Source organism: Pezoporus flaviventris, unplaced genomic scaffold (assembly GCF_033815535.1).
Source record: "Pezoporus flaviventris isolate CSIRO_AGI_PZ_B2104156 unplaced genomic scaffold, CSIRO_AGI_Pfla_v1 ptg000047l, whole genome shotgun sequence".
Lineage (NCBI taxonomy): Eukaryota > Metazoa > Chordata > Aves > Psittaciformes > Psittacidae > Pezoporus > Pezoporus flaviventris.
The window spans coordinates 2,709,851-3,286,566 of NW_026892595.1; the positions used below are offsets into that span (position 1 = coordinate 2,709,851).

General features: G+C 40.1%; 4 protein-coding genes and 1 long non-coding RNA gene across 9 annotated transcripts; 3 read left to right on the forward strand and 2 right to left on the reverse strand.

The window, feature by feature from the left end:
• Positions 1-2,708: 2,708 nt before the first annotated feature.
• On the forward strand, positions 2,709-13,731 carry GTPBP4 (GTP binding protein 4). The gene is made up of 17 exons (XM_061468034.1): positions 2,709-2,852; positions 3,542-3,712; positions 4,701-4,804; positions 4,890-5,026; positions 5,602-5,702; positions 6,076-6,168; positions 6,661-6,852; positions 6,938-7,003; positions 7,762-7,851; positions 8,290-8,400; positions 8,588-8,665; positions 8,773-8,824; positions 9,399-9,499; positions 10,347-10,544; positions 11,329-11,394; positions 12,473-12,607; positions 13,533-13,731. Exons 1-17 carry the CDS (start codon positions 2,805-2,807, stop codon positions 13,683-13,685), a joined length of 1,896 nt encoding a protein of 631 aa, XP_061324018.1. The 5' UTR covers positions 2,709-2,804; the 3' UTR covers positions 13,686-13,731.
• Positions 13,732-14,611: 880 nt separating this feature from the next.
• On the reverse strand, positions 14,612-20,526 carry IDI1 (isopentenyl-diphosphate delta isomerase 1). Of its 4 annotated transcripts, XM_061468040.1 has the most exons (6): positions 20,398-20,471; positions 20,324-20,357; positions 19,642-19,802; positions 18,444-18,536; positions 16,977-17,107; positions 14,612-15,927 (listed from the first exon to the last, which is right to left on the reverse strand). In XM_061468040.1, exons 3-6 carry the CDS (start codon positions 19,781-19,783, stop codon positions 15,610-15,612), a joined length of 684 nt encoding a protein of 227 aa, XP_061324024.1. In that variant the 5' UTR covers positions 19,784-19,802; positions 20,324-20,357; positions 20,398-20,471; the 3' UTR covers positions 14,612-15,609. The 4 variants fall into 4 exon arrangements, with proteins under 4 accessions (XP_061324024.1, XP_061324023.1, XP_061324022.1 ...); XM_061468039.1 differs by lacking the exon at positions 20,324-20,357 and having other exon boundaries at positions 20,444-20,526; XM_061468038.1 differs by lacking the exon at positions 20,324-20,357 and having other exon boundaries at positions 19,642-19,805; positions 20,444-20,506.
• A 6,080-nt stretch (positions 20,527-26,606) lies between these two features.
• WDR37 (WD repeat domain 37) lies at positions 26,607-68,679 on the forward strand. 2 transcript variants are annotated; one of them, XM_061468037.1, is made up of 15 exons: positions 26,607-26,716; positions 31,933-31,964; positions 35,831-36,008; positions 39,474-39,570; positions 42,048-42,143; positions 42,309-42,373; positions 46,379-46,514; positions 47,861-47,932; positions 49,993-50,037; positions 50,841-50,917; positions 52,221-52,458; positions 53,344-53,485; positions 63,085-63,219; positions 63,978-64,092; positions 65,490-68,679. In XM_061468037.1, the coding sequence occupies exons 3-15, from the start codon at positions 35,871-35,873 to the stop codon at positions 65,619-65,621; spliced, it is 1,488 nt and encodes a 495-aa protein (XP_061324021.1). In that variant the 5' UTR covers positions 26,607-26,716; positions 31,933-31,964; positions 35,831-35,870; the 3' UTR covers positions 65,622-68,679. The 2 variants fall into 2 exon arrangements, with proteins under 2 accessions (XP_061324021.1, XP_061324020.1); XM_061468036.1 differs by lacking the exon at positions 31,933-31,964 and having other exon boundaries at positions 26,616-26,716.
• Positions 68,680-100,839: 32,160 nt separating this feature from the next.
• ADARB2 (adenosine deaminase RNA specific B2 (inactive)) lies at positions 100,840-411,421 on the reverse strand. The gene is made up of 10 exons (XM_061468035.1): positions 411,101-411,421; positions 211,744-211,830; positions 202,974-203,881; positions 163,918-164,032; positions 148,621-148,789; positions 141,654-141,805; positions 125,740-125,908; positions 114,504-114,685; positions 104,747-104,925; positions 100,840-101,890 (listed from the first exon to the last, which is right to left on the reverse strand). The coding sequence occupies exons 1-10, from the start codon at positions 411,198-411,200 to the stop codon at positions 101,714-101,716; spliced, it is 2,238 nt and encodes a 745-aa protein (XP_061324019.1). The 5' UTR covers positions 411,201-411,421; the 3' UTR covers positions 100,840-101,713.
• On the forward strand, positions 260,505-265,294 carry LOC133276810 (uncharacterized). Its single transcript, XR_009746008.1, has 2 exons — positions 260,505-260,756; positions 264,621-265,294. It is a non-coding gene; the product is annotated as an uncharacterized LOC133276810 (long non-coding RNA).
• Positions 411,422-576,716: the final 165,295 nt, after the last annotated feature.

A 576,716-nucleotide genomic window follows, 5' to 3' on the forward strand; every position in this document is an offset into this window, starting at 1 on the left:
ATGGAAGAACCCTATATGAAAAGGTCTTTTCATTTTGTGGGACTAAGCTACAATGATTTTGTCTATCGAATTGAAATGCATCAATTTGCCAAGTATGTCTAACTCCATCTACCCTTGCACAAATCACATGCAGATTGATCACCCTGGGTGATGCCCATTTTTGTGCCCATTTTTCCAGATACCTCTGTGGATGACCAGCACAGACATGGTCTGAGTCTTGCTGGATGATATCGGTTTCTCTTGTATAACGCACCTGAATATTTTTGTGCAGGTTTTGATTTCAAAGTGATACGAGTTCTACTCTACTGGAGTGGTGTTTTTAAAATACAAAATAGAGAATAAGTGTTACATGCCTGGAGTTTGTCATAGATATGAATGAGGATGTCTTGAGTGCAGCAAGCCAGCTGGGATAAGGAACTTCGTGGACCAAAAGAAACATAACTTGACATGGTCTGACCTCTCCTGGCAGCTGGAATAAGTCTCCAGGGGACACAATACCCAGAACACTGCCCAAATTTGGTCCTGGAAGGAACCAGCTCTCTTGAAAACTGCTCAAGAAAGTGGTAATGTACATGCAGTGTGAGACCAGGGGCCCCAGGGCCCAGCTCCTGGATAATCAGAATGCTGAGGGTCAGTTACATGGAGGGGTGCAGGGCATGCCTGCATGTAGAGAGTTGTGAGTACCTGCAACAGGCATGGGGCTGTGGGCTTCAGAGGCTCACATCAGAAGTGCCAGAGCCTGGGGGGGCTTGGGATGTGGTCCTAGCTGCTGGGCAGTCTGGGTGTCTCAGGCCACCTATTGGAGGGATCTTTCCAGAAACTGGGAGGTGGAGGGGAGGGTGTTTCCAGGCAAAACATAATATAAAGAGCGAAGTCAAATCTTACTGCACAAGAACACTTCAAGAAAGCAGACTGAAGTGGTCATCATAGAATCATAGAGTGGTTTGGGTTGGAAGGGATCTTAAAGTTCATCTAGTTCCACAGCCTGCCACAGGCAGGGACTACATTGGTTGCTTCCACTACACCAGGTTGCTCCAAGCCCCATCCAACCTGGCCTTGAACACTGCCAGGCTGGTTGCATCAAAATGTTTATGAAGCATCACACCCCTTCATAATAGGGCAGCTGCAGCACCATCAAGATGCTAGAGAAACTGGGATGGCTCCAACAGCATGTTTATGATTGAATAGTGCTCATACAGGCATTACTGAAATTACTTTCTGGAAAAGACTAGTTACTGGCTTGCCGATGAGATGAATTCTTAGTTTTCTAATACCTTACAAACTTCCAGTGTATCAGACAGATGTTTGGAGCATTTCATGAAAATTGGGAGCACAATAAAATAAAGGAAATGTCGAAGGAGTTGTGCATTTAAATTCCTAGCACTGTAGGAAAATGTATAGTGACAGAGTAATACATGGCTAAATTCTCTCAAGTGGAAAATGTCATGCTTTGTGTGGGGAGTGAAGAGAGAAGTGTGGAAGCCAAGGGAATTCTTAATTTTCAATTTAACTCACCTTCCAAAGTGTATTAAGTAATTTGTAATGTATTTAAAATTGATGCATTTCAGTGCATGCCCACTTCCTTTTAGTGTCAAGTAGAAAACAGGCACAGACACGCACACTGCACTCAGGTATCCTTCAAGTTCATGTATTAGGTCTCTGGATGGAGATACGCAAAAGAATAAAGCACAGGGTATAGCCAATATCATGAACTGCTCTAGAATTCACTCAGGCTTTGCCTATATCTATAAGGATTTATAATTTAGTATGACACAGGTCACTGAAAGTTACTACGAAGAAAAGAAGGCAGGGGCGGGGAGTGGAGGAAAAAGGGAAGTAAGAGTGTGTGTGTGTCTCCTGGTTTCAGCTGGGATTGAATTAGTTTTCTTCCTAGTTTGGGGTTAGGAACCCAGTAGCCTGACAGAGGTGAGGCTGCTGCAGCCCCGTGGCACCAGGCCCAGCTGGGAGGAAGGCTGATGGGAGCTCCGGTGGGAACACACGCACAGTACAGGTGTCTTTGTGTGCATGGCAGGCCACACAGACCCTCACACTCAGATCACCCAGCAGCTGGCTTCTGGAGACCCCCCCCAGCTGCATACACACATATGTATGTATGCATACATACACTGATGTACAGCATGCATGCACTGCGGTCCCTCCAGTTCCTGGCACCCCAGGCATACGGCTACTGGGAATCCCTGGCCCTTTCCCTGTGGCAGCACTTGGCTCCACACGCAGGTGCAGAAGACAGCCCCTGAACTAGGAAAATGGTTAGAACTTGAGTTTAATATGGCTCATCCCGGCACCCCTACAGGCAGTTACCCCTTCACCCGGCAGGGTGACCCAGGGAGCTGCTCCTGTTGACCCATCGGGTGGGTGGCACCCCTGGGCAACAGAGCTGACTGCTCACTGCAGTGAGTGATGGGCTGGGGAGCAGAAGGGTCAGGGGCCCTTCAGCACTGACCAGGTTATCGGGGTCCCTTCCACCATGCGTATTCTACGTTCCCTTGTGATAATGGAGATTAGCCTTTACTCATGTAAGCGAACAAGGTGAAAATGCATTCTGCCTTCACGGTCCGACAGGGCACAAAACACGACTGATGTAAATCACGCCGACAGGCCGCTGGGGACGCCCAGCCCTACAGCTCGCACTGCAGCTGCAGGCTACCCCACAGCGCCGCCAGCCCGGCCGTGCCCTGCCTCTCTCCCACCTCCTCTGCACGGAAGCGCGGAGCTCTCGCGAGAGGGACGGTCCCACCGTCTCTTCCGGCGGCGTGCGGCTCGGCCGGGTTGGGGCTGGCGCCATGGCTCTGTACAACTTCAAGAAGATCACGGTGGTGCCGACTGCCAAGGTACCGGTCTCGCTTCCCCCGCGTCCCTTCGCGCCCCGCAGCACGGGGCGACCTTTCCGGCCCGGCGGCGGCTCCTGCCGCGCCTCAGGACAGCCCCCTCCCTCGTGCTGCCGGCGTGGCATCGGCCTTTGCTTCCTCTCGCGGGCTCGCCGTGGGCTGGTGCTCCTGGGCCTGGCGGCGTGTACCCTGAGAAGAACTGGAAGGGTTGTGTGAAGGAAGTGCGGGGTCCTGTCAGCGGCCCTGCGGCCTGAGCAGGGGTCCTGAAGCTGCCGCTCTCCGCAGCCTGGCGGAGGTGTCGGCGTGGCCTCCACCAAAATCCCTCCTGATTCGCAGACCCGTGCCTTTGGGCTCATGGCTGCGCGCTCGCTCGAAACCAAGTTCTCTCCACTTGTGTGCTCACAGTGCTTCACCGCTCAGGGGTGACAGATCTGCCTGTCCTCCCCGCTCCGCTTCCTGCGCCTCCGGTGTGCCCGATGGCCCGCCCTTATAGGTTGAAATGACAACCGGACAGGGGGTGTGCAGACTTATTGCTGACTGGAGGTGAGCGCTTATGCTAACGCATATGTGTCACACCATGTGCGGCATGGGTGCGCCTGCCTGGTCCGTATGCGCCTCCACCACGATAAAAGTGTATAGCTTTAAGAGAACTTAACAGTTTCATGTAATAATTCATGTTTTATTGACTGCAGGACTTCATAGATCTGACATTGTCAAAGACTCAGCGGAAGACCCCAACTGTCATTCATAAACATTATCAAATCCATCGGATTCGGCATTTTTACATGCGAAAAATCAAATACACTCAACAGAATTACCATGATAGACTCACTCAGATCTTAACGGATTTCCCCAAATTAGATGTAAGTATTTTGTCATTTGATCGTAAAGGAACTTTGCTTTCATGACATCAGGAACATTTCTTCAGCAGCCTGTTGGTTTAATTTGAGTCTGTTTTGGCCTGAGCAACATCTTGCGTACTTCACTATGTGCACGGTTCTGACTCATTCCTGGTAGATTTTACTGAGAGTAATGTTAGGCAAACATGTTCTGTAAAAATAGTATGTATCTGCTAAGAAAGGAACTGTAAATGGTGCCTGTTAATGGCCACAAAAGGATGGGGTTTACAGGGTTTTAGCTGATCAGATATGTTTGCCAGAAGTTGAATTAAGAGAAATAAGGTATTTATGTTTTTCAAGTATGTCATGTCTGCTTATTTCTGCTTTGCGTATGCGTGTGTAAATAGTGCTTGTGGTTAGTCTTCCCTAGAGCATACTTGCGGGAAGTAAGAAATGTCATTTTGATTCCCGCTCTTCAGTTCCTCAGAAGTTACTTTGACAACATAAACATTGTTCTTTGCCTCTTAGAAGACAGTGTTGGAAACACACAGACAAGATGTGCATAGTGTTGGCTTCCTGATAACTGCAACTAGATCCACATGTCCAGTGGGCCTCTTTTATAGTAGTCTGCTCACACTGAAATTGTTGACCTGTAATCATATTTTTCCCTGGTGTTTTCATATCCAGTGAATATTACAGCAGAATTCCCACGAATATCTTCTGTGTTTTGTTTAGCATCACATGATGAAATTTCTGCAGATAAATACGTGCGTGGGTGAAATATTTTGTTTAAAAGGTTTGAACCAAAGATGTTACTTCCTTGGAAAGCTGAAGGATTTATATTTTAATGACCTAGCAGATTATTTTCCTTACATAAGGCAGTAATGAAAACTGTTTTGCTTTATTGTCATTTGTGTTGCTTACTGGACGAGAACAATTTTACACAGTTGCCAAGTTACAGTTGTCTTAAGGAAAGTACTAGGCTTAATTTTCTTTTGTGCTTTTGTTTTAGGATATTCATCCTTTTTATGCAGATCTGATGAATGTTCTCTATGACAAAGATCACTACAAGCTGGCTTTGGGACAGATTAATATTGCCAAGAATCTGATTGACAAGTAAGGGACATCACTTTCTTTGATTTTGTACCTGCCTGGTTGATTGTAGCAGAAATGGCTAAATTATTTTTTCTTGTCCTCACAGTGTTGCTAAAGACTATGTGCGGCTGATGAAATATGGTGACTCTCTTTACCGCTGCAAACAGCTGAAACGCGCCGCTCTGGGACGAATGTGCACCATTATCAAAAGACAGAAACAAAGCCTGGAATATTTGGAGCAAGGTTTGTGCTATGAATAGGCTAAAAAAAGGCATGTGAATTGGATGTAAAATTTACTCCTACATTTTATAACAGTTTGAAGAATGTGGGTAATACAGAATATAGGCAGAGGAAACGTAGATAGTTTCAAGATCCGCAAATACTTAGAATTTGTTTTTTAAGTAAATATTTTTTTTTCTTTGAGTATTCTTTAACTTCTGTGGTATTAATAACATTTCTAAAGTGTTTTTCTTTGCTTAAAAGTCACAGCCTTGCTTTTATTTGTCATTATTTTCATTAACGTGTTAAATATTTTCCAAACATTGCTTCTTATTTCAGGCTTTTTATTTCTTCAGGTTATGTGCCTGATTTGATGGGGTCATTCTAGCTAAAAGACAGGGATCTTCAGTTTTCAAATATTTAGTAACTTCCTTTTCCTGTTGTGTGTAGATACTTGTGGAATTTACAAACATGCACCTTTTCATAAATGAGCAATCAAATTATGTCAGAAAAGCTGTTAATTTGTAGAGAAACAATTCAGCGTATAACCTTTTATTCCATGTCAGTAAAAATGAAATTAAGTCTTTTTAACATTTCAGTGCGACAACACTTGTCTCGTTTGCCAACCATTGATCCCAACACACGAACTCTTCTGTTGTGTGGCTACCCAAATGTTGGAAAGTCGAGCTTTATAAATAAGGTATGTGAGTGGTTTTTTGGTTTCTTGTTCAAAAACAATACTGGGATACCATTTAACTAAAACAAGGTAACATTTAAACAATTTGATGTCTGATGGGAGTGGTACCAAATTCAAATGTGTGAGTAGAGGTTGAATGAAGTTCCTGGAGGGATAAGTGGGAAATAACGGTAGATTTAACTCTTAAAAATCATTATATTTTCCAAAACAGCATGTATCCCATTAACATATTTTCTCATGGAGAAATGCTTGCAGGGAAGACAGAATAGCCATTTTTTTAGCATTTTTAGTAGCAAAGAAACTGTATTGTAATTATGACATTCTGCTTGCAACTTGAGATTTTCAATAAATGTGTGTGAATAAATCTTGTTTTAAGGTTACAAGAGCAGATGTAGAAGTGCAGCCCTATGCCTTTACCACAAAATCTCTCTTTGTGGGCCATATGGATTATAAGTATCTTCGTTGGCAGGTAAGAACCGTTACTGTTTTGCATTTTCCATAAAGAAAAACTGGTTATAGTGAAGTTCCCGTTTTGCAAAGTCAGTTGCATTTCTGTGTCTTGAGAGCTGTTGTGCAAGGGGCAGTGTGCCAAATCAGGGTAGTAGTCAAAATCTGTTAAAAAAATATACATGTATGGGTGTTCTTTCAATTTGAGGGAAGCGTGAAAATGGAATTAGTGATAAAGCCAGTTTACATTTTATCAATGTCAAATTCTAAGCCAGTTTGGGGCAGGGCTTTCCATACTTTTCCAATACCAAGAGTCTTGGTTATTCTGAAACCTCATTCTTCTCCCATTACTCAATTTTCACATTCTCAGTTTGGCCAGGTTTACAGTCTGACTTACGACTAATGGGAAAAAACGTTGTCTTAGAAAAGACACGATTGGTGAGAAATCAAGTACATGTTCTAAAATAGTGTATCAATTGTCCTGTAATAACCCTGACAATTATGTTAATTTTAGGTAGTGGATACTCCTGGTATTTTGGACCATCCTTTGGAGGACAGGAACACCATTGAGATGCAGGCTATAACTGCACTTGCACATCTTCGTGCTGCTGTGCTTTATGTGATGGATGTGTCTGAGCAGTGTGGGCATAGCCTGGAGGAGCAAGTAGAGCTCTTCAGAAATATTAAGCCATTGTTTGCTAACAAGGTAGGTTTGGTTTACATTATTAATAAACCCCAGGGGTTTATAACATGATAACTTGAGTTATGATTCTTGTATTTCTTTTTATTAGCCACTTATAATTGTTGCAAACAAATGTGATGTGAAGAGGATTTCAGAGCTTCCTGAAGAGAGTCAGGTTAGACAACTACTCCTACTTCTCTTTACAAAAATACGGTGTACAACTGTCATGCACAGCTGTCATTTGTATTGGGCAAAACCTTTTATATGACCATTTCTTTATCTAACTGCTTGTAGTGCAATGGAAAGTAGCTTTCCAGGTCTTGACCTGTATCTTTTTAAGACCTGTCTAGTGTATATCATTGCGTTAATATTGTAAATGCCAAACAAGAAACAAGTCCTTAATAGTTTCAGAAATCTCTGATGATGTGAGAACTTAAGAGTTGCTACTGTAGTTGGAAGTGAAAAAAAAACCAAACCAAACTCAACAGACTTGTTCAGTAATAACTTCAGTAAGAGTTCAGAGGCAGTGAGCATTGGATTTGAGAGGTGTTGCTCAGCAGTTGCAGTAGAAGCTCCCACTGAGCAACACTCCTTGTATAGGCAGAGTTAATTCATTTGTATGTACAGGTTCAGGGACACTCAGAATTTGTGTTTCTTTTGTTTTGTTTTTTTTTCCCCTGTGGGTCATTTATAGGTGCCTTTTAGAAAGTAGTTACTTGCTTATAAAAGAAGTAACAGACGTGCTTATAAAAGAAGAAACAGATTAAATATAGAACTGCAGTTGTAAAGTTTCTGTCGCCTTTTTAGAAACACATTCTAATAAAATAGTAACAAGTTGCGTGTACTGATACTGGGTTAATATTCCTGTTCTTAATGGATTGGTATATTAAGAAATGGGCAGAATGTCATTCTTTGATAACTTTTCTATTTTAGAAAATATTTGAAGCTTTTGAAGCAGAAGGATTGTCTGTGATAGAGACAAGCACTCTAACAGAAGAAGGTGTAATCCAGGTTAAAACAGAGGTAGGTCTCTCTTCACTCAATTTCATTCCAGATGAATAATTGACATTTTGTCTCATGAATTTCATCTCAGTTAAACTGTGCATTGTAGTGATAAACTTCTAGCATGTTCTCCTTTGTAGGCTGTTGAGCCTCAGTGGACTTGGCTGCAAATGGAAAGATGTGTCTTAATACAAACCATAATTTTTTTTAAAATGTGGGTTTTTTTGTTGCCAAATCCTGTTACTTTCTCTTATTGTCAAGTCATTATGAGAAAAAGGATCATATGTATTTTCCCATTATACTTCTCATATGAAATAATTCAGTGCTTTCTTGAGAGACAAGAGATTAGACAGGAGATGAGATGTGAAGCTAGATGCTTGTGCCTGAAAGCCTGCTGTGTCATTTGTTGTATCAGGAAGGCTTCATTACTTACCTAATGTTGCCATGTTGCACTTTCAGGCCTGTGACAGACTGTTGGCCTATCGTGTTGATACTAAAATGAAAGGAAATAAAGTGAATGAAGTGCTGAATAGATTACACTTGGCCATGCCAACCAAAAGAGATAACAAGGTAGGCCATGTCTTAACATGTGAACAGATTAATATGGTGAAATTTGCTTATTTTTTAACTGCCTTTGCTGTTGGAATATGGTATTCTTTGGAAATTCAGTACTCTGCAATGGTGATTTATAGCATTATAAAAAAAATGATTTCAACTTTTTTCCCTCTTCTCTATTGGGGTGGATCATTCAATTCAGGAGCGGCTGCCCTTTATACCTGAGGGCGCAGTGGCACGTAAGAAACGTATGGAAGTAGACACACCCAGGAGAAAACTGGTAAGTGGCATCTCTTCATTAGGAAATCAGCAGATGGGTTTAGAATCTGGTATATTAGCCCATAGATTTTAAATGAATGGTACATAAAGCTATGTATGTCTTTGCAGGAGAGAGATATTGAACTTGAAATGGGAGACGATTATATTTTGGATCTTCAGAGTAAGTACTGTATCAGAGTCAGTATTACTATTAAACAGTAAATGTTGGCTATTTCAGTCATAAAGGAGAATGCTTAAATCTGCCTCCTTCCAACTAAGTAGGCCACCATTTTATTGAATATTGTACTTTTTACTTCTCTTCCAGAACTGTCATTTGCAGTGACTTTTGCTTGTCGTAACGTTGCTCGGATGTTTCCCATTTTAGCGTCACAGACATATAATGGCTGGTTTGATGATTCAGTTGGGTTTTCCCTTCCGTTTTACACTGTCCAACCTCATTAATTCTTGATGCTGTCTTTGTTGAGAAAGTATCAGTATGGGAGAGACCGCATGTATTGTGTTTCAGCTGGGTATCTGTTGTTTATTACAGCTTGGTAGTGGATCGTGTCATTATTGAACAGTATTTGATGGTAGGAAGGAGATCAGAAGTTTTGTGAATGTATCAGAGATGTAACCAAATTCTTGCCACTTAGCTTAGGCATGTGACACTTTTTTAAACTTTGATCTGAGTGTTTTCTGTCATTGAATGATTCAGGTTTTTTTTTCTCTTTATTAATTTTTGTTATATTTTTAAGAATACTGGGACTTAATGAATTCATCTGAAAAATACGATAAGATACCAGAGATCTGGGAAGGCCATAATATACTTGACTACATTGATCCGGATATAATGAGAGTGAGTTTTCCATTATTCTTTTTACACTTTTATTGCCTTTTTATCCCTTTATTTGCTTAACGTAAATTACTGTATATGTAGATTAAAAACTGTCACAAGAACAATTTCTTTTACATTGTTTGCAATTGTCATGGGAAAAGATACTGAATGATAAAGGACAGATTACCTTGTCAGAATGATGATGATGTTCTCCATCCCAAAACGTGAGGTTTGCAGGAGAAGTTATAATTCTTCATTCTTTGACTACAGCCAGAAGGAATGTAGCTATCAACTTTTATGTATTATTAATAATAGGAAATTGACCCATCAAATTTATGTCTGCTAGAATATGATGTTAAAGAAAATGGACTGAGTTCTCAATTTATAACGTTTTTATTTAATAATGATACGTTCTTGTCTGTTGCTGGTTGTGGAGGAGAGGCAGCGAGTGCAGACCCTGGTGATTGCCAGTTGTGCAGTTGGGATCATCTGAATTGCTGGCTCACGCTAAATGTAGAAATAGAAGTTTTTTTTCAGAATGTGTTTCCAGAAACAGCACAGTTCACAGGATAGCACATCTGCATTCACACAGCGGGCAGCTTTGGGGCTGTCACACAAATACAGCCAGACTGTAATGGAATGTGATCAAATAAGTCTGCATAGTTGTATGCCCCACAGGTTCACAGTAAGCTGTATCACCAGCTGCATTAAGTGTGGCTGGAGGGGGTCTGTTAAGTGATGTAGCTCCTTCTTTGAAGGGTCTGCATGCTGTCATGGCTCTGGGCCACACAAAAAGGTCACATTTTGGATTGTACGTCAAGGATTTGATGAGCATCTTGATTTTCATTTCATCTCTTCAAAATCTAAGAAACTGGAAGAATTGGAGAAAGAGGAAGAGCTGAGAGAAGCTGCTGGAGAATATGACAGTGAACCAGAAAGTGAAGATGAAGAGATGATGGAAATCCGGCAGTTGGCACTACAGATCCGAGAAAAGAAGAAACTGAAAATCCTGCAGTCAAAGGAGAAAGATACTCGAGGTCCAAGGATGCCTAGAACAGCTAAAAAGGTGAGTGGAGAACATGCTATCAAAGTCTCCTGATGTTTAATAACTTTAAAGGAACATACAAGAATAATAGGTAGTACAGCTGTCAACCTTTTCTCATGTTTGCCCCTCTCGCTCGCTGTTTGCTTCCTGCTGCCCTCCCAGGAGTTCTGGCCACTACTTGATTGTGGAGGCCAAACCAGATGAGTGACAGTAGCCCTTCTTGGTCTGGGTCACACAAGTGTGTCTCATGTAAAATTCCACATATGTATTGCAGAAAAAGTTCTGAAGAATATAACTCAGCTCATCTGATTGGGTTGCATCGTATATTGTTATTATTATTGTTGTTATTTTAAATTCATATAATGAGGAAAAGCTTTTGTGAGCAGCCCAGGGTGGTTACAAATAATATCTGACAAGAAGACATCTTGAGAAAAGGTATACAGCTGATTTGGCACCCAGTATTTCTTACCTTTCCTGAAGTGTGTCTTTTAGGAGGGGAGGAGAGATTTCTGACTGAAGTGACCGCTCTTGGTCACCTTCCCCCCCAAAAAGGCAAACTATTTGAAAGATCTTTTAGGGAATGCTGGGACATTGCAGGCCTGCGAAGGGGATTTACGGGTGAAAAGAATTTAGTTGCAGTAGATGAAACAGGGAGTTATGACTTCCATCATCTGCCTGTGAGATGTACCAAAGGAGTAAATGTGTGGTCAATGTAATGGGCTTATGGTGGTATATTAAGACAAGAAACAAGATAGAACCATACTTTCTGGAAAGAAACATGTTCTCTTACCTGTCTTTTTTACAGGTCCAGCGGAAGGTGCTAGAGAAGGAAATGACAGATCTTGGACTCGACATGACTAACAAAGATGACGTAAGTTTTTGCTGCTTAAACACAATGCTCATCTAAAGGAGATCAGTTTCATTAGACACTGGATTTCTCCAAGCATGTTTGAGCATGCATATTACAGTTAGAAAGGTGAGAGGTGGGATCTATTAAGGAGAAAATAGGAAACCCAGACAAGGCAGTATTGGAATTTTTGAGTGACGTGATCAAAATATGTTGGGTAGGCTGAAAAGACACCATTTATCACTAATCACACACATATATATCTATATACACACTGCTTTCTATTAGGACTCTTTTGGAGTTTGTGTAGGATCGAACAGGATTTGGCTAAAGGCACTTGGTTTTCCAGTGTGCTTTGTTGGATGAGCTACTGCTATGTCTGAAATAGTAATAATGACAGATCAAGCTCATCTTTTTACAGTTTATGAGTTCTGTGAGTTGTAATTGAAGTTTTTGAGGGCAGCTGGCCTCTCTAGATGTAAGGCAGCTTCAAACACAGATTTGCCTGTGGGAGACATTTCATTTTATCAGACATCTTTAAAAAATGCATTTTGTACAGCAAATCCAGCAGTATTATGGGACCAAGGAGTGTCAACATTACACATCTGAAGGAAGCATTTGCACTGCTCTGAGCCGACGTGCCATGTTGATTTAGGAGCAATGTCAGTGAGAAGGAATTCAATACTTACGCTGTAGTATGGTAAATCTTCATGTCTAAAATTCTTCAGGGCTTTGTCCTGTAAACAGGACACTAATCACGGAAGGTTTCTTCATTGCTGCTTTGCTGTTGCAGAATTGCTTCACTATTGCTATCTGTTAATTTGTGTGTGTCTCTTTATCGTTATGTACAAATCTACTTGGAAAAGAAATCAGAACTGAAGTGAATAACTGTGAAAAGAGTATGCTGATATTTACCAAGCTTTGTATTGTAATGGAGTACAGAAAGGCAGGGACCAACAGTTGACAGGGTCTTCATGTTACTATGGAATAACCAGTATAATGTATCACAGCAGTCCACTTCCTGGCTTTTTGTATGGAAGTGGAGCATGTCCGGGACAGTTGTTTCTGAGTTTCATGATTAAAGTGATGTTTTGAATTTCAGGCCCATTATGTGAGAAGGTCCCGCAGTACTACAAGGAAACGTAAACGTGATGAATCTGAAACTCCTAAATCCGTGGCACGCAGTCGCAGCTCCTCTCGCACACCACGGGATGTTTCTGGTCTTCGTGATGAAAAGGTTTGTTAAAGTTATTTACCTTTACAGCAATTAAATCTTAGCAAACTAAATGTTGGGCCCCCCAACACAAGAGGGATGTGGACCTGTAGGAGCAAGTCCAGAGGAAGCCATGGAGATGCTCAGAGGGCTGGAGTACTGCCTCTGCTGTGGAGACAGGCTGAGAGCTGGGCTTGTTCAGCCTGGAGAAGGCTCAGAGCAGCTTCCAGTGCCTTAAGGGGCCAACAAGAAATCTTGAGAGGGACTTTTTACAAGGACATGTAGTGATAGGACAAGGGTGAATGGCTTTAAACTGGCAGAGGGGATATTTACATTAGATATTAGGAAGAAAGTCTTCACAGTGATGGTGGTGAGGCACTGGCACCTTCTCACTGGTAGTGAGAAGCTGTGGCTGCCCCATCCTGGTCTGGTGTGAGGTGTCCCTGCCCATGGCAGGGTGGTTGGAACTGGATGAGCTTTAATGTCCTTTTCAACACTAACCATTCTATGTCTGTATAATAAATCAGCTTGATTGTACTTAAAGCAGCTTCTGGGAACCATCACACTGGCTGGTTCTGTTTGTCCAGAGTTCAGTTCATTTGAACTCCATACCTCAAAAGTGCCTTGTTCATTCTTACAAATACTACAGACTAAGGAAGTACATTGTAAATTTTTGTCTCAAATGCACATACGAAGGAAGAGATCTACAAACTGTGGAGCTCCTCCTTCAGTAAGTTAGGGATTCTATGGATAGTGCAATCATAGCATTGGAGTACTGGAAGAAGAACAGTTCTGCTAAGGAGGATTAGCATCATTTGCATCAAGCCTGTCCTAGAGTATGTTGGGTGTTAGTTCATTTCCTTGTTAAAATCAGCTAGGTCAGTAGTTTTTGGAAGGTAAAGCTGGTCACCTGAGTTACTGAGGAATGTTTGTGTTTGTTTTTCAATAGATGGTGAAGAAGGTCAAGATCATGGCAAAGAAAGCTCAAAAGAAGATGAATCGCCTGGGCAGGAAAGGGGAGTCAGACAGACACATATTTAACTTGAGGCCAAAACATCTGCTGGCTGGAAAGAGAAAATCTGGTAAAACACAGAGAAGATAAAGGAGTCTTCTGAATTCCAAATAAAAACTCTGTCTGTGAAAACCGATTTCTAGTCCTCTTTTTCCTTCTAGTATTACAGTGTTAAAAAAATACATGGTTCGTGTTAGTAGCTTAGATACCTGAAGCTCAGAGAGCTTATACCTTGATCTTGCAGAATGCTTTATCTGTTCAAGGCAGAAGACTGACAAAAGTGAAATACTCCCTTTTTGTCACTGGTTGGTCAAGAACAAGGTAGGAATTACCCAGAGGTTAGTAAAGTTATGCATTATAAATATGCTTCCTGAACACTACACTTAAAATGCAGAGATTTAAATGGGAATCCAGTGAAAGGGGATGTTAAAAACAAAACAGCAAGAATCCTTAAATTATTATTGTTGTCACTATTAAAATACAACAAGGTAAGAAGAGTTCAGAAAGAAAACAAGTCCAAAGTTTATCTTAGGTATTTTAATGACAGTCTTTAAGATAATGTATTTTAAGTATTTGAAAAGTACTGTAATGCATTACTTGGGTAATGTGGCTGATTGCACTGAATTAATAATTGAGTGGTTATACTGAATCACTGTTCCCTCACCCACATACAACCACCTTTGCTCTAACAAAAACCTCTAAGTGTTGAAAACTGGGAGATGCTGGCACATGGGAAGCTTCAGTGCTGCAGTCACGACTGGGACACAAAAGAGCATGTTAACCTCTGGGAAAAAGGAGTTTTACCTCAAACCAAACACAGACTGGTTACAACTGTTTTACACACAGCAAGAAATGGTATGGAAGGCATACTGTTCCAGCAAGACACCTCTGGGAGAAGTTAACTTCAGAGATGTATGTTGAGCTATCCGCTAACAGAAGACATCACAATTGATAAATAAACCACGAAGCCCAAGAATAATTAACTCAAATTGAGACACCCTACATTATATGTCTTACTTTATAAAGCCTTTTACTTTATAAAGCCTTGACATCAAGATCAAAAAAGATTAGCTCTTGCACCATGGTGGAACTTCTGGTGAACCAAAATCAAGACCTGATGTAAGCCCACAAGTAGTTCATCTTGAATTTTGGAGTATAAGGAGTTTGAGCTGTCTGGAAGTGACCATTACAGCAGATGCTGTATGAAAAAAAAACTCCTGTCAGGATGCCTTTGTTTTCTGAAAATTGGAGAAAAGCCATTTAATTCCTGTGTTAGATAAGTACTGTTTGTGTGTGCTACAATTAACATCCCTCCTCTTTTTTTAAGACATGTCCAGTATCTAGCCATAAACTGACCAGAAAAGGTTGGTGGGGAAAAAAAAACAACATTGGGCAGAGGGGGTGTTTGGCTTATTATCTAAAGCTATGACATATATTGCAGCACTTCAAAGTGAAACTATCCACACAGACAATCCAATTACTTAAGCTTTTATGTGCTCAGTTAATTATAGAGTACACTAGCTGAAGAGACTTGCTTTCTGCAATTAAAGTCATCCTGATTACTTTGAATTAATTGGGTTTTTCTTCAGGCAACCTATCTGCTCAGCATCAGTGCAGAGCTTGCCTCCGTGTGTCACTGCTGCTGCATAGGGGCCAGGCCCACTGGAGGAGCAGGACAGGGTGTGGAGTTGTGCAACGGAGCAAGAGCAAAGTCGGCACACTCAGGCTGAGGATCTTATGTATCACATCAGGTAGTGGAGAAGAATGAGCCCAGATGTTTCTTATGTTGCCACTACCCATTTTACATGAGATCAATGGTAACACTCCCAAGAGAAACAGGGCTGGGGGACTAAAAGGTGAAGACAGGAAAAAAAACCACTGGCTATAACCATCTCTGTATGAGAACACATTACTAAACATGCTCCAAGTTTTCTGCAGACAGTAACTGAGTCACGAGCTACCATCGTGTCAATGAGAGCACATCACTGCCAGCCTTCAGCATCCTTTTCCCCAGTTACATTCGGTGTATTTTCTCATGATCAATGAATTTGTTCAAGTTATGCAAGTTATCCCACCACTTAAAAAGAAAAGCCTCTGCAATGAGTTTAAACCACGGAGTAATCTTAACTTCATCCCTGGAAGCTTTGTCCAAGAGCTGTTTCAGTTCCTTCTGCGTCACGTAGCAGTGGCTTTGGATCTCATTAGGGTCAGGATTAAGAGTTACATCCTTCTGTACAAATAAGATGTAGTCTATCTCATGTTCTCCCCAGATCCCATCGGACTTGGCCTTGTAGTGAATCCGTGTCAGGTACTGGATTTCTTCTGGAGTCACCTGCAGCCAAAACACTTGTCAGAGCCAGTGCCAAACTGGAACACTTGCACTGCTAGGCATGGCAGTAGAACTCCCAGCTGTTACCTGCTTCCTTAAACACTATTTTTCCCCCAGGCGTACAACTGCAATGTACTTCACAAAGAGTTACTGGCAGGGTGGTTGGAACCAGATGATCTTGAGGTCCTTTCCAACTTTGACCATTCTGTGATTCTATACATGAAGTTCTAAATAACTTCTGCCAGATGTGAATCATCAATAGAATACAACTGCTTGCACCTACCCTCCACCTCCCAAGGGAAAGACATTCTAAAGCTAGGGCCAGAACTGCGTATGACAGACCATGCACACCCTCATCTACCAGAGATCTGGGCAAGTGGCAGACTGGGTAATTAATTCTGGGGACCACCACTGCATTATGCTTCCCAGTCGCGCGCTGCTCCTCCTGTGTCCTAGGGCACAAATGTAAAGTTACAAAACCTGGGAAGAGATCTGGACCAGGATCATAGTTCAGGCAGCTGCACCCTGCTCTCTGTGCGCTCCCGAACTGCCACCAGAAAGGAAGGTACGAGAAGCAGGCTGTACAAACACCGAGTGCCAAGGCCACACTACTTCCCATTGGAAACCTGGGATTGCAGAGAGGCTTGTACATGGCTCTTGGCAGCACATTAACAGTGATGCCCTCCAGGAGCAGCAGTCCTACCAAAAGTGTGCAGCACTCTGCTGTTGTCCTAGAGGAAGGGTGTCATTTTTGCCTTCCCCTGGGCAAGCAGAACGGCCTGCCCAGCTGGAAAACACAGGCTAGACATGAAGCAACGCAGTCCTTCATCACAGCCTGATTTACTTTTTGGCTCATGCTCAGTCTGAGCCAAATATTCTAAAATACTAATTACTGAGATGAACTTTCGAGACCCTGGAACATAGATGAAGTTCACTGAGTTCCCTGTATCTCCGAAGTTAAGCCTGTTCTTAGGTTTCAGGCTGACCCTGGCTGCCAGATACAGTTAGTCTGTAAATTGGCAAGAATTCCTGTTCCTCCCTTCTTCTGTTACCTGCTCCATGGGAATTCCTAACTCTGCTTTGAGTCGTCTCTGTGCTGCTCTCCGAACACCAATGGCATTATTTTCTTCCAGTTCCAATGGATGGCTTAGAGGATGACTGCAACAAGTGTTGGTAAAGCAATCTGCAAGAAGTTTCGATCAGTACATTTTTGACACACAAAGTACTGGGGAAAAAAAGAAACAAACAACAAAACCACCAAAACCCCAAACCAAACACAAAACCAAAAACCAAACAAAACACAAAACCACCCCCCCCCAGACGTAGAGCAGTTATTCAATGCATCACAACTGTTTCTCTTTTGCAGAGAAGGGTACGAGAGGAAGGAAGGTGTTTTCACCTCATACTTCACCTATTTTGCAACAAAATTTGCCTCTACAAGTACACTGCAGGTTAGTTTGATTCACATGGAGACATGCATTCTCATACCCATGACAAAACCTACTTAGAAAGCATGTTTATGAAAGCCTTGTTTACTCTGCAAATGACAATTAAAATTACTTTGGGGAGTTTATAGGCAACAGAACACTGGAAATATTCCTAGAGCTTCAAGAGCAGCTGCCTGTAAGTAGAAGTAAATACACAGTTTATGCTTGTGTTTAAAGGACACATCCTGTGTATTCTGTTTCAAGTATATGAAAAATTACTTTTCAGTTATGTAGAATAGCTGTGATTGGCCAACCTTTTATCTGTAGCAGTCCAGCTAAAAAGCATCTAAAGTAGAGCCAGGTTACCTACAGACTACTCAGCAGCATTTTCAGTAGCTAGCAGTCAAGGAAAGAAAACGAGGTCTCTCTTCCAGGAGAGGGTTAGAAACACTTGTATTCATTTTCCTTCCAAAATTCTGAAACAGCTTTGTGCTTCCTCAAACACATCTCGTGTAAGCTATTTTTCTTTCATTATTTTTATGTCTCTCCATCTGCATTCAATCGTAGGGGTTCAGGAGTTTCAAAGATTGCCTGGCCACACAGTCTCACTTCTTCTACAGTTAAAAAAGTGCTGGTGAAGACATACACAGCTAACGGTCTGTGGATCTCACTGAAGCACAATGCAGCTGTTTCCAAGCAGCAGGGCTCTGCTACTTATCACCTACGTTTCTTTACCAGTGGAATGAGAACACTCTCCACAGCTACCAGAGCAATTCCTGCAGCTCCATGAAATAAATCTTGCAGCAGAGAAGGTAAACAACACAAATTCCGTGCTTGCATAAACAGGATCAACCATGTCAGGGAACAATCATTTCCTAAGAACGTACATAGCAATAAGCTACCGTTCTCATTGTCTTACATCATCCACAAGGTACGTACATCTTTCAACATCAATACAAGGGGAGTATTTAGAAGTACCTCCCCTCTGAAGCAGTAAATTCTAATACCTAAAATGAGTTACACTGTAAGATTAGGCCAGCATATTTTTTTAAATAGAACATTTTGATAAATACAGTCTGCTTTAGTACTAACCTGGAAATGTAATTTTTGCACTTGACCTCTGCTGTAGTAACAGTTTATTTTCTGTATTAAATAAGAAAACACTGAAAGCTCGGTGCAGTAGACCTGAAAACAGAAAAACAAAACACGGAGAGCTGTTTAACAGAGGAGAGAAAAAACATACAGAGTTATTTCAAGAGCTTAGAACAGCCTCATTTTGGAGTATTCTAATTAAAAACTCACTTGTTAAAAACCAAGGATTTGATAAAAAACTTCAGTTATTATTTAGGGTCTTATGCAAACATTATGAAATTAGAGAAGTGTTAAGAACAACTGCAACAGAAGAGTTCTTCTAAACTTGGTCAGTTTGCCATTCTGAACACTCATGTTTGGGCAAGCTTTGAAGGAAGGTTCAGTAACCAAAAATTTATTATCAAAAAGAGATGACTCAAATTCCTAAGAAAATCTGTATGGAATTTTAAGACACTTCATGAATTGCAAAAGTACACTGGAAGATAGGCTCACTTAAGTGAAATTTTGCTTTTTTCTGCCCCTTTTGAGTTTGTTATTCATAGAATCACAGAATGGTTTGGGCTGGAAGGGACCTTGAAGCTCATCCAGTTCCAACCCCCTGCCATGGGCAGGGACACCTTCCACTAGACCAGACTGCTCAAAGCTCCATTCCTCACTCTTCAGGAAGATGTTTTCCCCGAGTACAAAAAAGGAGGTCACACACTACTATGGGAGATTCATGAATCTGACCAACCTCAAATAAAATCCACAATCAATTAGAATGACACCAACAAAAGTCTTTTCTGTTAGCAGTATTTGAAGCAGAACTCTGTGTGAAGAACTTAAAAATCAAAGCCTCTTCTACTTGAAAACAACTCAGTGGCATTCTCTAGGAAAAGCTACATAGAATCAGGTATCCATAATAGCATAATAACAGGACAATAGGATTTCTATCACCAAAATGGGATTCAGAAGTATTTATAGAGATATGCAGCTTATACCCACAATGACACATTTCTCTCCTTTGCTACTGCTTGCCATTGTGTGTTTCTCCATACTGCAGTACTTTTAAAATTAGATACTGCACGCTGGGGGAGGAGGGGGGCTGTGAGGAAGCACTTGCTCTGGTTCGATCAACCTGTTAATGTAATCATGACTGGATTTCTGAAAACACTCATTCAACTTAACTGTTCAAGCAGAAGGCTCAATTAAGCCATACCTTTATCAATGTTCTCATTCAAGTGGCAGTTTTTCTTGGTATCTGCTCCAATCTTATTATCATTTTCATCAATCAGGATGCACATCTCTGCCAAGAGCTGCACCTGCTGCTCATCCAGGTGGTCTGTGCTTACTTCAGGCATTGTGATGGTGGCACACGTTCTACTGTAAATAAAAACAACAGAACGAAGAGTCACTCAGTACTAACAACATCCATAAGGTTCTGGACGAAGTAGGAGAAACAATCAAATGGCTAGGTTTTCTGACATTGTGCACCAACTGTATTTTGGGGGGTCTACATGCTTTTAGATTGCTGAAACTTCCAATTCACAATACCAATCACACATTTGACAGGTGCTTACAAGATCTTTTTCACTTCTCTGAAAGCCCTGCAGCAGCTGCTGCTGAACAGCTGTATCAAATATAACGCTTTGAGAGGGTGGTAGTGCAGGAAATCCAACTCCAAGCTTGACCCAGCACAGAGCTCACCTCGCCTAACCCCACAGCCTGTGCACGTCCTGCACACTGACCTGCGCTACATTTATAGTGCCACACGTCGTGTGCACAACCGGTTTCCCCCCCATCAGTAAGAACTAAGCAACAAGGCTTCCCTGACCAGGCGCTCCAAAACACCCCCAAACCCTGCCCTCGCGGCCCCTGTCCACGCTGCAGCCAGCTCCCACCGCCCTCTGCCTCCGTTGCCCCCCTCCCCGCCGGGCCCCGTCCCTCCGCAGCTGCCCCGCTCCTGCTCAGCCCAGCCCCGTCCCTCAGCAGTCGCCTTCTCTCTCTCCCCCCACCGTCACCTCTGGGCCAGGACCTTCCCCCCACGCAGGCCGGCTGCGGACGCGAGGGTCTGCTGTCGGCCGCACACCCGCCGGCGGCAGCTCCACCCTAGAGGCACGGCAGCCCTGCGGCGGGCCACGGCTCCGGCCCGGCTCAGCACGCGCCACATGGCTCGTCACTCCGCTCCCGCAAATGGCGGCGCCCCACCACTACAACGTCACCGCATCGCACCATCGCCCCACCGCGGTGCAGCCTGCCCAGGAGGAGAGACTTAACAGTGACGGAAGGGCGCAGCCAACTGCAACACAGCCGGGTAGAGACGCTGACCAATAGGAAGAGAGAATAGCGGCGAGCTAGCCAATGGGAGCGGGGAAGCCTAATCGGGCTGTGGCCAGCCGGGCACAGCCATTTCCGTCAGGATGGGAGGAGGGCATGGGCTGTGGTGCCGAGCCGCGGTTCGGGATGGACCTTCTGACACAGAGCCAAGGCTCAGTCGTGGCAGGGCTACGCCGTGCTGGGGCACGCCAAGGCGGATGGAGCGAGGATGGATGTAGGGCGGTACGGGACAGATAGGTACCGCACTGCAGGAGAGCGGACCCCAGGCCTTCATCTGGGGGCAAGCCGCGCTGCAACAGCTTGTGATAAGAGCCTTTATCTTCTCCTGGCAGTGAGAGGTTTAAGAGTTTTTAACACTGAGCGCTGCCTACTGTCTTTATACCCGTGCAGGAAAACCTAAAGGCTGCACCACAGTGCCAGCTCCTACAAGTGTACCTTGCTTGTGGCAAACAGCTTCTGGATCGAATTTATACTCGGGTCTGGGAGCATTCTTCTAGGCAGATACCCTAACCACAAGACTTGAGTCACAGGGCTTTTTCACAGTTTCGGTAGCACACTTGGTTGTTTTTCTTTGCCCTGTAGCAGGGCCCATAGAATCAGAGGGTAAGTGTGTGCCACACAGATCACAGCTTGTGGCACTCTTCAGGGTGGGAACAGTGGTGGTCTCCCTTCCTTTGCTGACAGCTACAGTTCATAGAAAACTCTGTTAGCCAAGCTCTGAAATTGCCAAACTTGTTTTTAAGGGACAGAGAAAGAAACGCCCAGTTTCTAGATGGGAACCAAGCACAGGCAAGATGCCAAGGTGAGCCTCTCCAATATGTGTGTCTAGAAATGCATCAGGTACCTGGTCTAAAGGCAGAGGAACATCAATATCTCTGTAGAAACTTCACACCACCATAATGGAATATGTTTGGAGTAAGACTTCTTTTGCCAGTTTATTGCCTTCCGCAGATTTGGATTTATTGTTAGAGTCCACAAAAGGCCTGTCTCCCATGTTGTCTTGGGTGTATCACTCTTTCTGACTGCCTCTCAGTTCACATTCCAGCATTTTGGTCTGCCTTGAGTTTTCCTGTGAAAGGGACAGATGGCCTTTCATTTAGATACGGTTAGCAAAACAAAATGTTCAAACTGACAGTTAATGTCCTACAAATGGAGTTTCCCTCTGCAAAACTTGATAAATGGCAGGAGGTGGTTTGAGTGAAAGCCACCCGAAACCAGCAGGGAGCATCAGAAGTGAAAAAAAAAAACAAACAACCAAAACCAACCAACATGCCAGCTGCTGTATATCCCTATAACTATAGAAAACATAACATAAAACCATTAATGTTGTGTTATTCATTAACATATTACAAGTGTAATATTATCACAAGCACATTAGTAATAACTAACATGCACTCTCAGAAAGGGCTGAAATAGTTACTTTTTATCCTGAGTCACTATTGATCATGAAAACACAGTAAGTGGATATTGAGCTCTGCAGAACTACTGATAACATCCTTCACCATTATCGATCACTCACTACTTTTACTGATCCAGTGTAACCAAATGTAAGGGACACAAATCTACCCCAGATCTTTAAGCTACTGAGATGGAGATACAAACCAGCATTTCACATGAAGACAATAAAGTTAACAAGAAGCCCTCCTGAGAGTGAAGCCCTGTTGGAATAGAAATTTCTACCCTAAAAGACAGAAATGGGGTCTGCACACGGGGCACAGGTGATGTATGACATACACCGATGAGCAGATGGACACAGTGACATTCAGGCTACACAGTGGAGTGATACCAGAAAAAGATTCCCATAGGTAATGGGTTAAAGAAAAAAAGAATCTTTTCCTTCTTCCTAGTAATAAGTATTGAGAACTTCTCTACAGGCACTTTAGAACCTGTCAGAAAAAAACTATAGCTCCTGTCTTGCACGGACAAAGCACTTCTCCTGGAGCAACACGATGAACAACATGTCTGACATAAAGTGCTGGTGGTTAATGAGAGACAGAAGAGCAGCCAAAAAAGATGAGAGAGACAAAATAACCCCTTTTCACAAAACAGACAAGGGAGAAATCACCCAAGCCTTTAACCAAAGGCACTTTCAGGATTATGTGCTTTGTCACCTGCATCATTGTTTCTCTCACTCCCCTCCAAACTTGCCCTGTTCCTTCAGTGAAGTTCTTTGTGTTGAAGATAAAGCAGCCTCATTTTTGTAATGGTATGCATTTCAGTGAAACCTCAGAACTTTTACTTCACCCCACATAAACAGAGGCATGCCTGAAGTGACATATACATGCCTTTAAATCTTGATTTAATTTATGCATCCCCTGAACTCTGCCAACTGTTTCTAAACACCCTACTAACAAGGGAAAAGCAGTCTTAACCACCACTATAAAATCTCTCATTTCACCTGAAAATCCAGCCAGTTGCAAATCACTGATAGAATTTTGCTCTCTACTAAGGTAAAGAAAACATGACCCCCACCAAACTAGAGCTAAATGCTTTAATTATTCAGCAAATTAAATAAGAAGACAGTAAAGCAGAATAAAATACATGCTGAAGAAACCAGGGGTTTGACCCCAGCCTACAACACACAGTCTCTTGAGACACATCTCAGTTTTCAGCTTTGCTAAGCAAAATTAAGGACTTTTCCCCACTTTTCACAACCAACCCACCTCTTTTTTAAGCTTCCTCTTCACTTTTCCTGATATTGAAGACTTCTAGTTCATCCTTCTCATCTATAGAGCTATACTTATTGCTAGTCTCTATGAAAAATTCTTCCTGGATGTCTGCTCCTGCCCTGAAGCCACAGCTCTTCAAGAAACATTTAAGTAATCCACTTACATGCAGAACAACAACAGCCTGGATGAGGAGGTGAATAGCTTTCTGTCCTAATGAATCAGCTGTTGTTCATTTGCTCCTTCTTTCTTAAAAGGCCTATTTCAGGAAAGTGGGTTGGCTTCAGCTCACTTCAGAGAAGATAGATGGCTTTGTAGTAAAAATGTAATGCATGTATGCTAAATATATAAGTAGGATACTGCACTTGCATTTACTTTTGCTACCTTCAGCATGATGGAAAGTGATATGATGGATGACTTCCAAGTGTACAGCATAAAGCAATGATTAATGATACAGGACATCACTCTTTTAGAATGGTGATGCTGGGATGTTTTCTGTATGGAAGAAGTAACTCTTGAGTCCTTTTCTTTCTTAGATAAGTTTTTCTTTTGTCTTTCTTTTGGTTTGAGCAGATAAGTTTTTCTTTTTCTTTTGATTTGAGCTCTGGGCAGGGTGCTTTGCCTTTTCATGTTTCTTTTACAGGTTTGTAAAATCTTAATTCTTTCAACTATTAGTCTGTTGCTGGTTTCCTAAGCCTTGTATCTTGTCTTCTCAAGTGCAGCCACAGATGCAGAAGCAGGTCTGGAAGGTGATGTGCAGTAACTTTTGCCACTCAGTTTACTGAAATGCCTACTTAAAAAGCTTTTTAGCTGCTGATAAAAGGCAAACTAGTACTGCCCCAAGCTCCCTATGCTCCTGTGTGGCTATCTATGCCTGTTATTTTAAAACAAGTAGTTTGTGAAAAGAAAGTGCAGTCTTTTGTTTTGCACCTGCTTCTATACATCACACAGTGCCTGTTGCTCTTGTAGTGCCGTGGCAAAACCAAATCAGTAACAGGGCTCAAGTGGCAATAGGCCAGCCACTTGCTGTTCTTTCATTATGAAAAAGCAACTGCATCCATACAAGGCCTGTTAATTTTCAGGTCAGGGCCACCCTGCATCAAAGAAAAAGTTGTTTGTTGTTTAAGCCCCTGACTTTCCTTGATGCAGTATTTTCTGTTTCTTCAGGGAGAAAGAAAGGTTATGGTACAGTATGGTGGGGCAAAAAACCTGTTATTATACAGTAGAATTATATTAGGGTAAAGAAATTTTGGTAGGAATAAGGCGGCTAAAAAAATGTTTAGTTAGGAACAGAACAGCTGGGGACTCAAGTTGTGACTTGGCTAAGATAACTGCAACTGTACCAGCTACAAAGAGAAAAGTGTCCCTCAGGTGTTGGTGTTGGGACTGATCCTGTTCAACATCTTTGTTGGTGACATGGACAGTAGGATTGAGTGTGCCCTCACCCAGTTTGCTGGTGACGCTAAATTGTGTGGCGTGTTTGGCGTGCTGGAGTGAAGGGATGCCATCCAGAGGGACCTTGACATGCTTGAGAGGTGGGCCAGTGCCAACCTCATGAAGTTCAACAAGGCTAAGTGAGAGCCACTCTGCATGAAGACCTGGGTAGACTGGAAGAGTGGGCAAACAAGAACCTTATGAAGTTCAAGGAGGACCTAGATAAAGCCCAGTCCTACAGCACAGGCTGGGATCTACCTTGTGGCTGGGGAGCAATTTTGTGGAAAGTGACCTGCGGGTCCTGGTGGACCACAAGCTCAATGTGAGTGAACAGTGTGCTGCTGTGGCAAAGAATTCCCCAATCTGGGTTACATCAATAAGGGAATCACCAACAGAGAGACAGTGGTCATCATCCCACTCTATTTGACACTTGTCAGGCCACAAACGGAATACTGTGTTCATTTTTTTTGTTTTGATTCCATTCTGTGAATTCAAAACATCAAACAGTAGCATTTGGTCAGGTTGTGTTCGGGCTTCCTCCCAGGCAAGTCTGTTCTGTTTCTTGCCTGTCTTCATTTGCCTGTCCTGTCTCCTCACTTTTCCTCTCCTACAGCCACTTATTCATTCTGCTCCCTCTTGATGGCTTTAAAGAAGGGGAATAGGCTAAAATGAGGGGAAGTTCTGAAGCAGTGAGGCTGGTTATCTTGTAGAATGACCTTCAGTGATGAAAAAGATGCTAGTAAATAGGTAAAGCGCTATTTTTGTTAGTCTTAAAACAGCTACAATTAAGACATGACTGTACAGAATGAGGTAGAAAGGAAAAAGAAGACAAAAGAACAGCAGGCATACTTGTAGCTGGGAAGTACATGAAAGAAAATGTATTATTTTCAGCCTTCACTCTGAAGCACATGTTCTGTCCTTTTCACAGACCTCTTCTGAGGCAGACAGATAATCTGCAGGGAGAGAAAAAATAATTAGGCAAAGGCCTCTTTTGACTTTCACAGTCTGTTACGAGGAATGAGAATTTTAGGTGAAGGCTTCTTCTAAGTATTAATCAGCAAAGGAATTAATCACATTTCAATAATGTGTTGTAAGCTTCAAAGTGAACAGCCTACTTGCAGAATGTAGTGGTTAGCTTTGATTCACTGTTTCTCGTACTGCCCGCAGATAAAGCAGAGTAAGTCCAGATTCGGCATGTTCCAGCCATTCTGTATTACAAAATAAGGGTTCCAGCAGTGTTCCAGGAAAGCTTCATCTCCCTTGACCGTCCACAGTGGTCCGCTTGGGCAATAGTTAGGATGAAATGCAACTCGGCTTTTTCAGTATCAGCATTAAATGAACGCCTCGGAGCTGAGGGGTTGGAAGGTAACCACCGAAGCAGGGGGAAGTGGCGGTGCCCCCATTCCCGCAGCCAGGCACGGCCCGCTGCTGTGCTGTCGGTCTGTTTCTGTGGAGGGTCCGTGTTCGTTGCCACACCTCAGGTCGAGTGCCCAGGTTCCCATCTATCAGGGCTTACGGAGCCTATCCCAAACCAAGCAAGCCGTCCCATGGGGGCCCGTGCCCTGGCCCGGTGGCACTTCCGAGCCCTCGTACATAAGCCGCTCGCGGCTGCCGGGGGTGAGGGAGGTTCGGCCGGTGGCGCGGAGTGCTCTCCCGCTACCTACCCCGTCGCCATGGCGGCGAGCGGGGGCCGCGGGCCGCTTCCGCCCGTCGCCGGATGTCGCCCCGGGGGCTCCTCACCAGAGAGGCGCGTCGCGTCGCTGCTCCTCCCGCCACCACCCTCCTCCTTCTCCTCCCCCCCCCCCGCTGCCTGCAGCCCTTCCCCTTCCCGCCCGCCGCCCCGGCTGTGGCTGACAGGTGAGTGCGGGCGGCCTCGGCGCCCCCCTTTCCCCGCTCCCCTTTCCCCGCTCCCCTCAGCGGGGCGCAGACCCTCCGCCATCTTCCCGCCCAGCCAGGCCCCCCGCCGCCGCGGACAGTGGATCCCCAGCGGGGCTGCGGGCGCGGCCTGGCGCGGGAGGGCCGGGGGGGGGGGGGAAAGGGAGGGGTCGGGCTGCAGAGCTGGGCGGGACGCCCGGGAAGGGGTCTCGGGGGAAGCGGGGCAGCGGTGTGACCTGTGCAGTGCCGCCGCCTCGCCAGGCCTGTGCCGTCAAGCGGGGCTCCTGCCTTGGCACCCCCTCCCAGCCCGTCCTATTCCGGTTTATTTCGCATGAAATGACCTGCGGGTTCTCTCTTAGAACCCTAAATAACCGAAAATTAGCCCTTCTTACTGTTTTCCTGTCTTGTGTGTTTTTCTTTATTTGCTTGGGGTGTTTTTTAACCACTTCCAGCCCGAGGCTGTAGGGGTGGTTGCAGGTCTGCAGATAGTGAAATGAAACCAAGGGCTCCTGTTGAGGAGACTCTGGTCCCTAACTTTGTGTCCTACCGCAAATCCTAAGGGCAAGCCAAGTGTAGTGGTACCTCATTGGCTTACACTAGTGCGTAACTAATGTGAGTTCAGATTCTCTGACATACGTACAAATGGAGTAAAAGTGAAACACCCATGTTCCTTGAAGTAGGGTACAACTGCCTGACAACATGAAGTTTGTGCTGGGACAGGGTAGATATGGCCTCCAGCAGCAGGAGCATGGCTCAGAACGCTCCAAGATGGGTAAAAGTTAAGTCTGTAAAAAGCCATTTGCAGTATTTAACTTCCTGAGCTAAAAATTGTGAAAACAAATCTGAAGGAGAGAATTAATGTCTGCTCTTTCAGAGATTGAGTGGATGTCAGGTTCCATTTGCAGAAGGAAATTAAATAAGTAGATTGTGCTTATGCAAAACAAGGAAAACTTTTTCAAGTTACGACTTGAACCGTTGTTCAGGGACACCTTGGTGTTTGCAAGGAAAGAGAAATTTCTGTATGTCTTTATCCTTCTTGTTACATCTTTCAGCTTGTGAAAGTTTGTTTTGTTATGGTGTTTTAAAGTGTGCCTTCTATAACAGTATTTCATGGAAGATGTACGTAAAGAACTGGTGGAGCAGCTTCTTTGAAGTGATTCAGTGTCATTGAGTACACCTTGAAATTATACAAATGTCTGTTGTTCAGGCACCCATTTTGCAACGTAACAGCAGTATCGTTCTCCTTAAGCAAATTTCTTAAACTGTTTTCCAACCAAGCCTGCTGCTGGCATTTCTTGTGTGATGTTTTTGAAAGGGAGCTGGTAACCTCAATCCTCAAGTATGTTTTGTAATGCGTGGTTTACATTAGATAGGATCTTGTGTGTGTGTGTGTATGCGTGTGTCAACCCTGACCTGTCTTGTTGTAATAACTTTAAATGTAGCTTTGTGTGTTGTGGACTTGGGCAGTTATTTTAAGAGAAGGTGCCTGAACCCAACATAAGAATTTAAGGCAGAGAACACAGTAATGTTTTTTTGTGTGTGTGTTTTGTTGTATGTTTCTTTAATGCCTGTAGTTTATGTGTACATTTGTCCCTAAACTAGGCTGATCATGTTAAATCTAATTCTAAGATAAGACTGTCTCTCTAATGTAGACATGCTATTCCACTGCCTTTTAAATTTAGGACTTGTTTAAAGGATGCAGTCTCTTGTATGGACTGAAATGCTTGAGGGTGTTGGTACAGTCATGGGAGAAACATTGTGAGTGTGCTGATAGTGCCTTAAAAGAGCTTACTCCTACAAAAATCCAGAAATTGCAAGCCAGAACTAGTATATGTCAAGTAAGGAGAAGTTAAGTGGTATTGCATTTTATACGTTTGAAATGAGACTTTATGTCATGGCATTCTTGGGGCTAAGACTAGCAGCTTGTGTTGTAAGGCCGGGTGAGGGGCTTGTTCCAGAGACCAGATCTTCAAACCTCTGGGGGGAGAGTTTATTAGTACCCTGTTCATGACCCTGGAGGAATGGACAGGAATCGTGATGGTGTCTTTAGACGCTGGGGTGATTTGTTATTTTCTCATCCTCGAGTAATATATACTGACTATTTTGAGACTGTCTTGGTGTTTGAAAATGGTAGGACTTGGTGCTTGCATTGCTATTACATGTGCTGTTGAAAGATTTGGTGGTTCTCTGTAGTAGGCCACATGAGGAAAAGCTTCAAGAATGTGCTGTATTTATTTGGTGCTTCAGAAAACCTTGCTGAATGTGTTATAGTTAGTGTCAAAGTTACTTGCTTTTGTTGATGTCTTTAACAGTAAAATATTCTAATTTATTAGCAATTAATATATTCCCAGCAATGATATTAGAGGTCACTCTGCTTGCATAAAAGCATTATAAAAGTTTATCTAGTACATCGGTAATAACTACCTAAATAATGCCTGTTTAGAGAGTAGCACAGTAAGATTCTAGCCTCTGAATGTGGTGCAGTGCTTCCTGAAACAAATACCTGGTGAAACCGCCTTTGCTCTTCAACTTCCTTAGGATTCCTCACCCTCAGGTACTGCATTTGCATACCTGTGCATGCAGGCAGAGAATTCCTAGGCTATTAAGGATTTGCTAGTACAGGAATGGGAGGTAAAATACCTATGAAACAGCTAAGGAAATAGAGTAGCCTTCAAACATGTTTTAGAATTTAACCAGGTGTAAGTAATTTAGCAGGACCTGATGCTATCCACTGAACTCTCTAATAAGTTAACTAATCAACACCTATTAATAAAACAAGGTATGGTATATACTCATAGTATGTATCTGTCATAACTAACTAGTGTTAAATGTAAGCTTATACTGTACCCTGTACCATTTATGCTACTTGAAACAGTGAGCACAGTTAAATAATCCAAGTTTGATAATTATTGTTGTTTAATATTAGTTGAAATAAGTCAGTATGGTTGAGAGCATCATTTCTTGCCTTAGCAGACTGTTTTGTAGTCTAGGTCTGCACAGCTTTTTGTATCATTGCAGAATTTGCTGACATAGTTGAACTAGCAAGATCAAAGCTTGCTAGCAGCAAAACTGGGCTGGCTTATGCCTGGATGTTGGTGTTAGAAGCTTGCTCAGAGTAGATCCTTACTAATGTGTTAAAGCTTTTATCATTGATTTCCAGCTGTATAACATACTTAAAATTCATTAGTGCAGCTTCTTTACTATGCTTTCTGTCAGGGGTAAGTTGTTGCCTTTTCAGTAGTGGATGCTTTCCCCTTTTATATTTTGAGGAACATCCAGTTCTGTTTGAAAGAATGCTGTGCTAAATTTAGAAAAAAAATCAATGTTGTAATGCTCAAGTGATTTCATAAGGTTGGAGAACCCTTATCAGTGGTTCTAGTGTCTTCTGTGATGATCTGGAATGTCTTTGTTTCCTAAATATTTATCTTTAGCAAAACAACTAGTCTTACAAAGAAGTTGGTTTGGCCTGATCTTTCTCAGGTGCTGTATTCTTACAGCTTGCATTGAATTAACGGTACTTGAGTGTACAGCATCCTTGAAACAAATTGTTCACCAAAGACCTCAAAATAGAAGTTTTACTCCTTTAAGTCTGATTTCTTTGCATATGAATGAAGATTGTAGTGGTATATATTGATACTTAAATTCCTTTAACTCATGAGTAATGCTGTCAAACTGAGTTACATGTAATTAAGAACTTAATAGCTGTAATCATTCTCCTTTCTTTCCACTTTCCCTCTCTGCTTTGTGAAAAAAGAGCAAATCTCATGTTAACTGGCATCTTTTTATTGTAAGGTTTTAATGTTGCACAGGACAATAATTACTATTGTAAAAAGTGTTTATTTTTTATGTAGTATGCACTGAAATTTTGCTTGAAACACCTGAGACTTAGAGATTTAAGAATTGTTTCTGTGTTGTAGGTGGGTTTTATGCTTTCTTTTTTTTTTTTGTCACAGTCATTTAAATAGTAAGTATTACTATTGCTAAACTCTGAACACAATGGAATAGGGAGAGCTTGGGTAAGAGATGTTGCTGAAACTTGCTGGTGCTTTCCCTTTACAGACTTGTGTGTTATCTTGACTGAACAAAAAAGGAAATGCAATACTGTCGACATTCTGTGCTCTGACACTTCTTAAAACAGATTTTCTCCCTGGCTTCAGCAGAATGCATACCCCAGAAATACTTTCCTTCAGCAGTTTACTTGTTCCATATTCAAGCATAGAAGAAGTAGGCAAGTAGAATTAGTTGACTGCTGCACTGGATTTTTAAGTCTAGTAAGATATGTGTGTGTGCACTTTTCGTGCCATTTCTCTGTTGTAGCTGGACAGAACAGTACTCGGTTACACATCTGCTCTTCACTGTTATTCTGTTGAAATATTTCCTGTGACTGAATACATAGTAACATCTGCTACAGAAAGGTAGGTGGCAGAACTTTAATGTGCTGTAACATATGCTGTGAGATTAATTAAACAGCATAACCAAAATACTGAAGTATCTTTGTATTCAGAAAGTAGTAGTCACCTGTGGTCTAGATATTTTCTAGGGCATATTTTTTTCCCCTACTTCTGCTGATTAATTTTTTCAGAAATTTGTTCTCTTGAGGCTTTGACAAATCATTGCATGAAAAACACTATGCAAACGTCTTGTTTTCAAGAGCAATTGAGCCAAAAAAATCAGTATGTCTCATAAGCACACTTTTTAATAATACAGTACTTGTGAACTGCCACCCTTAATGAATATAGCTTAGTAATACGAGACTCTGCCCCTTTTTCTGATTGCTTTTTTTTCCCTTAGTACTTCAGCCTTTTTTACTCTTGATTGCTACTTTTTAGCTTTTGTGAACATGGTTGTACTTCGTTGAGGAAACCAGACTCCCATACTTACTGGTGATTTTTCATTTGACTTACAGTATTACTAAGTAGAAGGAAAGTGAATTTAACTTTTCAGAACCCATTTGTAACACTCAAAAGTTATGATTACCTACATCTGACTAACAATATATAGTGGGTCATTTTGAAGCCTTTTTTTTATTTGTTTGGCTGGGATTTGATGCTTAGTCTTGACTTGTGTTGATGTTTTCCCTCATCCCCCTTTCCTGTCATCTGGTGTGTTCTAACTACAGAAGTTTCAAAAATGTGAAAGACTTTGGTTTGTATGCTACTGACTGTTTCACTAATCAATATTTAATATGGTTTTCATAGGATATGTAACATGACACTGATATACTGGACAGGTAATTTTCATTGTTTGAAAACCTTACATAATAAGGGGAATCAGGTAACTGCTAGAAATGAGCACTTTTTTTTTTTTTTTTTCAGCATCATATTGCCAAGGATCTGTTATGTGAAATATGCTCTTGGAAAACCTGTAGCTTCTTACTGTTGCAATTAGCATCAAAATAGCTCTGAAATTGTCAAAGTTAAGTTAATATTTAAAGGGACACTGTCACTTTTAAAACTGAATTTACGTCCTGGTTCTAAAAACTCTTTAATTATTGCTCCCTTACTGAAAGTTTGTAAGGCTATTTGGTGGAATTCAGAACAATATTAAAGGCAGTGAATCTAGTTCCCTCTGGCTTCTCCTTCCTGTCCTTTGTATGCACCTGCCTGCTTGTTGCCTCTGATTTCAGCTTGGCTTATGGCTGTGTGCAGCACCCTCTTGCAGAGCCTGGGGAAGAGTGTGCATGCTTGCTCTCTCCAGAATAGTGCATGAGTGATGTGGTCATGCTGGTGCATGAGGAGAGTGCGATTACTGTCAATGACACTGGCTGCAGGTGAAGTGCTGCTACCAAATAGAGTAATGGTGGTGGTTCTTACCTAATTGTTCCTGTTTGCTTATGAACTGTGAAAGTAGAAACTTTTGTGTAGTTAAAGTGAGCATTTCACTGTGTAAAAATATAATCTCATGCATTCAACAGTGTCCCTTTAAATTCTACTTGCTAGAATGTGTAGCTGCCAAATCTAAATATATTGATGCTGAGTGGTATAGTGAGTGGTGCACTGACACACTGGAGGGAAAGGATACTATCCAGAGAGGCCTGGACAGGCTTTGAGGAGTGGGCCCATGTGAGCCTCATGAAGTTCAACAAGGCCAAGTGCAAAGTCCTACACCTGGGCCAGGGCAGTCCCCACTATCGATGCAGACTGGAGGATGAATGGATTGAGAGCAGCCCTGCAGAGAAGGACTTGAGTATACCAGGGCATGAAAAATCAGATATGAGGTAGCAAAGTGCACCTGTGCCTTAGAAAGCCAGTTGTGGCGTGTGACACATCACCTGTTGGAGTGAGTCCAGAGGAGGCCACAAATAAAATCAGAGGGCTGGAGCACCTCTCCTATGAGGAAAGGCTGAGAGACTTGGTCTTGTTCAGCCTGAGGAGACCTTACTGTGTCTTTTTAGTACTTACTATAAGAAAGAAAATTACTTATTGCCAGGATCTTTAGTGACGGACATGGGGTAATGCTTTCAAACCAAAAAAGGGTAGATTTAGATTAGATACAAGATTAGATTTTACAGTGAGGGGGGTAAAATAACTGGAACAGATAGCCCAGAGAGGCGATGGATGTCCCATTCCTGAAAATACTCAAGGTTAGGTTGGAATGAGGCTCTGAGCAACCCAATCTATTTGAAGATGTCCCTCACTGCAGCGGAGTTGTACTAGATGACCTTTGAAGGTTCTTGTCAACTGAAACAATTCTATGATTTTATGAATCAATCCAGCAAAGAATATTTCTTGGTAAAGTCCCCTAAAATGAAGTGGCTTGGCAGCAGAAGGCAAATAAAAGTTACCGTAGTTAAAACAATACCAGGTAAGGCATAAACCATATCAACATCTCTGTAACTACAGCTCAGGAGCCGTATCTGGCAGAAATCAGAAATGATTTTTTTCTTTTAACACAGGCCTTTATGAAACAGTGTTACCTGACCAGTGTGCTTATATGTAACTGTGTAGGTATAGATACAGAACTGTTTAGCACACCTATGTGTGTTTGTTGCTTCGGGCCTTAAAAAGTGATCCCAAATGCTGCAGAAAAGGGTAAACTGAAAGCCATTGAAAGAGTGGTTCCCAAGGGAGATAGGAAGGAGGGTGGAAGTGAGGAGAATAAACATGCATTTGGGATCTGATCATATTTTGAAAATAAAGAGAAGTGTGATGAGCGCTGAAAACCTGTTCCTAATTCTAAGGACCATATGTCTAAGAACAGGAAGATACTTTGTGAAGCCCAGAAAATTGGCAGTAACTTATTTATGGGATGTTATTTAATTTTTTATTTTAATTTCCGTTCTCTCTCTCTTTCTCTGGTAGAGGAATCTAGTCCAGTGAAAAAAGAAATCTAGTCAAATAAGAAACTACCCAATGGTAGATTTTCTCTTCTTTTGTCCTTAATTTGTCACTATATCCAGTTAGTTACTACTGATTAATCACACATAAAAAGCTCTGATGGGATTAGGTGCAGGGGAGGACTATGAAGAGTCCAGAGAAAATGAACAAAATAATTTCAGTGCAGTGCATGGAACTGGTGCAACCTGAATTTTATTTTAGATTCTCTATGGAGTTGATGTCAGGTTACTGAAACTCGGGTGTTCCAAAAGATAATTAAAATACCACCTTTTTTTAATGAGCAAACTTGGAGATGGATGGGCATCAAAACCTTAACTAAATCTCATCTCATTTTGATATAAATTTATATACCTTCATAATTTTCATTTCATGGTATCAAAAACCCAAAGAAAATGTAAAGATGTTTTTATTCATGGTGCATACTTTGTTTCTAGTAAGATACGTTTTTCCTTGGCTTTATGATGTGTTAAAAAGCTGAAAATACTGTGTCAAACTCACTGACCTGGTTAATGCCTAGTCTTGTTAATAGTGGTGGTGCTCATTCCTAGCTTGAGATCCAGTGTGTTGGCGGATCTTAAATTGGAAGTGGCCCTGGGTTTGGTTTAAATATTCTCTGATAAGCTTATTTAAAAGGAAGCTCAGTTGCCTTGTTAGCTTTGCCAGCTCTGCTCTCCTATTTCTCTTCAGACTATTGCAGCTCTTTTAAGTTGAAAATATTGTTTCAGAAATTATTGATGCTGGAGAATGAATTTTTATTTTTAAATTTTATTTGTTTTCAGTGTTCCTGATTGAAAAATTCTGAGTTGTCAATCCTAAACCATTTGAAATGTTTAACAACTGGTACCCCTTGGAACTAAAAATAATTCCTTTTGAATATGAGGGTTAAGTAAATAAGAAATAAATTCCAGTAATTAAACTTTTGTTAAAAAAAAAAAAGTAAATCAAATTTCAACGCTGAAGAATGTATTCTCCACATTTATGTAAGAAATCAAAAATCATTTGATTTTTCTTAAACAGAGGAAAGCAGTAGATCACGCATGGTAATATTAGTTGGTGATACTGTCAGGTGTTTCTAGTTATTAAAATGCATATGTGGCTTTGACAAGCTGACAAAATTTAACAGCAATGGCCTGGTAAGTCAGGTGCACTTTCACTATTCTCCTAAATTCATGTGCACTTTTACTATCAAGAAAGTGAAACCATGAGCTGTCAAAAATGGTGGAAAGTGGTTTTCAGAACTCCTCCATTAAAATTAATTCTGCTTATGTGTAAACAGGCACACCTGTTACACTTGGTATACTAACACTTGATGTTGCATAATACATTTGTAACCTGACAGTGTCCCTAAATTATCATGTCTGTTTGCTTTCATTTTCCAGCTGGGTTTTAATTTTGCATGCATTTCAGTGAACTATAGTATGTCTAGTAGTTGTTTCCTGGAAGCATTTTGGGGCTGCCTCTGCTACTGTTCTCCAAAATGAGCAAGGTCATGGAATTTATTTTCCTTTTGTGAAGGTTTGATAGCTAATGAATAAGAAATGCCAAAGTTATTCCACTTTATGTATATGCATATGTGGTTTTGATTTTAATGTTGTTTGAAGAATAGTTGTCAGTAAATAGGGATCCCTTCTTTGTAATGACAACCCGAACTCCTCCAAAATTTAGAAGAACTAAGAGAACTAAGTATTTTGAGAAAAACAAATTTTAAACTCTGGTTAGTTTGGCAAGGCAATTTGTAATGTGTAACGCTTGTCCTTAGTTTATCATAGGAGCCTCTGTGAAGCTGTTTTTTTGAAGTAATGCCAATAGAAAGTGGAAGTTGTGCATCTGCTCGCCAAGCAAAGCAGAAACGTAAATCACACAGTCTTTCAATCCGAAGAACTAACAGTTCCGAGCAAGAACGGGCAGGACTGCAAAGAGACATGTTGGAAGGGCAGGTAAGATAACACACTGCTGCCTGGGTAACTGCCATAACTTTTTTATGAGTGTTTTCCATGCAAAGAAATGAATTAGACTTAAGTAATGAAATACATCCAGTAAAGCTGCAGGAACAGCAGACTTTCTTGCTTGTAAGTGCTGACTGTCTCTGGAGGCTATTGATGTGGACATTGACAGTGTTTTGAGTTGTACAGACCTGTGGAGCTTTTTATCAGCTTTTGTGTATTACGTGAATGATAAAACCATGAAGAAATGCAAAGAAACAGCCCGTTTATTTTGCTGTGCATCTCTCCTCCACTTCCTTAAAGTTGAAGATTGATTCTTGATCTTTTAAGCTTGAATTTAGAATAGTAGTAACCCAAGAATATGAATAAACCAAAACATCTGTTATTATGCCTCTGATAGGGAAGGTATTACTGGGAGTGCTGTTCTGCATTCCTTTCCATAATATAAACAAATACTGCCTGTGTGACAGAGGCATGAACTACCTTAAATGTTTGTGGGGTTTTCTGTGTGCGTGTGTGTGTGTGTGTTTTGTGGGGGTATGGGTTTTCTTTAAATTTGATTCAAAGGTGTGATCTTCTTCGTTAAACTTAAGGCAAAAAACAGCAACCACAAACTTTGATAGTTTTCTTAATCATGTCAGTCTGTAGTGGATGCATTCTGGAGGCACTTGGAGTGTTCCACCTAACAATATTGAGATTAACTGTAGGTAAAGCTCCTGTGAGAAGTGTTTGAAATAGTGCTGCCAGAGGTAAGTAAAAATCAGTGTGAAAACTATTGTTAAATTAACTACACAATGATTAACTACACAATGTTAATGCAGGCCTGGCAAAAGTGATGCAAAACTTGATTCTCATCAGAGGTAGTTTGAAATATCAACAGTGTTTGGCTAGGAGGAACCCCACTTTCTAGACTTCGCAGATGCTCTGAAGGGAAAACCTTGTGTTTTCTCAGTGTTGTGATTTATTTTTAATCTTTTTTTAATTTAATCTGTTGTTCAGTAGATTAGTAGTTTTAGTTTTCTGGAAACTAACAGATCCCAAGTTGTCGTTTGTAGTCATCTAGAAGTTGGAGAATGTAAGTACTTGGCTAGGAAACTTTGTGCATTTGGGCTGTTAGTTACAGCCTTACTTCAGGAAAGGAATGAAATGGCAGCTGGGAGGTTAAGGCATGCTCTTGCTTCTTGTAGTAAACCAAAATTTTATGCTGTTTTAGTATTTCTTATCAAAGTGTCTTATATTGTAATATGTAAATGTTTAAAGTGTTTTATGTAGCATCTTATTTAATTTTGCTGACCTTTAACCTTGCTGGTGGCAGATTCTAACAAGTATGGAGCCCTTTCACAGTGGAGCTGTAAAACACATGACATCTAGAGAAGTACTTTTGCAGATACACAGACAACATTATTACATGATATTTTAATAAGCTAATTTAATGCCAGTTTTAAAGAGAGTAAAGGAAGTGGATGTGTTTCACTATGCTGGTTACTTTAAGACAAGTTCAGATTTGCTTATGCTTTGAGGCTCTGAGAAGTAGACTGAAAAGCTTTCCAACATCTCCTTTTCTGTTTTGAAAGTTGTAGGATAACTTGGTTTCTTTCATAACCTTCCTGTATGGAATTATTGGGTAATGCAATCAGAAAGAATTCTTCTAACTTCAGTGTTGGTTTTTTTTTTTTTTTTTTGTATAGTATTCTTGTTTAATCTCTTTGGTTCAAGTTGGTTTTAATCAGGATCTATTTCACATTCTAGTTGACTGTAAATTCATGAACAAAAGTACTGTCTCAAGGGAGAAGTTCAAGTCTCAAGGAAGACTATGCAAAAAGGAATATCCTGGGGGTGCATAAGGAGCATAGTACCACTATTTCCAGCACAGTGCCACAGCTTAAAAGTTGCTGTGAAACTGATGCAAAACTGAATTTCAAACAAAGCAGGCATGCTCTATGTCATGGCTATTAGTGGTTTCTCTTGCTCTGCTCTTCAAAATTGATGTTCAGAAATAACTCTTAAAGTCGGGATCATGATAAGCTTTTCTAATTGTTTCTGAAGACAACCATGTCGACACTATGAACCAAAATGTGAGATTAAATTCTGGTTGCTTAGAGGCTGATTTGATTGAAGGTGCATGCTGCCCTCTGATGGACAGTATGCACACACTTCCTTCTGGTTCAGTCAGTTTATAGTAACCGAACCAATTTCTTTTGATTTGGGTTTGCAGAAACACTTAAGAACAAAACAAGCTATAATCAGCACTAAACTTGCTGATTGGATAATGAAGTTCACTCGAATTTGGGTGCTGTACTGTGCTAACATTTGTACTTCCATTCTAATAATATTTCTTCTGAAACATTATTAAACCTGGACTAGTGTTTTGTTCTGTGGCAGAAGCTGACTCAGTTTTCTTTTTTTGCTCATAGGTGATGATTTCAAGATTTTGAAATTACAAACTTTTGCTTTAAAGGAAGTATATGTTGCTGATAGGCTCATTCCCTGTATATCTGACAGATGAATATTGATATATTGGTAATATCTGGGTAACTTCTTTCCTTGCATAGCAGTTTCTCAGGTTTTGAATACAGCTGCTTAACAGTGATAAACAAAATCATTGATGTAATGAGAACTTTGAACCCCAGCAGAAATCAGCAGGTACTTGTTTTGCATACGACATGCATTTGTTCAGGGAAACTACGGTGATGATCTCTGTTTTATAGGCAGATGAATAAAATTTAATTTATATGCCAGCAGAAACTCATGGTCAGGCTGTGCATTGAGCTCAGATCATACAAATCCTGTGTTAGTGGCTTTATTACATACTTGATTTTATGCCTTTGAATTGCTATGTTGATTATGCTGAAGGGAAAAAAAAACAGCCCTCCTCTCTGAATTTGCTTTAAAATACTTTGTGAGGATGAGCTGCTTTAGTAGTATCAGAGAGGGAAGAATTGGAAATTGCAGTTTTCTTTACAGTTACAGATAGTGGCAAAAGTAGGCAGAAGTTAAAAATACTCTTAAAAGGTTAGTTTGTCCTAAGCTTTGATAATAATGTGCATTGTGAGGAAAACTTCCTAACTTAATGCATATTCAACTTCTGCATTACTTTGTCAGCCAAAGGTATTATTTCCTGTTGAACTGGAAGCACATTGACATTATACTGTAGTTTTTTTCTTTTTTTTTTTTTTTTTTTAGTATGTTGTACATGTGTCTTGCTTTTATAATTTTTCAGTAGTTAAAGTCAAAGAAACCTACAGGAGATTTGAATTCTGTCCAGTTAAAGAGAGTATGTCAAATGAATAATCTTATGATGCACAGAGCTTTTTGTTTCATGTTCTATACTAGCAGTAGTTTTAATTTCCCTCCTTGGTGGGAGATGGAGAGAACTGTTAAAACCAGTTTAAGACTGAAGGGTAAATACATAAAATACATGTAAAAAAAATATATAAACCCCAGTATTTTGCGTCCTAGGATTCAAAATTACCATCTTCCATCCGGAATACACTCCTTGAACTTTTTGGACAAATAGAGCGGGAGTTTGAAAACCTGTATATTGAAAATTTGGAATGTGAGTATTTTTTTTCCAGCAACTTATGAATTGTTTCAATTTAACATATAGTAATGCTGAGATACTTACCTTGGATATTGCAGTGTAATTAGTGTGGCTTTTCTGTGAGGAGCTTAAGAACTGTTTTGAACTTGTAGCCAAAGATGGAGTTTATATTTTTTCAGAAACAGCACTTTCTTAGCTATTTGATAGAAGAAGTGAGAACTAATGTGTGTCATCCTCCTCGACTCTTAGGCAAAGAAAGTGGCTGCCTCCTTGTCATTATAGGCTCTGGCATATACTATGTTAATCTGTCAGCTCTGTTCAGCCATTGAAGGCTGTGGCTTTGTTGTGTATTTACAAGCTTAATTTTAGTGATGGAATATTATTAAATAAAATTGGAAAATGTCTTACTTGAAAAAGTGTAAAATGTGGTGCGTTTGGATCATTCTTAATACATTGCATAACCAGCACCTCAGCGGTATCATGAATGTTGAAGTGGAGCACACAGATAAACATTCCAGGTATTATCTGCAAAAAATATTGTTTGTTTAATGACAGTGCAGTCGTATGGTAATATGTTCCAAGGTGATGTCAGAGGATCCAAAGTAAGTAACACAGGCAGTCACATGGTAAAGCCTCTGCTCAGTTGTCCTTGCTGGATTTTGGAAGCTGTGTTGTGTGGCTTGGCTTCTGCATTGTGGAAACTGCCTGATTTGGCTCTAAGTCAGTTTCTTTTCCACACCTAATCTGTTCCCACAGTTAAACCAAACACTCATGTTAAAAAAATGCTCTTGTGGTCTTTTTGCAAATGTGCTGGTTTTTTATTCTCTTAAAACCTGAGATTGCGTTGGTTAAAGGCTACATCATCACTACCTATTTTTTAGTAACAATTTGCACAGCTGAGTTTTCAGCCTCCTGCTGAGAAGTTGGCTGGTAGCAAGCCTCCCTCTCCAACCTTCAGAAATGTTTGTCAGAAAACAAGTGGTGAATTTGTCTGTACCTTCCATTGTATGATTATTTTCTTCGCATTCCATTTCTGTTTCTTCATCTTCTTTCACCTCTCAGTTCTAGTTCACTCCTGGCCTTTGTGATCTCTTTCGCACCCCCCCGTCTGTAAATTTTTCTCTTCTGATTCTCAATCTGTTATTTTTTGTTCTTCGTCTAATTCTTACACTAGTGTTGTAGGTACTGTACAGAGAGAATCTCAGGTTTTTCCTCCCTGGCTTTTCCTATACTCCCTTTCCTTTATATCAACTGATTCTAGTTTGTTCCTTTTCTTATCCCTTCCAGGCTTCAGCCCTAATCTTTTCAGGCAACTCATGTATCTGCCAGGCTTGTTCGTTTCAGTCATCTGTTACTACAAGCCTGTCTCTTTGTTTACTTCTTCTCATATTGTTTGTGTTTTATAAAAGTTTAGGTTTATGTGACTAGGGGGACAGCAAAGAGAATCTTGCTTTATTCATTTCAAGCACTTTGATGTGATATGGAAGTGTAAACTGACTTTTCTGGTGTGCTGAACTGCGACTTCAGTGAATTTCTCAGAAATGGTAGGAGTCATACTCCTGATGTGTCACATTCTCCCACATTTCAAAGCCTGGGAGTGAATAACTTCTTTAAGAAAGTCCTAAGAATTTGTGGAAAGACAGGCCTAGACTTGTCCTCAAGAACTGCTTGGTTAAAGCCTCTCAATAAGAATTCACCTGAGGAAAACACTTGAAAGAGCATCAGCCCAGATTTTGAGACTATGCCACCAAAAATGTTCTTTATAAAATGAGGTTGAGCAACCTTAAACCAGCCCAGCCACTGGCAATCTTTTATGAGTACTTGATTTGTTTTAGCTATGCCATCACTCTGTCTTGTGTTGAAACGGCACTGGTGAGAGTTAAAATTATTGATAAAGTGTTTTCTTGTTACAAATACATGTTTTGTCCGATGTGCCATGAAAATACTTTGATCATATTTAGTGTTTCTAAACCAGCTGAATGTATAATGTGTTTGTCATTCTACATGTTTTTAGTGTATTTCAAAGTATTTAAAATACGCATTTGCTGCATTATGTTGTCTTACTGAAACTCCTAATAGTAGATAGGCGTTCAGGAGAGAAAGCTGTTTTGTGATTACTAAAATCTTTGTTAATGACATACTAATTCTGTGGCTAAAATATTTATGATGTTGCAAGTTTTCTGTCTTCTGTTGGATTTAATTCAATACAGATGTGCCCTGTATTTCACAGAAGCAATTTTGGTAATCCTTAGCCACATTTATTAGTAATTAAAAACTGCCAGTATTTCCTTGGAATCTGGGTCAAGGTTGATGTCTGGAAAATTCAGCATGAGGCTTGGTGAGACTTGCTTTTATAAAATCACAATCTTTTTTGTTGTCCTTAGCCTAAAATTAGATTACTTACTAACCATAACAGTTGTCAAATAGTGTGTTAATGGTATTGCTAGCAACACTCAATTTTTGGGATTAATATGAATTTTTGGTTTTGTTAGTACGTAGAGAGATTGATACACTGAATGAGCGTCTAGCAGCCGAAGGACAGACAATTGATGGAGCTGAACTGAGCAAAGGACAACTGAAAGCAAAAGGTAAGAGAACCACAAAGAATCCTAAGCCAGTATTTTTTAACTAATTTTATTTTTACTTTGGCCAAAACTTTGAATTTTATTGAAGGGAATTAATGCCATTTACTTACACAAAAAAGCTAATGCTGTGTTTGAAATATCTTCCTTTGAATTTATTTGTCTCAACAGCCAGTCATAGTACCAGTCAGCTTTCTCAGAAATTAAAGACGACTTACAAGGCCTCTACTAGCAAGGTATGAGACAAATTAAATCTCTACTCATCAATGTGTACTTATGAGACTAACATGGCTGTCTTTAAGCTGTAAATTGTAGTTTCTTTTAGCTGAGCAGTGCTGTTCTTGGCGTAAATCTGCCTCTTGAGGACCAGTGTGTTTATCTTGGATTCATCAATTACCCATTACTTCAACCACACCATATGACATTTTACACTAATTGCTCACCTGTTTTTCAGAGTGAGTGTTGGAGGGGAGAGGGTGTGCTCATGTGTGTATGTGGAATTAAATTTTTTTGGAAACAGAGTTAAAAAATTCAGTTTCAAGAGGGAAATAACTTAGTAGGTAGCAAATTTCTGAATAAGCATTTGAGTATTGCAGTTGAAATAGGGATTTAAGTAGGCATCTGTATGTGTACTGTTACAGGTTGTGGGCAGTTGTGTTTGGGTTTTTAATTATTTTTTAGCTGTGAGTCTAAAATGGTTTGTTTCTTTTACACTGCAAGTCTTGCAAGTTAGTTAGCTAGTTATCTTGGTTTTTTTTGCTTTTTTTGTTTTTGCTTGGTCTGTTAAACCATTCTGATGTTTCTCATTTTGCTCATCTGCATCTAATATTTTTTTTCTTTTTTTTTACCCTTTTTCAGTTTTCAAAGAGCGTTAACCTGCCGCTCTTTTTACCCTACTTCAGGCTCATTTTCTGATACATTAATAAGGGTAAATGAAATGTGAGGAAACCATAATGGGATTTGGCATGTATAGGAAGCTCTGTGGTGACTAGTATTGCAGGCTAATGTGTGGTTATGGAATGACTGCAGATGTCTTGGAAATACCATCTCTTAAGTGTTCTGAAAGTTTAAGAGTAAAGATTAGTATGGTGAAATAGATTTAAGTTACCGTGTTTTATTTGGTCTCCTTTTTGTTTTACTGTTACTCAGACTTTCTTTTTTATTCTTGCCTATTTGATTCACAGAGGTACATCTCTTGCTTAAGAGTTTAAGAATTACAGCGTCTTTAATGAGGCCACTTGAGCAGGGACAACATGATATTAGTAGGGACATAAAATATTAGTACACCTGCTATGTAGTTATGAATTAGAAGTGTTAAACCTGTAACCTTTTGTCTCTTGACCCACAAAGAGATTATAGCCAAAAGTCAGAAAAGTCTATAACTAAGTTTTGAACAAACAAAGTTTCTATCTGTATCCTGACTGGATGCAGTTAGAGTTCCATGATACCGTATCTGGGAAAATGACATTTGAGGAGTTTTAAGAGTTCAACAGCTTTGAAATTCTTGTGTCTATATTTTTTATGAGCATTGAGTGAACAGTGCTCTTCACCAAAAATGGGCTGTGTTCCAAACTCAGTGGGGTAGTGGATTGCAACTTCTCTTTTCAGCCCATCCTTATATACTGTTACTCTGTGTCTAATTTAAAACTTGTCAGAAGTCACTTTTTAAAACTTCTTCCTTTTTCCCTATGGTAAATGAGAAGAGAGTTATGTTTTACAAACCAATTGTATCGTGTAATTGCACACAGTTAAATTTTTCTGATTGCCAATGTATAGTTTAGGTTTGTTCTGAAAAGAGCTTTCAGTATTTGCTTGTTCCAATGAGAACAGGTGATACTTGACTGCTGTAGTACTGGTAAAACATGCTGAGACTAAAGCGATCTGTTAATTTTCTTGTAGAAAATGCTGTAGTAATTATGCTTAATTCATGTCCTTCATAGAAAATTCCCACACCTGGATACTTTTCATCCCTTAGCTGAATTAGGAGTGTGAATATTAAGTCGGCAAAAATAATCTCGGAAAATGATGCTTTTAGCAGCAGGGGTTATTGATCAGTGCTCAAACCCTGAAGAGACAGAGTAGATTAAGTGCTTGGTACTCTAAAAATAAGGTTTTCTGTACATTAATGGACAAGATTCTGTAATTTAACTGTAGTTGTTTATAGATGCAGGAATCTGCATCTGCGGTACAGAGAACTCTTTTGTCAAGTTACATGTTATTGAAGTATTTCCTTTTCTGTCATGGAAAATTGTTAATGTATGGTTAAGGAACTGAGAAGTAATCTGGGCGCTCTCTGGTTTATCCAGTACTGGTATGTGAAGTGAGGAACAGCAAAAAAGAAAGCAAGTACTCCAAAAGGAGTATTACAGCCTTGCCATTAAATGATCAGTGAAACCATTGTCCAGCAGCTGCAGAAAATCTGTGCTTGTTGATGAGTACAAGATAGTTTCTCCTAAAAAAACTTTTTCATGAGGGTTTGACTCAGCATTAGAAAGACAGAACACAAGCATAGTTCAAGTGTGGGATTGAAAGCTGAAAAGCTTCCACTTTGGAATTTGAGTTATATCAAGTCCTTAACTGTTTACATTAATTCTGCTATTCCATTTCTCATACATGACTCCATTGAGTTTAAGGACTGGATTCAATGTGCAAGTTGCATCTGTAGGATTATACTTGAAGCCTCTGAAACTCTGCAGTATGGCTGAACTAACAACCTTTCCCATTAACCTGTTTTCTTTTCAATGCATCCTTAATGATTGGTCCTTCTGCTGCTGTGCAACCCAAATGCATATTAGCTGTTAATTTGGAATTCAGATAAGGCATTATCATTTCAACACTGGAAAGTTGACATGCTTAGGATTTGGAATGCTCTTGCAGATATTCCTGAACTTTTAAAAACCTTTTTGGAAGTAATTTGCTTTAATGGTATGCTTAAGACCTTCTCTTTTGATACCAAAAAACGAATGGGATTTTAACCTTAGTTTATTGCATCTGAAATGTGGACTTAATTAATTTTCTAATTTTTACTAAGCTTTAGATTAGATAAGTCTTAATGTGATTTCTGTTGAAGCATTAAAAGGTTTTGACTTAACTGGTCAGATAGATACCTACCCATAATTGCATGCAGAGGACAACACTGATAATTTGAACTTGTCTGTTTGTTTTGGTTTTAATAAAGCTTTACAGCTAGTCTTTCTCAAAGGACAGTTATGAGCTTCGAGACTTGTGGGTTAGAAATAGCATAGTTTTAAAGTGGTTTTGCTTTTTGAAGTTATCTTTCACCATTTTTGATTTGTTGTCTCTAGAAGTGTTCCAGCAAGACAAGTTATTTGTTTGTTTGTCTGTTTGTTTTAGTATTGCACTCCCCTTTATCTGAAAATGTAGAATTTCTGCGAATCGGTTCCTTTCTGTAGATACTGTTTTCAGCCTTCCTATACTATAGTGCCTTGTAGTTTTACTGGTTTAGCTAGACTTGTTTTTCCTTTCATGTGGTATTACTTATGCACATACAAATTTGGATTATTGAGTCTTCTCTGTTCTCCCCTAATAGCATTGGCTTTGAGGGAATGTGCTTTTCAGATGTGTAGACGAGTTTGACATACCTTTAAGAAAAAAACCCAAACTGTATTACAGAAATAAAGTCATCTGATGCTCTCAGGTTAATGTTTGATTTGATTAGTTTTGTGCAGTTTTGAAGAAAAAAGTGTTTTTAAGTGGGAATGTTTCAGGATTTTACGGGACTTATGTAATAAGTACATTTTTACAAAGGCATACACTAGATAATGTGGTCCATCTCTGAAGTTATCAGATGTACTGGCTTGGGAATAAGCAAGGAAGGTTTTGAGGGGTTTTGTGTTTTGGTGGAGGTTTTAGAATTTTTTAAATTTTCTTTCAATTTTTCTTTTTAAAAATTATTATTTGCCCAGACTGAATGGGAAGTGCACACTGCATTTGTGTAAGTTATTACTCTAGGGAGGTTGTGATATTGTAGTGCAGAATATTTTGTCTTGCATTCTGTAAAAAGGGGGGTGTTATGAAGAAAAAGAGAAAAAATTAAAAATGAATAGGTATGTTTGCATCCAAGCTCACTTTCCTACCATCAAATGTCAAATTTTTGACAATAGTGAACTGTCAGGACACTGAAGAATTATTATGAAAAAGAGTATCTTTTTGTGTTTGTGAGATAATGACTTAATCTTGAGTCAATGTAGAAAAATATGTTGGTCTTTCTGCTATTTCAGATTGTATCCAGTTTTAAAACTACAACATCAAGGGCAATCTGTCAACTGGTAAAGGAATATATTGGCCACAGGGATGGTATTTGGGATGTCAGTGTTGCGAAAACTCAACCAGTGGTGTTGGGAACTGCATCTGCTGGTAAAGTTTTATGTTACTTGAATCTTTAGAAAATTCTGTTTTAGTCCCTAAGCTGTATCAAATATAGATCAGAAGCATTCTTGAATACTTAAACTCCACACTGAAAGAGTCAATTTAAAGAAATTAAGTAGCTGAAAAATTCTAAAATTGGGGTTTCCTTGAAGTGCATTTAACTTTTAGAAGGTTCAGGCATCCTTGTTAATCTTTTTAAAGTATGTGCCAGTTCACTTCCCTGAAGGTCAGATGCAGCCTGTTGGATGGTGCAGTGGGTGGGTTGGGGAACTGAACAGACCTTCTATCATAGTATCGTTTAGCCTTTGTTTTGCATATGCTGTAGACTTAGTTGAACTTTTCATGTTCTTTTGTTATTATATTCATCTGGCTTTTGCCTAAAATTGTAGGGGCAGCTAAAAATCTTAATTTTCAGTTCTTATTAACTTCATTACATTCCTTCCTTCCCACTTGAGAGGGTACAGGTACTAATGAATAATTTACTAGATCTATCAGGATCCAAAAATCTTTCTAGAGGCTTTGTGTGGTTTTGTAAAATTGCTAGGGAAATAAACCATAACCACTTAGAATTGGCCAGTTTGAAGTGACAGTCTTTTGAAACTGGAACAGAATCTGAACACTTACTGGACATGAATATTATGGACCCAAAACCTCTGCTTCGTAAACTGAGCTGTTAATAATTTTTATGTGTCCACATTTTGTCTTTGTGTGGGACATCCAGTTTAACTTGGAAACAGTAATTTTCCAATTCAACATTAAGGTTCTTCCCAGTTACAAATATTTATGAATTAATTGTTTTTGGATAAAGGAGTGGAATTTGGAGTGAATTCCTTTTTAAGTGAGTTTTCATTGTGCTCTGCAGTGACTTAGGCAGTGACAGTATCAACCCTAACTATTCTATGATTCTGTGACTTCTGTGCAGAAAGTAAATAGTCTGTGTGTAGAACTCTTTTTGTAATGGCTGCCTGACTTTATCACTGAATGATTTCTGTGTTTTCTGAATCTCGTGATGCACAGTTGAGACATTATACATAATTATATAACCAAGTTAGCAAATATATCAAAAGTAGAATTTGCCTTTGAATACTTACTGCAAATTAATCCAACTGGGACAGCACCTTTACTTTCTAGGGGGAATTGTGTATTAAGTCATAATGATAGGAAGCTTGTATATTTCATATATAAGGCAATAATAAAGAGGATTTGGTCTGTCCTACATTTGAAATCTATTTTGTATGTTATGCTCTACATTTGAAGATAACTTTGTTGTATGTTTTTCACTTTTAACTGATTCATTTGTAACAATATTTACAGCTGCTTTTCAATCTTTCTAGATCACACTGCTTTGCTGTGGAGCATAGAAACAGGGAAGTGCCTTGTCAAGTATGTAGGGCATGTTGGATCAGGTAAGATGAGGGCATGTTGTGAAAACTGGAAATGGAGTGTGGGAGGGGGAAGTGTGTTTTAGACAACTACAAAAATGTTTATCACGGTTTCACTTGCAGGTTTGCCAACACAAGTAACAAGTCAGTTGTGAAGTTCCACTAATCTTTATACAGAGAATGTTTTGTAATGTGATTCTTGGAGAGGCATATTAAGACAGTTCTGTAAATGCTAAACGAATAAACAGGTCCATGTTAAGAAGTTCACAGGCATAGATATGACACTCAGAAGTTAAATGTCAGAACTCACTGAGGTCTCATGCATATGCAGAGCAAGAAAAGCTTATCAGAAATTAGCTGATTTGTAGGGTCTGTGTTATTTTTGGTATACAAAATACAGATGCTGGGTGAACATTTATTTGCACTTTGTTTAATACATGATCCCATATATAATTTGTTGCATAATACTAAAATCTTTTTTTGAAGGCAGCTAACTGATGTAGGCATTTGTTTGTACTGGTATGAATATTATGGAAGCAGTGTTTTTAAACCCCTCCTTGAGTGGAGAGGTGCACTGCAGTGAGAGTTTTTGATGTTTGTCTTCAATTTTGATGTCAAATTTGACAAGCACCTCATTAGCCCCCTTCTATTTCATAAGGAGTTACAGTATAGGATTTTATACATCAGCAGTGAAGAGGTTTGAGCATTCTGAGTGATCATTTGAGTTGAGTGGTCACTAGGTGATCCATAATGCCCCCAGTGGTATGTTTGGTTAAGTAACTCAGCTAGCACATGACATGAACTCTGTGGCAAAAATACAAATAGAATTAAGTTCTCCTGAAAGTAGTCAGCTACTTCAACCATGAATTCTACTTTTCTGCTATATGAGTTCTACTTTTTCCTGCTATATGACTTCTAGTTCCTACAACACAAAGATACTAACAGATAGATGCATAGAAACAACAGGTAACACTTCAGCTTGTTCAGATAAATCAGGTTGTTTGCTGCATGGTGGGGGTGCCTTTATCCTCCATAAAGTCATGTTTAAAAAACTCCAATCACTTGGATTTTGATGCTGATAGTTTGGTATTTTGTAATTGCTATTTGGCTAACCATGAAAATAATAAAAGCTCTAACCTGTATATAAACGGTTGTGTGTAAACTAAGTTATTATGTATAAATTTATATAAATTCTGCATACCTTATAATTTATTTAAAAATATACATTTCTATAAATTATATTTAAAGTAATGTATTTTTTCATTTAGTAAAACTTGTTTAGGTTTGACAGTTGACTAGAAATGGATCAAAGGTGTTGGGTGCCAGCAGCTGGTGCACTGTTGAGTTAGTTCAGTGTGAACAGTTTGGATATCTCTTTAGAGTCATTACACCATGCTCTACTGACAGCATCAGCATTTTCTACTTGCATGATGGATGGAAATGATTTCCAAGTTCTTTCTTGAAGAACTGCTGAAGAGAAACTTAGGGATTTTGCTTAGTAATGAAAAGTAATTAATTCTTACGCACTGAAATAAAAAATGAATAGGGTGGTAGAATTCTTGCAGGACTGTTTTAAAACAATGTTTTGATTACATGTGCTTGCAGGACTGAAATCTGATTTGTATTATTTGCATTAGGTTTTTAGGTATTTGTTCTTGCAGTCTTAAGTAATAATCATAAAGTTGATGGTCATAATAAGCAAGTTTTTGATATGTTAGGAATACTTATGAATACTTATCTTTATGGAGTCCAAAGCATTATTTCCTGTCAGCTTACACACGATTATTCGAGTGTGGCTTGTTTATCCTCTGTAACATGCAATGCTTGTAATAGATTCAGGAAATAACTTGCTAGAAAGTATGTATTGTATAATCAACTGTAGCTTCTCTCTTTGATACTACTTAGGTTTATGTACTCAGAATACCATTATGCTTTATCTCACCTAAGACTTTGCTATACTACAAAAATTTACTTAAAATCAAAGACTTCTTGATTTTTTTTTTTTCAATCCTTTTGATGCTGAAACATTACAAAATAATTGTTTTAGTATACTGACTTAAAACTTTTTTTTTTTTCCCCCACAGTAAATTCCATAAAGTTTCATCCAACTGAGCAAGTGGCTCTTACAGGTATGTGAAGTTTTTTTCATATGCTAAGTATGCTAATCATGATGGAAATATACATGTAATTTGCTAGTATCTTTTGGGTTGTAGCCCCTCTTCCTACTATTGTGTCAGTGTCCTTGCTGACTGAATTGTTTTTATATTTCAAGACATAAAAAATCAGAGCTAGATCTTTCCATCTGGGGTTGTTGTATTGTATTTTGTGCTTACCTGCTCCAAAACAGACACTTAGAATCATATGTCAGCTGAACGTTTGCAAATCCATGAGACCTGATGGAATTCATCCCAGAGTTCTGAAGAAGCTAGTGGATGTTACAGCAGGACCCCTCTTGATCCTTTACCAAAGGTCTTAGGAGTCTGGGGAGGCTCCTGCTGACTGGAAGCCAGCCAGTGATATTACAGTTTACTAGAAGGGTGTGAGGGAGGACACAGGGGACTGTTAGTCCAACCTCAGTTCCTGGAAAAATGATGGAGAAGATTACACTGGATACTGTTGAAAGGCATTTAAAGAATAATGCAGTCATCAGGTACAGTCAGCATGGGTTCACAAAAGGAAAGTCCTCTTTAAGTAATTTTATGTCCTTCTATGATAGGGTTATCCACCAAGTGGATGAAGGGAAGATGGTGGATGTAGTCTTTCTGGACTTTAGTAAGGCTTTTGATACTGTTCCTTACAGCATCCTTCTGAACAAGTTGTTCAACTGTGGGATGAGTGGGTTCATAGTGTGCTGGGTGAGGAAATGGCTGAAGGAAATGATCTTATTTATTCTCTCTCTTTTTTTACTTGAACCTCTCTACCCCCTGTGCAGCATCTGGAGACCAGACAGCTCACATCTGGAGATACTTAATACAGTTGCCTACACCTCAGCCAACTGCAGACTGCAATGTAAGCAATCAAGTTGCTGCAACTGTACTAATTGCACAGCAATTTCATCAGCTACAGGTTTTATGATAAGGCTGAATGTTAGATTTATACATAATTAAAAATTACATGATTTCAAGATTGCAAAAAACGGGATTTTAAGGTTTTAGTTTAATAGATTTCAGCCTTTCTTTCAAAAACAGACTCACTTAATGTTTTCAAAGATCTGTGGTGCAGAATAGGATATGCAACTACAAGTAATTTACTTTTTGTTCAAGATGGTAAATGTATAAGTACACGAACTCTCAAGTTAACATTTTTAGTAATAATTCAAATCATAAATAATAATTAAATTCTTAAGATAGATTCTTGTAGCTTAACTTACTGAGGCACTTGTATTAGCTATAGTTGCTTTGAATTGAAAACTGATGGTAAAGACGTGTCACTTTGACATTTATTTAATTTACTGATTTCTAATTGACTCTTGCCAGCACTCATCACACTGTCTGATATTGTCGTCCCCAGGCTTTTATTTAGTCAGTACTTCTATTTCCTAGACTGTCAAATGCTTTTTTGACTTAAAAGCACCATTACTAAATTGCGAAGACAAATGCGTTTTATGGCAGGAGCTTCACAGCAAGCCAAGCAGGGGCAAGAGATGGCTGGGTAATACGAGGTAGATTTCTGAAGGCAAAATGTTTGCTTCAGTTTATTTGATTTGGTATTTCTACTTTGAAAGAGCAGTACCAGTGTTATCTTTTTTACATCCAGATATGGTGAAAGAAAAGTTTATGTGTCTTGCACAGGCAAAAGAGGTTCAGAGAGTGATGCTTCATGGTTAGCAAAAGAATTTATTTTCATTCAGTTTACATCAGCACTGCATGATGACTCTCTATTGACAAGCGGACAAATGTTGATTATTTTGATTCTAATGGATAAAAATACAGCTGTAAATGATTGTCTTCCCAGAGACTAAAATAGTTCAATGCCCTATTAAACGCTTCTTACCCTTAAATATTGAAAGGAAAAGAAGTCCCTTGATAAATGTGCTGCAGTGAAATTCAAGCATGATAGAGTAAGGACTTAGGAGATAATAAAGGGGATAGATACTCAGAGCTAAACAGTTCAGAAACTGTGTTTAACTCACTTGTTCCTCCAACTAAGTTTTTGAACGTGAGTGCCTCAATAGGCTAGATTCTATAGAATTAAGTTACCCATATTGGCATTAAGGGGATTGGGAAGCATTTACATTGTAAAATGCAACTTAGAGACATTCTTTCCCTTTTATTCTAAATCCTTTTTTTTTTTTAATTCTTGCATTTTATAGCAATTGTCTGGAGAGGATGAAGTTGAGTTCTCAGATAAAGATGAACCCGATGGAGATGGGGATGTTTCTAGTGATTGTCCCACTGTCAGAGCCCCGTTAACTTCACTGAAAAGCCATCAAGGAGTGGTCATAGCAGCTGACTGGCTTGTTGGGGGGAAGCAAGCTGTGACAGCATCGTGGGATAGGACAGCAAATCTGTATGATGTAGAGACTTCTGAGCTTGTCCATTCCCTTACAGGTATTTGTTCCCTTACAGGTATTTGTTCACTTACAAGAAGATAGATTGGTGGTTCATTTTTGTATGTGGGATTATTTGTAGATACCAAAACATTGGGAAAAGTTTTTTATCTGGAGTACAATGTAAATGTATACAAGACTTACAGTGTTGCTCAATCATGAAATGGTTAGATTTGGAAAGGGCCTTAAGATCATCTGGTTCCAAACCCCTGCTTTGGGCAGGGATACCTCACACTAGACCATGTCACCCAAGGCTCTGTCCAACCTGGCCTTAATGCTGCCAGGGATGGAGCTTCTTTGGGCAGCCTGTTCCAGTGTGTCACTACCCTCACAGTAAAGAACTTCACAGTAGCTATCCTGAACTTCCCCTGTTTAAGTTTAAACCAATTTACCCTAGTCCTGTAGCTAAAGCCTCTGATAAAGAGCCCCTCTCCAGCATCCTTGTAGGCCACTTTCAGATATGTTGTAATGATTTCTAAAATTCTGAACCTGTGAATGCTCTAAGCATGAAATTGTGTTCCTTTAAACTTGTGATATAACTTATGAAGGTAGGTAGTTTTAAACTAAATGTAGCCAGATTTTAGTTCTTGCAAAATGCTTTTGCTGTGTTTGTGGTGTATTAAGTACCAATGACCTATCATTGCTACTTAATAATAATAATGTGAAATGAATACTGTTGTGGGTTTTTTTCCCCTTTTGCTTTTAAATGCAATTCTAAACTTTTACAGTGGAAGTAACACGAAAGTTCAGAATGATGATTACTATTATTATTCCTTTCTCTTTGGGGGGAAAAAAAGAAAAAAATCATTAGCATTTCATTCAAAGTGTACGTGGAAATGAAAATTCTTATTTTCATTACCTTACATGTTCTCATCTGCAATTGTAGGGCACGACCAAGAGCTAACACATTGTTGTACACATCCCACCCAACGTCTTGTGGTGACATCATCACGCGATACAACCTTCCGTCTGTGGGATTTCAGAGATCCTTCTATCCATTCTGTGAATGTCTTTCAGGGCCACACAGAGTAAGTCACAGTTCCTTCATGGGTTTTTACAAGTTCCAATAGTATAAATGTATTCTTCAGTTGCTAATCTGAACAGATTCCTGTTAGTACCTGCTGAGGTACTAAGCTAGTTCCCCTGCTTTATGAGACTCATTTTCACAGAAACCTCTAACTGTGCCCTGTCAGGTGTAACATAGCAGTGCTTAATTTCCAAAACAGCAGCCAGGGCTTTTGGTGTGATATTGCTCATCTGGTAAGTCTAGATAAAACTCCTTTCAATTAGAGCCAGTTTAAGGAATTGGCCAGTTTAATGGAATAGACCTTGAGCAACCTCTTCGGTCACTGTTACTCCAGCTTTTAATTGCCTTCATGTTTGTGTTTGTCTCGTATTGTCTGTTTCCATTTGGTTACCTGAATGGGTGAGTTTTTGGTATTGTCATAGGCTTTTTCCACCAAATACACTCCAACTTACAAGAGTTGCAAAACTGCCTTCACTCTGGTGGCTAGGTCTGTGCAGCTCCCAGTTGCTTGAGGGAATGGCTGCTACGGAAGATAGTACTTCGCTGGGGAACACAGGGCCAAGGCAGTGGTTTGGTAATTTGCAGTCAAGACATACTTTATTTTTGGTCCATTATTGTACTGCCTGTTGGCAAAATGTTTTTAAGTTTTTAATCAACACTGTAATAATCTTCTGTTAGAAGAAACTGTTTAATCTGTTGACTAGGACACCATACACCCAAGACATTTTTTGGCTTTCATGCATGTCTCTTTGAATAATTTGACAAATTTTTAGTATTTTGATAGGTTCTTGGAATCAGTTCTGTAAATTGGATGTTACACTCATTAGCACTGATGATTTAAAGCCCGCAGTTCTAAGTTTTAAGAGCCTGTTGCTAAGTACTTCGTGGTGAATGGCTGGCTGGAGCTCAGAGAGCTATTTTTTTTTTTTTCCCTATGTATTTCACCAGATCAAATCATAGTGTGTTAATTAGATGACTGACATCTCAGTCACGAGACCACACATAGTGTTTATCGTGTTGTAGTAGCCCCCAGAATCTAATTCCACCCCAGTACTCCCCCTCACAGGGGATCCAAACTGTTACTGAATCCCTGCGGTGCGTGCCCCGGAAGCTCAGCCCCGTACCCTCGCGCCTTCCTTGACGCTGCCGGACCCTGGCTCCTCACTGGAGGGAGGCGATCGCTGCCCCGGGCAGCACAACTATAGCAGCCCGAGGAGGCAGCCCGGCCCGCCTTTCACGTTGGTTCTCGGCCGCGGAGGCCCGGCATCGCGGGCGGGGCAACAGCACCAGCAGGTGGCGCCGTCGCCCTGCCATCGCGCGTGGCCCCGCGGCAAACCGCGCCGAGAGAAGCGGGGTGGGGGGAAAAGCTGCCTTCTGCCTACTGGAGCCGTGCTTCAGGATTGGGATTCCTGCCGTCGCGAGTAATTTCCCATGTAGGACATGCGAGGGAGGGGATGGAGGCTTTAAACGTGCTCCGAAGTGCTGGGAGTTGTTCCCTGCAGTGCCCATGTGTTGAGCGACTGAGGAATCCTGCTATGTGCAGAGCATGACTTCATAAAGTTAATTGACATCCGAAAATGTAAAGCAGTTGCTGTGTGCTATAAAGTGGTGTTCTGTCAGACTGCGCGTATGTATAGCAGTTGTGAAAGATTATTTGTATTTTAAGTAAGTTGATATCTGTATTTTAAGATACCTGTATTGATATTTAAGTAAGTTGATGTAGGTGAGAATTCACCTATTTTTTTCATGTTCTGAGCTTGGTTTATTAAAAGCAGAGTATTTCTTATAGTCTGCTACTGTGACAGTCCACGAAAATAAATTCTTCTTCAGTAAGGCCAGGATTTGTTGGGATCAACATATCTGTCTCAAGCGTCTCATATTGATGCCTGATTTAAATTAGGAGGTAATCTTAGTATGATTGCCAACTCTATGTTAGGTTGTTCCGATGGTAATGGTTTCAACTTGGCCCTTGGTAAGTTCTGTAAATTGCACATCCTGGTGTTTAGTTAATCTCTCTGTTAAACTTTTTGTGCCTCTCTAGAGTTTGTTTGGCTTCAGTTTCCAGCTGCTGGATTTTAACTTGAAGAGCTTTGTTTCCTATATTAATAGATACTTAAGTCGTGATAAGTTTCCTGTATTTTCTTCTCTACAAAGTACCAGTTCTTTTTTACGAGTTACCTATTTTGCCTCAAAGTGTGTTTTCTAACATATTTTGACATTTATATGTCCACAGACCAAGTTTTGTACATTGGTAGTACTTTAGCACTTAAAGACTGCATTTGGCTGAGTCTTCAAAGTACATTCAGGTCTTTCTTGAAGTTACATCTTCCTAGGGAGGTTTCCAAATCTGTAAACATTGCTTGTTTGTATTTTTCATATATATGGCTGTTTCAGTTCAGTGCATGACTCATTTGCGTGTGCCCTGCTCACATAGTGATAAATACATCTTGTCACAGTTCCCTTTAGGTTTGCCATGTCCACAGATTGTCTCACTTATTCTCTACTGATTAAAAAATAATGAAATAGTGAGGAAATAAGACTGATTTTTTGTAAAATATGACTATTATTGCCTAATTTTATGTGTGCAGCAATAAGGATTTATATTACTAGTGCTGTTAATCCCCAGTCACATCCTGCTTAGATGTTTAAGGTAGCCCTGGGAAAAGGTTACATTTGTATTATCATCCAAACACCTACTTGTTGTATGTTAATTAAATTGATCTCCTGAATTAAAACCTCCAAAAATTATACTGGAGATTCAAATTCCAACACCTTTTTTCCAGCAGATACTGCTTTAAAATACATGTTTGATAATATATAACACCAACTGTTTTCATACTGAGAAATTATTAAATTTAGGGGTTATTGATTTGAACTCTTGAATTAAGGTTTTGCTCTGAAGAGCAAAATGGTTCTGGCATCTATGTGGCAATTTTCATTCCAGCTTCACTTCTGCTTTTGTTTGCTTACCCCCGTACAGCTGTGTCTTGTTGGGGCTCTGAAGGCCGTTCTTTTCCAGTGTGGTGACCTAGTTGAACAGCTATGGTGTTGACATGCTCTTGCATATGTGCTTGATGAGCATGAGAACAGCATATTCTTTCTCCTTTCCCTCTGGTTGTGTGGCTGTAGGATGCCAGAAAGGAAAGTTCCTGTTCATTTGCTGTCTATATGTTTCTGAATATGCCGCTGGATGGTGACCTGTGCGCCTTCCTAAGACCTTTGGAATTAGAGGATTGCAAATACGTCTTTCTTCTTCAACTTTTCGTCTTCAAAATCCAAAGCTTGCTGGAAAATCTGAATAAAAAAATGTGAGAGTACTTAAGCAGCAGCTGATTAGGATGCTGGGCTGAATTTTGACATTTAGTGAATTGGGAATTAATGTCAAAATGGCATTCTATATCAAGAAACTAATAATTGCTTTATTTTTGTGGACATTTGGGTTTGCCAAGGTCAGCTGGCTTTCCTAGGTTCTTTATTCTGCAAGGTTTAATTCTCATACCCTGAGACGTGTCTCTTGTTCTTGAAAGACCAAGTTGTGGAAGGGGAAGATGACTTTTCTTCAGGCAGTGATGTAATTGGACATCCCTCTTGGAAAGTAGTCTTACTCTAGATATCCTCAATATTATAAGGTCACTGCTAGGTGTTCTTACTCAGCCACGTTTTCTTAGTGACCTACAGCTAGATGTAGTTCCAAAAATGCAGGTTTTGCACCTTTGACTAAATGCTGTGCTCGGAAAGGGAGTCCTTTGTGCCAAACAAAATGTCACGAGTTGGATGCTGTCAGTGGAGTTCAACTAATATTGTCTGTCCTTTTCAAGATAGTTCTGTTCTTGCTTCAGCTGTTAATGCCGTAAGTAATGCTTTGTCTACCATTTTTCTGTTGTTTCTAATCAGAGATTGCCGTAGGCATTTGCAGTTTGTGAATCGTTCATCCAGCTTCTGTAAGAAATGCAAAATATTTCTGATGAAACAATCACTTTTCTCCCGAAGCCTCACTGATTAACTAGACGATTCTGATATTACTGTTAGTATTCCTGCCTTGTTGGGTCTGCTGTTGGTTTGTGGGTTTTTTTTTTTTTCTCTTAAATTTCATTGAAAAAGGCCCGAAACTTGCTTTCAAACACTGTTCTGATCCCACATTTGCATGTCGCATGTTCTCTAAATGAAGATTATGGCCTGGACTTTAAGCTCTAGGTTTAACTTTTAAAATTTTGTGCTTCTTAACATGTACGTATAAAACCCTTCTGGTTCGCATTTATTCTGTATATGTAATAGAGCATGTCAAGGTTTCAGTAGTGTTCTTAGAGGTGTTAGCAGGTTATTAGCTGATAGCTCAAGCATCCAGCTTTGAATTTGTCTGACTTCCTATGTTGTTAGCTTTCTTGTGAATCTGTTTCAGGACAGATGGGGCCGGAATGTTCCTGTGCCTTCAGCTCAGCCAGGTTACCTCTCTTTGCTTTCTTGCATAGCTTGAATACCCCATTTTTTATTCTAACCTTCCCTCAACCTAATGCTCATGGAGTTGTTGAACTGCTGAAAAAGCAATTTGAAAGGTAACATTATTCAATAGTTCCGTTTCTTTTATGTTCTTGAAGCTTTTCTGTTGTCATTGGCAAACTTCCTTATGGTAAAAATTGCTTTCTAATTAATAAGGAAATATAAAAATTGAATAAACTCCTTAAGCTGTAAGAGTAACTGCTTAAAATCAAAAGCTGTGTAGCTACAAGAAACAGAACAAAACCAACCAAACAACAAATCCTTTGGGTCTTTTATTTTGGGGAGTAGGGTATGTAATATACAAAGTTTGATTGCAGTTTGTGTTAGCTGTTAGCTTTGTCAGTCGCTTTAAGAAGATGTAGGCAATAAATCTGTATCCAGTTACTTATGAGTGCTTTAAGCTTCACTACAATAGATAGGGAGAATCTTAACTCCATTCTTGAATGCATGCAGTAAGAAATGCTATCATTTTTTTCAAATGACCCAGAAAAGAGCATAACCAAAGGCCTTCTCTTTGTATCCTATTGAGTGGAGCATAATGTTTTACGGTGCGTTGTCATTTTAAAGCTTAGGTAACGCAGCGATATTGCAGGGATAAATGGACCTGTTTTATCCCATCATCAATGTAATGGAATTGATTTGAAAAATACCTGCACCTTAACTAATTTACTAACTTGCCATTGAGTAATTCTCGTAAAAGCTAGTTACTGTTTTCAATCCTGTATCATTTTATTATTTTAAGACAGTGAGAAAAGGAGGTAATGGCAATTTTCTCTAAATGTCATGAAATGCATATCTCTGGAATAGCCATTGTTGATTTAAATACTAAAAATATGATTTTTTAGCACTAACAGTTGGCTCTGAATTTCTCCCCCACCCCCTTTTTGCATTAATTCCTTTATGATTTGTTCTTGCCATTTCTCAAGTTGGAAGAAAAACTTCTGCTGATATTGGGAGATAAATCTACGGACTTTGGGAATTCTCTGTGTCGCTCTTCCTGGAGTCAAGTGCCTTTAGCACTTCTGAAATCTGAATGCATGGGCATGGAGGTATTGGTGTGCTTCTTACCTGGGAATTCTGTGGCTGATGCCATTGCTCTTTCAGATTGGCAAACTGTTGTCCATATCATGACTTCTCTGCAGGCTTCTCTGTGTGGGGTTATGCTCTGTGCCCCTAAAAGAAAGAAAGCTCTTGCACAGGAAATGCTGTAATCAAATAGAGCTCCCTTTAGGCTTTGTTCCTGAATTTTACTACTTAAAATGAGGGGAGCATATTTGAGCATTCAAATTTTGCTTTTTAAGTACAATGTGGTGTATGTGGAATAAATTTATCTGAAAGCTCTCTTTGGTCTGTTTTCTCCAGAACTTCATCCCACGCACAGATTAATGCTTATGAGTAGATGCCTTTTCACAGGCATGAAAGCATGTCTCTCAGGGTTCAACAGTAAATCCCAGTATAGTCTGCAAATCAAAATGGAAACAGCAGTGTTAACTTTTTCTGGTGCATTGCCAGTAAGGGTTGTGTATCAGCATTTCATGGTCCAACATTTTCAACATATTTTTCTTCTTTTTTTTTTTTTTTTCTTCTCCCTTTTTTTTTCTTCTTCTCCTATGTGTGAAATTTCAGCAAATTGTTATGCAAAACAGTTTTGTGGCTCAGTGTGACTGGGGAGACAGCTGTTCAGCCTAATGAGGAGTGCTAGCACTACAGTATTTCTGTTGATTGAGACCCACGGAGGGAGCAGGATGTTCGAGGCCAGGCAGCGGTGTGTGGTGAGGAAGTGCCACGCTGTCAGCTGGAAGTACACGCTCGGCTGCTCCCTATGACAAGATAAATGAGTTTTGCTGGGGTTTGGCGGAGGCTGAAGCTTTCCTGGAGAATAGTTGTAGCGAACCAAACTCCCTGTGGGACCCACGGTTTGATGTGTCATAAGACTGCTTCCTCTTTGCCATTTTTTTTTTTTTTTTAGATGTCCTACAATACCTGTCATCTTTTTGAGTTATTAAAAGCCTAATGTCTTCTAGCATTCCATTAACACAGGGGCTGATGATCTTTTGTTGATGCTTTTTATTAATTTAGCCAAGGGGATGTTAACCACAGTTTTAGCTGGATTAGAACAAATGGAAGGCTAGTAAAAAACCCAGGAAGTAAAACTAGCTTTGTGAAAATACAGGAATAAGTCTTAGTCTTTGTGATACGGGTGGGGTTAGGGAGGCAGTACTTTTGAAAGGTTATTTGTATATTGGCTGCTCTGACAGCCTCTTTCTTATAACACAGACTTTGCTTCCCTTTCTTCTCACTTTCTTTTTTCAGTTTGGCTGAAATCCTGTTTTAGTTAAAACCAAACAAAAACCCAACCCAAAACAAAAATATGAGGTAAGATGCCGCAGTTTGGAATAGCAGTGGAGACAAATCATGATCTGTAGTACTTAAGAGAACCTATGAGCACAGCACTTGCTCACGTCTTAAGTCAGTAGTGTTGTACATGTTCTTGAATTCAAATGTATGTGTTTGTTGGTTTGTTTTGTTGTTTTTTTTATAAATGTGAACTCAAAATGTTCCACAAAAAAGCCCACAGAAACAAACAAAAACCTGCCTGGTCTTTACTCACATGACAATCAGGTGCTGATAAACCCTCCCTAGAGTTGTCAAGTGTGAGACTGATACTGCTTTTGGCCTTGTTATTAAGTTACTTAAAACTTCTAGTCTTGTAATCTTATTTTGAAAATGAGATGTCTTTGAGAATTAAATCGAGTGTATCTTCAAGTTGTCCTAGAAGAGTAATGTTTCATTTTTAAAAGTATAATATCTGAGACTGTTGGGCATTATATCCATATACTGTTTGCTTTGAAACTGTGACCAAAATCCTTTATCATACTTCAATAAAAAGTCCTTTTCTATCTAGCCTTTGAATTCAGATAGAAAAGGCTGATTTTATAGTCACGTGTGCTTGCAAATAGTGCATATCCCAGCCTGCAGTGCCTTAGGGTAATAAACAGGGCAGGGAGAGGGGTAAGACCACTGAACACCTTTAAAGATGTTCGCTGAAAACAGCCTGACAGCCTTCCCTTTGCTCTTCTATCACTTTCCCACTCAACAGAGAGAGCTACAGCAGAACTTCACCACATTTTTCTTTTTTTACAAACTTTTTCTTTGTGTACCCAGTGATATTTGAGTGAATAGTTAAACCACAAACAGCACAGGAAAGAATTTTGTTTTCTTGTGAGAATCTTTCTGGTTTTACAGGACAAGTAGGGGTCGAGCTAATCTAGAGCTGGCATTCTGTTTGCATGGTGATAGTTTTGAATGCTTTCATTTGAAAAATGATAAATCTAAAAATGAGAACTTTATGTGGTCAAAGAAATATAACTCTGTTTGACAGTGATAAGTGATAAAGGAGAACCAGTATGAGATCAAAGAAGTTGGAAAGCTTTAAAGTTGTGAAAAAAAAACCCAAACCCAACCCAACATTCAAAATTGGAAGATTATTTTAAGACAGTTTCACAACATATTCCAACTATAATTGGAATAAAATGTATGATGAAAAACAGATTGGATTTGTCTGTTGGCAGCAGAATACTAAAAGACGCTGTATATTCATTCATCTGGAGCTTTTCTATGACTTGAATGCCTTATACTGCTTATACTGTTTGCGTAAGGAAGTCTCCTAATGTGTGTGCAAAGTATGGAGATTAATAGTGAATTTTAAATGTATAAACATTGTTTCAAATGTGTAACAGCAGTACAGAGTTCAATGAAAAGACTGAATGTTTTACTGGGGTATTTTGCAGCTTGTATAAACAGCTGGTGAGGAAGGAGATGCAGACGGTGGTGAGTGTAATGGGGGTCAGACTGGTGGAGAAAAGTTCAGTGCTAAGAACATACCAACTCTATCCTGCAGTAACTTGACTACATGAATGAGTTTTCTTCCCAAATGTGAAGGTGGCTGACGAAAGAAACTTATTAGTTGTATCTTTCATGTATGTTCTAACTCCTAGTTCATAAAGTCCAGAAGATTAGGTGAAGGCCTCCTGGTTCTTACTGTAATAATCTCCCTGGTAGCTCAGGTGCACTCTAATAATGCATTAGGAAACTTGGTATCAAGAATAAAGTGGGACTTCATCTTAATTAAAACTTAATTTGGTGTCAGTATAAATTAAGAGGCTTGCATAACCTGGTCTGTTGTGACCTGGCTAGTGCTAATCTCAATCAGCAGCTTGAATAGGACATGAATTCAGATTGCTGCAGAACAACCAAAGCGACAGTAACAGCTGACAAAATTCCTAAATTCTAAGAAATTGACGTGCATGACCCAAGTTACAAGATAGGTTGTTAAATCAAATCTGTAGAGACAGAGTTGAGAAGCTTTCCCTAATGATTTTAGAGAGAGACAAAAATGCCTTGCTAGTACATTGTGTGGGCAGAAAGTAACTGGTTTTAAGTTGGGAATTCATGCAGTATTAAAGTGAAAGTAGTCGTACAAAAACATTAATTTCTTAATGTGAAATAAAAGTAAAAGATCATCATAAGAACTGTTCATCTGAGCTCAGCAATATACTGTTCTCTGAAAGTGTCAAATGCAAAGACAAAATTCTAATACAAAATTCTTCATATAATCCCTTTGGAGAGTTCTAGAGAAGTCTTTGGATGGAAACTAAAAGTCTTGATTACTAGTCTCAAAACACTTGAGAAGAAGAATTGAAGTGTATGCTACTAATTCAGTTTTGGGTGTCTGATAAGTCTGCTGGACATTAATACAGAACTTCAAAAGTGAATTAAGATTTCAAGAGTGAACATGACGAGCTCATAGTAGGGTCAGTGGAATATGAGAGATGCCTCTAAGTGACTTGCCATTGTTGGACTTCACTTAGCGCTTGGGCCAGTCAAGTCCAGTATACCTTAAGTGACAGAGGTTCTTGTAAGAATACTTCTTTATTCTAAAATATCCACTTGGAATTTTAATATTTCAGGTTACTTTGGTTAAAAACAAACAATCAAAAAGGCAAGTAACATTTTAAAGGACACATGGGAACAGAAAATAGAACTTTCAATCAGATGCTAGTTTAGAACTTGATAATCTTATTTTTACTTCTGATTGTTTAGCACTGTGACATCTGCAGTTTTCACTGTGGGAGACAATGTTGTTTCTGGTAGTGATGACCGTACTGTAAAAGTCTGGGACTTGAAAAACATGAGGTCTCCTATTGCAACAATCCGTACAGATTCTGCAGTCAACAGGTAAGCAGATCTGAATTCCTGTTTTTCTTAATTCACATTTTCTTATTTAATTCTTAATTTCTTTCATGTGTGGGAATAGTTCAAAGGTGCACTGGGGAGGTTCAGACTGAACTTCAGGAGGCATTTGTTTACTGCAAGGGTGGTCAGACACTGAAACAGGCTTCCTAGAGAGGTGGTTGATGCCCCAAGCCTGTCAGTGTTTAAGAGGCATTGGGACAATGCACTTAATAACATGCTTTAGCTTTTAGTCAGCCTTGAATTGGTCAGGCAGTTGAGCTTCATGATCACAGAATGGTTAGGGTTGGAAGGGACCTTAAAAATCACCTAGTTCCAACCCACCTGCCATGGGCAGAGACACTGTTGTTGTAGGTCGCTTCCAACTGAAATAGTCCATTCTATCAATTCACTGAATATACATTTAATTTTAGTCACTAAAATTAAAGTTGAGATTTGTGAGATTTTGAAAAGGTCTCAAGTGGTTTTATAAAATACAGGTGTAGTCAACATTAATTTTCAGTAAATACATAGTATTGCTTTTCTGAGATTTGATTTTTAATGGGATGCAGATATTAAGGCTTCTTGAGCATGTCATACAATAGAAAACACCTTAAAGGTTTAATACTTTTAATCTTTTTTTTGCTTGTAAATTTTAGTCAGGAAAAAATTCAGCTGTATCGCTTCCCGTGAGCTTAAACTTGTCCTGTCAAGTTCTATTCTCATTGTTTTGTACATCACCTACTTTTGTCTCTTCTGTGCAGGATTAACGTATGTGTTGGCCAAAGAATCATCGCCCTTCCACATGACAACCGACAGGTTAGATTATTCGACATGTCAGGAGTGCGATTAGCACGCCTCCCTCGCAGTAATAGACAGGTAACTGAATATTTGTAGCCTTAAAGTATGTCTGCTCTTCTTTCATACAAGGTTAAAAGTAACATTTGGTCTCTCTAGCTTAAAAGCTGAACAAATACTGAAAGACACTTGTCTATACAAATGGGCTATTGTTAGTTATTGAAAACGACCAACATGCAAATAAGTAACATTTTGAATTTTTTAATTGGAATTGGAAATGGTATTTCAAGTGGATGTCATAATCATTTTTCTCCTTACTAAAGTGAAACTGCCTTCTTTATGACATGGAAGAAATGTGTAAGAGCGTTTCAGATGCATATTATGCGTAAGAGCATTTCGGATGTCTTGATGTGAATCGTGTCAGGAAAGTGGCTTACTACAAGGTTTAATGATGGTGGTTTGTTTTTTTTCTTTCAATTACACAGTGTTTAACTTGTTAAATGAAGAAACATAAAAGGAAAAACGTGGGGATCAGTTTTGTGAGCTCACCTTGTATGATTTGGTGATTGTGTTTTTTAACTTCCCTGCTTATGCACGTGCATTCTTGATATTTGGTACCATGTACTAAACTATTCTTGCTGCAGCCATCAAATTTTGTGCATTTGTGGTGCTATTTGGCATGGCAAGCATCACTAATGGAGCAAATTAGACTAAGTGAAATTAATTGGATTGTGCCACTTCAATAGGCTTTTTTTGGGTTGATTCAGCAGCTCTTGACACAATTTCAGAAGGGGTTTTAAAGCTTAGCCTTTTTTTAGTCTTTTTCCTAGTTTAGTTATTTTTACTCTATTGTTTAATCTCTGTTTCTTTTTCTCCTTTTTTTTTTCTTTTTTTTTTCCTTTTTTTTCTTAATAGTTCCATTCAGGCTGACCCTACTGAAATCATGGCAAATTTTTTGGTATAACTTAAATGTTGGTCAGAGTCCTCTTTGGGCCATTTTTGTTACTGTTGGATTTGAACAACAGATGAGGCATTGCTTTTCCCCAGTATGACATATTTCCTGCAGTAGTATTAATCTTTCTGAATTATGAACATGATGGACACTTAATCTTGCAGGTTTATAGCAACGTAGTTTCTGGCAAGTAGCTGCGTATTTTAAGATTGCTCTTAAAATTGCTAAAATGAAAATTCAGTTTGCTTTTGTAAGTAAAATGTAATGAGATGGCAAACACACCTTGGAAATGCCAAAGTTTTGATGCACCTGTTCATATGCTTCTGTCATTATGGATCCGGTGCTGATATTGAGTCTCATCATTATAAAGGTGAAAGTAACAGTGACGTCTGGGATTCTCAAGTACTGTTTGTAAAAACTGGCATGAGCCTTAGCAAGTTTGCATTTTGAGATCACAATGATCTGATGACATGGAAGCTTTCAAGATATATCATAAGTAATACTGCTTTCTCCTGAACTGTTGCAGGGCCACAGAAGAATGGTGTGCTGCTCAGCATGGAGTGAGGACCATCCAGTATGTAACCTCTTCACATGTGGATTTGATCGTCAGGCTATTGGTTGGAACATCAACATCCCTGCTTTGTTACAAGAAAAATGAAATGCTGGAAGAATTTCTGTGTTTTATGTTGCCATGGACTTCTACACTTCTACAGACTCTTCTGAACACTGGTCTGCTGTCGCTGTAAAATCTCTTCCTTAAGTGGAAACTTTAGCAGATGTTCTTGTTACCACATTGTGCACAGTTTGCATGAATTGTACAGAAAATGTGATGTTTTTTGTTTTGTTTTTTAATTAGTCTCGTGTATGAACTTTTATATTTTGGCATCCACTGGTCAATATGTTCACTGTTGCATAGAGCACATAAATGTTCATAAGTTATTTAGCATTTAATAGATACACAGTAGGGCATTACATTTGTGACATAAATGTGAAACTTATGTAATTAATGTAGAGAGTGTATAGCAGTCTGTTACGTTTTTTCATGATTACATATCTGCCTTGTGTTAAAAAGAATCTGCAGGGCTAAAACCTTGAGATGAAGTGTGAATTTCATTAGTTGTATGATTGTAAACATTTTCCTGTTTGCATCTGATTTGGAATACCTTTTTTAGTGCCACAGTATAGTGCAACTTCAACTCCATTTTTATTCCTATTACTGGGAAATAGTAGGTTTGAGAAGGAAAATGCAAGCAGCTTGTCGTGAGTATAGACTGCCAGGTTTATTTGGAATGCTTTTTGTACTTTTTCTTCTGAAAAAGAAAAATATTCATTCTCCCCTTCTTATATAAAATGGTTTTAAAATCTCATGGCATTTCATACTAACAAAAATCCAGAATATTATGATTCCAGTCACTGAGATCTTGTCAAGCAAATTTTGAAGCACTTTAGTTTATAGCTATTGTTATAAACCATTTATGAAAGTTTGACTTTACCAGTGAATGTGATCTGACCTTTGTAAGAAGGATTGCTTCGTTTTGGTGATCTGCCCAGAAAGGAAGGAAGTGTTTTGGGAGTTGTTTTTTATTTTTTCCTTGTTTATATACTTACAGTGAGCATACTTTTAATTGTGTTCACTTCCCATGTTTTTATTTTGAGCCAGCAATACAAAGTAAATGAGTACTACCTCAAAAGTGAATGTTGGTCAAGATGCATTGGATCTCTCTGTAGCCTAGAAAAAAAGCACTTTTGGTCTCTGCTTGAAGTACTATCTCTGACAAGAAAGACAATCATACTAAATGTGATCCTCAAGACAAGTAACACTTAAAGCTAATGAGCAATATGATAAGTAAACATCATCTGTTACCTTTCTGTTCTCAGCCCTGGTGAGGGCTGCTGTAGCCTCTATTCTGTTCTAGGAGGGGCTAATTAACACAACTCTCCCTTCTTTCTCCCAGATGATCTTACTCTGGTTTTGCTCCTCACTGTGCTTAGCTTTTTTTGCACTGACAGTGGGGTGTTACACTGCAGCTGCTGATTATAGAAGTAAATGCAGGTGGCAGCTGATGTCTTTGAAAGAACAAAAAGGTTGTTTACAGACACTTCTTTTTAGCTAAAGGGATATACTGCCCCTAATTCTCTGGCATATCACGGTATAAGATGAAGGGTGTGGGTAAGCCAGGGGTGCTCTCTTACAAGGGAATCATGGAGCTGATGATGAGTGGTATAAATTATTAGGAACTTTTATCTCATCACTATAATTTCATGAAACTATAGCTGTGCTCATGTCCTCTACAGTTATTGTTTATAATGACAATAAGACGGATGTATTAACTGGTTCTGCTGTTAAATATCAAATAGTGGCATTGGAGTGCAGTGGGATGGGATGATTAATGTGTCACTGAGGAATTGTAGGGAAATTGGGGTCCTATGCATAGTTTTGGAGCATAACCTTATGGAAGCTCAAGGTATTTAATGCAGAATGTATGTAGTATCTCTACAGAACAAGTCATCATAGTAGCTTGGGCCCTTCTTTTTTCTGTTTGGGTTGGTTTTTTTTGGTTGTTTTTTTTTTTTTTTTTTTTTTTTTTTTTAGATACAAGATATATACAGAATTGTACTGAAGTAATCTTAAAATACCAAACCAGTGAGGTTGGAGAAAGCAGCTGCAGAGTTTTAAGTCTTCTGATAACAAGGGTTAAAGGATGGTATCAAGGTTTATTTTCACCTTTTTTTTACCTTCTATTTCCCCTGGGGTTTTAACTCTTGGGAGAAGCCGTTTGATGTTGGGTTGATGGTTTTATGCTTGAAGAAGAAAAAACTCACTTTCAGTTGGTAACAGAGAGTACTTTACACAGGTTGGTGCTGTTTAAAAAAGAAAAAATATCTGTCCAGCCAGCAGAAGCAGTTTCTCCAGCATGGTCTGCATGTAATATCTGGAGCAATGACTATCCTTTTATTACGAGGAGAGGGTCACTGGGTTTGATCCTGCTAAACTGAAGTGTCTGTTTAAGCTTCTCTAACACATACATATTACAGGACCACTAGACTCTATGCAGTTCAATCATCATTGCTGCAGGCTTTTTATATCACCAGAGGGACCATCCTCTGTCACCAGGAATGGGATGATTACCCGCCTTCACTTTGGAAAAAATCAACTAAACAAGGTGCTAGAGCCACGCTCTTAGAGGCAGGCTAATACTTAAATCAGCTGAACATTCAACTACCACTTAGCTTAATTTATATACGGAACCAAAGGTGAAGCGGAAGCTGCCGTTCCCCTAGAAGCAAATCACATGTGAGCAGTGGTGGTGAATAATACTACACCGACTAAATTATGTGGAAAACATTTCATGGCTTTGAATGTTCTAAAGAGTGTTTTTCAGCACTGAACAATGTCCAGCATTTCATAAAATGGAGGAGAGGTGCAGTTACAGGTTGTGTTGTGCAGAATTTCACAAAGAACTCATCACTGGGCAAAATCAAGCTTTTCTGTCTTTCAGGCAATGCGTGTCAATTTTCACACAGTTTTGTGATTACAGTCAGAAAGATCTGGAATGAAACATCTTATTTGTTGCCTAAACCTGTGAAAACTACATTTTTGGAAAAAAGAATTTGTAAGTTATGTGGAACCACTTTTTATTATTCTGCTGATTTGTTTTTAGATGTAAAATGTTTTTCATTATGATTCAAAATGCATTAAAACATTCAACAGTTTTTTTCTTGCAAGTTTTCTCTCTTGCGTTAAGGTTGCTGTTCATGTTAGTATTTCACCTCGGTGGTGGTAGTCAAAGGATCTTCCTATATATTATCCACTGTTTTCTACTCAGAAAGTTAATTTCTGAGGCATTGATGGGCACAGTTCTGGTGGAAGGTCAAGTCTGTCCGCCATGGTAGGACTTCTTGGTAGTGCAGATAGTTGTGTTGCCTGTTAAGTATATAGAATGAAAAGGTGCTCGGACCTGCACTTATAGAGTCTTCTCCAGTTTTGTATGGAAAAGTACATTTTGTTATGCAAATTATGCAAAAGTGTCCATGTGACTTTTCACAGTGCTCTGTAAATGGATTTTTTACATGAAATCGAAACCAGGTCTTATATGTTTAGAATACAGCGCCAGTATTGCAAAACTTCTCTGTTGGGGTACCCCACCATCAATTTTTCTGTAGCTTTAAAGGTTGTTTTCTCTTTGCACCCATATTATTCAAAATACAAAGCTTTGCAATGTTGAAATGAATTTCCAAAGATGAGGTGTTATAGTAAGCGCTGCCATTGGGTTTCGGAGGCCCTTGAACGGTGCTGCCTAGCCATTACCTGAGTGTAGAAGATTGCTTTGTGCGCACCGCGTTTTCCTTCAGTGTGCTTTAGGATCCCTTATTGCCATACTGAATTCTCAAGAGCTAGCGCTCTGGAGAGCTATTATTAATCAGTGTCACTGGTGATAGGGACTGGAAATAAAGACCAAAGTTACAACGTGGCACAACTGATGTGAGGGTTGGACTGAGATAGAACACCAAATCCTGGTTTTTAGTTGATTTTAATTAAGGGATTTAAATCAAGCCAGGGTTTCTTGCAACTGATTTAGACTTTTGATGCTGGTAACCTCCTTAATCCTTCTAATAGCCTAAGTTACACACACTTTAGAAAGGGCATTGCTGGTTGCGTTTTGGCAAGATGAGTATATGTTGAAGCCTAGATTGTTATTACTACTACTTTAAAACTTGTGTATAAATAGCATGCACAAAGAAGTGGTTTTGGTAGGGTGCCTCTGTTCTGCAGGTTAAGAGAGCCACTCTTGTCGTGCATCACAGTTTGCTCTTCAGACTGCTGTAGAAATTTTATTTAATGCTCCACTGAGACCAGAGTGCATCACTGAAAAATTATCCAGCTTTGTGATACTCAGAGTTGTTACCTTTTCCAATTCCCATAGGTCACAGTGTCCAAAATGTAAGCATTTTGCAGGAGTCTATGGAGGAAATACCATTTAATTTGGGCTGTAAATCCTGGCCAAAATGTACCCGTGACTGGGAGAGATGTCATACTAGAGAAGTGTGGTGTTTTGCACATGTGCTGTGGATGCTGCTTGTGAGTGTCCTCTGGGTGAGGATATTTGTTAGTAGCAGGACATGCCATTCCTCAGTATTGCCCATGTGGGACTGGTAAGCATTTGCAGCATCTAGCCAATTGCCTGCATTAGCAGTTTAAGTGCCTTGTATTAGTTTTGGGAGTTTCAGTAGGGTGGTTCAGTGTGCCAGGCAGCAGTTAGAATTTAAGCATTCAGACTTTCTGCTGGATAATGAAGATGGTGCAAAGTGTCCATGATGGCGTATACAACGGAAAAGAGTTGACAGTAGAAAAGAAGTTCTGGCTTCAACTGTTTTGAAGATGGAAACTATTTTTTAGCCTGGCTGGCACCTGTTATGCAGTGGAATGGCAGTACTGATAATTAATCATTGCCTGGTGCTACCTGAGGCCCTGTTTCCAGCTGCTGGTAATTGCACAGTTTCACCTGCTTCCACCAAAACTTGCCCTACTTGTGTAATAATAGTTCTGTGTGGTTCTCCTCTCCCATTTGCACTGGCATCTTTCTTCCCTCCCCAGGATAAAGTAGATTTAGTTATGTGGGTTTTTTTCAAATCATGATGCCAATGAAATAAACCCTAGTGTGCAGCCCCATGAAACGCCATCCAGCAGCTGGGAGCAAGCATTGATTTTAGTGCTGACTCTGCTGTCGATGTGCTTTCTGTCATCTTTTTTCCACTTGGTCAGATGCCAGTCTTTAATGACGGAAGTTTCTTGAAGGCCTGATGTGTTCTGGAGTTGCTGAAGGCTGTATCAAGTCTGTGCACCTTACCTGACGAGAGAAACTAGATTTGCAGTGATCCTGTAGGTGGGTTAAGGCACCAGAAAGGAGCAGACAATGATTTCAAATGCTACAGAAGAGTTATGGAAATGGGGTCCAAACTAAGGATAAGGAATCTGTGGTGTATGAGTGTCCTGGGTTCAGCAGTAGCAGTCATGTTTTTCCTTTGTGTTAACTGGTGCAGTGCTGTGTTTTGACTTCTAGCTTGAGAACAGTGTTGGTGAAGCCGATGTTTTCGGTTGTTGCTAAGTGATGTTTACCCTGACCAAGGACTCTGTGAGGCTCATGCTCTGCCAGGGAGGAGGGGAAGCTGTGAGGAAGCAGAGACGGGGTGCCTGACCTGGGCTGGCCAAGGAGGTATTCCATACCACAGCACGTCATGCCCGGGGTGGGGGGGTAACTGGGAGTTACCCGGAAGGACACGGGCTTCCGGGTGGAACTCGCTTTCTTGGCCGGTGGTATCGTATTCTCTTCCCTTGTTATTTTCCCTTATCATTGTTTTAGCTGATAGTAGCGGTGGTGATTTGTTGCTGGACTGTTCTTGTCTCAACCCGTAGGAGTTGCACTCTCTCGATCCTCCTCCCCGTTCCTCCGGGAGCAGGGAAGGGGAGAGCCCCGGTGCCGGGGGGGGGAGACGGACACGGACCTTAATTGTTGTCAGCTTGGCACCACTCACTGGGAGTGAGTGAACAAGTTACCTGACTGGGTTTAAACCACGACAATGAGGGAGTAATGACCCAGCATTTGAGAAGAAAATAAGATTCTATGAGCAACCCAAAAAGGCAAATTTGTGATAAGTGTTTGGACTGCAGATGAGGAACACAAAGGAAAAATAATGAAGGGGAATGAAAAACTGGAATAAAACTGGGACAGCTCTGGGAGCCAGGTGGAATGAGAGAGTAGAGTGATTAGGAAAAGGTTCACATCCAAAAGCTGAAACTTACTGGTCAATTGGGGATAAACCGTGCTGGGAAACCAGAGTCTAGAGGATGCCCTGGAGCTGCTGAGGAGAAGGGAAAGGAGACAGGGACAGCTTGTTGGGAAATGCTGTTACCGGGATGTGCATATGTCCTGAGCCTGGTATGGAAATGGCTGGAAGTTAAACATCTCCTTTATGTTTTTAAAAAGAATTGGCTTGTGATTTCAATATCCTTGGTTCGGGGAAAAAACTTGCTTGCTTGTGTACACCCAATTTTAATGGTATATATTCAAGTCTATATTTAAAGTCTTGTAATGTTGCGAACATCTCTTGAGTAGCACTCCTAGCACCTGTAGTCTTAGTAGAGGATTATAAATGTTACATGCAAACAAGCTGTGTCTTATTAGGAGTTGCTCCTGGACTGGAAACCTCTTGAGTGAACAGTTGATTTAGAAGGAGGAGATGCTGTTTTACATGATCCCTTTGAGAATATGTGGCCAGTCTAGAAAGAAAGGCTCAGCATTTTAACCTTGAGTATGACTTCAGAACAAATTGCTCTGAACGCTCACTTTCATTCTGTTTAATTCAATTTAGTCTGAATTGACTAGGGAATCTCTTTAGCTAAGCCAAAACAAAGGCATCCAAATGTATGGATTACATCAGGGAGATATTGCTGTATTTTCAGTAGGGTCTTAGTTCTGGGAAAGGTGAAACTGGCCTTTTCTTCAAACCTTTACTTTGTTGAGATGCCAAAATTTGACACCCTCCCTCACAAACCCAAGTAAGTAAAAAGATTATTTTGGGCTTCAGTGATCAAACTGTTGACTCTAGTTGGTCCTGATGGCTTTTGATCAAAATATGCACCTGAGAACATGTATAGTGTCAGTCTTACAGAAAGGTGGCATTTTGTGCCCTCGTCCACACCATTACCTGATGGAAAGGAGGAATAACAACTGGGTAACTTCAAGTTAATATTCTACATTTACATAGGTTTAGTATTTTATACTGTTAATGAATATATTTTCCTCTAAGTGCTTAATTTGGATAAAGGCAGAAATCTGATTTTAGTTTTCTTGTTAGTTTTTTGAACTTTAAATCTTTGCTATGTCACCAAGATCAGCGTTGTACAGATGAAAGTCTGAACCTGAGTATTTTAGTGGAACAGTGCGTGTTCTCTGAGGCTGCATTTGCTGAGTGTATAGTAAGGTGAGTAATCCTGAGAAAAAGAGTAAAATCTGGTGCAGTGCACAACAAACACCACTGCAATCAGGTTGATAGTACGATGAAGACTTGAAGTATTAGGGAAAAGGGAGGGAAATGAAGGAAAAGCAAAACTTTTCAGTGGCAGTTTAAGTGTAGAGGGAGTAGTGATATTAATTAAGATTGTTTTTCAGTGTGGATAATTGCAGGACATGTTGTTTTGGCCTTTCGTGTTTTATGAAGCTTGCGAAAGCTGTCTCTGCCAGAAGGCTGTCAGAAAGTTGGATGCTGTCAGCTAGTCGTGCAGCCTTCAGAAGCGCCGAGCTCCCGTCAGCGATCTGCGTGGTCTGGCGGGTGGTTAGTTTAGAAAATCAGATTCATGGCCCTAAATATGGATCTGGAAACCTCATTTGAGGTGCCTGTTTTTGAAAGCTGCACCCTAATTTTGTATATATTTTATGTTGTTGCTGAATTAATGAGCTGAAAAGTTCTTGGACACAGATGCACGATTTACTGAAATATAAGCAAACCAGAGAGATGATTTTTCCCTCCCAAATTATACTTGGAGTTTACTGTTGGAAAACTGAAGCTGCATTGCGTCAGTTCCAGATATAACTACTCACTGATCAGTGAACAACCACTTTCTTTGCAGATGCTCATTGCTCCTCTTGCAAACATATTTCTACCTGTGCAGAAGTCATAGCGTAAGTTTTCCATAGCAAAGGAAACTGAAGGTTTATCTGAATATATATATATGTGTATACACACATGTATAAATAAAATCCCCACCAGTTCTGCCATTATGAGCAAAACTGATGAAATCAGACCTGAATGTGTGTATTTATATGGCTCTGGCTATTCAAAGTGAGGCTGCGTTTCTATAAAGCCTCAATGTTATGGCTAGATCTCTCCTGAGCTTAACCTGAGGACGCTACTGGATGCCCATCTGCATTAGGGCTGCCAAGGGGGATCTTCTATGTCTAAAAACGAGTGTAAAAGCCAGCAGTGATAGAAGGGACGTACAGGCTTCTGTCTCCAAATGTTTTTTGACCAGAAAATACAACTTCCTTGAAGTGAGCAAGTGGACAGCTTGGTGTGGGCACAGGGTCTTGACCTTGGATGTCAATTACTGTGTCTGAAATGGCATGAAATGAAACTTGGTTGTAACTTTTCGTGCCAGCGATAAAGATATCACAAGATATCTTCCACCACAGAGATAAAGGGCCTTGCATTGGACAGTGACTCAGCCCAAATAGGAGCCTGGTGGCAGAAATCAAGAAGAAAGAGGCTGTTTTTACCCTGGATTGGTGGAAGAAATAGGCTTTCTGCAGAGCTGGTGGCACACCATCCCTCCCCAGGATGTCTGTTGACCAGGAGACCTGTTTTTTTGGGTGGAGAGGCTTTTTTAAAGTATGCCTTCAAGTATTTACACAGTCTCTTTCATAATCAGTCATAGAACATCCTGTGTTGGAAGGGACCCATAAGTATTATCGAGTCCAACTCTCAACACTTGGATATTATTTGTCCACATTAAAACCTTGGTGCTGTGTGTCTAGGGCTTAACAGCAGCCCGTGTAGCAAAGTCTGATTTTGCAATTAGAGAGTAACTAGGCTGGAAGGGGCCTCTGCATCTACCTTTTAAATTCTGACTTTATTTTTCTCCTTTTCTTGCTCAACTGCAGCTTCTCCCTTATGTTCATGCAGGTGTGTTTTTGCAGTAGCATTTTAATGATTTGATTTATTTTGTCAAACTAGTATTTTCTTTTGAAAAACATACTGGCAGTGTCTGAAAAGAAGCAGCTATAAACAGATCAGCTGGAAGCGGTGCATTAAAGGAAAGTTTAAGACCAAGAGCTAGTTAAAGCCTTTCAGAGATTAGCTCAGGTCCACGTAAAAACAGCATTCATGAGAAAAATACGAATGGCTGCAGGCAAGACCATCCAAAATCCTTAAGTTTTGCTTTGCTGAAATTGAGACAAGTAGGTAAAGGTAATTTCGGAGAATGATGTACAGAAAGTTAGGGTTATTTATCCCAGTATCATCATTGTTGTCATAATATATAGAAGTCTTAACCATGTATAAAGCCATGTATAAAAGCAGAACTAAACTCTGAACTAAAGGTAACAACTAAAAGCAAGGCAGAGCTGAGGGACAAGCAGCTCTGCTCTATTTCAGCATCAGCTGAGCACTGTGAGAGATCAGGACAACAGGAATGTGGGTAGAAGTACAAGGTCTGGAGAGAGATGGGTTTGTTGAGCCATCAGTGCACGACCTCAGCTGGTGTTTGCCGGGAGAGGGATGACAGGCCCCTGCAGTGCTGCGGAAGGAGCGGCTGGTGGCAGTGGGTGGCTGCACGGGGGACTGGAACAAGGAACCCATGGAAGCGCACGTTCGCCCCGGCATGAGAAGCACAGGGGAGGGTGAGAGGGTGTGAAGATGATGGGCTTGAGTCACTCAGGTGGGCGGAGGAGTTAGGAGGTGGAAAACTGAGTAAAGTCGGTGCCTGTGAGAGAGGAGGAGCAGGAGCAGGCTGCGGGACAGGGAGCTGGCATCATGCTTTTGACAGTTTTCTCTTGGAGGAGCTGATGTGATTCAGAGCAGTGATACCCAGGGGCAGGAGCACCCGAGTACTGAGGCGTGTACTCCACATTGGAGGCTGTAGGTGTGAGTCTCAGTACGGGTGGATTCTGACTGGTGTTTTCACAGGTTGAGAAATCAGGTTAACCTGAATCTTAATAAAGACCCACGTCCCCGAGCTCCTAGAGGGTTTGCCTTGTAGCTGAAGTTTAAGAAAGATTGGAATAATATTTTCCTTACCAAAGAGAGAGCATGGATTCTATTATTGATTACAAGAGGCTTTGCCAAAAGGGCTCTAGTAATCTCTCTGAGGATAAGGTCTCCCCAGTAACTTATTAACTGTGTTCACAGCAGTGCTGTGCCTTGCCCCAAGTGCTCTAGGAACACTGTTTAATGTTATATATCTCTATATGTAAGGTATATATCTATGTATCCTATTTGTTGGGCTATTTGTATCCAAACATACTCCAGTTCTCCCAAACCCTGTCCCTCCATGCAATGCTGCTGGCCTCAACAAACCTTCAGCAATCAAGTGTTTGCAAGAGTCTCCGTCTGCTTGTTTGAGTTTTTACCTCAAACCACCTGTAACTGTCCTTGGAGTACAACATATTGCTGCTCACTCTTTAGAAAGCCACAACCACCGAGGCGTCCCCTTGCACTGTCCTCTCTCCATCACTGAAAGTTTCCCTCCTCTCTCCTCGAGTGTCTTCCTATCTCAAAGTGACTTGAGGGGGCAGAGAAAGGTAAAACCAAACACATGAACCAATCCACATCAGGCTCTTTTCCTAAGCAGCTTCTGTGATGCCGCAAACAAGCTGCTCTGTCAATACCCTTTATGTTTATTTTCCCATGCTGAAGGCCAAAGATTAATTTATCTGGAGGTCCACTCCACCTTGCAACACAGCCTTGTGTTATACTTGATAACGTAGAGCTATTTTAATCCAGCTTAATTTGATCTTGATCTTTAGCTAATATCCTTTTGATTTTTCCTCTAACCTGTTTTCCTGAAGTTTACGAGTATAAAATCATAGGAGAAATGGTATCTGACTTTTGATCCACTTTGTTAATAAGCTGATTACAAGTATTTAAAGTTATCTCCTCTTCTCCAGATGCAACAGAGCAAATGACCTCCAAACACCGTCAGTCTTGCCAAAAGTTACGGAGCTCTTGCTGGGGATAAGCAATGTCAAAATGCAGATGGAGACCTGGTTCCTGTGAGTGAACCATTGTGCAAGTCCAGCTGAGCTCAGTGGAACCCTATCAAAGCACAGATTTTCAGTCCTGTATCCATTAGATGTGCAAGTTTTGACTTGAAGAAGCTGTCAGTAAGCTGAGTAATTTAACACAAAACTTTTGGTGAGTATCATGGGGTGATTTTCCTGCAAGTACAGTGGGTAGGTTGTTCCCCCAGACAGGGTTAGAGGCAGAATAGCATAGTGTTCATCCCAAGGATAGCAAAGGTGATGCTGCTGACTGTGCTTGCCTCCTGCCTCTATTCCTTCATGCCTTTAGGCTTCTTTTCTAACATCATAAGTTATTGGACAGGGTCAACCCCCTAACTGTGCATTTGGATGGTGGCTGGTGAGCTGGAGCTTCCAGTGCCAGAAGTTTGAGGGTGTGGGGCTGTGGGTATCTGCTTCCCATGGCACAGTCAAGAGAGGGATCTCTCTTGGGGGTGACCTGCAACAGTTGGTGCAAATGTGGGTTGGCCCTGATTTGGAGATGCGGGACTGGTGGCAATTGGCGTGAAGACCCGGTAGGGATCGTCCTCTGGGGACCTGTGAAGGGCAGTTAAGAGACGAACGAGAGCATGTGTTTTTTGGCACCCCAGTGCTGTGGAAGGAAGCTTCTTGCTCCAGGGGATCTGGCTGTCTGGGCTGGGGGGATTTGAAGTGATGGGGCTTGTCCTTTTTTATTTGAGTCCATGGGATACCAGTGAATTGCCACTCTTGCAGGTGAGCTCTGGCACTGGGACAGTGTCATGTGCTCGCTGAGTGATTGTCCCTTTGCAGATGCATGGAGGATATGTCCAAGAGCTTTACATGGAGTATGTGCCGCTTGCCAAGAGTGCTGCTACAGGGCTGCACCATTTTTCCCCCTAAGAAAGCTCATCTTTTCTCTGTGACATTGATTTTATACTTGGTGTAGCTCCATTAGCAACATCAGCTTTACATGGGCTATCTGAGAGCAGAGACAGCTCCTTTTTCTCATTTGGGAAGAAAAGTCTTTTCTTCTTCATTAGAAATGGCTCTGCAGGGAAAAGATTGCAGTTTCCTGCCCATATGTTCCCCAGTCCTTTCAGTGGAAAGATCTTATTGTTTTGAAAATGAGCACTTCTTCAGGAATCTCCGCACAATTAAAGGAGGAAATCTCTGACACTGCCCCTAGAGCTGCATAAGTTAATAAATCATACGCAAGGCTGAATTCTTAATTTTGGGTACTTTCAAGTTTTTTGTTTAACTGGTTTTCAAAGGGTAAATCAGCACCAACCTGCGTAAAAATTTTGGGCAAGAATGAAACACATATTCCTGCTGTGCAGAGACAGCTGATGTATGTTTGATCTGTGCTGGTAAACGATGTTTGTCAGCGCCTGGTGGCTGCCAAACTCCATTTCTCCTACCCATTGCCAAAGACTTGTTGATGAGCCATTGGGTGGACATGCTTGGGACCACCACCTCCAGCCAACCCTGCTGACCCTTCCTGGAATCCCCACCTTAGGGCTGAGGAGAGGACTTTTGGCATCCATATGAGACATGCCCTCATCTCTCAGCTCTACCAAAGTTATCTTACCTTCGTTCTTTATCCAGAACTTTGTATGGTGCATTTAACAAAACCTCCCTGGGTGCGCAGAGCTGCCGGCCCCAGATACTTCAAAGCAGATTTATTCCTAGCGACGCAATGATGTGTCGTTAGGAATAAATACCAGCAGAGGGCACGCCAAGATATGCAGACGGGAAAAACTGAACTCACGTATTCTCAGTGGGTCTGAGGAGTTGGTCAAAACGCTGTTTGTTCGTAATTCATGTGCCTGTAGGACATTGTAAGGAATGTAATTGGTCTGTCAGGGCAGTGGTGGTATTCTGCTTTGAAAAATTCTATCAGCAAAATATCTTAAAACAGCAATGAACATAATGTGATCTTAGATATGCTGGTGGAAAGAAAAGAGCCTCCCTTTCACTGGCTTACTTGGTCCTCTTCTATTAACCTTTCCACCACAACAGTTAGAAAGAGGTAATAGCGTAAGCAGAGATTTGCTTCTTAAAAGGCACAGAAGCTTTATTTGTTTTTTCATAAGTACATCTCTCTCCTTAAATTTATTTTTAATTAAATACAGACTAGTTTCTGTTGCTGTCAGGACTAGATTTACACTATGGATGTTTGTGGCAGGAGATGTTTTCCAGCTTAATGTGCTCGTCTGGGTGGGACTGTGCACACTGCATGCCCAGCTGTAAATATTCCTGGGGAATAAAACATCCCTTAGTTGTCCAGCTGTAGATGGAAGCAGCTAGCTAGCACCAATATACAACCACCTCCAACAGAAAAATGCACGGCTCTGCCCAGAGGACCCCTTGGAAAGCCATAAAGTCCAGGGTGTCTCCTGCCTTCTGTGTCTATGGGTTGGGTGCTCTAGGCTGGTGCTTGCCTTGTGCTGCGCCTCCACTGCTGCTAGTGGGACAAAGTGGTGGTGGGGTGAGGTGGTGGTGGGAGCAAGGGCTGGTGGGATGAGCTGCAAAGGTGACTCCATAGTTCCAGGTACAAGGGAGATGATGTTCACTGCAGGTGGAATGGGGAATGGAAAACCTATAGCACTTAAAAAAGAAAAATCTAAGCTTATTTTTTAGGTATTTAAAGATAGTAAAGTATTTTAGCTAACCAAGCAAAGTGTTTAAACAGTTTTCCTGTGCTTTAGTTTCTCATTGATCAGGAACACAACTATCACCTCAGAGTCACTAAAATGTGGTTTTATTTTGGCAGGTGGATACAGGGGGCTTGGTCCTTATTTGCATCAAGCTAGGATCAGTCTGGAGCAGGTGCTGCGTTGCCTGGAGCCATGCTGCAAACCTGAGGATGAGTTAGACTTGGAATCCTACAGTGGGCCCAAGGTCTTCATTCCCACAGTCCCTGCATCTGCTTTTCAAGACTTGAGTGGCATGGTCGGAGCATTTACGAGTGAAGACCGAGGCAAAGAAGTCATTAGGAACCTCAGCCTTCTCCTAATCAAGGGTAGCTAGTTCTCCTGATAGCTTCCAGAGAGGGCCCACATTATCCCTGTCTTTTGTTGGTGACATACCTATAGAAGCCCTTCCTTTTATCCTTGACATCCCTTGCTAGACTCAGTTTTAACTCGGCCTTAGCTTTCCTGACCTGGTCCGTACCTTCCTGGACAACATCCCTGTATTCTTCCCAGGCTGCCTGTCCTTGCTTCTACCTTCTGTAAGTTTCCTTTTTCCCTCTAAGTTTCCTCAGGTGCTCCTTATGCATCCAAGGAGCTCTCCTGGCCCTCCTGCTGCACTTCCTTCTAGTCGGGACGCAACACTCCTGGGCTTGTAGCAGGTGATCCTTAAATATCAACCAAGAGTCTTGGCCCCCCTTGCCCTCTAGGGCTATATCCCATGGAACCTGACTAAGCAGGCTCCTTAAGAGGCAAATTCTGCTGTCTTGAAGTCCAGGGCAGTGAGCTTGCTGCACGCTCTTCTCACTATCCTGAGGATCTTGAACTCGACCATCTCATTATCACTACAACCAAGGCTGCCCTGGAGCGTCACGTTTCCAACCAGCCCTTCCCTGTTGGTGAGCACGAGGTCAAGCATGGCACTTCTCCTTGTTGGCTCCTCTATTACTTGCAGAAGGAAGTTGTCTTCCACACAAACAAGGAACCCCCTGGATTGCTTGTGCCGGGCCGTACCGTCCTTCCAACAGATGTCAGGGTGGTTGAAGTCACCCATGAGGACAGGCCTGCGAGTGTGAGGCTTTTCCTGTCTGTCTATAGTGCACTTCACCCACAGAGTCCTCTTGATCAGGCAGCCTGTAGCAGGCCCTGCGGTAATGTGGGGAAAGCCTTGTGTGCTCAGATAGACACTTGGGGAAACCTGGGACAACCACAAAGCTCTTTCAGGAGGTGGTAACTCCAGCACCTTTCTTTGGCTGCCGTAGGCTTGAACAGAGAACTTTTCTGCAGGAACAATTACAGTTGTAAACACACAGATAGGTAAAACAGCCTGCACATAGCCTTTACCTGGGCATGATGGTTATACAGAGTACACAGCAGTACCTGACTTAGGTGTTTTCAGGGATTTTTAGCTATTGGGTGGGAGGTTACTGGCACAAGACCATGGGTGAAAGCAGCTCCAAGATGTTTGTTGATACTCACTTAGGATTTACTTCAAAGATGAAATGAAGTCTTTGCTGTCTTTTCAGGTAATACTACTTTGAGAAATACTTTGACACCCTTAACTACATGTTGTGGTTATGGTTGACTGACATAGTTTTCAAATCCATCAAGTAATTTCTACCCCTGAAAAGCTGGATTGCTTTCAAGTAACGTATGGCTTTTCAAGGTAACTAAGCAATCTTTGATTCTTTTAGCTAAACAGTAAAAGATTCCCAAATAAAATGAGGAATTTGAAGTGAACCAAAACATCTTTTTCAATCCAGCAAAAAAATTGTTGTATTTTTCCCTTCAGAAAGGAGATAACCTGACTCTTGGATATACCCGGATAGTCCAGACTGTGCTTGTAGAAGCAATGTGTAGGTGGAAAGCATCATGCACTTTATGAGAAGATTTCTTTAATACAGATTCAGAAACATTTCCAATACAGCCTTTGGTACGCAATCAACCTCCCTGTAAAACCTTCTCCTGAATTACAACAGCAACAACAAATCCTCAGAAAACTTGTTTTGACTGGCCAAAGCATGTATAAACTCTAACAGAGAACTGGTGGAGCAATAAACAAGCATGTTTAACACCTAAGGCACTGGTACCCTCTGTGGGCTCTAAGAGTTCATTAAAGCTTGCCCTGTAAACTTATGGACCAATTTTGTCTCACGCTGTCTATTCTGCCAAGCTCTTGCTCTGTAATTCCCTAAACAGGATAAACTCCTAAGCATTCAGCCAGCAGTGAGAGGAGCAGCAGCTGGGCATAACCAGCAGTCCCACTGCCTCACTCGCTGCCATGCCTGCAGCTCACTTCGATCCCTGCTTTAGCCGATCATTATAATCAATGGAGTAATCATGGAAATAGCCAGTGTTGCTGTCTGTGCCTTTCTGATGGACATTCATGACCATACCCAGCGCCAGGATGCCTCTGGTCTGGCACTGGGTACCTGGGACCTTGCCTGGGCTGACTGACAGCACGTGCCAGGTGTGTCAGTGCTGTGTTGACAGAGAGTGCTCATCTCACCTCCCTCCCTACCACCAAAACAGAGGTGGTGTGATGGTGGGAGGTGCCTCCACCAGCTTACACAGAGCATGTGGGTTGTGGAAGGCAAATGTCATGGGACATAAATTCCCACATATGCTCTGTAGGTATATATGCGAAGTTTTAACTTGGTGCATGTTGTTTCCAGTGAGTGAGGAGTAGCTGAAAGGGCTTTAGAAAACATTTTCAAAACCACAAAGTTAAATTCAAAAGGCTCTTGTATTCTTACATCTCTTTCCATTAGAGCAATATATTTATATTCAGCAAAATGGCAGTTCTGACATACAGGAAGATATTGTCGTGTTACTAGCATAGAGGAGGTGGTTAAAAAAGCAAAATATCTACCCATAATTATTTCTTTTTTTTTCTGCCCTTCATATATTTTTCTTCTCTGTGAGCTGAGTCTGTGTTTATCACAACTTAGTCCCTAAGTGGCAGCCACTCCACTCTATTAAACTTAAGCTATCATATATTCTTTATGCTTTACAGACCTCAGAAATGCTTTAGAAACTTGAAATACAATCATTAGGCCTATTTTGTGCTCTTTAACTGGCTAATAGCGCAAAGTTCCTAGAAAGAGAAGAATGTAAGCTAGTACGTCATAAGTAGTCACCTGTAAGCAGCTTGTCAGCATTCAGAAAGTCATGCTTCTAAGGTCCAATATATGAGGCCATGGCTGGTTCCCAGAGGGGATCTATGAACCTCTGTTGACTTCCAGAATGAAGCTCCCATTCCGGCCTGTCCTGGACACTGAGTGGATGAGGGTCTAAATGGCTAGAAATGCCTATGCTGGGCAGGACCAAGCCATTCCGCTTCCTGTTTCAGGCAGAGAAGAGAGGGTGGGTAATACTTCATTCTGAGGGTGAGCAATTTTTTTACCTTTTGTTTTATAATGCTGCTGCTGTTTGAAACCACCCAACTTTGCAGCTGGGTGTGGGGAGGTGAGGATCACAACGCCCTGGCAGGGCCTGGTGGGGAAGGTGAGAGGCACGCAGTACACGTCCTCTTTTGGATGCTCGTCTCTAAATGTTCGTTTCTGAACATTAGCCTGTTATAAAGAAGAGCAGGTGTAGCTCATCCACCCCTGCAGCTGTGTTTGTAGACACAGCAATCAGGACCACTGGTGCTCAGTCCAGTGGCTGTGTAATAGATGGGCAGCCTCTTCCTGCACCCCAAGGGTTTGGCTGCTCAGGGGCAGCTTGGGTGCTGAGGTGGCTTTAGAGGGGGCGTCTCTGAAAATGGCTAAGTTGTGAGAAGCTGATCTGCACGCACTGGGTCAGGACTTGCATTAAGCTCAGTCACTTACCCTTGATCCTTACTTGACTCAACCCAAAGACTTGTACTTGTTTGACCTTGGGCCTGCCTCTTCACCACAGACCTGCTCAGCAATTGCTGTGCTGTGGCTGGCCCTGGTTTCCCCCACCAGCGCTGCTTGACTATCCTTGCTCAGGGATGGTGGGACTGTGCCTTTATCAGTGGGACTGTTGCCTGCCATCCTTGTCTTCAGCCCTGGCTTGTGTCATCTTCCCTTGTAGTATAGCTGATCCTTTTTGCTCCCCAAGAGTTTTATGTCTTAGTTTTATCTAAACCCCAGGTTTTTCCCACCAGGAATCTGTAAACTATTAAATTTCATTGACCAGCATTCAAGCATCAATATAACTACATGTTAAGCGGAGTTAACTTTATGAATTGTGGCCAAAAACTGCTACTGTAGGGCAGTGTGGAATTCAGGTTATTTGGGATTTGAACACTTTCTACTGAAATCAGCACCAGGCTCCAGCTAATTTCAATAACAAAAGTTATAACAAAATGTAGAAGTACACATATTCAAGTCACTAGGTGGGAATGAAACACTTGTCCGTGCTCTGGATATTGGATATTGTTTAGAATTTTCCAGTAGTTACCTTTGTGCTGGCACACATTTTCAGCATGGGAAAATAACTGGAATAGTTCTGTATAAAGACCTAGTAAGTTGTTAATACAGGTGATATGTTCCTACAGTGAAAGAATGATGATAAGTGTAGTAATTATGGGGAATGGGAATTAAACCTGATGAACTGCAGGGACACAGTAGAATTGCAGTTATGAATTTTGCTTTTGATTGATATCAAGAACACATAGTTGCTGGAGACAATAACACTGAAATATGCATCGTCTCAAGCAGTAGTTTAAGTTTGTATAAGTGTGTGTCAAATCTAAGTTAAATGTTTGTCTTAAAGCATGTGATTATTAAAGAAATACAAACCTTGTCCTGCAAAGATCAAGTATGAGTATCTAGTACATTCTGAAAAATGTGCAGTAATCTTTTTACTTCCGACTGGACACCTGCTATAGGTAAATTAATGGGGCTTTATGAAATGTTCTTTTCTCAGTTTTTGAGCTCCAAAACTTCTTGTACAGCTTTTCATACAGTGATATCAACACTGGCATGAGACCATCTTAGAGCGCAGAGCAAGACCATGATGAAGTTCACAGTGCGGTGCAGGGCCACCACAGCTCTGCCCAGCCCATGGCCATCACCCCAAGGTGACAGGCTTTGCTGGAGCCTCCGTGTTGCGGATCTCAGGCAAGTGGTCACACAGCGGAAGGTGCAGATCACTGCTCCTCAAAGCCACCTCTTGGCAGACAGCTTGTTTTCTGCTCTTAAATGCTTTGGGTTTTGTGCACACTCTGCTCCTGCCTTGCAGTAAACTGTACCCTTCTTTCCCTGTCCCTTGATGCCCAAGCCTCATTTTCGCTTGCATTTTGTGCCCAACAATGTCAAAGGGCAGGTGGTGTGATGACTTGTTCCAGTGCATTTTGGGGCTGATTTCTTACTGGGCCTTTCTTCACAAGCTCTTTTGGAGAAGTCGCTGCTGCTAAGTAGTCTTGTGCAGGGCCAGACTGACTCTTGGCCCTTAATGACTGATTAACACTGGTCATTTCTGGCTTAAGAAGAGTAACTTCTACTTGACTCACTAAAGTTGTGGAGCTGTAAATTCCCTTTTAGCACATTAACACTGTTTTGTAGCATGATATTTGATGGATGAATGTGTATGTTATCTATTACCTATTTTCTCAAAGCTCAGCCCAGAAAAGCAGCATGCCTTACTCTCTCTGGGAATATTGCAGACTACCTTTGTTTCCAGTCATAACCACATTTAGACATAGTGCTGCTGTTTTAAATTGAGGTAATGAAATCTTGACAAATGATTTGGACAAACACAACACAAGCAATAACAGAGGCTTTAATAAAATGGAAGGATTTCCTGGGAATACCTTCATTTCTTCCCTCCACCAATTTAATTCTTTCTGAGAATAATCAGACCATAACATAAGACTAAATTCAAGAGATGAAGTTCAGCTGGAGAGGAAATAATGCCCATAAAATGTTTTCAAAGCTTGTTCATTGTTTGAAATGAGTTCTTCGAGTAGAACTGATGTGCTTTAAATACTTTATAAGCAAAAATACTTTGCACCTTAAGTACCTTTTCATCTAGGGATCTCAAAGTGGTTTAGAATCATAGAATATCTTCAATTGTAAGGCACCCATAAGGATCACTGAGTCCAACTCCTTGCTCCTTGCACAACTACTAACAATATTATATGACTAAGCATCCTCCAGATGCTCCTTGAACTCTGACAGGCATGATGCTGTGAGGCGCCTGTTCCACTCACTGATCATTGCTTCAGTGAAGACCCTTTTCCTAATGTCCAGTCTGAACTTCCCCTGGCACAGCTTCATTCCATTTCCTCATGAGGAAGGATTGTGACAACCAAAGATCTGCCTTAGTGTTTGGTTGTAGCAACCCTGGTGAGTTTCACACGGGGACATGTGTGTCTGTGTTACAGCTAATCTACTCCCATAGTCTGACTGCCAGCAAAAACTCTCCCAGAGCTCCAAAGATAACAATTTGCTCAAGGAAGTTGTGAATGTTCAAGGTTGTGAGTGTTCAAGGCCAGGTTGGACAGAGCCTTGGGTGACATGGTTTAGTGTGAGGTGTCCCTGCCCATGGCAGGGGAGTTAGAGCTAGATGATCTTAAGGTCCTTTCCAGCCCTGACTGTTTATGATTCTATGACTTGTCCCACTGAAACAGAATAAAAATCCAGCCTTTATCCCTCCTGATGTTGTGAAACCTTGAACATAGGTGCATATAAGGTGGTAATGGAGTGATGGCTGGGGAGGGGCTGGGGGAACCGTGCACCACCTTTTAACCTGGGAAAGGAATGACGATTATTTTATACTTCTGGCCATTGGCCAACAGTGTCCTAACAGTTCGGTTTAGCTGATACGGCCCATTTTGAGTCAGGTCCCAGTGAAGGACATTTCACTTCCAGGTGAGAGATGAATCCTATTAGTGGAGTTCCCTGTATCCCATGGTGTCTCCTGGATACATAACTTTTAGACAGAGACCTAACGAAAGTCATTCTGGGGATGATGAGACTGCTTGCTTCATTAGTACCTTTTGTGTTTGAATGGACAGTGGGGCAATTAACATAAGGCTCATTACACAAGAATTTTCATCTTTTGCTCTCCTTATTTATCATAGTATTTCCTTTGAGGATACCAGAGACTGTGATTAAGCACAGGAATAGTTCATGTAGTTTCTTCTTTGAGATTTCTATCTCCTTTTCGGAGTCTAATTGTTCAACAGCCTTCATTCCTAATGTACTGATGGTGGCTATGCATAGTGCCTTGCACAAAATCTCTGCTCTTTAGCTTCTGGTTGAGGTTATTTTCTGCTTGCATCACAGAGCAGTAGCTCCAACTGGAAAAAATATCAGAGCCACAGCCTCAAGGTCCAGCAAGGTCTAATAAAATATGAGAACCAAAACCAAGCCAGGATGAGCCCAAGCGGATACCTGCTTTGGTCCCGATCCATAAGATTAATGTAAAAACATTAGAGAATGTCTTTATTGGGCCAACATCCCTTCAATTACCCCACTGTTTGTTTCCAACAGCAGTCAATAGATGCCATTAGAGAAGAGTGTAAGAACAGGACAGGCAGTAATAGGAACACTGTCCTAGACTCCAGGAGCAGGATATGATGGCTTCATATTTCATAGATTTAGATGGATTTTTATGATATTAATTTGTTCATTATACACATCATGGCAGGAGTAATCCATAGTCCTTTGTGTGGACAGGACGGAGATACAGGAGGTTCAGTTCTACAAGGAGCAGTACAATTTTCTGCCTACAGACCCAGCTTCAGATCAGGAGACGTGAGTCCCATTTCCACCACTGTCACTGGGTGGGATTGGTGTGGATCGCTGCCCTGTCTGCCCTTCGTGCTGCTGTTTTCCTTTCTCCCCATCTTCCTTTCCCACCAGTTTCCGTTATCTTGACCTTGGGATCTCTCTGCAGAAGCCAGACCTGCTCTGCTGGAAATTTCAGACATGGAGACATAGGTGGCATTTGTCCAAAATGTGCCTAAGGAGGACTCTGAGGACAGCAAAGGGGGACACACCTGGAAGAGAAAAGGATAGAAAATAGCTTCAATTTTAGGCAAATAGCTTCTCTGGGCCTCTCTTCCTGTTTCTATAAAATCCTTGTCACTATGATGTCAGTAGATGCTGTTGAAAAACTTGTGTCAAATGTCCTACACCGCAGAGGGCTAAGACTCTGTAAAGGGTCTTTTTGGAAATCTGAAGATAGAAATTGCATAGAAATGTTGTGATAAATAATTTTCTGTTGGAAAGGTGTCTTTTGAGATACGGACACTCTGTGGGGTTTGAAAAATCTGAAGTAACACAAAGACTTTCATTTTCAAGGGGCAGGGTAATGTTCGAGACAAGCGATCTCGTTTATTAAAAGATGGAGAATGAAACTTAGAGAGCATTTTCCAGAAGCTTTGACCAAAAAGCAGTCTTAGGTTCCTAAGTCTCTTAATTTTTATGTCTGTTTCAAAGTGCTGGCAACAGTTACTGTGTAGCTGAAGGCCTCCACTGAAAAGATACTGGTGATTTCTGCTAAAATTCTTGCAATTATTGGTGTTTTCAAAACTACTAAATGAGTAGTAGTTAAACATTCATGAGAGGAATATTTTACTTTTTTGAACACTGGAAATGCAGTTTGGCCACTTGCTCATGACTATGTTAACAAATCAGGTTTCCCACTATTTGATTAGCTCAAGCATTAATATATTCTGCTTATGAAGCTGATGCTAAGAAGAATGCTGGGCGCCATCAGTTCAGAGCTGGAGGAAGGTTTTCTTATTCTGCAAAGGTTTAATTTGCTTTTCCTGCTCAGCACCAAGCTGATACAAAGATCTCTCAGAGAGATTAGGGCTTAGAGATCTGTATGTGAAGACAGGGGGTGTAGAGTCTGCAGACCTCCCAGCTGTTGGGAGAGGCTGATGCCTGGAGAGGATCCAGCTCCCCAGCCCCATCCCTGCTGGAAGCAGCCCCAGATCTGCCTAAAGAGCTTTGCTTTTCCTCCCTCACCTGGCTTAGACACAGCAAGCAGGGTCACCAAAAAGCCACCGACCCTGCTCACTGCGACGGCTGGTCATTGCTCAGCAGGGAGGAAGGACCAGTGGTAACCCTGGGGTGGGCACCATCCCCACAGACACAGGAGGAGGCTTCCGATGGAGATCCAGGACCCGACTATACATGTCCAGCAGCCCTGGCAAGGTCCTAAAATGATGCCCTCCACTCAAGGGGAGACCTCTGCTAGCATCCACCTGTAAGCTCTGCCCAGGACGTATGTGTGTGGTATGGAGACCCCTGGGAACAATCAGATTCTGGTAAACCAGCAATTTCTCATTTAAAAAAAACAGTTGTTTTGGTAACTGTTTCCTGACTGGTGCTGTTGAAGTACTTCAGTCTGTGCTAACGCTATCATGCTGCTAGCAGGGAAATCTCATTCCACCTAATTGTACTAAGTGTGTGGTGATGGGAACCTAATTATCTCCATCAAATTGATTTCATTTTGGTTACCACATGGTTATTAGAGGAATGACAATAAATTCTGGTCTCTTTGATCAGGACTGGAGTTTAACCAACATTTCTAAAGTCATTAATGTGTTATGCCTCCCCCAGGCTAATGATTTGATTACCATGTAAATGTACCAGAGCCGAACACTTCAGCTATACATTATGGGTGATGGATAGAAAGTTTAGAAAGAATACATGTTGCACCTCAATACAACCACGAGGGAAACACGGAGGATGCCAGATAGCTACTGGCAGGCAGGGGACACATACATCTGGAAGCTTCATTTTAGATCAGTCCTGAGTACAGAAGTGTTGAGGAACCCACAAGAGTAAAAGTCCAGCACCCACCACCTTGGATGCTTCCCCATGGCTCACCTGTGTGAGGGTAACTGAAGTGCTGAACTGCAACTGGGAAGAAACTGGGCTATTTATTAGTTAGCTTTTGCTCTTATATCTCTATAAATAAATATATATAGTTACATAATGTCTATTTATGTATATAAATATATATTTACACTTAAATACATGTATTTACATAGAAACTCCATAGAATTTTATCTTTGTGGGGTTTTGGTCTTGTTTTTGTGCCAAATATGGGTTACATCAGGTGGTGCATCATGGAATATTAGTATTTGTGCCTATTATAAAATATGTGTGTGTATATACATGTTGATAATATACATGTATCTAATGTGCTATGGCTACACTTGCACACCGTTATATGACACATGACATGATATATTAACAGATTTTATGTTTAAATATTCCATAATATATTTTAATGCGCTTTATTTTAAACCGTTTCTGAATAGCTGACATCTGTTTTTTCTTTCACAAGTCATTTTGTATTGAAAGGAAGCATTCTGGTTCTGTAACTCTGGTGACTTAGAGTACCAGTTGAAATGATCCAGGGTGGTCTTGCCACTGCACCAAGTCAGAAAGGGCTGTGAGGTTGGTCCTCCTGCCATCTGTATTTCACATGTGATCCTGTATGCAGAGATCAGCATTTCCAAAAGCCTCGCCTATCACACCAGCATCCCTGCAAATGCCGCTGTTGGTCTTTTATTATTGGGGCTGGGAATTCCTGGTATTTCAGCTGACTTCCTTCTCTCCTTGGAGCCTGATGCTGTTGCCAGGGCAGAGGCATCGCTGTGCTGACTGAGTGCCTGTACGAGCTTGCAGGTCCCCATGGGGCTGGAGGTGCCCCAGGACAGCTCCAGGGCACTCGGAGGCAGTGAGGAAAGACAGAGACACAGTATTTCAAGATGGGGGGGGGGGGGGGGGGGGGGAGGGGGAGGCGGGGGGGAATGCAAAAGCTACTGGTGCTTAAGGATGAGGCTGCAGGGCTCTTTGCCACAGCGGGGGGGAAATCCACTCTTTGTGTTCCCATCCCTCTCCACGTCTCCCAGCCTCCCCCGGCTCTGCAGCCTCCTGACCCCAAGGAAAATGACTTCAACTCCCCAGCCTAGGAGGCATTTATCTTCTTTTCTGCTGTGTCAGTTTTCTGCCTGTTTAGTGGTTTAAAGAAGTTTGGGAGGGTGGCAGGGAGAGGGCAGGAGGTACAGGCAGGAGTGGGGTAAGGAAGGTGGGGGGAGATAGGAAAAGGGATCCCCTCTTATTGCAGTAGCAAGCAGTGAAGTTGGCTGAACCTGTGTCATGTGGCTGTGTCCTTTGAGAATGTACGCAACAAGAGTTAGGGAAGATTGGCTCAATATTTTATTTGATTGATTAGCAGCAGGTATTGGTGACCTCAAGTGTAAGGGGAAAGAAGGTTTTCTGTTTGCTAGTCTAAGCCCTAATGCACTTGTAAGGAGACTTCAAGTGCATTTGTATTTATTGTCCATATGGAAGAAAAGGCAGGTTAGCACGACTTTCCTGAGGTTTGGGGAAAAGCATGTGGGAATAGGCTTTGCTTTGCCTCCTGCTTTCTCCTGGGTTATAAACCGTCCATCCTTCCTTGCAGGTTATGCCTGCTCCAGCTTTGTGGAAGGCAGCAAGAGGTGAGTGAGTAATGCTGGGAGGTGGGAGATCTCAGAAAGAACCAAAATACGTTAAATAGCCACATCCATGAATACACAATATCCCCCAGTTGATAGAAGCGTGTAACATGCAGGTGCTCACGTCACGGCACCTGTCTGAAGAAACCCTCTGTTATATTTCTGTGAGAACAGACAGTGAGAACCCCCCATGCACATATTGACATGAATAACCCCCTGCACCACAGCCTAGGTGAATGCTTTGCAGACTGCCAATGGGCTGCGATGTGCAGACCTTCCAGCTTCTCCTGTTGCGTTAGTATCTCTTACTCTGCAAATGGTGCTTTCATTGCACAAAGTATTTAGATGTATGAAGAGGTTTTCCCAAGGAAGGGAAATAATGACATGGGAACAGCAGTTTCTCTAGTGGGGAGATCTGGTAAATGCAGAGATCTCACAAGTGAACACGTGCAGTTTTCTGTTGTTATTTGTAAGCTCTTTTCATGTGTGTTTTCAGGGAGGTGAGGGGTAGTGGTCTGAGATTAAGGGACCTGCATTTGCACCGTCACCGTCACCTTGCAGAGCAGTCCTTCACCTGCTTTCCTTTCTGCTCCCTGCACCGTGTTGGTACAGGTACATGTGTGGTGCTGTGGTGAACCAGACCAATCATTTGGACCCAGTCTAAAATAATATCCCAGGCTAAAGTAGAGAAAGAAAAAGTTACCAGGTTTTCAGCAGGATCAGCTTTTCTGCTTTGCATCACTGGGTTCCTGCCTGGACTCCAGGGATGTGGGGGAGAATGACATAGGGACCTTTTTCAAAGGTAGTCCTGGCTTAAATGCAAATAAAACTACTGCTTAAACCACAGGACATATAGCTCTGTATTCCCTCTTTTCTGTGTGCGGGTACTGGCCAGCTGGCAGGCCACTGAGCACCAGTGTCCTGGTTCAGCATGCAGGATGGAGTCCTTAAGCAAATACATATGAATATGTACGCACACACAAATATATATATCTGCCAAAGTTACCAGCCTATGGGCTGCAGTGGTTCCTTGGATACAGTGAGGGCTTTTTTTCCCTTGGAAAGCAAAGCAAAGACCAGACCCACCAAGCTGGAGGCAGCTGGTTTGTTTGCTCGCTTCTCCTGGGCAGCTCCTGCCCTTTTCCCAGTGCTCACTGCTGCTGCCAGTGCTCTCGGAGAAGGATGCAAAGGACTGAAGGGCTCTAGTCTGTTAATTTATTTTAATGAATATAAATTAATGCAGCTTTCTTTTCTCTGGCTTGCAGATATTAAAGGTCAGTATGACTCACAAGCATGATCTGTCTCATCATCAATAGCAATAATACATTAATCACCTTCTGCAGCCCTGTTACAGGTGGGGGGGAGCAGATAGGCAGGGTTGGGTGAAGGCATGGGACCATGCATAGCTCTCCAGCTGCTGCAAGCACAAGGCAACAAGCACAGGGCAACCCAAGTGATTTCCACAGCCCTCATCTCTGCAGCAGCATGTTTCTTTGTGGCTTAAGACCCCTCTAGTGGTTAAAAAAGGACAGGTTAGAGGGTGGAAAGACTCTCAAAGTATTCAGCCAGTCATAAAAATAAAGATCACAGTGAAATCAGGAGCTAATGCAAAGCTCCCTGTAAAAGATGGAGAGAGCTGCTTCATCTAAGACTTATTTTTAATTTAGTTTACTTTTTCTCCATGTGTTGTTTTACATGTAACTCTATTAGCAGCAGATACTTAGCAGTAATAACAGGGGAACCCAGAAGAAGCCGACCTCAATGGCATGATGGCACTGAAAAGGTTTGGGACATGATCACGAATCTTTCTGTCAGGGAAATCTGCAGTAAGAGTTGGCAGGGAGGAAGACGCAGCAGCAGAAACTAAGCATGTTTGTAGAAACTTAAAATGACATTATGGACCTCATCCTGGGACAGAGGAACCGAGCTGCTGTGATATGTGGGGGACTACACTAAATTGTCCTTTCCATCTCCCCGTGAAGGTCTGTCTAATCTTACCTGTAATGGCTGAGTAGAACTTTTCCCCCTGAAAACTGGAGGAAGAATGACAAAAGAGGAGAGAAATTAGCAGCAGGAGTAAAGTATGGCACTCCCTGGCCAATCCCATAAGCACTAAAATGCTTCAGCAGTTTTATGTCATTTCACAGGGTAATCTTCAGCCAGCCTTGTCTAGAGACACTAGCAGGCTTCAGTGCTCAGTGGTGCAAATCATTGAGTGGCACTGTGAAAGTACAAGGAGAGGGAATGATAAAATGTTTTCATGTACCTTTTCATGTGACCTTAACCCCCCAATTCTCTTCACAAACTGAATTCTGCTCAGTTACACCACTCAGAGTCCTTTGAAGTCAACAGATTTGCGTTAGGGTAGCAGAGTTTTACCTTAGTTGGACAATCTCACAGTGTAGTGAGCCAAAATAATTTTTTTGTACATTTGACTCTTTTAGGATAGAGTGATCTGTCACTACAGAATGGACCTCTTGAGTGAAAAAGGGGTCATTCTCAGAATGACTCAGTCTTTGCTTTTGCCACAGTTCTTCAGAAGAGACCAGTAAGCATGGAGACAAATAGATGGACAAATCAGGTACTTCTGATCTCTGCCTCACCCCTTGAATAACTGAACAAGAAGATAAAAGAAAATTTTAGGAAAGCTGCACACAGAAAACAGAGCTGAACTTGGACAGCAAATGTTTCAAATAATGAGAAAGGTTCTTCAAGTGTATTTCAACTTGTATTTCAGTGGGTCAAAGAGTTACTGGGTCAGATATGAAAAAAATAGATCTGGGAAATGCTGAGACAATTCTAAAATGAAGGCTCAGATGGCAGTGATGGATGGTTCTGGATTTCCAGTGTAAACAGAGGTGTCAGGGCTAGAAGCCAAGGTTTGGCACAAAAGAAAAGGTTCATATGGAATCAGTTCTCTTAGCTCTCAAGTTGAAACATGAATTTGGTATCAACCTAACCCTGTTCCTTGCTGCCAGTAATGACCCTTTCAATGATTTCAATGGCAGCAAAGTTATGCTAAGAATAAACTCCTTCCCCAAACCTCTAAATATATACAGTATATATCAGCCACCAAAACTTATGGCTGGAAGGCCTTCTTTCCAGAATTTGAAAGCGTTCATACTTAACTTTAACAGCATATCACTCTTTTTCATATATATATATGCACACACACATATATATATGTTCTGTATTCTTTTCTTGCAGCCTAATAATACTCAAAAGCCAGCTCCCTATGACAAGGAGCTGTTTTTAAAAATGGAGAAACAGAAGGTCCTGTGGCTTGCAGACTCTTTGGCTGGGAGTCACCTTCCAATGCACAGTCTTGAGAATTCAGGAGTCCAGATTCCCTCTCCTGTCATGAGGAAAGTCCAGGCCCTTGAGAGGACAAGGTCTCCACATCTCTTAGACACTGTGTTAAGTGGCATGAAACACCTTTTGGAGCCGCTTTTCTATATCCAGGAAGCTTAGAAAATGGATTCTAACTAAACACCCACCTATCCTCTGGGCAGGTGAAGGCGGTCCTTGAACAAAGAAGGTTTTGCTGTATACTGTGAAGTCATTGCCTGGAAGGCAGGAGCACCCCCATTTGGGGGTCTTCACCCATTCTTCTCTTCCTCACTTCAGAGAGTAAAACCTAGACAGGAACTCAGGTCTGCTCCTTTCCCAGGCAAGTATCCCAAACCCAGCTATGTTATCAAGTCTTTTTTGTTCTCTCACATGCCAAAAAGTTTTTAAATAATAATAAATAATTTAGCTTTTTCTGTATATTGTAAAAAGATATAAACGTGTGACATGACATATCCTCTCCATACCTTTGCTTTCGAGTGCTTGATTTTCTGGTAATTGCTGTCCCTTCAGACAGCAGCCTGAAGGGTTTATCAGTTGAGTCACACAATGAAAAAAGACCCTTCTGTTTTGTTGGGATATGGTCTTGTAGAGGCTTTGAGAGGACGTGTAGGTATAGTTCATGTATCTGGACAGGTCAGAGCATGGTGGGGATTAGCACCATGCCACCAAGGTGGCACTGTGCACCAGGCAGCCAAGCCAAGACATGTCTGGATGATGTGTAGGTTCTAGAGGACATATAATGCCAGAGGATGGGCAGGAATTTAGTACCCAAAACTGTGGCATTTAGGTGTTGACCTTAAGAGGCAGGTTAACAAGTCCCTTTCGAATATCACCTCGTCTCCCAATAAAACAGGAAAATTGGGAGCCCAAATCCCACTGTTCTGTGTGATGGTCAGGATTTCAGGAGCCTGTGGTGTCAAGGGGACGCTAGCACCTGTTGTTACTCCTGAAAATGCTTCCTTTTACTACTAAGAACAGTGTAAAGTAAAGCAATTTTCTTTAGAAAAAAATAAATTCATTTTTGCATCCACAGTAAAAATGCGTCTTATTCTAGATTTAAGTGCTAACACTCAAGTAATTTACTTGTTAAAGAAATGAAATAAAAGCAATCTGTAACAAGGAGTGTGCTGTGGAATGCAGGGCTGGGTGGTGGTTCTGGAAAGGAAGGGTATTACACCAACACCGCTTTCTTTGTGATATATTAAATACAACCTGTGCTGACACCTGAGCACAACTTTGAGGTTGCAAGGGGAGGAAACGTAGGCAGTAGTGAGTCTATCGGAGGACTGGTTGGACCCAATAGTATGTTCCAGTCTTCATATCTTCATTTTCCTTTGGGGAAGGTTGTTTTGATAACATTTGGTATAAAGGAAGGGGCTGACTTCTCTTGGCTTGGATTATTTCATGGTAGTATAGGCTGTGAAGGCATCTGTTCAGGGCCAGGGGACAATGAATGGGACCTTTTCCTCTCCACAGCAGAACAAGACTTTAATGGTCTAGTGGAAGTAATTCTGTGTTGAAAAGGAAGTTGATAAAATAGAACATAAACTTCCCTAATAGAGGGTTTAATTATCAGGAAAGCCAGACTGAATGAAGCATTTGAACAGAACCATTTCATTGCTGAAAAAGGGATTGATTATTAATCCTATGTCTCCAAGGCTGCTTGATTTATTCAGGAGGCCTTGGAATACCTAAGAAACCACTCGTGTCTATATGTGTGCATGTGCTTGTACATCTTTGTGTTGCTTTGGGTTTGTTGGGGATTTTTTGCATTCAAACAGACTGCCACTATCCTTTAAAAAGCCTCCAATTTTCTTTGACTTTACCTAGATTTCCAGCTAAACTGGTGTATCCATGTTCTGGGTTCAGCAGTAGCAGTCACTTTTTCTCCTTCTTAGTAGCTGGTGCAGCGCTGTGTTTTTGACTTTTGGCCTGGGAACAGTGCTCATAACACTGATGGTTTTAGTTACTGCTCAGTAATGTTTACTCTGACCAAGGACTTTGTGAGCCTCATGCTCTGCCAGGGAGGAGGGGAAGCTGGGAGGAAGCAGAGACAGGACACCTGACCCAAACTGACCAAAGAGGTATTCCATACCACAGCATGTCATGCCCAGTATATAAACTGGGGGCAGTTACCCAGCAGGGTTAGATCACTGCTCATGTCGGCGGGTGGTGAGCGGTTGTATTCTCTTCCCTTGTTATTTCCCTTATCTTTATTATTATTGGTGGTAGCAGCAGTGATTTGTGTCATACCTTAGTTACTGGACTGTTCTTATCTCAGCCCGTGGGAGCTACGTTCTTTTGATTCTCCTCCCCATCCCTCCAGGAGCTGGGGGAGGAAGGGGGGGAATGAGTAAGCGGCTGTGTGGTTCTGAGTTACTGGCTGGGTTTAAACCACGACAATCCATATGATCAAGCTGAAAATGGCCAAAACAATCAGGTCGCAGAGTTGGGAAGTAGGCACAACGGTAATAACTCAAAGGCTTAAAAAGCTCTTAAATTGCCATTGCATTCTTCAACACACAAGCATGGCTATCAAGGTTTAACTGCAGCAGAAGGACTTATTTGTTTATGTTGCTGTTTTTCCAATATACAGTTGGAAAAGAAAGAACTGTGCCTGACGATGATGGGGTATATGCCTGTAAAGTTTTAAATGCAGTTCTGGTATTTAGCTTTTACACTCAATGAGATTAAAGACAGAATCCATCCATACAACTTACTCTAATGACTTCTTTGTAGCTGTTTAAGGTAGCAAAATCATGTCACAGTGTCTGCTGTGGTCAGGCAGTAGCAGCTAATTTTGGAGGAGAAAACAGTCTGTGAGCGTCCTGCTGTGAACTCAGCCATGGACAAACTATGCAGGAGTGGGCTCAGGGGCTGCCAGGCTGATGAGGAGCCCCTGCAGGGACCTCCTCACCTCCATCCTTTGCCCTGCATGGCCAAAGCTGTGCTTGTTCCCTGCGTCTGCACCGGGGCTGGTCTCAGCATGGCCCTCCCAGACGCCCTCTGCAAGGAAAGCCAATGCTACACCAAGTTAAGAAGTTGGGTGTTTACCTTTTTTAACACCAAAATAATGATAGGCTCATCACCTGGAGGGTGGATAGTGACACAAACTGCTTTTCTACCAGTGTAATTTATTTCTGTTCAGGACAGTGTTACGCTTCCATGACCATTTTTACTGGTAGAGAAGTAGCTGCTGTGTCTAAGGCTGTAGTAAGGGTGAGACTAGGGGGTTTGCTTCACATATATCCAGTTGAACAGTAAAATCCATGTGTGCAAATACATTTTGAGATATGCAAATACATTTTGAGGCATGCAAATACATTTTGAGATATACAAATACTGAGATGTACAAATCTGTTGCTTTTATTACTCAAAGCAATGATCCACCCTGGGTGGCAGAATAGGGTCAGCTAACAGTGATATTTTCCAAACAGGCAACATCACCCTGCAAATGCTTTCTTCTCCCCTGCTTCTCTTTATCCTGCCCAAGTACCTAATGACATAGATCCAAGCTAAGGAAATGCAATGGCAGCAAAGTCTCAGCTTGAAAATAAAGCTATTCATAGCCCCTGCCTTGCTATGCTTGGAAATGAAACGGACCATAGGATGGTCTGTGTGGGTCTGGCACTGACTTCTTCAACATGAACAAGCAACAAGCTGTAGGACTAGTGAGCTGGTGGGGGTTCCTGTGAGCTGCCAGGCTCAGTTTCACCTTGGAACCAAATCTTCACAAGGAGGGGGGAAGGAAAATTTCTTTCTAGACAATTTCCACTGTTGGTGTATTTATACTTCGACCATGGGAGCTTCTGAGAGGCTTTGGAGGCTTTGGTAACACCAGTGATCTGTATGAGGACCTGGCCAAGGAAAATCATCTCAAGGCACTGTGTGATGCTCATACAATAATGCATGTTAAACCCTTGTGGGGATGATGGTATTTGGGCTTAGTGCTTTTAGTCTGCTGTAGCTGAATACTGATTGTTTAAAACAAGAATAAACCAAGGCTACACCTATGAAGAAGAAATCTGCAGAGATCTTTTGTGTATCACTTAGGCAGCTTTATACAGCAAGTCCCATGCAATGTGAGTCTGTAAAACTTTCATTTAATTTTTATTATGAAAGATCTCTGTGGAGTAACTCTTCTTCCAGGATCAGACTCTGTCCTTCTATGGCGTCTTCTACATGAGCGGGCACATCCATCTCTCAGTGCAAGGGTGTGATTCCTATGGTATATCAAATGCAAACTCAATAAGAACATGTTGTCTCTAGATCTACGGTAGGTGTGTGTAAAAATACATACTGGCATTTTGGGGCACATTCAAATTGATTGCTGAGCCACAGTGAAAAATGGTCAACAAACAGTGAAAGAACAATTTTACTTTGCATTTTATTCACTTAACAGAAACATTCACTTATCAGGTATCACTGAAGTGCAATTTACAGAACTTAGCAGCAAATTCACATATGTAAATTCAGATTTATTTTCTTTTGCCTTTTTGTTTGTTTTTTTTTTACAAATATTACAAATTTACATCCATTAGTACAGTATTGCCATTCACTCATGCGTGTTATGTACAGAATCTTCACTAAAGAATTACTACTGAGCAATTTCAACTTTGCTTCAGGAAATGCTGTGTGTAGGTCACATGTGCTTCTGGGATGTGGTCCCATCACACTCTGTTGCTGCACGTAATGAGAAGAAGTAGACTCTAAGGTCATATTCAACCCTACTGCAAGCAGGTGCATCTCCATTGCCTTTACCAAGATCAGCTGATGCCCACTTGCAGTGGGGACTCAGTTTGGTCCCTGCTACTAAATTCATTCTGGCAGCTGAATCCAGCATTGCATTTACGTATTTCTTGCAACAAAGGATAATTCAATCCCACTACACTTTTTGTCCTTAAAAATAACCAGGCACGGTGTTTGGTTGTTACAGTAGCTGCAACACCGGCCTGTGGAGCCATATGCATTAGTTGAGCTGACGTCATGCCAGGGCTGGAGAAGGATGGATGAGGGCAGGGAGATGTATGGAGGAGCCATTGAGGTCTCTTGAGTGGGCTAGATAAAGACTAACCTGGAGAGGAAAAGTAGAAGACGTTGCTTTCCCCTGCCGTGTGGATCTCTGCATGGAAACCTTGTCCTCCTCTCTGGTTGCTCTGTGGTTTCTCTCTATTGGTGGGAGCTGCCAGAGCCCCTCGAACCACCGCTGTCATTGTCACACAGAGCTTCTCCCACACCTCCAGTCATGGACCACAGCCCCCCACCTGCTCACTGCCCCTCTGGACACCTCTGCTGCCCAGGTCACACTGTACCAGTGACAGCTTGGTTGGAGGCTGGAACCATGTGGAGGTACCGGGAAGCTCCAGAAGGTGCCAGAAATATTCTGAACGATAATCAGAAAAGCTGACAAAGTGTTTGAAGTATTGACAAAGTGGTTACCATAAAATGGTTCCACTATTGAAACTTCTCAGGTTTTTGGTATTTTTTTTTAACTATTTCTACTCTAAGGATTATTTTTATATTTTTGGTAGTTAATATGGAATGTATTATTTCACTGAAAAGGGTTCTGGAAGGGGAGAGCTTTGTTTTATCTAATTTAAAAATTCTAGTTTATCACAATTGTCTTTATACAAGACACTATAGATACATCTTGTAGTTTATAATCTAAAAATAACATCTCATCAAAATACTGTAGCTATTCTATTGTGGGCATCAATAAACAACATATTTACTGTATATGGCTCTCCAAACGTGATAAACCCTATACAAAGAGCATCTATCTTTATTGATAGGAACAGTTTCCCGTGTAAAGGAAATTACATGGAAAAATATGAGCCTTGTGTTGTTTGAAAAGTAACTCAGCTTGACAGTTCTGAGAAAATACCAGGACAATTATCACCAATCAGTAGCAGCATGTTATATACAGATTTATAGAGAATCACAGGAATAAAAAGAAAACAGCAGTTATATACCCGCAAATCCTGTCATTTGAAAAACCAAAAATGGAAAGAAATGTACAGGGCGTTGGCTCTGCGGTGGGACTACCAAAGCTCAGCTCTCCCATGACTGTATCTATTTTCTGCATTCTGATGAAATTTGTGGTGGTTCAAAGGTGAGATTATATCAGATCCGGCCATAGTTATGAAGAAAATATTTAACTGTTGGGTGCTACTCGTCTCTTAACAGAAAACCCTACCTGCTTTTTCAGGCTGCGTGAATAATAATACTTGGTATTTACACAGAGCTAGAACTTGAAAGTTCTTACACTGAGTAAATCCTTACCCAAGCCAGTAGTTGCATCTGCTGTACTTACATCAATTGGACTGTGTGGGGAGGTAAAACGCACTGAAAAGAGTGACAGAATCTGGCTTACACTGCTACATATTACCAGAGCACTTTGATCCTGACAAGTTCCTTAGAAGTGAAGAAGGTAAGGAACACTATTCCCATTTGAAAGGTGGGGAAACTGAGGCATGAAAGAGCCAGGTGTCAAATGTGCTCTCCCATTTGGGATGTCTGAGTTGCAGCTACCCAACCCAGTGGTTTTTCAGGTGTATGGAGCACTCCAAGCTCATACCCACTTAATTTAGAGCTGTGATCATCTCAGAAGCTTGGAAATGCTCTGAGGCAGCTCCAGCCTGCCTGATTTTAGGCAGCTACCTGAAACTGCAGAGTGAGGAACATCATCATGCTGGCCTCCACTCTCAGCCCCTACAGAGCTGTGCACCTCTGCAGGCAGAACAGGGTTGAATCGCCCTCTTGACAATCATCTGCATCCCAGCTGGTATCTAAAGGGCAGGTGTGATGAACTGGGCCTGGGTAACTAAAACTTGTGGTGTGCAAAACTTGTGGCCAGATTTGGAGATTTGGTAGGAAGTGGTCTGTCCAAGGCATCAGAGGGAAAAAGTGTAAAAACTAAGGGAATCCTTACACCTGGCTTTGTGCTCAGAGTCAGAGGTGGAAAACATAGTTTAAAAATTGCCAAATTCTGTCTTACAGATTTGGGCAGCTAACAGGATGACTTTTGCATAGAAGTTAGGCACCTTTTTTGTGGATGATTATGGATGCTCTGAGACCTGCTGTCATGCTGTGTGCCTGGGGTACTTCCAGCTTTGCTCACTATTTTCCATTATTCAGTGATGACTCTTGCACTGATTGTGTGAGGGAAAACAAACTCTATTTTGGATCAGGCAGGTGGTTTGCTAGCACCTCAAATCAGGAATAGCCAACAGCAATTAACAATGAAAAGCGGAATCTCTGTGAGGGTAGCACTATAATTTGGGCAGGTACATTCTTGGGAAGGGATAATGAAAAAGCAGTTTTCTAAAGTTGAGTTCAGTGCATCAGACACATTTCTATTCATGTATTTCCAATGCAGAATTAAAAGCAAATATTCCTGTGGAGGTTGCTATTAAATCTCAAACTTCTTCAATTCTCTCGACTCACGCGTCCTGCCTAGCCTTCTCTCCAGCTGATTTGATCCAGTCATGTAGCAGACGTGTCAAGTGATTTATACAGTTAGTAGGAACTGATCTTGCTCTGGGGGTTTCTTCACCCAGGTGCCCAGACCAGCTTTCTGAAACGCTTTAAACAGCTGCTGCTTGACAGACTGGTATGTCTGAGCCACCAGCTTTGCCTCGCTGTACACTGATGGCATGTCTCCATGGCTCGGTACTCGTGTGCTCAGCTGCAGAACACAAATCAGGGAAGGGGGAAAAATAATATAATAATAAAAAAAGCAACCAACAAGCCAAAGGAAACAGGAGGCTTCAGTAGCTGCATAATCTTTCTGTCTACATTTCATAAGCAACAAACAAACTATCACTGTGCTTTGTGTGTTTGCTTTTGGTTTAACAACAAAAATACGGGGAAGCAATAAATGCCTGTGACATGGTTTTGAGCCATTGTGGAGAGAACAGGGTAAACAGCTTTGCTTTGGAGTAGGCATAGGACGTGGCAAATCTTGGTGTGTTTTACAAATGCAAAATCCTGCTTCCCAGGTAAGATGAGTTTTAGGGACAAAAAAAGGGAAAAATCCTTTCTGGGGAGCCTTAAGGAATGTGCTCAGTTTAGCCTGGGAAGGAGAGCAGCTCAGTGCTTTCAAGTAATACCAACAGACACAACAAGGAGGTTCCCCTCCCACACTCTCCCCTTTCCTCTTATTAATCTGTTATTGTTGGAAATGTTGTGGAAGCTGCCCAGGACAGAGCAGAAATCAAGCATCAGGATTCATGCTGGTGTGGGAAAGTGAGTGCTCTGGCAGGACACCGGAGCTGATCATTCGGAGCTGCCATAGGAGACAGAACCACATGTCCACTGCCCCTCACCACCTGGAGCAGACATGTGAGCGTGTGCACCCTTTGCTTTGTATAAGGACTAAAGGACTTCCTCTGACCTGTCCAAGTCTCAGTGCCAAACCACCAGGAAGGCTTTGACATTATATGAAAGAAACTGAGGTCTTGGAAAATGCCCTTAGAGCAAGCTCTAAGTCCAATGCTTACACACCAAGGAAGTAGCACCCTTGCATGAGAACGCACCCTCAGACCACAGCCTGGTGAGCAAACAACTCTCTTTGCCTTCTCAACACTCTTTGCCTTCTCTCTAAAGAGGAGAGATGACAAATTAAAGGAGCAGGCAGATGTACAGCCTGAAATGAACTGCTCCAGTCCATGTGGTGCTAGTGCACCTAGGGGCTGCTCTGGCTTGGGGGTGCATTGGCTTAGCCATTGAGGGAGGGTGATGCTGCCAGCCCAGGAATCAGGGGGCCACAAGCTAGCCTCACCAGTAGTGGTCTCCCTCCAGCTGCCCCTTTGTCCCCAGAAGTGGACACTGATGACATTACCAAATGCTTTGGATTGTCAAAAGCAAAGTGCCCTGCTCAGCCATGAGTTACTCTCTCCTGCTCAGCCCAAACCCACCCCTGGTGGGAGCCAGGTCCAGTCCAGCTCTCCCGGCCATAGTTCTCTCCATAACCTGCCCTGGGGCCCAGCTTGCCTCAGATTTTGTTCCTGTGAGGATCAATCCCTTAACTGATTCTCGCCCTCCTTCCCATGCCACCTGCTGTGCAATAAATAGTCTGGGACCTGTGCCATCAAACTGTGGCTGAGCCCTGGGCATGAAGCCCAGGTTGGTCCCTTCTGCTCCCCACCAAGGAGGAGGGTCCCTGCTAGGACAGGTCATGACACTGGCTGGGATAGAATGAGTCTCACCAGCCTCCATCCCTGGGCTCCTCTGCAGAGCAGAACAACTTGTTCTCCTACCTTACCATCCTGCCTGACTGCTTTCCCAAATGACTTCACTGGTGGAAGTGACTCCAGACTTCCCTGCCACTACTCTGCCTTGTTCTTTTCTACTCCTTTCTGAATAGAGAAAAGGATTTGGCACTTGTTAATAAAATATTTTCTTCTTGTCCTTGTTTTCTCCCATTCTGCATGGACTGCAGGACAAGTCTTTACAAGCCTCCTCATGGCAATTCAATATTCTATTGGTGAAAATAAGTGGGCTGATGAGACACTTTGCATGTTCCTTTCTGCTCCTCCTGGACACGGTGCTCAACACTTTGGTATCTGTGTCCTTCTCTCCCTCAGCACTTCCTTGAAGGGTCAGGTAAGAGGAGAAATGGAGACTCCAGAACCAGGAATAATGAGAGGAAAATTTCCTTATTTCACATCAAGCTTTTTCCCATACGACCTGCATCCCTAGGTTCCACCATGGTTTTGGCCACCCCTCTGTCCTGACACAGTTTCCTGTCTGTGGGAAGTAACTTAAGTGTGAAGGCAGGTTGACTTCAGTGCCATTTCAAATAAGGGGAGTTCATGGTTATCTTCCCTAGAGAAAGCAGGGCTGTCAAGGTGTGGTGCCCATTACAATTAAATACAGCCTGTAGTTTTAATGCCATTAAATTGTACTGCTGCTGAGTATAGTGAAATTAGAGAGCCTCCAGCACCTGGCCACTCACCTTAAGAGCTGTATTGTTGTATGGGTACATTAGCAGATCCGGGAGGGTGGTGAAGAGGAGGGGAATGGGCAATCCATAGCACTTGCTTTAGCTAACTTGGGTGAGAGTGGGATCAGTTCAGGTTGGGAGTGTAAATCCCTGTGGAACAATAAAGTGCAGTAGATGCCCCCAAGGCAATGAGAAATATTTCCCTCAGGCTTCTAAGACTTAGTGAGTTGAATACTCCCCTTAGAGTCAAAGGGATACTTGGGGTAAGATGCTTAAAAGATTACCCAGTTGTGCTTGTATGAACACTTTACAGTCTCGTGGCTTTTGGCTGCTCATCTGAGCATGGCTCCATTGCCAAAGACAGCCAGAACACCCATCTTCCCTCCAAAACCAGCTCAGCTTTCTCTGGACTCATCTCCATAGCAGACCCCACCGGCTCTCAGTTCCTAATCCTCTCCTAGGCATTATCAGGAGGAACACAGGACACCTGTGGAGGCTGCAGCTTCATCATGAGATTGCTAAAACAGGGTTGACACCAGGCTAAAGACTAGCCCAGGTGGGGCTGGCAGCAGTGTTCTGGCAGTGCATCAGACCTACCTTTCCATGAAGCTTTGCCCACCGAGCGAAGAACATGTGCTTGCAGAGTCGTGAGGGAGTCCCACAGGTCCTCTTCCCTGTTGTAGCGTTGATAACCTCCAGGTCGGTGCTCCCCACAATCCAGTTCACACTGAAGCCGGGAGATTTTCCGGGCTGCCGAGCATCAGCATGGCTAATCCCTGGCAGGAGAGAAGGACACCAGTAATATCCAGTTAAACATTAAAACCTTCAGAGGCTGCTAACATGGTGAGTTGCTGTGGAACATGGGATATTGCTGAATGAACACAGTAGCATTGTGCCCTGTATGCGCTATTATCACCTCCGGTTAAATGTTACCAGGCTGAGTACCTTAGAGAGACATAATTTAGCAATTCCTATAGATCTTTTTCCACCTTACATGCAACCTTTCTTTAGCCTAAGGAAAGCCATTAGATATAGTGTGTGCTATTGACAGCAGTGTGACGGTTGCTGAGTGAAATCTTTCAGAAAGGCTTTAATGGCATAACTGGTTTTTACAAGGAGCGAATCAGCAAAGTGCTTTTGCCATGAATTCCTCCAGGTGAGCTTTCCACGGTCCAGCATATTTATCTGCTATTAACTGCTGGGGCCTGGCTGTGACAGGAAGTCTAGATCACAGGGAGTATCCACAGGGGATAAGGAAATACAAAACATACATTTCATCATCACAGAGAGAGATTATTAGATCCAAGTTAATAATGACCTTGTAGACATTGCAGACCTACACAGAAAACTCTTGTTCCCCACCTTGTGTCTACCTGCAAGATTCCTACCCTATATGGGTGCAACAGTCTCTTCAAGAGATAGTTACTGTCCTAATGGCAACATTTTGGACATCTTTAAGTGGGATGCATCTCATTTAATTTTAGACAGCTACAATGATGATGTTTTCAGTCATCTGGGGTGACTGTATGACCTTTGTGTCATTCGCATAGCAAATTTTAGACATCTGAATCACATACTGGAATCCACAGTCTACAAGGGTGAGACCTCCCTAGGCTCTAAATGCAGATCAGGGCTGCAAGGTCAGGTGTGGGTGTGTGTATGAGAGAGAGTTATTTTTAACGAGGAAAATTCTTAACCATTTAGTGTAGTTCCAACCTTTCCGTGACTCTCTGTTGCTTTCTTATTCCCTATACCTGGAACCAGGGAAGGATTAGTCCTTGCAAGGAAATAAGGGGAATAAAGAAAGTGGTTGGTAAATGCAACCAAGTGAGCTCTGCCTTGCTCATTAGTGCTTTTGTGAGCAAAGAACCAACACTGAGAGCCTCCAAGGCTGGAAAGACAAAGAGACATGAAGCAGTCTGAATACGTCGGAAAGGGGGGCACTGGATGGAGTGTCTGCATTCAGCTGTTGAGCCCCTCTCTGCTGATTTGCTCCATGGGCCGCTAGCCTGCAAACCTGGACAACAAAAGCCGCTGTGAACAGGCAGGTGGGACTGTGCTGGTGGGAGGAGCTGCCTGGCACAGCCACCGAAGCACAGGCCACGGCTGGATCTCTGCTTCCAAATGGCAGCTCCCACTGGAGCCCCTGCTTGTGGCCGCTCCAGCAACAGCTCAGGGTTTGCACAGCTTGATGGGACCTGCTTTCGCTGCTCCTGGGTGGAGGGTAACAGAGACAGGTCCTTTGTGTTTTTTGCTGAAGGGTTTCAAAGAGTTTTGCAGAGAGCGGGAAGTACTGATATGGGCTGTTCAGAGAGGAGGAGATTAAAGGAGAGAGATCAAAGCCCCTCCTTTCCAAAGTGCCCCGTCTTGCTCAGGGATCTTAGTTTTGGAACAAGTGCAAATTATGAGCATCTGCTAATCTCCCGCAGAGTGGGAAGGAGATGGGAGTTGGTGGGAATGCAGCATTCATCACCATGTTAAACATGCCAAGCTTGGTAAGCCCCTGAGGGAGACCATGGGAGAAGCAGAGAGCTGCACAGTCAGTTAAGGCAGAGACGCTGCCTCTGCAGGCACCTCCTGTGTGGGGCCTCTCATCATCATGGGAAGCAGTTATCAGTGAAGGACATGCTCCCTATCCACTCCTGTTCCCTGTGTGCTGGGAGGGAGCTGCAAGAGCCAGATGAGCATGCACAGAGAGAGAGGTGGCCATTGAAGGGAAAAAAATACATAGCATTACCATTTTGTATCGGTGGCAAAGCTGGAATTGCTGAAATCATCTCAGTCACTGGGACTGAACTCACTACTGTGTATAGATGAGAATTACAGCTAAGTCATAACGTCAGCCAGGATTTGTAAACACATTCATATCGTATTAATACCTCTCTCAATTTCTTTTCCCCCTGAGAAAACAGATCAGTCTGCATCTAAAACTCCGGTTCACCTAGGCAACAGGATATAAACCAAGAGCTTGAAAATCAGATAGCGCTCTGACGCTAGTCAAATGCCTCTATACATAACAAGATGCAAACGGATCAAAATCAGCTGTTTGACACTATGCACCACTCTGTCGAGATAGCACCCAAAAGGTTAGAGGACTTGAGTGCCAAAAACCACGACAGCAAACACCCTGACAAGCAAGGTTGCCACAGGCCACTAAATAAATACAAATGTGAAAACACTGACCAGAGGAAATTAAGGAAAGGCTGCACGGAGGACAGAGCAGGCTGTGGGTGCCCACCAAGTGGAGGCTGTACACCCTGCCCAGCCTGGGACCTCTCTCTGCTCTCAGTGGACCACTGTGAGAACTGGATGTTTGCTGCAGTGCCTGGAAAACCTTCCATGCTGGTTTGGCTCTTGTGTTTTCTCTTCCCAACTATCACATATAAGTACATGTGTTTATGTAACACATAATGATATCGTCACATCATTTTCCAAATGCAAGAGAAGAGGCTTTAAAAGAGAAAACATGAGCCTCATGACAGATGCAAATATAGAGCCTAGGTATCTCCTCTGATTGTTGGTTTTGGTCTTTCTTCAACACTTTTTTTCATGTTTTTCTTTTGACAAATAATTGTTCTGATTCTATTTGAAAAAGAACAACCAAATAATCTAGATAATTTTCTCTCCTTTATGTAAATCATCCTCATTAAAAACAACACAACAACGAGTACAATAGGAGACTGTAGAAACTGGAAGGAAAAATCTTTGTACAAATAATATGAACTTGAGTATTTTGGGATATGAACTGAAATCTGTTTTCATTCTCCTCGCAAAACCTCGTGCCTCTTCAAGATACCATTTAGAATGGCCTCAGTCTTCAGAGAACATGAAATAAAAATGACATAGGGATTTCCTTTCTTCTAAAAAATACACCCAAGATTAATCCCAGTGAATGAGTGGATTTCCACCTGGCCGGGACTGGTGTGAGCAGAAAACCTTACTGGTTATTTTTCTGAGGGGCCAACGAGTTATCTCAGGATCTCATCACACACCATGACTCTCCTCTCCTTTGAAAAGCTTGTACTGCTACGATCAAGTGACAAATAATTGGCATCCTTATATTTGAAGGACTCTGCAATTTGAAATGCCTGGCTGGTCTGATCACTGAGGCAAGTGTGGGAGATGGAGTTGTCTGGCTGAGATTGCTGGGGTTTGGTCTCTAACACATTTGGTATGGCTTTTGGTAGGTGCCCATCTCCTCTGTCACTGGATATGCTGTCAGCACAGTTTTCCAGGTAAGGGAAGTATAGCACAAGGCTCAGCTATGTAAGCTTTAAGCAGCATTGGCTCCCTGGGATATGTGGGGGAGAGAAGATTACAAATAATGGCTTTAGAGACAAAAACAATGTAGACAGAGAGAGGCAGATTCCTCCCACTGCTTATCCTGGGCTGAGAAAAACCCACAAATACCACTGAAAGCAAAGCAAAAGCTTTTATAAACACAGAAGTCTCTGGGAGGGAGGAAGGAAGACAGCCATGAAACAATCAGATATTTAAAGTGACACAAGGATCCCTCTGATGCATTCCTATCTCTCTTGAAATCTCTGGCATTGACTCTTGGACATAAATAAACACTTGGGCCAATATAAGCTATTACTTTTATGCTGCAAGGCTACCCCAGCAAAGCAAGAGCTGTTCTGTGGTTAAATCTCTTAATAAATCCCTTATTGTGTTTTCAGCCTTTCAACAGTTCAGGTGTATTTCCCTGTACATCCCACAGAGTGAAAGCGGGTGTGATTTTTGACCTTAATGTATGGATGAACTTATAATGCGTTATGGCTGGCACAGGATGAGATCACCTTCTCCAGTAGGAGATGCGAGGGCTTCTACCAGGCTGGGGTGTGCTGTTCTAAAAGAACAGCCAGGTTTGGGAAATGAGGAGATTTTTCTTAACCAGCTGCAAGTCCTTTTCTCCCTCCTATAACTGGTGTGGAAAGGCGGGGGGGGCTGAGTCTTGCCCTGTCTGGGCCAAGGCAGGAGGGACAGGAGAGGACATAGGATGGAAGAGGCATGTGGAGCACAGATTCCTGGATACTTGCATTGCAGTCTTTGGCTAGCTGCACTGAAGAGTTAAAAAGTGGAGATAAGCTCTTCAAATAAGGATGAGCCTTCTGACCTACTCACCTCATAACACATACATGCACATCACACTTGCCAGATGTACTAACCACACAGAACCTGAGAATTTCCCCAGTGGCTAAAGTATCACTTCTGCCTCAGCCAAACTGATTTTGTCACAAGGACATGTTAAAACAAAACCAAACCAAAAAAAAACGAGACCATAAAATAAATAAGGGGTAAATCAGCGCTCTCCTGACTGAGGAACCTAGAGGAGTTTGAAAGTCAGTGGTGTACTCCCACTAAAACATAGAATCATAGAATAGTTAGGGTTGGAAAGGACCTTAGGATCATACAGTTCCAACCACCCTGCATGGGCAGGGACACCTCACACTAAACCATGTCACCCAAGGCCTCGTCCAACCTGGTCTTGAACACTGCCAGGGATGGAGCATTCACAACCTCCCTGGGCAAGCCATTCCAGTGCCTCACCACTCTAACAGGAAAGAATTTCCTTCTTATATCCAATCTAAACTTCCCCTGTTTAAGTTTTAACCCATTACCCCTTGTCCTATCACTACAGTCCCTAATGAAGAGTCCCTCCCCAGCATCCCTATAGGCCCCCTTCAGATACTGGAAGGCTGCTATGAGGTCTCCACGCAGCCTTCTCTTCTCCAGGCTGAACAGCCCCAACTTCCTCAGCCTATCTTCATATGGGAGGTGCTCCAGTCCCCTGATCATCCTCGTGGCCCTTCTCTGGACTTGTTCCAGCAGTTCCATGTCCTTTTTATGTTGAGGACACCAGAACTGCACACAATACTCCAGGTGAGGTCTCACAAGAGCAGAGTAGAGGGGCAGTAGATCACCTCCTTCGACCTGCTGGTCACGCTCCTTTTGATGCAGCCCAGGACATGGTTGGCTTTCTGGGCTGCAAGCGCACACTGCCTGCTCATGTTCATTTTCTCATCGACCAACACCCCCAAGTCCTTCTTCGCAGGGCTGCTCTGAATCTCTTCTCTGCCCAACCTGTAGCTGTGCCTGGGATTGCTTCGACCCAGGTGTAGGACCTTGCACTTGTCATGGTTAAACCTCATGAGGTTGGCATCAGCCCACCTCACAAGCGTGTCGAGGTCCCTCTGGATGGCATTCCTTCCCTCCAGCGTATCAACCGAACCTCACAGCTTGGTGTCATCGGCAAACTTGCTGAGGGCGCACTCAACCCTGCTGTCCATGTCAGAGACAAAGATGTTAAACAAGACCGGTCCCAACACTGATCCCTGAGGGACACCACTTGTTACTGGTCTCCAGCCGGACACTGAGCCATTGACCACAACTCTTTGTGTGCAGCCATCCAGCCAGCTCTTTATCCACCAAGTGGTCCATCCATCAAACTGATGTCTCTCCAATTTAGAGACAAGGATGTCGTGTGGAACAGTGCCGAACAGTTTGCACAAGTCCAGGTAAATGACATCAACTGCTCTACCCCTGTCCATCAGTTCTGTAGCCCCATCATAGAAGGCCACCAGGATTTCCCCTTAGTGAAGCCTGCTGGCTGTCACCAAGCACCTTGCTGTTTTTCATCTGCCTTAGCATGCCATCCAGGAGAATCTGCTCCAAGATTTTGCCAGGCACAGAGGTGAGACTGACTGGTCTGTAATTCCCCAGGTCATCCATTTTCCCCTTCTTGAAAATGGGGGTTATATTTCCCTTTTTCCAGTCATCGGGAACTTCACCTGACTGCCATGATTTCTCAAATATGATGGCCAGCGGCTTCGCAACTTCATTCGCCGGCTCCTTCAGGACCCACAGACGGATCTCATCAGGACCCATGGACTTGTGCACATTCAGATTTTTAAGATGGCCTCGAACCAGATCCTCTCCTACAGTGGGCACAAGGTCTTCATTCCCACAGTCCCTGCATCTGCCTTCCAAGACTTGGGTGGTGTGGTCACAGCCTTTGCCAGTGAAGACCGAGGCAAAGAAGTCATTCAGAACCTCAGCCTTCTCCAAATCCCATGTAGCCAGTTCTCCTGAGAGCTTCCTGAGGGGGCCTACATTCTCCCTAGTCTGTTTTTTATTTCCTATGTACTTGTAGAATCCCCTCCTGTTATCTTTAATACCTCTAGCTAAGTTTAATTCTAACTGGGCCTTAGCTTTCCTAGCCTGGTCCCTAGCTTCCCAGACAACATCCCTGTACTCTTCCCATGCCACCTGTCCTTGCTTCCACTTATTATAAGCCTCTTTTTTCATTTGAAGTTTCCTCAGGTGCTCCTTATCCACCTGTACAAGGAGGTCTCCTGGCCCTCCTGCTGTACTTCCTTCTAGTTGGGATGCAACACTCCTGAGCTTGTAGCAGGTGATCCTTGAATATCAACCGACAGTCTTGGGCCCCCCTGCCCTCTAGGGCTATATCCCATGGAACCTTACTAAGCAGGTTCCTGAAGAGGCTAAAGTCTGCTCTTTTGAAGTCCAGGGCAGTGAGCTTGCTGCATGCTCTTCTCACTGTCCTGAGGATCTCAAATTTGAGCATCTCGTGATCGCTGCATCCAAGGCTGCCCTGGAGAGTCACATTTCCAATGAGCCTTTCCCTGTTGGTGAGCATGAGGTCAAGCATGGCACCTCTCCTTGTTGGCTCCTCTATTACTTGCAGAAGGAAGTTGTCTTCTACACAGTTGAGGAACCCCCTGGATTGCTTGTGCCGGGCCGTACCCTCATTCCAACAGATGTCAGAGTGGTTGAAGTCACCCATGAGAACAAGGGCCTGTGAGCGTGAGGCTTTTCCTATCTGTCTATGGAGTGCTTCATCCGCAGGTTCTCCTTGATCAGGCGGTCTGTAACAGATACCCACAGTAATGTCTCCCATAGCTATATTCCCTTTAACCCTGACCCACAAACTCTCTGTGGACTGCTCACCTGTCCCCAGACCGAGTTCCATAGTCTCCAGCCTATCCCTAACATAAAGGGCAACTCCCCCTCCCCACCTGCCGGGCCTGTCTTTTCTAAAGAGCCTGTAACCTTCCATTCCAACACTCCAGTCATAGGAGCCATCCCACCATGTTTCTGTGATGCCTATTATATCATACCCCTGTAGATGTGCACACATCTCTAATTCCTCTTGTTTGTTCCCCATGCTACGGGCATTTGTATAGAGGCATCTGAGCCGAGCTCCAAATGAATCCGGCTCATTGGCTGGAGCAGCTGGGATATTTCTACAGTGCTCCAAGCATTTATTATAGGTTCTGGCAGCTGACTGGGTGTGTTGGGATGGAATGATGCCCCCCTCCCCCAATACATCTAGTTTAAAGCATCCTTGACCAGTCTGGCAAGCCTCCTACCAAAACTGCTCTTTCCCTTCCTTAGACCAGCTCCACCAGCCCCCACTAGACCTGGCCTACAAACTTGGGTCCCATGTTCAAGACACCCAAACCCCTGACTATGACACCACCCTTTTAACCAGTTATTAACCTGGCCAATCCTCCTAGCCTTTTTAGGGTCCTCCCCTGTGTCCTGGAGAATTGATGAAAAGACCACCTGAGCTCCAGAGCCCCTAACCACCTCCCCCACGGCTCTGTAGTCCTTCTTTATGTTCCCCAGGCTACTACTATCTATGTCCCTAGCACCCACATGTATCACCAGGAGTGGGTAATAGTCCGTGGGACTTACTAGAGCAGGCAGCCTCTCTGCCACATCCCTGATCCCTGTCCCCAGTAGGCAACACACCTCCCTTGAGAATGGGTCAGACCAACAGACGAGTGCTTCTGTCCCTTTCAGTGTAGAGTCCCCTACTACTACGACCCACCGCTTTTTCCTAGCGGCACCAGTAGAGATCTTCTTTAGCAGTGCACCAGCCGGCTGTTTCTGGTGTGAGCGTTTCCTCATTAGCCCCCTGCAGGACAGCAAAGTGGTTGTGCGTGGGGACAGGGGTTTAGGGGGAAGCCCCTTGCTTTTGGTTGTCCTTTTCCTTCTTGTTTTTGTTGTTTTTTTTGTCACTAATTCCCAGCTTCCCAGGTTAACGGCCTCCTTCTTTCCTTCATGAGGTAGAGGTGAAGCTCGAGGCCCCTGCACAGTTTGGGCCAGGAGCAAGCATTCCTGCTTCCTCTTAGCTTCCCTGACATCTCGCAACCTATTAACAGCATCCCGCAGCTCAGCCCCTGCTGCAGGAGGACCTCCACCAGGGAGCACCGAGTGAAGCCCTGTCCATTGTGCACCCTCCCCTCACCAGACCAGTGCAGGCACTCTCTACACCCTGAGCTCTGCATTGCAACCTCCTCTCTCGTCGGCTCTGTCTGGGTGCCCACGCTGGCCACCGCCGGGGCAGCCAGAGCAGAGCTTCTGGACCGGGCCCTGATCATACGACCTTCCAACCTTCCCTGATCCTGACCTTCCAACTCTGTAACCTTGACATTGTATTGGTGTGTCAGGGAATCCTCCTGAGGAACAATTTTCAGTCTAAAAGTAAGAGTCTAAGCCTGTGGAGAACTGGTGGCCCTTAGCACTCACATGCCTCATGAGGATCTGAAGGCATTCAAGACTTTGTGGGATTTTGCTGGCATGAGGCTGGACAGCTGCTGCCTGGCTGGGGATTAAGAGAGTGGGAGTCAGGGGGATGGAGAAGGAGCAGAGACATGGAGTAGGAAGAGGTACTAGGAAGGAGAAGCGATGGCAGCAAATGTAGTCTGAAAGATAGCTCGAAACCACAGAGATGGTCACACAACAGGCAGCAGCCTCGTCTGATGACAGCAATGCCTCACTGAGGTCTCTGACCTTCCCTACCACGGTCTCCTGCATGAATGAACAGCTCTTTTCTTATGGCTGTTTGCTTCAAACACAATGGCTAGCAAGTGGTAAAGGAGCAGGGGCACTAGTGGCTGGGCTGCATGCACGGTGCCAGAAATGCAAGGGCTGGTTCTCCTGACTGACATTTGTGTGTACACTGGGTGAGAAAGAGTGGGATGGGAGCGAGTTAAACCTGATATTTACAGAAAACGTTGTCCCTGGTTTTTATAAATCTTTTACTTAGTCATACACTTTTTTCCACTTTGAGCATTCTTTGTACAGTGTTTGTTTTGCTAGTCTGCTTCTATCCACTACTGACGCTTTTAGTGGTCACTGCATATTAAAAAGGAGCTGGATTTAAATGCATCAGATTCTTCATTTTGCAAATTCATACTGTGCAGGAAAAAAGGAAGCATGAGCTAATGGTTCACTTACAAACAAGTAAACATTCCTGTTGGTGACCAGCACAATTAGTGATGGGAGAGGGGATCATTTGTCTTGCAGGCAGGTGTTTGCTTACCACTGAGAAGTAGCTGATTGTGCCGGTATGAAGCTGGCAGCTGACCAATGTCTTCTATTCTATGGCTCATTACCCGGGAAAGGTGACCAGTGTGGTAGAGGCTCCCCACAATGATGCTGTGTAAGTACATGGGTTCGATGAAGGAACTGAGGAGAGCACCTTGGAGCCCAAGGATATTCCATCTGGAAAAGAAATTCAGGAGCAATAAAACACATGGGTGGAAGAATGGCCACAAGACAGCTGCCCTGGGAAAATCAGCGATGGCAAGCATATGGACTGGATGAGGAATGAAACCATTCCTGTCCCTGTCTTATGGCGCATGAAGCATTGCAATGTTGGTTTATTATACATCTATGGACTGATTCCATCTCTATAATGCTTTTAGATTACTGTGACACCACTGAATTAAGGGACACGTGTCCTGTCTTGTGTCATTGCAAAGAGGCCTCTTGTTGAGAGCTAATCTTTATAAAAGCATTTTGTGTTCAATGAATGTTCATTTAGCATGTCTTCAACAGAATTATTTTTATGCATCTATAATTTTACACTTGCAATGGTAGATCTAAAATGAAAACTTTCTTTATTCTACGTGTATTTACCATTTATCATCTATTAGTACCATCCCTTAGTCACACAGCCAAGATAATAAATGACATAGGTGGCCAAAATTCCCACAGAATTGTGAATAATTTTCCAAAGCTTCCTGGGCTAACATTTCCTTGCAGAAATGAGCATGCAGACCTGAAGACATCCATAAGAACCAAATCCTGATCCTGAAAAATAAAAAAATGGTTACACTTTTAGGCAACTTATTTGTAACCAACAGTTTGACCTGCTCTGATGTGTTCAGAGTGATGACTATGTCTCACTCTGTTGCTGTCTTAAAGGTGCAACAAATTGATGGTGGAAACCTTCACTGGCCTTCAATCTGTTAATGACTGTGAGCTCCATATTACTGATGTTGGATTAGTTGCCAGAACTGTTCTGCATTTTAATAGCCTATGAATATTTACGTCTAGCTAGGCACAAATATGACAGGATGCTTGGTCTAAATTCTTCAGGGGACAGGTAATTGGTTAAAAAGTGGAAAAATTATAAAGAGGAAAGAAGTCATGATGCTGTTATCTTCTTGGCAAACCTATTTAGCTCAGTCCACCTAGGAAGGTGTTCCCCACTGCACAAGCACTAACATGCTCTCTTACACTTGGATAATATTTTTATGTAAGTAAGTGCAACGCTGTCAATCTCTTTGAATAGTTCTGAGTTCAAGAGTTCAAACTGAAAATGCTTCAGAAAATGTAGTTTTGGAGAGCGTATTTTGGCTCATTAAAAACCAAAACACCAGCAGCATTTGGAACTTCGTAGCTGACTGAAGAAAAGGGTAAGAGGTGCCTGCTATTTAAGGCAACATCCAGTGGCTGCCATGCTAAATAACGTGTTTAAAGCACAATCTCCAACCGCGGCAAGCATTATGTAGCTAATTTCTTACATCATTGTTCTTTTCATTAATTAACATTTCTCAACCGTTAGTGCAATTATTGCAGTGCCTCCATGCTGTATGTCTCTTTTCATGATTAATAAGGAGTCATTATATTTCCCTTTCCTGAAGCAGTCAATTAACACGGTATACTTTCCATTAATTACTGAATGTTTAAAACCAGCATGCTGTACCTGGAGAGCAATCTGCTCTAGGAACCTGTGACACCAATTGCTTTAAAAAGTTCTCTTTAAATTTTATTCCAAAAACACAAGCAATTTAGCCGGCTATATTAATTTGCCTCCAAAGCAGGGCTGTGAATGAGAAACATCTTTTAATCTCATGCAAGAAAAGGCAGCCATCTGGCTGCTGAGGATTTCAGAGTCAGACTCTCCCCATCTCCCTCTGTAAATGCAGGTCATTAAAGTAATGTGTTCATCTACATAAAACTCAAATGGAATATAAAAGGTAATATTTATATACAAACAATTTAGTCCCACAATTTAAACAGTCATTGGTTTCATGAAACATTTACTTTAGTCGATCAGATTTGCATAACTTCATTTGAAGGAAAAAAAAAGTGTGGTCATTCCTGCAAATAACATCATTTTTAAAGGAAAGAACTAGCTGCCTCTTTGAGTAAATATCTTATCATGATGCAAAATTAATAATGTAAGCTTAAGAGTTGAGTTCAGCTAACAGTACCGAGCCTCCGACCAGCTTCTAAGGTGAGCAAAAAAATTAGACAGTGATATCTTTGTCCAGATGGAAATGTATCAGATACCAGTGTTGTTTTCAACACTTGACATTTCCTTAGAAAAAACTTGTATCTTTGATTGACGGAGAGAAAAAAAGCAGCTAAACAGAAAAACAACATATGTTCAACAGTATTTGAATTTTCAGCAATATGCACATCACAAGAAATCATCTGAGCTTTATTTACCAAAATAGGGGATTGTGTTCAGATCATGAATTACAAGGTAATAATGATTATTTAATTTAAATTCTTTGAAAGGAACCTTCCTTTTTTTTAGAGACATTTCTCTGCCTAACTCTGAACATGTTCATCCTAGTGTAAAGAGGGATTCACATGTCAGTGGAATTACGTTGTTGGAAATCATAATACAAGCCTGATCAGGTCATCTCCTATGTATTAAAAGCATTTAATAAACATTAATTAGTTCTCACAATGCTGCTGTGAGGTAAAGCCCCATTTTTATACACTCTGGGGAATCAAGGCAGAGAGGCAGCATGACTTGCTGAAGTCTCCGCATTTTTCAGAAGCAGAGCTAGAGTCCACAGCTTCTAGATGGAATAGTTGTTCCTCAAGACAACCCTGTTTTCCCATCCCAAAGGAAGACCCAGGCCAGTGCAGGGGGCCAGGAAACTTCTGTATCAGCCATGGTGGGTTTTGACTCCTAAGTATAAGTAGTTGCAAGACAAATGAGACAGAGGGGCTGGACCAAAAAAATGAGAGAAGAAACATAACAAAAAATACAGGCCAAGAGAGTAAGCCTTGCTTGATGGATAGAAAGTGGTGTAGAAAGAGACTCTCCCAGAACCAGATAGCATCCTACAGTAGGAAGGACAGAGAAATCAGAAAAGGTGCAGAGACCTAGAAGGCAGTATTTGGTGGGGATTGCCTGCTGGATCTTCTTGAGCAGTGCCAAGGCTGGTGTCCACCATGATGATGGTGGGGAAATGAGATGAGATGATGGCAATGCCGCCTGTACATTGCCTGCTTCCCATGCAACGCAACACTGTTTTAGCAGCCTCCAGTCACAGAAGATGGATGAAAAAAGCAGAGATGGAGCTTTGCTTCAAGTCTAACCCAGGTTTGGTAAAGTGTTTGGCCAATTGTTTCTTTCTGGAAAGCATCCTCAAGCACACACGAGTCCCACTAAGTCGGCACAAATCCTAGGAAAAGAGGGGTCCTGTGCTGAGCTGGTCAAAGTTAGACCCTTGCACTGCCGCTGTTGTCCTTCAGAGCACAGTAAAAGCACATTAATGATGGGGGAAATTTTCAGTACTCATTGTGCTTCTGTTCTGTGGATAAAAAGACCTAACTTGGAGGGCAGCCAGTTCAGTATTTTGCATAAAAAATAGATTTAGCTTACAAATATTTGGGGGAAGATCTATTATCCTGTGTTTTGTACATCCCTTGACCAACACGCATGACTAATGTACTGACTCGACTCTTTGATATCTGGATGTCTATGGGATTATTTGTAGGTAGATGATAGGGAAAGATCTGTCTGAACAACAACGAAACTATCAATAAGGGTGTTCATTTTTGAAGGGGCTATTTCTCTGTAGCCTCATTTAGGCCTATGAAAGTAGCTGTGTTCCCATCTGTAACAAAGTGCTCTCTTCAAAAGTGGCTTCTCAAAATAAAATTATTATTCAGTGTTACATTTTGGGTCCTTCATATATCAAAGTGACTTTCTTGCTATGAGGAAATATGCTGGATCATTCTGAATCTTCCTAATTGTGCAAGATTTTAAGGGCTGTTTTCAAGGGCACACGTCTCTCTAATAACTTATATGCTGTACACTTCATAATAACCCTTCCAATAAAGTGAAAATCAACCCACTGCTCCCTTAGTCACAGATCGTATTTAAAAAACCCCGAATCTTCAGCAAGCAGGATCAATAAAATCAAATGTCTCCCCTTTCCACTTAAATAAGGGAGCTTTTTGTGCTTTGAATGGACGGAAAGTATACCCTTCCTTTTGTTCAAACAGCAGATATTACTGCACTGTTTACAAAGACAAAATCCCGCATCCAGTTTTCAATATAGATAATCCCTGAATAAATATATTTTTGCCTGTTTGTCAATCACAGAAATGCCAGCGATGATCCGGGAGGCATCCTAGATCAGGCAGCCTTTCTTTAATTAGACACTGTGCTCCCCCAGCCCTGCCCATGGAGCGGGCTGGGGGCAAGGCTTTGCAGCTCCCACACTGCTGGCAGCCCAAGGACACCAGTGAGGTGTGTGGGGAGATGTGTCCCCAAGTCATAACCACATCAGAGCCCCACACCTGCATGCTGTAGCATCCTCTCACCAAGTGACCTGGTTGCAGCCCCTTGCCACGATCAACCAAAATATGGATGATAAAAATACTGAGGAAGGGGCTTGGGGGTAAACCCGTGGGGGTGCAAAGAGCTGCAGCCTTGCTCAGGTCAGCATGTGGCTCCTCACGCATTGCTGAGCTGTGGTTTGACACCTGGAGACTCTTTGCTGAGTATTGCCAGCGTCGGTTTGTACATAGCATTACCCAAAGCTGAATGCTGACACGCTCCTGCCCTCACACCTCTTTGAAACTGAGATGTGGAGAGATCTGCACAGTGCTTCAAAACGTCTCAAGGAAGTGAGTCCACCTGCTGTTGAAGCTTGGTGAGACTGAAGTGTCTCCTCTGGACCTTTGGAAATCTTGCCCATTATAAAGCACTGCTGATGAATTTCAGAGCTTATTTTGTTAAGGCTTCTTACAAAAGAATCCTCTTTTTTTGGTCATTATTAACAGCTTTAAGTCTTACCTGCTTGGCATGTTGTTAACCTCTTGTACCGCAGTTTCTATTACCAATATTTCCAGCTATGCTTTACACAGTATAAATTGTTATTCAGGCTGGTCTGTGCTCAGCAGAACACCTGTGGTGTTCCTATTTATATGACCATTTAGCTATTATTGGTTTGGAAACTGGAACTAGCGCATTAGTTTTTGATCTGTATTTTAACAGTAGGTGGTTTATATACGTTTTCTGGAACATACTTTGTGGTGAAAGATTGAAATTGAAATCACAGTCACACAGAAAGGGGTTAAGAGAGAGAATTACAAATCTTGTGCACAAATCATCTCTAATTGAAGATCTAGCTGTGTTAATTGATTTTCATTTACATTAATATGCAGCCTTTGAAGTAGCTTTTCTTAAGAGTTACCTTGTCAAGCTCAGTCTTCTGATAACAATGGCTCTGGTCGACAGACTAACACTAAAATAGATCTAAGAATGCCAATTTCTAACACTGACTTTTAGTCTTGCATTTTTATATGCTACATTTAAATACAGCTTAGTGTGCTTAACTCATCTTGTAAAATGTTGCTTCAGACACCCACTGCTAAATCCTGAAACAGTGCCTTAAGACTATATTACCTTACAGTACTTTGAACATTTTCTCAATAAAGATTCCTTACCGTCCTCTAGCTTGTGGGCCCAAATAATCCACAAATCCACAAACCTTAGCCATGAGACATAAATAGACTGTCAGTGCTGTAATGCAAAGTTTGGAGGTCCTTTGTTACTGTTTGTGTCATTTTACAGGTGAGGTATAATTTAGATGTTCAAGGTCTTATTTAACCTCTGGGCTTAATGTCACTGTTTTACTGAGGTATGAGGAAGTGGATGACCATTAACCTGATGGCAAGAAAACACACAGTCTTTCAAAGGTGACCTTTTGAGAAGCAGTAGTAAAAAAACAATTTTAAGGCCAGAGCTTACAAAATAAACACTGAATTCTGGCTTTTATTTGCTGAATAAAGACAGTTTTTGAGAACATTGCGCCCTCCAGATCCTGCACTGTGCAAAGTACGTTCCTCAAGCCTGTCCTCCGCAAGCAGATTTCTGAAAGAGGACAAATGCCACAGCTCATGCATTTACAAGTAAGTCTATCCACTATAAGTCTGTGTAGATGCAAGTTTGATGCACAGAGGGCTGGCATCTCTCTGAAGTAAATACATTAGCTAGATATCCTGTCAGAATATGCTCTGTTCTGGTCATTGCGTAAGATCTCCAGTCCCCTTGCTAAAGTCTACCAAGGAAGAGAGTCTCAGGGAAGAGCAGTGCACTGCAGAACTCTGTCTCTAATGGGACCATTTGGATTGGTTGATTCTGGGAGAAATAATTTCCTTAGTTTCTCTGCATCGAAGAAGAAGGAATCCAGGTGCTGGGGTATATAAACTTGATGAGCTTAGAACACGGAACAGGAAACGCTGTATAGAAGGGAGGTGGTATGCATTGTTAAAGCAGGGGCATGGTGGGCCTTGGGGTGAGCCATAGTGGAAGGAGACTGACATGAAGCTCAGTGTTCACATGAGTCAGAGGGAAAAGCATATATAGAGAAAGGCAGTTTCTGCACCCTGTGGCAGACTATGAATTTCCCCTACAAGTCTATCCAGAGGGTGACGGGCTTGAGTAAGAGAAGTGCATAGTTCTTTCATGTTTTGCCCAGTCTTTCAAATTCAGGAATAAGAAGTAGACACATTTGGAAATTCTTATTTTATGTATGTATGCTTTTGAATGTCTGAACTATCATCTGCAAATCTGGCACACATGTACACACTTTGTGTGCAGTGGGAAACCAGCAGCGTTGTGCAGGGAAGAAGAGAGCACTGGGCTGGCTTTGCACAGCTGGAGACATAAACAGAGAGCTGGTGTCCCTGAGGCTACAGGGCACCCCTGCAACTGGTGGGGACCTTAGCCCCTCTCGTCCTCACTGGTCTGAACAGTGCTGATGGTCCAAGACAGAATTTAGTGCTTAACCTTCCTGATATTTTGTTATTGGATTTAAATCCTCAAAAAGGAGCTGAACTCTAGAGATACCCTTGGTTTTTACCCAAATGCGTGTGCCTCTGTGTGTGTGTGTGTCTGTGTGTGTATGTGCATACATATGCCAGCAACTGCTGAGACTTCCACCACCAGCAATAGTAACGTTGCACTGACCTTCTAATAAGTAAAGGTATGAGCTGCTCCTGCATCCTGCCTTAGTATGAGAGAGATGAAAAGAAGTTTCATTTGGTCCAGTGTATGAATGGGTTTGCTGTTACAAAAAAGCTTAAATTCTCTTAGGACTATAATGCCTCTGTTGACATAAAGGTCTTAAATTAGGTTATGATTTGCATCAAGAAAATGTTAAATGACACAGTTTTTTTCCTCAAACAGCTGATCATTTTTAACATGATTTTGCTCACGATATTGCTGCTTTTTCACAAGTGTATACTGTGTACATTACAGAGGAAAATTAAGGTTGAAATCTCAGGTGTTGTTAGTGTAATTAACAAACTACAGGTCTAAAGAATGTGGTTTAATCCTAAAATCTGTGACATTGAGAGGCTGAGCTCACTTCAACTGCACTGTGAGACTCGTAGAAGTTGCGAGTGTAAAAGCTTACACTCTCTTAGGGTGGGTTATTTGGGGATACACAGAGCCAAAACTTTAAATTTGCACATATAAATGCATGGGTTTTTAAAGCCAGAAGGAACCACTAAGATCTAGTCTGACCTCCTTTATAATGCAGTCACAGAATTTCACCTTGTAATTCTCTGCCTGAGCCAAATAACATGAGTGTTCATGCCAGAAGTGTTTGTGCTTTAATTCAGTAAGGGAATAGGTATGATACCAGGCTGTTTATCCTGCAATCTCAACGAAGCCACAGAGCCCAAATAATGCATACCAAACATCAAATTCTCTCAGACTTGTGGTGATAGTAATAAAAATTTCTAAATGCCTTTGAATAACAAATAAATCTGATTAAACCACTCTTTGCTTATGGCTATCCTGTGAGCAAGAAAGAGCATAAATTGTTAGAGACGTGATTTATAGAATATTATTCACTTTTCTGAGTAACTCTCTCCATTCTTGGTTCTTTGATATTCTGATAGCAATGTCCTTTGCAAATAACGCAAAATGATGTATATTTTAGCAGCTACTGGCTAGGCTCTCAAGAGGAAACATTCTCTAATAGCCCAGTGCTCCTGAGGGGCTTTTACAAGCAATAAAATCCAAAGCATACAAGCCAGATTTTTGTTGTATCTTGCTTATACAAACATGAATTTCAGGTTCTCAGATCTTTTTTTTATTATTGCAAGACAAGTACAAATACTGTGCAACCAGATTGCTGCATCCTGCAGACATTTGAAGAGTCAGCTGTCTATGCGGTAGACCAAACATTTGGAGTCTGAAGTGTGGCACAAAACCACCTGCTGGGCTCTTCAGAAGGGCAGGAGTGGGGAAAGGACTCTCACACAGCAATCTCCTTGTCCACTGAACTCATTTTCTGCCTGTACTTTCTATGATCAGAGGGGACAAAAGCAGAAAACGTCCCTATGTGTGCTGAAAAAAAAGGTCAGGTGAAGAAACCTTTGATTTCTCCTACTTATAGGTGAGGATAATGAGGATAAAAATTGACCACAGGTAGTATTTAATGTGGTAAACTGAAATTCTGGACGATGTTTATTGAGATGCCATATCCAAACCTTCTCTTGCCACTCTTTGCCAAGCTCTACATAAAATGTACAGGAGCTAGAAATCTCCATCAATGCTGTCACTGGTGGCCAGCCCTGCTTATTTTCTGCCATGCAAGAGATGTTTTTAAACATTTCCTTCACTGGGGTTGCTTTGTTTTCACTAGCACAGTGACTCCCAGACTAGAACTTTTGAACCTGACTGAAGTTATGCCACAAATATATGTAATTAGGAGCCTAGTGGAAGTAAAATTGCAGAACCAGGTCTCACAGTGTGACTGTGAAAGAGAAAGGAAGGGAAAGGCATGACCTTCAAGTGCAGCCAGGGTTGTGAACATCTCCATATAGCCTTGGGCACTCTCTGCAGAAGCTTTCAGACTCTTAAATGTGCCATGGTGATGCCCCAGCACTCTCTGGACACAATTTTACTTTCTTGGTTTCCCTTGTGAAAGGGTATTTTTTTCACATTCAACTCAACGCTCTCTACTTTATTAACATTGAAGTTTTCTCCTCTAAATCCCTGCTTGAGCTGCTCTTGTCTGGTTTTTGTCACTTGTAGTTACTGCTGCTGCCCACACCAGATCCAAAAATTACCTTTTCTATGATCATTTCCGATCTCCATCCTTCCCCTTTGTTAAGAATGGGGGGATGGAGTCATTGGTTTCTGAATCTCCAAATTTTCCTGGTCTTTTTATTTGTTAATTCAGCAGTTGTTTTGCCCATTTGCCCTGTACCAGAGCTCTTAACCTGACCAAGGAGTCTACTGTGCTTGGAAATGTCCAAAATCCACCACCACTCCTACAAATGTTGCTTTTCTCACTCTTTTTCTTAGCCTCTTTTTTGACTGTACCTTACTGGTGAGAGTAAAATTTGCTGTTCAAGGCAGGTAATAATGATTGCTTAGGGGTTTTTATTTTTGGTCCTGGAAAATTCCATGCCTATTTCAGTTACTGTGCAAATAAATAATAAAAACTGCAGCAATTGATACAATATTGCAATAACATCGAAGATGAAAGCTGAAAGTTTGTTTTTTATCCTGGAAAAACTTCATCACAAATTCTCTTTTTCTCCACAGACTTCAACGCTGTTTAGATATGTGGCAACAAGGAAAGGATTCACTGAAAATGCTTAGCAGATGTGCCTGGAGAAAACCCAACTTCTCAGACTGCACTACAGTCAACATCCCCATCAATAGCAAATGCAGTACTGTTTACAAAGCTGATATTTAATTCACTGGCCAATGACATTAAAACCAGAGAGAGCACAATATTTCCATGCTCAAATTTAAATTTGTTTAATTTTTTGAGTCCATATAAAACAGAATATGGAAAACCCAACTGCATCTAAAAGCAGTGCAGGAGATCCACTGAAAACAGGGTTTTCTGTTGTCTCTCTTATAAATAAATGAAAATATTATAGCAGAAGTTGCTCTTTATCCTTCATGCAAACACAGCAGTTGTGATGATTATACTTAGCAGAGGGTGGATTTTGTGAGTCTGTTAGTATTTCCATTTGCTGGTTCAGTCATACATTTTTCTGCCAAAATGGCAGGCTTTGCTAAGCCTACAAACTAATTTAACTTCAGTAGGTCATCCGGATCAGGCTAACAGCAACATTTATGCATTTGCATTAAACAAAAGCTTTATGCTTTTTTGAAAGTTTATGTTTATATTGGCCTTTAATAACGGGGCCAAATTCTTAGCTGATGTAATTTAACTGAATCTAAGGCATGATATTCCAGCAGAGAATGTGATGATAACATTTACATTTTTATAGATATAATGCAATGTATTCTAGATGTAGACCTGCATCTATAGCTAACACACACAGTATATATATAATTATGAGCATAAGTATACATGCATGTATATATGCCAGTAGTATAATAAGTATGCATACAAATGCACACACTTTGTTTTCAGTTTGTGGTAGCCATCATTTGCTATTACTTAATGCCCTAAATTGAGAATGGTGGATGTGTTTACTTTTTATGTGCCACCATGGAATAATTATGAAATATTTATTATATGACAATTATTCTACATAAATACATGTAGTTACGGGACAAAGCAGCCACTCTGTGACATGTGGCTGCAATGACATTTCAAATAGTAGAAATATTCCTAGGAGCCTTTAGGGTACTTTATCCAATAGGGTGAGGATGAACTAAGTTTATCTGCATGATGGTTGGTGTGCAAGTTTTGGGGTAGATAAATCAATCAGAGGAGAGTAGATGTATTTTATTTGAACACTGAAATTCTATTGGTAAAAATGCAGCAAAGACAGTTTATATTTTCTTCACACTGTAAAAAGCAACTAACGATCCGTGGAGAATTTGGGAAAATGTCCTATTTACATTCCATCCTATTTATATGGTCTGCTTTTGCATACAAAGGAGGTCTTTGTTTCCACAGGGTTTATCAGCAACTGCTAGTTATTTCCCACCAGTAGCCATAGTCCTCTGTGATATCAAACTTCATTTCCACATGCAAAGAGTTTTGCCATGTATATACATCAGGTACCTGGCAATTTTGTCTGTACAGGACATGGTAATGAGCTGCTCTCCCAGCAACACGCCGTCCCATGTCTGAGCAGCATTATGGCACCGGACAGGTATGGTTCCTTCTCCAGACTCAATCTTTGTTCGGAGATGCCCTCGGTATTTTCTCACTATGTGCTTGCTGCTGTTCACTGGATAAAATAAACACAAGAATGGCAATAATTAAATGTTTTTAGAAAGAACCTGAGAGGCTGTGTTGATGTCATAGCTCGTATTTGCAGAACCACCTGTGGAGGTCCTTTAAATTGGATGCAAAATTAGATGAGAATACAGCCCAAGAAAGCAGCCCAATGGAGAAAAGTATGTGCTCCCTAGCATGGCTGTCTTTTTCACATCAATCAAAACTTTCACACAGCACATGCTGAGCTCAAGTTCCCATTCCCATTCCCTCATATATTTAAAAAGAACATAAGTAAGTGCTCTGTTTTTCAGAGAAGCAGTATAATATCTTGGTTTTAACCTGTGCTTGTAGGATTGACCTGTGTCAGGAGGCTATTTGAAAACCTTGGTTCAATGAGTGCCATCAAGACTCACCTGCTTGATGCAGTCCAGTACAAAAATTTAGTGTAATATTCAGTGGCATTTTCTGAATAATTTCAGAACTTTTTGATTTGTTATCACAAAATTTCATTGAAAATTCTCAAAAGCTGAGTTTTTATACTCTGGATCAAAAGCAAATCAAAACTTGCTAGTTATTTATTGCTTGTTTAAATTCCATCTATAAACTCCCTAAAGTGAGATACCTTCCTGCTTTGTGTTGTACTGATATCTTTTATACAATTGCCATCCATCTCTCTGATATTATCTACTTCAGCGCTAGGCAGCTGCCTTTAGGATGGTGCAGGGCAAGCAGCTAATGCACTTGTGCTGTGCCACTGTCCTGGGTTCAGCAGTAGCAGTCATGTTTCTCCTCCTTGGTAGCTGGTGCAGTGCAGTGTTTTGACTTTCAGCTCGGGAACAGAGCTGATAACAAAGATGTTTTGGTTTGGCCAAGGACTTTGTGAGCCTCATGCTCTGCCAGGGAGGAGGGGAAGCTGGGAGGAAGCAGAGACAGGACACCTGACCCAAACTGACCAAAGAGGTATTCCATACCACAGCACGTCATGCCCAGGAGGTAACTGGGAGTTAGCCGGAAGGGCTGGGGGACTGCAGGGTTGGAGGAGGTATCGGTCGGAGCTTGGTCGGGCTTGGGGGGCGAGTTATCGGTCAGCGGGTGGTGAGGTGTTGTATTCTGTTCCCTTGTTATTTCCTTTATCATTATTATCATTGGTGGTAGCAGTAGTGATTTGTGTTATACCTTAGTTACTAAACTGTTCTTATCTCAACCCGTGGGAGTTGCAATCTTTTGATTCTCCTCTCCGTCCCTCCGAGAGCAGGGGGAGGGCAAGAAAGGGGGGGAAGTGAGCGAACGAATTACCTGACTGGGTTTAAACCACGACAGCCACAAAGAACTGAACAGAGTCCTGCAGACATGCAGTAGGTGCAGAAGATAATAACATACTTTACCTTCATTTTTATGAAAAGAGAAAAACTGAAGTTCATTATCAAAATGATAATGAACTCTTACCCTCTTTATACTGCTACTTTACCCCTGGGTATTTTGGTTATAAAAGAACAGCAAGGCAGAGCAAGGAATCCTCTTGCCCGTATTTCCAACTGTCCAACTGTATTTTAACATGGCCTGCCCCTCAGCTGGACCAGAAAGTTTACCTTGTGAAGGTGATGCTCCTCAGCCCTCCACAGCCTACGGGACTGCCTTGTTCTGGCACTAAGCAACACTGGGGTGTTACAGGTTGTGAGGCTGTTTGAACCTCTGGCCATGAGCAGCTGGCTCTGTGTATACTCCTCAGCCACCTGCTCTCTCCCTGTCATCTCTACTGTCCTTGCTTTCTATGACTGTTGTCTGTGCTGCAAGCTCTGGTGGAAGCAATTGATGGACTTTGGCTGCTGCTGATGGATGGTTTACAAAATGGGAATGGAAAAATAAATCACTTCAGCCCTTTGGGATTAGCAGAAGTGGTGAATACATGTAAAACAGCAGAGACAGCTGTGACCTGCCAGCAGACAGGTGGCTGAGCCCCCATCAGCCTTCACTTCCTTCCTGCTTTTTTAAAATTTAAGATGGGGATATGTGTGCCAGGTGTGGGCTGGACCAGGTATCAATTGGATTGGTTGGCCATGGCCAAAACCGATTCCCGCCCAAACCCAGGCTCCATCACATCCAAAATATTTGCAAATCATGGAATCATAGAATAGTTAGGGTTGGAAAGAACCTTAAGATCATCTAGTTCCAACCCCCTGTCATGGGCCAGCTTCTGCTAGAGCTACCTTGCTCAAGGCTCTGTAAAAGGATGCCAGAGAGGGACTCTTCATCAGTGACTGTGGTGGTAGAACAAGTGGTAGTGGGTTCAAACTTAAACAGGGGCAGTTTAGATTGGATATAAGGAGAAAGTTCTTTACTGTGAGGGCGGTGAGGCACTGGAATGCATTGCTCAAAAGAGCTGCAAATGTTCCATCCCTGGTAGTGTACAGGGCCAGGTTGGACAGAGCCTTGAAATACTGTAGGGTTTGTTTGTGCTGCCACGGGATCTGAGTCTGGGGAAAAGCAGTTATTGCACTGCCATCCCCATCAGCACCTGTGTCCAGGACTCCTTGTGCCCAGCTGTCACAGAGCACCTCACAAGCAGAACTGCAGTAACCACCAGGTTTAGAGTAGTGTGGTTTCTCAAACTTCAGTTTTGAGGGAAACTGGAAAAAGCCAATGGAGAAATAAAAAAATCAGTAAGAAAAAATGCCAAAGTCTCAAAAACATCTCCGATCCCTCTTCCCTCAAATTATTGGGCTCTGCCAAGACTATCAAGAAGCCATTTTCATGGCCACGTGCTGTTTCTTTGCATATCCCCCTTGTCTGGTATGCGTCCTGCAGTATTGTTCAGAGGATGATCTTTGGATGGGATTAGCTGTCTGGGAATTGGTCCATATTTTTCTTGGGACTCAGTGGGGAAACTCATTTTTTAAAACTTCAAGCAGTGTTGAGCAGCATTTTTTTTATTATTAAACCACAGAGTTGTGGGGAAGGTACCATGAAATTTGGACAACAAAAGGAGAAAGTGATCACTTCTGCTTAGCAAACACATCTAGCTGAGCAACAGCAGGAAATGTATATAGCAAACCCACTGTGCCTTAGTCTCCATGCACTGAGAACTGACGGCATGGCAGAGCTAGACCTCTGCCAGGGAAGCAGTGAAGAGTGACCCCAGAGACTATTGTTGCTTTAGCTGGTGGAAAGTGTGACTTGAAGCAAATCAGTTCTCTTTTCCTCAGCTTTCCCACAGGTATAAAGAAGATAATGATGCATCCTTCTGCAAATTCATTTAAAGGTACTGCTCAGAAGCTATTTATGAAAAACAGATGCTATCCTTTCAATAAAGTTCTACCACAGGAGTCCACCTGCTGGAAATCCCCCAGGACGCAATGAATGTTTAATATTTCTTCCTCCATCTCTTTTTTTAGAAAAATATTTTCCCTTGCTACACCTTTCTCTCCCCATTTCCCATCTCTCTCTCCATTCCTCTTACTTTCTCAGCTCCCACTCTGACCTTCCCCTGAAGGTGCACTGTCTCCTATATTACTCTCTTTTTCAGGCAGTTCACCGTGTTGATACGCTTACATTTTGCATACATGCAAAGGGATAGGTAACTGCTAGGGAATTTTAGTGCCTGCATGAAAAGAAGAGCAACCCATCATTTATATGACTTTGATTTCCCTAGGTAAATATTACCTAGTGAGGGGCAAAGCAACCTGCAATGTGCTGGCAGAGATAAGGAGCCAGTTCAGGGGAAGAAAAAACAGCAGCCCTACTAACAACTGCTGAGCTCTTGAGGAATTTAAAGCATAGGCCAAAAATTTGGGGGGGAGAAGGATCTGAAACAGTTCTTTGAGTTGGGGGGGGGGGGGGGGGGGGGGCTGCTTATTTGATTTTTCATTTGGCTATTTGAACTCCTCAGTTTCTCATGAACCAAAGGAAGTACAAAGGCCAAAGTATTCCATGTCCAGCTGTTATTACAGTACCTCAGCCCTGGCCAGCAAGTACCAGAAACTGAATAATGAAGTTCTTAAAAGCACTTAGGAAGTGTGTGCAAGTGCACAGATTGTCTCAGGTTTCAAATGCCCATATTAACTCTGCCCATGTGTCAAACTTTGCTCCCTGTAATGCATGCTCTGCCCAGGGTGCAGCCAAGCAGACGGCATTAGCTGATAGGATTCAGGCAGCTGTGGCCAGTGTACGCTCACCCTGGGATACACTTCTACAGCACTGATAAGCGGTTTTAACTGCTCAACTGCTATTAAATTCAACAGATAGGGTGTGACTAAAACCCTGTGCTGTACTGCCTGTGTCAGGCTGCTCACATTGCTGGGGTAGCTGGGTCATAAGCTCCAAAAGATGATCTGTAGCATTTATATAAGATACTAATAACCCAAAGCTGTGACTACTTTCTGATTGCCAATAGTTAAATAATCCAGATCCGCGACTGGAACACACTTAGTTCCTTTTTTTGCAAATCATTAGGTAGAACAAGAAGACATAAATATTGAACAGAGAAAAAGATGAGGCTCTGTGTGTTTTGCACTGAAGCTTCAGACAGACTCTAGCACATAAGCTGCTTGCCAGCAGTAAAAAATGCAGTCCACTTGCTGGCACAGCCTGCTACAGATCATCTTAAAGCAGTCTCAGAAACATATTTATTTATGCAACTTAGAGTCACAAACTACAGCCTACTCCCGTTCTGCTGTTCAGTATGATCAAAGCATCAGTGACTGTAAGCATTTCTGATCTTTGCTGTGCTGGTGCTCCAACTGCTTAATCTCAACTAATTGCAGGGGAGAAGGCATCTGAGGATGCCACTTCAAGCAGAACAAAATGTCAATTCAAACCAGAATTGGAAAGGACAGATTTAAAAATCATTTGGAGTGGATTTATGATGTGTGATACACTCAGAAGTGGAAATTACTTGTGAGAGTTCCTAAAATAAAAAGGTGCTGGATTAATTATTGGATTAGAAATTTACATAGGTGCCTTGTATTTAAAATCAGTGAAACCTACTGATTTCTGGGCTAACCCCTTATTTTCATATTTTCTCCAGGACCAGTTTAGGCTCAAATGGTAATGAAAAAAGCCGCTCCATATTTATTATTTAGTTGAAGGGTGAAGAGGAAATGGATGGTGATTAAACAGAATCATATGAGTAAGGCTCTGTCTGAGATTTTGCATGACTGCCTCGGAGGTTCATTTTCTGTTTCCCTGCTTCAGTGGAGGCTGTTCTCTCCTCATGAAGGAAGAAATAAAGCAACCTATCTTGCATTTTTTTCACTGCTGGGCCTTCCATTCATCAGCATGGTTTATAAAGCTTCCCTAGAGCAGTTTGAAACAAAGGGGTGGAAAGAGGAGTTGTTAACATCTGCCTGCCTTTGTATTTTGATGGTCATTAGAGATGCACTTTCCTCAAGCAGATGTTGAATAAATGTACAGTATTACTATTTCTGGAAGTGTTGAAGTGAGCATGATGGCACACTGAATGCTTTGGATATCTCTCCTTTGCTGGGTAAGGTGGCCGATCAGATAAGTCTCTGCTGTGTTGTGCTTTGATGACCAGCAGAAGCTAAAATGCAATAGGCTGCCTTCTGAAAGCAAGAAACTTCAGGGAAATTCTGAAAGAAGTTTGGATTCAGGAAAAAGCAATAGGTCCCCTTACAAGGTGAAAAGCTGAAACTGAGGGTAGGTTTCATAAGACCAAGGGCTAGGCTGGTGAAAGCAGTGGTCTTGTCTGAATGCCTATGGAGCCACACCTGCAGTGAGTGCAGGGATGAATCCTTCCCAGGAGGGAACACAAGCACCTGGTTTGCATGGGTAAAAAGCTCATTGAGATGAATCCTTTAAAGCCAAGATATGACTCTGAAATATAAGCCAAGAGGTCTATTGCATCTGAATGCAGCACCAGGGGAGAACTGCTCACTCCCAGAGCCATGTAGTGCCCACCATGTCGTGGCATAATTCAATTCAGATCTGTGGTTTGCATCATATCATTAAGCCCTATATGCAAATACAAATACCGAATGTATACTGCATCTGTGAATGTTACAAAACCTGGGACACCTGTAATGTGTGGAACTGAAATGAACATTTGAAACTGAACTTCTTTACCTTTTGCCTTCTTCCTGATGTTTTCTGGATGAAATCCTGAGTTTGGACAGCAATCAGGTGTATCTTGACCTGATAAAAGACGTTACCCTTTGGTAATACTTTTGCTTTCTCTTCTTCATTAACTTTCAAAGAACATTTTTCAGTCTTTCTACTTCTTCCATAACTTTTCATCTACCAATAGTTTTGAGTGAAAAGGAAAGGCAATTAGCCTATTCATAGGTTATCAATGTGTGGCATTTAATCCAGAAGAAAAATCGGTGATAAGGAAAACTTGAAGTTTGAATTCAAAAGAAAAAACAAAATGACTGCATTATTTGTCATTTTTTTAATGCACATATTGATTAAAATATGATTTTTTATTTGAGTTTTGGTGTTAGAGGCAGTAACTGTAGAGTGTAAGAATGGTTCTCTGTCATATCAAAACACACCACCAAGTATTTTAATGAAAAGTCTACAAAATGCCTCCCTGTGTAATCACTGATGGGCAAAATTTCATCTATTCAAGAGGTGAGAAACTTTTAAAAAGACTTTTCATTATTTTTGTAAAATAATATGAAATGTGTTGAAAACTCATCCTAGGGAAATGTTGTAGGATACTTTTGTGAAACTAACTGCTAGAGCAGAGAATGGCACTCTAACATATGAAACCCATTTTGTGATCAGACTAACTTCTAAGTAAGACCTGGTATCTTAGCAAGCTTTAATCCCTTGGAACAAAAATAATGATAAAAGAATACCTGAGAAATAGATCTAAGTATATAACAAACTGGTTTTCTGTAATATCTGCCTGTTGAAGAACCCCTGGGGTCAAAATGTGAGTAACTAGTTAAAAATCTTTTTAAAAATAATTTATTGGCAACAATGTCAGGCATCGTTTCCTCTGAGGTATAAATAACTGTTCCAGGCAAGGAGGAATGAGTAGCACTGGGTCAGGTGTGGGGGAGATCCTTCATGCCACCTACAAACCCAGACTGCAGACTCCAGGCTGTTCTGGAGTAGAAATGCATTAGTATGTTGAGGCCAAAAGCACAAGACTTATCAGTGGAATTAAGATTCTGTGCCTGTGGCAATCAAGGAAAGTACAACTCAAACACTTCAAAATTATTGTTTTTAATTACTAATTGCTCCTCTCATCTAAAATCAGATGTGCAATGCCATTGCTTTGGAAGTGCAGCTGCTCCCACAGAGCAAAGTCTTAGAGACCTGGCAAAGGGCTGTGCTGGTGTTGTGAACTCCAGTGACAGAGAAAACTTCTGCTTCTGAAGCCTTCTTGAGCCTTGTCCAGTCACAGAGGCACATTAGCTGGTCTCCAGCAATGATCAGCTCATCTTTCACAGTGTGGGCAGCTGCTGCTGTTGCCCAGGTCAGTGGCTGAGCAAAGCCAGGCAGGACAGTGGCTGGAGGCTGCATGTGGAAGAGGGGATGCTGCATCACATGGAGATGGCCCAGTGCGGGCCAGCTGATCACCTGTGTCCTAAGCTGTGCATCATTGTATCTTCTTCCTTTATTTTATTATTTTTTTAATGAAAAATGTTTTCTCTTAAAGCTAGGCTTTATCTTTTAAATATGCTTTGTGTGAATAATTGTCAGCATCACTGGAATTGCCAGTGCCAATTCTCTCCCTCACCATGTTTTAATCAGAAAGTTTACACAAACATAATGTGTTATTTATCATAACCCTCTTTCTTTTATCAACAAAATGTGCTGTTATTCATGTGGCTTGGGGATTTTTGCTGTTGTTTGGAAATTGAAATCTTCAATAGTGATTTAAGAAAAATGTTGTGAAAGAAGTCAGCAAAATATGAAAACAGAAAATGAGCCTTGTGGGACAGAAACAACAGCAGTCTGACAACAATATGGACAGATTTTCAGCTCTCCATGTGGCTGGTATGAGCCTAGAGAGGCTGTGGTTTCTGCTGTATTGCCAGACATACTCTGGTTCAACTTCAGCTTCTGGATCCGTAGATGGAAATTGCTGAGTAAATTCTTACAGTCTCTGGGTGGAGAAATTCAATCTACATCATCAGGAAATAGTCCCTGTTGGCATTAAAAATCTATGGATTGTAGTTACTAAATTATTCTGTATAATGTTAGAATAGTGCTTAGAATAGTGCTTTCCTTTTTAATATCCTACTCTGATCATTAATTACCCTTCCTCAGAGCTGTGACAGCTGAATACCTTTTATTGTCATTTTACACATATGGAAAAAGAAATTGCCAAACTGAGGTGAGTTGCTCAAGGCTAGATGGAGAAGCTAGCTAGCAGAGCAGTGGTTAGGATTAAGCTGTTTGTTACTCTTAAGCAGCTGTCTTCAGATTTCTCTCTTTATAAGACTCCAAGAAGCTCTCAGGAGTCTAAGGACTTTCGAAAGTCCCACAAAGATCTTAATGGTACCTGGAGTTGCCTGACAAGCTTTACGAAACTCAGGTAATGAGGTTTACCTGTGACTCCGACTCATTGGAAGGGTAAATGAGACCAAATTAGATCTAAGTGGGTGCAGTTTTTGCCCACAGAGATTTTTCCCAATTACAGTTTAATCTTTTCCACTCAAAATACATTCTGTAATTAGGTGCATATCTCTAGCAGGCTGTTGGATGCTGTGGGTGGAACTGGGGAAGCCATGCGGTCTCTTTGTCCCTGAGGACCTTGGAGAACATTAGACATCGTTATTCCTTGGCTGGACAAATTCGAGGAAAACCAGCTTTTCTTGGGGAATTTTCCTACCACTATTCTGGAAGCTTCTAGACGTGGCTTTTTGCTGATTAATGTAGCCTTTTTATCACATCTGAACATTGTGTCCAAATGCAGTGTTTTACAAAGCAGCAAAACCCATAACAAAGCAGAATCAATAAATACAGTGCAATGCCCTTGGGCGATTCAAGCATTCTATTAAAATTAGGATCTGATTATAGCTGTGGAAACCTGTTTTCCTGAATCCTAACAAACACATTTTGCTTTACACGAAAGGTTTTCAAAGCTGTGGCTAATGCTTGCTTTGAGCTATCCATAGTTTCCAGCATATTCTTTCTCTTTTCCCAGATAGACATGCACTCTGCTGACACATCCTTCTGAAAAATCTTATTTTCCACTTTAAAACTCTCCCTGAAACAACAAAATCCAAATAAGCAAAAGCAGCCAAAAATATCACAATGAGAGGAAATTGGGACATTTTCAGTGTATGGTCAAAGCCACGGAGTTTTCTCATGATTATCAGTTCTGACAAAGTTTTATAACAGAGACTGAAGAAAGGGAGCTGTCTAGCTCCACTGATAGTGAGTTCACGGAAGCTCTGATCCAGGACGTGGGAGATACAGGCTCAAGTTTCTTCCTTTGAGTTGAGGTGGCCTTGAATGAAAAAGCTCACCTTGAACTAGGCCTGGAAAGAAATTAAATAGGTTTTTAAATACTCCTTGTTATTGCACTGCTGACCAGGAGGCATGAAAAGTACAGGGTGTGATCCCAATTTCACACAACTATGTGATGTAAAACATCTGCCTGACAAGTTTTGATTTCTTTCCATCCAGTCAGTACTTTGAGACCTGAAAGTTGTCATGAAGTGAAGAGGTTATTCACCAGTCAGTTTAGCAAAACGCCACTAAAATCCTAACTCCAGATTGGTGCAGGTTACTGATGAAACACAAAGGGGTAGCAAACTTTCACAGCTTGATTAATTGGCACTGAAAGCTTTAGGACTTCCAATGTAGCAAAACAAAAGCCTCTTTCAGAGGTGCATTCTTGGGTCTAGCATGATAATACCAACCATAAAACTGTGAGTGCTTTCATAACTCTCCTAAGCCTGGAGATCACTGGTTTCTCTGACAGGTTTAGGGGCTAGAGCTGACCCTCAGGATTGGCAAAAGGTTTAGCATGGCAGACTGCTCAGGCATTGAACCTCTCCTTTGGACAGACCAGCTTCTAGATAACTGTAGAAAAGTCTTTGTGCTTCCTCTGTATTTACTTTGGTAAATTGAGGCTGCACCAGTGGCAAAAGCAAGAAAGGGCCACTGCTTCAAAGCAACTTTTTCACAGTGGAGGCTGACAATGGGTCCTCTGCTCACCCCCTGAACCCAAACCTTTTGGATCCATCCCAGTCCAGTCTTAATGAAGTGAAAGAATAATTTCCCTCCCCTTCTTTAATAATCTGTTCCCTAGCACCTGAAGTTATCCAACAGCTTCATGCTAAGTCTGCAATTTCTGCAGCATCCTTTACATGACAAAGCAATCTGGGCCCTCTACAGTAATTCATCCAGTGCTAGGATTATTTCTCCCGAGGCAGTGTTCAGTGCTACAGCCTTCAGTGTTGCATGATTTTTTTTCTTTTGTGTTACTTCTGGGCATGGTTCTCTATGATAATTTTATTCTGAGATCCCCCAAGGTATTGTTTTGCTCAGCCATATGAAAAATAGGAAAATAATGCACCTTCATCCTGGTTCCACAAACGGGCCATTCATCACCATAAAATCAGCTTTACAGCCTAGGAGGATGCTGCTCCATGCACTGAATAGCTACGAATTTCCAGTATGGTTTCCCAGGCTGCAGCGGGCCAGCAGCTGTGATGGAGCGATACGATACCTGGGAGCACTTGTACAATGGCAACAAATAATAGTGTTCAAACCCAAGGGATGACCTATGGTTACCCTCAATTTTTGCAACAGGGGCAGTATATCAATTTGTTAGGACCTGCATTTTCTTGTAGTTACAGATATCTAATTTCTTTTCAGATAACTGAGTTATTTACATTGGTTCTGTCTTGAAATGCTTTCCCCCATATCATCTACCCACAAGAACAGAATTTGTCCATTTAAACAAAACATGTGATTGGCAGAAGAAAAGCAGAGATTTCTTCCCTTTCTCATCCAATAACATTCACTAAACCCAATGCTTTTGGGAGCTGTTTTAGCCCAGCTGCTGCCATAAGCATCCTCATTGTATTTCCATCCTGGTACCTGCCTGCAGGATGCTGAACGCAGAGCTCTGGAGCTGTCTCATGACATTCACAGAAGATCATTTGTGTCCGTCTCTTGGAGATGGACAAGCTCCTTAAACCACCTGTGTTTGAATTTGGCTCTCTCCAGCCAGCCTGCTCAGGATACAACTTTCAGGGACTCTAATTTGGAGATCATATACTGATGCAGTCTGGATCAGCCCCAGCTGAACACAAAAGGCTGTCTCCAGTGTGAGCAGGGCCACCCTTTGAGACAGCCCCGGATTTGGGGGTTATCAGAGAGCATTTTATCTGAGAATGGGATCTAAAATCCAGCAGCCAGAGTAACAAGCAGGGAAAGCACAGGTTCACACAGTGAAAGCACACTTGAAGTAGACAGGGCAAACTTGTCTGTCCGGATACTATTCAGTTACCCAGCTTCTCTGAAAACTGCACTACACATCTCCCCATCACATCACCTACCAAGGCAATGATCCAGCTCACGTGGTTGCAAGTGGATCCTGTCTAGAGGAGAGCTCTGTCAAATGTGTGTGCATGAGAGCTTCAGCACAGCTGTAGGTTAATAGACAAGCAGGAGGAAGACCCCATGTGGAGCAGATGCAATGGTGTGTTTCAGACCTAAAGGGAGCATGGGATAAAACAGGAGCTGGGCTATCAAGGAGTCATTGGTACAAGGCAATACAGCGTGTTAGCAAGAGATAGAAAAGCAGCCCAGGGGAGACGAATAGAGACAAGCCCTGGGGCAGATTGTTTGTCTCTTTGGCAATCCATGTACTGAAAAAGAGAGCATCTCTAGAAGAAAGGCGGACAATGAGGGAAAATCCTACCAGGGAAATAGGAGTGGGGAAGCAGAGGATTTGCTAACTCATTTTTTTTAAGCACTTCATTTTGCTTTTCAAGAGACTCTTAAAAAAGTGCCAATGAGTCAAGAAGCCCTAAATTAGCTAGGAAAGCACTTTAGGAAAGCAAGAGCTTGATTACTCCATGGTTTGCCCTAGATTCAGAAGGTGTAAAATACAGAACAAATAGTACAGAGCCCCTATGGCTCTACCTCATGAGCTGAAGCATACACAAGAGAAACATCAGCCCCCTTAAAACCTTCAGGAAAGCCCATGTAACTTGGTGCTGGGATACTGCCCTTTGGTGAAATCAGAAATCCAGGCATATTTTGCTTGGATTTACACAAAGGGAGAAGGTACCAGAAAAGGAGATGTTGTCCCAGGCTCCTTGACCTATTGAACTGAAGAAGGGGCAGAAAATGAGCATACAAAGAAGCAATTAGAGTTGTGAGGACACTGGAAACGTTCTGCCTCTTCACCATATAGCTGTGCTACAACCTTGTGGGTAACCTCGGAAAATGACTAAAAGAGTCTTGGGAAGGAGACTGGCTGGAGAGAGTGAGCCAGGACAAACCCATAAGAATTCTTACAGCAGTCTGAAACCCCTCCGGTATTTCCCAGCCTCTTTTGCAACACCACTGACCCTGGCTGGCCTCCTCTCCTGCTGTCACCTGTTCCTGCACCTCTCCTCTCAGCCTCCTCCTTTACTCTTTTGGATTGTACCTGCCTCTCCTAAACCTTCAACTTCACTTGAACCCCCTCATAAGCTTTTCCAACCTTCTGCCCTATAGGTACCAAGAAAGAGTTAGAAAACCCTTCCATGCTCAAAGTAGCCCTGGTCCAGCTGGATTTTGCTTCTCTTTTAGAGCTGCCTAAGGATGTATAAACAAGACAAGTCAGCTCGCCCTGATCCAAAAAGGGCACCATTGCAAATCAAAGTGAGATTTTATATTTCTGTAGCTAATCTCTTACTTTCCTGATGAAACTGGCATGGGTGCGGGCTTCCTGGATTGCTCCTCTGCATTGCAGCTGCCCACATGGAACACGGTAAGGTCAGACTTTTACACATATTGCTAACTTGGTGCGCTGCACTATCCAGTAAGAAGTAAACTAGGTTTCAAGTGCATGGTAGCTTATCTCCCTTAACAGAACAAAGCTCATAAGAAGGAAATGTGAGGCCTCCCTGAGGGTGCTAGGAAGACACGGTGGATAATAGGAAATTTTTGGAAGGAGATTTGAGAAGTGGATTTTGCTTACTCCCTGTATTGATAAAGGCTTATCATATTCCTTTGCAAAGCCAGAAACCACATGGTGAGACACTGTTTTTAAATGTTAATGCATCTTTAGAGAATAATCAGTAACATTTGGTGGCTTACGCTAGCTCTAGGAGAGGCATCTTTGTTGTTTAAGAAATGAAACAGCATTCACCTGGAGTTTCTTGTCATTACTGGATGAAAGAAAGGTTATTTCTTTGGTAAAAAAAAAAAAAAGAAAAGAGAAGATCTCAGTGATAAACATTATAAAATACTTATCTTCCCAGATGTCTCTGGGATAATGTGAGCTGAAAGGAAATGCTTATCTTGCTGAAGGACAGCTTTTGGCAACACATCTTTTTACACAGTGCTAAATTATTTTAAGAGCACAGGACAAAGGTAGAGAGATCAGGGTAAAAGACTGAATTGCAAACCAGATGTAGTGCCCCTTTAAGCCCTTCTGCTGAATCACTGTGTAACCTTGGTTTAGCCACACAGCCCTATCTACCCTAGCTTCTGCACTGGGACAGTAATTGGTGTAATAACCAAAGTGAAAGGGATTTATATGACTAACTATAAATTTACTGTATGTGTCAGGTGTTGCTTGATTACATATTTTTAAACACAGCTTCCTGCATGTCCTGTTATGTAAAGAAGCATTCCTGCATTACCTGGTAGATGTATGTGCTTTCTGAAGCAATCCATGAGACAAGCAGAGTTACCTCCAGGGCTGGGTTCATATCAATAGTGCTGGCTGTCAGCTGCCCAAAGCACCCACTTTCTGATTCATGGATGTAGAATCCACCCAGGACAGCTTTCGGTTGTTCTTGAGAATGGACCGCATTTTAAAAGTAATTACAGATTTTGTTGCTTCCACTTCACATGTCAGGTAAGGGGTGCCCCAGGCAGCCTGCCTTCTGGAAAACATGAGCGCCTTTAACCAAACATAAAGCCTTTTTAGATATGCTTCAATACACACATAAAGTGGGAGGGCAAAAATCTCTTTGGTTTTGATATTCTTCGGCACCTATTTATTTTTAATTTTGTTTTTAAGATAATATGTGTCCTTATTTTGCTACCAGGAATTTGACAATTTGCTGTTTGCCTTTTAAACACTTACTTGCTTTCCTCCATTTTATAAACACTGCTAGTAGAATGTAGAAATCATACCAGATAAGGAAGTGTATTTCCTTCCTGATTAGGTGCATTCTGCTTTCTTTCCCCAGCAAGCTACTGTTTCACCCACAACAAAAAGATTGAAGTCTGGGGAGAGTAATACCTAATCATTAATAAATAACTTGCACAAATAAGAACCAGGAGTGAACCTACCACCTGATAGATTTGCCTGTGAGGAAGTTAGGTCATTGTGTGACCTTGGATGATTAATTTTACATTCCTGTGTCTATGCTTCCTCTTCCATCCATTCTACTGTCTTGCCTGCTTCATATTCAAGGTAGGGCAAGGACTATTTCTCATTATATGTACATTTAGCAGCCAGCACTATGGGTATTGTGGCACTGTAAAATGCAGGTATGAGAAGCAATACCTAGGGGCAGAGATAAGAGTGCAACCTTCTGCATCGTGCATTGGATTATGGGGTGTCGGGCACATGTGATAACGAGCCCTAGACCTCTTGAGTCCCCTGTCTCTTGCTGGGCGCATTTGCTGTGGCTAGGCAAGGGCAAAGCTGGTGCAGTGAGAACCCAACAAGGACATGTCTCTGCGATGGCAGGGCAGTAACACAGACATGCAAGTCTGGGGTGGGGTGATGAGATAGGAGTGCTGGGTCATGACGATGGAGATGGGGTGTCTCTTCATGAACAACAAGCTCTGCAGCTCTGCTGATGGCACACAGAGGCTCAAGACCTGATTTGTTTACCTCACTTGCAGAATCACCTCCAGAGAAGAAATCCCTGGAAAACCATGTTTCTGCTTAAATGCCCAAGGCCTCCAAGGCTGGCCTTGTGGACTCCATCTAGCCCTTTTGCCATGCAATGGCAATGCAGTTGATTTGACATAGGCAGGATGGCCTAGGAAGGATCCTTTCCAGAAGGATCTTAACGTTATTCACTGCAAGGGCAGGTGGTATTTGGAGAGAGCCTGACCTTCAATCAACAGTACAAATATTATATACCATATCATTGCTCTACTTCAGACTCCAGCTGCTGCAGCCTGGACAGCTCAGATTTAGTGTAAATGCAGCCCTTCAACCTGTACACACTGCCTGAACCCTGAGAAAAGTCTGCATCCCCAGCTAGAGTCCTGATCCTCTGGTCCATCCCATTGCTGTGGCTTCTTTGGTCATGAGGACCCTTACCAAAGCATTTATTTACTGCTGGGCTTGCATTTCCTAGCAGGAAAAGCAGGATATTTGGGCTATATTTCTTATCAGAGGCACATGAAGCAGTCTCCCACGGCCTTGCCCAGCTCTGATTTTCCCAGCACACCTTCCACCAGCACATGAGACTGAGCAGCAGTTACACAGACACACACACACACACACACCACACAGCCTGTAGTGTTTTCTACTTTTAAGTGAAACACTTTCTGCAAGCAAATAAAGAGACAAGGGCTCATCATAGAAAAAGAAAAACCTATGCAAAAGGGAATAAGGAGAGGTAAGATTTTTTTCTTACAGTCAGTTGTGATTTCATAGGGGGAGTTGAGGCGCGCATCTCCACAGGGTGAAGTGCTCACATACAGATGGAACAGGATGTTCTCCCGCAGCCTGTAGCCTCCCTCTTTTAATCGTACGAAGATTGATCGCTCCCAGTCTTCTCGTCGTTTGCTATGATCACAAAAGAGGTTCCAGGTCATTTTTTACACACCAAATCAGAAACATTTCTGCTCTCTTTCTCTGTTTTTCCTCCTCTGTTTGTTTCTATTAGCAGCTGGCATCATATATTACTCCTAGGGACAACAAGAGGAAACAACGAGCTTCTGCAAGTGAAGAAATAGGTGGATGGGGTCAAAACTGCCAAAGTGTTTTTGGCTTGCTTACCTACAATATATTCTAATGATAAAACGTGTGGATTTCTGAAGGGTAGCTCTCTTTCCTTACATGCACAGATGCATAAACACTTTGATTTTAAAGAGGTCCTGGCACGTGAAAAAAGGAAAAGTTCTCTTTGGTGCTCATATGAGTAAATCAGCTCTGCTCATCACAATGCCTAGGCATGTGTTTAAATCCCATTAACATCACTGCAGCCAAGATGAGTGTTTCTATGCTCCACTGGAAAGGGCCTCTAATGAAGAAGCTAGATTTTATAACCCCTGTGATCCCCCCAGCTCCCCAGGTGTTGCTTATTTCCCCATTCAACCCAAGCCACCTATGAGTGCTCTATCTAAGCCAGCAATGTCCTCTTGGCCACTTGGATTTCTGGAAATTGGAACCCATCCTGAGAACAGTGAGACAAAACTTGTGCAGCCTTTTCTCAGCTCAGTTGAAAAAGATACTTACTAAGATGGAGCTTTTATCTTCGCAATGGTTCAGTAGCTCGATGGGGACACAGCGCACACATTCCATTAGCAACAGCTGCCCGGGAGGCCAAACCCTCCCAGTCCTGCAGTTTACAGCAATAGCTCACATTAAGGCTATGCTTGCCGTGTGGTTCTTCAGATGATTTACACTTGGGAAGACATGGGTGATTTCTCTGACAGACAGCTGCCTCTAATACATACATTTGGGTGATGGCCGTGATTATAATTTTGAAGGTGAAAATGTGATTAGTGAAATTATGATGAGACTTCTTTCCGTCTGATGCCTCAGTGTTTCCCTCAAAAACTCAAGGGTCTTTTTGTGGGAATATCTCTGAGCAGAATGACACCTGCAGGTAATGATTTTCCTAGGAGGGTCTTAAGAGGCCAGAATTCTACCCATTTAATTCACTATAGGACAGCCCATTAACCGAGGCGGTTTCTGCTGGTTTCTCTGCCTCCTGTTAGTGTAAACAGGGGTGCTTTTTACTCAGCCTCAGAGCAAGTCCCTGGCTTTAGTCCAAGCTGCTTCTGCCTGTTTTCTCCTGGTGCAGCCTCTGTGCTATTGAAGCTGTTTGGCTGTCACTCTTCCGTGGTTTGGGTGTTTTGTCATTTTTTGATGCCAGGATGCGTTTGCTGTCAGGAGGAATTTACAGGCACATTAGCTCGGCTGTCAGGGACAGGGAGGCACACCGGCTGCCGAGCTGGGGCTGCCACATGCAGCTCCTTCATTTTCTGCTGTCTGCGGTGGAATTTCCCAACTGCGCTAATTATATTATCGCCCTGATCCAAGCTTCTGAAATAATAAAATACCTGTAAGTCCTGCTGCTTGGACTTCAGAGCAATTGCAGTTAGTGTTAAATAATTCACTGCAAATTCAGCTGGGAGAATACAGTGCAGCCCTGTTGCCTCCTATTCTTATGCTAAACCTCACCAGAGTGGGGGGCAGCTTGCAGTACTTAGAAACAGTTGCTATGTAGTGTAGGAGCAATCATTCTTTGGGCTGGATTTAAGGAGTTCACGGTAACCAGCACCCATCCTGTTTTTACTGGTTATTGTTTTTCACTGATTAACCCTGCTCTCTTACCCCGAGTACCAAGAAGGGTCTGTGGCCAGTGTGGCTGATAGGTTTGGTGATTGACAGCTGCTCTAAAAATAGATGGCAGGGCTGGAGGGTAAGGCAGCTTGGCTCTTTCTCCGGGAGACTGAGATCCTCTGTATCACATATGATCCTGACCTGCCTTTGGGAGGTTTCCTGGGGGCTGAACATGAGATTCATTCCTGCACAGTGGCTGAATAAATTTAATAACAAAACTCTGAGAGTATTGTTATGAAAGAGTTTGAAATGCAATACTGTATGCTGTGGCTTAGGAGAGATTCTTGTGCATGGGATGCTTGGGGGATTTCAAAGCCCAGGGAGACCCAGAAACCTTGTAAAAATGGTTCAGGTGGAGCATGCTTCTGCAAAGCCACTTCTCCCCCATAGCACCAGTACACCTCTGCCTTCCCTTGGGAACCGTCATTTTGAGCGGTGAGGAGGAGAATGAGTTTGCAGTAGCAGAACTTTGCATTGCCATTTTGCACAGCCATACACTACATAAAGCAATGGGGAAGCCCACAGTGAGCCCACAAATGTCATTCATTCAGGGGGTGGTGTTAAAGTGTCATTTTCATGTGCTGGCAGTAGCTAAAAGACCAAAATTTGTCTCTAAATGTTTCCCGCTATGGCTGTCAGTGGGAGAGTCAAGATTTGAGGCTGATTCAAAAGGAACATCTAAGAATGTGCTAAATTTTAATCTTGAGCTTAAATTCATTACTTAGCATAACACACACATAAGTTTTGAGCTGATTTCAAGAAGATACTTAAGTACGTACTTATGGTTTAATATATACAGAATGTTTTGCTGAAACCAGGCCTCGCTCTTGAAAAGACAAGCAGGGAAGCTGGTTTTAGTAAACATACAGATGGGAAGTCTCTAGTACACTACATGCTACCGCATGGCATCTTAACAGCAGGCTTAAATGGAGAGGAGCTGTGTCCACTAAAAGTAGGACAGAAGTAAGAAATAGATGTATAACACACAGCTAGTTTTCCTGGAAAAGAACTTAACTGGATTGGAGAAAGACTATTCCTTGCTTTTTGTGTATAAAATAAATAGTGGTTTGCATCTGACTCACTGGAAGAACTTAGCTTCTGGTAAAATCATCCCTCCAGCACCTGCAGGGCCACTACAGCAGCAAGACTGCTGTGGCGCTGATTTATTTTAAGAACAGGTTATTAGTTTTAATTTTGTTTAAAATAGAAGAGTTGGATTTTCTTTTCTTCGCTATTGGCCAGCTGGTATAAATAATCTCACAGAAATCAATGTGAATTTTACTGCTATCATTGCAAGAGAATCAGACTATGGTATTTGTGTACTTTTTGATGGCAATTTTTAGAAAAGCTTCTCAAAAGGTCTTTCTTGTCTTTCTTCTGTACATCACAAAATTTACGTCTTACTTTTCATCTTTTTCGTGAAAGTCTTGAGAAGTGGAGGATTATGGTTGTCATAAAAAGGAAATCTAAGAGGGCTAAGGGATTTAATCAGACTGGTTAGAGGCTGTCAGGCTTTAGTTGTGCTTTTAGCTCTTATTTAACTCAAGCTTTAGACAAATTTTGAAAGAAAGTTTCCTTTTGAAGTATTTGTCACTCTTGTTTCTTAGAGAGGATAAAGTTCCCATTCTGGAGCTCTCTTTCCCAAGGAAAGTCAGGAAAGTTACACTGTCAACACTGAGCAGTATGAAGAGACGGGGGAAAAAAGGTAATTTACATATTTCTGCAGCTCTGGTTTGTGGTTGGCATTGTTTTACAATTTAAATATCTGAAGCGGTCACCCTACGCTCTGTTTACGGAAAATTTGCTCCATGGCAATTCCTCTCACCCACAATAGATACCTGAATAGGACTGCTGTGTCTCACTCCTGAGATGCCCATCTCTCTCCAGTGGTGATAAAAGGAGCCTTGGGGATCTGGTTCACACTCAGCTGACTAACTTTTGGACATCAGAAGTGTCAAAAAGTAAATTCAACTCTGTGAATTCGTATCTCCTGGCTATTAATACTCTGTGCTGGTCCTTGCTTTCTCCAGCCTCATTGTCCCTGCTCTTTGATGCATTCATTCTATTTTGCTTTCACTGATGTCAATAGTAGTACTTGAAAATTCTGGAAAAGTGGTCCCTGTTCAAGGAAAATATCATATAGAAAGATAATTCTTGTGCTGGAAGCTCCTGAAGTTTGAAATCCAGCTGCAGAGATCACTTTGAGCACGTAGGGTTGGTGAGAGGAAAATACATGGAAAATAGGGAATGTTCTCGACAAAACAAACTTGCCTGTTTCATAGGAAAGAATGAAAAATATAAGCTCTTTGAGGCAAGAAATATGCATTCATTCTTTTGGGGGGTTAAGGAACCATCTTTCTGCTGTCAGTTCATATATGACTTTGTACAATAGGTTCCTGGCCTGGGAGAAGACTTTAATTTGGGCCGGGTTAATGCAAATGCATAGCAATGTAGAAGCCACATTTGTGTTTCCCCCAAGCCTGAGGAGCTTGTGTGCAGGGAGTCCCAGTGGAGCTGAGTAAACAAGACTGTTCTAAAAACCCCGTTCTTTTTGCTATGTGGTAGCACCATGTGATTCCTGTGTCAGTGGCAGTTGTTTCTGTTTTGTTAGAGAAAAAGGGGTAAATGTGACTTCAATGCAAAGAAAATAAATTTTTCATTTCATGCCCCATGTTCTTGCCATATGACAAAGCCCTGATGATGGCATAAAACTGGGTTTAGCAATGAATATTAGAATTAAAGAATATATTATAACACATAGTTTTGCTTCCCCATGGACCTTAAAGAAGTAAAATCTTATCTGACAATAGCTCTCTCTTTCAAAGGTGCTTAGCCTGGTTGAGGTTTTTGTCGTGTGCTGGTCAGGGAAGCAGTGGTGCCTGCTCTTGGCTGAACAGAGAGAGATTTAAAGTTATTGTGAACACAGCTTGTGCTGCACTGAGGATTCTCTTAACAAAAGATTGTTAACATTGATCCAAATAAAATAATAATATGACTGAACATGTTAGGGAGGTGGATCAATACAATAGTTTAAGACACAGTGGTAGCACTTGTTTCCCAAGAGACTGTAGCACAAAGCAAGTACTAGGGCTGCTACACTGCTGAAAACATAATAATTTAATGTAAGCTTGAAAGCAGTTCAGATTGAAATAAATAGAGAGAATATTGGTTTTGATTAAACCCTTCAAGGCTTTTGCCCCCCTTTGTTAGCCAACCTCATGTACTCAATATACTCTCTTGTCTTTAACTCCAGCCTGAAGTGAAAATAATCATTATTCCCATTATTGTTGTTTCGGTGCAACAGTATCATAGGTGCTCACAAGAACACACAATTCTACTCAGATGGATTCTTGTGTCTGTGACCTGATGCAAAACCTTCTGAAGTCAAAGGGAGTTTTTGCACTGAGGTTAGATAAAATCGTATGAAAACACAAGCAAGAATGAAGGGCAGAAGAATGACCTATAGTCAAGGGGCTTTTTGTTTGTTTTCTTTCCTTGCTTCCTTCATTCCTCGGTTCCTTCCATACAATAAATGCTGGCTTAGCTTCACTTCTGCTCAGTTTTCATAGGATTATAAAGTAATCCAGGCTGGAAAGGACCTGAGGTCTCTAGCCCAACCTCCTGCTCAAAGCTGTTTGCCAGGTTGCTCAGGGCTTTATCTGCTCAGGTTTTGAAAACGTCCAAGACAGGAGGGAGTCTGCACAAGACTGCTGGGTGACCTGACTCACTGCTTGCCTGTTCCTATGGGGACAGTTAGTCCTAATATTCTCTTGTTTCAGTGCATGCCTGTTTGTCTTCTTCCCACTGTGCACCTGGGTAAAGATGCCAGCTCCTTTGTGTTGTTAAGATCTCAGGCCAAATCTCTAGCTACTGAGCAACCAAGTAGCCTCTGCTGAACCTGCTTTACATGGCTGATGTCTTTCCTGTACTGGGGGACCCAAAACTGCACAAGGTATTGTAGATGCAGTCTAATGCATTCTGAGTAGCGGGGATGATCCCATCCATTGACTGCCTTCATAGAGCCCATGATCCTGTAGACCCTCTTTGCTGCCAGGCACATCACTATCTCACGTTCAGTTTGCTGTCTGCCTAGGAGCCTTGTCCCTTTTCAGGAAACCTGCCCTCCAGCCAGAAAGGATCTATCTGTCCTGTGTTTTTGTAGGCCATTCTTTTCTTCTCAGTGTGGGACTTTCCATTTGTCCTTGTTGAGTTTTCTGTCAAAGCTCCTGCTGCCCCAGTCCTCCAGCCTGCCTGGATGACATTCCAGCCCTCAAGCATATCGCCTGGTCCTCTCCACCATTTGGTGTCCTCTGGAAAGCTTATGATTCAGCACTACATAGCCTTTTCCAGGTTGTTGACAGACATGATTAGCGAGGTCCCTGGATAGACCCCTGTGGTACCACACTTACTACCAGCTTCCAGGCAGTGTATGACCCATTAACCATTTAAATGGTAATAGTGTGGATTTGGCTGAAGACACGACCAGTAATTCCTCTGTAATGATTCTATGTGCTATAACATTTTAAAACATCGTAAAGAAGGAGTGAGTGATAGCATCTTACACTTTGTCACAAAGTTTACTGTACTGTTAACACTCCTTGGTTCTCTAGTGAGTCAATGAAGGCATTAATGATCAATAAATCACTTCCTTGAGATATTTCAGCAGCAGCAAGGAAGATGGGAAAATGGCTGCAGTGAGCAAAATGACCCCCTTCCAGTCTCTGGCCAAAAAATGATGCTAATAAGCCTGCACGTAAAGATTTGTACAAAATCATCAGGCTTCATAAACCCCAACTTTATGAGTCATATCTAATAGCTGCTGAAAGAACACCAGCTGAAGTAAAGGAGCTCATGACCCAACACTCTAGACTATCTAACTCTCATTCTTTCTGTGCACTGTACTGGCGTTTTGTCAGCTAAAGACTTGGAAAAAGCAACATAAAGAAAGAAATAGTTCATATGTCTGGAGGATGGATCTGCTCCACTGAAAGCTGTATAACATTCCCCAAGCATTAAAAGAATTCAGTTACCTTAGGTGTAGCTCCAGCTGTGAGTAGAGGAAGTGAACAAATGCCCTTCTTGCCAAAATTTCTGCATGGCAGTCATTGACCGCAAGCCCTTGATCATTAATGTATTCTCCATTTATACATTTGGTACCAGATGACAGCACAATAACCTGAGCTTGCCTGATGTCCAAACCTGTAGGAAGAAAAACAAAAGGGTTGTGATATTGCCAGGGGTGAGTATGATATCATGATTGTTAAAGTTCTCACAGGCCACGCTTTGTTATGTCTGCCCAGGCAGCTCTAATGGGATGCTTGTTAAGGTGATGATATGGTCTCTGGAATATGCAGGAATCTCATATCTCTCTGTTATTAGAATAATAAGGGCTCTATTTCAGTCTTGCTGCTAATTCCAAGATAAAAGCTTGCTATGAAGTTTACTGGTTAAATCAATAACTACATCATAGGAGAGCATATGCTGTAGGGAGGGAATAAAGATCTCCTGCAGTGCTGATAAATGGCCAGGTTTTTATGAGCTGTTGAAGACATTTTCTGGTCTGGGAACACACACTCCCTGTAATGCTAGGTTTCATTGCTGTTGCACTATAAGTGCTAAATCAAATGCAAGTAACACTTCTGGAGCTACTCGTTAAAAATCTCAGGGAAAAAACAGATCTGACTTTCAATCCAGTTTCGTTTTTGTTTCTCCAAGAGCAGCTACATCAGTGCCTTTTCCACTGTGGCCTCAGGGACGTAGTATTCATCACTGACACCAGTTCTGTTCCTCCATTGTTTCTCCAGATAATCGTGATGGCAATTGAAAGTCATGCCTTTCTTGGTCAAGATAGTGCTTTCTAGGATTCTGCAGGGGTTAGCATGGCTGTGCCCATGCAGTATCACTGCCTAACCTCTGGCTGCTGCTCCAGGGAAGTAGGAGTGTCCATAAGGTTCTGCCCCCTCCCCATGCATCTTACATGTAAACCTACAAAGTGACTCACTGGAAATAGATGCCCATGTTCAAGCAAGTGAATCAAGCCCTCAAAGTCTGACCAGCCAGTGACAAAGACAGGCCTGAGGCTGTAAGTACACCATGGGCCATGGTGATGCAGTTTCTATGATGTTACTTTGGCTGTTGAAAAGCTTTAGGAATTATTTTATAGAGGAAGCAATATTATTTTTTTTTCTTAAGATGAAAGCTACTGATTGTAAGAAAAAAAAACAGTGCAGAGACTTTCTGGTTTGGAAGCACGATGGCTGGGGCCATGTTCTTGCATAAGATCCACTGGTGTGATATAAGAAAACAACTGAATGGAGAAGGAAACTATATTTTAAACATAAATGGCTGGTGCTGCAGTGATGCCCCAGTTAGTAAATAGGACCAATAATACTTCATAATCTTTGCAAAGCACCGGGACTAGTAGTGGATGACATGGTATAGCACTGTTGCTATGCTTAATGTATATAATAGCAAATGATACCAAAATTTTCTCATGCCTAGACAAATATGATATCTATATCAGTAGTCTGAAAGGTTTAGTGGTACTGTGGCATTGCAGCATTGTGACATTGGTAGGAGAGGTATAAATACTGTGAAAAATTCAGTTAATTGTACCTGAACGACTAGTTGTGACAGCTTCATAAAGAAGGTGTTATTGGTACTAGTGACAAAGTACACATCACTGTATGCCTGTGCCGGAAGCTTTATCTCTATTTTTTACTATAAATGTGGCCCTAAAAGAGTGTTTGGGAGTACTGATTAAACAAAAGAATCTAGAAAACCCATGAAGTGAAGATGGGAGCACATGGGAGAATCATAGAATCATAGGATAGTTAGGGTTGGAACAGACCTCAAGACCATACAGTTCCAACCCCCCTGCCATGGGCAGGGACACCTCACACTAAGCCATGTCACCCAAGGCTCTGTCCAACCTGGTCTTGAACACTGCCAGGGATGGAGCATTCACAACTTCCTTGGGCAACCCATTCCAGTGCCTCACTACCCTTACGGTAAAGAGCTTCTTCCTTATATCCAAACTTCCCCTGTGTAAGATTTAAACCGTTACCCCTTGTCCTATCATTAAAGACCTTAATGAAGAGTCCCTCCCCAGCATCCTTATAGGCCCCCTTCAGATACTGGAAAGCTGCTATGAGGCCTCCACACAGCCTTCTCTTCTCCAGGCTGAACAGCCCCAACTTTCTCAGCCTGTCTTCATACGGGAGGTGCTCCAGTCCCCTGATCATCCTCGTGGCCCTCCTCTGGACTTGTTCCAACAGTTCCATGTCCTTTTTATGTTGAGGACACCAGAACTGCACACAATACTCCAGGTGAGGACTTACAAGAGCAGAGTGGAGGGGCAGGATCACCTCCTTCGACCTTCTGGCCATGCTCCTTTTGATGCAGCCCAGGATACGGTTGGCTTTCTGGGCTGCGAGCGCACACTGAAGCCAGCTCATGTTCATTTTCCCATTGACCAACATCCCCAAGTCCTTCTCCACAGGGCTGCTCTGAATCTCTTCTCTGCCCAACCTGTAGCTGTGCCTGGGATTGCCCCGACCCAGGTGTAGGACCTGGCACTTGGCATGGTTAAACTTCATGAGGTTGGCATCAGCCCACCTCACAAGCGTGTCGAGGTCCCTCTGGATGGCATTCCTTCCCTCCAGCGTATCAACTGAACCACACAGCTTGGTGTCATCGGCAAACTTGCTGAGGGTGCACTCTATCCCACTGTCCATGTCAGCGACAAAGATGTTGAACAATACCGGTCCCAACAGTGATCCCTGAGGGCCACCACTCGTTACTGTTTTCTGAATGCAGTGGATAAATGCACAAAGCACTTGTGTTTATTCCAGTTTTATTACTAGATAAAAAGTTGAGCTGGACAAATCACTCCTTCCCCTCAAAGAAAGGTGTTTATTCTCTGTCCTCTACTTTGGTGTCACTTTATTCTGGGATCACTGCTTTAATGAGAAAAATAATACATATCTTAGGTCAGACACGGGTCCATCAATTAACAGTGTTTTTCACAGGGGCTAACACCAAATGTTTTATGAGTCACAGCCTGCAGCAGAGGTGCTTCAGTCCCACTCAAAAAAGTAGTGTATATTTTCCTGAACAGTGTATAGTATTTTCCTTGCTTGGAAGGTCCATGATAAAGATCAGCTACTTTTTGGTTCTATTTTGTTTATTTGCTAGTTTAAACAGAATCTTATTTTCCTCAGTGCAGGAGAGGTACACCTGGAGGCAAGTCCCTTATTTGGAAATCCGTGATCCTCTCTGCCTGCACCTGAGGACCTTTGCTAGTATTCCCTCTCAGGGCAGTGAGACCGACAGCTTCCTTCTTACATTAGCATACACCTAACGTGCCTCTCCATCTCCTCATTCACTTCACAGTCAAAGCACCAGGCTCTGCAAATACAGAGCAAACCATCTGGGGAAGCCATCCAGCTCTCCTGCTCCCCAGGAGCTATATCTTCCTAGCCCCTCCCCATCAGTCCAGTGCATGGTGTGATGACTTTTATTATTTCAAACATTTTGTTTGTAAATAAGCTTAACTCTTTCTCTCCTCTAGTATGAGTGTAAGATGATGAATGCATTCAGGATATTCAGAGAGGACTTGGATTTGTCACAAACGAAACACAAAGGCACCCAACACCTATTGATGCAGCAATAATACGAATCCCTCTGACATTGTTTGCTACCACAATGCCCACACACACAGTAATAGCAAGCATTCTTGAGGTGCTCATTTTTGGGTGAATTAGTTCCATATATTGACTTTCAGTGATACGGGGCCCCAGTAGTTAGTCACATGTGGACACAGCCTGGGGTATCTGCAAGTCCTGGCAAGGTGCGCATGTTTGCAGAACATCACTTAGATGTTGCCTGGGGCTGAAGGCAATCGTTTCCAAGAATTTGCCGAACCAGTATGAGTGTTAACATTAAAAATCTCCATGTTTTCCATTTGCAATGACAGGAGATAATCCATGTTCCTCCCCGCTCAGAAATACCCAAGAGTTATGTCTCACTGCTACTGCACTCAGAAACACAGGTGTACATGACTTATGCATTAGCTCTGAAATATTTACACCTCACTGGGGAGCCACATGGGGAAAGTGATCTGTGACCAATGTAGCACCATTCAATGCTGTATATGAGGGCACCCAGCATGATGGGAAATACTTCCAACAATCTGACAGTTGCCCAAAGTGTTCAGGATCACATATGCTAGCAGAGTGCCCTCTTGCATGACTTGTTTTGTACATACATAGAGTTGGAGCTTTATCCCCTGTGAAATGCTTGATATTATCTCCAGAGAACAGGAGGCATTTGTCTCTGAGAATAAAACACGTGGTGCCTAGCTGATGAAGGCAAATTTTAACACTGACTGATCACATTGGCATTTTAGGCAGCATTTTAAACTTTTGAGCCTAGTGACTTGCTTCACTGATTTGGAATTAATAGGCATTTCTGTACATTTGTCTATTTTGCATAAACACCAGTCATTACTAACTCTTGTAATGAATTTTTACTTTCTATTTTATTTTGCCTGCCGAATACTTCAAATTTCTCAAGTAAGTTCTATTTGCGAATGTCAAGCTACCTCCTAAACATTGATTAATTCAACCTCAGACATAGGGCAGATCTAGACAGAGCACATCGTCAAGCTGTGCCTAGGAAAGCTATAGTGTTGGCTGTAGCAAAATCCTAAACTAGCGCTAACGTGGCGCCAGCAGCCATGTGCCACATTCCCTGCTTGTGGGTGTGCAGCAGGCATCTATAGATCTAGGATCTACGATTAGACGAGGATTGCCCTTAGCAAGACCCCTGTTATTACTGAGAGGAGCCTATCTCAGAAGAAAGACCCAGGGATCTAATTGTGTTCAGGTCATTTGACAAACAAGAAGAAATGGGCTACATTATTATGACCTCAACTCCTGACCCACTGATTGTTAGAGTTCATGAGGCATTTCTTTCTCTCACTGCCTTCTGTGAAGTAATGTTTGAGGAGACATTAGGTTAAAAGTAACTAGTGAATGATTTATAACAGGCACCTGCATTAGGTTTCTATTATTTGCCTAAAGACTCCTAATAGTTTTCAATTTGAAAAGGAAATGAAGCAGAGGAAAGGAAATTGGGGAGCTGTGTCAGCATACTGGCTGGGTCCTGGCTAGCGCCGTGTTGATGAGGACAACCAGGAGAGTGGGAAGGGAATTTGCCATGTTTTATTTTCACAAATCCTGTCAATTAATTAGTTGCATTATAGAACAAAAATATACCCATAAATGACACACCATCTTTGATCACAGATTCAGTCTAATGACCTCGTACTCTGCTGAAAGCCTGAGCCCTGTTCTGGGGTCTCCTCTCACAGCCAGGCAGGGGGAACCTCGACCCTGTTAATGTTCGTTTTTTGTGTGTCAGTGGTAGCCCAGACGTCATAGCTGAGCTGCTGAAAAGAAAATGGGTTTTATTATAAGCCATTTTCAGTTTGCTGACACCAGCAGTGGGATTCATTTCAGCTATTCTGGGTAACTAGAGTTGAGATGTCTGTAGCTGAACTAATTGCTGTAGACTCTCTTTTTAGGCAAAAGGAGAGGAACTTTCCTGGGAGGTGATTCATCTGGCCTATTTTAGATATTTACTTTTGGCTAAACTGTATTACACCTCAGTATTGTCAGCTTCTCATAATGAATTCTGAAGACTGCCAGCAGATGTATGACTTTCTACACTGTGGACAGATGCTTGTAGTCAGGTTTCTCTTATTACAAATAACAAAATACCATGTGCAAATCAAAACTCCCTGGATCATAAGATGGCAAGCAGAGCAAATCTAGTGTTAGTTTTTTTAAAGTTCTTGAGACAACTTTTTAATTATTTTCCCCACAACAATTAAGAATAATTGTTTGTATCAGTGTTAATATATTCCTGGGTGGTCATATTGCCTTGAGCTAGGCTATTACACACATAAAGCAAATAATGCCTTCTTCCCTACATGACCTCCTAAACCACCAGTCCTGCAGCCACAGAGCTTGCAACAGGAATGATTCAGAAAGCTGCTGACAGAAGAGGCAGTAAGCAAGAAAAAAATATGAAAGTTTGCTCAGCAGATAAGTTGGATATGGAGAACTGGCTGACATCTAACGGACTACAGTTATGAGCTGTGCTTTTAAGTCAGTCATGGCCATAAATGCAAACTGTCTACACGCATCTGCTTTGAGACACAGCTCTGCTAATAAAACCAGGGAATTTGGGCTAGACTAATCAATGTTTCTGCTGACTTTAATAGAGTTACTCTCGCTTCTAGTGTGCTATGGTCATTAAGACCTTCTATAATACAGCCTTTGTAGCTCTGCATATTATTTGTTGGAAAAGGAAAATCAAAATCACAAGGTAATTGCAAGAGGTGTTGACTGTTACGTGCGATCAGAAAACTGAATCACACTGGCTGTATATCAGAGAACTTCTGTGAAATTCAGTGAGCTTAATTCACATCGAACAGGATGGAGTTTGCAACTGCTAATGCCAGCATACAACTGGGATCACACCTTGGCTTCTCAGCAGCTGGCGCAACACATAGAGAAACACCAATCAGTATGCAAGCGTCTATTTCGCTGCATGTTTTAGACCCTGCCAGTGGCAGTGAAATCTATCTTCCTTTTCCAACATGACACCGTGAAGACAACTCACTGTTGGAATATATTCGTTTTAAATTAGAAAAAATAATCAGAAAAATCAGGTTTGATTAATTAAAAAAAAATTCCCGCCTCTTTTATTGAGTTGGAGACAACCGCCACCGAATCCTATGCGGTGAAAAGGAAAGTCAGAAATAATGATAGTGTAACATCAGCCCTTGTGAATAATTCATGGGGTACAATTTCATGTTATTTTAAATGGTGCTGCTTCTCTCCCTGATAAGCAATAATTTTATGCTCTTTCTTTACCTTTTTTAACAAATCAGTCAAACGGATTGTCTATTGTTATCTGCAAAAAAGTGTATTTGGGATAATTTTCAAGGCAGCTTAATAGAGCTCTGATCACAGAGCAGGTTTTTTTTTTTTCTTTTTAATACCCTCTACTTGTAGCTGAATAAGTTCAGGTTTCCATTTCAGGTTTGTTTAGGGAAGAAAAATTTCTTGATGCTACATAGCACTGGCAAGTCCTGCATTATTTTCTGTTATCTTCTTCTCTGGCAGCTATACCACATCCTTAGCACAGCTTTACTTTTGAAATAAGAGACATTCCAGACATGAAAGGGCAGTGATGCTGAAGAAGCTGCTGGCAGGAACATGCTGTGGGCACAGTCCTGCATCCTACTGACCCAGGGCAGGTCTCCAAGCCTGTGGTGGGACTACACTGCTAGGCTGATGGCTGCACTTGTCACCTCAAGAGTGGGAAATGTCCCAGGCAAAATACTGCTGCAAAAGAAGCAAAGAGCTCTTGTCCCCATCTGGGACAACTGTGTGTCCTGGAATGCAGCCCTGAGGTGGAGGGGGCTGCTAATGTGAAGAAATGCTGACCAAAAAACAGGGAAGGAGGAAGCATGTTAAGGGCTCATGAAATGTAATAGCAGAAGTCTGAACAAAAGGCAAATACATAGCTAGCAAATATTAGGAATAAAGCTAGCAGTGAGGTTAAAGATATTTGTGTGTATAAATGGAACACAGACTTTGCAATGCTGGATTTAGGAAGGGATTTCTTTTCCTGACATCAAACTGTGGGTTACGTGAAAGTGAATATATTGTATTTCTGTGGAAAGAGAAGATGTAGAGGGAGCCTCCGAGAGCCTCCTATTTTCTTCCTTTATTATTGTGTTGGGTAATCCTGCCTCTGACTGCCCTGCCTAAGGAAGGCTATTCTCTGCAATGCTCTTCATCTTTGTCGGTGAACGAGCAGGGTCAGAGCTGCAGTGCTCTCTACCCTGATCTCTGATCTCTCTGTGCTGGAAGCAAGGACCAGGGTATTGTCTGAGAGCAGCCGTGACTCTCCTTTCACAGCCAGGCACAGTAAACTTCCACCAGTACCATGGGGTGTTTCTTTGTGAACAAATTTCAAATGCAGTTCCTCTGGAAGAAAAATTCCTTTCTGACACAAGCCAGTTTTGAACTGCTTGATCACACCATCAGATGCCTGAAAAAGGACTCTCACACTAAACCATTCTGCAAGATGTTCCTACACAGGTTTTTGCAGTAAGTCTTATTCACAAGGAGGATTTCCCAGCCCAGAAAAGAATGGAGAAGTTGCCAAAGTGGAGGTGAATCAGAAGACACGGGCAAAACTGCTGAGGGCTTCAAAGGAGGGTGACCCAGCAGGAAAGAGTACAGAAATTAAATATGTAAACCCTTAATAAGTAACACCTATGAACCTATGGTGTAAGTGCTTTCAAGTATCTGAATGGTGCAAACCCCATAAGAGAGGTGGGTACTAAATTAAGAGCAGTACAACTGAGGACCTGGGTTTACATCACAGAAAATAAAAGTCAGGCTGAATAACTGGTGAGAATTATTAACAATGAGATCCATTAGACTAGAATGGTCTCCTATGGTAGTGTTGAAAGCCCCATTGCTAATTGATTCATTTAAATCTAGATCAGAAAAAGCACTTGGGAACACACCACAGGGAAAAATCTTGTGCCTGCAGGGAAACGGACTGGATGACTTAGTGGCCTTTCCCAGCTCTAATTTCTATGGTACATTTGTCTTGTCCCCTTAGTGCATGGAAAAAAATGAAATCCCATCAGTTTTGCTTCTGAGGTGTGTGGAAGGAGACAGTGCTGTGCTTGCAAGCACCACTGCCCTTTGCCTTCCCTTCCTTTCCTGAATGTGGGTTTTCTGAAGGGGAAGGATGGGCAGCCACCCCATGCAATCCCCATACCAAATCGATGAGGATTTTTTTTTACCTAAATTGATACTGCAGGATCAATGTTTTCCGAGGGTCCTTTCCTTTCATGTGAGTTTGAACACTGCTTTTCTAATCAGGAACAGAGCTGCATAGGGACTTAGAGATAATTCTTAATTTCAAAGCAGGACTAAACAGCACTTTTCCTGCCAGGTCCTGAGTGCAGATATCTGTGTTTCTCTAATAAATGCTGTGCCACTGATATCTGAGCATTAATTAATTGACAGTCTTACATGCTAGTGGATCCTTAATTGCAGTGAGGAAGGATGAAATCCTGAATGTGGATTTTGGCAGATAAGTACAGGAGGAACTTATTCTTAATTTTCTTTTTATGTTAAGTGTACTTGCATTTAAAAATATCTTCCTATGTGTTTTGCTAGGTCAGTAAAGTAAGTTGATGCCCATGGCAGAGGGGTTGGAACTTGATGATCTTAAGGTCCTTTCCAACCCTAACTATTCAATGATTCTATGTCACTAAGCCTTTATTCACTCAAGAACCTTCTGGGTTTAGGATGAGATAGACTTTTTGTATTGAGATTGGGATGATTTCCAGTTTGGCTTATCACAGAGCAGAATGCAAGTGTGAACTTGCTCCTTGCTTTACACAGAAGTGCCTATTTTTCATTTCCATGTTTTATGTTAATTATTATACCAATCTTTGTTGCCAATGCAATTATATGTGACACAGAGCCAGGGCCTTGCCTGCATCCAGGTTTTGAGAGATGTCAGTTACCATTTCAATCAGAAATGTTCTTTAAACAAGAACAAAAAGCTAAGTCCAGAGACAGTAAATTGTGTGCGATAAAAGGCTCATTGCCTGAGAAGAGCCAGCTACTTTGAAATGGAAATCTAAACAATCAGTGGGGACAGCAAACAAGAAGATGGAACTTCCTGGAGCTGCCCAGAAGGCACCTGCAAGATGTGCTGGAGAGACCTACAGTTTGTGCAGCAGGCGGAAAACGGGGCTCAATTCCCTTCCCAAATTGTCTTATTTTCCCAGACTGCTGACATGAAAGGGGTGTTTTCCCTCTTTTTGCTGAACCTGTGTTACCAAACGGCTAAGAGAACAGATTCAGGCTAGGCAGTAACAGCAAGGAGGGGCTGTGTGCTGTGCTGGAATTTGGAAAACCAATCTTGTTGGGCAGCAGAAATCCTAGTCATTCCATTATAGGGCCGCATTACAAAATCCAGGAACAGAGCTGCAGTTGTGTAAAAAGGGTGTTCTCATGGAATTCAAAATTGTTTAGACAGAATTTGAAGATTATTGGTTTAAGATTTATAACCAGAGGAAAACAGATGGCTGAGAAAGAGTCACATACGTGGTTTGTAACTACATATCTATTTACCTGTTTCAAAACATTTCCAGAAACCCTGTCATCTGATGGTGATGTGTCAACCTGCACACATGTAAGAAGTTGATATTGTTTCCAAGAACGTCAAATCACTTTGTGTCATGTCCTTAAGAGCATCAGGCAACAGACGATGAAGAGACCTGATGAAATTTTCAAAAGCATGTCAGCAGTTTGGGCACCCAAGTTTGATTTTGGGAACTTAAGTCTCGTTGAAACGTTGAGTCTCACTGGGACCAGGCTTTTAGCATCCATCCAGCTATGCAATTGGGACCCAAGAGCCAAAATTACTCCTGTGGATCTCTTCTTGACAGGATTTGTCCTAGGCACTAATCTTCAAATTATCATAGATCCACTCCTTCAACTGGTTTGGCTACTTGAATACAACCTAGGATGAAGCAGATTGATACTCTACATAGGGCCTGAATTTTCTACTGTATTTTACTACTTTACAACTTTCTTATTTAAACTAAGGATCAGAAATCAATTGGCCATCAGTATTCCTGATTGCATGTCAGGTTTTATGAGTCTTAATACGACTATAAAGATCCATAGAGACGTGTTGTCAACTCTACTTTTTTCTGTTATTCCACTTAGCAATGATTAAGATCTGTTCCATGAGATACAGATGATAATTTTCAATCTTTTATCACAGCATGAAATTGCTATTCAGGGCTCTTTTGTCCAGTTCATCTTTATTTCATACAAGATAACTGAGAAGACCGCCTAGTTTGCTTTTAACATCAAAATGATTGTCAGCCTAAAAAAAAAAAAAAGATAGGAGATAAAATTGAAATGAGAAATGAACTCATAACCTTTTCCTATGAATGCCAAGCTCCTGTGAAAAGGACTGCACTTTCTTAATGCTTCATTTTTAACAGAAAGCATGACAAAAAGTTCCTATCAGTATTTAAACTGCTAAGATTTGTCAAACACAAATGGGAAAATAGTGCTTAAATAGCAGTCTCATTTTGTCCGTAATGATTATGGGAGGAATTTTTTGCAAAGAGGACCTCAGCAATAAGAGATCAACTCTGAACAGAGTGACAGGAATTCTTTACTGGGTCCAGTGATTTCGTGTAGAGCATGAATGTATGCCCATATCAGTTCAGAGCTTGCAAAGGCAAACTCTGTCTGTAATGTAAATAAACAGTGCAAATGCCACCAGCCTTTGGATAGCAGCTCTTGGTGTGCAGCTCAGACCTCTACCTCCCACCTCCCACTGCTCTGCCATGAGGATTCTTATCTCCTAGCTCTAGGGGACAGGCAGCACTGTGTCCATGCTTTATCCTCAATGACTTGTCCACCAATAAAGACATCTGCCCTGCCTGGTGACCCACGGAAGGCAAGAATACTTGTGGATTGAGAGAATAAAAGTTCACGGTTGCTTGGCAAGAAAAATGCTGCAAATCAAAGTGTGTCCCCCTTCTCTTTCTTTCTCCTAACTTTTACTGCTGACCACAATGTCCTATAACATGGAATATCCTTTTCAGCAGCTGGGGAAAGCTGCCCTGGCTATGCCAACTCCCAGCCTCTTGCGCACCCTCTGTTGAGGATGAGGATGGGAGAGAAAGAGAAAGTCTTGACACTTTGCAAGCCTTGTCCAGCAATAGCCAAAATATTGGTGTTATCAGTCGTGTTTTGGCCACAAATGCAAAACACTCTGAGGAAGGTTAACTCCATGCATCACATGCTTCTGAGGTGGATAGTTTGTGTCTGACAATGTTAACTGATGTTCTTAATTTACTATATGTGAACCCATCATATATTCAGTGAAGTTAGGAGAACTACTGTGGATAATCAGTATAAAACTTAGGTCCTCATAGTAATACTTGGCTACAATAACAAGTATACTTATTCTACGTGAAGATATTCTGTGGGAATACGGCTTGCTGTACATGAAAGATGTGAATGCAATCTCTTACTCAAACAATTTTTCCTAGAGTCAATCAAACAGTTTTTGCTACAACAATCTTCTCTGGATGTGTTTCAACAAAATTAGAATGTGTTAGAGGACTGGCAGATTTCAAATATATTATAACCAGAGAACTGCTAAATAATTTACTTCAACTATTCCATCTTTTGAAACATTTAGTTCAAGATCTGTTATGTTAGGTTTTTTAATTATTATATTCAATTACTATATTACATCAGATATCATCACATCAGCTGGTATCTAGTATAATTTGCTTTTAGGGCAGATTATTTCAAGGTTATCTTGATGCCTATTAATCAAATGTTTTGAAAACTTACTTTCACAAAATGCAGAGATTTTAACTTCTCGCAGTTCAGAGCAAAGCATATCTAAATACATTGGACTGCCTGTTTTTTTCTGACTAGCAATTTATTACTGCAGAACATTCACAGTCAGTCAATAACATAATTTTCTACATTTTCTTCTTTCTCATACTCCGGAATTTGCCCTGGGTGCTGCAGCATAGTCAATTACACTGCCCAAATGTAACTCTTCTTGGTTTCCCTGGGAAATTGAAATGGCAGAAAAATAATGTCAGAGTTCAGGAAAAGAAAACCAATCTGGCACAATCCTGTTTCGTCTGGAGAGATTTTGTATTATCTTAACAGCACTTATAGCAGAATCACATTGTGCTTTTTACCAGCTTTGTCTGAAAACTGTACAAGCGCAGATAAATCTGTTTCTAGTCAGGATGACATTAAATTGAAATGAAGGTAAAAACAAATTAATTTTTGTCTGTTCTGGGCATGTGCATGGTACCAAATGCAACAGTTACTAGATATTCTTTTGTTGCTGACATTGGTAAATTGTTTGCAGAGATCAAAGGGATTTTCTGACAAATTCTATGTTAAAAATAGAGGAAATTGGTACTTATTTGAGTGTTTGATGTGGAAAACCTGTTTGTGCCATCTTTGAACAGTGTGTCAAGATCCTTGCTACCCCGGGAATGATGGTGGGGAAGAGACCACAAATCTACAACTTTAGTACAGAAAATAATGACGTAAATGGTAAATGATTAGTCTTACAATGTCTGGCAGACATTCTTGTGCTAGAAAGAACTCAAATCTTCTTGGAGCATATACCAAGATAAGGCTGTTTCTAGTTTTGCGTCTTCTGTGAATCACTTCGTATCTGTGAGTTTCTTTTCTAGGCTCCACAAAACCAGTAAGATATTGACACACTGGATAAATGACACATTGAAGGAATTCGTAACAGGGAATTCAGAAATAAAAAAGAAACCTTGAGGGAAATGTTTTGTGAACACAAGTAAAATTACACTTTGTCTTAATGCTGACTAAGATGAAATATGAAATACAAATGTGTAAAATACCACTAAGGGCATGTGATTCATAAAAAACCATGTCAGGAAAAGGCAGTTTCACCCCTTCCCCGAAGAAGAGACACAGTCAGTCCCAACTGCCCAGCAAAGGCTAGCAGAGCTCTGGACATGACCGTTCGCACCCCTAGCACTGAATGCACTCAGTAGCCACAATTTTGGAAGTCACCTTTGGGTGACACCTTTTTAAGGCAAGTCTAGGCCTGGGCTAAAGAATGCAGGAGCAGTACCCTGGCAATGTAGAATGGGATGAAATTCTTAGAGGCAAAATACACAGTGTAAGAAAACTGAATGGGACACTGAGCTGAGTACAACCTCCTCTCAAAAAGTGGTTAAAGCAACAGCTCTTGTTTCCTGTAACTTAGCTTCTCATAAAAGGTGTGTTTAAACATTCTTCCTTGTGGTCCTGCTTGGAAGGTGCTCCTCTAAATAAATTACAGCATTTTGTTTATATCTGATGAGTGCCACAGTCAAGGAATCCGACTATGACAAGCCAGTTGCTATGCTGGGTGTAGTTTGCATCTTTCACATCCCAAAGTCAATCACACTCTCCCTTTTATTTTTCTTGGTACTGAATATGTATCCTGTGGTCTATAGGATTTATAAACCACGTTTTGTGGTTTTACAACACTGTGTCTGTGCAGCAGTTAAAAAATGGAAGACTCATCCATTATTACAGATCCTAAAGTAATAGAAAAAATAACTAACCAAAGCAGATTAAGCAAAATCATAACAAATTTAGCTAAGGAGCAGTTCAGTTTCAACCAGAGGTCTAAAAGACTTTAGGTGAACTTCTCAACATTTAATTTCAGGAGAGGATTGCTTACTCTTTTCATATCAGAAAGTTGGAGAGTAAGTTACTCTACCCAGAACTCTCAGCCGTATTTAGGTTCTGCAGTTGGAAGAGATCCATCAGATAATCCTGTCTCCATGCTGCTGCCTTGCAGTATTCACGACTGTCCCTGCTGAATCTAGCTAACGTAACTGTTGAAAGGATGAAGTAAGACAAGCCTGGGTGAATTATACATGCCTTTCCCCGCTGAGCTTATTGTCTTTCTAAACTCAATCCATTGCACCATCCATCTGAGTGAGAATGAAGTTTATGGCAGCATCTCCACTGCTGACATGCTCATAAATACTGAGGTGCCCCAACTGAGGTATGATCACATAGAAAGAAAGACTGTGCAACAGGGTTCATCAAAGGGTTAAAGATTTCTGTATAGTATGTGTCTGTCAGTTATATCTTAACAGGAGAGAATATCAAATATGGCCCTGCTGATAAGCATTTCCCATGCTTTGAACTGAGCAGAATTAAAGCTATGCATGCTTTGGATTTGTTTCTTTTAATGGGAAAGGAAATGGGCTGAGATTTGCTTTTGTTGTAAGTCTGAAACAAGGTTTATGGTTGTCTTGAACAACAAGAATTTGGTGTTTCCAGATCTAAAGAGATATTAATATATAATACAACTTTTAATTGATAACTAAAACCTCATCATTTATTAGGAAATGCAAAATTAGACAAGTTGGCTTTTTGTCCTGTCAGCGAAACAATGCAGGGACATATTTATGAACAAATCTTTTCCTCTGTTACCGATACCTTATGTGTGAACTCACGTGAGGTGTAAATAATTCATGCTTCTTTTCTCTGCATTACTATTTATTTTTCAGTGTGGGAGTAAAGGTATCTTTCAGTACTGTTGACCAGGTAAATAATGTATTACTTACTCATGAAAAATGCCAGAGGAAAATAAATGAGAGGATCTCTTACCTTTGGTCATCACAATGCCTGCAAGAGTTTTGTGGCGTGCATGCATGGAAGTGAAATTGTCTGTCAGCTCCTGGAACTTCTGTGCAACCATTTGGTATACGGAGTCCGCAAAATCCTGAAAGACACAGTCAGAAAGAATTTTTTCACTTCTCTGATTGAGGAGCCTGGTTAATTCTGCAGATTAGTCACCTGCTGTCAACTGCCGAGAGGTACCTTTTAGAATTAGACACCACCTACCCAAGCATAGATAAAAGGAGTATCTCTCCGTCGACTACCCACATCACCCTCAGAAATGGCCAAATTAACTGAATTAAAGCTAGAGAGCCATATAGACCAGGATTAGTGGTGAAATGAGAAGATTTCATGGCTGATTTTTTTTCAGCTTCCTAGATATTGGTCCAGGATCAGTTCACAAGAAATTTGTTGGTCTGTACAGCATTGTATTGGAGTGAGCTGAAGAGGTGGATGTGTATGTCCCACCAAACCACTTTTTTCTCTGAGCCCACTAAAAATATCCATGAGCCCACTGAAGTCTGAGAGCTGAGCTAGGGCCTGATTTATAGGTAGGGACCACCTGTTTCTGCTTTCAAGGTAAGTTTTTAATGACTTTCAGCTACTGAGATGAAACGGTCGGCTCAGGAATCTTGGCTATATTTAATGCCACCTCAACAGCCATTGGGGGGAAGGCAAGGGGAATCCCTGCTTGCACCTATTACCAAAGATGCTGCTTGCACAAGTTCACTGGTGTGTAGTAGTGCTGAGGGACTGTCTGCCAGGTCTCCTCCTGAGAACAGCAGATTTGTTAAATTTCCGCATGGACTGGGTTCTAGAGACTGTGTGGTCTGAGCCCCCAGGTATGAGTGGGTCCAGTCACCTAGGAGAGCCTTGAGAAGCAGGTTACTGAAGCCAAACAGGGTAAAAGGTTTAAAAAGTGAATTTTGCAGACTGTGTATGCATGAATGTGAACCTAAACCACCTTTGATGCTCCTAAGAACACCAACACTTGGACTGCTTCCCTGCTGCAACGTTTAGTATCTTTTCATTTACTTAATCTCTGCAGTTTGTTTGGAACACAGCCTTTCAAGCATACATTGGAGATAAGTCAGAGGAATGCTTTTTGTTAGCATGAGTTGTTCTTAAAGCGCTTTGCAAGTATGAACATAATAAAGTAAGACCCAAAGGATTTTATTTTATTTTATTTTTCAAGCTGTACGATTTCTTATGGGAAACTAATCTGTACCTACAAATCTTTCCAGGAGCAGTTCCTAGGGGCTGCAGCTTACTTTGGGGTGCTGACAGGAGAACTCCTGGCACCCTGCAATTTGGTTAGCCCCAAGCGATTGTGCCTTTGTTAGGAAAAGTAGCGTGACCAAGCAACAACTCCACTTTTTCTTCTGATGCTGGGCGAAGCGACCTGGGGGGAGGTCCTGGTAAAACAGGTCTCCTTGAATTCACCTGGTTTCTTTAAGTGGGTTCATGGCTGAGCCTGAATATTTAGCCACCCTCACCCTGAAAGATCCACAAACACACAGAAGTGAAAATGGATTTAAAAAGATCATATCCATACTTCTTCTCCCAGAACTGTTAATGGCGATGAAAACATGTTGGTGAAAACACAGTATTTTAAATTGGGAGAATACACAGCTATTTTTCAGAGGAAAGCAGATTCTAAATCACAAATATTATCAGTAATACTACTGCCACTGAGAGCCTCTGCAGGCTGTACACCATATGTTTCTACAGTTTGTTGCAGAAAGTCTGCTTAATTTTTAACATTATTATAGCAAATATAAAAAATCTAATTAGATAAAACATAACAACAGTTATGAAACCCCTTCTTCATAAAATCTGGAATAATTTTTCCATGTGTAATCCTTATGATTGTCATTTGTTCATATACATACAGGACAGGATTTCTTTGACACAATATTTTTCCTTTGTTTTGCTAAATGCCGCTTTCCAAGGTATTGCTCTGGGAAAAAATCATTTGCCCAAAATGACAGTTTAATATAACATGGAACAAAATATGCTGGCTTGTTGCAAAAGAAGGAAAGAGGCATATAAACCACTTATGGGAGAGGCATGCTAAATCCTGCACCAGGATTAGATGAAAACTAAGAAAAATTAAGAAGAGTTTGACCGATCCTAAATGGAATTTCACTTTGACTGCATTTATACCTCTTCTAATCGAATTGTCCATAACCACCATGTGAGTAAGGTATTGCTCATACAGTGTTTCTGAAGGATGAATTTTGGGTTAATTCTCATTTGTCAAGCATCAAGGTACCCTTGTGATACAAACGCAATTATAGTTGCTTTACAGATGAATGAGTGAAGGCACTAAAAGAGTGAGGGACTGGTCCAGGGGAATAGGATAGAGCTGAACACAGCCAGGTGTTCTGATTTCCTGGTGCTCTGGTTAAGTGCTCAGTGCTGGAAAACTGCCTGTCTTTCATAATATGAAAGTTTGTTTCTAAACTTGTTTTCCCTGTTGAAGAGTGGCTTCATCTGTAATGGAAAACTAAAGTGTATTTGCAGGACTGATATAACTGGGCCCCATATGGTGGACTAAAAATCTGATCAGCTTTATTTAGTCTAGAAAGAAAAAAAAAAGAGTCTCTCAATAAAACTATCTGCACCATCATTTAAAAAAAAGAACCCAATCGTAAATTTCATCTCCTGCGGTACTGCAGTCCAATCCATGCCTGCATTTCTAGCGTACCCTCCAAATCTGCATCCCAGGGCATTTTGCTCTCATTAAGAGTTAATTAGCTTAGAGGCACATACAATTCCTAAAAGAATCGTTTTAAAAATGCTAAATAGAACAAATAACTTTTAACTTTGGATTTAGAAATCCCCACAGTCAGAGCTTTCTTTACTTCATTTGGCAGTAGGTTCCAAAGCCAGAGAGTAAAGAGACTCACTAAAGGCAAAATAACGACATGACTTCAGATAACATTTAGGGACGATAAGGAATTCCACATTTTCTGATCTCAAGGAGTGACCTGGGACATGAAAGAACAGTAAATCCATTAAATGTGAGGCCTCTTAGCTAAAATAAGTCAAGTGAATATTTTTTGTCTTGAATCTGTTGCTTAAAAGGATGGCAGTGAAATTAATAAAACCAAAGGAGTGACATACGTGAATGGACCTAGGATGCCAGAAAAACAACCAGAAACATAGCGTCTAATCTGAGGGGTTGTTTATAGGCTATTTTATTGCCCTAAGTTTCCAAATGGATATTCCAAAGTAAAATGGAAAGGAAGAAAAGGAGCAGTCTGTTTTTGCAGGTGGCGAAAAGTTGTCAAGAGAAGCATGGCTCAGCCTTGTGAGAGACTTGAACCCCTGAGGATTGCTTCATGTAGTGCAGCATTAATTTCAGGGCCTTGAATACTCTGGCCATGAAAGCCAGTCTAGTGGCAGAGCTGGGTATGATGTTGGATTCCTGGCCTATATCCACATATTACAAGAAGCATAGCACACTGCCTTCCCCTCTAACACATATCAGAGCACTTATTTGGCTTGACCCAGTCATGTGCTCAGTGACAGTATTTCTGTTTATTTAGAGCCTTTAGACTGGTTCTCAATGTCTCTATGAAACCAAAACTGGTTACAAACATATCTAATGCATATAGGGCAGGTATGGTGGAAATAAAAGTTGGTACACGTATTCCTTGCTCAGTTTAGTATGAAAGACTTCATTCCAGATATTTTTTTGCTTTACTTTTAAACAATAATCCTAGGCTGTTAAAAGTTATATATCTAGATGATCATTCCTGATGATAGGCTATAAACCAGAAAAATCCAACTACTGATGGCTATTGTGAGCCTGGTTAAACTTTTAGGATACAAGCTAGACTGTGTTTCCTGCCATCAGAAATAACTTAAAAATCATACAAAAAATGAACCATTCTTTTGTTATTCTCTACTATCAAAAAAATTAATCTCAGAGAAAAGTTGTGTTTGGTGGTACCACAGTTCCTCCTGTCAGATATGGATGGAAATAAAACTCTTCATCTGGAGTAAATAGAAGAGCCAACTACAACTTTGCAGCTTCTGAACAACTATCAGGTTGGTAGTCAAAAAGAGGAAAAATTAAGACAATGGATGTGTGTTGGGATGAAAAACACAGTTCTGGGGAAGAACTGCCCTATAGGTGCTGAGTTTCAAACTCCTCTGCTTTGGTTTGCCTGCTATCAAAATCTTACCCTTCATAAGTCTTCATGTAGATTGTTCTGTACAAGCAATATTTGTCTCAGACACAGTTTCTTTGAGATCAAAACTTTGCTTTGTTTTACTAATGCAGTGAGTGATAGGAGTAAGGCAAGCAAGACTGCTAGACCCACACTGAGGGGCAAATCTGCTCTCGGTTGCACTCAACCCATGCATGCTGCCTAAATGCCATCACTGGTGGAAGCAGCAGTTACTTGTTCAGGCACCTTCAGAAGAAGGAAAACATAATGCTAAACTGTTGACTGTGAAAAAAGGCAGTGAGAACCTTCAGTACACTTTAACATATACAAGGAGGCTGGAAAAATGAAAAATAGATGTTATTACTAGTAAAACTGCGCTGTGTTGTCTGAAGTATTCATCTGTCCTTGATTACCATATCAAATTACTAGTGTTATTCACAAAGGAAAATCAAACTTCAGATCATACTATTACAGAACTAGAAACTTTTAGTCATTTCTCAGCACTAATATTTCAAATGGTATAAATAATTAAATGTATTCAAGTTTGCAATGGGAGTCTTCAGGGTAAAACTGACATTCAACAGGAGTAGTAAGGATATTAAAATCAATAGATTATAAAGGAGAAAGCCTTTAGTAAACATTTTCTATTGAAATCCTGTCTTAGGGTTTATAGGGTTGAAATATCAAAAAGGTTAGATTTGCATATGGATGAGAAGAAATACTCTGCTATACAGATATCACCAAGGGCTCTGTTTCTCCTGTCTCCCAAGTACTTTATTTTCCAGAAAATCACTGACATTTGGGGGGGTAAATGTTGAACACAATGAATGGGGATCAGGCTGAATTAAGTTCACAACTCTCTTCGCAGATAAAAGGAGATGCCCACTTCTTTTTACTGGTGAGGGGGAAACACGCACTTGTTGACAGGAGTTTGTATTTTTTTTCCTGTGGAGGACTCTGACTGTCTGAATAGCAGGGGAGGAAAACAGCACAGAGAATATCAATACTAAGGTACTGCTCCTGGACAGGGTGTGTGGCAAATTGCTACACAACACAGTTTTTCCCAGGCTTGTAAATAAGTTTGCTGTAGCTAGTTGGAGATTCATCGCTAAGTGATTGTATCCTCAAGCCAATGAATTAGTCAGGCTCTTCCCAGGTACTACATCATCTTCAAGATGCAGCCTGAAGAAGAGAAACTGACAGCGGGCATGGGCTGCCCTCCACTATCAGTCTTCTAGCATCAATTTAACACCAGGAGCACCCCCAGCATGGTGGAAAGGTCTAACAAGGACCTAGAGGAATGGACAGGCAGGGGTGACCTCGGGAAGGACAGGGAAGGGGGACACAAGCAGTGGATTGCAGGCTGGCTTCCTTCCCTGCCCTGCTTCCTAGCAGCCCCCATGCTTTGTCATGAGTTGGACTTCTCCAGGCATAAAAGGGTGTGTTTTTTAGCCACCTCACAAGAGAACTGGTGAGACAAGTGGCACTGAAAGTGGTAAGACTTTCCAAGCAGGGATATGCATGGACTTCTTCACCCACGCTGGAGGCTGCAATCCACAGCCCGTTATAACTCAGCCTTCCTTCAAGCATGCACAGGCATTTACAGGGTATTACTCAAAGAACAAGGCACTGCCAGGGAATTCATTGTGGTTCTTTCCTTGAGATGTACAGTAATTTTTTCTCTCTGATCATAACTCCTACAGTATTGATCATTTTGTCTGGTTTTCGCTTATCCCTCAAGGGCCAGGGTATATTGGCTTTGTTGTATCTTAGATGGAGGTGGTTTTATTTTGACTGGCAATATTTTTTCATTCAGCTGAATACATTTGTATATCTGATGTACATCCCGTTTCAGAGAGGTCTTCTCCGAGGGGATTGAGCATGTCCTGCCCAAGAGGAAACTGGGTACACATTCCCACACTGAGCTTCTCAGGGAAACTCCAGTAATGCACTTCTGCCACTGAATATCCTCACAGTTTTCTTACCAAGATTGATAGGGGAGATCAGCTGCTCCTATGGATTTAGTCAAAATAATCGCTTTCACCAAACCTGCCATCTGTTCACAGTCCTATTACAACATTTTAGCTACATATGATGCTGGGTTACCACCATGAATTCCTTATTTCTGTAATCATCAAATGTACCAAATCTTCTCTGCATTCATGAAGACTCAGTGGCTCAGCTGACCTCAGCTTACTTGGGCAACTCACCTGGACTGTGCCTGGGTTCCTGGGCTCAGAGATATTATTTGCTACCTACTTCCCTCTCCCCCCCTCACCCAGGCTGGAGGCTGATTGCTCTTGTGAATTTCCCAGGCCCCACAAAACATATTTGCCTCCTCTCTGTTGTTTATATCATTAATGATCATTTCCTAAATATCAGCACCGTGCTGGCTGCTGTATGAGACAGACTTTGAAGTTAGCTCTGTGGGACAGGCAAAAGAATAACAAAATGCCCTGAAAGATCCCAGAATAGAGTGGGAGTCAGAATAGTAAAGTCCTTCTCCCACCCATTTGTTTTTGGGGGTTTCCAAGTAAACCTAGAGCTTTATGAAAACAGCCACCGGCTGTGCTGGGGTTGGGAGGATGCAGCATCCACTGAGAAAGAAAGATGAGACAAAGGTGGGATGGGAGAGTTAGTTAAGGTCCATTTAGAGTAAATATCAGCACCTTTATGCTTGGGAGGTTTCTCAATGACTTCTTTAGGTTTAGATTCCACCCTGTTCTAATGAATGTGTGGTTTGCTTAAAAACATTTCATCAGAGTTTGATGAATTGTTCATATATACAGCATATGCTCCAGCAATGATTAAAGGCTGCAGGAGGCTTCCCACTTATGATGATCCTTGAGTGGCTAAACACAAGCTGGAAGTCCTCCATTTCATCTGAAACTTTTTTACTAGGGAACACAAAGTCTCCCAGTAAACAGTTTAAAATCTCTTCAGTGAGATTTTCAGTCATGACTGGCAAAAAGAGGCACTCTACCCACTGTTCATAGAACTTTTTCTTAAATGTAGAATTTTTTCACACAAATACCAAATTCGAAATGGAGAGGTGGGAGCCAAGTTTTATTCGGGCATTTGGGGAGGGAGGGACAAATTTAGAAACTGATAACTATATAGTTATCAGTTATATATAGTTCAGCTATAATGAAAAAGCTCCTGAATTTATTTGAGTACCGCTACTACTATGTGATACCATAAATGAGTTTAATCAATGTTAAATATCTCAAAAGAAATTTGTAGCACCAGTTGGAAGCACAAAGATCAAATGGGAATTTATTCTACAAGCTCAGTGTAAAAAAAAAAAAAAAAAAGGTCTGTTTTCTCAATATATCCCTTGACTACAGGGAATCAATCAAACTTAATATAATGTATCTTTTTATTTGTTTCAGAAACCCCTGGAGTGACTGAAAGAAAATGGAACACACAAAATAAGCATACAATTGAAAAAGGAAAGGCTGTTAAATCCAAATGCTCCAGCTCCTCCAAAAAGTATGGTTTTCTACTTAGTAAGAAAAACGTTTTGTATGTAGGTTTAATTAGAATCTTTAAATTCACATTAGTGTGTTAATGCTGGGATGCTAACATATGAGCCCCTCTATCTGCGGTTGATTCATTGCTGTCTACATTCATCTTGCTCTAAAAGGATGCTACCAATAAGTACCATTTCAATGAATTTAGAGGAAACAAGCTTTTCCACTGACATGAACAGTTGTTCCCTAAAGGAAACCATGCCTAGTTTCCAGCTTTGCTTCTTCTGAGTACAGCCCTGCATTTATCGCTCTGGAAATGAAGAATGTCCATACCAATTCTGCAGAATCATTCTTGAAGTCAATACTGCACCTGCTAACAAATGCCAGAAAGGAGGGGTTGTTTGTTTGCCTTTTTCCTTTTCTTTTACTGATCTTTAATCCAAAAGCCTTCTTCCTACAGAGGCACACATAAGGTTGGCTGCAAGTGCTGAATAATTCAAAACAATGAAGTAGTTGTTCGCTTTGCAGCCTTGTGCCTGCTTTAGGACAAGCCTCAGGTGTCAAGCTGTTGTACATTACAGATATTAAATTAGCACGAATAGGTTTTCTTTAACTAGATAAAAGCTCTGTAAAGCCACCAGTGCCTAGGAATGGCTAACTCTCTAAAAAGGCTTTTATGTGCTCTATAAACCCCTAGATTTTAGATTCATACTATAAGTCATCGCTCTTTAATTAAAAAAAAAAATGTTTATCTGAGAAATGTCTTTTCAGTTTTCTGTTTCTTTGCTTTATCTTTCTTAGCTGCATGAAAACAAATATTCTTCGGAAAACCAATGGTAGCACATACAATACTCTTCGCTGTTCGAGATCTGGTCTCTTCCCGCAGCCTAACCAGTTAGCAGCTCTTGGGTAAATGTTCAAAACAGGAAGAGAACAGTGCTTGCTCAAATCCCTTGAGCATCACTTTGAAAATCTGTGTGTTTATGGTTCTCATTAAGGGGCTGTGCTATTAAGAGCCTTCTCCATCACACATATGCTTTGTTAGATAAAGCAGGGTGCAGGCAGTGTCCAAAACAAATTTAATCTATTCTGAACTGCTGATCCCAGCAAGGCACTGCATGATTCAACTTTCTGAATCACTACAGAGCAAGGCATATAATACACTGCATGGCAATTACTATACAGACATTGGAATTTTTCTTTTCTTGTTGTTCAAGATCTTGCTGTCATTTGCTGTAATGATTCTCAAAATTCGTCTGTAACCTTGCTAACAACCGTTCCCTTGGCTGGGAGGGGTGGTAAGGAAATCTGCATTTCTTGTTACCTCACCCTTCTCTGGGCTTCTCCTCAAATGTGTAATTAGCAGGGCAGTTCTCATCATCTATGGTGGCTTTGTGCCAGGGCAGGCAGAATTGTGGTTCAGCTGAATCCCGATTGCTATTCAGGCACCCAACAGAGCCATTTCGGAGTGGTGTGTGCCTGGAGTCAGAGCTAAAAACTGTCCCTCCCTTACTGGACAAACACAAGCAATTAACATAACATCGATGAACTTAAGGAAGAGTTTTACTGTGTTGTATCTGCTGAGAACCTGTATCTGAAAAGTCAGCATTACTTTTAGCTCATGCTCTGAAAACCAAATATCACTTCTCCATCACTCTTCCCTCCATCTCCAGTCAAGAACCTTCTAGCCAGGTGTCCACACCTAGAACCTGGGAATGGACATTTTAAACCCCGTGTCAACACTCTTGGGCAAAACCTGTTGCCTCAGCAGACTTGTCTTTAAACAAGAGCACAGGGAAGGACTGTGCATGAGGCCAGGAGACTGTGGAGTGGCACTGCATGGGCTGTCCCCACAGGATGACCTTCCCTTGGGACCATACCTGTGAGTAGGGTAGAAAGGATCTGCCTGCAGATAAGTGTGATGTTGCAGCTTTCACTTACAGCTCAGATTTCTTATGGCAAATAAAATCTTTAAGAAAACTTTCTCATAATGGGAAAGATGCTTTAAGTGCTTTATTCACTGGGGGCAATAAAAGAAGAGCTTCTTGAGAGGAAAAAGGCAAAGAATAAATGGAAAACCAAGTAATTAAATTAAAAACTATTGTGTCTATTTATTTAAGAACTTACGCAAAAAAATCCAAGCATTTTACCTACAAATTGACCAAATTCTATAAAATGATAAAATTATAAAATTATTCCTTTATAATTGAGAGACAACCAGCTTTAATATTTTGTGCTCATATAAGTTAGTGTCAAAGACAAGAAACAGAATATGCAATTCTTTCTTTCCAGAAAAAAAAAAAAAGTATAATACAAATATGAATAAATTTCATTTATCGGCACAACATACTTCTGGAAAAATACCTCAGAGGATATCTGAGGTATCTGGTAGTACATGTCTGGGTTCCTCTGTACAATCATGGGGTGAAAACTCAGACATCAGCTCCAGAGAGAAAAGATGAATAACCAGCTTCATACCCAGCTCTCAGAATATATAAAACTGTGTCACCAATCTGTGTTTTTAAGGTAACTGTGGGATGTTAGCTCACTTGCTAAGATGTACATAACCTAAAGGGCACACCAATAAGTTTTATCGTGTTTCTCCCCTGCTCTGCTCACAGGGTTCCTCAGCAAGCAGGAGCTGGCACATAAGCCTTGTGCTACGAGACTGTCCTGCCAAAATCTGAGGGGAAGGGTAGAGCAAACAAGGGGTACACAAAACTCTTGGACTCAAGAGATGACTAATATGGACAGCAAGGTACAAACATGCTGCTTGAAGACCCTGAAAATAATAAGAGCAAAGAAGTAAAGGATTTCAAGGCTGCCTGCCATTGCACCTTTGTCTTCTTGTCTTTCTTCACTCTTTCTCCTCCTGTGATTATGTGTTTAACCGTTTCCCCCACCTCTTCTGTCAAGTGGATCTGTGCTTTGCCTCACAGAAGCATTGTCTAGGTGGTCTGGAAACCCAGACAAACTATTATACAAATCAAAGTCTGTCCAGTTTCTGATAACACCAAAACTAATTTATTTTTTGTTTATACTCCACTACCTTTGACAAAGCCTCCTCTGGAGATTTATATCTATCTCCATCCTCTTTGCCTTCCAACTGTTTGTCAATTTTTTTTGTTTTGCAACCGACAAAAGAAAAAATATCTGACATCAACCTTGGAAGAGGTACTGAGTGCAGAAGGTTTTTTTTCAGACGTGATAAAATCTTGCCTAAAACCATGCCCAACCTTTTCAGTAGGAAGTCCAGATGGCTTTGCAGCCTGTACAACAGACTTTATTCACTGATGCTTCTCTAAGTGTCAGCAGGGTGTTGTCTTCCAGAACTAGTAAATGTGCAATGAAAGGCAGCTCGGAGGGGAGAAATAAACACAAACAAAAAAAACCACCCTCACTTAAATTCCCCTGCCTCCCTCCCCAAAATTAAATTAATCTGAGAATTTCTACAGGCATCTGACTTAAAATTCCCTGCGGGCGGAGAAAGGCTTTGCAAACAACTGGAGGTGTAACGGATGGGGTAGCAGTGCAGAGGGCTCCAGGGTGAGCAGTGATTTATGCACTCACTGCTGACTCTAGGTCGCCCTTGTCTGCATCACAAATATTTCAGCTACGGGATCAGGACCCTTCCCGAGTCCCTATATAGGCTTCAAACTGCAGGGTCTCATATCATTGTTTTCACTATGGTTAAATTAGAACAAAAAATCATTTCTGAGTCTGAAAGGCAGGCACGAAAGGGAGTGGATAAAGGCTCTGGGATTTGGGGTGATTTTCTACCCCTGTGCCTGGATCTTCAGCAGCCTGATACCAGTAATGTCATCAGCCCCTGCCTCAGTTTCCAACCTGTAAAACAGGAATATTCTGGTAAAGCCGTGCATGTGACTTCTCTGATATAGGTGGGGTCAAAATAGTGTTTCACTTGAATTTATGGCCAAGCTTATTATGGGACTAGCACTGTTCTGCCTATCCCTCCCCTCTGCATAGCGCCTAGCTTTAGACCTAGGCAATGTTGGAGGACAAATGGTGAAAGAGCTCTGCTTTGGTCAGCACTGGCCCTTTGGCCATGCCTAGCCCTGATAGCAACCAGATCCTGCACTCAGCAAATGAGCACAGAGGGTGTCAGCCTGGTCTACAGAAGGGGAAGGGTTGCCTGCTCTTGGTATGACTTCTGAATCCTCCAAGGGAATCTGGAAGAATAAGAAGCTTTAGCCAGTATGCAACCAACCTTGTACAGCTATCATCATTTTAACCACCATCTATCCGTGTGATACTGCTGGCAGCAGTTAATACTGCAGCCAGCTTGTTAGGATTCTTAATTCTGGTATAACTGTGCAGCTTTGCGGCTGGCAGTGCTGTTGCTCCATGTCTGTACAGGTTACCCCAACACTGGAGTGCTCTAGGAACAGAGAGCCTCAGTAAGACTGCAAGACAAACCACAAGTGATAGTAACAGTGGGGAAATTCTCAAGAAAGGGGAAGAAAACGAGGGTGGGGAGAGAAAAGAAAAGAATAAAAGAGAAAAAAAAGGAACAATTAAAAAAGAAACCTGGTGCACATACACAAAGCCTTTGCAGCATGTCTCCGGTTTTGTTTCTCATTGACACACTACTCTCGTTTTGAGCTGACAGCTGCGGTCCAGCCTTTGTCAGGTAATTAATCTGGGTAGTTCATTTTCACAGGTGAGTAGCAGGTTGGCACAGTCTACTCTAGCAGTGGTTTGTGGGTTTGTTTTTTTCCTTCTCAGAGCAGCATGGGTATGAAAGCATGTGTATGTGAACACAACACGCTCTCGGATGTGGCCAGCTGTTTGTTACTTCCTACACTGCAGGTATAACGCCTGTGCTTTGCAGGGTGAATGGAAGGAAACCTTAGACAGGAATTTAAAAGCGTTATATTTGATCCCATTGATTACAACTGACAAAACATTAAAAACCCTGAGTTCCTTTGCCAAGGTTGAGCACTGCTGTTCTGACTCGCACAATTTCTGTGCCTGTTTAGAAATGAAACTGATTTTAAAAAAAGGAGACAGGAAGATAAAGAAAAGCCATCATATTGCTTGGCAGGGAAATGGGGGGTGATCTACTGCATTTTAACATTTGGTTAGTTGTGAAGTAATGCAGTAATAATAATAATATTTTGCCCATACAGCGGTGACAGCTAAAATGAGCGCATTTTCTTTTTCATGATGCAGAGAGTTCTCTGCAAGGTCATCGGGCTGGGAAATGTGATTCTATGGTTCTTGTGTCAAAGTGCCAAAATATCCTCTCACTGAAGCTGTACGGCTTCAAGCTATCCCTGAGCTCCACAGAGCCACTTTCTTTTGTTTGATGGTTTCTCGCCACTTCCACATTGTGCCCCAAGATAACCATCTTGACAAATGGCTGGGTAATACACAGATGGGCAACACAATTGTACCTCAGCGTCTCTGTCCTCCACAGCCAACACAGGCTTTCTTTATTTATTCTTCCTTATATTCCTTCATCCTTATATTTCTTCTCCCTCTTCTTATAATCCAGTATGTTCTCAAAAGTTAATCTGCATATTAGTCTGTTTTATATGTGTCCTGGGGTAGCCCACCCCTCTGTTTCCATGAGCAGTCAAGAGATGGTTCAATTCAGATTGTGCTGTGAACGGACATGATTTTAAGTCATACATTTTTGTCTCCTTGATTAGTAATACCAAGATGTACTTTGAGCCAAACAGCATGGTGAAGTGTAACATCTCTCCGTTGAGGATAACGAGCTTTAGTCCATAGGGGCGGGGTGCATGATGCAAAGTAGTGTAGTGGTCCCTAGGCAATTGGCTGTGCTAGAGGAGGTGGACTTAGGAAATTGAGCTCTCTTCACCTTTTCTTGAATGTTTGAGGTTGCTATTTCTACGTGAACATTTCAGTAGCTACCCTCATTTCCAGTGGTCAGCCCATAGAGCCATGCAAAGCTCCTGGCTGATGGCCATATTCTGGCCATCTCTTCCCATAAGAGACTGTTTCTCTCCCCTGACCATATGGGGAGCCCAGATCTTCTGGCTCACAGCAGCAGATTAAATCTGTTGCCTATTCTTTCAATTTCAGTCCTGTAGTAATAGTGAAAAGGTACCAGTATTAAGTGAATCAGAATAAAGTGATTTCCTTATACCAGAAAATAGAATGAAATCCCATCTCCTAAATCCCATTTAGCTCTACATTCATTACATTGCCATGCTATTGTAGTGAAATGTTCAGATCCTATTGAAATGTCCTAGATATTAATTTTCACTGCCAATAACAGTAGTCCTGTGCACTTAACATTGTCCTTGGAACACAGTAAAAAATATGTTTCAGCAGCTAATGAAATTATCACAGACCCTGTGACCTGGAAAACAAACAGAGTAATAAAGTCTTACCCTTGCTGTCTAAAATGATGTGGTACAGCTGTATTTAGTCATGTACTTTATATTTCTATATGCATATGTCATGCCAAATTGTAGATTGCCATTTTATATATATTAAGGTGGCTAAGAAAGCTTTTTTTAGCTGACATTTTCAACACATCTCAACAACTATTTTTCTAGAATCTATGCCACATATCATGTATTTTATGGTTTCTTTAGCAGTAAGTTAACTGTTGCAAGACTAACACCAGCTTCTATCAGGAATGTGGTAGTATTACCCTTTTTTTCTCTATCCAAACTTTAACATCTCACTCCTTACTACTTTATTTTGTTCTTAATATTTTTGTGCAGATACAACTAAAAAACCTCTACTACAACAAACTCTTATCAAAGAGGTACAAAGATGTCTTTCAGGGCAAGGTTGATGGGAAATCTCTCAGGGTACAAACTGGGAGATACTTGAGCAAACTTCTTGTCATTGCAAAATGCCTTGTCATGCCACAGAAAAGGAAAAAACCTTGGGTTTTAAAGTATCAAACTTGCATAGGTAGATTGTTGGAGACCTTTAAAGAGCTCAGTCTCATTTCAGGCCCAAGCTAGAGGTGTGGTTGTCCTTTTATGTTGTGTGATGCCAAGGGAGTAAGTCTCTAATGCTTTTTGGTATTAGACATGACAGAGCCGGTCAGAAGTTGTAACTATTTTGTTGAAGCAGCTACTGAATCCCTGTGCCTCAGTTTTTCTACCTGCATTTATCTGCCCACAGTACTCCAGGGATCACATTTCCATGGCCTCAGTATTTAAATCTCTGTGGCAATTTTGCCTTCTTGATTGCCCTGCAGGGAAGGTGGAGGGTGTGTGGGATATTGCACCTTGCAGGAGGGAGGACAACCACTTCTTACCACGTGGCTCCATCAGCAGCTGCTCACTTTGTGTACTTGCTGGTAGCAAATCAACAGTCAAGATCTCTTTGGGGAGGTACACAGCTGTCCCACCAGAAGGACACAGTGGACACTAACTTGTGCACCACTGGTCAGAGGCAGCCCTGTCAGAGGTTTTCCTCTGTTAGAGGCAGAAGAAAGTGTTTGGGTTTGAGCCTCCATCACAGCGGGCAACAGCAGTGACATTAAAGACTATTGTTTTAAGGAAAAAATGGCCTCCTGGGACTTAGGGAGACGAAGGGCTGATTCTGGTTCAGTGCCTCGAAAGAAAGAAATGCTTTTGCAGCTTGCACCAGTCTTACAGGTATTCTACATAATGCAGAATAAGGGAGAAAGATACCCCCCTCTCTCCTCTTGGCTGACTGTCTTGTTCTTCCCCGGGAAGATTAAGGATCCAGGAGTATTCATAATACAAACATTTCTAAAGATCTCTTAAGGGAATAGCAAAGCCCCTTAAAGGAAGCACAATGCAATGTACTTTGAGAATTTTAGTTTAGAAAGATTCAAATGTAAAACCCATCTCAAAAGGCATAGACTAGCACAAAATTAAGAAGAAAGAAATAATTATTAGTGACTGGCACATGTTCCTGCCCGTTCTGGCAAAGGAACCACAGCTGCTGAGGTCCTCAATTAGTAAGAATAGGGTCAGCTACATTCACTTCGATGTGGCAAGTCCGATTGGACATGGCTGAGACTGCTGTCCAAAATGTTCTCTTTTTAATGGTAAAGCTTTTCTAAACCAAACTCCTATATCTACCATCACCAATATTTTTAGGAAAGTTTTTCCTTTTTCCCCACAAAGCCTCCCTGTCAGACTGTAGTTGTGTTACATATGGAAAGAATTCAGAATCTGAACCAAATCTTGCAGAAATCCATAGAAGTGTTTACTGTTGCTTAAGCAGACTTTGGTTCAGACTTCCTGTGTCTTTAAAAGTGGAACATTTTTGCTATTTCATGAATTCAACATTTTATGCAAAGCTTTTAAAAAATTTGCTTGTGCATTTAATTTCAGTCTACATCTGTAGAAATAGGGAATAGCAAATGGCTATCAGTGATGCCTAGCAGCACATTTTTTTGGGCCAACTGGCATTGATGTATACCTATAGCATGTCTTTCGCTAACTAGTGCGATTTCTAAAAATCTCAGTGGCTAAAAATCAGCTACTCAGAACTTACTGCAGGGGGTTGCTAATAGCAGCTCTCAGTTATGGGATGCAGACAGACTATAAACCATTGTATGAAAGAAGGGATGGGATATTGAAACAGAGTCAATGCAAAAAAAACTTCACAAACGTTTCTTTCAAAAAAGCAAGAGAAGATGACAGCCAATAGTACTGGTTCCCTGCCTTTCCTTCCCGATTTCTTCATTCTTTCTCATGCACTGCTTGCCTGTGTGCCATTTTTTGCTCTTCAGCTTTTCTTTGTTTCTTCTGAATAACTCTCTGCTCTTTACAAAGGTTTATCTTGTTATCACATGCTAACTACTTTCCCTTGTAGCCTTCAGATGTTTGTTTTTTTTTTTCTCCTTTTTTTCTCCTGTTACCATTTCTTGTCCTCTTGGAAAAGAGGAGGACCCTTGAGCATTACAGGTATGTGGCATAAAGGCATGAGAAGAGAAGATTTATGATGCCAGTTACAGGTGTTACAACCTAGTGTTGGGTAGAGACAAGACCTAGCACACAATGAGAACAACGATCTTACTCAGTGCATACACTGGAAAATGCCATCAGCCATTTTGCGAACAGATTAATATTGTGAGTTACTGGGAGGACTACCCACTAGTGAGATGAATGCAGGTCCTGGCTTTGGGTCAGGTACTAGATGAAGAATTGCATGTAGGGATTAAGCTAATTTCCTTCAGTGAGTTTTCAGCTTTACCCCAATTTCAGAGCCTGCTCGGAGCTCCTCCCCACCTCCCGTGGGTGGACTAAGAGAGCAGAAAGTAGATCAGCAGCAATGAAGTCCTTGGGTATTTTCTCTTTTCATGCTAGAGAAAGCTAGCTAGAAACCAGGAAAACACTTCTGTGTATTTTACAGAAATTACAAAATTTCACTACTTTGACCTAAACCATCCCTATTATGCTTTTTGTGGGACATAAAGAAAAGCTTCCAACCATAAACCATATCTGCAGATTAATAAGAATAAAAAGTCATTAAGTCCAAGGTAAGTGATGGGTACATGGAGTAAACAGACGGAGGCAAAGACTTTTTTTTAGTGAGTAATGCTACAAAACACCCAAGCAGCTAAGACTGCACAACTTTACGGGTTTTACTGTAAATGCTTTTAGCTTACTGAGGCCCTTATTTTGCCTTCCTCAGAGGAGTGCTTATTTGAGCAGCAGAAGGGACTACTGTACTAACCCTAAAGTGAATAAACATGCTCATAATCCCAGTTTGCGCATACTAATTACACAGGCAAGTGAGTGCACATGTTGGATAAAACAAGCTTGGAAGTGATTGGGAAATGGCCCCACTCTTCTGCACAGTCCCTGCTTGGTTCTATAGGCGCGTCCCCCCTCATAGGCACTGTTCTCCTAGCCCTTCCTGCAGTTCCAGGCACTCACTATGGCTGGGTGAGTGCAAAGCATCCCAGTTGTCACCACTGCCATGGCCAGCATTTCCTACGCCTCCCAGCAAGCCATACATCATCAAATATTGATATGGTTCCAGTAGGCTGCTGCTCCTGACATTTGATGTATAGCTTTAGGTGCTCTCATTTTAATTCTAAGGAGTCAATGAGGAATCAAAGGAAATGTCGTATTTATCCCATGTGGGGTACAGCATGACACTTCTCGAACCAGAGAGGAAGAAACTACAGGGTTGCTGAATTCCCACTGGCTCTTTCCTTGCGTCACCCAGTAAGGAGGACGAAGGCCAAGCTTTTAGTCAGCAAATGAATACTGTTGCTTGCCCTCCAACATTTCAAATATTTATCGTGTTAAATATCAACTTGGAGAATATTGCAGTCGCTTCAGCTTTTCACGTTCCAATGATTTTTTATTATTTCCATCGACCAAAATAAATGAAGAAAATGCTTCAGACTACACTTGAAAGCATGTAAAAATCAGTAACTGGATTTTAAAAGATCTGGAATGTCTTGAATACATTCATTTTTCAAACATTTTTCTCTGATCTTTAAATAGCTTTTCTTGGAGCATAACATTTTTTGAAAAGTCAAATACAGAGCATTAAGGGTATAATTACCATTTTAATTATAACTCAATCATCCTATCTACTTTGCATAGAAATTACAGCTTTTATGTCAGGATTTTGGGTGCTCACAAACATTCAGGAGTAATTAATGCTAGAGATTCTCACTGTGTATGAACTTTACTTTGTAACACTTATTTCAACTGGGCTTCATTCAAAAATTGTAAATATACCAAATTTTATGTTCATTATTTTCAAGCAAAGAAATCCTTCCCTATCAATATCTGTAAAGCTAAGGCAATAAAAGATTAAAACTTGACAGTCTTGAAAACACAAATATATTTTTCTCCCTCTTCAAATATGATTCATCCATGTAAACATGGACAGGTCAAACTCCAGTGGCAGCAATAAAAAATTCCCACTAATTGGTATCTGATTTCTGATAATTTTGCAAATATTTCTGGAAGTTACTCCTGTTTGAGATTTTATAGAAAAAAAAAAATCCAAAACAAAGCTATTTTTAAAGATTTATTTTAGCAAACGTCTTTACCTTGCAAATTTGCCTGTTGTATCCCTCTGCAATTCCAAGTATGTGTGTATGTACATATGAAATTCAACAAAATCAATCATAAAAGAACTGGCTTTCACGTGGTTAACATCATATTAGATTTAAGTATTTCTCCCTGTCAGTATTGAAATAGGAAAGAAATATTTCACGGGTATAAGGAAATAGAATGACCTTCCATTTATAAATGGTCACCGTTTTCCAGTGTTTTTGCCTGTTTCACACATCACAAAAGACTATTCTGTGCATTTCTTTCATTCTCCACATGTGCTTTGCAGCATGCAGGAGCAGCAGATGCCTTTTTATTTCCTTTAAAAGCATGATTAAGCCACACAAATTTTACAGAGGAGTCTCACAGAACATGTCCTTTTCCTTTGTTTGCACGCTAATGATATCATGGCATTTTCTGTTCTCATTTATGATTTCTTGGCTCAAGTATTTTGGAAGAGAAAAAAAAGACAATTCTCCTGACAACAAGGCCCTGGCTCAAGTTGCAGTGCTTCACCCCCCAGAAGTGACTGCCTTTGTATGCTATAGTGGGCTTTTCTGCACATGGAATTGCTTTTGCCTTCAGTGAAAGCCTTGCATGAAAGCCCAGGACAAATCAAGCCCCTTGTTGGGGAAGTGCTGTGGGATCTGAAGGGAAGATTCATGATGCTTATTATCAGCCTGCACTTGAGACTGATGTCTTACACTCCCAGTTGTGAAGCTACAAGCAGGTTACATCTGAAATGCATGTGATTAAAGCATTTGTGCCAAATCATATCCTGCATTCTTTATATATATGTGCATATAGCTCTAATTTTTTTCATGGATGAATGAAAAGTATTTTCTTATTATACCCATCAGTAGGAAAAAGTGAAAGTGAATAGATTTTACACTTGGACCCCTCCGCATTTTTGACAGTTTTGCAAACAGCCCTCTCAATCTCTTTTTGTCCCTAATCTTTGTCAGATGAAACTAGGATCCTGATGTCATTTTAACAAGGGTATCTGAAAAAAAAATTAAAAATGAAGGTGGATGTGAAATGGGAGGCAGAAAACAGATTTTATCAGCATCAGTCAGCTGGCCTGACTCAACATTGACCTGCACCTCATGTAGTCACTTACCCCAGTGCTAGAGAATTTTGTACTACTGTCTGGCGCAGGGGAAGGTTTCAGAAACGCCTAAGCCCATTGATTTCCTATAGACTTGAGTCTTGTCCACACAGAAAACTTGCACCTGCTGAATTTAAATCAGCTGTTAAACTCTGTGTGAAGCTAAACTGGTGTAAACCCATGCACTGCCATGTTATTGTCATGTATTTACAGGATGACAGGGAGACAGGAATGAAGGTTTTTTCCTCCTTCCCTATTTAATGTTTAAGCAAGAGTCAATCCTCATTTCAGTTTTAGGCTCTGGAAAGTAGGAGCTGGGCTGACAAGTCTTGGTTTGCCCACAGGATGACTCCGGTTATCTGCTGGACAAATTTTTCTGCGTTTGAACACTAATTTGATAGATGAAGCAAAGCCCACTGTCCACTGTGAGCTGTACTCATGCCCAGGGAAAGGACACCCTCCAAGCATGAGAGCTCAGATGTTGGAGCACCGTTTCCTACCCTGGTCCTGTTCCTGCATACTCACATTGCTGAACCAACATGTTATGGGCAATAGGAACAAACCGTGACTAAATCCAGATGACTTCTGCTGTGATGTAAAGCCTTAACTAGGGTCTTCCATTCAGTAACTAAACAAGGCTACACTTTAATTAGGGATGTGGCAGAGCCTGTCCAATATGTAGCACTATCCTGGCAGGCTGTAGGTTGGACTAGGGCCTGATTTATCCAGTGTTTGTGGATGCTGCAGCTAGAAGCCCTTTTCTGCTGAGGAGCTGAGAGCTGCTGTGTTTTCAGCCAGGGTGCCTTAGGCGAAGCCCATGATGCTGGCAGAGACCAATGAAGTCCTGGCCATGGCAAGCCATAGGATGCTGCAGAGCCCCCAGTCAGCTCTGTGTGATGTCAAAAAACTGCCTGAGCACATGGTGGGCTCTGCACTGGAAATAGGCTTAAAAGCACATTTTTCCTCCCTTGAGCTACACTGTCTGGACCTTAATGGGAGATAGAGCTGTGGCCAGACCTTCTCTCTCAGAGTCAGCCATTCTGGCTGGAGACACTGCCATCCCCAGAAGCTCCTCAGCAATGCCCAGCTCTGCTGGCAGGAGGGATCCAGTCCTTGTTCCAAAGCAAAGGCTCCAGACTGCCTTAGGTTAACCCTTTGTCTATGTCAATACTTAGCTTAAAGTAGGTAGATATGCTCACCTGCATTACTGATCTGCTGCTGATCTAATAAAACAAAACACCTTGCAGTCTTTGGAATATCAAAGATAGACGAGTTTCTGTATTGCTTCATATAGTAAAGTTTTTTTGAATATTTATTCACTATGAAAAATTAGGCACTTTTCTAAATAAATTAAGCCATTCATCTGAATGGGCAATGTGTTGATTCTAATCTATGCAGAGCTATACTAATTTCCCATTAAATGTTAGCAAAGTCTCAACTTCAAACTGAGATCTAGATTCTTTGCTACAGGACTGAAAGAACAATACTAGAAAGCATGTGAAAAAATTCATTTTTATTTGTATGTCACTCTCCTGTAAATTTTAAAAGGGCTAAGCTCAGTTCTCAAAGCGCGTAAAAGAATATTTTCCCCTGAACAAGCCTGTACAGCAAATGAACCCTGATCTCAAGACTCATGCGGAAAGCAGGATTTACGGTGAAAATGCTAGGTCAGCATAAACCATAATGGTGTTGTAATGACGCTGAGGACTGGACTGGTTCTTCCAGTTTGCTTCTTACAGTTACAGAAGGCAAAAAAAAAAAAAAAAAGAAAAAAAAAGAAAAAAAGAGGCAGATATCCTTACCTAAAGAAAAATAGCCATAGAGCAAGCGATAATTCTTACGTTCTGTTTTGGTAATACGTTCAATTTAACAACTGTCTGCAAAAAGGAGTTTCTCACAATGAGTTATTTAGTCACTATGCCATCTAGGGTATAACTGTCATTCTGAAGGGAACATCCATGCTATGATTTGCTGTCAGTCTGTTGTACACTGCAAGTCCATTCATTTTTTTCCCTTAACAGGTGAAGATAATGCTCTGATACGCAGTAAAAGATAGATGATAAAAACAATTCTTTAAGAAAAAAATAGACACAAGGGGTTTGGCAGGAAAATGTGATAAAATGTTCCATTCTCCTTTTTAAAGTACTATAATAAAACACGTCTGGAGTGAAGTACAGATAACACAAACAGCAGAGTGCGGGTGCGCAATCCCAGCATGATATTGCATAAGGAGGAATCATGAAGCATTCCCACCACAGTTGCCTGTCACACATTATTAACAAGAGTGTTTAGGACTATTAAATAATCGTGCTAAAGGAACATAATCAACTTGCAAAAAAGGTGTTGTATTTGTATTGTTGCAGTTACATTTGACTTGACAAAATAATGAGTAATTTCAAATTCAAAGATTTTAGAGCCAGAATGGATAGTTCTGATTTCCTCATCCAGCTTCCAGCACAGCACTGACCATGAAATTGTTGCAGCAGCTTTTCCTGAAATTATCTCAATAACTTGTAGGTCAGAGGAAAACTAATTGGAAAATATCCTGCTCCTGCCCATGGTAACTGGTAGAGGTTCCTGAAGACTGGAAGACAGCAAATGTCACTATCTTCAAAAAGGGCAAGAAAATAGATCCTGGGAACTACAGGCCTGACAGCCTCACCTACACACCTGAGGAGGTGGTAGGCAAAATTCTCTTGGAAAGCATTTCCAAATGCATGAGGAACAAGAGGACAACTGGGGATCAGTCCACATTGATTTATCAAGGGGAAATGGTGCTTGAGCAATCTGATAGCCTTTCATAGTAAGATGGCTGGCTTGCTGGATGAGGGGAGAACAATGGATGTTATTTACCTTGGCTTTACCAAAACCTTTGACACTGTCTCCTATAGCAGCATCACAGAGAAGCTGACCGTGTATGGGTTACATAAATGGACAGTGAGGTGGACTGGAAACTGGCTGAAAGACTGGAACCTTGTGAACAGTGGCACAAAGCCCAGTTTCAGGCATGTTGCTAGTGGTGTACCCCAGGGCTCAACACTGGATCCAGTATCATTAACTTATTCACAAAATGATCTGAAAGATGGGGCAGAGTGTCTCCTCAGCAAGTCTGCTGGTGATACAGCTCTGGGAGGAGTGGCTGATATGGCAGAAAGTCATGCTGCCATCCAGAGGGACCTTGACAGGCTGGAGAAATCGTCTGTCAGGAACCTCATGAAGCTTGAGAAGGAGAACTGTCAAGTTTTGTACCTGGGGAAGAAACAACCCCAAGCACAAAGACAGGCTGGAGGCTGACCAGCTGGAAAGCAGATTTGCTGATTAGGGCCTTGGGGTCCTGGTGGACAAGCAGCTGACTGTGAGCTGGCAATCTAACTTCATGGCAAAGAAGGCAAATGGCCTCCTGGGCTTCATTAGAAAGAAAATTGCCAGCTGATCAAGGGAGGCCATCCTTTCTGACCCTTTCCCTCTACTCAGCACTGGTGAGGCACATCTGGAGTGCTGAGTCCAGTGCTGAGCTCCCTGGTATAAAAGCTATGGATGTACTGGCCTGAGCACAGCAAAGGTCCACTAAGAAACATTTCTCACTCGAGAAGAGCCTGCAGGATCTGGAGCTGTCCAGCCTGGAGAAGAGAAGGTTTAGGAGGATCCCATAAGGAAATCCTTATGATCTTCATTCACTTGTGAAGTGAGTGGATGAAGGCAAGGGAGCCAGAGTATACTCAGTAGTGCCCCGTTATAAGACAAGAAGCAATAGACACAAACTAAATAACTCAAATTCAATCTGAAAACAAGAAAACACTTTTTTTGTTTGTTTGTTTGTTTTCTGTGAGGATAGTCAAACACTGAAACAGGCTGCTGAGAGAGTCTCCATCTGTGGTTATATTCAAAACACAACTGGACATGAGCCTGAACAACCCGCTATAGCTGATCCTGCTTGAGTTGAAGCAGATTACCTCCAGACATTCCTCCCAACTTCAGCTTTATGTGATTGCATTTATCAAAACCTTTTATGATCAGCTTCATGATCTCAACAAACTCCTTTTTTTTTTTTTTAATATTTCACTAGCAATCAGGCAGAAAAGAAAGCTAAAATAAATAAATAAATCAATCAAAAGCTGTGACAGCAAGATGGATAGGGCTGTAGTTAGTACTATGCTTAGTACCTTGCCTACATTTCCAGTTGACAATATCCCTTTAAACTACAAAAACAACTGCTTAGTGACACAGACAGTTACTCTTTTGTCACCCTCTCTTTAGGCCACTCAGAGATATCTGCATTGACTTTAAAAAGCCATTATAAGCAATTTAAACTCTGAATTGATCCTGACACATATATTCAGGTCTTCCTCATACAGCCTTTCAATAGTTCTTGATTCAAATGGAGAAAAGGCACCACCCTATAAACAGAGGAGATAATTATACTTTATTGATTAGCGCCTCAAGGTATGAATGGAAACTAGGCAGCTATTTGAAAAAAAATCATGTAGTTTTTAAACTGTGGTAGCTCAGTCTTTTCCTTTCAAATGCATCCCTAAATGTGGTCATCTAACATGGAACCTGTACCCAGGAAAATTTTACCACTGTTTTCAATGAAAGCCAGTGTGTTCATTTAGATTCATAAGCAGTGACTTCATATACTTCCCACAGTTGCATTCCAGTGTTACTCACTGTTATGGGGTTACCTCAGCAAGCAGCTCAACCCCATGCAGCCTCTCCTCCCTCCTTCCCCATTGGATAAGGGAGGCAATAAGAAGGGTAAAAAACATCACGGGTTGAGATACAGATATATTAACAGGTCTATTATTAATGTCTTAACTCTGAATTCCCCTCCTTCCTTCTTTCCCCCCAGCTTTGTATGCCAAGCATGACACCATATGGTGTGGGATGTCCCTTGCATCAGTTGCAGTCAGTTGTCCCAGCTGTGCCCCTTTGCAACTTCTTGCCCACCCCCAGCCAAGTTGTTGGTGGGGTGGGGTGAGAGGCAGAGAAGTCATTGATGCTGTGTATGCATGACTCAGCAACAGGTAAAATGGTGGTCTGTTATCGACCCTGTTTTGTCACAAATCCAAACATAGCCCCATATGAGCTTCTGTGAAGGAAATTAACCCCATCCCAGACAAAACCAGTATACCCAGTCACTCAGTTTCCTCCTAACAGTGGCTCATTCACCTCTTGTGAGGTTGTGCACAAACCCTTCAGATGCATTGCAGACCACCCCTTTCTCTAACAAACTGCAAACCTCTTTGCAGCTGCCAAACACAACTAATGTTCCTGTTTAATCCAGTGTCAGCACTGATTGGCTTCAATTTTGCTAAGTAAGGATTTTAGCACCTGCCCCATCTATCTACAAATGTACCGCAGTAGACTTGTCAACAGACTTACTATATTTCTGGTTTACAGCTGAACCTCCAACCAACCATCTCTCAACCTTCTGCTTTCTGTGAATTAAGCCCCTCAGAAATCAGAACAAGGTAAGCTAAAATAAGAGGAGAATTTAACAATTCTATGTCTGAGTTTTTCTTACTATTTGAGAGAAGAAAAAGTAGGTTTGTTAGGTTTACTAATAGTTCTCTGAACAGGCAACATATTGCATTGAAAAACAGTGAAATTGTCCACAGCTGTTACTAGAATGCACTTAAACTCAGATGATGAATTCTGGGTTACCAAGATAGATAGAAATTAAACAAACAGAGCTTTTTTCTTGCTTGCTCCCTTGGACCCACCAATTGAGCACTGAGATGACTGCCCTTATACTTGCCCTTTCCAGTTTTGTCCCAGACCAACACATGGGCTCAGCCCCTCCATCCACAGGGGTGCTGAGGCAGAACTGGCTGCTCCACAAGGCTGCCAGTGCCCATATGTTTACACAACTCCCACTCCACCCTGAAGAATCCCATTTTAAGTGAATAAGTCCAGCTGTCTCTCAAAGGGAACAATTTGAGATGCATCACACCAAAAGCTGTTTGAGGTCACAGCCACAGCAATATCATCATTACACAAATTCAGGTCATTGTGTAGGCTTTAATGAAGAAATAGTTTGATAACAGGCAGCTACAGGGAAGCACTTACTAAGCCCAAGACTCCTCTTACACCCTTTATGACTGCAGGCTCAAATAGACTCATACCTTTAAAGAAGAGGAGGCACAAACCCCTTCGGTTAAGAAGAGAAGAAACAGGACTGAATGGAGACACCAGTATGACTTGCCAACGTGCTGCCTGGCCCACTGACTGCTGCCTTAAGGGTAACTGCCTTGTCTCCTGTGCAGAGCTAGTTTGAGTTGCTCTTGCTTCTACAAAGTCCCCATCTTTACCATTGTATAGATAGAGACCAAGTGTCTTGAGATATCGGCTGCTATCAAATAGTTGAAATCTCAAGAATTACCAGGAGCAGCTGATCACAGAGAGCTAATTTTTTTAGGGAAGCACTCTGAAAACATGCATGGAAATCTCTTCTGCAGAAATATTAACATCACATGAATGGCTGCTGCCATGAAGGGAGATAAAAGTGTGGGCAAACTTCTCTGCTTCATTGGCTTTTCCAGCTTCCGTACTGCAGCAGCAGCAAAAAATGTACTGAAAGAGTACAAAAATGTTTAGCCAATAGCTCCATACCCTACATGAACCATAGAATTCCTATGTATTTCATTAAACTTATCTTTAACAGAAACCTAGATTTGGACTCAAAGGGCAAATAGTCCTTCTGCAATAATTTTTAATTGTTTTAAAACCTTTCTGTTCAGGAAATACAAGGTGAAAAAAACTCTGAACAATTTGCTGTACCCAGAATAATCCCAGTAACTAAATGTATGAAAAGGCTAACCTATACACAGGAAGTAATTCCCCCAGTAATAAAATAAGAATGACCTCTGTGACTTCATTTAGGTTCCACCTCTCCTGAGTTATGAGCCATTCCTCACTTGTAAGGTATATCCCATATCTCACTCAAACTCTCAGCAGACCACAAAACTCCCTTCCAGAAAAAATTACGCTTCCCTCAGTCTGCAGAGGATTACCCATGTCAGGCGAAGTTATATTATTGTCTTTAGTGCTGCTAGGAATTACTTTCAGGATGTTTCAGCTCATTACCTCAAGTCTTCATCAGCTATTTTCTGAGCATGGTAACCTTTGTGATGCAGTTACTGAATATATCTACAGTATTGATTCTGTTTCTTCTGCTACATTACATGCAATACATGTAAACAGACAAGAATGTTTCACTACTGGCTAGCAAGGTGCACAGTGGTAGCAGATCTTGCAGCTACAAAATGAAGATAAAACCTTGAAGTAATCAGCTGAACTGTCATGGAACTAATTCCATGATATAGTGGAAGCAATTATTTGCACTTATATGTTTTATTGTAAAATACAATCAGTGCTAAACCAATCCCCTTAGTGTTGTCAAGGACATATTCAGCTGCAAATGCTTCCCTTTTAATCAGTAACCTGTTATTAATTAATTAGGTAGTGATCATGTTGTTTTTCATACATGGGTATTATTATTGCACTTGGTTTTGTGCCTCTGCACAGATCACTGTTAATTTGCTGCAAGTGCAATTGTGTTAATGTGATGTGCTCTAATGCAAGTGATTATCACAAGGACGGGGCACCTAACATTTGACCTAAAATTTTACTGAATTGTTCTCACAGCTGCTTTCTTACTTCCAGCCCCAGCCAGCTCCTGCCTGGATGAGGCGTGCTAGGAGAGATGAGACTGTTCATAATAAATGGGAGTGTTAGAAGGAAAAACTGAAACCAGCAACAGGGCAACCAGAACCAGGAAAGGCTGAGGATCCTGTCCTCCTAGTATTAGTGGTGCTTAGTTATGCTTTCTAAATAATGTATTTTTCAATAGATTTTTCTTCCAGTCTGAAAGCTTTTAGCAGGAGCAGATACTGTGTCAAGAGAGAAACAAATGCGAGTAGAAAACAGACTTTATCTGAATTTAATTTAATAGGGGCAAGAAGCAGTGAACTAAGGATATTCAGCTGAAGTAGTTCAGTCAGAGATAGCTAAACTTTCAACTGTGCTTTATTTAAATGAGAGGCCTGAACTGGAGATTAGCTATTTATCAGCTGCATGATGGAATGAGAAACAGCTGCAACATTTCAGGATAAGTTTGGTATTTTTATTCGCTGTAAACCCACAGGTTCAAATACTGCTCCGCTTTATGCCCATGAGAATATGGAATAAAGGTATTAGCTTCCCACATTGTTTTGTGGCTTCAGAGCAAATCTTGTTTATGTTGTTTTAGCTATTCACCTTAATTTCCCAATCACAAAAAGGACTCTTGATATTTGTAATGTTGGCAAGTATATGGGTGAAGAAATAAACTTGCAGAATATGTGGCATGGGTAGCATAACATGGCTCCCAGCTACCGTCAGAGCATTTCCCTATGTGTATCTTAACACAGATTTCACTTCAGGACTGTGCTATAACTCCAATAGTTTTCTTCCCAGTCTTGGGGTTTTTTTGCCCAATGTTCACCAAAGGGGACAGTTCTGCTTCTCACCCCAAAAACCTGCTCCCAGGTCCTCAAAGGAGTAATTTCTACATTTTAAACTTCTACTCCCAACCCCACCAAGTCCCCCTCATGTCTGCAGCTGCGAGTAGCCTTTCACCCCCATGACAGATATCACTGCCTAGGAAATGCAAACCACCCGTTCTGATCTCGCTCCTGGAGTCTCACGTCTTGAAAGGGAGAAGTGAAAAAGAATGCTGCTAACCACTACACTGCAAGTGTTTAATTTGCTCGGATCAATTTCTGTCAAAGGCAGCCTCAAAGCCCTTTTTTTTTCTTTCTAGCTTGTCTTTGCAATGTTTTTTCTCTCCCACTGCTCAGTTCAGCCTCGCTGGCTTCATCTGGTGACCTGTTATTATCAAGGGCTCCCCAAAAGATCCCTCGGATTTGCACAAGTCACCCCCGTTCTACCAGGGGGAAGCTTTGCTTAGATATCAAGATATCAGCTTATGTGAAAATCATGTTACTTCTTATGGAATAAGGGGTGTTGGAGTATGTGCTGGTTTTGGCTGAGACAGAGTTAGTTTTCTCCATAGTAGGTAGTATGGGGCTATGTTTTGGATTTGTAACCAAAAGAAGTGTTGGTAGCAGCACTGATGATTTAGCTGTTGCTGAGCAGTGCTTACACAAAGTCAAGGCCTTTTCTGCCTCTCACGCCACCCTACCAGTGAGCAGACTGGGGGTTCACAAGAAGTTGAGTGGGGACACAGCCTGGACAGCTGACCCCAGCTGACACAAGGGAAATTCCATACCATATGGCATCATGCTCAGCATATAAAGCTGGGGGAAGAAGGAGAAAGTGGAGGACACCTTAAGAGTTATAGCGTTTGTCTTCCCAAATAATAGTGATGGAGCCCTGCTCTCCTGGAGATGGCTGAACACCTGCCTGCTGATGGGAAACAGTGAATGAATTCCTCATTTTGCTCTGCTTGTTTCCAGGGCTTTTGCTTTACCTCTTAAACTGTCTTTATCTCAAACCATGACTTTTCTTATGGTTATCTTCTGATTCTCTTCCCCATCCTGCTGTAGGGGAGTGGGATGGGATAGAGAAGGGTGAGCAAGCGGCTGCTTGGAGTTGTGCTGCTGGCTAGGGTTGAACCATGACACTTACGAATACAGGATTTAAAAGGAAAATTTATGCACTGAAGCTTGTCAGTGTTATGGGGAATGCTATTAATTTCTTCCTGTCAGTCCGCCAGTGTTCTGCAGAACATGGTGACAGCAGCAGCCTCATCCCTCTTGTACTTTGATTTCCCTCAGATGTCAAAATGTAAAACATGCATCTGAAGGTTCTTGCCCTGAAAAAGGAGAGGGCATCTCCTATCAGTAGGGTTATTATGACTGCGACCAAAAATATCCTACACTTAAAAAAAAAGGGAAAGAAAAAAATCATTTCTATGTGAGGGCTCATATGGCAATGTTTTGTGGGTTTGTTTCTCAGAACTTTTTTTGAATTTGTGTAAAATACTCTGCTGATTTGGCAAATAAATATTTTTTAAGATGTCTTGCTGTCTTCTTTATGTAGTAGCCAGTACCTAGTGGAAGGGCAAATACAATCCACAGTCCCCTCCAGCTGTGCTGAGATACTTGCCGAAGTAAATGCTGCTGGTTTAGGCGATGCCTAAAAACCATCAGAGAACCAGACAGATGTCTATGGGTTATGATCAGCAGGAATGTGGTAAAGTACTTAAAAAGGTGTATTTTTGAAGAAGACAAGCACTGAATCAGCAAAAATATCTTTGTGTCAAGAGCTCATGCTTGTGGTTCTGGTAATGTTCAGGTAACTCTATACAGGAAAAAATCCTGAGTACCATTTACCTGAGCACTGAAAGGAGAATATGCAATGCTGCAAAGGCATCAAAATATGACAGTGTTTTAAAGTGTTGTCAGTCCTGCCTGGGACTAACAAAACCTTTGGGCCAAGCTCAATGGTACATATGATTCACAGGAATGTACGTCCCAAGGCTTTTTAATTTTTCTTGGGTGGGGGCTGATAACTACTTTTAGCATCTGTGAAGGTGTTTTCCAGAATGCTGAATCTTATGGGCCATTCTGCTTTTTTCTATGTTATCATGATATGGACAACTGTAAATATTACTATACGACACTGTTCTGAGTGATCATGCTGCTTTCCAAGTGGTGCCTGTTAACTTTTGGCTCAGAGAACAGTTTTCACAGCTATGTATGTGATCTGTTTCCATTTTCTTCTGAATTGCTGACACTCAGGCACAAAAAATTCAGTGTGGCTCTGTTTTTTATCTTACGGCGCACATCAGTCAGCTCCTCATTGCTGCCATAACCATGAGCCTTCATGGAACTTGAGTTTATGCCTGTTGTGGTATCAGCCACTGCTCCCTATTATTTTCTAGCTTGGCTTTTTTGTCTGCTGCACATTGATGGCCACTGCTTTGGTTAGCAGAGGGTTTCTGTGTAGCTTGATAAAGAAGCATGCTCAATTTCTGTACCTCTCTTGGACATGGTTTCTCTGTAATGACAGGAAAATCAAGCCCTAACAGTGTATTTGTAGTGCTGTTATAAACTCTTGTCCCCATGGTGTGTATGCAGGGGACATTAGGCACTGGGGGTTAAGTGACTTGTGTGCATATCAAGGAAAGTGGAAGAAAAGAGAGGGCTGATTCAGGAGTAATGAGTTTATGCTCAAATATCCCTGAGAGCATTTTTCCTTAAACGTATATGGCAGAGTTGATTTAGATAAAAACTAATTATCAAACAAGAAATAAAGCCAGTGCTGCTGTCTTCACCCTCCCCACAAGACCTTGGAGACTCACATAATTCCTTGTGTTTAACCTAATAAAGCAGTGACCCACATAGAAGGGAAAGGAGTTGATTGTAATTATTTCTGTGAGTAATAATGCCCAGTTCATAGAAGATGGCCTAAAAATAGGAACTCAACAATGAAATGACATGAACAGAAAAATCTAGAAAGCATGGTCCGCTTAGGCTATTTCTCTGAGCAAATCAAAACACATGAATTTTGTTCATTTGACTACGTTTCTTCAGGGAAAGTTCCCACCTTTAGTTTTTAAAGGTGAGCTGGATAAATAGAGTAAGAAGAAACAGCACACAAGGAATTTATAGAGCATATCAGTGTGGTTTCAGTAGCATGTGCTCATTTGGGTGGCACCTCAGTGTAACACTGATTTTAAGGTACCATTGTCTGAATTCAGATCTTATTACATGGCTGGTGTCTGCAGCAGATGTGATGACAAGTAGGTTAAGAGCAATCACGCTTAGGTGCTTTCGTATCAAATGTCTGCTCCAGTTCAGAAGACAAACAGGAAATAATGATTAGCTTGCTTGGAAGTAAACACTGACTTACCAATTAGAAAACTAAAAAGGATAAGAAAGCAACGTGAATTTGTCTAGAAACAATACTGAAGCATTTAAGGTAGAGGAGGAAAGATTTATGGATGCATTAATATTTTATGTGTCTTAGAATTCAGTCTAAGCTGATGGGTATCATGAGACATAGATGATATTGATTGTTTTCACTGAATAAAACTTTGTGATGAAAGAAGGTGGATAATTTACCCACTCTCCCAATGAGTACGCATATTTATCTCCCATTTCTATTTCTCAGGAGTTTGTAAAAATATCATATCATATCATGCATCATGCATGTAAAAAAAGTAAAAGAAAAACTTGCTCTGATAAATTTTGCTCCCATTAGAGATTCAAATTCATCTGAAAGATGTTCATATAAAGAAAGCACTAAATGAACAACAAAGGATTTTATTCTCTCAAAGCACATGAGCCAATTCTCCAGTTTGGCTTGGTTTTATAAATGTCTAAACACATAAATCACTTTTTATATCCATTGTAACAAGTCTAAATTCTGCTCTGTCCATTAATTCTCAACAATCCTAAGATTAAGCCCTAAATATATTCTACCTATTGAATTTTATGACATTGCAGTATGTATGAGCGGTTTAGCTGAGATAAAAGGGGAGGAGAAATGCTGGGTTTGTCCAAAATTTCTATACAAATGAACTATTTAAAGGCTAGCAAATGCAATAAAAAAGAAGAGGCAAAGACATTTCCCGTTGTTCAGCAGGAAGGGAGCGGTCCCTCTGCTGCATGCGGTACTGGGCTTCTCAGCAGCATCACTGGGGAAACTGCAGGCTCTGAGCTGCCTCCTTTCCGAGGTGCCCTGGCATTCTGTGTTATTTGTCTTGCCCTCGCACTGTAATGTTCTGCCTGCCATACGGTTGGCACAAGGACCACAAGAGGGAGGTAGTCATCATAAAATAAATGGTAGGAGCTTGCTTCTGACACTCTGTACAGAGAGGGAAAAAAATCTGTCTGAATAATTAAGGCTTCCTAGATGTGACTACAGACAAAAATAGACAAAGAACGTGGTTTTGTCATGACTGTAATGCTCCAGCTCAAACAGGGAAGGCTTTGCATGGAACTCAACCAAAGAGAAATTCACTCTGGGCACTTGTATTACACTCCATTTAGTGGAGCAGAATGATCATGGCTTGTATTAAGTAGATAATAATGCAGCATCATAAACAACGTCAGGATGCAAGTCCAGGATGAAGCAGGAGCTTTAATGAGGTCCAGCTTGCTGAGAGCTTTTTGAAGTGTCCCTAGCTCACTCAAAAAGCCAGAAAGTAACAAAGGCGACTCTGACAGCTGTGAGAGTGTCTGGTTTAGAAGGAAGTTTTATGTGTGGATGACACCAGTCTGGGATTCAGCTTTCATGTACTAACTAGCTCTGCTTGTTGCTGGAGCCGTAATCATTCTGCACAACCTGTTTCACCATAATGGGCTGCACCCATAATAATTCTTCACAAATCAGATCCACACCATCAGCTTCCTGGATAGGCAAGGTTGGTTCATTGTGGCAAATAACAGAAGTCAGCAGAGTCCCCACTGCGTCCACTAGCAATGTTTAATAAGCTAGACTCTGAAAGGAAGAAATCAAATGATGGTTCTGTGCACTACGAATGGTATGAGGCATTTACAACTATGCTGAAAGAGCAGCCAGCAGCCAAGTCAGGCAGCTAAATCATATTCACCCCATTCTAAATGCACTGATGGACTCCTCAGAGCCTTTACGAGGAAAAGATCGTATTTTCAGTTTTCTTTGTTCAGAGGAAGAAGGGTTATGGGGTGCTTATAAACTTAAATTACCTAAGTATATATACACTTGAGAAAATGCCTTTCAGCTTTAAACATTCTTTTCTTGAAGATGTTAGAATTATTTTTTTCACTTCTGTAAATGAAGATGGGCCATTCATTAACTAATTATCATCACTATTACTGCTTTCCTAAGTATTATTAATTAGGTGAGTGGCATATTTAGTCTTTAACATCTCCATTAGAAGAGTTTTGTTTAGCATACCTAATGCTCTGAAAGCCTTGAGTATGTTCTGTATCATGTAGGACTTAAAAACAAGGGTGGGGGAATCTTTTGGGGATCCTGTTGGAGTTGTTTAGGACCAGGAGGGAGCAGGGAGTTACAGGGTACAGTAACTGAGGAGCTAATGAGAGAGGTATGGAGGGCGGAGAGGGATATGCCAACTCAGACACTTCTCCTGCTGCAGACAGCTGCAGCATTACTGTAGCCCAACTGATGCAAAACAATGTGTTATTTTGTAGGGATGACTGGTTTTTATGTGCAAATCCTTTAATGTGTTTACATATATGTGCTGATGCTATGAGAGCATTCGTCTGGAGCCCCTTCTACCCAGTTAATTTTTTTTCCTGTGATTTCAGGTAGGTAGCCCTTCTGCATCTCCCTTTGATCTTGCATGGATTATAAGCATTAAAACATGGTAATTTCTTCATCTAAGACTCAAACTGTAATCTCTCTGGGGCATTAATCATCTTTTATGTTGGACTTGTATGAGGGGTAAGAGGGTGGTCCTGGTTTCTCAACTGTGAGCCTAAAAGTGACTGCAATCTTATTAACAACCAAGATAATAACAGCAGTATCTGGTGTACTAATGCTGTGTTTCTAAATTGGTTCTTTTGCCGTTGTTTTGCTTAACAAACTGTAATCCTATAAATGTCTCTACTACCCATTGCTCTGACTATAAGAAACAACTTTCCCCACCTACAAAGTCAGAAATAGGTGGCTGAAAATCAAACATTATTTGCATTGCAGAGGCATCTCTCTGTTCCCCAACATTTCCCTTTCTCGTTTCCCACTGTCAGAGAAACATACACACATATCAGCTGTTTCTCTTTGTGAAGGAGAAAACAGGGGCGGTTATAAAGAAAATGTACCTCATCAGTGGACCAGACAAAGCTCTTCACAGACACAGGCTGGAACAGCTTCTCAAAGCTCAACACCAGCTTTGTGTGCTGTCCCTCTTCACACCAGAGTCAAATCTATCACTGCCAACCTCAACCCCATATTAATAGAGACACAGGAAGAGAGAGCATGGTTGCAGAGAAGGTGGCAAATGAGGACATGGAGAGAAATAACTTGAATAAGGCAGGGACAATTGACTGTGTGAAAATGAAGCAGTTTTGCAGCACAGAGAAACAGGTTTCTGGAGGGAAGTGGGTGAAAGCGTGTGGCACAGGGCTTTCCCTGACATAGTTGCTCTTCTAACGACACTGCTCACCAAGGTGACACTGAAGTTACCTGGCTTGAATCCCCGACCTGTTTAGGGTAAAGCATCTTTGCAACAGGGATCCTGAGGTTGTTTTGATCTGTAAATGAAGCTTTTGGCAAATAGGAATTTACCTGGATTCAAGCTTTATTTGCCAAAGAAGAAAAAAAAAAGTTCTTTTTCATGATATACACACAAACCACAATGAGGTTTCATTTAAACAAACAAATAAATTGACGGCTACTGCTCTGGAGGCTCTGGATGTGACCCAGCAACAGCAGCATTAAGCGATTTCAAAGCAGACTGAATGTGATTTTCACACCTATTCTCTTCTAATTTAGGTCTGCTTGAAATCCAAGCACCCCTCTATTACTAATTTGTTATGGCAATATTAATTAATGGGTTTGCTCTACAGCAGTAAGAATGTTGTTAAGACTTAGTGAGATAGATTAGAAGGACTACAGGATTAGAAAAACAATCTGTAAACTGGTCAGATGCAGTCAGAGGTCACCTTCACATCCTGAAATGAGCACACTGCACTTGGGAAGCCTGGGAGTGTGTAGATTTATTTCTACCAGTGCAGACTCATTAGGTCTGGTTAGATCAGCACCCTTTGATGTTGTCTCCTATTTTGGAGTATAGGAGACATTGCTCCCAAGGTGGGCAGAAACATTCATTAGACTTCCATAAAACTGATAATTGAAAAAATTGCTTATTATTTGATGGACCAAGTATGCTAGGAAACAAGGAGCAATATTTAGTGAGAAGGCACACAGTTATGTGTCGTAATTTCCATTCTCCTGACTCACTTTATTTCTACCATTAGTTTAGTAGGCCTCTAGGCTCATGTCTTGCCTACTCTGATCAACATGGTGCACCCAGACTCAGACCATCGTTATCATTTATCTTGCACTTCAGTCTCATAGAACAGCTGTTGATGGTGGTAAAGAAGACACAATCTCAATTATTTTGGCTTTAAATTATGAGATTCTATTTTTTTCCTGGTGTAAAGTGTGATACACTTTTGTTTATTTTGGGGATATAGCGTTGCAGTCAGCCCAAACGCCTTGCGGAACAATCACAGGGAAGAAAATCAGAGGCACAGCGATGTTATTTTAAGAAAGCACCAGTTTTGTAAATTGCTCAGACTGGAGGATATGGTGCTTTTTTTGACGTTTTACATTGAATTTCCCTTGGTCAGCAGGAGAAGTGGCTGTCAGACCGAGGGCATGCCTGAGGCCTAGGCAGAGGGATGCCTGAGAGCCCTGATGAGAAAGGCAAAAATGTCAATGGTCGGAAGGCACAGCTCATAAAGACATCTGAACTTTCTTGACACTTTCCTGGACATTGTGAAATCCAAAAGTTCAGCACAACTCGACTACCAGTATCACAAGATTTTTGGCTTTTCCTGTTTCCAGTCCTAACACCACTGATAACAGCAAGGGGAATAGGACCAGAGACATGCAAAGTTTGGAATACTCTTTGTAAAGGGTAACCACAGAGATAAACATACTCCTGGATTCTACAAAATAGTCAAAGTATAGGTGAAACTGTTACACCTGATCTTGTTTGCCTGCCCCTACTGATATCCTAACAAATAGAACAAAGCACATGAGAAGACTGAATGATTGGCTAGGACAACAGTTGCTCCATATTCTGTGAAGAACTCACATACACAACATTCCTCCAATATTTCAAATTCTGTGCCTAAGCTATTTGGGTTTCAGGGTTCTCTGCTGCTTTTAAACACTTCTGGACACAAAACAAGCTGAGCCTCCAAATTAGGAATAGCTTTGAAAAGTTACCTTGAAATGTGTCCTTGAAAATGTGGTTCACAGAAGATGAGGGAGACAAGCTGAAACAGCTTTGGGAGAAGCTGGCTCTGACCACAGCTCAATGAGAACAACATTCTCCCCAGTACAGCTACCACTGCTTTGGCTGACCAAACAGCCCAATGGGCTGGCTGAAGCAGTGAGCAAAGACTGTCACTTCATGAGATATGCATAATGTAGAGAACAAGTAAAGATGCTTCTGGATTTAATGCTTAAACTATAGCCCAGCTGAAGTCAGTTGAAATATGTCTGTTGGTTTTAGTGGAAGTTGGGGTATGACTTCAATAACACATGACACAGGTTTTCTGTCACAGCTGCTATGTCTGTTGATGAAAACAGCTAGTAAGGAGGTCACCAGAAATCAGTGTTAAGGCTTTTCTCTCAATTAATGTGCTGAATGCCTGAGTAATCTTTCAGCTGGACAATACATAACCACTCAAAAAATGCTGACAGAGGAAGTTCAGTGACACCTTTTCACTGACATTTATACCTTCAGAACAGTGAGGAGAAGAAGATAAGGAGTCTAGAAATCTGCAGAAAAGTGAAAAGGCCATTAAAAAGAGAATACACACTGAAGAATGTGTTGCCTAGTGAACAGTTGGAGACCCAGCTAAGATGTGATATTTAAGCAGAAGATGACTGTGAAGCCAAGAAATCAGGGAATAAATATGTTAGACAGCTCAAGAACTGAAGTAAAGATTCTTGTGGTGCAGTTTCAGAACATGACAAACCATCAGTTGATGAATACATGGTATTTACCTGCTGATCCACCCAGCAAAATTCACTAGGAGCAGCAAAGCAGCCAACAGGACAGGACTAGTGATTCCTCTTTATATCTAAGTGCTAGGTTTCCATAGGCATGTTCATTTAAGCAAACTACTTTTTACCAGAATTAATTTGAGGGGGAAGCAGCATACATTTCTCATTTAAAGCTACCTGTACTGGAGAGGATGGAACTGCCAGGTTGGCAAAGGCTTCCAAAATGCCTGCAAAGCACTCCGTGAAAATCACTTCTATTACTGAATTATGTTATTATCCCCTTGCTTCATGGACGTTACAAAGCAGAATTAAATGGAAGAGGTGGAGGATTATGATGTATTTTAGAATTTCTTACATTTCTCATGTTTCCTTTTTGGAAATGTAGGAAGGAAACTTGTAGGTCACCAAATATAATTCCTGTGTCCTGCAGGCAATCATGTCACCTAAAGATTCCTCCTCTATCAAACTCCTTGAACAGCTAATGGATATCTTTACTAATGTTAATGAGAATTGCTAATAATTTGCATTTACACACTACTTAAGGATCTTGAAGTGTTCTTTCATATAATATGCTCATTTTTATTACAGGCATATTGTATTTAAATGGCTTGCCTGGGGTCTCACAGCAAGCCAGCAGGAGAATGACTCTTAGCGCTCCCAGTGCTTTGCATTAAATCCTGGACATTAAGAGCTCCCTTCATAAAAGGAGCCTTGTAGCGGTAGATCACATCCTGGTTCTGGTGGATCAAACCTTTTATGATAGTGCAAACAAATCAAGGAATTACTTAAAATCATGTAACATTTCCCAATGTCTGCAAATCATGGCTTCCTTTGAACTTAGAAAATTGACATGAGTCTGCCTAATGATAAGATAGCCTTTGGCATATCACAAACTATGAAATTTTGATGTGCTAAGTATGTACCTCAGATCTATATTTTCTGTATGAATACAGCAGTAATCACTTCATTTGTTACAGGGAAAATTCAGAGCTTTCACTAAAACTCCTGTGCTGTTGGAGCCATACTTGGAAACAAAGAGACCAAAACCCAACCCAAAAAGTGAGGCTATAATAAACAAAAATCCTTAACTTTTCCAGTAGTAGAATTGTCTGGAGACTGCTTTGACACAGGCACATTCTTTGGCATTGCTGTCTCCTTTGAACAGCACTTGCCTCATTAAAAAATAACTCTTGAAAGGAGGATATGGGGCATCCCTTCATTTATGGGCTCCTTTCAGTCAAAAAAGATGCAGTACTACAGAATGACCTATTTTTTCTGCTTGTGTCAATGTTATCATTCTCTCTAGTGAGCTGAAATGTTGGCATTTCCCCCTACATTTTGCTTTCTCATCTATTCTTCCTATGGAAAAGGTTGCAAATTGTACCCAATGACTTCAGGATATGGTTTTGCTGGTGGCATCTGGCTCTTTGTACGAGACAAGAACTATTTTGTGGCATGGCACTTGCTATAACATTACAGGAACTACCTGGTAGAAAACAGCTACAGCAATGCTAATGCCATTCATCAAAGAGCTCCTCCAACGTGGTGATTGCTACCCAGGAGTTCTCACCTGTGGCAAATGGTGACATTTACTCCTGCTGGGAATGTGGCTGGGCAGCCGAATGTTAAAAAGGGCCTGCAGGGCTGCCTGTGCTGCTTGACCCTTGGCCAGCTTCTTGCTACGTCCTGAGCCTTCAAATGTTCTCCCGTCCACTCGTACCGCCATCACAAAACTCTTGATGTGCTGTTTCTCCACTGTCTCCGACAGGCAGACGTACCGCAGGCCTGACCGCAGCTCATTTAGCAGCATCACCGGGTTCTTCTCACTCTCTGCTTTGGATGCCATCTTGTGCTTGTTTTGCTTACTGTGGCCCATTAAGTCCAGCGTATGGCAGAGTAAGCGCCCGTGTCGATAAGCAGTGGAAAGCAATTCATTATTAACGGGGTTATAGACTGAAAAGTCCTCACTGTGTGTAGATGGTTCAAACTCCTTGAACAGAGTATCTGGAAAATCTGCCTGATCAGAAGTAAAGTCTGTGGATGGGTTGATGCAGTTCCCCATAGCAAAGTGAGCTTGACAGGCGTTGGGAAACTGAACGAATGACTTCAGAGCTAGCTCCGCAGCACGCATTTTAGCTTTCTTTTTTGTGGGCCCTGTGCCTTCAAATGTAAGTCCATTTACTTCCACAGCAACAGCAAAGACTGGAGCATGCACTGGACCTGTCTGGGAAACCATTTTATATTGTAAACCTGGTTTTAGTTCATGTAGCTGAACCAGAGCATTCTTTGGCGTCACTGACCATGAGACTTTCTTCCAGATGAGCTGGAGTTTGCAGAAATGGCCATTATTGCCTTCCTCTAAGGGTCTTTTTCTCTTACTGCTAGGTGTTCCCCCTCTTGCCCTCTCATTAGATGATATCGGATGATCCTCCAGGTTGCCAATGTTTCGATTTTCCTTTACTTCTGCACTGCTGGTACCTGTCAGTAAAGAAAGAAATAACCTCTCATTACAGTTCTCATCGTAGTAGCTGATATTATGCCTAGGGCTGGCAGAATAGCTCCCCTCCCAAAAAAGTTAATGACATATTCTTGTTCAGCCCTTTTTGTTTTGTTGTTTTTTTTTTTTCCTCAAATATCTGTATAACGGTTGATTTATTATTCATAGCACAGATTTTATGTGTGTCCTGAATGTTTACTTGTCCCTTAAGTTCTACTTGTATTAGTCACTATCCTCCTGCTTTAAAAAAAAAAAGATTACATGATTCAAAGATGAAGCATAACTGATGCCATGTGACTTAAATGAACTACTGCATTCACACTGGATAATTAGTAGTAAAAAGTGAATACTTTGCAAAGTTCCCCTAGGCTGAGATTTGTTCTATAATCCATGTGGGTGAATGGTTATGAACACATCATTAGGAGTCAGAAATGATTCACATATGATTCACAAACAGAAAAGTGGGCAAATGCATTGAGTAATCTATTCGCAATGAGCACACTGACTGGCTCTACTCACAGCATAGACTCTTATATTGTAAACATCACTAATAGAGTCTAAGAAATAATCTGACAGACCTCCTTAGCATTTGAAACAATAATATGGTCTTTACTTAGATTCTAGTTTATTAAGTGAGTGTCTTTCAAATTCAATTGCAGATACACTCAGCTCCTGCATCAGCAACAACAAATATTGCAGAAATTCTAGATAAATCCAAATGAGACTAGGGAAAGGCAGAACATCATGGTGAGACTGATTGCTGATGTATAGAATGACCTATGTCAAAGAAAAGAAATGGGAGAGAGTGAATGCCAGGAGGGCCAGGAAGGGAATGAAATAACAGTAGGGAGCCATTGAGAAAGCACTCCATTGTTGTTGAGCCAATGGATCACACACTGCTGTGAACTACGCTTGTGCAACACCCATGCTGTAAGGCAATGCTCTTTGCTACAGCGGATGAGTGACTGAGAACAGAGATTCATCTCACTGATGTCCTGAACGAGACAGAAAACATTCTGTTGCCTAAAGAAGCATCCGGTGACATATCTGTCATTTCTGATGAGTTTGTTTAAACGTACTACAACCTCTAGTCCTCTTGTGTGTACCTTGGGGCAGAGACTAGTTGAGGAAGTACACATGAGTGCAACCAACCTGTGAAGCAATCCATCCCCGGAATGATGCACCTGATTCCTTTCTGAGCAGAGCACTGTCTGGCTGCCTGCTGTATTCCAACCAGCACTGATCCTATCCTGTGACAGCCTATCCTGTGGTTCGTTATTGTCAGACACAAGCCTGCCACCAGTGCAGACTCCCTGAGTCCCAAGCACAGAGAAGGTCCCTGTGGTCCTTAGAGAACAGAGAACAGCACTCTGACTTTTTGTGGGGCCATAGCTATATTTGATTTCCTCTATAATCTGATGTACAAACTGTCTGCAAGGCTGTAAGGGGTAAGCTTCTTGCTACGCCTCAAGGAGCTTCTGCTGGAGTGGTGTGTCTTTGCTGAAACCACGCATAGGCTGGGCTGGCAGATGCACAGGGGCCTCCAGAGAATTATGTGGAACCAACCATCATAATTAAAAACCTCCTTTATATCCTGATGAGTTGCACTTGTATAAAATACCAAAAGACTTTTTTCCATCAAAGCAGTAAATCTGCACTTGTGCAAGATGTTCCACAGAAAGCAACTCACTGATTAGATATGAGTAAAAATCATGGCTCAATTGCATGTGTGGGGGCCCTGAGGACTGAGGTTTTTAGGCTCCTTTTCCTGAAAATGCTTCAGAACACACTGAGCTTCCAGCCTGTGTCTCTGTCTCACCAAAGTTACTTGCAGACCTCTGTGCTGTGGTGTTTTGCTGAGGCAGAACACAAACTGACAAATGAAGGTCCTAGTGCCTGTGCTAGTTAATGTGCCTTAGTGCCCTAGTTAAGGTCTTAGTGCCTGCTGACTAGTTAAATTTTAGTTTCTGAGCTAAGGGGAGAGAATGAAGACAGGAGAGGAAGGAAAGAAAAAGAAATACATAAAAGAAAAAAAAACTTTCATTATAGGGCATTCAGCTGTATAAAGTATGACATCTTTAAACCAGCCTCGCTGGAAATAAGACATTTAAAAGGTCAGGTTAACTAAGACACAAGGATAATATGGTCCATTCTTATTGAGTTCACACCTCTGTTTATGGAAACTTTGATCAGAGGGGGAAAGAGGTGCCAACTTTAGCTTTCCTCTATTTAGCGTGGCAGTGGCTTTGGCGAGCAATTTTCCAATGTGACCCTTTTTCATGTTTCCATCCCAGCCAGAATCCATGTTTCCATCCCCATCCCAGTTGTGTGCATTTTTTTTAAATAAAGGTGAAATAATTTGACTCAGACACACTTTTTAGCAGGAAGCAGGTTTGGTTCTGTATTTCACACCTCCTTGCTCATCTTACCTAATAGGTTTTTACAGAGCCAATTATGGTACATAATGATATTGTAGTCAGGAAGCATGAAAAGAAAGATAGCTCTTGCTTCTCACAATATTTAGGTTCGAAAAGAATTTGTATTGATTATGCACCACTGAATAGGAAAACTCGAGAGGTTATTTGTATTTATAATTCATATTTTCTTATTCCAGGTGTTTTTAGTTTCATACTCGGAGAACTGCAGATTTGTGAACATGAATGTGTGACCTTACCAGCTTACCTTAATCACTCCACTAAAACAGTGGCTAACTAAAAACATGGCAACATAAAGTAAACATTACTCGTTTGTTTTAAATTCTGTCTGTGAAATTGCCTAGTCCAGGTTTTGGCCAACAGGGAGTTTACACTGTTGTAGTGAAAAAAAATGCAGAGATGGAGTGCAAAACTGCCAGAGATGAGGCACAAGGGATATGCTGATATTAATGGTATGTTTTGGCCTAGTCACAATTACAGAAATACATGTAAGTATCCTTACAGTCAACCAGATTTCTGGAGGACCTGATCCTGAAACACCAGGAAATAGCTCAGTTCTTCACAGACCCCAGTGAGAGCTGCAGTACGCCAGAAGTCATCATGGCATGTAAATCAGAGGCAGCCTAAATTCAGTGAGTGCCGCAGAAAGCCTGGGAGCCTGATGGACTTGTGTGATAGATACCTGGCAGCCGCTGGACGAAGTGAAATTACTTTATACTTTCAGGTATCTTTGAAATAGGAGGTCTTTGAAATGTGTCTTTTATGAGCCCTCAGTGTAGCAGACATAAGATTACTTCTCTAATGGTGGCACATGTACTTCTATTGTGAAAATCAGACAAAGCAGGCAAATGACACCAAACCACATAAGATAAATACTGTAAGCAGCTGTAATAGAACAATCACAAGCAATTTTAGAAATGAAGAGCACTAAAAGGAAAGGGGTAAGTCGGAGGATGTACACAGGGAAAATGCAAAACTGTGGATCATTTTTAGTCCTGTTATCTCTCTTAATGTCTTTGCTCTTGAGTTCCCAAAACACATTGTCTACATTTTGGAAAAAAAAAAAAAAGGTTCTCCTATGATGAAAGGTGGGAAAATAATAAAATTGTAAGGGGAGGGAGTTAAAAAAAAAAAAGAAAGAAAAAGATTGTAATTTTTTGGCAATAGTTTCTAATTTATTGTGTAAGATTTCTAAAAAAGCCCCACAACTCTGCACAGCAATAGCTCCTCAGGAAACTTTATTCACTGATTTTTGCAGTTTCACAAGCAAGAGGAGACACTGCAATCTCTTATTTGTTTCAATAATTGAATGGGAGAGAGGAAAGCAGTTAGTGAAATATATTTATTTATGCACTATTCCTCAGTCTTTTGTCTGCTCTTTCATGTTTTTATCCTTTTGGTTATTATGCACAGTAGAGTTAGCCTAGGAAGTCTGCATTATCAAGAGCTTTTCAGAACTATAATGCATCACTAATAATGACATTGCCTATGTCTCTGGGTCATGAGGGCTCTGCAAAACTAGCCATCTGATACTCCACGCTACATTTGAAGAGATAATATTGTTCCTGTTGAAGGTTATTCTGCTGCCAAGCCAATTTCCAGGGAGGATGGGAAAGGAGTGGTGGTAGGTGGCATCACAATTTTGGCTGGCATCTTTACTATTGAATTACAAGTGGCAGTACATTACTGGAAAGCTATGATACTGAAAGAAAGAATTTGCAATCTCTGTAGCATAGCAAACTTCTGGTTCAACTGATAGCTCTGACACAGGAAGCTGCTGTCTGTTTTTAGTAAACACAAGATTGCTACAACACACTCTCAGCATAAAGGTTGGACTTAATTTTTATTTTTCTGTGTTTTAAAATCTAGCCCGTTTGACCTGCTTATGTGGAGTACATTTTTGCTGTCCATCTACATCACCTTGACTGCAGCGGTTAGGACTGACCTCCATAATTCCTGGGAAACTTGAAAGTGAAAAATTTTAAATTAGAAGTGATAGGTATGAACCCAGGAGCCAGAGCCATAGTACTGTTGACCAAGGTCAGCTGTTACATCAAATACAATGTTGGGCAGTCTCCTCTTGCAATCAGGATGGTATTTTCATGCACTTATTGAATCCACAATGAAGCACTGGAAACTTCTGCTGGGATTTTTAGTTTTGTATTCTTGACTTTAGAATAATAAACTTGTAGCTAGCAAAAAATCAATCCTTTCTTTCTTACATGAAAGCACACAGATATGTATTATAAACCTTCATGAAAGAAGTCTACTTAAGGTAAACCTGCCATGATCTCTCTGCTGCTGCTGAACCCCCCCCACCAGCTCAAAGGGTTCAGGCTGTTTAAAACAGTATTGTTAGACTTTATTGGTTTGTAACACCACACTGTGCAAGGAAGCACTACCAGTGCAAGAAAAGTACAGGACTTTTTATTTACAGACTGAAGACTGAAAATCTGTGAAAGGTGATTGCCATTGCCTCTAGCTGTTCTGCAATGAAGATACTCTGCTTTGCCCATTTTATTATTTGAAATAACCGTAAAATCCATGCACATCTAGTACAGCACTTACCAACTAGGGGAATTATTCAAATGACCTAATGATCTGATTTAGGTAATACTCAGACTCCGATGCTCTCTGTTCAAGTTAGGAAATAAGTGCGTGCAGCAAGAACCATGGGCAGCCCATGGCAGAAACAGATCTAAGTCCATGACTCCCTGAATCAGGACAAGACTATAGCTTAGCTTTAGGCACGGGAACAATCAAAATGATGCAATAGGCACAGTTCTCAAACCAAAACAGGGGGTCTGATTCTGTGGGGGATTGCTTGCAGCTCTGACTGCTGGAAGGGGATAGCCATTGTCTTCTTAGAGGCAGAGTCCCTGCTGTATTACACTGCAATCAAAAGCTCTGGGGCCTCATGCTGCCTGAGGAGGAATTTGACCGATATGCTTACAACTGTACATGCTTCAATACACTGAATCTGGGGCTGGGAGTCATCCTACAAGACTGTTGCAGTGGCTGAAATATGTTAGGGACCATCACTATCAGCTCCCTGTGCTGATGCTGGGGAGAGATATACACCTGCAGAAGAGTGCTGCACCAAGTCTGTACATATGGCAACATTGCATAATGAGATCTCCATGCATCATACACTCCTGCCAGAGGTACCCCCCAGATTTGCAAGTATCTTTGTCTAGTAATAGTCTGCCTTGGTATAGTGTGGATGGAACGATTAATGATCAGGGACATGTAGAGGTCTGTAACATCAAGAAATGTAGGCAAGCAGGCAGTGAACAAGGAATGATTATTCAGTTTCATGCAATCCAAGCACCAGAGACAGCAGGCTTGAAGCAATAAAAGGGTGCACTTTTTGACATCACACTAAATCACTCCCTGCTCCTGGCTGTTGTTGCGATCAGAAGCATCAGTGGGCTCCAGAGATGACTAGACAGGTCTGTTGATGTCTAAGAAATACGAAGATTCAGGTGCAAACTAGCTGAGTAAAATTTTTGCTGGGTGGTAGGCAGATACACCATGGGGAGGACCCCCATTTAAATGTCCTTTTTCTCAACGTGTCACTAACAGCAAATGTTGAGAACTGTAAAGAGTTAAACTTCCTGTTTCTAATCTTCTGTGACATTCCTCACATTCTCAGCTACAGCTGACTTCTGGTAATGAATACAGTGGTTCTTTTCTTGCATGTTGAAAATAAGGTCTTCATCAGACACTGGCAATCACCCAAAATTCCATTCCAAAGGTGCATAGTGCCTGTGATATACTTTTCTACCATTAGTTCATGGATCATAAACCACAATAATAGGGTCTATATGCTAATAATCACCAGCTGAAAATGCATATGTAGTTAACCTGGCATGGGTCCCTTTATGAAGAATGGCTAAAAGAATGTAAAACAGGATTTGTGCCAATTTCAGCTAGTGGGACTCTGCCTCTCAATACAACACAGTCTGGGTAGGGGCACTCTCACAGGATGCTCAGTGAGCAGAAAACTACAGGGATAAGTAAACCACTTCTCTGCCTGGCCAGCATTCTCTTAGGCTTTTGTTAAACTGTTAACACAGAAGAAGGTTCCTCTGTTTGTTCAAGAGCAAATCATTGGAGCTCTTTAAAATGCCAAACACAGGTACATTCTGTAGACATTAGTGGGATTTATACCATTATACTACAAGTGAACACTGAAATATGGCTGCTTTTAAATGATTTTTTTTTCCTTTTTTTAAAGATTCTTATAGTAACACCTAAAATATGTTGTATGTGCCAAGAAACGAATTGCTGCTTTATCACTGGAGTGTATGTTTGACCCAAGAGAGGGCTAGGCAGGATGACCTCAAGAACAGTGAAATTTGCTATTTCTCTTTCAGAAAACATAGCGTAACCCTGCCCATGTGAGCTATTTTAAAGCTTGCGCAGGCACGAAGCAGTCTTGGCATTACAGTAGCAATAAGAAACTGGTGTTACAGTGTTTGGCTTGTACAAACTTCCTACATTACCTAAAAATAACTAAGTAACACTTTTGGGAAACATTACGCAGGAGGTGCCTGCATAAGCTCGTGCATAATACGTTTTCTGTGTGTACTTGTCATATCTCCCTGAAAATGTAGCCTCCCTGAGACCAGTTTTGATGGGTTTTCAGGATTTTTTTTTGCCTTTGCTTAGAACTGCAAAAGCCCTGTGCAGCAGAAAAGTGTGATGTCCATGTGATGCTCGGAGGCAGGAGATAGAGGGCTGTGTTCCTACACTCCTTCAACAGCTATTTTCCTTGGTGCCCCATCATGATTAAACCAAGAAAGATTAACAATGTCAGGGGAAAAAAATAAACAACCAAACATTCCTCTCACCAACCGGCTGTAATAGGGGCAACATGTCAGTGTGTGTGTGGCTGGAAAGGAAGCCCATCTGGTAGGTGATACTGAAACCCGGAGTTGCTCATCTGGTTCAGAAAGCTTCCCTCCCCTTTTTTACCATTTCAGGATGCATTACAAGAAGCAGGGATGGGTAGCACCCAATAATTGCTTCTGGGTGATAAACGAGGTAGTTTACTGGGGGTTATTCAGTCCTAACTGCACACTCCCAGACTTCTTGGTGTTTTGAAGACTTTAGTGCTCCTTCAACCCAGCAGCACTTTCCTCCAGCTATGCAGTCACAGATTCAGGGAGTGTTGGTGACTTTGTCCAGGTGTAAGGGACCAAGAGAATCCATTGACTAGTTCTGGGGTTACATATAGTTTATTTAAGCCTAGTTAACCACCTCATCTCAGTTGGATTTGATTTCTGGTGTTTTTTTTTTTAATTAATTTTTTAGGGTTTGGCTGTTGTTTTTTTTTTTTTTTTTTTTTTTCCTTTTCCTTTTTTTTTTTTTTAATCTGTCTATAGAGAAAAGAGACTTCTTACTTAAATTGTCTTCATCCTCCATGGTGGTTGTGCCAGGACTCAGGTACTTGAAGGGTGCTATAAAGGTTGACAGTATGCTTACTTTTTCTAGAAGAAAAGAGAAGAAAAGATACATATGAAATCAATATTTTGTCAGTGCATTCTGATCTACTCCACACTTTTTCTCAGATCAAAATGTCTTGGCAAGTGTGGGTTTTTTCTTGTTTAGCTTGACTCTATAGTTCCACTAAAGTTCACTGAACTGCAGTGCACTCATGAGTTGACACTTGTAAATACCACACACACACATTCCTCCTGGTTTCTGTCCCTGTATAATGTTCCTTTTTGTGCTTCCCAGTGACGGACCCCAAGCACTGCAGAGCTGGGAAAGCAGGATGCAGGCTGGTCCATCTGGGAACAGGGGAGGCAGTCAGCCCTGGAAGGAAGGACATGAGAACTACTCTAACGGATGAGACCACCAGCTCATCTCCTCTTGTTTCCTCTCTCTGACAGAGGCTAAGCCAGAAGTCTCAGGGAAAGCTGAGATGGCATAAGAGTCTACAATGGCTTATAATTCTATAAATTGTTGATTTGATTTTTGTAAAACCTTTATGGTGTGCACAGGAAGCCATTATCCAAACAATAAGAATACTATTTTCAATCCTTCTTATTCGCATTCATATTAACTGCAGCTCCTTCTACCTGCGGTTTCTGTTTATCCCGCAGATAGTTGATGGCACAGATGTTTCCTTCCAGTGCCACAACCAACATCTGCATTATGTGCCAGGACAGATTCAACAAAATGAGAACTGATACTTATTTATACTAGCTTAAAATTTGACTCAGGAGTTATCTACAGGGAAAAGTTCCTGTTAACACAAACATTAGAAACAGAGATATATTGAAGATATATTCTATTTGGTTTGATAGCTCGTTTATTTAGTTTGTTGATAAGTTTGTTTAGACTGAATTCCTCTGACAAACTATGAGTACTTTGCTGGTTACCAGCTTTAGCAGAGTGTCTAGTTTAGGTAGCAGAAGAAACAAAACCACACCTTTTACAAAGGTAATTCATAACTTTGAAGGACGAAGGACTTAGTTGCTTTCCTAAAGTACTTCTCTGCTTAGAAAGCCTCAGTTAGGTGAAAATGAATCTCTCACATTGTGAGGCTTTCATTCTGTGACAGAACCACCAAAACCAAATCAAGAATGTCTCATTTCAAGTGACACAGGTAAAAGGATTCCCATGGGGACTTCCTTTATGGGTGAGAAAATATTTCTCTGAATTTCCGTAGACTGCCTGGCTGCTGGTCTACCAATGGCATTCCAACTGAAGAGCCTTCAAACTTTTTCAGCAGCACATAGCCTTTTGGCCTGGTTCTTCCACATTTAATAATCCTTGCTCTTGTTAAAGATTGGCATCAAAATACATCAAAAATGTCTGCATATGTTTGCCCTTAACTATGTAGCATTACAACTGAACTCTGTTATGAGAAATTACAGTAAAAGCTGACTTTTCTTTGTTAGGTAAATACAATAAGCAGAATAAAAGATTGCCTGAAGAAAATTTTTCACCATCCAGAAACATTTACGCACAGACCGACATATAATTAGAGCACAAATTAGCCTCCTTGAATTGTAATTTTATTAAGGGATTCTGGTGATGTCTCAAACCAAAAGAATTAAGCTATTTATGAATGATTTAACCAAAAGACAGTTTTTTGCTAAGGTGTTGCTCACTGAGAAATTTGGTATCTCCGTATGATACATCTCAGTGTGTGTGGGACTGTTGGGTTGTGATCAGGATAAAGGTTGTTACTCACTCCCAACATTCTCAACTGGTTTCTTTTACTGAAGTGAAAAAAGTGTAGGTATTTGGGATTTAATCCAAAGGCTACATTTGGTAGAGGAAATGCTTCAGATGATAGAAATAGGATCAGGGCAGTCCTTGGCTTCAGCACCAGCACTGACTGTTGAACCTGGATACTGAGATGCAATGAGCTGGAGTGTACTCTGTCTTGTGCCTGACTGCACAACTCTCAGACCTTCAGGACTAACTCTCAAGACACTGGATGATGTGCACAAACTTAAAAGCTTCTTTGCTGAGAAAATATTCTCACTTCTCATAAAGAGTTAATCCATCAACCAAGTAATGAGGATATGTGCTTTCTTGCTGAGGTTGCTGATGCTTACTCCTGAAACCAATCAAAAAGTAAAACCATGTAGCTTTATGCTGTATACCAAAAGAATATTCTGTGATTTATCTTTCTCCCCAACCAGCAATGTGCAATCTAATTATTTTTCTTTTTGTCTTAAGGGACCCATTGGCCATCTTAATGTTTTGTTGTTACTAGTTCTCAAAGACCTTGCTAGTGCCTTTACTTTGTGTGACAGGGAAAGGGGATGGCCTATGAAATTTACTGCACTCTTAGAGCAGCAATGGCTGGGTTTGTGTCCACCAAACTCAGGCAGGCCCTAATAACAGGATATCTTTCAATCATTGTAAACCATAAAGATTGTAATTTAATATTTCTATCCATTGGTTGAGCACTGGAAGATTTAGCGTGTGTCTGGAAGGAGGAGAAGGGCAGGGTTTTTGAGTGAGCAACGTACAAAGAAAAGAACACATTGCGTATATGAATTATCAAGTGTGCGGAGGAGGGGAAGATAGATGACAGGTTAATTAAATGTAGGTTTTTACAGCTAAACAGGTATAAAACTATTGGTATGATTGTGTATTTCCATCTTTTGCACAGTATTACCTATTATTGTATATATACCATAGGACACTACTTCAGCTTAACTGTCAATGGCGAAATTCAGTGCTATTTTTGCTTACCATTTCAGAACAAGACTAGGAGAGATGTGTATTCATACTCTATGGTCCCTGTGTATTTTAATTTCCATCACAATTAGACATATTTCAAGCAGTTTGATGAAATCTTCTGAATAAGAATAAAGGACATGGTTGGATACAAAAAAGCCATACACAGAAATACCTCTAAAGCCTGTTTTTTTTATCTCACTCTCTTCTACTTCTATGATTTTTTTTTCTCACAAAAAGGGCAATGACAGGTAGCCCAAAATTAGAGTGGCTATTTTTACTTTATAATTGTAAATGTCCTCTATATTTGTCTGAGGAAATTATTTTCAAGGTTAGGAGAGAGGGTCTAAGAGAACAAAACAAGACATTTCAAAAACTCTTTTCTCCAGAAAGGCAGAATACATAACCCTACATTTGAGAATCAATACAAGGAACTATTATTGCTTGCATTACAATTGTACTAAAAGCCTCCAATAACACAAAGGAGAGATTTCATGAGGGCCTACATGGACAAAAAGGAAGCCCTGTTTACAATGGAAATCGAAAGACAAAGAACAGGAATAGCAGAATTTATTTCTAGCCACCAAACACCAAAGCAAGAAGATAGATAGTGTCATATTTTCTAGTGCATTCACTATAAAAATATCCCTTCAAGTGAAGCCAAATGGAACTCTGCTCCAGTACTCCAAGCACAAAAATCCTGATGAGAAGTCCATTGCAGGAAGAAACCTCAGTCTCCTCTGTTTTGGGATGGAAAAAGATTTCAGTTCACATTTCTTAAGTATATTTTCTGATAACAGCCAGTAGTTAAAAAAGAAACACGAACACTGTTTGACAGTAGCTATGTAAATCATTTAAACAAACAAAAAACCCCAACTGGTTTTGCATGAAAACCAGAAAATTATTTACTCCAAATGATTTAGCAAAGCCTGGCCAAGTTTCCACTAAAATCTCCTCTTTTTGTGAAGCTGCTTTTGCCCTGTGGATGCAGTAAGAAGACTAGTCACAAGTCCCATAAATACAGTTTTATTGTGAAGACAAGAATACACATATACAGCCATAAACAGCATTTGTGCCCTTCATACCTATCAGTATTTAAAGGGCACCAGACAATACGGCTTGATCATCAACTCGTCTGATATTCTTTCATTCTCAATCACCTGAATAAAAGCAATGGGAATGGCAGGAACTAAACACTTTCAAAAATCAGGCCTTATACATGTCGGACAAATTGTTTAGCTTTAAGAAGACCAGACTGAGTGGGGTCATAACAACAGTCTTCAAATACATAAAAGCTGCTGCATAGAAGAAAGGAGCAAACTGTATTCCATGTGCATTAACAGAACCAGAAGTAATGGACTTAAATTGCACCAAGGGAAATTCACTTTAGATGTTAAAAAAACTTCCTAACAGTAAGGATAGTGCAGCACTGGAATAGATTGTCAATTGGCAAGATTGAGGAGCTGTTGGTGCTGAAGGGCTGTAGGAAGACAATTTGCACCAACAGGGTGTTGCACCTCTCCTTGGACCCATGATTTACAGTCCCTCCCCATCCTTGTGGGGCCCAGCAGAAAAACTTATCCTGACCATGATATCACACAGCAGGCTGTAGCTCAAACTTGGAAAAGCAAGTAGTATTTGCTATTATTAGCTAATCTCTGAGCAGAAGCTTGTGGCATGCCCATTTGCTTGGCAGCTAATGAGCACTATTAATAATATTTTTTTTTAAATGCAACTTCTGAACACAAGAAGGATTAGACAGATGGCTACCAGTGGTTTGCCAGATCAGCAGTAGCAATGTTTTACTGAATTAGTTTCATTTTCATATTCAAATTGATTACCATAAGCTACTTTATTTGTCAGAGGTTTCCTTAATAATACTCTTTCAAAAACACTATGCGGACATTACAAACTAGTCGTAATTTTTTTTTGTTTGTATTGAGTAGGAAATTACTCTGGAAGGGTCAAGTCTGATACAATAATGTAATCCAGCTGCAAAACATCTTGGAAAAACTCCTCATTTTTACTTCTCTAAAGTATTTGTAGCCACTGACATAGTTACTTTTACATAATTGTGTTAACCTTCATTTATTTTGAAAGTGGGGTACAGGGAAAGAAGAGAGCCTGGAATCAGGAAATGATTCTCTGTCTTTCTTCTCCTGTCTTAGTCAGTTCAGGCTTGGACTGACAGTGATGACAGGGCAGAGGGAGTCTTTATAGGAAAAGAAAAAAGACAAATTTGTGAGGAAAATAGCAATGTCTTTATAGCACAGCATTTATCAAAAAGGGCTCACAGCTTTCTAAATTACGGCTTGTACAGTCACCATGCTGCATCATTTAGTTTAAGCAGCTAGTTTCTAGATAGGGATTTACCTTCTTGGTGTCAGAATCAGCCTTTACAGCTGAATTCGAGAACCAGCTGTTGAGTCATGAGTTACCAATAGTGCACGGTTGCAGCAGCAGCATTGCTCAAGTGCTTTTTGCTTCACGGGCAAGTGGGAACTCCCTATATGATGCTCTTTCATACCCACTCTGACAAAGCTGTGCTGGGGTGCCTGTGAAGGAACACCATGGTAGCCGTGGGGCTGGGAGGACCATGTTTAAGTTGGAAATGTGGCTGCCCTAAACCCTTCCAGAGGGCTCAAGTTTCAGTGCAGGCAAAGCAGCATCCTGGTGCAGGAGTTCCAGCTTGGTGACTTGCACAGGATAAAAACTGGTGAATGTTTGTATACTCAGCGTAAGAGGCGAAGGCTTTCAGCTGCAAGAGGCAGGTTGTGCCTTGAGTTAGAAGTCAGAGGTGTGGACACAGAGCCGTAAAGTCTTCCTCTGAAACAGGGCAACAAACTGTTCAGTATGATACAGCACCCAGGCACAACAGTACCTGCCCCTGTGCCTCACCTGGAAGTTGACCATGGCTTGCCAAGCGCAGGGGTCCTCTGTGAATAGATCTGCTTGCTGCCTTTAGTGTTCATTTATCTAGTTGTTGGGGCAGAGAATCTGCTCTGTTCTTGTTCAGTGCTTAGCAAAATGGGACCCTTGTCCAAGATGAGACCTCTGAAATGCCATTGCATTAAACAGCAAAACCAGTTTATGGTATTATGATACTGCAGAGAACATTGAATGTGAAACATCAGCTAGCTCAGGGGTCTAGCAATGGGACTAATCCTATTACCTCTGTGCGTCCTTTTCTGGCTGTTTATTGACCCAGAACTGCTAACCTTAGAAAGCTCTTGGGGAAGCTGTGTGAAATGTTTTGCCAGTGATGATTCAACCCCTAACAGGCACTGGCAGGTTCATCCCCTGTGCTCTGGCCACTCTGGAGCCCTGCACGGCAGCAGGGCCTCCACACACAGCCATGCTCATTTGCTCTGAGGTCAAAGTAACTTCTAGTTTATCACTTAGGAAGCAGAAAGGACCAGCAATAAAGTTATGCATGTGATTTGTACGAATCCATCCAGTAAGTTTTGAGATACAGGATATATCTGTCCTCTGGGATATGTTTAATTGATCACATCATGTGCCTTAGCCAGTGCATACAGCATCTGGGACAGTATTTCTTTCCACAGTGCCATGTTCTGCAGCTGTCTTCACCTGTTGCAGAATTGGAGATGGTAGGTTTTAGCTGCCATTTCACTGTATGAATGTAAATAGGTGTTTGAGTAGACAAATCCCAGGGGCTGTACTTCAGTGCTCTGTTAACTGCCCATTCCAAGCTCCTTTACCATGAAAGAGCATTTACAGAATGAAACATGTTGTGTTGTGAAATATTAGTTTCTTATTACTTCTAGTAAAGAGCAAAGTAAGTAAAACCACAAAGTGGTTGGTGGATTTTTTACAAGAAAGACAATATGTATGTGTGCTGTTCTCTATTAGATTCCACAGAAATCAATCTGAAATCTAGTTCAGCCTAGTAAAATTAGATCTAAAAACTATTTAACTTTGCTGCAAAAGTGTTTTTTCTTTCCTGATGCCTTGCTTGAGGACACACAGAGATAAAAATCTCAAGTTATTATCAGTTTATGTGCACCTCCATCTGCCTGTGGAGTGTACTATAGTATGTACTTTCTAAGTGATCTGGCTGTGGCTTGGAGATGGCAGTTTAAAAATCATGTCTTCAGAAAGCTTCTTATGCTATTTGAACATTCAATTTGGAAATATTTTTATTTTGCATTCTATAAACTCTGGCAGGCTTTTTTTTTTCCCCTCTTCCCCTCCCCCCCTTTTTTGGGGATGCCATTACTTTAGAAAACAGAAGTACAAGAGAGAATAATCTCACAAAACGCATCAGTGCTCAGCTCTGTCTTGCAATGGTGACCATAAAAAATGGCCATTGGATTTATTAAGCATAAAATAAATCTGCTTGATTAACACTACTTATGACTATTTGACTGTATGTGAGCTGTATATCAATCAGTATGTTCAAAGAAAGAGCACCTGTCTACACATTTAAGGCAAACTCAGCTATCATGTGCTGTAAGAGGGGCAGTACAACCCTAAGAGGGGATGATCTCACTTTACATTCAAGTGTAGACATTGGCATGAACATGTACATACCTGCTGAGATAAGTACAAGAAATCCCTCCCAGCAGGTACCTATTGAATTTATTTGTGACCTGGGCTACTGATTTAGACTGAAAGACTAACTTGTAGATGTTCAAAGCGAGAAGACATGATTTCCACTCTATCTTGCCAGAAGTCTTGACCTGTGTCCTGGTGGGTGTTATCACTGGTGGTGTCTGGATCATGTGGTGCAGAAGGAGATGTCTTGCTTCCCTGAGCAATGCAGCCCCAGCAAGAGGGCTTTGCTGTTGACAGGTTTTCATGACACCATTTCAGGCCTTGATCCACTCTAGGGTTGGGCAACAAACTGGTGTGTTACTGAGGGATGGATCAGGATTCCTTTATGTTCACAGAGCTCATGCTGAGGGCACTCAAAGAATTGCAAGCATTAAGAATTATTACATGGGGAAACAATAGGATGTTTGTATAGGAGCATTGTAGATGAGCAGCTAAGTGTTTCTTTTATACTTTACAAGACAATAGTTTCGGTCTAAAGTGTGATCACCTAACATGGGAATAATTATGTGCTTCACCTCAACACAAACTGCTCTTTTAGTTCTAAGATTTTATTCTCCAACGTGCAGCAATGCCTACAAACACACATACAGATATAGCTATCCATCTCCCCTACATAACTGATGAATGTGAAATGGCCCCAGCTGAGGCGGGATGTTTGAGGGCAGGCACTGCCTGCTAGCACCCCCTTTTGAGCTGTAACCCTCCTCTTCCCAAACTGAATACCTGTTTACACATTAGGAAATGAATGGTCTTCATCAGAAAGGTCCAGTCAGCAATTAGTGATTAAAACCATTTTTAAATCTGTTCTGTTCTCTGTTCATCTACTGCAAGCCAGCAAAGTATGACCTCTCTCTCTTGTACTTCCACAATAATGCATATTTAACCTGAATCTTGCCCTGATTTATTCTTTGTAACATGAGGCAGCCTTGTGTTAACCAATCTGTCTGTGGGCAGCACTACCATTATAATTTAGGAATGCTCTCACTGAGATCTGTGTGCTTATTGAGAGCAAACAATTAACTCTGGGTGATATAAGAGGGCTCAGATTTATAAGGTTTTCTCGGACAAGATGCTACTGACAGGACTCAGGACTGCTAATTGAGCCAGTTATTTAAGTATTTAGGCACTTAAATTCCCATTTGACTCTCTAGGAGCTGAAATAGCTAAAAAGAGTTAGGAGCTGCCCTGGGGCTGTCCCAGGCATTGCTGATATTACAGTGCCATTTACTAAAAAACTACTGCTCCAGTTTCACCTGTTAAGGCATGTGAGATTTTAATATTTATTAAGCTTTCCATCACAGCACGTACAGAGTCTGAAAGCTTCAGGTTCATCACTGCTACTTTGTTAGCGTTTTCTTTTTCCCCTTTTTGTCTTTATTCAATCACTGTACTTCAAAATCTGTTAGGTAAGGGCAGTAACAAAGGAAAAGTTGGCTAAAGCTTTACAAAGAAGGCCAAGTTTTCAGAGTGATGAAAGAAAATTTGACACGTGACTCCCATCAACAATAATGATGGGGGCTATGCATCTAACTCTTTCTGCATTGTGCTGACATTGTACCCTTGAATGTTAGTACAGTCCAATAATTCTCCAAAGATGAGGCAGCTTATTTTCTCTTCCGTTGCTGCTTTGCTGGCATTTTTATGGCATTCCCAGAAGTACTACCTGTCAGAGTTAGCACTTCCAAGGATGGCATTGCTTTGGGGTGATTGAGGATTGATGTAATTAAAGAGAAGGCAGTCTACTGCTTGCTCGTGGGTATTTTATATTAAGCTTTTCACTGCATAGCTACGATTGATGATTTAAATGGTGACAAAGTTAGGCTGCTCTGCATGTGCAACCAGGAGTTCAGAGATGTGAGTCCTGTGTTTTAGTCTAAGAGAATTCTGAAAATGCTGCGGAAATTGAGCTTTCTAAGAAAACTGCAATGTTCTCATGAGCCATTTAATAACATCACTGAAAACTCCCATAGACTTGTCACAGGGAGGGACTAGTTCCAATCACAGCCAGGGACAAGAAAGATTATTATTTCAGAATTCTTTGGAAAAGAATAGAAAAAAGGTATATAATATTTCATCACTGAATAAATCTGCTGGATGCAGTTGTTGTTGTCTTAAATAGCTTATCAGATTAAATCTACACATATCCACATCTGGAGCACTAACTGTAGGTTTTGTTTATAGTCAGCAAAGACTTAGTCAATACAGCCTGTGGCATTAGAGTACATTAATTTCATCCTAAATTAAGTATGTTTTAATCCTGTTCAGTAGCTTAAACATGTTTAAAGCCATGTGAAATATCAAGCATATTATTATCTCAGTGTTTACCTCTTAATAAACAGACGAAGTGGTAAAACCTGATAGGAAAGCTCCTCTTTAACATACTGGAGACAGAGTTTGATAAGGATGGTCTGGGACCACAGAACAGCTCTTTACACAGAAAGAAGAGGAATCTTTTTCTTTTTATTTTCCTGCTATGATGTCCATAAACTCCAATTATATTTATAACTTCGCATTAAATTAAATGTTACTTTACACAAGCACTTAAAAAGTCTACTAAATATCCAATAATGGTTTTCTTTATTCCCTTGTTAGCAGCTGCCATGGCAGCCGGACTTGCACAAGAAAGAAAGTGATTTAGTGCATTGATCTGCAGTTGGCACAGCCCTCAGTTCTCAAACAGAACTGATTAGCTTAGCAGGAAAAGTGCCGTTTACTTTTTATCGCATTTCTTTTCTGCTCGTCTCCCTTCAGTGAATGCCAAGAGGAACAGAGGAATTGTAACCTCCTGAGCAGGTTGCTTACTTTCTTCAGCCCCAAATTCTGCAATTCCAAGGACTAATTTGGATGGTGCTGCAGCATCAATGTACATGCCAGGGTTACCACTTTCGTAAGCTGAGTACTGGTTCCAGAGAGCTCTTTCAAGCTGTTTCTACATGATATTAACCCTGAATATGATGACCCTCTATGTGTCAAAAAGTCCCATCTAAATCAGGATTATTTTAATTTTTTTCATCATTCAGTGGAAAAGCTAATAGGACACCAAGGCACAATATCTAGCTGGGAGGACTTCTCCTGCATATGTCACTTTTGCTTCATAGACTGACTCTAGGGCTTGCCTTCTAGTACATAACATTTGGAGGACTTCTGCACCTCTGATATTCTGTGTATTGAAGCTGTTGGGGAAACTCTTGATTCACCAGTTAAAAGTAAAGATTTTCTGCAGCACAGAATGACTAGCAGCTGCAGTAAAAACAGTGGGAGTCATTGAATTAGCAATTATTTTCCCTTGAAGACCAATTCATGACAGAAGTTCAGTTTGCTTTGGATAAGATTCCATAATTTCAAGGGTCAGATCCTCAGCTGGAGTGAGTCAGTGTAGCTTTATTGAAGTTCATGAACATACATGGAGTCACACTAGCTGAGGTCAGTGGAATAACACTATTTCAAAACACTTAAGGATCTGATTTCATAAACTTATCATGATTACTCAGTCTTGTTAGTTCTTCACAATTCTCATGCAAACTGGTCAAAAATTTGACAAAGTCAAAGCTTCTCAGGGGTGCTAGATATTTCTAAGTCTGTTTTTAGAGAAATAAGAAGAAAAAAAATAAGAATGAGTGGGAGGCTGAAAACTACGGTTCCAAGTTATTTCTGGTAACAAAGATGAAAAAATAGAAAGAGGACAGAGAATTTTCTTCCTACTTTCTAGTTGAAATTCACTCTTAATAATATTAATCCTTTTGGACTCTTTACAGTTAGCAGAGATAAAGAGGCTAATCTCTGCTTCTTCTACATTGGAAGCTCCATTAGTTCTACTAAATAGGTAGTGCAGCACCAGAGAAAGAAGTACATATGCATTTACTTCTCCCTCCTTTGATCTCAGCAAGAGATTATAAAACAGCTCCTATGCTCTGTTCTTTCATTTTAAAATGCAAAAGCAATCCGAAACTTTCTTCTCTCTGCCACAAGAAATCCTGGTGAGGAGAGGGCCCCTTATACTAGAAAATATATAGCTCACACTCTTCAAATGTATCTAAATCCATTAGTCATGTGAATTCATATCTTTTGTTCCCTCTTACAAGCCATCTTCCTTCTTTCCATAACAGGAAAGAAAATACTTTTTTTCTGGTAAAGCAGGAGTTATTTGAACCCCACTGATTCAAAAGACCACAGTTTCCATTATAGCTAATGAGCCCCTAACAAACTGGGGATGCACTGATAGGGGCAACATGGCTACAGTCCTCTCCTAAACCACCAGAAAATAAAAGGTACCTCTGTACAGGGCTTGACTTAAACTATTGCAGACATGGGTATACTCACCGTCAGCAAAACTTTGCTCTTTTGCTGCTACTTTTTGTTTATTCTTCCTCTGGTCGTAAACTCTAATGACTGATGGCCAGGCCCTGTCTTTCAAACTGGGAGGAAATGGGAACAGGGATGATGTATTTTAAGTGATGGGGTAGCTGGGGGATGACAATGAAGGAAGACCCTTTTACCCAGCGTGACACAGTTGCTGGATTATCCAGAGCAGGGCTGTGGTGGGGCTGGAGACTGGGCCTGGGTCTGCGACTATGGTCCCAGAGGAGGCTGAAACAAACTTCTGGGCTGTGGGCAGGGTGAGAGGAGCCCGTCAGTGCCCTCAGAGACCTCATAATCAAGAGACTTTTAATACAGGCTGGCTACCTGCATGTACAGTTCCACCTCTATGTATATTTTAATGCTCTCGTACATATTTTGACCTTTAAGTTAGGCCAGTGAGTTTTCAATGTAGGAAAAATAATAATGAACATTTAACAGTAATCCTGCTCTTCCCACTGCCAATTATGGCAGGCACTATTCCACCCAGGATACTAGTCTTCGCAGTAATCACACACTTAAGGACCATGCTTGCTGAGGCTTTGCTTGACTTCCAAGCCTATTGATTAAAATACATGCGGTTCCGATATGCAGCAAAGGCACTGCGAACTATCACCCTGTGACCTCTTCCATGACCACTTTGCAGCATGGGAACATGCCTATCCCCGCCATCAGCACTGGGTCACCATCCCAAACGCTGCCCCTTCACTGATGGGCGACAGCCAATGAGCACCAAAGGAGTAAGTGTGCGTTCTCGGGCAGCAACCACCAGTACAGCTTCCACACCATTCATCTGAGTAACCCCCTGATGGGGCCAGCCTGAAGGTGACATCCTGCAGGGTGGATGGTTTCTCTGTTACCCTACTTACGCCTGAGGTCAGGATAGCAGAACAATACTTAAAACCTCAGTTCTCCAGTGTTAGAAATAGGATGTGCTCCGATTTGTTCAGTTTTGTAGCATTCTTGCTCAGATTCTGAATCCAGGACAGTGCAATGTATTTGGAGTTATGGGGGTCACATCAGTAGTGCCGTGGCCACAGACCAAGACATCGCAATCATATTTATTAACTTTTCCAAGGCATTTGATTGTCCAGGACCATTCAGAGTGTCCAGGAGCATTCGTGCTAAGAAAACTGAAATACTTTGGCCTTGGCTGAGCTTCAGCAGATGGGTTTGCTACATATTTGTTAACAAAAGAGAGCAAGAGACAGGAGGGGAAAAAGAAAGGTGGCAATTTGTCTCCAGAAGCAGACATACAGTAAATCTCCAGTGAACAGAATTTTATAGGAGAAAGTCCGTTTCCAATATTCTGCTTCCAGATTTTACAGAGGCTTTTCAGGATAAATGTAATTGTCTAGCGTTGATGATTTAAATGCAAACAATCCCATCCTGTATTTCCTTATCCCCGAGTGACAAAACTTCAGAGTTGCAATGTAACCTCTGCAACTTCCACAAATTACTTACTAGCAAAACCTGAATTTGCTCAATTCAAAGGAAATGGACAAAAAGAAAGCCATATCTTCCCTGCAAAGGGACAACAAGAACATAAAGTCATGTTCCATATGCCCTTGATACTGTAAGGTGGTTTAGGCTGCAGATTGAGGTCTGTGTCGTCAACATGTGTAGAGTTCAGGATCTGTCTAGCTCGTGTCTACTGCTGAGAGAGTGATTTGTACCTGATTTGCTCAATAGTTTTTGTTTGTATCAGACTTTTATTTTTCCAAATATACTTGTCAGTAGAATTTGCTCAAATACTCTCTGTAAACATATTTCATCCCATGCAAACTATTTGTTTTGACTGTTCACTACTCATGCTGTGTAACCAGGCACCTAAGGCAAACTGCAGTTTTCCAGTGCTTTTGCAGATGACTAATCCCTGAAGTCGCCTGAACTGCTTTGCAAATCTCTACTGTAATCTGTCTTCACTCACCCGATAAGGTTACCAAAAGCTATTTCTCAGTCATATAACAAGGGTCACTGTCTGTTGACTCTTAACAGATATGCTTAGTGTCCTGACAGAAGTGGAAACAATGATGGAGTGATTTGCACACACACAAAGTAAGTTGAAAAGGAACATTTTCATGATTCTTTTTAACCCAAGCGCGTTCAAAATGTAAACCTCACTTATAAGTCTCTTTATAAACTAAGGATAAATAAAAATCCTAGCTTGCAGAATTCTTCATCAAAAATAAGTACAATAAATATCTCTTTTAAAATAAATGTATATTAGGTCTTCACTAGGCATATCTTTAATCAGGCTGCTGCTGAAGAGATCTGGAGCTCTGTACTACAAGGCTACATATTATATCATAGCATGGTTAGTTAGAAGGGACCTTAAATATCATCTAGTTCCACCCATCCTGCCACACCTCCCACTAGACCAGGTTGTTTAAAGCCCCCTCCAGCCTGGCCTTGAATACTGCCAGAGGTGGAGCACCCATGACTTCCCTGGGCAACCTGTTCTAGAGACTCACAACCCTCACAGTAAAAAACTTCTTCCAGACATCTAATCTCCATCTTCCCGCTTCAGTTTAAAGCCAGTTCAGTTCGCCCTTGTCCTATCACTACACATGCTTGTAAAAAGTCCCTTTCCAACTTGCTTGTAGGCCCTCTTTAGAAACCAGTTTGAATACAATGGGTAAGTTATGGCAATACCCTATGGTTTTTACCATCTAAAGTGAGATGCAATTTTTGCTCCTGATGAATAAGAGTGAATAAAAAGAAAGAGCTTCTCAAGACGAAACCATAACAAATCCTTTGACTGCCCCATTGTCTTTCATCTGGTCATCTTGATGCTTAGCACAGTAGTTGCTACGGTTAGATGAGATGAACCCCACTTCTGACTGTCTTGACTTGTAACAATTCCCACAGCCAGGTTGTTGAAGACTGGTGGATTAGTGCAGAAGTAACACTGCATTTATCTGCAGAGGCCCCTATGGAAGAAAGGTGCTGTTTTTAAGGTTAGTTAGCACAGCTTTTAGGAATGAGCTGCAGAAGAAATCTGACTGCTAATGACATATCTGAAGGCAAAGGCGCCTTCAGAACAAGGCTCACGAATGGATGTCATTTGCCATAGCTCCACGTATGATCTCAATGAAGTCCCAGGCACCTCTTGGGGCCATTTTTATTTCTGACAACTTAGAAACATATGTTACAGATCAGAATATTTAGTGGTTTTAGTGTCCACACAGGGGTCTCACCCAGACGCTTCCAGCCTCTCATAAACAACAAACTCTTATTCGGACTGTGCATAACCCAAAATGCCTTCTTATAACTCCTTGTGATAACATTATTATTATGGCTGAGCATGAGCCAGCAGTGGGCCCAGGTGGCCAAAGAGGTCAGTAGTATCCTGGCTTGTATCAGAAATAAGAAATAGGATGACCAGCAAGACTAGGGAAGTGATCTTCCCCCTCTACTTGGCATTGGTGAGGTGACAGCTTGAATGCTGTATTCAGTTCTGGGACCCTCACTACAAGAAGGATCCTGAGTTGCTAGAGTGTGTCTTAGAGAAGGGCAACGAAGCTGGTGAAGGGTCTAGAGCACAAGTCTTATGAGGAATGGCTGAGGGAACTGGGGTTGTTTAGTCTGGAGAAAAGGAGGCTCAGGAGGGACCTTATCACTGTCTACAACTACTTGAAAGGAGGTTGTAGTGAGGTGGGGACTGGTCTTTTCTCCCAAATAACAAGCTATAGAATAAGAGGAAACAGCTGTGCCAGTGAAGGTTTAGATTGGATATATGGAAAAATTTCTTCACTGAAAGGGTTGTCAAGCATTGGAACAGGATGCCCAGGGAAGTGGTTGAATCACCATCCCTGGGGGTATTTAAAAGTAGATGCGGCACTTAGGGACATTATTTAGTGGTGGGCTTGGCAGTGCTGATTTAAGGGTTGGACCTGGTGATCTTAAAGGTCATTTCCAGTCTAAACACTTCTATCATATCACTTGGCATAATTAAAAGAAAATAAAGATATCTGACCTAAAATAGGCTCATGTATTTTTAAGTGTAGAGGAAGGTCATTCAGCACTGTTATTTTGAGGACTCTGCTGACAGAGTCTTTTCTGTAACATTCTAATTTCAATGTTACTATCTATAGCCCTTTGTGTAGATTTGTCCTTTCAATGTACACTGTTGTCAATGAAAAAATACTGTAAGCTGGTTTTGAGGTGTGACTCAGAGAAAGCTGGAAAAAAGATGTTCTGAAATTTTTAAATCCATGCTGCATATCTTCAGTTTTAACTGGTATTCATGCAGTCCTCTGCAGTTTGGAAAAATCTCTTCCATAAGCTGCTTCCCATCTATAAGAAAGAGCCAAGGTCATCCAGAAGAATTTTAGCATGTGACAGCAATGATTATCAACTCTTGTGGACTGGACAACTTTGGAGCTCTAATACGGACAATGTCTATGAAAGAGTGTACATACACATCACCTTTTCATGCCTGCATACATATATTTACAGGAACCTTTGTGGTTTTCCTAGCAGAGGCCCAGAGTTTGTCAATTATATCCTCCAAATACCTGAACTAATATGGACAATGTCTATGAAAGAGTGTACATACACATCACCTTTTCATGCCTGCATACATATATTTACAGGAACCTTTGTGGTTTTCCTAGCAGAGGCCCAGAGTTTGTCAATTATATCCTCCAAACACCTGAACACATACAGAAGCCACCTACACCCCAGAGTTCTTTGCATCTGGCAAAGATACTCATATTTGAAACAGGGTTCTCAGTGTCCAAAGGAAAGCCTTAAAAAGTAAGGTTAAGGCTGTTATGATTAGGCTTGTAGAAGAGAAACCAGGGCCATACAGAGATCTGGGAAAAAGTAGATCTGGGTGAATGGTGGCTTTATAAGGAACAGCACAGAATATATGTTTAGAAAGACATCCCATTTTGATTTAAGATGCACAACTATCCCAGATATTGCCTATAAGCGCATCAGAAGAATAGGATTTCCTGGCTCACAAGGTTGATTTTCCTTTTGAAGATCTGCTGTAAAGTATTATTTAAAGAACAAAAAATACCATAACTTCTCCCTAAGTAATTTAGAACCAGAAAAAAAGGCTTCCTTCTGTGCTTTTCTCTTTCTTACATGCTGCCCTATTCTCACAGGCTGCTCAGCAGGATGACAGGGATTTGCTGTTTGCTCCGTGGCACACAAAAAAGGCATCAAAATAAAAAGTCCTCATGGAAATAATTACATCAATTTTGCAATCAACAAGGAAACAAACAAACAAAACCCAATGAGGTCAACACTGAATGTACTAATCTTGCCAGTGCTCTGTATAATTAAAATAATTTCCCCTTGAAATCTGGCATTAATTACAATATGGAGCACCTCTGGGCCTTAGCATTTTGGTCTGGTTTTATGGGTGTAGTTAGAACAGACGTTTGTATGTGGAGTGTTTTTTAGTTGTTTTGTTTACGAGCCATTTAGCAATTATTTTACACAATCTATTTGCTGCATATGAGTTGTTGCTTCTTTCTGTTGCCATACCTGTATGACTTAGGAAATACACACATGAAAGCAAAATTCATCACAAAGTCACTGAGACCAATGTACTGGCAAAACCCAAGTAAATCACAAATCTGTATTTGTATTTAATGCATACGTCATTGAAGAGATCTGCTGCTGTTGTCCTCTAGGCAGTGGTAGGAACAACATTTTTAAAACAGTTCCAGGTTTCAACACTAGCATTTCAAATTTCCCACCTTCACATAGGGGATCAGTTTGAAGAAGTCTAAGAATATCCTGAAAAAGTGTTGATTTTTTTTTTAAGTTATAAACATAAACCAAAAGGAGGGCACCCCCAGCTTTGCCCTTAACTTTAACAGGGAAATTGAGATCTTGTTTTAAACTTTAGAGCTTACACATTAATTGGATAATCCAAGGTTTTTTAGGTAAAATCTAGTCTGATTCTAGTACTAGTCCGATTCCCGACTTAGATTTAAGTTTTGTAACTTGGGCTTAGCTTTAATTTGAATACTGAAGATTTATTCAGTTGCCTTCCTTTTTCTAGTAGCAAGTGGTTTCAGTTAAAGAGATTTGCACTAAGAACACGTGTTCGGCCTCGGTACTGTTAAATTAAAGTGATGTATATGTGTTTGTAGGCATAGTGACCTTTTTTAGCTTCTCATTATGTTTGAAAATAGTTCTTGTTATCTGACAGAATGAATTATGTTGAGTGTTGTAATGGCTCAGATAACCTATTGAAACTAGTTATTTTCCATCATATTTTAAATGTTAAAACTAACAAGCAGTTAGTTAAGCATTACACTGGAGACTACCATGTCTTACATCTAGGAACATGCACTTTTAAAACTGTTCAGATTAAAGATGAATCAAAGCGCTTCAGCTTCAGGGATAGGACTGGAGGTGCACATCCCTCCAGATGGAACTGGTGTATAAAATCCAACAAAACTTGCTTTTAAAATTTAATAATTCACAAAATCTATGGTTAAGCACAGCCTGGCTGGGCTAGATAAGTAAAATAAATACTGCAAAGTCAATTTTTAATAATCTGTGGCATGAAATTTAAGCACAAGAGAAAACATTTCACAATCAAGTTGGAAGCTTTCTGTAAATGATCAAATGAGAATTTCTACCCCCCTCACTTACCAATGCAAAATACATCCAGTTTATCCTTTAGTCCACAAACATATTCATAGATTTCTTTGTTTAAATGTCTTTTAATTCAAACAGACTCTTTGCTGTAACTGCTTTTTAGAACTAGAGTTATTTACAGCAATGTCAGAAGAAGATAAACAGATACTGTAGCCTCTTATTTGACGGTGAATTGGTGCATCATATGCAGTCACAAGAAATAATGCAATTAGATCCTGGGTTAGTCTGGTAACAAGTGGTCTGGTATATTTATCTAATTATTGAGACAACACATCTACAACTGAAGGGATTTTATTATAAGAGGTTTATAAAACTCTGATTTACGCTGATCTTCAGTCTTTTAATGCCAAGTAAAAACTGGCCTTCAAGCAACATTTTTGTATGATGAAGAATAAAATCCCAGATGGATTATGACAAGTCTGTGGTCCTAAAAGAGAAATCAAAATGGAAAGCTGGGAAAATTAAACGGCGAGGATAATATATATATATACACACACACTCTGGAGGAGAGAGAGAGAGAAAATGTGAAGCTTTGTACATATTTTATGCATCTGGAATCAGTACGTTAACCTGCTGTTTATGCTAAGAGGTGTACCATCTGCAAGGAATAAAGAAAAGGAAGATATTATACTATATTATGGGGAAATCATATTTTGACTTTGTTATTATGACTGTGGCTATTTTATGAAAAGGAGGTGGATTAATAATTGTCTAACCAACCAAAAAGGAAAGAGAAAGCCAAATGGATTTTTCAAAGTAGTAGATTATTTCTCATGCAATAATAAGGAGCTTGTGCAATAGAGCAGGAGGAAGAAAGGGCAGTGACAAGAAGGGAGACTGAGTCTCATGGTGGGAGACAAGTGAGAGCTTGAAAGTCTTGCAGGGCTGAGAGTGGCTGCAGAGAAAAGGGTGAGCATATATCAGCAGCCACAGGTAATGCAGAGAGTGAGAAAAGAGGTCCTCGGGTGTCCTGGACTTACTGCAAAGAGGATGCCAATGAGCCACAAGACTTGGTTGCGTGTCTTCTTGGCACAGCTACCTCCTGGAGTGCCCTGGGCATGGGCAAAGGCAGGACAAGTGGTTGCTGCAACACAATCCTCAGTGCTGACAGGAGATCCTGCAGCCAGGGACTCATCTGGGGTGGGACGTGGGGTAGCTATGTCCTCTCACATGCCTATGTGAGGTCTGGCACTGATGTGGAGAGGGATCATTGCGGTCAGGGCACAGAAGATGATGACATTGGGAGTCAAAAGCAAGTGCCCTAGTTGTAAGCTGTTAGGAAATTATTTTCTGGGAGGAAACTTTAAGGAAAACATGCAAAATTTCAGCCGAAGGTAAAAGAGCTAGAAGTGGGTAAAGCTCACCCCTAAACAGACAGTCCGGACCAGACTTATTGCACGTTTTATTTGCACTCTTTCATTATGGATATTTGTATATGTTATTGTACCTCTCCCCCCACCTCCTGCTTCTACTCCAATCCAGCACCTTTCTGTTCTGAATGGAAGGACAACCCTTACAATGGGCCTTTTTTCCTAAGAAATATTGGTTTCATTTACAGTGGGCTAGAAATGCATGTGCTGCAGTGCCCTGGGCCTTTCAATCACCTGCTGAGAGCACTGACTTCTCATTGTTTCCATTTTAACACTGTTCTTGCAGCTGCAATTGCAGCCTTTTGAATTAAATCTGGGTTAACAGTCTGAGGACAGATAAGCCCCACAAGAGGAAATCATGGAAATCCAAACAGCAATTCTTTAACCTATTGCTTTTTTATGACCAGCTGGAAGACCTGCATGCGATCAGAAGCAAAGTGCATTTCTGCAGTCTGTTCCAATTTGCATAAACCTTTCTTTTGGTGTTTGCATAATTTTTCAATTAATCGCCAGGACAATACTCCTGAACATCTCTCTCCCAGGCATTTAAGGTATTCGTGCTAATGTAAGAGCTTTAGACACTGACGATAAGGCCAAAACCTGGAGTTTTTCATTTATTTCACACGTAAAATGCAGTCCAAATGTTTACTGTACCTTATACTTCACAACAAGTGCATCAGTGATTACTGAAAAAGCACAGATGGGGCATAGACAGTTTTTCATTCCTTGTTCCATATGATAGAACTCAACACATCTGGTATGCTATGAAAAGCATCTTTGCACTAATTTGTTTGTCAGTATCTATTGAAAGGACTATCTGTCATCCTGTCGCTTTTTGGTTGCCCTGAGATGTCTGAAGACAAGACTAGTCACAAATTGCGACTGCTGGCCACTTGGGACTAACTGGTAGAAACCACCAGCTGTTCCAAGGATCACCAGTGGTGGTTTTGTTTCTTTTTTAATATTTTTTTTATAAGAGAAAATTTCAGTGTTATCTCTCCTCAGACATTTTACATTCGTAAGAAGAAACCAAATCACTTGAGCAAGAAACAGTTTGTTTTTCCTTGCTGTGTGCACATTTCCATCTGTTTCTACAGCTGGGTGAGTGTTCTTTGACTGTACAAGAATGATACAGGGGGCAGAAAATGCCCTTGCTGGTGGTGTGCATGTGGTAATCTTAACACTATGCTAGGTCTTTTATGTCAGGAACCTGGCCATAAATAGATTGGTTTGTCAAGGAAAATTAAGGATCATAAAAGAACCTTGGTGTTTGTATGGGTTGATCAATACAGGCTGAAAATACTTTTGTCCCATAATTCTTCATGCTGATCATCTTCCTGAAAGACAGACTTGTGATTTATGATTTGTTATGTTTATTTTGCCTCATCTTCTTACCAATAAATCAAAGTGCTGGATGTCATTTCTTTTCCAGTCTGATTTTTTAATTTTCATATTATGGATGCTTTATTGCATTAAATTCTGATTGTGTGAACAATTTAAGCCATTTCCCTTCAGTAAAGAGCTATTCTGGCACAATAGTGCAGGTCTGATTGAAGGTGTGAATTTCAGGTTCTATTAATGGGTGGGCAATATATACGTAAATTGCATTCAGTAATATGAGAAAACCTATGAAACACAGTGGAAGCATTCCCATGCCCATTCAATGGGCACGTAATGTCCAAAAGTACTGGATTGGACTGGCTGTAGATAATGAATAGTAATATATTTTCATAATGAATCTGACTGATCAGTAATGCACCAGCATAACTTGCACTTAATGCCAGCCATTTCAAAATAATGAAAATATTTTTCTACTTAATGACATATAATCCTTTGAAACTACTGATCCAAGTAACAGGTCATACCTTGTTTCTCTAGTATTACTGAAAGAAGAAACAGTACCTTATCTATATTGGAACAATAATGAGACAGTGTATGTTTACCAGTTTTTCACAGGATTACTCTTAAGTGCCCATGTTCTGCTCCTAAGCTTTGAATATGAGTTCAATATGAGTTCTGCCTCAGAATAATGGTGTGTTTTGATCCAGAGTATTCCATAAGTGTGAAGAGATAGAAAAGTGTTCACACTTTCTCTCTGCTAATAATTGAATTACAGATGAAAACCAAACCCAGCCTAGTAACTTGAAACAAGTGCCATCCTTTCTGATATATGCAGCTATTGAGTAGTTTAGGGTTCTGACAAACAGATGAGCAGACCTTCCCTATTTCTGGGAACCTCTGATGTTTACTGCCATTTTGGACCAGATATTTCAGATGGTCTGAGCCAATGTATGCCAGTTAGCACCATCTAAAAACCTGGCTTCCTTAGTTGCTATTGTCTCATGTGACTTGTCCCCTAGCCACCAGATGAAAACACTCCTTTTATCCATACTGTCTAGGTGGTACTAATTTACACTATTTGGAAGCTGCAGTTATATAAGACTTGGACTTATTGCAAGAAGGGCCCCCTTTGAAAGGGAACACTGCAAGAATCAGGCCTGGAATGGGCAATCAGGTATGATGGAAAAGCATGTTTCTCACTCTTGCCAATACCTAAATTACAGCGTATGGGAATCCCTCCAGTGTGTCTTGTTTTCTTATGTCCATTTCACATCTCTGGTGGGGTAAACCTTGTTAAAGTTGTATATGACAGACTTTTATTTTGTTTTAGAAGAAGAAAAAACTAAGAAGTCTAGTAAACCAGAATATGCTGAAGGAATCCTTAAAAATTAAGACAGTCTTCCATGACTGCAAAGCACATTTTGAGCTGAATAATTTGAGGATTAAATGGTCCATAACGCAGCTGGATTCACAAAAATTCTAATTTGATAATGAAGTGTTCTCATGCAATTTAGCTTTTCCGATGGCTGATAAACATAGGTGTGGTGTGTGTTAAATGAGATTAAGTTCTAAAAAATGGTTGCAGTGAATACATAGCTGTTGTGGAGAGCAGTAGTATGATGCTGGACCCTGCATTTATATCAAAATTATATCCTTGTGACGCTCAAAACAAATGCTTTTACTATTTCCTTTTTCACCACAAGATTAACACTGAGTCTCTCACTTCTCGGTCTTCGCTTGAAAATCAGCTTTGTGGTTGCAGGATTCATTACAGAATGGTTGAGGCTGGAAAGGACCTCTAGAGATCATTTAGTCCAATACCCCCCACTCAAGCTGGTGCAGCCAGATCAGGTTGGCCAGGACCGTGTCCAGTCGGGCTTTGAATATGTCTATGGATGGAGACTCATCAACTAAAGCTAGTCTGAGCAATGGCAGCTGAAAAACATTGTGGGTCTGAGGCAGAGGTATTAGCTGGCAGGTAACGGAGGAAGACCGCATAATGCCAGTAATGTCTATGCAAAAGTACTTTGCCTTGGAGAGAGCTTCACATAGGAAGATAATATTTTCCAGATTTTTAGTGGGAGTTTATACATACATCTGAAATAAATTATTATCTCTTCTGAGAATCCCAGTGAGCAGCTGGGACTTCTGGAACTCAGAGACTTCACTTTTGTCCTCCTCCCCTTACACAACAGATCTTTCTATTACACGGCCTATTCCTTGTAGAACTGCAAAGTCTTGGAGGAAATATGATGAGAAGAGCTTTTACCAGGAGACTCTCTGTATATTTTGCATTTAGTGGAACATAAAATCAGGGTCAATTTAGAGAGAATTTCATTGATACTGCTTACAATCAAAGCAAAAGCTAGACAGCACAGCCCAGGCACCTGAGAGGCAACCCATTTTTAGCATCATTTGATTTAAACTTCATTGAACATTGTAATTCTGGGCACATTTTTTTCCTAGTGTTGTATACTGAATCCATCAGGGTCAAATAAATAAAACTTTATTTGAAAATTCCTTACTTGTCTACTTCTGTTTGCCTTAGTGAAAAATTGATGTGACAGAGATTTCTGAAAATCCTTTCTTCCTGCAGGGATTAATTCTGGTGGGACTCTGTGTGTTAGGGTTTTTTATAATCTCTGCTGGCTGTGAAAAAGGATGATAGCACCTATGGAAATGATCATGCTGGTTGCTTCTGTAGTTGCTGTCAGTTTTCAGTCAATATAGAAAGACAAAAGTATCATAGGCTGAAAATGGTGCACGATGAGAGAACTCCAGGTTGAATTTTTATTTTCTTTAAAAAAACCACCCACATTTCTACAGTTTCCTGTTTTTCTACCACTTTTATTCTTTTAGGCCCAGCAAGAGATGAGACACCCGGGAGATGAATGGAGAGTGGACAGTACGAAGAATCTATCCACAACCCTTGAATCTGACCTATGAAGGGATTATATTCTGAATGTCACTCCCAGCTGTACCCTGCAGTGGCATTTGAATGCATGTTGCATGAGGCATATCAATGAGGAGGGATGGAGTGGTTGGCTCTTCCTGCCTGTACTGGCATAGATATTCAGAAAGGCTCTTGGCTGTGTTTAGCACGTTTCCACTCTGCTGCCAAGTCCTCTTTCTTGGTTGGGTGCATGTGCCCTGTTGACCAAGTAAATGTTAAGTGAATTGGCTGAAATGATTTGTTAACTATGGAAAGGCAAGAAGATATTTTAGGTTCACTGAACCAATCAAAACCTCTTTTAATGTAGCAACAGTTTATGGCAGCATCTTTTATGAACAGAATTAATACCTTCAGCAAATATGAGCTGTTCTGTTGAAGTCCCATTTCTGAAACACCCATAAATTTCCTGAAGGTTTGCAGCACTCGGACACAATAAGCTACCAGCAGTTTTCATAGCAGAGATCACTAATTTTGAGACAAGCATGAGACCTATTTTGGAAGATGTTTTATGCCTTCCTGTATTTTAAGATTATTATTCCTGCTTCAAAGGTCACCTACAAGCTACCTAGGGCTGGTATTTGAAATCCCATTTGCCACTTAATAAAGGCAGAAGATAAACGTTTCTATTAACCAGTGCAACGTGGAGGACAGTCAGAACATACATAGTGATTTTACATTTGAGAAGTGATATCTTTAAATCTGAGGACTGATCCTGTGATTCCTTATGTGGAATGTAATACACGGGCTCTTTATGGCTTCTGCTCCTATGGCTCCCATGTACTTCTTCAGCAATGCCACATCCCTGCCGCTGCAATTTTGCTATGATCTGTATGGAAATGTATAAATTGTTAAGACTTTAGGTTCTTATCAGAGCAGCCACAAGGGAACATTGGCCACACTGGAGCTGGAAGGAAATGTGTTATTGACAACAGTGAGGACAGGCTTTTACCAGTTCTCAAGACAAATATGCTGGTAGGAAGTAATACTTCATTTGAGACTTCCAAGAGTGCATCTTAAATTGCAGTGGCTTTGAGGGGATAAAAAAAATCATTGCTGGAACTCTTAATGTATCCAGGTACATCTAAATTTCCCCTGGGGATGGGATGACTTAGCTATCATTTCAAGTTTTACATTCTTCCTTTAAATCAGCTATTTCATTTAAATAAAAAGGTCTATATTCTAGGATGGAAATTCGTCTGCTTCAAGTAACCCTGCAGCATGTTGATTTATTACTGACTATATACTCCTTCAAGGAGAAGATTCCTCAGGAACACATTCTACACCCAACTCCATATTTCTTGCTACATAGCACTTTATATTAATCTCACCATATCTGAATCCATGAAATCTAGGAGGAAAAATGGAAAATAGGATTATTACATATTTGGATAAATACATTTGCAGAATTTAATGCTTTGCATTCACATTAATAAACCACTCTGCTGTCTTCTATTAGAGATGTTAAAAGTTGCCTATCTGAAAAGCATCTTTTCTGCATAAATTGAGAAATGAAAAGAATTTCAAGTTTCCTCTTCTACTTTTCTGAAACTGTATCTGTATCAGTGTGTTTCTTAAAAAGAGAAAAAAGAACAGAATTCTGACAGGGAAACCATCTCTTTTTGCTGTTTAAAATATATTAAAATACTTTCTGAGTTGCACTTTTTGTATTAAATTTAAAAATGAAGGCTATAATGTTATATGCCTTTGTATGTTCATGGCTTCAGAAGGATTACTATACAGTAAAATTGGATGAACTGTCCAATTTTGGTTGGTTAGCATAGATCTTCACAAACTTTAGCACTGGTTTCATTCATGCACAAATGGCACTTCGTAAATTCCAGCAAGCTCTTGTGCACACAGGAAATCCTGCCTTTGTACTGGAACAAGTGTAAGTGCCACACATGTAGCTCACATAAATTTGTAAGCAATTATGTATCCTAGCAGTTCCATTTATTACGGAACTGTTAATGTGCAGTCAAAATCTTACTGAACTGAGCTCTAATAGTAAATCAGAAATGGATGGTAGTGGGGGAGTATGGCTCTCTGAAGAGAAGAAAGATGTAGGAAGTTTTCTAAGACTACGTACTTATCCAGTCCATGTATGATGGAAATGAGGTTGGTGCTTCTTTATTTCAAATGATAAGCGTATTTTGCTCAAAAAGATTCAGCTATTCTGAAACAAAGGTTGCAGAGACTCATAAACTTCTAAATGATTTGACCATCAGGGAAGGACCATGAACAGCATCTCAAGTATGAGTTAGATATGGATTGTTGGGACCAATAGACATTTAATTAAACACCTGAAACTGAAATCTAATGCCTAACAATGTTCCTCAACAGACTGTGCCATCCAAAATCAGAGTATGGGTTGGACTACTAACCATCTGATTGTGACTTTGTGGCAGACACTGCTGCTGTGACTCCTAATACTTCTGAGAGTCAGGAGAAAGAGACCAAATTAGAAGGAAAATCCACTTGTCCTTTCCTGGACACCACTTGTTTCCTTGCCTTCGGTTTTGAGGGAAATGTTTTTTGCGAAAGAAATGGGGAAGGATGGCTGGTGAACAGGTGTGATTCTCACATTGGGTAGGCATGGGAATCATTGCTGGATCCCATTTTTCCCCTGGGAGGAGAATTCACGCAGTTAAACAAATGGCTTGAGGCCTTTCTCCAACAGGGCAGTTTGAAGTTTATGAAATTCATGCTCTTATATAATAAGAAAAGGTAAAAAGGGATACAGGCCATTAATAACATCATCAGTTCAGTGAAATTAGGGAGCCATCCTTACGACTGAGCATGAACACAATGTAGTCTACGTCCAACAGCAACCTTAGAGAAGAGCCATACTTTAAATAAGTCACAAGACTTTTTCAGTGTTATATAGTTGCTAAGGCCTCATTTGGATTGTACATACGTCTATACAATATAATGGTCTTGGATGTACTAATCGTTATTGAAGAATTAATAGTAAAAAAGAATTAACTGCCTGCTTACAGTCTAAAAAAGCAAAACTGAAACTTAAACACACCTTAGATTCCTAGCTGCTCTTAAAAGACACTTTAAGCAGCCATTTTAAATTAACGATCTTACTAAATCAGTCTTTTCACTACTTTCACCTGGAGACCTGAATTTAAAACCATAAAATCTCCTGCAAAAGTGTGTTGTTGGAATATAGTCAGGCCATTTCTAAGATAAAATGTTGTTATACAAGTGTGCTAAAATGCAATGTTCTCCATTCATTGCCCAAAGAGGGAAAAAGGAAAAAGAAAAAAAGAAAAAACATTTTAAAAATATAAATGAGATACACATTCCAAAGAAATGTCTGTTTAATAGGGTATTTCTGTAACAAAATGTATTCTTGTATTGTATCATGGTATTTTAGGAAATATTTTATAAATAGTATTAATAAAATATGATGCACTTAAATAAAAGGGTTTTTATTGCTACGAACATAAGCCAAACGCTGCCACTCAAAGACCTTGAATAAGGCAGACTTGTTACAAATGCTCCTTCTTTACAGATCTGTCCTGGATTCAGCGGTAGCGGTAGTTTTAATGAATAAAACTTCTCCCTAAGTGGTATGACAGCCTAGTTTTTAAGCTTCCTTGGTGGTGTCAGCTGAATCACTGCTAAGCATGAACTGTCGAGTCTAGCAGACAAGCGTAAGACTTTGTATAGCTGTTACCTGGTTTCATTTGTTATAGACTTGTTAATTTTATCAGTCCCATACACTACATTTTCCAAATGCACAGGGATTTATAAAAATTCTGAAGAATGTAAAATGACATTACTCCCCTTTTGTACACAGCTTATGTTATTGGCTTTTTATGGTATGGATCCTATCATATCTCTTCCAATAAACTATTTTAATGTTTTTTTTTAAAACCTGTTAGTTAAAAGGGTACATGAAAATCAAGTTAGCTCTTTTTGTAAAATTATATGAGTAGTTTTAGAAGACCCTGCTGCTTGTAATTTATTGTTATTATACAATTCTTATTTTTAGAAGGCATCTCAGATAATAAATCCTCATTTACATTCATATCCTCTCGATTTGAAGAAGTATCTTAATCTCAACAGCAGTTGAGATGGTGCTGAGTGCCTGGCTTGGACCTCTGCATTACACTTGTTCAAGTTCTGATCCGTGTAATTTTGCCATAGCTGAGGAAAGTGCCTCGCCTTCCCTCCCATCTTTAAGTAGGGCGAATGGCAGGAGGTGTTCATTATGTTACGGGTCAGAAGTCAGCTGGGTCACTAGCAGGACATTTTGATTCACTCTGGCAAAACCTATGGAGCAGAAACTCCAGCAGGAAGGCTTCCAGGTGCCCTAGATTGCAAACAGTGGTTGGGCGGGCATGCATTACAAATTATGGAGGACTTGGACCACAGAAAGACAGTGAAAATGTAATTTGCCTTCCACGTGCAGCAGAGAGAAGTCCCATTATTTGATGATTAATAACAGGACAGGTTATTAACTGGATACTTAAGTCTAACCAGATCTTATATGATGTTATCATACACAGCAGTCTCAGAAAAGCCTGAGTCCTGCACACTGTGTCATGCAAGTTCATACTGTTTCATTTCATTTTTGTGGCTGTTTCCTTTCATACTGTTACAAAAACACAAGAAATGTTAAAATGGTTCAGCGGCCTAATGTAATATCAGAGCAGTTCTTCGCCTGCAGGACATCATTCTCTCTTCTTCCAGAGTAAATAATGGACCATGCACTCCAGACAGGGAGCAGCAAGTCCTCTGGACATGGCACTGGCATGATCTGTGGTCAAAGAGATAGTCCTGGTAATTTCACAGACATTTTCCATCCACAGCTTTCTGTCCCATCTGAGCCTTGATATTTACTGTACCATTGACAGAACTGTGACAGAAAGAGAAGCAGTGCCACAGCCACAGCAGGTGAGAAGATCCTCCCAGAATGTTTCAGCACAACTACTCAGGTTGAAAAGAATTAAGAATGGTGAATGTATTTTTCTGACTATAAACACATTTCCTGACAGACTAGGGATGCACTGCTGCACAGGTTGTAAAAGAAGCGCTTATGCTTATGCTATGAAACACTAGCTTTCCAGAAGCTGCTATAAAACCTTAACTGCAGACAGAGGAAAGAAAACACCAAATACAGTAATACAAGGCACAGATGAGGGTTGGTACCAGTCTTAAGACTTGGACTAAAAGATCAGGTAAAATAATTGCCCAGCAATGGACCCCTGCCCAGCTTTTGATATCTATAAAGCTGCAAAATGTAAGTACCAGGAACTCATCAACCTCTGTGAGCAGGTTTTATACTGCAAACCCTCAGAGGCCATTAGCTAAAGTAGTACTCTCTGGCAAGGCCACAGTAAGACCATGTAGGATATGTGGGATATATTCTTATTAGTCTTGCCCAAATTCTGAGCCAGGCCTGGGGATGAAAGGCAAGAGCAGTTACATATGCTGCCTACAGTGAGAAAGTTATCATGGCATGAAGCTGGGTAGCTGATTTTCTCCCAGATGGACAAAGAAGTAATATATAGCAGACAAGAGCTTGAAGGGGTCATGAATTTCTTCAAGAGCTGAAATGACATGTACTGGTTCCTATATCTTCTGGAACACTGGGGGAATAAAAATTGATTACATCAACAGCTAACCTGTAATCATAAACAGGACAATCTCCTTAAAAGGAAACTCTACTGAATTTCCTTGGGATAAACTCCTGATAATCATAAGGAGTTACAAAGCATTTTGTTCCTATGCTTGTGTCTTTCCAAGTCTTACTTAGACAGGCAGCTTTAAAAACATAAATATAAATCATTATAATCAAGGTAGGGAGTAATATTATATTTTAATCGTAAAATAATATCAAGACTGCTATAAATTATACAAAAACAGCATTAGAAAACCTAAGAAGTTGAATTATTATCTGAGGTGAAGTTATAGAGTTATAAGTTCATAAATAATAATGAACTTCTGTTTGCAACATAAGCAATGTTTAAATTGTACAGTTTAAAATCCATTTTTACTGAACAAGTGCTTAAGAAGAAGACAGATGCAGTGGAGAGGGCACAGCCTCAGATAAAACAGCTGGTATCATTTATGGGCTGTGTGGGAAATTGCAGAGTCCCCCCAAACTGAAATATAAGTGAACAGGCAAGTGGTGAAAGCCCTGAACCATTGATATGAGTGTCTCTAAACAAATAAAACTAAGGAAGTCTCTGAATCCTGGAAGAGCTGGTAAATTAAAAACCAAAGTGAGTTTGTACTTGAAAACAAGCTCCCACTTCCCTTTGCATCCCTAGGATATGACCTGTCATGGATATGTAAATTCATTTTTGCTAAGGTGCAAATGGCACCTCCTCAGAGTGGTTTGATGAAAATTCAATGGTACCTCTGAAGCCCTAACCACGAGAAAAGGCCAAGCATGACCTGAGCCATGTACTCCTGTAAGCTCATGTTACCAGGTCAAAAGAGCATGTGCTGCAAGTACCAGCTGGTCTCTCAAGGCTCCGGCTACACCTGAGAGGGCAATCCATCATCTCACTTACTTGTTCCCTCACACTGAGATAGCAGTGGGAAAACCCTGGTGGTTCACGACTGAGGCTGGTAATGCCACCTTTAACTCATGTGACTTTGAATTGATGTTCCCACACGTCCCAAGGGACACTGCAAACCGCCAAAGTGAGAGACTGCCCTTTCCTTGCACTGCTGTCAGGTGCTGAAGACTCTCCTCTCCTCACTTCTGTACAGCTCTGATGGCTCTAAGACAAATACAACTGTGAGAGCTAAAAAAATCGACTTACCTGGGTATTAGCACCTTGCTTATCTTTTAGTAATAAGCTTCAGGTAAATTATGCCTATAACTTGCTGGGCTGATTTTTGTTACAAAAACAAATCTGAGTAGAAAACATACTGTACTGCTGAACACAGACCTGTTTATAGTGAAAAACAAAGCTAAAAGAGGGCTCAGGTAAAGCAAACAAACTTCCCCTGGCTGGAGAAGAAGACTTTTCTCAAACTGGTGCCTCCAGAATGTGGCAAACCTCACATCTGCAGTTTTGCTACGTCATCTCCATGATAGTTTTAACAAGGGGTTTCAAAATATGATCAGTGAGGAGCTTACCCTGCTGAGCCCACAACAAAACTGGCTGGGTTCCCATGTATATAGTCATATACATGAAGCCCTCTGTGCATGTGTTTTTATCTATTGTTCTATATTTATCTATAATATTTTTGAATACAAGTGAATGAAATCTTGTCAAGCCCTGGGCTGGTAAGTAGCATTAAACACATAGTACTTATAGCTCATGTAAGTCTAAGAGAAATAATATTACTTGCTGAGGGCTGCCCTTCCCACTTTTGGTAGAAAACAGCTTCAGAATGCCTGTTTTATAGGTTGACAGAGCTTGTGCAAGGGCCATCAGTCTACCAAAACTTCTTATAATTCTTCACCATTCTTTACCTGAATTTTGAATATTCAACCATGCATTCATGGATGCAGACCAGGATTTTTTTATTCTGCAAGCAAAATCTACACTTTCCAGTTTCTCAAACTCAAATAATTTTCTCTCTAAAAGGGAAATGATTTTTAGAGAATCTTTGGTTCAGGTCAGATTCAGAAAAGGCTGGACAGACTTTGAATCGTATCGTTAAAAGTTAGCAATCTTGATATGTGCCTTGAGGTGCTGTTAAAGAGGAGAGAGAGTTCATACTCCTGATCAGCAGTCTTTTTAAAAACAAACACTAAGCAGTGAGGAAGTTACTGTTGCATTTAAATTATCTATTTATTTAAAGTAACCTTCAAGACCTGACATTTACTTTCGCTTGAATATAATTTATCTAGAGAAAGAAAGTGGCATGGTTGGTGAGAATGCACAGACATTTAGCTATTTTTCCAATTTTATTAGTGTAAATATTTTTATTATCATCTGCTTTGTTGGCTAGCAGCTTGCCGTGAAGGAAGAAGCCACGAAGTATTTTATTATGCAAAAAAGACAAGGAAGCTTACACTGGATTTCTGACCTCAGATCTGTCTTTTGTTAATAACACTGACAGCATTTTATCTTTGGGGAGCTGAGCACTATAAGACAAAAGAAAAGCTCCTTAAAACAAAACCTGAGTATCATAATTTTTCCCCCAGCCAGCTATGGGCTGTTGCAGTGATCTTTGCATTTAATGATGGTACCACACAGCAGTGACTCACAGGGATTGCTTCCATATTTGTGATGGGTTCATATTTTCCCAAATTGCTATGGAAGTGTCCTGTGTTTGGGCAGAAAGCTTTCCACTGGACCTCCACCACTGGAAACCTTTTGTCCTAGTTTTTAAGCATGACTTTGTTTACAGGGTGTCTGGAGTGATGGCACAAAAATGAGATGGGCTGAAGGAGGTGAAGGGTGAGGGTGCCCAGGATAGAAGCAGAGGTGCCAACCATATGAAAAGAACATCCAGATTTTTCCAGTCCTTTATCACACCTGAAAATTACTTGGGAATCTGCTCTGTGGTCCAATTACTTTTTCTCTTCTGTTTTGTTCTTGTTTTATACATGCTCAAAATGCTTCCCCCAGACTAACAGGTTTTGTTAGTTCAACAGCTTTATGCTGTCTGTTCTGCCCAAGAGCTTGTTGTAAGAGGTGTGGAAGCTCTGAGACCACTGGCATGTCTGAAAAAATGTGACTCGTGTCCCTGGGGCACCAGTGGGCTGTGATCTGAGTGCTCTGCAGCCAGAGCAAGGCCTGCTCCCTGTGATGTTTGAGGGAGACTTCTCCAAGCAGGTTCATGCTGAGGGTGACTGATGGCATGTTGGCACTTTGAGGTAAAGGCTGGAGAAGGAAGATTTATGTGAGATGGATGCTATTGCAGGCAATTAGTATCAGCTGCTCCCACTTTTTATCTCACATACTCCCAAGATGTACATGATTGCAGTCAATGTTCCCCAGATTTTGGTTAGGTAAAGAAAAGCAAGAAGGGCTTGAAACTTTCCTTCTGTGGAGATTATCTAAGTTTCTGGGTTCTCTCCAGAATTTAGGCCATCCTAAATAATATGTCAGCATCTCAACCAGTTTCTAGGAGTACACTTGATCACCCCAACTAACCTAGCAGCCACAGAGGCAAAGAGCTCTGTGGGGTGCCTCTTATCAAAGGCTGCCAGGACCAGGAAAGGAGAAACTTGGTGACTACAGTGGCACTGGCAGTAGATGATCTGAGTTTGGGCCAGAGTGACCCTATGACAGGAACTAGTGTTTAAACATGGAACTTCAAATCAGTTTAGGAAAATTGAAAGTCCATTTAAAATCCAGCAAAAAGCTCTTAAAACATGCAGGCTGGAATAAGCTTTGAGATGGTCTCCATGAAGGATCAAATCCATTTTGTTCTACATAAGGTCTTTGCTTTTGTAATGAATAAAAGCACTCCCCTTTTTATATCTACAACTTCTGCCTTACCTCTCCCTTCAAAAAACTGTGGTACCTGTGTTTTCTGCTTTTTCCAAATTCTCCAATGCCCTTTGTCCTTTAAAGGCTTTGACACGAAAGGTGCCCATTTATTAGAGGGGCTGTAGAAGATCTAGTCTAGCAGGACTTCAGTTTACATCAAAATTGAAACACTTCTTGAAAGAGTTTCCTGAAGGAGCCTTTTCCCTCTCTTTTTCATTCTGTAGAGGGAAGAGCTGCACTACATGATTTTCACAGGTACAATTTATTTACAAGCAAAATCCACGTCCTGCTTATCCATACAGCCAGCTGACAGATGCTTGTTAGCAGGTGAAAAGAAGGCTACTTGTTAAAGTGCAGCTGCTTCGATATTTTTTTGCCAGCTGCATATCAGGCACCACCTGGCAGGAATTTATTCAATAGATATTACTTTAAAAACCAGCAACGTGATGAATTTAAAACATTAATTTAGGATGTTTTAAGAATTACTTCATTGGTGAGGAAATACAATGCTAATTTGCTGTGACTGGTATTGCTAGTGGCTATAATGTTTGATTACTTTTGTAGGTTTGCAAGTGAAACAGCCATTGTCATTCTGAAACAATAAAACAGCAACAATCCCTTCCCATATTTATTAGTAAATAAAGGACATAGTGGATTCTAGGTCACAGAGAGTCAGCTGAACTCAGGCTCTTGATGGAAGGCTAAGCTCCTGTTAATAGCTGGAGAAAGCGCCTGTATTCTTTGTATTAACATTTTATCTCACCATAATGTGACAATCTGAAGATCTCTTAAGGGAATTGTTCTCATTTTATCTTCCTGGGGTTGTATTTTTAATGAAGCTACTTTCTTTCCTTAGTTTATTATGAAGTTAAAAAAAGAAAAAAGAAAGGTATTGTAGGAGTGAAAGCAAATCTCTAAGCAAAAGTAAATTTCATCGAAGTTATAAAACCCAATCATGAAGAATTATCCAAAATAGAAAATTTGGGTTTAAGTGAAGTATATCATGCATAAGGTATTCAAACTGGAATAAATGAACATACTTCATTACTGGTGTAACTTTTCCTTTTCCTCTTAAAATATAACAATCCTCTCTCCCACAGGGCTGATTTGAATCCATATATCAGCAACAGTGAAAAAATAGAATTTGCAGGAAAAGAGTTCATTTATAAGACTGGGATTCAGCTCCCAAAGAGCGTAATTCAGTTCTGATTATATTACTGGATCTATTCGTGGATAATTAATAGATGGGATAATCTGTAGTATATAATTACAATAAGACCAAAGAGTTTCAATCTAATTTATTGACTTAGTATTTTATGAAATGAAAGTTCATTATAAAGAAGAGGAAGTCTTTTTTAGTTTGACCTTCTCTTTATCTAAGTGATACTCTACAGATACTTTCCTGTCCATTTATTTTCTAACCATGTCATATGTGCTCTGCAAAAGTGGATAAAGTCACACAGACATTCTGTTATCACTTATTTATGGTGGCAGCATATGGCTTCAACCCATAGAAGTTTTAAATGTAAAGGTCCTTTCTCCTTCCTTTTTCATCTGACCCCTGAATGTGAAGCAACACCTCCTGTAAATTAGACAGATGGGGCTTTAGAAGCACCCTTGCGTCATGGCAAAGCAAGTAGGCACCTAGGTACGGTGTCAAGGTGTGAAACTACAGGGACAGTGAAGAAGAAAGGTTTACCTGAGGTTTTCAAGAGACACTCAACCTTCCACTGTTAAATATTCCTGATGCAAGGGAAAAAACAATCATCTCAGTTTTATCACAAGGTAATGTAGCTAATGTGGCAGCCAGGAACATGCTTAGCTTAATGTAGACATTTTAAGGTTAGCTTTCTTCTTCAGTTTTCTTTTACGTGCTACCATGACAAAACACCTCAGCTGGCCTTAGGATGAAAACCAAAGAACGTACCTCTGCCTTTTGAAATTCCTTGTTATGGCACCAATAGATATCTGTGACTCTCTACAGCTCTCCATAACAAGAGCAGAGTACACCTACACTCAAGATTTCCTGCAGATAAATCCCATGTGCCAAGCAAGCACTTTGTACTAACCTGATACTTCCAGCAGCAATAAATTGTTAAGCGTATAAATGAAAATTCCACTCCAGTATAGAGCTTCAGATAGTTTCATGTCCCTTTTTCCTTAATTTTATACATTTTCAAGAGAAATAGTTGGGTTTTTTTTTTTTTTCAGTTTTCAGGTATTTTCTGATCAGCTGCACCATTATGGTAGACATATATGATTAAGGAAAGAGTGGCTACAGTTGTCCTTAGAAAATCTGATCAGTTACACTTAGTTTTATTTCATTTTAGATTTTTTCTTCACATACATACTTATTAAAACTATCTTTGTATAGTCATCACTCCTGTGTATTTACTTACAGGAGTCAGTTCTGCTACCAAAGTAAGAACAAATTGTTAGGAAAAGCAGGACTGGTCTTCAATGGCAATAATAGTTAAGATTGGCTTTGTAGTAAACTAAAAACTGGAAGGTATTTCTTTCAAGTATTTGGAATGAAACAGTACAAGAGACACTCTGGTGGCTTCTGACAAAATTCAAACAGCAAAAGACATTTTCTTTCTATATGCTCATTCAAATATTCCAGTGCTCATTCTATATGCTGCTTAATTACAGAGTTCTAATTAAGTAAACTGAAAGAAATGTGCATATCTGAAAAATGATACCAACAGATTAACTTAATTTCTCCAAAATTAGAAGACCTGGGTTGAAAGTAATGTTATTTTCCCCTACTGTATTTTTTTTTTACTTAAAGTTGAAAAGTTGAGAAATGAGCTAAACAGCTGGTTAGCTAAAGGTCATTTAAAAAAAAAAAAAAGAGAGCAGAGAAAGATTATGGTATATTTTTGGGTCAGTTGTTTCAGCATCTTATGAGCCCAAGCTGCTCACAGGACAGTAAGCGTCGGCATGAAACTGATAACTATCTCATCAGATTCGTACTGCTGGTGCACACAGGGAAGCTGCACAGAAGCTCTTCAGCACAACAACTATTTATCTTTTTATTCAACAATGTGACATAGCAACACTTTTGAATGCCATACATGTTTAGAAAGCTGTCTGTGTATTGGCATGTGCACCTGTGTATCTGCTGAATACAAACACATGCACATATTTAACTGATTTAAGAATTCTACAGAAATTACTGTAAAGACATTCCTGCTCTCAGGTAAAGGGACACATTAAACATGTGAAAAGACAATGGGGAGATATAGGAATTTTTCAGCGTGTGATTCATTCAACCACTTAAGATGTCTAATTTATAAAGAGATGAACTGCACCCTAAGATTATTAATTTCTTTCTACTGGCTGCAAATGAAGTTTAGGTCATCTATGGGTAACTACAGTTGTTCTGATGAAGCTGTTCAAATGCAACATGGAAAAACAAGGAAGGCCAACTCTTCTAACACAGTAAGGGATTCTGTCATAAGAAACAGTGAGTCAAAAAAACATTTGGTGTAAACCATCTGTAAGAGCTTCTAACTAGTAAGGGTTGAAGAATTACTATCCAGACACAAGCACTGAACAGGAAAGTTTCAGTATACGGTATTTACAGTATGCTAGAGATTGGAAGGGACCTCAAAAGATCATCTAGTCCAATCCCCCTGCGGGAGCAGGAACACCTAGATAAGGTTACACAGGAATGTGTCCAGGCGTGTTTTGAATGTCTCCAGGGAAGGAGACTCCACAACCTCCCTGGGCAGCCTGTTCCAGTGTTCTGTCACCCTCACTGAGAAGAAGTTTCTTCTCAAGTTTAAGTGGAACCTCTTGTGTTCCAGTTTGTACCCATTACCCCTTGTCCTATCATTGTTTGCCACCGAGTAGAGCCTGGCTCCATCCTCATGACACTCCCCCTTTATATATTTATATACACTAATAAGGTCACCCCTCAGTCTCCTCTTCTCTAAACTATAGAGACCCAGCTCCCTCAGTCTTTCCTCATAAGAGAGATGCTCCACTCCCTTAATCATCTTCGTTGCCCTGCGCTGGACTCTCTCCAGCAGCTCCCTGTTCTTCTTGAACTGAGGGGCCCAGAACTGGACACAATATTCCAGATGCGGTCTCACCAGGGCAGAGTAGAGGGGAAGGAGGACCTCTCTCGACCTACTAACCACCCCCCTTCTAATACACCCCAGGATGCCATTGGCCTTCTTAGCCACAAGGGCACAGTGTTGGCTCATGGTCATCCTGTCGTCCACTAGGACCCCCAGGTCCCTCTCCCCTACACTGCTCTCTAACAGGTCGTTCCCCAACCTATACTGGAACCTGGGGTTGTTCCTGCCCAGATGCAGGACTCTACACTTTCCCTTGTTATATTTCATCCAGTTATTCCCTGCCCAACTCTCCAGCCTGTCCAGGTCTCGCTGGATGGCAGCACAGCCTTCTGGCGTGTCAGCCACTCCCCCCAGCTTAGTGTCATCAGCAAAGTACCCTCAATTCCCTCACCTAAATCATTGATGAATATATTAAATAATACTGGTCCCAGTACTGACCCCTGAGGCACTCCAATAGTTACAGGCCTCCAACTAGACTCAGCCCCATAGACTACAACTCTCTGGCTTCTCTCCTTCAGCCAGTTCGCAGTCCACCTCACTACCTGATCATCCAGACCACACTTCCTCAATTTAGCTGTGAGGATGCTGTGGGAGACTGTGTCAAATGCTTTGCTGAAGTCAAGGTAGACCACATCCACCGCTCTGCCATCATCCATCCACCGTGTTATTTCCTCATAAAAGGCTAAGAGATTGGTCAAGCATGATTTCCCCTTGGTGAAGCCATGTTGACTGCCCCTCATAACCCTCTTATCCTTGATATGCCTTAAGATGGCACCAAGGATAAGGTGGTCCATCACTTTCCCAGGGATGGAGGTGAGGCTGACCGGTCTATAGTTACCTGGGTCCTCCTTCTTGCCCTTTTTGAAGACTGGAGTGACATTTGCTTTCCTCCAGTCCTCAGGCACCTCTCCCGTTTCCCAAGACTTGGTAAAGATGATGGAGAGTGGTTTAGCAATGACTTCCGCCAGTTCCCTCAGCACCCGCAGGTGCATCCCATCTGGACCCATGGATTTATGGATGTCCAGATTGCTCAACTGGTCTCTAACCCATTCCTCATCGACTAAGGCAAACCGCTCCGTTGACCTGACTTCATCTGAGGTCTCAGGGGTACAGGGCTCTTCAGGACTGCCTGCAGCAGAGTAGACAGAGACAAAGAAGGCATTCAGTAACTCTGCCATCTCTGTATCTTCTGTCACCAGGGCACCCATCCCGTTCATCAGTGGGCCTACATTGCCTCTGGTGTTAGTTTTGTCTGCCATGTATTTGAAAAAGCTCTTTCTGCTGTCCTTGACCCTTCTCGCCAGGTTTAATTCTAAGGAGGCCTTAGTCATCCTAGCTGCCTTCCTACATCCTCTAGCAGCAGCCTTATATTCCTCCCAAGTGGCCAGTCCCTCCTTCCATGACCTGTAAACTCTCCTCTTCCACTTGAGCATACCCAGCAATTCCCTATTTAGCCACGCAGGTCTCCTGGCCCTCTTCCTTGACTTCCTACACGTCGGGATGCTCTGATCTTGAGCTCGGAAAAAGCAATCCTTGAATGCCAACCAACTATCTTGGGCCTCTTTACCTTCAAGCAGCCTTGCCCATAGGATTTCCCCTAGCAACTGCTTGAAAAGGCCATTTGATGTGGTACAGCCAGTGCCAGAGAGCTTTAGTAAGTTCTGGTGTCTACAGAGGTATCTTAAACAGGTTCAAAGAAGAATAATGAAAACACTTCTGAGAATATATTATACATTATTTAGGGAAAGATTCTGGTTAAGTAAAGAGAAGATTATAGAATGATTTTATTACACTTGTTAAGAACCAAATCAGGGACAGAAATTTGACTTCTGATGGCTCCTCAACCTTGCAGACATAGATATATGAACAAATTCAGGTCTAGAAGTTGAAACTAAATTCAAAATAGAACTAAACCTCATTTTTGCAATAGTCAGCTGGAACAAATTAATCAAGATAATGGGGTTTTGCTGGTGATTTCAAGTCAAGGTTCATACATGTGCTGTAATGCAAGTATTGTTGTTGCACCTAAAGCTGTAATTAATGTAGGAAATTCTTGTAATTCATTTCCAGGGTCAGACCAGACAGCCAAAGTGGCCCTCACTATCCTCAAAATTAAGATAATTGTTCATTTAATTCTCAGTTTTGTTTGAAGTTCTGAGTTACCTCCATTAAACAGCTTTTTCCTATGCAAGCAGGAAAGTGCTGAGGAAGAAGGACTTGCTGAAAGACTTGTTATTAGCCAAGACCACAACTAGCAGTCCAAGAAAGGTGGTTATTCTATCTCTGAGAAACTTGTGAAGCTGTACTTGAAATGTGCAGCTGGTGTATTCATGCACTGAGTTGGCACACATGATGGCAAAGAGGTCAATGGGGCAGGCAACACAAGGGGAAGAGATTTGCTGTTCCTAGTCCCTAATGAGAAGTTCTGGAGAAGGAAGAGCCCCTTGGGAGGGGTGATGTGGAAGTATGGATAGCAAAGGTTGCAAATTACAGCAAGGGAAATTCTGACTCCCTACAAAGAAGGAAAAAAACCCAATCAGGGTGAAAAGCTCTGGATCAGGTAGCCCAGACAGTGGACAAGCAGTTTGCTGCGGAAACAAAGTCTTTCAAAATTTTCAAACCTGACAAGACTCTGAGCAACATGAAGAGCGGGCTGCACAAGACGACTTCCAGAACTTCCTTCCAACCTAAAATATTCTGTGCTAAGATTCTATTTATTTGTGATATGTGCTGTAAATCGAAACTTAAGCTTAGCTATATGGAATGATAAAATTCTGCTCTTTAACACAGAAAGTAGGTCCTTTCAGTACATAAAAAGTCATTCATCTCATGGACAGATGTTATTATTTTCATCTCACTCACTCCATAAAACATGCTGCAGTAAAGTGGATTTTTCTAACTGTAATAATAACAAAATAAAATACTTGCCTGTTTCCTTTCTCCAGCAAGCGCTTTCTTACAAATCCAAAGCAAACATAAACCCACCGACCTCAGAAGCATGATCAGTCCATTTACTTGAGCAGTAAGAATTTTTCACTGACTTGAAAACATATAAGTAAAGAAATCCCAAAAGCCTGGAATTTAATTAAATATTTGTTTGTGGTTTCAGAATGTTATGGAATCACTACAGGATTCCTGTGTCTTCCCTTAGCACTTTTACATACATCCTAGAGAAAAGAAGCAATGTTTTCTACTGCAAATGTAGTTCTATATATGGCAGCAGCAGCTTTCTTTCTGCCGTTATTAAGTGTAGGCTTCCAACAAGGCCAGATTAAAAGAACAATGAGGTTAGGAGCACACTGCAAAAAACGAATCAATCTAACAGCAAAGAAGATAAGCTCCCCAGCCTATTTTAGTATGTTGAAAAACAATGGGTATTTATTTTCAAAGGATTAATGTTTTTTGTTTTATTTGCTATTTAACTTTGTACAGTGAAAAGTGTATCAAACCGTAAGCAATCACTTTAATCTAGAGTAATGGTCTGATCCTTTAACTTTACCATGTGAAAGGTTATCCAGATAAGCAGTATCTTTTCATTCCTACATACCACAGTCAATTCTTTCATAAAGAGAACTAAGAGCAAAATAAGAGCTGAATTAATCTTTCAATGAGTATTGTTACTGTACTTCATTCTTGCAAAATATGCAACCTTCTGTTAAAGCAATTCACAAAAAAATAACAAATCAAGCCCTGTTTTCACCACTTTGAAAACATGCTCCTTGGTCATATGTATGCTGATTATCATCTTTTGGTGTAGCATTTGTCCACAAGCATCTGAAAATGAAGACTGAAAAGGCATTTCCATGTATATTTACATAGATGTTTTTGACAGAGCTACCTGTCTGGTCTCAGGTGTGGAGTGAAGAGCATACAGCATACACAACAAAGTTATTCTTCACAGGATCTGAACTGATGCCTAGCCTCTGCATGGCTAAAATGATGTCATGACAGATTGACCATCTTAATCTTACAGTTCTGTTCAAAAAAGACTCTTTCTCATTCCTGTTAAAAAGCAACATCCTGTGAATTTAATATTACATCTAAAATCTCTTCAGTTTCAGAACTGAGTTTTTCATCTTTCAAGATTATGTTCTGCATTATCCTCAGTCATGTATTGTTTGTTTAATAAGTCTGGTGAAAGATTCAAGATATTAACTGATCTGAGACAATAACTATTACTTCTTGCACATAAGCTTCATATTAAGCACAGAACAATGAAATACAAGGCGTTCTGAAAAGCAAGAGTCCTTAGCTGAGCTTTCATTTAACCTAATCTGATAGGTATTTTCATAAGGTAGATGTCTCACTACATCAGTACCAGTATATTTTCCAAAAATTCCCAAGCAACTTCTTTCATATGCAAGCTCCACTGACAACAGGTTTTCCTGTGTCCTTTAAGAATTTTTGAACATGCTTCACCACAGCACTGAACAAATATATTTCAGCACCAACTTCTGTTTCTGAAAGTAATTGCATCTTATTGCCCAGTTAATTCTTGACCTTTCTGCTGACTGAATCATGATTAGGAAAGGGTGGAAATACTTTTTTTTCAGCAAATATATCCAGAGCATATTTGCCTTTCATGATCATTTCAAGTCTGTGTGCCCTCAAGACAGAAGAGTACAGGCTTGTCTGGTGACACAGTGATCACCTCTTCAAGAGCTACAGCCGAAGCATCCAACCTTGACAATGGAAGTCAGGCTCAAATTACCCACGTCCTCTGGGTTTTGAAGTGCTGCTGATCTGAAACTTGTGCCGATGTGAAAATCAGGACCCTTTTAGACTGTGAGCCAGGATGTTCACTGGGAATTTGCCCATTGAATTTACTCAGTTTTGCATTAGGTAGCTACTTACACACCTAAGTATGGATTTAAGAGAATGCACAGTTCAGATATGACTCCTCCCAATTTGTAGTTACATTATTGTCAGCCATTGCCCCAGACAATGGCAAAAGAATTTCATTCAGAGTATTTCGCAGTGCTTTAAAAGGGTTCAAATAAACTCTAGGACTGATAACTATTTTTATTTTATGTATCAGAAACAAGTCTTAAAAGATAATAATTAGACAGAAGACTAAACTTTTTAGAACATGAATTCACTGAGGTGTTTTCCGGTTTGTGTTCTTTTGTGCTTATTAGGATTCCTAATGACAGAATGACACTTTGAATTAAACGTCCATCAACAGGTTCAAAAAGCTCAGCGCATTACCTTCATGCAAGTGTTAAACCTATTATTGATATACCATCCAGTGAAAGTAATAAAAACAATCTATTAGCTGGTATGTTTTGTTCCTGGGGATGTGCAAACTGAAAATCAATATGAACAATGTGAACATTTTGAGGCAACACTGGTGCTGCTTGTTTTGAAAATAAGAATTGTTGCTTATGTTGGTACATTGTAAAATATTCTAGTATTTTCTTTAGTTCACCTACTAGTTTTAAACAAAAAACAATAAGCTCACTGGGGAATCTGCCTCTGACACAACACTGAATTTCTCTTTATGAACTGAATGCAATCTGTCTGACTAGAACATTGAGGACCAGTAATTTACTACCTTGGCTGCAATTTAAAGTGCTCACCCAATGCAGGGATTGAAGCTTTCATTCTATAATTATAGAGGAATCAAAGAAAGACTAGCGCACTAATGTATTGAGCTACAATGCTAGCTATTTATAGTCATCACGTCTCAGGCAATATGTTTTTAATACGTTAGGATGGTGTGGTTGTCAGAAACAATCCTTTTTCTTTGTTTCCTTATTTTTTTTTTAAATATAGGCTCCCTAAAATGGCTGAAAATGCAAATTATTTCTAAAGCTTACAGTCTCATAATATTTTTAAAGGAAAGAAAAGATCTTCTGAAATTTATCAGGATTAGAAAATGTTAGTTTTGGTCCTTCCTCTGTAATAAGGTACAAGGAACATCAGAATAAGGCATGTACATTAAAAAAAGTCAAACCCCAAACCACCATGATGCGTAACAAGGTTAAGACCGTAGGTTTGGGTTTAAGATCATATTACCAAGCGAAATACTTCATACCACTCCATGAGTCCAGTTGCCTGATTGAAATTTGCAGGTTAAACTCTCTTTCTCAGATATAATATTTTGGCTGCAGTTTTACAGCAGTCATCTAACAAAGAGTCTAAGGGATGGGTTTGTTGCATTTATGCTCCTATCTCCTGTGAGCTACCTGGACCACCAGTGTTTCCTATCACTAGCTGAACTATGTGTTATGAATGATATTTATTATGCAGCTGTTAACTCTAGAGAGAGCCATGTTTTTGTTTTGTTTATTAGTTTGGCTGTAAGAAAGCATTACCTGGATAAAACCATCACCTGGATAAAAACAAAGCTTTCTGTGGGGACAACACTAAACTTCCATCAAGAAAGTTTTTGGGGGTCCAGTGAAGAGATTATGGACAAAAGAGAAAAAAAAAAATAAAAATCCTATTAATCCTATGGAAGAAAAGCAAGATCTCAGTAGTTACAATAATGTCCCTCTTACAAGAGGTCTCCCTTAACTTGTATTCTGACCTTCCTGGTATATATTGAGGCTTGAATCCATGCCTGACTGATTAAGGATCCCATGTCTCCAGATTTACCAAAAGCTGCCTTTCCCCCTCACTATAGTGACCATGTCATCCTATCCCTTCTCCTCTTTTTGATATTCCTTGACAGCTTCAAGAGGCCTATGGTTCCTCTGGAAATAGGGTCGAGGCACTTCTGCACTCTCAGATAGTTTTGTGGGAAACGGAACATTTTTCTACAGTTAAGTCCTTTTACTGTAGGAGAGTCTTTCCAGGCAATTCAGATCAATTCCTTCAGCCCACTAATAACACTTATCAGGTCGTCCCTTATTATGTTGTTTGTAGGGTGCCCAGCACAATGAAGCCTTACATTTATTGGGACTTTTGATGTCATATTATTGTAGAAATAATTATTAATAATGGAAAACAGGTTGAAATTATTCATGAATAACCTGTTATGAAGTTGATTTAGTGTCTGGAAAATCCTGACTTGCATACCCAATTAATTCATACACTAACTCAACATTCAAGTGACAGAGTTTTCATCAAAAGCTCTCTGCACCTCTGCTTTCCTCTGACTGTGGCTGAGCCTAACACTCAATTCAGCAGGCAAGAGGGTTTTCTGCACTGTTCCAGCTCAGTGATCTCATGACACTCACCTTAACTAGTTTCTTGTATCAAAGATTGACTCAACTGAGCATTTTCAGGAAGAAAACTGAAACACAGGGAAGGGTCTCTGGGGCAGACTGACGACACATCCTGGCAGTCCATCATGCTTACCCAGGAAAATTGAGGATGGTTTATACTTGTCCACAGCCAGCTAATAGATGCTTACAGACTCTGACCCATGCCTGTTTTCTGTGACTGTCTCCATTTATTCTTGGACCTATAAAGGACTGAGGTGTAGGGTAAGCCTTTTGACTGCTTACACACTTGGCTTTCAGCATGTGAACCATTTACCTGGTAGAATAGATGAGCCCATGGCTACTTGTCACTCTTCTTTCTTTTTATCAACTAGATCCCCCTGGCATGAGAGCACCCAAAGTCACTATCCTCCCTCACAAAACTTGGGGCCAAAAAGTCCATTCCTCTGGCTGGTTGCAAACTTAAGGAACCTAAATGGGTTAAGTGTCAAGCCCTTACATTCATTTCTCTTCCCTTGTTCATTTGGTCACATCTCTGACATTACTGACTGATGTGGGATTGTCTGCACATTCAGAGCTGACAGCCAGGTTACTTTTTGACACCCAGGAGGAATTTAATTGCTTTTTTATACACTGATTGCAGTGTAGAGTGTGCCCTTGGTAGCAATAAGAGCTTCAGGATAAAATAAAAAGCCAAGGTATAAAAATTCCTGCAGCCAGCATGAAAGCAGAGACAAAGCCTCATCTTTCCTTTTTTTTTTTCCTCTAAGATAAGGCATTTTGCTGTGTTATTCAGGAAACAGAAATCTTCTGTATGTACAGATCTAGGAAAATACTTTCATTTTGCCAGAAAAGGATATAAGAAGGGTAAATATGAGATGCAGTTAATGGGAGACAGTACATGTATGAAGGCAAGCTCTGGTATTTAACGTTCGTTCCAATTTAGAGATATTTGTATGGATAAATTTCCAATGTTTGTGCCATCTCTATCCATTTATTTTATGTACTGTTCAGTGTCTATTTCTGAAATCCTTCCCTGCTATTTCGTCTGGCCTTACCCACCTGAAAGGTCGATGCTTAAGCTAATTGCCTTGAATATCTCTAGCTCTGGACAAGGCAGACTCCCTATGGAAGTGTCTGCCTCCCTTATCATTTTCCTGCAGCAAGAAGTTCTTCAGACCTCATGCCTATCATTAGCTGAGGCAGACCTCATCACAACCACATAAAATATCATACACTATCAGCTCTAGTAATCTGTTTCTTGCAGTGACATGTTTTCCAGTCTGTTTTCCAGTGGTGACGCGGGCCACTTTCTCAGTGCCCTATCCTCAAATAGCTGAGTAGCAGGTAGAAATTGTTTTTCTCAGGCCCCTTAAAAATATGCAATTTTTCCACGAAAGGAAGTAAGAATGACTAGAGATTGAGCTTAACTGATGGTATGACTGGGAAGCTGTCCTTATAACTGCCCTACATGGTACAACGACCCTGGCCTGGAGTAATTAATTTACTTCCAATGTCAAAGTAATTTGTTGCAGCTGCTGAGCAGTCCAAACTACACAAGCACTATTATAACTTAGGATAGTTGGTGTTACTAATGTTGAATTGTATCATATTTCTTACTGTGCTTCTAAAGCTGAAGATAGATATGCGAACAAGAGAAAAAACATCTGAAGTTGTATTCAAGTTCTCTGTTAAATAACATGTAAACTTTGAAGATCTTATCACACGCATATACATATGCGTGTGTGTGGGGTGTGTGTACACCCACGTATATGTGGTGCTACATAAATAACAGATAGAAATGGACCATATTTGCTTTCTTTTCTATGAAAACAGGCAGTAGAAAGAGGAAAATAAGGTGAAGATTTTAAAATAATTAAGAAAAAAATATCCCCTAACCTTTTCTTCTGTTACCTGACCTTGGTTTCCACAGAAACAGGATCAGACACATCAGTAGCAAGAAGACCTCTCACTTAAAGGTGTCACCTACAGAGAGTAACTGGTACCCAACACAGACACACTCCCCAGCATGAACACTCTGAGAGCTCAAAGTGTCGATGCACGTCTGCTGTCAGTGGTTTGAAGCAAAATATTAAACTTTCAAAGGAAGAACAGGAGGACCAGACCCTCTGCCCTCTGTAAGTCAAGTTTCTTAGACATAGTTCCTGCTAGGCAGGAGAAAAACATAGGTGCCTAACACCATCAGTTACTTTGGGTTACTTTGGTTTCATATCATATCAATGTATCTGTATCTATATCTATATCTGCATCTCTCAAATTTACACCAAAAGGGCAAGGTCTGTTTTTGTAAGCAGAAAATCACATGCTGCAAAGCTGAGTTGCTGTTGAATAAGCTGCCAAAATCCTTGGAAGGGTCCTGCACTGAGGCAGGATATGGCTATGGAAACATCTCACCCAGCTGTAGCAGTGACTAAGTCTGGGGTCCCATCAATAGAATGTTCTACAAGCAGGGAATGAACACTGTCATAGCCTCACTGAAAGCAAGCCAAAAAAGAAGCCATTTTCCATAAAATCCTGGCCACATATAAGCGGCTGACCCTGGGTACATCATTTACTTCAAATTCTTATTGATCCTGTCTTCCTGTGTTCTGACTCACTAGGGCCATCCATCCACTGTACCCCAATGTCCCTGACTCAGACCTGACTCTCATGGCTCCTGTTCATGCTCAGATTTTTCCCATCCCAAAAGTAAATCTTGCTCAAGAGTAACAGCATTACAAACAGAACTCTGTTACTTAATTAAAGTATGGAACCGATTACTTGTAATGATGTCATCAAAAGGCTGTTTGCTAAAGTACAGAACTGGAATAATTTACATAGAAAAGATTAGAGATGGACCACAAATAACCCACAAACCCACAGTCTTTTTTGTTTCATTATAAAACAATAATGGAGTCAGTTGTTGGCATCAGAGTTATTGACAATACAGATACATATCAAGCTTATTATTGAACCTGACATTCCCAGTTTATTTTCCCTTTTGATTTTTTTAACACCCTATGTTTCTTGTTTAACAAATTGTTCTCAATATGACGTATTCACAATAAGCCCATAAGCACAAACTGAAACACAATTTCCTGCTAGCTTCAGTAGAAATACATTAATCCACTGGATATTTCCCAGGACAATATTATCTCTCATGTGCAGGCTATATTTCTCTCATTCAGCTGCAAAGGAGAGAACAAAATCCTTGAAAATCTGTTTGAAAAGTGACATGCAAGAAAGTCATAGGTAAACTGCCTCTTGCTCATGTGAAGACTTTCCTATCTATCTATCTATCTATCTATCTATCTATCTATCTATCTATCCATCCATCTCTTGTCATCCATCTTCGTTGTAGCACATCATTTACTAAACCCCTCCCTGAACATGACAGTGAAGTTAAACAATGAAAGAAAGGCAAGAAGGTAGTTAGGCTGCTGTACTGATTGCTTTGAAATGCTATTGTCATCTGTTTCTAACTGCTTTGTATCACAAGAACACAATTTGCGTATCAGGAAAGGAAGACTTACTGTCTGTGTCATTTAAGGACAGACATCTTTTAAATACCTACTGCTGTTATTCACCCTCACATTTTCAAGGCCACACACGCTGCCATACATTATAAAGATGCAATATTAAATGCTACCAAGACTCTAGGTGTGGTTGATTACCGGCCTTTTATGACCCACAAGGCTAAACCATTAACTTGTTCTTCACTGTCTTGTCAGCTGGCAATGAGAAATGCTTTCCTCCAAAACAAATAAAAAAGAAAACTAGTTTAGAACTTAGAACTTACTTAGAATAAGTTCTAAAGACTAAGGAGATTTCCCCACTTTTTCCACTCTTCCTCTTCCTTTTTCTCCCATCCCCTCCTTTACCCCCACCCTGTAGGAAGCTACCTGGTTTAAAAGTGGGTATGGAGATCCTCCCGTCCTGCTGATAGCTAATTACAGCAGAAAGCGAACTCTGTGATCAATCCACTGCAGAGGCTTGGTTTGACTCTACTTGATTTGTGTGGTAGAAAGAAGATCAGTAGTTACGTGAATTCTTTTTGTCCCCTGCCCTTGATTCAAGCATCCCTAACAAGTCAGCCTTTGACATTTCAGGGTAATAGATGGGTTTAATTAATGCTTAATCAAACCACTCACCCATTCCACTAATAAGCACCTCTGTCTTCCTCAGTCCTTGCAATAGGATTGTGGTTTCAGAGGCACTACCATCAGCAACAGGTGAGTGCTTTTGTTTTTCCAACTAGGAAGTATTCGTGTGTCTATCTGAACAGAAAATACTTTAATCTTAAGAGGTAAGGGCCATCCAAAATAAGCTCCTTTTCACTATGGAAATAATTTCTCTAGGATAGGAACTAAAACATTTATTTGGTTGATGGTGTACAGACAGGAAAATCCCAAGCATAAATAGAAGACTTGCTGCTGAATAGAAATAGAAACCAGAAAACTTGAAAGGAGTGCATATTATGGCATTGATCTTGAAACTGCCTCTGAAGGACTGGCTTTTGCATGTATGTGAAACTGTATGAATGCACACAGGCTCTCCTATGAAGATCTGTAGAGGAAGGTTTGGAAGTGAGAGTGAAAGGTGTTAGAGAGATGAACACAGCAATGTGGTTCTGCATAGGTGGTTTTGTCTTTGACCATAGCTAGAGCTTTGGGTGCTTTGAAGAAAAAGGGCTTAAAAGTTCTGATTTGGAAATGCATCTAAACTGAACTTTCAGGCTTGGCAAGCAGAGAGGATTTGTCCTTGGTTTGGGAAGAACAGCCCTTGGAACTCCAGAGGGAGAGAGCAGAAAAACAGATGGAAGGAAATTAATTCAATAAAAATAAATTAGACCTTTTAAACAGTATTGTTTTTAATATTTATGATGCAAAGAAGATTTGCATTTTTCTGTCAGTAAAGTATATGTCTCCATTTGACCTTCACTCCCTAAGTGAATGCTTTATTTAGCCTGAATGGCAGACATTTTTCTGTGTTTTCATGGACATTTTGAGAAAACCTGGATGCTGCTATTTTTATTTTTAAATTCACATTGTAAAATGATCCTTGATGATAAGAAAATGGTAATATTTGCTCATACTACATGACTGGATCAAAGTAGCCAATGATCTGTATCTGGGTTGCTACAGCGTGATGTATTATACTTCATACGATTTGCTGCAGGCAGAAATCTTAATTAAGGCCTTTCCTAAAGAGTGACCTTCAGGGACTGCATTTTTGAATTGGTGTAAAAATAGATAAATGCCCTAACAGCATTAGGGGAGCTGTAGAAAAGTACATTTCTCCATCTCGTCTACACAAACAATGATTATTTGCTGCTATTACCAAATGAGTTGTGAGGCATTTTCAGCAAACAATCAGCGTTAATGTGTGCAGAAAGAGATTTCAACCTGATGTGCAGAGCTCAGTTACACTGCTTCTCCTTCACTTTCAATACAAGTCGCACGTATAATTTGAGAATATACTCCCCAGGGCTCTACTCATCCATATTCTACCACGCTCATGGATATTCACTGTTTTGGGGTCCCTCTAATTAGCTTGCCACATGTGGTGTCTTCCTCAGCTTTCATCAACAATCCCCTTACCCAGCAAGCAGTAGCATCTGGGTGGGTATGGCTGGGCAAGAAGGGATTGTAGAGAGCAGTTAGGAGCAAATTAACCCTACTCACAATAGTTTGTAACAGTAGATACAGCGATGGGGGTTGCTAGTGCATACAAGTACCTCCAGGCTGGTTTGCTATGAATTTGCAGCTGAAATATCCTTAGGATGCCAGACAAGGGATTTTCTTTTTTCTTCCACCAAAATCAACTTGCTGAACCTCATGGTAGTTTTGTGCTGTGGTCACACAGGCTGAAATAAGACCACCAGCTTCACCACCTGCTGTGGATTCAGGCTTGGATATGATCTCCAGAGACAATAGGAGAAGACGTAGTGCAAGCACTCCTAGACCCTCCACAGGGCTGTGGCATGTCACAACACACACTTTCTCAGTGGTGTCAGTTCTGGGCTGGCTTTTCTGATGTCCCCAAAACTGCTGCCTCAGCTGAAAAATTTTGGTGCCTGGTTGAGAACACCATGTATCAGATAAGGAAAGCCGATTTCAGTTGCCGTAAGTTGAATAAGGCACTTAAATTTTGAAGATGAAATATGCTTTCAAAGTAACTTTTGAAAAGCTTCTGACATGAGTTATCCCCACCCTGCTCTACAATGCAGCTTTTTTCACAGGCAAAGATGAAATGAAATAGCTGCTGGAGCTTATAGAGAACTCTTGTCAAAGTCAGAGCTTTTGTCTGCTTTTTTTTGACAAGCAGAAAAACCCTGGCTTTTTAAAGCTAAAGCCTATTGTGAGAGACACAAACCAGACTCTTGGCTAGACTCACCCGGACTATTTCTACTGAAATAAGACTGTGCTATCAGTTTACACAAGCCAAGGAACTGGCTGTACCAGGGAGGACAATGTGCTTGCAGGGAGTGCAGAAGCCCAGGAAGCAAGGGCATGGCACACATGGAGGAACCTGAGCTGCCCGACGGGCCAAGCTCCACCCCATCCCCCCATGGGGATTCACTGGGCACTGTTGTCACTGGTGGGACTGGTGGGACCAGCCAGCAGGTGGTTCTCAAAGCACTGCACAGTGTGATGCCGGTGTTGATGCAGCACCAGATCTTGTCCAAGCCATTTGCATGAAATGTGCCTAACAGCCCCTGCTCATAGTTCTTACCATCATGCTTTCCAGTAAACAAATGTTCACTTGCAGGTCCCAGAGTCTCCAGCTTGATAGGGCTCACCCCTGGCATGGCAGGGACACTGTGGCAGGTGGGACAATTTCTCTTTTTATTCCCAGTTCTGTTACTCCTCTTCAAACGTGATCTGAGGAAAATGACCTCATCTTGCTGTTACACTTTCCCAACCTACAAAACAGAGCTAATTTTGCTTGTCTGAGGGGAGCAGAGAAAGGCCAAATGCTTGCCAAAGAGCTTAAACTTGTTCAGATGCAAGGTGCAACAGATGCACAGGACGATGACAGCAGACCTTCCCTCTGAAGCATCACACCACAAAGCCTGCTAGCAGTCCCAGTAACAGACGGGAAGCCATCCATGCTGTCCTGTGACATCCCTTCCCTCCTGCTATCGCAAGAGGCATGGGGTCAGTGCTCCAGCATGACTAGAGTGCCGTGATCTCACACCGCCTCCTCCACGCGCTGTGCTGTACCCAAAACAGCTTCTCGGGCTGAGTTCCAGGCTGCTTGGCTGACAGAGCCCAGAGCTAAGGAAAAATAAGTAATGAAGCAAAGAGACAGCTCACTCTAAGCCTCACACGTCGTCGAGGAGATAACAGCCCAATTCGTATAAAGATCTGTGCTGAATCATTTGCCACATCAGTATCAGAAGCTCTCAGCTTCATTCAGTGGCGCTCTCATCCAAACTGAATGCAAGATGACAGTGTTAATACATCAGCGCCTGCAAAGGCAGCTGTAACGAAATCTGTCAGTGTTGCCCCTGCACCAAACACTACTTGAAAAAGCAGATGTGTAGCTCAGATTCAGTTTATTACTGTCTGAACCTTCCTCACTTGCAAAACCAAAGTGTGGTTAAGAGGGAAAATCCCTTGCTACTGAAGGTTGCAGTAGCTGTTGTGTGTAGCTGTTGTGTTCCCAGCACAGTGGGAACACTATCCGGAGCCTGCTGTATTATTATTAATTATTATTATTTATTATTTATTATTATTTATTATTATTATCTGACAATAGTAATAATATCAAATTTTGAAGACCCAAAAATATTTCAAGGTGTTTTAAAAGAGACCTCATAAAATCAAAATAGCCAGACTTTCTGCTATTACAGTGTTTGGACAGTATGGTACCCCTTGGAGAGCAGAGCCACGCTACCTGTTAAAGCAGTATGCTGCGGCTCAGAGCTATGCCAGTTTTACTCTGTGCCCCGGGCAAGTCACCTTAGGTAACACTTTCATAATTGTGCAGTGCTTTCAGAGCTTAAATGCCATTTTCAGCACCTAATCCTACTGACTGCTAATAACATACAGGCTTATATATGCTTAAGTCATTTCTGAAAATGAGATAAAGTCTCCTAAATAATTTTGGAACTTTCAAAATGAATGAACTCATCTGAGCTAGTTACTCTGTGTTTCCTTTACAGTTACTGAACAGAAGCAGGACTTAGGTGTAACACAACCCATCTGTCTTCCCTGAGATCCTTTGCATTGTCTCCTGCATGAGGAAGAAACAACACAGGCACTAGAAATGCCAGATTCTCTTCACTGATTCTAGACAGCTCCAGTGGTGAAGTCTCTACTGTAGCATCTAATATTAAGCTAACTGCACTCATACAACTTGAGTCCTGCTGTGCAAGAAAGATAACAACACATCCCATCCCCTTAGCAAGACTGCTCTCTGCTAAAGCCTGTCCAGCCTTGTAAGTCTGCACCATGAACACAGTATGCTACAGCCTTGTTTCATGTTCTCCAGGTTGCAACACTCAAAAGCAGCATAAACAAGTCCTAAGAAGACAGCTGTCAGACACTGAGGAGTACGAGATGTTTTGTCATCCCAGCCTACACTCTTACTACTTTTTTCCATGGGAGAGACACAATTGCAAGCAAAAGAACCTGCCAGACTGTAGAAACATTCTTTTCCCTTCTCCTGACCTTACAAGGCAAAACAAAGTCTCCAGCAGCTCCCCTGTGCTGCTGAACATGAAGAAAACCGTTCTGTTGGCCAGTCTGCCTGTCCTTTGCAATGTGTGAGGAAAGCCTTGCTCTCCATCCTGAGCAGAGCTGATATGCAGAAAGATAAAAAGCCTTTTCTTCTCATGCTTTGTGTATTCTGGTAATTACAGCGAGTCAAATGGATGCAAGTAGAGGGCTCTTTTGGTAATTGCCTATCTCTAAGGTATAAAACGATATATTACATTCTATCTACAAATTAGGATTCAAAAGCAAAAACGTGTGCAATTTTGATTTTAATTGCATTTTTACTTCAAACATCTATTTTTCTCCCTGGTGCAAACAGACCTGAGCAATCTTGCAGAGATCAACAAAATCTTCCACAAATGCCAGGCATTTCTCTCGTGGTGGTTCTTGGCTCTCTAAGCATTTAATTTGCTAACTTTGACAGAAAGAGCTGTCTCACTTCTACAGCCTGCTTATTTTTAAATCAACAAATATTTACTATACACTGCATTTTAAAGGATACAATTATTAGTATACCTCTGTTTGATTACCAGTGACACAGTAATAATACCAGCAGCTGCTGAATTGTAAGTGAAAATAACCCTTTGTTCTCATTTTTCTTATCTGCAGACTATAACAGCACTCATGGGGACAATAACCTATGAAATAGATTAAAAGCCTGTTAAATGCTATTTTCAGCTTGGCAGATCACCAAACCCTAGCTTACCCTTACGCTCTGCTTCCTTTTAAATATTCCTTTTAGTATAGCCACGTGACAGCAGTAATGTGTAGTTTTACAGTGATTAACTAACTGCACAAACAAGAGGTTTTAGGTTTATAAACTGAGTGGCGCTGCTCTCACAGACTGCGCTGCACCAAAGACAGCAAGGCTTCTGGAAGATGCTGTAATGGTCTAATTTGCCAGTTTTCCCTTTTGCCTAATGACTTTAAACTAAAGAAGGAGATACTGTCGGTCTCCTATTTCTGGCAGGCAGCGTTGAACACCCTCCTTTGTCTCCATCCCCTGTTTACAACACTAGATTAGCAGGGGAGTAATTCATATTTATTCACTGGATAATTCTGAAGAAGTTTCCAACATGATGAGTGCTGAGGGGAGTCATCAGTGGAAATGATGCAGCCCTGGGCCATTCTTGGTGTGCCAATATGCTTTTCTGAACCTTTGCTGACTTGGGACTACTTTATCCATCTGAACAGGAGAACAAAAGAAAAGGAAGGAAAAAACAAACAGAAGGACTAAAAGGACCAGTAAACTGCAAAGAGCTTCTAATACTGTAGGGGGACTTTTTGTGAAATAAACAGATGGGGAAGACAGGGAAAACACAGGTCTTACAGAAAGGGAAAGGAAGCTCTAGTACCAGTGGAGGAAGAAGGGCAAAGGCATTGGTAGACTGGTTAGCTGGAAACAGTTGTTTTCCCAGGGTATATTGTTTCTATTCAGACATAGAAAGAACAGCTCAAAAGGATCTGGGTTTTCTGCTTCTTGAACTATTTTAGCACCTTGGGTTTTGAATAGAAACTCTCCCTTGCAGCTTCTCCTGAAGAAAGCTTGGTTGGAACTGTAACCTTTAACTCCTACTCAGTCTTTTTGAATGAAAACAAGTTTGTAGATAAAATCCCAAGAACTTAAGAATTCATCTGATGGGAAGCATCATAAATAAAAATTATGCGAGCTCTCACCATCTTCTGAATAGCTGGAAATAAAAATAAAAAAATGTGTAGTTATGGACATTTCTTTAAGGACATTTCTTTTAAAATTTTAAATTGGAAATTATCATCACACTTCCATCCTGAGAACAAATAGCTTTTTCTCTTTTTGATGTATAAAGTCCAATCAACCTCTCACTGAAGGGAAAATAAGAATCCATGAAATTTTATGCTGTAAGTAATACAGCACTGCTACTTCAGCTTGCTAAAGGCACAAAGATTTCGCGCACACTTACACATTTAAAAAAATAAGAATTTGCCCAAGACTAAGAAATTCCTATTTATCCAGGCCAAAGTCTGCTGCTTTGACAAGATCGACACATGGCAAGAGTGTCAGTGCAAAAGCATCCAAGAGCCTTTAAGGCACTCTGTCCTCCTCAGCAACAACCCAGCCCATAGTTCTTCAGTTCCAGGTGGTTCCTGGAGGCTCCTGAGCTGGAACTCAGCTGCTCTTGGAACAAGGCTGTTATGTTCTTTTCAGAACACACATAAAACATTGCTCTCCAAATCTCTTTGTATTTTTCCTTGCTTGCTGCTGAACTGTGATACTCCCCCACAGACTTTGTTCTCCCTTCCCTTTATCCCTGTCCTGAGTTCAGCAGTAGCAGTCATGTTTCTCCTCCTTGGTAGCTGGTGCAGTGCAGTGTTTTGACTTTCGGCTCGGGAACAGAGCTGATAGAGATGTTTTGGTTTGGCCAAGGACTTTGTGAGCCTCATGCTCTGCCAGGGAGGAGGGGAAGCTGGGAGGAAGCAGAGACAGGACACCTGACCCAAACTGACCAAAGAGCTATTCCATACCACAGCACGTCATGCCCAGGATGTAACTGGGAGTTAGCCGGAAGGGCTGGGAGACTGCAGGGTTGGAGGAGGTATCGGTCGGAGCTTGGTCGGGCTTGGGGGGCGAGTTATCGGTCAGCGGGTGGTGAGGTGTTGTATTCTGTTCCCTTGTTATTTCCTTTATCATTATTATCATTGGTGGTAGCAGTAGTGATTTGTGTTATACCTTAGTTACTAAACTGTTCTTATCTCAACCCGTGGGAGTTGCATTCTTTTGATTCTCCTCTCCGTCCCTCCGAGAGCAGGGGGAGGGCAAGAAAGGGGGGGAAAGTGAGCGAACGAATTACCTGACTGGGTTTAAACCACGACAGTTTTTTTGGCGCCCAACGTGGGGCGCGAAGGGTTGAGATAACGACAGATTTGACTGGATTAATAGTCATTCGTCACAATGACGATTTATTGGCTCTCAGAGTTGTTTCTCTTGATCTCACAGCTTCAGAATGTTGTAACTTACGTAGAGCCGGTATTTGCTGTGATAGTGTTTATCAAGTGTGGGGCCTGGGCTAAGGTTCTTGTCTCACTGTGCTTTATGGCAATGGCTTGTAATACGGGCGGGCTCCAGCAGCAGGGTGGGACGGACGTGGCCGTGGACGTGTACCTGGCCGTCCGGCTGCTCTTCACCGTCCTGGCCCTCACCCTACTCTCCATCTTCGTGAGGCTGCGGGGAGCCGAGTGGGAGCGGCCCCGGGAGCCGGCGGCAGCCGAAGCGGCTCAGGAGAGCGGCCCCAGGGACCAAGCGGCGGCGGGAGCGGGGCCGGAGGCCGCGAGGGGACGGCTGCCGGTGGAGGAGGTCGGGGCGGTCGAGGAGCAGAAGGAAGCGGCTGCCGAGCAGCGGGAGAAGGCGGCGGAGGAGCCGAGCTCCGCGGCCGAGCCGAGCCCCGCGGAGGAGCCCAGCTCCGCGACGGCCGAGAGCATTCCCCGGAAGCCGCCCGCCGAGCCCCAGGAGGATGCAGGAGACCACGCAGCATTTCCCAGCAAGGCAGAGGAGGAAGAGCTGGACTCAGGAAAAGAGAAGCCGGTGGTGGGAGAGCCGGCAAGCACAGCAGCTACACCAGCCCCAGTGACAAGCACAGCAGCATCGTTTGAGAGTTCTGAAGGTTTTGAATGGCCTTTGGGTATCCTTGGGACCTGCCTGCTGATTGTGATGGGGATCAGCATGTTGGCACACACACAGACTGTGTTCTACCCACAACCATTTTGTCTGATCTCAAAAGTTAAGCAGAGTCAGGTTTGGGTCTTGTCTGGGGTTAGACGACAATATAGGGGGACCAAGAGGTTTTCCCCAAGGCTGTACAGTCATGAGTGGCAGGGTGTGTGGGACAGTATGGGCAAGTATCTAGTCCACTGGGCCCCTCCAGTGCTTTGGAAGCATTGGAGATGGAAGGCAGCTGTGTGGAGTCCCCAGCAACAAGCTGCAGAAACTGCTGAAGGGAACAGTGAATTATTTTAAGCCTGGTGGGCCCATGGCACTTCAGGCCATCAGAGCAGAGATGCAACCCAGAGATGGACTCATGATCGAGGGGTGGACTTAACAATGGACACTATTGCCCAGGTTATTCACGAGTGTGAACACTGCACACAGTCTCTCCTGCTCTGGAAGACTGTTACAAGAGATGGAGCCTGACATGGACCAGATGGACGCAGCAGCTTTATAGGGACTGGTCCATGCACTAAGATAAGAGTGCACCGAGATAAGAGTGATGGTATATTGAAAATGTGGGATCTGAGCATGACGTGAATGGTATGGAATAAGGGGTGGATAATGTCCTGGGTTCAGCAGTAGCAGTCATGTTTCTCCTCCTTGGTAGCTGGTGCAGTGCAGTGTTTTGACTTTCGGCTCGGGAACAGAGCTGATAGAGATGTTTTGGTTTGGCCAAGGACTTTGTGAGCCTCATGCTCTGCCAGGGAGGAGGGGAAGCTGGGAGGAAGCAGAGACAGGACACCTGACCCAAACTGACCAAAGAGCTATTCCATACCACAGCACGTCATGCCCAGGATGTAACTGGGAGTTAGCCGGAAGGGCTGGGAGACTGCAGGGTTGGAGGAGGTATCGGTCGGAGCTTGGTCGGGCTTGGGGGGCGAGTTATCGGTCAGCGGGTGGTGAGGTGTTGTATTCTGTTCCCTTGTTATTTCCTTTATCATTATTATCATTGGTGGTAGCAGTAGTGATTTGTGTTATACCTTAGTTACTAAACTGTTCTTATCTCAACCCGTGGGAGTTGCATTCTTTTGATTCTCCTCTCCGTCCCTCCGAGAGCAGGGGGAGGGCAAGAAAGGGGGGGAAAGTGAGCGAACGAATTACCTGACTGGGTTTAAACCACGACAATCCCTACATTGATATTCACTATGATGTGGTTTTTACGATGTGGCTGGACATCATGCTCAAATACACTTCTAGTATAACCAGTATCCTGATACACACACAAAAAAATTCAGTCCTTCATGTCGGTATATCAATTGTATCGCTGCTAGAGATGACAGGTATTTTAGCATTTATTGCATTCCCTGCTCCAACTCCAGTGTGCATCAGAGACATCTGAAGGAGACAGTCCTGTACGCTCACAGCTGTCCAGTACTGGACAGAATGCTTACAGCTGTAATTTCAAAGAAGTCTTTGCAGGTCGGATATCAAAACTGCACTGCAGCTTTAAAAGGGATGGTGTTTTAAGGCCCCAACTGGAATATTTTTGCACATGACATTTTAATGCACATCTTCAGGTTTTTGCTCATTTCCCCAAATCCTGGAGTTTCACTTTGAGCTGTGGGTTGAAGTGAACACGAAACATAAAGTGAAACTCAAATGAAAGCTCTAACTGTTACCTACTTTCAGAAGAAAACTTCAAATCCCACTAGACCCGTCTCTGAAGAATGCGTCTGAAGCAAAAGCTTAGTTCTCTTCCCCTGATGTGTGCTATTATCTTTGTGCCTTAATTTCACCCATTTGCTTGTAACCCATAAGGAAGGGAGCATGTTTCTATACACTCAGCTGACCTGGTTAGGGAGACTGTGTTTGCAGTTAAAGCAGCAATATCACATACAACTGTAAAAATTAACCCTATCTAAGTGTATTCCTGTTACTCTGGAAGTAAATTGAAGCTATAGGATTTAATCCTCCTCTGATTCTTCTGTACTTTGTGATACCAGAATGCTGGGTTTATAACCACAAGGGTGCTGGGAAGTTACTGATGATTGCTGAACACACCAACATTCTTGCGACGGAGGCAGGAAAAACACACAAAGGTTCATTATAAGCAGTGACCTGGATACTAGTACAGGAACAGAAGATTTATCAGCTATATTCTGAGCATTATTTTTGCTTTTCTCATCCACTGCCACTTTTTATTCAGTCTTACGAAGGTTTCCTGGAAAAGTTGAAGAGCCCTGAGCCTGAACTCTTGCTATTGTATAACCACAAAGCATGAGAGATGGACCTCAAGAGGTCATCTAGTGCATTTCTCTTGTCATTTTCTACCTCAGAAGAAATTATTTTTTCTTAAATGATTTTTAAAAGGCTGATCCAAAAAGCCAGTGCATGTTGCCAATGTAGGATTTTCTCATAATGCCACATAGATCACAACAGTTTTAGCGGGGCTTGGGTACCTGCATGATGCTGATCACTGGAATGTGAACAATGTAGTCAAACTGTGAACATTTGTAATTTTATCCAAAACAGTGGGTTTTCTGGCCATTCATTCTTAAAAACATAAACCAGCAAGGAAACCCCAGCCCCACATGACTGTAATCAGTTTGCAGCTTCCATTCCTGTGAAAAGAAAAGCCTTCCTTGCTTGAAATGGGCCAGATGGCAGCCCTATAGGTTGCCACTCCAAAGTGCCTCCAAGCAGAGCTCTCTGTACTGCAGCCATTGTTACAGCAGCCGTTGTTACAGCAGCATATGCTTGAGAGATGCAAGCTGGTTGCCCTGAATCTAGCACTCTAACGCTGCATGCTGGGCTTCCTCGCATCCATGATTCATTGCTTGCCTTCCAAACCTCTCCATGTTTCCTTTTTTTGCTGTTGTTTTTAAAGTGAACCTTTGCTTACCAGAAATAGAAAAGCACAAACACAAATTTGTGTGTACAGATAGTCTCTTAATCTTTGCATATTCTGTAATATGTAAAATTGAATAGAGAATTTAACAGGTTGTGTTTTCAAATCCAGGTCTCCACAAAGCCAAATGGAGGCACAGTTATTAGGCCCTGATAAGCAGTACTATGCCTAGAGGTGATTTGTTTGGATTGTATGATCTACAAGGACATTAGAGTGGGCACTGCAACACCAGGGAGCACCCACATTCACCTGTTCATTACTGTATTAATAAAAGCAGATCTCTGCTTAGTTGCATGACCGGGAGAAAAGTTCTAGCTCCCATAGGCAGACTCAGTCCCTTGGGAATCAGCGCTCAGCATTTGGGGAAAACAGCTACTCACAGCTAATGAGTTAGGTTTGTCAAGGGACAGACACTATAGAAGGTAAAGTGACAGCTTTTACACCTGGCATAGTTAAACTGTGGGAATTCTTGCGGTGGGATACTGTGCACAGTAAATGGTTTCCAAAACCAATTAAATGAATTACTGGAAGAAAACTCTAGCAGGAACTACTGAGGTCATACAGATACTCATGATCCTGAGCTGCAGATCACAGGAAGCTGAGAACATACAACAGAAAAGTATTGTAAATCCATTGTCTGTTCTTACACTCAGCCCTAGACATCCAATAGGGCCATTGTCAGAGACTTACTGAAGAATGTGAAGAATATGAGTGATTTATCTGAACAAATCTACAAAACTACTTGGCTACTCATGGCAGGCTGACACCTGGGCTGATGTTCTCACTGGTAAATCCTGATGAAAAGCAATGCTATCATGCAGTTGGCAAGTAACAGAAGTGAGACTGGAAGGGTTACACTGTCTTAAACTTAGGTGTCTGGTGTTGCAGTGACTAGGGAACTGTCTCATCTCCAGCTTAAAACCCTGCAGTTGAATTGAGCACCCTGGGATGCTCACCAGACTCACTAAGGGTTAATATACTCAAAATAGTTGGGAACAATTTGTCTTCTCCCATAGAAGGAAATTAAAATAGGTAAGATGAATCCCACATGAAAAGTGCCTATTTCTCTTCACTGACCACAAAAGGAACTGCTGGTGACTAGCTGTCATCTGACACTAAGGGAACACTAGCTTAGCTGTAGACATTCCCAGTGTGGATGTCTAAAATTAGGTGAAACACCGAGTCTTCATGCTATGAAGCAGCATATGGATACCAGCCCAGATTTCTTCTGGCTACCTAAAGTGATTTTCACCCAATGTTATCTTGAGGCAGTTGGGATTGACCATTGGGACCTACCTTCATTAACCGGAACCAGAACAAGCATCTCTGAAACATGTCCCCCAGGATTTACAGTGCTGAGTTTAGTACAATGACAATTGCTCAAGCATCCCACGAGAAAGCCTAAGCTGGGAAGAAATATTACAGTGTCTCAGGCAGCCTGAGCAACAAAAGGCTGAAATACAGTACTCCCCTGCCACCACAAGTCTCCCCAGTGCTAACTTCTGACAGTGTGACAGCAAAGTTAAGGCCCAGTACCTTTAGCTGACAGATGACCTTTAGATGACTAAAGCTCTGGTAGGTTTATTCCTAAGTCCAGAAAGCAAAGCTAGGCTTATAAAGATTTGCAAAGGCCATGGACATACTGTTTCTGTAGATTTTTTGAGCAGGCTTTTTCACTCACAAATGGTAGCAAAAGCTATTCTGGTAATACTCTATGAAAAACAGGGCAATAAATTGGTGTCATTTTAGTGGATTAGGACTGTCACATCAGCTGCCACAGCTTTCATCCTGTGTCATCATCTGTGCTGCTGCCATTCTCTGCTCCCATCACATTGCAATAGTTGCTGACATTACAGTTAAAGGTGGAGTCAAAGGCAAAGCATGTTCTGAAAAGAACTGGAAAAATAAAGGGGAAATGCTGGTATTAGAACTATAAAAAGGAGGGATGATCTTCTGGTAAAAACATGGGTTTTAGCTGGTATCAATGCTAGTGAACATTCAAACATTTTTGTTAAATACATTTATTTGCATAAAGACAAAGTGGATTGTGTATACTCTGATTTCTAAATATGAGACTACTTTAGCTTTCTTGAAACCTTAAGAAGGATGACTGATGAAATGTCTGATGCTTTCTAGGTAGGAGAATATAAAACAATTACTATGGAACATATGACTAATATCTTCTAAGAATGGTCTTGTACCCTGTCAGGGGTCTCGCATTGTGCAACCTTGAGCATGTTGTTCATACATCAGTAGTAAACAGATGTGAATGACTCATAGAGGAATTTAAGGTGACCAGAAGGACTAAATATCCAACTGAAATACCCCCAGTGTGTTTTGACTCTCCTAGCATCACCAAAAGAGTCCTTCTTATCTGTCTTTTAAGGCCCCAGAGTATGAGGGACTGAGTGCAAAGTATTATTTCTGTAACATGATAAAACACAGGGCAATTTTATGTAAGAAGGACATACTTGGAGTATTGTGTGCAGTTCTGGTGTCCTCAACATAAAAAGGACATGGAACTGTTGGAGCAAGTCCAGAGGAGGGCCATGAGGATGATCCAGGGAATTGGAGCACCTCCTGTATGAAGACAGGCTGAGGAAGTTGGGGCTGTTCAGCCTGGAGAAGAGAAGGCTGTGTGGAGACCTCATAGCAGCCTTCCAGTATCTGAAGGGGGCCTACAAGGATGCTGGGGAGGGACTCTTCTTTAGGGACTGTAGCGACAAGCCATAATGTAGAACAAGCTGCAATGGGTTCAAAATAAACCAGGGGAAGTTCAGGTTAGATATGAGGAAGAAGTTCTTTACTGTGAGGATGGTGAGGCACTGGAACAGACTGCCCAAAGAAGTGGCAAATGCTCCATCCCTGACAGTGTTCAAGGCCGGGTTGGATGGAGTCTTGGGTGGCATGGTCTAGGGTGAGGTGTCTCTGCCCATGTCAGGAGCTTGGAACTAGATTATCTTAAGGTCATTTCCAATCTAAACCATTCTATGATTCCATGATTCTGTTATCCATATATGTATTTATGATGCCTTAAAATAAATCAAAATTATTTGTAATTCACATTTGAGCACAATGCATAATCCACAACATGAATGGATTAGAAATGCCATTTGGGCTGGAAGGAAAATGCCCCTTGAAGACTGAATCCAAGCCTTTCCACTGTCAGCGATCTGGGATAAAGAGCAGTCTGTTTTGAGAACAAGCCTTTAGCTGCCCATGCTGGAGCAGGCTCCTGGCAGGACCTGTGGTCCTATGGGGAGAGGAGCCCACCCCTGAAGTAGGTTTGGTGGCAGGAGCTGGGACCCCAAAGGGGACCCACACTGGAGCAGTTTGTTCCTGAAGGGCTTCAATCATGGAAGGGATCTGGGAGCTGGAGCAATTCATGAAGAACTTGTTTGTTTTGTGTTACCATCTAAATCCCTCAGAAATGGTTTTGAATTTGGATATATAACCCCCTTTTGTTTCTCTGAGTATCCCCACTTAATTTGTTTAGGCTTTCCTTATTTCTTGTAAACCCTAAACATAACACTTTCAGTTAGATAAATAACTTTCTGTGATTTCTCATAATCTATTGCTGAGGTGTAGGGTAAGGAAAGGATTTAAGATCTGATTTATTGAGTCACATTAAACTTTAAACAGCATTGCCCTTATGTTGTCTCCCATTGCTCTCTTTTGATTTAAGAACTTCTACCAAAATGATTAATTTATTTTCCAGTTCTGATGTAATTTTCTGTGTCTTCTTTTTTTTTCACAAAAAGCATTCATCACTAGGAGGTTCTTGCCACACAGACCTACTCACATTGACCTGTGTCTTGCAGGCAGTGTGATGGATTCAGATAAATCTGCAGGTCAAAATGGATATTCATCTCTTATTCCTGAAACAGTAGTCAGCTACGGATCTGTATTCTGGCACCAGGGCCAATATTATTGTCAGACAGACGCTTAATGAAGCTTTGAATACAATGTGAAAGTTGTCTTTGATAATGACACTTGTCTGAGCCAGCAACCTTTTGCCTTGCAAATGATGAAATGCTTTTCACAGTACCACACTGTGCTGTAGTAATAAAGTGTTAAAGCAAAAGCCTCATGACAATCTTTGGGAAATTTCTATTTAAGGCTGCTTTTAATTCTTATGTATTCTGTATTTCCTTATCCATTTTATTAAGGTACATGAACCAAATTCTCCCCTACCCAGCCACAGCTGCAAAGTGTCAGTGTTGCAAAGTCACTGTTTCACCACTTCAGCTTTAAGTCAGCTAACATTAGAAGGCAGCAGATTCTCTTATGTTCCTCTAAACCCCTGTTTTTTAGAAAGGACCTGAGTTTTGCTTATTTTTCTGTACTTGTTTTTCTCATGAATATTCTCTTTTCTTCTCTCATTTCCCTCCAGACTATGAGTATTGGAATTCACATCTTGAAACAAGTCTTTTATATGGTTCTATACGTCATTCTAGATGTTGCCAGGAGCATGGCTGATTTGATGTTTTGCCTTGACTCTGGTTCAGGGTCCATTTAGAAAGTTCTGTCATCTTTGTTAAAGTCTTATTCTGGTATCAGTTGTTGTTCCAGAGAACGTATTGCCATAGGTGATCTGCACAGTGAGAAATGGGTTCAAGGAAAGAGTCAAGATCCAGACAGTTGAAAGCCATGAAAATAAGAGTCTTAAAAATAAAACACAGTACTGAACAAGGAGCCAAGGGTGGTCTGTGATGAACTGATCAACTCATATCAATCTGTGTTGTTGATGTGACAGGTCACCATGTGTTGGACCATCTGCTTCCTCTTCATCATATTCTTCGTCAGCCTTTTGTATAGTAGTGCCCAGTAATTTAATGCAAAGGTGGCAAACATGAGGCTGGATGATCTTCCGGACACATGGCAGGAAAAGATACAGCCTCCTGATTAGCTAGAAGAAGGCAGTTTTACCTTAACCATGTCCTGAGTACTCAGGAGAACAAAGTATATGGCACCTGGTTAAGATGGCAAAACATTAATGGATCCCTTACACCAAGGGAAACTGTTGTTTTAATCAGTTCTTTAAGGTTTTCTCTTCTCGCAACCTCCAACCACGTGGTTCAAATTTAATGTCATATTTATTTGAGCAGGACCTTAACACAGAATTAGGGATGGTGGCACAGAAGCGAGTGACCAACCAAAAATTGTGATCATGTTGATTTTAAAGAAAATCAGTAAGTTAACAGAAAGAGAAGTCTTTAGAAATGTTCAATGTTTTGAACGCCAATTCCTAAAGAAGCTACTGTCCTCGGGCCCTGACACCTGACCCCTCCTCATTCCTGCCAAGCTCTGCCAGACACACATTATCTTGTTGCCACTGCCAATTCACAGCCCGGGCTGCCCATCTCTCCTGCTCACCTGGCAATGCATGTCCATGTGCAAGGGCTGAGCTGACGCGGAGTGTTTCTCCATGGGGGAAGAGGAAGGCTCAAGGAAATCAAGAAGAGAGCTTTACAGCAGTAATAGCTCCACTCCAGTTGGCTCATCATTAGGTAATTATTATTTGTGGAAAATATATTCACATTAAGAACCCTCTCTTGCAGACATGCCTGCCACATTGACTGTTTATTAAGGGATGGGGTGAGAAATGGGACTGGGAAAGGACGAGGTTCTGTTTTGTGCTCAGAGGCACTGTGAGACACTCCAGGTAATTTTTGACTCACATATTTAGACATGAGATAAGCTGAGGGCTAAACGTGGTCCAGAAAAGCATAGATTTGGTTTTACTTCATTTTACAGAAAATATAAATGGAAGTGTATGAAAGCAGGGCAGTTTCTGAGCAAGACCAATCCATTCTTAATAGAGCACTGGTCCATCATTTGAGAGGGGAGCTGTTAAAATAGAAAGAATGCAATTTCTACTCCCATGTATACAATATAAAAATGTTCATTTTCACTCAAATAACAAATGAAGCAACTGAAGAAAGAAGAAATACACCTGACAGTGACAGACTTTAAATGAAAAAACTGCAAAGGATCAGAAGGACTCTACAGGATGATGAAACTGCAGGAAACAATCAGCGTGTCACTATGGCTTGGTATTTTGAATATGAGAGTACGGACATGTAGAAAATATCCCAAAGATCACATCTGAAAACCCCAACAGTGACGGCTAAGGACAGGTTGCTCAGCATGGTCTCATGGCACTAGAAGTGGGATTCTTCCCTTGTCTTGCTATGATCTTGGTAAAGTCTTTTCCTTAACTGCTGTCCTTTCTTTTCTCATTCTTCTTGTCTTATACTGCAGACACTTCTGGGAGAAATTATACCTGTATGAAGCCTAGCACGACAACACCTGGAGTCTTGGATATGGCCTCTTGGTTCTCTTTCATAGCTCTAGCAACATTATTGGTATAACAAGGGAGCAGAAAAGATTCCCAAATTTCCTTGAAAAGCTGAACAGGACTTGATAATTGTATCCCCTTTCACACATTTCCTTCATATCATGCATTAGCCGATCAGAATGCTTCTATGACTAACAGTAACAGCTCATAGAAGGAAAATGCCACTTTCCAGATAGAATGATCAATCTCTTTGACTTTGCCTGTAAACATGTTTCATCAGGGGGTCACTAATATGCTTTTATTGCCTCACTGTCAGAGATGATGCCATTACCAAGCCTGATAAAGTATTCTATAGAGGGCTCCTTTTAATTTTATTTTTTATGTGATCATGAGAGACCGTAACCGATAAATTTAGTTCAATGCTTTCTCACTATTAACTAATTCTGAGTAAATCCGTTGGGGCAGTCTGGATACAAACACTTCAAAGAATTTTTACAGGATATTGAAAATGATATTCACCATGGGACAGAGGTTTAAGTACTGAGCTGCTAGTGTTTTCTTTACTATTAAAGCTACAACACTGCTAAATGTCATTTAAGCAAAACATTGTATTCAGAAGGATTTGTAGCACAAGATGACTATTTGCTTTTAATAAATTTGTTGCATCAGTGTGGTTATGTTAGCTTATTTCTAGGGGGAAAGGGAGTTTGAGAGATGATGATGCTTTTTCTCCCCTCAGTTTCTTTCCTGGGGCTCAATCCAGCTCCTACCAAAGGCAGTGAGAGTTTTGCCTATGCCTACAATGAGAAAGTCCCATGATCTCTGAGAGCTTTGAAGTGTTCAAATCGAAATTAAAACACAGGGCTTTTCAGAGAGAGTGAGGAGGAAAACTGAAAAAAAAACACCCAAATAAGCAAAAAAACTCCACCAAACCAAAAAACCAAAACCCCAATCAGACATAAAACCTCAGGCTCAAGCAGCTGAGAAAAAAAAAACCAAACCAAACAAAAAGGAACTGAAATAAAGGTATTTCTCATTGAGGGTTTTTTCTCCAGGCTGCTTTCATATCCTACATAGCACCCTAAAAACTGGAACAGAGGATGTGAAACCATGGAAACAGCTGGATGCTACAGGATTTTTGAACTACTTTTGTCAAGGTTTAGACTTTGGGGATTTCATTTTTTTTTTTTTTACGTTTAATTGATTTTTTCCCCTACTGAAATCCATAATATTTTGAGCTTGTTAAACCTATGTTAGAGGTCATAGACTAAATTTAATTGGTTGTATTTCTTTTGAGCCTAATTTAAAGGTTGATTTGGCTTTATGGACAGATTCTTAGCTGTTGTAAATCAGTTCAGCTGTAATGGGGCTCTGTTTTCATCCATAGAAAATATGGCCTCTGAGACTCAAATCCCATGTAAAATCAAAGGAAGAACATGAAAAAAGTAAAAAGTAAATAATAAAAAATATCCTTTCTTAGGAAACTGTTTTAATCAAACTTTCTTTAAATATTTTGCAAGGAGGTTAGAATATGTGTATGATTCTATTTTCATTCAATGTAACGAGACAGAACTGTCCTGCAAATATGGTTATTTGTGTTTAGATGGGCTATATAGTTTGATTTTATTTGGTAGAGCCATCTTGTAAATCACTGCTAACTCTCAAATCAGTCATTAAAACACTTTCCAGCAGACACCACTGCCCCTCTGGGGAGCCTCAATATTAATGGCCCCTTCTCCTCTTTCTCCTTCTTCTGCTTGCCTGGGCCTCACCTTTGCACCAGGCCCCCGTCGTGCACCTCCTCAGCCTTGCTCCTCCTCTCCCTTCTGCATTCCTCCATGCTCCTTAGCTGTGGCCCTGGAAAGTTCCCTGGCAGTAGAGATCTCTGATAGCCTGAATAAAGATCAAAGTCAATTACGTAGCCATTGTGCTGCAGTGAGAGAAGGATTAATATTTATATTTTTTCTCAAAAAAAACCCCACAAACAAACAAACAAAAAACCAACAAAAAAAAAAAACCCAACAAATGACAACCAACAAAAAATCTGAAATGCTTGGATAAATCTTAGGCCTTGATCCTGAAAGGTGTTTAATTTCATGCATTGTAGGCAATCCTGTTTCTTATAGACCTATTCATAGTTCTTGTGCACAAATTCTTCCAGGCTAAAAGACTATAGAGCATACTTAAACTCACAGCTGTGCAAAAGGTACTAACAGGATGCTAACATAGGATGCAAGTGGCTTATAGACCTTGCGAGGAGCATGTGATTACTTTGCACTAACAAATGCAGTTTCAGTAAAATGTATGCATGATCTGGAGTCTCTGCTGGTGGATGGTCAGTGTGAATGTAGTGTAACCCAACAGAAAGATGCATGCAAAATTCAGTCAAAAGGTTTTTAGATCAGGTTTGGTTAAGATTGTTTTTCCTGAATCAAGACATCTTGGAAGAAAGTACTAAAAAACAGATAAAATATTAAAACAAATGCTAGTCCATCAGCTTTTTTTTACTCAATCAGAAATTGCACTTTAGAAATTGTCTCAAAATGTTTTTATCTGAGTAGCTCCGTAGATATGAAATATACTGATAAGCTTTTGACTGAAAGAAATAAATCTTGTAATCTTTTGGGATTCTTTCCTCACCAGCAATTGTGCAAGGTGTTGAAAAAGTCCATGGACTAAATGTTGAAATCATTCATTAATACCCAGTAATGACAAAATTATAATCTCAGTACAGTGGGTTAAATAACCAAGCCTGGGCAGCTCTGAGAGCTACGATCTGCATATGAGCACCTTATCTCCAATGTAGTCTTTACATAGTTTCCAAACAGCAGTGCAATAAATCTCCCACTGGTAATATGGCACTTATGTCTATTTTTCCTTATATCTATTAACTGAAAAAGTGATTTCTGTATACATCATGCTTCAGTTAACTCATCTTGACAGCAGTGATGTGGAGTGATGATCGAGACGACTCCAAACATCCCACCTCTGGAATATGTACTGGGTACTCTCTCATTATACTTTCTTTACTAAGCACAGGTTTTGATAACATGACTCAGAGGATTGTGGTGCCACAAAAAGCACCATAATGCTCTAGCTGTGCAAATCAACATTCAAACTTGCCCTTGAAAAGCTGATATTGGTAGAGATACGTATTTAGAATGGGGTTTTATGCTGAAAGTAAATATTAGGAAGATCATTCAGGCAGGTTAAAGGTCTTGCAAATAAAGGACAAATATGGCTGGAGATCCTCCCAAATATGGTAATTCTAGGAAGGGTGAGCTTTGTTGAAATGAAATACAACAACATTATCCTATGGTCTTTTTTTCTCATGGTGGATTCTGATCTCCAGGGAGGAACTGAAGTCTTCACAATGACTTAAAAGGATTTGGATGATGTCCTAGCAAAAAAAGAATAGCGGCAACAAATGTGTCTCAGAGACAGAGCTTTATCATTGTTACAGATGGGAAACACCATTGTAAAGGCTGCTTTCTCATTAGAGCAGACATTAAGACATAGACAGACGAGCTGGAGCTGAAAAGAGGTCCAAATACAATCTTGGGCTTACAACAGCATAAGAAATTTTCTCCACTGTGGCTGTGAACTTCTGCCCAAACACAAGTTAAAAATATTTCCCTTGTCATAGAAAGTTATGATACCTCTTTAGAGAGGATCCTCAGACAAAAAAGTCCTCATTGAAGAAATGAAAATTTGGTGAAAGCCAGCACATGGTGACTAATTTGTGACCACCTGAAAATTGCCATTACACTCGTTAAATACTTGTACAGCTCACAACCTTCACAGCCAAGGCAAGATGATCTGAAAAGGTCCAACCTTCACGTGACAAAATCCATTAATTTACCTGGATCTGCCAAAATGGGAAGACCATACTCCAGGATACAACAATGAATTATACTCTAATATATTCCTACTTTTCTGTCAACCATGCATGCAGCACTCTGTATGTGTTCATGTCATGAGCCACAGTTTCACATTCACATCAGTTTATATTGAAATCTCATTATATAGTGCCTAAATGTCATATTTCAAGAAACTTTCAAGATACTTCTTCAGGTATCCATCTGAATATTTTCTAAGGTTTTAGACAGTCAGTACTAATTTTAAATGGCTGCAAAATAAGCAGTCATGGAAGTTCCTGTCTTCAAACTTTAAATGAAGACTTTGAATCAGCTGCAAAGGGTGTGTGTGAGATTCTCTCACTTGCACTTTAGGCTGACCAAATAAATTAACTAAGCAACAGGAAAACCTTCAAAAAAAGATAACAGAATTGTTACCAAAATTAACTAGCTTCACTTGGGAAAACTGATTTGGCTGAAAAGAATAATTGTATCACTTTGCTGCCACTTGCATATTTAATTGTTTTCACTCTACAAAACATTTCTGCTCACATTTGATTTCAACAAATTTTTTCACAAACCCTGTGAAGAGCAACAGAAAGTGTAACATTTAAAGGACAAGTAAAGTACACATTTGCATATGGTGTAAAATTCAATTAAAGTCAGCAGAAACTAGACTCAAATAAATTGTAACTGTCCCAGAGTGAACAACTATGACAGTGCATTCACTTGACCTTTTGCTTAGTCCTAGTACAGCTTCAAAGTCTCCGCCCCAAATGTCCCAGCAGTTTCATTTGTTTCAGTTCTGAGCTAGTGACATCCTTCTGCGGACACTTCTCGTTCTCAGACTGAATCCCTAGTGGGTTCACCACTTGGGTCTATGATGCTGTATTTGGGAACTATGGCTGCCTGGCCATCAACACATTGTCATTACAAACAGTCAGGGCTCTCCCAGTGGAGGCCCCTCAAGTTCTCTACCTGTCTCTGCTGCCAGGGGGAACAGTGCTGCTCACCCCATCCCTGCCACTCTCTCCTGCTTACTAACAGTGAATTAGCATCTGTTTCCTGACAGAAAAACAGGATATTAGAGGAGAAACAAAGACCTGGAATTATTTACTTCTCTCGAGTTCTCCAAGGATGGTGTAGCTATATCTCTAATATACTTGGTGTTTAATGTGCTTTTAATTTTAGTCCTTATAGATGTGTGAAATGCCCATTTAAGAAGCAAAGCATCTGTCCAGATGGCATTGGCATACCTGACTGTGCCTTTGGGCAACGTGATGGACTAGATGACCTTTTAAGATCCCTTCCACTTCTGTTTTCTCTGACTTTGTTTTCCACAATGAAAACTAAAGTGCTTTAACACCATCCACAAGTGAGCACAACTGCCAAGAAAATACACACTGGAGTGTGTATTCAACTGATATGTAATCAATTCTTTGATTGTTCTAGGTTTTGGTTTTTTTTTAAGCTAATGTACAGCTAGAACTTCTCCCAGAGAGAGATTACTTTTTTACCATTCCTTGTGAGTACTGGCTATTTTTATTACTTTCATATCTCTTATAAAAGCATTTCTTTCAGACAGAACACTCTCAGCCCTGGTTAAGTATTTGATCCTTTTTTTTTTTTTTCAAAGCAGACATCACATTCTAACCTTAAAGCTTTGTATTTTTCTTTTTTTTTTTTTTTTGTTGGAAATCTCTGTAATCTAAATATGTCTTTATTTCCAAGAAGATATCTGTTTCCTAGGGGATGACACTGCTTCTGCCTGCGACAAAAACTGTTCCACCCAAGAAAATCTTCTGAAGTGCTAAACACAAGGATGTACATTTCATTTCATCCTCGGTGCAAGTAGCTTTTCTCTTCTGCATGAAGGCCTCAGCTGCTGCATTACCAGGTCTTCACCTGTACAGCTTAATTTGTTATAAGCATCCTTGGCACCCTGTTTGGGTACCCATTTAGAAAAGGATTCAAGATGTAACAACAAAAATGGTGAAACTGAAAAATATGTGCCCTGAACATGAGTGCAAAGACCTTTGAGATGGGTCAGATGTGGAGCTTTTTGGGCATAGGGCTGGTCAGGCATGGAGTGGTGGCTGGAGGTAGCTGATGGCATGATGGCCATGCAGATGGCAGGAGCCAATCTCAGCTGAGCAGCAACACTGACCCGGGACAGGATAAAACCGAGGAAGGGATGAGCTCTCTTGGGGTCGGTGCTCGAGGCTGGGCTCTCCTCTTGACTTGTTTCTGTGAGGCTGGTGATAACTTGTCTGGGTTTCAATCAGCACTGAACTGAGAGGATTTCCTCCCAACTAGGGATACTCAGTGCCCCTTTGCAGAACCTGGTAATGGAGCACCAAGTGCTCAGTAATTTGAAGAGGATGTGAGTTAAGGGGTCACTCTCATCTCTGACCTAGGTTTAACGTAAAATAACAGAGCAACTGATGACATTTTCAAAGAACCACTGTCAGCAAGAATAGAGGAGAATAATGTTTCAGATAGGGAATGACTTAAAAAAAGAAGCAAACACAAAACAAAAAAACAACAAAAAACTGAACCAAAACCAAACCACCACCAACAAAAAAAACCCACAAAACCAAACTCACAGGAAATATCTATGTAAATAAACTCAACCAATAGCAGCAGTGCTCTGCATTTGACTTGCACTTGCACTGCACTGACATGCTCTTACATCCTGAGCCCTGATTGTTCAGAAAAGTCCCCAGCACATAAGATGACAGATTTCATATTCATACAGACTTTGTTAATGTGGATGCAACCCTGTGAGAAACTCAGAGTTGGAGCCAGGTGAGAAAGGGGTTTTAGCCCAATGTACTTCCAGGGATTTCAGGACTCTTCCTCTTTCCCAGCAGGAAGAAGCCAAAATCTCCTGGAGATGTTTCAGAGAAGCCAGAAATTGTGACCGCTGGGTATGAGACAGCCTGGCACACACAGGGAAGTGGGAGACCCTGGTTTAATGTGCCGCTCTGATTCACTAATGAGATACTAAGAGGGCCAGAGATCAGGAGCGATTGCCTTATAGCTCAGTGATTTGGTCACTCATCTGAAATGTGGGAGAATCAGGGTCAGGCCCCTGATCTAAATCAGGCAAATCAAGTATCTAAATTAATATCTTCAGTACTCTGGCTGAAGCTCTCCCCACCAGATCAATGTTGTATAACCCTTCTTTTTAATGAAAAAGTTTTCTCTGTAACTGAGAAACCATTTCATGGGAAATGATTCAGTTTTCTCTAAAAAAGAGCTCTGGCTGTCTGCTTTCTGGGGAAAGGAGACAAAAAGGGGCAATTGCGAAGTGCTTAGGGTTGCGTGCTGCACATTGGCTGTTCTTGACTTGTGATTTGAGACCTGGGAACAACAGTCCTTCCTTTCAACCTGCTCAGCTGGCAGCATGGAGGACGAGCACTCCGCATGGGGGGAGTATTACTTTCTTTTGCAGAATGATGGCAGATTTTAGAAACATGGAAGTTATTTTCCTGGGTTGCTGGAAGCACAATGCAAAGCAACTGCAAATTTTTCATTCTTCTGTAGTCTGTGGAAATAATGAGTTAGATATATTTTTAAAAAAATATCTGAAATCAAGGCTTTCCTTGGAAAAAAGACTTGTTTAGTGAGTGCTTTTCATTGGTCCACTTTACTTCTTCTGCTAGTTATTGATCAGATATGTAATGAAGACAGCTGGGTCATGCAGTTAGGAAGAAACATTGACGTGTTCCTGGGAGCTCAAAGAATATCCTGTTCAATAAGAGTTGTATAGACTGTGACACCAGCAGGTAGGGAACAACGCAGAAATACCGCGTGGCAGTATTTGTATTATAAATGTCTGTGTGACAAATACATAATGAGGAACGGAAACAGCAAGCCCCACATGGAACCCGATCGCTTGTCTTTCTATTCTGGGTTTGATCCAACACCAAACACTTGAGAGTAACAAGCTAAAAACTTGCTGTAGAAATCCTTCAACAAAGCAGGTTTTCCTAAAGACTTCTTTCTGACCTTGATTAATTATAGATTGGCTTGTTCCCTGAAGTACAGGGATTTGTATTACTTCTAAAATCTTCCAAAATCCTAACATTGCTGGATATTTGCGTTTCCTACGAAAACACCAAATGATTTTGAATCCTGACATATTCTTTGCCAAAAAGATACCATGACAGTGAGTCTTACAGGCTAGTCTGATACAGCTTGAAGGCAATACTTTTTACCTTTTTGCACTGTCTTATGAAATATAACTTGGTTTTCTATTATGAGATTAGATAGGCAGAAATCGTAAAGAAAAGTAGCCAAAGAACTGCATTTTATGAGTGCAAGCCATATGGCAGATGAGTTACATATCTGGTAGGTGTAATCCTAAAACTCTATTTTTTGAAAATACTTTAAAATACTCCTTATACCTAGTTACAAGGAATTTACATGGATAGATTAAGAAACTATACTTTTAATTTCTCCGGTGGACAAAATCTTATTCCTTACTAAAGACTCGCAGGCATATAAAATGTATTGAAATGATTCAGTCCTGACTGATCTTGCTTCAGGCAAGCATTTAGTTATCAGGTGCTGGAGGTTTGATCTTGCGTCAGCATCTTGTGAAGTAACATCATCTACTCTAGTGGGCAACATATTAGATTCATGATTCTTAAGACACTCTGACCTTAAGAAACCAGTAGGATCAAAAATCTTAGAAGACTTCTTCATTGCCTTTTAGGTACTAAGCACAAGGCTGCTTATAAGATGCATCTTTCACACAAGCTCTCCTGTAATGCAGAGAAGTACTATCATACTCATTTCACAAATTAGAAACTGAGAAATACTGATTTGCCTAAGGTCATTCACAAGGTCCTGATGGACATGTATCTCCTCATCAGCGCAGTAACTTCCTTTTAAATGAACCTCTTCCCTGTGCTTTTGTCAGACCACCTCTGCATTTCAAAGTAAAATCTTGTTTCTGATGTTCTGACTATGCCTTTTCCACCATAATCACAAACTCTTAGCCTGCCATTGCAAATCACTTGGTTTTCCTTTACTTTTGCCATCCTTTCCAAATCCTCCTATTTTCTTTACTTTTTCTTTTTTTTTTTTCACATTCTGTACCTAAAAAACATTTCTTTGTCACCAGACCACTGGGTTTCAGATCCCCAGAGCAATTTCTCATTTACCACAAATGGAGAAGTCTAGTGCAGTCACAAGGCAGGGCACCTGCCTGCCCTGTCACAGCATGAAGCGGTGACAGTGATGTGGTTTGGGAGTATTTTTGTTACTAAAACTGGTTGCCCTTTTAGAAGACAGTTATTACTGTAGTTACACCCAGATGCCTGAATATGATCAAGTAAACACTGTTCAGAGAGCTGCTGTAAGTAAACAAAGCTGTTATAACCAACTGGGGGATGTACCAAGACAAATGCAAGTGAAATAAAACATGTCAGACTAAACCACTCTCATGGTATTATAATAGCAACTCTGTAGACAGACTCTGTAGACAGATAATAGACTCTGAAGATACTATTTCCAGACTTTGAATGTTCTCAGTTGCAGGGCTGGATTGGAAAACTAACGTGTAAGCTATTTCCTCTAATAACTGATCCACTGTAATAGCATCATCTAAATGGCCACCTGAAACTTGACAGTATGTGCAATAGAGATGTAGAACAGTCAAATGTTTCTTTTATTGCAACATACTAAGGTAAGTTTCGCACAATAAGGCAATATACTGCAAAGTAGATTATATTGTTTGGTTGTCAGGAGTCTTTGAGAAAACAAGAAACCCGTGAATGGTCTCCAGTGTCTCCTCATTCTCTGTCATGCCACAGCACAGGGTAGCTGTGTGGTTATATTACAGAGGGTAAAGCATCACTATGTGAACTGGCTAGCTGTTAAACAGAGTTTTACTCGTAACAGATACGCTGTTATACGATACACCCATTGGGTTAGTGCACTGGTTTTTAATCTAGCCCACTGAATGAGAAGAGGATAACAAGATTGCTAGAAAAATATATCTACCATCTCTCCAAGGACAAATGCAAATAGAGGCATCTAATCTACTTACTAATTAGCACTTCTCTGCTGGGTTATGTGAACAATACTGAGTCAAATTTTAAAGGAGACATTGCTCCCTTTTACTTTGGGGAAGCTCTGCAACCCCAGCATAACCGTGTGGTTCAGAAAGTAAAGATATGAAGCTATGAAGCCTGTCAGTACTCTGGTGTAATTGATTCAAGACAATTTGCTAATTTGCCTTTGACTACTGCAACAATCTACTTACAGAAAAAAAGCATTCTTCACAGTTGACTTCCAAGCACCAGTGGAAAATGTGCAGGCTCCTTAAAAGTACACTCATACCTGAAGTTAGATGACATCAGGCAATTAGCTGGTGGTTAGAACAACTCGATTATAGGAGCCTATCCACCTAACTTAAACATCCAGGCTTCATCACACTTTAGGCACCTAATGACGCAGCCTCATCTAGAGTGAATTCCTAACATAACCAATGGAGACAAGCAGATTATTGTGATTACCTGCTGAAGGATCTAAGGGGTACACCCTGTCTGCTTGTGTTTAGCTACCTAAAACTGGTAGAAAGGAACTCCTCTTGAAGGCCTCCTGAGGCACCTCATCTGTATTGCACAGATGGGGAATCTGGGCACTTATTTAGCTGTCTCGTTAAACCAGTAAAAGCCGGACATAAGTCCGACCTACAAATTAGGTGGACAGATTTCCATCCATCATTTTTCCAAAAAAAAAGGTAAAAGTTGGGGTGATAGGCCTAGGTCAGTGATACTTGTTCTGACAGTAAGCTTCAATGCATGTGGTCTTCATGTGCTGTCTCAATTACATTGTCACTGAAAGTAAGGACACAGTTCTCTACAGCACCTTTCAACTACATTTTGAAGAATCACACTCCACTGTTATTTTTCCTTGCAGGTAACTCCTACACTCAGGATCCCACAAAGACCAGTTTTTGCACCACCTAATCCTATACTTACATAACATCCTAAGAGATCATCACACATGACAAGGAGTTTATATTGGTAGCTACACACTACAGATGAGGGCCTGTCCTTTCTTTTCATCTGGAGACTGTAGGAGCTCTTTGATACCCTTGTTAACAGCTGAAGTTTGGATGAAAATTTGCTCAATCAAACATAACCCAGGAATGGTTTGTAGACTGAGGAAGAATGAGTAACTCAAATACTGTAAAATTAGCATCTTGCTGCTGACTGGATCAAAATGTGAAACACTACAAAAACACAGGAGGAAAGTCACAACACAACCTTCCACTTGTTCCTGCTTTGGGAGGACAGAAAAGTACGATATCACCATGTCATGAGAAAACTTTAGCAAGAAAAAAGCTTCTGTGAATCTTCTATGTTCTACACAGGTCTTCTGTGCAGGAACAAACATCCAAGTCAAATCTATTCTAGGGATCCCAGAGCAGACCTTCTGATTTCGATGGAGTGTGAGGAGATGCACTGCTTGAAGACAGAAGTAACTGTATGGTGAAACTGAGCTATTTAAACCTTGAAATAAAGCTATAAAGATGAATTTATGCCTACACTGTAAAAGCAAGACTCTTCAGAATTCATGGATCTGCAAAACCAGTTAGAATCATCTGCAATGCTGTTTAATCCACATTTTATTATTAAATAATTTTAAGTACCAGCAAGATACATCTTTCTTTGGCACAGTATCATTTAACATTCTAAAGACTCAAATGCATTTGGCTGACCTAAGTTATTGGGCTCAACTCAGAGCTAACTGGAAGAAATTTAATGTCCTGTGATATATAGGACATCAGATTAGAAGATCTTTTCTGGCCTCAGCTTTATAAATCTATGGAAAGTGAGGCTTTGCCTAAGTTTTTCACAAAGGGCTGTCACAGCCAGGACATACTGTCCTACTGGCCTTCTTTCACCAATATATGAAGTCTGGATTTAGCCAGTTGCTGAGCTTGCTGAGTTGCAGCTATGAACCCTATAGGCATCCCAGCTCTCCTTTGCTTCAATTATTTTTCTTGGGATGTTGGCTCTGTATATAATTGTGCTAAATCATTTTGTCTCCATGCATCTTTAATAAAAGAGGAGGCTGAGTCCTCCAGAACTTAGAAATACCTGGTGCAATTATTTATCCTACACCATTATTCCCTTTTAGAAACAGTGCTTCTATATTTGACTACTTTTCTTTGCGTAGGTTAATACTGTAAATTTAACCCATACACACCTTTGGTAATACATCCACCTCTCTGCCACAGAGGGAAGGACTGAAAATATACATAATAAGTTTTCTTTAACTAAATAGGACAAGCAATGGAGAACTGTGACTGCTGAAATTTCCGATTAACCTCTACTAATTTTATGCAAGTGTCTTTTATGTTGCAGTACAAAGCTCAGAATAGTGCAGAGTTCCCCATCATGAATTAAAAGCAGGAATTGTTTTAAATGTATACAGGAATCTGTTTTAAATGGATATTTATCTCACTCAAAATTAGACATCTGCAATCTTCATCTGAGCTAGTTAGATTCTGTTGTAGGCAGCACAGAAAACCATAGCAGTGAAAAAAGGCTAGAAAAAAAGCCTGTGACTAGCACATAGCTGAACTCTAGATGCAGAGATTTCTAATATTAGATGAAATAAATCTCATCACTTATGAATTCTTAGGAACACCTGGTTTCTTAGGGCTGAGATAATTACTCTAGGAGGATGCTAGGCAGCAAGGTGGGTCAGGCCAGATTTTAATTCTACAGGAATGATCCATATCTTCGGTGTTGTATTTACTCCTAAGTATAAAAGTTAAAAAAATTTTTGGAGTTTATATGCTTCCCACAATGACCTGCAGCAGCTATTTGCAGCAGAGCAGAAAGTTAATATCTTTCCAGCTCATTCTGCTGCTAGGTGTAGGAATTCATAGGCTGATCTACCCCAAACATGCATTGACTACCACCACCAGCAGCTATAACACTGCTCCAAACCTTTCAACAGGTAACGCCATTGCTACTGACAGGCCATAGGCTCTGTACTGAGTTTCCAAAGACTCAAGACTGAGGCTTGTCAGGTGTTCCCTGTCTGAATTTCTGACCTGCCTGCAGCTTTGTTTCCTCTGGTTTAGCTGTGATAGCAATTCCTCTAATTGACCAGGTGCCTATGGCTAATTTGTTTCACTTATGTTTATCTCTGTGTTTTACAGCCATAGTTTTATGTAGATAACGGAAATAAGCAATTACTCTGTGTGGAATGGGATTTTTATGACTCTAGTACAAGGACACTGTCAAGTAACTACAGACTTTGTGAGACAGCAGAAGCCCTAAGAGGTGGAAACACAGAGAAGGGCATGTAAGAGGGCAGGCATGGGATGCTAAGAAACAGGGCACAGATTGGCACTGGGGACCCCATGGCTATAAACAGCTTGCCTATAGTCCCTGATGCAGCCTGAGAGCTATTAAAAACCTGCTTTTAAGTGTAGTAAAGATAGCAAAGAAACCATTCCTAACATATGCAAAGGAGATCATATATAGAAATTTGGCTGTAACTTGGAGCTGCAGACAAATGAGGAGAGTATAAGATGCAAAAACCTATTATCAACCACATAAAATTGACCCAGAATAGATCCTGGGGTAACAAAGAAGAAACCATAAAAATGAACATCATATTCCTCCCAATGAAGAAGTCCAGATGCTGATGACCCACCATAGTGCCCACCTCACCATCAGAATGATCCAGAGGATCTGGGGAAGGATGAGTATGACACCAGCAAACGGAGTAGAAACTGTGATGTGTGTGTATAACAATTTTAGCTATATTACTATTGAAACTTTTTTCTAAATAAATACATTCTTTCTCTTTCGGTAATAATGAAATCTGGACCAATAGTGATTCTTAGAGTATTAATATTCAGTTATACTAACAACAAATTATTTGCTTTATAAATAAGGTGTGTTTTCTTTTTGCCCACAAACAACATTATGAGTATAACAGAAACCAAAACAAGCACAGAAAGAAATCATGATTCTCCTGTGTTCTGCACTTGGCAGAAACAGCTTAGTCAGTAGCATGTCGAGACCTCTCCCCACCATGCTGAGATTGCCTTTCTTTAATTTACTACCACCTTTCTTGTGGGGAAGACAATGCCATTTCACTGGAGTTGAGACCACCGCTCTCATTTGGCCCTCCTGCTTTTAATGTGTGTTTCTGCATGACCTTAGAAAGGTTCCAGACACCATACAGACAGAAAAATTAGAGAAGGACAGTATTTATTCTTCTGTCCAGCCCATCTCTTCACAGCAGTAAGCGTACTTCACCTGTCAGCTGCCCATACCCCGAGTCTATGGATGAACAGGTTGCATTCAGTACGACACCTTTAAGGACACTAAATTAACTTCAAAAATATAGATTATATCCTTTTTCCTTACACGTTCCTCTAGAATATACACTGTTATTTGTTAGAGTTGTGTCACTGTTCATGATGTACACCTCAGCCTCACCTCCCAAATCCATAAAAGTCCAGTTTTTTATCATCTTTTTATATATCAATGTCTTTGCAATGTCCCGTTCTCAAGGATGATACTATATTGAGAATAGATCTGCTCCCTCATCCTTCATTCCACCGTGTCCATGACTTTTAAATAGTGCCAGGCAAATAATGCTGCTGCTGCTTAAAGTATTTTGCAATTTAGATTGATTATTGAAAGATACAGTGTTCAGGCAAAGAGTCTATGAATTATTCCGAGATGGAATATCTTGTTATTCAGAGGGTCCCAGGAAGCAGCAGTGAAAGTGAATGAGTAAATTCATACTGTATTAGCTGCATATAATGAACATTTTGCTAATTGGAAGATTTGCTGGATTGCAGAAGGATGTGCCAGGGAAGTTTTAAAGTCTGAACTTTGGGGACAGTAAAATCACAAAACAAAACAGTAAGCAATAAACCTACACACTGATAGGAGAAACAGACACACTGATCTGCAAGAGCTTATTCACTTTCGTGGTATGCATTCTCATGTTACATGTGGCGCCAATGAAACCAACAGAAAACCCAAGCAATTCCGTTTCCGTAATCAGGTTTCTCCGAATCAAAGTACATTTCTTGTAGTTCAGGCATGGTTCTTCTGCTGTAACGAACTGCTCTTTTACAGAACTCCTGTGGCCAGACCGCAGAAAGAAAGGAACAGAGGATTCCCCAAAGAAAATGAGCACTAATGAAGTTCCTATTTCCAGTAATTTTCAGAGCAGAATATGCTCTTTATTATCAGACTGATGAGAGGGCACATTCAGAATGGCTCAGTGCTGAATTAGCAATAAATTAAATTACTGTGAAACTGAGTTTAGCCCTAGAGCATAGGAAAGTGCAGCAAGGACACCCTTTCACTCTTTGCCTTCTCCCCAGCCCAGAGTGGTGGAAATAGGTGTGCAGTGGGATGCTCACCGCCAGATCTGAAAACTGAGCCACAGTGCCTCTGCTCCTCTCTCTTTTGAGGAGTGGACAGCCATCCTTCTCCTCAGTCACAGAGGCTTTCTTCTGATAAGAGTGTTCTCCCAGATGAGAAATCATCTGGAAGGCTGGGGTATCCTCTCTTCTCTACTCACTTTATTTCACAAAGGCTGGAACTGGCTCAAAAATGGCTTGCAGAGAACTCATTTTTTGCAAAGTAGTGCTGTTGACAGAAGGGTGTAAGAGGAAAAAGGACAACTCAAGCACCCTTGGCTATGGAGCAGGCAATCCTGCAGTAGGACAAGGGGGAAGGGCTTTAAGCTGTCAGAGGAGAGATTTAGATTATATATTTAAAAAAAAAATTCCCTATGAGGATGGTGAGGCACTGGCACAGGTTGCCCAGAGAAGTGTGGCTGCCCCACCCCTGGCAGTGTTCAAGGCCAGGTTGGACAGGGCTTTGAGCAACCTGGTCTAGAGGAAGGTGTCCCTGCCCATGGCAGGGGGATTGAAAAAAAATGAGCTTTAAGGCCTCTTCTGACCTTAACCATTCTATGATCCTGTGATCAGAAAGAAGAGGTGCAGTGCGTATATAACACAAGGCAACTTCTTTTTCATCTGCTGCATGCTGCAAGTGTCTTAAGATCATCTAGTTCCAACCTCCTGCCATGGGCAGAGACACCTCACACTAAACCATGTCACCCAAGGCTCCGTCCAACCCAGCCTTCAACACTGCCGGGATGGAACATTCACAGCTTCCTTGGGCAACCCATTCCAGTGCCTCAACACCCTTACAGTAAAGAACTTCCTCCTTATATCCAATCTAAACTTCCCCTGTTTAAGTTTTAACCCGTTACCCCATGTCCTATCACTACACTCCCTAATGAAGAGTCCCTCCCCAGCATCCCTGTAGGCCCCCTTCAGATACTGGAAGGCTGCTATGAGGCCTCCACGCAACCTTCTCTTCTCCAGGCTCAACAGCCCCAACTTCCTCAGCCTATCTTCATACAGGAGGTTCTCCAATTCCCTGGATCATCCTCATGGCACTCCTCTGGACTTGTTCCAACACTTCCATGTCCTTTTTATGTTGAGGACACCAGAACTGCACACAATACTCCAGGTGAGGTCTCACAAGAGCAGAGTAGAGGGGCAGGATCACCTCCTTCCACCTGCTGGTCATGCTCCTTTTGATGCAGCCCAGGATATGGTTGGCTTTCTGAGCTGCAAGCACACACTGAAGCCAGCTCATGTTCATTTTCTCATCGACCAACACCCCCAAGTCCTTCTCTGCAGGGCTGCTCTGAATCTCTTCTCTGCCCAACCTGTAGCTGTGCCTGAGATTGCCCCGACCCAGGTGTAGGACCTCGCACTTGTCATGGTTAAACTTCATGAGGTTGGCATCAGCCCACCTCACAAGCATGTCAAGGTCCCTCTGGATGGCATTCCTTCCCTCCAGCGTATCAACTGAACCACACAGCTTGGTGTCATCAGAAAACTTGCTGAGGGCGCACTCAATCCCACTGTCCATGTCACCAACAAAGATGTTAAACAAGACCGGTCCCAACACCGATCCCTGAGGGACACCACTCGTTACCGGTCTCCAGCTGGACATTGAGCCATTGACGACAACATCAGGCCATCCAGCCAGTTCTTTATCCACCCAGTGGTCCATCCATCAAACTGATGTCTCTCCAATTTAGAGACAAGGATGTTGTGTGGGACAGTGTCGAACGCTTTGCACAAGTCCAGGTAGATGACATCAACTGCTCTACCCCTGTCCATCAGTTCTGCAGCCCCATCATAGAAAGCCCCCAAATTGGTCAGGCAGGATTTCCCCTTAGTGAAGCCATGCTGGCTGTCACCAAGCACCTTGTTTTTCAAATGCCTTAGCATGCCTTCCAGGAGAATCTGCTCCAAGATTTTGCCAGGCACAGAGGTGAGACTGACTGGTCTGTAATTCCCCGGGTCATCCATTTTCCCTTCTTGAAAATGGGGGTTATATTTCCCTTTTTCCAGTAGTCGGGAACTTCACCTGACTGCCATAATTTGTCAAATATAAGATGTGGTGCTTAAGTGTTACTACTCCAATCCCAGACACCAGGAATCTGTAACAGGTCATTGTGTCAACGTGACCAACTTCAGATCCTCTCTGGTCTATGTGTACATTGTCAACTGTGAAATCATGACTAGTCTTGTTTTTAAGGTCAAGGAGGTAAAAAAATAATTTGTATTGTCTATTAACCGGAGCTGCCAGAGCATGTCAGCGAAGCCATAGTCACAATGTCTTACCATAGGAGATCTGAGCACAGCCAGAGGGGTTAAGCACTTATCTATGTTCATACAATGACACAACAGATAAAGGAGAAAAAAAAATCCACCTGGACTTCTAGGCTTGTGCTTAATCCTGGAGATCATGCCTATTTCAAAAATAGTACAAGTGATTTAAGATTAATAAGGCCTAAGAAATTACATTGTGCACTGTCTCTGGTTCAGTCAAACCTTGGGCATCTTCAGCTTGCTGCAGTGAGAACTGGTAAGAGAAGTAGAACATACAGTGACAAAGGGACACATAAATGCAGAAAGTTCAGGAGATCCCTAAGGAGGTGACTGAGCCATTGAAAGGATGCCCCTGCCAGCAGGACCATCCAGAGCTGGTGGAGCAGAAGTCACCAAGCAGCAACACTCCACAACTCTTTCTCAGCCTGGCTGCTCTGGAAAGTACTGGTGGAGTTCACATACATCTCTCTGGTCTCTCTTACAGCTCCCTCTTCCTGTTGTTGGCATTGCACAAAAAAACATTTCCATGTTGAAGCAGCTTTACGAGGTCTGGCAAGAGCTTGCACAAAGCGATACAACTGCAAGGGCTTTGTTGTTGTTAAGATACTGAAGGCATCAAGAACAAAAAACCCCACAGACAATTCAGGAGCTAAAGGTTGTCTGAGCCCTGAGGGGCAGAGAGGTGGGAATGGCAGGGGAACAGTTTGCACAGCAGTGTGCAAGCTGGTGGCACTTAGAAAAAGCTGCTTTTTCTGCTAGAGAAAGGCATTGCTGCCCTTATCACCTTCCATTAATGGCTGTGCAGCACCTCGGGGTGCCCCAGCTGGGTGATTACATCTCCCTCCCATCATGCAGAGAAACGTCCAGCCTCTTTCCTCAGGGAGCACTCACAGCAAAATGGATTGAAATGTTTTCAAGATTGTTTCGGTAAAACTTGAAGGTCAGCGCAGAGGCAAAGAAGTGAGGAAATTTAGACAAACAAATGCACAAAATTCTTAATGTTTTCCTCATTATGTCTCTCTCACTCCTTCTTCATGCCAGGGAAAGCTGCAAAGCAGTATCCCACCCTACCCATCTCCATTGGTCCAGGCACAGTGGGCTCCATCTGTACCACCCTCTCTGCTAAACTCAGTTTTTGTCTGAAAGGAAATATCCTGCTGTGCAAACCGCAGCTGCACTCCAGCAGCTCACTTCTCCTGTGGCATCCTCCCAGCTAAAAGAGTCTGCAGGTGCCAGTGTGGCACTTACAGACCATTCACTGCTCCTCCTGCCCCACACCATGCTGCTCTTGGGGTAAAGTGGTTTTGACAGTCACTCAGGCGGTCTAGGTGTTAACTTCTGCCCACCTGATTTCTTCGGGGTTCAGTTTAGCAGATGTTTTCATGTTCACAGTATGTGCTGTGTGTGTGAGTGCCTTCTTAATTTTCCTTCCAGTACTACTCCACTGAAGCAGTAAATCGGTGCTGAGCAGCAAGATGCTGAACTGCTTCTTTCATTCTATGTTGAATATGTAACAGAAGAAAGATTCAAACCCCTCCTATATTAACCTTTCCCTCCTGATGGAACTCAGGTGTTTATTCTTCTACAGTAATCTTTTAACTTTTGTTCAGCTAGAGACATCAGATCTTTAGAAGGGGTGTGGGAAACATGTGAGAGCACTTTTGGAAGTAGACCAGAAGATACCTGCGCCGTCAGACCAAAGAAGCTTTCACATACTATTTATACATCATTTCAGCAGGGAAAAATGATACTTTTCCCTTCTTCTCGTGTGATTTTCACTCTGACTAAAGCAGGATTACAAACCCACTGCAGGTACCCTAGCATTGGCAAAGACATGCCAGTTGGCGCATTCCTGAAAGACAAGCCTTTTAGAAACACACCTCACTTTTCACGGGTAGTAGCCATTCACGTTACCTCTTTTAAGAAACAAAATGAAAACACAATGACAACACAAGCATGAAAACAGATGTCCTATTATTATTGCTACGTATTGGATACACTGACAAGTGCAGAGCTCAGGAAATTAGCAAGCAACAAAGACACAAATTGTAAAGGCAGTTACTGCAGGCTGCCCCTGTGCAGTTGTTAGATTTCATGAATGACACCTCAAAGGGCTGAAACAAGCTGAGCTCCATCTGTAGGACAGTAGGAAGAGGGAAAGGCAGCAGTAAATCCTTTCTTCTTAACATATACTAAAGTTGCTGTCATTTCAACAAGCTCAAAACCACCTGCCAGTTTCTTTCAGAGCAGTGAGCTGACATATTGAGAGCTCCAGCTAAGAGTGTGTTTTAAGAAGAGTAATCCAGTTTCATCACGTATGAGTGACTGACTTCGCAGGCTGCGAGATTTTCATACCATCGCACTGCATCACCACGGTTTGATTTATTCAGTAGCGACTGCAACACTGAAATGTGTTTCATCTCTCTCCTGATAACACCCAAATGTGGAATGGGTGAACATATCATCATCTACTCACTGATGTATAAAATCTGGGATTTATGGAAGTAAAAGGCTAGGACTTGGACAAGGCTTATCTAAGTAAGTGCCAAATCAGCATTTAGACCTATTTCTCTCTTTCTGGCCTTTAAGAAAAAAAAAAAGTGTAATATGCATCATTCTCTTATCTGGGAAATAAAAATGATTGCTATTAAAGTAAATACTATTAAAAGTACACTTTTCTTTGGAGATCCTTTCACTTATGTTCACTCAAATAATTTTACAGGAAGGATGAGATGAGAAAGCCAGCAATGTTCTTCTGCTATATGTGGGTAAAGCAAGGTATGCATACGGGCACATACAAACATACAGGCAAAGGTTAACAACATTGTCTTCAGCTTCTACACTTTGAACACTCACATTCCTTTCCATATGCCACCAATGGTGTCTGCTATAGAAAAGATTAAATTCATGATCTAGACTGTGGCCGCGTAAATATCACAGGGTAACACCTTCAATTCTTCTCTGATTTTTTTTCCAACAACTTGTCTTCAAAATGTCTTCTTGGACTATGCCATCATCAATGAAGGGGGAAAATAAAAGTTTCAAGATACAGCTTTTGGGAGTAATGCTTGTGACCCGGACACTTATAAAAGGAACAGTATGCCAGCGGGTTTGTTATTTTAAGAGCTGCTGAACAGGACTGGCTGTGAAGACACAGCCCTGAATGCATAACAGTACATTGTCTCTCTCCAGCATCTCACTTGTAAATCCCAAATTATTTCTGTTGTCAACACTGAGCATTGCATCATTTTCTTGGAGGACATAATAAATTTTTCCACCTTTCAATGAATCAAATACAGCATATACAAAAGAATCTTTCTACCTCATTAGAATTTTTATAAAATAGTCATTTTGATTTCAAAGGGTAAAATGAAATGAGCAACCTGCAATACCATAATATCACTGCAGCTAAGTTCTTGGTAAACACAATATACTAAGGTGATATTGTGCTCTGTTTCTTCAGATTAAATATATCTCATCCTCAGATTTATACTGGCACTTTATGGCTTCTGCAAATGACTGTCTCAGCACCGCAAAGTAATTTCACCCTGTCATATTTGTCTTTGGAAATTGTAACAAATTATTGTGATTTATAACATCAAACTCAACTCTACCATTTTTTCCCCAGATGGGAACGTCGCTGATGGCAAGATGCTGGGCCATCCATTTACGCTGTGTGGAGGGTGACAGTGAAACATGTTTCATCTCTCTTGCCTGACACTCTCTTTCCCTTTGAGGGGAGGCTGTCAGCATAACTCAAGCTGTCAAGGCACCTTTGCAAGGGGCCTGAAACAAATCTAACACTCTCCTACCTGCATGCCTGCTAATGAGGTGTGACTTGCCTCTCCTGGCTGCCTGGCCTGTCTGACTCTCCTTGCCTCTGACCCCCATGGTCTCTTCTCAGTCAAAAGAAGTCAAACCGTCATTTGTCTTTCAGTAAGGACAGTCAATGATCAGTGACGGAAACTTTGGGGAAACTCACTCCATGTGTACTTCTATTTTGCTGTGCTTCAGCAAGGGAGAAAACATCACCAGCATCATGTGAGCTAAATGAAAGCCCATCCAGGGGTTAAACTAGCCTTGAAAATTATTCTCATCACTTGCCTAAGGCAAGTAGATTTTCTAATTGGCAAGTCAAGCACTGAGCTTTTTCTCAGCAAAGTATTTCCTCCCATAACAAAAGATGAATAATAGATTATGCTCTTAAACTGATAATTTCCTTGGTAGCCTTTTAAAGCAGAATTGCAAGAGAATTCCAGCTTCATCTACAAATAAATAAATATATAGCTCTTTCTAACATTTGAAAGGGAAAGTAAGAAATGGTTCAAGCAGTGTATAATATACGTAGCTTTACTGTTGCAAATAAACCCATGGAAGTTTTCTGTGATTCTATGAAGTTTCCCACTGGGACAGGAGGATGCTGGACCTTACAAAAACCTGACCTCTGTTTTAACAAGTGCCGGAATAATTTGAAAATCACTATTTTGGCCAAAGAAAGCAATCTGCATGAATCCTTGTCTGCAGGGTCCTATGTGATACAGAAAGGCTGAACTAGAGCCATCTCTCAGCCTGCCTTGGTAAGACATATTCCTCACAAACAGGAGGCTGGCAAAAGCTGTATTTATTTGCCACTCATGATGGTGTTACAGATCCCTGATTATGGTAGAAATCACTTACAGGTCTGTGCAGAGGGAGAAGTCAGGGAGGGGAAGGAGAGGTTTTAACACCCTCCATTGGAAACATTTCCTGAGCTCCCTTCGCTTTAGTAAAATAGATTTCATATTATGTGAATGGAAAAATGGAAAATCAAGGAAGTGAAACATCCAAAATCCACCAGCCAAGTCAGATGTAAATGTGTCATGTATTCTATCACGGGAATAGTGGAGTTTTAGTCATTCCAACCGTATAACAGAGCCACCGTGTCATTTGCAAACGGCTCAGAGGGTGTGGGTGCTGCTGCTTACTGGCAGCGACTACCAGCACCACACACAAGCAAAGGGATAATAAATTGATCAAGGATATCCCAGACACATAAACGTTCCTCTAAAACGCAATCAGTCCTGAGGTTATTCTTAAGCAGAGGTTTTCTTTCTGACCTCAACATGGCTGCAGAGAACTAACTATCATTTGACAATTTTTGCTTGTATTTACAGTAGCTCGATAAAATGTGTATGTGTGCGTGCGCTTGTGTTTATTTTAACGTGCTAAGTTGGATGTGTCAAACTGAACCACATGGAACGTGGCCACAAAGGAAATAATTTCACTAAAATTATATAATGTAAAACATATAATTGGAATATCTACATTAAATACAATTTGCATGCAACATCGCATTATACAATTGCTGACATGCTGCAGAGAGGTATTAGGTTTAAAGTAACTACGTTTAGAAAGCAATTTGCAGAATTTCTGCTCTTTTTGCTGGTTTGAAAAGCAGTGATATGTTTTTTGCAGCTGACAAGCGAACAAAAAACAATAATTGAATGGTACCATTTTACCCACAAGGCAAGCTGATAATTAGGGGTTTAACAGACAGTTTGGATTTAATCTGAGCACTGGCAGCTACTCCTTTTGATTTTTTTCTTCTTGGTGTTTAGGGACCAAATGAAGGTGTGTGCGTGTCCCACTTGTCAAAAACAATGGGCAAAATAAGTTATTTTTTATCCCTGGCTCATGTCTGACACTGGGCCCCTGGAGTGCAAACATGGGGAATGATTATGCACTGGAGGGCAATGTCTGGAGAATGTGTCTGTGAAAACAAATAGAAGAAAACAAGGGGAAACAAATAACTAGGGTAGGGAACTGGCAGACATGCCCAGCCAGCACATCTTTCTAGGGCAAAAGAAAGATGTGCCCAGCACATCTTTCTAGGGAAGCCACAGCCTTCTCCCTCTCCCCAGGCATCAGTTTCTGCTCCACTGCGAGGGTGGAGGGTGGAAAGACACTGGTGGCACCTATGCTACCTAAGCATGGGGCCAGGCACAGGAGGACGAAGGCGGTAAATCCATGTGGTGCATACTGCCAAAATCCCTACAAGTCCAGCCAGAGAGATGGAGGAACAGACTGAGAGCACGTTTACCCTAAAGGAAGGCAAGACACTGCTTAGTGATGGGAAGTGCCCCAAGTCACACACCTCAGGAGTAGCCTGTGATCACCAGATCACTCCAACCCATCTTAGGTCACATGAAGCCTGGCCCAGAAATGGATACTTTTTTCCAGGACGAAAAGACCATACCCCAGCTATTTCATATTCCCCTTTTCCAAGAGGAATAGCTGTTCTTTCAGTCCAGTGAGCCTTTTTGCAACAGCAGGTTTCACTTGTGCCTGCTCCATGGCTGAATATTAAGGAGTTAACATATTACTGATGTGAACAGTAAAATAAAACTGCTGCTGAAAAATACTGACTATTACACACTAATGAGTTTATAAACCAATTTGCTAAAATCAGAGAGACTTCCTGGAGGGCTAGTCAGACTAGACAAAGAGTGAAGACCAAGCAAGCCATTCCCTTTCAAGCAATTTTCAATTGTTTTTATATTATGTCCAGAAGCGGAATTCTAGTTTTGCTTTTGGCATTCAATAGTTTATTGCAGCTGAAAGTGAGATCAATTAAAGCATCCTCAATAATCTTAGGCTTAATTGGAGGCCAATTTAGAACTTCAGCAATCTACAGACGATAGTACTCATTGTTAAACATGTTTATTCCCCAAAGAATTCACATTGAATAAAAGTGTTCTGAATACATTACATTTCGTACAGCACCAGGAGACAGACAAATTTCCATACAAAACTACCAAATGAAGGCCAGTTTTTGAAATGTGGATCATATCCAAAAAAGTTTTCTTACTTCAAACAAGTAAGAAAACAAAACCTTTTTGTTCACATCTTTTCCAGCAACTGAAAGCTTGCACTCGCTGTGAGCACATTAGCAGAGAGACAGTCATTTCAACTTATTGGCAAAACAACGCCAACATTTCTAATTTCCCTAATACCAGTATCACCATGCCTGACCCTTGCATTAGGAAGTAATACTGCTCCGGAAATGCTCTAGAATGACAGCCATGCAAATGAAACTCATGTTCCCACCATGGTTTATGAACTAACACACACCAGGCAGTAGCTATGTGGGCTGGTCCCTACATAGCTAGATCCCACTGCCTATAACATGTGCCTGCAGTTCTACCAGCCCTTCTGCAAAGAACCCCCTTGCAGAAGCCACCGGAGACATCTGCTCCCCGGTAAATGGAGGCAGTCACCAGTTCCTTTGGTGTAAACTGTTGAATTGCCACCAAATCCTCATCACTTTAACCCTGGTTTACATTTGGGGTGTGACCTAGAGAGTAAAAAGCTTCATATGTTGCCTCTCACTTGACAGATTATTTATTTTCCTGATCTTAACTTTTAAAAGATTTAGAAACTAAGCAGAACAGGTGAAGTTTTAAGTATCAATTATTTTTCTTGAAATAAAATTAGAAGCAAATCAGCTTTTCAGTGGAAGACTATATTAATATCCTGTGCATAAGTCATTATTAATATTGCTGTAATGAGTGCCAAGTGAATTAATGATGGCTGGCTGCTTATTTTAAAATTATTCACATTTTTAATGTTTATTCTCAGAGCAGTCATTATGCCCTTTATATAGGACATGTGCTTAAAAAGCAGTTGAATTCAACCCGTAATAGGAGCACAAGAAAAAGTCCCTGGGAAAAACAGTTCAGATGGGAACAATTAGCTTGCAATATTCCCTACCATTTCACCCCTTGCTTTAAACATGTATGTCAGAGTGGACATTCTCCATTCCTCTAACGTCCATTAATTGACAGAAATACAGGCTCATGTACTTTCAGAGGCTGAGTGCTCAGACTCCAGAGCACTTCTTTCTCTGGAGATGAAAGAATTGAAAATCAAATGTGAATCTTCCAAATAAGAATGCAGTGTACTGCCACTCAGTTATCCAGGAAGAAAAGGACTCCTCTGAATGCCCAACACCAAGGTCTAATTCCTAGACCTACCACAGTAATGAAAGTAATGAAAGACCTACCTGAGTAATGAAAGTCACTGACAAAGACATTTAATCTCCCCATGCTTCCATATCCAAAGTCATACAAATAAGTCTCAAAAGGCTAGAGTGAATTCCAGTTAAACTATGCCTCATGATAAAAAAGCCCCAAACCAAACCAAACCAAACCTGTTTGATATCAAAACTGCAGCCTGGTTTTGTGAGACCGTGTAGGAGTTCTCCACTTCAGGTTGCAAATAAACACTGAGGAGACAGACTGGGAATAGTTACATGAAGGTTTTGTACTAAGCCTCCGCTAGTGTGCCGTTATCAACTAGTCAGGGGGTATCTTTTCTGGTCTGTCCCTAGTTGTTTAGGGAGGGTGACATGTGGCCTTGATTTGCTCCCACACCTCAGAATTCATGTGGCCACTGTCACCTCTACTCCCAGTACCTGTATGTCCAATTTTAAGATATCTACAATTTCAGGAGAGGAAGCTCTTGACTGAGCTCTTCAGAGACACCAGTGTCATTCTCAGTTCATTTGGAGCCCACAGGAGTATTGAATCAGGTATGTGCTCTGCCATACATTCTGCAGACTGGAAGTACCTGTGTTTGTAGAGCAATGGGACAACTGGGATTCCTGATGAGCCACATTAAACACTGTTTCCTTAGGTCAGCAACCCAGAATTGATCACGGGGCTTTTGCAGCTCTAGCAACTGGTGTCAGCAACTTGAGAAATAACATACTACACGTGAGAGTTGCTTAAAAAACCTCAAACCAACAATGCATTTTTTTACACTGAACAGGTACACATCTTCTTTTATATTCAATTTGTGGTGGTAAGAGGCTTGTTACATGTTGCCTACAGTTACAATCCTGAATAGGTTTGCCATTTTCTCACAAGTCCTTTTCTGGAAATGAAATCACCACGTGGGACCTTATGTATGGAAGTAAAAGGATCTGTAATGTATTATGTATGTACTTTTTTGTGTATATGTATGAAGTATTCACTTCACACTTCTGTTGCCTCAGGGCTGGCAAAATGAGAGATGCAATTCAAGAGTAAAAATAGAGCTAGGCTGTAGTATTTTGTTGATGGTTCCCGTTAACTTTCTTGGTTTTAACCAGCACACTGGACTAGCAGGGGGCTATGCAGCCCTGACTTTTCTTAGCAGTTTGAATCTCATTTTTCAGCAAGTTATTACTACACAGCCAGATTCTCTGGCAGCACCCACAGCAACAAAGAGTTAATGCTTCCCCTCCAGTCTTAATTCACCCCATTGTGTTTGGGATTGCAGGGTTAGAAACCATCACACAGTGAAGTGCTGCAAAGTGCAATCTCTCCTAGACACAATTGGGTTGAGTTAAAGGACACCAGGCACTTAACTCTGAATTTCTTTGCTTTCATCCAAACGCTGTTACTTTAACAGCATGTTTTTGCAGTTTTGTTTCTTCTAGTTTTATTTTATGACATAGAAGGAGTTAGATGCTCTTTTGATGCGCAGCAAAATTGTTACATGTTTTCATTTCCAGGCTGAGCGGGGTTTCTAGATGAAAAAATCTGTACACACACCAAAAAAAAAAAAGAAATTAAGGAAAAGGAAGCTGCATTTAAAAACTTTGCCTTTTGCATGTTCAAAGTGATTTGGTCAAAGAAAAGGGGGTGGTTCTAAATTTATGTTCTGGTAGAACATGGTTCACATTAATGAAACCTGATTTATAAGTTAGTAACTTGCAAATTATTTTCTTTTTAAAGTGTGTTAATTTCTTTCCTTATCCCTCAGCACAGATTTTTAGATGCTATGAAGACTGGTGTTATCAGCCCTCCCAGGATGCACAGATAATGGTTTCTCTCTCAGTGGCTGTCAGATTACAGTGAAACAGGCTTTTCTGTTAAGAGCACAGGCATGGATATACAAAGTGAACTCCCATACACAATGCTCTTTCTGAAGAGGTCAAATCATTCTTTGCTTCCGTATCTATCCTTTAGGGTCTGGGCAGATGGCCTCAGGATGGATAACTGCGAATAAATTGTAGAGCATATGGAAATACCTCTTATGTTAACATGGAAATATGCAACACTCATGTTAAAACAGCAATAGCCCATAGCAAATTATTTCTTTATGCATAATTTCTGAACATGTAGTCCAAGCTACATGCTGTCCCTATACAGCCTATACACATACCCACAGGAATAACTCGGCACCTATAGGTACTCAGGGCTCTACAGAAACATGCTCCAGCCTGGTTCAAGCACTCCCTGCACCGGTGGACAGACTTTGTTTTTTGCAGAAAGTCTGTGCCATCTCCATACGAAAGCCCACCTGAAATCCCCAACCTCCCTATGGTTCCCCCGAATTGTACACCTATGCAGTTTCTTCACTTAGAGTTCCCCCTTAGGCACATAATTTGGTCCTGTGTAATGGTGGATGGCTTGAAGGATCTCCTGTTCTAATTATTAATTACATAATAAATGTCAGTTCAGTAATATAATACAGGCACCGACTTAGGTTATAAATTGGCATCTGCATTTCATAAATTCTTTCATTTTAATGGCTTATAATTGCTACATTTCTGAAAGTTATACACTGCAAACAAATGCTGGACTGGATTCAAAATATGTTGGCATGCATGCAATCACTGAAAATGGGGAAAAAACCCAGAGCAAATATTTAATTGAGTATTTGCTGCACTGTAGTGTTATCAGCCTGCACAAATGCTATAATTGTCATCTGTAAAAAGACCAAAGGAAAGATCTCTGGAAAGAGAAAATACGTCTCACATGTCGTGGCCTAATCCATCAGTCACTGCATTCACATGTAATCTTTACTCAGCTGAAGTCAATAGTGCTAGTTATTGAACAAGGGTGACAGGCCTGAACAGAAGTGATAAAAAATTAAAACCTTTTAATAAGAATTTTTTAGTCCCAGGGCCTGATCCCATCAGTGTTTTCTATCGGACAGGCTGCTTACTCCTGTGAGCAACTGACTTTGCTCTTGTTATGCCGTCTTAGAAGTGCTGGCAACACAACTCTCTGAACTTAAAAAAAACCAAACAGGACAAACCAGAAAAGAACAGCCTTAATGGACCTGCCTATCACACACCTGCAGCCAAGCCTTGTGCTTCATTGCTCAGAAACATCCCAAGCCCAGCAGTGAGTGCTTACTTTCCTAACAGTTATGCCAGGAGGGTCACAAGGACATACCTACCTGGAGGTATGCCTGGCATGCTTCCTAATGAGGCTGCATGCCTGCTGCAGAGTGATGCTCACTAAGCCATCACACCTAAAACCCTTCCCCTGAACCACAGCAGTGTGGCACCACACAAAGGATTTAGGCCTGGTTGGAAGTCTTACTTTTCAAATAATTTATCTTAACTGTTAAAAAGAATCACTCTGGTATCAAAACAGAAATCCTCTGCTGTTTACAGTTTCTTTTGTGGACATTTCAGAGGGTTAGAGTCCCAGGGACAAGCCCAGATGAAGCCCTTCTTATGGATGCTCGTCCATCCTCACCTCTCCCTGCAGCATGGCTCACTGTCCCCACCTCATGATGCTGTTCCCATGGCAGGGTCTGCTCTAATCACAGCTTTGAGTTAAATATTAATCTCCTTTTCTTGGAGATGTGTTTTTAACCTGGACCATGTTAATGATTCAGATTGCAGGACAGACCCTTTGAAAGACAACTGGCATAGTCAATCTGGGGGTGAAGGCTGAGCTGGAAGCAGAGGGGATAAGGCAGGGTTGCTCATGCATTGCTGTCTCAGAGTGATGCTATCATGGTTTCCTTAAAGACTTCACAGTAGGATGCAGCAATGGGAATAACCTCAGCGATATTTATCTTATTGGGTTTTTCAAAATCTCCTCTCTACCTTTGTGGGGTAGGAAAATGCCTCCATGTCACAAACAGAGGAGGAGAAGAGGGTTTTGAGAAGATGTTACCCCACTGATCTTGGTGTTTAATCCCCTCAGGGTCCTTTTGCCTTGGTGGACACAGCAATTCCTCCCCATGGCAAGTCAGTAAGTTGCAGCACCCAGTTAGCACCTGGGTTGGATTCATGGAAGCTTTTTTCCCCGCTGTTTTGGGGGCTGAGCAGTCTGTTTGGACAATGAACATGTTGATGAAAAACGATTAAAATATTAGTGCCCATGGGGACAAAAACTATGGAAGTTTTCCTTAGAAGAGGGGAATCACTTCTTGTGAGATATATTTTAAGAGCCTCCACGGGAGTATTTTTTGAAAGCCATATGCTACTTATTCACATGCGTGTGACAGAACTCACATATGAGGAGTGATACAGAACACAAACGTAGGTGTTGCACATTTCATATGTGCATATGTTCATAGCTTATTCCCAGTTCTGTTTCTGAACTACTTCATTATACATATGCCATTTTCAGGTTTAGTATTTGGTTACCTTTGGCTTAAGAAAAATGCATTAAGTTTATGATTAACATTTTGAAAAAGATGTGGGATCTAAAGCATTTTTATTGGCAGAATTACAATAGCTGTTTTTATAAGAAAATCATGTCAAAATAGGCCTAAATCTTCAAGATTATTCGACTGACTTTGTTTAAGTTGAGGCACCACCAGATGAGAACATCATAAAGCAACACAAACTCACCCTCTTTCATCTCCTTTGCACTTCCTTTCCTTTTTCTATTCAGCACAACTCACGAAATCCAGGAAACTGCAGTTTGTCTGCAAGTTGATAGCATTTACTTTTTTTAATTGGCCAAAAGTTGACCCTCATCCTACAAGGACTAAGGCAGAATATGAGTCATTTATATGATGTAACTGAGAGCTACTGAAACTCCAAGTATATCTATAGCAAGCTCAGGGGAATGTAACCTATTAGACCCTGCCTCCTACTTTTCTGCCATGGCTCTGACGCTGTGGCTTCTCTGTGGTGCCTCAAACCCACATACCAAACAAGACAGTCAATGTCAGTTCACTCCTGAAGCCGCAGAAAAACAGCAGCACTTGTACAGTAGCCAAAGAGAGGGTCTCCTGGCCACAGACACATACCCAGCCTGGATCTGCACAGCATAACCTCAGCCCTGCAGGCAGCCAGTGACGCTCAGATAGCAGCTCCTGCATTCCTCTGCTTCTTCTCTCAAAGGAAAAGGCTTTCAAAGGACTTGCATTAGAACAATATTGACAGGAAGGACAAGTGCTAGAGGTATCTGTCTTTTGGTTGCTTAGGATATAACCAAGAAAATGGCAGGCAATTGGCCAAGATAAGAAGGTGACTGCCATGAGAGGACCCCTTTTTTCTTAATTCACAGCTTCCTCAGGTGTAGCTATTTTAGACCACATTTAGAGTGTAATTATTGTAACCATTTAGTTACAGATTTCAGCTTTTAAATTGTCAATCGTCAGAAAAGCTTAATGAGCTACAGAAGGACATAAACTCTGTGCTTTCCCACTGGCAAAACAAAGAAGAAGGTAGACAAATGGTTGCTATTCTGATTTTTTCTCCCTGTTTTCTCATGAAAGCCATTGTTGCTTTTGAAAGGCCTGGGAGCTTTCACTTTGTGACAATGTTATAAGCATTCAGAAACACCTACTCATCCCCTGTCACATAAGATGTTTTTAGCCATTATCCCACAGCCCTGTAACACAAACACAAGCAGCTCTGGAATTATGCGACTTCTTCACACATGAGGACAGACCCCTGCCTTCCAGAAGCAGTTCTTAAACTTGTATAAAAAATTAAGGGAAACTAACATCTTTCACGTAAGTCTCACATGGTGCTTTGCAAGATTTTGCTCTGCCTCTGGTCAAAGGCACAGTACTCTCTATGCAATGGAAAACATTTAGCATCTATTGGAGTACTACGTCAGACAGATGGAAAGACAAAAGAAATTACTCTTACAATCATAATGTCATTATACTAAGTACAGTGGTTTAAAATAAGCAATGCATTTTTTTGAGATGAAAGATTATTAACTTTTAATTCATACTACTGATAGATTACAAAGTGACATCCTCTGTTCCCTACAGAGAAAACACACGTAGCTTTTGTCTGATGAACAACAATGAAAATAGATTTTAAAGGCACTTACTGAATGTAGAATACAGTAAGTAACACACCTCTTTGAACTGGAAAGAAAAATTGTTTGGAAGAACTTGTCCCAAAAGAAAAATAAGGAATGGTCCTTCATGCCAATATGGATGCAAGCTATAAAGAGGAAAGCAGTTCATCAGGGAAGAAAGTGAGAAACAGAGCAAATTTTTAAACAATTTTTATCTTTCCTCCTTTTTTTTTTTTTCAGTGAAGAATTAAACCCTAGAACAATCTTAATATAAGTATTACTCATCTGTTTTCTTTCATGTATTTAGAATTTAATGGTATGCTTCATAGATCAGTGAAACTGGCATTACTCATGTATGGAATGGCTCTGGCTGGCAAGGGGACTCCATCACAAATCTGTTACTGTGATGTTCATTTAATTCCAATAGGAAAAGCAAGAGGAAAAGCCTGGCTGGCAGATTTATTGATTACATTTCACTAGTGACCAACAAGAGGCAAGCACTCTGAAAATCCCCAAAGGTGATCATTAGTACTGAGTAACTGTCACTAAACATTAGCACCATCAGCAGACTGGAACCAAAAGAAAGTGTGATGCTTTAAATGTGAGGCCCAAGAGGCATTGCCTGTAGTCAAAAGAAAAACTGGATCATCTTACATCATGGCACTTGTGTTTGAGACAAATGCTTTATATATACATATTCATATTCATGCATATATAGACTTACAAAACTGGTGTAGCAGAGTCAGGCAAATTCAGCAGGGCTACCTACTATAAAACATAAAATTAACGTGTCAAGCTAATTTCGCGGTCCACTTGCCTGGAGCTGATTAGGACCAAATTAAACTTGGTCCTAATCAGCCTGAGTGCTTTGCAGGTAATACAGAAATCCATAGGATATGCTTATTATTGTAAAAGCACATGCACATTATCTGCACGAGCAGTGTAAGAACAGGTTTACCAGAATAATTTGTGGTTTCACACTTTCTAATGCATTGCTAGCTCACCTATTTTTGGTGGATTTTTATTTGACAGTCTCATGTTTCCATGGCACAGAGGAATATCAAACATGCAATTTATTTTCCATAGTTGAATATGTTCTTCTGACCCTTGGCTGGGCCAAAGAAGCACTTTCTCTATCTGAGGTGATACATTTAGATATTACAGGAAGATAAAGTATATGAAGGGTTTTGCCACTTCCCATTAGCTCCTGGTTACCTCCTCTTTTTTTTTTTATTACATTCTGTGATTCCCATATGGGGGTCTTTGTTCCATTGGAAACAGGAGGAACGATACCCTTTGTACTGATGGCAGACAGTACAGGCTGCTTCTCATACAGACACACCGCTGCTTTTTGTGTACTGAGAGCATTGACTCAGCCAGGAAAAGAGACTCTTTGAATTCCACCCTCTTGGCCTTGCAAGCCTTCACTCTGGACACAATATCCCAACAGAGAGAGTTATTTCTTGTAGTGACCTATCAGCAACCTCTTTCATCAAGGGGTCACACCAAGAAAAGCATGATGCTGTAAAAAGTCTTTTTCCTAGTGGCACCTGGCAGTCACAATAAAAAACAGAAGATGTGGAAATGGACTCTTGGAAGGCACATTCACCAGAAGCATCTTATCACTGTGAGTCTTCTGCCTTGTGATTCTGCATAAACAGGAACAGAGCCAGTATATCATCCTACACAGAGGCCATCCACAGTATGTTATCCAAACAGTGAGCATTAAGGATAAGAATTTCATGAACTTGAGAGACTGATCTCTTAGGAATCATGATTTGGCATGGAGATCAAAACTTGAAATTAGATATGTAGCCTATAAGTAGGTATCTTCCAGAGGACAAGGTCTAAAGCAGCAAAAAGCAGATGAGCTGCCTCAGTTTTCTATTGCTACTTTGGGGAGACTCAAGTTCTTCAGTACATGGAGGAAAGAAAACCAGGAATGTGATGGTATCAGGGACATCAGGGGATGAAGATTCAGATTTACAGCTCTTCACTGAGGTCACTCGAGCCACCTCAGAGCACTCTGCTTCCTTTGTCCCACTTCCTGCCTTATTTTGCCCTATTTTCATCAAAGCAGTCAATCTGTTCAGATTTATCAGCACATCCATGGCTCGTTAGGCTCATGTGTCAAGGCTACCTTACATAGCTAGCAGCAGAGCTGTGCTGGTGACTTGAGACTCTGGCATTGCTGAGACCTCACCTGCCACCCCAGTGAACACACAGTCTACCAGTCCTCATACAATCTAACCATGGGATATCTGGGGAACCTCTGTTACTTCCTGCCAATCTTCATCTTTCAGAGAGCAACCTCTGGTGGAGAAGCAGTGAGGCTTGTTAATACAAAGCATTGGGACACCACTCACACGGTTCCCGTGTTCCATGGTTCACACATTCCTTACCTGGGTTACCTGTTCCTGATGAGACATTTGTCCTGCCTGAGTGTACAATCCCATGATCTTTCTATTAAACTGCATAGATGGCTTATACATCATATATGACTGTGTTAGAAAACAATTTTTTAAAACCAAGTTAATAATGAAAACACATGTAGGTTCACTAAAATACAGTGACTTATATTGAGGTGGATGCAGCCCTGCAAGGTCCATCTCAGTTGTTTTAAAAAAGCTCAAGCTGTTTTACATTCTATTTTCCAGTTCCAAATTGTATTTCTAAGCTTCCATCCCTAGAGATATGCATAAGAGGCAGCTTTACAAAATGCTAACTTCTATGCCAGGACCTATATTTTCATCTTCAGAACCCATTAATTTTGTATCTCTTGCCACGAGTTAAGGTTTGAAAAAAAGACAACTGGCTAAAAAAAAAGGATATCTCCATTTGATTATCTTTTATTTGGATGTGTATCTGACAGCATCGCCTCTCAACATTCAGGTAATGTTCTTAAACTGTGGCATTTTCCTTCTGTTAAAGAAACACATTCTTTCTGAATAATGAACTCATGCTTATAATTGCTGTTGCCTTAAAAAGTAACTTTGCAACACTTTTCCAAGTCTTATTCCCATATTTCCATAGTACAGTAAAATATTAGCAATTATCATCTAAGTCAAAAGGGAAAACCAAAATAATTTACATCATCCATCACAGCTCCCTTGCGTGAATAAATTACAAGACACCGTGGCAAATCAATCACGGGGAAAGGAACGATCTGCATTAAACACTGTATTTGTATGTATAATCTTTTTAATATTTTCTGACCTCGTATATCAAAACAGCAGACTGAATTCTGTGAACTTTAAGTAATACAAAGCTGTTTACCCCAAAGTTCCATGGGGAACCACTAATCAAATCAGTTAAACTCAGGACACAGCCATAGAAATAAAGAGAACGGACCTAACTCAACATGAACTCCAAAATCTGTCATTCAACTTGGTTTGCATAGACAGTATGGTCTTAATACAAGAATCACCTCCTAAGGGTGTATGGATAACACTGTGTGCAAAAGGACCTGGTCACGGATTGTAGGAGCAAATACTGCGATAGCTGTGCTTAAGTATTTGTCAGTAGATCTCAAGAGACCTTTGTTTTCTTTAGGAGAAAATTAAGCAGCCCCTCTTCCCTCATTGTCAGCCTCAGGTAAAGGGCAAGAAGTGGTTGTTCAGGATGTACCTGTTACCTTCTTGCTTTTGGAGGCAGCCAATGCTCCAGGACAGGAAGGCATAAGATGAAGGAGAGAATGTGAATGAGCTTTTTATTTTCAAAAAGATAAAAGTAAGTATCGAGTCTAAATTCACCAAGGGAAACATATTTCCCATTTGTGAGGAACATCAACGGAATGAACATACATGTGAATCTGAGTTGCTATATTTTACTTCAGGGCTTCCAGAAAAGTTAGTGATGCAAAAACCTCCACAACAGTGGTTTCTCCATCATGCAGAAAGTTTCTGTGCCAAAACAGGCTTGTTCTACCACATAAGTACAAGCTACACGTCTACTCTCTGCAAATGCATCATTCTCTACGAAACAGATTTTGGAAGGTAAAACTTCAGCAGGACTCTTGGCTGTCTTTCCTGAGGCATGCAGCACATGCCTGCCCTCCTGCTGAACAGTCACTTGGTATCTTCTACCATTTACATATCCAATCTTATTCTTTCCCACAGTTAAATCCTCTTTTATATTCCCCTGCTTCAGGGTCACAGCTCTATAGAGACTGGTTTTAAGGGGATTCATGCAGGCAGACTGAAAGAAAAACACACCTCAGAGTTAATTTTGATAGGTGCTGCATATATCCATGGCCAATACGTGCTTCAGAGGATTCCTGAGTGAACTACAATAAATGGAGAACTAAAAGAAAGATGACCTAGTCCTGTTTCACAGATGGAGCACTGAAGCACTGGAAGTGGTAACTGCTGAGGGACTTGCTCAGAATCATAAAGAAACCCTTAAGCACACATAAAAATTTGAATTCAGATCACTCACACTCATGGTAAAATATTGTGGTTTAGGGCTTTTCTGGATTTCCAGGGGTAGGGTGGAAGGAAATCTGATTTTTCTTTCTTTCTGGGGATGAAAGAAGAATTAATAAAACTCATGAAGTCTTAGCAATAAATGCAAAATAGCCTATTATGAAAAGACATGCAGCATTACCAATTGTTCAAAAATTACTAGCTGTTTTTAATCTATTATCTTTACTGTTTCTGCAAGTATATATATATGTGTGTACGCATTGAATGCACATTATCAATGCTATACCCCTGTCTCACCCCCCTGCTCTACTTTCCTTCCTCTCATATGAACTAAGTGTCCTAAATTTAATTTTCCCCCTTACAAATTGGCTGCCCTTTCATGTCAGGAGAGAAAACGCCCACTCAGCATAGTATGAAAGGAGCCTGTCTGTGGTTGGGAGGGAGAAGTCGAGGTGCCGCTTTAACTAACTAAATTAAATACAACTAGAGCTCCAAGCAGCTGGCAGGTTTGATTTGGATGTAGGATGCTGTGAGATAGTGATAACTGAGTGCTCAGGACCAAAGGGAATTAAAAGGCTGTACTTTGGTTTAATGGAGTCACTCTCTTTCTGTGGTGCATCCATTAAGGACACCGTGCTGGTACGCGACAGTGCCTGCACCACTTAAACTGCAAAAGGCCAGCTTCTAATAAGGCTGAGCTTTGGGCTCTGAAGGACACAAGTCTATAGCTTTTCAGGGGGGCAGAAGGACATCCCATGCTGTCCCTAGCCTCCTCATAGCCTTGTGAAGGGTCAGCTTCTGCCAGACTGGAGGTTCAGATCGTGCTCTGGACCATGGGGGAAATATCCGCTGAACCGCCGAAGAGGTGGTTCAGAGTGCAAGAAAACCCCCTCTTAATCACTTTTACCCTGAACGATAAACTTATCTGCCTCTATTAAAGGATTCCTTAAACCTTGTCATGAAAAGAATTACAGAAAACAGTTTCCTTCCCCATATTTTGAGTTTATTTAATAGTGCATTAGACAGCAGTTTGTGTGTAGTCAGTATTCCCTTGCTCTCTCTGGGTATTAGTATTGCTCTTGTTCATGTAAGCCCTTCCCTGAGGAACAATGAAGATGGGAAAACATTTTTAAAGATTATGATTCAAGTGTAAAACTGTGCTATTTGTCAGTGTCACCAACAGGCAGGTGTAATGCCTGAAATTGTCTTTCAACTCTGCTGTCTAAAAGGACTAAAAATGCAAATGAAACTTTGATTTCATAATTAGTACAACAGATTTGACACTTGTCTGCCCCTGGTAACAAGGGGAACTTTCCTTACATTCACAAAATACTATGAAACCTCCTCAAGGAAGATGTTGCAGAAGTGAAGAACTGTGATTGGGTGCTGTAATAAGCTGCTTCACACCAGCTACCCAGCAAGACACCTATGCAGGCAGAAAAGGTTAAATCCTCAATTTCAAGTCTTTTTATTTATTTTCTTTTAAAAAGACTAGATTTTTCACTATCTGCAGAACTTAAGCTGCAAATTTAAGAGATGGAAATATTGGTCACTAGATGCTGACAGTATTTATTATCATGAGCAATCCCGTTGAATGTCACAATTTCTAGCTAATACTAGTTGGAAGACTGAACACTAGAGTAATTATCATGACAACGAGTTTGACAACCCGCATTTCCACCAAGCAGTCATTACAGGATCCTTAGTCTTTTACACAATTCAAAGCTAATCTTGAATTTTTGTTCTTTTGTATATATGTGCAAATCTAACTTATGTGGTAAAACAACTCAAAGGCATGTAAAGATATTTGTTTCCTCATACACAGAGATGCATATTTATAGAATCATAGAATAGTTAGGGTTGGAAAGGACCTTAAGATCATCAAGTTCCAACCCCACTGCCATGGGCAGGGACACCTCACACTAAATCATGTCACCCAAGGCTCTGTCCAACCTGGCCTTGAACCTGTCTGACAGGGATGGAGCATTCATAACTTCCTCGGGCAACCCATTCCAGTGCCTCACCACCCTTACAGTAAAGTACTTCTTCCTTATATCCAAACTTCCCCTGTTTAAGTTTTAACCCATATAAGTTTTAACCCATGAATAATTTTCTGTAAAACATGTACTGAAGAAAAAGGAGAAATTGTTTTGGATAAAATTTATTAGTTCTGTACAGAGAAAAAAATGCCTTGGCTTAATGGTAAGTGCCACATAACTTCAATGATTATTGATTTCAAAAGAAAAGCACCAAATCACATCGAAGTGTACATTCAGCATAGGCAAAACCAATAGAGATTCCCAATAAAGAACAGAAAAGAAAATATCTCTCCAAAAAGGATGACTGGCCAATCAAATTCAGTCCTCTTCCTCACCTTTAATTTATTTTATCTGATAGTTTTTCATTTGTCCTCTCTTGGATGTGAGGTCATTACTACTGTCTGAATTGTAACACCAGCCAGAAACCCCAATTATGATCAAAATCCCACTGTGTCAAAAACTACTGTGGAAAGAGACACTTTCACCAAATATGTCTTGGAAAAAGTCAACTGTGTGACTAGGAATCAAATGCCTTAGTTGGTATACTTGCCTAAGTGAACAGTGTAAAAAAATGGGCTGCATTCATGCATTCGTTGCATTCATGCAATTAGAGGTTGCAATTACGCAGTGAAGGCTATGATTTCAGTGAAATTCTTCTTGCTTTAAATTGCCAGGGTTATGTCCACTACTGAACCATAATTAGTAAAGATGGGAGAAAAAAGTAAGGGGAAAGTATGATAGTTACTGATTTGAAAGCAATTACTGTAGTCCATAATAAAGATAGTTTGTTGCGTATCAGTCTAGCTTTTGTTGGTTTTTTTTTTTTGGTGAGGCAAAGGCTCTTTAAAAGGAGTATTGAAGATCTTAATGGAGTTTCTATACATCAGTTCTAGAAAAAGTCTTGTTAGATATTTTATCTGTTCCATCTCAATCTCAAGATATTTCTGTCTGTTTACGTCATGCTATGCTCTAAACCAATGAAATGGTAGTGATTCAATTTAAGTATTTCACTGTAGATCTGTATTAAAAATGGTAGGAAATGAATGGCTGACATTTCCTAGCTTATCAGGCTTTTTGGATGGCCATTCCCATCCCAACCATTCCCATCTCAATCAAATTCCCATTAGAAGTGTCAGGATTTCCCAAAGGAGAAAACATGCAAATTTACTCTACTTTCGGTAATCATGACAAAATAGTTTTCCAATAAAACTTTATTGGAAGGGGAAAACAAAAGGAGGTAAACCCAATGTTGTTAATCCAGAAGTTATTTTGAAAACTTTCTGGATACAACCTCCTGACACACAAAACTGAACTCTGGGTTCAAAATAAGTGACTTTGGCTCTGAATAATTTATAAACGCCAGTAGTATTCAGAACACATCCAGTCCTGCTCACACCTTTTGAGGCTTGATTTCAATATCTGGGATCTCAGATTAAGGTAGAAGAATATGAAAGTCTTGGCATTACGAAGGAAGTTAATGAAAAACAGATTTGAGAATGGACACAGCAAAGGACATTGTCTAGAAGGCCAGATCTGAAATGGACGTCCATGTGTGTAGATACCTTTAGGTATCAAATCTGACCAATGCCACTGCTGTGTAGGTAGGGCTCTGACAGTGATTTTTCTAGGCTGATTTAGCTGGAATTTAAGAAAGCTCTTCACTTGTGCCCTCTCCAGAAGATTGTGAGCCCTTTGGCAGAGCAGAAGGGAGCAGGTGCCAGAATCTTCCCCATCCTAACTCAAGGAATTGCTTCAGCTCAGCCCAGGACAGGGTCTCTCTGCTGGGATCCAGGCTGTTAAAGCAGTGGCTGGAGGACAGGCATAGCCAACACACCATGACCATGTGCTACCAAGCATAGAAGCCTGTCAGCCTTCTTTTACAACTGAATTAAGGCTATTGAAACAAAGGCTATCAGGAGCAGGTCCTCAGAACACAGTAGCATTTTCTGTTACCTGAAGGTATGGCTTTGGAAGGGAAACATTTCCTTCAGTAATCATGGGGTGATGCACTCGTAACTCTTACTCTGAAGGAGCACATCCACTCAGTGCTTTAAAGACTACCTTCTTCTCTCACAGGATCTGGCCTGCGATGTTCAAATTCCATACTTCTGTTTTCACAGCAACACTGAAGGGATCCTGAGAGAGCTACCACAGACAGTCTTTAGGTTCAGAATGGCTGTTCAGCCTAATCTGGCAAGGCATTTTAGTGATATAATTACAGACACAGTAGTTAAACCTCTGTAACAACCCTTGGGGATCTCTTATTCCACAATATAATTGCTTTGTCTGGTTATTTTATATTATTTAGCTTATCAGGTATGAACCTTGACCTGTTCTACAAGAATCTCTGAAATTATTTCCTTTTCATAAAGCCAAATACCAACCGTCCATAGCCCCACATAACAACCTGCAACATTCATCCTCTACACATTTTCTCAGAACTCCTACAGCAACACAGATGTGCAGGAAAGAATGATGCACAAATGGAATTACTATAGGGCAGAAAAAAACCCTCAGTTAATAAAGTTAATAAAGTATCTGGGTACAGTCCACCATAAAAACCAATTTGTTTTCCATAAGAATAGGATTGCAGTTTTCCAAAGACACCTCAGTAAATACAATACCTTCCTTACACTGGACTAAACATGGTCACAGGGAAAGCAGTCAAATATAGTTAGACTTGAAGTAGCAATTCTCTTTTTGGTAGCACTTCTCCTAATTTCTGTAGAATTATTCACTGTCCTTTTTGGATAGTGCGAAGTTCCACTGAATCTGAGTTTTACCTGAATTCTACATATGCTGTGAGACAAAACCAGATTTTTTTTTCACAGTCTCAGAATATAGTATCTGTGTAAATCCAACCAAACTGCCAGATACTAGTTCACTTTCATGTACATTATTGTCACATGCATCAGACGAAAACATACGCTGACTTTTGGCTAAATACTGAAAAACCTCACAAGCTTTTTTTTTTTTTTTGTGGTATTGAGCTGGCATTCAGCTACCAGAAGTAGTTTTGTAATACATAACAATGTATCGTACATTTAATTTCATTTGGTCATGTTAAAATTGTTTCACTTCCTCCATTCACTAGGGTTTTCTGGTGGCATCTTTAAAACCAATTATTATCTATCATTACTGCCTGGAATGAATAGCCATACATTTTCTCACTATAGAAGTAATCAGCAGTAACAATGCAATATCAAGCTGCTACCTTTTTAATGAGCTGAGAAACATATCCATTAATTTAGTGTAGCTTCTCCTGTCACAATAATAATACATCCATTTTTATTTTAATAAAGTCAAAAAACACTGAAATTACCTGTAAAACACCCAAATAAGCATTTGATTAACATTACCTGTTATTTGAATGCTCCTGAAGAATTACAGACCATGAAGTCCAGCACAGGTTTATAATTTTTAAAAATTATTTTAGAAAATACAAAATTGTAATATTCCAGTTAGAAAATTACCTGCCCGTTTCCTGTAATTTAATTACACAAATGATAAAATATCCAGAAATGCTGAAGCAGACAAAGAATACAAAGGCTGAAATTCGCGGAAGTTTACAGGTGTCCAAGGTTCACAATTTAGATGTTAAATACTTAAGGTCAAATTTAAAAGGCATTTTTCTGTCTAAAGGCGTGCTACTGACCTGTGTCATTTCCAGTTATGCCCTGAAAATGGAACTCTTATTTAGTTCAAGAGACATCGAACACGCAGTTCTGAAAACATCTTTCTGCCATCTGTCTTTAGTACCCTATATTTAGTACCCTCACAGCGTCATGTTTTGAAATGAAAACCCTAACGCACAATTTCCATCTTTTTCCCTCTACTTTTGCTTCCACTGCTGTTTTGTATTTTCATATAACCAGTACCAGTCTTCTGGGTGGCCATGTAGGGATGGCCTCAATTGTCCAGATGTGTCCTACCAGCAGAACAGGCAACATAATTCCACCTGGAGGGCAGTAGCTCGGTTTGGCTATGAAATAGCACGCTGTCCCCAGGATACTGCCAGTTTTACACATGTCCATTAGCAGGCACACAGATGTTGAGGGCATTTTCCCAGCAGAAACAAAATGCTGGGAGGTCAGGTGCAAGCAAAGGGCCCTGACCCGCATGCACTGCAGCAGGCAGCCAAGGCAGCAAAGATGATCCTTCCTTCCAAGCCTTCCCTCCTGCTGCCTCCCAGCATGACAGTGGGAGGCAAAATGCACATTTCAGAGGATTCTAAATTTGAACAGCTGAGCTCGAATGAGAGCTTTTTACCTCCTCAGGACTGTTTCATAAAAGTAACTATTTGTCTCTTTTTTTTTTGTCAAAGATGAGAAAACCAGCAGTGGAAAACACAGGAAAATATTTCAAATTAAAACCAATGCTTAACTAATTTTATATAAAGTTTTACCCACTGGTTTTTCATTCTGAGACAATTGCTCTTTTATGAGCGATTTATGAGCCCCTAAGAAGAAAAGTATATAGAAATACTGACAAGGTAGCATTATTTCCAAATTATTGATCTTATCAACCCTAATGAGAATTCCGCTTCATGTTTTAAGAGACTTCTATGCTTTCCAGATTTTTTTCTATATATTGGCTGTAAACAAAATGAAAAGTATGTTTGGAATTGGAAGTCCATGTAAATTTACTTTATCCAATCAAACAAAAAATACTCATAACAGCAGTCTAATAGCCTCTCACAGAAACATGGTGCATTTCATTTACATGATGACGAGATGGGAAGATGACTTAAGTGGTGGCTGAGCACCTTGGGATAGACAGAAAATGATGGACCCCCATGACACCCCAAACCTTTTAGGTGCAAGGGAACTGCCCCAGTGCCTTTGCTGTCTCTGCAGGGAATTCTCTTAAACAGTACACTCTTCATAGTTTCTACCTCACGTAAGTTCATCTAGATCTGAATGTGACGTAACCCTCTGTAACATCTGCATTTTCTTCGATACAGTGCCCTGTACAGCAGTGTAACTATCAATTCCAAATCAGCATTTTTTCCTCCGGGACAGCAGGAATCCCATTACTATGCATTCACAGGGGAAGCAGAAGTTGCCCTGAATTTGTTTTGGTGCCCAAGCTGGGGATATGTCTCACTCAAGATCTGAAAACTCCTGGGTGGCCTTTCTTCTCTACCTTTTTAGACAGCTTTACCACCTGAAAATTCATTTGGCTCAAACAGATGAGTCCGCAAGAGCTGGTAAACATATTTCTGCCACTCTGGAGAGTGTAAGTACTTCCACGCATGAGAGGAAAAAAAGAGGCTGATGTGTGAGGTGACATTCAAAGCAAGATCATTGCACTACTGCCTCTGCAGAACAGAATTATTATTTTCTGCTGCTGGGCTCCGCATGTGAGTTGATGCCACCAGCCAGGCTGGTGTCCGCAGCACAGAAAGAAACTGTTTTCATGCCTTACAGCTGTATTCTGCAAGGCATGGCACATCTTTTTGAAGGTCATTAGCCCCTCCAGCTAAGTCAGACCAAACACCTTCTGGGTTTGTACCCCTAAGGAGAAAGCACACTTTTTTTTTATTATATAAATGTCAAAGAGCTACGGCCTGTTAAAATGTGTTACTGCCTTCTGGGTAATTTTACACTGACTTTAATTATGCTCCATCTTCATTTGAAAGCCTGATTAGTGTACAGTGTAGTCAAAGCCACATTGCCTGCCCAGCTGTATGCAGACCCACATGGCGGAGGATTTCAGAGACATGCCGGAGACATAGCAGGTACTGAACTAGACCAGGAGTACCTCCCATCTGTACCAATTTAGAACCCAGACAAAACTAGCATCCCCTTCTGCTCTTTCAGGCCCTAGGATGTCTTCACTAATACAATTTAGATGCTAGAAACACTGCTCAGACTTAACACTATGCAATTAAGCCAAATTTCTCATTCATGTTCCTTTATTAAAGGTAAGAGAGTTATACCAACAGAACTGTGCAATTTCAAACATAATGAGGACTAACACTGGAATTTAAAGCTGTGGTCCATACATGACGGTACGCCAGGAAGAAAAATACGCAACTATTTTCCATTCAGTTTTTATTTTTCTCATGCCAAAGTAGGGGACATTTTTGCTCATTAATACTAAACAAACATTTGTTTCACCTGACTTTACTCCCATCCAGTGCAAAACTCTAGATCGCCTTCAGTCAAGCCATCTTGTCAATATTTATGTTTTTAATGCTAAGGGCATAATATGTTAGGATTACTCAACAAGGATTACAAGCAAAAAAAAAGTAATATATTTCCACCTTTCCACCTTGCTTTGACACACAACTTTTGTTAGACATCCTGCACCAGGACAAGCGTGATGCCCATGTAGTCTCTTCTTCATTCCAGAATGTACTTGGGTTATTTTTGTATGTTTGTTAACATGCATTTCCACCATTGCTCATTGCTTGCTGGTCTGCAGGTCCACACATGCAGGTTTCCTTACATGATTTTTGTAATGATTCATTACATGAATTTTGCATATGGTAGTTATTTCCGTGTTCTCTGAATTACCCCTAAACCCATTATTTTTCCATCCCCATGTCTGCATTTCTTTGATGACTATTGAGCTGTCTATAGCTACGGGGTCCCCAGTGCTCACCTGTGCCTTATCACCTATGTCTCTTATTGTTCCATGCCTGCAAGAGTCTATGCCCATCCTATGTCTCCATCTCTCAAGGCACCTGCTATAATGCCAAGTATGCATTTCTTTGCATGACATCACTACATTAGAGCCATAAATATCTTATTCTATACAGTGTAACTGCTTATTATTCCTATTTGTATAAAGCTGTCAGTTATACCACGCAAAGATAAACAAAGTAAAACAAATTAGACATAACTACCTGGTCAATCAAAGAATTTGCTGTCACAGCTAAACCAGGGAAATCAAAGCTGAAGGCAGGTCAGGAGAAGTTCAGAGAGAGTAAACTTACCAAGCCTCAGCTCTGAGGCCTTACAAACTCCATACAGAGCCTATGACCTGTTGCTAGCAATGGCAATACCTGTCACAGAACTAAATGGATAGTCTCATGAAATTACACTGTTCAAACAATGGCCTGCCCTGTGAAGACTGCTAAGCTGCGAATTGAGAATGGGGTAGTCCCATGGGGAGATCTGAACCTTTAGACCTTTGTCACATCTGCATCTCCAGTTGAGGCAAGGGCATTTTTCTCTCAAGTTAAACTAATAATTTGTTAAAGCTGTCTCAGGGTCCTTAAACTATCCTATCTGCAGTCTCTTTTGGAGAGGTGGACCCTGACAAGGTGCTTCCTTTGACAGCTTGAAGCATAAGCAGGTTCTGATCAGATGAGATGTTGTGCTTTTTGAGCTCATGCAGCACCGTTTTTTTTTTCATATGTCTTTTAGCAACAGTGAGATATTTCATTTTTTCTTACGGAGCAATTTTTTTTTCTTAGGTACATACAGTATTTAAAAGCGTGAGGAACTGGCAGGTAGTCAGTGTTAGAGAAAAGAACGAAGTTGAAGTACCTTCAGCCATCTGGCACCTTAAGTCACTCAGGCAAATACAAATCCCCCTGGGAAAAATATTTCTTGAATAAAACTCAAGCTATGACAGCACGAAAATTTAATATGTGAACTTAACTTTATCCCCAGGTAAATGTCTACTATTACCAAACTGCAACATCACACATATTCTTTTTATAATAAGCTAACATTTGAAAATTACTTTCAGGCTAGGCTTTAGACATTTTGGAGTCCATCAAAATCCAGGACCCAGACGGGTTCTAAAAATGCAAAATTGTCTTCTCCTTTCATGCTGTCGTTGTCTTCTTCCTCTATTCCAACCTATATCACTCTTCACTTTGAATCCTCATGCCACGACTTGGCCCTTGCTTCTTCACCCTCCTGTCCCCATCACATCCCATTACACTCATCTACCAAGTTCCTGACTTTCATGGTCGGTACTACATGTCCCAGACTTGGAGCATAGGTCTTGGCTTAGTCTCTGCTTTAGAGCAACAAAGATGTGTGAGGGGGTTACCCCTCAGCTCTGCAGCTGCTGCCTCTCTGGGCACCCTTATACATCCAGAGGAGAGTTCAGCCTGCCTAGGAATATGACCAGGTAAGCTGGGTACCAGGCCAGGTACCACGCAATAATCTGATGGTCAGGAAATTGTCCTGGACGGTCTGGACAGGCCTGCAGGGTCCCGATAATCATTTGACTTTTTTGTCTGGGGATGGTACTGTCTGCATACTATGCTATTTATAAAAGATAACCAGAATCTATCAGTCTTGGGCATAATAACTGCAAATTAAATAGCACTACACAACTTATTACAAATACAATGTAACAGAATAACAAGGCAAACATCTGTGCACTCCCATATTGCCTGCTTATCTTGGGCATATCAGTATAGTAACCTAAGCCCTTACATGAGCATCAATATGAACAGCAAAGTTCCTAGCGGATCATCAGTTATGTTTCCTTAACCGTACCTTCCTCCTCAATAAAAAACACTCCCATTAAAAGTGAGCTCTACTTGGAGAAATGGAACTTCTTACCTTTTTTTTCCCCCAGTCCATAACAATCCCTGACAGTGGGTCCAGAAAACAATCCTGCCATGAGTAAACCAAGTGCAAAACATAACTGCCAAAGTGAACTCCAATGTCTTCGTCACGTGTTTGTTAGCATTTTATTTCTCTCTACACTTTACAAATCCTAAACTAAACTTAGAACCTGTGTAAAGCATCATACCTGGCAGCGCTGAGTTTCTCCAGTTAACTATGAGTCGGGATGCCATGGAGAATGCTGGTGCTCTTACTATAACCCATCCAGGCAGCCTTCTTTATAGGAACGGGAACCCTTGCAGCAAAGTAAACATCTGCACATGATGGATGATCTGAAGCTTTAGGTCTTTCCATTTCACAAACACCACTGAAATGCCATCAGTCATAGCAGTTTTCAGTCATGACATCAATCAAAGCCATATTTTGGTAAATTTTAACAGACACACTTTGCATCCTAAATTACCAGTCTCTCAGCGCTTATGATGCTATCACATTTTTCACTGAATTGCTTTGGAAAGAGCATATGCAAAAGTTCCTAGAAATGAAATGAAACTGTGCATGCTTATGCTTTTGCACTAACTTCTAGCAACCCTCTGGAAGAATTAATGACTAAAACCTATGGTTCTAGCTGGTTAAAACAGTAACTAGTGAACAATTTTCAGTTAAGAGTGAATGTCCTAAGCCCTCATTCAGACAGGAAGAGAGGCTGGATTTCAGCCTCTTTTTTTTTTTTTTTTTAAGGGATAAAGTCAACCTAAGCAGTTCTTCAGTTTTTATGGGCTTCAGAAAAGAGGAATTTTCAGGCCAAGATCAGAACAAAATGGAAGCATTGCACAAGGTGAGTTTTGGCAAACCTGTTTTTGCTGTGTCCTGAAGACAGGACAATCAGGGACAGAGAAAATGTGCAGATAAGGGTTTTGTGCGGACAGCCCATGAAGCCAGGCTGCCTTGTCCTTCAGGCAGGACAGGCAGTTTCAGATCCTGCCAAGAAGCTGGGCAGCACCAGGGGGGGTAGGTTTTTCTCTTTTAAGGAGGTGAAGTTTGTCTTCACATCTAAGTAGCACAGCAACAGCTGTGGTGAGGTTCAGCAGGTATCATCTGTCCTAATAATGTGGTCGTGTCCAGAACCAAACCTCCAAACAATGTAAATCAAAGCAATGTTTTGGGCTTGCATGTACCTGTATCAGTTGGTGGCACCAGCTGAGTATCTGTCTCATTCCTTTTACATCACTCATAATCTTTTGGCCATGAGAGGAAAATCTAAATGTGTAATCCCGATCCTACTGAGAACAGGAGGTGCTTTGCTTGGAAGTCCAGCAGGGTCCCCACACAGAATGTCCAGCTTTCAACAAAACACATAAGCCCTCCCTTCTCAAGGCACAAGACCTAGTGTTTACAGCCTGTTTTTTCTGCAACTAATTCATGTTTTAAGGCAGGGTACTGACCCATGAAATTCAGAGTATGTCCTTTTACCTCTTCTTTGAAACACACACCAGCTTCCTATCACTAAAGATTACCAACAACTGTCAAAGAAACAAACCTGGCGTCTTGATAGCAACACTACAGTGGAGCTGCTTTGAGCCAGTTCCACCAACCATTCCTTGACAACTTCAAACAGCTTCTGCACATTGCCCTGTCTGATGGGCTTTCCATTTGTTTATTTGACAAATTGCAGGCAGTTTCTTTGCCTGTTTTTTTGAGGGAATGAAGGTACAAATATATGGGTACACCTCATATCAGCACCAAACTCTCCTGTGGAGGTCAGTGCACAGCATATATATTTTGAAGAGCCTTATAAACCTGGGAAGCCTGGTGAAACTGCCAGCTACCCAGACCCCTGAATTTTGGAACCAATTAATAGCACTTACTTTTCTAACTCAGATCCTCCCATATCAAAGGTCATGTCATGTCTAATGGTACCGGCACTGAGCAGTCACTGGAGATGTTTGGCTGTTGTTGTCTAAGGAAACTGTTTCTGCTCCTGGGGATGGACATGCCAATTCATATCCAAAAAGCAGTAACAGAAAAGAAAAAAAAAAAGAGTGCTCACAAATGCAGTAGTAAACATTCCAATCTAACATCATTATGAATGCCTTTGGCTGTAGGTTCTTTGTGGTTTATGGCATTATAATTAACAACCTATAAAGACAAAGCAACACATACATGCAGAGCTTTAAATAATTTGGTATGCTGCATTTTGGTTTTGAACATGTCTGTTGATAGTTCTTTACAGGATATTTTGGAATATATCATTACATAAATTTCTTAGACTGAACTAAACCAGTCTTTTTTTAAAGTTAAACTTGACACCATTTTCTTGAAAGCTGTCATCTTAAAAAATATAGTTGTATTTCAATTTAGCTGAGATATATTGAAAGAAAGGAGGAACCTTGTGCTCAGTTTTAATGTGTTTTTTCAAGGTCTACTGATGTTTGCTATATTTGTTTTCAGCTGGTAAAGGAAAATGAGATAGAAAAAGAAAGTTGAGCTGGGTGAACGGTTCATAAAATTAGTTTGAACTTGCCTAAACATTTTATGCATCCCAAGACTCACTTTTCTATTGAATGTTCAAGTCTGACTACAGTACTTCTCTTTTTCTCTATGTCACCTTAAAAATATTATTACCCTTTGTGTAATGAAAGAGAGTAAAATGTTTCCTTAATACATCAATTTTTCCTTTCACATTGCTGTAAAGGAAAATCAACAGAGCCACATTGATGTGATGAAAAGAAGTGTGAGGGGGATCAGGCTTAGTTACATCCTGGTAACTAAGAATATAACTAAAAAGAACAATACAGATGGTTATTGATGGCAAAGAGAGTACAGATAATCTCACCTGTACTCCTTGTCATGAGCATAGAGACAAGCCTGACAGTTTCCAAAAGAGCTACACTCCCCCGGTACTCAATTCCCCCAGAAGTTCAGGACTCCTTTCCTATTTCAACTCATCATCTTTTCAAATTGTTTCTTAACAAAGTAGTGCCACAAGCAATACGAGCTGGCAGTTTGATTACAGAAACATGGCGAGCAGACTGCCTGCAGAGATCACCCACAGGAGTAATCTCTGCATACCATCACGGAGATGTATCTGCCTGCAGTGTTTGGTAGAAAAATAAAAGTTCATTTCCCAGAACTGTTCATGGCTCCTTTTATCAGACCTAAAAGTCACTGAAATTTTTTAGACATTTATCAAACATATACAAGTCCTGAAACATTCCCATTCTTAGAATTACAATTGCCCTGTCAGACTTCATCAGGAAGATGACATCTGTGTAAAAACCTGTCTAAAAATCATAAGGGCTGCACAAGAGATGGCAGAGAAAAATGCTTACTACCAATAGTTTTAAGCAGAGGGAAATGAGGAAGTATTATCAGGTACAGAAGCACAAAATTAGACAGAATATTAATCCATTTGATTATGGAATTTACAGAGGAATCCAGGAGGTAGTTCTCCAGGTATTATAGTAAAATGTACAAAAATGGAAGGAATGGTAGCTCAGAAGTCTTTTGATCTAAATGAATGAAAAGATTGCTTTGATGCTGATGAAGGAAACTGTTTCAAAGATATGGTGAAGGACATATAATAATCTATTGCTGTTTATAAAACTACAGAAAGTTCTCCTACTATCCAGCAGGCTCTGGACAAAGATGTGATATTTGGAAAAAGTGGTTTATGACAGCATGAAGGACACGGAAGCATGGGGCAGAATGCACATCAGAATTCCAGCACTGTTTTCTTCCAGTGTTGATTGGTTTTGCCAGTAATTTGTAAAATAATTCTGAAAATCTAAAATAGTGCCAGTGACAGCAGACTACATGAAACAAAACTGAGGACCTAAATCAAAGCCTTTGGCACCTCACTGGACGCCTCAACCTTACTTTGACAGCCCGAGGACAAACATTTCTGACACCAGTGACTAGCTCAAGAGCATGTGTTACCTCCCCAGCATGTACAGCCCGAGTCCCACAGGCCACAGTGTTCAGCTACAGCTGACTTGGCTGAGTTAGTTCACTGAGATGAAATTGCACATAAAAGATGCTTCAAAACATGGACTTTACCTTTTGGTGATAACTTGGCATTCTTGGTATTTTGATACTTGATGAAGAGTGTTCAGACGAGGTGGCACAGAAGTGTTCCAGGATTTCCAGTGGTGTTTGTTAAAAAAAAAAACACGCATTTTGACTCAATCCGGAGGCTGGGACTAGAGACGTTGAGTAAACCTTCTCTGATGAAATTTTTATCCTAACTAGTTTGCAAGTTTTCCATCAAACCACATCTGTGAAAAGCAGCATAAAGCATTCATGGCATGATCAGGGAGAATGACAAGTGCATTGGTTATTCATCACTGACAGAGTCATGATGGCTCCAGTCTTACAGTCCAACCACATTTCCAAAAGGAAGCAGGTGGATATAAAACAGCAAAGAGCCTGAAAGTGAATCCTGGGAGAAATCACATGGACTGATTGCCCAACCCTCGAGCTACCAAGTTACCCAGGATAACAACATGGCAGTAGTTCTGCAAAAGGACGTGAGCCAGCTTTAAACAATGATTGATACATCCACCTGCTCACCCTCCAAGAGACTCCCTCCACATATGCAATCTGCCAGAAGATTTAATATACCAGAAGTAAACCTGTCTCATGCCTACTAGGGTATTGGTTAAAGAATCAAGTCAGTGCTGCCAACAGCAAACAGTAAGAGAATATAGAAGAAATGTTACAAGATTGCACAGACCCTTCAGGTTGGAGTTTTAGCTCTCCAAAACCCTTAGGAAACACAGTCATCTGACATGCAAGCAGTCAACACTTCACATTAGGTACCTATCTAAAAAACAGTTTTAGTCAAAGGTTATTGTTGCCTTCTTTGCTACTGGTAAAATGTCAAGAGCATGCCTGCTCCCATAAAGCGATGAGCGTGAGCGTGTGAGAGAAACAGAATTAGCAGGAGAAAGAGAGAAATCTGTAGAAGATCAGGTAACTTAATTTGCGCTCATTAACTGAAGGAGATGCATTCTTCCCTGGTAGGACAGGAGGGCCATCAGTGGCAAAATTGTAACCTCGGAGCCAACAAGAAAGTCTCAGCTCTCCTGCGACTAATGCTGGACACCTGGCCAAACAGCCACTTCTTGTCCAAGTAAGCCTGGCTCTGCATATCTATACCCTGAACTCCACCTGCATTCCTGAAGTGAAAAGTTTGCCTCACTTTTTGATACGTGATTTTTTTTTACACAAGCTACACATTTTCCCAATAGACTTTGATTATGTAAGTCCTCTCTTTATAGAAAATAAAGAAAACACAAGCTTCAATCTTACCATGACTGAAGTTTGCTGACTGTAAGCACAGGGAAAAGTGCCTTGCTGTACATCTTGGCTTCGTTCAGACTTGCATTTGCTCCAGTCTGGTCTGTATATGTCTCCTTCTGAATTATGGTCCTTCAGCACAGATATACTGAATATTCACTGAATATGTGCTGCTGCTGGCAAAAGTGACTTTTATGAAGTTGTGCAGATAATTAGTTGCCAGATCACTTCCTTAGCTCAGGGAGAATACTAAAATACACGGTGTGCACAGATTTGAAATAAATACCTGTAGTTTACTAGCAGTAAAGCTCTTGACAAATACCCAATGCTTCTTAAACACGAATAACACTTCACAGAAGCTTTTTTGATACCTAGATGGACAGAAGAAGAGTTTCTTTAACTGACAAGAAAATTATGATCCTTATTAGCAAGCAAGGTTCTAAAAAAAAGAAAATCAATTCTGCTCTCTTAAAGTTATGACTTCAAAACAGAAAAAGTGAAACCTTTTTAGTAATATTGATTACTGTTGTTAAACTGAAAGAACAGATTATCTACTCATGCAAATAAGGAGAAATTCAGTAAGTCAGTCCTCTTAGAAACAAGTAAGTTGTGCTGTTGTGAATATACCAAAGATGGATGACACAAGCCAGCATGGTGGTTGGTGCAGTAAGGCACAGCCTTTTGCAAAGCAACAATTAATTACAATGTCAGAAAATTTATCTTTTATTATGGGACTCAGTGGTCAATTGAAAGCACTCAGGGTCAACAGTTTCTCTTTCTCCAGGGAAGCTCCCTGTGCTACTCCCACTACTCATGCCATTTTCACTGCTGAGAAAGCTATGTTGTCTTTGCTTTCTGAGTGCCTAGCCCTCATTGCCATGTTAGGGGTTAAATCAATAGCAGTGCTCCCGCGGGTTTTAGCAAGGCAAAGGAGAGTATTTTTGAAACCAGTGCTTCAGTGTCTCAGCACATAGAGGTGGCAGTTGTCTAGCTCTACTCTGACAGGCGGATATTTTAACTGGATTATTCAATCCATCTAATCAATTAAACCATCAAACTCCAACAAGAAAACCCTAAATTGCTAATCCAGTAGAGTTACTCACACAATGGCAAAGAGCTTCAAAGGAGTACCAAGGACAAAGTAAAATAATGAGGCTGTAAGCCCCAGAAGGAAATGAGCTTGTGAGTTATCCCAATTGGTACAATTCCTGCCATGCTGCATAGTGAACTGCTAGATGTGAGATCACGAAAAACCCAAGTGATCGATCTCTGATGAAGAAAAGCCTTTAAGTCTTTGCCGACAAGGGAGCAGAGAGCAAGACAGGGGAGACAAATGCCAGTTCCATCACTGAGTGACGTTATCCAGTTCATGGGGCAGAACTGGGATAGGCTCCAAAGGTACATGCCTGTCAGTCCTGTTGAGGAGGAGTGAGGATGTTAAAGGTGGTTCCAGAGAGAAGAGATAAAATAGAACAGCAAAAAGAGCATCAAAATAAATAATATAGCTCAGTGGCAAAAAGATTTTTTTAATGTCACATTTCCAATCTTTGAACTATTTTGGCAAAGCGTTCTTTGGCTTATTTGTCACTTGTTAGAGAAGAACTTATCTCCATGGCAACACATTATATTAAATGTAGGAAGCAGAATCCATCTATCTCAGCATCTAAGCTTATTAAAGCTCATTAAATAGTAACCTACAGTAAGGGGGGAATAGGGACCCGTACCGAAGCATTTTTTTTCAAGGAAAATATAATACACCAGTAGATGCCAACTAAAACCAGAATCTTACATTCAAGAAGCTGAAAACAGTAGCCAAAGAGCTTTTAAAATAGGAACAGCTTTTAGTCAGGGGAAGATCTGAAAGGTCTGATCAGTACTCTAAAAGAGGTGTGCAGTGGAAAGAAATCAGATGCTGAGACACTTTGTGTCACTCAGGAGGCAGGACAGGAGAAGTACAGGGAGAGTTTTCTGAAACTGGAATCCAGGCAAAGGAGTGAAATATACAGTGAATAAGAAAACACATGATCACAGGGACTGGGATTAGCAGCTAAATTCTGCTTATGGTGGGTGACTTTGACTTGGACTCAATTAACTTTGAGTGGAGGACATCTAGCACTTACAGGAATAGACCCATAAAGCAAGTGAAACCCACGACAATTGCACCAAGGCAGCTCTGGAAAGAATAGCTAATATGCAGTAAACTTGATCTGAAATCAGTGGGTTTATGCAATTATACCAATTAGCCTTTAGATGGACAATTTACATACACCAATAAAGCCATTTATGCAAGACCTTTTTTTCCTGTTCCTGCAGTGGTGCAAAGCAGTGTGTCTAGTTCAGGAAATGCTTCAGCTGCTGGTCAGTGAGTGGTGAGTGACTATTCAGAGCAGTATATAATCTGTCCTCATGTCTGCAACTGGCCACTGTCAGAGACACTGAGCTCCATGTACATCTGTTGCCAGCCACAGGGACACTTAGGTTTTTACAATGCAAATACTACTCACAAATCTCTGAGTCTCTTCTCATTTCCAAGACCAATGTTTCTAAAGCATATGTTCGTTTTTTAACCTACAGAGGTGTATTGCTGGAGTTTTGCTCTGTACATTAAAAGATCTTTTCAAATGTTACTGGGAAAAGCTACTTGCTAATAGTTGCATACCTGAGATTACAGACACTCCTGCTATTGCAAGGGATTTGGATGAGTGTTTGTGGCTTGCACTTGGTTAGCCAAAAGCCACTAATTCTTATGTTGCTCTCAACCCACAGGGGACAGATGTGAGTGGTGTGTGCTACAGAAGCTGCTAAATACTTTGATTTTCTGTTTCATTCAGTTAACATTTGGGGTAAGGTTAAAATGTGTTTTTAATCTGTCCAAACTATTTTGCACAACCCTGATAACGAAAAAACATGAAAACTAATTAGCAGCTTACGTTGTCCACTTGGTTCATTTTCACATGCTTCATTTATGAAATATCTTTAGGCTTCCTATCCACAGCAGGCATCAGGAGATAAATAAAAGTACTAAAATGAAAGAACAAGGGGTTTGTTCAGAGTTCCCTCTTGTTAAAAGTTAACTGAACAGGAAAACAAAGAGAATAAATGGAGCTAAGGCCTGATACAAGTGAATCATAGAACATCAGTTCTTGCACCATACAAACTGGTGCTGGGTTTCCAATCACTGTTAATTTTATTTGTATTAGTCCTCTAGACAGTTTCCATTTCATCTTCTGGTAGGAAACAGAAGAGAAATGCAGAGCACAATAGGAATGAATAGCAGAGATATTTGAATGGTTTTTAGGCAGTTGAAAGCTGATGTGTCCCACACTGCTATGGGGAAAACAGTCTCGGAGACAAAAAACCCAGAGTCATGGTTACAGTATTATTTTAGGAGCTGCTGGGTTCGCTCAAGCCTGTGCTGTGCATTCCCCCTGTTCCTGGCCACCAGCTGCAGCAGCATCTCCGAGACGGGTGCTCCCAGGTGTGTTTTTTACTGTGATGCTAAAAGATGCAGCTCAAATGAAGCCTGAATAATTTACTGTCACACAGATACACGCTTCAGCATTTGCACTTTGTGCGTTCCTCTAGAACAGTGATGTGCATTTGTGAGCTGGGTATCTCACCTTTCAGCCTCTGCTACCTGGCCTCACAGTGGCTATAAAAAGCCAGTGGCTATAAAAAAGTAGGGTGAAGTCAGAGTGAACCCATTATGCCAAAATAATTTTTAGGACTGAGAAGAACATTCTGTGCTGTAGTGACCACTCCAATTAATAAAAAACTGTGACAAAAAACCTACTCAACAGATTAAATCAATACTATTTTAAGACTCTTTTGGTCCTCATACACAGCCAGCATTACATAATATGTCCTTCTATAAGACACAATTCTATACAGGAAAAATATGACCTCTCTTTCCTTTAAATCAAAATAATCACGCACAGACTTTTTCAAAGCTTGGTCTTATTAGACAGGCACAGCACAAGAGCCACAACTATATTTTCTGTGTCTGTCTATAGCAGACATTTATCTGCCTGAACATGAAAATTTTGACATTGGGGTCCCAGAAATGTAAGTCATTATCAGAGGCTACTGTCATCTTTTCTGTATCACTATAATTTATTTAGGAATCTTTACATGACCATATTAATACTTACAGTAGTCTGCAGACTGGTGGTATAGCATTCCTCTTCTCAGCTTTTCATAGGTGCTTCTCTATGGTGTAAGTGATGACAGTCGGGAGACAGTATATCCCTGAAAGATCTTGCCTAAAGAACAGCGTTTTGATGGAGCAGGGAGGTGAGACAAGACACTTTTTTTCAATTGTCTTCCTTCAGCTTCTAATTTGTTAAAGGAAAAGTGCCAATATTCTTCAAAAGTTCTGAGATGATTTCTTCCTATTTTAAAATCAGCTCTTTGACTCTTCAAAGGAGCGCTCTAAAGCTGATAACTTTCAGGAAATGACAGCAGAGGACTAATGAGATGCATTTTTTTTTTCTCACAATGAGGTGGAATTCACCATTGTTTGGGGATTTATGCAACAGTTCAATTCCAGCTCATCAGACAGAATAATGCTTTCTGCTCACTACCCATCAAAGCAGAACAAAGGGTAAATTTTCTTAAGCACATCCTGAACTGCACAGAGAACAGCCAGCTGGTCAGAACAGGGAAGAGAGAATATGTATTTGAATCTAATGTACTTGGCTTTACTACAATCATGAGATTCTAATATGACAATAAATTATAAACACACTTATGTAATTATAAGCACTTTAAAATAATGCTAGGTTTCATTCAAAGTCAGTAATTACTAACCATTAAGATCTGACCTTCAGGATGACCATGTCAGCCTATGTATACAATGTGTTTCTTTAAGATATTAATGCTCTTAAAGCTATGATGTATAAACATGGGTATCCAAGAGGATTCAAATCAGAGCCCAGAAACACTTTTGTCTAAAAAATATGCATTGTTGTCCTGCTGCTATCTAACATGCACAACAGGTATTGTACAACCTGCTCAACATGTGTAACAGTTAGCTATGTCAGTATAAACAGACCACTTACGTTGACAAAGAAGATAACATTGCAAGGTAAGTACTGTCCCGGACTTCTGGGAGGATTTACATATTGTATTTTTAGTGTGAGTTACCAAAATAAATATCTTAGCTATGTTGCAATGTCTAACTCTAAATATCCACATGCTCTATGGCAGGGGATTTGTAAATCTATAAAGAAAATTAAGAGATGCTACATATACGTAGTCCAGACTGATTTTTTTTTTTTTTTTTAATGAGTAAGGGACAAACTCCCTTATTTTTCTAAAAAAGCTTTTGCCTCAATATTTTCCAGAAACTTTTTCTTCATTGATGCCAGGGTAGAATTTTTGGAATATATTTAAAGTCTCTAAACAAACACTGCAGCCTGTTCACCTTACTTCTAAATAGCTTTATTTGCAATCAGTATAGGATCTAGCTTCTTTTCATAAGAAAAAATAACCTTTCCCTCATCAACAGATTTACAGAACTTTCATGCAACCAATCAAAACATACATCTTGGGGTTTTAAGGTTTTTCTACTTACATTTGCAATTTCAAAATGAACTGTGACTCTCACTTTTCCTTAGAATATATTGCCAGGACCAAAGTCCAAATCTTTTCCGTAAATACAGATGACAGAAATTAGACCTTAAAAATCTGTCCCCTTTTAAAATTGTGAAAAAACTCTTTTACAAGTAGTGAGATTGCTGTTATAAAACAACGTGATTAAATATCACAAAAAAAAATAATTAGAAAGACTTTTGTAGTATTCTTGAAAGTATCCAGCCACATAAAGAAGGGTTGCTATGTTGACATATTACCCATTAATTAGCCTCAGCTCTTATTTTGAGGAATAGCACACTGACATTGCCACCAAGCTGACAGAGAGCAGTGTATACCATCAGAACCAAAGAAACAACATGTTTGTCAGTTCTGGGTTTCCAACCCTCAAAAAAGGAATAATCTGATGAGTTTAATACAAAATAGTATGTTAATTTCTACAAAGTACTTTTACTAGTGTCCCTAGAAAAATCACTCCTTTAAGTCGCTATTCAGAGAGCAATAAAGCAAAAATCCTTCAACACAAAAAGCCACAGGAACAGGACTCCCTGAGATGCAAGAAGAAAAGAAGACAAGGCTGAGAAGTCATTCTCAGCCAACACACATTTCTTCAGCAATTTTTTTTCAGAGAAGAGGTTAAACTCTGCCCTTCAAGGTATCTGCTCAACATGCCTAGTTCAGGCAGGGCCAGCAGGTAACTTCCTGTAGAGTTATTATGGGAAACTAACTCACTCCTGAGCCTTTCAGCCTCCCAGTAATCATAGCCCTGCCAGCCTATAACTACTCTTGAGCAGGACTATGTCCTTCATTTCACAATTGCTTTACTGGGAGACATTCAAAGCCAGTACCGCTGCCTTGCCACCATGAGGGCTGGGTGGCTAATGCCTCCCTCCCACCAGTGGGCAAAGATGAGGGGGGCTCTACTTGCCAGCAGCATAGGACATCACCTTCCACCTGGCACGGTGCTGCCCAGGAGCATCGACTGCTCCACTTCGGTTTGGAAAGTGCTTGGTTGCTGGCTGTGCCGCCATCCTCCCACCATGGGGAGGTGAAAGTACAGCTAAGGATTTTATTAACAGTCTTCCTGATTGGGCTTACAAAAGCAGCATGTCCTCTTTCTTTAATAAATGTGTTACACTTCTAGAAAAATACCAATCTAGTTTTTTCCAGTCAAACTAGATTAATTTTCCTTTAAAGCTATTTTAGTTCGCTCAAGGCATCTTAAGTACCCTGTATAAATGAATTAGGAATGACAGTTTCTCCAGTAAGCGGATAGGTGACCATGTTTTCTTGTACAGTACATACTTTTTGAGAACAAAGAATAAAAGCCAGCATGTCATCTGCATGCATGTTGTTTAAATGGCTCTCTCCCCTTGCTTTGTGAGAGTTTAACATTCCCAGTGATGTGTGCAGAAGGACTTTGAAACATAAGAATGGGACTTCAGATAACATAAAATTACTTCTCAGCAACAAATGCACACATCTGCCAGTCTATAGATGTGCTTAGCAAAGCACAGTGGAATTTTGCAAACAAATTTACAGTACATCAAAAGCTTCAGCAAGAAAGCAGATTGAGCAATGCTCTTTAATAAAGGTACCTGCCTAAGAGTGCTCCGCTGCAGCCTGGCTGCGCTTCAGGACATCTACTGAAAAACAGGGATGCAAATCTTAACACATTAAATCAGACTGACATATATTTATTCAATAAAATTTTCCTATCAGACTGACATATATTTATTCAATAAAATTTTCCTAGAACAATCACTTGCCATATTCTTTTAATTCTATCACATTTTTAATGTCTTTGAGTGAGACACAGCAATTAAACCAGGCTTCAGAATATCTGAAAAAGTGGGACCTTTTTCCTTGGTAAATGAGATTTCTGATTACCTTAATATATTCAATAAATAGTCTTAATTCCAAATTTATTGAAGTTTGGACTGCATGGGATACAGTATCTAGTGCTTCCTCTTTAGATGCACAATGAAGTGCAGGATAGGCTCTTAACAAACCTTCAAGCATCTACAAGACAACCTAATAACATGTCCAGACATTCTGGAATAATGGGCATCCCCCAGGACAGAGGTATGTAGGAAGGAGCATGCCAGGCAATGACAGGAGAATTGCTGTGGTGTGCTGGGAGGCTGAGGCCATGTGAATCAAGTTATCAGGCCAGCTCACGGCTGGCAAGGCAGGCTGGGGACCAATTTTCAATTTTTCTCCTTTGAAAGCAAGTGAAGGAGAACAGCTTCTGCTAAGAGCTAAACAAACTTCTGGGAAGTATTTATGTGGCTGGTCTGAGGTTTACCAGCCTCTCTTCTAATCAAGGGATTTGATTCATGTGGCTGATGCTTTAGTTATGGAGTTACTCATTGCAGAAAGCCGTTGCCTTGGTAGCTGGGTGACCCAGGGGGTTAATAAAGCAAATTTTCACCCCAGAGAACTGTGATTCATGCCTGGCTTAACAGACAACAGTAAATGAGTTTGGTGGTCCCAAACTAGCCCACAGACTCACTGTAAAATCCCAGCATCATTTCATTCCAAAGGAATTTACCATAGCTGGGATTTTCTATTCATAAAAGAGCTAAGACTGGAATAATAGGGTTATGTTTCAGGGCAGGATGAGAGGCCATTAAGTAATCCTAGTATATTATTAAGTAATGTAAGTTTAAATACATGTGCATAAAATGTCTGGAATTAAATTAGAAAAAAAATAATTTAATTCCATTACAAGTTTAACTTTTGACCAAAGAGATGCAGGGGAAAAGGGAAACAGCCTTTCTCATACAGTGTTGAAGACGGTGTTATTTTGCTATGTATGCAGTGACAGCATACAACTGTCTAGGAATGACAGTATCACTCTTTGTGGAAATGCAGTTTTTCAGAAGTGTATGAAGCAGTTTGTTTCAGAGTTAGTCCTATAATTAACTCATTCCTACCAAGACATGAGATGGTTTTCGAATATTTCTGTCAACAGCAGTTCTTAAATGTTTGTCTCCTCAAGAGGCTGTGAGATGGGCTGATGCCAACCTCATGAGGTTTAACCATGCCCAGTGCAAGGTCCTACACCTGGGTCGGAGCAATCCCAGGCACAGCTACAGGTTGGGCAGAGAAAAGATTCAGAGCAGCCCTGCAGAGAAGGACTTGGGGGTGTTGGTTGATGAGAAAATGAACATGAGCCGGCTTCAGTGTGCACTTGCAGCCCAGAAAGCCAACCGTATCCTGGGCTGCATCAAAAGGAGCGTGACCAGCAGGTCGAAGGAGGTGATCCTGCCCCTCTACTCTGCTCTTGTGAGACCTCACCTGGAGTATTGTGTGCAGTTCTGGTGTCCTCAACATAAAAAGGACATGGAACTGTTGGAACAAGTCCAGAGGAGGGCCACGAGGATGATCAGGGGACTGGAGCACCTCCCATATGAAGACAGGCTGAGGAAGTTGGGGCTGTTCAGCCTGGAGAAGAGAAGGCTGCATGGAGACCTCATAGCAGCCTTTCAGTATCTGAAGGGGGATGCTGGAGAGGGACTCTTCATTAGGGACTGTAGTGACAGGACAAGGGGTAATGGGTTAAAACTTAAACAGGGGAAGTTTAGGTTGGATATAAGGAGGAAATTCTTTCCTGTTAGGGTGGTGAGGCACTGGAATGGGTTGTCCAGGGAGGTTGTGAATGCTCCATCCCTGGCAGTGTTCAAGGCCAGGTTGGACGAGGCCTTGGGTGATATGATTTAGCGTAAGGTGTCCCTGCCCACGGCAGGGGGGTTGGAACTAGATGATCTTAAGGTCCTTTCCAACCCTAACGATTCTATGATTCTATGATTCTATGAATATTTAAAACTCCCCATGGACTGCTGCTAAAAGAGTGCTTTTGCCTTTTTGGAGATAAGTATGTGTCAAACACTTCACATTTGGCTTTCTGTTCTTCAAAGGGGCAGAAAGATCGGAGTATGTTCCACCTCTGCCCATAGCTCTATTTAGATCCCAAGGTAACGTAAATCAGCATAATTCTGCTGTGGTCCTTACCTTCCAGATGAGGATATGAATCTTTACTTACTGCCTCGGTCAGGCAGCAGCGGAGTCCAGAGCTGTCAGAAGGCTATCACTGGCAGGTATATCAAGAAATCCAACAGACTGTAGTACATTTTCTCTTTATAAAGTATAAACAGCCCACATGTTTATGGATGACAGTGGTACTGGGAAGGAGGCAAGAGGGAGAGATGTGGGGAGCAACAAATAGGCTGTAAATTAAAATTAACTGCATCAGAAACTTGAAGGAAAGATACAAGTTGGGTGCTGTGTGTAGAAAATACCTTATTGCAGTCAAGCCTGACCCTGTTCCTTGAAAAGCATTTCTCTGATTTGTTCAGGTCACAAGTGGGATGGAAATGAGCCTCCGTACTGCTTCTTCACACATCCGGATTTAATAGACTTTTTTCCACTGATAAAAGACCACTAATGAGTTCATTTTCAAGCTATTAAATTGGCTAGAATAGCTAGTTCTGTTGATGATTGCACAGAGACCTGACGGTCACAGTGGGTTTTGTCTTTGGCTGTTAACCATTTGCTGTCTCAGTGTTGTAATACAAATATTTAAGTACAAAAGCAACTGAAACCAAGCAAAAGAGACTATGCTCCATCTCACCCCAGTCCTTCCTCTGTTCTACCCTTTCCATTTTGTGATTCACTATGCTTCTCAGATGCCTGTAAACATGAATACTTCCTTCCCAAATAGCTCTTGCATCAGCAGTACCTCACGTGATTCAAACAAGCGGAAGAAGCACATTCACAACAACATCCTGATCCTGGATAAGAGCACAATTTATATTTTCCTTTGTTTACTTCAGAATATGACAATTCATTCCTGGATCTTACACTCATATTTTGCCTGGGCTGGAGTCTGTGCCCTTATGAAATGCATACATGGGATACCAAGTGTTGCACAATGCTGGCCGAAATCTTAACAGAACAACTTACTTCTTTAGCTGTACAAATGATTACAATTACAAAATCATTAATCTCTTTCAGTTTGGATATACATCACTTGCACTATCACACAGTCTAATAGATTTTTCCAGGCAAATAATTAGCTGCATAGCTGCTTGGCGCTGTAAACTCTGCCCCCCTCAGTGTTGGGGAGGGACAGAGTTGTTCCTGACATTAGACAACACCGTTGCTTTCTGTTCACAGGGACTTTAATGCAGTTGTGTAAAATACATTAGAAATGGATTTGACCTCAGTGTTTAGTATTAGCCTGGGACTATGGATTAGGCATCACAGAAATTAGTTGCATATATGCCTTTTAATATATATCTGTATCCTGCACCACCTCTTCTCCTTCACATCTACCTTGCCTTAACTCAGCATTGCTTTTGGTTGGATACCCCTGAAGAGAGCCACCCACAGCAGCACAAGCCATCAAAAATGCGTTCAGCACTATACATAGCAAAGAATGTGCCTGAAATACATCTGCAATACTGGAAAGTCATATGTGCTATTTCTTTAATAGAGTTAAGCTTTTGGCTTCATTCTTTTCCACCTGGCCCAGGGGAAAGGTAAGAAAAAGGAAGGGTAGTGGGGAGACTGACTTCGGTCACTGCCCTTTCACATCCCAGCAAGCTGTTCCTGTCTCAGTGACTGCAGACTGTATTACAGGTATTAAACAAGAGAAAAAGTAACACGACTAAGATCAAGGGCTGTGCAGCAGTTTTAGAGGGTTGAGCACATATTCATCCTCTCCAGTGGCTTTGGAAAACCTGTGGTTTAGGTTCTTTCCCTGATTTCACCAATTCTGGGTGGGCACCACCCATGCCATGGGTTCTCGTCACGTAATGAACACAATTCTGCCAGTTTTTCTATCTTGTGGAGACCTGCAGCAGATTTTCTTGCCTATTTGTCCCTGTGCTTACCCTCTAAATTTCCTGCTGTACTCAAACCTCTTTTTTTTCAATTCTCCACAATTGGTTCCTTGGAACCACCCTTAATGAGACAGGGTTTGTAAGACGCAGGAAAATGCAATACTAGATTCCTTTTCATATCGCACAAAGTTATAGGTTAATGCATTTGTGAATCTTATGCTCATTGAGTATCTCCTTTAAAGCTTAACTGATATTTTCACAGATAATCAACCTGCGTTTCCAATGATACATCCTTTGTTTAACTTTAAAGGGAATATGAGAAAAAGGTATGTTGTCACACAGGCTTCAAGTTTCACATGGCCTTCAGCAGGATGCCAGAGGCTTTTGCTGGGAGGCACTAGAAGTGGGTTCATCATGACATTGCCATTTCAGTCCAATTGCTTGACTGATTTTACTGGGACTCTACCACCACCAGTGTGCAAAATGCCTCCCTTCTGCTTATGTTGCATTCCTGTCCTGTAGCGCTAGTCCAAGGAAAGAAGAAATAGCACGCCCTATACAAGGGGGAAACTCAAAGACACCATGTAACATTGCAGGTATGCTATGCAGGTCCCTAAGGAACAGATTCACAGACATCTTTGGAGACAAACACCAGGACATATGAAAAAATAAGATATTCCAACACTTGTCTTCACAAGATTTGCTCCCAAAGATGGGTGTATCAAATGTTGATCACAGTCAGAGCTTAACCAGTGTCTCTATTTTTTAAAAGTGGGAATTTTTGAAGCTACTTTTTTTTCTTGTTTGCCTGGCTGCAGCTGCACACTGAGTCTATCTAGAATATCCCTTGCCAGTGGATTGAAATCAATCACCTCATCCACAATGGAGCTGGCATAAGAGCCATGTGTCAGTGTCATGGGCTGTTTGTTTGGTTGTATACAACCACTGTGCCTTGCAGAGCAGTCGGAACCTGGAGCCCTTGGTACAAAACACAGGAAGCATTTAAAATCACTATTGTCAGTTCAAGTCTTCACTCAGAGATCTAATTCAGTCTGCTAAAGGCATCAGAAAGTGTCTTGCTTCTTCCTTAATTGAAAAAATACTTACCTCTTCAAAGATTTCAATCCAGTCCTGAAGTACCTCTTGTTGGAATAAAGTTGTGCAAGTTTAAATTTATCTTCAGGAAAAAAATCTCATCTTGTAAATGTTTGCAACTGCATCTCAAGAGAATTATTTTTGATGCTCAATACCTGGTCATTGCCAAGATGACGGTGACCTTATTATGAATATGGCAACAGGAAGTCACACAACTTTAAATGCAATTATGCTTATGACACCACTTCATGCGTGTTGAAACTTTGTGATGCCTGATTTAAAATATCAAGAATCTGCTGACATTTCTGTTTAGTTAAATCCTACATCTTAATTGTTGATAATTAGTTGAAACTGAAATTTACCTTAGAGTAAGTTGGCAGAGGAACAAATTCTTTCTTTTCAAAGAAAGGGAAAAAATTCCTCCAAACCAAAAGCACTGCTTTTTGGTCTGTATTTAAGAAGTTCCAGTAGGCAAGAAAAAATGGTGATTGGAAGAAAAGATTGCTACAAACCGGAAGGCTAAGAAAAAAAAAAGCATAAAAAATCAAAACACGCTACATTTTCCTCATTTCTCAATGCATGCACATAGACTCTACTTCTGCAGAACTTTTGTAAAATATATTGAAGCATCCTTTTAATTCTCCACAAATGATAATTTCCTAAGTTATTCAGGCTCAATTCACAACAACCATTGCTTCTGTGACCTACTTCCTCAAAGTGCAAAGCAGGGACCCCAATCCCTTGCACTTGCAAGCTGACAGACTTATGCTTAGCTGGAGCAGTGTGCTCTGCTGGGTTAGGGCTTCCTGCTGCGTGAAAGTAGTTGTAGGAGAGGGCCTATGTCATACTGGAGTGCATGGCAATGTGAGTCTTTTAGAGGTGAGTCCTGAGTGCTACAATATTTTATGACGACACCCAGGCACAAGGCAAGCACTATTCAACAGAGGTAAAACATGCTGCTGCTTCTCTAAGGCTTACGAAAAGCACTGGTTTGACAAAATCAAGCTTTTTATCAGAGAACATTGCAGACAGAGGACAATACAAGCAATGCTCAGGTAGATAACGTAATTACATTTAATAAGCTTTTCACTTGACTAATTAAAATGCATTGTAATTCTATATGGACATTTCCAAAGTGAATTAAGCTAAATCCAATGAAGACCACTTTAATTTTGAATACAGAATTTAATAATTTAACAATGTTATAATTTAACATTTTTAGGTAAATTGGATTCAAATTTTGTAGCATATGTTGTATAGGCAAAACATAAAGCCCAGTTCTAGCAGTGCTCTGTAGCAATGAAATCTGCAACAGGTGAGGAAAATTTCTGTCTCCATGACAATATTGCTTAGGTTTTCTGACTAAATACTAAGTGGTATTTAGTACCATCTTTAGCAATTTAACATAAGAAAGACTATTTAAAATGATGGTTAGGATCTGAGTCTCACATTGTAGTTGTCAAGAAGCGTGGCTGAAAGTTGTAGACTTCAAACTGACCACCAAATTGCATGCAAGGTAGAAATCAAGAAACAAAAAAAGGAAAGGTCAATGAAAGCAATGAGCAAGAAAGGTATTATTACCAAAGCAGTGTGGCTACTGCAACTAGCCTCAGCTATTCTGAAACAGACAAAAAGCTCATAATCAAGAAGCTATCAATACACATCACACTAACAGTCCTGTCTGGCAGCCCCAATTCCCAGCCGTTGTGTTACAGGTTAATACTTCATCTCCTCTCACCAATCAGATTGTACCTTGACTCTAAGCCAATTCATAACAACTGCTATTATAAAATCACAAAAACCTCAGGTTAATCTAATGTTTAAGAAGATAGCGCAAGTGCTGATGCAAAATTTTCTCTTTTCCTCTGGACTTTTCAAGGTTTCACAGCTCTTTTTTCGACACACAGGTGCTGCTGAACAATAACTGAGCTGGATTGTTCCTGATGCATAACAGGGCATGATTATTTTTAAAATGAAACACAGGAAAACCTTAGAAATCTCATTTGCATGTAGTCAGCATCCATTTCCTGCAAATGCGATGCCTAGTCAACCAGAAGAAAAATGACTTTTAAAAGCAGGTGTTCTTTCTAATTATTGTTGATTCAAGCAAGTTATTAACACTTACATGCACGCAAGTTTACAATAATGTAACCTTGTTTGTCTATCAGCAGACACCTGATCGAGAACAATATCTTTTAGTTTAGTCCTCAAAACTGGCGTTTAGCAAGAAATAGTTCAAATTAGCTCTTAGATGAACAGCACATTATACCTGACTGTACAAAGCTAATAACCAAGGTAAAAGTAAAACCCAGGCTGCTTTGCTGTCGAAGCATGGAGGAAGGGTACCATATGAAAAGAACACCAGTGGTTAAACATGCACAAAGAACAATGATATATTCAAGTAGTTTATTTCTCCAGGCTTACAAATTTGATTACCATGGAGTACAAAGCTATTAAAAATATGACCTTTCTGTACTGTACAACTTGGCGAAAAGCCAAATAATAACTTTGTTTGACTTGGGTAGTATGATAGAGTGCCTATTCAGCTGGAAATAAAATGACTTTTCTTTACAGAAAATTATACCTGGAAGACTTAATGTCCATCATGAACATAGCATACATAGAGAGTCATTAATTCAGACTCATGGCAGCCACTTTCATACAAGTAAAGAGATGATGTTTCTAGGTTTAGCAGAGAATGATGTAAAATTCTGCTGCTTGCCTGGCATTTGCTCTGTGATAGGGAGAAGTAATTACCAGAATCAGTGGTAATAAGTGATAAGGCAGAAAATAAACAGATTGCATAACTATTATGTTACTGATATTTTGTAACTCCTTGTCTTGAACAAGCAGTTCTCTTTTTATACTTTTTTGATATGAAAATCAAAAGGCAAAAATATTAATCCTATGCTCATGGTAGGTAGATAGACATTTGATCCAATAAAACCTTTTGTTAGTGCTTCCACTAACAACAATGGTAACTCTAACAGATTTCAGTCCAGTTAGGAGCAAAATCAAAAAGAGACACATGAAAGAAAATATGTCTGGATAGTCTTCTGTTTTCAGGAGTGTTGCACTGAATTACAGCTTTAGGAAAAAACCCAAAACAGAAACTGGCAGGTGACAGGAAAGAAAAAGATCATTTCAGCTTCCAGGTATCTGTTGCTTCTACTTTAATTAGACTAGAATGACACATGACAAATACCATCACCGAACAAAAAAAATTTCTGGCATAATGGATTTTTACCCCTTACTCAAAACACAATGATCAATTATTTTGCTCACTTCTATTGGTTTTGCTTATCATAATTTATTTATTTTCTGAGGCACAGAGGATTTTTCAAAATATTATTTTTTTCTGGGAAAACAAAATAATTATTTTGTGGTTTCCCAGATGCCTATCTAGAACATTCGTGTCTGTTTCACTTAAAGGCAGAAAATGAACTTGTGGAGACAATTCCATAAAGTCAACCAGGTCAAGCAGTCTTCTCCACTGATTTTTTTTTTTTTTTGTTATTCTGCTTCTTCATTTATTATCATGTGATATTTTCCCTACATTATTTCCTCTTTTTTTTTTTTGGTGCTTGCAAAAAGAGCATTCTAATCAGAAATGTTATTAAAAGAAATCCATTGGAATATGTGGGATTACTGAAAACTCGTGAACACAAGATGATTAAGATATTTAAGTAACGACTTTCTACTGTTATGAAAAGTTATACAGGTTTTGTAATTACCAGCCATGCTCTGATGTTTTATGTCTTGTCTGAAAATCGGATTTCCAGTGAGTTGCATATTTCTATTTAGCTGTGGAAATCAGGCACAAAGGGAATCACACTTCACTTAAGGTATTAGGAATGCTATGTCCATCTATCACTCTCCAAAGCACTACGGAGGAATGGCTTAAAAGAGAGATGACAATGAGAAGAAACCCAACCCAGTAATCTTTACAGAGAGAGTGAGATATTGTCTATCACATTTCTAGTTTTGGAGGGTTTTTTTTTACTTTTCTTGTGAAATACCTTCAGGACATAGGAGTTACCTCAGAAAGTTAGACACAACTTGCATATCATAATATCCTACTGAAAACAACTGTTTAGACCATATCCTCCAGTTCTGAGGAAATTCAGCTGAGGAACAGTCTGTCCAGTGGGATTTTTCCTTCACATTCCCCCAGTTTAATACTGCTTTTTGCCTAGAACCCAGAAACTTGCATCTTTTCCGGTTTAAGAACACTCATTTCATGTCCTCCAAAATCAGTAAATACCACATTCCTTCAGTGGAAGTTTTCAGCTTTTGCTGGACTATCCGGTCAGGTATTGAATGACATTAAGCCTTCATCTTAAGTAACATTTCATGTCCATATGTTCCACAGGCTAACTGTGGAACCCTCTAAAAAGGGGTGGATGATAGCAACAGGACAGGGATATAACTCTGTAGCTTTGGCACCAACAGAGTTTCAAGAACCCTTGAGAGAAATTCCCAAAGAACCCTTTCACGTATATCAACAGCCATTATTCACTCTTACCTTCTATTATCTTCTAAGCATTTGAAGATGGTTTGCTTTTATCAGTGGACTTTCACTCTTGAACTTGTTGGTGACCAACAAGGAGCAGTAAGATTCAAGCAGTGTATTTCACTTCCCATAGTCAGTGAAACAATTAAGAATGCATTTAAGACTTTTGGTCAGTGTCCCAATGAGCATACCTTTCATCAGGCAGATGCCTTGACTACCAGTGGTGTTATTCCTTTCCATTCAACTTTGAAGTCAGAGTAGACTTTTCTTTTGTACACAGAGGAGAAGATACGGATGGCCTTTTCATCAATCACTGCTTAAGCACTAGGAATGTATACCTAACATACTTCAGTTTAAAAACCACTCCTCCCTCCTGTTTCCTTTTTGGGTAATTAGGTGAGATTAAGCTGGTTTTGAATTGAGTTTGGAGAAGTGCAGTTCTAAATACTGAGATCCTCTTTACTAATCCATGAAGAGTTTTGAGGTCAGACTGGAAGTGTACTGCAACATGACAAACTCTTGTGCCCTTTTACTTGCTTTGAACTCCCTTCAGGGTTAAGAGTCTAGTCACTCGTCAAGTGCCAAACTGCTATAAGAGTGGATTGATCAAGTGGAACATGATGGTAGGAACAACAGAGAAGGAAAAGAATGAACGCAATTTTATATGAATTATGAAGCCACCAGTACGCACATAGCACTGATCATGGCTGCTTACTCTAGGCAAAGCTGGGCAATGAAAGGTTGTTTTTAGGTTGTGCAAAGAAAGGCATCCTGTATCAAAATACTGGCACTTGCTTGTCACTTTGGGACTGTGAATATATATTGCCTGCTGTCTTGTCTGCTGGAAAGATTAGAGACATGAACTGCTCCTGCTTCCCTATGATACTGCCTTCCTAAGAGAATACCAGACGCTAGCTGCATAATGGAGTGATAGTAAACGTATTAAGAAATACAAGTCTCAAAGCATTCCTTCTGCTTTCTTCTGCTTATGGTGAAGAGATGCTTGTAATACATACATTGTGAAAGATCAAAAGGGGACCTCATCAGTGCTTTATAATAACTGAGTATAAATCCAAAGCTCTATGGGTAGTATCCATGATTAATCGCATTCAGTCAACATTAGACTGTCATTATCAGCTACTTGCTGCTCAGCACTTGCTCTGCTGTTAATTATTGTTGTGTGGCTCTAAGGGATGTTTTCAAAACATTTCAAATTCTGCTACTGCAACAGCACAGTGAAGAAATCAATAAGCTGACATTTAGCAGAGGAAAGACAGATACTTTTATTAAGATATTTTGACTAATTTTGCTTTATCTGAGACTAGAGAACCTACCACTGATAATAAAGGTGCTTCCAAGCCAGCATTGACACTTGGCATCCTATCTAGACTTCATGAAAACTCTTTTTTTTCATACACCCACACATACAGCAATACCCTCTGGCACACAAGGCAAATGAGAAAATTAACAGGTTTGTGTTCAGATTCCAAGAGTTTTGGAATGGATATTTTAATCAAGTTTTTGTTAGCAGATCCCTCATGCCATGAAAATAAAAGCCCATCCCACTTTTTTTATTATTATTATTATTATTATTATTATTATTATGGAGATGGGCACAGTGCTACTGAGAAAATATTATGTCACCAAACAAAAAAAAAAAGGGGTGCCTGCTGATATAAGGTCTGGCATTCTCTGTATATCATGCTACTCCTTCAAAGTTAACATTAACTTCACTGAAACATATGCAATGAATTCTTTTCTGCTTACATTCTTCTGTTCAGAATAGTTAGCCTTAAAAGTTACATACATGGTACAGTCATGAGGACCGCAGTAATAGGTTGCTATGCCGTGCAGCAATCCTTATCAGTAATTCTCTATGATAATTAAAAGCAAGATTAAATTTAGGTAACATTCCTAATAATGCAAAGAATCTAAAAATGAGAAAAGTATTTTTAAAAATCTTTTAAATCTACTACTCCTGAAATTTTCCAGAAGATTTTCCTTTAATTCTGATCTGTGGGAAATGTTGAACTATGCTCTTCTGGTTTAGAATTAAACCAATTTCTGACATGCCAACATTTCCAGAGTTAAGACGTTTATTTAAACTAAGTGGAACAGATCCAATAGCTGAAAGAAATAGACTCCACTTGGAGATTGACGGAATATGTACTTTGGGTGTGGGAAAGCAGGAAGAACCAAATCTGCAATATGTGGGATGCACAAAATCTGAGTTACTGGTGCTTGCCCATTCTGGGATGTCATCACTAGATCCTTCTGACCACAAACTGCATCCCAGACCAGGAAATCTTTCATGAACAAATTTACAGCCCCATTGGCCTCTCTCCAGAAAAAGGCTTCAGAGACTTTCAGTCAGTTTGGATTTCTTATGTGTATAGGAATGCACTGGGTACTATTAGTTACGAAATTACCACCAAAACTGGTGGAACTTACGTTTCATTTTTATTCCTTGGGTTTTGGTCTATAAAACTCCAGTTAGTTCCATATGGGAAGAGCTACAACTACATTTAAAGAGCAACTATTTAAAAATGAATAAAGTGCATAAATGATCCATTTAATGAAAACATCAAGAGACCTTGTAAATCAATTCCTGCTATCAACTAATGCTATTATCTAAACAAGACGTAGTGCCTGAGAGCATCTGCATACGCATACCTATGCCTATACAACGAGATAACACATACAAGGGATGTGTACCTACATGCAGAGAAGCCTAAAGCAATCCAGAGGCACCAGTTTTACAAGCCCACATTTGTGGAACAGAGATCTGGATTATGTGTATCTGAACCATCAGTGAGATAGTGAAATTGCATGTCGATTACCATCCTGTTGACAAATGGGAGAATAAGCTAGAGCGAGAATAAGAGTGGAGTGTGCCAGAGGCCAAACGATTAATTTATTTTCTCAGTATTAGCCTCAACAATGTGCTGCCTCAGAGGAAGTCACGGTTAAAGAGTATCCACTAACCTGATGCAAAGCTCAATAAAATATTAGAATAAATAGGATAAAATATTACCTTCCTATCTCGCAGGAAAGCCTCCTGATCCAACATGTCTCCTATTGCTTTTCTGTGCTAATTTTAGCTTTACTTTGCACTGTTCATGAAAAATCAATTATGTGACAGAAAGAATGAAAGACCTAAAAGACATCCACCCCTGCACCCAGCAACACTACTGGCTGGAAATTGATGCCAGACAGATTCTAATAAGGAATAAAGCACAAATTTGCAACAGTGAGGGTGACTAACCATTGGAAAAAATCTATTAAAGGAAGTGGTTGGTTTCCTGTCTTTGTATCTCTACCAAGTGACCACAGAGGCCTAGCTGGAAAGCATAATTTGACTAAGCACAAATTACAGAGCTCAACAGAGTCAACGAGATCGAATTGTTTGTAATAGACTAGTTGGACTGGATAAAATAATTATCTTCCTGGATTTAATTTTCACGAGTCGCTAGTACAAGGAAGCTACCAACTTTGTCAGGAAGAAAACAAAGAAAAAAGCTCCCTTTCCTGAATTTGACATTGCCAGCCGCATAACAGTGTCTGTCAGATTTACCCTGAGAGTAAAGTAATGAGAGAAACGTAAGGGGCACTTGTTTGCCTTACACTTAAGGCATAAAATCCTATTATATTTTGTTATTTGCACCTGAATTTCAGCTATGATGGATATTTATATTTAAGCATCACTTCAGCCAACAAAATTGTAATAGAGCAATTGCAAAATGGGGCAGCCTCAAATGGGATTGTAGTTAAGAATCCTGTCATTATTCTGCCTGTTTTAGTCTGTATACATTTGATAAAATATTAATAAAAATGATGCATTTATTTTTACTCTCCTAGGAAATAAGTGACAAAAAGTTAGTGAAGAATTGAAGTATTGTGAGGTATTAGTGATGGACCCTCATACATACAGCTGAGCTTCAGGCAAGTTCTGTCTTGGGAGAAAAAATACGTTTTGGAACAAAACCAAGACAAAATTGTTTGACTGTGTTTCCTTCACAGTTTTTAAGCAAGACACCAATCATTACATATCCCTACCTGTAAACAGGACAGCTCTTACATTTTCAAAGCCCGCTATACTGGCTTTCAAGCAAATAGCTCTCATTACTCTTTCTCCATTTAGATCTGAGAGATTAATTAAGCTCATCAACATTTGATTAATGCAGGTAGGAAGCCTGTGGCTTCCTCCAATTACGTTCAGATGATGTGGTACTACTAGATATATTTATTTGGCTTTTAAAGAATACATCTATAAAAATGAGCTAGGCAATTGTTGTGTCAGATTAAAATACATTATCAAATCATTAGTGAACCAATGTGAGCAGCACATTCTGTGTAGCCATCTGGAAAAGATGTTACAGAACAGATCAACATCTCTTCCTAGTATGAGAAGGACCCTGGTTCAAATACATACACTTGTACTTCACTAATAGCTGCTCAGTTATTTTGTTGCTGTGGAAGCAAGGAGATGCTAAGCTATGGAAAAGGGAGGTGGTAGCAGAAAAAATTACAAAGCGAACTATATGACCTTCTGCTTGCCTGGGGTAAAATTGTAGACTTATTGGTGCTATACTGGTACACTAGATGAAAGTATTGCCCATGAATATCTTTGCATCTCTGACAGTTTCATCTGCTGAAGAATGGATTGACTCAATAGAATCCAAGCATCAGAAGTATGTTAAAAAATAAGAGTAGAAAAATCAGGTAATTTTTTTCTTTTGGGGGTGGGGGAATGGTCTCAAGCATATAAAATACACCTTAGAACTCCACTGAGAAAAGACAGAGTGATCCTCAAAACATGATACCATGGCACTGAAACAAAACGGGAAAGTTCCCCAGCTTGAGAAAAATGCATCCCTTTTAATGTTTTCCTTTGCTACCTACAAATCCCATTGCAAAAATTCCACCACAGTGAAAAATGGGACTGGAAGCTTATTAGGGAATGCAGCTCTAGAGCTATGGATCTGAGCTTGGAGAATGAGAACAAATACATTTAATCACAGTCCACATCAGCTCTTTGAGCTGCCTACAGTGTTCAGATGAACACGGGGTTTCCTGAATGCAAGAACAATTTTCCCACAGGTTTATGTACTGCCTGAACTTTACTGTGAGCTCCTTACTCTGACCCTAGGAAACAACTGGAGCAAGTCACACTCAGGCAGTAACGGGTTGGTACAGAGCACTCCTCAGCGTCGCCTGGCCTCAATCACACCTGTAGTTTCTCCAGTCTAGAAGATGACAAAGAGCAGGAAGGTCACACAGAGGATCAGCTCCTCCCTCTATTAAATTTGCTCTATAATATACTTTGGTTAAGTCTCTATTAGATCACACAAAAATCCACTGCCTAATGCACTAAAAGCTATGCACAGGTTTAAAACTACATAAAAGATACAAGACAATAATTTGGGAAAACATTACATGAACGTGCCTCGCTGTATAATTCTGACCTTCCCTAAATGCCTTGACTTTTTTTTCCAGTGCATATGTCCCAAACTCCTGCATCTCCTACCTGCATTTGTTAAAGAACAGTTACACATATATTAACAATTACAGCCATGCTCAAGTACCATCTTAATTGCTGCTTTCAGTTAAATACTATATAGTAGAAACACACACAAACTGTACATTCAGGATATGTGCTCAATTCATTTATATTCAATCCAGCACCTGGGTTTAATTTGGTGCTTATTTTATCAGTTTGAATGGGATTATTCTTTTTGTATCAAAGATTTAGGTGTTACCACTACTGTTGCCAGTTTAATTCTTCTAATTGATACGATTTTGTTGTGATTTAATTGAATTCATTTTATTAACACTGGAACTGATACCGATATATGGAAAGAATATGGTTTAAATAAATGAGCAAATATTCACCACTTTTATTCAACCCAATACTGTTTTTCACTGAAATCAGTAGTCACTTCTCAGAACAAATGCATTTTAATTCCTTCTGATTTATTTCCCCTCCTACCACTTCTTTGTCACAGTTGGATGCATTGAAGTAAACCAATTGGTATTTATATAAGCCAATTTTCATTTAAATCCTTGAAAGATAGTTTAAATATTTCTTTAGCACCCACTGCACATTTCTGAAATTCAGTAGGCTTGCTATTGATAATACTACAGGATTTTATTTTAATGGTATTCTTGTTTCCCTCTTCCTCACTGTAATTTAGGCAGATCAAATCTGCAAACAGGACAGATTGGCTTAAAGTTTATATTCTAACTTAACCTCCACATATGTTCCCATACACTCCATCACATTTTCACAAAGCTGGTTCTTTCCTTTCTGTGATACTAACGGACTCCATTGATCCAGGCATCTATGAAACAGCAGCCAGAGCTCAGGTCTCACTGAAATGATCCTCAGTGGTCCAGATATAAGCAGCAACTCTATTCAGAAATATGGAGTTTACTTAAGACATCCAGCAGTTCTTGACTGATAGCATCAACAGGACAGCAACCTCAGGAGTTCAGGATTCAAGTCAGGGATGGAGCCACTTTCCTAAGATGTAACAGGTCAGTACAGATCAAAATACATCCTGTGCTCCTATAGAAGTAGTAAAATGCAGTGTTTAGGTAAGAACTGCTACTTTTAAAAACCCAAATAGTCAAAAGTCTGTCATGGAAGTTCGGATTCAAGACAACATTTATTTACATGCAGTGCCACACTGATGTGAATGGCACAGTTTGGATGCGCTGACATTTGAGTACCAAGCTGCCTGTTCAGGGCAGCTTGGTTGTCTCCCTGAGGCAATCCAATAGTGGCAGCCTAACTGGTTGGGCTTTCTATAAAAGCAACTTCTTTATAAGGTGTCAAAACTTCTAAGTTATTGGTAACTGTATTTGAAAACTCTCTGTAGCAGAGCTCCCAGTGTATAATTTCCAACTGGTGCACAGGTTTTCACCTAGAGTTTGGTATATAGTCAGACATACACCTTTCCCTGATATTAAAGATACTTTTCAGAGCATTCTATGTGGATTATTTTAATTCTGGTGTTATATGACCATCTCTTATTTTTTAACAGTGCTTTATTACCAATAGTTGCATAGCAATCCCACACACATGAAGAAGGCTACTGTTTCTGTGGAAATTTGTTTCGTTATCTCTTTGCACAGCAGGAATATATATATTAATGAAACTTGCTGTCAAATATTTGAAACTGGTTATGAAGGATTTTGAAATCCGTCTCACTGCTTTTTACTGCTTGTAGCACTGAGGACACAATAACATTTTGCGTACACATGAACAATAGGTTTTCTCCTCCTTGTCTTTTGCGATTAGGAAGTCAGCCACATCTCTTGTAAGATTTCATATGAAGAGACAATCCTGCTTGAACCGTATGTACAGCTACTATTAACTGTAGACTTTCATATTAAATGTTCAAAGCTGGGTTGGATGGGGCTTGAAGCAACCTGGTCTAGTGGAAGGTGCTCCTGCCCCTAGTAGGAGTGTTGAAACTACATGATCTTTAAGGTTTCTTCCAACCCAAACAGTTCTGTGATTCTGTGATTCTATGAATACATGAAGTAGAGAGAACCTTCTGTGCTTTCTTTTGATTCAGCTGCCAGAGTTGCTATACTCTATATACAAGCTATGGAAATCTGCTGCATGAATCTCAGCTTTGCTAATGTTTAAGGTGATTTGCAATTAGAAGTACAAATACTTAGAGATGCCATCTACCTCTGACTTTCACAGGAAAATGCCTAGACCTCCTGACATCTATTTACTCTCAAACAACCAAGAAACCAGCCAAAGAAATATACTGGTTTTACTACATTACCTAGAAGGTAATGCATTAGCTATGTGACTTTATTCAGATGAAGGAGAAACCCAAAGGGAAGAGTAAAAGGCCCTACAAGGATCCTTTATTTAATTTTCATATTGTTTTGCTTCAGCTTCTTTGTCCTTTGGTTTAAAGATTAAATCATAGATCCAGAAAGGGGTAAAGTCTTCATTCCTTCTTGCTGTGCCTGAGATGCTGCCATCTCTTCTAACCTGCTGGCCAGCTGGTTCATCCACCATCACTGGTGACTTTCTGACTCCCTCAAGCATTGGATGGACTTTACTGGGGTGATGTTAGGATTGTATCATTTCCTTGTAAAGATACAGTTAAGGTTGCCACAGTCTTTCCCAATATTCTGGGTTTTTTTGCCACCTACTAATGAAAAATGCTTGTATTCCCTGACAACAAGCCAACAAGGACCATGTCCTAGGTATACTTGGCCATTGCTGGCCTGAAGGAGCAAGGGACTGCTGCAGGAAACAAAACAATATTCAGCAGAAATTGCTCCACGCAGACAAAATCATGTTCATTGTAGCTGAGACACAGGAAAGGGAGGACAGATTAAACTCACAGGGAAAGCTGAGCTTATAAAAAAGCAAAGGGTCATAAAATGTTCCCCTGTGCCCTTCCACAAAGAAATTATTTCAAATAACAAATTTCCTCACAGCTTGTAAAACCTTTACAAGTATTCCAGCCTCTCTGCAGCCAAGTACTGAACAACATGTCCATGTATCAGGTATCAAAGTCAGCCGATGAAGGGAGTGGGCTGGAGGACACCTGTAGATCAGATCGACCTTATAGTTGAGAATGTGCTCTTCTGACTTCAGGCACAGGAGGAGACAAACCTACCACCTCAAAAACCACCTGAGCATTGTCCTGTACTTTCATAAATGCATTAATTTCCATTTTCTGAATCTTAATGAGATACTTCACTAAAATGTGAAGTTAATGATTTATTGGTTTAAATAATTTACTTTACAACTGAATTAACATGCCAGCTGTGTTACACACTCTGTAAGGGAAGCAAATTCTGTTAAAGTGCCTCAGTAACCTGATTAGCATGTTCCTTCTCTTTATGCCATATTTCAACAGTTACTATGTATGTACGGACCTCAAAGTAATTCTCTCTTTGGACAGATGAGGAGAAAGTGGTTAATTTGGGTGTGCAAAAGAGAAGGTGTTTAGGCAGCAGCTCTGTGTCATGCTTTGATAAAAAGCTCAGCAAAGATTTCAAATGAACTTACACGACTGACAGCTTCAAAGGAGGTGCAGGATTGTATGGTAATAATGGGCACCAAATTACCTTCTCTCCAGCAGTGTGTATCATTTTGAGTAAGGTCATAAACAAGTTAAGGGAATCTTAGCTTTCTGCTCCTTGCTACACAGGCATTTTGAAACAGCAGAAGACTTTCTTCACAAGTCTCATTAGCTGCCATTACTGTTCTCAAATGACTATGTTAAACTTGAAGCTAAACAGAAAAAATGAACCATTTTCTAATAATTTGTAATGGCAACCCTGATGCAGAAACTACATCGCAACATAGGAAAGCAGCTTCACCCCTAGAAATATGGCTTCACCCTGAGAAAATAATAAGAAGTCCAACGTTTTGGAAAGTATTGTAATTTTTGAAGTATGCAGGTCAGCAAAATGTGAAAAGTGTGCAAAAGAAGAACTGTTGTTTAGATATATCAGAATTAATGAGCCAACTTCAACAGAGGTCTACACAAAAGCCGTAATAAACTAAAGCTCAGAGTCCTGTACTCATCTTCTAATATTAAAAACCCAAATATAGACAGATACTGGCTACAATTTTATTTTTTTTAATTTGGTATATATTTTATAAAAGCCATGTGAGTTGGTGGGTTTTGTCTATGACACTTTAAGCATATATTTAAAATATTGTCTAATAAACACATGGCATTACAAACCTCGGTAGGGTGATCTTTGATGAATGTGACAGAAAATATTGCAAAGTTACTGATTTATAATTTAAATTTTAGTAGCATCTAGAGTCTCTGTAAAAGACTGCAGCTGGCTGAACTAAGTACAAAGTGTGTGTGTATATATATATATATGCCACAAGACAGTATACAAAGCTTACAATTTAAATATTTAGGGGACTCAGAAAGAAATTAGCACTTCTGTTTTATATACGCAAAGCTGAAAATATTGAGGACTGATGACACAGACCTCAGGGAATTTTTTAGCTCTCCTGAGACCCAGGTCAGTAACTTAACTCTGGCCATCTTTCACCTCCCTTTAATAAAAGATTTGTGTTTTACACTGTGTGCATGATGTGTTGCGACTTTGTGTTGTATGGTTATTGCTATTCCTTACGCCTCCACAACACATACAGCCATAAATTATACACAAAAGAAAGTCCTTACATTGAATAGATAGTCCTCTAATAAGGAAACTAATGAAAGACAAAATCAGAGGAAGAAATAACTCCTCTGTGCTCATACGTAAATGAGAGTACTTTTGTTCTCTCTGAATGTATCTTGTTCAGAGCAAGATACATGGTGTTCTCCCTGTGCAATTTTATGCAAATTTAATGATCTGTGTTACATGTTATAAGTAATGTGCTATGGCTGTAACCCTTGTCTTCTGCAATCAAAAGTCTACTTCTGATAACAAAAATGAGGGACAGCCAGCAGATAGCTCATGAGGCTGCAGCTGGTTTAAATAAACAAGACAAGGCTTGTTCAGTACCTCTTTCTTCCTATAGCTGCATCTCATCATGCTGTTCCCAGGCCTCTTATTTGTCCCTGCAAGTACTTCAGACAAGATACAGACGAGCAGGGGGAGAGGAAGGTCCAGCTGCCTAATCACAGGGCAACAAAGCTGCCTCTAACAGCCAAAGGACAATCTCCCATGACTTCTCTGGTACTCTCTCAGGTGAATGGGAATTGAAACGGAACATAGAACAGGAGTGGGCTGCCAGGTGCCATGCTTGGCAACCTTCACCTATCCTGCAAAAGGATTTGAGGAAGGACACAGCAGTGAGGAGTTACCACTAGCAGAGCTGCTAAATGCAGCCGGAGCATGGAGGGTAACTTCTACAACAGGCGAATGTCACCAAATGCAAACACTAACATAAAAACTGAAGGCATTGCTGTAAAGGTCCAGCCATATATAAAATGGGCTGCTGGAGGGGTATCAGTCAGACTGGCAGGACTTTGCTGCTACAGACTAGAGAACACCTTAGACTTCAGCCAAATCACACCAGGAGACCAAGTACCAAGAAGACAGTTGAGTGTCAACTAGTCCTGGGACCACCGACGTGCCAAGCAGCACATTGCCATGGCAGGGAGAGATGTAGAAAGAGAAGCTTGCAGCTCTCAGAAGTGGAGATCTCTGTCAGAGGACACAGCTCCCTTTCACAGCTATCAACAAATTTGAACCCAGGGGACCATGGGGCTTCTGGTTTGAGTCCCACATGTGCTCAGCAGGGCTAACAACTGGATGGTGAACTCTGCCAGCTGGTAAAGCTGTCTTTCATATTTGGCTGCCAATGTCAGGCATAAGATAAAATTAGCTAATTTCTGGGGTATTCTAACAAGTGTGGAATGCTTGGAAAAGGAGCGATATGAGGTTAATTTGACATCTGATTTTAAATAAGTGCAAGTTTAAATACTAATAATGTGGAACAGGAAATCGGACATAAAGCAAATCAGCAATGTTTAAGTGAAAGAAATTAAATACAGCCAATACAGGCAGTGAAGTGTCTTTGAATAGGTTGGGAGCAGATAAATGGTGTTCAAAGAAACATTCCAAAAGATGTTGAATTTGGCCAAGGCAATGACAAGGTTTGAATGGAGTACAACAGAATGCAGATGGTATAATCGTAATCTCATTTCAACTAATGATGTGAACAATCTAATACTAGTCCTTGCAATGGCACCGGGCCTTTTATTCACAATAGTACATTTAAATAGGGAAGTGGAGGGAAGGAAGATTTGTCTGAACTATTCACATAATGAAGGAGAGTGAGGATATAGACTGCATCCATCATCTAGAGGAAAGGATCTAGATAGTGAATCTAGATTTCTGAATCTGGTTTTCTTGAAATGGTGAGAGAAACAAATATGCTGAGTAGAAAATGTATACCTCTTCAATCATACTGCTGCAGTGAGGATGCAATTCACAGTCCATTGCTCAGTTCAGGAATTCACACACTTTGCCATACAGTTAACAATATTGAGCACAGGAGGGGCAAGACACCCTGTTCTGTGCTGCCTCTTTGCACACCATGAGCAGCATCACTGCCACCACCCCTGAAATAGCAGGCTTGCTTCCTGGCTCCACCCTCCATCGTCCCTTGTGCGGCAAGCCTGGTGAGAATACAGAAGTGCATCCTTCTGGGACACAGAATGCTCCATCTGGCAGCGGGAACCAGAGGCAAAGAAATAGGAAGCTATAAAAGTTTTAAAAGGATTTCAAGCTCCCCAGGGAAATGATTCTATTCCTTATTTAGCACTAAATACCTCTTGTAAAACTCAGCCTCCCCCACTTTCCAATTAGGAAGGCACCTGCTTTATCCCAGTTGCATATTCTCTAAGAAACTTGCTGAGACACCTCCATAAATGAGGTCGACTTGATAAAAATACCCACTGCTGAAGGATCTGGCTAGTGGCAGGTGACTTACAATCTTGCATAGCTCTAGGAGTTAAATCTGTCCTACTGAAGTCAACAGGAATTTTGCTGTTTGACTTCAAAAGATCAGGATTTCATTCCAGATGACAGAAACTGCTCCTAGTAATAGTCAGTATGGCATTAGAATGCTAAAAAAAAATGGGATTTACACTCAGCAAAGTGTCAAAATGGGAATCTTTATAATGGATTTCCAACTTGTCCAAAAGTCAGAGCACAATTCTAAACATAAGAGCTGTCTCATCTGCTGTAATTGTATGAAATAACTTCCAGATGTAGTGCTGCTGATATGAGAGGCACGACCAGGAAAATCTAAACTGATTGTGCTGGTTTCTGCCTAGATTCTGTCCAGCATTTACTGTAATTTTTAAACTTTCATGCCGCAAGACAATTACACTTGTGGGTAGATATATATGGGATACTCTTGGCTAGAAGCAGAGAATCTGAAAATCCAGGAGGCAGAAGCTGGAACAACTAATGTAACAAGAACTATCACTTGCTACTGCAGGGTTTCCATGCTGCAAGGATAAATTATCAAACTCCTAGTATAAAATATGTATATCTCAAGTATAATTTTTAAATGCAGGGAGCATTTCCCCAGGGCTTTGCTCTGGCCACAGCAGTATTGGCCCATATGCCAAGTACTCTGCCACTGATTTAGTGGGCTGGAAGCCGCACTCCATCATTGTACCTTACCTGCCATTACCATCAGGTTTTTGCTGTCCCCTGGCATCCTGCTTACAGCAGAAAATTATTCACTTGCTAGTATGGTATACAAAACCAACACTATTTTTAGCCACCTGCATCTATCACAGCAAGTTTACATCAAGACTCTGGGGATGAAAAAAAGGGAAGAGGAAAAAGAAAGCTGCAAGGAGTGTTTTCTTACACTCCTCTACCTGCCCTCTCTCAGAGGTTAGCACAAGCAGTGACACAGAAAGGCACAGGCTGCTCCTTGAGCTGTCACTCCAGCTTTGTCTTTTCCTGGAGAGCACCACGCTGAATGGGCAGATGATGATCACAGTGGTACGAATGCAATTTTTCTCATCTTCAGTGCCTCAGCCCAATGGGTTTTTGCAGACACAGTCATGGCTCGTATTTTTCACAATGACTCAGAAGCATTTTAAATTATTTTCCTCATGAAAGTGAGCCTTTTATTGGCAGCTGGAAATCTCTTCCACAGACATTTCACATTTTTAGAGTCTAACTTTCCGACAGGAAGGGATCTAATTTGCCATGTGATGAAAAGTGCATTCAAGGCACTTTCTAACAGCACTGTGCAAATACCATCTCAAGGTATGCCCCCTCTGAGAAAAGCTGCCTGAATCATTTCTCCCCCTCTCCCCTTTCCCTCCCCAATATGGGAGAAGTAATACTAGCATGATGATTTACAAGTCCAGAAAGTTTTGATACTCTGGTTCAAAGCAAGGGTTAACACAACAGAACATAAAGGTATATCAAATACATATTGCCAGTGTTTAAGATCCTAAACATCTGTATTACATTCAGGGCTATGTTCAGCTCTGTTTTTAAGGGTAGGGAAGGAAGAGGGACATGCCATGGATGACACATGGGGCTATCGTAGCCTGTATTCAGATGCTAGGAGTCAGTTAGCCAGGCTCTGTTGATATGTACTCTGTAGTTTAATTTGGATAGTTCAAATAATTCCTGACACTAATAATATTTCTAAATGCAATACTATAGTGCTTTTGGGTTTGACAGCTCTTTTGGAGCTAATAGCTTCTGAGAAGTTAAAATGTATGCAAAGTGTAATAGCTACATCCTAGTCGGTCTGTCCAAGTTCAGAAAGGTGTTTGCTATTCAATAAGCCAAATCAAACACTCTGTTCCTGTACAGAAGCAGAGTCATACATTAAAAATACAGCAAAATGTGAATCTTTCAATAACTTCTTTGTATTACAATTTTTGAAAATCATTCTTTTGTGAATGTTTAAGTTGCTTTGTGTTATTATAGGGTTAAGTTCTGCAGAACACATTCATCTTTCGTTTTCAAATTATGCAATTAATTATTATTATTTCTGTGGGGAAAATGTTCTATCTTCTGCAAAACTAACAGATCAGAACTATCACTTTGCAAAGACAAAGGGCATATTGGCATTTTCCTTTATCATTGTTTTTTTCAAAGGGTTGAAAATTTATTTCAGTGACCCTGACATTATACTTAGTAAAATGTAATATAACTGACTACTATGGGATTGGAAAGTGTAGACGTAAATCACAACCCAGTCTTATCTTTCTAGTAGCTACATCAAATCTGTTAACAATTGAGAAGCCATTAAAATGCTAATGAGTGTGAAGAATGATCTATGATTCGCACTCTGAATTCTATTTTTACAAAGGCAAAACATACATGGAAATCCCAACATTTCTCTACTGCTGAAAGAAATATGGAAGACTCTTTAGCTTTTGAAATTATGATGTTGTCAGACTTGTCTGCAAGACAAATTGTTACATTACTGCCAGCATGATTATAAAAAAGCGTTAGGGCCAAATTTATACTAGAAGAAGTCTTCAATAATTCCCTTTAATTTGCTTCCAAATACCAAACAACATGAAAGAGCAGTGAGTTTGACTGCCCCAGCCTTGTCAAACTTTAAGAAAGATGCATACTTCTGAGAGATGACATTCACTCAACTTTCTGAAAAGCAAACTTCCTTGTCAGTGTCCTGAGTGAAAACCTCTCAAAGTAAATCATGTAGAATAAATTATTTATAAAAATGCTTTCACTGTTCAGAAGATCTGGCCCAACAGAAACACTGCAGCTCACATGTTCTTCCTAGCTGGTGTCTCGAGAGTTAAAAGTGAAAAAGACCCTTTAAAAGTTCTGGAATTCTTTTAAGAGATATCAGTGCCTTCCCAATCCTTAAGTAGGAATTTTACATTTTTTTCTCTAGCACACAAGTGATATTAAACTCTTCTCAGGCTTTGGTGGAATTGCCACATTTTTAGATGTGCCCAGGTGCAACTGTGTGTGTGTATCTGGCACCAAATTTGGGAACTGGCTGGTGCCTAAGTATCAGCACATGTATCATATTAATGTAATCCTGCCATCTCCTGTATCGTCTTAATCAGCAAACAGCTGTGTTTCACTTGCTTCCAGAAATATCACAGTCCTGAGTAGCTCAAACAACATGGAAACCCCCACACTTTTATGAAGGTTAAAATGAAGAGGGTGAGAAGAACACACTACAGTCAGGTCTCTGTGCTGTTCCCTTGATTGTTGCCTAATGTTATTTACTGCAGCACCATGTTTCTTTTGAAGCATAATTAAAAAAGATAAATAACCATACAGTCTCCCACAAAGATAAATTGACAGCTTGAGCCTTTTCCTGTTGGATTGCCTTTTTCTAACACATAAGAGTGAACAAACCTTTGATATCTTTTTTCCTCATTCTTCACAGGAAAAATATCCGTTTAATCTACTTTGGGGTTCCCTGAAGTAATCCAGCACTTTCCTCTGGGTCAGGGTGTGATAATCTATTATTCAGTTACCATTTTTGCCTTTGACTGCATGTGTTAGGGAGCTGCTCCGCTTGCCCTCAGGTGGGCAACCAAGCCGTTCCATGTCTTGGGCACCTGTTCTATTAGCCTCATCTTGAGGCACCAGGACTCAGGGGTGCAGCTTCCATGGAAAGCCTCCCTTTGGAAAGGCACAACTGCACCATCCAAGCTGAAAGGAATATGGCTGTTGTCCATGGAGCTCTACACAGTAGCTTCAGGCTGCTCTCCCCTCCAGGTGATTATTATCCAGCTTTATTTCTATATGTCATCTTTATCAGGATAAAGATGATGGCAGATCAATTCCTTTTGCAAAAGTTTTGCAGTCATGTACATGAATTTTGCAAATTTATGAGGCACTCCTGTGTTTTTGCAGGAGCAAGGAGGCATGCTGCTGAGTGATTTCATTTATTATGAAGTATTTGTATCTTGGAGGTACCAATGCAAACAAAAACTAGATACTTCAGACATAAAGCACACCAGATTTTAGCTCAAATGCAAGGAACAAGAGCAAGACTGTCACCTGTCCCACATGGTGTTGGCAAGTGAGACAGGCAAGTGAGAAGAAAACTGACCAGTAGAAGTCAAAAATACCAGTTAATACCAGTTGAGTACATATATACATTGAAAAATTTTTCCACTTTACCCACTGTATCCTCCACTTTAGTAAACAGAGTAGAATTCACAACGCAGCAAGACACACAACAAGCTTTCAAAAGAGATTTGGCTGAAGGCAGCAGATGATCATGAAGCTTTTACATTGCAAAATATTTCTGTTACTATGCTTTTAGCTCGCTCAATATACATGTTCAGAATTATGTCCAGAAGAGACAACCTGGATTAGTGACTTTGTTTTAAGAATAGATAATCTCTTGGTAAATATTTGCTCTGTGTGAGTTAGCTTTGCCTGCAGAATTGTCTTGACAGTTTATCAGGCTGAGCACAAAACTGACTTGCTGATTCTTTCGGGAAGTTGCTAAAAATAATGCAAATTAATGATGCTTGTACTTGCATGTGAAGCAAAATCAATTAAAGGGGCAACTAGACTGGCAGAATTTTAGTACACTGCATTATTTCCTAGGTTTGAAAGTGCAGACTCTTTGAACTCACTTGTGTGAATCTTAAAATGTATGTCTACCCATTTGAAGAACTATACACAGGAATCAGCACCTATAAAGCATGACTGCATGACTGCATCTGCAACAGCATGCACAACAAGAAAAGGTAAGAAGAGCAGCAGGATCACATTTCAAAGGATCATAGAATTGTTGGGGTTGGAAGAGACCTTAAAAGATCATCTAGTCCAACCCCCTGCCATGGGGAGGGATAACTTCCACTAGACTAGGTTGCTCAAGCTCAACTTACGGTATTTAAACACAGCAGTTTGGTTTTCAAATGCCTTGCTCATGAAAAAAACATCCTATCATAAAAGACATACTATTAACTTAGAAAACAGTGAGTAAATATCACCACATACAGGAAAAAGGGTACTAACATTTTTTGGTCAAGAGATCACAATGAACTCTTCACCCATGAGATTAATTCAATCACTTCAGCTGCTTTCAGTTCACAAGTATCAGTTTGTTTTAATCTCTGTATTGTCTCCATCTTTTGGTTCTTAAGGATTAGATAGGCACCTGATGTATGAAGCTAAGTGATTTACTGACTTACAGATTTTTTAGGCTATGATGCCTCCTCTGAGGCTACTCAGACTCTTTTTTAAGTGTCAAGACCTGCCACATCAGGAGAGATATTGAAACTGAGTAAGACAGCCTGATCTGCTACCCATATAACAACCATTGGAACTAGGAGAAGGCGGTAGATAGGTGATAGTAGTAGGCAGCTCTCTTCTGCCTGCGTGCTGCTTACCAGGGGCTTGTATCAGGGATCTCACCCAATAGTCTACCAAACCTACACACCACTATTATCCCCTGCTGTTGTTTCACATGGGCACCAGTCATGCAACCAGGAGCAGCCTGAGGAGTATCAAGAAGGATTATAGAGCCCTGGGAGTGGCAGTGACTCTGGAGCACAGGTAGTTTTGTCATCAATCCTCCTGGCCAAAGGGAAGGGGTTTGAAAGGGCCAGCTGAATCAACAAATGGTAACAGAACTGGTGCCATAGCCATGGGTTTGGCAATTAGACCACAGGACTTGTTTTGAGAAACCTGATCTACTGGGGGGCCAATGGGATCCATCTGTCAGAGAAGGGGAAGGGCATTTTCAGACAAAGGCACACAGCAAGCTCGCTACCATGGACTACAGGAGAGCAGACTTTGGCCTCTTTGGGGATCTACTTGGTAGAGTACCATGGGATAAATCCCTGGAGAGAAGAGCAGCCAAAGAAATTTGGTTAATATTCAGGGATCTTCTCTTCCAAGCTCAGGAAGGATGCATCCCAACAAGAAGGAAGTTAGACAAAAAAAACAGGAGGCCTGTGTGGATGAACAAGGGGCTCCTGGACAAACTCAAACACAAAAAGGAAGCCTACAAAGGATGCCAAAAAGGAATACCAAGAAATTGCCTGAGCAGCCAGGGATCAGGTTAGGAAAGCTGAAGTTCTGATAGAATGAAATCTGGCCAGGGACATCAAAGGCAACAAGAAAAGCTTCTACAGGTACATCGGTGATAAAAAGAAAACTAAGGCAAATGTGGGCCATCTCTGGAAGAAAACAGGAGACCTAGTTACCTGGGATATGGAGAAGACTGAGGTACTCCATGACTTTTTTTGCCCCACTCTTCACTGACCAGTGTTTGAGCTACACCACCCAAGTCGCAGAAAAGTTTGCTGAAAACTTGATGAGCTTTAAGGTCCTTTCCAACACAAACTATTCTATGATTCTATGATTCATTTATAATGTAAACTGCTATGTTTGTACTGGATGAGCTTTTTTGCTTCTTTTACTTTAGCCAGAACCAATATTATGAGCTTGTAAAAAAAAGCTGATGAAATATTTGACATATTAAGTGCTTTCAAGGTTTTGGGTGAAAAGGCAGTGAGTTATACTAGGATGAAGAAGAAGTACCACATAAATACTAGTGGATAAACAAATGTGAAATACAGCTTTCATTGGCATCTTGTCCCATGTTTCTCAAGTATTACCCCTAAGGGGGCAGTAGTAAAGTAATTTTAACCTCTTCTAACACTAGTACTAACAGTAAGACCAGACTGAGAAGAAATGTTGATTTCATTTTTTAAGACCGTTGCTGTCAGAGTTTTGAGCTTTATTGTTTCTTTAGCTGAATTAACCCATAGTTTTATCAAGTCACTCAGCTTACAGACTCATTAGAGTTGTGTGAAGTCTCTGCAGTACAGTTCTTTATTTGCATCTCCATACTTGATATTTTAGAAAGAGGATTTCCTCAAAACAGCGAGTTTCTCCTAGCCAAATGGGAAATTCTATTATTCCAAGATCTTGTAGAAGTGGAATTTGTATCTGAAGTACCAATGCTTCTGAACAGAAACTAACAGAAAACATATTTAGCATATTGTTCTGTTAGAATTGCATAAAGAGGGGATGTTGAGAAAAAGAGGAAAAAATCTTTTCCCTGTATTTTCTTTGGCTATCAATAGAAAGATTGACTTTTCAGGGACTCTACCTGAATTTCTCTGCTGGGGTTATCTCAAGGATACTGTGCAATAGTCTCATTTCTCCTCAGTGTGCCAAGGTGAACCACACAAATGCCTCCAATAGCTCTAAGCTATTCTCATGTGAGACAGATTGCTGAGCTTCTGTTTGGCTTTAGAGATGTTTGCGTGCCAGTCACTGGGCCACAGGATGACAAATTACCTTGCTGCCAATATGAGAGCTGGGACAGTTCTCTCCACAGCCTCCACCAGATGGGCCTAATTAAACTATTAGCCAATGAGTGAGATCTGATGGCTCCATTAGGAATCCTCCTGTGCTTAAATAAACAGCTCAAAATAAATAGTTTTCTCAATTAGAGTGTTGTCCACGTACTTTTCTGGGATATTCATTAGCAGAGTGTCTCCTTTGTCTCCTTTTTCTTAATGGGACACAGCCTTCTTGACACTATGCAAGAGTTTCAAAAGGCTATACTGGCATTAACCAGTTTGCTTTGAGGACTTAAACCCTCTCCCACACCTCTCCCAAAGCATGATTAGACTTTATGGCAAATAATTATTTTCCCATACAACATGTAGTTTCATTTTGGTTGTAAGGTTTCCAACCCTCATGGGTTGAAGCCTGTCAGTGCTACATATGCCATTCTTGTAGCCTATATTACCTTCAGATCTCCCCAAATAGTGATTCCTTCTCCCCTGCTAGAAGGGAGGGACACTCCCCCCTTTTTTTGTAATTACTGCCTAGAACTACCTTCTCTCACCTTAATTACTGTCCTCACGTTCTACCTTTATCCCTTTCCCTATTCCACTTCCTTCCATAATGAATCTTTTCTTCTTGATTCAGTTGTGACCTGTATGTATCTCATCTAGAAATCTATTCATCTACCACATGTATCTCAGCTTTTTGACAAAGAAAATCCAGTTGGAACTTGTGGTTTCAACCAACTTCTTCCCCTCTTTTCTCCCTTTTCAAAAATTCCCCTGTGAAAAGCTCCTCCTATTCTTTTATTGAGTTCTCTTTGACTCTTAGTTTCCCAAGGACATCTACATAATCCAGAACTTTCTCATTTCCCTGTGCAATCAACGTAAGGAAGACGAGCTCTTCAGTGAATGTTAGTCGTGATTAAATACTTTTTTTCTGACTAGCTCTCAGAGGAGAATGTGGGTGTTGGTCCCACAGGGAAAAAAAAAAACTGGATACTTCACCCATTAATAGCACTCCTTAGCAGCGGTGTTTGACTCACTGTTTGAAATGAGCAACCAGGATTTTACATAAAACAAATAGTAGATGGATTCTGAAATATACCTCATCCAAACATGGTATTACCCATGTAAATAATTAGAAATGTTTGAGCTCAAAAATAGTAAGATGCTGGCACCACAGCTTCACGTATTTAATTATAACTCATTTGGTATCGATTCCCCATTTGCTCTGATAAAGCCATAGGCATTTAAGTTTTCTAAGTTATAAAACATACTAGGTTGTGAACCCCAAATTGTGTATGTTTAGTCAGTAAAAAAGAAATGGAAAATGAAATCATTAACTCTGTGTGAAAAAAAAAAAAAAGGATATTTCAGAGGCAGAACCTGTGGCAACCTGTGCCAGCCAAGGATCTGTTCCTTGGTGACTTCGTGCAAGATTCATAGGTGGCAAAAATCTTCACCATTCAAATGAAATTAATTCAATGCCATGTCACCATCAGGGATCATATTTTTATATGATACTATAGTAGGATACTATTTACCTGTTAAACAGTTGAAACATATACAACGTATTTTGCCATTTTGAATCAACTCCTGAGACCTTTATTGAGATCACCCTTTAAATAAGCCATTGTCTTTATCCTACTATTTGATTTGAGTGAAATCTGAATAAGTACCTCACCTTGTTCATTCTCATGAAGCTTTTAGGAAAGTGGGTATGTTCTGAAAGTGAAAATCACAGATATGTGGAGGGAGAGATACCAGTTGAATGAAAGGGTTCAATAACTTTGTGCCTAGATCTTTTGAGCTACTACAGGGAGACTGCAGAGTGGGAGTATTTCAGAGAGTGGTGTTTTCTGCACATCCTGGTTCCTCCTGGTACTTCACCACTAGTCAAGTTAAGGATGTGTCTCGCCTCCATCACAAGTGAGGACCTCAGAGAAGAAAGGCAAACATGCAAAGGGGTGTGAACATCTTTCAATGGCTGCAGAGGATTAAAGAAGTAGGATTTTGAAAAGATGTGGAAGAGGCTGCATTTTCTTTTCTTTCATTTTATTGCTATGGTGTTCTAGTTCAAGTGTTAATGGTGCTTCCACTAGATGAGCCATCAAGCGGAGAGAATGAGGAGAAAATTCAGAAACAGAATACAAAAGAAACAGGCACCTGATGAAATTATGTGACTTGATCTAACTGAAAGAAAGTTTAAATATACCTATATAAGACATGGAAATATCCATGTTAAGAGACTGAGCTTTCTCAGTTGAAACCAAATCTATTTGCATTTAAAGGTTATCCTTGTTTGCCTTACAAAGTGGATGCGATTAAGCATCTTAATTAACAGAAATTACCTAAGAACACATAACTTCTGGTCCTTTCAACTGCAGTCAACCAGAAACATGTTTTTTCCAGGCTGCCCCACCAACTTATCTTAACCTTGTCAGTTGTCTCTTTCCATACCCAAGTTCCTCTCTCCTCCTTACTACTCTAACCCCCCTATTGGTTTGCATCCACCCAGCCTTCTCCATGTCAGGACTGGTGACAGCGTTCAATGAATAATGCTCTCAGAGAAAATTCAATCTGAAAGAAGTGCATTTTGTACCACCTGAGAAGGTCAGATTAATATGCCAGGAAATTCACACCTGTTGCAGCAGGGGTGCTGTAACACTTCACACCATCCCAGTATGCACTGGGATACGCAGAATTCTGCTGGAAAAGCTATCCGGATTTCATCAGTGACCACACAGACACTTACTAGAATAACATATTTTCTTTTTCCTTTGTTAAACTCAAAGAACTAAGGTTATCTTCAGGGCTGAGGCTTTCTGTTGTTTGGGGTTGGGCATTTGCTGGTTTTATTTTGCTCTCAGTCCTTAAAAAATAAAAACTTCAAAGTAAGTCTAACATTAGTAAAAAAAGCCCAGAACACGCCTGTGTTTGACACATCTTGTTTAATTGCATCTCTGAACTAACATGGGGACACATTGTTTAAACTTCAATTGTTGGAACTGTCATATTGTAAAATTTCACTGAAGTCCCACTTCTCTGCCTGAAGTGCCATAACGTTAGCCAAGTGGGGAAAAGGGTTCTTCTGAGATTGATTTTTCAGACACCGTAGTTCTGTTCAATTGAATTCACTCAAGTAGTGGTTAACGTAAACACTGTGGAGAGTATGACATGTCAAATTAGCAGCTTTGCAAATCTCCTGTTAATTGTCAGCCTAATTAAAAAATTGCTAATTATAATGTTTATAACTTCAAATAACTGCTCAGCTATAAAGCACAGGCTGTCAGGTGTAAACAGGGGGACTGAAGAAAAAAAAATCAATCGACATCTGTTAATTTATCAGAGGCAGTACACTAAATTGAAAAATGGATTGCCTAATGTACTGTAAATCTGCATTACGATAAAAGACCAATTCATTTCAACACCTGCTTAATAAATGATAATGACCATCTTTAGTGGCCAGCCCTAGGGTTTCTTCTGCCAATTCGACTTAGAACCCCACCTTCACCAACATCAGACAAGCAATTGATTGCACCATATTAATACCTATATAGTATCTCCTCCCTTCTTTATGGTGATAAAAATGAATGGTCTTTAGAGAGAAATTTTGTAAAAAAAACTCATGGATTCTCTCATGTGATAAACAGCAAACCTGTCTCATCTTTCTAAGGTTCCTGTATTTGAGACAGACTTAAATGCACTGATGAACTAGGAAAAAAACCCTCCAAGTGCAAAGTCAAATCACTCCCATCTATCGATGTTTTTCCTTTAAATAAGAGCTATAGAGCTGAAAGCCAGTACTTCACTTCTTGCATTTTTCCTTAAATATTTACTTTGATCAGACAGATGATGATCTTCTGTAGCTTACAGGATAGTGAATATTACTAACAAACAGCAGTGTTTCCAAACTACCGTCTTCCAAAACACAATTTAGTTCAAAGAACTGAAAAGTTTTAGAAAGCAGTTACTCAGTTCCTCAAAGGCAGATGGAGTTAAAGCTTGTATTTTTGTAGATTTGTATTTTTACAGGGAACTAGAGACTACTTCTAATGGCCAACAACACTTCAGAGTTTTGGGGCAAGAGGGTGAATTTAAATAGGTGGTTGTCATTTCCTCTGTGAAAATCTGGGTTACTATTGCCTTGGGGAGAATACAAAGGAGGACGTTGAATGGAGATACATCTCTCAGAAAAGGACTCAGCTTTTCCAGAGTCTCAGAAATAAGTCATCTGAGGATGCTGCTGCTGTTTCCTAGTCCCCAGTGGCAGCAAAGTGGATAGCTGCCTCTTGACTAAGCAACATCATACTCTATTCATTTCCACAAAGTCATGCTTTGAACCTACATGTCTTTCTTGAACTGAGTAACGCCCTTCATAAAAAAGCCCTTGGCAGTGTGGCAGCAGTTCGCGTCTCTCCCCGATACGTGTCATGACGTTGTGTTAATGGTTTTCATTTCAAGGTGACATTTGCAGCATGCAACACTGCTTCCCCTTCTCATTTAAGCACATTTTGAGGGCTTAGGCAGCTTCTGTGTGACATGATAAAATTCACAAACAGGTCCCTTAAGTGTCTGTAAAACTGCAAAGCTTTCATAGCATGTTATCAAGTCACAGCTAAGTTAATATTTAAGACTGTTCTTAAATTTCTGGTTACGATACAGGGGTCAAGTATGGCTTAAGATAAAATTTGATTATTGTGATCATCTTTTCCACTTCCATTCCTCAAACTCTTATTCCCCCCTCTGCCCCAAGGGAAAACATATTTTAATTTCACATTAAGTTTTATAATGTGTCTTTTATTATTTTATATCATGGCTTCATCTAAAAGCTTCAGTCAGTATCAGGACCAGTACAAAGACAAAAAAGGCTAGTAGTTCTTGATCCACACAGGTAACAGTGAAATCAGGACAGAGTCAGGGAGAGAGGGGCAAAAGGAATAAAATTATTCATAATCAAACTCTGCATTCAAGCAAGAAATTAGTGTAAATCAGGCCCAAACTTACACCTCCATACATGAGAATATCCTGTACCTCTCAAAATTCAGTATATTTTCATAAATAACTTTATAGCGGTTTTAACAATACTTAGTCTTTCCCCATGCTTTCCTCAAAAAGAGACTCAAACATAAAATGCACATAAAATGCAAAATCAAGGGCTTTACATCACAGAGGAGAGAGGTGGTATGGGAGAAGCAGGATGTGCACAGAAACGGCTGCTTCTGTTACACACACAAAGTTTGTGGTCATGAGTCACAGGCAGAGCAAAGGTTTGCAGACATTGTTTTAAAGATTTGCTGTGCTGTATCTGTATATTCACAGAATCATAGAATAGTTAGGGTTGGAAAGGATATTAAGATCATCTAGTTCCAACCCCCCTGCCATGGGCAGGGCCACCTCACACTAAAGGGAATAGTAGTAGCCTGTATTCTATGGGGTTTTGTGGTTAGAGTTCAGCTATACTTTGTATTTCAGTTTCCTCATGTTGAAGTGCAAAAGTTGACACTTTATGGGATCAGCATTAGTGATTTGTAACAGTGTGTAAGCAATCAAGCTGCACACAGAGTAATAAATGTATCCTGTCTAGAAGAAAAAAAACCCCACATTATTTTATGTCATGTCTTAAATTTCTATCTTAAGCCATGCAAATGTACTGACAGAAACTTCTTTTATTAACTCATGGGGATGAGACTGTTTTCTTAAGCCAACTATTGACTTATTTTTAAAAGTCATAGAATCATAGAACAGTTTGGATTGGAAGGAATCTTCAAAGGCCATCTAGTCCAATCCCTCTGCAATGACCAGGGACATTTTAAGCCACTGTCCATCATATTTGAAAAATCATGGCAGTCTGGTGAAGTCCCTGACGACTGGAAAAAGGGAAATAAAACCCCATTTTCAAGAGGGGGAAAACAGAAGATCTGGGGAACTGCAGACCAGTCAGTCTCACCTCTGTGCCTGGCAAGTAAGTCACTTGAAAAAAAAACGAGGTGGTTGGTGGCAGCCAGCATGGCTTCACCAAGGGCAAATCCTGCCTGACCAATCTGGTGGCCTTCTATGATGGGGCTACAGAACTGATGGACAGGGGCAAAGAAGTTGACATCATCTACCTGGACTTGTGCAACGCGACATCCTTGTCTCTAAACTGGAGAGACATCAATTGGATGGAGGGACCACTCAGTGGATGGGCCCACGCAGAGTTGCAGTCAATGGCTCAATGTCCAATTGGAGACCAGTAACGAGTGGTGACCCTCAGGGACTGGTGTTGAGACCGGTCTTGTTCAACATCTTTGTCACTGACATGGACAGTGGGATTGAGTGTGCCCTCAGCAAGTTTGCCAATGACACCAAGCTGTGTGGTTCAGTTGATACGCTGGAGGGAAGGAATGCCATCCAGAGGGACCTTGACACGCTTCTGAGGCGGCCAATGCCAACTTCATGAAGTTCAATCAAGTGCAAGGTCCTACACCTGGGTCGGAGCAATCCCAGGCACAGCTACAGGTTGGGCGGAGAAGAGATTCAGAGCAGCCCTGCAGAGAAGGACTTGGGGGTGCTGGTCGATGAGAAAATGAACATGAGCCAGCTTCAGTGTGCACTTGCAGCCCAGAAAGCCAACCGTATCCTGGGCTGCATCAAAAGGAGCGTGACCAGCAGGTTGAAGGAGGTGATCCTGCCCCTTTACTCTGCTCTCCTCCCATGAGACCTCACTTGAACTATTGTGTACAGATCTGATGTCCTCAACATTAGAAAGATGTGGAGCTGTTGGAGCAAGTCCAGACGAGGACCACGAGTTTGATCACGGGGCTGAAGCACCTCCCGTATGAAGACAGGCTGAGGAAGTTGGGGCTGTTCAGCCTGGAGAAGAGAAGGCTGCGTGGAGACCTCAAAGCAGCCTTCCGGTATCTGAAGGGGCCCTATAAGGTTGCTGGGGAGGGACTCTTCATTAGGGACTGTAGTGACAGGACAAGGGGTAATGGGTTAAAACTTAAACAGGGGAAGTTTAGATTGGATGTAAGGAAGAAGCTCTTTACTGTGAGGGTGGTGAGGCACTGGAATGGGTTGCCCAAGGAAGTTGTGAACACTATCACTGGCAGTGCTGAAGGCCAGGTTGGACAGTGCCTTGGGTGAGATGGTTTAGTGTGAGGTGTCCCTGCCCATGGCAGGTGGGTTGAAACTGGATGATTTTAAGGTCCTTTCCAACCCTAACTATTCTATGATTCTATGATTCTACAGCCCCATATGCCTTCAAAACCCCTTTCTTGTGCCTAGAAGCTTTTCATTACTATTGCCAACTTCTCCTCTTAACCCCAGGAGTAAAACATTATGCTTTTCCTGTTGCATACAAGCGTTAAGTCTTTGTCACACCTAAATGCATACCTTTTTAGGCAAACCTATTAAAATTAATGTAACAGCATGTACATCCATCTGGTGTACATAAGTCAGCCAGAAGCAAGTCCTTTGATGGATTTAGTCTGCCTTCTACAACTTTTGAATTCAAATAGTTAAAAATGTTGTGACCTTTATGCCCACTATTGTCCATGATTTTCAAGATGATAGAAATGCAATTTATCTATTTTCTGAATTTATTTTTGAAGCATAGTCCAGCAAGCAAACTTGAAAGACATTTTTTTAAATAATATTTTAATCCCTTAAAAAGTGAAGGAAAATTTAATTTGATATCACAGATGACACTGTTATGATCTAAAATTCAACATTAAATAGCCCCCCCCCCCCAAATTACATTAAATGCCACAAACAGTAAAAGACCAAGGTAATATCTAATTTGTTTTCTGTCTTCAATAAATCAAATTCTAACACCTGGAATGAATTCACTGCATGTGTTGTACATCTATTTTTATTTAAAATATAAAAAATATTACAAGGGAATATGTTTTAAGTTTTACCCAGGCTGCCTACAGATTGTAAGATATCTATCAGCAGCAAGAAAAAATTACATGAATTGCAGGGTATCTGACCCTTACAACATCCTTCAAAAAAATAACCAGAAATATTCATTGCAGTCACAGTAGCTAAATAAGAAACAGTATGCTGGTCACACTGTATGAACTCAGATACAGTGTTGTGTTTTAACCATTTTTGCAGATGGTAATAATGATTTTGGAAACCTTGGTTAATTTAGGAAAGAAAATTAATAGCTCTCTACAAATAAAGATTCAGAGATGAAAGCAGTTCAGTGGGACCTGAAAGGATACCGCACTATGATATTTACGTTCTATTTTAAACGGAAGGCAACTAAACCTTGTAAAAACTTCTATGCCAAATACAGTAGACAGCAGAGTTTTACTTTACTTTAAAAATTAAAAATGTTCCTTCCTATTGTGTAGTTTTGTATGAAAGAAGGGACGGAAGTAACCAAGACAGACAGCTACATAATATCAGTGGACCAAAAAAAAAAAAAAAAAGGCAAAGGTAATTAAAGATAAAATAAGTGGAGAAAAAAGATCATGCTTAGATTTTCAACTGGCAAAATCTCCCCTGACTGACCCAGTTATCTATGGTAATATATCCTTGATAGCTAGATTTCCCAGTTTTCTTCTCTTTTAGCTTTTTGATTTATCTACCCAAACATTGTCATCATAACTCTTGCAGATGTAATGGGAGTTTGTCAGGTGTTGTGTTATAAGATCAACCTTTTCCTTAATGTGCCAAAACCTTCTGACAGAATCTGTTATTTTAATATATATAGTATATCTATGTTAACAGGGTACATATACTATGAGCATACCTCTCTAAATACACACATATATATTGCTGTGCGGATATATTCTATGTATAGGAATATATGTGCATATATAAAATAGTGAATCACATCATGACAATATAGGCTGTTATTGATTTTTAAAAATCCAAATATAAAGAGGCACATTTATTCTCATAACTGTTTGGTTGATTTTTTTTCTTCCTAATGTTAAAGGGAGCGTTGAATACATCAGCAAGGGACATTATCCTGTTAGTCACCACATTTGGATAATTCATTTGCAATATCCAATTATCCACTATGCTAATGCCACACATCTGTGTGCAAACCCTGCCAATGAGACCACATTCACATTCAAAAAACTCACTAGACTTGTACTACTGCAAAACAAAATCCCATCATTTTCATCCAGCATTCTCAGCTGCTTGTCTTTCTACAGGAAAAAAAAGAGTACAAACATCCCAAAGTCGGGCTTGTTCACTTCAAGCATAAAATAAAACCTCCTGCAATTATTTTTGCCAAGTTCCTGAATCCTCTTTATTTCAAAACAGAACTGCACATTTTGTATGCATTCTTCCCCTTCCAATTTTATGATCTGTACAGAACCTGAAGGTTAGGACTTTACAAGATAAATGTTACTAACCTGTGTACATAACCATGTAGAGATCAAAATACTGTTCAAGAATATACTGGGAAAAGTGAGGTGCATATGGTGAAAGATAAAATTATTCTGCTGATAGTTTGCTAAAAGATAACAGAAAGAAGCAGTTTCTTCATGCATGATTAACTTTAAGCAGGTATTTTGCACATCCATTTCACTGAAATTAAAGTGAAAGAACCAATGAAATTAAAGGGATGAGCAATATGCGTGAGGTCAAACATTTGTATTTAACTGTACAGGCCCAAGTAATAAAATATTATCTTGAATTTTAGACTTAGGATAAGAATCAAGTACTAGACTGAGATCCAAAGCTAATAAAAAGGCGCAGTGGGGGTCAGTAAACAAAACATCAAATAGAAAGCATGAATAATGGACACAGGAAAGTAACAAGGAGAATACAGATAAAGTAAGTTTCAGTGAAGTACAGCTGATGCATTTGTTGCTTAAATATGTGAAAGAAGTGCTGTCCATATGTCCTGTTCCTGATCATACCATCAGTGTTACACAGCCTAACAAATCACATACTGTTCCAAAATACACCTGACAGAGGTTTGCCAGTGCTTCAGTCTTCGCATTTGAGAATTAAGACGGTTAATAGGCATTTCTCTTGGTTGTCCACTTTGTTTAATCAACCTCAAGCCAGCACCAGTTACCAGGTAGGACAGCGCTCACCCCAATCACAAGTCACTTCAAGTACTGCAAAGACCGTAAGTGTGGATATGGCTTACCAGGTATTTGCTTGTTGGAGCTCACAGCTTGTCTATAGTGAAGTAAACATAGATATTCGAGAATGTAACAAATAGCAAAGATACCTGAAATGTTCCTTCCCTCCTTATGGAGTTTTCCTTATGCAGATCATGAACTAGATCACGTATTCTTACACTCTTACACCCACATACAAAAGAGATGATATGCTGGAACCCACAAGATTATATGTAGAACTGTGCTCAGTTCCATGGTTGGTTTACTAGATAAATCAGAAGAAAAAAAAACAAAATGTTTTTTTGTTGTCTTCTCTGTAGCAAAGAAAGGAATTGTTGCTATTTTATTTGCTGAAGAGAAGACACAACTATGAATAAAGCAAAATGTGTAACCCAGTATAGGAAGAGAAGTTTAGCACAGTTTGAGGTTCTTCTGAAAACAAGAAAATGCAGGCAAAACAATATTTTTTTTTTCCAGGGGAGTAATAATTCAAAATAATCTATTTAGGTTTTTTAAAATTCGTTTATTTCCCCTTTTTCCCTCCTTTACTTTTTTTTTCTCCCTTAACTCACAGCATTAGCATAGATTGGGAAGTATTTTTGATGGGCTCAACTCACATTTTTCCATTAGTTAGTTATTTAATTCTTTTTTGAGCTGACCTCTTTGCAGATCCTTGTTAAGAAAAAGGTAACTAACTGTTTACCAAGGCAAGATGTTCTCCAACATAAAGTACATGGCAAGCTGCTTGCCTGACCTTCTAGAGAAGCATCAAAGCCTGGGCTCACAGAAAGCAATTTCAAGAAACCCAAGGACTTCAATACAAATAGTCACAAAAATTCATTTTCTTCTCCTGTTGAATGCCATCTTAGTAACTGAAAGTCAATTTTATCTGTCTACTGTATATACACTGATATCACAGGAGTGTTAGCTTATGACTGTTGAGATTAGGAAAGGTAAAGGGCAAAATTCTTTGGCAAATCAGTACAGCTCCTCTTCAATGGTTACTCACAGTGTAACCAAGGGTTGCTTTTTCCATCACACAAACATATCCACAGACATGAAATACCCAAAAGCTTTTTCTGTTAAGGCCTCAAGTCCACATACATTGTTTTGACCTGAGAGCAGAGCAAACTCTACAATATAGGAAATTTAGGAGAACAAAAACAACTTGAGAAGTAAGAACATGTATCATATTCTTGTATCTATCAAGGAAAACTCAGACACTGGGGAAGAGAGAAGGGATAATTCATAGACACAAACACATCTCTCGGGTAAAAAGCCACGTCATCTGAGGTCAGCCTCTGTGCACCCGATTGAAAATGCTGTGAATGGCAGCTGTGTAAAACGTAAGGGGTTTGATGTACAATGAGAACCAGTCAGCTTAGAATACCATAAGGCTTAAATAGATATAGCAGTGAAATAGTAGTATTTTCACATTCAAGTGAAGATATCTAGTTTGCTTTGACAGTCATGAGAAACAGTAATAGCTCCATCACATTGCTCACAACCAGCTCCCTTGCGTCCTACAAGGCGGACTGCTCTGAATTGAGGGGTGGCTCTGAGTTAATTGTGTGGGCCATTGAGTAACAATGCAAAAAAGGCATTGTGTAAAAGAGATTACTGCTGAAGTATGGTTACAGAATTATTAAAATGCAAGTTCCAGATGGAAACTGCCATAACAGTTATTTTAGTGAGGCCTTCAGAGTACACTCAGAGGAAGCAGAGCATTGACACGACAGGCTGTAAGGCTGTTATTATGCAAAAGGTCAAAGTTTCCCTTAGATTATGTCTACTTTGTGAGTCATTGACTTTTATAGACTGAAGTGTTTAGGAAAAAAGTCTCATGAAATTTATGGCAGCATAATGTTGAGGTTATAGTCTGTAACCTTATTTTAAAAGAAAATATATCTCATTAAGTATAATATTCGGACTATATAGGATATTATTGTTTTTCATTTAAATGGTAGCATAAATGTGCACCAGGTTTTAGAGCCTGGTATGAAAAATTGCTATGAAGTATTTACACCTTATGGACCTACTCATTGAAATACCTACTGAAGTGACTAACCAGATATCAAGTCTTCTCATACAAGGACGGACTTTAAGGCTCACATCTTTAGGACTTGCTGAGGGACAGTAAACAGTGGTGAGGAAAAGGAGGTTTTTTTGGGTATTAGTCCAACTTTTTTCCTTGTTACTGGCTTTGAATATGTCACTCACAGCATTCTAGCATCCTTCATTCCTGTAGGTCTCCCATCTTTGCTCTTTTAAGCACTTCTCATCTGGCTCATTCATTTCTCCTCTAAGGATCATACTCGTATCTAGGATCCATTTTCTTCCCATCATTTTCTTTACATCCCTTCATGGTTTAGCCTGTTTTGTCACATCTCCTACATTCCTACTCCTGAGTTCCTTCCATCTATACAACTCAGATTCTTATTTTAGCTTCATGAAATCTCCACCTGACGGTCTCACTGCTTAAACTTGGCATGCTTAGCCTGGAAATCTCTGAGTGTCAACTACTAAATACTGCACCTTTTTCCTTTTCTGTAAATAAGTTTTTTTGAGACATACACAAAGGAAAAATGATGTAGGACCTCATCAGACACATTCCCAGTTACAAATGCAGTGCTTTTTCCTGTAGCATGTATGCCCACCATTTCATACAGTTTTATAAGAAATAACCATTAACTATGTAGTGAATATTTTCACCATTCAGCACAGAAAAAAAAAAATGTTTTATGATTAAACCTGAAAAAAAAATAAAATAACAAAATGGAAGTTCTTTACTTGACACTTAGTACATCAGGGTTCACCAAAACCTGTTTTTCAGTGTCTGAGACTGAATCTCTCTGTGCAGTTCTGGGCAGTTTGGGGGCACTCTAAGTGTGCATCAGGCTCAGGCACTATGGGGCAAATGATTTGGCTGTATTTTCATAACTAATGTTTTTAGTATTGAAAAGCTAAAGCAGCTTAAGTAGAATTGTGCAAATGAGCCTTGGCAATTATTCTGAATAACTTAATGTACGGAAAATTAAATGATTTGCAATCTTGTGCGGTTTCAGTTACAACCATGACACAGTCTCCTTTCTCTCTCTCTCTCCCCCCACCCCTTCTCCCTTTTGCAAGAAAGTGAACACAGCCTATCACTTGGTCTTAAATTAACTCTACTACCAGAGTAACTTTTCCATCTTATTTAATGTGCCACTGATATCAGAGTTAAGGGTGTAATTTTACACATTTTATTCTTACTTTAAAAGCTCAACCAACAATTATGCATTTGCGTAATTCAGTTAGTGTTTTATAAAAAAATGTCTACTTGGCAAGACAATCACCGGCCCCTTAAAACTAAAACATTATGTGCCAAGCATTTCCAATCACTACTGATTAACAATAGCATATTCCAAATTTATAGGGTCTATTACAAGCCATCTGAAGAGCAGCCACTGTGCCAAATCTCCCTTACTCCCTCTCCAGGGAATCCCTTCTCAGATGCTCTTTTTACATCCAGTAAACAACACTTTATGTCTTTTGCACAGATAGTAGATAATTACCATATGGTTAAAAACATGCTTGCTTCATTCACTTTCCCACTGTAAACTTCCTTCATTATGACAGCTAAGGAGCACCTAGGGAGGTAAACTATAATTTAGCCCTCCATACAATTAGCAGTTTAAAAGGTCAGTGTCTATTACAATAAAGTTATGAGCAAGTGACTTTGCAAGATTTAATTTTTCATTCCAGCAGGGCAGAAGAGAAACTGACACAGTTGCAAGAGTAAAAGTTGGCCAGGTACTGCACTGAGCACCAGCATATTTTCTTATTCCATTTAGTACAGTTACAAATGCATGCTCAGGAAAAACATAGCAGGAGAACAGACAACAAAGATTTGGGAAAAATAAGAAGCTAAAAGTGGCTCTTCCTTGTTTCCCTTGCTATTTCCCTCACTTCTTGTTCACTGTACAGGGCTACAGCTGGGAAAAAGAAACTGGACCAAACCTTGAGCGATGACTGTGCAAGAACATGACCCTTCCAACACTGCCTGTCAGCACCCTGGGGAGAAGAAGGACTTGCACATCTCATGCACATAATGCAGCAGATGAGAACTGAATCACAAAAGAGATAAGAAAATCAGATTCCAAGAGACCTGTCACAGTCTTGGGGAGCCTCAGAGGTTGTGTTCCTGTGGTGCTGCTTTACAGGAAAGCTTATTATGATTTCTCCCAAGCTGAATGATCAATTTCATCAGGCTCCCTCTCTATTGTGATTGCTTAATCTGCACTCTGAAAGGAAAGGCTGTTCAGCAAATGCTATGGCACTTTTGACCTCTCCAAGATTAATTCTTTGTGACCTGGCTGCTTACTTAGGACACAGGTGACAGATGAGCCCATAGGGGGGAGAAAGAATTTCAAGCATGTTGCATCCTTCTGGTATGACTTGTAGCACTTCTATTCCACAGCTTCTGGAACACAAAAACCTCAAGGACAAGGATCCTGATTCCTGTTCAGTTTTATGCCTTGAGCCTTTAAGAGGCATATTTTAACCTTCATCCCCAAAATGTCTTTGAAATGTGATTTCATTTTATCTCTAATGAAAATTTTATCCTCCTTATTGGTTGAAGTGGGAAAAAAGTTTTCATGTGCACTCTAAGTGATAAATACTAAACTTTAATAAACCTGACATTACTAAAGACCTGATTTCAGTCATTCCCGTTTTATATCACAAGCCTAGTGACACCAGTGAAAACAGCTGATCATTTTAAATGCTTTCAGCTATTTGGATGATCACTTTTACTACCACTTCCATTTAATTCCTTTCCTTTTCTGCCTTTATTGATTACCATTTCATACTGTAACAAAGCAGAACAGCCTTCAAGACGAAACAGACAACAACATCAAAGACTATAAAGACATACTCGGTATCTCATGTATAGTGCCAGAAGATTCAGGATTTGGGTTCCAACTCCCTCATAGGCTGGATGCACCCAATATGTGTAGTGGATTGAGACTACCCAAAGATGTTCTCACCTGTGCCTGGGTAAAATAGGATCTGTTAAATAAGCACAAAAGTGGCAGAAGGGAGAAAAGAAGTCAGAGGATTAGAACAGCATAATTTATACCTATAAGAGGTAGGCCAAGGCAAGTCAGCGTCCATAATGTCAAATGCTAGGCAAGCAAAGGGGCAAAGGCAGTGAGAAAGCGGAACAGTCAAGAGTAGTGCAGCTGCTGCAAAGGCAAGTCCAGTGCTAGCACTGACTAATAGTTACTAATGTATTTCAAAGACAGAAGAATGTTGATTTTGTTCAACATCTTTGACGCTGACATGGACAGTGGGATTGAGCGTACCCTCAGCAAGTTTGCCAGTGACGCCAGACTGTGTGGTTCAGTTGATATGCTGGAGGGAAGGAATGCCATCCAGAGGGACCTTGCCACACTTGTGAGATGGGCTGATGCCAGCCTTATGAAGTTTAACCATGCCAAGTGCAAGGTCCTACACCTGGGTCAGGGCAACCCCAGGCACAGCTACAGGTTGGGAGAGAAGAGATTCAGAGCAGCCCTGTGGAGAAGGACTTGGGGGTGCTGGTCAATGAGAAAATGAACATGAGCCGGCTTCAGCGTGTGCTTGCAGCCCAGAAAGCCAACCGTATCCTGGGCTGCATCAAAAGGAGCATGACCAGCAGGTCGAAGGAGGTGATCCTGCCCCTCTACTCTGCTCTTGTGAGACCTCACCTGGAGTATTGTGTGCAGTTCTGGTGTCCTCAACATAAAAAGGACATGGAACTGTTGGAACAAGTCCAGAGAAGGGCCATGAGGATGATCAGGGACTGGAGCACCTCCCGTATGAAGACAGGCTGAGAAAGTTGGGGCTGTTCAGCCTGGAGAAGAGAAGGCTGCGTGGAGACCTCATAGAAGCGTTCCAGTATCTGAAGGGGCCCTATAAGGTTGCTGGGGAGGGACTCTTCATTAGGGACTGTAGTGACAGGACAAGGGGTAATGGGTTAAAACTTAAACAGGGGAAGTTTAGATTGGATATAGGGAAGAAGTTCTTTACTGTGAGGGTGTTGAGGCACTGGAATGGGTTGCCCAGGGAAGTTGTGAATGCCCCATCCCTGGAGGTGTTGAAGGCCAGGTTGGACAGAGCCTTGGGTGACATGGTTTAGTGTGAGGTGTCCCGCCCACGGCAGGGGGGTTGGAATTAGATGATCTTAAGGTCCTTTCCAACCCTAACTATTCCATGATTCTATGATTCACCTTTTATGGACATGCCATCCATCAGTGGAAATTCCCTCTGCAATGGACATGCTGTCAGCATTTCACCTGCTACTATTATTTAGCTTGGGGAGGGGCAAGAAAGAGCAAGAGAGGATCATCAGGGAGCTGACTGACTACTTAGGAAAGGAAAAGAAACAGCTTTTTGAATGAGAAAAACTAAAATCTGGTATCTGTCTTTATGACCTGTAGATTAAAGCAGCACAATATGTTAACTGAGAACGAAGTCCCCAGGATATCCCTTTACATGTCAAGAGGGTCCCAACATTTTATAAGCCTTATTACTGAACTTCTTTTCAATTTGCCTGGGCCACGCTCTTCTCCATGAAGTAAGAAGGTCTTTCCAAAACTCTTATATTGGTCACAGGATAAGAACAGAGGACATTAGGAGCTCTTTTCTCACATAAAATTTGGAAGAGGTGCTCAGATACAGCTTTGGGCCCTTCGGTATGTCCTGTCTTAAAAACAACTTCATGATTTAAAACCACATGCGAGCACCTTCCTAAGGGTCAGACCTATGTTACTGGTGCCTGATGAAGAAGACTGCTTGTTCCATTCAGTAATTTCAACATTTTTTTTTTTTTTTTCCTAAGCAGAACATTTATTGTAAACTTAAGTGAACTTAAGCTGCCATTTCTGGACTTGAAAAGGAAGAGATTTTCCCATGGAAACACAAAGCACACTGTTTAAACAGCATTTGAGAGCAATTTGGGCAGCTGGTGCCCATCTTATTTGTTTTATAGATAAGTCACCTTTCAGATGAAAAATAGAACACCTGTGGTTTTATCTGCACAAAACAAATAGCAGTAGAGTATTAAAACCGACTGCTTTCTGATTTACTTAAGAAATTATATTCATATAATTATTATTTATATTGCAGTATAAGGCAGGATCCTTGTAACAATAGGCATTAAATAACACAAAACAGAAAATATAGACTTGCCCCTGAGATCTCGTACAGTCAGACCATGGCTGTTGCACCCACAGACTTGTCAGAGAACTTGGAAACTCATGCATGGGGAAGGTTTTGCTTCTCCAGAGAAAGTAAGAGAGTAAAAAGACAGGATTAACTTCTAAATGTAACATGATTTTGCTGTATATGCTGGAAGGAAACTGGAAAAGAAACATCTCCCACTTTCAAACTTATCTGGCCATCAATTATTTCCAAGAGGACAGATTTAACAGAAAAATGAAATTCATATTATTTAATAAAGGATCTCTTGATGGGATATATTCAGAATAATGGACTGTTGCAATTAAGTACAGGTCTCCTGCTGCAACAGAAAAGGCAAGTGAAACCAAGACACTTCAAAGCAAAAGACATTGGACATTTAGCTGTGTGTTCTTTTCTTTAGCTTTACACTATATGAGTAATATAAATGGAAACATCAAATGGATGTTGGTACAATCACCTGACGTGGGCTGTTACACCATCCTTGGCCTGTGGTGATTTCCAGTAGGCTCAGAGAAAAGACCCTGCATTTGCTTTAGGCAGACAAGGCTCTGTTAAGCTATACAAGCAGCACTGTAGTACTCATAGCAACAAATCAGCTTCTGACTGCCCAGCTCCCACAGTTATTCCCTCCCATTCCCAGTGTCCACTACATGAAACCCAACCCTTCCGTTCAAGGCCTCCTCTGATTTTAATGGCCTTCTGTGGCCTATTACTACTTAATAGCAACAGCAGACACTGCTGGGGGTAAGTTGCTCTGAGGCTCATTTTTGGTGGTAGGATTAAACATATAGATAAAAAATTATTCTGCCCCTAAGCTAATAACCTGGTATCAGCACATTCAATGGATGATGCAACCATGACACACCAGCTGGTGAATCCAGGGAAGAATCTTTCCGGATGACATGGTAATATGTAATACACTTTGGGTGGTTGATGGCAAATAGGAAAAAAAGCTAAGTAGGAAAGGAGAAGAAAAGTTATTCCATCCATAAACTAGTTAGTGACGACTAGCCTGACAGGTTTTGTAAGCCTGAATTAAGTGTGCAGAAATCTGACTCGTATTTCACCTGCTGAGTTCACACATCCAGAATACATCATATCTAAGAGACAAGCTTCATGATAACTGACAATTCCTGTAGTTACAAGTATCAGCTCTAAGTTCCTCAAGTGTTAATTGTATTTATTTATTTATTGCATTATTAGCACAGACGATAACAAGTTTTTACTGAATATGGCAAGAAGGGGTAGACAATAAAATTTTGAATCAGCAAAATAATCCACGCTGTTCCTATGCCATTATATTTTACAGGTTTTATACCTATTAAAATATTTCTTTTTAATGGATACTTACCGCCTGGTGATGATATTTTAAATTATTAAGGCCCAATAGAGCTAATTAAATAATTGATTTAAGGGTGTATTCGACACAGCCAGGCCCAAAAGGTACAAACATATGAAAAATTATACGAGGCCTTTGACAACACTGGAATTAAATTAATAGTAAAACTGGATTGAGTTAATCAATTGAGTAAAATGATGGGAAGGTTGCATAAGAGACTTGAATTGAAGGAGTTTCACAGTAATCAGCTTCTGCAGTGCAGCTGCTAACACGTTTGTGTAATAACAGAGTTGATGAGCAGCTAATTTGTATGAAACTAGAAGCAAGTTAAATGTTGTTTGGGATCATAATAGAGTCTGCAGCTAATGCACAAAGTGTCTCCATTGGTTTACTGCAACACGCTGGAATTTCTCAAAACTATTAATAGTGGGTTTGGCAGAGCAATATGTGGCCATAACAGCAGAGAAATGGAAAACACAGAGGGCATATTTCCTTTCTGCAACCCTGCACCTTTCTAATGGCTTCTTTGGAAAGAGAGAGAAAGTGGTCTTACAATACCATGTCAAACTCTTCTGTCTTTCCTCCATCACACGGGGCACCCATGATGTTGCTGGCAGCACAGGAACGGCTGAGTAAATTCAACTAGGCTTTGAAAGATGACGTCCTTTGCTTTAGTTTGACATTGCTTTTCCAGGGCTTCACACAGTGGTGTGCATCACAGAGACCAGCTAGCAGCCCAGGAAACAATCTGGTTTTTATAATCTACTGCAATTAGGGGTGTTTGCATCCACCCCATGCACGTGCTATGTCCCACAATCAAAGTGGTGGATGATAGCCCAGTGCCACAGCTGTCACTGCAGTCACAGACAGGCTCCAGTTAGCTTTAAACTAGTTATTGCAGGTGGCAGCACAAGTCTTTGGAGCAGAACAGAGCTCAGACAGAAAAAGCAAAAAGGGTAAATCAGCCTGTGTTCAGGGCTGTGTTAGAGCATTGTGTTATCAGGGCCGTTCTGGAGGAGTACTCAAAAAAACCTCCTTAAACAACTTCTGTATAAGCTGCAGGTGCCACAGGAAATAAGGATGCAAACATAACCTTAGCTTGGATGGACTACAGCAAAGAGCTTGTTTTCTCAGCTGAAAACATACAGATTTGACAACAGCAACTCTCTTTACAAATGTCATAGTATCTGTAAGTTTGAGTTTAAAACTTCTTAAATTTTGCACTAGTCTTATAAATGTCAAATAAACATTTTATTCTCCAAGCCATGTTTAGTCTCAGTCAGTAACGATACCTTGTTTCTTGACAGAAACACACTTTTCCAAATTTTCAATTCACCCTAAATGTCAAAATGTGTTCTGTGAAAACATTCCCTCCCAAAATTTGAAAGCATAAATGGACTAAAAGTAATTATAAGCCACAACGTAACAGTAATACCCAATAAATTCATTTCCCAGCTTTCTAATAATGCAGCCCAGGAAATTATATGGTATTGAACAGAAAAGGTTAAAATATTGTTCAATTAGATGCATGTGGGCTCTATGAGCTAACAACGTGTGCATCCATAACCCCCAGTTCAACACAGCTTGTTAGAAATGTACATGTTTTAAGTCAACAGTGTCCCATTTATTTTAACAGGATTATGCATGTGGTTAGATAAGAACAAAGCACATTATGGCACTATGGATGCTTGCATGCTGCCTATCTGCTGGTGATAGTCAATCTTCTGCATCTGATCTAAGCTTTGTGACAATAACAATATGCTCATTCCAGTTCAACACATTTTGGGAAGTAATGTTAATGTATTGGGGAACCTGTAATCAGCAATGGAAACATGCAGAGCAGCCAGGTCACAAGGATAATTAGATACAGGGTCATGTACAGGGGACTGGGTCCCAGATACTGTGAGCTGAGGACTCCGAAATGCTCTTGCTCCATGGGACAGTGACTTCTGTGAGCCTTGCCAGCAGCATGGATTATAAAACTGGAGCTGATATGAAAAGAAACAGATGTATTATTTTTCCTCATGCACTATGTTGTAATATTAAATACATAGGAACCATGAATCATGAGAGCAGTAAATTGAGAGGTAAACAAGATTTTTGTCTAGGAGCACATGCAAGCCTACTAACCAGTAGAATAATAGTAATTAATAGAGAAACGTGGTAAAATAGTAAAGTAAAAAGATTTTTAAATCTTACAGTAGAACTAAAGATGTAAGAGACTCTTTTTGAAAATTACATGTAACTCCAGCACTGACATAAGTCAGGGTAATCTACTGTCTTCATTGAAGTCAATTTTCTGCTGTGATCCCATCGGTTTCACACTTAAAGCCATCAGGCACCAAAGAACAATGTAGCAGAAGCAGATGTTTTCACTGTCCCTCAAACCCAGTGAAACTCAGGTCTGGCGCTACTGTTGAAGGGCAGAACTGCTCCAGTGCAACATGTCCTGCAGCTCACAAGGGATGCTCATGCACAGGGAGACCTCCTCACCCTTCAACTGGGTTCCTGTTGAGGAATCTGGAGCACCAGAACAGGGAATAAGGGTGCTCCCAGCAGGGCCACAGCTGGAGGTCCCACAGAGTGGGTATCTCAGCCCAATCCTGAACAGCCCCCAAGTGCTGGTTTCAGCTTGAAGGCAAAAGGAGGGGTCCAGAATTTATACTCAGTTACTTATTTCTGTTTGTGCTGCACATGCAGAATTTGGGGTATGGTAAACAAATGCTCTGCTGGTAAATAAAGAATTGAACAGTTAATTATAGATGTTACTCATCATTATAACTTTGTCAAAGGTAATTTATAGGAGAAGCTTGAGCACTACCAATTGCACACTACCTACCTTTCAGTTAACTGGCTTAAGCAAGACTATATTAAACTACATATGTTCAAGAGGACTGGATAAATTCATGACTACCAATGGCCAAAGTACTGAGCACTTGCTTTAAACATACAAGAGGGAAAGATTTCTGACATATCTTGCCCTGCCCCTTCCTAAGCATCTGTTGATGATTGCTGCTGGAGGCTGGAGGCCAGCCTGCCAGCTCCCAGCTCTGAACTAACACAAGTCTTACTCAGGACTGCAGGATCTCAGGCTCCACTCCTGAAATCAATGGCCAAATTCTCCTCTCACCCAAGGAATGAGCAAAGAAATTATTTTCATTGAGATTTCACTGTTAAAGGTGTTTGGCAATGCTGACACTTGTAATTTCCAGCAATTTGAACAACACATACCCACAATGACATTTGTATAAGAAAGTTTTGATATTGACAGCTCAGATTTTTTTTTTTTTTAATTAAATGAGATCAATTTGTTTCTTGTACCATCTCTAGTCAATTATGAATATTTATTGCAAGATGCCAGGCAGTAACGATCATTTGGTAATACAGAAACTACAGACAGGTAAGCATATGGTCTCAATAATCCAAGATCTGTATCCACATAAAAATGTCTTTACTTGAATTCAGCCTCAAGGCTTATACATTCCCTTGAACTAAAATATCCACTCTGTTATTTACTGCATTACTTAAAGAAACTGCTTTCTTATATTTAGAGAGCCTCACAAATGACATACTTTGTTGTGCAATGTACTGGCTTGTGTGCCAAACCATACATCACTACACTTTACCAGATGTCAGAATTTAAAGCAGATCTTGGCTCTTTCTTCATTGGGAGACAGAAGGAAAATGGCAGCTCATGCCACTGCAAGCTGAACTACTTTTTCTGATTCATGTCGTTGTGACTGTAGCAACCTGTTTGCTATAAAACCCCTATAGAATTATTTAGGATGAGATCTTTCGGGTTTTCATCCTCTCTCTCAAGTTCTGTTTTTTTTTTTAATTTATTATTTCTGAGAGAGGCTTCATGGTCTTCTGTTCTTCAAGGAGGATACAGCAAGTTCAAACAACATAAGGTCTCATACAAACACATCTGTAGACAGTGGGAGTTAAACACTATATTTAAAAATTAAGCATGCAATGACAATTCATCTCTGTTATAACAGCAGATTCCTTGTACAACCACAGATGTCTGAGGGAAAGACAAGGAGAAGCAAAGGACTGAATGCTAGAGAAAGAGATCTTAATCATAAACATTTAAAGAAATGAGGATAAACACACACTTAAAATATTGTTGACTGACCTTAGATATTTGCAACTTAGGAATTATACTGCATAGGCGCAACTGCATCATGCCACAGATGGTTCAGAGAGTGATGCAGAAACTGAAGCTGCACATTGTGCCTCAGAAAACAGGAAATTCATCTGTGAGCCATGCACCTGGAGTAAGTTGCAAAGTTGGCACACAACTTTGTGCATTCTTCAAGACCATATTATGCAAGATGCACACTAAATAGCACCTCTATGGCATTAAATCACAGCATTATAGAATGAATCATAGAATGATTTGCGTTGGAAGGGACCTTAAAGCTCATCCAGTTCCAACCCACTGCCACAGGCAGGGACTCCTTCCACTAGAGCAGGTTGCTCAAAGCCCCCTTCCAACCTGGCCTTGAACACTTTCAGGAATGGGACAGCCACAACTACCCAGGACAACCTGCTGCAGTGTCTCCCTACCCTCACAGTAAAGAATTTCTTCCTAATATCTAATCTAATATCTTCAGTTTAAAGCCATTATCCCTTGTCCTATTAGTATACTCCCTGAAAAAGAGTCCATCCCCATCTTTCCTGTAGGTCTCTCTAAGGTCTCCCTGAAGTCTTCTCTTCTCCAGGATGAACAACCCCAACTCTCTCAACTGCCTTTGTAGGATACGTGCTTCAGCCACTGATCATCATCATGGCCTCCTCTGGACCCACTCGAGCAGATCTATGGCTTTCTTATGCTGGGAGGCTCAGATCTGAACACAGTACTTCAGATGGGGTCTCACAAGGGTGGAATACAGAAGGCAAACCACCTCCCTTGACTTGCTGAACATACTTCTTTTGATGCAGCCTGGGATGTGATTTGGCATCTTGTTGAAATCAAACATATATCTTGGGTTTTTTTGGAATGGCTCACTTCCCGAAGAAAAGTCATTTGGGGGTCAATTAAATTCTGCGTTTCTTTTCAGAAACCAAGGAAAACAAAATTGAAAATACAATATGTATGTGTGTGTAAAATAAAACAATTTGTGTGCAAGTGAGAGCAAACACTTGGGACTTTTCAAAACTGATTTCAAAGAATTTTTAAAACAGAATGTCATACTGAGATGTAAAATTAAAATGACTGACTTTGTTGATTGTCAAATAAATTCGACTACCTTCTACCATACCACTAATCAGGTTTAATGCACTGCTGCTGCTGCAGAGACTATGCTTTTTCACCTGTTTTGCAAAATTATTTACTCACTGTCTAGTTCATCAGTTGATCTGAAGCTAAAAAAGTACACAAGATTATTATTTTTTTTTTTACCAGTTCTTTTATACTTTCGTCATGGTGCAAATGGGAATTTCAAAACCAGGGGGTTGGTTGATGTTACTTAGCAAATTTTTTCAGAACATTCCACTGACTTAAGGCTTTGTTATGTTTCTTTACCCATTTGAATTTCTGTAATTTCTTTTCTGATACTTTGTTCCAGTAATGCTTAACCAGCCATTAGCTTTTCTTAGTAAAGCCAAATTGAATGACACTAATGTGAACAGCATAAAACCTGCATTGACCTACTTTTATTAAATGAAGGAGAATAGGCCTCATAGGTCTGTTAGGTTGTCCAGTTTGCTCTTCCACTTCAAATTACTGATATTTCCTTACCATGATCTATATATACAGGTTATGCTTAACTCTGTTTGAAAGCAACGCAAATGTAATACACAGTATGTTCTTACTCACCTCCTGTTCAGAATTACCAGCAATTCAAGAAATAGCCAAAATTGATGGTTCCAAAAATTGGGAAAGGAAAGAAAAAATGGAACAAGGCAGCAGATCTTCAGCTTGACACAATTAAATGCTACTTATGAAGCCAGTATGACCCAATAGCAATTTTTAGGAGAATGAATTATCCTCAGGCATTTTTCTGCTCAGGTAGTTTTAATGTTTTTCCTCTCCCTTACTCTGTCCAATTTTAAAGCTCCAATCCTGACTGAACTGCTGAGCATTCCTCTGTAGCATTGGTTTCAGCAGAACAGAAATGCCCTTTGCACCTCACTAAGGTTTGCCAAGCATTGCAGAATTAGGCCAAATAATTAATTGCTGTCAGAGAAGATCAGCTGTCACCGAAGCAGCATTTGGTAGTTCAGGTCACCTGCAGGTTACATACCCAGCTTCCTCAGCGCCTAGAAACAAAACTTAATGCCATTTAGTAACATTGCTATCACTTTACAACAGCAAGCAGGAGGTCCCAGATGAGATGAGGACCACATTATTTCAGACATAATTTGGTGGTCTCTACACAGCTCACAGAGCAGAGATTATAAATAATAGTGATGAATGTATTCTGTCTGTCCTCCTGGACCCTATGCAGAGGGGAGGCAAGCGGATTGCCAGTCTCACAGAAACAACAGCAGCAGATCCAAAAATTAAATTCAGGGTTCCTGAATTTGACACGATCATCTTTCTTATGAGCTTTGCAAACAAACAAGACACGTGTGCAACCACCCAACTGGTTCTCCTGCATTTCTCAAGAAGAAATTTAAAAGCAAAACAAGAAGGACCTGTTCTGAAAAATCTGCCCTAAAAAATCCTGCCTAGGGTACTAAGAAAAATCAACGTTCACCACTTCCAGCTATATGCATTGAAAAAAACAGTCAAGCTAGTATTTACAGATGATTTTTTAACAGGTCTGACCTCGAAGCAGCAGCTCACATTCCCAATATTATAGGGAGGGAGGAAAGCAGAAACAGATCAATCACTCAACAAAGAGGCTTGTCAAGGAGTGGACATTTTTCTTTTGTAGCATTTTCTTCTCAGCAGCTGCCCACATACAGCCTATCAGGAGATATCTCAGGTGTCCATCAGAACATTTTTCTGTGCTCTCTCCAGTGCTAGTGCTTAAGCTTAATTTATTTGTCAAGTGCTCATATGGGAGTAGGACTGAGGGGGGGAAATAGGGAGAAATGTGTTTGTTTACCATGATACTGCCCTACCTTTCTGCTTTCTGTCAGCCTGTGATTATTTACGTCAGACCTGCTTGATTTCTGCATCTTTTAGGGTTTTTTGTAATTAATTCAGTCTCAATATTCTCCTCATTCCCATACTTTTCAGATATCATTTCATCTCTTTTGATCTGCTTCAGTTTCTTTTCTCCCTTCTCCCTCTTTGCCTTCATGTTCTTTCTAAATTTTGAAACGGATTTTATTGGTTGATTGAGGCATTTGAATTGCTTTCAGAGGATGGGCCTTGGAAACACAGGATAGCAGCTCACCTAATCACATTTCTCACCTAGAAGCTGTATAATAAGGGTGATACATAGGGTGTGAGGCTGCGACACTACTAGCGAAGATGAGCTAATGGACCTTGGTCAGCCTTAATTAGAGTTTCTAAGCCAAACCTTTTCCTTCTCTGGCCATGAGTGTGTCAGCCTATCAGTTTTGTAACAGCTGACAACCTCCTCTGATTAGTTTGTCTTCATCTTCCCTATTTTGTGTGTTGATATGGCACCAAGAGTTATTTCCCTGCAACAAGGGGGCCCTTTGCTTTGCAGGCAGAACAAAAGTGTCAGCCTATCAGTTCTGTAACATCTGACAACCTCCTCTGACATCTTCCCTATTTTGTATATTGACATGGCACCAAAAATTACTTCCTTGCGGGAAGGGGTCCTTTGCTCTGCAGGTGTAAGAAAAGTGCCACTTCTAAGGGCACCTGACCCTACCCCAGGAGAAACCATGTGTGGCATGAATCACTGCACCCGAGTCCCTGCACCTTCAGGATATGGCCATCTGGCACTTAAAAGTGTATATACATATATATATGTGCGCACACACACATATATATATATATCTCCCACAAAAGCAAACAACCCCCCCCACCAAACAAACACAAAACCACAACAACACAACAACAACAAAAAGCCCCCCAAACCATCATCTCTATGTATCCACTACTGATGTATTGGCACCCAACATGAATTGCCTTGCCTGTCAAAGAGGGTAGAGTGAAACAACTTATTTCAAACTAGCTTACGAAGGCTTATCAATTGTATGATGGAAAGCTTCCGACCAGCTGTGCAACATGTAAATCAAAATGTGCCTTCTTAATAACAAAGGCTTGTTTCGATCAGGATGGACTGATAAATTGTTTTCTGCCAGAGGATAAAGAGGACTGGGCTTTAGGTATGTAAAAATGGTAAATATTTCTCTTGTGCTTTTATTCTTTCTTAGTCAAATGCATCTTCAGAGAGCCATCAGTTTCCTTGCCACAGAAAGAAAAAAACTCAGGGTTACCAGGATCCCTGTGCTTATTCATCTGATTTTGCCTTAAGTTAAATATTGGAGAACCATCCCTATTTGGTAAGGTTTTAATTCTGCCACTGGCTATGACAAAGGCTGCTGTTTCTATCCACTGCTGGGCTTGTTTGTCTCAGATTTTTTATTTCAGCTAGAATTGCAAAATACACTATTGTAGTGCAAAATGAATGGGATTTCCTCATTTTAGTTCATTATCTTCATCTACTTCTCTCCACTAAAGAAGAGAGAAAAGTCCCACTCATCTTTCTGCCCTCCCCTCACCCCCAGCCAAAGTGGCAATTGTACCATTAAGCCTCGAGTGTTTTACATATGCAAACACAAACACAGTGCTTACAGGAAAGATCTTACTATCCATATGTTCATCTCCTTCCCTTTACCTAAACCAGACGATTACCTCAGCAGCTCAGCTGTGTTATTGAGACATTTCAGCGTGAAATTTGTTTTTCCTCACTGAACTTTAAGTGGAATTTCAAGTGCCAAGTCTCCAAAGCCAAGTGGGGCTATTAAGAGATAATTACTAATTATGCTAATTTGAGAAGTTGTGCTATTTCTTTCCCTGGTCATTTTATCTGCAGCTCTCCTGAGAGAACAGTCCCCATTCAATGTTAATAACCTTTCTAGACTAAGCATTCAATGGAGGACAGTGTGTCCTAAACCCACAAATATTTTATAGTTAATCTAGATATGTGGCTGTAAATTAGAAAGAGAAGCAAGTTGCACTAATGCTAATGACTTATGTTATTAATTTTTTGCAGTAGCAGAAATATCTGATTGCTCTCCATTCATATACTGATACAGCCTTTTTGTGATGGTTTTCTTTTAAATGAAAGACTCCTCACTGACTTGAAATACCCACTACATTAGTAATATTTCTCAGCAATCATTTTCTAATCCTACATACTGCAAGCTCCCCTAAGAAAGGATTAAAACAAAGAACATATTTGATTTGAATTTCCTAAATGTCTCATTTATTTTTCCCTTATATATGTAAAGATATGAAACATGCCTTTCCATGTTTTATGCACTGCCTTTTTTTTCCTTTTCTTTTTTTCAAGACAGTGGCTACCGAGTTGGTATTAGGCTGTAAAGTATGCTGACAGAATAAGAGTCTTCATTATTTTTTAATAAAATAACAAATTTAGGTTTTATTTGATGTAGAATTCCATTCCTGTTCTGTGGCAAAAGATACATATTTCACATCTTTTATACTTACCATTTGTTTGTGGAGTGCCAGTACCCAGAGCTTTCTTGGCTTGGCTTACCTTTCAAGCGCAGAGGTGCTGAGGCTGTCCTCTTGTCACACTACTTGTTGAAAAACTCTTGTTTTTCTGCAACTCAGAATGGATCTCCCACATAAGAGCAGACAGACAATGTCCAGTCTCCGTTGGAAGAGCACGGTTACTCTGATGTGACTGTGAAAGCCCAGGTCCTCTAAGCCCTGGGTTTGTATCACACTGAGTGGGAAGCCTGAATGCGTAAAAGCAGCTCCTGGGAATACAGATGCAGGATCACCCCCTCCATTTGTCAGTATAACATGAACACCTTAAGCACTCGATGGACGACAGCAACATCTGAAAGCAGATTCAGCCTCACAGTGACCACTCAAGACAACAGGGTGTAAACAGCTGTGGTACTGCAGCTCAAGAGGAGAGTGCAGAAAACAGCAGATAAGCAAAATATTTTAATAGCAATTCGGCTTATATGCTTTTTTTTCAGTTTGCAGAATCTAGATGCAAACCCACTAAGCAAAGAAGAAAATGAGACTGAGCAACAAGAACGCAAAGGACAGCAGTTCGTACTATGATTTTTTGCTATTTTAACACCATACACAGGCCTATAAACAGTGGATGTGTTTTTGTAAAAAAGCAAAAAACGTAAATATTCAAAATCTTGGGTAGCACTTATTTCTGGAAAATGAAACACACAGCCCTCAGATTCCAGTTCAGTACTCCCAATGTAGGAGTGGGAGGACTGCGTTCACATGAGACATGAATTAGGGCCTAAAAATATGTCCTAGTAATAACGCAGAAGATAATTTTAAGTTTCAGCACTGCCAGTTTCAGAATACAGCTTCCTTTAGTGAAAATCCATTTTGCAAGTATGTGAACCTGCCCTCAAGCTCCTGACAAATATCAGGTAAGACACGTCTTCCTTGCTGGTGGGGCTGAGGGGACCAAGGGGCCACTGTGCTCCCACCATATCACTGGGAGACACAGGAAAAACACAGCTGTGTGACTCTCTAGTAATACATCTCCCACAGGTTCACATGAGAGCAGAATTGGCTGCTATTTAGACCATCATGTGACCCCGACATTTCATCAGCTCACTAGTAAAGCCAAGTGGGCTGAAGTCCTTGACCTGCACCTGGTCAGACACATAGCTCATGGACTTCTTCATAAAACAGACTTTCTAGCTGTGCTCAATGGAAAACATAAGCAGAAGGCAACATAGGCAAGTGTTGTATGTGAGTCTCATATCAGCTCTCCCTTGGGCAGACAGATTGTCATAGGGGAGGTCTTGCATCTCCCTTAAGTCCGATCAACTCTTGAGGCATTGCATCTTCCAAAGAAACACTCTGTTGCCCCAAAATTCAGCTTAAGCTGCATTAAAGACTGCTGCTCCTTGCTGATACATTGCTGTCCAAAGACAGCAGCTAAGGGAACCTGCTGGAGGCTGAGAAAAGAGCAATGCATCTGGGCAATACAAAGCTGTAAGTGAATAAACATCTGCAAGAGAGATATCTTAAAAGAAACAAACAAAGAAAGAAAACCACACACACAAAAACGAAACAACCCAGAAAAAAAGCAGCAGTCAGCAATGAAAGATACCATATCTCCTGAAAGGCCTGCTGCAATACTTAAAATTAGTTCTTCCTGGAGAGAGAAATGAGCACTAGAGACTATTTCAAAATGTTTCATGGGCTCTGCTGGTCACAGCCACACTTGTTCTGCACGCTCTGGGAAACTGGCAGACTAGAATCACAGCCCCAGAAAGATGCTTGACATTGCTAATTCTAGCTGAAATGAAGTTTTCTGCACATGTTATTTCTTAGTCATGTTTGAAATTATTTTTTAATCTAGTACCTACAAAGATCACACAGAGTTGTGAAAGAAAGAAACGGATCAGCTTAAAAAATCCAGTGTTAACTGTACTTTTTCCTTTTATATTTCCATAATGAAAATATTTATAACTATATTATTTTACAGTATCATTCCAAAATTGACAGTAACCTATTGAGAAGCATTTGCAGCTCTCACAGAGTTTGAAAGGCTCATACTGCATGAATAAGAGAAATGCATATTTGCAACAGACCTCAGCAGTCGGCTTGCACGGCCTCTAACTGGTGTGAGAAATTATGTACGGGAGAGCCTGAATACCCCACTTTGTCCCATTTTATGCCAAAGAGAACGGGATTCTTTGGATAGACAATTCCATGTGGGTATAGGCTTTAGTAGAGAGGAGAAACAAGTGATTTTCTGAAAACCATAGATTTTTCATCCTAGGACTCATGGAAATGTTGGTTTTATTTACTCTGTATAAATATACAAATAGATGCATGTTTCTATCCCGCATATTTGCGAAGAAAACTTTGAAAATATAAACTGATGAAAGCTTTGCAAAAGAAACTCTTATCTATCATTACTTTTTACCAGCCACAGTTTCTTTATGGACATCTGAAGCCCCAAATTCTACAAAGGAGTATGAATTCTGGATTCCTTGACTTTTACTACTTCCCTGCAGCCCATCTGCATGGATTTATTTTCAGGCTAACAGCCCACATAATTCAGGGTGTAACATTTCACCCTTAAAACCCCCAGTTATAATAAAGAATAAATAATAATCATGAGGCGTACAAGATGCAGAGAGATGAATTACAACGCAGATGTTTGATCTTGTCTTTTCAGCTGAGATTATAAATGTTCTGAGCCTAAGAGAAAAATTCAGAGCCTGAAACTGAACGTTTGCTAATTAATCAGTTATAACAGCGTAGGGGATTACAAAACACAATTAAAACACATTGATATCAAGAAAGACAAAGGAGGATGGTGAAGGGAGTATGGAAGCAGCTCTCGACAGAGAAACATCTCTACACAAGCTGGTGAAAATGATGCAACTCATAAATGATCTGTGATTAAGAATTAAAAAACAACTACAAGATGACTATTTTATGAACCAAATTGATTGCTGGAAATTTGACCCAATGTTCATTAAAAAGAAAATACAAATCAGGGTTTGAGGCAAGCTGCTTATGAAGCCTAGGACAAAACTTCCATTGAGTTTAGCACTTCATATAAATATGCATGTATGTTAATATACATGTTACTGGAGCACAAATCGGCACATTAATATGCATAGTACTAGAGTGTCTGTGTTTAAGTACATAAATAGAAATTGAATATAAACATATGCATTCATAGCTTTGAAATTCCATTAGTAACAAAACAGCGTAGAGAAATTATTAGCATTTTTACATGATGATTTCTGCTTAAGTCAGATACTGAACTGTTACTGATACTTACTTACAAGGCATTCAACAGATGGGGAGTCTAGACTGATAACTTCTGTGCTATGCAAATGTATTTTTAAATCTTCTTTAATGTTAAACTCTGATTCTGTGCTGTAGAATGAAATAAAGTGCTTTCCTGGGTGTGCAATTTTATCTTATTTTCTTTTTTAAAATCTAATTTGGCAGTGATCTGCTACTGATAGTGCCAGTCAGAATGACCCTAACCCCTGTAAAAATTACCACCAAGGTCAATCTGAATAAAGACAATGTGACCACCCATGTGAGGATGACCTATGGGATGAAGGTGCCATAAATGGTAGGGCCTTGTGCTCCTGGAAAAGAAAGATTCCCATGTAACAGCACAAGATCAGGCTCCTATTCTCTTCATCTCAATTCTGCTCTCAATCTTTACCTCTTTTCTAGGGAAAAGAGGAAACTGCGCTTTTGTTCGCAAATTGTCAACAATGTTGACAAATGCATATTTTCTGTAATATTACCTACTCAACAAAAATCAATCTATGTACACAACGTACATCTTAATGTACATAACGGATGAAAGTGAACATTATACAAGTGAAGATAGAAAATATTTTTTCTAGTTCTTTCTAGTTTTGGGAAGTGAATGTAATAAAGTGATATCCCTTTAGAAATACTGCTGCTTACCATTTATTCATTTTAAACTATATTATTTAGGTAGCATTCATTTGTGTGGTTCACTGCTTGCCCTAAGAGACCTTCATTTGTTCAAAGTATGAACTCATTCTGGATTTAAAATGGTAAAAGCAAACTAATGTAAAAACATAATGAAATCACCTTCAAATCTGCTTACGTTCTCACTTTTCCTACAAACCCCCAACAAAAATAATCCCCCAAATTTCTCTGAGATTATTGCAGCAAATCCCATGCCCATCAAATCCTAAAACATGCTCCACCTGCTAGTGAAACTATCACAGTAATTGTCTGGGCTTTTATCTAATGAATATGCATTACAGCAGTCAAAACAAAATTCTAACTTAATCTACATTACTGGGGAAAGTTTCTGAAACAAGCTGTTGCAGGGAAATTTATGTAATACGTTGTCAACGTTCAACAGAGACAAGCTGTCTGCTAGAAAGGGCTGATGGAAACCAGTTTCCCCATTTGGTAAGGGAGCTGTATCATTGCTACCCTTAAGCCAGGCTTTTGCCCACAGATGCACTGAAAGCATCACATCTCATCGTCCATTTAGCTCTCCTGCCCACCTGTACTTCATCTCTATGCAAAGTCTTTGCGGACAATCACCGAAATCTCTTTTTGCCATGCGGGTTTCAGTGAGTCATAATCATCTTTTCTACAAAGCGCAAATTCACTGATACCTGCTGGAAATGATAGATGGAAATTCAGTTGACTGACTGCACGATGTCTGTGCATAACTGCATCTGCAGGCAGGTCTGTGCCCACCGTCAGCATTTGCAACAATATACTATGGGGCACACCAATAAAACAAAAAGTATTTGAAATCAAGATTAGCAAGATTAACAAACCACTCTTCATCCAACTGCTTGCACACAATGCATGCACTGCTTTTGCTATAACAGCCATTAGAATAATAGTATCAGCCCCTTATCTTTACTTTTTGCCGTTTCCCATTTCTGTCTAAACAGCAGAGATACCACCTTTACATGCCAGTGTCAGAAAAACATCTATTCTGCTCAGGAAGTGGTAGGAAGATCAGTTTAGATGTGCTAAAACAGAATGAGCCCTAAGAAATATGTGTTGGCAAATAAGCGCATTACAACTTTTCTTTAATATGTAGATTTTTATTAGAAAAAGAATAGTAACTCCTTATCCAGTTTCTGGTTCCACAAAATAACCCTAAAGCACCTGCATATTTGTATGCAGATCTTGTTACTCTTTATTTACTGCTTTTCTAGGCAGCAATGGAATGACTGAACAAGTGATTTTGCTGAACCAAGGCCATATGTTACCCCGAAGACCTTTGATGATATATTGGGCCTATTCAGCCACCACTTCCATGCATGCTTTCATTTTCATAATTTATATGAATAACAGCTGCTTCAATAGGTGAGGATACAAGCAAGGGGATTAAGAGAATAACAAAAAGGGGATAAAAGAGATGGGTGTTTTGGTAAAGAAACAAACAAGCGCAAATATGTAATCAACACATGGATTTTTAGGGCTACACAGTCTATGTTTTATTTTACAAGGAGCTTTTTTGTGCCTTTGTGGTTATCTTTTTAATAATTAACAGTAGATTGAGACTGCTTCCATAGTCATACCCCCGTTAAAACAGCCCTCTATAAGGCCAAACCAGTGTGTATTATGCTGCTTCTTGCTTTCAGTTAATTTTGGGGACTCTTAATGAGGGCTTAGAGTTTTCTGAGGCAAAAGTAAAAGCAGTAAGGTAAAAGGAATGTATTTTTTTATTGTTTTTAACTTTTAGAATTCCTTTCCTAGACTCAGAAATCATGGCTTGTTCTTTCTTTCATCTTAGAATTATCTGCCACATTTTAGTCAAAGAATTATCTTATGGTTAAAGAGCATAGTCAATTTACAGTGTTTTTAGCTAAAGTGGAGTAGTCTCCTGGTCTTCAAAGAAGCACATGCATATACAAAATTGATGAACTGCAGGCAAGGCACAAATGTAGGCACTGTTAGTAAGATTTTTAATGGAAATAAAAGTTATGAAATTTAGCTAATATTTAATTCCACTGAAATTGATTCATCTAAAAAGTGAAATCTTGTAAACAAAAAATCTGTAACCGTTTCAGTCAATTCCTCAAGCAAATTCTCATAGCATCTGATGGAAGTTACAAAGTAGAGCTAGTCTACAGACTCGTCAGCGATGTGCTAAGAAAAAGTTGCCTTTTAAATGTAAACTTGGATACACAGAAAGCTTGCCCTCAGCAAGTATAACATGCCATTCTTGGAGAAATCAAAAGCCCTCCAGGAACTGAAGAGTAAATGCAATTCCACACCAACAAAGAATCTGATCCCATGCATTTGTTTACATACAAAATAGATAAATAAGTAAAAAGCCCTTTTCTTTCAACCACCACCAGGCAGAACTGCTTTGTGAACAACTGCAGCAGGCTGCCTTGCAGGCAGGGATTATACCTGCTTCTGCCTGTGTGCACCGACTGCAGCAGACAGCCTAGCACACTGTCCGCCTTGAAATGAGCGGTGCTCCCAGGGACCTGCCATGTTATACGAGTACTTTGCAATGATAAACCCATGCAGAAAATATAGGTAGGTACAAACCAGAAACAGCTTAATTTGATACTAGAGAAGCTGGAGCAACAGACTACTGAATTCCTACCTCTTGCTAATTAATTCTGCAACAGATTTATTAACTGCTCTGACACAGTTTCCCTCTCTGTAAACTGGGGAAATATGTCTTCTCATATCAACTCTCATTCTCAGAGAGTTCATAGCAACTTTTCATAAATAATTTGAGCATGTACCTTGTATGATAACACTGATGCATTTTTATTAACTCTGGGCAATAAGAGTCCTTGATGGCTGGGATGAGTTAGAATTACCTGAAGAAAAGGATGATCTTAGTCACTGGCATGGAAAAATAGTCCAGTAGGCCTTAAATCGTGACAGTGTAAATTTAATAAGGAATTCACTGGTAGCCTTCAGGAAAATCTGCCAGAACTTCTTTGTCTATGGTTTCTTTTCTTACCCCATTTAAGCATAATGTATCACCTGCTTAAAAATGTGTCTGGGCTAACCAATCTATAAAACAGTGTTCTGTTAAACTACTTCTATTACACACCGCATTTCTAAACTGCAAAAGGCTATTTCATTTCTGACTAATCAAAAACCATGTGCATTTTTTAAATCACCACTTTTCTTTGACATCTAATAACCATCTTCTGGTAACTGGAACTGTTAGTATCTTACTGCCTGTTTTTACCTTACCTTTTACCTGTTTATACGTTGTGCTATTACATGCCAAGACTCCAAACTCTTTAGTTGTTTTAGCAAAATGAATGCAGAGCTAAAGTCTCATTTTAAAAGTATTATTGGCAGGGTACAAGTTAACCTAGAAAGACAAGCTTTTGACTTGTTCTTGCAGAACTGAAATGCTTCACATTTATGCTTGAATAGTGCATATTCTCTCATTCCTGTGTACAAAATCTAAAGGATTTGTATAGTGAAAATTTGTTGAAAAGAAAATAAATTATCAAATGACTTGCACTCATGGATTGCAGCTGAAGGCACAACAACTCCTTGTGGACACAGCACCAGATAAGGCAAAGCTCTGTCATATAGCTGTAAAAACTGGTCATTATAAACATGAATTGAAAAACAAGTACCTCAACATGAGAAACAACAGATTTTACAGACAGACATCAGATGCTTTAGCATAAATAAATGATAAATAGAGACGATCAATAATCTTTGCAGCACTTGCATGTGGAGGAGACCTGCTGTCAGTGATATTAGAGAACATTCCCTTTTTGTCCTGTTTCTTTTATACTCCTAAATCCACGAGCAGCAAGAGCTGAGCTCCAATTACTGTCTGCACGGCTCAACAATGAGGCAATGCAGTCCATGGCCCTGCTCCTCGCTTCCCAGAATCACCTTTCATAGAGACATGTAAATATCAATTCATGATTGGCATGAGGGAGGGAAATTACAACCTGGAAATCAGCTAGTGAAAGTTAATTTCAGTTAAATATTGTTCAAGAATCCGTAAGAGTTTTGTGGCAGGGCTGGTGGCATGGATGTAATGTGATGCACAAGCTCAGAGTTGGCTTCTGCTCCCAGTTATGTCAGTTCTGTAAGATCCAGCTGGAGAAAGATCAGCACACAAAGAAACTTCAGAACAAATCCACCTTTTCAATAAAGGTTTGGGGTTTCCTGACATTAATATTACAGGCTCCTGCACAAGGATCTGTTATTACCGTTCTGAATTACCCAGGTACTCAGAAAACATACGTACAAAAATGGGACCTAGAAATAGCCTAAAAAAATCTTGCTTAAGAAGTTTCTTTCATTTATTTCTCACCAAAAAACAATGAAAATCTTATAATCCTTGTGCAGTTGTGCCTTTGCCTGTAAGACTATCAGTATTGCACAGAGGAAAATCATACGCAAATCCTATCAGAATGTTTATACATATTTAAAATTACAAGTTCATGCACCATGGATGAATGGATGTGTATAAACACACAAATGAAACAAATTTTATTTTTACATCTCTAAACAAAATATGTCAAGGTAATGTAAAAATCCCTCATGTAAATATTTTTTGGACTCTACAGGCTTTAAGACCCTTTGTCTAATATAACTTGTAGTTTATTATGCTCATTCATTTAATATTGCTAGACAGCTGAAGCTAAACTTTATGTCAAAAGGAAATATATATATGTACATATATATTGAGGCACAGACATGTATGTGTACAGCAGCATAGCCACCCTGACTCCTGCTGAGAGGCTTCAATTTCAATTTTACTGTGAGCAGGGGCAGCAGTATCAGGCCTCATACAAAGGTAATACATTATTACAGTTGGCTTGATAGCCATCATTTCACATTTGTTAAACCCCACTATTTAAGGAATAAATAGCCATTTCACAGTCTCTGAGAAGTGGTAAGGAGCAAGCAACTGCATTAAATTAGTTGTGTGTAAATCTCTTTCTATGGAGATGGAGACAAAATATCTGTCAAATTCTACTTACTTCTTCCCACACTTCCTAGCAGCCTTGACTCTTCATGCTGGTTTTTCATTAGCAGTTAGAGAAAGGTGACTCTGCTAATAATTTTGAGGACCATTTCTCTTATAAGAAGCAAAAATAATGTAAAAATGAGAAAAAAAGAAAAAAAAAATCACACTTTAACAGAAAGTATTTTGCTGAGATCTATTTATTGCTCACTCCTTGGTCCCAAATCACACATAAAATGCTACCAACATGTACCACAGGCTTCAGAAACAGCACTCAAGTGGCACAACTCCAAAAGCAGATGCAATAGTTTGGTACTGGAACCAAACCCTAACCCAACAGGAACACTTTCACAAAGACAGACTATGGTGTGCAGGGATAATCCCTTATTACAGACTATACATCTGAAGATGACACTCTAGCAGTAACACCAGTAACTGTGTTTTTCTGCAAAACAAATCACCATGTGTTTATAAAGTTTATTTTCACCCCCTTTCATTCCCTTTTGCTTCTCTTTCCAAGTGAATAAGAAACAGGGGATGTACTAATTTTTATCATCATCCTACCTAACCTTACTACAGCATCAGAGACTGGAATCAGTCTCAGTTTCCATCTATTTTTACATACATTGTGCAGGGTGTTGAGTGGGAACAGAGGGGAAGGTAACTTAAAAAGCCATCAGGCATATCCCAGGGAAATGTGCCTGCCTTCACTGTAACTGTGTTCCAATTTCGGGAGGCACACGGGTGGACGGATGACATTGCCACCACTGCAAAGCCAAGCAGAAAGGTACCTCCTAAACTGCTGCGCTATAGCTTCAGCTGTGAAAACAGAGGAGAATGCAAAAAGACTCACAATGAACAGCAGCAATTAACCCATCTAAAAAACACCTTTCCATGTAATCCCAGTAGTTCAGGAGTCAGATAATTTCCTGAAAAAGAGGATTCATATCTCATATTAAAAATCCAAATCCTTCTTAATGTATCCTACCTAAAGCCGAAGCCAACATTCACTGAAGCGAGCAGCAAACTTTTTAGCTAGTCTCAGCTGAACTAATCAAATACCTCAGCTTCCTACACATATTGTTTTTCCATACCTTGAGTGAAAGAATTCTCCAGGCCAGCTACATACTGTCTGAACAGAATAAGTCCTTCCACTCTTATTAAACATGCTGGAATTCTGTTTCCTTAACAGCCTCTGTCTTTGTAAATAATAGGAAAAATCAGGTATAAATCAGAGTAGCCTGTTTTACATCCTTTATAATCTTTCCTTCTTTAATATAATTTTATTGTATTCTTTCTTTAACTTATCTCCAAAATAAACAATATAAATCTTACCAATTTTCTTGTACTGAAATTTTACACGTCTCCAATTCCTTCTGCCATATGTCTCTGAATCCTCACTATTTCTTGTACACATTTGGGAACTACAACAGCCAGAATGAAACAGAATATACTCAGTGAAAATACACTTTCCATTCATTAATGACACTGTCATATCTTCAGCATTAGCCATCCTGCTCTTCACGCACTCTGCCCTGCTCTATGCTTCTTGTTATCACGCTTTACTTAGCAGAGATTTTCATTAAACCACCCATGGCAATGTCCAGTCCCTAGTCCGAACTGGGTATTGTTAATTCAGAGCCCAAAAAATACATATTCATATTTCAAACCCGTCCTAAGTAGCAAGAAATTCCAGACTGACTGAACAATGATAACACCATCCGTTTAATGCTCTCTGTTAAAGCATTACATTTGATTATTTTATGACTCGGGGCGGGTTACCTATCAGTATGGGTTGACAAGCCGCTTCTACCGGTTAATAAAGTGATAGTTTTAATATTTATATATATATATCACAATATGCTGCTAAAACTCCTCTGGGTTAACTGCTTTGTTTCAGGTTCGGGGCGGGGGGGGGGGAACGGGGGGGGGGGGGGGGGTGGGACAAAGGTCAGCTACAGCAGAAAGGTAGAGTACTTCATTTTCCTATCAGAACTTACATAATTTGTAAGAAAAATGAGCTGTGTTACACAGAAAACATCAAGTTCACCACAGATGCCTTCAGAATGATCTATGTATTGATACATATCACGGTTTTTTGTCTGGATAACTAATGGTAAAATGCCTGAAAGGTTGTAGAGATAGTTAGCTCTAAGCACAGGGATCAATTCAGGTTCATTACTACTTGCAAAACCTATACAATATTAGGCAGCAGTAATTCAAAAGTAGTACAATTAACAGATCAAACAGATATTCTAATGTCTGCTTTTTTAATGCACCTTGCTAACCTAAAGGGTATTAAAGGAACTTAAGAAAACAGTCTGCATAGACCTTTAGTAACTTGGGTATTTCACACGGCAATTTCACCTGACCTTTAATTTTCAGTGCAGTGTTTTCCATTTATAAGGATCACTTCAGAAAGGGCTGCCATTAAGCTTTTTAAAAACTCCAGTAATACTACTTAAACCAGAAATTCTAAGCAAAGCTCTCACCTTATGGGACATTTTCCCTACCCAAATCACCAAGGAGAAGTACAAACTCTTAAGTAATAGGAAACAACTTCCAACAGTATGGTACTTTACTAGCTTTATATGCCTCCACATTGCCACTGAAGAAAGCAAGCATCTGACTTCTGTGCTCAAAAAGTTAAAAATGGCTATATATGTCACTGCTCATGTAGGATATGGTCAATATTTATATAAGTGCTTCTTCTACTTACATAATTAATACTTCTCGATAAAGTTTAAATATTTTGTTCCCTTTCAAAGCAAATTGCGCCATTTTATTGTCCTCACACGTACGTGCTGTTGCTAGGAAGATACAATTCTGCTATAAACTAATCGTCTGCTATTTAGATATGGACTCATGAATCCCATATTTTTATTCTAAATTTAAGTTCAGTCATCGTAGCTAATGTCCTTGATGCTATCTTAAATTGCTGTCATTACATGGATCACTAGAAATTGGAGGTAATAATAAAAAAGGAAAGAAAAAAGAAAGGCACCAAATTAAATGATGGATAAAGGTTTAATCAATTTAATTTTATCACCAAATCCAGTACCTTCCTCTCAAGCTGTCAAGGGACGAGATAAGCGGAACAAGTATTGAAGCACGATGCAATCCTGTTGTGGGGAAGGAGTTGTGTCCCTGAACCTCGCCAAGATGAAACACGCTCATTTATTACTTTGGCATTGCAGGATGATGAAGAACCAAGCTGGTTTCCTCCCTCCATCCCCAGCACAATCTTTCTGTTTCATTAATTTTTCATGGAATTTCATTTCACAATCATTTTGCCTCTCTCACCCGCTTGCTGCCCTTATTTAGTTTATTCCGTCAACTTGGATTTCATGTCCCATTGTATCAGCAGCAACCTCCAATATGGCTTTCTACCACATCAGGGATACCAGATTCCCTCCTGTTTCCAGTAATTAACTTTAATTGCTATCTCTATAAAGCAGTACTACAAATAAGGTGTCTTATTTGTTGTTTTGTACTGGAAAATGACTCAGAAGGGATATATCTCCAATCACCCATTTCATATTTACTTTCTATATGTTGATTTCTAAGAAGTTGCCAGAGGCTGCTAACATTTCACCTTTTTAGTACTATCAGTAAATGGCAACTCTGCTTTTGTTTGGCCTACTTGTAATCATTTATCTCAGAAAACAAGCCTTCTTTTTAAAATGTATACCACAGACTATGAAATACACACAAACCATGCTGAGGCCGCTGTGCTGAATTCTGCCAGTGCTCTGCCATATTCCAAAGCCCTGGAGAAAACACAAGAACCCACAAATACGGTAACTTCCTATAAAGCCCTAAGCATTTCAAATGACTTTCTCTAAATCAGTAGGTGTAGTTTTTAACTTCTAGTCATTTTATGCACACAGATAAAACCAAAACAAACCCAACAGAACAACAAAAAGAGAAATATAAAACACCTATTACTGCTTCTACATGAAATTAGTCTGCAGATAATCTGGCAAGCATCCCTATTTATTTTTCATTAGGTCACCGAGAAATTAAGATATTAACTTCCCACCAGGACTTAATATACTTAATTTCTAAATTACAATGAAAATATTCCTACTTATACTAACATTAACAGATGGATATGAATATCCACATTTTAGCTGTTTAACACACTTTCTGCACGTAGTGCAAAATTGAATGAAAACACTGTGCAAATACATGCCTGAAATGCGATATTCGTTGCATGGACATTTAACCTTAAGTCTTCAAGGGAGGATATTTATACTTAAAGGGTTGCTGGATTTCATAAGCATAAAAATAAGATGCATTCAAATTAATTATTGGATAATGCTATTGTACACTGGAATTACACTCAGTATCCTAGACTTTCAGTGCTCAATTTGCATATATGGAAATCCTCTCTCTCCCCCTCAGTCTCATGCAGCACATGTTTTTTTAACCTTAATGCACAGGGAAATTCAGCTATTCAGAGAATGTTGTTTGTTTCCTTGCTTGAACTTGCTTTCTGCTTCCAGCAAACTCCTAAACCAGATCATCCAGGTATAAAAGAAGTGCAGCAAAGTGCTATACCCAGATACACCAATTTATAATTCCCACTAACTAGGACAAAAATATGACTGAAAACATGGAAAGTACATCCGAAGAGAAAACCCAGTGCTATTAAATAGAGAGTAACATTTGCTTCTACTTCTATACATCCTTAGATACTCTATCTGGTGATGTCTCAGCCTGGTTTTAAGCACAGTACATATGTAACATGTGTAATAAAATATATTAAGTGGTATAAAGAATTTGTTGAGTCCATCTCCTTAAGAAGTAGGGATGTGACAGGTCATTTCATTTCCTTACTGATTAGTATTCAATTTAAATTTAAGACTAGAGTGAATTTCTTTGGCTACAAGTGTCCACAGGTATCTGCATGTGTATGTGTAAACGTACGTGCGTAGTTACATATTTTAAAGCACATACTAAAAGTATTCTTGCAAGAAACAAAATATGTGTGGATAATAGTTACAGTCAAGTGACCCTCGCCTTTAACCATTTAGAGTGGTGACACTCTACAAAGATTTTCAGAGTCTTTTAAATAGATCAAACCTCCAAAACAGTGGAGCCCATATTAATTCTTATAAGAATGTAGTAATTTATGAGCTTAAAATACATTTTCTTGACTAGTTTCTAGGACAGTCAGTTTGTTAGACATCTTTGCATTAGATACAGTCAAAAAAGACACAGAAATATACGATCAGTAAGTAAACTAGTGTAATAATAAAATCCAACAGGTTTTATACTGGGTGTGCCTTAAATTAAAGGCATTTTTTTTTGCCAGTATAAAATTAAAGGAATGTGTACTTTTATGAATTTATACTACAATTACATAGAAAACAAAATCAAAATCATATGAACACAAGCATTGCTCCCTATAATTGGTATACTAACCGACCACATTATTTAGGAAGTGGTTACAACAGCACATTTGGAGGAATAAAGAAAAATAGCTCTTCAAGTGCATGTTCTTATTGATAATGATATCAAGCACTTTCTAGAATGTCATCAACCTCCAGATGTCTATTCTGCAAATAGCTGTTATTTAGCAAGTTACTGTTTAGCAAGTTTTTGTGTTTCTTCATTGCATATATTAATGGATTACTCTTTTCTCTTGGCCAAGTACAGGGTAGCTAAGGCTAGGCTAAGTTTGTAGTTCCCTAGAAAAGTAGTTTTGCTTAAACAAATACAGCACAAAGAAGTCTGCAGACCACAACTTAAGTAACAAGCATATTTAAAGGATGCTTAGTATTTTAAAACTGATTTTATAATGGAGAGTAAAAGACAGCCTTTGTCACCAGGTGTTACAGCAACCCAAAAATCCAGAGGAACAAGTCAAGGTTACACACCTACTCCATGTCCTGATCTGGGTGCCTGTAGTTTCCGCTTGTGCGCAGGCCACTATTTGTAACTATGATTCTGAATACAGAGTTCAGGGGTGAAAGTTAAAATAGTGACAGGCAAATGATACAATCAAGCATTTAGCATTTGAGCAGTTTGTACCAGTTACCATATAAAACCTGCTCTGACACCTTTCTGAAAAGTTATCCAATACCGTGCTTAACTGCCTTTAACAAAATAATAAAAAGACACTTAAGTAATGGCGCCTACAAATGATGTTTTCTAGAATAGGAGAAAAAAACAGTGTATCATGAGCATCGGCTTGAGTTGATGAGCTAGCTGACTAAAACTCGTGTTAGTCCCACATAATGATGACAATTACAGGTTACATGGTATTTACTGCTCAGCGAAACATCTGGAGTTAGCACCTCTGCAATCAAATGCGTTGCAGCTGGGCATCTCTGGCGTCTCATACCGGTGCCTTTTACTTTAAAGTGTTCGCAGCCTGGCGAAGAGCTTTTATGTAGGGCATACTCCCCGTTCGCAATGACATCCTGTAGCTTCACTTTTCATGCCCATGGCAATGAGCGCCTTCCTAACAGATTTGCTTAGGGAAGGGGAACACCACCAAAACAGCAAAACTCGGCGGACCTTCTCTAGAAGGATAAAGCGGTAGTTTGGAGGACGCAACCCGCCGCGCGGGAGCTGCGCGCTGCCCCGGAGGCTTCACGCCGCGATCTGCGCTGCCGGGGCACTTCCTGCGCCGGACATCGGGCGCCAGGTAGGGTAGTATGGTGTTGGGGGTGCTGGAGCCAGGCGACGGACGTGCCAGCGCCGGCGGAGACCCCGGGACAGGGCAGCTCCTCCGCACCGCGTTACCTTGGACGGGGTCCGCCGAGCCGCCACCCGCTGGCACCCCTGCGAGGTTCAACCTCACCCCTAAACAAAGAGAGGAGGAGAGCAAACATTGTCCGTCCGCGGGGCAGCGCGGAGACCCCTCTCGTCCTCAAGCCGGACCCCGCGGGTGGCGGATCGGAACAGCGGACGAGGCACCGCCCGCCCCTCACGGGCCGTCGGGGTGGCAGAAGGGCTGGGGCCGGCGTGTGCCGAGCACAGACAATAACCACAGGAGCAGCCGATGTTGTGTGAGAGACAGAGAGAGGAGAGAGGGAAAAAAAGAGGAAAAAAAATAAAAATCTATCTAGCTTACCTTTCCTCTTTGATCTCCTTCTCCGCCTCCTCTTGGACTTGCATTTCAGCTGTCCGCTCGGCGCTCCCGACGCCCTGCTGCTGCCCAGGACGGATGTCATGCCTGCACTTCAGCTAAACAGCACCGCACCGCGATGTTTTCCTCCCGTGGAGTTTCTCCCTTTCCTGGAGGCGGCTTTTATAACGCGCCTGGCAGGGCGGGCTGCCCAGCGCCGCGCCGAGGGGTCGCGCCTCCGCCCCGACGTGCCGGGCCCGGCCGGGGCGATGCCCGGGGGCGGTAGCGGCGACTATGCCGGCCCCGCGCCCACTTTTTGCACCTCTGCGAGTTGCTGGGCGCCGGTCGCTTTGAAGCCAAGGGTGCGGGGGGGGCGTAAGTGGGGGGGGGGGGGGGGCGGATTTGCTGCTGCAAAGTCTCCCGCAACCCAATCGTTCCCGCCGCCCTGCGCTGACATCAGCTCCGCCAGCCCTCGCCCCCAAACTCCGCTTTCTCTGGGCTGCCGGCTGTGCCCGGCTCCGGGGAGAAGGCGATGGAGAATAGCCCCGGAGGGAATAAAAACATCCTGCCGCCTCGTCTGGGAGAAGCTGGAGGGACAGCTTGCAAGAAGGGAGTCTGCAGGCAGGAATTCAAGCCTTTTCCTTTTTCTTTTTTTTTTTTCCTTTTTTTTTTTCCTTTTTTTTTTACCCCTCTTCTTTTTTTTTTTCTACTTTAGACCATGTGGACACTGAACACTCTGCTTCCAGAAACACAGAAATGCCGCTGCTGTCCTCCCCAGCCCAACACTTAATAACTAGTTCACTAATTGCAATGGTTATTATTCCCAGGGAAAGAATATGAGTTACTGTTGAAGTATCCCTGTGTCAACAAACCTTATGCAAGACGGTAAGTGTAGCGATTCTGCTTGAATCTCCAGTTATTTTTAAAGTACCTACTCTGCTAAATTCACGATCAAGGGCAAAAGCTCTTGAAGAGAGGAGTGCACTGTCGCTCAGACTCACACATTAACACTGTGCAGTGCCTCATTTAGGCAACAGTGCAATTAAAGTGTCGGGAGCAGAGGGGCTTTTAAAGAGAGGAAAGATGACAACAGCATTCCTCTGAAAAGCTAGACTACAAAGCATTACACGTTTGTTACAGAAAGCCAGGGTATGCAACAGATAAGATTCTGCTTTAAGTTACAAGAAACCTACTGCTTCTGCACCCTACCCTTACTTATTATACAACTTAAAAATGCGTATCTGGAAACCTAGGCAGTGAATGGAAAACGGAGGAATATGCAGGAAAAAGAAATACGCTAAATAATTGATGTCACCGTTGGTGCCAACTGCATTTATAGTTGGTTGGAGAAGCACAGTTAAACGCTGTTTATCAGAACTCCTTTAATCTAAAACTTCCTCTTGTTGGAATGTAGGTTACCCAGCTCCTGCTGCTAAGCACTTCCACTGCTACTCCCCCAGCTATTAGAAAGCCTCTGTGTTTGGCTGGTTTAGGCCTCTGTCATTTTTGGAAGAGACAGAACTACCCATTACACAGATTTTCAAATTAAATAAACAAAAATATTTCCATAGAAGTTTCTAAAAGTGCTCATTAAACCAGGATTTGGATAACAGGTGTGCCAAGATTGTGTCACCTCCTGGACCCCATTGTCCACTTAGCAAGTCATGTAAGGTCAGAAAGCCCTGTGTACCCTCCTTTCAGCTATGCGGCACAGCACAAAGCACAGGGGAAACTGTAGTTCCCCCCCCCCCCCCCCCCCCCCCCAGCTAAGGTAAGAGCCTGTGAACTCAAACCGGCTGCTTGGATGTCAGATATAGTTCAGGAAGCACTGTGTGAAAGTAGGTTTTTATGTGCCTGGGTTTTACAGGTTATTGGCTGGGGTTTTTTACATCACCCAAAAGAATCAAACCTTTGAACTGCTACACAGCCTAAATAAACATCTCTTTAAAATGCTTCTGTCTGTTTCAGAGAGAAAAATACACCTGCAGGAAAACAGAGAGGAGATCGCTATTTTTTTGTTGTTTGTTTTAGCTTGCGCCTTCAGCCTTTAACCTTTCTCCTCTTTTCCTTCTGGTTTCTGTTGTCCTGACTACAGAACTATCATCTATTAATCTGGCAAAAACTTGTAGTTGCATGTGAAGAAGTAATGCTACCACAAAACACAACTGCATGTCAAACTTCTGACCAGACTGGAATTTAAGTTACTCAGTTTAGCAGCCAGCTTTAGAAAAGTGTTTTCTTTGCTTCAGTATCAATCTGTGTTTTATCTATTAGGAGTCTAAAACAGAAGCAAGATCCAATTAGAAAGAAAATGAGCACCCCAAGATGTTTATTAATTTTTAGGAGTGGCTTCAAGCTCAACACATTCATTAAAGTTTCTGAAGAGTTCTTTCTGGTAACATTTTGTTATACTCTCAAAATGACTGGAATCTGAGGTGTTGAGAAGATAGACTAGCATATGAGACACTGTCATCAAGCCAACATTAGCAACCGCTGAGCTATGCTGGTAGTATAGCTCCCTCCTAGGCTGGTTTCAGGATTGGTGAAGGCATGAAAGCAGCTGAAGTAAATGCTGGTGGAACATCTCCCCTTGGCCGCGAGGAGAGGTAAAGGGCAGTCTTTTATACTATCCAGCTACAAGGTCAATACGATTATTTTAATATGCTGTACTTTTTCCTCTTATATGTACCTGTACAGGATTTCAAGCACCATGGTAAAGTGACATGAACCCGATCTAGGAAATATAAAACCAGTATTAATGAGGTGGGAATAAGCTAAATTCGAAAATAATTTAGCTGTCTTTCAGTTATGTGCTTATGTCTACTAATGGCCAATGCATTTGATAGTCTTACCACACCACAAGCTGTTCCTGAATGCCCCAGTAATGACTGTTAGTGGTATTTTATGCTCCTTTTTCTTAGTGCAGCAGCTTAGGAATTTTCCCATCTCCATGGGCCTGGCTGTGGAGGTTGTTATGTTTATTACCTTCAAGCTGAAGTATTTCAGACTCTTCTAAAAGCAGTAACTTCACACACCTTGACTTACAGCCTGCAAAGAAATGCACATCACACCAGTGCATAGCCACCTATTCAGCCTAGGTGAATCAGACAGGTAGAAGAGTTTAAGGTGTGAGTCCCGATAAGAAAGATTCTTCTCTATGCTGTCTGATGAGCTGTGACTCTTCTTGTGACCCATCATAACTACTGATCCCAGACAGTGCATCAAAACCTATGTTCCTGTTCTTGTGAGATAGACAGGCCTCTCTCAGCACTGGAGGTACCCAAGCAAGGAGTCCAAGCTTTGCAGGATTTGTGACAGTTCGCTTCAATAGGGTTCTCTCAAAAGAGGAGAGCTGAAGGGCAGTCCAAATAGTTTATTAACTGGAAGACTGATGATGACTATAAGAGTATGACAGGAAAAGAGTGTGAAACTGGATGCCAGGTTGCCCACCTTAATTATACATTACAATTTAAACTCCTGTGCCTAAGCAATATAGTGTAGAGTTACTAATCAAAAGAAATGGAGAAAAATGAAAATGGCTGAAAAAAAAAGCAGCCTACCCTTTTTTCTGCTCAGGACTTGAGACAAGCAACATCAGGAATAAATCTGTGGAAAAATTATTCTGAATACTAACCCCACAAGTATTATGAGTGGCCAGTACTTCTGTGCAAGCATGTTTAGATGAAGTAGAATAAACATGAAATCAATTTTTTTTCTTTATCACTGTTTTTTAAAATTTGCAGTAACTAGATTTCCAGTGACATATTACAAAAATTGCAGGTGAAGCAATTTAAAAAAAAAAAGCTACATTAAATTTGCAGAAATGCAAATATGTAAAGTGGGGTTGAGCGTCTAAGGTGTACCAGAGATGCTCCACAAGAGTGTTGCAGCGTTTGCAGCGGGTCCTCTCAGAGCAAAAGGGTCCTGCTGAGTAGCACAGCAAGTGAGAGCAGCAAGCTCCAGACTCTGCACTTCCCAGAATATGCACAAACCCTTGCAGAGGCCATCTGGCTGCTTTATTCCCCAATTTCAAGCTGTGCTGTCCCTTCCCTAAGGAGCTATGGATACTGAGAGCACTAGGTTATGGTAGAGACCTTTGTAATTTGCTGCTTGGGAGCAGAGATGCCCTATAAGCTCCTGAGAGGGGAAAGGGATGTAGTAGCCAACCTCTATTTTTCTCCCATCCTCCATATACCATTTATGCTTGGTTTTGCTCCTTCCTGCCTGCATAGGTAGAGGGAAAAAAAAAATATTTTCTTAGAATTTGGAAGATAAAAGATGTTCAAGGGCATTAAAGCAGGACACGAATGCAATCGTGTGGCTGCGCAGGTGAGACTCCAGAGCCTTCTGCTGCAAAATGCCTGCACTAATCCACTCTTGTCCTACTTACAAGGAGCTGTCAGCGTGGCTATTTGCAGCAAAAGCCACTTTAGCTTTGGGGCCAAACATCACAGGGTGATGATGAAGCAATGAGGGCATAGATCCATATTCAGTATATCAAGTTTGCCAGAAAAATTACTTACTGCAGACAGGTCCTCCTTTCTGCTTTGCATATTCTTGCACATGAAATAGCCCAGGGTAGGTAACACTGTGGTACTGGATAGCAGGAGGCTAATGCAATACTAAAAGGATTTTACCCCTTCATTAAACTGCAAAAGAACTGAAGGAATTTGGGATGCAATACTCTCTCTGCTATGGGAAAGTCACAGCAGCAAAGTTTCATCTCCCACAGAAGCTCCCCCTCTTCTCCTCACTTTTTCCAGGCCCCATATCTACTCTGATAGGAATTCCCTGTGCAACATGCCAGCAGTAAGCAACATCCAACCCCTTGATGAGCATGAGGTAAATATTTGAAAACTGCTCAGACAATAATATTTTTAATAGGGAAAATACCTAAATGCCAAAACCTGAAAATCATTGTAATTAGTTAGTCTGTATACACCACACAAATATATGTGTGGCAAAGTATATGTTGCTGGGGATGAAACAAAACTTTCTGAAATATGTTTATATGAGCATTTTAAAACATAACTCAGCAGCTCTCACTCTTGAGGGAAGTAGAGATAAAGCTCATCACCAGAAACAGTTTTGATTTTAATAGTGTTTCATGTGTTTGTAATGAATTAAACAAAAATGTGGAATGAAAGTGTCTCCAAAGCAGGGATGTCTGAAACCTCATTCTACCTTTAGATATTTCAATCCTTGCCCAGAGTGGCCATAGTCAGTTTGTTCATATAAGATTAACTAACTTGATCACAGATTTTCTGTAAGGTCTTCACTGAGCAGGTTTCTTTCTGTGCCCTAGTATGCCAATATGCAGAAAGGCAATCAAATACACTCTTCTTTTAAGCACTTGAAAATTCATCAAGTTACAACACCTAATTATTAATTAATTTTTTGTTATTAAATAGTCATTCTCTGACATCAAAATACTGAAAAGTTATTTTTGTCCCTCTGCATCCTTTGAATAAACCATTTAAAGCAATAAGTCTGCTGGGGGAAAATTCCCCTTGCTGCAGTGTTGCTGTTCAGAGGAAGGAGCTGCAGCCCTATTTGCCTGGTGCACATGCTGGCACAATCGAGGGCCATGGCACAGGCCAGCACTGCCTTGCTCCAGCAGCACCCACAGGCAGAGGAGAGGGACACCTGATCAGCCCTCAGTGGGCCAAGGGGTGCAATGTCACCGGTGAGTCCTCAGCCCACCTCTTTGGGTGGATGGCTGCAAGGAATTCCCAAGGGACTGTACATTGTCCTCATCAAGCAGTTGCTTCAGGCTGGGAAATCTGGCACCTGAGACGACAGTTGTCTGAAACAGTGACCAGACTCAAAAATGAAGACCTTCATTTCTCTGTCCTGACAGCTTTTTCATCAGTAAAATACAGATGAAAATGCTTACTGCAGGGGACTAAGGAAAGCTTATGAGCAGGAGCTGCTTACATGCAGTATACTTTTCACCCTAATCTTCCAAAAATTACACAATGAATAAATTTTCCCCCTACCAGCCATGTGGTTTACAAAGACTTGCAAAGTTTTTGATGAAAGCCTCTACCATCTTCTAAAATGAATGCTGCTAGACTGTGTCATGAGACACCCTAACCAACTTCTCTGGGACTGTAAAAATGTTTTATAGAGTAATCATGCTGCAACTGCATTGTAGAGAAATAAGGCAGTACTGAAAAATACTACAGCATAGTTATTGTACAGCATTATTTCAGTAATGCAATGTGTTAGAGTTTAAAGAAGTTATTATAGAAGTATAATTTGACTAAAGTTTATGTTTGCAGGCATACATATGTTTAGTATTACAGCCTTTTCCTTTAGAACTCCAGCACAAGTCACTGACCTTGTTAGTGGCTGAAAATAAGGTGTAATAATACTCAGTGTGAGAGAAGTGTATTAAATTGTGTATTAAATTGCATTAACCTCTGGTTAGATTCCCTGGCAATTTCATCAGGTTTCAGTGATACCCGATTTCTTTACAGAAGGTGTTTCACTGCAATTTTCTGTCACATTATTTTTAATTCTTTTTTTTTTTTTTTTAAAGGCATTCTGATTTGTGATATATATAATCACTGCAAAGCCAAAAGCAACAGTTCATGATTTAAGTGCAGAAAAGTGCATGAGAATAAAGGAGGACCTTTGTGTTTAAATATGCTTTCCAACACCTGGCCAGCAGTAATGGTCAACTACAACTTTCATTAGGGACTGTAGGGATAGGACAAGGGGTAATGGGTTAAAACTTAAACAGGGGAAGTTCAGGTTAGATATAAGGAAGTTCTGTACTGTGAGGGTGGTGAGGCACTGGAATAGGTTGTCCAAAGGAGTGATAAATGCTCCATCCCTGGCACTGTTCAAGGCCAGGTTGGACAGAGCCCTGGGTGACATGGTTTCGCATGTGGTGTCCCTGCCCATGGCAGGGGGGTTGGAACTAGATGATCTTAAGCTCCTTTCCAACCCAAATGATTCTATGATTCTGTATGTAAGGCCTTAAGCCTCAGCTGAGCACCCTACAACAGACAGTTAGAATGAGGTCACTGAGAAAATAAAGAAAATTAAAATCTATATTTTTGAATGAACTAACCTATAAACTCTATAATGAAGATCATTAAAAAAACTATATGTCCCTGTACATCTTTTATAAACCTTCTGATACAGTGAGAGAATTCATATTGCCAGAAGAAGAAAACAAGTAACATTAAGGCTAGTAGTACAGTTTTGTGCATTTTATTTTCTATATGATAGATAATTGACGTAGAACAGTTTAAATCTAGTTTGAAGTTCTGGCTAGTTTTACTCTTGATTGCCACACTCAGCAGCTGGTGGGTCCCTTTCCATTTCATGCTAGGACAGTTCTAAATTATGACACATTGCTAAATGTAGACAGGCATCACTCGACTGAAGACTCCTTTTGTAGACATACCTACTGTACTAGAACATCATCATGGAATTAGTGCAGGGTTTGAATGTCCTTGGTTTGAGGTCAGGTCTTAACTGACATTGAAGGGCATGACTGTGGGTAAGTCACCTAAATACTATGCATTTTCTACAAAATGACAGCAAGCCATATTGCTTCCGGTAATTTTAGTTTCATTGGCTTGTTGCTAAACTGTTGAGATAAAGGCTGTCTTTTATTTGTGTCTAGGTGCAGCTCCTGCAAACATGGACACTCAACTCTAGATGTCTAGATGATATTATAATGTGAATAAGGAAATGTCAGGGAGCTATGACTGCAATCACAGACCTAATATAAATACCTATCATCAGCACCACTGAGAAAACAGTAGCAGTCCTGAATCAAAAAATAAACTTTTTGACTTATTGTGAATAAGGGGAAGGTATAGTCCAATGCAGTCAATACTATTACAGGTTTATCCTCCTACATCAGTTTCCCCTTAATTTCTTCTGCACTATAACTGATTCTCCCTCATCAAAATCCTGATCACAGATAGCCATCAGGAAAGTAGAGGTGCTGAAGCATCTGTCTGCAGGAAAGAGATACCTAGAGGTGCTTGCATGTAGGTCTTTTATAACAGTTGAGCTAATGAAGAAGAATGACATTTACCACACCCAGGGTCCACAGACAAGTCAGGAAAACTGAAGCAGCAGCTAAAATTCAAAACAAGCAGAGGCATCAAGAAATACAGAGACAACAGTTACTAGTCTGTGTGTCTTCCTTACTCCAGAAGGGCCAAAGAACAGCCTGGTATCTCTGGATGGTTCAGCAGTCCAAAATCTCAGTCCAACCTCAACAAACAGATGGAAGTAATTTTAAGACTCCAAGTAAATCTGTTGAAGCTCAAAATGTCCCTCAGTGGTGAATCCTGAACCTTCTCTTCATATAAGAAATAGATAAAACTCATTGTACTTTATAACAATTCCATAGCAACACGATGGCTTTACCAGCTACTGTGTCAATTAGTAGCCCTTCAGTTTAAGGTTTTTGCCCTCTGTCCAAACCTTCTTCCCACAGTTTTTCTTTCTGAATCTACATGCAGGAATTAATTTCTATGTGTCATACCAGTAAAAATCACTTTTACATCAGGATGACAATGACAGGCAGCCACTGAAGCCTTAAAACACAAGTGCCATATCAAATAAAACTTTAGGCAAACTGACATGAGTTACTTTAAAATAATGAACTTCTTTTCACTGCTGGACAGTTTCTGAATAAAATTGGTAGCTGTGAACATTGCCAAGCTTAGTGCTAGGGAAAGATTTAGTGGATGTACAGTTTTAAATCCATTGTTTAATCACAATGGTGGACAGCTAAATCTGGGTTCATCCCATCTGATTTTGACACTTAACTCAGGTGAAGACCTAAGTGAAGAGTCTTGTCACTCTGCACTCCTTGAAACACAACTGGAAAAAGAGGCCAAGTTTATATCGGAAGCACATTTCTCATTTTCCACAAAGGAACTGAATATTGAGTGAAATCTCGGGCAACACAAGATTTCTCAGCTTTTCTTTGAATCCTAAAACTAGCCAAAATTGTTAAAAGTAGACCTTGTCTTAAAAACAGGTAAAATTTGACAACTTTGGCTTGTTTGTCGCTAAATTTTATTAGAAACCAAATGATAGAATCATAGAATAGTTAGGAATGACCTTAAGATCATCTAGTTCCAACCCCCCTACCATGGGCAGGGACACCTCACACTAAACCATGTCACCCAAGGCTCTGTCCAACCTGGCCTTGAACCTGGCTGCCAAGGATGGAGCATTCACACCCTCCCTGGGCAACCCATTCCAGTGCCTCACCACCCTTAGAGTAAAGAACTTCCTCTTTCTATCCAATCTAAACTTCCCCTGTTTAAGTTTTAACCTGTTACCCCTTGTCCTATCATTACAGTCCCTAATGAAGAGTCCATCCCCAGCATCCTTATAGGCCCCCAAACATAAAAATGAAAGAGGAACAAAGGAGAGGGAGGTTGAATTGACATTAATGTAAAATACAAAATATTCTCCTGAATCTTGGGTTATAAAATATACATTTTCATGTGTAGAATCAGTTTAATAAACAACTTCAAACCCTCAAGATTTCCGTTGCATCTTTATCAAAGGCGAAAACAGTTAAAGGAAATTATACATCAGTGCTTGACTTAATTCTTCTAATTTTGGTTTGTTTTTTTTTTTCTCCCCAGCAAAAAGTATTAGGATCATGTGTAAAGTACTTTATTTAGAGTCTGAAAATTTATTTTATGCTTTTCTGTTGACAACCAGAAGCACTGGTTGGAAAAAAAAACAGCAGAACAAAGAGCTCCCTAGAGATATTTCATGTTTGCTGACTCACTACATCATCACTTATGACACTGGATTATTGGTTTCAGCAAATACTGAAATAGCACAAGAAAGCTTTCTTGCTCTTTTATCTTCATCATTGTTCTTGGATTTAAACAACTCATGTAAAGCCTTTTGGGTAAAACTACAAATATTGAAAAATCATAATTTAAAGAGGTGTTTCTTGTACAGGATGCCTCCTTTATCATACCAAGATAGAAGGCTGGCAGTAGAGTTTCCTTGAGCTTGGAATTCAACTTGGATAGAAAACATGTTTCATGCTGATAGACTGACCCAGAGCCTGTCGGGACTTTAGAAAGTTTTAGTAGGATTCTTCTCTCTCTTTCTTCATCTGCTTGAGTGACTCTGCTCATGCAGACAGATTGAAATTGTGGCCTGATTTGTATGATGAGCTGTGCTGTTGTCTGAGAAGGCCAGAATACAGCATATTTTTCAATCCTGTCTTACTGTGAATTAGCTATTTTCAGATTCCTTTTAAAATATAAATATTAGTGGCTATCAGAATTCAGGTGACCATGTGCAATGTTATCTGTGTGGGGTCTCAAAACAGCAGTGAGCAGCACACCTTGTCTCCATTGCCCTGGCTATAGAGTTACACTGACACGTGGATGACCTCTCCTCACCAATCCCTGTGCTCCACTGCTTGCATGAGCTTATTGACTCTTGTGGCCTTGACCTTAGCTGTAAATTTTTACAGTGACACTGTTGTTCTGTATTGCAGGAACAGTGAAAGGCAAATGTCTGGGTTGTATTATGACTTTCATGACCTTCTGATTGGGAACAGAAGTGTAATACTTCACACACACAGTAGAAACACCCCACTAAAACAACTCCAGACCCAGCTGTATGTAGGAAACTGGTAGTTTAATATCGTCTACTTTGATGCAATAATAAGTAAAATTGTAATGCTTTAAATTACTATAGATACTGAAAATTTCTGAGATGAGAATTGTTGTGTACTGGTTAATGTTGAAGCTGTAAAATGATTAGCACCAAACTGAGGCATGGTTGTTTTTTTCAGAATTAATTCTCAAAAATCTTGACATTTAGGCTTGGCTACCTGAATTTCCTCCCATTGAAGACAAAGACAAAATTCTCAGCTACCAGCATTTAACTGGGATTAGATTGTTTTCTACAAGCTGTGGCATTCATATGCACTGGTGTCATTTCTTTAAAATGCTGTGTATGACAGCAAGAGAAAAGGAGAAGACAAAACACAAAGTGAGTAGATCAGTACATTAACCCATGTCATAAACAGAAAGAAAGGGATAGAGAATGGAATATATACATTACAGTTTAAAATAATAATAATTAGGATATATTTGTTTTAAATTCCTGTTGCAATTTACTGTGCTCATCTCAGACACTTTCTTCTCTTTCTTTTCTTCCCCCATACCCATTGAAAGATTTAAACACCTTACTTGTTAGTAATAAGCATTGATTCGGCATCGCTCATGAAATGATGCATGATTTTACTCCATCACAGATAATTTCAGAAACATTTTGCTGCCTGCTTTTATCTGCACTCTACTTGTGGAGAAGATTTGAAAAGGTTTGCGTAGTTGCCTGCTCTGCAGTAATGTGAGGATTTTGTTATCCAGCTGAGCTACCATCACTGGTTCAGATAGCACGAATTCCTTCCTTCCGCAGCCAAAATCTCACAAAACCTCTCTCCGGAAACACAAAGGTACAGGAAAGAAAGGGCAAGTGAATCACCACACCTTTTAGGAGGCTATTTATATTCCTCCTGGAACACGGCAATTAGCACTTCTCTCAGCCCCATCTGATCACCTTGTTGTCTTCTACTTGTGCACCCACTTAAACAGGTTTTAGACAAAGATCTTCAGCTACTTCTGATATCAGATCTAGTCCTGCTTCCAAAGACAACAGACCTGTACTGCTGACTTAAGCAGAAATGGAATTAAGTATTGCATCTCTTTAGTTCCAGCAAAATACCCATAACTCAGTCGTGTTCACACATGTGCTCAGAGCACAGCATCCCAAGTTCAGGACGCACTGTTCTCCAGCTATAGGATGTTACCTTCCTTGCACGTGCCAGCAGTGATTGCCAACATACCAGCTTCCATCCCTCAGGTTTAGACTTCCTTGTATCCTTCAGTAGTCTCTTTCACTACAGCAGAGAAATAGAAAACCTGTAGTGGAAGGCAGGCACCACTGACATTCATCTAATACATTTTCCCTTTCTTGTTCCTTATCTTAGTCTTTCTTCAAGCCTCTGCATTAAAACACCCACCCCATAATTGTAGAGATTAATACCAAACAGTTGACAGAGGGATTTGAGTATGGAGTTCCTTGTGGCTATCTGTGAGGCAATCACAGTGATTTGAATTTACCAAGCACTGTGCTTGCTCCAGCACAAGGACAGTCTCTCTGGGATCCTCTTGTACAGGGTTTCCCATGCGGGTGTTGGGATCCTTGCCTGGGGCTGCTGGCTGCTGGGGGGAAACCACCCAGAGCCCTCAGTGGAGGTCCTGCTGGCTGCTGCACCTTCAAAGGGGACATCAGTCTCTGGTGGGTCTGTCAGTCCTGGCAGAGTCGATGGCAGGGATAGCAGTATCTACAATGGGTATCAGTCCCTCTAAGGAGCATTAGTGCCTGTAAGGGGCGTCAGTGCCCAGCAGAATTATCAGACGCCACAAAAGGTGTCAGACTGCAGTAGGAATATCAGGCCTTGACAGGAGTAACAGTTCCTATACGGGGCGTTAGTCCCTGGCGGGGGTATCGGTCCCTGCAAGGGGTATCAGTCTCTCTGAGGACAGTCACGAGTGATCCATGCAAATAGCAGCCTGAGTGTAATCAATAGATGTGACAAGCAGCCAGCGCTGGCAAAGAGGAAGTAATGAAGGTGTGACTGTGTAAACGGCTAACAGATAACAATGCTATAGGAAATTATAGGGCAGTGCTGTATTGAATAAGTGCAGTGCAAAATGAGCTGCAGCTCGCAGGTCATGCTTCCCCGCTGCTGAAGTGTCTCCTGCTCTTGTCCTTTGTAATTGTAAGTGGCAGCAGTGGCGGCTGAATGCGATGAGGGCATGTATCCAACCCTCATTTGTTCTGCATTACAATGCAGCCCTCACCGTCAGCAGCTGATCAGGACTGTCAGTGCCCACCCCCCAGGTGGACCAAGAAACCAGTGAAAACTTCATTTACTTAAGAATTAGGAAGGCTGTCATTAGGACAAGGCTGTCCTTGAAACCACGGTGAATATCTGAGCTGGTCCTGTAAGAAACACGGTGAAAGAGTGTGTTTTGGGTTTTAAAATAGATGCTTTCTCTCCAGAGAAAAACAACAGCCTAAAGCCTTTTCTTTCAGAAAGCACAAGATCACACGTAGAAAGTGCAAACCCCTCTGTTTTTGTAATTTTTATGTTTAAAGAAATATTTATAGTATATGAAATATTTTTTTTTTAAGTTGAAACAAAAGCTTTTGACTACACACATTCTTAATACAGCAGTTTCTCCAGGTGCTACTATTCCTGTTACCCGCTCATTAATACTCGAGGGGAGAAAATGGCTAAAAAATGTTCATTGATTTTTAATTTAATTTCCAAGTCCAGTGATGTGAAGTCCTTCTCTGCAATTTTGCTCTGACATTTGGATCAAACTCAGTGGTTGTTTTCTGAAACCTGAGGTCTTCAAGACTCTTGGGTCTGATTCCCATTTAAAGGTTTACAGATTAACATTTGAACATAATCAAAGACGAGGTAACTCAAAGTGCTCTGCAGAGTTCACTGATATTTCAGCATCACTGATCAATACTTCCTGCTATTTATGAGCACTCCATATATCCCTTTTCCCCTCTTCATAACACCAGGCAATTTTATGTATGGTTTTCTTCATCTTAGCTCTGGAATGTCCATTTCTCTGTTTAAAGCAAAACCAGCACTAAACAAATTACTTGCTCAGTTTCTTTACTAATGCACTGTAAATGTAGATCAGCATTTATTCTGTAACCTTATTTTCAATAATTTAATGTAGCTGCTTGCTTTCACCATTATAAAGAACCAATCTGGTTCTTGCGAATGCATTTACCTACAAATGAAAATGAATTCGAGGCAAATGAATTCAAGCTCTTGATTTTTTAATTTTTTATTTTTTTTTCCTTTTCAGTACAGAGAACAAACCCTGACTTTTTTCTTCTGGTTTCTTTAGGCCAGACAGCTTTCAGCTAAATGAGGGTGGGTGTAACTCCCAAGCTCTGAGGAGTCCACATCAGGGTTTGCAGTCTCCAATATTAAGCAAAATGCCACAAAAGCTCAGTTTTGGCAGGTGCCCACGTCTGTCACAGGAAGGTGCTTCAGGAGTCAGGCCTGCAAGTGATGGTGGATTTGGTATCTTTGGGATCCACTGCTTTTATTTTTCCATTGTTGCCTTGGTTATGTAGGAGAAGTCATCGAGGAAACAAATCCAGGGGTCACCTATCTTCTACAGAGGCAGCACTGACAAAGGCCATCCAGTCCACGCATCCTCACCACAGGATGGGAAGGAGACATTTTGGGACAGCAGAAAGGCTGCACGCCTCACACAAAGGGGCACACAGGACTGTACCTCCACTGGAAACAAACCCAAGGGCCTGCTAAAGTTATTCCTGGGCTTTTTTATCTTTCTTGCACATCATTGTGCTTCCTGGTTAGCCCTGGATGGCTAACTGCCTGCAAAAGTGTTTAAGGAAAGATGCTATCATCCCCTATCTGTCTAAGCCAGAAAGAGGCAATACCAGAAAAGCCTGTCTTGTCCAATTTCCAGTTCAGCTTTGCAGACTCAAGAAGTGCAGATAGTTTGGACATGCTTTAGATAAGGAGCTGAATATCTGGGTGTTTTCCTGAGTGCTGAACACCACGCTTCATACAGTTTACTAAACTGTGTCACTAAAGTTTTACCTTTCTTAGTAATAGACTTTTTTGCTTCAGTGTTTCTTCTCCCTACCTCCAAGCTACATTGCTGGTAAATGTAGAAATATATCTGTACAACCACCAGTGCACACACTCTAGCAGTAAGCATCAGTACTAAAATGTGCATATTTGCTCAGTGCACTTTTGTTCTTAGGAATTATAGAATGGTTTGGGTTAGAAGGGACCTTAAAGATCATTTAGTTTAAAACCCCTGCCATGGGCAGGGACACCTTCCACTAGACCAGGTTTCTTAAAGCCCTCTCCAGCCTGCCTTGAATACTTCCAGGGATGCGTGAAGCCAAGAGCAAGCTGCTCACATGCCTACAAAGCCCTGTGCCTGCAGTGAGAGTTCACTTTTAAATGTATGATGAAAAAACAGACCTTGCCTTCCTGTCTTTGTAGAAAAATCCTGTGTACATGTGTAGTACAAATGCACTCAGATGCAAAGATGAAAGTGGGTATTTTGTGTCTTTCACATACAGCCACAAAGTGAACCCAGCACCTTTGCAGAGCTGTAATTGCCAGGTGCCTGTTTTAGAGGCAGGAGGATAGATAGCAGGTTTGGCATTGGGCTGGTCTTTTCGAAATGTAGGAAGGGACAAAAAAGGGCTGGTTGCAGATTGCTTTGCTTCATAAACCTCTCTCCCATACTGTCTGAAAATGAATGTTCATGCTCACTGTTACCTCTATCCACACAATATATTTAGCCAACGTTCAAGGGGTTGGCTTGCTTGTTCTTCCCATCCCCCCCCCCCCCCCCCCCCGCCCAGGGATACTCAGCAAGTTTTCAGTGATTTATCCCCTTGCTTGCCTTTCTGGCTGCTTTCTCCATTACTGTTCCTGGCTGTTTCTAATGTGCCTCTCGCTTCTCCTCTTGTTTATCAAATGAAATTGCATTCCTTAGGAATAACTACATTTATACCCCAACTCATTTCTGGGAAATGTATTGGTGATTGGTTCCTATTTGAAGCATGAATCTCAGAAATACAAATCCTTTCTCTAGGACAGGCATGCCAGCCGGTGTAACACTATTATTCTATGCTATTCTATGTTGTAGGTCAGCATTTAATTTCTGAGACAAGTACTTACTATTCAAAATTTGTTGTCTGCTAACATGTTTCATAATCATCTTCTTTTAAAATTTACAGTCAGGGATCAACTAAGACTGGGGGTGAAGAACCTCACAATGAAGGTATTTTAGCTGTCCCGCCTTAAAATCAAACACACCACTGGCAGCATATTGAAGGCATGGGAGGTTTGTTACAAGGTGAAAGCTAGGTAAGCTCAATCTTTGGGCAAAGTGAGGAGATAGGAGAGCAAAGGACAAAGACAGCTGAACTCCAGCAAGTCTTTTTCAGTAAACATTACAAGGGCCTTTTGTCTCCATCACATTTTGCAGGTAGATAATTATCTCCTTTGTTATCTTTCTGTAGAACCAGACTTCTGTATCAGCAAAGACAAAGACTCAGTCACTGGCAGGTTTACAGAAAGTGAAGATGAAGGAGGGAGAGGCAGGGATAGGGATGGTGATGAGGACACAGGCAGGGGCAGGGATGGGGTAAGATGGGAGAAGCAAACGGAGCCAAAGTGATGCCTGAATCCTGGCACATAGACCGCACAAACAGTGCTTTACTCCACCAACATTCGCAATGAAACCTGTCAGGCAGCTTGATAACTGAAGTATATTTTCGGTGTGAATAAGCATAATACAAATGCTTCTCAAAACCTGAAAGATCTTCCAAGTAGGTTTTTTACACCTGGTTTGCCTTGTTTCTATACTTGCTGCCCTGAAGATGTGTATGTATTCACTGTGTAACAATGAACTGCTCAGGATCTTCAGTGTCCCAGCACAGGGGAAATTCCCAAATGCTCTGCAGGAAAATCTTTCAAAGGTTTGGATTTCTGGGATTCAAGCACATCCTGGTTTTATCTAAAAAGATCACAATGGATGCTCAAGCTCAGTGTCAAATTGCTGTCCTGTGAAATAGCTGTTTTCTCACAGACAGCTTCTTGGTAGAAAAATGGCTTTCTTTGCCCCAGTCTTCATTAACCTGAGCTGACAGCATATTCAAAATAGTATATTCAGCAACATGCAACAGAAGTAGGAAGCAAAGATTTGTATGGTTCACAAAAATATTTTGTATGAGTAAAGACCAAGGAATACACTTTAAGTACTCACAAGGCATCTTTTTTACTGCTGTTTATTTCAGTGTTACACATTTTCATCTGCACAGCCTAGAAATATACCAAAAGGAACAATTTTATTAACTTGAATAACAAAATATGCTTCTTAAATGCCAGTTCTTCTTTCTGGCCTGGAAGTCTGATTTCCCCCTTAAATGCAGAGTACTGCCTTGTGCCATATCTGTCTCTTAAACTTCTTCAATCACAATGGTCAAAGATGACAGACTGAAGACTCGGGCTCTAGGACTGAAGCTAAATGTTAACTACCGACTGCTTACAGTGAGGAACTTAGAAGCTGCAGCTGTTGACCTTGCCACCAGCTCATCCACAGTGCCAAAGAGAAGCATTTACCGTGCTGATACATTTCATGTTGATGTCACATTATGTGATCGCTTTATACAAATCGCATGCTGACACAAAATGTCTGTGAGTCAGTCTTTTTCCTTCGTGTATTACTCATGTAAGATCTATAACAAAATCCTCTATTTTCTGCATGACAAAGCCTTGTTAAATTAATCACACTGCAAATTGGAAAGAAGAATTGTGCCATTTCTCTTTAGGAAAATTAAAACTTTTGACATTTAAATAGTATATTTACCAAAGCACTGAGATACACTGTCATCTATTTTCTGTCTATTAAAAACATGTTACAGTGTAAAGACTGTTTTTATCTTTGCCTCTGCAAAAGCATGGCAAACATTGATTCTATTTAACATTTTATCAACTGAACTAGAGAAGAGATATTACCTCTTTGAGCATCAGCCAAAGGTCTTGTAGCTAATGCTGACCTCTGTCAAATCTAACACATTGTATAGGAAGGATTGACAATTATTGTTCTACTGTATTTTGCAAGACACCAAGGGTCAGAGCGATGGGATTGTTACGTTGCAGCGGAGCAATAATTCAAAGCTTGTCTGTCTGTGTTGGGTAAAGCTACTAGCATCAAAAATCATTGTGTTATAGACAAGAATTTGTAAATAGGCTTGCAGTTTTCCTTGTTATTTTATTTGTTTCCAGGACAATCCCAAGCACAAATACAAGCTGGGTAGAGACTGGATTGAGAGCAGCCCTGAAGAGAAAGATTTGGGTATGCTGAGAAACATGACTTGGCAGTGTGTGCTTGCAGCCCATAAAGCCAACTGTATCCTGGCCTGCATAAAGCATAGTGTGGCAAGCAGGTCGAGGGAGGTGATTCTCCCCCTCTGCATGGCTCTTGTGAGACCCCACCTGCAGCCCTGCAGTCAGCTCTGGAGATGGACGTGCACCTGTTGGAGCAAGTCAAGAGGAGACCGTGAAGATGATCAGAGGGCTGGAGCACCTTCCGTATGAAGACAGGCTGAGAAAGCATTGGGGTTGTTCATTCTGGAGAAAAGAAGGTGCTGGGAAGACCTTATAGCAGCCTTCCAGTTCCTAAAGGAGACCTACAAGAAATCTGGATAGGGACTTTTACAAGGAACGGCTTTAAACTGAAAAGGGTAGATTTAGGTAGATATTAGGAAGAAATCCTTCATTATGAGGCTGGAATAGGTTGCTCAGAGAAGTTGTGAATGCTCCATCCCTGCACATGTTCAAGGCTAAGCTGGATGGGACTTTGAGCAACCTGGTCTGGTGGAAGGTGTCCCAGCCCATGGCAGAGGCTTGGAACTAGATGTTCTTTAAGGTCCCTTCTAACCCAAACCATTCTATGATTCTTTGATTTTCTCTGTGAATGGCAGGTAGTCCCAATCAACCCACTGTCCTACTGTGACATTATTCTTCTTATTAGAAAATGATAAATCAACCTTTTAATCTCAAAGATTCAGATCGCATTGAAGCTTTACATAGCCTTCTGGAAAGGAGAAATGAGGGTCCAAGTAGAAAGTGAAAAGCTTTCTTATTCCTCTGGAGCATGTATACTATAGTGAAATAAGATTTACAAATTTATAAAAGGCAATTGAATTCTTTTGCTTAATTTTTAAGGCTATATAAAATAAAAGGTATTTCAAGATGTCTGTCTGCAAAAACCGTAATTCCATCTCCCTGTAGTTCATATCCTTCTTTGGACTGCTAATTTCTATTAACAACATTCTGCTTATTTAAAAGAGTGTCTACTTGTATTTTTGGCATTGAAAGTAATTGATACCTTCTTATCAAATTATATAGTTGCACCTATGGCTCATTGCAGATACACTATAAAAAGTATAACTTAATGCCTCTATATAATCAGCAGAAATGGCAAAGCCAGTCCCATTGATGTTGAAATCAATAAGGGTTTATTGCAAAACTTCAATATGAACAGGATTAGATATAATACTGAATATATAGTTCATATATATATATATTCGTAATACAGAGGAAAAATATTAAGAATATCAATGAGTTTGTCTAGGTCATTTCTTTTGCCTAATGTAGGATCATTTCCTGTGCTATGGTTGCGGTATTTTGATTCAATCAGCCTGTGTTTGTCAGTAACATCACTCTGCTGAAAAACTACCAAATATTGTATTGAACTATCTAAACAGGAGTACCATCTACTGGGCTCAGAAAGCAATCTTTCTGACCTACTTAGCACTGCTAAGTCCTCAGGTAGTGTGTGCAGTTTTGTGCACTGCACATTCAGACAAAAAGTAGACTAAGGGGGAAAAAGGGATACAGTAAAGATACCAAAATGAAGAGAGTGAGATAGGGAATGCCTGAAAAAAAGTGGATGTTTTTTATGAGTGAAGACATGTAATGGAGCTATAGGCTAAATTAGGAGGGGACTTAAAAGTGAATATGAGTGACACTCAGGATAAGAAAAGACATCAGTGAGCAAAATAGAAAGTGTTAAGAATTGGGTTGGATGTCAGGAATTTAAAGGCAGAGTAGATCATCGTTTCCTGCTGTGAATATTTATGCATCTGTAATGAATAAAACTCACATAGCAAGTTAAAAGTCAGGAACTAGTTCTGTTGCCACAGAGTCCACTACAAATCAGGGGCCACTCTACTGGGCCCTGTAGTTACCTTCTGAAATAAACCACCCAGTAAAAACATTTATTTCTACATCCTTCAATGAAATCACACAGATATGTCGGCTGGCTGAGAGGAGCAAATCAGCTGTGGATGTTTTCTTTCTTTGGAAAACAGGTGCTGCAGCATGCAGTTCTCTGCAGCTACTCCAAGGAAGGGAAGAGTCTGTTGGATGAGAAAGGAGTCAGCAGTGTTCAGCAACAGACCATGTGAATTAAAATGAATTATGAATGTAGGTGCTAAAAAACCCCAAACAATGTAACTTAATGGAAAAAATGTCTGCTTCAAACCTCAGTCTTCAGGATGACTTTTCATGAAATTCCCAGGCCTAAAAATTACAGCATCAGGTCTTGGTACATCTCTTATTATTTGGTCACACTTCTTGTATAAACAGTAACATTGCAAAGAGCCACCAAATGTTATGGTTCAGGATGAAAGCATTGTTTTCTTCCAGCAGGTGACAGTATGGAAAGAAAGCATGGCAGAAGCTAAACTTGCAGATTATACCTCATCCTGGTTACCTCTGGGCTCCTGAAATTAAAGTCAAATGCTCCCTGGAAGCATCTATTGCTCCCATGTAGGAGGCACTCAAGCTGCAGACAGAGAATAGGTCTTCCAAGCAGCCACTGTATCGTTTTTCCATGGATACTATGCTTATACAAACATTTTTGTAATGCCTTTAAAATAAAATTAAAAAATAAATATAATGGAGAATGAAAGCGGTTACAGACCAGCAGAAGGACAGCCAATGTGCTGATGTGTAAGAATGTGTTCTGTATTTCAAGCTATATCTAGTATCCTGCAAACACTTATAAGACTTTTAACCTTACTTAAAAAGACATTTGTAGCTACACTTCTTCTGCCTCAAGAATATATGTGAAATTACTTTAGTCAGATTATTTCCTGTTCAAATAAATCACTGAAATATGTGTACAGTACAAACAAAACAGCAGATCCGGTTCAGATAGAGTAAAGCTGTACTAAAGCTTCAGTTTTCTGCTGAAGTAAACAAAACAATAAGCCAAAGTTGAGGAACATTTAGATAAGGCAACAGTATGCATATATCTTGCTGGTTGTCCCTTTTTGTGCAGATTATGGCGCTCTCAGTATGGCTAAGCTAAATAACTTTGGTCTTGAAACTGTCTCCTGTTGGTTGGAAGAAAATGTTTCCTCTAAGCTCCCTCTAACTGTCACTAGAGAAATAAGTTGGTTAGATGATTCAGGAAGAAATGTATGAAAGAAAACTCTAACAGAACTAGTTTGTATGGTGAGAGCAATGAAATTATAGGTGTGCCAGATATCAAGCAGTGAAGTTACTTGTGAGGCTTGGCTGAGATTCTCTCTTAACACCAAATCCCCATCCTGCGGTTGTTGTAATAGTCACGAGGTTATGTTGAGGTGTAGTCAAGCTCCAGTTTGCCATAAGGCCCAGGATATCTTCTGGAAGAGTAGAAAACCAGGCTTGACCTAGAAACTAGTGAAAAGTCCTTCAAACCCTCGATTCTAAAGATTCAGTTTGGGTTTAGTTCTAGTATGCCCTGGCACTGAGGAGATAAGGTTTAAAAGAGAGTCAGCATCCAAAGCTGATGGGAGGAAGAACCCAAAGTCTAGTGATGACCTAAAAGGGACTATCTAAAGTGACTACTTCAAATCCTGAAAATCATCCAGCTGCATATTGCTGTGAGCAATTTTGAGGTAAGAGATATATCCAAGGCTTTCTTCTGTTATCTGATCACGGTAGAGGTCTGCCCTTGAGGGCCAGAGGCTATCAGTAACTTTGCTTCAGTAAGAGACCAAGTGAGACATGAAGGGGACACACAGAAAAACACAGTTTTGTCAGTCATTGAGGTTTGTCATAGACATGATATAAAGAAAGTAAAGTGAAGCCTTAAAAACCAAGATTATTGCTTTTAGCTTTTTTTCATAAAAATAGTTGATGAAAGCAGTTCCTATGACTTTGGGCTTCTCCTGAAATGGATTTAATTGTGGCATCATTGATAGTATAAAACAAAACATTTTTTAAACTTTTGCATAAAAAATAAAACCTTTTCATATGCAAGTTTAAAATCATGATTGCTTTGTGATATCAATACATTTTAATTAATATTAATTTTATTTTTCATCAATTGCATGCTAATAGAGATGGGAAGGATTATTCTCTCTTTTTTTACAGCTTACCATTTAGAAGATAAAACATGAGTGTTTATTGATAAACTAATAGAATGCATGATGAAGTGGTTGTAGTGTTAAACTGCTAAACGCTGACCAACTCATTAATGTTATAAAATATGTACAAACTACAGTGTGATTTTTGCTTATTGAACCATGTATGTCCTTGCCAGATAAGCTGTCAGTAAATATTTTATCTGATACACATATTTAAATTAATGCAATTGAAGTGAGAAACAATTCATCAAAGCTTTGTTACATCTGGGTAGAAAACAAAAGCAGCAGTAATTACCATTATTAGATATAGCTTACAGTGTATGACATTATACAAAATGGAATTCAAATCAGAAAAAAAAATCTGTGTGGAGATTTCATAGGCAGGTGAATAATAATAAAAGCCTCATTGATTAAAGCCAGTCTGGTGTAATTACTGTTACATATTTGGTTTTTATCTTTCACTTTTTCCCCTGTTCTTCTCTCCTCTTGTTTGTCTATAAGCTCTTTGGGGCAGCAACCTTTATTTTGGAACCCCGAATGCAGTTGAAAAACTTATAGTTAAAACAGTGACATTGTTTATTGTCAACCACCAAACATTTGGGCACCTCAACTAGCAACTCCCAGTATTTCTTGCTTCCCATTAAACACCAAAAGTCTCAACCCAAGAGCACATTTTCCTCCAAAGCAGCATCCCAGTTAGCCAGTCTTGCGCATAGTAGGTGTGTGCAGAAAATGAGTGCAGCAAAACACAGCTACGGTAGCACACGTGAATGGGACCTCATTCTTCAGGCCTGTCAGTCCAGTACAAATTTGAAAGAAAAATGTTCCTTCTGCCTTACTCTAATGGTACACTGTAAACAAACCCATGTCTTCCTGTTAGCCTGCCATGCTCTAAAACAGCCAGAGTGATCTGCAGTACTCCACTGAGGGTAACCTCATCCTGTACAGAAATTCTCTTATGAAGATGGAAAGCAGGAAAACCTTTTCTCTTGCACTCATCTACACTGCTTGGAGACAAATGTGGCTTTCTAGGTGTCAGTACGGGCTGTATGGGCTTTTGGCCCACACCACGGCAATTCTTCTGACTGTCTGTTTGACCCAAATGAGAAGGTCCCAGTTTGCAGAGGAGTTAAATGAAATCTTAATCCAGGGAGAGATTTTAATTCATGCTTGCACAGCCGTGATGAGATGCCTTAGCTGCTCTGTGCTGTACCCTATTCAAAAGATACTTACTGAATAAATCTGAATAATGAATGAACGAGAAGTGACTGTTATCTGGTCTGTACGTACAAAAAGGCTAAGTTTGTCAAATTAATTATTCACTGTGAATTATTCACTTAGCTCCAACAACCGCTCCATAATCCATCTTCTTCTGTCCATGCCAAGTGCTATGAGCATTGTCTATACACAGCTCATATTTTAGCCTCGTTCTGTGAATAATGTGTGATGTAGACTACAAACCTGGAGCAGATTCTTACCATAGCCCTAGGGAAAAAATTATTCTATTTTGAATTAATTTAATAGCTGGAAAACAAACAAATGAACAAGCCAGAAGCACAAATAGCTGTAAAAAAGTAGAGAGCACATTGAACATATCTAAGATTCCAGTCTTGCAAACATGTGGGCATATGCTTTACAAGTAACAACCTTGACAAGATCGGTGGGAGAAGAAGGCATGGTGCCAGAGTTAAAAACATATTTATAAAAGGAGGAGCCAGAAGAGCTCGTGGGTTAAAAGATGAAAGCACTTACATGGTTGTGGCAATTGAAACTGAGCATTAACGAAGTTGAATCTTTCATAGTTAAAGCTGGTCTTTCACTAATTTTTTTTCTTATGTCTTCCAATTCCTGTTAAATCAGGAACATTTAACATTTTTTGTGTAACTAAATCTCAACAGGTTAATTAATTTATAATATTCAGGTTTTGCCACTGCTATTAATACTGAGCACTACCTTAAACTCTGCTTTTGCAGAGAACAGGAAAAAGGATGACGCAGTCAAATTTTAATGTAAAGTCCTTATGTAAAATATGAAATATGAAGTATGCAGCCTATAGGAAGCAAGCTAAAATCATAACTCAGAAACCCTGCTTCAGTTCACCTAGTTTGGAGAATGTGTGAAATCCAGACAACAAAATATTTTTAAGATTAAGGACACAATGAAGGCTTTATTTTTATCAAGCAAGTTTAAAAAGATATTTAAAGCTAATACTTCACTTTCTTTATGGCGTATTTTGTTCCATGCTAAGCAGAATCCAAAAAGACCCTATTAATGAAGATGGTTTAATGCCTGTACATTATTATAATGCACTCCTTTGTTCTACACTTTCTCTGTGTGTCATGGACTAAGTCATTAATCAATGGGTGCTGAAAAATAATTGTCTAGTTCTTAACAATCTTCTATTGTTGAAACATTTGGAATTTTAAGATAAAGATGTACTGGCTGCTCCGAAAAAAAAAAAAAGTGGTTTAAGATTACCCTTCATGGAAGTGTGGGCTTATTGTTAGAAATGCAAAGCAGATGACCTGGTTTTAATGTGTTTTAGTGCACTGTTGTTCAATTGCCTATTCAAATTGTGCTCGAAAAGTAGACTTCATTAATGTCACAAAATAATGATTTTGTGTGTTATTTTATTGTACTGGCACAAAATTAAATGGAGAAGCTTCATAGGGTTTAAAATAGAAGTACAAAATCTTTTTGGTAATAATAATAATGATAATTCTTAGTCCATTTAATACAATATAAGAATTACGTTCTTTTTTTACTTCTGTCCTTGATGCCAGATATGCGTAAAACCCACATACTGATTACAAATCACCTGAGAATACGTGTCTATAACAATCCATTGCAGTGAGTCACCTAGGAAATCTGTCTCACAGCCTTCACATAGACTGGAGAAATTCCATGGAGAATCTTGTAACGCTGCAGGTTCCCAAACAACACAGTATAGTTCTTCTTCAGAGACGAATACTGCATCAGCTAACTTGTGCCAGCTGTTTCAGCTCTACCAGCACATGCGTTTTGTTGTGAAGGCCACACAAGTTGCCTGGAATAGCATTCCATCTGAATGCCCTCTAGTCCACCTCTGGCTCTTTTAGATAACCTGACTGAATAAAAGCAAGTACAGGTCTTTTATCACAGCTCCTCCCAGAAAGTCCAGCTACAGGGACAGCTGCTCAGGATGCTGAGGGTGGACACAGAGATCTGAGTCATGCCTATGAAATGTGAAGAAACATTCCAGATTTGCTGGATGAAATGCATGAAATTACTTGTTATATGCAGCAGAGAATATTGGCAACAAGAAGGTCTGGACCACAGAGCTCTTCCATCAAAGTCCAGTCAGTAGCAAGAGTTTCATTAACTTAAGGAGAATGGGCCAAGCCTTTTCACATCATCAACAACTCTTCATTGGAGTTTTGTGCAAGGTGATGTTCTTTATGTATGCTAATCCTGGGAAAAAAATAGTGCTATAAAAGTGATTTCCCAAGATGAAAGCCTAGTATGAGAATAGACTTGAGTGGTCAAGCCCAGGATGATAACAGAGGTCCTCAGGGTATTAACACAAGTGGTCAGTTCTGAATCGGCACAGGAGCTGGGTAGATGTGGGTTTAGGACGTAACAGAGGAAACAACATGCAAATAAAACATCACAGTTACAGCAAGAAGGTAAAGGAGCTAAGAGAAACATACAAAAAATCCATGACAACTTCATTAAGGATGGGACTAAGAGGAAGAATGGGAGGAATTACTCTAACATTGCCTCCCCTGGTGAACCCCACGGATTATATACAGTAGTATCTCCGCTAATTTTTCATATGCCACTCAGCGCTGTAAACTCAGAAATTATATGCAAACTGTTATCCTTTACTAGATAATTTTAAAAGCCAGGCCATGTATGTGTTTTCTGCCCCAACCTTCCCACACACCAAGGTAATAGGCAGTGCAACACCAAGTCAAAGTAAACAAGGATGCAACTGTCCTGTGCCACTGTTTAGCAACCAGTCCATATACGAATGCTAAAGAGATGTCTAGTATAATTCAAAGCAATTAATGTCTCATAGTTCTGGCCTAATGTGTTGTGTCTAGCTTCTACACCAATTTATTAATAGGGAACTTAGGAGCTATGGGCATTATTTTAGTTATTGTTAACAACTTTCGTCAGTATGACAGTCACTATGGGAGATTATTGAGTTGGTAATGGCATATGAAAAGGAGCAAGAGGAAACAAAGTAGATGAACAAAATAAATATACAGAATACTAATGTTATTTTTAAAAATAACATTTTGCTGGTAGTTTTTCAGATGCTGTGTTGATTATTTAATCATATCCAATTTTTGTTTTCCTTTTTTTTTTTTTTTATTCAATTATAATATTGAGGTCATGTATTAGCCCTTTTTTGATGAACTTCCACTGACCTCCATACCAAGAAAAATAGGAATAGTAATACTCAATTGTACCACTTATTTTATTAATGCTGACCCCAACTTTAGTAAAAATCTGAAGCCAGTGGCAGGCTATTGCAAATATGCTCAAAATTTAAAGAAAAATGAACTTTAAATTACATAAGTATTAAAAAAGAAGAACACAGGTTTTACTAACATTCTCAAATATTTACTGTGTTTCTTCTTCCTACTTGCTGTTTATTTTTTGATGATTAAATAGTGAGCTCCTGAGGACAAACAAAGTGCTTATTTCAGTGCTGGAAAACCATATAACACATTGTATAGGTTATTGTTAATAAATTTAATTATTTTTTTATTATTATTTTATTTTCTGCATATGCTTATATAAAGCTAGAGAACCCAACCATATGTATATGCGTCCGCACCAAGGGCTGAACATGCAATAAAGTTGATAGGCTGATTTTCTACTATGACGGCTACAATAGAGTAGATTCTGTGCCTAGTAAATAAGGGGGAAAGCAGGGATCTGCCAATTTAAACATACTCTTCCTTTTTAGCACCTCAAATTCCCAAGAAAAGATCTTTCTCTGTGTCATAAATCATTGAGAAATGAAGAATAATTGTCTACTTCTTGTCTTCTATTATTGAAACGTTTGGAATTTTAAGATAAAGATGTAGAGTTTGTACTGAAAAAAAATGTTGTTGAAGATTATCCTTTCTGAAAATGTGAGCTTATTGTTACAAATGTAAAGCAAATGACCTAATGTTAATGTATTTTAGTGCTATTTTAGTGCTGCCTATTCAAGTTGTGCTAAAAAATAGACTTCATTTATGTCAAAAAATCATGATTTTGTGCATTATTTTATTAAACTTAAACATTAATTAAATTTAGAAATACTTTGTATCTATACAGCATTTGAAAACAGAATTCTACTACATTACTGTATTAATAGAAGGGAACAGTTCTGAGGCCACTGAAAGCTTATTCTCTTTTTACTTTTTCTAGATGTGTTCCATAAATAAAAAGAATATACTGCAAGTGATTACAACCCAGCTAGGAATACACAGCTCTGTGTAACTCAGTTTTAGTGTTCTTGTAGGACAAAGAGAATAGCTTAGCCGAGATCACTTTTATTTTAATTTTTGCTTTTACTTCAGTAGCACAACAGAACTTGAAACACAAAATTGCAATGCAGGCTACTGAGGCCAGAGAGAACTCCCTACTTCCAGACTAGTCAAGACTATTTATAAAAAAAAAAAATCTGTTACATAAAAGTAATCTTATCTTTCAAGAAAGCCCTAATGGGTTACTGTAAAAATGTAGAGAAACAGCACCCTGCTTTGCAAAACGATGACCTTGATGAGAGAATCCCTGAAAGTGACTTTCATGATGAAGCAAAGCTTAGATAAATGAACTAGGGTTGTACCTCTCTTCCCCTCTCCCCCTACTGCCCCTGAACTGTATTCATATGCTAAATTTATACAGACAGAACTATCAATTCACAATTCAAACATAATTCAGATCACACACGTGAATTTAAGAGAACAGTTGGCACAGTACAGCAATCCTTTCTACCATGTAGTTTTGATGTGAAGAACAACTAGTTAAAGCAAACCTGGTATATGACGGGATCCTGGTAAGAGATAAAAATTGTCTGCAACACCTATAACCAGTCCACATAATTCTTGATCTGCTCTTATTGCAGAGGGAGAAAAACCCCTACAGCTCTAACATGATAAAAACTGCAAGTATGAGAATGTAGAGCTCATTAATCAATCCGCACTAGCCCTTAGGGGCAGTGTTGGGGAACAGGAAAGGAAAGCTGACTATTAGGAAAGAAAATACTAACTAACTTTTAATTTTACATATCCTCAATATAATTAAAATAGCTGAAAACTTGGGCAATCCACAAACATTTCTCATCCCTCCTTATAACTTGCCTTTATAAGAAAGACCCAGTCAGCCTATGACTCCAAACAACCCGTGTTACCATTAACTGTACACTCTAGTAAGGCTCGACACTTCTCACTGTTTTCCACAGACATAGAAATAATAGTTTTTCAACCTGCACATAAGGAAATCTGAAGGTCTGGAAGTAAACTACCTAAATCGTATTGCTAGTCTGCACTTTCTGTAGGAAAAAAAAAAGAAACATAAGATTACATCAGCTCTGAGAATATATGTATGCACCAATGTTGTCTTATAAGGAATATGACCTAGTGGGGTAGAGATGCATATTCTGGAGGAATAGGGCCTTAGACTTAACTTTTTTTAGCCTGTTTTGTCTCTCAAAAAAAGTCATTTAACCAGGATAGGCACCATTCACCCCATTCTTTTGATTTAAACAGGATTTGTCCATATTTTATTTGCTATCTTCGTTAAAAATAAAATCAGAAAGATTACAATTATATAATTTTCTAAACTATCTTGTGGGAAGACAGTGATACTTCAATAGCCCTCTAAAACCTGTAAAGCAGTGTTACAGACACCACAGGTAAGGTTAAGATAATTTTAGACTTAAGTTTTCAACAAAACAGTTTTCTTTCATGCTGTCAATGAAAAAGCCAAATGATATGGGACCTTTCTCCTTTTGTGTGCTGCATATACAGGGAAAATTAAAGTGAAAAATGTATCCTCCTAAAATGCAACCTATGCCCAAACAACAATTCCCAGATTTCTTAAAATTCTTTGGGCTAATAAGGATTATTAATTCCTTGGTGTCTGTATAACAGGCAGGCCAGTATCTGATTGCATTTTCCCCAAGCATGCAATAACATGTGATCACTTAAAAAAAGACAAAACATCCAAAAAAAAAAATTAAAATCCACAAGTTGCATTTACCTGTGATTATATATTTTCACTGTTTCAATAATGCCCAAATTAATTCATTATGAAAGAGTATTTATCACCATATTTATAATTTTATACTTCATGATTGGCCAATAACACTTGAGTAATCTCTTCAAATGTAACCACCTTCCCTCTTCCAAACACTATTGCTGACCTTAATGTCATACAATATTATCTCCTCAGCAAATTGCACCAATAGTCTCATTGTATTTCTTAGCATATGAGCTTATCAGGAAAAGGCAGGAAGAGAAAAATTCACAGTTCTTTGGAAAAGAAATTAAAGTAATAAAGCAAAGATAGTGTTATTAACAAGTCTAAGTACGAATACCTTTACATTAGCAGCAGGAACCAGAGCTGCTTGCTGGTTCTTTAAACAGTGTCTTAATAAAAGAAGTCCCAAATGCTGGTAAGTTAGCCAAGTTTTTCTCCTTGCTCTCTGTTTCCACTCTTATTTCACCACAGATCCCAGCTTCAGGAACATGAGAACTTGCACAAATTCAGCTTCTTGCTAGTAGGTATTTCATTTATGACTCAGAAGCATGAAATTGTCATACACAGGTGAAAACTAAAGCTGACATTTTCATACTAAAGAAACAAAAACTTTCTTCCTCCCCTGCCAGGAGTACGTGCCTCAGCACTGCCTTGCACAAATTAATTGATAATACAGAGCACTAGCAAGGCTGGTAAATGAGGCAATGAAGTGGAAAGGCATGTGCTACATATAGGCTTCTAGTATTTTCTCATCATGAGTAAAAGACATCAAAATATTCTTATGGACTGCCTTATTTGAGAAAGTCTGTCATGCAAAAAAGTTTTATGATGGTATGTAAATCTTTGACTCTTACCAAAATGAAAAAAGCCAACAAGTTGACCCATTCACCTTGTTCTTGAGTTAATCCTGAATGAGATAAGCAGCAAACCATGACTTTGTTACACCACTGTGGGGTGTAATCGCATAATAGGGATAAACTCATCTGTGTCTGTTAGTACCTAGTACTTACATTAGAATTGGTCTTGCTGGGTATACCTCACTGGGAAAAATGGTGAAGATGGATCAAACTGCAGACTGAGGGTATGGAAATTGGAGGAAAGGAGGCCATATTACAGAAGTTCACAATTACAGGCTGCAGTTACAATGCAGTTATCATTAGGCTGTTGCAGCTCATGTTACATCATACCTAGCATCAATTTAGTTCAAGTACTGAATTTGTACATGTGACAGCAGAATGCCTGGGGCAGATTAGGAGCTGCTGTATAGCACAGAGCTTCCAGAGAAGCCTTCTGCCAAGGAAGAGGAGGAGAAAGAGATGATCTGACTGTGTGATTTGTCACATGAATTCATCCATAATACTCTTTCAGTCCCAGGTGGAAAGCTCCCCACCACCACTTCAGCCTGGAAAAATAATTCTGGGCTTCCCAGCTGTCAAGTGCTTTGCTGCAACCAGAAGACGTCTTCCTCAGGAGAAGGCAGAGCTTTTGGAAAGCTTGGCTGGCAGAGGGAGTTGGCCCATGGGAGTGAGGCAGGCAGGATCTTTATATATAGCATCTTTTCTGAAGTACTTTTTGTTATTTTATACCTTCTAGATGTAACTAGCTTTAGACATCAGTGAAGTGCCTGTCAGAGAATAACTGTATAGCTTTAGGGTTCTGTATCTGTAAGAGTATTGTTACCTTGAGGGGGCGCAATCCGCTGAAAGAAGAACAGAAAATTGGGGGTGAAGGAATGTCAGTCTGTGTGAACTTAGGTATGGATGGAAGCAAAAAAAAAGTATTGCTGAACCACCCCACAGTGGGATGGCTATCTTCAGCAGCTCCCTCATTAAGATATATGTCTTAAACAAACAAGTGTGAGTTTTCGGTGTTTAAATAGACAGCCAGCCTCCTCCCTGGATTAAATGCTTAGTGAGTCTGCAAACAATGCAAAATACAATTTTTTTCCATAGAAAAATTAATAATTTCCAGCAGTTACAATTCTTTAACATGTGAAATGTACACATAAACACACACGCAAAGCAAGATATAACTGTTGGTAAATGTGGACTTTCTAATAAGTGACCTTTGTAATCCCACATCAAAGATATGTCCTGGATATTAAGTTCATACCGCACCTAATTTCACCCAGAGTCTCAATTTCATAGTTCGATATTTTTCATTTATTTCAGGTTTTCATGGTTTGTTTGTACAACGCTAGAAAGCCATTTAAGTTATTCTTCATGCTACAGTTCTCGTTTTGGTATTCATGAAAAACTTCTTTTCCAAACAAACAGCAAAACCCCCAAATCCTAATTTGTTGTTTGCCCCTCCAGGGTGTGAAGAGGAAGAGCTCTAAAGAGAAGCATTTGCAACTCAGAAAAACCCGTATCTGTAGAAGCATATAAATGGAAGGGAGAAAATAACTTTTGCTAAGTCGGTGCAAATCTGTTTTGTATTCTAGCCATTTAAATAGAATAGGATTAAACTTCAGCACTAAATAAGAGGTAAAGTAATACTTGGTAAAGTATATATTATCTTCTTAAATATAATCTTATAATCAGATATAGCAGCATCATAAACAAATGCATTCTTCAATAGGTGATGTTATGCCATGCAAAGCAGGGGAATCATTTCACAGGAATTTCATACACTGTTAGTGCTTTTATCTTGCTCCTAAGACATAGCATTGTTTGGGCATTAAAAGAGTAGTAAGCCCAAAGTTGCAAAATGTACTGTGTAGCCTGTTTCAGTGTGGTTTGTTATGTTCTTCATACTTTGATTTACAATCCTCTTGTGATGGATGTGACGAAAAAAAAAATGAAAAAAAATCCTGACGACAGAGCACAGTTTAAATTTCTCCTTATTCAGTTACTACACATTTGCTTCTATTACAGGGAGCAAATTTGTTTCACTGTTTAGGCTGAGCACAAAAAAGCAAGGCAGAACTTGGATAACCACACACATGCAAGGAACGTTTTCCAAATAAAACCTAGAGAATGCTGTTGAGGCACAGTTTTCTATGATGTGAAATACTTTTGCAATACACTTAAATGCATAAGAAATGTGTTATGCCATCACAACTGCTGCCTTTGACTCCACAGCACCATGCACACATTTCCAGAGAAAAATTAAGTAGAATTAAGTAGAAGACATTTACTGATGTCTTCAGTAAATTTGACATCAAACATTGAACAACGGCTCCACAGACACTGTGGCAGTATCTGCTGATTTGCCTTTTCATGACAAATGTCGGAGCAATCCCAGGCACAGCTACAGGTTGGGCAGAGAAGAGATTCAGAGCAGCCCTGTGGAGAAGGACATGGGGGTGCTTGTCGATGAGAAAATGAACATGGGCCGGCTTCAGTGTGCACTTACCACCCAGAAAGCCAACCGTATCCTGGGCTGCATCAGAAGGAGCGTGACCAGCAGGTCGAAGGACATGATCCTGCCCCTTTACTCTGCTCTTGTGAGACCTCACCTGGAGTATTGTGTGCAGTTCTGGTGTCCTCAACATAAAAAGGACATGGAACTGTTGGAACAAGTCCAGAGGAGGGCCATGAGGATGATCAGGGGACTGGAGCACCTCCTGTATGAAGATAGGCTGAGAAAGTTGGGGCTGTTCAGCCTGGAGAAGAGAAGGCTGCGTGGAGACCTCCTGGTCTATGGAGACCATCCCTATAGGCCCCCCTCAGTATCTGAAGGGGGGCTGTAGGGATGCTGGGAAGGGACTCTTCATTAGGGACTGTAGTGATAGGACAACGGGTAATAGGTTAAAACTTAAACAGGGGAAGTTTAGATTGGATATAAGGAGGAAATTCTTTCCTGTTAGGGTGGTGAGGCACTGGAATAGGTTGCCCAGGGAGGTTGTGAATGCTCCATCCCTGGCAGTGTTCAAGACCAGGTTGGATGAAGCCTTGGGTGAGATGGTTTAGTGTGAGGTGTCCCTGCTCGTGGGAGGGGGGTTGGAACTAGATGATCTTAAGGTCCTTTCCAACCCTACCTATTCTATGATTCTATGATTCTATGTTCTTCATCCAACTGACACCTTACACAAGGTTATCTCCTCTCATTAAGCACAATGCAAATTTAATACATTGGCATGTCTTGTACATTTTGTGTTAGTACAAAAGGATATATCTAAACAAATAAGAAAACTTGAACATTTGAAACTTTTTAAAAGAAAATCTTGAAGCACTGTTGGAAAAATACCAAGCTCATCTCAGGAACTTCTAGAATCCTTGGCTTATTATGTATGGCATACAATGGCCACAGCTTTCTGGTTTAATGTACACAGGTGAGAAGGTATCAAAGTGCATTAAATGTGGCCAGTTTGAGGTTGCCTGTGGAAACTTCAGCTATTATGTAGAAGAAACAGAAATCGAAACAGAACAAACAAACCAACCAAAACCTACAAAACTGCAAACCTGGAATAATACATTCCCCATATCCACGTACATGTAACTCACAAAGTGCTGGTTAAATCCCTCCCGTTTACCCCACAGCCTGGAATACACTGATTGGTCCTTTACAAATCATTTGAAGTGTGAGAAAAAGACTGGTTTCTGCAGTTTACATTCTCCCCTTGCCCCAAATAAAATCCACAGTTTTCTTGTGGTCTCAGAGTACTGTTGCCATTTTTGCATTTTCTTTACTTGCATTAAAAAAATATGAACAAGATAGGTACAGCTCGATATTTGCTGTTGTTACCTTGTACAAAGTCTCAAATACTCACCATGGCATACAGGGAGTAGGCAAGAAATCTCTCCTAAATATGCAAGGTAAATATGCTCAGTGAGGTGATGGTAACCATCTTGCTGGTGATTGTCATCACATCAACAAACTGCAGAGTGTCCAGGTTTTTGCATCTACTATCAATCATGATGATCAATGTCCTGAGGCAGAGCAATGACACTTACAGGCAGTTATCAACAGCTGTAAAAACTGAAACTGAGGAGAAAGCATAGGAGAAAGCATGGAGCTTGAAAACTGAGTGGAACATATATTAATATATGTGAACAACTACTTTCAAATCATAGTGATGTTCTGTGTTAGCTTCTGGGAGTTACATTTTATTTTTAAAACCTGAATATTATGATAACAAGGCAGAAATTTGTTAACAAATATCTAGATGGTTCATTTCACTATTTTTAAATTACTGACACACGTCTCCTCACCTTCCCATTATACTTGTGCTTTTCAGTCCTGATTCATGTGCATTATTTTTTTGAATAGGGTTTTCTTCAGATAAAGACTAGTAAACACAGAGCTAAATAAAAAATCCACTGCTGTACAAGTTACAAGGCAACACAGGCTTTCCATAGAGAAATATTTTTAATTAAGACCTTTATTTTGCTAACACAACCTGGTTTAATTTTAAACATACAGTTCTCCCATCAATGTCAGCGGGATTACTCTCACGCCTAAAGATATGCAGATGCTTGAGTGTTTGCAGGATTGGCTGTTTAGTTTGTAGTTAACAGTTAATTGATTCTACCAACTAATTGATAGAGGAGGCAACGTTGCATTTCCTATTTCAAAATCCAGTAATGAAGGTTGCTCTATTAAGGGATTAATGAGATTTGTACTCTCAATTCCATATGCTTAGCCTTGTTCCAGGGCAATAGTTTCATCCCAAAAGGAGCTACATCTTAGAGGTAAGGAGAATTTTAGAATCACAAAATATGATAATGGAAAGGTGTGCACATGGAGAAGAGATTTTTATGGTTTGTTTGATTTTTTTTTTTCCAGACTAGAAAAAATCCATTTTAATTTAAGAAAAAAGCTGTTTCTGTAGAAGAAGGCCACTGGGAACATAAAAAGGGGATTTTGCCATGTAAATAAAGGTTTGTAAAGAATTGCAGCCATTTTCAAGACTGCCTTCACTAACTTCAGAGGAGCTCTACGCACAGATCATCTGCAGTTTGGGGTGTCTAATTCTTTATCAAACCTGTTTCCCTGTCAATATCTTCTAGCTGTGAATTCTACAGCTTATAGCTGTGTTAATTTCTCATCCACTTTAAATTTGCAGAGGATTAATTTAATTGACTGTTTCATTAGCCTTATGATACAGGAAAGGATAAAAAGTAATCCATAGTTGCCAAAAGATCATTGCAATATAAAAAGCAGAGATTTTTGTATCAAGATCCCTGTTCATATAGCATTTAATTTCTCTGTCATTCCCCATGGTTTGCCCACCTTTGCTAGTCAATGGAGGAGAGCAGTGCTCAGCTGACATGTTCCAAACTGCAGATCAGGGGATGGTGAGCAACACCTGCTCTCCTGCTTTGCAGGTGTATGCAGAGTCTGACTTTACTTGCTGTGTAAAGTTCTCATTTGCAGATGTGCATAGCTTGAAAACAGAAGACCTAATTATTTGAAAATTAGGCATCACTTTTATCAGTCAGTAGCTTAAGAAGTGCAATGTTTCTGAAATATGTTCATTTATCAAGACTACATCAAAGGCATAAACCCAATTTTTAAAAGCCTGATATGTGTGACAATTGCATATTGTTCCTCAGATTCCCCTTTCGGATTGAAAATCGTTCTTTGCTTCAAAAGAAGGATATAAAAAACAACTGAAGTATAAAGGGATAAATTAAGATTCTATGTAATGATTCCCAATGCAGTTAGCAGGTTTTGAAAAAGCATACATTTCAAATGACTTGCTAAACATTCTGGCTGCCAAAAGTAATAAAATAATAATTTGGAATGGTAAAATATCTTTCATCAAAGAATCACAGAATGCACTGTAAAGCTGACAGTAAACTTCTTTTGACTAGGAAGAAATTAAGATACAATAAGGTTTAGGCCCAAATACCTGTCACTGTCACTGATGTGCTGTTATTCTTTGCCAGGATGGAAGAGGTGGGCCCTCTTTACTCCTTCAGGAAATTATAAGCTTCCTCTTCTTCCTGATGCTTTGTATTGGCTGACAGAACATTCTTTTCTTGGTGTAGATGATCTTTAGGTCTTTGTCCGCTGTTGCAAAGCTAAACATTCCTTCATATCATAGCGAACCTGTAGTCTTTCTTTCCATTGAAACCAAAATATTTAAGCATTGTCATATTTACTCCCTGATGGCTTAACCTCCTGCATGGAGAAGAACCCTTACCCCATGAAGGCAGAACAGGGCAGGCTCCAAGGCTACTTTCTGTAATGTGGTCTGGCAACCAGAAGCAGTGAGATAGCAAGTAAGGCTCTGTAGGTTGGGCCTCTGTTGTGTAAGATAAAATATATCACCTCACCAAGTCTTCCAGAAGACAAAAAAAAAAAAGGAAAACTTTTTATTTAAAAAAACAGGTTTCTTCTGATGAATCTTTGCTTGAAACAAATCCAAAACTTGTCTTGCTTTTGCAATCCCACCTGGGTCTGAAAAGTGGGGGATAAGCATAAGAAGTGAGAAGTTGTTTGGTAATTTGTGCCTTTGAGTGTTTGCTCATGGGGAGGGAAGGAGCACACAACCCTCTACTGGGGAGTTCAATGTGCATACAATACTAAGCTCCAACTATCTACCTCTTGGACACCTAAAATTTGGAGCAAAACCTCATGTTCAGGAATCTTAATTTAATTTTTAGAGAAAAACAAATTTATTGAAAGCTGTGAATATGAAAGGTGTGTGGAAATCAAGCCTTTGCTGCTGTCAAAATATTTCAATGCCTTTCTATAAATCCTTGAGTTTAAGCAATCTGAATTAAAAGCAGCAAATGCAATGCGCACACACATAAAACCCTAAACTCTGCCTGTAATTGGAATACCTTTATCAAATTTTTGCATGACCTGAGTATTCCAGATAAAGATGGCTTTACAACTTTACTGGCATTTACAGTATCTTTTTTTTTTTTTTTTTATATTGTGCCTATTCAAGTCAAAATTAATTTATTTGCAAATACTGGCCTAACGTCCTTCTTAGAAATGAGAATCTTATAAACAAGCTGAAAACATAATTGCTGGCATTACAGGCATAAAACAGAAATGCAACTAGCTCAACAAATTTCCTGTGCAAAATTAGCAAAACATAGTCTATTTACATTTTCCTGCTAGGCTGCTTTTTTTTCTATTTTATATTGTTACTTTTTGACTACTTTTTTTTGCAAGTCATGAGAATACAGGATTTTTTTACCAGTTGTCTAAAAACTCTGATGCATTACCCATCTGGGAATCCTGGTGGTACTTTGTAATGGAAAGGAAAACAAGAATTAGGAAGAGGAAAATCAATTGAGCCACCAAGCATAAGGGTCACAGCCAACTTAGTTTCAGTACTGATGGCAAGGTACTATGATTTGAAAGGGAAGCCCAATAAAGTAAGAAAGAGGTAATAGTCAGCAATGTTTTAAATCATCTGGAAATAATGTGGGCCATGACACAGCACCATTGCATTTCATGAGCACTACAGGCACTCTATTTTCCTATCACAGCTTCACATTTCTTTCAGAAAATAGGTAGACTGAATGTTTAAGGGCCAGAGTGCAAGGGAAATATGTCACACAGCAAGACATCTGCCAATGTTGTGTTTCATAGCATTACCAGAGCAGAGGACATGATTTGAGATAGAGCAGAGTGAGGGAAGAAGTGAGAGAAAGAACATGACCATGGCAATGGATATCATTTATTCATACTTTTACAGCCAGAAGTAAATGAAGTTATGTTTGTAATTATTGCAGCATATGTGGAACTAGAAAGAAAACTGCTGAAGCTTTATTGTCCAAATAGCACTTAAAGGTAGTCAATTTATACACAGACACACTAAAGAAACAGTACCCATTATCACTGCTGTCCACTCTAACACATTCCACCTTCAGCCAGATTTAATTTAACAAGAAGAGCCTCAATCTGCCACTGCTGCGGTCTTTCCCTTCCGCACTTCACAGCTTCTTTTATGTGTCTGGAGAGAGAAAGAGGCAGTGTAATTAGCTGCTGATATTAACAGGCTTTCTTTTCTTTATGAAGTTGGAAATAAATGGTCACATTACTGAGCAGACTGCTGAATGCTCATCATATTTTGTTTGAAAGAGTTATTTAAACTGGGTGTTAGAGCTGCTGTTTCTGTGCTGCTTGCACAGAGTTGCTTCCCGCCTTCACGTAATGGAGTTTTTCATTCTGTATCAAAGCAAATTGGGGTCCCAGTTCTTTTTATGTTAACAGCATTGCTTCAGCCAAGATTACAATCTCTAACATGAGAATGTGAGGAGGAGAAGACAGTGCAGTAGCACAGAGATGTGTACAGATATCTTCTTCAGCAATTTACAAATCTGAGTCTCAAACAGTTGTGGGGGTTTTCTGGTATTGTTTTCTCTACTACAAAATCAGATAAAGCTTACTAGAAAGCAGGATATTCTCAGAAGTGTGTGGCAGCAGTTTCATAAAAGTGTCATATTGTCACTGCTTTTCACAGTACTTGTAGGAGCTTAATTTTCTCCAACTGCTATCTCTAAGTTGGTTGAAATGGCCAGAGGGCTAAAAAATTATTGGACAGGTCAGGAATACAGGGAAAGGTGGGCAGAGGAATGAGTTTAATGGTGAAGGGCTCACTTTAGTGCTCAAAAAAGTGCAGAAAGCAGCACAGCTGACTTTTCTAAGTCTCAGCAACCAGAGGCTGACACCATGGACAGATTTCTGTTAAATGTCAAAACAGTCAAAACGGAACCTCCACCAAAGACAAAATTTCTCCTTTACCCGTACAATATCAGCTTTTCCTGAAGGTTCATGGAACATCAGCCACTCCTTTTAACAATTACACCATCATATTTTCGATTTCTTCTTTTCCACATTTTTTATTTAAAGCAAGAGAACTGCTATGATTTAAGCCACAGAAAATGTTTCTATGACATTAAATGAAAAACAAATCTTTTTGCCTAACTGTTGGCTATCTAATTCACATAATGGATAACTTTTGTGTTTCAGTGAAGACATTGGCAGAGATCAGGAGAGAGATATTAGCCCTCATTCTAACACATACATTTGCACTAATGTTTGCTTATATTAAGCACCTGGGGAAGCTCCTTCAGAGATCTGTTGAACAATAAGCACTGTAACCTTTCATACTGAGTCTCTGCAGTGGGAACCTTAGGGACAATATTAAGGGACTTAATGGATTCTTGCATTTGCTATAACATATATGCTTTTCTAACCCACTTTCACTCTTGCACAAATTAAACTTCTCTGTTTAATGCTTAAGTTTTCTCTCCTGTTCATACTGCAGGTATTTTATCTTGCTGTCTACTCATTTTAAGCCCTTGATAAGCAAGACTTGATGGAATAGCTTCCACTGCAAACTGTTTGTGAAGCTGCACACTTTCTGGGCTGTGTTGTTTCCTTTTACTACATGATCAGTGAAATCTCTCCATATCCCTGCTTGTCTGTGGCTTACAGATGTGGAAGTGCCAGCAAAAACTTGAGTTTGCTACAAGCACAGAATAACACTATCTACAGAAGTTTTTAATAGACTGAGACTCTGTACAGCCCTGCTTTTTCAATAAATGATAGACATCTTTGAAACCCCAATTTTTATACTTCGTTATATGGCAGTGCTCCAACTGATGATATCATCTACACTTTCTTAAGCATATTTGCTGTGTGAGAATGAAGAGCAAGTTAAAAATTGAAGATCCTTATTTTACATAATTGTATGTAAAGGCAAGAAATGTATTTCTATCATTTATTGGAGCTTTTTACAAGAATCATCCCTGACTTCTGAAGGAAAGTACATTTTATATGTATAGAAAATACCACCAGCAGCAGTCAAGAATAGCTATGGTAACAAGTCTAAGAGATTTTGACTCATATCATAGTCAGTGAATAAAATCCCTTTACACGAAATATCCCTGAAGATGTTTTCTGAACACAATTACACAACTGTTTTTTCCCAAAGTGTGATGGTGTATCACACAGCTGACAAGACTTAAGAAACTGGTGTACTGCTGAGGGCTCTTTTCACAACATGTGCTTAGCAATGTGGATACACACAGGGTCTAAATTCACTACCTGGCTGACAAAAGGTGTTGCTTTATTTAAAGAAAATTCATTTTCTGAGTAAGCTCTCTTCAGAAGTACAGGTGAAATCTTGAAGAGGAAATAAAAAAAGCCACAGAAAGTGCCTTTGGAAAGAAAGTTGCTTTTAAACTTGGATCAAAAAATTGAATAGAATGTTTACTTTACATGCAAGATGAAGAATATGGATCCTAATTACAGCAATACCAATAAATTTCAACAGGTTTGTTCTCCTTCTTAAATCATTGCTGTAATTCAGAATTAAAAGAAAAAGAAGTTTTACTTGATATTATTGACCATTTGGACTTCAAGGTCTTTTTCTCCAGGGTTCGATAGGAACACAGTCCATTGTTGAAATGTCTATGGACATTATTACTAAGTAAACCAATGAGGAATTTTATAGCAATAAGTGACTATAGTTTATTATCATCAATCTACTTACAAGGCGTTTAATTTGAAGTTAAAAAACTTGTTTGTTATATTCAGAACACATCTCAAAGTGTAAAAATCTGTGCTTTTATTGACCGGGGTACATGTGCTTCATTCATAAGGAAGAAGTACTTTACTGTGAGGGTGGTGAGGCACTGAAACAGGCTGCCTAGAGAAGTAGCAAATGCTCCATCCCTGGCAGTGTTCAAGGCTGGGTTGGACGGACTCTTGGGCACCATGGTCTAGTGTGAGGTGTCCCTGCCTACAGGAGGGGGATTGGATCTAGATGATCTTAAGGTCCTTTCTAACCCTAACCATTCTATGATTCTATGATTCTATGCTTGGAGATTTAAATATACTTCTATATCTGAACAGCTGACTTTTACTTCTGATAAATTCAATTGGTGAGCGAAGCCTGAGCTAATGGCAGTCTACACGAGGCTTTGCCTCTATTCATTTGACATTCTTCTTACTTATTTCCCTGGGGATTCACAACTTCCATCACTCCTCTGTAAAAGAGTTGTCTAAAAAAGAAATAAGCAGCATCACATACTGAGCTTTCTATAAAATTTCAGAAAATGAGAACTTGCCAGGAACAAAAGTTTTAATCCAAGGCTTGCTTTTAGTAGGAGATGTAGCAACACTGTGACTGTTTTACTTCCCCTGCATTTAGGAAGCCATAATGCACTTTGGACGCTCCCACGATTTCTACTGTGATATGAGTAGCCCAGGAAGCAAATAGTCAGGTACATTCTGAGTTCTTCTCTTACTTAACAGAGGAACCGTCATAGTATATCACCTGTAAAATATATCTCTGTGTCCTGTTTCTGACCATGACTGGGAAATGATTTACTTCTGAAGAAGAGAAACCTTCATTTGCTCCTTGTTCCTAGTCCAGCAGAGATAATTTTCAAGTGATCCTATAAAGTCACACCAGGAATTAGTGGAGAAAGAGAAACTCTGTCAGCCAGATACCTTCAGACTGCATTTTAAATACATCATGAACACTCAATTTCCACAGCTTTGTGGCCCATCCAAACACCACAAAGCAAGTCATCACCACCAAGGCTCAAAAAATCCTTCTTAGGTAGATTTTATTCTGCTTTAATTTTACAATTTTCCATTGGAAAATTTTTCCGTGGGGTCAGTGGAAATTTACTGCAATTTTCTGGTCATTTTGTATCAAGAGGAAAATTTGCTTACTTATGTCCTCTGCATCAGACTACAGCCCTCTTCCATTTCCTCTGGATATTCTGATATTCTGGTTGAACTTTTTTCTGCATCTTTCTGCTTACAGATTCTTCCAGAAAATCAGAGGACTTCTCTCTTTTATCTCTTTCCAAGGAGGGAGCTTGATGGGGAGGTTTCAGTCTAACTCTAATCCTCAATAATATACTTATTTGTATAGGGTGGCACCCACAGGATCCTCAGATGTTCTCAGGGAGTGCTGCATAGTCAAGGATACTCAGCTCAATGTCCCTGCTGTTTCCTTCTTCTGAATCTCCCTTCTGCCTTTTTCTTCATTTGTTGTCATGAATATTTCTATCAAGTCTTAGTTCTGAGCCCCATCCCCTTTTCAAATGCTCTTTGTTATCCAATATGGATTTCCTCCAGCTCTTTCTATATATACTCCAATAAGGATACCTAGAAGAATATCATTACTGGCCAGACACACAGCAAAACCTTCTCAGCCTTGCTCCCACAAGCCTGAGTCTTGAATAGCTCCTGAACCAATATCATATTCCATCACTCCGCTTCCATCTCACTTACAAAGGTGAATAATATAAAAACTGCCTTTGAAAACCAGGGAAAAAACAAACAAACAAACCCCTCCACAACTCACAAACCCTCAAACAATTCACCGCCACAACAACAAACTCTCCTGCTTCAATAACTCCCCAAATCCTTCCTCCCCCAATCACACAAAATGCCAAACTGTAGTGAGAATTTCACATGCTTTGATGTATCATGCAGATACTTCTACAGTTCTTTAAAACTCAACATTGTTTGGATTGTTCTGGATTATGGTTGCTGCCCTCATTTAAATTTCTGGAGATCAAAGTCCCTTAAAAAGATTTCTTGGAAAATATCTCTTTGAAGCTACAGTTTATCACTTTGTCCCAACAGTCTGCTGCCTTAGACAATTTCTTGCTTAGCTTATGTATAGAACTAGCCGCATCTCCAGACCTGCCATGGTGTATTGTTGGTTTTGTTTTGCCTAGGTGGACGGTGTCACACCAAGATGGATACATTCTGCGAAGTCATAAAAGCCTGACAACAAGCTGAAAACAACTCATAGTTCAGCTATAGGAACTATAGTTGTCTCATGTTTGGGCAGTTTAAGAAGATGTATGCCCTATTCGATTTTCCCCTTTCCTTTATCTTCCCACAACAAGAACAGAAAGAATTAATTCTTAATTTCAACCTCCAGTTAAATGTTACCTTCGTCTAAGTATTGAAGAATATTGCCAGAAAGCTTGAAAGCAACATTTAGTACAATGTAGGACAGGCTGACTGGCTTATGTGACAGAAAAGTAGCCCATGAAACATATATTTCAATTCCATCCTGCGTTTTTCTAATGACTACATCCAATGCAAGGACAAGAAGACTGTGATTAGCAGAGAGTGGAGCAGCCCCTTTTGGCAGCAGTCTATCTCAGATGTAAAATGACACTACACACTAAATTTACACATATAATTTTCAGTGAGAAGAGCTGTATTTGTGTAATAGATGACAGCATTTGATGTTAGTTCTTCACATGCATCACACAGTGAAAATCATGTTCTGTTTTTTTTTGGCACAACATGCAGACAGTATATAGCCTCCTATTCAAATTATAGCCATAAATAAAACTCTAAGTTAAAACTTATATGAAATTATAGCCATAAATAAAACTATGAGTTCAAAGTAAAGAAGAATTTGGCCTAGTGATGGATTTTGTCAGGGAGATAGGTTTATCACATAGAATTTCATCATGCCAAATCCTTAACAGTTAAATAAGTAGTTCAGACTTATCATCCAGTATTAAAAAATAATCTGGATATTACTGTTCTTCATGCACAAGTTTTCTTTGCCTCTATGGAATTACACATTTGAGTTAAATGTCAGTAAAAACCACCAGTACAAATATAAAATGTGTCAGTGTGAATCATATCACTAAATTTATGTAGTAATTGACACTGGCACAAGCTTCATCTTATTCTCGTATGACCCAGTCTATTTTGGGAAGTAATTTTTTCCATCTAGCTCCCTGAGAATTATATTCATATTTACTCTTCTAACCATCACCTTAAAACTTACAGGATTCTTTGACTGATTTAGGACAAAGCTAATAGCCAGGAATTTTGAAGATATTCTAATGAAATGGTGACCACTACAGATCAAAGACCTTGCTACTATGCCTGCAAGGGAAAGGCAGCAATATGAGTCCGTTCTTACACAGCAGACTATATTTGCGACCATGAATCACAGACCCACAAGAAATTAAATTTTCATGTGTTTAAGGTGTTTGCACAATGCTTCAAAACCAATAAGGATTACCTGTGTTAAGCAGTGGGCTCCTATATTGAAATTCCATCATTGCATTTATTTTTTCCCAGGCTTTATTGATGTCTATTACATATTCTTCATACTTACAATTATCACGTGGAAGAAAAAATTAGGTGCCTGTATTCTAAAACTACTTTTATTATTTAATAAAAATCCGATTATCTTGTTAAATGTCTATTCATACATTCAACTGAAAATGATAATATTGAGTACATGTTTTTGAAATACCTTTTCATTAAAGCGACCAATCCAATATAATTTGTTCTGCTGCTTACAGACTTATTTCTATATGGGTCTTTCCAACCGTTTTTAAATAGGGACCGTATATGGCATGGCAGAAAAGATAAAAGCCAGATTCTGATTTTAAAGGAACACATCCAAGTTTGTCTATGGAAAGGATTGGTTCAGATTGTCTTGCTTTTTAAGGTAACATTATGGACACTATGTACTGGATTGTTTATAAAATCCATTCCTGTTAAGGAACTGCTCATTGGAGTCTGAGATAACTAAAATCAAATTAAATTAGAACCGTTTTAAAAATCAAATTAAATGCATTTAACTGACCTTGCCAGACTTCAAGAGTACAGACTGGTTTAGGTTTGTTTTGACATACAGATATCCAGATTTTGAGTAGAAATCATACTTACTTCCAGGCCATGCAGGAAGTAGAGAGGAAATTCACTCTGTTGAGATGGATGAATTAATACAACGGTCAAAGAATGTGCTAGGAAATCACTTTGTTAACTCCACTCACAGCCCCCCATGAGTTTTCTGTCTATTTCAGGGTTGCACAACTCTAAAGGCTTCTTTATGAGTGGTTTTAAGACTTCTGTAGTCAGATCGGTATTTGGAGATGGGATTATCCACCATGTAGTTCTAGTTAAAAAAAAAAAATGTTTTCTGATAAAGAAAAAATGGAAGTATTAGCAATGATTCAATACAGAGAAAGAACTCTGAAACACCTGACATCATGTACAGATCACATAATATGCTAAAAAAGTATGAAATCTATCCAGTTACATTTCAATGAGCAAAATTTTCATTGAAGGAACAGGCTGAGAGAAGAGCAGTCAATGCATCTTTTCTGCCAGTGGGTATGCTGGCATTACAGATCTGTGTTAGAGAGGATGGAGCTAGGTGAGAGGCTCAATAGAGTGAGATTTTTTAAGCAAAACCAGTTCCATGGCCCAAGATGGTTAAGGCTGAGGAAGTTGGGGCTGTTCAGTCTGGAGAAGAGAAGGCTGTGTGGAGACCTCATAGCAGCCTTCCAGTATCTGAAGGGGCCCTATAGGGATGCTTGGGAGGGACTCTCCATTAGGGACTGTAGTGATAGGACAAGGGGTAACGGGTTAAAACTTAAACAGGGGAAGTTTAGATTGGATATAAGGAAGAAGTCCTTTACTGTAAGGGTGGTGAGGCACTGGCATGGGTTTCCCAGGGAAGTTGTGAATGCTCCATCCCTGGCAGTGTTCAAGACCAGGTTGGACAGAGCCTTGGGTGAGATGGTTTAGTGTGAGGTGTCCCTGCCCATGGCAGGGGGGTTGTAACTAGATGATCTTAAGGTCCTTTCCAACCCTAACTACTCCATGATTCTATAAACAACAAAAGCACTATCCTGAGCCAAAGTCCACTGAAGGCCATTTACTTCCTCAAGCATTACATTAGCCTAAGGTTATATGTTCATAGGTGGAACACTACTTACTGCTGGGCTATTTCTCAGATCTTTTATGGAAACAGAAAGGAGAATTCCTGTAGGAGACATGGGAATTTATACAGCTACTTAGTTTGAGCCTTTGTGGCTCTTTCATATATATGTTCTATACTGTGTATAGAAAAAGAGTAAGGGTTTCATCTCACCCCTGCTGCTGAGTACTCAAAAGGCACATGAAGGGGGCAGACTTTGTCAGGAACTGATGGGGATTGAAATGTCACCTGAAACTAACAGGGACTGAAGAGGCAAAAACTTGTTGCACGTCACACAGGATCATTATCTGAGTCAAATTCAGAAAACAGACATGAATAACTTTATCTGTATTTGCATACAAGCAGATGCATTTGCGAAAAAAGAAAAAAAGGGAAAAAAATGTTCCTATTTACTCAGAAAACCCTTTCTGACTTCAGTGTGGCTCTTTTGTACAAAAACATGCAAGCAAATATAAGTAACTGCAGAATGGGATGCTGAATTAGCAGAAGCTGGCACTTTCACTGAAACATGGAGCAACCAATGATCTCAAGATGATGTTTCTAAGAAGGACTTTCATCGGCTGCATGATTACATATGTGTATATTTCCATGCAGTCCATGTATTTATTTAGATTCTTTCCATTAATGTCAAAAGATTGCTTAGCAACGCACAACCATGCCATCTTGTAGGACAAGTAGCAATATTTATGACAGTGATGAAGAGAGGAAATGGTGCATAATTAAGTGTCATAACTGTTTTTTAAAGAACAAAAAGATAAAAGAAAACCCTAGATTAATTTGTCAGCTCCATTTGCAGTGTAAGCATAATGCTCCAAAACCAATAAGCACTACATAGGTCATGTTCTGGGTCTTTATAATGAAATTTTTCTATTGCATTTAGTTGTCCCACATCTTTATTGATGGTCATTGTGGATTCTAATGTTAGAATCATACCAGACTGTATCAGGGAACTACCTTACTCTTTAAAGAAAACCTCATTATATAGCCTAACTCTTGTTCCCATTTCCAAATGCAATATGATAATCTTAAAAATTATAATGTTGAACAATTCTGAAGTAGTCTTTTGTTTAAGTAAACAAAATATACTTGCCTGTATTTTATTACTAAACTGTAAAATAAATTACCTTTTCCTCACAGGTGTTTTTCTAGCGTAGGAATGGACTTTATCCAACAAGAACATGTTCACTTTAGTATTTTAGCCAAGAGAAGTCTTTTATTATCTAACAGCTCAACACCACTGAGACCATCCTCACTAGAGAGCTAGTACCTCACATGCCTTTGTTACACAACAGCTGGGATTACTACGTGAAACACAGAGCTACATTTAATAAAAACAGGAGAAAGATTGAAGCATAGAAAGTTAATGTAATTTATGTTTAGAGACCAGAAAAAAACTTACTTGACTTCTGTAATTCCTGTACTATGCCATAGTGCTCTGTTTCTGGCATCCTCTAAAACAATTCTGGAAGAGTTTTTCTTTAAAGACTTAAGGGATGTAAATAGATTTTTCAACTTAAAAACAAACCCACAAACAAATCTACTAAGCAGCAAATCCATGTTATAGAGCCTCCTGTCTGCAACACCCCTAGCAGTTCTAGAGTATTGAAAAGTCCCCATAGAATTACCATTTCTTTACAATATGTTTTGATTTTGTTTTAAAGCAGCATCTTGCCTTTTATTTTTTTTTTTTCTATACTGGCTACCACAAGCAGTCTGTTTTCTGTGAAAGTTCTTCTTAAGAGTCATAAGAGATGTGTCCCAATTGGCTTTTAGCCTCCCTCAAACCAAACACTGTTCTGGTGCCAGGTCTGTGGAGAGGAATCAAACAACATTAACTGTCTGAAATAAGATCTACAATGGTCCTGCAACTGGACTTGCCTTTATTTTCCCAAGAAACATAAACATTTATAAACTCTTCACAAGATATACAAGCTAGGAATTCCTTTGATTAAACAAGCCATGTCCATTGGTAATTTGCTTAGGGAACTCTTCAGGTATAAAATAAACAAATGCAACTATAAATTATTTACCCTTGTATTTACTTAGGAACTTAAATTTTACATAGCATACCGTGCTATATAGAGGTATTAATCTGATGGTAGAATATGATCTACCCTTTTAAGAGAAGTGCATTCAGAGGTTTATTCAGTCCACCTCAAATTCAAATCTGCAGATAATATGGCTTTGCTTTGTAGGACATGACCATAGAGGCAAACCTCACTTCACCCTTGAAACCCCTTTTTTATCTTTTGCAAATGCTGCCTTTCCTTTTCCAGACTTTTCCTATTTAAATTTGATGGAGCTTTTTACCCATTCACTCATCCTGTCCAGCTCTCAGCACCACTTTAAGCACTTCATGTGATTTCTCAGTACTTGTTAGCATACAGCCTTGCTGGCTTTAACTTTTATTCTTTTCCGGGTTCATGCTCAGAGCCTACCTATCTCACTCCCATCATCCACTGGGCTGAAATGCTTTCTCTTCTGTCTTTAGCAGTGTAATAGGTATTTTATTATTTTCAACAATGTCTTCCATAAAATTTCATTCTCAAAATTTGTACCAGTTTCACTATGCCGAGTGAAATTATGACTTTGTTATTTCATCAGCAGAACATTAAATGATAGGGAACTATTCTTTTTTGATGACCTTTACCTTAACCTTCAACAGCTCTGTTAGATGGCAATGATCATTGCTGCAAAAATTTTATCTCATGTATTCATACCTTATGCTGACTTCCAACTTTCCCTTTTCCCCTTAACTCGGCTTAAAGTGCTACGTATGAATTACTTTATGGCAATCTGTAACTAATGAGGATAAATAGACAGTTCATGTTTTGAATCAGTACCTTGCCTTTGTAAAGGAATTTCATGTTGATTTCAGTCAGAGATGTTTCTGTTCAGGAGACGACATTTTAATGGAAATATTCTATATAGACTTTCATTAGATATTTTGAAATTGCCCAATGGGATTGGTTAAAACTTCTGTATGTTCTAAAAGTTGCAGAGAGAGGTGCTCCAGGATTCAAGCTATTACACGGTTTACAGTGAAACTGTCCTCATTTAGAGATGCTGAGAAGGAGATCTGTGTTTGTGGCCTTGAGGTAGAAGGCAAGGTGGACAACGCATTAGATTTTCACTGCTTTTTACTAATGTCTACAATAGTTGTACTGACAATATTCAAATCATGGGGAGAATGGATATTTTTGCCTTCACTTCAAGGCTGGATTTGAGTTTTTAGAGACTGGAACAATATAAATAAAGAAAAGTTCATTGAAGGGAGACAAATGATAAAGTAATCAGAATATGTACAAACCTGTGCAGGCTTTTCAAGGTGCCAAATGAGAAATCAATTATTTTAATTTTTAAAACCCATGCCTCTAATTTCAAGGTGTGAAACCACTGTCAAGGAATTATTTTTCCCAAAAGGAAAACAAAAAATAAGAATAAAATCACAAGCTTTTGCATTTCTAGATGCTTATTAGATGCATTCACTTCTATGTAGTAACCAAGTGTGACATTAAATACTTCAGCATAGATTTAATGGCACTGATAATTCCTAGTGAGAATGCTGAGGAATCCTAGAGGAGTACTGAGATCTTCAATTTTCAGTATTCCTCTCTTATACCATCATTCATGAGGAGGAAGCTGTGCTTAGCACTTGTTTCTTGCTGCCATCCTCTTTAGGAAGCCTCTCAGTGATTTCTCATCTCATTGTGCTCTCTGCCTTCTGCGATCATGATCCTGGAGAAGGAAGCCCTGGTCATGGAGATGCTCCTCACAGATGTACCTTGGATGCCTTGTGGGAGGAGATGTCCCTTGTCCCTGCCTTTGGTCCTAGTGGAAGTTGTATTCTCCCTTGCAGAGTGCGATATAGACAGCTGGGCAAAATTAGTTTTGCATTTCACAGGGGCAGTCTTCCCTCCCACTTTGGAAGGAATAGAACCATAGAATAGTTTGGTTTGGTTTGATTTGGTTTGGTTTGGTTTAGTTTGGTTTAGTTCGGTTCGGTTCAGTTTGGTTTGGTTTGGTTTGGTTTGGTTTAGAAGGGACCTTTCAGGTCATATAGTCCAAACCCCCTGCAGTAAGCATGGAAAATGGAAACAAGGAAAAAAACTGTTCTAAAACTAGCACTTCCACTGGACAGGCATTATAAAACCTACAGGTTTCTCATAGTCACAGTATACATATAGAACTACCATAGGTTACAGTTACACCAATTATGTGACTTAATCAACACTTGATTAAGTTGCATTTAATAACACTCCTCTCAGGACAGCTGCTGTAGAAACCTTGTTTTAACTGACTTTCCACTTGTTCATCAAGATTGTGGAAAGAGGGCTCCACCTCTTCATTAAGATTTACCCTTGCAAAATGGAATGCAAAGTACTCTACCTTGAAAGTTTTTCTGCACAACAAAGAGGATAGAGTTTGCAGTTGTTTTTTAGTCCTTTAAATTAAAAGAAACTGAGCAATTTTAAAGTAAGTGTTCATCTGAAAATATTAAAAGCGTTGCTTTTTTTAGGATTTCCAAACTTTGAATAATGAGGTCATCATTACCTAGAGAATGTCAAATCCTTTAAATGAAATAATAGTTACAGTGATGCTGTATGCAATCTTCCTGCAGTAAACAAAACCTGACTGTAACAAAATGCTTTGTCAAAGCCCAAGGTCCACAACTTTTACTCAAAAGAATCACTTAAGCCAACAGGAGGGCTTGGTGTTTTTTATTACTGTTATTATTATACTTATTATAAATAATATACGATCTTATTATATATTTCTTCTTATTATATAATAATTATATAATAATAATATTGTTTGTTTGCTTTATTTGAGGTTTCAAATTTTTCTTTAATTTTCAAATAATCTTCAGAATTTACTAGTAGAAAAAACAAATTTAATGGTCCTTTGAATTTGCTTAAGTATTAAGGGTATATGACAAATTTGAATAAGCTTTCTGCTCCATAATGAGAAAATGAAAATAAGAATGTTCCTTTATTCATACTTTAAGGAAATGCTCAATTTAAAAAATGAAATAAATATTGCTTGAATCTCTGCTAGGTCACATCCACCCTCCGTCATTACAATTCTATTCACTGTTACCTTTCAGCAGGTATTGTAATTATAACTTGCAAACTGAGAGCACAAGATAGTCATTATCTGCACGTTTACAAGTTAAAAGAAATGCTAAAATATATTATTTCATTGTTCCACACTGAAAGTGTGAATTTGGTATCCTACCATATTATAGCGATATTTGGTGTTGCTGCACAGCCTCCTATCCAAATTTATTCCTGTGCAATGTCTTGAAAAGTCAGGTAATGATTCTAAATGTAAATAACAAAAAGTCATGCTATAGATTGTTATAGCTTTTTCTACATGCATTTCTGTTCTGCTTTGAAGCAGGGGCAGATCCCAACAGTTCTAGCTGGGGTTTTCAAATATATGTAATTTGAAACATAGTTCTGTTTAACACACAGTAGTTGAAACAAATAAATGCAGTCAAGTTGCCTATGACCCCCATTACTGTTTAATGACAAAAATCCTAAAACCTCTCTTATGTTTGAGCCTATGCATTGATTATATCTGACAGGATCCTACAAGAAGATATTTTTTTTTAACCTTTGAAACCACAAAAAATGTACTGCTTTTTTTTTCCCAATGTATTTGTAAAATATGTGAGCAGGGCAGTCTCCTACAAAACTGGCTCCTAATTCTCATATTTGTTGAAAATGAAAATGTCCTATGAAAAATTGAGGCAGAGAGGAAACTAGGTGATTCCTTGTTTCTTACCTCCTTACCAAGTAAGGAAGTCTTGATCCTCCAAAAGAGAACATGTGTGCAAAAGTAGCAACCAGTAATGTCAAAACATGTTTAGACCTCTAATTTTAGTGCCTTAAAGTGAAAATTCCAAGGGCTACTGGTCCATCACAGCTCCTCACAGAAACGTGCTCAAACAGTAAGCTTCTAACACACTTTTTCAGCTGCAGAACTATCTATTATCTGGTGGGATGTGTTTGTGTCTCTGGTGATTTCTTTTTCAGAGGCATATGAACATGTGTCTACTTAAATCAACTGCAGAGACAATATATTCTGCAGTTCTGTTTATCTCACCTGCACACTTACGCAAGGGCTTCATTCTACAATGAGATGAGGTGTCAGGAGCAAATTCACCTCAAGGAGATTTGCTGTTTTCAAAAGAAGATAGAGTTGATCCAAGGTAAGTAAAACTTCATTGTGGTATTTGGCTGATATAGTTGAAAACTGGCAAATTTTTAATATCTCTGAGGCTGTTACAAATGCGCAGTCAGCAGGCTGCAGCAATTTTTGTGGACGTTTTGTGGAGACCTTTGCAGACAGCTTTTGGAAATGAAGGCACTTACCGCCATTAGAATAGCAGTCTTAATGCTTTGGGAAATACTTTCAACTAATGTTCCTGCTGGCAAATTGACTATCCATTTCTTCTCAAAGATGTCTAAGATGTAAATGGTCTTTTTCAGAGTACAGAGGTTGTGCGTTGAAACCCGCTGTTCAACAATCCCAGCTGCATGCATGTTATTATCCCAGCACTGATTACAAGATCCCATTGACCACAAGCTGCCTGTCTGCCTGTCTAGATGGTGTGATTAGTGTATAATCAATCTTTAATCCAATCAGAAAATTCTCTGCCTGCAACTGATAAAGGTCTCAGCAGGGTACTGATGAGGATAGAGCCTTGGTATCTCTAAGGGGACACCTGCAGCCTTGGTATCTCTAAGGGGACACCAGTGAGGTGCAGAAGCTAAGCAGGTTGACCTAAGAGAAAGGAATTAAGGTGGTCTGTAAAAAATCTGATAAACAGCATTCAAACAGAACAAACAGGGTAGCTAAAGTGCTGGGCTCAGCAGCCTCACAGACCCTGAACTGCTGCTTTTCTAAAACCTAACACACAGAGAGGGTCACCTTTTAGCTCAGGAAGACTGTTCAATACATAACATTTAATTTCTGGTCTTTAAAAGTATCCAACAAAATAATTTATCTGATTGCATTATTTCCTCTGGCACATGAATTCATCTGTGCTTCTACAGTTACGTGGTTCATTGTCTGTATGTCTTCATAAGATTCTGGAATAGAATATGACTATGACTTTCTAAATCATAGTGCCAAGAAATAATTGCCTGTTCTTTGCTGCTTCTTTTTTTATTTCTTGACCCAAATCTAAATTTTTTCTCTCTTTATCTCAGTATTCTTTCCTAATTCTGTAGATGGGATATTTATAATTACAGCTCATATTAAAGCTGTTAAAAATTAGCACATTACCTAAGTGCTTTATATTAATACGCATTGCTCTGCTCCAGGGCAAAGAGTTTCTCATAACTTCCTTTCTATGATATGACCTGATCCTATTACTTTAACATTCAAAATTAAGATTGAATTCTAAGTACTTATTGAAAGCTAAAGAACTTCCAATATACTTCTTTTGTATCAATGTAAGCATCACTTAACAGTTTAAATGGAAACCATTATTTTTATCAATTGCATGATTATTTTAAATGCAGTTTTATACATTATTTTTATACCTATAAGTACAGGTTTCCACATATCCCTTGGATTTTGTGTCCTTTGTAACTTCTGGGTGAGATGCACTCCTAGTTTCGAGCTTTCCAGGGTGTCTGTCACACATCTGAGATACCTGAAGTAAAGCTTACTTTTATCTGTGTTCATAATAAGCTTAAGATCAAAAGAAACATAATTATTCTGTGTATGAAGTCTTGTTTTTCCTAAATGACCATTTCAGATTTAATAATTTCTCTGATTTCAAAGTCTCTCTAATAAATAAAAAATGAACAGCATCACATTGAAAGAATCTAATTGCCATAGCTCTGACTTTCAAAAAAACCTTTCAGGACTACTTTAAATTTCACAATTTAGGCAAAAATCTATTGTTATAATATTAATATAGCCATGGTCCTTACAAAAAAGTCCCAGTAATCAAGTATGTACAGGTATTCAAAATAACCATTTCAAAGTCACTATGGACAGCTGTAAACAGTCTTATATCATGCTCAGAGCATAGTTTTAAGATTCACTATGATCTAAAATAGCTTATACCCAATAGGACTGATTGTGCCTTTAAAGATATATGGAAAATATCTGCTCTTCGTAGAATATGACCTTCATAACTCAATTTATGGGTCATTCCCTCACTTGTGGGATATTTTCAATATCATAATTGCAAAAAGAGAAAAAAGGAAGGAAAAATGTTCAGTTATTCATTTTGTAAAGCCTTTTTATTAAAAGCAGAAATAACATTAGATGAAAATCATTTCACTGATAATTTTAATGAAATATGAAGTGCTTTGAATATATTTTATTGCAGGCAATATAGAAAAGAAGGCATTGGCTGCTTAATGTGTCATTTAATGAATGGATTCCACATCGCTTTTTTTGCTACATTTGGAAGTGAGGGTCGTGCAAAGATGATAGCAAATGATTTCAAAAAGGGGCTTCTTCCCACATTTTTAAATTACACTTCACCTAATGGAAAGTGTAGAGTATAATGCAGCAGAAATGAGGCTGAACCAAAACAGCGGAGCTAAATACCTTAACAAATCTCACAGAATTTCATCCTGTAAGCCCATCTCTAATATGGAAAAAAACATGATGTAGATAATGCCCTAGCATGTTGAAGGTCAGGCTGCTGTCAGAAGGATCCCAGAAAACCAGGAATCTCATCTAATTTGCAGTAAGCTAGCATTGCAGTTGCTTGGTTAGTCCAGCTGAAGGTGAGGCACCAGGGTGGAAACTCTGCCTACAGGAATGCAGCAGTCATTCCAGGGAAGTCTGGTACACGTCATTTATTTTTCTGTTTTGATGTCAGCTCAGAGAAAACTGAATTAAATTGTCTGTGCTATAGAAATACACCCTGATCTGTCTTGTTTTTTTAACAGAGGCATGGCTCTGACCCATGAAGTTTCCTGTTCTTAACCCCAAACAACCTCAGGCTTTCTCTGCTACCAGCTACCAGCTCTAACCTCAGGCTTTTTCTCCCCTGTAAGATGCAGATTCGTTAGCTGTGTCTAAAATGAATAAAGCATAAATGATAATCATTCACTGGCCTTGAGACCAGCTAGCCTGGCTGGTTGGGTCTGCACACTGTAGTGTGTGCCCTGGTGTCCTCTGTGCATGCTGTCCTCCTGACTGCCTAGAACTGGTGAAGTGGGCCAATCTCCAACTCAGAAACGCTAACACTTAAGCAGGAAGTGGTCTGGGACCCAAAGCCTAGGCTTATACCCTGACACTTTTATTTAGATGTGCAGGCATAGCTATTGGTCCACTGAAAGCAGCCCTCTACAACCACAAACACTGGCTGTTAAACTAGCAAGTAAAAATTGCAGGAATCCATCAGAAAACATGCAATAGGAAATTTTATCATGCCAGTAACAGCAGGCATCTTACTTACAGGGCATAAAACCCTGTTAGGTAAGAGACTAGAGTTTACATGAAAAAAAAGGTGATATAAAGAAGCTCTGAAGCTGGCATTGTAAATAGAGGCCATTCTTCACACACTGGAGAAACTTCCATATCAAGCATAAATTTTTTTGGGTCATGAACATAGATACACAGGAAGAAGGTGGGAACTATGTCAGATATTCAGCATGTGTTAGGGACATAACATTTAAACCCAAGATATCATGTCCATGAATTTGGACATAACATAAATGGATGCAACACCACATGTTCTCACCACAATCCTAATTGCAAGAATGATAGTAGGCCAATAGGCAAAGGTATGTTGGAGGTCTTGGGGTGTGTGGCTGCAAATTCAAGGACTGAAAACTTTCGCCATTTTGCTTACATTTTTGTACCTGGCATGGTAATGATAAACTGGAAATTGGAAAATGAAGACAGCAGAAAAAAAACATGTAATGTAAATAATTCTTAACTGTCTCATTTCTATTGCAAGGTATTTTGTAAAGGACTTTAGATGGAAGTAAGAAACGGGCTATAGATTTTTCACTGGAAATATTTTAATTGGCCTCATTCTAACAGCAACCACCACAAAAATCCCTTTTAATTTCATTCCTACTTTCTGTTGCAAGTACTAGTCAACCAAGTGTAGACTGACGCAATTTTGAATCAGTGGATACAAATCTCATCCCCACCACTATAAAGCTCTAGAATTAGCAGAATGGGGAGTATGTATCTCAGAGGTTTATGAGATACAGAATAATAAAAGCAATTAATGTTCTTGGCAATGATGCTGAGGCAATTTCCCAGGAAATACATCAAACTCAATTCATAACTTTCAGATAACTTTAAAGGAGGTCCTACGCACACCCATATGCAGGGGTTTAGTTTCAGTCATACCTGGAGGGCTGCTGACACCCATCTGCTAAAGCTGTGCAGTACAAAGGAGGCAAACCATTTCTGCTGCACAAGATGCCATGAAATGGATAAATTGCAGGAGAACCAGAATAGAAAGAGGGGTATCTCTGGCATACAGATATAAGAAGCAGAGACAGACAACAAACTTTTACCCTGAGAGGTTTACCACATTTAGCTTTCTGGTGTCCAACCTCCACTGCATCCAACTGGCTCCACATTGCTGCCAGTGAGTGATGGAAATTGTAAAAAGGCTGTATGTAGCAGGCACTGCTTGTTAACAGGAAGAACAGCTTTCTTTCAATACATGGTAATGAGAAGAAAAAAATACATGTAGTAATATAATCTACCTATTTAATTGTTTTAAAATAGCTTTTTCTCAACACAAAACCTGAAAGTTTAACACCATATGGTCTTAGAACCTAAATCAGTTACACGCAAGTGTCAAGTATTTTTAGAGATCACATTACAATACAGATCCATAAACAAACAGCTGCATAATTTCTCAAACAATTATCAGTCTTGTACACCTGTTGTATATGTTTGATACAAAAAATTAACAAACAAAAGTGAGAATTTTACTGTACTGCAGTACTGTCACGGCAAATAGCACCATCAAAATCCAATTGCACAACACAGCTCTAGGCAGCAGTGTGACGAGAGAACTGCAGTATATAACTGTAGAGATAGTGCTCCATTAAATAAGATGTGAAACAGGCCAGTGTGGAGCCTGAAAAACCCAGGAGGTGCTGAAGGCAATGTAATAGGACCCCATGGTCAACAGTATCAAAGGCTGCTGATAAATCAAGACAATGAAAGTAGGAGTTTCTCGGTTAGCTTGAAGCAACAGATCCTCATTACAAACCCCACAAGAGCAGTTCCAGCACAGTGGTAATATCTGAAATTGGAGCTAGAAGACCTAAGGAAACTATTCCACTCTCCATCCTTCTCAGAAACACTATTTCAACTTGGGAATCTCTGAAGATGTCAAGGACACTTCTGGAGTGCTGGAGCTTAGATCCCAAATTATACTGGGCTTCATACACAAAAAATATCATAAACCTGTACCATAAAATACAAAGTAATGCTAGCGTGAGATCTAAGATGCTAGATATATTCATAACTACATACAATAATAAGAGACAGAAGTAGGCATGCCTACAGTTTCCTATATTAGAGGAAGTCTTAAATTCTACAATGAAATTTTTTAGCTTAGGATATCAACTTTTTTAATGGACGTTGTAAGAATTTTTGAACTCTTAAATACAAATCACTTCTCTGAAGTTTAGTTAAATTTTTTCCATAGGAATTGATAGCAATTTAGTATAAAAGTTAAAACTTTGTGTTCACAATGAATCCAATTGAAACATATGGTAAGAATGAATTATAAATCCATAAGACAGGGAAATACAAAGCCATAGACACAATTCAAATCCCCTCCTAGCATGAGTTATTTGGTGATAATGTTCAAATAGGGCCCCATTTTGCCTGCACATTTTAAGTTTGAAGCAGTATCCCACAACAGGCCTCACAGCACACAAGCTGCTAAGCATCCTCAGCTTCACTGTATAAATATGAGGCTCATGGTAATAATTTCCTTTGCATAAGAGTGTTCTTTAATGTGAAGAATTGGCCTCATGCTCCTACATCTATGCATTTCCAAGGATTTGTGAGGTTTTTATTAGCATTAGGTCATAAATATAAACTAAAGTTAATATAGAAATTATACCATAGATATTCTTTTGGAAATATTTCTTACTCTAAAGCTTGAAATGGTTCAGAATTTAGAAAACAGCAAATTAAGCCACATTTCAATTGTACTTAAGTTAGAGCTATTGCCAGTAACCTTAGTTCAAAAGATCTATGTATCATATATGGATTTATGTATTGGGATATACTCAGCTTATAAATAAATCCGGAAGAACATTACTATACTTTCATTTGCTTTCATAACAATACAGAAATGTATTTACTCCAGCATATTTAGTATACTCTAAAATCATGTCTTGTATTCGGCTGTTCTGCTGTTTATCTTACTCAGGTATAATGAAGTTATTTCGACTGATGTGGCAAAAGGCCTAAAATGCCCTTCTTCATGCCTGTATAGACTTAGGATAAAATTACCACCATCCTCATTATCAAAGCAACTTCTAGCATTGCAAAATAAGCAAAGTTTACAAGTTTCTTTGAAAGTGGATTAGCAAATTTTTCATAATAGGTCAGATCCCGATAACCTTCATTCAGTATTTTACTCACTGCCCATAGAAACGACAGAAAATTATTTTCTTAATCAGGAATTTTGTAAAAACTTGTCAAGTACATTGAAAAAGAAAACATTCAGAAGACTTGACTAATAACAGTCCTATGCTGTTAACAGAAGATGGATGCAGTACACCTTCTTGTTCCTCGTATCCTTTATTCACACAGGAGCAAGTAGCCTCAGCTTGTATAAAACTAAACTATGAGTCTAAGTTGTGACTGATAAAGTGATACCTTTACAAACGCTCTGCTGATTAGAGGGCACTGAAGAGCACTGCTGGATAGTCCTCTCCTCTTTCGTAAGATGCTCTTGTCTGCTGGGGGCTGCATGCACTAAGTCGTTTTTCTAGACACAAACCAGAAATCATCTTTTATCTATGCATCACTTAACCAGTGCAAAGATAAATATGCTGAAAGCTAGGACATGTGACCAGAAGCTTATTTGTTAAACAACAACAAAAAAGGACAAAACCCAAGCCCACCTTTCTTTGTCCTTAAAAGCAAATTAAGTATGTGACATGACCCCATGCTCTGAAATGTCATCCATCAAAAGTTTATAACATTTTTTGAAGCAGTAATGATCCAACCTGCTGTGACATCTTCATTGCCTCTAGGGTGCCAGAAATTCTGCTGCTTTCCCAAACTGACAATCATATAACTATTTAGAAACTCTCCAGGGAGGTCAGCATTAAAACAGGCTGGAAGGAGCCAAAAAAACATATTCTTGAATTGAAAAATCTGTTCAAGCCAGTGTATTTATATAATACTTATTTTCAGCATGTAAAAGTAATTATTTGTAGCATTAGTGTATTAGCAGTGTTACTCAGTTTGTCAGCTGAGAGCATGTTTAGTAGGCAAAGGATATGTGTCCACAGTCTTCCTCACAGTCACTGGGCAGTCACTGGGCAAAGACTTTGCAGTGCTATACATAACATGCAGGTTTCAGCTGCTGGCTAATTCTTAGTGATCTTGTGAAACTCAAAGGTTTGTCACTCATTGGAAACAGTTAACTCTTAGGAACACGCAGAACGTTTTAGGAACAAATGGAAAAAAATTTTGCTATTCACCAGGACTCTGAATTTCTGAAAGAGAAACAGTTTGGAAGATATATGTAATCAACTTCGTAAGGACAATACTCTGGTTTTAATTCTTCAGACCACTTGACAGTTCATCTCTCAGTCTGATTTCCTCATGCGCATAAAAGTTTTTGGTTCTGTGAAAGCTTTAAGTAAGAGTGCAAATGACTTTTTTTTTTTAATTGTTTTCAGCTTTTTTAAAGATGAAACCTTGGACAATCTTGGACAATTCACTGATCAGCTTCTTTTATACATTGTTGTTGTGACTGAAATGCACCTTTTTATTCTTTCAAGTTAATTCAAGATGGTTTGACTGCAAATCCAACCTGCTTTACCATTTTGCCATCTTTACTTTAAAGAGATAATGATGTTAAGAAGACAGACTTCTGGAACAGAGAGGTGTGTTTATCACAGCCCAGCTCTGTATAAGCTAGTGAAGGTCTTTTGTAAGAAAATTGTAATTTCTGCTTAATTTTAGTAAGTCAAGGTCAAGATCAAATGTTTTTACAAGAAACTGTCAATGCAAAAGAGTCTGTTAAGGTACTAACAGCAGGATGTGTACATTTCTTTTCTCTCCTATAGAATTCAAGAGAAAACTTCAACATGAACTTATTCTGAAGAGCAGTTGTCAGTGTCTTCCAAAGGCTGGAACGAGCAAATAACAAGACACTGTCATATGGTATAGCTGCATTACAGTAGTTATCCGTGACAGCAGAAAAAGCAGTAATATGTCTAGTCAATTTTTCTGTACTTCTACGATACCATTTTCTGTGCTTCAACAGATGTATCAGAACAAAAGAGACAGGCAGCAATTGTAAATTAAAATTCAGATTCTTTTAATACTTGTGCCCTATTGACTGCTACTCACTGACTTATCAGACGAACCAAAGAAAGATGCGACACATATATGTCTCATTCTAAAAAGCAGTCACTTACTTGTGATAAACAGAAATGATACATCACAGGCAAGAGCTGTAGGATCATGCTACACTGTTGTTACACACTAAACTTGGAGAGGCTAGCTGTGAAATTCTGCAAGTGTCATAAACATCAGTCGGCACAACCTTAATGATGGTGGTGCTCCATCTGAAAAGCTTTATTTGGAAGACAATCACAGCCCTCCTCACTATAGGCTGAGGAGAAGTTTTCCCATCCTTCAGGAAGGCATGTACAACCAGCAGTAGGATCTGGGGAGCTGTCATGGTTTAAGCCCAGCTGGTAACTCAGGACCACGCAGACTCTGGCTCACTCCCCCTGTTATTCCTCCCCCCTGCTCCCAAAAGGATGGGGAGGAGAATCGAAAGAATGTAACTCCCATGGGTTGAGATAAGAGCAGTCCCATAACTAAGGTATAACACAAACCACTACTGCTACCACCAATAACAATAATGATAAGGGAAATAACAAGAGAAGAGAATACAACCGCTCACCACCCGCCGACTGATACCCAGCACGACCCGAGCAGTGATCTAGCCCTTTCGGGTAACTGCCCCCAGTTTATATACTGGGCATGACATGCTGTGGTATGGAATACCCCTTTGGCTAGGTTGGGTCAAGTGTCCTGTCTCTGCTTCCTCCCCAGTTCCCCTCCTCATCAGCAAAGCATGAGACTCAGAAAGTCCTTGGTCAGAGTAAACATTACTGAGCAGCAACTAAAAACATTGGTGTTATCAGCACTGCTCCCAGGCCGAAAGTCGAAAACACAGTGCTGCACCAGCTACTAAGAAGGAGAAAAATGACTGCTACTGCTGAACCCAGGACAATAGTATGGGGTGCAGACACAAATGTGAGTCAGGAATAGTGGCAGGAAAGGGGAACAAAGGACAGTTGTATTGAAAGGAGGGAGATGAAACAAGGGGGCACAAAATGGAATATAGAAACCTTTAGAATTAGATTTAAGTAATGTTAAGTTTGATGGCTTTGTAACAGTAGCAATGGAAAATTACTGAGGTGCATGATACACAGAGAAAAAAAATAGAGTACAGCTAGAGAACATACTGAGAATTCTCACAAGATAAATCATTATAGTTGTGACATAGTTTAAGAAAAACAGTCCAGAAGAACAGGACACAGGGATAAGGAGTATCTGGGAACCGCAGGTGTCCAGGATGGGCTACAGTTAAACTAACTGATAAATAGGAGGATAGGAGGATTATTATGTCTCTGGTGCTAACGAACCAATTAAACTGGTATGAGCATCTACTGCGCATGCTTCAAAGGCTGCCAGAAGTGATGAAGATTGTTGGAAGAAGTAAACGACCCTCAGAGACCACCACCACAATTCTGTACGCATGCGGGGAACTTTCTGGAAAATTATGCAATCCATACATAGCCTCATGAATATGTATGTATGCCCAGTGGCTATAAAAGGACGGCTTGTGTGGCAATGGGGAGACACACGTTAGGAGGAGCTATCCCCCGTGTCTCCCGGCGCCGCAATAAAGAATACCTGCTTGTCATCTTGAAAACTTTGTTGGCAAGTTTGTTCCTGGAGTTTTCTCCGTATCAGAGGAGCCAGGAGGATAGTAAGCTGTGCACAGTCGAATTGCAGAAGCAGGGTCGGGGTACAGCTAAGTGTAGGCTAATGGTGGCACACTTACAGGATGGAGGACTGTATGACTGCCATGAGGGAAGTACGGACTGTGAACTAGGTGACCGGGTGTGGCAGCAGAGAGCTAGAGTCACATAGACTATGGAGGGGGGAGGCAAAACACTGGTGTGAAGATGAGAATGAGGTTGGGAAGGAGAGCACCTAAAATTTTTTGTGTTAACAGTAAGATGGGATCAAGGTTATTGGACATGAAAACATGGAGGCCATGTCAAAATAATCAAAGGAAAGCTGAGGAAATTCTTGTAAGCTTAGGGAGAAGGAAGCACAAGAAGTTGTGGTGTGTTATGTTCTTAGACCTATAGGAGCTATAAAATGTGCCATATCCTGCAAAAAACCTGTCTCTGATTTTTCTTTGCCCAGACAGCTCCAATCTGCTCTTGTCTTGCACGTACTACACTCTTCAAACACACAATATCTCCAGAAGTGCAGATGGCCCTGTAAGTAATTGAGGATCCCTTCAGAGTGAATGCTAATGGAAAAATACCCCACTTTTATCCTTTATCTTAAGCCATGCAAAGTATTCTTTGCCACCTAATCCTGCTTTCATCTGTTACTTAAAGTAATATTCCAGTAGAACCCATATGACTGGAGACCATTTGACTGTCAGGTTATGTTTAACATTTTAATGAAAATTTAATGTTCCTACAACTGATTTTTCTCTCAATGGCACTGAATTACTTATGAATAACTGCATCTCTACTTAAACAAAACATGCTCCTCTAATAAGGTACAGCTAAATGGATGTCAAAATGATCTATAATACAGCATCTAACTGGCGACACTATGAACCAAGACCCTTCAAATTCTGAGGACAAACAAGCTCCAGAAGAGGTGTACAAGGGAGAAGAAAGATGAAAACATCTACCATCCTGGAGATCAGAAAAAAGAAGTGACTGGGCTTGAAAGGAAAGCCTTGGCAAGCCCTCATGCTAGAACCGACAACTACTTCACTTGTGTTTCCTCTTCCCTTCTCCCACTTGTATTTTCTAGTCACCAGTGTCCCTTTTATTTCTTTTAATTTTCTTTCTTACCCCTGAATAGTCAAGGAATGAATGAAAGAGCTAAAGCATGGGCTCTATTCCTTCAGAAACATATATGGGATACCATGACTTGCACTGATAAATAGCTTGTATTCTCAGCCTTTCACAAGTAAAATGAAAATAACCCCACTTCCTAAGGTTTTTAAGTCTCCTATGGGCATGGCTGCTGCATATGCAGGGGAGCAGTTTGGAGGCACTAAGGACAAGTTAGTATTGATTCCATTAAGGTTGCTTCCTAGACACAGTTTCTAACAGAAAGCTGCCTTAATCTGAGGATATATAACAATGAAGAAATAAATTGCTCTTTGGGTCTTCCCTGAGGCTACTGATTCCCATACCTGGAAACTGCCCATGGGAGTATCACTCCACGCCAGTAGGAAAATAGTCATTTTGAAGAGTACTAAACATGCCAATTAGTGAAAATTATTGAAATAGAGGTTTATTTTAAGGCTAGTTATTATGAAATACCAATCTGAGCACTAAAGATGAAGAGGAAACAAAAATTAAAAATGATGTATTTATAGTAAAAAATAAGACAAAGCTGAGCCAATCAGACGATAAACATCATTAGGGCAGAAGTTCGCATGCACACAGAGTGCTTGGATAGAGTTGTTTACATTTTTCATAATGAGCTAGGTTTAGAATGTGAATCATGACTTTCACTGCTGGATTAATTAGGGTTCACTTCACACAGGAAAGTGAAAGCCAGCAGTTCTTGTAATAAACCCAGAGTACCAGCATTCACTAAGCAAAATCCTCCTGAGACAGAACAACCAATTCTCTGTTAGTGTCGCTGATCATTCATAATACACAAAGTAGAACAACAGTGCCAACCCCTTTAGAAGGAGCTCAAATAACTCAGGTTTCAGTCAAGTACTCAATTGTGTAACAAATAATGAGAAAAGGGAAGAGTGATGAAGAATTAGTTTACCAAAAAGAAAATTTAATGAAAAAGTTTCATATTAAAATTGTCTTTCCCATTTTAAGCAGAACAGCATTGAGTCCTATTTTTCAGAACCATCAACCTCAAATTCTGATATATGAAGGTAAGATTCTGAACTGTGATTTCTGCATCAGTGAGTATCAATCCATTATATAATGACTAATGAAGCTTCCTGGCACTTAGGTCCTTGTGACAAGCTTATTAAACAATAATTTGCTGAAGTGTGATGCTTTATGGATCATCACAGACAAAATCAGCTCTCTAAAGTATTGTTCTAACAGCTGATGACAGAAACAGAAGACAAAGAGACAGGAATCCCACTGAAGAAGAAAAAGTTAAGGTGTTTTTTAGCTCAGATATATTGACCTTTTAAATACATCAATATGTATTTTATAATTTCAAAATTGTGCAAAATAAAACAAGCTTATATTAATATTATAGAAGTGATTCAAATTTTGATTAGAAAATTTACCCTACTATCTCACAGATTAAACATGCAATGGAGAATGTAAAATAAGAAAAAAGAAATGAAAGGAAGGTATATCTTTTGAGATTTGTCTATGAAAAGATATTTTATTAGAATATGGTGATATGAACAAAATAGCAGAATAATTGTACTAGAAAATCTTTACTGCAAATTAAACATATGTGCAGTGCCACCTACTCACACTTTCATTTCAGAATGATATCTCCAAGAAACAAAACTGCTGTAGTAGTTTAGCTTAACAAAAATATTTGCTGGATCTACTGTGTTTTGCCTGCAAGGTTTTAAAGAAATGTTAAATTTTAATAAAGTGCCAAAAGAAGTAGTTACTAGGCTACTTCAAAGACCAATCTCTTCTCCAAAACGCAAGATAACAAATCAAGCTCTGAACTGTAATTACTGAAGAAGAGTTGCAAAAATTGATGTTAAGAAAATAGAAGAGTGTAAGAATTAATCATTCCCTCATTGGCATCTTTACTGCTGTGATTTAGCTCCTTAAAGACATTTATTTTTAAAATATTACATCGTACATATGTCTTCAGGAAGCATCACAACAGCTGTTTGGAATCGAAAGTTTTCCAAGAACTGAGGCACATATTGTTTATGAAAATGCAGGTATCTCTGACTCAGTTTGATATGAAAATTTAATATGACCTACAGATTAACTACTACTGTCTTAAGAAAAGTTGCTTGATATTCTACCACTAAAAGTAATGCTATTCCCTATTGCAAACTTAAGAGCTAACTGAAGAATTATTAAAACTAACTCAGAAAGTTCTTCCAGAATTGAGGAAAGATAATGTCTGTAAACAATAAAAGGTACTGCATTTCAGCCTATTTCATGAATGAGCCATGTTCAAATGCACATTAAAAGAGATAAGACCACATACTATTAATTAGCTTTTCAATGTTCTTGTTTCATCAACAGTGTTACTGCTGAGAATTAGAAGTCTACCAGTTTCCTTGGCTGACATGGAAATTAACGAAATCCCAATGAAATTGCACAAGTTTTGACGCAGTTCAAAAAAAGAGGTTTGTAATATTTTGTAAAACTATTGATTCTCTACAGAATGATCAGAAACCTCTGTTTATTAAGAATCTTAAAAAAAACTCCAGTAGAATGAATTTCAGATGTGCTTTTAAGAAAAGCACATTGAAAAATGCTGTGAATGCTAGTTGCTGCTCTGAGACATACATAGATCCAAACCTACATTAACTCTTTTCAAAAAGTTTAATTAAGTCTATATTGATGCAATTTTACCAGAGAACCTTCTTTCTAGAACTTTTCTATTGAATTATTTACTCTTATGCTGGATTATGCCAACTAAAGCTAGAATATTATTTCTAAATTAAACTCTTGTACATGTAGCAATGGGTGAATATTTGGGGTAGTCAGTCAGGGACACAAGAGTGGGAACTGTGCAACCTAGGGAATGTCTCCAACATAAAGGGACCATATATTTAGTACAGTTCTTCAAACTGATACCCTGTGGTCTGAACAGTAAGAGAGTCTAAAACAACATTAGAAACCCAAGTTTTATTGAGGCAGTAGAAAAGATGGACAACATTGTGCCCATAAGGTAACTCACTCAACCGCTGACAGCAAACACAGGATCATAGGCAATGCCATGGCTTCAGAAGACTGCCAGGAAATACTCAATCTCTGGGTCATCTGACAACAACTCTAGTAATGCAAATGCCTTTTGAATACAGGTAAGTCACAATGCCTGTTGGCTTCACCGGTGGTAGCGTGATTTGAAAGAATCATATCATACATGAATATGTTGATGTCAGTCAGTCTGTTTCTGCTGCTGATACTGGTCAAGGGGCAGGGTATCAGTAGGCAAGGTGGCATACTCCTGTCAGAATGTCTTCCACAGTTTTCCATGGATAGCCATCTAGACAAAGACAGCCATTGTTGCCCAAATCAGAAACAAACTACTACCCATGATTTCAGATAATAATTTTAAATGAAAAATTTCTATTTCAGAAGTGCAAAGTGAATTTATATGCTAAACTAAAATACTGCAATATTTCTAATACTTATCTGGAATTTGTAGACAGTTTTGATTCCCTCTTCTGTAAAAAAATTGTGTATCATCTCAGGGGCAAGCAGTGTTTCTCCCTGATGCACACCTCTTACTCCTCAGCAGTAAAACTGAATAACGCCATGTAGCAGCACTCTGAAACATGTAAGTTTAATAGTGTAAGGAATTACACACAGCACAAAGGAAGAAGGACAGGTCACTCACATAAACACTTCAGAAAAACATAGGCTTAACTCATTCTATCTATAGTCTCATTATTATTGTTTTTACAAGAGGAAATTCAATTCATATCATGTAAAGTTTTCATCAGATGAAGCACAAGATCAGAATTTTAATGCTTCAGTGAAGGATGAGGAACTTTAAGATTCTTCACTGAGCCATAAGTATAAAACTGGAAAGTAAGTAAATTCTGGCTATTAAGAAAATGCTCAATAATGAGGCCTATTGGAACACAGAGGTGTCTCCTATCAGAAATGAAAGCTTTGTGCACCAATATGTTTCAAAACTACATGAAAAAGTATGCAAGAAAAAAAAGGATTGCTTTTTTTTAACATGAAAAATATGGGGTGGATGAGATTGTTCAGCTCTGACTTTTAAGATTGTTCAGCTTTAAGTTCTGTTTTCAGAATACTGTCTTCACAATAAGCATTGACAAGAATCATGAAGAGATGTTGGAGAATAAAGAAAATGATCAAAGCTGTTTAATTTTGTGAAAGGGTGGTTGCCAGAACAGAATCTAGAAGAGATGAAACATTCTTCAAAACTTTGACAGAAAGTCAGAATTTTGTTATGGACAGTTCTGAAGACAGCCACACATGTGTGGGAGACTGTCACCAACTGTACGTTTCAGCACATCTCTTCTGTAGTAGCAGGAGGGAACACTAATTTCCTTTAATTAGACACTTAGAAGTTTTAGGCAGACTTTTTCCATATTTCAAGAAAACCAACAGGAATGCCCTGTGTTGCTCCCTGACTGGAATCAACCTACTGATACACATATATATATAATTCTCTATATAATAGAAAACAGTAGGAGACTGGAGTTAATTCAGGAGTTCTGTTTGAAGAAGCTAAAACAAAAGCTTCAGGGTGACCATCTTCTCCCTCTAACAACACAGACAAGAAAGGCTCAGCTGCCTTTTCTTTTAAAGAACTAAGAATCATACAAAGTATGTAAGTCTTTCTCCTGATTGTAGAGTGATAACAAACTAAACCTGTTTTCTTCTGTTGTTTGTTTCTTTTTGCAGAAAGGTCATTTTCACTTCATGGGCAAAACTTTTCATCCAGGTCCCATAATGAATATACTCCTGCTTCACATGCAAATTGGATAATCCTAGACACCAGATTAACAAAACCACAGTGTTAAGTCAAGCAGGAAATAGGTTTATAGTTCTGAGGTTGTTGTTTGAATGAAAGATTCCCTAATACAAGAAGAGAAGAAAGTTTGGGATATGTGTATGTTATACAATGATGTCCCAATACACAACCCCAGATTTTGTTGAGAGCTACGGCTTGCACAAACATGAACAGAAAGCAGTTGCATTCTCTGTGAACATCCTCCATGTGTACACAGCACTGTTCTCTCTATTGCTGTGGTGTGCAAACATCAACAATTTGACAAACAAAGCTCTTAATTATGAAAAATCAGAGCATTTGATATCATAAATAGAACTACAGAATTCCTCTTCATATGACAAAACCAGAAATTAAGCAAACATTATGGAATAAATAGTAGTTTCTCAGGGCAAAATTTTCTTTAATAAGAAGGGTCAAATGCTGTAAATTTGTCATTCTAGATTGAGTGATGCTATGTAATTTTGTTTCATTCTAGAAACACATCATGGGAATCATCTTGCAAAGGAATGAAGTATAAAAGGAAAATAGCACTGCGTTAGACCAAAGAATGAATGGGGCCAGCAGTCCCATTAATTTTTTTTTCTGGGGAAGTAACCTCTATTACATACCTTTTTTCCTTCCTCCATGTCCTTTGTCCACTGATTCCTACCTACTTGAAAGTAGGTCATTATCCTGTAAGGTTTAGTTCTTATGCTGTTAAAAGCAAAGTAAATGATTCAAAACCATGGAACAGAATAGAGACAGTTTAAGGGGCTCACCTTTTGAGTAATATATTCTGCCAGCAACTCTGCCTGCCACCACTGTCCTATGTATCCTCCGCAGCTTGCAGTCAGCCTCACGGCATGGCTGGCACAGCTCTACAAACAGTTTGAGACAGTGCTGAGGTCACTGAGGTCTGTAGTTGGTCAGGTAGTTGTGGGATGAAATGGTAAACAACTGTTCTAGGTCTCGGGCCACAGAAATGAGACACCAAATTAACGTTTTGCTCTTCTTATAGCAATGACCTCCTTTTTCATCTCCTGTTTTCTTCATCCTGCCTGGTAAAGGAAACTGCTGTTATGCTCCAAAAGGACTACTTTTTGTTTATTTGTTTGTTTTGGTTTTGTTTCCTCAATTATCCCTGCCTGTATTACTAGACTCACCAAAAGAAAAGCATCATTTTTGGTCCCAGACTGAGGGGCTACAAAAGGAATGGTGAAAAACCTTGGTCTTCCTTCATGGCTTAGGAAGCCATCAAATTCTTAGGCTGCCCCAGTGGGACAGAAATACATGCTAGCCAAAAAATGTAATGTAGGAGCAGACTGGGAAATTTTACCAGACCATTTACCAGTGTGGATAGGAAAGACCCAAGGGAGAGAGTTCTTTCAGGTTTAATCCAGCAGGCATTCACATTTCACAGCAAGTGTTCACTAAAACTACTAAGCCTCAAGTTAAAATTATGATAGGAAACCAGCCACAAAAAAACAGCTTCTTCCCTTTTGCCTTTATGTTTCATCACTAGAAGTCCCTTTCCACAGTCAGTGAGGTTTTATCATTAGAGCTTTTCTCTGGACACAGAGAACATTCTCTATATCCCCCATTTCAGAAGAGTTTTGTTACGGGCATGAAAGGAACTACTAACAACAGGCAGGACCTGTGAGTAGATTTTTTTTCTTGTGCTGGGTAGCCATGTTAGGATTGGATTTTACAGCTTAGGACAGTACCTTGTTCTAGTAAAAACATCAGTGCCACCAGCACTAGTTTGTAAGGAGTGGTTTCATCCCTTGGTGTGCACAACTCATTTGTGGCTTTTAGTGTCCTTGCAACTTTTGGCAGTGAAGTTCCTTCTGGTTATCAGAGCCTAAGGTGGAATGTAGTTTATAAAATAATAATGATTGTGTGAAAGGATGCCATATTGGTATTGTCTGGGCTGGTAGGCCTGGGCTTCTTTGTCTCAGATTCTTTCTTTCTTGGGGAAAGAGCACAGTCCTGAAACTCAGCAGTGAAAATGCTAGAAAGCAACTTCATTCCTGAGTAAAAGGCTGCAGTGACAATAAGCCACATACTTCACAAGTGATGCCTGGGCCCCATGCTGGCACACCTCTGGGACACCTCTGTACACCCAATGACACCTTCTTGAGCAGAGTGGGAAGGATAGAGGGAAACTGCTTGTAAGCTGGAGAATTTTAGGCTGTGGTGACAATAAACTCACAACCCCTGGTGCAAACCATACTTGTAATACAAATTCACCAGATGCTTACAAAATGAAAGACTCTTGCTGTATATTGAAAACCCCAAACTGAAATTGAAAAACACTCTTAAGATGCCTGTACATAAATATGGGAAACGTGTTCAAATAATGATGCTCAAATTCCGGAGAGGTTTCTATTTCATCAATAATTCATGAATTTGTAAATTTATCATTTGTAATACTTAAATGCTTCCTTGAAACTAAATAGCTTTCATGTCTCTAGTTAAATATAGTGAGTGCAGGTTATTGCAAAGCTCTCTGGGATTGTATATTGACCCTTATTTCTTTATAATTGCTGCATATTTATAGAAGAACAGCTGAACTACATCTTTCAATTTTGATTTGAAGCTTTGGAGCCACAATAACAGCTTTTGGATTTAAATCCTCAGATGATGCCCATAATATAGTGGGGGAAATGTCAGGGGGGGGATGAAAAACTTATGACAGAGTAAGGGATTTGCTAAACAATTGGAAAGAATAAAATATGCAACATTATTAAGAATGAGGCTCTTCTGTGAATTGAAGTTGGCTGGAGAAAGACAGTTAATTAAAGAGAGAACTGGAATCTTTTGAGCAATACCTAACTTGCCTCTGAATTACACAGGAAAAGTGAAGAGCAGTCCCAGAAATCTAGCTGGCATCAGGTGGTGCTGCTCGCTGTGAAAGCTTTATGAGCATTTTGGTGATGTGACAGCACCAGAAATATCCTGCCAGTCATTTTTATACAGCTTGTGGTTTTGCCTTTCTGTCAGCTGCCATGACCTGTTTGATTTTATTCTTAACATGAATTTTGCATTTCCAATAGAAAAAGGGAACAGTCCTGCAGGCACTTTGGCCAAAACCTTGTAAAACTGCTAAAGGAGGAGGCAAGCTTAAAGCTAAGCAAGTATGTAAGGCTGGGCTGGCACAAAGTCAAATGCTAAAGCACCTGGTGGGGTTGGCTTCATGGAGGAATAGAGCCTACATGGCATACAGATCTTCTGCAGTAACAGGATTTGTGTCAGACTCAATTGCCTTCAACTTCCCTACTACTCTTATGTCAACTGACATAAGGTCAGGTCTTCAGTTTGTAAAAATTGCTCCATCTCCCATGAAGTTAATGGAGCAACTTTGTCAACTTCTACTGAAGTACAGATTATAGTTTTGGTTGCTGTCCTTTGACTGGAGAGAAGAAACACAAAGACATGAATCATTTCCAATTTTAATTCCTCTCACTGAAGATTTCAGTGGAACGCAACCATACAGTGACTGTATGATGGCATCTGAAGAGTTTGCTAGCCTGCAAGTATGCTCTGAACACTCCAGCCATGGAAAACTACTATTTAAATACTATTTTCATAAAATCTTGCAATTCTGTTTCTACATCTTAGTCCATCCAAATTTCTTTTCTTTAGATGGTGGTGATGTAGTTGATAGATTCAGATACTCAGAGTTCTACTGATGACACCATGCACTGATGCAGTCTTGTAGGTTTCCCAAGGCATTGAGGAATGTGAATGGATGTTCTTAATGTGGGAAAGTACTTCTTGTTGAGCTGGTTTTAGTAGTCTCTCTCTACATAAAATATATATCAGAATTCAAGAGTCTTCTTTTATATCTTGAATCAGCTTTGTCATGTAATACTTACAAAAAAGAAAATTTAATGACTAAAAATTAACGTGGGAATATTTCAGTGTCCTTGCTTGTCTGAGTTTTTGTCAGATCATGACTGGTGTTAGTGTCTGTAGTAAGTCCTCAGGGTGACAGAATCATTCAGTTTTATTTCATAGTTTTTATGCTTTGAGAACATAAGATTTTTAATCTGACAAGTGACACTGAAGCACATCCAAAGAGTTAGAAGAGACTTTTGCAAATCCAGAGGAATTTAATCTGTCACTTTTCTTTCTGGCAGCAATTTAGCAGCACACAAAAAAAAAAAAAACAAAACTATGGAAGGATTTTTTGAATTCTCATTGCTCTAATTTTTCTCTAATTGTTTTTTTTAGAGTATTACTTTCAGCTTTTGGAGATTAACAGTGACATATGTATTGGTCTTATTAGAATGGCCAGGAGATGCGTCAGTTGTATGCACATATGTGCATAATTTATTTCCCAAGAAAGTGGAAGATGTGGTGTCAACTCAATTCCCATCATTTTGACTGGTATCTTAGACTGCCTGTGTGTTCATTTATTTTCTAGTAAAATGTTCCAAACAGAAACTAGGTATTTTGTTACTAAATAAAAATCATCCATGCCATCAAGGTTTGTTTCCTTGTTTATTTTTGATGCAGAAAATACACAGATATTTCATCTTGGTTTTGATAAACATATTAGCAATATATTCAATAAAATAATTATAACAAATGCAAGTGGCTATACAAGAAGACTTATGACACTATCATGCTTGCTTTCTTTCATTAATTCTCTATTGTCTAATAAAAATTGCATTCTTCCTGTAGACTTTCAAGAACTGTAGTTCTCTCTCTCTCTTCTGTCCCTGATTTCAGAGAGGTTTTAGGAGCTTAGCTTCACTGAGATTTTTGTTTTATTTAATTACAACAGTGTAAAAAATATGGTAGGAAAGAGCACACAAACCGTCAACACAATCAAATAGTCTTTATTCCTCAAGAAGACAGGCTAAAACCAAAATCAGCGAAACAGAAAATTCAGAGACAGAATTATAACACAAAATCAAAGTTTGAGTATCTATGCAGAAATAAAGATCATTCTTTTAATTTACTCAGCCTAGCAAAGAGAATTTTATTCCGGTAGTGGTTTCGCCATTGTTACTCCCTCTCAATTATTTGATCCTTGTACAAATTAATATGACTAATTCTCCAGTGAGACTACATCTGACATTTTTTCACTAATGTGTTTCCTGCTGAGCAGGATGACAAGCACATTAAAACTATCAAGAAAAGAATACGTCTTAAACTCCAGCCTATGACAGCCAGTATTCCAGATTGCTGCCTGAATGCGAAGTGGAGTAACATTCTTAGAGTACTTAACTATTCGACATCTTTGCTTCTTGCTTCAGTGACCATTACCTTCTTTCTTTCTTTAGCCTTTTGTTTATTTTGATTGGAATATATGATCTTTTTGAGTACACTTTAGTATGCCTTAAAGCCTAGAATAGCTGCTGAGGAGTATTGGCTTAATTTCAATCTGTGACGGGCTCCGACTTAGCCCATTACCCTGAATCCCCTTACGGTCACTGAAGATCTAGTCAATATAGTTAAATGAAGGTTAGTGAGATTCACCCTTTGGTAAAGCAGGTCAGATGATCCACACAAAGAAAACTCTGACTCTCTGTCATGACAGTAACAATCTATGGTAATTTGAAAAGTTTCTTTAATGCAATTATCTTAAACTAGGTGAAAGGAATTTTGCTGTGTTAGGCAACACTAACAATGTCTTGGATGGGTTAAGTTAACTCATTTCCATGGTGTTTTAATCCAAAAATCATAATTCTTACCATGAGTTATATATTTCAACACAGATGAGGATTTTTTCTCAAAATGCAAAATTTAGCACTTTCCCTGTGTATTTCTTTATGCAATTAGGGTAATATTACTACACATATACAATTCAGCTCTTAAATCTAGGTCTTCGGAGACTTCAGGCTAATGACATAATGTCTGTTTTAAAATAGGGTGATCCAAAGTCTTAAAACTATATATATTGATTTCTCATACTTGTATTACATATCCAACCAATTCTATCAAACAAAACCCACCTTTCAGACATCATATAGGATGGTCCTAATAGAAGGAATATGTAATTTTCAGTAGTGGCAGCTTCACAGTCACAAGGGAGACTGACAGGTTATCTTTCCGCCAGCTTGGAATCTGCAAATAGATTTTCTATGAAGAGGACCCTGGAAAATCTAGACATAAGTATTTCTCTCTGAAGACTTTTTCTCCTACATTCTTCTCAGCTTGCTCTTGTCACACTGTCATAGGATGTAGTGGGTGCAGAGGGCATAAACAGCTTTTTTTTTTAAGTTATCAAATGTGGGTTTTATGAGAACAGATTTGTTTAAAGGAATTTGGCTGTTTACATTACTGAGTAAATACATAAAATATAACAAAATGGCAGATGAATTTCTGTGTTCATTAATGCAAAGTGTCACATTTGGGAAAAAAAACCCCAACATTATAAACAAACAGAGATAGTCTCTATATTGCAAATTGCGATGTGGGAAAAAGATGTCAGAGTTATAGTTGACAGTTTTATGAAACTAACAGCTCCTGTTCAGCAGTCAAAAGAGCAAAACAAATGTTAGGATTCATTAAGAAGCACTAAACAATCATGGCCACCAAACAAACTAGAAAATATTATTATGCCATGCTGCAGCTCAGTGGTTCACCCACTCTTTGGGTATCTAAATACAGTTCTGGTGTCCCTTATCACTAAAAACATAGGGAACTATAAAGACTAAAAGAAAAGGCAGTTAGTGAGATCAAAGGTAAGGAATGGCTTATGTTGATTAGAGCTCTCTGTATTCGGAAAAGAAAAAAAAAGATTATTAAGACAAAATCTATAAAATAATGAATTATTCATATGGTATGTGAACAGGAAACATTTATTCATTGTTTCATGAAAGATTTAAGGGGCGTCCAAATGAAATGATCAGGTAGCAAGCTTAACCAAAAAGAAGTATTTTTTCATAGCACATAATCAAACCATAAAATCAGCCAGGTTGAAAGGGACCTCAAAAGACCACCTGGTGTAACCTTTTGTAGGAAACAGGGCCTTTCCCTTTCCAAATGTGGTCAAGTGTCCCGGTGTGGTTTGACAATCCTGAGTAGATTAGGATGATAGCAACTCTATCTCTGCTATTAATGCCACTGTGGATGCAGCTCAGGATCTGATTTGTCTTTGTTGCTGCTATGTTTATAATTAAAAAAAAATGGGTTAAAAATGTGTTGAGACAAATTCAATAAAGAAAAATATCCATTAAACAAAACCTCAATCCCTGTGTTAGCAAGGCTTTGTAAACTGGTGATTACCAAAATGGGGAGGGCTTCTTGTAGGCTTGTCAGCTCTTTCTGATTTACCTAAGAAACCCCTGCCGGAAACAGGGTACAAGACTAGCTGGGCTTTGATGTGATTGTGGCTATTGTTATGGTAATTTTCTTATTTCTAAAGTAGCAGCCATCATGGTAAAGTTAGCGCAATTTGCAGACCTTTACTTTTAAGATAAGGCTTTGTCTCCTTTCTATAGGTTCTCCTTCCCAGATCTAAACCAGCTCATAAAGATTCATCTATAAAGTAGCTATGTGCAAAAGAAACTCCTTCAGGATGCATATAGAAGCAGTAATTGGTCAGTCCACCTACCACAGATCAACATAATGTTGATTTCAAGAGCTGGAGCAAGTGACGTGCTGCTCTCCCAAGTGAGCTTGACAAGAGATAACACTGTCCCTCCGAAGCATGACTCCTCCACGTGGAAGCGCAGGCTGGCAGGCAGAGGAGCTTCACACTCTTGGGTCTGATTAGGCAGCACCCCCAAGTGCTGATCCCGCTTTCCTCCCTTAAGTTCTCCATTACTTTTTTTTTTTTTAAGACGACTTCTCTGCATATTAATATTTCAGAAATGTCAGCCATCAAATGAAGAACTCTTATTTTTTTTTCCCTCTGAGCTGCACATCCTCTTTTTGCCTCCTCTGTAACCCTCCAAATTCTCCAGAGAAGTTTCACTTTACTTACACTTTCTCCTCTGAGGAATCCTGTGCTCTCTGTCTGTGTGCCTCTTTCTCAACTTGTTAGAGAGGGTGAAGTTTTTACAATAAAATAATCATATAAAATAGTAAAATAATTATATTTGGGAAATGTATAAATCAATAGTGAGGCTTTGTATATTAGAAGACGTTGTAACTTTGCCGTTTTGTATCATAGTTACTCTGTAACTACATGATACGATGGTAGTCTTGGTAGCAAGAGCTAACATAACTGCATATGGTGAGGGGAGTATAGGTGTATGTATTGTAAAACTCTACCCAAGCAGAACCTAAGTTTAAGATAGTCAAAAACGGCATACCAGAAGCATCCTGGTGAAGATAAGAGAATGCTAACGTCCGGAAGACGATTGGGACCTGGCCAAGTAGAGGAAAGGTGAAAAGGACAACCTGAGGAAGACTTCTTACTTCATCTGAGGAAGACTCCTTACTTCATCAGGGCGACCACCAGAGGGGGCGGCACAAGCGCAGAAGAGGCTGATGTCGTAATAGATTGATGTAGCAATCTTTGATGCATATGTATTAGTCAATGATGTAATCTGTGTTGAATATGTATTAGTTACAAAATTTTTAGTGTATAAATTGCGAACGCGATGTGACGGGAATCGGAACCAGATTTGGGTGCGTACCCCTGGTTCCCAGAACCTCAATAAAGCACCTCGTATAACCATCCCGGTGGTTATGTGCCAGTTCTTATGTTAACAAACTGACTGACTGATTTTGCAGATAAAGGATATTTCAAATGGAAGTGCCCTCCATATTTAAGGAGGTATCTGGGAACTGAGGCATTCAATAAGCCAACTATTCCCTCAGGAGTAAAACTTTCATGGACATAGAGCTGACTGTGCTCATTGCTAATATTAGGAGTTTTAACTCCGAATAGCTAGAACAAGTATAAATGCATAAATGTTCTTCTGGCATCTCTGGCATCTTATTTTATGTGTAGAGTCAAATTGTACCAGTACACCTACTACCCCTTTCTAAGTATGTACATCGCTTTCTTCGTAGTCTGCACACTGATTTTTAAAATCACTCATCCACTACACTGAAGTGTATCGGAATATGTCCACAATAAGTTAACTTTCAAACTTATCTATATAATTCCTGAATTATCCTTTGTAATACTGTTGAACTCTCTCACCACACCTCCTTCCTTTCTCCTCGAAACTTTCCCTATTATTATTTTCTGGACCACTTGGGCTATTTCCACAAGTTCCAAATGTGTGTACTCCAGCAGCTCTCTTATTTTTGCTGCTAAGCTCTTTCCACTTGTCTATATGCATTTTAATAACCTTCTCTTTTTTTTTCTTTTTTTTTTTTTTCTTTCATATTGCTGCTCATAATTCCCAGGGTCAATCTGACCTTCCTTTAACTCCTTTCGTGTAAACATCATGTTTTTCCTTTTTTAATCTGCAGGCACCTAGGTCAGTGCAGAAGGACTGGAGGAGGTGCTCCAGGCAGCAGAGCAAAGATTCCCTTGCAGCCCATGGTGAGGCAGTCGGTGCCCCTGCAGCACATGGAGGTGTGCACTGGAGCAGGTACTCACCTGCATCCTGGGGAGGACCCCATGCCAGATCAGAGGATGCCCAAAGGAGGCTGTGACGCCATGGGAAGCCCATGGTGGGGCAGGCTCCTGGCAGTACCTGTGGTCTGGTGGAGAGAGGAGCCTACACTGGAGCAGGTTTGCTGGTCCTGAAGGACTGCACCCATGGAAGGAACCCACACTGGAGCAGTTCATGAAGAACTGCAGCCCATGGGAAAGATTTATGCTGGAGAAGTTCATGGAGAACTGTCTCCCATGGCGGGAACCCCAGGCTAGAGCAGGGGAAGAGTTTGAGGAGTCCTCGCCTGAGGAAGAAGGAGCAGCAGCAACGTTTAATGAACTGACTGCAACGCTCGTTTCCCTGCATTGCTACAGAGAAGGAGGTAGAGAACTCAGGAGTGAAATTAAACCCAGGAAGAGGGGAAGGATGGCAGAAAAGTAGAAGGTGTTTTTAAGATTTGGTTTTATTTCTCATTACCCACCACACCCTCTTTCAGCTTTACATGATATTTTTTTATACAGGGAGATCAGTGATAGACAAGGTGACTATAATAATGGTTGGAAATTTCCAGCACTTGCTCATTCAAACCTCTGCAGCCTTGGAATTTCTTAAAAACTGTGTTTCTTGGGTTTTCAGTGTTCTCCAATGAGTATTTTGGTATTCCCAATACAGATACTGAATTATAAGTAACAAAAGCAGGAGAACAACATTATGAGCTGTCATGAGTGAAGATAACCTTTACACATGCATTAGAACAGCAGAGAAGACACATACTGACAGCTTCTGTTGCAGCTCAAACAATTATCTTCTGTCTTGCAGTTGAAATTGATATTGAAAAGAAATGCTAAAAAATCAAGGAACTTATGGGTGACATAACGACCACACAGGGGGTAAGTACTCAAGAGTATATGGGTTACTGTATTGATTGTTAAAATGTACTGAACCCTTAAGTGAAAAAAACTGACCCTGACTTACAGACAGTGAGAGTTGACAACTACTTGGGCAGCAATGAATATAGAATCCGTGGCAGATGATTCCCATTTCTTTCCTTTGCTGGCAGTTTGTCTGGCTGTAACTACCAAAAATTAATCTACCTTTAGCACATTTTCCAATACAAACACTCCCTTACACTTTCCTGAATCTTTGGAAGCCCACTTCTTTTACCATGCTGGCACAAAAAGGATTTGGATCTGGGCTGAGCATCATTTCCAATATGCATGAGCCCATGACAATGTTTCAGCCATGCCAGCAACAAAAACCACTGGGAGCCTGAAAGAGGAGAATCCTTTGCCTCCAAAGAGAAAAGGCACAGCTTTTGGGGGCCATTTTCTGGGGCCATTCAGGGCCATTTTAGTGCCTCAGTTTTCTGGGGCAGTAGAAGAGACCTCTACTTTCATGTTATGTAACAAAGTGGGTCATTTTCATTTCCCAGCTTTAGAAGACAAGTAATACCTCCCTTACAGGCACTCTAATGTCATCCACATGTACTGCTTCCTGATACAGGACAAAGTTAGTGCAATTATTATTGAGTATGACTTAGATAGTTTATGCTCATAAGGAGCTGAACGGACTTGCTTCTCTTAAAATATCCTACATCAAAGGAGAGCACAATGAAGGCCTCCATCTCAAAGAACTTGTCCCATTAAACCAAACATAGTTGTGAGAGTGTTGCTTTGGGGATGAGGGCTGGATGCTAAAGGGTACTCTCTATGCTACTTCATTTTATGTGAGCATTAGAATTGCGGTATGATAGGTGTGGAATCAGTAACACATAGCTGTAAGAAGAGGAAATTAATGAATGAAATTGCAGTCTAATGTACAATTCACAAATGAAATTATCTGAAAGCCATTTGTGAAAAAAAATAGTAATGCTCTTATCACCCTGCATTAGCCACCTTTACCGGTAAACCCTAATAAACTTCATAAACAAAAGTTCCATGTGTCAAACAAAGAACTCTTTTCCAAAGATATTTCACATTAAACAGTAGCATCAGAATGGTGAAGCAGTATTTTTGTCCTCAGGCACTTAGCTAGAGATTGCACCCAGACTGACCATTTTTAACTGCATCACAGTTCCAAACAACATTTTCATCCTTTATCTAAACTTACAGCAGTCCAGTTAATACAGAGGCACCTTTACATTTGTTTTTTTTTTTTAGGAAATGCCTTAAGTATCGTCTACTTATTTCTAAAGAAGTTGCATTCATAAAATGGTGTTCTTCTGAACTAAAAAAACGCCTTTTGTCCCCCACAATGGGCTAGACTGCAGAGTTCTCATTAGCAGCATTAGACACAACCTCTAACCTCAGCCTAGCAATGCTGAAGTACACAAAACACCTTCTTAAGCTGACAGAGATCACTCCCATGTTATACAGGAAGCAGAAAAAAACAGGCACAAAAACCATTTTACACACTTCTATGGCTTCCAGCCATTTCCACTGATCTCTGGAGGCCTATCATCTAGAGCACGGGCTGCCTCACTCCCTGTTCCTGCAGACAGAAAGTAATGTTCAAAGTGCAATATATAAATAACTGCAGAGATCTGAACTATTGACATTTTCTTGACTCTTAACTTCAACAAAAATCAAGAAAGATCCGGTCTTTGCTGCCAGAGCTTATTTACCCTTGGTTTTATTATGTTATGAATAAATCCAATGTGTCCTTTATACCATACAGTTCTCTTAGAGCATTCTTAAAACCTGATAAAGACCAACAATTATTCTTTGCCTTGAACACTTCTGCCTATATTTCTTCATATTAATTTTATTGTAGCTTGCCATTGTACAAACAGAGCCATGACAGATAACTGGGGTTCCCTCTAATTTGGTCCTCTGCTATTACAAGGTGGCAGAACTCTGTTCATCCGTTCTGTGCCGATGATATTGGATGAAGTTGGATATCTTTCCTTTTAACTGATCTCACTCTGAGGAAAACAGCTTTGACACATGGGTACAACCTCCCATCTCATAGGTGGCATACTCTAGCAGGAGCAAGGATAAGACTGAATTTCCTATAAGCTACAACAGAATATATTCGCTCTGCAAAAGTTGACCATGCTGTATTTTTACTATAGCCATTTATCTTTTCCTGCATGTTTACTGGGTACAGTTTTTACAGGCAGATTAATACATAGTACTAAGACAAATATTTGTATCACTGATAAATGTGCCTCTGAGCATAAAAATTGTTATGTCACCTGTGCAAACAACATTACCTCCAGAAAAAGTAAGGGTAAGTGTCTCCCACTGTGTTTCTACAGTTAGGAAGTATTACAATGAAACGAGTAGTAAGCTGAGGGTTTTTTTTTCCTTTCTAAACCCTAGACTTCAACACTGCCAAAGTAAATCTTTCATATATGCTGCTTTTAAAGAAATGCTGCTGTATTTTTTGCTAATTTATGTCTATCTTATTACACCACTAGAGTGAAAACATAAAGATTTATTTTAAAAAAGTTTAAAACATTTTTTCTTTATCAGGACAAAGTTATAGAAGAGCTATTTTACATAAATAAAATGCTTCAGGCTTAACTTGTTCCTTTTCTCTTCTTCAATTTTACATTATTGATGGCATATTTTGTCATTATGCACTTTCCTAAACTTCATAGGAATTCATAAAACATTCCTTATCTGAAAGAAACAATATGTTCTTTGCATTCCTTCCACTTACATTTTTTCCCCTCAGTCTACATAACTAAATGCTGAGTAAACCGTAAAAAAATGCGTCCTCATTTCTAAGTTTATTTGCCTAACTCTTCTGGGAGGTCTTGCATTACAACCCCAAGTTTGAAGAATACATTAAAATAGTCACTCTTCATTTGCTTGAGTTCCTGGTCTGCAAGGTGTGAATTGGTGCACACTCCAAATTTCAGCACAGAATGACGGTTTAAGCATAATCCTTCCTCTTCTACACTCCCTCTAAGACCCACATGAGCTCTCTTTAGCATTTACATGGTATTTGCTAGTAAGTGAAGTACTGGCTTGCCTGCTATTGTTTCATTATCTTTTACTGCTAAAACTTAATGTATTATTTTTATCGCTTGTTAGTAACAGGAAAAATGAAAGCTTTACATCTTTTCCTATGAAGCATTAACAAATTATGATTTAGCCCTGGAATCACTAGCTGCCTCTATTTGCTGCTCTGTTGGTAGAATGTGTGTGCCACTGGTATGATCATCTCACTTAACCAGTCATCTGAAAGTTCATTGGCTAGTCCAAACTAGCTTTCCCTGTGAGAGGCAGAAGTAACTCAAAGGAGGAATTAAACCCCCAGATCTGACATGCCTGTCTTCAGATGGGACACGTGGTCCTCTGGAGATGACTGCCTGTCTGCATAAACTCAGAGAAACTAGCTAGTAGAGCAGGCAGACCACATTCTGGGCGGGTTAATGTTCTGCCTTTTCTTCACCTCTGTTAAGGAAACAGAGCTGTGGCACCGTGCATGAGCATTCTAGAATATGTGATCCTTGGTGGGTTTATCTATGCTTTCTAAACAATGTTTAAAATTTGATTTTGATGCTTAAAGTTTTAAAGACTTGAAATTGGCCTAGTCATGAACATGTTTCTTGATGCAACACAATAATATTACAATGAGATGAGCTTTTGAAACTTTAAAATAATGAATGGGGACATACATTTTTTCAAAAAGAATTCTTAATTTGATGAAACACTCCCTGTTTTGACTTTTAAAAAATAATTGTTAACAGTTATGCAGATACTGCAATGCTTACCCATTTAATTTGTTCTTGTTCAGGTAAATTTATCCATTTACCCTAGTTCAGATATGTGATGCTTTAGAGAGAATAAATGCAGCTGATGGACTAAAATGAGAGAAAGAACACAAAATAACTAATTTTTGATCATGACATAGATAGTAAAGAGGACTGTAAGAAGTTGTTTGGTCTCAGCTCATGAGCTAATGCTGCACTTAGGCTCACTGGAACTTGAGCTACATCCAACCGCTGCCTGCATGTCACCAAAAGTGTGCATTCATGCCCTTTGGCCTTTTAGTAGTTATCCATCATCATATACTCTCCATCATCTTTACCAAGTCTTGGGAAACGGGAGAGGTGCCTGAGGACTGGAGGAAAGCAAATGTCACTCCAGTCTTCAAAAAGGGCAAGAAGGAGGACCCGGGTAACTATAGACAGGTCAGCCTCACCTCCATCCCTGGGAAAGTGATGGAACACCTTATCCTTGGTGCCATCTTAAGGCATATCAAGGATAAGAAGGTTATGAGGGGCAGTCAACATGGCTTCACCAGGGGGAAATCATGTTTGACCAATCTCTTAGCCTTTTATGAGGAAATAACACGGTGGATGGATGATGGCAGAGCGGTGGATGTGGTCTACCTTGACCTCAGCAAAGCATTTGACACAGTCTCCCACAGCATCCTCACGGCTAAAATGAGGAAGTGTGGACTGGATGATCAGGTAGTGAGGTGGACTGCGAACTGGCTGAAGGAGAGAAGCCAGAGAGTTGTAGTCTATGGGGCAGAGTCTAGTTGGAGGCCTGTAACTAGTGGAGTGCCTCAAGGGTCAGTACTGGGACCGGTATTATTTAATATATTCATCAATGATTTAGATGAGGGAATTGAGTGTACTATCAGCAAGTTTGCTGATGACACTAAGCTGGGAGGAGTGGCTGACACGCCAGAAGGCTGTGCTGCCATCCAGCGAGACCTGGACAGGCTGGAGAGTTGGGCAGGGAATAACTTGATGAAATATAACAAGGGAAAGTGTAGAGTCCTGCATCTGGGCAGGAACAACCCCAGGTTCCAGTATAGGTTGGGGAACGACTTGTTAGAGAGCAGTGTAGGGGAGAGGGACCTGGGGGTCCTAGTGGACGACAGGAGGACCATGAGCCAACACTGTGCCCTTGTGGCTAAGAAGGCCAATGGCATCCTGGGGTGTATTAGAAGGGGGGTGGTTAGTAGGTCGAGAGAGGTCCTCCTTCCCCTCTACTCTGCCCTGGTGAGACCGCATCTGGAGTATTGTGTCCAGTTCTGGGCCCCTCAGTTCAAGAAGGACAGGGAGCTGCTGGAGAGAGTCCAGCGCAGGGCAACGAAGATGATTAGGGGAGTGGAACATCTCCCTTATGAGGAAAGACTGAGGGAGCTGGGTCTCTATAGTTTAGAGAAGAGGAGACTGAGGGGTGACCTTATAAGCGTCTATAAATATATAAAGGGGGAGTGTCACGAGGATGGAGCCAGGCTCTACTCAGTGCCAAACAATGATAGGACAAGGGGTAATGGGTACAAACTGGAACACAAGAGGTTCCACTTAAACTTGAGAAGAAACTTCTTCTCAGTGAGGGTGACAGAACACTGGAACAGGCTGCCCAGGGAGGTTGTGGAGTCTCCTTCCCTGGAGACATTCAAAACCCGCCTGGACGCATTCCTGTGTAACATTATCTAGGTGTTCCTGCTCCGGCAGGGGGATTGGACTAGATGATCTTTTGAGGTCCCTTCCAATCTCTAACATACTGTGATACTGTGATACTGTGATCAACACACTTTACCCCACTGTTGACATATGGTGGTATGCATATGCATTTAAAGTATTTAGAGTATTTTGCTGCCAACGTAAAGTGCAAGCTTCAGTCCTATTTAGGGCATGTGCTTTGGACACCTGCTGTGAACACATGCTATAGGCATGTTACTCCATGGCTGCCAAGTATGTTTTGCTGCTCCCTGTGGAACTACTGGATATGTAAATAAGAATGGCTTAACTTCAGTGGTCTAACCTAATTTTTAATTATATGGACAAAGACTTTATTTATTTATTTAATTGATTAATTAATGAATTAATTTCTGGATATTTGCTTTTGTAAGAAGAGTTCTGTGTATGCGGGGGCTGGGGTAGAAAGCAGGTGAGGAACAAGTTAAGTTCTTTCTACTTAAAAAAGAAAAAAAGAAATTTTCAAACCAGTCTAATACTGTAGGTTTTGTTTTCATTGCTGGTATGACTGCAGAATCCACTCAAACACCCTAATTTCTCACAGAGTTGTTTTTTAATTACTCTCAGTGAAGTTTTCCCTCTCTTAATAGACTACTTAGTGATTTCTCTAACCTTTCTTAGCTGCCAAAGGAATTTTTGAATCTCTGTTGTTCTGGTTGTCCTCAGTCCTCATTTAGGTCATTTTACTTTTAAAACACAGTGACCGGATACGGAAGTGTTTTGCTTGTGGTCACATTGCAGTGTTTGAAGAATTTCTTCACATTTAAATTTGTGTTTGACATCTCTGAACGCATATAGGAATTTTATTTGCCTGTATAAATTGCTGTTAGGTACTCTGGCAGAGGGCTTTCAGCTACCGTTACTATTTTCTTAATTAATGTTTTGTGTCTTTTGCACTTTGAAAGTGTTTTGCCTTTTCATTATTATTTTTTTCCTTTTAGCTTCTTCTAGATATGTCTGAACTTTGAACTGCTGCTGCAATTCTACTTAGATGTGGAAATAATGCTGTGTGGCTAAGTCTAGTATCTGGTCTGTAGCATGGTTGTAAGCTGATTCACAGTACTTGGGCTGTGGATTGCTGCTTCTTTTCTGTCTTCACTAAAATGTGTAGATATAGTCAAAGAGAGCAGAACATGAAACATCAATACTCTTTCGAAATCTAACTCTCATCAAAATTCCAATTAATTTCAATAAAAATAAAATGCCTGAACTGTGTATTCGAGATGTAACCTTTGGCTATCCTTCTTGTCAATGGAGATAAATAAGCAATTCTGGGTTGTTATACATGTGACTTATTTTAGATGTATATTTTAGGATAAGATCTATTGCACCCTAGCAGTGCTTATTTATATCTATTCACTATTACAGGTAAAGACACAACTACCTCAGATACAGATCTAAACCCTTAGTCCTACACAGTGCTTTCATGATACTGATATGGAGACTCCAGATGAGACAAATGTGGGATTTATTTATTGCTGGGATATTGAAAATGCTGAAATTGTCCCTTCTAAACGAACCACAGGAAAAAAAAGGAAAAAAAAATCAACCCAACAAACCAACAAAAAAAACCTGTGCAGCATATATATATCTTCCTATTTATTACTTGATACTAATATTGTCATATTCCTGTAGCAGTGTGTCATTGAGACAGAGCCATGGCATGCCACCATAGTTCCTGGAGTGATGAGGTGTGCAGTTCTGCTTTTGAAAATTATGAGCTTTTCTAGTTTAGGTAAAACCACAAATAGTCCAGTAGAGCTATACTCTAGGTATTATTCTTGTGGGTAATAAATTTAAAATACTTAATCTTGGTACTCTGATTCAGTGCTCTTCCTGCATTGTTTACACTGTGAGCTTTGTTAGAAGGAGAGGTAAATGTTGATGATGGAAAATCTACTGCCAATAAAAATAATCTAGATGAAGGGTGCAAAAAGTCCCATTTCAACAGGATAAGAGTTAATTAAATTCGGTTATTTCTATCAGGCATTCATTAGACAGTATTTTATACATGGGCTTGGTGCAAATGTACTGATGCCCTGTATCCTTATCAACTTAATTGACCATTCACACTCTTCAGTATTCAGATGGACTGTGAAACTGCAGGGAGTTATCCCGTATGTTCAGCAATGAAAAGGACAGTGTTGCTATACTATTTGTTTTTTCCTTATGGATGAAGATTATGCTAAATTTGACTCTCAGTAGAAGCCAAGAACCTCTCCAGATACATCTTGTAGGCTAGTACTGGACAGATGCCCCTTTCAAGGACTTTCTGTCCTTGCTGATGCCTCATATGTTCTTTGAAATAAAAGGACTGCGCTGTGAACGGTACATTTATTCTATTAGTGTGATTATTCTACCTTTAAGTGAGTTTCAGTGTGATGCATACAAGGTTGTTCATAGACTGATAAGTAGATATTATTAATACATTGCAACATACTGTAATAGCAAATTATAAATTCATCTAACATAAATACCATTATATAAAGCTGCAGTTATGCAGTTCACATACCTACTCTTTTCAGCAACATGCTGAAAGCTCTAAGTGCAGAGTTAAATTGCTGTGGACAGTACGCATTATGTATTATGTGTAAAGAATTGAAGCTTCTTTTGAAATGTCCTTTCTGAATGTCACCTTGATAAAATGACGGCTTCTATTATTTCTTTTATATTATTTTAATAAATCCTGTAAATGGGGATGAAGGCTTAGTAGCAGAGTTTGCCTCAAAGTGCCTGTCTTTTTAAAGACTTTTTGCTGTCATAACACATGGACTGATTCTACTGGAGTCAGTAGGAAATAGGATAGTTCCTTTAGAATCTCTTCAATTAGGATGCATTATATGTAAAAAGCATGACTCTCATCAGCTTTTTCATAAGCATAATCCCTCAAAAGTTGATGCATTTTGTGAGGGACAGGATCAAGTGGCCACAATTTGCAAGTTCTTTTAGCTTATGACTAACTGTAACTCTATTTGCAGCCTTCCAACTCAAACTGGGTGTCTATCCTGTGTGGCAAGTGTGGTCAGTATCTTCCACTGTGCAGGTTCTCTAAATTATAGACCTTGGAGTGTGGAAAAGCTTTCATCTCAGGACTCAGTCTGGGGATGCGTATATTCTAAAGCAGAGATGAAGCACTTAAAGTTAAGAAGTTGCTGAAGCACATTGTTGATTCAGGACCAGTGCATGTGAAGCAAATAAGATTTGGCCCCCAGTGTGTCACTATTTTCTGAGAGAGTAAACTGTTAGCAATACACTTCATATTGTCTTTCTGACCTCTGCCTTCTTGACATTGCAATAAATGCATGGGGAGCTGTAAAAAGGATGCTGCTGGTAGCTAAACTCTTCTATGGCAAATCCACAGGTTTCTATGCTGTAATTCTTCCAAAGGATTTCATGTGTCTAACAAAAATATTTGTAAGAGGCAGCATTGCTGTTCTTCAAGACAGTTGATCTATAACACAGTCTTTTTATCAGGAGCAAGTATTTATTTAAGACACAGACCCTTCCTGCCTTTCTGCCATCCTTATTCAGATAAGAAGAGTAAATGTAATTTTTCATTCCAATTTAAAATCCAGAGCACAGATAAACCAGCTCTAGTGCCCCTAGGGGCGTTACTCTTCTTGCGTAAGGTGGGAATTACTTTGTCATTACACTACTATGAATGGTGTTCTATGAAAGATATTTATAGATTGGGCTTGCTTGCAAATATAGAACTCATGTTATTAGTTGTTATTATTAGCCTGAATATCTGAAGTCTAATTTTCCACTTAACCCTTTTAGCTAGTTAGTGCCACTCTTTTTTTATGGACATTTCTATTTGAATTAGTGAGGTGCCCTTGCAAAAGCAGTTTACCTTTCAAAGGGATGAGTATCATATCTCATACAAAGCATAAGGAATTTGAAATACTAGTGTTTATATTGGTACAGAGGTGCATTTGAAGTTTTACATTGATTTACATTTATAGAGATTACTCAGAGCTCTAAATAGGGCACAACACTGAAGAAAGGATAATTAATCAAATGCAGAAAAACTGATCCACTATGATCTTTTCTGTGCTGAAGGACTTATTGTAATAACTGAAGATTATTGTGAAAGTCATTATGATGGCCATGTACAGAATTAATTTCTTCAAGCTTTAGACACAAAAATAAATCAATTTCTGGGCCAAGGCTGCTTACAGGCTTCTCCAATAGTCAACAGAGAAAGAGAAACCTTCAGAGATATTTTTCTTAGGATAGTTGTCTATCACAATTTCTCACCACAGAAAACTGAGAAACTTTGCCTTTCCTAAGCTAAAGTTGAATAAGATAAAACCCACCTCAAAACCCCATTTCTTCCTGACTGGGTGTTTTCCATTTCCAGGGCATCAGAGGTTCTTCCATTAGCTTCTCACAGTTTAGCAAAAGGTTACTGTTAGGTTTTGGAGGATCAAGTGTGGAGAACTAATGCAGGCTAAATACTGCTCAAGTAGAATATACGTATTAAGAACGTGCCTTAAAATCCCATGGACTGTGTCATAATAAAATTTGCTGATTCATAGAAAACTTGAGTCCACTTTTTCAGTGAGCTCTGTCAGAGCAAGCTTAGGAAGGTTAATTTTCTATGGATACCAATGAAATTAATAGATATTTACATAGATATAGTCATTAATATTTGGACGCTTATGTGCAACACTTGCCTCAACTACAGTACGAAGACTGCACTGATAAAGACACCTCTCACATTTTTGCCATATATGTAACTCTGAGGTTTAAATGCACTGCTTCCTCTTATACAATCTTGATGACTAGAAACATATGTGCTGTCACACAGATGGAACCTGACATAACCTGAGAGCTTGAAAATTGGGTTGAGAATTAAGTACTAGGGTCAAGTATGAGGATCAAATCTGGTGCTGTTTGCCCAGCTCATTTGCATTCTGTTGTATGCACATGGGTTTGACCAAGTCCAGTGAGGGTGTGGCAGCTTTTGATAAAGGTAACAGGATAATGTCAGGACAGCACTGCTGAAAAAAACCTACACAAACAGGAACACACCCCCAACATTTCCTATTTGATGATACAAGCGATCACATTCTGGCAATGAATTTCAAACTTTTAAGGTTTCTTTCTTTCATCTGCTGGTGGGTTCACAGCTATAAACCTTATGGCAAAGACACAAACACTGAGTCTATTTCCTCTGAGAACATTTATAGTATCTCTGTTTCAGGTGTTTCTAGAAAGTTTCTGGGCTAGCTTTTCACATAAAAAAAATCTAAACTCTTGGTTCTTTATGATGAAAACAATTTAGACCATAAATACAGTGTGCAGGTCTACATGGAACTTTAAGCTCACCACTGCAGTCATTCTCGTGGTCTTATGCTTTGTGTAAAGGGGACTCTATTAAATGAACCTGTTCCAATACATTGTTTGGGTGTCCAGATGAGTAAGATACTTAGATTTCAGGTGGGGGGCAGGGGTGGAAGGAAGGAGTTAAGAAATTTTTGTTTCCAAGGTATTTAAAAAAGATGATCAGTTGGTTTAATTTCTTACATCTGATGTACATTCCTGATTATTCCAGATTGTACTTGATTGCTCCAGATCTTTAGAGCTAGAACTTCAGAGTCAAAGAAGTACATCTTTATGGTAAGAGATGCTACTAATGCTACTAATGCCCTGCTAATCTTTGACCATCATCCCTTTCCTTTCAACCACAAAGAGTTATAAATTCTAAAGAGAACAGAAGTGGAAGTGATGGGCTTTCACCACTGACAGGAAAACAAGCAACCAAAAAAGCAAAACAACAGCAAAGCCAAATCCAGAAAATAAACAATTTTCTACAAAGAAAATTTTATAAATCAAATTAAGGAGCAAATGCATAAAGTACTAGAGTCCTTCTAAGTGAATGCAAAATAATTCTTTAAGCTACTAGAACTACTTAGGCAGATCCTGGAAAAGAGTATATAGCACTTTCTATTGATTCAGAGATAAAACCTTCATCTAATACCCTGTCTGTTAACTCAAGCCCATCATTTTACTTGATTCTGTGTAGATAGTGAAAAAATTACTAATTCAAAGGAAATGGTTTTAGAAATAGAAAACCAAATAATGACTTCAGTGGTGGCTAGGAGATTGGCTCACATCTTATCATGAATCTTCTATCTACTAAGTTCATGCGGAAGAATAGTGGTAGTGCTGTATTTCTCAAAGCATCCTGTCTCAAGGAACAAAATCTGCATGACCTTTGTAGGATGAGAAGGCTGGAAAATTCTTTCTTTCCTCATTAGCACAGACAAAAATTGCATGTACAACTCCTACTTGTGATGGGAGTTTTGGACCATGTTGGAATGAAGTTTTTAATGTATTTTACTTAGGCTAAATAACAGCATATTGAAGCATGATGGTTTCCAAGAAATTCAGTCTGCTCTGAATTCAAACAAGCTTGCTAGAGGATGTGCTAAGCCAACCAGTCTCCCAGATAGAAATTACATTTTCACTGCACATATTCAGAAAATATTTAGGTATAATTATGTGATCAGGACTGTCCCTGATTTAAATTGCTTAACTGTCCCTTTAAAATGTGTGCAAGAGAACATACGGATGAAATGCCGTCGTTTCACACACTGGATGACTGAAACTTTGAAGAACATTTCTGTCTCGCAGCCTTTCTCTGGCTGTAGTACTGCAAGTGGGTCTTTGGTGAGCTTGGATTGTGTCACCAGCATTTTGCAAATGAAGACGTTTTGGTTTCCTGTACTTGACAGGACAGCATACGTAAGTGAGGTTCTCTCTTCTGCACTTAAGATGTACTAGAAAGAGAATTGCTTTGCTTTAGCATCAGGAGAAATGGTTGACATTGTTGTTTATGGGGAGTGTTAGCTATTGAAGCAGCTGTTCTTTTATCCACATGTACTGCAGGAGGTGTACTATGAGGGTCAGAACTGCGATGGTCTCACCGTGTGCTTTCTCCTCCTTGGCCATCAGTTTCATAGTCAGGCATATTTTCTGTCACTTTCATCATAAAATGCAGGCATCCTATCCTATCCTATCCTATCCTATCCTATCCTATCCTATCCTATCCTATCCTATCCTATCCTATCCCATCCCATCCCATCCCATCCTATCCTATCCTATCCATCTGAAATATGAGAGAATCATTCACTAATTTTAGACATAATTTCAACTTTCTGCATTACTTTTTTTTTTTCCTGTACTTAACTAGACAGGTCACATTTTGTAATTTAAAATCCACTGGGCACTTGGTAAAATTTCATGCTATTCATTCCTCTTTTCAAGCCAGTGTTAATACTTTTGCTTTCTAGTGGTTTTGTTTTTCAGTTTGCTGTTGTAAACACAGAGTGATGTAATGTAATGAGTGTCATCAGTAAAGTTTCAAACCACTTCTCAGTCCATCTATATTTGCACCACTGGTCTAACTGAAGATCACTTCAGAGCCATACAGCAAGGACAAACATTACACTCTACTGCTAGAATGACCACTGCTAACTTTATTAGAACTCCCATTGGTTTCACTTGCCCAAACTACAGCTTTTGGCCAAAAGTTGACCTCACTGCGTTTCAGGGTCAGTGCAATGGAAACCATTTTACATTACAAAATTCTCTGTTCCAAGTACAAAAATAAACATCTTCAGAAGCTGTTCAGAGTACAACTTCATTTCATAGGAGTGGGATACAGAGCACCCCCATAGTGACACGATGGCATTACCAAAATATAAATGAAAAGAGGGAGATATATTTCTCCATCCATATAAAAATTGTCTCAAGAAACCTATCCTCCTGCATTCCTTCTTCCTGGCAGTAAGCTTTTCTGTAGAAATTTGCACTAAGGCCTTACTCCTTTCTCTCCCCCCTCCCCTGACAAGGAGTAATGACATTGGCACAGGACATTGCCATGGGTAAAAGCGAGTGAAGAAAGACATGAAAGACAAATGGACGTGTTAATGAACTAGTGAGTAGCACAAAGCTAGTTCACCTTTGTCTTTTCCTCTTACCAGCACTGTCTGAAAACTTACCTTGTTTTTCTGTAACCTCACAAATAACACACTTCCATAGCCAAATAACCTTACATCTCCTTTTATAATTAGTGCTGTTACATAGAACCTAAGCTTACACAAATGTCCCTAGTGACATGATTAACTTCAGAGATACTAGTCAGCAGGAGTCAGTCACAAAGCATAAACTAATTAATGTTCGAGGACAAGGATAGGGCCGGAGAGGTCACCCATCTGATGTGCTTTTGAGGACTGCCAAGTAAAACTGGAAAGGAAGCATAACACATCATCTTCAGGGATTTATTTCAGCAGTAACTGGAGAATCTGTGATTGCTTTCCTGAGTGCTTCTGTGTTCTTGGTTTTGTCTTCCTTGATCATATCTTAAATGTGGCAAAAAAAAAAAAAGGAAAGTACAGATGGGAGAATGTAGCTGAAACTTTTATATGGATCATTTCAGCTGACCAAGAAATGTATCCAAGAAAATAAATTTACAGAAGGCACCAAATTTGCAAAAGTACAGAAAATTAGACATTGTGCCTGATATGCTGTTATTCAGTTATGACAAGGTGTTACATAAATGAAGAATGAATCTGATACTTTTATCGATTCGAAGTTCTTTTACTTTCTGTGCAGCAGTCTGTTTTTCTTCTTAGGCCCAGATGCTTCATCCTGATTCTATTATGGTAAGCATTTAAATATGATCTTGCATGCTGACCTCTGTAAGTAAAACCTTGAGTTTACCTCAAGTAAAACATCTGCTGAATACTTTGATGAATAAATATAGATTATTAATATATGCTTAAGTGTCCTGATGAAATGGGGGCTGTGTTGGCAATTTCATACACAAGTATAGGAAGTTTGGAAATACAAACTGTAGAACTATGCTGAATTCTATTAACTGAAGATCCTGTCTGGTCTGGTTGATTTCACCTCTACATCTGCCAAAGAACTTACTTTTTTCAATTCTCCATTTAAATATAGTGCAGGCACCTCTGATTCACTGTAATGGACTAATCTTGCTGCTCATGTCTGGGTAGGAACCTGTGAGACACTGATGCAAAAACCCAGAAGCAGCAGCTGAGGAACAAGTAATTTACTCTCCTATCCAGCCAGCAGTGAAAGCAGGGCAGAGGAAGCAAATGAGAGAATGTGGTCTGCAAGGAGAACAAGAGATGTGAAGAGGCTGTGAAGAGTTAGGAAATGACAGCTAAGTCCATTGGAAGGACAATGGTGAGATGAGGGTAGGAAACCTGGGCAAGGAGTATGTATGCTGGATACTGTCAAATGATCTGTGGGCAGACTGCAATCAGGACTGCTTTGAGGCTGACTCAGGCTCTAAGACCAGAATAATGGGGAGGGTATAAAGGTGGAATTACACCTTTTAGTGCCAGCTTTAAGAATCTATCAGTTTGCTATACCTTATTCAAATAGGATGTCCATGTGAGAGTTGATGTCACCTGAGCAATGAAAAAGGTAGAGGTCAGCAGAGAGGTGAGACAACACAAGAACAAAGAGACTCTGGAAGGGATGAGGGTAGCACAGATCCAGTATCATGGAGACAGGAAGCAAATTATGCCAGAAGAGACACAAGGGAGTTGTGAAGCAGAAGCCATGCTTCTGTGACATCGGGCAGATATATACTCAAGTATCTGTATTTCTTGCTGAAACTCTCAGACTAATCCAGACCAAAGAGGTGGTCTGTAAAGAAAGTAACTGATGTTACCTATTCTTCCACTGACTTTTATGACAGCTATTGGGTGGTAAATTTAAAAAAATGCACCACTTCTGATCCATATCATCATCAGTATTTCACATATAGATATTTTTTTTTCATGAAAAGTAAGAAGAATCTTCCCATTCACATCAATAAATAAAGACCAATAAAGAATACTCGAATTGCCCAGTCAAGATGTAGGAAGTTCTGAAAAAACAGGATTGAGTTTGTCCAGGCCATCTTAATTTGATCTCAGTGTGTATATATATATGTGTGTAAAGAGTAGTTTTTTCCAGAGCCACAAATTATACAGAAATGCATCAACTGTTTTACTTCTTTTATCTCCCCTTCCTGAGTTGTTCTGTGGAAGAACAAGAATTCTTTAAAGTGCTGTTTTGGCATTTAGTCTGCATGTTTTTTCCCTCTGTAGTCTCCCTGCTGCAAGAAAAGAACTACAGGTAGACTGAAATCTTGACACAGAGATTGTGCTCTAAGCAAATTTGACCTTATAGTTCAGTGCTTCTATATTTCCAAAAAATAATAATGGGCTGGACTTGTTTGTACAAGAAGTCTTCCCATTAAATTGAATTGTTCTACCTTTTCCTTAGGATCTTGGTTAACAGAAAAACTAATGCACATTTGGTAAAAGACAGGAAATGGATTTGAAAGATGTTCTAAGCATAAACTCACTTAAGTTCTACTTGAGGTGCAAAAGCTCGTCTTTTTGGCAGTAACTAAAAAGAAGACATCTATATTGCACAAAGTTGTTGAAATGTAAGTGAGCTGCAGAGATTATTATTTTTTTTTTTTTGCAGTCATACAGGCATTTCTGTTTATTGAATTAGAAATGACATCGGACATTCTGATACAGGAAAAAAATGTGTCCTTAAAGTAACAGTATAGGAACAGCCTGAGAATTTAACAGAGCTATAGGATTTCACCCTCACCCTCTTTCCTTAGTACTCACCTGCTTTTATTCTCAAGCCACAGGAAGAAGCAAAAAAGTAGATGCTACACTACTGTGCTCTTGCATGTATAGTATATTGGGCAAAATTACCTCTCTTTAAGCTGGAAATACTGTAAGTAATATTTATTCTAATAAATATATCGATGAGTAAGGATTCAGTCATTCACATCTTCTTAAAACATTATGTGTGGTGTATTGCCTCATTACTCAAAGCCCAAACCTTGGTACCTCAGTACAAGCTGCTAGAAGACACACTCCCTGGGTCAGATCGTTAGAGAAGCTTTAATCCTTTAGAACAATTTTTCAATACTGTTTACACTAGGGACTTCCTTGTACAAATCCTCTTTACACAAGACAAGAATAACACAGGAAGAAACTATTTGTCTCTGATCTCTGCAAAGAAGGAGAGCAAGCCTAAGTCCTTAAGGGGCTTTCTATCATTTAAACTAACCAGGAGGGGATTAATCAAAGATACCTTTGCTGCATGTTGTACAGCCAGCTTCAAAGCTACAATCACATTGATCAGTGTACAACAAAACAACACTCACAGCATCTTATGTTTTAAGTTGAGGTAGAGCAGAGACTGGATTGCCTAGTTTGTTTCATCACTCCTTCTTTCCCATCAAAACAACAGCAGGACACTGTGATGTCCTGGAATCCAAAGCGTGTTGGTCAGGAACCCTACCTTGCACTGTAACAAAGAGCAAGCACCGGACCCTCTGTGGTGATTCTATGTATTAGTTCCTCAAAAGCAAATCAAAATTCCTTTTAGATGGCCTTTTAAAAACTGCCTCATATGCAAGCAAGTATTCTTCATTTATGGGATGTTGATTATTCTTGCATAAATCTATGTTTACCATTGCATAAGTAGGCTATTTCCATCCCATCACAACAGCATACAATGGAAATACTGTAGTGTTGAAGTAATTCTATTTCCATCAATAAGAAAACCTTTCAGTAACCTTTCAGATACAAATTCTGAATATAGAATTGCCCTGGAAGAAATGTTTCTGAGTGAAAAATTACAAATATATATATATGTGTATATTTTTTAAATAAAAATGAATAAAAATATTGGAATGAAAAAAATGAAAAAATATACGTTGCAAAAAATGTCTTCTCATGAAACACCTATTTTCAACAGTTAAGCTTCATAAACCCCAGCTTTTTCCACAACTGGTTGAAATTCTTAGAGTCTAGCAATTAAAACATTCAGGAAAATAAATAGCGTTTTCAAAATGTAGCATCTTCTAGGCAATGAATGTATTTATCTTTCTTTTTTTTGCCATCAGGGAAAGAACTTAGGGGAGACAAAAAGGGTGATCTTCATCACAGGACAATCATGCTGGTAACTACAAGATTCAGTTGGGTCTTATGGATAAACCAAGTCTCTGTTGTACACAATTAAGAAAAGGGTTTTTTCCATAAGTATCTTGGAGCCAAACCAAGGCCCTTTATCATCAGCCATAGATAAATAATCTCCACCTTTCTAACAGAGTGAATGTTTAATTATTTATACAAAGAGAAACAAAAGCAAGAAGACTTCATATCCTTAACAAGTGTCATAGTCAGTGAGGCCACTGGCTGTATTTCCATCTTTATTTGCCTTTTACTTTTTTTTTTCTTATTGAAAACCTTCAGAATATTTTGGTCCTATGCCATTATTGTACAAAACCAAATGTCAATAACAGACAGTTGAGTGGAGCTGTTTTTCTATAGATAATGAAGCTATTTCTGAATTCTCAGAAAAATGAAAAGGTGAAGCTGAGAACAGCATCATAGAATTTTCATATGCTTTTGCTAAAAATGATAACATTTCTTCTTTTTGAGATATGCCCATTTCCTCTGCTGCTGGTCTTGCAGGATGTCAGAACAAATCACAATAGAATAACAGCTCCAGCTCAGGTTGCCCTTTCTTTTGAGATGTATTGCGCTCTTCTGCCCCAAAGGGTATTTATTGCCCAGGTATCAGGGAAGACACAAAGAGAAAAATCACAAGTGAAAAGACGATGCTTTGTTATTTAGGCTCATTAGCTGCTATGTTTGATTCTCCTTCTAACAAGCCCAGCATTTCTCAGTAGACCATAGCCAGTTCTGAGTTCTCCACAGACATTCTTTTCCCATCTTCTCTATGTCCTGTCTCTTGCTACCCCTCACTTCATGGGAAACTCCCCCTTTAGGATATTTTTATCTGTAATAATTGTAGGAAAATGACCTGTTGTGAAGAAAGGATGACTGAGATTTTTCGGCACTTTAAGAATGCTTTCATGGAGTGGAGCTGGTCTCTTCCATCTCCTTGTTCTCTGCAGCTGCTGTGACAAACACTGTAACAGGAATAAAATCAACTGAGGTGCGCCCTGAATAGAAGAAAGGAGTTCTTCAAGACTCTGACAAAGTTAAACCCCTTGGGAAACATGGAGGACAACTGGGGGAAGTTTAAAAGGAACTACAAGCAATGGGCAGCAGCATAAAGGAAGAGAGAAGGCAGCCTTGTTTCTGACAGTGGGTAGTTTTGAACTACTTGACGTTTTAATGATTTTCAGTAGCTCAGAAACAGTTCAGTTAGCAGAGAGGCTAACTCTGAAAGTGCAATACGAAATTCAAGGAGTACTTCACACTTCACATAAAAATGAAGCATGTGAAGGATTTTTAGACTTAGAAAAAAAGGTTTGCAAGAATTTGTGGAGGAATTGGTAAAATTTCAAGTTCTACAAATCTATCTTTCAGTTTTGGTCTTAACTCGCTCCTTAACATCTGTCTAAATTATGAGACAATCTAAGGCAAAGTACTCCAAAAGATTCAGAACGCACCATTGGCAGAGTCATTTTTTGCAGGCCAGTAAGAAACTGTCTGCTAAAGCCCTGAACTGTGTAAGTGTTTGCATGTTAGAGGTGAAGCACTGCAAGGATGGATACCTGAGGGATACATGGGGAGCAGTTCACAGTAAAGAACACAACGGTGGTTCACAGGAGATGGAAAATGGCAAAAACTACTTTGGTGGATTACATCAGTTTGTAACAGTTTGTAAGTAAGTGCCAGAAGGGAAAGAACAGATCAGAAAAAGAAGATAATGGTAATATCTCAAAAAGTGAGACAAATGTGCTATAAATTTGAAATAACATGGAAAACATATAGATTTAAATTCAGACAGAGGTGTACAAGCCAATGCAATGAGAAAAGCAAGTAACAGCACTTGAAGGTAAATGGATAGAGTTCAGTGCTTAGTAGTGAATCAGATTCTGGTTTATTTTGTCTACTTTTAGACAAATAATCGGAGTGTCTAAATGGAGAGTACAGCTGCCTTCTCTGTGAAAAGGCTTTCCCAGTCTGCAGTCAGTAGAGAAAGAAAATCACCTGCTGAGAATCATGCAGGGTCAGTTTATGAGGATCTCCCACTCTGTCTCACTTCCTTTGACTGTGAAGGGAACCTCAGGTAATTAGGAGCTTGACACAGTTCTTGCTTTTAAATTTTGGAAGTGGAATCGTATACAATAAATCTGAGTCCAGAGATATGCAAACAACAGACTGGAAAAGATATGTTTACTTTCTACTTTGATACAAAGAAAAGATAATGCAGTGAAGGTGAGAAACAAGCAAGGCTCAATCAGATGGCAAACAGAATAGAAAAGCAGATCCAAAATCATTAAAGAAAATTAGAAGAAGCCTTCTGGTTGTAGGAAAACTGCCAGGAGAACTTCAGAAGCTATTCATCTTTCCAAATTTGAATTCTTAATTCAAAGTCAATGGACATATTTTTCTGAAAATTGTAAGCTAAGTAAAAGAACTGGAATGAAAAAAAACATTGGTCATTGCAGCCAAAAAGGTGGAATGTGTCACTTAAACAATGCTGAAGAGCTAAAATATGCAAAATGGGAATGTTCTTCATTATCTTCAAATCTAGAATTTTTTTGAGTGATGGTGGATGCCTTTTCCTGTGCTTGTATCTGCTGTCTTCCAAGATTAGATGAGGCTGTACATTGGCCAAAGAAATGTTAATTTATTTCTGTGACTTCTAGACTATCTAAACCAGACTACAGACCACTAATTTTACAGCCAGAAGTGAGTCCCTGTGCTTCCCACAAGCACACAGGCATCACTGTTACACATTATAAATGTTTTCTTAATTGAAGACAAAACAGACGTTCTGAGTCTCATGCTTTCCTGGTCAGGAAGGGAAGCAGGGAAGAAGCAGAGACAGGACACCTGACCCAAACTGACCAAAGAGGTATTCCATACCACAGCACATCACACCCAGTATATAAACGGGGGGCAGTTACCCAGAAAGGTTAGATCACTGTTCAGGTCGGCGGGTGGTGAGCGGTAGTATTCTCTTCCCTTGTTATTTCCCTTTTTATTATTATTGTTGGTGGTAGCAGCAGTGATTTGTGTTATACCTTAGTTACTGGACTGTTCTCATCTCAGCCCGTGGGAGTTGCATTCTTTCGATTCTCCTCCCCATCCCTCCAGGAGTGGGGGGGGGGGGGGGGGGGGAGGAAGGAAAAGGGAGGAGTAAGTGAGTGGCTGCATGGTTCTGAGTTACCAGCTGGGCTTAAACCACGACATGTGTCAAAACATATGACTGCACAGTCTAATTTATTAGGAAAAGTCTCAAGTTATCCGTACAATTATTATCTATTTTAAGTAAATATTCCAGGACTGTCAAAAGTTACAGATCGTTAAAGCTGTGTTTGTTCTATTTGTTTGTCCTATTTGGTCAGTTCTCCTGATAATGATGTGTGCCATATGTACTATGTATATGTATATATATATGTATTTAGTACTTTATAATAAGCTTTTTCATACCCATCACTTCATCTGATCAAATACTAATTGTCATAAAATACACAAACTGTACGTCCTTGTGTGCTGTATGCAGTTTTTGTATTAAACAGATGTGAAAGCATAATAAATCCTACACACATGGGTGGAAAAAATAATATGTAGGAGAGCTGAACCCCAAGACTGGAGAGTTATGCTTCAAAAATAGCCCTGGAGGTAGAGCATGGCCCTCAGGCTGAGAGCAGTTAATGACTGCAGACTGGAGTGCAAACCACTGCTTACAATCTGGATTTGAATTTGAGCTTCTGAATTTGTAACTATAAAACTACCCTGCTAACAACCCACAGAGACCAGATGGACCTGTAATTAATTGGAAATGCTTGTAATAATGGATTTCCAAGGTGTGACTGCTGATACGCATTTGTGTATGTGTGCCAGTATCTATCTAAATGTATAAAAACAATTTTTATTAAAAGTTGGGGCAATTTGTGAACTTCTATGGAGCTTCTATAAAATGCATCTCATGATTTCTTGTTCTGACCTTGAGAGACTGTGTGGAATATTAATTAGACAAAAGAAATGATATACAAGGAACATGGGTTCTGTTTCACCTGCTTCTGGGGTGAATTTCAGAAATCTCAGTGTGCTGTGTGTTTGCAGGAGCCATGGATACGCAGGGGGGAACTGCAATGGCTTTCCACACAGTTAGATCAGAATGAGAGCATCTGCTCAAAAGCAGTTTGAGAGAGCAACATGGATGTGTTTCCTCAACCCTACTCCTAGCAGAAGAAGCCAATTGAAACACTTGTAAGTTACAGAAACCACCATCCTACTGCTTCGTGAGCCATAACCTTTTTACACAGCTGCTGAATTCAGACAGGTGATCCCTAAATTGACCAGTTACAGGGAATTACAGGGTGACTTATTCATATGTTCATAGATTCATAGAATGGTTTGGGCTGGAAGGGACATTAAAGATCATCCAGTTCCAACACCCCTGCCACGGGGATGGACACCTTCCACTAGACCAGGTTGCTCCAAGCCCCACCCAACCTGGCCTTGAACACTTCCAGGGATGGGGCAGCCACAACTTCCCTCAGTAACTTGTGCCAGTGCCTCACCACTCACACAGTGAAGATTTGTTTCCTAATATCTAACCTAAATCTCCCCTCTGACAGTTTAAAACCATTCCCTGCTTTTCTCCTCTACATGTCAATAGCTCTGTTGGATCCAGAGCTGGGAGGAGGTGATCCTTGAATATCTTTCTTCAGCCTCTCTTCCCTTTCTTCCCTCCAGGGCTTTTCTCTGTGGTGTGATGGTCAAGAGACCCTTTTTGTTTTGTGTCTCTAAACACCTCAAAAGCTAGCAGGGACCGAGGTGGGCTAAGTGCCTGTCGGTGAGCAGTGCTTTACCGCTTGGGCAAAAGGCCGGGATCAGAGCAGGGATCCTGCTCCACCAAGGTGAGGGATGTTTTCCTGTGCTGTCTGCCCTGAGGCCGAGAACATCGACTGCCTGGCAACAAACTCCCCGGAGACAGAGGGGCAGACACTGTGGCACCGATCGGAGCAAGACATGAACTGGGGCTGGGGTTTATCTGATATCCCTACAGATGAGTCTCACCTGTAAGAGGGGTCCAAGAGAACCAACCCTATAAAATGGGAACGGCCCACAGCCATGCAGTTTGTGCCCCTGTACTCTGCGGTTTGGCAGGATTGCTGGGTACAAGGACTGTAACTGAGTAGACTACAACTACAAGGAATTCAACTCGTTGACTGAGAAGATATCCCTGGATCCATGGGGTGGGTGGTGATCCTATTTCTTTGTGTTCTTTCTTTCTTTGCTTCCTTTCTTCTTTCCATCCTCTACTTTGGATCTTGTATAAGAATCTGCAGAGATTTTTGTTCCTCCTGACAGTTTTAAGGGAAGTTTATAATTTGTTTTTTATTCTCTGTAGAGCTGTCGTGGTTTAAACCCAGTCAGGTAATTCGTTCGCTCACTTCCCCCTCTTTCTTGCCCTCCCCCTGCTCTCGGAGGGACGGACAGGAGAATCGAAAAGAATGCAACTCCCACGGGTTGAGATAAGAACAGTTTAGTAACTAAGGTATAACACAGATCACTACTGCTACCACCAATGATAATAATGATAAAGGAAATAACAAGGGAAGAGAATACAACACCTCAGCACCAGCCGACCGATAACTTGCCCCCCCTCAGCCCGACCAAGCACCGACCGATACCTCCTCCAACCCTGCGGTCTCCCAGCCCTTCCGGCTAACTCCCAGTTACATCCTGGGCATGACGTGCTGTGGTATGGAATACCTCTTTGGTCAGTTTGGGTCAGGTGTCCTGTCTCTGCTTCCTCCTGGCTTCCCCTCCCCCCTGGCAGAGCATGAGGCTCACAAAGTCCTTGGCCAAACCAAAACATCGCTATCAGCTCTGTTCCCGAGCTGAAAGTCAAAACACTGCACTACACCAGCTACCAAGAAGGAGAAAAATGACTGCTACTGCTGAACCCAGGACATTATCCACCCCTTATTCCATACCATTCACGTCATGCTCAGATCCCACATTTTCAATATACCATCACTCTTATCTCAGTGCACTCTTATTTTAGTGCATGGACCAGTAGCTATAAGGCTGCTGAGTCCATCTGGTCCATGATGTCAGGCTCCACCTCTTGTAACAGTCTTCCAGAGCAGGAGAGACTGTGTGCAGTGTTCACACTCGTGAATAACCTGGGCAATAGTGTCCATTACTAAGTCCACCCCTCGATCATGAGTCCATCTGTGTGTTGCATCTCTGCTCTGATGGCCTGAAGTGCCATGGGCCCACCAGGCTTAAAATAATTCACTGTCCCCTTAAGCAGTTTCTGCAGCTTGTTGCTGGGGACTCCATACAGCTGCCTTCCATCTCTGACGCTTCCAAAGCACTGGACGGGCCCAGTAGACTAGATACTTGCCCATACTGTCCCACACACCCTGCCACTCATGACTGTCCAGCCTTGGGGAAAACCTCTTGGTCCCCCTATATTGTCGTCTAATCCCAGACAAGACCCGAACCTGACTCTGCTTAACTTTTGAGATCAGACAAAATGGTTGTGGGTAGAACACAGCCTGTGTGTGTGCCAACATGCTGATCCCCATCACAATCAGCAGGCAGGTCCCAAGGATACCCAAAGGCCATTCAGAGCCTTCAGAACTCTCAGTTGATGCTGCTGTACTTGTCACTGGGGCTGGTGTAGCTGCTGTGCTTGCCGGCTCTCCCACTGCCAGCTTCTCTTTTCCTGAGTCCAGCTCTTCCTCCTCTGCCTTGCTGGGAAGTGCTGCGTGGTCTCCGGCATCCTCCTGGGGCTCGGCGGGCGGCTTCCGGGGAATGCTCTCGGCCGTCGCGGGGCTGGGCTCGGCTGCGGGGCTCAGCTCCTCCGCGGGGCTCGGCTCTTCCGCGGGGCTCGGCTCCTCCGCCGCCTTCTCCCGCTGCTCGGCAGCCGCCTCCTTCCTCTCCTCGACCGCCCCGACCTCCTCCACCGGCACCCGTCCCCTCGCGGCCTCCGGCCCCGGTCCCGCCGCCGCTTGGTCCCCGGGGCCGCTCTCCCGGGCCGGTTCGGCTGCCGCCGGCTCTCGGGGCCGCTCCCCCTCGGGTCCCCGCAGCCTCACGAAGATGGAGAGTAGGGTGAGGGCCAGGACGGTGAAGAGCAGCCGGACGGCCAGGTACAAGTCCACAGCGACGTCCGTCCCGCCCTGCTGCTGGAGCCCGCCCGTATTACAAGCCATTGCCATAAAGCACAGTGAGACAAGAACCTTAGCCCAGGCCCCACACTTGATAAACACTATCACAGCAAATACCGGCTCTATGTAAGTTACAACATTCTGAAGCTGTGAGATCAACAAGAACAACTCTGAGAGCCAATAAATCATCATTGTGATGAGTGACTATTAATCTGGTCAGATCTGTCGTTATCTCAACCCTTAGTGCCCCACGTTGGGCACCAAAAAGAACTGTCGTGGTTTAAACCCAGTCAGGTAATTCGTTCGCTCACTTCCCCCTCTTTCTTGCCCTCCCCCTGCTCTCGGAGGGACGGAGAGGAGAATCGAAAAGAATGCAACTCCCACGGGTTGTGATAAGAGCAGTTTAGTAACTAAGGTATAACACAGATCACTACTGCTACCACCAATGATAATAATGATAAAGGAAATAACAAGGGAAGAGAATACAACACCTCAGCACCAGCCGACCGATAACTTGCCCCCCCTCAGCCCGACCAAGCACCAACCGATACCTCCTCCAACCCTGCGGTCTCCCAGCCCTTCCGGCTAACTCCCAGTTACATCCTGGGCATGACGTGCTGTGGTATGGAATACCTCTTTGGTCAGTTTGGGTCAGGTGTCCTGTCTCTGCTTCCTCCTGGCTTCCCCTCCCCCCTGGCAGAGCATGAGGCTCACAAAGTCCTTGGCCAAACCAAAACATCGCTATCAGCTCTGTTCCCGAGCTGAAAGTCAAAACACTGCACTACACCAGCTACCAAGAAGGAGAAAAATGACTGCTACTGCTGAACCCAGGACAAGAGCCTGTAGTTACTTCTGTGAGTAACACAGCTTATTGTAAAAGGTCAGCTCCCCCACACCTGCCGGATGGGACAGGACAAATGATTCTCTACCAAGTAGATATTTGAAGAGGTCAGTCTGCTCTCCTGAAGTCCAGGGGAGTGAGCTTGTTGTATACCCTCTTCACTGCCCTGAGGATCTTGAACGCCACCTTGTCATAGTCGCTGCAGCCAAAGCTGCCCTTGAGCTTCGCACTGCCTACCAACCCTTTTGCGTTAGTGAAAACAAGGTCCAGCATAGGCTCCCCTCTTTGGCTTCTCCATCACTTGCAAAAGGAGTGCATCAAAGCGTGATGCAGGAACCTTCTGGATTGCTTATGCTCTGTTGTATTGTTAGATATCAGGGTGGCTGAAGTTTCCAGTGAGGACCAGGGCTTGTGAAAGTGACGTTTCTCCTATCTGTCTCATCAGCTCAGTTTCTCCAGTTGAGACACCTGTAGTAGGCCCCCACTACAATATCCCCTCTCCCTGACCTCAGTCCTGACCCATAAGTTCAGTTGGCTTCTCATTCATCCCCAATGGGGACGATGGGCAGTGGGCAGAGCTCTGCCAACTCTACCTGTTCAATGACATAGAGGGTGATACCCCCTCTTTGTCTCCCCTGTGTCTCTTCCTAAAGAGCCTGTACCCTTCTATTCTAATACTCCAGTCATAGAAACCATCCCACCACTTTTACAGTCAGGTAACAGCCCTGCAGCCATGTGCGCATGTATAACTCCTCTTGTTTACACTCCATGTTATGTACATTTGCATACAGGCCATTTAAGCTGGGGCCACCTATGAAACTGACTTACTGTCTGGAGCAGCTGGTATTCCTTTGTGCTGCTTTTTAGGTACAGTATGCTCATTGTGTCTTTGTTGCTTCAGAAAAGCAAGCTCATGTCTTGTCAACATGCCAGAGTAGAGCTTTATTGCACTAGGCTAGCCAGGTCCGTACTGTTTGTAGTCTCCTGAGCAACAATGTTTTCTGTCTCTTTTTGCTAAAGGAAAAACTTTGTTTGCAGAGTATATGCAGTGCATATGACTTGGAGATATGTGTCATGAAGTGAAGGAGGCACTGAACCTATCTGACAGTATAGGTGCATACTATGAAATCAGTGAGATTTTGTTACATTTCTTTTTCCAAATATAACTTCACAGATTTTCATTTCCAGAAATGTTCTTTTTATTTTTTTTTTGTAACTGCAATAATGGCAGTATGAATTTGTGCATTCATTACCTACATACAGCAGCTTGACTTTTGTACAGTGACTCATTAAAGCCTGAGGTCACTGAGTAGGAAGGTTTCAAAGACCTGCTAAGGAAGCGCAGTCCCTGTCAGGAATTTTTGATATAGATTATCTCTACCTTGTGCAGCTGAGCTTCTGACAAAGTGATTTCACAGGAGATCTTTATATATATTTAAAAGGTGATTCACTCAGCCTTGGAGACAACAGACATCGAAGGCAGTCGACTGCAACACTGGAAAAATCACTCTATGGTACTAAATACTTTTTTTGTAACTGACAGAACCATTATTTTTTGTGCTCACTGTAGCTCCTTTGTGTCACATAAGCACTCATTATCCTATACTTTTTAAGGTTAAAAATCTCTGCTGGATGACACATGGAAACCTGAGCAGCTAGGGTAACAATTAATGGACCTCAAAAAGTTTTGAGATTCCATCTGAATAAATGCAGACATATTTGAAGATGGTTCAACCAAAATGTCTCATGTTCCTTCTCCTCCCTCCTCATCTTTTTTTTTCTTTATTTCCTTAAGCCAAAAGGCTTTGATTTCAAAATCAGTCTACAGGTCTAATAATCTCAGATTTTCACTTACTGTGTTGCCAACTTCTTTAACATCAATTTAGTTTACTAGAACATGGGTACAACCAACATCTCTAAGTTTTACTTCTGCTTCATATCCAGATAGGTTCATTTTTCCCTAGCTATAATAGCAGTATGAATCACTACCTTCTTACCAGCCACCTGACTTTGGAAGGTTTTTACTTTTGATTCAGATCTGAGTTGAAATCAATAAATGCTTCCAACTGTCTATTTATTTTTTTTTCCTTTTTTTTTTTTAAATCAATGGTTTGGATATAGAGTTATTGGGGTATTCACTGATGTAATAGTTTCATTAAAAAACATTGATTTGTGATGTATTAAATATCAATTGGTCTTGCTTTGGTATGATTGAAGCTCTGAGCTTCATTAGGTGATGTTCTGGCTTAAATCTGCTTGTGTTGTGGGTATCTATTTGTAATGTTTGTTTTTGGCAAAATTGTATAACCCATTTATAGCAATCTTCCTAAGGACAGCAAAGATGTAGCTCTCAAATTATTAGGCTCAGGGTTTCGCAGTTCATGTGACAAAAATTGTCATTGCTTTGGGCTACCACTTTCCTGGCATATGGACTCAGAAATCGTGAGCATAGTCACTTCTAAATTTCCACACTTGGAATTCAGCTGCTCTCTAAATCTCTAGGTCTGGGACAGCCTGGAACTGTGGTCTGCCAGATTTTCTTTTTCATTATAAATTTAGGCAGAGATGAGGAGGTGTTGCTCCAAATTGAAGTGAAACTAAATACCAACTTTACAAAATTATCGTAAAATTGTTGTTGACCCCTTCTTCATGTCAGTTATTTAAAGAAACAACATAAACCTTGTCTACATATTAAAAGGCCACCACTACAGCTAATCAAATGATAAGAAAACAAAAATCACCTCCAAATGGTTATCACTGGATTTTGTATGAAAGAACTTTTTGCAGTACAGCTATTTTTATCTAGGGAGGCGATACTACTATACTACTATAAGACACTTTTTTACTCAACATGAAAAGTTCATGGGGAGAAGATTCCCATGGTGGGCTTTATACTGGGATAACTGTTTAAAATCCTTTTTGTTCCTAGAAGCTTTCTAATCTCCATCTGACAAGATAATCATTCGCTCCCAAGCAGATATTGATATTTGTTAAGACTTACTTCATTTCCATACAAAACTGGCCCCCAGTGATTGTATGGTACAATATTAACTTGGTCTATTTGCCACAGCATGCGAATACATGTGCGGTCTGTACAGGAAAATCTGTTAAAGACAGAGGGCACTGCAACAGGAGCAGTGTGTTTGGTGATGGAAATGTGGATAGTGTGATAATAGGTGCTATTTCCACCTACAGTTGTAGAGACTTTGTACACCTTCCAGTGTGGTCTGCACATTCTCACTATAGCAATGCCATGTAGCAGTGTCATTACAAGGTATTGCAAGGAACTCAGGATAGTGGCATATCTGAGCACCCTCTTTCTTCTGCTGGCATGAGTCAAAACAAGATTAAAAGTGTGGTCATTGTCAAATGTAAACAAATCTGTCCATGGTTTGTTAGTTCAAGAATTGCTCCTCTTAAATTTCAGGGGAATGGTCCCAAGGAACTCTGCTAGCTGGGTGGCCATTAGTTGCATTACTGTTTCTGACATTACCTATGAACCATGGATAGAGCAATGTGATTCATAAATTATTAATTCGTATCTGACTCTTTTGTTTCCTCTGAGCAAGTGTCACTTTCTTTTTGTGGTTTTCAGCTCTTGCCTCCAGAGAGAACGCCAACACCAGAGGTCATGGTTAAGTCAAAATGATCACCAGGTCACGAGGATTTTTGGTCTCTTGATGAAGTTAAGGAACAGTGGAATTCCTGCATGCCTCATACACCTTTGCTTAGTGTCTGCCTGGTTAACCTCTCCAGGCTTTTCAGTTTATGCATGTTATAGTAGGATGTAAAGAGTTTTAAAATAGGGTTTTAAAATAATAAAAATGCCAGCTGTGTGCATGACATATAGAATTTGTTGCTACTTGTTTCCTACTGAAAATAAGTCTTACCTGTCTTCTGTCATTGCTAAGGAGCTTATTTTGTTTTGGCTGTGGTTTTAGTTCTAAGGTCCATGTAGAGCCTTTACATTTGAGGGTGAAATAATCAGCAGTTCAGCATTGCTATGCTAGATGTATTTGCAGAGCTATGCCACTACTTTGTAGAGGCAGACCTGAACTCAGTTACTGCACATATGCTTGAAGCAGTAAACAAAATAACAAAAGAAATGTGTGTATTTGGAAAGAATGAATGAGAGAAACAGCAACTGTTTTGATTATGCCATTCAGTAATTCTTAAGTGATGAAAACATATTCTGTGTCTAGTGACTCACTTATTCTGTGAACAAACAAAGCAGTTCCACCTTAAATCACTTTCAGAGCAGCAAACTTAGTTCAGGTTTTGCTGTGGTGGGCAAAACCTTCCCATTATAGAATCATAGAATAGTTAGGGTTGGAAAGGACCTTAAGATCATCTAGTTCCAACCCCCCTCCCACAAGCAGGGACACCTCACACTAAACCATCTCACGCAAGGCTTCGTCCAACCTGGCCTTGAACACTGTCAGGGATGAAGCATTCACAACTTCCCTGGGCAGCCCATTCCAGTGCCTCACCACCCTAACAGGAAAGAATTTCCTCCTTATATCCAATCTAAACTTGCCCTGTTTAAGCTTTAACCCATTACCCCTTGTCCTGTCACTACAGTCCCTAATGAAGAGTCCATCCCCAGCATCCCTATAGTCCCCCTTCAGATACTGGAAGGCTGCTATGAGGTCTCCACGCAACCTTCTCTTCTCCAGGCTGAACAGCCCCAACTTTCTCATCCTGTCTTCATACGGGAGGTGCTCCAGTCCCCTGATCATCCTCATGGCCCTCCTCTGGACTTGTTCCAACAGTTCCATGTCCTTTTTATGTTGAGGACACCAGAACTGCACACAATACTCCAGGTGAGGTCTCACAAGAGCAGAGTAGAGGGGCAGGATCACCTCCTTCCACCTGCTGGTCACGCTCCTTTTGATGCAGCCCAGGATACGGTTGGCTTTCTGGGCTGCAAGCGCACACTGCCTGCTCATGTTCATTTTCTCATCAACCAGCACCCCCAAGTCCTTCTCCGCAGGGCTGCTCTGAATCTCTTCTTTAAAGTGAAACATTGAAACACAACCTAGTATGGTTTTCTTTTCAACTAAGATGCTATTGTGTTATTGAAAGAAAAAATATTTGGCAACTTCTATTATAATTAATACAATTATTTCTAGTTGTTTTAGAATAAGACAGACTATACTAGCAAACCCACATTTTATACATTGAAAATCCAGTTTATTTTCGTGAAATGATACATGTGTTATACTAGTATTAACTGTAGATGTGCTGCTCTTCACTACTGAGTCTTGAACTTTTTGAATTCAAGTGATTGCTGTCAGCTTTGAATTTGGGTTTTTGTTTTTTTTTCCCCCTCTGTTTCAGATGAATAAGTGGACAGAACTAGATTCATTATCATTCTAACAATCTGAAGGCTCACAGCAATTGTAGCTGTAATAGGAAGGAATATTGCTAGGAATGGCTCAAGCTTTTCTGAGAAATGTCCTTTTTGTGTTGGATTAAAGTTACATTAATTCATGATGTAATATTCTGGGTAATGCCCTGTGGTGATGTTGGAAAAAACTACATGGAGAGAAATGCCCATCCTGACCCTCATACCAAAAAGGCTATTCCTATTTTCTCAGAGAAGATTCATTCTTCCTGACAGGTCAAGGCATGCCACTTCTTGCAGCGATGAGTCGTCCTTTCTCTAAAGCCCTACCAAGGTGATGTTCAGGGAATGGTTTCCTTCTCTTGTGGAATTTGAGGTGCAAAGAAGTTAATTGCTATTTCTTCAGTATCTATTTAGTGCTGGCTTTAGGAAACCTTCATGACACCCAGAAGGAAGCTCCATGGCAGAATTTGTACCAGATGAGAACTTTTCAAATTCTTACTTTATTAAGAACCTTGTATTCTTTCGCACTTTTTCATACTGGCATACTCTCAAATTTTTGTTGCCCCATTTTCCATTTCTGAATTACTTGGAAATCCCTTTGAAATTAATTATTTATCTTCAAGGACCTTAGGTTTGTATGTTATTTTCCTTCAACTGGTATATTTTCACAAAAAAAAAAAAAGCTTCATTTGCAATGACAGAAGCAGAGTTTTACAGATTTCACTGCATTGCCATGGGAACGAATGACTTCCTTCCAAATCATCATGGCCAAACTAACTCAGATGAAATAGGAACAAGCCTTAACCTTTGCCCATTCTTCAAACATACGTCAAAACTGATTTGTTCCGAATGTTTAAAAAATTGAGAAGGTCCCTGGGATACATAGGTGAATTTCTAAAGTTATTTATAGTATTAGAAACACAAAAAGGCACTTGGTGATTTATCTGTACCCTTATACTTAGAACAGTTAAAAAAATACATGGTTTTCAGGCTGCAAAGAATAATTAATGGCTTACCAGAAGAACTGGGGATGAAGGATATTCTTTTTGAAAATAATTCCAAATTTAATTTTACACTTTCTTAGGCTTTTTTAATACATTTTTTATGTTAAATCTAACTGTGTCACTTTCACAACAATGCCTTTTTCCTTATCAGTATATATAATAGAATCTGCAATGTGTGGAACTTTTATGTGCCTATTTGTTGTGGTTTAACCCCAGCCAGTAACTCAGAACCAGGTGATCACTTGCTCACCCCTCCCCTTCTCCCCCATGTAGGATGGGTAGGAGAATCGAAAGAATGGAATTCAACAATAAGTAATTTATTTTGTATATTTTATGAATAAAAGATGAAAAATTGAAATAAAAATGCTCAGACTTTTCAAAATTATAAGGTTTTTTTTTCTTATTTTTTCTTGACATTGCATTTAAAGATGAACAATATTAATCTGTGGTGTCTTCCAATGAAAAATGTTATTTTATGACCAAACATATTTTTCATTAGGAAGACTTTTGTATGCCTTCCTTCTGACTAATTCTTTTCATAATTTTACTGAGCTTTGAGGTTCCGTCCAGCAGCCTTGAAATGGTCATTCTCCATCACTCAGTAAAGTAAGTCTACAACCAAATTTACAGAAAATTGTAATATAAATTTCTGTATTCACTAATATGGAATTTCAAAGTGTTCACTTCAGCACAGCTAACAGAAAATCTGAAGACTTTTGGCCTGTACAACTGAGTTTAGGGACCTGAAAGAATTTGTTTCCATGTTTACAGTAGAAAATATGATCGTAGATGTGGTTTGGAAAAATGCTGGCAGTGTTCACAGTTTTCACATTAGCCTAATACTTAGAGACTAGTCAAAGATCAGAGACTTGTGTTTAGTGATTTACTCAGATTATAGATCTTCAGCCCTCTGTTGAAGGAATACACAATTAAGGGAGCTGAGAATAGGCAAGAGGTAAATTCAGTATCCTTGGCTGGGGATATGATAAATTTAATCCCTAAATCCTAGGAATATTTTTCAGTTTAGCCAATTTACTTTATTATAAAATTCATGCAACATATAGTGGAAACAAAGGATTCTGATTTAAACTGTAAGGCACAAGGAAAATTACACAGAAGCTGGGCTATGGCCTGTGCCTGTGTTTACTGAGATGTCCAAACACGCTATGTGGGTTTGTTAGGCATGTGCAGAAAATTCATTCCCTACTGGGAATTTATCAGGGCAGTGCCTGGCTTCTGAGATCAAGGGTGATGTGCAAGGTACAAATTCACCTCGTCCAAGACATATCTGGACATGCTTAGAGGGGAAGTGATTGGTCCCGAAAGAATTCTGTGATCAAAGGAGAGGTCCAGTGAATTTAGGTGGCAGCTGACGCTTTCTCTTGTTTGCTTGCTTCTTTCCTTGCTTCCTTCTGCCATCTCTTTCCAGTATGTCCATGCCTTTCTCTAAGTGCTGGACAAAGCGCTCCAGGTACGGCCTCACCAGTGCTGGAATATCACAAGGCTTGTAGGTTGTAGTGAGGGGCAACTTTTAGTCTGGGGCTAATCCAGGGTATGGACTGGAGGAGAAGAAAGAAGGTAAGCAGTAGAACTGACTGTAACTGAGTTCCCATCGCGCAGCTAATTTCTTCACTTTGACATTTGTTTTCTTCATGTTACATCATAAAAAGTAACTATATCTGGAGTTTCTTATGAAACAAAATATTCTCAGATAATTGAGCCTGTGTCAATGTAAGAGGATGATTTTAATAAAAGTGGTTTGGTTTTGGCTTTTATTATATTTGTGATTTTCAAATTTAGAAAGGAAAGAAAATCTAAAGAAACTTTCCAATGAAGTATTTCAAATATAGTGACTTAGCTCTTGTTATTTTAAACACTTTATATATTTCTGTGTGAAGTTTTGCTAGAATAACAACATGCCTTTGGATTGTTTAGATACCATTAAACCAGTAATTTAAAATTACTCCTTCAGAAAATTGCTGAACACACTCTCAAATAATGGGCATTTTTTTTCACCCTTTATCTCTGATGAATTTCAAAAATTAGCTATCTTAAGTCCTCACAAAAAGAAAAATAAGTTATGAAAAGCCTCTTCATTAATACTGAGATGAATATGTCTTTTCTAGGTAGAACCTACTCTTCTAGTGCATTCAAAGAAGAACCCTATATAAACACATAATCAGAGCAGCTAATTTACAATTTATTTTTTATTCCAAATGATAGAGGAAAAAAAAAAATCATCATTTTTCCTTGAAAAGGTTGTTATTCTCCCCTCTTGCCATTTTACTGCCTTTCTGTAACAAGCTGCATGCTTCTTTTTTTTTTTTTTTCTTTTGTACTGCAATGAGCAGGAAAGCCTATCATCTCAACAAGTTTCTTCTTGGTTTTGATGGAATAGTCATACTTGTACTTCTTTCTTTTCTGTAAAATTTCCCTCAGTCTTTTCCAATTCAAAAAACCCAGGTGAGAAGACCAAAACAAACAATTACTACTCTGTCCCTTGTTTAAAATAAGCCCTGACAGACACAGCTGCTCCCTCCAAAGCTGTTTCAGCTGCAGGAATGCTGATAAAAGTACAAGAAGTTGTTTAAAAATATTCTTTCTCTTCCTTTATACTAGTAACATCTGAAATTAGAAATATTGTTACTTAGTGTTCAAAGAATGAGAAAAGCAGGTAGCTTTATGACACACTAGTTTTTCTTGCTTGACGTTGTTAGATTTTGTACCATCCTTCTGTGGTTTTGCTGAAAAGTTGTTTTGGTATTTTTACTACAGCACAATAGACTATATTGAATACTTCCAATTACAATAGAAAGATAATCCAGAGTTAGTTGTCTATACTGTAAAAACCTTAGCTCAGCTGTTGGCTAAACAAGTTTTATTTTGGTTAAAGTACGCAAATTACAGGTGTCATAGTTGAAATAATTTCTGTATTAGGTATTCTTAAATGAAAGGGTAAGTTGAGTGCTTCTCTTATGGTACAAAGGTTAAAGAACAAATACAGCCCTTCTCTAAGCCTACAGAAAATATCAAATTTAATGCCCTAGAAACAATCAACTATGAAAGTATGTATTTGCATTGGTCTTCAAAATAACTTTCAGACACACAATCACATTGAATATTAGGATCAAATCTCCCTGACCTGTATCAGTCTCTCTCTTCTCTTTGTACTTATTCTTTGTCATGATTTACCTTTGATTTGCCAATTCTGCTATAGTTGTGATCTTCCTGCGATATTTTCTGTCTACTCTGATTTTGATGCCTACATTTCAGTTTCATTTCCTCTGTTCACTTCATCAATGCTGTTGTCCTGTACAGACTGAAAATCTTGTATTTCCTTTTCTGAATTCTTTTGACTTGGTGTATAGATTCCTCTTCACCATTTGCTGAAAGAACTGTTTACCCAACTTGATTTTTGCTGTACACTGTAATGGACATTTTTATAATTAATTGCTGAAAAAGCAGTACATGTACTGAAAAGCAGAGAACTGCCTTACTGTGGCTGTGCAAATAGAGTGCTGGATTGCTTGAAGTGCGCTGCTAAGCAGCTGGGCAACAGCCTAAAAACTGCATGTCTGCAATATTCCACGAAGCTACTGAAAGTCTGCAGCTGGGGTGGTGTCACTTTATGCTGTAAATGCGCATGCTAAAAAAAGCCTTATAGTTGAACTGGTATATAGCAATGATTTGATTCAAATTTTATTAGCATGTGGTTAATTAAATGCATAGTAGACTTGTGATAACTAAAAGACAGATAATAACTAACATAACTGAATTAAGATTGAAAGTTGGTATCTTTCGGGATGTTGGAACTGGGCTGCTGAAGAGATTAATGCAGCTGAAGACTTTTTATTTGATCCTTACTGAAGACTTGAATAGAAAAAGCTTGAGATGACTTAGTCTTGCCAAATATTTAAGATAAGTAAATTAGGTGAGAAAAATTTCATGTCCTGTATTTGTGGTTTACAGTGTATCACGACTGTTGGTGTCTCATTCACACTTTTTACTGTCTTACTTTTCACCTTTTACACTGAAGGTATTTAGACCAGATGCCCTGAATTTCTCTCAGGAATTTCTCTTCTGCTTCATTCTGCGTAATGAAGACTTCCTTCCTTTTTTTTTTTTTTTTTTTTTTAAGAGTCTTGTTCCTCCAACCTCACGTTCCTAAAAAATCAATTATGCTCAACAAAGTAGACTATAATCTTAGTCTAAAATTGTGCTCTGCTTTGTCTTCTGTGACTGTTTTGGGTTTGTGTCTCTTTCATCAGACATTCAGAATGCCTTTGAGATGATCCTTCTCATTCACATTTCTGTACATGCTCCCTTAGGTTATTCTTCAAAGTCACATTTTCTGTGACTTTAAAGGACAAAACTGGGACTTCTAATGACTATACATAGTGATAAAGCACATACTCAAGGTCCAGAATTTCACTGCAATTTTCCCTTTGGATTTTGTTGCTAAATTGAGGAACATAAGACCTTGCTAAACCATTTGCTTGCACAATTTATTTTGAATGTGTTTAATACAGCTGTGGTTGAGTGTAAACCAGCATTACATCATGTTGATGGAAATGTCTTTTTAAAACAAATGAATCTTCATGAGAATATTTCTGTTTATATTCAAGCTCTCATATAAACCACAAGAAAAAAACCTGAGAATCAGATTTAAGTTAGATGTGAGTATTATTAAGGAAAAGCTGTTAAGAATTTGAATTATCAGATGAAAGGTCCATTAATATACTGGTGAACCACTTCTGTCCACATTGTAGCTAGAAGTGAAATGATCTATGAATTTATTTTTTAACCTACTGAAGAGTACTTATGCACATTTGGGAAATTTATCTGTCCTCTAGCATTGTCTTCAGAAAAGATGTTATAATTCTTTTCTTTTCTTTTTTTTTTGTTTTTTTTCTTTTTCTAGTAAGGAATAACCATCTCATGGGAAGATGAGAACAGGCATCTTGGGTCAGACAAAATACTTGGGTCAGTATCCTTCCTCCAGCAGTGGCTGGCTGTGTGTATTGACAGTGTGAGGCAAAAGAATGTGCAAAACTGTAAATATGGAGCACTCTTTCACAGTTCTGGAGCAACCCTCCCAGAAGTTGTATCTGCATTGTTCCAACCTAAAAGAATGGTCTATCTTCTACTGGATACTTCTCCAGCTTCTTGGAATGTGCTTAGAAGGACTATTTTGAAAAATAAAAGTTTTAAACATTTTCATGTAGATTATGGGAGACTTTTGATAGCAAAGTTAAGCTTCTTGACAGTTCAGTGGACATGTAGGGTTAAAGTATGATGATGGTGAAATCCTTCATGACTAAAATTCCACTTGGTTTTAATTAAATCACATTAAGAATACAATTGCTATTAATTATACCTATGAGAAGTTTTCCTTTTATATCACAGTGGTCAGTTTTGAGTCTGCCTCTCTCCTTTATCTTAACATGTTTATAACATGAGCAAAAGGGCTTTATGTCAGGACTATATTTCTGTATTTCTACAGTGTCTTCTCCATATTGGGATACAATTATTAGTGTTCCTAAATCCTTCCCTAAAAAGCAGTATAAATATTACCAACTGCAGCCAGAAAACTGAGAAGCTCATTTTCACTGACTCATGCACACTCTCTTTATCCTTTTATTTGAGCAATTTCTCTTGCTACTAGAAGCCAGCACTTATTTTAAAGGATGCTAGCAGATGTGCAGATACTTAAAAAATCCCTATTCCTGGCAGTTGACAGAATTTTATTATTATTTCAGATATTGGCATACTTTATTTATGAAGACAGCTTTCCTATCATCTCACTCAGGGCCAACAGAAAAGTAGCTCTGTTTTATCCATTCTGCAGAAGACAGTATGACAGCCACAATGCTCTGAAACTCCACAGGTAGAGTTTACTGATGTCTCACCACATTAGAAAGACCAAATAATAAAATTTGGTAACATATGTGAATAACAGTAAATCTGATATGTTTTCAGAAGTTATTTTGAAAGATCAGTCAGACAGTGTTCAGGCAATGTGTACTTTAAACATCTCCTGGCTTTTCAGATCGGCTCTGATCCCTTCCTTGGCTACAGGCAGAATAGCAGTGAATTTTTGATTTTTTTTTTTTTTCCCTTTTTCCCTATTCCAAAATGTGGCATAATCTTTTTCTGTTTCTCATTTTAAACTGGAAGTGTCTGGATGCTGAATGCCAAGCTAATGGGAGCATTGATTAACTCAGTTTAATAAACCATCTCAAGTTCCCAACAATGCAGATGTTGTCCCCTTAGTAAGTGAATGAACAAAATGTAGGGTATTACTGTGCATTTTGACAGTGTATGAATGCAGAGTGACTAGATGTTCTCCCTCACAGCAGAAGTTACATTAGTGGGTGCAATTATCATGTAATGTATTTAAAGAAAAATTCTGCACATTTTTTTCATAAACAGTGTTCAGTAGCAAAATCAACACTGACCAATAGTTAAAGCTTCATTAGGACTGACAAAATATTATTTTTCCCAACTTCAAATAGTGTAGTATCTCATTCAGATTTGTGTCTTGTAACAGTGACTTATTCTGACAAAATCGACTTTCCTTTAGAAAATAGATCTACTTTGTGGTACCACATACCTCTACTAAGCTACAATGACTTTGAAGAGATATTTTCCTATTGTCAAGTTTTAAACACACTTACTTCTTTCCTTGTTCATTATCAAAAGACTAGATAAAAGGCACTGATGAAAAAGCCAAAAAATACTTGAAGAACATACTAGCTAACGTTCCTATAGGTGACCTGAAAAAAGCAAACCTGTAAAATAGACTAATGTTACCACAGAGGTAGTGGAGTGAAATACTAGACTGTTTATGTTCAGATTTCTATTAATTCTTTGATTTTTTTCTTAAATTTCAGTGTTAGGCAGCTATGCATGATGGATATATAAGACATAAAGAGCTTTAACAATTAGGGAGATCTGAACTCATACTTGCTCATCAAAAATATATAAAATTGAAAGCACTGATGTTTAACAACTATTCTGAGGGTAGAGGGCTTGTCTAGAAAAATCAAGAAAGAAGAGATAGAGATCATCAAGAAATGATCTATGGAAGGAAAAGCTAATTTTGTATGAAATATTCTCCATCTGATTTAATACAAAAATAACAATTTATACATCTGTGAAGGAGTGGGGAGGAGAAAACTGTTTGGTAGTACACACACCAGCTATTTCACTAAAGTTATCAGTCATGCTTATAACAGGCACCAGTTCAAATTTCTTAGAAAATATAAACTAAGGTGAATTTAATAATTTCTCTCCATTAATTAGAGATGGAGCTCCACAACAAGGTTTATCCTAGACAGCTGTTGAATATAACCTTCTGAACATATGAAATGAGATCAGACAGCTCTCATTCTTTGTTATACATGATGGAAACTATAATGCTTTTACTTGATGGGGTTCTTAACTAAATAGTATTTTAATAGAGTTGTAGAAATTTGTGCATTAGTTTGCACACAAATAGAGAGGCTTAACATGCTTAAGGGAACCACAGTGTACATAAGTACAGCAACATAGGTTAATGGCTATTAGGATAACTGTAACAAATATTCAGTTACAATTTGAAAAACAAAAAATATCAATTAATTTGTTAAGATACAAGAAGCATTAAAAAAATCTGTCCTATATTGACTAGTTAGGTCTCATTAAGAAATTGTTTCTGAAGTACAGTAAAGTCTTAATACCACAGAGAGAAAAAGTATCAGAGAATGTTGGGAGTATGCAGACTGACAAATAAATAAATGTATTTTATTACTTTTTGTAGAATTCCTGAGCATAACATCCAAAAGTGATACAGAAAAATGATTCTTTCCACTTCTCTCAAATGTTTCATGTGAATTTTGTTGGTTTTCTCCTAATCCAGTTCATCTTCCCCACAATTGTTTAAAACATAGTTCATTTAATATTTTTCTGCAACATGTAAGCTACAGTTATGTAGATACTGTTACATTCATGGTGTTGTCTGGAGCCGTGGGTGAGGATAAATGGAGCTGTTGCAGACGTAGTGTAAGCAGTTAGTTAGAAAACTGATTTTATGATACAGAATAGAAAGAAATGGGGTGCTAAAACAAAGAAGTTAGCACTAAAGAAAGCTGAGAAATCAAAAGTGGGTGGATGAACTCAGGAAAGCTTATTGAGGGTTTCCTGCACTTTTCCTTACCTTATTGGAAAAGTTCTGTGATGACACCACTCATAGATGAGTCTTCTTGTCAAGGAGTTATGAGACTTGGTGTAACCTGCAGGGGAATGTGCAGGTGGTCAAGATATAGCATGCGTTGAATAAGCAGGTTACCTGTCTGGATTACAGTGTCAGGATAATACAAAACAGCAAGATCAGAAACAAGATACCAGCTTGAATTTACAGTAATTTATTACCTTAACTGGTATACATTGGTCAGGAAAGCTGGCTTTTCTTGCCTGCAAATGTTTAAATGTAATTTAAACATTATACGTTACCTCAATGATTGCTGTTGACAATGAAGGGATGTTCTAAACCTCTGCATAACTACATCTGTGTGAGAATATTTGAAATCCTGTGTTGAACTATCTGCCTGGACTTAGCTGTAGATATTAAAGTTGCATAAGTCTGCTCATGTTTTTGTAGATAAGGGAATAATTATGACAATCACTATTGCTGTAATAAAAGTCAAATCACATAAAAACCAGCAACACAGCTCATTCCCTCATTCTGAATCTCCTGCATAACAAATTAATGGCAGTGTGCATGAATAATGAGAAATGCTTCAAACCTGAAGAATCATTTATTTAGACAAATGGTGTTGACTGCACTGAAGTAGACTGCAACACTGGAATTATATTTGAGTAAGTAGGCTGCTATTGCTATTACAGTGGAGAGGGACTTTTTATAAGGGCATGTAGTAACAGGACAACAGGGAATAGCTTTAAACTTAGAGTGGAGATTTGGATTAGATATTAGAAAAAAAATTCTTCACTATGTAGGTGCTGAGGTGCTAGCACAGGTTGCCCAGAGAAGCTGTGGCTGCCTCATCCCTGGAAGTGTTCAAAGCCAGGCTGGATGGGGCTTGGAGCAACCTGCTGTAGTGGAAGGTGTCCCTGCCTGTGTCAGGGGGTTGGAACTAGATAACTTTTAAAGTCCCTTTCAACCCAAACCATTCCACAAGTCTATGATAAATAACTACAGTTACTACAGCAGCTTGAGCTGAGGTTAGTGATATGCCAGAAAAAGACGAGTACTACTACATAAAATTTAAGGTCTACTTAGATACAGCAGTGAAAGTTCTTTCATATATATATATATATTTAGGTTTTAGTCATCTTTTGAGAATAAAGTATTTAAAAGAGAACTTAGATATAAATTGCTTTGCTTCTAAACCTGGATATTAACCAGTTCATTATAGTAAATAATTTATAACTAGTGGATATTGAATCTTATTTGCTTTAAAATGGTTGTTTTATGTTCAACTTCACCCACACCTGATATAATCATGATGTTACTTTTACAAGGTTATAAAAAAAATGGGAATTCTTCTGATATGATTAAACCCCTCATATATGTATATATGTATAGATGTGATGGAATTCAATACAAAATGGCAAATATGCTTTAGCATTTAAGAGGTATACAATGCAGCATACTTTAAAATGAAAAATGTTTGCTCTGATTTTTTTCAGTCTCCAGTTCACAAACAGAGCATTGTGTGCCATTGTAGTAAAATATGGCCCTGACTTTTATCTCATTTATACACACATAAATAGGTAATAACTCCTGTGTAGTCAGCTGAGTTACACTTGTACAAAAATGTCTACATGAGAGGAAGATTCATCTTTAGAGCTGTATGAATATTTGTTGGAGGTCTACATTTAAACAGGGTGAAAATAAATATATCTTTGTACATGAAATGTATGCTTTTTACCTTCATTATTAAGGACATCAACTAAAGAGTGAAAGGGAAAGGGATCAAGAATGTGTCCTTTAAGATCAAATTTCTTATGCTTGAAATGCAATTTGTTAAAAACTGTTCTTCCCTATGAAATATGAATGTAGAGTTTTCTAGGAGTTCAGCAGGGCAGAGGAATGCAAGAGCGCAGTTCTCAATAATTTCTAAATATCGACACTAACTACAATATCATAATCTTGTCACATTTTGTTCCTGTCTCCTGTTCTATCTAGAATTGGAATAATTTCTTGACAAAGTAGTTGTTTCCAGTGCCGTGTGTCATGCTGAGCTCCAGAGGAACTGGTTTCTCTCTCTTGGAAGTGAACAAATCTTGGCTGTCTTGGTTCACCTGAGGAGTTGCATACAACAGTATTCCTTAAAGCAGTGATTACAAGTGAACTGAAGAGTTCTGAAAAGACAAAGCAACAGTTTCCACAGGGCTGTTATCTCTGTACAGCTATTGAGTCTTCATAAACTCTTGAGAGTTTCCTTCGTTTTCTCATCTTTAAGTATATGCGTGTGGTAGGCAAAATTCTCTGGCTATGCTTCAAGCTGGGTGATTATACCCCAGATACCCTCTGGGAATTCAGTGAAAAGTGCAGGCCACACCATTGTGCTTTTTAGAAAGCTATATTTGTTAATAGTCATTTAGACATTATTTAACTGATTTATGAAACATTCAGAATTCCAGGTGAATCTCTTTTATATTTTAGCTGATCATAAAGGTAGGTGGGATGTACTCTTCTTAATTCCTTAATTTTATTTTGCTATGAAATATGTTATTGAGAGACCTTTTAGGCTGTCTTTAAAGATGACATTTAACAGGAAGGGTTCAAGAAAAGGAAGAGTTACCCTAAATATTCACATCCTCTTCAGATCTTTATTTAACTTCTGTATGCATTTTTTAACATTCAGGTCAGCATTTTCCATGCTCCCTCTCCCTTCTGCCCCTCCCCTTATAAAGAAACAGGGAAAACTCATAGGCAGCAGGACTGAACCTGGTGGATTAAGATAAAAACAGGTGAAGGAAAGAGCAAAAAGAAACCAGGTGATACAAAGAAGTCATTCACCACCTCCCGCAAGAAGATCAATGCCCAGCCAGTCTAGGAGAAATGGTCACCATAAAAGCCAAAGTTCTCCATTTCTTTTCCCTCTAACTGATTTTTTTTTTTATTTCCAAAAACGATATCATATGGTATGGAATATTCCTCTAACAAGTTTGGGTCAGCTGTCCTAGCTCTGTACCGTTATAACTTCTTGCTGTACTCTAGCTTACTTGCTGGGGGGCAGAGTGGGAAAAGAATGTGTTGACAATGTGCAAGCACTGTTCAGCAATAGCTAAAACATTGGTCTGTTATCAGCACTTTTAGCCACAAATCTGAAACACAGCGCTATACAGAAACCTGTGAAGAAACCTAACTCCATCTCAGCCAGAGCCAGCACAGAAATAAACCACCTTAGATTTATCATGACACAGAAGCACCATTTATTCCCTATATCCATCTACAAGTTTGTCCAAGAGCAGCAGCATATAATTATCTTGAGTAAATTTTCCAGTTCTCTCAAAACACAAATGTCTGTAAGCTACTATAGCGGAGTGTATCCAAGTCATCAAAATCAGCTCATCTAAGCTGTTACATTACTTACCATATGTTCTGCAAAATACTAAATATGTTTATGATAAAACAGTGATTCATGTATGCTAAATCTGCAACCAGAAATTTGGTTATGTTTCCTGAGTCATCACAAAAATGCTAAATGCTTGTGTCGTGGTTTAAGCCCAGCCGGCAACCCAGAGCCATGCAGCCGCTAGCTCATTCCCCCCCCCTTTCCCCCCCCCCTCCCAAAGGGATGGGGAGGAGAATCAAAAGAATGTAACTCCCATGGGTTGAGATGAGAACAGCCCAGTAACTAAGGTATAACACAAATCACTGCTGCTACCACCAATAATAATAATGATAATGAAAATTACAAGGGAAGAGAATACAACCGCTCACCACCTGCCGACCGATACCCAGCATGACCTGAGCAGTGATCTAGCCCTTCTGGGTAACTGCCCCCAGTTTATATACTGGGCATGATGTGCTGTGGTATGGAATACCTCTTTGGTTAGTTTGGGTCAGGTGTCCTGTCTCTGCTTCCTCCCAGCTTCCCCTCCTTGCTGGCAGAGCATAAGACTCAGAAAGTCCTTGGTCAGAGTAAACATTACTGAGCAGTAACTAAAAACATTGGTGTTATCAGTGCTGTTGCCAGGCTGAAAGTAAAAAACACAGCACTGCACCAGCTACTAAGAAGGAGAAAAACGATTGCTACTGCTGAACCCAGGACAGCTTAGTGCTGGCAATTTGTTTGTCCCATCTTGACACAAGATGTTCCTTCTACATTTCCTACTACACAACCCACGTGTGCAAGGTGGTATTTCAGGTAACAGTGATACTTCACTCCTGATAGGTGCAGAAGGAAGAGAAGTTGTTGAGCATTTTTCTGGGAATACTAATGCAAAAAGGTCAGTGAAAATAACATTGCTCCAGGAAAAGAACATTACTTTCCTCTTTCCGAAACTTCAGTGTATGACACAAGCGGTGATTAGGACTGTGGCACTGCACCATATCCTCCTCCACTCAGGCTTTAAAAGAGCCAGACAACTGGAGAGCAGTGAAGAGTCCACAGGCAACTGCTAGTTGATGTGTCCCACCAGAGACAATGAAATACATGTTCTGATTCTTCTGTGTACTCCCACAAACAAGTATGAAATGACAAGGCATGTTTCTTACTAATTATTGCAAAGCCCTCTGTACTTACTACTTGATCTGCTTTAGCAAAGGGCAGAGTCCTCATAGTTGCTCTCAACTGGACAGAAAAAAAAAAAATCAAGTTAGATGTCGTAAAGGTTGAGATCTATCTTACTTAATTTTATATCTCTACAGTGTGGGTATTGACAGCTGATGTACCCTCCTTTTATACCCAATGGATAAATCTTGAGATGCAGCTCACCTGATCCTTAGACATCCATTTTTATGAAGTGAAGCACTAAAGTTATGAAACTGAAGTTATGAAATATCAGTGACCATGATGACTAAATTTCCACCAAGGAATATATACTTTCCAGTACATTGTGACATACACAGGGTGACTAGGTAGACATTGATCAATCCCAGATGGTATGCTATAGTTAAAATATTATGCAGAGTGTGTAAAAACGTGATTACTAGTTTTAACAAATGCATATTGTCATCAAACATCAATTATTTGTAAAAATATGTCTTTTGGATAATCATTCAATTTTTGTCTACCAGAAGATAAAAAAGGGGCTTGATGTAAGAAAGGGACTTTACCCTGCTACAGTATGATATTTTACATGCTATGTTTCATGTCATGGTATACTGCATCCAACACAGTACCCTATCATATAACGAAATTTTGCTAGCTATTTCTAATTAGATATGTTCCATTTTGTTTTAGTTCAAAGCTGTCATCAACTGTCATGAGAAATCTTTAGATACCTATAGATTTCAAATTATCCTGTTTTAGACCATAATATTAGTGCACTATTGATATACATTGTACTGCTGAGGCGTTAAACAATCTCATTGGCCATTAATTAAGCTAGATGAAAACAGACTTCATGCAAGCTTCTCACAGCACCTTCACCTCAGAAGCATACACAGATGACATCATTTATTTTTTATATTATAAAACTCCTGCAGCACCATTTGTTCTTACTGGACAGCTTGGGGAAGTGGGGAAGTGGGGACAGGGAGACAGAGATAAAAACAGCCATTGGTTGCTACAGTGCAGTTGAAGCAGATCAATATTCTATGAACATTTGAGAATCCAAAGAATCTCTTCAAGGTATGAAAATAGGTTGCAATGTTGAGATGGTTAGACAGGTGGCAAACTGAGACTACTCTTTTATGTAAAAAATACATCTAGTTACACAGTTAGTTCTGTTACTATCTAGTTACTATCATGTTTTCTGCTTTTCAGTCCATCCAAGATATCTGTGTGTAAGCCTTATTTCTGGGTAGGTAGTGTTCTGTAATCTATTTTTGTTCAGCAATTACCATAAAGGAATATTAATCTTTGTAGGAATGCCCACATTGTAATAGGCACTAATGTAACACAAATAATAAGAATAATGGATTAAAAAAATTGTCAGAGGTTTGAGTTCCATAGTTTGAAAATCAGCAGAGTTTCCCTCTCTCTTTTTAAAATGGATAAAGCCATTGAAAGCCTCTAAAATAAAATGCATTTGTGTTCTCAGATAAAGTGCCTGTTAGGCATTTTATGGAGCTGTGAGAGTTTAGAAAAGCAAGTCAGCTTGCTCATATTTATTTTGAAAATGCACTTCACACTCACAGGCTTAGAGGGAGCTTAATTACAATCAATGGAATAATTAAGTTAAGGGAAATGTGCAATAGAGAACAAAAATGAATAGAAAACATATGCACAAGTGTACCTTTGGGCAAAGGCATTATAGGCACAATATTGTCATTATGCCTCTCAAATCACATCATTATTTGCTCTGGCATGTGTGTGGGAAACAGACTAGATTGTACACTGTTTTTACATTCATATTCTGATCCATATTTAAACATTTCACAAAATGGTGCATTGTAGTAGCACTAGCCTACACTTAGCTTAGGTGTAATTTTGTGTACAGCTGAACTTTCATGACGTATTCTCAATTTGGAGGAAGCATTGCTATTTTAAAAGCTCTGCTTCAGTCTTTCCCATCACAGTCCACATATTTTAGGAGTACTTATAACTGTTTGCTCAGCTGAGTTTGACTCAGTGAACAGCTCTTTGCAGATGTATTATTTGCTGGTTCCAGTCGGGTTGCACTAGCCAATTGCTACTGTTTCACTGACCACAGGTCTCTGATAAATAAAATGCACACCCAGAAAAGGTCTCCTGGAACAGGTAGTTTCAGAGAGTGAAATGGTCTTAGAGAGTCTTATCATGCTCTTTTTTAATTCTGAATTCTTATCTCTTGGTGCACCTTGCAGTCCCAAAGCCATAAGTCCTGTAATGGAAAACCTGCTTTTTTATCTCTTTTCTAGCATTTGCCATGATAGACATTGAAGAGGGAGGGAGAAGAAGGAAACAACACCACCACCATCTTCCCCACCCCCCCAAAACACATTTTCAGGTTACAATTAGAGAAGTCTAAATACTTTAAAGTGGTCACTAACATTCAGGTAATTTTGTCTTTGAAAGGGTTAATATAGTGCATTGCACAAATATTTAGAAATAGACATTCAATATTTTCTGCTTTGCATTTAACAGCAAAAAATTCCTGTATTATGGATGAAAGTCTCTTCAGTGTAACCAAACTGATTTCAGAAAGTTTAGTCCAGAAAATCTGGGCTTAGGGACCATGCCAAACTTTTCAATTGCCTACATATAAATCTCTGATAATAGATGGTATGTGTACATAGAAGAATAACAAGGAGTATAAAATCTTGAAATTATTCATACTGTTTGTTTAAATTTTAGTAAATAAATGCAGCAAGGTGTAACATACTGACCAATCTTTAACCATTAATGAAGGAATTTGTTAATGGATGACTTTTTCAAGAGTTCAAAAGATAGGAGTTCTGAAGATGGTAATATAAATGAACATCTATTCTTGTATGGCAAAGCTGATTAAATTGCAACACATACAAATACTCTATTGATGCCAATAGGTACCTGAAATGCAGAGAGATCATTTTCACAGAAACAAATATTCATGTTGAACAATGAGGCACCAAACATCTACATAAAAAAAATTGTGTGGGTGTAAAAGAAATTAAGAAGGAAGTTGGGGGAGGAAAGGAAGAAGAAAGAACTTATATTTTTTTGTTGGGATTCCCTGTACATTTAACATCAAGGTTCGCTGAAGGGGAACTTAACAGCAATGCAACGTAGTTCTGGACTTTGGAGATTTCTGTACCAAAGTACCAAGGTGAATGTAACCTGTGAGGAGGCACATGGGCTTTCTGCAGCCGCTAGCAAGTTTGGAAACATCATTACTGCTCATTTTATCTCTGATCGCCGTAGAAGCTCATTTGGTTTCATTCCCTCTCCTGCTACCTGCACATACTACTACATCCTTTTCTTAGAAACAATACAAACAGTTCCTGTATGAGTATGGACCCTAAATGTGTGTTTTATATGTATATATGGAGATTTATGTCCTGCACATATGAGTATGACTTGTGGCCAAGGGCAGCAAAAATCATTGTCACCAAACAAGGAACGTCAAAGCAAGAGACAGGAAACTATAGACATAGTGACTGAAAAAGGAAGTAAGAAAACTGGACATTCCTTCATTTAGGAGGAAGGAAATAAGAAATTTCATAACAAAAATATGTAAAGATTATGAGAAGTTTAGAAGAGGATAACTATTTGTCCTCTTGTTTTTATTCAAGTTTGTCTACCCAAGTTTGGTGTTTGTTTTTACCCAGGCTTGTAATCCAAGGACAGAAAAGTACACAACAATTTAGAAGCTGGTAAATTCAAAGTGGCTGGAAGGAAATATTTTTTTCCACTCCAGGAGTAATCAGCCTATTGATTTAATTGCTGTATGCTGCTTCTGACACTTTGGATTTTAGCAGGGCTCTTAAATAAGACTCTTCAATAGCTAACAAAATGACCAAGAACTACAATACCAAGAACAGTAAACTTTAACAGAGGTTTTTTCATTGATTGCAATCTTACATACTTCAAGGCATAAACCTGCCTTTAGACAGTGAGGGCTGCAATAAACTTATTTTAGTAGCTTTAAAGACCCATTATTTTGTGAGTACTTTGTGCATGTCTTCTGAAACACCTAATAGTGGCAGAATAAGGGTAATTAACTATAAAGAGTATTGGTCTGATCAAGAAACTTCCTACATGTGCATATGTGAGACAGAATGGAGAGAAACGTGGGGTTTCTGCTTTTTTGAATCATCTCTGAAATTAGTATGACAACAATTTGCAGAGTCTCTCAGTACAGCTGTGTTGAAAGTGAATGTGTTTGGAAGACAACATTATAACCTCTCACTCAGATAAGCTTCTGGGAGACTTTTTTTCATTCATCAGATCAGCTGGTTTAAAGTGCACGTTCCCACCTGCTCCTTTGAGTCATTGTATTTTCCAGTGTCATGTGGGAGCAATCTGTCAGAGCAATCATATCATAAAAACACCAGAGAGCTTAGAGACTGCCAGTTTGATAAAATCTGCAATAGGATTGACTAACATGCTGGCATAACAAACTTAGTATCAGTTGAAGAGCTTAGGAAAAAGCATTAGGTAGGGGAAGCAGCCAAAGGTAACTTTACTGAAGTGAAAAACCAGTGTGAAACCCAGCCTTTAATACTGTTTTACTGTATTCAGCTGTACTAATTCTCAGTTAACTCTAGCAGCTGAAGCTAAAGAATTAGTATTTGAATACTATCTTTTCCTCTGCCAGGTTTTTACCTGTGTCTACCTCACAAGCATTATTTCTTACTTCATGATATGAGCAGCAAAGAATGTAGGTGGCCTTAAAAAACTTTTTGTTTTGTGAAGATCCCCTCCTGTATGAGCAAATGCAGGTGAAGATTGTTAGTGATTCTGTCCTGCTATATGACACTGATCATGCAGTGTATTCTTCTCCTGACTCCTTCAAAAGTAATAAGCTTTGTCACCCCAGAATGGACTGAAAAGTCACAAGAATGACTTACTGGAAAGCAAACAGATTGGGGAAAGGAAAGTGAAATGAAATAGAGCAAGAGGATGACCTTTGAAAATTGATGTGCTGGCTTGATATTTCCCAGGTAAAAGATACAGTCAAATTACTAAATCTTGTTCCCACATGTAACAGGATGGTCAATTTGTTTGGTCAAATTCAATAAATGTTAAAGCCTTATAAGGCTTCTGCGCAAAAGGATTGGAGGTGACATCAAGGCTGATAATAAAGTTACCCGGAGCTCAGATCAGTGGCAATTTAGCAATTAGCTCTGTCAGCAGCACTGGAAGATCTGTAACAAATCATAAGTTTTTAGATAGCCAATATAATAAAAATATTTAAGAGTGAAGGGAAAGTAACAGAGGCAATGAATGTGTTTAAGCATAGAATATTGCTTTATGACAATTACATGATCTGGCGAAGAAGTGGTTTACAATATATGATACTCTTTTTGAGACAGAATATTAATATCCTGATAGGTGAAGAAATATCTGTCTTTTTGACTTTCTTCAAACCTCATAGATAATAACACCGTTGGTTTCAGATTCAAAATGAAGAAAAGTTATTATGCAAATTACACAAACATCAGACTGAGTGGAATTAGAAACAATTACTATAGAGTGAGAAATACAGCAGAAGCATGAAGAGCAGAAATAAAGCAGTAGGGAAGGGCAATTCTGTTCATGAGAAATAAGTGCCAGTTCTCTGCTGTAAAAATATAATTTAGGTGAGCAAGCTGGAAAAAAAAGACCAACAGACCTTGGTAGTTACCATCTTGTAAGCCCAAATTTGTCAAGTAATATGATATATAGAACAGCCAGTGGAGATCTAAGATAGTAAAGTCACAAAGTAGGATATTCACATCTTCAGACTTCAGGCATCTAACTGAAACACCGAAATGAACTACCTAAACATCCTACACAGTTAATGGAAAAAAATAAGCTTCTCCAGAGAACGATCTGAAGTACTTGAGTTAGGTGCCTACCTTTTGCTTTTGAATATGTAGGCCAGCTGAAGTTAAATGGTGTGAATACCTCCTGAACTGCCTTATTACAGCATGTCCAGGAATATACCTATGCACAAGGTAAGGGTATTGCAGGGCACCAATTATGTACTTTAACAGCACATGCACCACTACTAACAAAGTGGTATTTGCATATAATAGTCACTGATTGCTCCCACACTACCCTGAGGCTATGCACAGCTGTAATAAAAACATGTATCTTCCATAAAAAATCGGGTTAAGACTCTGGCCACTTTTAGAGACACCATCATGAAGATGAGGCTATGGCAGAAGTGAAGGGGAAAGCTCCATCTTTTGAGATGCGTAAAAATGAACTGGGCTACAGTGAAGGTAAATCTTGTACTGGGCAGAAGCTAAGAGGACTGCAGGATCTAGCTCCATCTCTAAGTTGCATAGCTATAGACATCTCACACTGTCCTTTCAGAAAAACAGAAACCAGCAAAGGGCTCAAGTTTTTACTCATGTCAATGTATTACTTGCCCTTTGAAAGTGTTAAAGGACAGGTGTCCTGGGTTCAGCAGTAGCAGTCATTTTTCTCCTTCTTGGTAGCTGGTGCAGTGCTGTGTTTTGACTTTCAGCTCAGGAACAGAGCTGATAACAACAATGTTTTGGTTTGGTCAAGGACTTTGTGAGCCTCATGCTCTGCCAGGGAGGAGGGGAAGCCAGGAGGAAGCAGAGACAGGACACCTGACACAAGCGAGCCAAAGAGGTATTCCATACCACAGCACGTCATGCCCAGGAGGTAACTGGGAGTTAGCCAGAAGGGCTGGGAGTCTGCAGGGTTGGAGGAGGTATGGGTCAGTGCTTGGTCGGGCTGAGGGGGGGGAGTTATCGGTCTGCTGGTGGTGAGGTGTTGTATTCTCTTCCCTTGTTATTTCCCTTATCATTATCATTATTGGTGGTAGCAGTAGTGATTTGTGTTATACCTTAGTTACTAAACTGTTCTTATCTCAACCCGTGGGAGTTGCATTCTTTTGATTCTTCTCTCCATCCCTCTGGGAGTAGGGGGAGGGAAAGAAGGGGGGTGGGGGGAGTGAGTGAATGAGTTGCCTGACTGGGTTTAAACCACGACAACAGGCAAGCACAAAAAGAGAAGGAATATATAGGAAAAGGATTAATATATGGGAGAGGATTAACAGGAAAAAATAATTGAAGTGGCATTTTCCAAAACTGCAAAGCACACTGTTATACCTGTTGTGGTAGACTTGTCCAAACACAAAAATAACCAGCAGCCTCATTTAACTAGCGTGGTGCACACTTTGCTCATGTAGTTCTCTCTTCCTCCCTCTCCAACCAATCTAGCTCAGTTCAGTAGCAAAACCACTGAAATTTCTGCTGTGGTTTAAATCACTAAAGTGGTAAATAATAGACATACATGAATGCAATTGTTACAAAATAATTTGACAGTAGCTCTTACCAGTGAGCCTGAAGTGACTGCTTAACAGTCTTACAAGATCTAAAGAAAAGAAACACATAAGCACTTAGGAGTGAGCAATTGCTTGTCTATTACAATTTGATTTGAAGCTGATCTAAAGGAGTAGGTAGCATAATTGGCTTTGAGCGCTTGCAAGATTTTCCATCAGCCTCTTTGCTCCTTGAAGGGTTAATTCCAAGAGCAGGGATGCATAAAAAAGAAGTAAAGAGTTCTTTTTCAGGTACTTGAATCATAGAAAAATATTAATGGAAGCAAAGTCTGTCTGAATGAATAAAATAATTCTAATTAGTTTATTGTGTTTGAGATACCACAAAAGTATCGTCCTTGCTCAGGCTCAATCTTTCCTTTTTTTTTTTTTGTTTTGTTGTTATTATTTTGAATTTACTTTTTTCCAATATGTCACAATAGGAAGTTTTTCATATTAATATTGTACTTTTGGGATTCATGATACAGTACTGAATGATTCAACCTTTGTACAGAGGACTATTTTATCTAAGTTCAACAAAGGCTAATTTTTCATGGTAACATAGACATCTTCTTTTAATGGTTTACTTATTATTTTTGCCTTGAAAAGAGAATGGGCAGTGTTTGTGAGAGTGCTTAGCAGTTGTGTGTGAGAGTGCTTAAGCAGGGCCTACAATTGAATGCAGGTTGTCTGTTCTGTTCTATATTACTTTGTGGGTAATGAAGGTCCCCAGTGCTCAGCCCCTTCAGATTTGAGGTTTTATCCTAATGGATTTTTTGCTGCATTCAGCATGTAGTCTTAAAATCCATCTGCAGTGCTATTCACCAGGCTTGCCTGGAAACTAACATGGTTAGGATGAAGGGTTCTGTGGCAGACAGCCAGTATATAGCTATTTTCTTTTATACTTGTGAAGAGGATGGTTGAATTCAGAATGTTTATCAAGCATTCACTGTGCCTAGGTTTACTGAGCGAAGTCCGCAGCCAGGCTTAACTGGCATCTTCTCTGTGCTTACCTGTCTTTGTGTGACGATTGGTACCTCAGCCTGACAGTAAACAGTAGAGTTTCTGAGCAGGAGCAGGGACAATCTTCTTATCCTTTATAATTAGCTTTAGGAATACTTGATTTACAGCAAATTACTGTATTTTCTTATAGTAGTACTCATATAGCCACATGCTTGTAGAGCCTGCTACTTCTGATATCCTCCCTCTGTTGCTGTAGGGTGCTTTACATATGTGAAGTGTGTGAGGCAGACAGAGGGTACTGATCTCCCTCTCTTCCTCATTTATGCCTTTCTGGGTTGGTGGGTGGGGGTGAAGGGCATAGCAGAGATCAGGGAAGCAGTGAGGCTGCAGGGGAGTAGGAACACATTACCAGGGAGCACAGGCAGGGCCTATTAGCAGAGAGCAAGCTTTGCAGCAAACCTCTCCTTGATTCCCCCTCATTAATATATAGCCCACATGAATCTTTAACAAAAGTTTTTCAGGCAACCTGTAGGTCACTTGTATGAAAACTCAGTGCTTTTAGCACTGTATTTGTATGTAACAATTGTTTTAAAAGGTTGCATAACCAGACTGCATTTCAAGATGCATATCAAAAGCACCAGCAAAGAGAGAATCTTAGCTGATATAAATCAATGTAATTTGTATCAGTCAACCATATTATTTCTGAATTAAAATAACCATCTCTTTTTTTCACACAGCACTTTTGTGAAGTATATCCTTTATGATGATTTGACGCCTCTGAAGGGATTAATGGTCTTCGGGGAACGTGAATCAAACAACAAATATTCCTCCTGCATATTCCCTTCTTATGGTTTTATTTTACCTTATTCCTATCAGAACAGAGCCTAAGGAAGTATATCTAGAAAGAGCAATTTCCCATTACTGTTTATGTTATGGGAAAATTTCTCTCATTGTGAGGCTTCCTGGAAAATTCTGAAGATTGTTTCTGCCTAGGAATTACAACTGTATTTCCCATAAATCCTTAGAGATGGCTCTATGGACTTCTCAGCAAATAATAATAAAAACCCCTCCACCTCACTGCTTCTTACTGTAATATCAAATATATTGTCTACTAAACCTTAATAATAATTATTTTGTTGCCATTGATCACTATGTTCTGCTGTAAATATCCAGTATTCTCTTAAGAAAAAAACAAAAAGAAAAAAACAAACTCAAAGCATTTTATGTTGTGGTTCCAAAACCTAATAGTCTGAAGAGTGTTCTCCTATATATTTATGATAGTTCAAACTAGTGAATTGATATATTTCTGTCATTTGTAAGTACTAAAATGAATTTCGTGAGGCAAGAGTACTCCTGTAAGGCATTGTATTCAGTTTCTCCCTTCTTTCCTCCCTCCCTCCATCTCATTGTTGGGTTTAGCATGAGCTAGTTAGTTTATTTCAGATAATTTTAGAAATCCTGTTTAAGGTTTATTTCTCTCTGTGACTTCTGATTAATTTCCCATTCTGCTTCTGAAACTTAATTAACACTTTAGTACTCCTGCTGCTTCCTTCCACCACTCCTAGGCTAGTTTTAAATGACTATGGTACGCTGTAATACGTTTGTCGGAAAATATACAGAAGTTTATTTTAAACTGCTCTTCACAATGCCAATTCATTGTGTCATTCCAGCTAAATAACTTTTAATGTCAAGGGGGAGAGTAGGTCTTTTTTTTTCTGTGGAAGTCCTGTATAGGCTTTACACCTCCTGGGTGTACATTGCTGAGGAAAAGCAAGTGCTAGACTTGTGCTATCCTTTTCCATGGGTAGGCAGTGAATGAACACCAACGGCTCCCATGAGGGACCAGTAAGGACCCCTCTTGCTGAAACTGGAAAATTTGAAGTTAGCTACCTTCTTTCTCTCCCCCACAGGAAAGGGCTAAACTTGATGTTCACACCTTGAGCTTTCAGTGGCACAGAACAGCAGGATATTAGAGCTCAATCAGCAACAGATTTTTAATTGTTCTAATATGATTTAAAATAATCTGGACAAATACTGTATTCCCCGCCCCCCCCCCCCAAAGCAGTATAGATAGAACAGGGAATGATAGACTTGTTCAGTGCTTAATGTACACAGCAAAGATAGTGTATGCTGTGATATGAAAAAAGAGCTTTCAGGATAATGTGTGGGGTCCTGCTGCCTAGCTTGGTCTTGGCTGGTGGCTTTAGCAAGCCTGTGCCTACCAACCCACTTCTAGAAGCCCTGCTTGCATGGTATGGCAGAGGATAGCAGCAGATTCACCATCTGATGCAAATATGTGGCCAGCCCAAGGTCGCTGGCTGTCTGCCAGCGTGAGCCTGAGCTGGGCAAAGCTTGGGCTTCCCTGCCGTGGTTGCAATTAAAGAGCAGCACTGGGCCCAGCTCTCTCCCGTCTGACGAGTGTGCAGTCAGAGCTGCTTTGGCAGAACCGTTTGGATTTTATTCCCTTATACCCTAGGCTTTCTTCAATGAGGGTAAGAAACATCATATTGAAATTCTGTTTTGAGGGACATGCTGTGATACACACGTATATTAATTGTGCCACAGACTGAAAACTTCATGTCCAGGTGAACAATCCTTTAAAGCATTTGGCAGCAATAACAAGTACCTCAAGGTTATGCCCTATCTTTTTTACTCTTTATGTCATCTGTAATAACTGTGGACTCTGACATTTAGTTAATTAAATTTGCCCACACTATCTGACTTAGTTGTTCAATTCCTCTTGAGGACACAATTTTTGAAGGTAGTAGGCAAGAAGAATAGTTAACCTTGATGAGTCAGTTTGCCATAGTAGTTATGTTATTCAAGAAAAACTTAGGAGTTTTCATCTATTGTACAAATAACAAATCTGAGGACAAGGCATAGAGGTAGAATATCTAAAGAAAAACATAACAACTTTGAGGCCAGATATTAGAATAAAATGAAATTATCACACAATTGCCACTGCTGTTTCACTTTACCTACAAGTCTTTGCCTACTCTAATTTTCTTTTGGTGTTTTTTCTTAGCTGATTGTAGTTTAGATGATTCCCATCAGATCTATCTGGAATGGCTTTTATTGTTTGTGATGCTTTATATCTCAGTGTGGATATATAAAGTTGCTTTTTGAAATTTTATTCTGATATGATATTTGTATAGGTGTCACATTTCTAATATTCGTATGGTCTAGAGCTGGATCCCTGTCTTTACACAATTGACCTGCATGTCTGCTACTGATAGCATAATTTGGAGGTAGTTCTATTTAAGTCCATGTAGCCTTCTATTCTCAGAATTGACTTAAAGAAAACCCACAGACACCCTTTAGTCTGTCTCTGGTCATCTTGAGCACAAAGACAGCAGGCTTGCTGTACTACCTGTGCAATGTGTGCATATATGGAGCATGTATACACTGAAGATGGGTCTCCAGTTGAACTTCTAAAATCATAATCTGGTGACACTGATGTGGTTTTGGGTTTGGAGCCAGAATTGACAGACAAAGCAGAAAAAGCTTTTGAAGTGAATTTTGTTTTATCTCAGCACCTATTTTATCTCATTGCCTGAGGTGGTACAGATTCCTCGTTTCCATAAAATAATGATAAATTAATGTAATAATAATAATGATACCATGAATGACACTAGCTATTTCTCATAACACAGTGATATTACAGATTCATTTCAGGGAAGAGAAACTCTGTAATTGAAACCCCCAGAATCTCCCTCACTAAAAACTTTGGTGTACAGATTAGAATGAGCTCATTCATGGCACTAGCAATTAGCGGTAGGCAATTTCTACTTGTACTTTATTCTTACCACCCTTCAAGAACCATGTTTGATATTCAGAACATCACCTCAGAGGAAGGAAGGGATGTCATGGCACAGGCAGTAATTTATTGCAGTCTGTACAGATAGACAGTGAAACATAGGGCCAAATTTGCTTCAGTCTAGTGTGAAGTGCAGCACATCTGAAGGCACTGGAAGTGCTTGTAAATCAGGTAGTATTTGGCCCCTGGAAGGTAGCTGTAAAATCAGACGCAGATGATAAAATATATGTCAAACTGCGTTGTAAATCCGAAGTCGACCTATAAGTATTTTCCTTTAATCAGTGCATGCCAGCTAAATGTATGCAGGCGAGCAGTCATTCTAACTCTGAGATTAGGCAGATTGATACCAGCTGTCTGACAAATCTCTAGCACTAGATAAGGCTGGAAGTGGAGGGGAGGGAGTTATAAATTGCATACACCCATTAATGCACTCATTTAAACATGCAATTTAAATGCTAATTGATGTTAATTCAGCCCAGTACTAGTGCTGTTGTGTTCAACCGTTAGTAAAATACAGTAACCTGGCTGGAAGAATAGTGGTTAAGAGGCTTGGAAGGATGGTATAACAAAAGCCAGGGAGCAATTCAATGTGCAGTACATATTTGTTTCACTTCACATGTTATTATACCTTCTGCTTAATTAGAATTAGCTGAATACAAGCAAGAAAATGGATTTTGACCATCCTGCCACTTTGTGCTGACCACTCATCTAATGACTGATATTTTTCATCTTTTACATTACATGAAATCATTCCATGTCTCAAAATACCTTGACTTTCTTTATTAAAATGCTGAGACTTAATAACAGAAACAGCTAAGATGTCCCAGAGAAAAGGAAATATTTCTTTCAATCCAAACAGAATGCTCTGGTTGACTTTTTTTAAAATTTTACTTTATTTTATTATAGTGTCTTAGGTGAGGAAAAAAGATCACGATAATTTTTCTGCAGAAAATTAGGCTAGTCATGGCACTGAAAGCCAGTTGGTTATGATGATGTATGTACTTAAGTAAACCCCCTGTATTAACTTCAAGTGAAAATTTCACTCTGTGATTATATTTTTCAAGTGTACCTGCAACCGCATTCTAAATGTGTTGTGAAATGTTGCTGATCCACCTGTTACTCAAAAAGTTAATAGTAAAAAGGTTACAAACCACAAATTGCTTGCGGCTGATAGATAGTACATTTTGTGGGCTTTTTCTTAATGAACCGTTTGGCCAACTTTATTGTTAATATAAGAGGTTAAATATAATGATGGAGGTGGTAGTGTTGTTATTAAGCAGCCACAGTGCAGATTTGGCTCATGATGTGTGTTAATATCATCTTCATACGCCATAAACCTGGCGGGTCGAATTCTGGGCTTTCTGCCAGATGCCGTGCTCAGTTATCCTGCTGTGAACTAGTGGCAGGGATGTAGTTTCAGGGGTGAGACAAGGGGCAAAATGTTGCCCAGTTTGTTGAAGCCTTGTAACAGCTGGAAGTGATTGAAGGCCCAATTCTTCACTGTTTGCACCTAGGAAAAGTAAGTGAAAAATGCGAATGGATTGAGTGCTATGGTTGGATCATTTGAAACACTGATATATAGCCATTGCCCAAAAGATACAGTGTGTAACTTTCTATGAAGGGCTTGATTTGAGCCCATCGTGTGAATAGACTCTTAACAGCTCCAGTGACTTTTGATAAGGACACAATTCATGTAAAGCTGAAGATAAAAAAAAAATAACAAAGTAGCCTCCTAGAGAACTTCATGTGGGGAAAATTCTGGGGGTTAAGAAGTGCTATGTATAGGTCCATTGCACAGGAAAATGAAGAAGGGAACCTCAAGACAGAAGGAACTGACAACCCTCCAGAATGACATCACTGTAAATTTATCCAAAATTGTATCTTTCATTCATCATCTGCATTTGAAAGATTGTCATCTGCAACTTCTTTTCTATGATACAGTGATGCTGTTGATCAAATATATCAGCCAACTGTTTTACTACTGAACAGCAGCATAATTTCAAATGATTTTTTAAGGCACATTTCTGAGTTCATGAGTTTTATTTTTTTCTCTCCAGGAAGGTTGAAAGGAATTGTAAGTTGGGGGGATTTATTCGAAGGTGAAGGATATATGAGATTTTAAATTGCCTGGCTTATTGGTAGTAGTTTATCTTAAATTGTGCTGCTGCACTGTTATTTTTAAATTATGTCAAGGGCACCTAGACCATATGGAATGAAAGGAAAATAATGATTTAAGAGTGTATCTATATATTGCAAGAACATTCTCACGATGTGTCAGCAGAACCACATGGTCTACAGTATCCAAGAGAGATGATAGGTCTAAAATAACCAGTATGAAGAAGCGGTGGTTGAAGTTGTCACAGGTGTCTATAGTTGGGCACCTAAATCCAGCTCCAAAAGCCTGTGAAAGGAATGTCTGGTTCTTGCTGATTTGTAACTGCTCAGCAGCTCTAGTGCTATTCTGATATTGAAAAAGTATTTCAGTGATAGTGAAGGTTGTGTCAGGAAGTAAAACATCTGGCCTTGTCATGCATTTGAAATATGTATATGCTTCTGCCTGGAGTCACTGGCTGTTTTTTCATAGTACTCTTGTAAATTCTTCTCAGCTGTGGACATTACAAAAAGTTTATAACTATTGAGATTATATAAAACAGACAAGCTTTCATAGCTGATTCTTGAGAACATGAATCTGGATCACATACTGTAATAGGTGTCTTCATTTGTTTTAAGTTATGCCTAAATCTTAAAGAATACTTATGTAGAACTTACTGATCTCTTGGTAGTAGACGAGTACATTAAATGGCTTCTACTATTTTGCCTTTGTATTTGGTTTGTGTGGCAAGGTTTTGGTAGTGGGGGGGCTACATGGGTGGCTTCTGTGAGCAGCTGCCAGAAGCTTCCCCTGTGTCTAACAGAGCCACTGCCAGCTGGCTCCAGGACGGACTCATCACTGACCAAGGCCTAGCCCACCAGTGACGGTGGTAGAGCCTCTGGGATAACATTGTTAAGAAGAGAGGAAAAAGAACTGCAGAGGGTGAGAGATGTGAGAATACATGAGACGAACAGCCCTGCAGACACCCAGGTCAGTGCAGGAGGGCAGGAAGTGCACCAGGCTCCAGAGCAGAGATTCCCCTGCAGCCCATGGTGAGGCAGGATGTGCCTCTGCAGTGCATGAGGTCCATGGTGGAGCAGTTACCCACCTGCAGCCTGGGGAGGAACCCACACTGGAGCAGGGGTATGCCTGAAGGAGGCTGTGACCCCATGGGGAGTCTGCACTGGAGCAGGCTCCTTGCAGGACCTGTGGTCCCATGGAGATTTGAGCTCGCCGCTGGAGCAGGTTTGGTGGTGGGAGCTGTGACCCCGTGGGGGACCCACACTGGAGCAGTCAGTTCCTGAAGGACTGCACCCATGGAAGGAACCCATGCTGGAGCAGTTCATGAGGAACTGCAGCCCATGGGAAGGACTCACTTTGGAGAAGTTCATGGAGAACTTATAGGAGTGACCCAGGCTGGAGCAGGGAAAGAGTGTGATGAATCTGACCCTAAGGAGGGAGAAGCAGAAAAGACATGTGATGAACTGACCACAGCCACCATTTCTTGTCCCCTTCCCCCTGTGCTGCCTGGGGGGAGTAGGTAGGGAAAATTGGGAGTAGAAATGCCTGGGAAGAGGGAATGGATGGGGGGAAGGTGTTTTGAGATTTGGATTTATTGCGTATTATTCTACTCTTATTTGATGGGTAATAAATTAAACAACTCCCACAAGTCGAGTGTTTTGCCCATGTGATAATTGCTGAATCATCTCTTTCTGTCTCTAATTCAACCCATGAGCCTTTTGTCGTATTTTCTCTCTCCTGTCCAGCTGAGGAGGGCAGTGACAGAGCAGCTTTGATGGGGCCCCGGTTTCCAACCAAGGTCAACCCACCACAGCCTCCTTAAACAAATGGGTTTTTACATGCTGTTTTTTACACAGGTTAATTGAAAATGTTTGTCTGAAATCTGTATAGAATTATGTACCTTGCTTTGTCTGAGCCTACTCTTTTAGTGATATATATACTGAAGGAACTTGACTAAACGTGTTTCATAGCAGTAGTGAAATGGCTTTCTGTGTCATAACTCCCACAGAGAGGTGCTCTGCAGTAGTCATTAGTAGTACAGGAAACATCAAAGGTAACAACTGAGACCTGAGCCTTTCCTGCAAGAGGAAATCAAAGCCCAGTGGCTCTACCACTGCTGGCTATTTCAACAAAAATCAGGCAATTTGAAAATCATCAGTAGTCAGTGAGATACCATGATAAGTAAGTAGTAAATGTGGAAGATGTCGTTTCTGACCCATGAGTTGGGCAAACTGGGTTTGACCTGTATGAGAATTTTCTTTTCAGTCTTCATTTTCCTACATTTTTCTTTGGAGATCTCCAATTGTGGGAAAATGGTGAGGATACTGCAAATAAAATTAAAATCTCATATGCAGGTGGGTGTGAACTTGGTCCACAAGTACAGAGTGGTGAAATTAGTTGCTGTGGAACCAAAACACCTGCCTTCAATGTAAACTTCTGCATCAGTAATTTTCCTTTCCATATCCTGTCTAGAAGTCACACATCATCTGCTGCAGACTTTTTTCGAAGCAAGTTCTTGGTGACCACCAATAGCTATTGGACTTGGCAAGTGAAAGCTGACATGCTGCATGGAAGTTGACACACCTACATCTGTCTCATTTTTGCTGTAGCACTGTGGTAAAAGCATTCTTGATGTCTGTTGGGAATCTATGTACTACTTCTTATACTGAGATCTGTAGTGGAAAAACAAGCAGTGACTAAAAAATGTTCTAAGCAGAAGCTTAGAAGAAGCTGATAGAGACTGAAAAAAACACTCCTGGGACTATTCTTGCTACAGTAATCTCAACGAGACTCCTTAACAGGTCATGGAAACTAGGGGATTGTTTTCCATGAGAAGGGCTGAGATTTTAGATAAGGGGAAGTGTTTCTTTTTGTGGCTCTTGACTGTCCTTAGACAACACATTTTGAAGTGCCACATATTAAAGTGTTTTAATTTCCTAAAGACAATTTCAAGTTCTCTTGTTGATGGAAATAACATTCAGTTCTTCTCTGAGGAAAATGATCTTAATCCTCCAGGACTGTCAGCAATACAGAGCTTTACTCAGCTACAAAAGCTTTCAGTTAAACAGAAAGTACCGTACAGTCAGTAAGTGGAAGGAAAAATAGAAAGCTGAAATTTGAAAGCAGAAAGGAGCAAGTAAGTGTCCTTGCAAAAGAGGAGAGCAATTGAGAGTCAGTTGTCTAGAATAGTCTTTTGGGGAGAAACAAAAGGCTTTTAGAACTCCAGGGAGGGATCACACCACAGCTTATGCAGTGCATTTATCATTATTTGTGTTATGATAGTATCTAGAGAAGGAATAAATCACCTCTAGTGAGTGGTGTCACAACCTGGTTCATTTTGAATGGTGTGAGTCTGGGTCAGCCCAGGGCTGGGAGCTGACAGACATAAACAGTTGTGAAAGATGAGGGAGACAGGGGTTCTCTCCTCAAGGTACAAGTCTGGTAGAAGTTAGGGGTGGCTGCTCAGCAGAAGCTTGCCTCTTTAACAGGCAACATCTCCTTGTTCTTGATGAGATGCTCCCAGCAGGCTCAGGTTCTTACTCAAGAAAGTAAAAAGAGGCCTTGCATGCCACCTGGAAATTGTAATAGTTTGCTTAAAATACAAGGCAAGCCTCCACAGGGGTGACTGGGCTGGATCCCTGACCCATGTGGGCAATGTTAGCTGGGGTATATCAGTGCTCTCAGCACACTGATAAACTCACAACTCACTCTGAGACTAAGTCCCGGAACTACTAAGTAGGTGCCTAGCAGCCAGGGATTTTGAAAGCTATAATAACACTTGCCAAAGGTTTTAGAAGTGTCCCACTCCAATGTCAAAAACAAACTCAGCTTTCAAGCCCTAAATTAGAGCATTAATTCCAGCTCCACATATTGTTAATGTCTCTGCTCCTTTGTGGAATATGCAGAGATTTCTTCTAAGCTGATCTTTTAAACAAATCTTTTGGACTAGCTTTACACAGGCTGTACATACTTGTGAAAATATTATGTAAAATAAAATGAATAATCAACATTCTTACTAACTGGTATGTTTCAGGAATTATTAAAATAGGACACTGAATGATTCCTAAAATGTATTTTTTTCCCCTAAAAGCAGCAGCTAATATCAGATAATAAGAATCCAATGTGTCTCATTGTCAGCTGTCTCAGTAAAAGCTGTTCCATTTGCCCTCCAATCATTTATTTAATCACACTTTGGAGAAATTGCACATAGCTGGGTTCATTGAAACATGCTGTAACATTTTGTTAATTATATTACATATAACACAGCAGGCCAAATTTTTGAAAGGAATAACAGGTGAATGATCTTCCTGTCTGAATTTTGCTAAATGAATTTAATACCTAATCTTAGTAGTGCTGTGACAGGGTTGAGCCCTTTTCTGGGCCACATTCTCGTCTGTACTGATCACTAGCATAAACAAAACATATATCCTTTGTTTCTTGTTACACTTTTTATTTTCAGGGAGACTAGTTTTTCCACCTGTACTGAATAGCAGTTTTTACAAAAAAACTGTTTTTTCATCTCATGGATTCTTGAAAATATCCATACCACATTGAGATCTAGAAACTCAGTAGTCCAAATCTGCAAATCAATGCTGCAAGTCTTTTAGAACATGCTTAAGGGATACCTGAGGCAATACCCATGGTAAAACCAAGCCTAGAAGTGCAGAAGATTGGGATACTGGCCCTAAGTTTCCTTGCTTTTTGCGTTGCTGGGAATGGAGTTAGGGCACTGAAGAAGTAGGGCCTTGCAATATTGGACTTTCTAGCCTAGGTGTCTCTGCCAGTAGAGGTCAACTCATTGCAGTATGGACCTGCCTTTACTTGTCAATAATACATATCTTCCCTTAAGCAGAACCAGCAGACAACCACCTTTCTCTTACTATATTGACTTTTGTGGGTTTTTCCTCAATACTCTTGTCCTCATAAAAGATAGTTCTATTCTTTGTTTACTTATCCAACTCTGTTTAATAGTTACTGGCATTGCTAAGTTGCTGGAGTGCATCCTGGCTGTAGAGAAAGGCAATGACACCCCACATCATATGCTGGCCAAATGCCGCATGAGCAGCTCTTGCTGACACCAATGTTAAATCGCGCATCTGGTGACTCACATTGCTCTGCTACCCAGCTGAGCGGACACTCTTTGCGAAATAAACAGACTGTGAAGTGTTATCAAGTTTGCATTTCTGTCTCTCCTCAGCTGTTTTCCCCCCATCCCTCCTCATCTTTCCTCCTCCCATCCCTCCTCATCATTCCTCCTCACCCTCCCTCCCCTTTCCATCTTTCTTCTGGCTTTATCCACAAGCTTAAATCCAAGAAGGATCAGAGTAATATTAAAGTTTCTTAGATTCACTTAAAATTGCATTATCAGTCTGCTGAAGGGGATGTAGTAAAACAGCAAGAAGAGGCTGAAGAATATGTGGTGGTGAGTACAAGCAGGGGATCAGGGGATTAACAGGGAATAGGAACAAAGGAGTTTGAAAAAGAGAAAAATCCTGGGAATGAGCTTCAGGGGAAGAAAATCAACCAGAGGAGTACTGTGTTGTTAGAGAATGTGCCATTAACTGGAGGACACAAACTCAGGAAAAAGATGCTTTAAAAGAAAGAAGATCAAAGGAGTTTGATAGGAAAGAGTAATATGGCAAAAGGAGACCTATAGCTATAGCAGTAATAATTATATGAATAGTTCAAATATGCAGAATAAAACAAAGACGTGGAAGTGAAAACTATTACACAAGTAACAAATATTTAGGATGACCATACTAGAAGACAGACAGTTTGTATGTGGACACAACCCAGGAAATGTGAGGAAAAATGAATGGAATAATAGGAGAAAAAGCAGAAAAGGAACAGATAGAGAACTTATGTTTATGGAAGATGCTCCTCAAGACTTGATTTTACACGCTCCCTTATGTATTTAAATAGCCTTTGACACTTTAAAAAAAACCAAAACAAAACCCCAAAGCCCATAGTAATTTGTAGGTCTTGCAAATCGTATTCAACATACAGCAAATGCTGAAACACTGCAGTGAAGATCAATGTTAGAAAATAGCATTCAAATATAAGAAGATGCTGAGCGGGATTTTCCTTCCTGAGTCAGCCCCTGCACAGGGTATTTAGAAAGAAGCTTGGATGGCTTTAATATTAATTTTTATGTCTACTTTGACATTTAATTGAAGCAATTTCTTATGTAAAAGTTTGATTTCTCTATCATACAACACTTATCAAACTTTAAGCAGAGCAATTTGAAATGTCAGGATAATAAACCATGAAAAATAGGAATACATATGCAGCATCTCAGGTTTTATTACAGACTTACATGACTATATGCGTTAGAAAAGGTAGTATGAATAGCTGTTGAGAGAAGAATGTGGAGGCTGGTAATCAAATTTGGAACAGCTTGCTGATTTGGGTGTGAGATAAATGTCTAAGCACTACTACATAGCACTTACCAGAAACTCACTGAATTCTGAACATTGCATTTGAGTTTAAGCAGGTCATATGTAAATAGAGATACTCCTGCTGGCTGGACAGCATTTCACAGAGCAGGGGGGTGTACAAAAGTACATGGAGTCTGCCTCCTCAAGGAGAAGGATCTTAGTTGGTAGAGATAAGCTAGAAACTAACACTGAGATTTTAATATTTAAATTCATTAAAGAAGCAAACAAAACAAATGTCTATTCTTAATATTATTTAATTAAAACCTCTATAAAATTATGAGTGCCCTTGAAGCTATGTGAGAAATTAAAAGTGCTATTTCTGTGCTAGGGTTTTACCCTGAGTTATGTAACTCAGATGATGGTGGTTAATTTTGAGTTAAAATTATTACAGAAAATGGGTTAGAAAGAAGGTTCAAAAAATGTTATCTTTGAAATGATGTATCCTAATTACCTATAATATGCTGATACCCTTCTCTCCCCAGCTTTTAGTATGGAATCCCTTTCTATCATACCCTGTATTTCCTTGTATTTCTCCTACCTGTTGAACTTCTACTCTACATACCACATAGCTTCGGGCATGATTTAAACCTTTTTTATTCTACGATCTTTTTCTATTCCATATTTATATTTGCCTTTCTAGCTTCTCAGAAATTGGGATCTGTAGAGGAAACAATTACATGGCATCTTGGGTTGGAGGCAGTGTATTGTAGAAAGAATGAAGCTTACCTTGCTTTCATCCCTTAGGGTGTTTGTTTATATCACTATGGCCTTTCTAAGCCCTTCAAATGGGGAAAGTGTCCTCTCTTGAAAGAGCAGCATAATTAAGCTTATAATCAGAAAGTTGATTTGCAATTAGTAAAATTCAGTGTAGATATGTGATTAAGAAAATAAGACTAAGCTTACAGATCTCTCACCTTCTTGACTTTTGGTAACACATAGAGGCTGGTCGAAATCACACAGAGTCACATTGAATTAGAAGCTTTGGTTTTAAGACTAGGCATCTGGCTATAAGCTTGTATATGGAGATCAACCCACAAAGCAATTAGCTTATCCTAAAATATGCTTTTATCTGCTTAGTGAATAATTCTCTTGACTTCTTTGTGCTGACTAGGACCTTGGCGCTGCCGGGTGCCATGTGAGATACCCTCATGTATTTCATCAGATGTCACACTGCGGAAATCTGCAACGGCACCTCCCATCCTGATCTCCTTAGGGCATCTTATGTGCCACCAAACATCTATGTCTAGTCAGCAACCGAATCAGGGAATTGAGACACTGCACAGTTAAATCTGTCTTAATTGCAACCTGAGTCTGCACTTTCAGTCAGTAATGGGACCTGTCACTGTTTATCGATGCATAACCACTGCTGAAACATCTGTCCAGTACATTCCATGATTTTCAGATATATTTCATGCTCACAGAAATTAGTTCAGTGTATTTATCAGGGGTAGTCTTATGCTTGATCAGAAGACATCAATTTCACAGTAAAATAGAACAAAAAGCAAAAACAATTAGTATTCTCCCAGGAGGAATTGTGAGGATTTAAAGTAACACAGAGTGTAGCAGAAGAACAAATGGGTGTTAATTGGCTGTTTTTTATATTAGCCTAAAAATGAGAAGCTTGTTATTGCAAATTAAAGAGAGCTTGGAAAAAACTAATTGAAATGCTGGCAGCATAAGTAAGATTTAAGGTGAGGCTTGATATATTTATGGAAGGCATTCTCTGGGCTCAGCAATCCTACATCCAAAGATTCTACACCATACACCACCTCCTTAAAAGCTTTCCTTGCAGGCATTTCCTCCTTCCAGGTATACTAGTAACAGGCCCAGGAACTTACTGCCAGATATGAAGACATTAAAGAGCAAACCAAAGAAAAAAACATGCAGGCAATTCCCATTGTCCCCAGACAGTTGTTATTTATCCCAACTGATTCTAGCTCTATGGTGAAGTGGGTGAGCTCTTGTGATGGATCAGAAAGCTGGAAAGCTGGTTAAAGAAGACACACGTTAAAGCACAAGATGTGAAAGCTACTCCAAACAGCAAAAGAAAATAGGCTTTCTTCAGGTAACATTTAGTATAGATGACATGCTTGGCGGTGTGTCACAAAACAAAGAAATTGTTATCACTCTACATTTTGTTTACCTGGTAAATACATTCATATGACCCAAATGGATAAAAACTATATAACTGTAATAAAAACTGATTTGTATTTTCAGTACGAAATAGAACAAAACGGATCTTTGGTGAATTTTAAATGAGATTTTTATTGGTAAAATCTGCTGTGCCACAGGCCTGAATCTACATTAATGTGAACTCATACAGCAACAGTACATGTCTCAAACAACTATAAAAAGGTGTAGGTCTATATGACAACAACTGCATTCAAACTATATAAATGATATAAAGTAGGATATGTGAAAAGAAATAAAACAGTGAATAAAACCTCCCTCTTCTATTCAGGGTGCGGGGGGGAAAGCTTAATTCTTCTAAAGGGTCTTAATTCTTGTAAATCTCAATTTCAACTCCCCACATGCTAGCTTTTAAATGCCTCCCTCACCATGGTACAAGCTGTCCATAGTAATTTACAGTACTTAAACTCCATCCATATTTAATTATTTTCTATATAGCCATTCAAATATGTGGTCTGGTTACCTAATAAAGATAGCCTGGAAGCATACTGGAAATATTTGCTTTATTTCCCTGCCACACTTTTTTCATTATATGCACCATTTCTTTTGGAGATTTGTTTATGAGTTTGTACAGGTATTAGAAAATACTTTTTCCTTCATCAATAAGGGAGGGAAAAGAAACAAGGAATCCACTGATTAAAATTAGAAAAATATATTATTTTGCATGTAAGGATGAAGTTCTTGAAGCAGCCATTCTGCTGAGGTGGGAATGGATGAAAAAAAAATGACTGCATGATAATAATTAATAATGCATAGAACAAAATTAGCATTGTTAATTAGCATTCAATTAGCATTCATCTTTCAGTTTCATCTCTCCTATGGCTCTTCAGGCTATATGTCACTGTCTTGTTCCAAGAAAACTCAGATTTTTTTTTCTAGGATGACTGCAACCGTGGATGAGCTCATTATTGGTATGCTGAAATCATTATCATTTAATATTATCTAATATTCCTCCTGTGCTCCTCTACCTGAAGCAAACTGATAAACAGGTAAAAAGAACTCCCTTATTACACAGTCTTTCTTTAAACTGTGAAATTCTTTGCTATGGAAATTGTGGAAACTGTAGTTTTCCTGTGTTGAGAAAGACATGACCTTATAACTGTAAGATTATTAAGCACAATGGATTGTGAATTTTATCAGATGGCATCTGAGCCAATCATCTGAATGCACTTCACAACTGATGTAAAAGTAGACCAGTTAGGGCTCAGTTCATCTCATCCTAAAATAAATGTCTGAAATAGGTCAATTTTAAGATACTGACTTCTTAGCATTTATATACATTGATTTTATTTTTTTTTACCTGATTAAGTCAAAATACAAGGTGGACTTAGAAATAAATGTAAAGATGCTGAACCCATGAAAGTTGTGAGCATGAAAGGCAGGCTTTGACAGTGGGAGAATACTGTAAGTTAGATGATGGGAAAGGATGCATGTGTCTATGTATGAAGTTGTAAGAACTATGAGGACAGATGTAGGGAGCCTGGAATTATGTTCACGTTGGAAAAACATTTTAGAAAATAAGTTATTTAATGATTAAATAAAAGGCCAGTACTTAAAGCAGTAACTTCATCAGAAACCTAGCTGAAAAAAGGTAAGCAAGCCAACTGTGAACAGCAAAACTAAGGAAGCTTGAATTCCTGGAGCCCTTGCGCATACGGATTCTCCAGTGGCTAGTTCTGAGTGTGACTCTTCTCAGTACTTTTTTGTTGAAGACTTTCTGTAGGAGAAACAATCATCCAGTTTTACTTTGTGTAAGGCAGTAGCTATATTTGTAAAGCTCAAAATAATTGATTATAATTGAGAGATCTGCTTTTATGAAATTTGGATTAAATTAGCTAACAGTTTCAAAGCTATTGAGGGTAGGTGAATAGATGTATGTACATAAGCCTAGTTTCCTCAAGAATTCAGCCATTAAAAAAACAAAGAAGTTGATGTAGTGTTTAGCCCTAAGAACTCACTCCACACACACTGAGCATCTTGTGCTTTCTGCCAGTTCACATAGGAAACAGCTTTGTTGTGAAAGCTGTGAATAGATCTCAACACTTCTTTCATGAGAAATCACATTCTCTTTCCCCAAAACAACTGCCCATTCACTATGCTATGCTTGCACAGAGAAGTTGTGGATTTCCAGCTTAGTTAATTTTAATATCTTCACACTAGCAGGATCTGGCCTGACAAAATAAATTGAACTAGTTATTTTGACTCACCTGTGCTTTAATCTCAGTGCATGACATTAAAATTAAATATATTTGTCATAAATGGAGTATGATTGTCTGTATGTCTGTCTTAAAACACTAGAACTCTGCCTGTATACCAGATGACATTTTGGTCCTAAAATTTCTCCTCCTCACTTCCACAGCTTGTTTGGGGGCTGCTTCTTGTGTTTGAAAAAAAAACCCAAGGAGTCAGCACACTTCCTTTCATGCCACAGGAGGAGTGGGACACGAATCATCTCTGGAGAGCTATTTCTCCTAAGTCATGTTCTGTGCTTTTCCAAATGTCTTTTGCTTGCAATTTCTCAGGTGTAAAGAAGAATCATTAAATATACTGAGCCATTATTTGAGAAAGTATAGTTTATAAAACACTATTTCCTGTATAAATTCTTTTCTGTTGAAATCTTTGGAACCTGCTGTACCCTCCTCTTTGTGTTGCTGGAAGGTTATTTTGAAAAATAACTAGTTTTCATCTCCTTTCTCTTTGTAATGGTAATTCTAATTACTGTAAAATACTCTGAAGTTATCTTGCTGGTGATTAAAATTATGCAGCCATCTAAAGTTTAAAATATCAAGCCTACCTGTGCCATTTATTACAGTAGATTTTATTGTCATTTCTAGAGATAAACAAAAATCAATTTGTATTATCTGATATTCACATCTTCACTTATTGTTCTCAAATGAGGGTGCCCTTTAACTTGGCAAAATTAGAAGATGAATACACTAAGGTATTAATAGTAGCAATAAATAACAATAAGCAAGTTTAGTTTTAGTCTCAAACTTACAATAAATCTCTTGTTAGTTACATAGAGAAGATGCAATCCTGGCTGCAAAATTTGCTGTTCAACATTATTTGCACAAATAGCAGATAGATAAATAGATAGATGGATAGATAACATAAAAACATTAAAAAGATTCCTCTTGTTCCAGTATCTGTTTCAACTTAGATAGAAAATATAAAATGTACAATATAAATTACTTGGTGCTTTATGACAGTTCTATAAAATGAAATATCTAATATGAAAGGTAAGAAAGATAAATGGATCGGTATTTATGCTATATATAGAATTTATTTTTTTTTTGGTAAAAATGGAGTAATAGATTCTGCACATAAATCTTTTTGTTCAGTAAGTATATTATACATTCCAGTTACATCTTTTGAGCACTTTCAAAAGCTAGAATGTGTCCCAAACCTTTCTGCACAACGTTGAAAATACTCAAAATCTTGCTTCACTTGGTGACATACAATCAAGCTTTTCAAATTACATGTTACATAGACAAATTCTTAGACTTGCTGATTTCCATGTTTACCAAAGGCATGTCATGCATTTGTCCTTTGTCTGAGAAATATCACAGAGGAAATTTTCAAAAGTATCTCAAAACTATTTTCTCTCTTTCTTATTTTTTGAGGAAATCCCTCAGCGCTCAGGTTTTATTCCTTGCAGTTAAGTGTACTTACCTGTAAATTGGATAGTTTTATAGAATACTTGTTAATTGCTTTTTGAAGTGTTTGTTGGCTAACTTTATAATTTTGTGTATCTTTATCTATAGCTACATCTGTATCTGTAGCTGTATCTGTACCTGTAGCTATACTTGCACACCCATTTGTATGTGCAGCTGATATATATGTGAAGGTGATATATATGTGAAGGTGTAAGTGTAGGTATACATATATAACCTAATATTATGACAGTAAACCTGGTAGTCCAGTAATGTACTGTTTCAATGCATTATGACTTTTTCAGTCTTTAAAAATTCTTGTTGAAAACATCCCATGGTACCTCAGTCTTAGAATAATTAATGTATTTGTTTATTTGTAACCTCCACCTGTATCAGTTCAGCAGAATGGTTCACTTGACCTGGGTTGGAAAAAAATGAACAGTTGTTTCGACAGTTTAGCTATATTCTGAAAAAATAGGTTTTGTATTTGTCTTATCTCAGGTATTTAAAAGTCGTAATTCTGAATCACAGAAATCATTGGCTGCTCTCAGAATGATGAGGTTTTAAAACATGCAGCACATAGTGCCTTTGGTCCCTTCACCCTCAGACAGGAGGTAAGACTTGTGTGCGTGCGGTGCAAGACAAGGACTCTGCTGCAGAAACTCATTTTAACTGTGGAATGGGAGGAAAACACCAGATCCTTGCTGAATAAGAGATATCTATTTAATGCATCCGTTTCTTCCCCTTCTACATTTTCTATAACATTGCTAATATCCTGGGCTCAAACCACCTCCCCCCTCCACCCCAAACCTAATTTTTTCTTCAAGTCCTAACATTGATTCTGCTTCTTCATTTTTGAAGGTCTTCCAATCTGAGGAGAAAAACAAGGTTAAAAGGAACACAATCTTTAACACTAACTTCTTTGAGGAACAGTTGAAAAGAATACGCACAAATGCATACATATTGTAGTTTTGCTGTAAGGTAGAATATTCTATAAGTAAGATATTGCTATATATTGTATTCCTGTTATCTCCACTGATTTGAGGGGGAGTGTCACAATACCTGAGTTTCTAGACTTAGTTTCACTTGGGTCAGCCTGAGAGCCTTTCTTTATGCAGAGGGCTAAATCAGCACTTCTGCTCTGGAGCAGCTAAAAGTGTGCAGGTGTACAGCCTAAACTCTTATCTTTGTGCAGGATAACAGTCCTAAAAATAAACTCTGTCAGCAAGTTCCAAATCATCTCTGTATAGATAACTGCTATCATGCTACTTCTGTTTAACTCCAGCCTTCGCATAGAGATCTCACGTTCACCTGCCATCTACAGGAGTTGGCCTCTATGACAGGGTGTTGTGATGCCCCTTGCTGGAAAACCAAGCATTGACCTTGGACTTAGAGACTGAATTTGACATGGCAGAGTAAGCAGAGATCATAATATTTCTAGAATTCTTGTTGGGATACTGTTGTTTGGCTGTTACGAACTGTTTCTAGATGCTCATTTAAGGTATTTTGTTATTCTAACAAACAAGTTGCACAACTCAGCAGCAAATATGTTTAAGGTAAAGGGACTTTCCTTGCATTTGTGCCTTTCCCCAGGTAAAGAGTAGCAAGTACAAAACATAGGGTAATTATCTTGCTCCTACTCTTGATGCTGTCCTAGCTCCTACCAAGAGGGAAAAGCAAACCTTCCAGCTGGTACAACTCATTCTTTCTTCTGTCATCTCATGCAATGCTAGAAGCAGTAATACAAAATCGAGGAGTATTCAGAGTGGTAAAGAAAGAGGGAGCAGAAGTTTCAATCTACTTCTCTGCAGTTTCTCACTGAAGTTCTTGATGAATGCAGCTTAGCTTTCTCCTGGGTTCCAGCTGTTCCTCTGAGCCTTATGCAGATATGACAGCAACAGCTGGTGATTTGATGTTTGGTTTTCCTGCAGCCATTAAATACTTTTACTTTCCCCTCAGAATGAGAAATCCACTTCTTCTGTTCAAAATATGGAACATCTGTCAGAAAAGAAGTATCATACTTACTATCACAAAAGATGCCTCAGATTTGATTACAAGGGCACTTGTGTATGAATAAAATTGCTCAAGTACAAAAGTATTAACCTAAGTCTTGTATACCATTTAAATGATTGATTGATGGTGATGACTGATGATTGCTGTGCATTAATGCCTGAAGTCCTATCAGGCATAAAAGAAGTATTCTATCTGGTAGATAGGGGAAAGGTTTTGCAATCAATAGGCTGGATCCAGAGAGAGTGCATGAGGTGCTTTCACTGTTGTTAGTTTGTATTTTTCCCTGGGACTAATACAGATTTTGTTTGTTTTACACCACTGCCAATGCTGCATTGGGTGTGATGTGTAGCAAGCAGAACAGTGTGTCCCACAGCCACTGCCCTACCTGATGAACTTCCTTTGTTGTCTGTAAACATTGTCCTAACGGCCATTTGGAAAAGACCACATCTGTGCTGCTGTAGTAACATGTTGTGAAAACAGTTATATAGTAACAGTCACAGGAAACATCTGCTCTGAACCAGTCAAGCAGAATTTACCTTATCTGAAAGTAGAAATGTCATTGACATTGGTAGGTGAATCTAAATGTATTACTTAAATTTGCCTATACTGTCTATCAGCGAGTTGGATGACTTCCACTTTCTAAAGTTAACATGGCAGATGTTACAGAGATATGGATCTAACCCTTTTTATTTTATTCTTGCTGCTCCCTAAAGGGAAATTCTGGAAGGGCTGTGTCCTGGGTTCAGCAGTAGCAGTCATTTTTCTTCTTAGTAGCTGGTGCAGTGCTGTGTTTTTGACTTTCAGCCTGGGAACAGTGCTGATAACACCGCTGTTTTTAGTTACTGCTCAGTAATGATTACCCTGACCAAGGACTTTCTGAGACTCATGCTCTGACTGGGAAGAGGGGAAGTCAGGAGGAAGCAGAGACAGGACACCTGACCCAAACAAGCCAAAGAGGTACTCCATACCACAGCATGTCATGCCCAGTATATAAACTGGGGGCAGTTACCCAGAAGGGCTAGATCACTGCTCAGGTCGGTGAGTGGTGAGCGGTTGTATTCTCTTCCCTTGTTGTTTCCCTTATCATTATTATTATTGGTGGTAGCAGCAGTGATTTGTGTTATACCTTAGTTACTGGACTGTTCTTATCTCAACCCATGGCAGTTACATTCTTTTGATTCTCCTCCCCATCCCTCCATGAGCGGGGGGAGGAAGGAGGAGGGGAGTGAGCAAGCGGCTGCATGGTTCTGAGTTACCAGCTCGGCTTAAACCACAACAGTTCTTCATGGTTTTTTTTTGTATCCACCCCTTATACCATATCATTCACGTCCAGCTCAGATCCCGCATTTTTCAATAGACCATCACTATTCTCTCATATATATACATATATACATCCACACACAAACAAAGAGAAAGATATCATTCCTTAGTGCATGGACCAATCCCTATAAAGCTGCTGAATTCATCTGGTCCTGTGCTGGGCTCCATCTCTTGTAACAGTCTTTCAGAGGAGGAGAGACAGTGTGCAGTGTTGGATTGTTGCCTGCTGATGACACCATGGAACTCGTCTGGTCACCGCTGAGCTCATGTGGTTTTGCCAAAGTTCATTCTTTGCTGGGATGATGGTCGGAGGAAAATCAGGGCCAGACGCTGGTGACCTGAAGACATCTAGTTGGTGGGCTATAAAAGTGCTACACCGCAGGCAACACCGTACAATTAAATTCATTGGCTGTTTCCCCCTAAAATCAAATCCCCTTGAGGGACACATCGGACTTCCCCATCTTCCCGCATTACCCACCAAGTATATCCAGGTCCCTGAGCAAAAGCAATCCCATGAGTGTGTTTGCCTTTACCTGAAGCAGGAATAACCCAGACTGTCTTCCCCAGCAAATTCTTTATGTGCATCACAGGAAATTTATCTCCTTCTACAGTATGTAAAAGTTCTGACTGGGCTGGGCCAGCCGTTTTGGCAGATCCTCTGGTGTTGACCAACCAGGTGGCCTTTGGTAAGTGTGTATCCCAATGCTTGAAAGTTCCCCCACCCATTGCTCTCAGTGTAGTTTTTAACAGCCCATTGTACCGTTCGATTTTCCCAGAGGCTGGTGCATGGTAGGGGATGTGATATACCCACTCAATGCCATGCTCTTTGGCCCAAATATCTATAAGGTTATTCCGGAAATGAGTACCATTGTCTGACTCAATTCTCTCTGGGGTGCCGTGTCGCCACAAAATCTGTTTCTCAAGGCCCAGGATAGTGTTCCGGGCAGTGGCATGGGGCACAGCGTATGTCTCCAGCCATCCGGTGGTTGCTTCCACAGTGGTAAGAACATGGCGCTTGCCCTGGTGGGTTGATGGAAGTGTGATATAGTCAATCTGCCAGGTCTCCCCACACTTCAACCATCGTCCTCCATACCAAAGAGGCTTTAACCGCTTGGGTTGCTTAGCTGCAGCACCTGTTTCACATTCGTGAATGACTTGGGCAATAGTGTCCATTGTTAAGTCCACCCCTCAATCACAAGCCCATCTGTCTGTTACATCTCTGCCCTGATAGCTTAAAGTGTCATGGGCCCACTGGGCCAAAAATAATTCATCCTTATGTTGCCAATCTATGTCCATCTGAGCCACTTCAATCTTAGTAGCCTTCAAAGAACTTTCATGGTTTAAGCCCAGCCAATAACTCAGAACCATGCAGATGCTAGCTCACTTCTCCTCCTTCCCCCCACTCCCGGAGGGATGGAGAGGAAAACGGAAAGAATGTAACTCCCACAGATTGAGATAAGAACAGTCCAGTAACGAAGGTATAACTGTCGTGGTTTAAACCCAGCTGTAAATCAGAACCACTCCCTCCCTTGCTCCACGCCCACTCCCAGAGGGGTGGGAAGGAGAATCAGAAGAATGAAACTCCCACAGGCTGAGATAAGAACAGCCCAGTAACTAAAGTATAACACAAATCACTGCTGCTACCACCAACAATAATAATGATAAGGGAAATAACAACGGAAGAGAATACAACCGCTCACCATCTGCCGACCGATGCCCAGCATGACCCAAGCAGTGATCTAGCCCTTCTGAGTAACTGCCCCCAGTTTATATACTGAGCATGATGTGCTGTGGTATGGAATACCTCTTTGGTCAGTTTGGGTCAGGTGTCCTGTCTCAGCTTCCTCCCTAGTTCACCTCCTCACCAGCAAAGCATGAGACTCAGTCCTCGGTCAGAATAAACATTACTGAGCACCAACTAAAAACATTGGTGTTATCCGTGCTGTTCCAAAGCTGAAAGTCAATACTGCACCAGCTACTAAGAAGAAGAAAAATGACTGTTACTGCTGAACCCAGGACAGGCTGAAATACATTTTATTTATTGCATTGTCATAGGCTCCCATCAAAGCCACTGTGTCACTTCCCTCCTCAGCCGGACAGGGGAGAAAAAATGTAATGAAAGGCTTGTCACTCAAGATGAAGACTGGGAGAGATTACTCAGGAATTATTGTCATGACATCCTCCAAGACTTGACTTGGAGAAATGAGTTTAATTTATTAGCAATGAGTGGGATAATGAGAAACAAAAACCAAATCTTAAAAACACCTTCCTCCCACCCTCCCTTCTTCCTGGGCATAACATTAATCCTGATTTTCTCTACCTCCTCCCACCAGTGGCATAGGGTAATGGTTAATGGGGTTGTGGTCAGTTCATCACACTTTGTCTCTGCTGCTCCGGTGCGGGCTTCCTATGGCACCGCAGACCCTTTCAGGCATCCCATGGCATCACAGACTCTTTTGGGCATCCCCCTGCTCCAGCATGGGTTGCACGTGGAGATCTGCTCCAAAGTGGACCTCCATGCACTGCAGGGGCCCAACCTGCCTCAACATGGGCTGCACCATGGGCTGCAGGGGAATCTCTTCTCAATCACCTGGAGCACCTCCTCTCCTCATTCTGCACTGACATTGGTGTCTGCAGAGCTGTTCCTCTCTGTTTTTAACTCCTGCTCCCAGATTCTCTACCGTGGTCAACCCACCACACACGTCTGGTGATTTTAAGCTAAAATCTTAGATCCTATATTTGAAAGTGTTCTGCCCAGATTTGTGGCTAAAATTCTGATTCATAAGAACTATCAGAGAATTTTTATGTCCTGAGGGATGCAAAAGGTAAAATGGCAGTCTTTAATCTATATTTAAAACTTATTTGGGATATTAACTGTGTGACACTTTACATCATGGTTTGGTTTTCTCTAGTGTGGTAGGACTGCATTTAGTACAATGTAAAACATGAAGAGCCTTTTTCCTTAAAATTAACCTGCAGACAACAGAGCTGTTTTCCCAATGTATTTGAATTTAAGTTGTCCCTCTAATCACTCTAAATCTTTGTAAAGTTGCTTGGCCAGATCTTTTATTTTTCTCATACTGGCTAAACCTCACGCTCTCAAATTCAGTGAGTTCTCAGATAAAATGTGGTTTGGATTGTTGACATGTTGCAAAGCTGCTTAGTTCAAAAAAAAGACTAGACAGAATTCTCTTATGGTAAATGCAGTAACAAATGCTTCAAGTGAAATAAATGTTTCCCTTTGGAAAACTCAGTCAAGATCTAATGACTCCTACATTCTGATTTGCCAGTATGGTAGTATATTCAAATGGAAGAGGACAGTGTAGATATTTGATGATAAATTACTGAATAAACATTTTATATGTGCGTTATATAATTTTTTGTTGTTGTTGTTGGTGGTGGTTTTGTTCAAAGATGAAGTGTTTGACCTATATTTTCTTTATGTTTTTACAATGTTAGTGAAGCATTACCTCACTAAACTAAGGGTGCTGTTAAGAGATAATGCATCTGACCTAAGAAAGATTTGGAAAGGTATTAAAAAAAATGTGATGTACACTTGTCAGCTGAATGCTCACATCCTGTTTCAATCTTCTGTCAGTGTTGCTTACTATGGCTGCCTGAACAAAACCATTCTGTTAGAAAAACAGAGGTGTGGCTTGACTTTTTTTTTTTTATTCTCCAAAAAATCCATGGAAGAATGAATGAAAGGACCAATCCCACAAGATACAAATGTTTACTTACTCCATCAGGATGTGAAAACCTAGGATCAGGCAGGTGCCCTCTTTTGTTTCACCTCTCCAGTTGCAATTGTCTCATTTCTACTGTGACTGCTGGGTGTTACAGCCGGGCAGACTGAGTATGGAATGTGGGAGTTACTCTGAACCAGACACTGACAACCCGGATGCAGGCCCACTGTCTATAGAATGCTTCTGATCAGGTGAGACTTAACCACCAACCTGGAGACGCCAACACTTTAATGTCACTTTTTTCAACAGTGATGATCATCAGTTGCTCTGCTTTGTCATTTGGTTATTATCTGTGCTCACAAAATTCTCTTATACTTTCTTGGCTTCTCATTTTTCTGCAAGTCAGATTGTTCCCAACCTGGTGTTTAGAATAATTCTACTCTGATCTTCTATAGCTGCTTCTGGGCAAGGTCTTCATCTGGTGTTCATTAATGCTATGATGGTCAAAATAAGGGGGTTAGGTATTATTCAATGTGGTGAGAGCAAACTGCATGCATTTCCTAAGATTCTTTTGCTGTTTAGGAGTTTTTTGTCAGAATGAAAATATGTAATCAGGTGTCATTTGCTCTGTTGGAATTTCTTGAGTTTGTCTCACAAAATTAAGCTCCAAAATCTCATGTTCATTTGATGAAAACCGCTCACCATCTTGTAAATCGCTTGGAAATTTATCAAATATGGGACATGGCATATTATACTGTCTAAATCCTCTGTATAATCTTGTTCTGCAAAAATAGTAACAAAATAAACATTTGGTGTGTTAATGGGCAAAGAATAATAGGAAACTTAAAACTGGGTGAACACTGTAGACGGAACTGCATGATTTGAAGGTTATTTGGATCCAGGGTTTTAATTTAGGCAATAATAATAATAATAACAATAATAATAGCATTGTATAATGCCATTAAAATGGATAATTTTAATAATGCATTGAGTGTAGAAAGTAATTAATGGCTTGCTAGTACTTTGTTATTTAGAAGATAATGATGTTATAATTCACACTTTAGAATAATTTGAAAGATGAATAAAAAGCAAGTATGCATTTTTATCCTTCCAGATTATTGCATAATTTAGAAGAAAGTAGACATGAAGAGAATAATCACCAGATCCAACATATTGTTTTAAAAACAGTCAGGCTCTTATAAATAAATAGAGAAGTTCAGTCTGGAAGCCCTTCTGATGAAATAAACTCAGATGTTTGAGGTTTCTTTAATAGGAGATAGATGTTGATATTCTCTGGGCATTGACACTTAACTTCAATAGAGGGCAATCTCTTGAAAGACAAGCAGCTGTCAAACCCTGCTGTGAATCCCGCAGTGACTTTTCTCAGAAAATTGTTTACTGTTAGTGGGATCCAAAAGATAGAGATTTTCATGAAGGCTGACACATGCTACCATTTTTGGTCACTGCTAAAACAGCAAGACCAATTCATTTCAGTAAAGAGAGCCAGGGGAGATGTTTCGTTAGCAAATGAGCAAATGAGCTCCCCACAGAAGAGCAGTTTCACAGATAGATATGGCTGGAGGCTTCTCTACAACCTATGGCTGTTGTGTTGATACCTAAATTATTTATGGGAATGAAAATGTTAACTTTTTGTGTAAATGAAAAGTAAAAGAAGTTCTTACAGAACAAATTATACTAATAAAACTCCTGCTCTTCATCCATTACTTTTAATCTCAGAATGGCTTTGTCAGAGCCTTTTGAATGGGAGTTTTTTCAATGGCATTAGCACAGTTTGGATCAGATCTATGAAGTTTTATAGTATGTTAAACAGAATATGAATTACTAAAAACTTATTGAAACAGTTTTATCCAGCTTTCTTTAGGAACAAATGAAAATCATAGCTTTTGAAATTGCGCACATCTCTGAGGTTCACTGGTAGGTAGAGACCCTAAAATATGTGATTAATATTCACAGTTAGATAGTTAGTCGTTTAAATAATTGGATCTGTGCATACAATTTACCAGAACTGTAAAATATGTATGCATGACTTTAGCAGCTCTAAAATGACTTAGCAGAACATGATGTTATCCTTCCATATTATGGCCCTTGCAACACGTGATTTACTCATTTGCAAAAGAGTTGTAGTAGGCAATTAATATTGTTATGCTGAGAGCTGCAACACAGCTCCTTAAAAGTGGTAGGCATAACATTTTAGTCTGTTCAGGCTAAATGAAAGAGCTATTACATGAACCTCTCTTTCCAAGTAGCTTTAAAAATACAACACGTTGGTCTTAAACAAGGAGTCTGCTCAGGAACTCTGAGTCCCCTGTCAACTTTGCTGTGGTCTGATGGCAAGTAGAGTGGCAAAGTGTTGTTTTCTCATGCAGTTCTGTTGGGGATGGTGAAAGGGAAGAAATAAGGGGGAAAACCAAAGAGACTCCAACCACATCCAGAGATGTTTTTTAGTATGAATCTGAGAAGAAAAGACAATTGAGGTTGAGAGAAAGAGACATATTATTTTGGAGGCTGATGGAAATTGGGTTTACAGTCATGAGCAAAGAAAGGTTTCTCTATGGGGTTTATCAGTGTGTGGGTTTTTTTTGTTTGTTTGGTGTTTTTGGTTTTTCGCTTGTTTGCTTGCTAAGGGAGTTTGGTTTGTTTGTTTCTTTTTTCCTAAGAAAAGCCTTAGGTCAAGAAAATTCTGACTTTAACAACAATGCTTCCTCTTTACAGAAACTTACACTTTACCTTTTTGGGTCTCAAATTGTGAAAACGTTGTTAAAAGTGTCTTCAGAATGTGTCTGCCACTTCACCACAAAAAATGAGAAGGGTCTGATTGTGGACTTACAATCTATGTTGTCCATTATCTGCAATAGTGTATATACTCAATTTAGCTTTCTACTAATACAGAAGAATCTTTGGGAGCTAGCAGCATTTACTTGTCAGGAAAAGAAGATCAGTTCACTTTCAGATCCAATGAAGACTGGTTATTTGGTAAAGAGCAATCCCTTCCAAGGCTATGTAATACCTTTCTGTGTTGGTGCCAGCTTGAAAATGCCCAGTCTTTCCCTGTGGTTATCTCATATAGTTGTTGAGACCTTAAACTGCATCATCCACTGGGGTGGCACAAGTGCTTATGTAGCCACATGGCTAGAGTTAGAGTAGGAATCTGAAAGAGGAAAATTTGTTTTTATTTTTGCTTAGCAATTTTATTGTTAATTCAGTTTTGCTAATACAGGACAGAGATTGTGTTACTGGTCGGAATAAGCAGCTGTTCAAAGGGATATCTCTTAGGCTGACCTAGGCAGCTTTTCTGCAGCAAGTGTGCAGTCAGAGCCTCTGGTGAAGAAGTAGGACCACTGGTACACCTCCTGGTCAGTGCAAAACTTGCACTAGGAGTAGAAGAGGCCCACTAAACAAATTTTTTTTGCACTAAGTACTGTGTTTTGAAGTGTAGGTAATTTAAGAAAGCCCTTACCCCCTTGTCTCATCACTACATGCCCTTGTAAAAAGTCCCTCTCCAGCTCTCCTTTAGGCCTCCATTAGGTACTCAAAGACTGCATGCAAATCCTTGCAGCTGGCCTCATTGAACTTTACTTGTTCACATGGGCATACCTCTCAAGCTTGTCGAGGTCCTCTGGATGTCATCTCTTTCCTCCAGCATGTCAGCCGCACCACACGGCTTGGTGTCATTGGCAGACTTGCTGGGGGTGCACTCAATCCCACTGTCCACGTCATCAACAAAAATGTTGAACATTGCCAGTCCCAACACTGATCCCTGAGGAATTCCACTCATCACTGGTCTCCATGTGGACATCGAGCCTCTGACTACAACAGTTTGAGCTCAACCATCCAACCAACTCCTTACCCATGGAGCGGTCCATGTGTCAAATCGATGTTTCTCCCGTTCAGAGACAAGGATGTCATGCAGGACAGTATCATATTCTTTGCCCAAGTCCAGGTAGATGACGTCAGCTACTCTTCCCTTATCCACCAATGCTGTAACACTGTCATAGAAGGCCACCAAATTTGTCAGTTGGTTAAAATGGTCTCTTCAGGCTCAACTATTTTAAAGCCACTGTGTGGCTTTAAAATGCTGCATATTTCATCAACACATCAGTTCAAACACTCTTTCTAGAGTGTAGAATTTAATTAAATACTAGGTAGATGAAAAATGGCTCTCCAGTATGAAAGCAGAGGCGCAAAATATTTCTTGGATTAAATGACTATTTGAGAATTTTTTTATAGTATCACGAAAACTCAGGGTTATGCCCTGTGTCATCATTTCCTATGCTCAATAAAATAAAGCACATTTTAGGACAGTAAATACCAAGACACTCATGATGTAACAGCAGTTTCACTTATTAGGTAAGTGAGCCAAAAACTTCACCCTTTGGAAAAATAAAAAAACCTGATTTGAAGCCTAATTACCTGTGTGAGATAAGTCAGAAAGAGTAGAAATTGAGGGTTTCTTTCTGCATTTCCTTTAAAAACCATTCTACTTCCGGAATATGAGATCTGCCCTCCTGTCAGCAGATCCATCCACTCATCTGTGAGGAGAGGAGGCAATGCCACCAACAGCAAGGACCCCACAGCTTAAACTATATTTACCTGAGCTGGGAAAGTGACTTCTCTACAAGGAAGAGTGATCCTTCATGCTACAAGGAAGAACCATGAAATGCTTATTGGTTCCAGTTTCTCCTGTATGTGTGAATCACAGAAACATAATCAGACTTCTCTGTCTTTAAAACCCTGGAAAATCACTCTGTATAATGAAAACCAGAAAGGGGGTAGAGGAGTTAACGTGGGCTGAGACAAGGAGTATGTTTTTCAACATACTTTAAGACTGTTATTCCTGTATAACAAGGACTTCCTTGCACATGACGATTCATTTATTCAGATACTGAAATAAAATTCAGAGCGGAAGCTTTAAAGAGAAAGAGGAGTAAAGGGACGAAAGGTAAAACTTTTTTGTGAGCAACAGACTGAACAATAAAAAGACATAAAATATTAGTATTCAACTGACATCTCCAAAATAATATCCACAGACCTACACCTCTCTTTCAGTGCTATTTTCCTGTTTTTAAACTGTCCTGTGTTTGACCAGCCCTGGGAATATCTTTCTCTTGGATCTCATTCAGCATAGTTTTGTGTAGTCCTTGGTATCCCTTCCTAAAGATTCCTATCAGGCTTCTCTCTTGCATACTTTGTCAGTCTCTATGGACTTGATGGTCGAATTTGAGATCCTCAGGACAGTGAGAAGAGCATGCAGCAAGCTCACTGCCCTGGACTTCAAAAGAGCAGACTTTGGCCTCTTCAGGAACCTGCTTCGGAAGGTTCCATGGGATATAGCCCTAGAGGGCAGGGGTGCCCAAGACTCTTTGTTGATATTCAAGGATCACCTGCTACAAGCTCCCAACTAGAAGGAAGTGCAGCAGGAGGGCCAGGAGAGCTCCTTGGATGGATAAGGAGCTCCTGAGGAAAATTCAAATGAAAAAAAGAGGCTTATAATAAGTGGAAGCAAGGACAGGTGGCATGGGAAGAGTACAGGGATGTTGTCCGGGAAGCTAGGGACCAGGTTAGGAAAGCTAAGGCCCAGTTAGAATTAAACTTGGTTAGGGATGTTAAGGATAACAGGAAGGGATTCTACAGGTACATAGCAAATAAAAAACAGACAAGGGAGAACATAGACACCCTCAGGAAGCTCTCGGGAGAACTGGCTACACAGGAACTGGAGAAGGCTGAGGTTCTGAATGACTTCTTTGCCTCAGTCTTCACTGGCAAAGTCTCTGGCCACACCATCCAAGTCTTGGAAGGCAGATACAGGGACTGTGAGAATGAAGACCTTGGGCCCACTGTAGGAGAGGATCTGGTTCGAGACCATCTTAAAAATCTGAATGTGCACAAGTCCATGGGTCCTGATGAGATCTATCTGCGGGTCCTGAAGGAGCTGGCAAATGAAGTTGCAAAGCCACTGGCCAACATATTTGAGAAATCATGGCAGTCAGGTGAAGTTCCCGACTGGAAAACTGGAAATATAACCCCCATTTTCAAGAAGGGGAAAATGGATGACCCGGGGAATTACAGACCAGTCAGTCTCACCTTGGTGCCTGGTAAAATCTTGGAGCAGTTTCTCCTGGAAGGCATGCTAAGGCCCATGAAAATCAACACGGTGCTTGGTGACAGCCAGCATGGCTTCACTAAGGGGAAATCCTGCCTGACCAATTTGGTGGCCTTCTATGATGGGGCTATGGAACTGATGGACAGGGGTAGAGCAGTTGATGTCATCTACCTGGACTTGTGCAAAGCGTTCAACACTGTCCCACATGACATCCTTGTCTCTAAATTGGAGAGACATCAATTTGATGGATGAACCACTCAGTGGATAAAGAACTGGCTGGATGGCCACACGCAAAGAGTTGTGGTCAATGGCTCAATGTCCGGCTGGAGACCAGTAACAAGTGGTGTCCCTCAGGGTCCGGTGTTGGGACCGGTCTTGTTTAACATCTTTGTTGGTGACATGGACAGTGGGATTGAATGCGCCCTCAGCAAGTTTGCCGATGACACCAAGCTGTGTGGTTTGGTTGATACGCTGGAAGGAAGGAATGCTATCCAGAGTGACCTTGACATGCTTGTGAGGTGGGCTGATGCCAACCTCATGAAGCTTAACCATGCCAAGTGCAAGGTCCTACACCTGGGTTGGAGCAATCCCAGGCACGGCTACAGGTTGGGCAGAGAAAAGATTCAGAGCAGCCCTGGGGAGAAGGACTTGGGGGTGGTGGTCAATGAGAAAATGAACATGAGCCGGCTTCAGTGTGTGCTTGCAGCCCAGAAAGCCAACTGTATCCTGGGCTGCATCAAAAGAAGCGTGACCAGCAGGTCGAAGGAGGTGATCCTGCCCCTCTACTCTGCTCTTGTGAGACCTCACCTGGAGTATTGTGTGCAGTTCTAGCGTCCTCAACATAAAAAGGTCATGGAACTGTTGGAACAAGCCCAGAGGAGGGCCATGAGGATGATCAGGGGACTGGAGCACCTCCCATATGAAGGCAGGCTGAGGAAGCTGGGTCTGTTCAGCTTGGAGAAGAGAAGGCTGTGTGGAGACCTCATAGCAGCCTTCCAGTATCTGAAGGGGGCCTATAGGGATACTCGGGAGGAACTCTTCATTAAGGAGTGTAGTGATAGGAGAAGGGGTAACGGGTTAAAACTTAAACAGGGGAAGTTTAGATTGGATATAAGAAGGAAATTCTTTTGTGTTAGGGTGGTGAGGCACTGGAATGGCTTGCCCAGGGAGGTTGTGAATGCTCCGTCCCTGGCAGTGTTCAAGGTCGGGTTGGACAAGGCCTTGGGTGGGATGATTTAGTGTGAGGTGTCCCTGCCCATGGCAGGGGGGTTGGAACTGGATAATCTTAAGGTCCTTTCCAACCCTAACTATTCTATGATTCTATGACATGATCCCCATCCTGATGGTCACTCACATGAACATCACTTGCAGCACTTCCTGGTTTATTACATTTCTCATGTTCTGTTCAGTCTCAAACTTGCCAACTCCTTCTTCATAGCATCTGAGTAAAAGCTCATGGTAAAAGAATCCCGTCAGGCTTTTACCGCTCCTACCTTGCTGTAAAACTTTTTTCTTCAGGGATTAACAAATTTGAACTTGTCCAGTAGCACCAATTCAGAGTTTTGCTGTGTGCATTGTTCCTGTAGCCTGTTCCGTTTCCTCCTTCCACTGGCTCAACTTTCTGTCTCATTAAGCAGAAGTAATGGTCCTTCATGGCCTGTTTCTACCCCACCTATCATTTCTCAGTCATTTGGATGCACTATGGTGCCAGCCTCCTTCAACAACTGTGATAAATCTTTGAAATAATCTTCTCCATCTTCTTGTGTTGTTCAGTGCTTCTCTCCTAAATCTAGGGAGGAGTCTCCCTTTACCACCTACAGACCTGAGCCTTTATGATGCTGTAAAACAATTCTTCACATGTTATGACTACTGCCAATCATATGATTAATTTTCTATCTTCAATCTTCTCTCTTACCAATGCTCTCTTGCTTTGTCGTATAGTAAGACTGCAAGTTCTGGGAGCCAGAGTAATCAATTTTTTCTTTATTCATGCAGCATTCATGGGCCTCCAGCTCAGGACTGCATTCTTGGAGTCATACAGCTGGGAAACAAATGAAGCTTTACTTACACAGAAGGCAAGCTGTTACTTAATTTAATTATGAGTGATTCCAAGAAAAAATGTGAAATTTTAATTGATACTACTTTGTCGATCAGGTAAGTTTAAGAGGATTGTGGACCCCTGGAAGGTAAAGGGGAAAACTGAGTGATTCAGTAGGCAGATGATGATACCAAGAAATCATTTTAAAAGTGACAATCTACCTGTCTGGACTTCTCACAGTTGATTTCTGAATGAAATAAAACCAGTTAGGAAAAGGATTCAGGTCTCAAAGTAAGAGCTAATTAGTAGTCTGCTCTGGTGTTGAAATCCCCAGTTTCCTGTGTGTAATTGCCTTTCAAATGTTCAAATGCTGAAGGTTGAAAAGTAGCATGCTGTGCTCACTGAGATCAGTGTTTGCAATGAATATACAAATTCTTGAATTTTAACTTGGTTTATTGCCATTTCACCCACATACAAAATTCATAAAGAGAGTAAGACATAGCTTATTAAGTGTTACAGAACAATGTATATATTAATGTTAAGAAGATTATATTTGCCTTGACCTCACACCCTATTTCAGATTCTTTAGTTTTTGTATATATGTATATAAGAAAGCTATGGGTGGTACTTATTTCACCAGTCTTCAGATACTTACAGTGAACATGTCCATAGCCATTGAGAGGAATAGGAATTTCCAGGGATGCAATTAATTGTAAAATATTGATTTTAAATTTAGGATAAAATGACTTA

Coding starts and splice junctions, on each gene's coding strand:
- WDR37 (XM_061468037.1), top strand. CDS start 35,871: ATGCCAATAGAAAGTGGAAGTTGTGCATCTGCTCGCCAAGCAAAGCAG. Junction 46,515..47,860: donor GTTGGGAACTGCATCTGCTG/GTAAAGTTTTAT, acceptor CAATCTTTCTAG/ATCACACTGCTTTGCTGTGG. Junction 53,486..63,084: donor GTCTTTCAGGGCCACACAGA/GTAAGTCACAGT, acceptor CTGATTGTTTAG/CACTGTGACATCTGCAGTTT.
- GTPBP4 (XM_061468034.1), top strand. CDS start 2,805: ATGGCTCTGTACAACTTCAAGAAGATCACGGTGGTGCCGACTGCCAAG. Junction 8,666..8,772: donor ACACACCCAGGAGAAAACTG/GTAAGTGGCATC, acceptor ATGTCTTTGCAG/GAGAGAGATATTGAACTTGA. Junction 12,608..13,532: donor CTGGTCTTCGTGATGAAAAG/GTTTGTTAAAGT, acceptor GTTTTTCAATAG/ATGGTGAAGAAGGTCAAGAT.
- IDI1 (XM_061468039.1), bottom strand. CDS start 19,783: ATGCCTGAAGTAAGCACAGACCACCTGGATGAGCAGCAGGTGCAGCTC. Junction 18,537..19,641: donor GAATGAGAACATTGATAAAG/GTATGGCTTAAT, acceptor TTCTGTTTTCAG/GTCTACTGCACCGAGCTTTC. Junction 15,928..16,976: donor TAGGAATTCCCATGGAGCAG/GTAACAGAAGAA, acceptor TTTTGGCTGCAG/GTGACTCCAGAAGAAATCCA.
- ADARB2 (XM_061468035.1), bottom strand. CDS start 411,200: ATGACATCCGTCCTGGGCAGCAGCAGGGCGTCGGGAGCGCCGAGCGGA. Junction 141,806..148,620: donor CAGCTGGAGCTACACCTAAG/GTAACTGAATTC, acceptor TTGTGATCATAG/CAAACGACGAGAAGACTGGG. Junction 104,926..114,503: donor CAATCAGCTACTTCTCAGTG/GTAAGCAAACAC, acceptor CTCTCCTGCCAG/GGATTAGCCATGCTGATGCT.